Here is a 496,823-nt window from a genome sequence, read left to right as displayed (position 1 = left end):
AGCGCAGGGGTGGTGTCCTGGTTTCAGCTGGGACAGAGTTAATTTTCTTCCTAGTAGCTGGTATAGTGCTGTGGTTTGGATTTAGGATGAGAATAATGTTGATAACACACTGATGTTTTTAGTTGTTGCTAAGCAGTGTTTACACTAAGTCAAAGACTTTTCAGCTTCTCACCGCACCCCACCAGCAAGTAGGCTGGGGGGTGCAAGAAGCTGGGAGGAGACACAGCCAGGACAGCTGACCCAAACTGGCCAAAGGGATGTTCCATACCATATGACGTCATGGTCAGTATATAAAATAGGGGGAAAGCTGGCCGGTGGCCGCTGCTTGGGAACTGGCTGCGCATCGGTTGGCGAGTGGTGAGCAATTGCATTGCGCGTCACTTGTTTTATATATTCTAATTCTTTTATCATCATCATCATCATTATTATTATTATTTTCCCTTCCTTTTCTGTCCTATTAAACTGTCTTTATCTCAACCCACGAATTTTACTTTTTTTTCCCCAATTCTCTCCCGCATCCCACTGGCGAGGGGAGTGAGCAAGCGGCTGTGTGGTGTTTACCTGCCTGCTGGGTTAAACCATGACAGATGGGGAGATAACTGATCCTGCCCAAAGAGACTATTGCTAGAAGAGGATCACTGAGTTGGGCCCAGGGCACTTTCTTACTTGCAGCCTGATCTGGGATGCTAAGGAGCAGACTTGGGCACTGAGCTATCAAGAGGCATCCAGTGAAGTACAGGAACCGAGTCTGGTGATGGTAGCTCATTCTCCGTGGTCACCTCCACACCAGGAACCGGGTTTAGGTCCCTGCTTCTCAGAACTATGTCTTTTGCCCCACAGGCTGAAAATTAAACTCCAGGTTTTTTTACTCAATTTTCTTTGTCAATGCCAGTAAAAAGAAGCTAAGTCAGAGTGAGAGCATGTGGCTGGTTAGCTGTCTGCACTGCATGGCCTGGGCAGGATGAGGCTTGTATCTGGTGGAGAGTGACTGCATCTGCAAGTCATTGCTTCCCTCGGTCGCCTTGCTGGGATCTGTTTTCAGTTGCTGCTGAGACACACTCATCAGTCAAAATATTGACGCTTTTCAGGTCCAAGTCAGCAATGTTTCCCGTAAGCAGTGTTTTACATTGCATTTGCATGAGTTGCTTTTTTGTCCCGAAACCTCCATAAACAGAGTTCTGTCATTAATTTTACTCTTCTATTCAATGCTGGTAATTTGTACACTGTGCCTGTCCAGCGCAAACCAGGGAGTGACAATGTTGGTGCTGTGCTGCAGGACATTCAAAGTGCAAGCAAATCCATTGTTTCATGCTGAGACAAACCAAATGTTGAGCACTGATCCTTTGCTAAATTGGGATACACACTGGGTAATCTTCCTTCTTCAGTAATAAATACGACTTCTAGGGCGTTGTGAGTTGGGTCTGCTTGAGTGCTGGTATCGCTGTAGGAAAGTCATTCTTTAAAGGTGCTTTTTTACTCCTGCTCTGGCTGAGTTTGTGAAAGGTTGTTTCTGTGCAGCCTCCAGTGATACGGTACCCACCCCTGGTGAAACATTAAATCTTTGGTCTTCCCCCTCCTTCACCAGGAGGTAGAGCCTGGCAGCCCTCACCAAATCCCAGGGCTCTGCAGCGACATGTGTTGAATAAAAAGGTGTGACCAGAGATCTTACAGTTCTCTCTCCCTGGGCTTGGTTGGAAACCTGGGAGCCCTGACAACCACTCCGGATCCAAGCCAGCAAACACCTGTGTGTCCCCCTGCATTGATGTGCCTGTGTCAGCCTTCATGACTAGTCAAGACTCCGTTTCTGAACGGAGGTGTTACTAAATTAGAGGGACTGGCTGACATGGTCAATGATGGAGCCTCAGACTGGGGGCTCTGCATGAAACATGAGAGCTGGATCAACCGAAACCTCAAGGTTTTCAAGTTGAAAGTGGTGACAATTTGCCCCAAGCCTGGGGCAGAATGTCCACCTGCATCAATGCCAGCTGGGGACCAACTGGATGCGTAGCAACCCTAGCGTGAGGACCATGGGTGGTGGTGATGCTGTGTGAGCCAATGGTGCATGCTCATCAGGAATAAGGCAAACCATGTAACGGCTGATTTGAGGAGGAGTGTGGCCAGGATGTCCAGGGAAGTTGTTATTCCCCTTTGCTTGATGCTGGTGAGGCTGACTCGGTGTTGGGCCTCCCAGTTCAAGAGGGTTGTGGACAAACTGGATTGGACCAAGGGGAGGGCTACCAAGAAGGTCAGGGATCTAGAGTACATCATCTTTGAAAGAGGTGGAGGGGTTTGGGCGTGTTCAGCCTGGCAAAGAGGAGGCTGGGGTGATCTAACAGCCACCTGCAACTACTTGAAGGGCAGCCCCAGAGATGATGCAGCCAGGCTCTTCTTGGTAGTGGCAGCTGATACCATGAGGGACAACAGCCACAAGCTGCAGCTTGAGAAATTCAGATTGGACATTAGGAAAAACTTCTTTCCCAGATACTCAGGAAGGGGGGAAATCTCTTTTCTTAGAGATTGTCAAAGCTTGTCTAGAAAAAGCCACAGCTGAGCTGATGTGTTCAAGCAGGAGGGTGGATGAGATCTCTTGAGGTCCCTTCCTACCAAAAGTCCTGTGATTCTACAAAATCAGGGCATCGGGATCTCTGCTCTCTTCTTCTCTGTAAAATAGAGATAATGCTCAACCAGACTTCCAGGCTTCAACAAGTAAGAAAACAAACAAACCCCCAAGCAAACAAGCAAGCAGACAAACGAATAAAACCCTAAGTAAACAAGCAAGCAAACAAACAAAACCCCCAAAGGACAAATGAGTCTTGTTTATTTAATTCCCCAGTTTGCAGTCAGCCTCATGATTTGTGTGAATTTAATACTTTTCTTTTTTGAAATGTTTTTGGCATTGGCTGGTAATTTGTAGTCTGAGTGGAGTCATATGTGAACATTTGCTAGATCAGTCTCTCTATAAATTTTCAGCACCTGGTGAAGGAGGGAAAATGGTTCCCTAGAGCAGCTAGAGGTGTTGATGAGAGCAGCTCTAACTGCATGTAAGACCTATGCTTGTTCCAGGATCTGTATAAATCTACTGCAAAAAGCATGAGGACTTGGAAATAGCTGTACTGCTATAAGCTTCACTTGCAACCTCCAAAAATAAAATGAAAGTGCCTTTCATGAAGAATTAAAACAGTCATCTCTTCCGAGCCACCAGAGGCAATAAAAGTGAAAGAAGTGAAACAGTTAAAGAGTTGAAGAGTTTGTCACGTGCTCTTGTTTGGGGCAATGTCCACTTTCACCCTGCTGGGACTTTCAAGCTGGTCTTTGTTGTGATGGTACTTGAAGCAATGAGCCCACCTGGGACAAGACTGAAGAAGGAGATCTGTGGTTTGATGCATGGTTACCTTTGATCCTTCCTGGCAAGTAAGCAAAGGGGAGATAAAAAAACAAAGAAAGAAAAAATAAATCCCTGGCATGCTGACTCAGCACCTTTCACATTGTGAGCTTTGAACTGTACACACAGCTTCTGCACCTTACCTATGCTCCATGTTCCCAGCTAGAAAGCACTTTTGTGTCATTTTTCAGCCCATCAGCCTGCAGTAAGTTGTTCCATGAGCACTATGAATGCAAAAGCCAGTTCTGGAGGTGAGGAAGAAGCCTCAGGAATGAGGAGCGAGACCCTGGGGGAGAGCAGCCGCTCGGGAGAGGTCAAGAGTGGACAAGTGATCCTTGTTGCCTACCTGATTGCAACCCTAGAGCTGACCTTCCTCTGCATGCAGATGGGAGTCGTGCCCGTAAGTATGCATTGTCCTGCTTCATAGCATGTCTTGCTTTCAACACCAGGCTATGTAGTTTTTCAGCAAAGTCAGAAGAGAGTTTCTAGCAGGAGAGAGAAAAGTGTATTCCTACCTAGCAGGCAAGCTGTGACTGTGTTCAGGGTATGCCCAGGCAGTAAAAGCTGGTTTATTATTTGTACTGTAGTAGCACCTAGAGGCCTTTCCTGGCCTGATGGCCCTGGGTGAAGCTGATGTGGTTTGTGTCTTCTTGCTTGCAGTGGGAGAGTGACCCAACAAGCAGGCAGCAGAAATCAGAGGTTTCAGATCAGAGGTGGGTTTTTCTGAGAGCATAATAAACCAGCTGTGAGTGGGAATCATTGCTTCTCACTTACTGGACTTTTCTGTCTGGTTTCATAGAATCATTTAGGTTGGAAAAGACCCTTAAGATCATCAAGTTCAACTGCAAACCTAACACTGCCAAGTCCACCCCTAAACCATGTCCCTAAGCACCACATCTACACATCTTTTAAATACCTCCAGGGATGGTGACTCAACCACTTCCCTGGGCAGCCTGTTCCAGTGCTTGACAACCCTTTCAGTGAAGAAATCTTTCCTGATATCCAATCTAAACCTCCCCTGGTGCAACTTGAGGCCATTTCCTCTTGTCCTATCACTGGTTACTTGGGAGAAGAGCCCAACACCCACCTCGCTACAACCTCCTCTCAGGTAGCTGTAGGGAGCGATAAGGTCTCCCCTGAGCCTCCTTTTGTCCAGACTAAACAACCCCACTTCCCTCAGCCACTCCTCATAAGACTTGTTCTCTAGACCCTTCACCAGCTTTGTTGCTCTTCTTTGGACACGCTCCAGCACCTCAATGTCTTTCTTGTAGTGAGGGGCCCAAAACTGCACACAGTATTTGAGGTGTGGCCTCACCAGTGCCGAGTACAGGGGGACGATCGCTCCTGTAGTCCTGCTGGCCGCACTATTTCTGATACAAGCCAGGATGCTATTGGTCTTCTTGGCCACCTGGGCATACTGCTGGCTCATATTCAAGCAGCTGTCAACAAACACCCCCAGGTCCTTTTCCACTGGACAGCTTTCCAGCTCTTGTGAGCTCCTGGATCTATGATACGCCTGTCCATCTCTGGTGAGCCCATGCCTTCTGGGAGACTTCTCTGCTGGTTTTGTGCCTCCAGACACAAACTGCTCCCTCCTTCTGGGACTAAACCAGCCCATGATGCCCTGAGCCTGTAGGCTGAGAGTTTATTTATGGGAGATTGGTGTAGTCAATCACCAATCAGTTACAGGGGGTTTGGGGACCTGGGTGCAGAGCATGTACGAGGGAAGCAGGCAAGATTGGGGCACCTCCACACCGTCTGAGAGCTGAACTTGGCTGAGAGCTTTAAACAACTCTTAGCAGATGGCACAAAACAAAAACATGAATCAGAAATAGCTGTCCTTTAAGCATACAATTTTTAAATAAAAAACCTCAAAGGATTGTGGCTCTTCAAGGTGTGTATCTGTGGTTTTTTGCAAGCTCAGGTTGTGGGTGTACCATCCAGATTATAAGTAAAGGCAACATTTTGCCCATGTTGTGCTTGCATTGATTCCGGCTTGCTCGATTAAACAGCAGCTCCAAGACCTTAGCACAGTCATCTCCTGGGTGGTGCTTGGGCTGCCCCAGGTGCAGCGTCTGGAGGCAGGAAGGCTACTTAAAATCTACCTCATGCCCCTTAGCAGGAGCTGAATATGTTCATCTGTGTTGGACTGCAAAGGTAAAGGGTGATTCAGATTTGTCACCTGGTGCAAAATTGATGGTTTTGATGATCTTCATAAGTGGATGGTGTGGGACGGAGACTTTTGGTCTTTATTAAGCAGCCTGTGTCTGACCCAATGAAGATTTCATCTGTAGGTATGGGGAACTGAAGGAAGTGCTTGTTTGGAGCTGTAGTCCTCTCCACGCAGACATTAAGCTCTTTATTCAGAAATATAGCATACTTCATTTCCCCTGACCTGTTGGTTTTTTTTCTTTTTTAAGTACTTGGCAAAGAGCCTAGGTTTGGATTCAGTGGGGTTTGGCTACCTCCAGACAACCTTTGGCATCCTCCAGCTTGTGGGAGGTCCCATTTTCGGAAGGTAAGTGAGAACAATTCTCATGACCCTTTTCATAGCTGAAAAAGGCCAGACATTTTTATACTTTAATAAAAAAATCATTTAGTTCTGGTTCATGGTCCTGTTGAAATGTTTGAAGATTTCGTAAATGGGCAAGGGGAAAATAAATACTATAATTAGAAATACTGCAACATAGAAGCAGTCTTTATATTAACTTAGCTGTGTTTTAATGACACACGTTTAAGCATAACAATATACTGGGAAAAGGCTTAAACCATCAGAGTCCTCAGAGCCCAGGTCCTAACGGCTTAATCCTGCAAACATTTTATAGCCTCGTGTAACCTTAGAAATGTCTTGTGACTGGGAAACCTAAAAAAGAGGGTATTTATTGATGTTAAGTAGAGCTGTCAATGAAAATAATTGAGGGTCATGTTGTTTCTACAGCTGAATCTCACTGTATCTGCATCAGTGTTTAATACAAAGCTAGGCTTGCATGAATCTTTAAGAACTGATGCATCTATAAGCTCATCTATCAAAATAAGGAAAGCGTGGAAAAGACTCAGATTTTCTGCCTCTCTACCCCATGGGACACAGGCTCCTCTTCCTAATGAAATGTAAATGGCCTAAAAAAACTCAAGTGGTGGGGGAATGCATTCCCAAAAAGCAGAAAAAATTTGAAAGAGCAGTGTAACCTAGTGATAGGAAACTAAAATGAGGCTGAGAAAATCTAGCTTTTCTTCTCAGTCCTGCTACCGATCAACAAAGTAATAAATGGATGCAGAGCTGGTGTGTGCCTCAGTTTTCCTGCATGGGATTTACCATTCTGATTGATGTAGATTGTGAGCTCTACAGGATCCTCTGGTACATGGTGTGTAGCACTTCAAGGATCTGATCTCTGAAAGCCCTTGGACACTACCATAATACATATTTTAAAATTAACAAAAATAACATTAAATTCTCCAGTGCAGCTTGGAAGAAAATGCATTCCTAAGAACAGAGATGGTGCAGAGGGTCCAATTTGAATGCTTTTTCTATTAATATACAAAACTAGAGTAGTATTTCTGTTCTGGATCTGGTGCCATCTGAAATCTGGTTTTCCTCTGTGCATGTCATTCACTAATGTCCAGAAGAGATACTGAGGTGAAGGAAAATGGCAAACCAGAATCTATCTGGGTCTGGAGTCCCACTGGTGTAGATGGGACTGAAGGTGTATATTGCCACATTGGAGCCAAAATTTGCAATTTAGGTTTGAGATAAAAAGGATTTTCCTAGGTATGAGACTGCTTTGACCTTAGTGTAAAGGTAAATAAAGAGAAAATGGGAAGGAGGGGAGAAGAGAGAAAAATTTGTAACTTAGGTCAGTTTTCCTTATTATTCTTGCTTGATGCTCCTAAACAGCCATGAGAAGATGAAGCACTGAATTTACTTTTAAGTAACAAAACCAAAAAAGCCCTGGACTGTGTAGTGAATCATGGTCTTTAGGTTACAAACAGCTAATATAAACTTCCCTGGCTTTCATGTAAACAGCGAAGTTTTGACCTGTACCTCTTCCTCAAGACGAAGCCCTTTAATTACTTATGCTTAGCTTTGTTTGTAGACCAGACTTGGCATTTTTGGGGGGGTTGTTTCTTTTAGTGTAAGCACAACTAATTGCTATGCAAGGTAATGTTCATCTGCTAACTGTAATATGCAACTTCAATAAAATGAAGGAAGGAGGAATTGGAGTGAAAAACACTATCTAAGGCCTGTTTTATAGTCATCTTAGTGCCAGTTGCTCAGATCTCTTTCTGTGGTACTCTCAGACTTTGTCCAACTTGGCTTTTTAAAGTATCTTGCAGTTGAATAAAACCTGAACCAAAACCTGATCTGGCTGTTTTGGTTTTTTTCCTCAAATAGAAGAAAATTCATGTCACTATTGTGAAGTCTTTACTGACCCTAAACATAAAACTATCTATTTATTTTCTTTAAGTGATGCTGAATGAGAAATGTTGCTTTGAACATCCTCTGGAAAGAAATTGGAATAACTTCAATTGCCATTGAACTTGAACTAAAAAATTAGCTAGCCTGATTCCCTGGTCTGAACCAACTCTAAGAGTCACAAAGTAAAATTGGAGGGTGCTATGTGCTCTGAAGTGATAATGTTGAATCAGTTACTGAGCTGAGCTGCTGTAACTGCCTCTGCCTGTGGCTGGTCTTTGGCAGCTCTGAGATAAACCACATTTATTCATTGAAATGCCAGGGAAGGAGACTTAAGCAAGCACATATTATCTTGTGCTTACAAGGGGTCTGGAAATAAGCTGTGGCAGTTGCTGGTGTATTCCCCTGTTACACCAAAGTGTCTGTGCCTGCATTCCCAGGTAGGCAGCTGGTGCTTCAGCACTGGTCCTTGCATTCCTCCTCCAGGCAAGACTTCCAGTTTCAGGGGGGGCTTGTTTTGGGTTTTTTTTGCAAGGCAAAATTTTGTGTTGCTGGTGGTCAGCAATGAAGAGAGGTTGTCCAGTGCTCAGACCCAGTGAGCTGAGCTCCTCTGAATACCTAGTCCTCTTTTGGGAACTGAGCACTTCTGAGAATCTGATCAGTGCTTCCCATGGCAGATAAATGAGAGTGAGATGGCTGTGCAACTCCATCCATCTGGGTGCATCACGCTTGTAATGACCTGCATGGTCCCACTTCTGACAACCTTGTACCATTTCTGTACCAGGTTTGCAGATCAGTTTGGCACCCGAGCAGCCTTAATTCTCTCCTGTGCGTCTGGAAGTGCCTTCTTCCTGCTCATGTCCATATCCACCAACATCCCCCTCCTGTTCCTCTCCAGGCTGCCAGCAGTGTTCATGCATGGGCTACCAGGTAAGGTCGGTCAGGGCTGAGTGGCTTTCCAAATTGCTTTTATTGCCTGATTCCTCTCTTCTTGCTCATGTTGCTGGAAGTTGACAGGCTCAACAGCATGAAGGAAGGCAGGAGGAACATTTGATGGTCATCAGGGATGAAATGGTGCGAACATGAAGCAGCAGGTGTATTGGTTATGGAAAGCAGGGCTAGTAGCCCGTAGTCCTAGGTCCATCCTCCTGTATGATCTTGAGCAAATTGCTTGGACTTCACCATCCAGACACAGGTGACAATCACGTGCTGGCAGCAGTGCTATCCCAAACTTCTCAGCTGCCTTCTTGCAACCGGGATATTTTATAGGAGAGCTTTTCCCTTTCTCCTGGTAAAATGAGCACATTGGTCAAAATGAAATGTGATTACAAAAATACCTTCTATTACCCACCAAGCTGTTCTGCTTTAGTTGGCCTTTCCTAGACATTTCTAGTAAAAACCATAAACAACCTTTAGCTACTAGAAGTCTGTGTAACTCATGCAAGAGGACCCAAGTTGATGGGATGTTAAGCCTCTTCTTGCCACTTGTAAAGTGGTTTATTTGAGTGGTTTCAGTGTTTTTGTTTCCTACAACTGAAGGGCTGAACCAATTCCACTCAGTGGTGTGCACGAGCATTTGCCCTAGGGTTGCAAGGACCATTTTGTGGCAGGCACTGTTTCTGTGGCCTAAAAATTTGTATACCTGCTGCTCAGACCCTGTGGCAAGCTTCTTTTAAGGGATTTTTTTCCCTGCAGGTGCTCAGAAGGTTATTACAGACCTGACTACTCCTTCCCAACGTGCTGATGCTTTGGGGAAGCTGGGTCTTTGCTTTGGAATAGGCGTCATCGTCGGCTCTGCCCTGGGAGGTGTCCTGTCCACCAAATTCGGGTGAGTGGCCCACTTGTTCAGTGCTGGACTTGTTGCAACCATTGAGGGAGCCGCTAAGGGGTATTTTGCTTCCCTTCCAGCTTTTGATGATATCTTACTGCTGGTGGCAGTAGAGGATCGTACCAGAACTCAAAATTTTGCTTTCCATACTGCTACAAAGAACTACGCCCTCTGTTTTTAAGGAGACCTTGTTAAAAATCTCATCTTCTGTCTACTTAAATTGATTTAAAAACAAGTTGAAGTGAGAAATGGAGTCTGTCTCCCGGTTGTCTTCTCTTTGGAGCTGAGTGTGCTGAAAAGCAGCATGCACTGCATAGCCTGCTTTTAAGAAACAGTGTTGTACAACTGAGAAATGGAAATCAGGAACAGTGTGAAACTCATGGGGAAATTGGTGTGCTTGGGGGATGCTCAATATAGAGCAAGACCTTGGGAAAGGCGAAAGCAGGGTTGGGACAGTGGGGGAAAAGAGTGAGGAGGTCTAGCCCTGTCACAGCAAGATGAAGCACATGCCTGCCACTTCCCTGTTTGCTTTCCACAGCCTGGCGCATCATAGCGGGCTGCCACCTTCTCTTATGTGCTGCAATAAGAAAGAAACGCCTGATTTTACTGAATTTACCAGTCTCTGTTCATTATTAGTAAAGGAAGCTCAGAAGGTGTGGTGTGTCTGAAAACTTTGCAGGCAGGCAAGTGCACGTGGCTGTAATCTTCCTGGAAGATTCCCCAGCATTTCTCTGGCGGGGGAAAAAAAAAATCCCTTGTGAACTTTTGAATGTTTATTTTGCTCTACTTCTTTTATTATGGGCACTTGCTTCTGCAGATTCAGGTTAGCATGCAAAATAACTTTTTTTCAACCTTTGTGAGCATTAGAGCTGCTCTACGGCGTGGGACAGAGGTTAAAGATGGTTAGGGGAAGCTCTGGTTTTCAGGAATTGGGCTCGTCCTGGAGGGGATCAGTTGGCTGGCAAGGGTCGGTGTCCGCTAGGTGTCCCCGCCGGCCTGCCCGCCCGCCGGCGCTGCCGGCCGCCGCCTCCCACCGTCCCCGCCGCTCGGGGCCGCCTCGCCAGCCTCTGCCCCACCTCCCCTCATTTGTACAGCAACGCTGTCTCATTAAAAATCAATTTGCATGAACTTCAGGCAGCTAAGTCAAATGTCGTTGATTTTTTTTCATGATCCTTGTCCTAGCGCCATGAGCTAGGGTAGCAAGTGCCCCAACCACACTGCGGACTGTATATGCTGATACGTCGCCTGGGCATTTTGCATAGGGCACACTCGGTTACCGTGTTAGGCATCATGCGTTGCTCTCTGAACTCTGTTGTGGGTCCACATGCATTCAGGTGCTGCAGTGATGCTACTTTGCGTCTCAAATCTTTGCAAAGGCTAATTGAGTAGAAGACTTTAACCTGGCTGCCTTAGGGAGTAGCCCCTGAAAACTCTGTTTGCTGCTGTGCCTTGGCAGTGTTGGGCCAAATTAACTGCTGCAGACAATCTCAGGAGTTTTCTTTTTCGCTTGAAACCCAAAAAGATTTTCCTTAATTCTTTTGCAGTTGGTACCTGTTCTGTGTTGGCCAGTTGACACAAGGCTGGCTAGGAGGATTGATTTTGTAGTTGTTATACAGTTACATAAAATGAAAATTGAGGATGTACGTAATATTAACTAATTCAGGATTTTAAAGTTTTTATAGATGTTGATGGTTGAGTGGGGTTTTAATAAGTATTATTTTTAATCAAATACAGTGATTGTGTCCCTTCTGTGTGTTAACTATCTGAAAGTAAAGGTTACCTCAGTTCTCAGCTTAATCTTTGGTTATATGCTCATATTTAAACATCAACATTCAAGCAGCATTGTTATCTAGCAAAAATTTATGGGGTTTCACTTTCCAGCATGTGCATCAGTCGCTGGTTTATAGAAAAATCAGCAGCGGGAGAGAATCCCCTGTTTCAGTTAATTAACTAGAGACACTTGAATGCAGTCTGGCTTTTGGATGTCGGGGCTTGGTGCTGTCAGACAACAGGATGGTTGCAGACTCTCCAGGTTGCTGCTTATTTCGAAAGCTTCTGGCCCTTACATTTTGTGCCTGCAACATAACACTGAGAAAAGTGGATGTTGCCCACAATTATGGGAAAGGGACCTGCACCTGAAAAACTACGTAGCTTTTGAGTTTCCCATCGCAGGGGGTTGTTTCGCTTGCATCCAGTGGAGAGGAGCTTCGGCTTGCAGTTCATGCCTGGCTGCCAGAGCATCCAGTCGCAGTGGTTTTGGGCCTGCTTTTCTGTCCCATAGCAGGACTGGGGAAAGCAGCCTGTCCGCCGGCAGCATTTGATTTTCTCCGTGAGGATCTGTGCATCCCTCTGGAGGGATGGTAGGAATTCCCGTTAACAAGGGACAAACTCCAGCATGCTGGCAGGACCCTTCTGACCACCCTGACATGCAGAGGGTTGATTTGATTTTATAAACAGCAGCTCCAGGCTGAGAAGGCCACTCTGGGTGTTTGGCAGCAGCCTTTGCTGCAGCCAAATCCCACTTTCACTTTGACACCATGCTTAGCTCCTCTGCCAGATTTCTGTGCAAAGATTAGAGGAGCAATCTACTGATTTTTAGTGTTTTGGCTGATATTAGTGGTGAGTAGGAATTCAGCCCTGCAAGCAGATGAAGACAGCTCTGTGCCACGAAACAGCCCCCAGCGCATCGCCAGCACCTCTGGCTGTGTCTGCGGCACTGACCTGGAGGGAAAGGAGTGGATGTCGCGTTACGGACATACCTGAGGCTTCTTGACCCTGTTGCCATATCCCACAGATTGGCTGTTAATCATTCCTCCCCATTTCCCACATTTGTACAGGAAGGCTCCAGCTGTACTTGAAGCTGCGTAATCGCTTCCATTTTTTTTCATAGAAAAATGACCCCATCTCCTTCCTTTGAAAATAAGCATTTCTGCCATGTCATGGAAGAGCAAAGCTGGAGATTTCTGTCCACTCTGCATTCTTTGCTCTCCCTGACCACAAAGCTGGCCAGCGTTCCCCGTCTGTTGTTGACAGCATTATTCATATGTTAGTAGTGGTTTGTATACAAGAGAGGGGGTAGAAATCAGTCTCAGTTCCTCAGCTGATGTCATTTTGGTATTATTCCACTGTATTGCATTTACCATTGATGTACTTGACCTAAAGAGCTGGTCTGTTGTGTTTTTCATTGTTGGAATAATATTTGTCAATCCTTATTTATAAAGGGAGCCCCAGGGAAGCTGAATGGCTTGTTCTGATTTGTATAGGATTTTTTGGCTGTTGGATCCTGACCTCTGCTCCTAAGCTGTAGCCACCAGCTCCAGCCCTTCCTCTTCCTCTCTCTGAAGTACTATACTTTTCCCCCATGTTTTCCAAAAGTTTGAAGGAAGCTGTAGCAAAGGAATTGTGACTTTTAGTCAGACCTGGACATGTTTCATCTGTGAAATGTGGCTTTGCCTTTTGCGAATCAAGGAGCTGCTTGCCAGCTGGCTTCACCCTACCGAATTTAACTGCTGGAGACCTTGCTCTTAATATATAGCCCTGTTCACTCAGCTCTGCACAAACAGCGTGTACAGCGGTGAAGAACATGCTTTCTATGGGCAGGGTGATGGTCAGGCAAATTTACACCACCTGAGGATCAGGTATAAGCCAATATATTAACACAACCAGTTGTAATCTTAACCATTTGGAAAGCATTTTCATGTTTGTATGCTTTTTTTTTTTTTTAATTGGTGTTCTCTGGTCATTGATCAGTTGGATCAGGATTGTGCATATAAAATACCTAGCTCAAAAATAACTCCTGTAGTTCAGCTGCGGTCTCCAGGTTCTCAGTGAGTCTGCAAACTCCGTCACAGCTCATCCACAAAAGGTAACTAAGAAAAGGAGTTCTGTTTGCTCTCTGCACGTGTTCCCCCCTCCCTGTACACTTACTGGAAAGCTGTTAGGGGACCACAGGCTGCAGGTGAGTGTGTATCCCTGGAGAGAAGTGATATGGTATTTGTAGTAGGCTTTTGTGGCAGTGCTGTGGGTGAAGGGTGAAAGAAGAAGGCTGGATTAGTCTTCAAAAGTGGAAAGATGAGCCTAGGTAGCTAATTACAGAGATTTCATCCTTTCTTCTGGGACTATGATTAATTGCATTTGGCTTCTTTCTCCTTTCTCTCTAACAAGGACATAGAGAAGCTTTACTGCATGACCCAAGATTTGTTTGCTTTCTATGGACAAGGAGAGGTTTCTTCATTTTAGTGACTCAGCTTTAGGCTTAAATCTCTTGGAGCAATTATTCTTTTGAACTTGGGATTTTCCTGGCCAAACCCCTTTGGTCTCTTATTTAATATTATTACAGCAGACTTTGGGGATAGGTTTTTTTTCCCTGGCTGTGTTATTATCCTTCTTCCTCAAGGGGAAAAGAAGGAGCTTGTTCACCCGGAGTAGGGAATTGCATTTGTTTTCAATAACCCATTTGAACAATGTCCTCTGGCAGGGAATTTCTCATTGCTTCATGGCAGAGTGGAAAGACTGTGGGTGTTGAAAGGGCTGAAGACTGGGAGCTGGGAAGGCGGGTGGGAACATGGCAAAGGGTGAGAGGGTTGCGCTCTGTTTCAGGACAAAGCAGGGCGTTCTGCTGCCAGGAGTGGCTCCTGCTCCCTTCCAGTAGAAACCGTGGTATTTCTCAGTCTGGGATGATGTTGATCAGCCAAGCAGCATGGATCAATGACACTGGTACAGGTATTGCTTTTTCCTTTGTATCAAGGGACTTTGGCGAGAGGGAGGTGGTGTCTGCTTGCCACTAAGTCATCCACGAGCTGCAACGTGGTCTGTCACCGTCAGTCGAGCTCTGTGGTGCCATGGGAGAGATGGGGAGGGATAGCGAACAGGCTATTTGTCCAGGAGCTAATGGATTAGAGAAGGTGCAGAGGGCCTCAGTTGTGGCCTTCTGTGAAAAATAAAACAAAACAGGATCCAGAGATTCTTTTTCTCATTTACTCTGCATGACAACAACCTTAGTTTTGGAAGCCATTGTCCCAAAGATTATGACTTGTATGGTCTATGTTAACCGGGTCTGGATAGAGGATCATGCACCTCATCCTTCCACAACTTGTTGGTTCAGAGTTCAGGTCTAGGCCACTTTTCTCCTCTCCTCCACCCCCAGCACCAGAGCTTTCTAGTTCTGATGACTTGTTTAACCTATTCTTGAAACTGAGAAATGCCTCAGTGCACTTTGGGTGGAGTTCACCTAATCCTAGACATCTACAGTGGAGACAGCTACACCTAAATTTGCTGTTCAGACTCTGTGTGGTTGATGGAGAGGCACAGGCACTTCTATAGTGTTATTATTTACCCCCTCATGAAGCAGGCCTGAAACAGGTCAGGGAACAGTCTGCTTCGCAAGCTTTCTGCTTGCTCAACATCGAAGTCCCAAAGCACTAGCTCTGGCCATCAACACATTGTACTTGTGGTCACAGTCCTGGAGTTTGATGCTGGATCGTGAACATACCAGAAGTCACCAGGATGCAGGTCATGAGCAGTTTCTCTTGTCTGTGCTGCCTTCATGCAACAGACAGGTCTGCACCAAGCTCGTCCTCAGCCCTTCCTTCCCACAAACCTCTGCCTGATACCACCTACCACTCCTAGGCCACCAATTTTAGATTTGGGTCCACTGGCTTTCTCCTATTTATGCGTTGGAAGACCACACTGACAGTGCAAAGGTGCCCTCGTTCCCCCTTTGCACACCTTCAGTAAACCTGGCTCTTCCATCCTCTCCCTCCAACCCCTGGTCTGAACTTCAGTGGAGGGAGGCATGATAATGGGGCCGAGAGCTCCTCTTTGGTCCTTCACCCATAGGTGGGGCCCTTTCCCAAGGGAGGAAGAGTGGGGTTCAGGGCAGGAGCCAGCAGCTCGTGGGAGGGAGAGCCCATGCCTTCTGGTTGCCATCAAGGGTATGGCTGAGGAGGGCTGGGCTTGGGTTGGGCTAACGGGGTGCTGGTTGGCAACCCCTTCCTCAGCCTTGTCAGGAGCTCCCCATTTTCCTTCAAAACCCTCATTCCCACTTAGTCTTCTGCAGGGATTTGGTGGGAGGGCTGTGAGTGCAGCTGTGCTGGCTCACAGGGGATGTCCACTTGCCCCTTCTTCCCACAGCACCCTCCTTCCTCCCGGCATCTCTGCCCTTTTGGGTTAGCTGCTTCCTCTTCCCAGGGAAACCATGACGAAAAGGCATTTAAAAAAAAAAAAGGCAGAAAGTATCCAGCACTTGCTCATGTGGCTGGTTTGTGCTGCTTGGATGGAGAGCCGAGGTTTGGGGGCTGCGGGGGGTTGCCTTGCACCAGAGCCACGGGAAGAGGGATTCATGGCATGGTTTGCCTGGTGTCCCTCTGTGGATTGACAGTGGTTACCCCAGCAGACAGACAGGAAGTAAAGGGGGGGGGGGGGGGGATATCTGGGGGGGAGCTAAGGAAATCTCCCCACTGCCTTCTCCAGTTTTCATCGTGCCTGTGCGCCAGGGGAGGCTGCCCTGCCTCGCCGCCCCATGCCTGGAGACAGAAAGTGAGGGGGCGGCGGGTGAGTGAAACCCTGTTTTGCGTGCATGGTGGCTAGATCGAAATCAAAAGCATGTGTGTTTGTGAAGTTACCTCTGCTAAACAATTACGGATGTTTGAACACCGCTCCCCTCGGCCGATGCTTTGAAAGCACTGGGTTTCTGAGTGGTGCAGTGCCCTGCCTGGTTGGTTGTTAGCTGTGTTCCTGCAAGGTGGTGTTGAGGTGGTGGCTGATTTTTCTTGTCAAGCCTGGCTCAACAGTCCCAAGTAATAAGTGTAAAAAATGAAAAAAATGAAAGAAAAAAACCAAACCGCCAAAACTGGACTTTTATGGAAAGGCACAAGGTATTTTGGGTCTGGCCTCACTAGCAGAGGCAGTGTCAGAGGGCTGAACATGACCCTCGCCGTGCAGGTTGCACAATAAGGCAGTGTCTGCTCATGACTCACTGGAGCTTCATCTGCTCTTCCAACTCCTGGAATATTTCATGACTGGGCAGCAAATCCAGCAGTATCACTGGGGATTGAAATCCAGGGAAATAATGTTTTCTTTGTTAACAAAAAACACAGAATAGGCTGTGGTTAAGTCCCTGAATTGGGATTTGGGACTTGGCTTTGCCGCGATTTTTCTGTGATGTAAGTCATCCCATCCTTCTGCACTGGTGTTCCTCATGCATAATATGGGGCAATGAGATGGTTTTTCCTTCCCTCTCCCAATACATTTACAATATTGCTATTTAGATTATACAGCCTTTGGGATGCAGACTCTCTCTATCACAAGGTATGCCTATGCAAATATCTACTACCTTGGGGGAATGCATCCAGTTTTTCCTGGATGTATCCTCTTCTTCATCCCCTGGTGTCCTGGGCAGGCAGAATCTTTGTGAGCCCAGCTACCATCCCATTTTTTGGGCTTGTTTCTTTTTTTTTAATTGTTTATCAAAAGCAAGTGCCAGCCTTTTGATGTTTCAGAAAAGCAGCAGAAAAAAATGAGCTTAGCCAGCCATATATCTCAGTGGTGGCGGAGTCCCAGAGGCTGGGGGCTGAAGCGCAGGGCTGCAGAGCTGAGGCCAGTAAGAGCTAGCAGAGGGACCTGGAGGGCAACGTGGGGTGGCACAACCTTCCTCCGTTCATGCCTGCGCGTGTTCATATGGACAGCTCTCTCCTTTACATCTCCTAATCCTTTAGATTCAAAGGGTCATGCTTATGTTTCATTCTGATCTGCTTCAGTGAACAAATCCAGCCTTGTGGTGAGGTTGATGCAGGAAGGATGTGGTGCTTGTGTGGGAAGGACTATCAGACAAGGGAGGGAGGGAGGGAGGGAAGGTCGGGATGAACGGAAATGTGTGGATTTGGCATTTGAAGGGTGGACTGGGAGGAGTTAGGACTTGAGGAGCTGAGGAGTGAAGTTGTGCAGGAGAAACAGTTAGTGCTTTTAGATGTATTGGGCCATCTGGGGCAGTAAGATTGGGGCATCAAGGGGATTGGACTGCAAGGAAGTAGTATTTCCAAAATGGACCTTCATTTGCCACGGGGGAAGAAAGGGGACAGCACATCCACTGCTAGTGTTCTCCCTGTTTTCCTCCTGCCTGAAATATGGCTGCTGTAAAGGATGGGTGGAACAGCAGCCATTTTGGAGAAGTTTGGAGTTGGGTATTAATCCCTTCCTGGTGCTTCTCTTGCCCATTGCTGCCGGATTGATGGGACAAGCTGGAGGCTGCTGGGTGGATGGGGAGATGTCACGGGGTGCCGGTTCACCATGGCCCTGGGTGAAGGCCAGGCTGCTTGGATGGGGTGCTCAGAGGGAAATAAAAAGGGTGTGACCTTTGCATGAACTACAACGCCTTCTGTGTCCCCACCCAGGGTTTGCGTTTCCTTGCAGTCTCTTTGTGAAACCCTGCTCACAGCCACTCCACCAGCCTTCCAGAGCCAAAGGTATGTGAAGCATGCCGGCAGTGAAAGCAGCCAGAGGGCAAAGGAGTTTCTGAATGGCCATCTCCAGGCTAACCCTAGCGCTTGTTGGGGCTTGTCTCTTCAACCTGACAAATCATGGGTTGTCACAGCCAAGGGAGAAGGTGTTTCCAGCATCAGAAATGTTCTCTGTAGCATTCAGATTGCAAGCTCCTGACTGCTGGGACTGAGCCCTGTGCTGTGCCAAGTGGTGCAGCAAATGTCCTTAAGCACCGCTGGCAAGCAGAGATGCTGATCCAAGAGGGCAGCAATGCTAATGGTGTGATCTGAGAGGCTGGACACCATGGTGAGGGTCTATCAGTGCATAGGGCGTAGCACTGTGTGTTGAGCCAGCAGAGGGTCTGTGTCATAGCACATGCAGAAGCGCTCCCAGTTTGCCCAGCCAGCGTTTACAGGAGGCAGGGCAACACGCCCTGTAGGGTTGTATGCCATTTTGGGGGATACAGCACAGCAGCTTTGGAGGAGTAGCAGCATGTCTCATTGTAATTAACTATTGCTTGGGAGGTGGCTTGGATGGCCTGGGAGAGACACAGACCGTATATGTTCATTAGAATAATTTGCTTTGCTTTACAAATGCATAAGGGGCTCTGCTCTGCTCTCCAACTGCCCTCCAAAGCAGAAGCACAGCAATCAGGCTTTCCAGAAATGACTGTGATTTTCTTTCAGTCTCCCACTTGGGGATGTCTAATATGGATTTTCAGAGGATAGGAATTTAGCACTCTTGGAAATCTGGTCCATTTAAGGTAGTTCAGCATCTGAAAACTTTGAATATTTTTAAGCATCTGAGGTTTTCTTGTTTATTTGTTATTACAGCAATTGTTGCTTCGATTTTAATTTATTTTTCTTGGTGGAGAGGGGATTGTACATCTAATCCTTTGTGGTCTGTATGCAGTATTAACTTTCTCAGTCTCACTAAATGCTCCTTTATTCCGTGATATTCTAGGCTGAAACTTTTGGACTAATTACTTCTTTACAAAACTTCACTGTGAATCCTTTTGAAATCTGCACCATCTTTATTTTTATGGGATTTGGTTCGTTTCTCTCTTACCCCAGGGTATGTGATCTGAGACAAATTGAAGTAATTGGAAGTGTTTCCTTTGAGTTTGGTTTTAAATCAAGCTCTGGGTAAAGAAATTTGTAAAGGAAGAAGGAAACCTCCAGAAATCTAAAAGATTCCTGCAGGATATTTCTTTAAAAAACCCAAATAATTAGAAATCCCCTGGGAAAAGCCATCTGGGGAGCATCTGAGCAATGCTTACAGGACGCCAGAGTCTTAAATGCTGTTCTCAGACTTTAAAAAAAGGGGGGATGAAAGACAGTAATGGTTATTAAAGCTGAGGATGCTCATGCATCAGATGTTTAAGCTTACTTCCTACAGAAGCTTAGAAAGGCTCTTTCCTGATATAAAGCTGTATAACAGATTATCTGTATTGTGTGTGATGGGTTTCTTTCCCTCCCCTTTCCAACTGTCCAGACACAGTTGGATATGAGAAAGATGATGGGTCAGTTCTTCTGGCTGATGTTTTCCAGTGTAGTCCTCGATGTTTCCCAGTCTTCCAGGAATTACTTTTCATGGCAGAAAGAGACCTACTTCTAGATGGGCCTACTGATGTTTAGAAAAGAAATTTTGAAACCATTTGTTGAAAAACTCCTTTAGGGTAACTGGAAGAGCCTGTGGTTGGTGACACCAGGCTCACACCTCACACTACACCCGCACGTGTTCTCGTTGCATGTGATTACACTGTCTGGGATGTGTAATTGCCTGATTGTAATCTGTCCACCCCACCAAAAGTTGCATCGTTTTGATTTTGCCTGAGTGCTGTGTGGCTCCCAGACTCCACTTTTCAGATGGAGTCTCTTGGCCCTTGAAGGATTCATAAAGTTTTTCCTGTGCATTTGTTTAAAGTCTGATTTTTTTTTTTTAAATTGTTTTATTTCTTGGGGATGGAGGTTCAGCTGTGGCAGGGAAGAATTTGCAATAGCTAGAAAAGTACATCCAGGGCACAAAGCTGCTCTGAATAGCAGTGGAGCTAAATTGTTCAAAACGTTTCCAAAACACAAACACTGCCTTGACTATTACAGCATCCAGTGTAGGCAAATCCCATTTGCCCTTCTCCAGCTGTGCCAATTCATCCCATTCTGTGCTTGTGAGAGGCCGGGTGCCCACCGGGAAAGGCAAAGCAATCAAAAGCCACATCCATTAGTCACCTACCTCAGCCTAACAGGACCCAAGGTCAGATGATGCTAAAACGACTGCCAAATACCTACCAAGAATAATCCAACTAGGAGATAAGGCCTCACCTATCTGCAGGTCTGCTCTGAGAGGGGGACACGGCAGCGAGCTCGGCACTGGGCAGCAGCAGCACCCCGTGAGGGGGAAAGTGCAGGAATGCAAATGGCATGCTGTAACGGGGCAATGAAGCCATCTGATGGCACACCCGGGCACTCTTTTATTGTGGACAAGGATCTATTTCTGGACTTTGGAAATGAGCCATCCAAAAGTAAATGTTTAGTCAGCCTTGCAAGCTGTCTGAAATGCATGACGCGCCTGTGACAGGGCGGTTTTATGGGGATGGGGCTGACCTTTCTTTGCCAAATGTGATTCTGCTATAAAGAAAATCTACATTCAAAAGAGACGGTAAGGTGTGGGTGAAGTTTAGTTTTCTGTCCTAGAGAACTGAGCCGTAAGGGAGAAAAGGGAGTCTGCCACTTCTGCAAGGACTCATAAAGGGCACGGGGGGCTTTCCCCACCATGGAGGTTGTGCCCTTGAAAACAAGCCCTGACTCTGCGGCTTTGGCACAAAACTGAGGGTCACTGTCAATATTTGGCTTGCAGGCATGAGCGGAGCCACTTGGCTTTGTGTTGGGGCAGGCTTCTTGCTTTTGCCAGGAGCTGCAGCTGTAGCCTGTGAAGGCAGGGAGAAAGCAGTGCAGTGAAAAGTAGGGCTTGGTCAGAGTGCCGGGGATGCCATGGCTGCTGGAGCAAATGGTGAAGTGCCGTCAGACACCAAATGGGCATCTCCACCTTGAGTCAGTGATTCAGGGGCATGCTGCTGAGCAGCAACAGCGAGCTCTCGAGTGGGGCAGAGTGGGCCCATGGCGGGGCACTGGGTGGTGTGGGGAGAGAGGAACAGAGGGCACCAGCAGCCGAGCATAATGGCTCGGCCAAAACCCAGTTGAGAGTGAAAAGCCAGATCTCCAGGCTTTGGCTGTTGGAGACCTGCAGCTCAGACTGTGTGATGGTTGGGTCTGGGGCTGGGTTTTAGTTCATTTGGGAGAGGAGCGAGTTACAAAATGTGGATCTGGGTTCAGGTTACAATTCTGCTCCCCAGGGCTATTCCAGGTGTTCAAATACAAACTTTTGGCCCAGACCCATCTCTAATTAGGCATATTCTTTAAAAGTATTTTCCTTCCTCGGCTCCTGTGCTCTTGGCTTGTCTCCACTAGCCCTTTTTGCTGCGCTAGAGCACAGTTTGCTGGGTATATTAATTGAACTGTTTACACACCTGGTTTCCTGCAAGAATAGACACCTAGCTCCTTCTTTTGAAAAGTCTAGCCCAGAGGCTGTAAACAGGAATTGTGCTATGTCTGGAAAAGCTGAACTGCTGCTTATCTGCACTCCCGCGGGCTGTGGGAGCAGCAGCAGCTGCAGACATGGGTCAGTTGAGCATGGAAACCAGCTTGCACACTCTTCCCACCAGTCCTGTCCTCCTGCCCAGCTCAGGTCCTCCAGCAGCTAAGGAGCCACTTTCTTGGCAGGGTTATTCCCTTTTATTGTGACGGTGACAGGAGGGGCCCCACCTGGCATGTGGGTCAGCTCAGATGCATATTTTGCCTCATGTAAGAAAGCTGGGGGTGTCACCCTGGAGTTATGTCCTGTGCAGGACTGCTGATGGGACCTTTCCTCTCTTTTCATGGCTTTACCTTCCGAGGTTAGTTTCTGTCCAAGCTCCCCAAAAGCAGTGGTGAGTTCATCACCCCTTATACTCTTCTAGTCATGGCTGAGGGGCATCCTTCATAAGCCGTTGTGTGGCTCAAAGAATGACTGTGGAAAGAAAAGGTTGGTAAGGCTTGTGTGGTGCGGATCAGATAAAATGGTCCCTCATGGTCACTTTGGGCTTAAAATGTGTAAGCATAAACAAGTGCCATTGCACAGCTTTGATTTTGAGGTATAAGAGGAAGAAAAGGCAGCACAAAATCACTTGGCTGATGCTGTCAAGGATTTCTGCTTCTGAGTCGAGTAGTATTGGAAAACCCCACAGAGCTTCCTCAGATTCTTAAACAGACCTTCAGACTCTGCTGGGGAGTCCCCCTTCACACCAGTGTGCACTGTACTGCCTTAAAATACACTGATTTTGTGGACATGCCATCAGCTTCTGAATCCCACTTTTCAGCCATTGTTTTACTGGGTGACATTGAGTTTTACTTTGCTGTTTCATTTCTTTGCTGAACATTACTTGAACTTCATGTGGAAGATACCAGCTAACCTCTGTGTAAGGCCATGAGTTGGGAGGGTTGGTGTACTGTGCTGTTGGTGATCCACAGGCTATGGATTGTGATGCTGATGTGCTGGGCCTTGGCATCTTTAACTTTCTGTACTACTTGAGGTTTCCAAAGCTCTGTTGGTGAAGGCCCTGGAGGAGTCCCCCCCAAGGCAGGCCCTTGGGAAGGGGCATGCAGATGCCTGGGCTGGGAGTAAGGAACAGGAAATCAGATGCACCTTAGGGCAAAATTTGCTATCCAAATTCTAGTCCAGCAAATAATGGAAAGTGCTGCTGTTCCCAAAGCACTGGGCTGGACTGTGATTACTCCAACAAGCCCCCAAAGGGGACACAAAGTCATCCAGTGGGGAATGAAAGAAGGCGTGATATTAGCTTTCAGGTGCTCATGCTGTGGGGGAACTCCAGCAACTCTGTCTGGGACCAGCACAGCTCCTAATTGCCCAGCAAGCAGTGACTTCGTTGTTGAACTTTATGTTGGTGTTGATTCCTGCTTGGCTGCTGAGTGTTGATTATATGCCATAAGTGTTACGAGCTGTAAGGGCTGGGAAATCTCAGCCCTGGAAAGAGGCCCGGAAGCACAAAGGTGGCAGGTACTTTCGTCCAGGCTTGCATCAAAACCCTTTGCAGAGGAAGAGGAGAGGGCTTATGCTATCACCTTGCTTACCTTTTCCTCCTGCGTAATCGTGCCCCTCTGCCAAAAAAAGAAATCGGGGCTTTTGCTAGAAATTAGTGACTAGCTGGATCCAGCATGAAGCGGCATGACCGTTTGTGCTGTGCTCCGTGCTCCTGCTAATGGTATCAAATCAAGCAGGAAATTATTTTTGGAGCAGTGAAGCATGTTGAAACCCAGCAGAAGGCAGTTGTTTGCGTAACCGGAGTTGTGGGAGAGCTGCCTCCCTTGTTGCCAAGCGCTTGACTTCCTATGCTGGTGAGAAACAGTTTCCTCGCTCCCGGCAGCGTGAGCAAATCCCCTTAGGCTTGGGAGGCTGGGCTTGGTCCAGCATCCATCGTTCCTGTAGCGCCTGCTTCACTGCTCCGAAAGTCCCTGGACACTTTTCTGCGGGGGTCTGAACTGTCTGATTCTGACTCCTTAGATCACTGCTCAGCCCTCTCCTTAAAAGCAAATGACCTGCAAAATAAAGGGTTTTGTCCAGAGTTTCAAATGCATTTTGGTTAACTCTCAGCAGAGGTCCACATCTGGCAAACAGCCCATGCCTGAAGTGAAACATTAGTTCTGCCCCAGTCTGAGCATCTGCGCTGCGTTTTTACACCCTGGCTGGGTTTCCAGCACTGGTTCAGTGCCCCGGCGGTACCCGCAGTGCTTGGGCTGCCTTCGCAAGGATGCGTCCTGGCACGCAGCTCCTCTGGGCTGCACTTCAGCAGCTCCTTTTCAATTTGGCTCTTTCAGCAGCTCCCAAGTGTCTAACAGGGGCTTGATTTTTTTTTTTTTTTTTTTTGGAGGGGGGTGTCTTGGCATGCTGCTGCTTTTTCACTCTTTGGCAATACCATTTGTACCTTTTCTTTCTGCTCCGTTACTCCAAGCTGGTGTCCAGGCACTGGCCTTGCCTCTCAGAGGTGGCTCCAGCTGGACGTTAATTGATCTCCCATGCAAACAGGTTTGTCACCTTAGGCTCTGCTTGGCTCTTATACCCTCATACCAGAGCAGAAATAAATCCCTTCAGTCCTACAATGAAATGTTGTGCCCTGTAAAATAGCATCGTTAACGTGGGTCATAGGATTGCGTTAGCCAGAAGGAATGAGATAAAGCCATGGCTGCAGAGACAGCAATTGACCTAGTGCAGATGGGGCTTAAATTCCTGGCCCCAAAATGCGATGCTTCTACACAGAAGGGAAGGACCAAGACAGCGCGGAGAGGTTTCGAAAGCCGCTATGGGGGTATAAAGCCTTTTTTGTTTGCAGAGTTATGTCATCCCTCGGTCATGCAAATGTCACCCCAGAAGAAAGACTTTTTCACATTACTGCCTTGTTCTGGAAAAGTCCCTCCCTGATTATTCATGACCGCTGACTCCTTCAGCCATGTGGCCCTTTCCTAAGGGCTTGTAGGGTGGAAAGAAATTCCCTGATGCAGTGAAAGGCAGGAAAAAAATCCAGTGCACCCGAACTGAGTCAGTCTGAAGTATTTACGGCTTTCCAGTTGGGTAATTAAGTTCTCATGCAGCCCGGTTATGGTTAGAAAAGGTGTCTGTCCTGCGCTGGGTTGAAGTTTGTTACTGTTACACGAATGTACGTCGGCAGTGAGACCCCAGAGCTGGGGTGATGAGCAGGGTGATTTCCATACTCTATAAAAGTCTTGGTGAAGTAGCTTAAAAATTAATTTTAAAAATAAGCTGTTGTTTCACTTTATAGTAACCTTTCAACATAAGTGCTTGATGGTTTCTGGGTGGTGATGGAGCCTTTTATTTCTGTGCGTCCCATCCATGTCTAGGATTGCAGCTGTCAAATATTTCACTGTCTAGGGCTGTTTAGTGTCTCATGGTTTTAGTTGCAAATCCAATTATATTCCCCTTGCAATTTAATTGCTCCCTGTGGCATCGTTATGACCTGCGCCTTCGGTTTTGCTTCATTTGGTTTGGGAGGGAGACAGGATGGGGTGGGTGCGCCCTCGGAGACCTCCCAGGTCCATCCCCAGCATGCTTCCTGCCCTGCCTTTCAGCTCTATTTCTTTTCTTTGTCATGCTAAGCTGACCCTCCATTGGCCTACGTTTTTTGTGCCCAAATGAGGGGGTTAAAGAAAACTGGTGGAAACCCCCTGTTTGGTGGCTGCTTTAACTGGTCCCTCACTCTTTGCCTGCTCCAAAACCATCCTATGGTCTACAGTGCTTCAGCCCAAATTTCTTGGAACCTAAACTGAAGCATTTATTAAGTTGTACCCCAAAAGGGAATCACATTTCCTGACAATAAAATACTATCCATCCCATAAAATGAAGTTAGTATGAGCCTTAGAGGCTAATATTCCTGCAATGCAAAGGAAGGAAGCAGCTGCAGAGTTTGAGGAGCAGTATACTAAATTAAACTGTTTGAAATCACTAAGGTAAATCCTATTTCCTCAGATGAATGCCATAGCTATGTCTGAAGCAGTGCCTCTGTTTCTCTGCTGATATTTTACTGAAGGGTAGCTGTAGGGAAGGGTTTAATTTCTTTTGTCGCCTTATCTCTGGGAACCACTTCAGTTCCGTTTCAGTGACGTTCCTGCAAAGCATAAGACTAAAAAGGGGTTTATTGTCTCTTTGAACTGCCTTTTGCTCTGAGGAATGAGGATATAATTGTAACGTAGGAAGGACAAACTGAACATGTTCAGGCTTGTCCTGCCTGATCTTTCCCCATTTCTTAGTTCTTAGTTCTTTTTTCCTTTTTTCCTTTTTTCCTTTTTTCCTTTTTTCCTTTTTTTTTTTTTTTTTTTTCCTTTTTTCCTTTTTTCCTTTTTTCCTTTTTCCTTTTTCCTTTTTCCTTTTTCCTTTTTCTTTTTCCTTTTTTCTTTTCCTTTTTTCTTTTTCCTTTTTTCTTTTTTCTTTTCTCTTTTTTCTTTTCTCTTTTTTTCTTTTCTCTTTTTTCTTTTCTCTTTTTTCTTTTCTCTTTTTTTTTTCTTTTTTTCTTTTATCTTTTTCTCTTTTTCTCTTTTTCTCTTCTTTCCTTTTCTTTTCCCACTTGCAGCTAGCACTCATGATTGGGATTTTCCAACCAATAAAGTCTTGGCTAGCCTAGGGGCTAATATGCTTTTAGCTAAACAAGCTCTCTGGACGGCTGGATGTGCGGTTTCTTTTGATGCCAGCCAAGACGAGGGTTCGCCACTTTATTTGTGTTCGCCACCAGAGCATCAATCTCTCACTGTTTGTGTCTGCGGGATGAGCACAGAGTCTCATGCAGATGGCTTTCATATTCCCTCTGGGATAATTTTTTCCACATGTTTAGTGATCTTTCAGTACTCTCTTCTCTCAGTCATGTTTCGATTTTAGGAGAAATAGGTCTGTGGAAGAAATTAAAGACAAATATTAACCGGACTTAAAGCAACCCAAAAAGAACGTCCCTAAAGCCTTCAAATCCCATGGTGTTTTGCTTTTAGGATATCTCATTATTAGTGTAGTTGAAATACAGGGTTTGTTGGCTATATCTGTAAATACAATAAGTAGTGTCATTTAGTAAAAAAATTACCTTTGTCTGAGGCCAGTTTAACTACAAGCCTTGATCTGAAGCAGGGATTAAAGGTAAAGATATTGGTACTAAACTCACACCATCTTTTTTCCTCGGCTGCTGCTATCTGATAACTTACTAAAGAGCAATGAATTTCAAGTCCTTTCCTGCTGCTAATCTGTAAGTCTGCTCTATGGCTGGGCTCCTTGTACTGGGTGCTGCCATTTTGATGGGGATTGGCAGCCATCGTATCTACACTGCTGATGTTGGGCCTGATCCTGTAAACCATTTTCAGCTCTTACTGACTTTGCATCTTTTCCATGATGCCCCCGGTTGATCTTTTCCAACCCCTTTTCCATGATGCCCCCGGTGCAGCCAGGATTGCAGCTTTTCTTGCTAATTCCTCAGGATCTGCATGGCTTGCTTTGCTTTGACCCTGTGATTTTTACTCAGTCCTTCCTCAGACAAGTTTCCACTGACTCAAATCTGTGCTTTAATTGAGTCAGGGTTCCAGGATGCGTCCCTGGGGCGAAGCCTGTTTCTAGGGCATCTGGTTCCCGTGGAGCTGGGCCAGCCGACATCGGTGCACGATGGCAAGGCTCCTCAGGAAGAATTCTTGAAACAGTAATAGGGATGTCACACATTTCCAAAATCTACATATGTGTGCTTCTCCCATCAATGGTGCTGTAATACGCAGTGCTGGTGTAGCGTTGTCAGGGTGCTGCAAGACACAGTGAGTTGTGGGTTCCTGTTGCATCAGTGTTGTGGCTGGGGCAGCAGAAAAGGCTTTTGGGGGATCCAGCGAAAAGAAAGAGGAGAGAAAAAGTGTGGTCCACTGATCTGAGCACTAAACTTGCATGTGAGAGACCTGATTTTTAAGGCTTTTTTTCCACCATGATCTTTATGGGACCTTACCGGGGCACTTAGGTTTTCTGTGCTTCATTTCCCTGTGAGTACATATGGGGTGTTTGCACCACCGTCACCCACAGGGATGTTATGAAGATAAATTGTGAGTTTTTCAGCTGCTACTGCATTAGGTCTGTCTCTGTATGTAAGAAAGGAAAACTTTAAGGACTATTACAAGGACTGATGTGGACCCAGGTCTGGAGATCCTTGTACTTTGGACATCCCAGTATTTCCCTGCTGCTGTACAGATGTACATCCAAGAGGCTTGGCAGCACTTTGAAGTCCATGTTTTCATAGTTTTGCCCTGCTGAAAATAAAATTGAAGTGAAAAGAAAACACACAATTCTTTTTTGTTGTGCTCTGAAAAGAGAAAAAACAGCCCGCTAGTCACCTCAAAAGGTAAATAATTTCCTCATCAACCAGTTTGTCTGTTTATGTGGACCTCTTTGGTGCACTGAAAGCAGCCAGCTTCTGCAAGGCTCCAGGATATCACAAGCACCAGCCTAAAATCATCGTTGCTGGCAGCCACTAAAGAACATGGCCCGTTGCTGCCTTGAGTTACCTGGTTGTAGCATCTAAAATACATGTGTTCCCTAACATGTCCTGCCAAAGAAGTGTGTGGACTCCGGCTCTTGCAACACCAGATGGCTTGAAATGTAAATCTTCTAGGTACAGCAAACCCCAAATGTGCAGCAGGCCAGCGCTTCTTCACTCATTGGAGCTACAGAAATGTATAATTGGAGGTGTCCAAACTCCTCTGCAGACAGCTGGTGGCTCACACACTGCTCACCCCTCCTTGTTTCCAGCTGCTAATTTGCAATTAAACGCAACTAAAAATTAAACACTCTGCTCACAATTTTCCGTACGAGTCCATCAGGTAGCTTGCAGTTGCCATCATTTGGTGGTGAATGGAGCAGGCTTCTGCCGAAAGCGTGTGGCTGGGTGGAGAGGCTGCTCATGAGGCTGCCTAAGATGTGGTTCCCACCAAGCACTCCTGTAAATACCAGTTCAGCATAATGCAGCTGATACTAACTGGCATCCCTGTAGGTGGTCTCAGTAGTGGGGCCAAGATGAAACGTGGTGCGAAGAATGAACGAAGTGCTTTTTCTCCCTAAGGGGAGCACCTCCAACTGAGAGCAAAGGTGTGTTAGGCAGAGCTCGAAACGCAACCGCTGCACCAGGTCTGCAGGTAAAGGATATTCTTGCTCAGGGCTTTGGCAATGCTGGAATCCATTGAAATATGCCAGATGCGTAAAAGACCCTGCCATTGCATTTGACTGGTATGAAGTACATTAAACCTGTTTTCAATTCATTGCTCCAAAAAGTGCAAGTAACTTCAGTTAATACTGAATGAGCTTTTTAACCCAAATAAATTATTTTCTACTATGCTAAACAAAGTAGCTGAAAATACATCATTCAGTGCAAAGTTTCTTAGCTGTTCCTTGACTAGGGTTTGTCCTACAACCTGTGTAGGGGGAGAAAACTACTACAATTTGCAAATATGAAACACAGAACAACCTCCTTTCTGAATATATTTAACATGCAGAAACCATTGTCATTATGGGATGAGGGAAACAAAATACTTAATTGAGGGAGTTCAATAAATATAGTAACAGTGAGACCACTCCTGATTTGAGCGTACAAAGCCTGCCCAAGCAAGCAAACTGTGCGCTTTTAATTAATGGTTTCACCCATTATTGAAATGGAGTGACTCATTCTTCTCATGCAGATGCCTCCTTCTGGGGTCAAACTCTTCATGAAATCAAATCAGCTGCACCACAGCCCTCAGGCTCTGTCTTTGCTGGAGAAAGGGTTGTTTTCAAGGGGCCTGTTGTGCAACTTAAGAGGTTGGGGTGGGATGCTGGGAAGTCTTCCACCTGACATGTGAAATGTTTTATTTGTGACTTTTGAGTATTAGCGTTCCAACATTGCTTCCTCTACAAAATTAGCCCTACTGTGTCCTGTTTCATTAAAAGGTCTTACTAGACAAAAGGCGCTGGAGCCCTTGGTGCAGCACAGCAAGATTTTTAACACCTCAAGGCAGGAGGTGTTGACTGCCACTACTTGTTCCAAGGTAAGATCAGTCTGTGCTGTACCTCTAGTAGGATGCTGCATTTACAGTTAGTTACCTCAAGGTAAAGAAGTAACTTGTTTTGCCAGGATTACATAGCTTAAAAATGCCATTCACGTGAACGCGGTCCTGGTAAGAGACGAAATTTAAGTGTCAGACTTGGCTAGTCAATGACTTTGCTATTTACCTTGTTAGCCTTTGGGTGTGGGGTGTGGAGGGAGCACTTCCTTTTGCATGACACAAGGATTGCTCTCTTGGATCATTGCAGTAGCCTTGCCAGTGCCCTGCTTGCAAAAGCGACTGGCAGAGGAAGAAGCTCAAGTCCTTTGGTGGGCCAGTGCTGGGACACCTCCAAGCATTGGCAAAATAGGTAGTTGCCTGCAGCATCAGACTGTCTATCCACAGTCCTGTTGTCTACTTGCCTGTGCCAGAGTGGTGAGAAGGCATGCTCATTGAGGAAAGCCAGAGCATCTGGCATCTCTGTCTGGTTTTGGAAGGTGGGAGAGGTCCTCTTGAAAGCAGCAGTCACCACCTGTCTCCTTAGTGCCAGCAAAGGCAGTGGTCCTGGCTCACCAGAGCTCTCTTTGTGCTTCCTTTCCCAGCCAAATCCTACCCCTTCCCCTTGCAGGAACTACCCAGACCCCACCCCTCATCCTTGGGCAGCAAAATTCAGCTCTGCCCACGTGTTGCTTTGAGCCAGCTCTGAGTAAGCGAGTGCATCACGATCGGTGAGAGGTAACAACTCCAGCCGATGCCAAACTTGCGGATCCTCCAAAGCCACCGCCATGAATAGAGACCTGACGTGCCAGGAGTACAGCCCAGGTTACTATAGCAAATCTTCAACAGTTTCCTGCCCAGCTGAGTCTTTTGGAGTCTGAAGCGTTGTAACCTCATAAAAGCTAGAAAAAGCTTGAACTCATTCAAAGATTATTTCACACCACCTACAGTACTCTATGAAGTCAGACATGCTGTAACCTATGATTAACGATGTGTTCGGTGGTGAGTCACCGGGTAGTCTAGCAAGCACTGCTCACCACCTAACCAGTCTGTACGTGGGAGTCCTTACCCAGCAACACACCCAAACTAAGCGTTTTAATAATTTACCACATTCTGAGCTTGGAAGAGCAGTTTTTGTTGCTTGCTTAAAAAAAAAAAAAAAAAAAAAAGAATTACTTAAAGGCTTTGCCACCCATTAGGCAACAAACCTCCACCATGAAGAAGAAGGTGAGGGACAACCCCAAAAAGCTATTATTACTTTGTATGGTTGGAGTATCCAAGAAAAAGACTGGGAAAAATCCATGTTTAAGAGATGGGGGATTGGATCTTTGTGTTATATTAAACAGTCACTTGAGAAGATATATGAACATTTCTTGGACTGAAATGTAGCATTACCCTTTCCCAACTTAGTGTCCCAAGCGCAAAGTGAGAGTTGTGGTTATTCTTATTTATTATCTGGAATGTTTAAGGATTGTACGAAAAAAGCAGCATTTTCCAGAGAATGAGCAAAAATGAGCCTGTCTGGTTTGTGAGATGGTGATGGGAGACACGGTTTTGATTCCTGCTGCAGAGGAGGAAATGGCACTTGCATCTCAGCGTGATCTGGTATCCTTTCTCCAATAAAAATCATAGTAAGAAGCCTAGGGAAGAGAAAAAGTGGGACAAACTTGCATAATACTTCACCGATTACTTTTCCAGCCTCCAACTATTTTCAACTCGGGGATTTCCTGACATGAATGAATGTGGTTCGTGACTCTTAGTAACCTTTAATGGATCATTCTTCCAAGTGCTTGTCCAGTCTCTCCTTGTACCTGTCTAAACCTTTTGCTTCCACGACACCAGTAGCAACAAACTCCACTGACCTTCTACATGTTGCGGGAAGAATTAGGCCTTTCTCTTTGTTTTGAACCGGTCTCTGACAGCTTTGTTTGGTGCTTCCCAGTTCTTGTGATGGAAATGACCATGTCAGTCACTTCCTAACCCCCTGCTCCCAGTCCCTCACAAACTTGTGGACCTTTATTAGATGTCCCTTGGACATCTCCTTCCCAGAGTGAAGGCTCTCAGCCTCCTCAGGCATAAAATCAGTCACCATGAATTGTCCTTATTGCCATCCTCTGAGCCTGTCCCACTTCTTAGGTACCTTTTTGAGAGGAGGGGACCAGGATTACGTGCATTATTCAAAGTGCTGGTGAACCAGGAGTTTATACAGTGGTCTAATGAGGTTATCTTCTCTGTTCGCTTGCTGTTTCTTTCATGGTAATCCCTAATGTTTGATTAGCTGAGCACTGAGGCAATGGTTTTGTGGAATAGTCTATGATAGTCCAAAAGTCTCACTCTTGACTAATAATAAGCAGTTCAGCAACCATCATTTCATATGTGAATTTAAGACTTGTTTTCCCTGCATGCAGCACTTCAAATTTAATCTGCGCTGACTTTCAGCTGCCATGTTATTGCGCAATCCCTCAGCCCTGTAAGGGCCATATGCAATTCTCCACTGACTGCTCTTTTTCCCAATACTCTTTTAGTTGCGTATCCTCAGCAAACTTTCTTACCTCACTGCTGCTCCAGATTGTTCACAGATAGATCGAACAGCACATGTCCCGGCCTCACAGGTGGGATGCCTCTGGTGTGAGAACTGACCACTTACACCTACTTTCTGATACCTATCTTGACCTGCCCCAGCTCATCCAGCATTAGCGTTGTTGGGATCAAAGCCAGATGTTGCAAGCCCCCATTCAGGGAGTGCAGCTCATACCTCGTCCTTGTCTAGACTCCTCCATTTCTAGATGGACAGTCTAGATGATACTGCAGAGCATGAGGCAAGCAACGCCTTAGCCAGCCAGCTGGCTAAAATCTTTTGGGTAGTGCAGCTTATTCCCCCATTTGTTATAAATGCATGTAAATGTGCACATCTTGGTGCACCAAGATGCCAGTGGGACTGTCTATGCTGTGCAATAGGGAAAAGCAATAATCACACATACAAGTGCAAGCTTTGAATTAGCAAAGTGCAGTATTTTGAAATAGGGTGTTTTACCAGAAAAGAGCACACAAGAGTAAATGATACTCGAAATTAGTGCTGTATTACGGGCAAAGCATGCAGATCCACCCACGTCTTATTGAAGCGTAACTGATATGCCTCTTCCGGCAATTAGCCGAGTTCCTCGGAAGAGCGCTGTGTTGGATCAGGCAGCAGGACCGGCTGGCGCAGGCAGGCTGCTCCAGCTGCCTGGGAATTAGCATCCTGCCACAACCATCCCCCTCATGCCCCGGCAGCGGGATCTGCTGTGCTTGAGCTGGGGCTGCGGCAGGGGCCGGTTAGTTCGAGCTGCTTTTCATTGCTGGGATTTTCTCTGCAGCAGGCCTTTGCAGGGGACAGATAGCTTTGTTGCTGCAGAGCCCCTGATGGATGGCCAGCCTTATCCATTCACACAGAGCACCACTTACATAGGGAGCTCTGCCAGAGGAGGATTTTCCCTGTGGAAGAAGCCCAAGTGTTTTTATTTAGCGCCCTGCACTGACCTGAAGTGTTTTTTTCTGCAAGGTTGAATATCAAGTCCCACCAGCAACCCTCCTTGTGCTGGGTCAGTGACACACACAGGAGCAAATGTCCCTTAAGGGAAGTTAAGCCACAGGTAGCTCCAATGACTTTGGGGATGGCTGTGAACTCCTGGCCCTGTCCAGTGCCTGGTGTCGCCAGCACACAGCAGCTCTGACGTGCCTCTGCCGTTGCATTCCTGGCTCTTTGCCCTGCTAATGCACCAGTGCCAATCTTCAGCATCCCTCCCTCACCCAGTTCTGATGGAAACAGATGATGCAGGATGCCCATACCCCCCTTCATCTTTTTTCCTTTCCCACCACCCGAATTTTCCAGATGTGGCTGCCACTAGAAATAAGCAGTTGAATGAGCACTTGTCTGTGGGTGACTCATTCTCGCCCTGTGAGGGGCTCTACAGAGGGTGCGAATGCAAAGCCTCACCACCTACCTCCTTGGACAGCCTGCAATGATGTCAAGTTCACCGGAGTGAAAAAGAGCCTCCTGCTCTCCCCAAAGCAGCAGCAGCCAACTTCTGCTGCTCCTCATGTAAAACATATGCGGCAAAAAGGACACCCTGGTCATGTTTTCCAGTTGCATCAGGGCAGTGAACTCCCTCCTTTTCCTGCTGATGCCTGGGTGGGGGTGAGTATCCGCTCAGGTTTTACATTCTGTCTCTAGAGAAATCCCAGGCTCCCAGTGAAATAATGGGGAAATTGCAACCAAAGGAGTCCCACTGAGGGTCTACAGTGAAATATGAGTGATTTATCCCAGGTGATTTGTCCTACCTCTTGTGAAGTACCTTCTACCTGACCACGAGGAAGCAAGTGAGAAAGGGCATCTTTCTCCGGCACATGTTCCTTGGAGGCTGCATTTGTTCCCACTTGAGATTTAACACGCCTTCAGCTGGCATTAACCTGCGCTTCTCGCTTCACATACCATTTTCATACAGGCATTTGCTTGGACAGGAGAGCCGGGGTAAAGACTCGTGCCACACTTATTCATGCCTTTGTGTGATATTTTTTCCATGAGGACAGGGAGTAGGAACTGCGGAAAGGGAGGTATGGGGTTTTTTTTGTTTTCCTCTCAAAGGCATGGATAATGTGATGGGTGATACTGGCTGCCCTTCACCAGCAGGGCTGCCTTGAAGCCTGCTGAGCACTGGGCTGTCTGGGTTTATTTGTGTTATTGTGCCGTTTCTTGCCCTGGGCTGTGGAAGCCGGACTATCTCTGTACATTTGCGTGCATGTCCTAGGAAACGTATGAAATTTTTTGAGGCCCAATGAATCTATTTTTGATTGAGGCTTTTGTGGTTTTGTTTCTTTAAGAAGCTTTGGTGAAATTTTGTTCTTGCTTTTTTTGTCTTTAGGAGAAATCTCAACAACGTAGACCAGACCATGATGAGTCAAAGATGAAATACATTCAGCAAGCATTGTCAAGGCAGTAAAACAAAATTCCTTGAATGAAACCATCACTAATTTACAAAAAGTTATGTGCTAAGTTTATGTATCACTAAGTTATCAGGAACACAGTGGCCACTGCTCACTTTCTTGCTGACCCAAAGCTGTTTACTGGAGAGCATGGTTTGGTGTCATGGTTTCACCCGAACCTTTTTTTTTCACCTCAGTTTTTTGCTTTTCTTTCTTTTTAACTCACCAGCTGTTTTTCACCCATAGCTGCCCCTCTAAGGGTGTGAGTGGATGAGTGGATAGTGTGGCCAGACTGCAATCAAAGAAATATTTTGAGAGTCCTTCCAGAGCTCTTTAAGGAATCTGGGCCGGCTATGAATGCCGGCTTTATGCAGCGCTGTTTTGAAGTAGGAGTGAGTCACTAAAAAACAATTTGTGCTCTCTCCGTGTTCAACTTTGACTTTATTAAGAAAAAGAGAAAGAAAACAAACACAATCCCATTCACTGCTGAAATACACATTGATCCTTTAATCCTCAGGGAATTGTTGGGAACTGCTTCCTCCTAAAAAGAATCACTGTATTGACGCAACATTTAATTGTGCAATTACACACATGCGTTTTTCTCCTGGGCTTTGCAGAGCGGGGCTTTGTGGCTGGAATGCTAATCAGAAAGTGATTGATACCATCTCGAGGCACACACAGCCTGAATGCAGCCTTCTGGCTGGCAGAAACCCCTAGGTACCTTCATGGGTCTGTCCCAGCCTTTTCAGGCAGGAAACCAAAGATGGGAATCGCAGCCCAGCAAGGTCAGAGCAAGGACTCAAATTTGGGCTGGAGCCCAAAACTGTATCCCATATAGGTTTGTTGTAGCCTTCCTTGGTGGAAGTGGGAGGCTCCAGCGCCCATCCTCCTCAGCACTGCCTGGGGGCCGTGGCTGGCAGGTACCAGCAAGGACTCTGTTCAAAAGCCCTCATCTGTGAGCTGAGAATATTACCTGCCTGCAAATGCCTGGTCAGTGGCCTCTCTCCTGCTCCTGTGCCACTGCCTGATCTCTGCATGGTGCACACTCCTTTGTGGGATTCAATTTTTCATGGAAATTTTGCTGAAAGTGTTGCTTCAAAGCTACTGGGAAATGCTCTGCACATGTGTTTGTACATATGTATGTATGTATATACACCCACACATACTTGTTTGGCCAGGCCCAGCTTTCCAAGAGCTGCATTTGCTGTAAACGTCACCACATTTTTCTGATGCTTCACATGTGCCACCTCTGACTTCAGGGGCATGCGACACTTAGGGCAGAGCTGCAAAAAATCACTTCCAGGAGTTGGAGAGCCTCTGGGAGCTCTTGCTGTCACCTGTGTTACTGCGTCGCGTCTTGATTCAGAAACTGAACCCTGATTGCGCTCGTTTGCCTCATACTAACTAACCCTGATGGGAGCGGGTTGCAAAGTAACATAGAGCATGTCCTCGCCTCACCTCACCCGGGAAGCGTGGTGCACATTGGGATTTACAGTTACCTGCAAGTAAATACAGAGGCAGGCTAAGCGTTAGATGGGAAGAAATGCAACCCTCCTCCAGCTGGCTTTGAATGCTAATATTTTCTTTGGGTTTAATCTGTTTACCGTGACATTACTATTAACGGTTTGATCATCAATTCTGCTTTCCCACCACCATTAAGGATGGAGTTTCCAGATGGGCAATCCTAGCTGTCAGCCACTTGTCCGTTATGCATGGCCACAGGCTACCAAGTGAGCCTTGTACCTGGCCACACCATCGGTCCTGTGGCAAGTGTGCCTTGGTCTGGCCATCCCGCTTTTTGAAACCCTTTAAAACTCTTTTAATGGATGCTTTTAATGCATCCACCACACTTGCCTAATGGCCTCAGGAAAATGAAAAGGAGAGGCTTTCGTTATGTCGTTAAGCAGTGTTTGGTTGATGTTATGGGCCTCCAGCTCCCTCTGCTCATGTTTTCTTCTTATTTCTCTGAAAGCTTTAAGTCGGGGCAAGCTGCGGCTGCTCCTGTTGGCAAAAACTAGCAAAAACTAGTCCTCCTTTGAGTTCAAGTGTTTGCTCCCTGCAGCCGATTGTTTTGCACCCTCCTGGCAGGAGGAGCTTGGAGCACGTCAGTCCCATGCAGGACAAGGTGATGCGTTTTGTTCCTCCCTTTCACGGCAAGGCTGAAAACACATGAAGAAGAGCGGGCAGCTGTGGTCTTAGCTGACAACCTGAAAGGAGCTTTGCTAGCAGAAAACCCCAGGGGAGAGCAAGGAAGGCTGCCGGCAAAAAGTCAGCAAGGGACTCTCTCTCCAGAAGCAAGAGAAGCAAAGGAATTATAAGGAACATGCTGAAGTACGCAGATAAAGTGACCCGAGTTATTTTGACCATAAAGCCCAGGACGGTAAAGGCTCTTAACCTCTATTAATCAGTGAGAAGCTGGAAGAGGCCACACAATGATCTCAGCTGCCGAAGCTGCTGCGTCCTTTTGCTCCCTTTAATTTAATTGTATTAGTCCTGCCCGCATCCTTTGTTCTTCCACCCGCTCAGGAAATCTGCTGCTGGTTTTGGCAGGGCTCGCTCTGGCTCCACATGGCTGGTTTGCGGACAGCCAGGAGGGAGGAGAGGGAGGACAGGAAGGGGAAGAGGATGGGAAAAGGTCCCATGGGAGCAACGTGCTTCATGTGCCTCATTTGTCTTAATAGTGCCACCGCATCCCTTCCTGGTGAAAATTCTTCCAGATAAGCCAAACAGGCAAAATTGAATGCAGAAGGACTCCTGCTGATATCAGCAGAGATGAGATTTCATGCTTAAATCTTAAAAAAATAAAGATGAGTGCCCGCGAGCCAAGTCTCACGCAGCAGGAGCTGCCAACCCAGGGATCGTTCCTACCCCTAGCCTTCAGCTCTGCTGAGGGGTCGGGGTGTCTCACCTTTAGCTTAGCTATTCTGGTTTGTACCACTTGTTCCTCATATAGAAATAAGAGCAACAGCTTAGCCCCGGGTCCTCCACTTGCTTAGCGTGCAGAAAAGGGTCCAGCAAGCACAGCAAAGGGACTATCAGTGCTAACCCCCAGCTGTTTTCTCTGCTGGTGGCAACAGCATCACCATACCCCTTGCCAAAGCGCTGTTCCTTGGGCCTGTTGTGGGGTGCAAACCCTCCCCTGCCCTCCTGCTGCTTGCTGGACTCCTCCAAACCGCCACCACCTCCTTCCCACCCACCTCTGCAGGGCTGCAGCTCCCCTCCCAGTGGCATCCAAGGGTGTGGGTAGAGTTTTCCCCATTGGCGGTGACACAGAGCAGCTCTAGCTGAGGATCCCGTAGCATCATTGCAACTTCACCAGTTTCCCCAGCAAATGCGTTGGCCTCCGGTCTCCTGTCAGCATCATTACAAGAATACTGTCAGCTCAACCCACCGGCGTTTGTCTTCCCTGCTGCCAGAAATAATGAGTCAGCACATGCACACTGGTTTTAGCACTCGTGTCACTTTACATGACAGTGTAAATATTTATGTGTCTTCGTATAACAGGAAAAGACAATGTGTGCAGTCCCTCACCTACCCAAGCCCCAAAACAATCCTCACGGGGGGTTCAGAGGTGATGATGTGTCAGGAAAGCTGCCCTGTGCTGCTACTTTGTAAAACAGTTGCCTTTCACTGTAGGAGTCAGAGGATGCATCCCACTGATGCCGTACCGGAGGGGTGGCACAGGAGGTGTCGTCATGTGTAATCCATGGGTTATAATGGAAACATCAGAAAAAAAGAAATTAAGATACATCAGGAAAAAATTAATGACCTGCTGTGTCAATATAACATTTTTGTAACCCTTGGTTTCACTTCGTCTTTCTTAAACGAGCAAACAAACAAATGCAAGAGGTGGTTTCCTGGACACAGATGCATTATCTCCAATTCCAGAGTTCGTCCCTGCTAAAAGACAAGATAGTGGAGCAACTAGCTTGAGGGTGTACCTTCATCACCCTTCCATCAAGGAATGGTAATGCTTAATATGTGGAAAAAGATGAAGCACTTACAGAAATCTGTGGTTAAGAAAAGGGATTTTCAGATGATTTTGAACACTTCAGGCTTGTATGGGAGACACGATTTTGAGCTCCATATTTTACTGGATTTCTCGACTTCAGAGTCCAGCCATACAAAACGTCACAAACCATTACGGCAAGCCCAGGTTTTCCCAAATATGTAAAATGTCAAGGTTCTCCTCTCCCTTTCACAGCAATGAATTATCTGTCGTATGTTTGCAGTGAAGTAGTGCATCGTTTGCTTACTGCTTTTATAGGGGGACCCTTCCCTCATTGCTTGCCGTAATTCTTCTTGGATCTGAAGAGTAAAACATATTTACGTTGGCATGTGGGATTCTGGAAAACCTCAGGAAAAAAATAGGACTGGAAAGGAAGTTTTTCTGTCCGATGAAAATTTTTGTGATGCGTTTTTTCCATATCAGAATGAAAGCTTGAAATACAGAAACCCCAAAAAACATTAAGCCAGCTGTAGCTGATTATTTGATTATTTTATCCTTTCTATTTTGTTAGTAAATTTACTTTATGTTGCAATGCAAAGTAGAAATTCTGGATTTCTTGGATAAAAATTTGGGTCCACAAAGTTGATTTCAGTAGTTTGGGAACTGTTTGGCAGATAATTTTAAATCAGAAAGTGGCAATCTGCTGCACTAAAAATAAAAAATAACGATCCAGTAAATGACTAATTTTGTGGTCTGGGGTAATTAGCGGAACAGCTTGGCGGATGGAAGGCAGCAGGTCTAAATTACTGCACTAAGTCCATTTGCAGGAAGATATTATCTGACTTTGTTGTTATTAATAATAATTAATGAGAATTAAAATATTCAGCTGGGATTTTTGCCGTTGCTATTAGCGGGAATACGTGTGTGTGTATATATATATATGTATTTGCTCTTTGATGCTTTTCTCAGTTGTTTGCATCTCAATCCTTGACTGTCTTGCTCTGAGACTTTAATAATACTCCAGAAATTATTCAGACTGCACCTTTGTCTAGCACGGAGGAAACTTGAGGCTTTTACAATTAGTGCTGCTGGTTATTCCATGAAAAAGATACGCCATGGTCTGACAAGGAAAGCAGCGGTGAAAAGTCAGGCAATAAGCAGTCCTTTATCAGCAGGCTCAGAGGGAGCATTGGTTGGCGGCTCGCAGCTCACTTTTGCATCTTATTTTTGCAGCACAGGTTGCTGGGGATGCAGGGACAGTGCGGTTGCCTCCGAGTCTGCACGGACCCGCGCAGCTCCAAAGCCTTCTCTGGTGAAATCCAGGCATTTACTCTGGTGAAGTCCAAGGTGCTTGAATTTTGATGCCCCCAAGACACCATGATGATCACTTAGTCTTGTGCCCTCTGTGACACCACCAGCCTTTGGTGTTTCTGCTGGGCATTCCCATCCCAAACCTGCGTCCTGCGGTAGTTTTTAAGCACGTGTTTTATCAAACTCTTTGACTAACAGGGTTCCCATGATGGGGGAGCCTTTTAATGAGCTGGTTTAGTGGATAATTGCGCTGACTGTTAAAAACAAAACATGCTTCTCCCTTTGTTTTCAGCTCGACTCTCCTGAGTTTCAGTCTTCCAGCTCTGGACTTTGCTCTACCTATGTTTTGCAGAGTTAAAGCCCTTCAGAGTCTGAAGTCTTCCCACATGCCCTTAAAGACTAGGATGAGTCATTTCCTAATCTTCTCTTTTAAGAGGACAGTGATAATTGAGGACTTCTTATTGACGCTATTGACTTTTACATGGTCTGTGTTTGAGTTTTTTAGATAAGTTGTAATTGTTCCTTTTTATCATTGTACAACTACTGTTAATAATTGCTGTTCACTGTGTCTGCATCTAAGGATGTGGCCCCACTTCTGTTAAAGATCCAACGTTTGGGGCTCTGATGGACAGTTGAAGGGGTGTTGATTTGGTCTGGGGCACCTTTGGAGAAAAGTAGGTGCATCAATCAAAGTGCTGTTCACTCACCTCCTCAGAAGGTTTTGTAAATCGTGTTTGTTATTTGTAGCGGTTCCTTTTCAAGTGGTATTGTATCTCCGGTGGTTTCAGTTCTGGTTGTAGGCTGGGCTGTATTCTACCATCCTTAATCATTTTGAGTATTCTTCACTTTCCTTAACTTCATTTGATTTCACTGAGAAATTTCAAGGGGTGAGATAATACTTAGATGAATGAAATTGGGGATTAGATGGGGGATTAGATGGATCCTAACAAACAGATGCTGTGCTTTCCGTACGAAGATTTCTAAGCTTTGTTAAACCAAGAGGGGCTCTTTCCCCCTGACACTTACAGATTTAAAAGCATTGTGTTATACCCTATTATTAATACAAATGATAAACTATCTTGATGGCAATAGCCATCTTTTGGTGAAATTTCAAACCATGGTCATATCCAAAGCCTCCATGAAAGGATGTGAGCTCTTTTATAGCCTTATGTACTGTGACTTCAAGGGGATTGTTCCTCATCCAAGTGCCCAAGCCTTTGCAGGATGGAGGTATAAACATCTTGTTTATAATATTTATCCGCTTACCCATATTTTTTCTGTTTGCAGCATTTTTGTTCCTACATATGTCGGGCTGGTGGGAAATCTCATAAATATCATGATAGCAATGGTTTGGATCCCTTTGCAGGATAAACCAAAGTCAGACCATCATGTGACGGAGCACAGTAAGTATTTAGTGTTTCTGATAAATAGCACATGAACAGGGATGGGGTATTGACATGCTGTAAGGACTGCTAAAGGGCTTGGGGTGGCATTTAAGGGCAAAAAGGTGCCAACCTTGAAATGCTGACACTTTAATGCTTAAGCTGTTCTTGTGGAAGAGTATTATTCCCTACCTGTCAGCCACTCTGCCATGCAGCATTGCAGGCTTCCAGCCCCGTGCTTCCCATGCATCTCAGAAAAGGTGAATGTGGACCCCTCGCTGGGGGTTAGTTTGGCCTGGCATGGAAGGCAATCCCACTGTCTCACAGGGGTCCTCTGTGTGCAGACCTGGCACCAGCTCCCAACCTCCTGCCATCAGCAGAAAGCTGGTGCTGCAGAGACGCACCTTTTCGGAAAGGTGGTGGTGAACCTGAGCAGACAGTCTCAGAGTTTCTTGCTTCCTGCCTCTAACCTGTATAAATAGAGTATTAATCAATATGTCATCTTCTGTAGGCACATCACAGTCTGGCAGCATGTTTAGCATCAGAGAAATCCTACGCCTGATGAAGTTTCCAGGAGTAATGGAAGTTTTCATAGTCAAGGTCTTTTCTGGACTTCCCGTAGGTAAATCTCAACCCATTACCCATGACTGCTGATGTGTTTAAAATAAGACGACATACACTGTAGACCAGGCTTGTCTCAAGTTACTGAAAGCACATTGCATTTGATCACGGAGCAGTGAGGATTCAGCTCCTAACTCAATGCTGGATGCTTTCAAATGCTCTCAGCTACATAGGGTCAAAACCCTGGGACTTAATGTAAAACAGACTACTTGTCACAGGCTGCTTCTGCGACTTTTGGCAAATCACTTAATCTCTCTACTCCATCCCCCTGGCTGTAAATGTTTTTTCATCTTGTCTGTCATTTCTATTTAGGCTGTAACCTCTTCAGAGCAGAGGGAAATCATTTGTACTCTGCCAGAAACACTGAGGTCCTTCTTGATCTTACTTAATGATTTTAAGGTGTATGTGTACCCTAACCTTTTTCCCAACAACTAAAAGCTATTGCTGGACAAGAGGCTGCGGCTGCTCTAACTGTCAGCTGCATGCAGGGGAGCCACAGCATGTTTCTTCCCTTGCATGTTGATGGTGGTGCTTGTACTTCTCTTCTTTATATATTCTGCTCGTTTTTTAGTGTCATGATAGGAACCCACTGCTACCTCAAACCCATCCCAGACCTGCTTGTTTCCCTGCTCCCTTTGAGTCAGCTGCTGTCCTGGCACGGTCCATGTCTCCCGATTTGTCTGGTTATACATATCCTTGGCCACAATTTAATAATCTTTAATTTTGCCTACCCTCTAGCTTCTTTCCCCCCGGCTTGTCTAGAGACAAGCCAGCATGTCAGCCTGTTAGTGGTGGTGTAAGGACAGGGTGATGTTCTCCGCTCTTCCACACAGAGAGCCTTCACGGCTCTTTTCCCAGTCAAACCTAAAAGTGCAGTTTCTCTTGATTATGGTTTCAAAGATTGAATTTTGTGCACATCAAAACATGTGCACATCATGCATCTGAGCAAACTAAGGCACTTCCCTTCCAAACAAGGATCCTAAGAGAGGATTTAAGGCACCTTAGCTTTTATACTTTGCATCTTTTCCAATTCATCTGCGTCTGGAGAAGCCCTTGAAGTTTAAATAACATGAAACATAATTTACAAATTAAATTCTAATTTGTAAACTGTAAATTCAGTTTACACATGAAAGTAGATTTGGCTGTGGAGAGTGGCTGAATTGGAAGGGGATGGCATTTCTGGGCTTGGTCAGGTTCATCTGTTATTCCTTGCTAAGGCTCTGGGGGAACAAGTCTGACTGGAGCTGTAGAATAACATTCAGGGAAGTAAAGGATTTCTGATTTTTTTTCTTTTTGTGCGTAGTTGGCACTGGCTGAGATCAGTAATGCCAGTTGGTCCTAGCCCCACCACTGGAGACGGGATACAGTCTTGATGGACTGCTGGCTTGCCCTAATAGTGCACTTTTTTGGTTCTTATGAAACCAAACTTTTAAAACTGTATTTTTAAAAGTGTTTCTAAAATGACAGCATTTCACAGAATGAGACAGTCAAGTGATGTTTTAAGAGGGTTTTCTTTGCTGATTCTGGCTCATTTCTCAGCTTAAAGTAGCATTCATTTGTCTGTTTAAAAATGTCTGAGACCGCATCTATATGCAATCTGCACAGTAGTTTCCTGTGTGCTCTCCTTTTTCCAAAGACCAGGCAAGATGCACTTCATTTTAGTCATCCCGGCTGAAATGCAAATTCCTCCGTGTTGCAGAAGACGTTCTTCTTTTCCCATACACAGCAAAAACATGCACCCAACCAAAATAAACATCTCCTGCCCAAAACTGCAAGGGAACTTCTAGGCAAAGAGGATGGAGAGAGTGAAGCTGAGATTTAAGGCAGGCCATGGGCTAATAGTCTGTCACTGAAATGGCTGGGAGTATTTCCGTAAGAGTAGGAATGTGTTCACTTGAGGCACTCCTGCTACAAGTATAGTGCTTGCACTACAGCGAGGAGCAATTAAAATCCTAGCGACTTCTCTTTGCAGGTCTGTCTTCACTTCAGGTGACTGACCATACGATGGCAGCTGAAAGGGGATTTGGCCATCACCTACTTCTCCGCAGTTCACAGCTGGAGGCTGAGCTCCTCAGGAGCTCATTTACCTTTCATCTCCAGGCTGCAACTGTATAATTAATTAGATCACCCAAATTACAGACTGTTCTCTATTTACTTTGTAAACAAGTTTGTGATATACACAGAAGAAAATCTTCTGTTCCTTATGGATCTCATTGTTGTCTAAAATTAGCCTGTTTAAGACCGAAAAAGCCTCCCCGGGAGGGCTGCAGGGCTGGGAACCTCCTCCCTGTGTTGCATAAAAGCAGAGACACGGGCTCTGTGCCTCTTGCAGGAGGGTAGCTGCCAGGGAATAGATGGGCAGCAGACTGCTCCAGCACGGCCAAATTACATTCTCAATTGACCTGGGAAAAGAGAGCCTCATTGCATTGCGGTAGATAAGAGACAGAAAAGAAAACACGAAGATAAAAATGTCAAACATACTGACCAGAAATCACCAGGGCCTTGAAAAATACTGATAAATAGCTGCTTGTATGAATCTTTGGCTGCCTAATCCCTTTGGAAAACCTGGTTTTAACACGATTGCTTTAGCACCTGCATCCCATTTTTAAAAGGAATTTCTTTCACATGTGGAGCAGGATTTTCCAGCGAGCCCTAGGGCTCTGTATCCCATCACATTTGCAGTCCAGCGTAGGAGGGCTGAGACGGGCTCCCAGAGGCCATGCTTGCCTTCTTGCACCGGCTCTCGGTGAGGATTGCTAAGCTGGCCCTCCAAAGCCACGGGCTGCTTTTAGAAAGGTCATGTCTTTTTTTTGAAAATACGGTTTGCACCCCTGCGTCTCCTTGGTGCTTTTCCTCATCTTTATTGCATCTTGCAAACCATTTACCTGCCTTCTACTGCATAACCCTAGTTACTCGTCCCACTGGTGCTAGATTTTTCAAAGGAGTTCACCCCTTATTTAGACCCTCTCAAAAAATGGTGAGGTTTCTGAGGATTTTTTTTGTCATTTTCCATTTTTTTCCTGTTGAAAACCTGAGCCTCGCAGTGTGGATTGAGGCTTATCGGGGCAGCTCCTGCATGGGCTTTTAGTGTCCCCAGAAGAGCCTGGGGACTTGCCACCCCAGCGAGCCCACCCCAAGGTGGGTACATTACTCATGTGGCTGCACTCAGCTGACCTGCAGCCTATCCAGATGAGACCTGCTGAGATCTTTGTAAGAAATGCTTGTTCCAATGAGCATAAAAACTTTTGAGTTCAATCTGGGACTTACCTTGTGCGTTTCACCAAGAAATGTGTTGCCAGTGGGAGAGACCCCCTTAGTTGCGGAAAGAAGGGGGGGCAAGGGGGTCTCCCTTATCCAGGTAGCTTTAAGTGACCATGCAGGCACAGGGGGTGGTGCCCATCTAAAGAAGAGACCTTTGCATCTCCAGGGGAGCTGTGCAAATGTGTAACGCTAATTAGAGAACAGCCTAATCCCCTGCTCTGAAAGAAATCAGCTCGTTTGGAGGAGAAAGATCCAAATCTGCCTTAATTCGATGAGGGACTTCAAAGGGGAGAGGAGCTGTAGAAGCTGGCGCATGGTACCAGGAAGAAGTGTCAGGTATGTGGGAAGGTCAAACCCCTCCTAGGTGGTACCTGCAGCGGGGTAGCAGGATGAAGGGCGAGCGCCCGCTTCGATCTAATCTTCCTGCAAGTGAAACGAAGTGTGGGTTTTCTTTCATTTCTTCACGTGTGCCTTTTATAAACATGTGCAACTCTGTTGCCTGGTTTGGATGTTGTGAGTAAATACTGTTATTTGCATGTTACCTTAAGCTGGCTTGAGCTAAGAGTGATTTCAAAGTAACTGGATAATGATGGGGTGCTCTCTGCGGAGGGGTGTGGCAAAGCCATAAATCTTCATGAGCCCCAGCTCCCCGGCACCTTCTCCAAATATCTGGAGAGTAGCAGAGTAGGGCACCCTTGCTGCTCCCCATCCCTCTCCCCCAACACCATGGGGCCAGCTGGGGTGCAGCTATCCCCATTAAGGGGGGAAGATGTGTCTCCAGTGGGGTTCAGGAAGGCTTTGTGGCAGGTCCTGGGGTGGGAGGGTGGTGGTACCTCCAGGCAAAGGCTTGGCGTGCTTGGAGAGAGGTCCTTGTTGCTGCAGGTGCTCCACTGGTAGCAGCACCATTGGGCTGCTGGATGCAGTGGAGTTGTGCTGGTTTGTTAGGGTGCAAGTCCTCCACAGCATTTTAGTCAGCAATTTGGGATCGCTCTTCTCACGCTTCCGGGAAATGCCAGCAAATCCTTCCCATGCCACAGCGTTAGTGACTCACTTTGCCAGGCCACAAGCTCTCTTTTCAGTCCTCACACGTTGCCTCCTGGGCTCTGTTTTCTTCAGGAAGGAGAGGACAGCAGCTCCCTATTTACCCAGTCTTTGTACCTCGGAGGATCTTACAAGGAAGGACAGGACTCCTAAAGGTCATCTGCTCTCTCCCCAGCAGGATCCGTGCTCTCCAATGGGCACGTTGTGGGGTTATTCACACGCAGAGTGCCCCAATTTCCTACTGTCTTCATCCATCTGAGGTGCACAAGACACTAGGAGAGGCAGCAGCCTCCTACACCATACCACTCTTTGACAGCAATGTTTTGTCATAATATTTTTAATTTGATGGCTTTTTGTGTATGATGGGAGCGTGTGTACGCGTGTCTGTATTTGTGTATGTTTGGTGGTGGGGGAAACACACACTATTGCATTTTCATGTGAGACTGGGTGAGTGGGCATTTTCCGTTATGCTTTCCAGAAATTGCCTTAATTGAAAAGCAGACTCAGCCTGTGCTGTTTCTGTCTGTACTTTCCTGACTGCTTGTGTCGACACCGCTATCGGTCCATGCAAGAGAGATTTCACGTGTCACCAACGTCATTGCCGAGGTGTCCAGTGAAACCGCTGTATTTAGGCTGATGTCACTGGGTTGTTCCCCATGGTGAAAATCTAAAGTCAGGCAAAAGGGGCGAGGAATCCAATCAGATTATTTTTATGGTTACAGTCTTGTCTGAACAAATGTCTTCTCGCTGTCTTAATGGTTAGTCTGGCTTCAGTGATACAAATATTTACCAGTTTATAATAAACAGCTGAATCTACAGCCTACATAGTCACATTATTTAAAGATGAAAGTAAGGGGGATAAAAAAGTTAACTTTTAAAGATTAAATTACTACACTGACTTTGAATTGGATTCTGCTCATGTTTATATCCAGTCCAGGCAACCCCAGGGAGAGCTACTGACTCATACTCAGGGTGATGGGAGCAGGGTCTGGGCCACTATATGCAGTGCAAGTATATTGATATATGCTTTTCATTAACCCTCCCTCTAGGTTTGTTCCTGATTATGTTTTCCATCATCTCTATGGATTTCTTTGGCTTGGAAGCAGTGGAGTCTGGATACCTGATGTCATATCTTGGTGTCCTTCAGATGGTAAGTGAAGTGGAAGTCTCCCTCCTGCCACACCACTATCTAATTTGCTACCTTTTTGACACATGCTCTTCCAAATCCAGGTGTAATATTGACAGCAAATCCTAGCTCTGCCATATGGCACTTGGCTTCAAAAAATAGAAGTGACTCCAAATTTATTCTGTTCCTTGGAATGGGAAGAAATCAGAGCAAGGACTGTCCTGAAAGCTTTCTTCCCCTTGTCCCTCTTTGCAGATCTTTAAGCTGTGGAGCTAAAATTTCCTTGGACTGACATGTTGTCCTGGTTTTTGTAACAAAACTTACATTGAAGTGCCTTGACTAAGGTTTTCCCTGGCGCAGGTTAGCTAATTTACATTTACTTAGTAGCACCCTGTAAATTTATCTAAGTACGCAATCTTACTGGCGTTTTCACAGATCCCTTCAGTGTAGAGGAAGGACTTATTTCTGCTGTGTGGAAGCACGAACAGCGAGCTTGTACTTTCCAAAAAGAAAAAAAACCAAAAAGGTGGGCAATGGAGCATGGTTAGGAGACTACCAAAATGGGTAAAAGGGAAAAGTCAGCTGAATTAGGCAGTAGCAGGGCCAAAAAAATAAGGTGTTGTGTTGTAGCAGAATGTTCCTTTTGGAGGAAGAGGCTAATAATTTTGCAGAAAGAGCAACAGATGGTTATAAGCAAGCCTCAAGGTAGGAATGCAAGTTAAGCAATATCCTGAAGGAGGGTGGTCTTGTTATTAAATCCACCTTCATTTCCTGGGCATTGCCGCAGAGTTCCTGTGGGATCTGGAGGACCTTCTCATCTGGAAAATGGCAGCTTTAGTTCCTTCCCTTGTGATTTGGATTTGGCATGGTGTTGCCAGTCGCTTGGGCTCTGCCCTGGTCTCACCAAATCTGGGCACCTTGGTAGAGCCGCTGATGAGTGTGGCCATACATCAGCAAGTGGAGTCTGCAGAGTAAACTGGCTGGAGCTGAGGAGCTGGTGCCTTTGCCATGTCCCTTCTGGGAGGGTGGCTTTGAACTAGCTGTCTCTCGGTCCTGTGAGCTCAATATCTGCTATGAGCTGGATGCACTCTCCCATCCAGTCTCGTTGGAAAGAAAACCACTTTGCCGCTCCACAGCATGGAAACAGCGTGACAAGTGGGGTGATCAGCAGCTGCTTTCCAAAGCACGCTTCTGACCCCAGCTCCACTGCTAACAGAGGCTTTCCCTACGTTAGTCTTTGTATGCTGCCTCCTAGACCAGGATCTGCAGGAATCATTCAGGTTTTAGAGGGGCTGAGTCACCTTCTGATATCTTCTTCCCCCTTTGAATGTAGAGAGACTCCCCAACAACTGTGCTCTTAACTTAGACCTATCAGCTAAATTCCTGTTATATATGTCTACACTGCAATCAAATTTGGGGTTGCAGCATGGCTATGGTGTGCTTGTTTCGAGCCGGGTAACATGGGCAGCAATGTGCTTGTACAGCTGGGGCAGGAGTGGCTTCATGTTGCTAGATGGAGCTTGGACGCTGCTGTTAGGTCTGGGATATCTGTCTTCAGGACACTGCTGTTATGTCTGGTATATCTGTCTGTCTTCACTGCTATTGTTTCCCAGGCTAGTTTGGTTGAAACTACTGTAGATAAGGTTACCTGCACTGCCGTGCCGGTGCACCCTACATATAGATACAGCCCTGGAAGATATGGGAATTATAGCATTCACTCTGCTTCCTAATGAATAATCAGATGTCAGTGCTAACCAGGGACCTGACTCTTCCCATAGTCCCAGGGTTTCATCCCACAGAGGCCAATCATACCTGTTACCATGCTTTAACCCAGCAGCGGCCTACAGGCTCAGGTGCAGCATCTACTTTGTTGGGGAGTCTTTGCCTCAGGACATTTGACACAGAAACTAGCTTTTGTCAGCCAGGCAGTTTTCTTTCATCTATCTGTGCAGTTTCTGTCCGTGTTGCTACACATATTCAACAGTGCATGACTCTGGACATCAGAAATATAGGAGTGAAGTGGTCATAGGGTACAAACTTCTCTTCTTCATGATGGTGCATTGGGGTTTGCTGTCAGAACACCAAAAAGGAAAGGGGAAAAACATGCTTCATTTTTTTTAAAACCCCAGGGTACCTGATTCCTGGTGGCAGCTAAGCTGTCTCGCTCAAGAGCTTGCAAAGCGCTACTGTCTGGTTTGTCGCTTGTTCTTTCCACTTGATCATTGGCAGTTCCGAGCTCTGCTCTGGTTTATGCAGGACCAGATCCTCAACTGGTCCAAAAGATACTCTCACCATCTGGCTTTTAAATTATTGTAAAACATTAGAATTTGTGTTTTTACTTTCAGATCAGGTCTCTGGCTAGAACCACCCAAAGATATCTCTTGCAGATAGTGACTGGGTTAATGTTTATGGCTGCTTTCTGTTGAGGTTCCTCCAGTGGAAGATGTATGCAGGAAATGCAACATGTGCCGGCTCTGTTCTGCCGAGCCCAGAGCTGCTTGTGTGCCTTCATGTTGCCTAAGCTGGCATTTCAGATGCATTTGTTTCTGCTGTACAGTGAATTGATACTGCTGGAGATATAAATGCAGATTAAGGTGCAAGCAAATTCCACCAGTCTGGATGGGTGAACAGTGATTAATATCTGCTGACTGGCTTCCCCACTTCACTGAGTAAATTATAGCTTTATTCATAAGGAATATAATGTCCTTTTCGATGAATTTCATCAACCAGATCCTCAGCTTTGATTTCTCATTCCTTAGTTTGCCTTTCCATAAAACATTGTGAGGGTTTTCCCATTCTCCTGGACTTGCTCTGAGCCCTCCTGTTAGAGGAAACATGTCCCCCCCATTTGCATCTCTCCCTGGACCTGAAAATGGGTCACGTTTAAGGACTTCTATAGATGGCAGTGGACATCACAGAAATGAAGGGGAAAATAAGAATCGAACCATGTCCTGTTTACTTTAAACCTCCCTGTAGACATTGTATACAGTGCCTGGGCAGTTGCACAGCACGGCCAGCTGATACACCCAGCACCATGTCCCAGGATCTCGCCTGCTCCCAGCACACATTGCATGCACTAAGCGACTTCAGAGATGCACAGGGAACAGCACAGCGAGCAAGGCTTATCTGAGCCCTTTACTCAGCTCTTCCCCGAAAGTCATACGCTGACAAAAGCATTGCCTGGTCTGCCAATTCCTGGCAATTTTTAGTAATATTAGTTCTTTGTGTTATTGTAGTTTCTATTTTTTTTATGAAATCTTTTCGAAATGAACATCTTCCTCTTGCACAGATGGTGGTGTTGCAGCCCCTTTTCCCAGCCCGATCAGCAATCCCAGGATGACTCGAATAGCGATGGTCTCTTCCCACTTTCCTCTCCCACCCCCAGGATATTATGCTCCATTTGCTTAACCTAATTTTTCAGCTTCTCAGCCTCATTTAACCTATTGTGGTGAGAAGCGGCCAACGTACTGTAAACATCTCTGTTTCTCACCATTCCTCCTATTCAAGTCAGCTGCAGAGCACCTAGAGAGGAGATTTGGAATGGCTTTGGGTCAGTCCACCTAATTTTAAGTAGGCAACTCAAGTACTTTGTCATCGGTATCTCAAACAGCTCTTTGTGTGGGGAGATCAGCACAGAAACACCGACCCCACGGGAGGCGAGGCGTTTGCCATCTTTGAAGATGGAGGATGTTAGTTAGCCACCCCACTAATTCAGGCAGCCCTCCTGAGGGATCCCATCTGGAGCTCCTCAGCCTCACTTCATCATGCTTGGTCCTGTCTTGTCAATTTATGACCACACAGGACCCCAACATTTGGGGGCGCGCCCCATGCCCATCCTGAGAGGATCCCTGCGGGTTTGGAAGGCAGATTTGGCGCTGGTTTTTGGAGCCTGGGAGCCTCATGGGCTTTGGCTGGCCACTCCGCAGAGCACACCTCTTGGTTGCTCCCTGGCTGAGCATCAGCTCTGTCCACATGGGAACAGTTCATGGCACTTGCTAGCAGTGACGTGGCTCAGCTGACATTGGTGGTGGGTTTTGTCCTCACAACACCGTGCATGTAGCACCAATGACCACCAGTCATGGCATGGGGCATCCTCGGCACCCTCTTCCCTTTTCTGAGTTGGCTGCCCACAGCATGGTCACCCTTCACCCCAGCGCTGGTGGTAAATCTCCTTGCTGTCATTGGTACTCCTCCATGGAGGGACATAGGTTGCCTTGCTGCTGCTCCCAGCCTGTCTCATGAAGACCTGGGTGCCCCAAAGTAATACGTCTGCTGATGCATTGTTGTAAAGGTTCCTGTGGGAGTACCTGTCCGTGGGGAACGGGGGCTTCCTGGCTCTCCGGATGAAGCACTGGCCCAGGAACTGGCACCAATTTACTGTTTGTGGTTAGGCAAAGAGCATCATCTAACAGCAGAGGATATTGGAAAGTGTGGAGCAGGCTTAAGCACAGTGAGGGTGGGAAGGTGGGAAGGGGGCTCACTTCTGGGTCAGGACAGAGCCAAACGAGGTCAGAGAAGGGTGTGCAGAAAGGCGGTGTCATAGCATTGGGACAAAGAGCTGTCTGATGAGGAAACAAAGATGTTGCTTAGAAAATGGAATATGACCAAGGCTGGGGTGGGCTGATGGGGAAGTGAAAATAGTAAGTGGGGGTTAATTCAAGCAATCCAGGGCTCTGCAGTGATACTTGAAGCACTCTGATAGTGTGGGGCTGTCTGAGTTGGGACTGTGCCAGCATAAGTCGAGGAGGAGTTGGGTGGGAGATAACGAAGTGAGGAGAGGAAGGCAGACAGCAGGAGGGGTACCTCTGCACCTGGGGTCTTGTGTTGCAGAGATTCCCTTGCTCGTGATATGTTTGAAGTATCTTTATCTGATTGCTGGTGAGTCTCCAGGCAAGAGGTGTGAGAGCCCGTCAGGGACACAATCCGTCTGTCCTCCGGGGCTGGGCTTCCAGAGTCCTCTCAGCAGCCATGTGAACAAAATTTCCCTCACAGTGAATGCCTGGGAGTATGAGATGCCATTCAATCTCCCCTCCAGAGAATAATTAATTTCTTAATAATTTAAAATAATTTAACTTTGCATAATGGGCAGAAGCGGGCCTAGGCTCCAGCGTTTTTTGGAGTTGCGAGCGCAATAGCATGGAGACTTCCAGGCATAGTATCTGGCTTGGAAAATGCCGCCAGAGGATTAGGCAAGTGAAATACCTGGAGTCCCTGGTTGGTATCTAAAGTCACATCTGATGCTTAGATTTCAAACCGCGGGAGGGGGTGGGGGAAGCTTTCATTTAAGAACTTTTTCTCAAAAAAACCCAAAGCAAAATGCACCAAACAAAAACTCTGGGTGAGACAAAGGGGTAGATATTTATAACCCTGAGGATCAAGAAATCACAAGACATCTGTTCTATTTACTGCGTTTAAATTTGTATTGTTATACAAACTCCACCTCTAGCTGTGCAGCTTCTGGAGGGACAAGTTGGTACGGAGTGATCCTGAAAAGATGAGAGAGATTCCTGGAGGAGAGATTTACATTGCGTATCATCTTATCACCAGTCTGTCCCTCTTGCTTTTTTTTTTTCCCCTGCACAGCAAAAGAGATGATTAAAGAGCCAGGGATTTAATTACAGCCAGGTATGCCTAGGGGGAAAACCCACTCGGTGAAAGGACCTTGCAACAACAAACAGAAAGTTCTCCAGTTTCCTCACTTTGAAGGATTTAAATCTGTGGAGGGGAGCGTGTTGGAGTGGGAAAGAAAGCGATTAGGCTGGAGTTTGCAAAACACACGGTCCTCTTCCCCCTGTTTGGCAAAGTGCTGCCTTCAGCAGTTTGGTCCTCGCTGTCAGCTCTCCTTGCAGTCCCACCACCCTCCTGCTCCTCTGCAAGACCTGAACTACTTCTCAAGCACTTTCTGGCATTGCCATGTCAGGAAAACAACTCCCTTTTCCCCCGCCCAAGATTTTGCACCACCTTCAGCCTGTGCAGAAAAGCCTCGTGATTTTACTTGCCCCCTGCGGTCTGCCCCAGCCAGTGCCCACCAGTGTGTCCCACCCCAGCCGGCACTGCGCTCGCCCTGGGAACTGCCAGCCGGGCACAATTTCAAAGGCGAGAGATACGGGTCTGGTGCGTGGGAGGCTGCCTCTGATGTGAATCATGCTATCTGCGCTAGGGATGGGGCCCTGCATCTTCTCTGCTAGGCTGTACCAGCTTACCTGGCCTGCTGCGCCTGCCTCTCCGACCTTCTCATGTCTTTTCATTTTGGCTGTTGGGTGAAAGGGAATTTATTTTGTTGCTGGGCTCTGTCAAGCTTTCGATCGGTGCTGATGGAAGAATCTGTAGAAACAGTCCTGTGTCCACTGAGCGCTGAGGACCAGCCGAGCATCTGCGTAACTCCTCTAACCTCCACCAATGAGGTCAGCTGCTTGTGGGTGCCAGTCCTGCTCAGCAGTGGCTCCACGCAGCAAGGCTTCACTGTTCAAAAGTCTTCCAAAAACTAGCACCTTAAACCTTCAAACAGCAACAATCCTTTCCATCCTGCAAGGGATTCCTGGAATTTGTTAATGAGGTTAACAATAAGATGGGTAATTGGCTCTTCTGAGCAAGTGGGAGCTGCTGCCTTCCCAGAAATCAAATACAGTAATAGAGGTAGAGAGTATTTTTCTACGTGATCAGCTGAACTAGCGTAATGAATCTCCAGTTCGGCAAATCCAGCATAAAGACAAGGAGAGATTTAGCTGTTGTTACACATTTATTGGGAGACTTATTTGCCTTTAACGAAGGAGGGGGTGAGGAAAAAAAGATGAGTTGGTTTTTCCTGTGACATGTGTACACAGCCACGGGCAGTGCCTGTTATTTCACTTGCAAACGATTTCCTCTCTCTTTTGTTTATTGATGACAGAAGGCATTCCAGCCAGGTACACTGGCTCTTCCCCGACTTCAAAGGAGGTCGGGTTACAAAGGCAAGCACCATCCAGGCAAAATGAAATGCAGGAGGGGAAGGCCCATCGCAGTCAATCTCAAGGGGAGGTTATGCGCAAAGGGAAAGCCCAGAATGCGCCAGCAGGAATAAAAATAAGGATAAATTCCATTGCTGCATTGTCAGTGCCACCAGGGCTTGTCCATGGGAGTGGCGATGGCCAAGTCATCTGGGATGCCCCCGCTACCCCCTGGCAATGGCAGCACACGTCCAAAACCTTACATGGGAGAGCACGCATGAACCACCTTTCGCTTCCTCCTTCCCAAATGTGCCTGTGCAGGCAGCTGCTGCTCATGCAAACCTGGGGACTGTGCGCCCAGGGAAAATTGTAGGCTGGAAGTAATGCGTTTTCAGGTCTAAATTCAGACTGGAAGTGAGGTCAGAGCTCCTGGTGACTGGCAACATTATCCAGCACCTAAATCAAGGCACTGTGTCCAAAATCAAGATGATGGGCCTTGCCTGTCTGGGGCTCATGGCTGGATCGGCAACGACCGTGCTGGGGAGGGAGTCCGGCAGCCCATATAACCAGTGGGGAGGCTGCAGTCTGTATAACCCAAGGATAGCTGCTCAGCCCCGAAGGGAAAGCAGGTGACTTGGGCTGATGCTTGCTGTTGGAAAAAGTCCCATCGCTGTGTTGGTTGGTTCAGCAGTGGTGTTTTACCTCACACTCGTATTGCCGCAGTCTGAGTGATGGGGAAGCCCGTGCTGAATGCCAGCCTTGGCACAAGGACCATCCGTCTGCCCCGCTTACTCTGGGGACAGCCCGGTCTGCATATCTCCAGGACCTGCCTGCTCAGTGCCTGGCTTTGCTGCAGCAGTGCCTGTTGCCTGCGCTTAGGTGCTCGTGTGTAGTGACAGAGACATTTTTGGGTACGCCACTCCCACGGCCATCAGACCGGGCTGCTCTGGGACGTTGCTGATGATGTACCGCAGTGACTCAAGGAAGGGCAGGGACCAGGCTGTGCCTGCACAGTGTATCCCAATTAAATATGCCGTTCAAGTCCGGGCAAATTGAGAAACGTTTCCTTTCCTCCAGTGGCTCAGCAGAGCCGAACTGGGGTTCGGATGATGCCACTGCTGAGTCAAGCCATGCCCTGCGACGGGGCTCAGCCCCTCCCCCCCATCCCATGTGACTCAGCACAGCCCCGGCCAGGGCGAGCCGGCAGGAGGGACTGGGAAGTTGCAAAAAGTTAATGACGATTCTTCGTTTTAGGAGCACTCAGCTTAATGAAGAGTTACTCAGCGGCTTCTCCACCCACGCCCCGAGTAGGAGCCGCCGGGGCTGGTATCAGCCTCCTCCTGTGTCCGTGGCAGGGCTTTCAGCCAGGATGACTCAGGTCACCCCATGCATCGTCCGAGCATTGCACCGCAGCAGGTCCGCCAGTGTCCCCAAGGCTGCTCGGCGGGTGACACGACCTGGGAGAGACACGTGGGGCCTGTGCTACCGTCACACGGCGGTCAGGCACATGTGAGCTGAGCTCTCAAGCCCTGCTCGAGGGTGGGGACGGGGACAAAAAGGAGGCAGGAAAAGCATACTGGGAACCAAAGTGTCTGCTTGGCGCGATGTGCCCTTGTGTCAAAAATTGCTTGTGCTCTGAAGCAAAGTGAAGGGTCGAATTTTGACGTTTTCCATTAAGTTGTAGCTTGTGGGAAATATATTCAATTTGTAGCAATTGTTCTTTATGTCAACTTTATTTTCACTCTATTACTATTTACTTTTTTTTTTTATTTTAGTAATTAATTTGCTTTTTCTGGACTGCTTGTCATAGATTAACATTTCCTTTCTTTTTCATAACTTACTTTCTTATTTGTTTTGCACTCATTTCCTTTCAGCTGAGTTTGGGTTTCACCTTTAGGACTAACACAGCAAGGTTGAGCGTGGTGTAGCATCATTCCAGGTCCAAGCAGAGCACTGAGGTTTCCTCCAGGATGGACTGCCATTGAAACGAAGCTATCCCACCAACAAAGTGTTTTGAACTAGAGCTCTTCTTTCAAGTCAGAGGGGTTTTCACTTGGATCAAACAAACCCTTTCAAGGCAGGGAAAACTCAGTAGATTCCTATTTGTCCCTCCCCTGAAATGCAGTCGCTCAGGCTTCTTTTTCACAGTAATCTCTTCCAGCCTCTGTCCTCTCATGTCCACTTGGGCCAGCATCACCTGAAGTATGGGAGATGCTGAACAGAGAAATACAAGAGGGAATCTTTGCTCTGCAAAGTGCTGGAAAAGCCAAATAATTCCTGGGATTTAAATTTTTTTTCTCCTCCTTTCCTCCCCCTCTCCCCAAGTTTTTATTTAAAATCTGTAAAACCAGTTCCCCATCCCTCACGTCTGCATGTACTGCTGGGGCTGGGTATTAGCATCTCCGTCGTACTTGTTTCCTGCCTAAAAACGATAAACCACCCAATTTGTATATTTATAGTTTAAAGTAATGCCAAGAGAAGGTACAGGAAAGGAGGCATTTTCCTCCTCTGCATACAAATGTACAGTTTTTCTTTGGAAGGACTTGCCAAGAATGAAGACCTTAGTATTAACTGTATTTCACAAAAACATCATGAGTTAGTTAGAAAAATTCATTTGTATCTGCAAGCATCTTTAGAAAGTTTCAGTCACCACTGGTGAGTAGGCAGTGATGGTAAACTCAGGCATGCACCCTGAGTAAAGACTTTCAGCTGACAGGATGGATCTATCCCTAGGATGCAAAATGCTTGAAATAATGGATCATGTCTTCCAGCCATTTACCATGTCAGCGAGGTCCCTTTTTCTCCAAAAAAAGTGAGGGAGCAAACCATTTGCTGCCTTTCATTTGCTTAAAGCACTGTAGCAGTTCTCTTTTGAGCTTGTTTAAATTCTCATATATTGGGCTTAACGGTGCTCATGTGCTTCTTTCCTAGGTTGTCCAGGGTCTGGTCATTGGAAAACTCACTAAACACTGCACAGAGAGAACCCTGCTCAGGCTCAGCGTCTTCGTCTTTGCTGGCATGGGCCTAGGCATGGTAAGGCTCGGCATGAAATCATCCATGGTGCCTTTTAATAACAGCAGCACAAGGTCTGTGAGACCAGGCTGCAAGCTCTGCCCATTGAAATGCCACCTCTGGCTTTGCTGGGTGGTCCTCGGGAGGGCTCTGGGCCTCTGTGCAAACACAGCCACACTCAGTGTAAGCACTGCGCCAAATAACGATAGAGCCGCATGAGTAATAGTTACAGGGATTAAAAAAAACCTAATCTCGCACAGAAGCTCGTTAAGTCCCTCCTGAGTCACTGACTTTGCATAGAAATCCTGCCCTCAGTCTTGTCAGCGACTGCATTTCCTGAACTACCCAGAAAGTAAATGAAGATGATGGGGGGGAAAATCATTGCGGTTGTATGCTGCTGCGAGACAGCAGAGGTTATCTATCTGCTCTTCTTCTAGGGCTCTGTTTTTGCCTAATTCCCCTAAGCTGAGAGTATTTGGGGAAGGAGGTAGCAAGGCAATAATTTTGTTCCTCCGTTTTGGGATAAGTCATGTTACCCGTCGCTGGTTATGTCTGCATGGGTGACAGTTGATGCCAATCTCAAATGGTAATTGGAAAACCAAGTTGACGTAGGCAGCTCTGCCAGTAATCGTGTTTGCTCAGATAAGCCATGTTCAGGGAACCGATAGCTCTGCACAGGTCATGGGACAGAGGTAGGGTGCGCACCAGTCCCCATCAGTGAGATGGGCCCAAAGGACGGTCAAGCTGTGTCAGCCTTTCGACATTCCCTGTAGGGTTTGGCCTCGAGCCTTGCTGCCGGGGCGCCGGTGCTCCCTCCGGTGCGGGTAGGATGGGTGCCGTTCCCACAACCACGCCGCAGCCACAAGGAGGTCAGGGCCAAATCCTAGAGGGTATTGAGGCTTGTGGTTCCCAGCTATACGGATGAGATGAGGCACCTACACACCTTAGCTAATCTGAGGCTAAATCGCATGTCTGAGATGAGGCTGGGAAGGGAGAATGGATGCAGACCAAGGGTTGGCTCTGCAGATGGAGCGCAGTCCCCCCTCTGGGATTTTGGGGCTCGCGGAGACAGTGCTGGGTGGTAGGATGCTTGGGAAGGGTCCCTCCCGGCTGGTGTCATGTGGTTTTGGATGGCATCGATGTGCCCCCTTAGCATCGAACATCTGCACAGGGCTTGGTGCTCCTGAGCATGATCCAGGAAGGGCTTTGAAGGTCTCGCCATTGTTTTCTGGTCATGGGTGGGAGCAATTAGGTGGGACCAAGGTGGACCTGGTCCGTCTGGAGACCTGAGCACCCCTAACTGGGTGCAGGGCAGGGTGCTGCTGGGACCAGCTCCCCGTGCCAAAGCCCAGTCCCATGGGAATCAGGCAGAGGAGCAACATGGAGTAAATGGCTTTTATGCACTGAGGTCTCACTGAGAGGGAAGTCTGGAGGTGGCTGGAGGTAGGAGAGAAAGCCTCGATGGCCGTGGAGGGGCAAAAGGGGTGGCACGGCTTCCAGCGGCTAATGTCCCAGTGCAGGGAGGCTCACATCAGCTGCATGGGGAGGGGAGCCAGGAGGGGAAATTGTTTTAGAGTTGGCAATTACACCAAGCCCAGAGGGCTGTGGACATCCTGACAGCACAGGCCTGGGGACAAGGGTCAGCAATGACTTCCCTTAAGAACTATTCATAGGCATACGCAGCTGCGATCCTCTTTGCCGGGGATGCCTTATTAAAAAGCGCTCTGTTCAAGCGGCTGCTGAGAAAACATCTGTTTCTGGGGTGGCTTTCCGTCTCGGTGGGGATGAGTGCCGTCACAGCAGCAGGCCCCAAATGCATGATTAATGCGTGAAGATTTTAATCCTGCGCAGCCGCCAGTGGAGGAGCATCCTGCCCGCTGTGCCCTTGCTGCATCTGGCCTCCAAATGAAGCAGGTCCCCTCCCCAAAGGGTGGAAGCGAGGAGAAAGGCTAGCTGTTAATAAAAGACACTCCAAAACCCATCTTCATATCGCCAGGAGGTGGGCTGAAGCGTTTTTGGAAGGCTGGCACCAGCGGCAGCAGACAGCCAGCAGGGCACCTGGGAAGAGGCTGCAGGATGTTCCCAGCAATTGGCAGCTGGAGAAGGGAAGGGGTGGGCTGGGAGCTCGGCGGTAACACCTGGAAAAGGAGAGGAGGGGAGAGCCAGTGTCTGATCTGCAGATGCAAGCCGGGAGTACGTGGGCAGGGGTGTAGGAGGGCTTGGCGGTTGCAATGGGGAAGTTTTTCCTTTGTCTGAAGGCACGGCTGTGCCTCATCCTGCCTCACTGCCTGTGTTTCCCAGGCGTTTGCTTTTTGAGCCTGTCTGCTGAAACTCTTGGTTCTGCCTCCCTCACCTGAAAAATGCCTTCAGACCTGCTCAGGTCAAAAAGACTGCTACCTACCCAGTGGCTGAGGAGTAGCAGAGACCAGGCTCTGCCTGGCTTGGTCCTTTCCAAGTCCCCAGGGGACTGAGGAGCCATTTCCCCTGGTTTTACAGGAGGCACAGACGTGACTCTGCTCTTTTCTGCCCACTTGCTTCAGCCCATGATGGAATTCGTACAAAGCAGGATGGGGTTAAAACTGTTTTTTCCTATGAGCTCTGCAATGTTGTCCTGCAATGACATTTGCCCTAGCAAGGAATTATTCTCCCTCCGTCTGAGTGTTTATGTACCAAATACCTGTTCCTCTGTCTTTGTTCTCTGGCTCCTTAATCAGAAGTGCCTAGATCTTAACCAAAACGTAGGTAAAGAGCCCCTCCGAGGAGAGAAACCTGGCTGTGTGTGACTCTAGAGGGGAACTAGGAATAAACCTCAATATTTCCAAGTCATTAGTGAGCAAAGTCTCTGGGCTTCTCCATCTTCTGTAGCCGAGAGGCAGGGACCAGATCTTAGGAGAGAGAACTCCAGAGAATGAAACTTCTGGCTAAACCAGCGACAGAAATGTTTTCCAGCCGCAATAACACACCTTGAGACACGGGTGAAGGTAGGAGACTTGCAAGAAAGGGGGAATTTCCTTTCCATGCCCCAGAGAAATCCATTCATTTGACCAGCAGGGCTTGTGAATGAGCCGAGAGCTGCTCTAGCCCCACGGCTTAGGGAGCCTCACCGCTTTTGTTTCAGTATTAAACAGCTGGAGGGATGTCTCCGCTAAGAATATGTGCAATAACAAAATCATTACTCTCCCTAATTATGCTCGCTCATGTGCACTTATGGCCAGAAGACCTATTCCAGATTACTGAATTTGGTGAATTTATTAGCAAGGAAGCAGCAGAACAGGATTAGAAATCCCAAAGGTACGGCGTTACATAATACACCGCGCTCATTTATTTTGACAAGCTCAGTTTAGTTTTAATTATTTATGATAATGAGCTGAAATGCCTTCTCTAGGCTGTTTTGTATAAGTAATGGATGCTTCCTGAAGTACACCACATGCATCTGCTGTTCAACGTTTCCTCAGGAGTTGGACAAGAGACAGAAGACGGGGGGAAGGGTGCAGGGACGTCACTAATTCCCAGACGCTAAAAATACCCACAGCAGTGCCGGAGAAACGTGCTGCTAGATTGTAGGGTATCATTTGCTACTTGCTGCGCATGCTTGGAATAATTCGCTGCAGACAAATGGTGGGCTATGAAAGACCCCGCAATGGCCAAAGCCACACCATCATGTATCAGTTGTGGCTCCCACAAATTACCTAAGTCATGGGTTTGACTTGTGATGTTTTTCTAGGTTGTTTCTTGCTACAAAGTCACTGCTTGTGCTCTCTAATGATCTGTGATCCGTTGTGTCCTGTCCCTTAGGCCCTGATGAGGACCGTGTGGCACTACTGCATCATTGCGGTGCCGCTGGTGTTCGCCTTCAGCATGCTGGGCACCATCACCGACAGCATCCTCACCAAGGCTGTCCCCTCCTCTGACACTGGTAAGACTCATCAAAAAAGATCAGACTGGTCTTTTCTCGGTTTTGAGTCCATCAGGTGCTTCCCAGCTCACACCACTGCTATCGAGCACTAGGGCACGTTCATGGCAAATGCCCAGTTCCCCAGCAGATCTGGCTTGGCAGTTGCGTGCGATGAGTGTCAGCAGAGCAGATGAACGGGGACCAGTGGTGCTAGTACAGGATGAGCTTGAACAACATTGAGCAAGCTTCCTGCGACCCAGTGCTCCTGGTCCTGTGCCACCTGCTGACATCCATAGTGGCGGGCGCAGTAAGGGAAGGCTTTCCCCAACTCTCCTTTCCATGGGAAGCCAAGATATGTTTTTAAAAAAAAAAAAAGCTGCTTTTCCACCATGACGGTGACTGAAAGGGCTGCTCGTTCACACCTTTTAACTTAGGGCATCTCAGGAGGGTGTTCTGGATCGCCCTTTGGAAACATGCTTTGCCTGATGCAGTAATTGCCCCCCTTTCTATGTTTTGGCGGTGTTTCACTCAAAGAGTTACTATATTTCTCTGTACAAGATGGCTGAAATAACACAGTGGCAGACACACAAATCTTTATACCTGGGTTTTTAGTTCTGTCGATGAAGGAAATATGCCTACATTATTGTCATGGGAGCCTTGCTGAGTTTGTCCCAGGATGGAGCTGGGTTAACCCAGTTTGGTGTCTTTTGCTCAAGCTCTTTCAGGGTTTGCTCCCAGAGCTGCATTCACCAGGTACCCGAGAGTCTCTCTGCTTTAGCTGAGCCTTTCTGGGATGCCAGCCTGCACCCTTCATCTTCCCTAGCAGCTGTCTGAGCAGACACCTCTGCACAGATCCTACCGAGAATGGGAGTTACAGTTTGCACAGCCCACTAGTGAAGTTTATAAAGCACTTTTGAGATGCTTCTGAATGAAGAGCTTTTCTAAATGTCACTTTAGTAGTTTATTTGTAGAGCTGACCACCGCATCTCCTACGAATGCTGGGAGCCTGCGATTTCCGAGTGCAATACTTCTACCTGGGAGGACCACTTAGTTCCCAGGGAGGTGAGGCCTGGGGATGTCCCAGCCCCTCTGCTCAGCCAGGAAGAAAATCTGCTGTTTCATGAGTTGGAGCGACATGCATGTGAGGAGGGAGAGCTGGGGGGGAAGGGCACCAAGCGGCTTTGGGATGTACAGCCAAGCTGGAATTCATCCAGGCTCATCTCAAAGGGGCTTTGTGAGGAAAACCGGAGCATTGCTTGGCTTTTAAAGCCCGGAGGCAAGCTTCAGTCAGAGAGGAAAATGGGTTTCGTTGCCTCACCCTGCTCCCTGCTTGCGTATGTTGTTAGGTCAGCCTGCACCTCGGTGGGACGGATGCTCTCCGCATGGCAGGGCAGGACGGCAGCGCAGGATGGAGGCAGCCCGCAGGGCGGTGCAGATGGTCAGGAGGGGGTTGTGGGACATTCAGGGAGCCATGGGCTATCCGGGCTTTCTCCAGCCCATCCATGCTGGGTTGATGCCATGCCAAGTGCTACTACGAATGGCAGAGCTACAGCTGGCTCGAAACTGGGCATGCCAAAGAGGGATGTTGCTGGCACAGAGGATCGCGGTGCTGGGGGAAAACCTTGTCTCTGCAGCTCCTCCCTGGCCCTCACCTTTCAAACCGTGCTTTCTCCTTGCAACGTTTCCGAGGGAAGAGGCATCTGATGGTTTTGTGCTTGTTTTGGACGCACCCAGGCAGGGGCCGGGGCGAAGGCAGGAATGCCTGACGCAGCAGAGCCAGCAAGCTGCCTCTCCGCAGCAGCTGTGGCAGTGACGGCGTGGGTGTCTCGCAGAGAAATGCAGCTATTAAAATGCCTGCCATCCGTCTCTGGCCGTGGGTGGCACCCCGCAACGGCTGCTCCACCCGTACAGCAACTAAAAGGCTGCTCCTTCCTATGCAAGCCCGAGACCGACTCTGCAAAGCGAGCATTTTGGTGGCACGTTAGAAATCCCCACTTTTCTAAGAGTGTGAAAATCTGGCTTTATGAAAAAGCCTCGCTGACGCTCTGTCAAAAACCTGAGCACTAGCTTGCAACAACTTTTAGTTAATGCAAGGAAATCACACATTGAGGATTTGCCTTTGGAAACATCACTTTTGAGCCTTGCTGCTGTCTTTTCCTGATGTTTTTGCCAGCCTGGGGCCAGTAGAGCCCATGGAGGTTTTTCTTTGAGCCAGGGAGAGGCTTTCCGAGGAGCTGAAGTTTGGACTGAACTTGGGTGTCTGTCTCATCGTGGGGCTGGAACGGATGGGGCGTTGCAGGAGGATAACCTGTCCGCCCTTGCTAGACACTGAGTCACCCATCCTTGCCTTTTAAATAGGTGTCTCGGAAAGGGAACAGTGGGACATAGGATGGCACCAGCCCTTCCATCCATCATCCTGCTTTCAGGACTGATCCAAGGTCACTTCCTACCGAGGCTGATGAGTTTGCCACTTGTTCTTTGCTTATGGCTGGGGCTTTGCACTGAAGTGAAGATAGCGGAAATGATTTCATCCGTTTCCCTTTGATATTTTTTTTTTCCCCTCTCCTCATCTTCAAAGGCAGGAAGGGAAAATTCTGCCCCACGTGCACGTGCTGTTCAGCTGGGCGTGCGAGCTCGTAGGAGGGCAGCCCCAAGCCCAGGGGGACTTGCATCTGCACAAGCACTCCTTGTCAACCCCGGTCCCTCCCCAAGAATGGAGGTCTTGTTTCTGCACAGAGCCCCCTGCCCTTGGGCGAGGGAGGGAGGAAGCCCAGCAGAGCCTCCCTGCGTAACAGGCCCACTTTTTGTGATTTTATTTGCGCGTCAGACTCAAAACCTTAGGAGGAGATCTTGCAGCCAGGCGGGGCTCAGTGCAGTGAACCCCCTAGCTTTGCTCAGGCTTTGCTGGTTCGAAGGCTGGCAGCGATGACCTAATTGTTAAATCAGACCCTGCGATTGCCCTGCGGGCGTGTGGCTGATCTGGGCCAGCACCATCATCTAAGCACGGCAACAGGATGTGAGCTGGAAAGGAGGGCGAGCTGGGACGCCCAGCACAGCGGAGGGAGGGAGGAGGGACGGAGCCGCCTGGCTTGGGGAGCTGCCAGCACCCAACCCTGAAACCTGCGGGAGGAGAGGAGGGCTGTGGCAGGAGGGGAGGATGGGCTTCTGGCCAGGACAGGTCATGTCAGGTATGGGAAAAGGGGGAAAAAAGCTGGGGAGGGAGAAAAAAGGGCAGGGAAGGTGCAGAAAGTGGGATACCTGTGATGAAGAAGGTGAGTATGTGTGTTGGCAGAGCTGTGCGAAGTGACGCAGGAATTTTTCTGCTGACGTGGTGACTTGTGCCAGTTAAAGGTCTTGCCTTAAATAAGATCCATCACATGCGCAGCTTTGCAACAGAGCCAGGGCCACGCTGCAGTGCTGAGATTTACAATGTCCCAAAGCTTGAGGGCGTCTGACACGAGGAATCTAATTTAAGCCCATTAAAGAGAAATTATCTTTCTCAGCAACATGTTGGAGAAGTGCAGAGGGAGAGCCTGGCCTTTTAAGAGAATGGATTTCTGCTCCAGAAAAAAAAAAGGAAAGGAAAAAAAGTGCCTCCTCAATCATAAGAGCCAGTTTGGCAATTGTACGTAGTAATTAGTTTAATTCAAATACCTAGAGGGGAAAAAATAATTGCAAAACCTGCCCAGAAAGTTTGGTGGTTGTGGGATGGTTCCCATTGGCAAAAGGTCAAGGTGAGGTCCCACCCATCGCCTTTGTGTTCCTATGCGCGGGAGGAGCGCTCGGCAGCGCTTCCCGGGAGATTTCCCTCTCCACATGGCTACACCCTTGGCTTGGGCTCATTGCACAAGTATTTTAAGCATGCTGATAAAAGCCCAGCAGTCGCTGGCTGGCATTACACGAACACCTGGCTGCCTCTTCTCTCTCAGAGCCGGGGATCATTTCCCCGTGGCTACCCACGTTAAGTATCACACTAGGCTCCACATCTTCTTACATGCGGGACAGCATCCTCCTCATCCTTCCCAGACGCTGCTAGCCTTGTGCAGCAGCAATGCCTCAACGCATGTCTTGGTGGAAAATTGATGCCAACAGCCCAAATAATCGTGCTGATATTAAAAAAAAAAATTGCAAACATCATTTCAGAGTAGGACACAAGTTTCTTGCATATGCTGCCAGCTTGCCCTTCCTCCCAGTGTTGGGGGCTAATGATTTTCTGGCTGGCTGGGTATTTTCTGCTCCCCTGAGCATGATAGCTGTCCTGCACGAAGACCACAGGGCAAAGAGCGCACCAGCTGCGTGGGGGCCAGCTTTGCATCCCATGGGACATCCTGGCCGTCCATCTGCATGTGGAAAAAACCTGCCTTTGCCAAACTGGAGGTGCTTCCCCATCTACCAGGTTCCTGTTAACAATGCAAATGGGAGAGCTGCTGGAAGGGGAACTGGCCCAGCCAGGTGAAGGGCTTGCATTTCCATCCAAATTGAAATATCCGTTCTTTTTGCAAAGGGGGTGGGGGAGTATCTCAAGGAGGTTCAGTCTTTTTCTGTGGTTTTATTTATTCATTCTTAAAGACCTAGTTAGACCTAAACCTCTTGTTCTTGCTAAGCCCTCGAGAGCTGTTCCCCTGTCCCACACTAGAGAATAAACAGCAATAGTAGCTTGGGTGGAACAGGGCCCCCTCGGGTAATTACGATATTGGAAGAATCTGAGTGATTTGCTTGGAAGTCTCGAACACAACCCTAGAAATTACCTCTCCATCCCTAACCCCATGCAGTAGTTACCAGCCCTGCTGGGTGCAATGTTCAGGAGCATCTTCTGGGGCCAAAGGCATCCTTGGACCCTGGTGAAGGCAGCAGTGAGCACCGGCTTGCCTTTTGGGCAGCGTTACGATTATCTGGACTGCTCAGTAAAGAGCTGAGCTGGCTCATGGTGGAAACTAGTCCCCATGCCTCCAGGAGTCCCGAGCCTTAACAAACCCTGATTGGACCTCTATAAATTAATGCAAGAGATTATTTTAAGTGATTTGCTACTACTGCGGGGAACGCCATCAGGGACGAAGGGGATCCCCCGTACTCTTCTCTGCTTTTCCATCCCAAGACTTGCTCTCACCCTGATGTCTGTGTCTCTGCCATCTCTCCTAGGTACCATGCTTGGGATTTGCGCCTCAGTGCAGCCCTTGACCCGGACGGTGGGCCCAACCATTGGTGGAGTTTTATACAAACAATTTGGAGTCTCCTCCTTCGGCTATTTACAGCTAATTGTCAATATAGGTTTGTTTGTTTACCTCTTAAAGAGTAAAATCCCACTGAAAGAGATGAAAAGCCAGTAATTCAGTTGCAAGAAAGCAACCCCCTTATTTTTTCCATAGAAATAAAGATGTTCTTGAGTTTTATTTTTTATTCCGTAAACCCGGAATAAAACCGTTTGAGCAATACCTTGCATTTCATCAACATTTGCATCTAGAGTAATGGACAAATTGGTTTGCAAAGGCCTTGGAGCTGTGCTGGAGCAACTGGCAGTTGCAGGACCCTGAGAGCTATCGGGTTTCCCTCCACAGCGGTGGCTGTCATTGCAGGCAATAGCTCCAGATCCTCAGCTGTTGTCAGTCAGCATTCCTGCTTGGATTCACTGGAACTAAAAGGGGATCAGGAGCCAGTGCCTGTGCTCTGGTTTGGCCTTTTATTTCACCCCCCTGTAACAGTACCGAGGAAAATTGGGGTAAAACACATCTGAGTGTCATTTTGCTGCATTAAATGCACCTCTGGCATTCTTGTACTAGAGGGGGATCGAGGCCAAAGGCTTTCAAATGCTGTGGCCAAAGGTTTGCTACATCCACAGCTCAATCATGTTCAACCCTGCCTCTGCATGAGCCCAGCGGGCAGCAGCATAGCTGCCAGCAGCATGCAAGGAGGATGCAAAGCCTCAATGTAGCACGCTGCAGTGCCAGACTCTCCCTGCTACTTCCAGAAACGGGGGCCAACACTCTTTCCAGGTTTTTTTTTTTTCCCCTGTACTGAGTCTTTCTCTTTCTTACTACAGGCTGCTTGTAATTACATGCTTTGCAACTTCCTCTAGTACAAAGTCTCCTGCAAGAATTGCACTGATATTAGGAAGGGGAAATTACCTGATTGAAATTACCAAGTTTAGAGCACTAGTAGCGAGTACTTTGCCTGCGAAGCTCATAGTCCTGACTGCCAGAGCTGAGTTGTGTGCTGCAGCGTTGCTCTCGAGGAAGCCCAGGTTAGTGAGTGATAATTGAGCCTCACAAGATAAAACTTCAGTACTTTTTTTCCAAAAAATTAGCTGCTTTTTTCCCCAAGCTTCTTGGTGCAGGTGCTATAGGAAAAGACCATCTCTGTTCTTCCCAGTTATCCTGTAGAAATTTAACTTGATCTAGAGCCTGCAGAGGTGGAGGAAGAGGACAGAGCGAGGAGTTCAGCTTGCTTTGCTGCAAAGCTGAGGAATCCCATGGAGCATCGGCGCTGTATTATTCCAAAATCAAAAATCCAGTTTTCTGCCCTAGCACAGCACTAAGCTATGGGGGCCGGGGGAAGGACGGGGGGTGTTAGCAAACAAACAGCAGCATTTTATTGTTGCAGGGAGCTCTTGCGCCTTCTGTAGCCACCATTACTCGATTATATGAGAAAGCACTTCAAAAGGAGCACTTATCCAAGCTGTGGTAGGCTTTTCTATTTCCACCGCTGACCAGAATTGGACCTCAACACACTTTCCCTCCCTGGCTGGGAGACGAGGTCAAACGCAAATGGGTTATCTGGGCTTTCTCCACCTCCCACTGCCCAGTCCAGGGCACCAAAAAGCTGAGCTTACCCACTCTTTTTAAGCCACTACACCACTGCCCGCTCCACAAACAGGCATCAACAAAAGTTACTGCAGCCCAGACTATAGTAATAAAAAGTGAACATTTCAAGTAATTTATTTGGAATGGACGTATTAATGCAAAAGCAATATTAAGACCAGTAACTGCTGAAAGACATTCATCAAAATAAATACAAATATAGATACTACAAATAATTTAAATTGTGTTTAACACCACCAGTCAGTGTTGAATCTTCCTTGAGACTCATAAATAGAAGGTAATCGTTCGCAAAGCTGTGCCACTCAAAACACGTGGACGCTTCGCTAGAAGTCCTTTACGAAAGTCTTTGGTTTTTCTTTAAATGCATCTCAGGCAAAGCTCAGGGCTCTTTGCTCAGCAGCCTCAATGGGCTTGGAGAAAACCAAGCTGGTTCCAGCTCTCTTCTTCGCTTTCCTTCATTGGTACCCTGTCCCATTTCAGTCCAAGACACTTGATCTGGTTTATCATCCAGTGGTATGCTCTAAAGGCAGCGAGAGAAAGCAGGTTAGTTAAATGAACAGGACAGCGAGGCAGGAAAAAAAAAGAGGGGCTTTAAAGGGAGAGTAAGTGTTCAGCATTTATTTTCACAGATACCATATTTTTAGCAAATTCTATACGGAAAGCACTGCCAAGTGCCATTTCTTATTTCCCCCCCAATAGCCATACTTCTCAGCACCCAGCATAAGCCCAGCTCCCACCAGAAATTCCCAGCGATGCATCAGGAAAGGGGGAGCGAGCCCCAACACTCCTGTGCTGAAGCAGCCGGGCAGCATGCCCTGGTTTCAGGGTGCGGCCGGGCACCTTCACGGGCTGGCAGCGAGCCGGAGAGGTGGCAGCGGCGGTGGGGGCCGGGGGGTCCCTCCGGCAAAAAAAGGGGGTGAGCGGCGTGGTGGGAGCCCCCACCGCCCGTCTGATTTCCCAAAGCAGGCGGGGGGGGGGGGGGGGGGGGTGGAAGGAATAATAAAAAATTAAAAAAAAATTAAAAGCCCAGGCAGGAGCGCGTTAGGGGCCGTGGAGGGTCTCACCTGGGGCCGGGCCGGCCGGGGCGGGCGGCGGCGGCTCAGGGCGCCCGGGCCAGCCGCCGCTCCTGGGCGCCCGCCGCCTGCTCCATCTCCTGGCGGCTCTTGAAGTCCTGGATGGCCCGCTTGTTCTGGAAGTCGATGAGGGCCATGGTGATGGAGGCGTTCCAGCAGCTCTGGTCCGGGCACCGAAAGTCAATCTCCTTGCGGTCCTTGGTGACGATGGTGAAGTAGATGTACTTGCCCGTGCGCTCCACGCAGTCCACCTTGAGGATGGAGCCGAAGCCCAGCTCCTTGCCCTTGGCCCGCTTGTGCCCGTCGGGGAAGAGGCTGAGGCTGTCCTTGGTCAGCACCACCAGCTTCTTCTTCCACAGCTGGAAAAGGCTGTCGCTCCGCTTCTCCAGCTCGCCCTCGCGGATCACCTCGGCTTGCATCTTCATCCTCCCTCCCCGGCGGCTCCGCTGCGGCTCCGACTGCGGCCCCTGCTCCGGCTCGGGCGGCGATGACCGAGCCTCCCCGCGACGGCAACAATTTATTGCAATGAATCAGCGCCGGGCGCCTTCCGGTGCCTCCCCCGGGGAGCCCGGCCCGCCGCCCCCTCGCCGCCCCGCCTCCCGCCCGCCCCCCGGCCGCGCTCCCCGCCCGCCGCCGCCCGTCGGCGCTGGGCTGCGGGGAGAGGGGGGTCGGTGGGGGGGGTCCCCCGGGAGCGATGGGGAGGGAGGGTGCTGGATGCTGCCGCGCCTCGGTGGGCGGGCTGGGTGCGGGGACGTGGGTGCCTCCCCGAGGGCCCCCATCTCTGCTGCCGCCGTGGGCAAGGGGTCAGCACCCACCCCGTGAGGGGACCCCAGTTCTGCCCCCTCCCCCACCGTGTCTCCTCTGCCCAGCGGGGATATCCCCCCCGGGGAGGATGGGGCCACTGTGACCTGGTGCAACCCCATCTTTCCCCTCTGAGCACTCCCTGACACTTCTCAGGTCCACACTGGAGTACGTGATGCTCCCAGAACTGTGGTCCTGTGGTCCTGGGCCCAGGTGTCTCTGCCACGTTGGGTCTGCCCTGGCACCACATCCACCTGATGCAGAGGGGTCTGAGCCCTGCCTGTGGTGGACCACTGCCATCTCCCATGGGCATCTGGTTTGAGCCCCAGCCCCTGGTCACCCGAAGAGGCTCAGCCAGGGCGTGGCCAAGCCCACAAGCTTCATTTGAGGCCCTGCATGCAGCCGGCTCTGCACCATCAGCCCTTCCTGCGTCCTTTCCTCAGGGCACCCCACCTCTCCAGTTTTGCATTAACACTGCTCCCCCTTATCTTCTTTGTTGTCCCTTGCAATCACTGGATTTATCCCATTTTCTTCCTCCCAGCCCACTCCCTCCTCCCAGGGAAGGCACCGCAGTTCGTTATAGTCTGGCCAATGCTCAGCGCCACGGGGAAATTAGTAAAGGCTGTGGCAGTTGGAGGTGACATTTAAGAAGCACATGCAAGCCTGCAGTCCCTTCCTCTTGTACACCATTCTTTTTGTCACCCTTTTACAATAGCTGACACAAGGCTGATCCAGCTTCCTAGCCGTTGCCTCGATGCTGCAGCCGAGGGCAGGACTGCGCTTAACGAACTTATTCATGCTGTTTCTCAAGCAGTATTTGCTCAGTTACGTACTTTGTGCAGCATCACCCTTTGGACTTTGAGCCCTGTTCTCCTCCATCATTTTTCTTGAATGACTGACACCTCTATAGGTGTTTGCAAGCCAAACCCCAGAGGTGAGCTTACAAAGTGAGGCCTGGCCCCTTTGAAGAGTTTGGCGGCGTTCCCGGGCACTTCAGCAGGGTCAGAAGCCCATTCCCAGGAACAAATCAGAGCTACAGCCAAACCCATTTCCGCTGCAAATCATTCATCGGCTGGAGTATATGGCCGTGCCTTGATAATGCATGGCAGCATGCTCCTTTGTGGGGAGGGCCAGAGCAAAGGTGGGGTCTGTGCGATGCGCTCGGGTTTGATGAATGAGCCAGGAATGGTTTAGCTGAGCTTCTCAGGGTGGGATGGGATGAGGACTGCTCTGGGAAGACCACACTGGCCACTACTGCTCGTGGGGTTGGGGGGCGGCCACAGACCATGCATGTAGCTGTGTCCTGGCATGTGAAGATGTCATGGTTTAACCCCAGCCGGCAACTAAGCACCACGCAGCCGCTTGCTCTCTCCCCCCGCCCAGTGGGATGGGGGAGAGAATCAAAAAAAAGTAAAACTCGTGGGTTGAGATAAAGACAGTTTAATAGGACAGAAAGAAAGGAAAATAATGATAATAATAATAATAATAATAATACGACAATAATAATACTAAAAGAATTAGAATATACAAAACAAGTGATGCACAATGCAAATGCTCATCACTTGCCGACCGATGCCCAGTTAGTTCCCGAGCAGCGATCCGCCCCTCCCAACCAGCTCCCCCGCAGTTTATATACTGGGCATGATGTGATATGGCATGGAATATTCCTTTGGCCAGTTTGGGTCAGCTGTCCTGGCTGTGTCCCCTCCCAGCTTCTTGTGCCCCTCCAGCCTTCTTGCTGGCTGGGCATGAGAAGCTGAAAAATCCTTGACTTACTTAGGATAAACACTACTTAGCAACAACTAAAACCATCAGTGTGTTATCAACATTATTCTCATACTAAATGCAAAACATAACACTATACCAGCTACTAGGAAGAAAATTATCCCAGCCGAAACCAGGACAGAAGAACTGCAGGCTTTACCCTGAAAGCCAACACTATATCTCACTTTTTAGGGTGACAGTTTGTTTCAGTGAGGGGAACAACCCAGATGATTGACTGACAATTGGGCTGCATGTCTACATTTTCTGGACAAATGCTGGCCTACTCTGTAGAACAAGTTCCTGCCCAAAAGGCCCCATAAGAATAAGGGAGCTGGAGTCAGCCAGGAGCAAAACTGGATCTTAAGCAGAAATCATTATGATATTTTAAATTGGGCTCCAAAATACAACAGGGAACAGTCTTTGTGCACAGGAAATGGGACACCACTTCAAAAAGAGCAAAAAAACAAGGCAGCAAGTCAGGAGCATATAAGGAACATCTGGAGGAAGGCTCCCGGTGTGGAAAGGCTGCAGGACTTGGCATGTTTGTGCACACCTTGCTTCAAACGGTCCAGTAAAAAAAACCTGAATTTACTTTTAAATGAAACTCGCATCTGTGGACGCAGGGTTAGCAGCCCGCTTTGGTCTCTGTCCTTCCGCTTTTGCTTTCATCTGAGTGATTTTTCTTATGCATTTATCCATCATTTTGAAAAATTCAAAGCCTCCCCCAGCTGTCACCGCAGTCAGCTTGTCTTAGCACTGGCCAAATTAGAAAACTGCTAGAAAAATTAAAGTTTATTAGGAAAAAAACATGAAAAAATTGCTCACAGTGTAGAAAACGGTAGGTTCTTGTACAACTGGGACCCTAGTTTCCAATGTATGTCCATTTTAGGAAGGCTCCACTTTTTTACATAGCATGGGCTTGTTAAGTGGATAACCACATAAAAGGCAAGTCCAGTGCATTAAAATACCATAATTTTAGGTCTCTGGCGTTGTGACCATGCAAAAATTCTTTAAAAAGTAGGTTTTAAAGCCTATTTACCTTTATTGAGACAGAAAGCAAAGGTGACTCTAACTGAACCCAAAGTGGGCAGCAAAGTCAAATCATGGGCAATCTGCTACGGGAACACATCTTGGGGAAAAAATGGAGAGCTTCAAGGAGCTCAGAGCAATCTGACCTGGGAAACGTGGCAATTGCTTACAAGTAAGTAGCACATCCCTAATCCTAGTGCATGCCGTGATAGCTGGTCACTGCTGTTACAAGTATACAGCACTAACTTTGCTTGGAAAAAGAAAAAATATGTATATTGACTTATTTTTTTAAATAATAAGGGTTAATAACTTCGGTGAGGAGCTGACAGCAGAGTGCTAATTTCATCTCCAGTGTGCTTGGGGAGAAGGGTAAGAGATGCGATACAGCCCTGCACCATACCCTGGCACTGAAGCTTGGGACAAGCGTAGGACGAGTGTCACAGGGCGGTTTGAGTACGTGTAGGTAGTAGGTGGCTTTGATAATTAAGGGCCGTGACCCAGCTTTAGCTAATAGGAGCTCTGGGTGATTGCAGTTCAGGTGACTGCTGCTGTCTCTGTCCAAGCTGGGGCTGGTGGCTGGGAGAAACCTGTCACTGCCTTTGGTTCGGGTTTAGTTTGGTTTAGTTGTGTTACCAGCAAAAGCAAGAGAAGGGATTTTTTTCTTGCAACCCACCATGTCACCATGCCTGTGCCTTGGCAGTGCGTGAGCTCCCAAATACAACTACTGTGGCTGCCATTGAAAAAGGTTGTCAGGCACCAGCCCTTCATTACCCCTTGAATACAGGAAATCTGCAGGAATTTGAAAATTTAGAAATTTGTCTCTCTTCTTAGAAAGAGAGGGAAAATAATGCAGTGGGGAGTGTTAATCAAAGGGAGATGATGGGAAATGCACTGGCATTCGTTCACTGGAGCCTCATCCCACATGGCTGTCTCCCTCTTCCCACACTCACCAGGGATGGTAGTACCACCCTCCACTTCACCCCAAAGCAATTTCTATTCTAGTAAGGGCATTTTTAAAAGCCTGTGTGGCAATTTGGCATGAAAGTGTGGCTTCAGCCCTCTTCCAGGCGAAGGGAATAGCATTGGGTCGCTGTGGGGGGATGCTTGTACGTGCATGTGTGTGTGTGTTATGTATAGGGATTTTTTTATGGGTGTGGGATGGGGTGGCCACACTCAGCCTTGATGGATGGGCTGGCAGCGCCAGCTTTTCCAGGCTGGGTCGCTGGCTCTGCCACGGCACATGTCTCTTAAGCGAGCGCCTGCTCCAGAGAAGGGATTTGATCATCGTTTCAGAGTCTGAGGCATCATGTACCCTGCTGCTGGCAACATCAGGTTGCCTTAGCTACGTGAGTCATGGTAACACAGCATAGCAGCCACGCAGGCGCTGCCAGGAGGAGCCCACGGTCTGAGGTCAAGGCTGAGGATGGGTAGGGCTCACACCGAGGAAAAATGAAAAAAAATGGGGTTTTGGCAATTTACCTCCTCTGCAGCTCTCCCCATGCGCCCATCGGGGGGACCTGCTAGCTTTCCTGTGGGTTTTAGCGATACATTTAGCCTGCCGAGGTCTCCAGCTGGCCCCCACGTCGCATCTCCCTCCCAAGAGATGTGGGAGCTCACGCTGCAGCTATCAGCCATTGCAGGGTGCCAGCATTCCCGCTGCCATCATGTTTTTATTCCCATTGTCGCTCTGTAATTCCAGAGACGTGCATCTCCTCTCCGAAGAGTCTGTCCCTGGAGAAGGACCCCTCATTTCACTGGCATTACACGGGCATCTCAGCAGCAGAGGAAAGTGGTCATATAACTTCTTTTATTATAATGATTTAAACATGACATCTGTAGGGAAAAAAGCTGGTTTACAGGATTGACATTGTAATCCTGTCAGCTGAAGTCGATTAGTAACAGAGAAACATATGCTCTTGCATTGTAAATTGTTGCCCTCCAAGTTTATATTAGGGCATAGCTGTATCCACAGGCACGTATAGCTAGAGCTCAGTGTAATGACCACCAGGTCTCCCAGGAAACTTGCACTCAAAAAAACCCTAAATAGCCATAAGCAAAGGGTGTGGGTTGCTACTGCGGAAAGGTTATGAGGAGCAGGGTTTTTTCATGCTCTTCATGGGTTTTTTTCCATTTTTTCACATTTTCATTCTCCTTAAAATGTTGGTTTTTTTTTTTAATTAGACTATTCCAGAATATCTCTGGGAAGTTTTTAGTTATAGTTCCTTATTATTCTCCTCCTTCAGAAATGTCCTGGGACAAACTGGTGCCAATGGGTCCCCCTCAAACTCCACTAGTCAGGTGGTGGGTGCCGGTCCCTCTGCAGGCAGGACCTCCTGGAGGGACATGGGAGCCCATCAGTGGCAACTGCCCAAGATGGAGACACCCTGTGAGGGGGCTCAAGCTCACTTTGGGGGTGTTCAGGTCTTTCCATGAGCACAGAGGGAGCTCAGGTACTTCACTCCAAGATGGCCAAGTTCAGGTGAAGAAGCTCTTCTCTTAGGGGCAGTTCACTTAGAAAGGTCTCAGCCAGGGAGATGAAGGCCACCAAGGTTGTTTGTTTAATGATTACAGCAAATGAAACACAGCAAGGCTGGAGCTTTTGGGTTAATTTAAACAAGAGCAGCAGCGGAAGCATCTTTGCTCAATCTGTGAGAATTTTTTTCGTACCATACGCAAGCCATGCATTAATCAGCAATATCACGTAGCCCTGCTTGCTCAATTTACTAATATTTATCTGACTAAGACACTTTTTTCCTAAGCAGCTTAAAATGTCTCATCCTACTGACTCAGTGTGTTACCATTACATGTTGTAAACTGCTGCAGACAGTCCTAGAGCAGGCGTGAGGGGCTCGGGAAAAAAGATGTCATTTCCAGTAAGCTGGTCCTTAGTTGTGCTCTGAAGGAGATAGCCAAATAAGGGTAGGTACGTGCCAACTCAAACCTGCTTACGAGGACTTCAGACACTTAAGTTCAATACTGGGATTAAAATTTGGGGAGGGGTGCTGTTTTGCTCTGCCTCTCCCCAGCAGCCTGGGCATGACCGTGTGTGTAGTATGTTCCCCACTCTTGGATATTGTGTAGGTGTTTAGTTTGGTTACCAGAAAAAAAAAGGAAAAAAGAGGCTTGTGTTATCTGGTCTTTTGAGCTGTTGGTCATGCAGTTCTCTGCTCTGGTCTCCCACCTAATACACGTATCTTTGAGCCTCTTGGCCCAATTTCAAGCTCATATGGCAGAATTACAACAGGTGGAAAGTTGCTGTAAGGTCCGTGTGTAGCTGGGCATGGCTTGGCTCCCCGCTCAGAGGCACCCGGATGCATCCTCACGTCTCTGGGCAAGGAGGGTGTTGACCCAACAGGCTGGGTTTGGTCCAGGACTGCTGTCTAAACGCTGGCAGACCTGCATATAGCCTGTTCTCACGATCATCTTCACGAAGCGGCTTGCTGAGCATCTCAGGGGATCCACGAATACCTTGAGACTTACATCAGCGGGGAGGAGAGAGCCCCATCACATGGCTGCCGTGGGACCCATGGTAACTCAGTACTTCCCCTTCAATAAAGACTTTGGCCGAGAGCATGGGAAGACCAGCAGCTTGCCAAACACTGCCCTGAACTATGTGGTTATTTACTGACCCCTTTAAACGCCACCAACATTTTTTCATGTCTAATGAGCTCAGCAGATGGTTTAGGCTACAGCTCATGATTTTAAAATGACGGGACATTCCCCCTCCAAAGCATTCAATTTCCCAAACCAAGTCTGTTGGGATAAATATTTGGGATATCTTTATCTTGCAGCAGCAGTAATAAATGTCTGAGACCTCAGCCCTGACTGTCGCTGATGTCCTCTTTGCATATGAAGTCTCCGGTGATTACAGCTCATGCCTGCTACCAGCCAGCCTTTTATTACCCTGATGTGCTACAGCAATAACATTTACTGGAGATTATGAAGGGCCAGGCCTTGTAGTAACATGCTGACACCACACACCGAACTGAAGGTCACCGCTCGGGATAACCTGCCCTTTCAAAGTGTGCAGAGATCAGTAAAGTGGCTTTTAACTATCTTTTTCCCATTTTTATCTATGTGTGGAAACTCCAGCAGGTCCAGTGCTGACAAGCACATGAGCGGGATGTCCTGCGTCATGTCCAAGCACATCGCTGGGCTGCGGTGCCTGGCATCAGCATGGCACATGTCCCGGTGTCCCGTCCCAGCTGTCCCGCCGGCAGATGATGGAGGTCCCTTGGTGCATCCTCCTAACCCTGCTTTCTGCTTTTCACCTTTTTTTTTTTGAACTAACAGTGTGTAAACTTTAAGAGTAAACACTGAAAGGCATCACAGGACTGCCTAACCACAACATCAGCAAACTTGAGGGAGTTGGGGAGGAAGATGAGGTCATGGTACTGTCCAGATTTGGGATGTTTCCTGTCTCCAGGCAGACTGGAGAGCCATCACAAACAAAACCCTCTAGTGCATCATTCCCAGCAGTGGCCAGGGCCGGGCTGTGGGGAGGAGCTGGAGGGGGAAGAGCATCCTGGGCAGCCGGCGCGCGCAGCAGGACAGGTGGTCGTGCTGATGTCGTGTTTCACATCGTCCTTTGGCTGCCAAACTTTCTTTCTGAAGCCAGGACACTGCATTGTGACAGGTGTGAAGGGAAGTGGTTTTTGGCACTGGCTGTCCTCTCCCAAGGCTTCCTGCCTCCTTGCCAATGTTCCTGCTGCCATGACCTTTACCTGCTACCATTATCCTGCTGCTCCCCCCTAAAACCTCCACCCGCAGCCAGCTCTCCGCTGGTGCAGCCAGCAGGAGCTGAGGATGCCACGTTGCCTTGCTGGCAGTGCATGGGAAGGCTGTGTCTGATACGGTGGATTAAAAAAACAAAAATACTCTCCATGCATCAGCTTCAAGTGCTTCAATGAAATCCAAAAACCATGAGAGAGAAAAAAAAATCCTAAAACTATGGGATAAAAAGGAGAAGGGGAATCAGCAATGCGTATTTTTCCAGTTTTGATTGACTTTCCCAAATCTAACCTGTCGCTGGTTTATTTCCCCACTCCAATCACCAAATAAAAGGGTATGGGGTGAGTTAAACAGCCCTGAGCCATAGAATTTGGTGTGTATAAACTCCAGGTGCCACCCAATTTGTACCTGTCCTTTGCCTTTTGGGTCGTATGGCAGGGAACAGCAGCAGCCCGCTTGCTCTGCAGTGCCCAAGTTAATATTTGCTGATGGGGCTAACATGTAAAAGCCAAACTTTCTTTTTTCCTACCGGTTACTCAGCCTGTCTCATGTTTCAACACCCAGCCCCACCTCAGCAAATATTTGCAATAAGTAGCTCGGGGCATGTCCCAGCCTTGTGTCCTGGGGCCAAGTCCAGCTGTCCCACTGTAACTCGGGCTGGGCTGAGGGCTGGGGCTGGGGAAAGCAGCGAGCATCAATGATGCCGTTATTCTCCTCCTGACAGTCCCCATGCTGCTTGGCTGAACCAGAAGGTGGGAAAGGGAAATCCTAAGTCATAAAAAGCTGAGGATTTGATTGTTTTCCACTCTGTTTAAGAAACCATGGTTCAGTGGCAGGGAGAAATGGGTTTGCAGAAACCTCTGTGTGTTTTATGCAGAGAGCAAAAGCTGGCTCTTTTAGAGATGGGCACGAGTGTGGTGGCCCGGTGGCCCCGTGGTCCAGTGGCCCAGTGGCCTGGTGGCCCAAGGGCAGCCTATGCCAGTGCTGCTGGAGGCACCGGTGACTGCAGCCTTTACGAGTGGAAAAAAAGATGAAGCGAGAAAGTTTGTGATAAAGCAGGGAGGCAGTTAAGGGGAGGAAATGAGAGTGCTTGGCACGTAACCTTGGCCAGGCTCTGCTCTCCAGGGACAAGCCAAAAATAAATTTCCCTGGAGTGAGGGCAGCCAGCACCCAGGTTAAAGTCCCTGTGCGGTGAGCAGGGGGGAAGCAGCCACAGCATGCACGGGGGATCGGAGGAGGCAGAGATGTATCACCTGGCTGAGGGCATCCTGCTGCTTTAGCGGGGGCGGCTTTGTCCTCCCTTCCTGGGGGCTTCCTTGGCAGCCTGGCGCCCACACTTTCCCCTTCGCCTGCCCTCCGTCAGCTCAGTGGGGCTCAGCCCGGTGCCTAGTACAGCCATGGGGGGAAAAGTTATTTTCATTGAGCTGAAAACACAGGAACCCTCCTAATGCTGTGTAATAGCTTAAAACACCCAGACCCGCTTACTGTGGTGTAATCACTGAGTGCTTGCTGGGCCAAATGTCGTAAAAGCTTAGCTATTAACCCCAAATTACTGGTGTCCTTTAGAAGAGAGGTCCCTTCTGCAGGCAAAGATAGGTGGCACTGACTGGCATTTACCACCCCAGGATGGGTTTATCCAAGCTTTTCTGGAGGTGGTGTAACCAGAGAGGTTGCTACAGCAGGGATAAAATGCTTTAAATTCCTTGTTTCCTCAATCTATTTATTGACTATTGGATATTTAAAGTATTGAGTCCTGCTGGCCAGCCAGCCTTCAGAGTCAAGAAATAAACTCCAAACAGAGCAAAACGAGTTAAATACCTTGGCAGGCTGCCGAGATGACTAAGTCATTCTTCCAGCATTACTGGAGCAGGAGTTAAAGTCACGGAGCCGGACACATTTCCCATAATTGGAAACACTTGGCCAGAACTGCGGGGTCTGGGGCTGCATCAAAAGCTGTGGTGGGCTGCGAGAGGCCGGTGGGGCCACAGGCAGGGCAGCTCCAGAAGGGAGATGCACATCCATGAGTGTGCATGCTTTGCAAAAAAGAAATCAATGAACAGAAATAGTAAATCATGCATTTGGCCAAAATAGTGGCAAACAAGGCTGGAGTTTCCGACATGGACACTGCCTGCCTGGTTTCATTGTCAAGGTCTTTCTAAAAGCTTCTTTGGGCTTGCATAGGCACCTCTCTATCCTTAGCTTTTCTTATGAGACCCTGAAGTGCGAAGCTATGTGAGAATAGGAGGAGAAATGTTTGATTTCAGTGAGTCCATCTCCTTTCTTCCTTCTCCTCCTCTGGCCGTGGAGGAAGGATGCGGCAGCGCCCGTTGTTTGCCTGGCAATTGCCAGGATCACTCATTCCCTTCCCTTCCAGACGGGACTTATCTGCGTCCACTCCAGCAATGCGTGACAACAGCCAAGCACCCTGTAGGGAGCCATGCAGGTGCTTCACCACCCACGGCTTATTTAACCGCCCTATCGGCGCTGCTCAGCTCACAGCACCACCAAAAACCATCATCATCATCGGACGCTGCTGGGAAAATGGGCAATGGAAGAAGAAAACTGGGCGGTTGCCCCCGGCATCCCCTGGGCTGGTCCCCTGGGCAGAGGTCTCCCCAACGCTGGGATTTTTGGCTCTGGCTGCCCTCTGAGCACATTTTTGCAGCACGCCCAGCCCACAGCCCGGCCTCTCCCATGGCTGATGATAAGAGAAGGAGCTTGACCTTTATCTTTGGTGACTCACGGCTGCTCCTGCTTCAGTTGCACAGCAAGGGCCGGTTGCCTCCTCCATGGGAAAGCTCCTAAGTGTTGACCAGGGGCAGGAGGAGCACAACCACACCTGCACCCAGAAATCCCCTTTAGCCACAGTCATTCAATCGCTTATCACCCTGCGGTGCCTTGCTCACTGCTTCTGCTGCTCCTCTCACGGTGTAAAGCAAGGCTACAACGGCATTGCTGTGGGACAGTTTGCTTTACCCCTGCTCAGAACTGAATGGTGATTGCATTGGCACAATTATTAATTAAACATAAAAATCTTCTCATTTATGCCACAGGCCATCACCAGGAGACCAAGGTCGTGCATGGCTGAAGTCATCACATCTTTCCCGACCCCTGAAAGGCATCTCTGGCTGTCCCAGTGCCGTGGGGCAGCTCGTCCCCACGCTGCCCCCAGTTTGGGAATGGGGACACCCAGACACACCATCCAGCTGTGTGGCGCTATGGACTTTGGAGTTTTCCAGCAAAAGGAAGGGAGGTCCCCAGGTCGAGGTGGGATGCTCGGGAGGTGTGGGGGTGTTGTGTTGCCCAGAGGGAGGTGTGGGGTGTTGTGTTGCCACGGAGGAGAAACACCCTCCCAGGCGTGGCGTGTGCCTGATGAGTCACTGCCCTGTGCTGCCACCACGATGGGCAGCGTGGGGAGATTTTATATTTCGTCCCAGGTTTCTCGCAGCCATGTCTTCTCCCGAAGGCTATTTATTTCTGTGCATGTGCACCTTGCATATGTGCAGAGACCAGCACTGTGCACATGGGGTACCAAGGCAGGAGCCCCGGACCCCCTTGACTACCCTTGGCTACACCAGCATGCCAGCCACAGGTGATGGCCGTGCATGGATATGGATGAGGATGAGGATGAGGACAAGGATGAGGATGAGGAAGGGGCTGCCCCGAGGGAAGGGCGGCTGCTTCAGCGCCGCTGACACACAGCACCCTGATCCCCAGCCTGAAATGCAGGAGGGTGATTTTATTTTCATTCCCCACAAGCAGTTGTTGCAAGTCATCTTGAATCATAAATGATTTCTCATCCAACAGCAATGAGGGGAGAAGAGGGAAAAAGGCCTTAACCTCATGAGAAAGCTGGGAACTGGGATGGGGACGTAGCCATCCCCGCAGGAGCGGGACTGCATTTCTCTGGGAGATCAACAGGTTGTGGTCACTGCAAAAAAGTCCCCTCCACAAAGCCAGGCTGTGATTGATGATTGCTGTGGGCATCAAGGCCGATGAGCTTTTGTCAAGCATCTGGGACCCCAGGGCAAAAAGAGCGGGAAGGCAGGGAAGAGGTTTGTGTTCGTGGGGGGCTGGCGCAGAGCCTGGAGTGGGATCTCAGCCCTGACCTTCAAAGGGAGGAAGCTGCTGGCTCGGCACTGACTGATGGACCTGTCCCAGCTCTTGCATGTTGCTCCCATCTGGGTGTTTAAAAAAGCAGGTTTCACTTCTCTTTGGTTAAAGGCAACCTTGTTCTTCCATCTGGCACAGGGCTGGGGCGGCTGGTCGGCAGCACTGGGGTGACTCAGCCCGCCCACGCAGCAGCCTGCCATCCAGCCCCAGCTATATTTGCCGAGCAGGTGAATCAATCATTGTGCAGAGAGACCTTGGACCTTGCCTTCTTTCCCTTCTTTTTTTCTTTTTTTTTCCCCTTCCCCTCCCTGGAGCCGCACTCCCTTGAGCGGCACCAGCCAAGCGGCAGCCCTGGCTCCCTGCCTGCCCGAGGCCGGTGCTCTGCGGGGCAGCGATGCATTGGCCATCCAGCCGGGCCATGGGCAGCCCAGCCGGCAGCTCGGTGGTCCTGGAGCTGTCTGCCCCTGCAAGCCGAGGGCAAGCCCAGCAACGCCGGCCAGGGGTGGAGGAAACGCTGAGGGCACAGAGTAGCCACAAAGCCGACAGGTTTTTTCTTAATCATTTTTTTATCTCTGGCAGGAGGAAGTCGTAAAGCGATTACGTTTCATTGAAATACGAGGAGGAAGGACACCTCAGTGCATGGGACCAAGTCAAGGCCAAAGCTCTGGCCTCCTGGCTGCCAGAGAGAGCAATAAACCATGGAGGCATCGTGGGACTAAGCCGGCAGTTTGGCCCCCGCAATTATCACTGTTTCCCAAGGGAGATTTCTACCACGTGCCTCTGTTTTTCCCTCCCTGGTCATGCATTAGGACAGACGGACAAGGTGGTGCTTACAGGAAAAGTGCACAGATGGGCTGGGTGGGTTAGTCCCACCTTGGTGCTCGCTGTGCAGGGTCACGGGGAGGGTGTTTCTATTACAGGACAGCTGCCTACTGCTTGGCATTAATTAAAATAGAATAGAATAGAATAGAACATAATAAAATAAAATAAATAATTATTTTTGAGCTCCTAATTGTGGCTCTGCTTTAGCTTTCAGACACCCATCCTGCTCCAGCAGCTCCTCCTCCTGCCAACAACCAACCAGTACTTTATCCAGGAGGCGTTTCTGGCTGGTGCTGTGTGTGGGGAGGGCTTGGTTTGGCTTCAGAGGGCTTTTTGGGTTTGGGGTTTTTTTAAGCTGTTCACTGCCCCTTTGATGTGCTGGCTCCGACACCAAAAAAGCCGATTGCAGCTTGCCTAGGGGCGCCGGGGCAGGATCCGAAAGTGCCGGCAGCGTGGCTGGGAGGCAGCCGGCTTCAATCTGCTCCTGCCAGTCACCCTAGAGCCCCCACGAAGCCCTGCCAGCCCAGGGGGATGACGGGGGAGCCCGCCCAAGCCCTACTGCACACCATGCCCAGAGATCTCCTGTGGTGCCGCCGACACGCTCGAAGGGGGCCGGTCCCCCCCTCCCCTCCACCACCCCCCCCTTTAATTAAAAATTGAAATCATATAATTGCCTCTTCATTAAAGCCAATTAAAGCCCAGCTGACAAGGGAGGAGGCGGCACATTTTGCAACTTGCCGTGGAGATGAGAAAGCGCACACCACAATTACGGTGTCTGTTTGCTTTGCCTTCACCCAACATCTTCATCAGGGCTGGCTTTGAAATCGGACCCTGGGTGAAACGGCACTGGCGGGTTCCTCACACCCAGTAAACCCCGCGTACTGGTCGGGCCGGGTGCTGGGAGAGGCCGCTGCACACCGTGGTGGGAAAGGGAGGCCAGGCTGCCTCCTCTTCCTCCTCCTCTTCCTTCTCCTGCCCTGTGCCCACAGATGGGGCCAAGTGTGGAGGAGGGATGCTCAGGGGGATGAGGGATGGAGAACAAGACTGGGGGCAGCGCTCCCCATGCCCGGCCAAGGACCACCCCACCCCCCACCCCCCCCCCCCCCCCGGGGGGCTCGCTGGCCTGGAGCTGGGATGGCTACTGCAGCTCTGCCTTTTGGTCTCCATCTCTCAGGGATGCTTCAAAGCCGGCGGCAGCTCTTCACTGGGGCCCGGAGCACCCAAACGGGCAGTCCCCACAGCTGCTTGGTTTTGGGAACCGCGCCGACCTCACCCTGCGAGGTGGGGGTGCACGTTCAGAGTGTTCCTCGTTTGCTGTCCCTAACCACAACAGTAATGAGTTCACAGGCGGTTCAGTCTCAAATGAAACAGGGTGTTTGCAGCCTCTTCGGCCTCACTGGGGGAAAGAGACTGAAACCCCTGGTCCCCAGAAGGCACAAGATGAAACTGGGGGTGGCAGGAGGGAGGGCTCCATGCCCTCCTCTCCTTGGCCAGGAGATCCCGACACAAGCCAAGCCATCTCCGTGACCACAGGAGTTTCCAGCCAAAGAAGCTCTACCAAGTCTACAAGCACAGAGCCGAATACATGTGAAATGCTGCAGTGTTGCTGCTCGAGATGCCGGCTCAGTGATTTACCCTCTTGCTGCCCAGCTTTGAAACACCTGAGCAAGCAGCCCTTGTGAATGCTTTGTTGCGCACACCGCACTTGCCTACGTTTTGACCTGAACCGTGCTTATTAACCTCTTTTTTTTTTTTTTTGGTATAATAACAGTCCAGCATTCTTTGTAGGCGATCTGTCTTCAAAGATCTCCTTTTTGATCTTTTCATAGGCTAAGCAACAATTCATCCTATATAAATCTCAGACTGAAAGTACATAATTTGTTTTTCCCTGCTTTTTTGAAGCGGTAAGAGATGAAACGGCTTAGGGGAATGTCAGCAGCAGTTATATCTTAATTGGTTTTTCTCTGCATCAAAACGCCTTGAACTATTCACTCGCGTGCAGGAGCTCTACGTGACCTTTATGGCAAGTGATTTAACTCCCCTAACAAGTTATATCCCATCGCCGACTTCAGGAGTTTGCTTTGGTAGTGGCTCCAATACTAATTTTGTACCCAACCTCCTCGTGCTGTTTCTGTCCAGGCAAATCAAAGAGTTTTAAATGTGTTTTAAGTCAGCAGCGTAAAAAGGAAGAAGGAAGACTAGATAATTGGGTGAAATAAAAAATAATATAAAAAAAGGAAAAAAAAAACCCCAAACCTCCTAAGTGTGACCTTAGTATTGTTGGTCAAGTAGGTGTTAATGCTAAAACACCGAGGCAAGTTCCTCCTTTACCCCTAAAAGGTGGATGAATGCGGACTCAACAACTGCCAGAGTGAATTTGCTTTGCAAAAAGATCAGTTTAACACCTCACAAGGAATATTTGCACTGTGCAAAGATTTGCATCCATGATAGACCAATGGTCCTTCTTTTCCAGCATCATACTATGCTGTTTGGTTTCTGCCCCAAGCAGGGGCTAATCCCCCCCCCCTCCCCTTTGGGTCATGTTGCATAATGAGTAAATTCCTTTCCCTACCATTTCCCTTCTCTTCAGCCCTTTTCTTAAGCTGGGATGGGTCTGGTATGGGTTATGTTTAACTTGCATATGGTGGGGGCAAGCAGCGAGGCAGGGGCGAGTCAGTGAGAGGCCACTGCATCACTGATGACGGCTCCATTGGGAAAGGAACATTTGCTAGGAGGGGTTTTTTTTTGCAGCGCAGGACTGTTACCAGGAAGGCTTGTACAAGCCAGGAGGCTGCACGGAGCTGCGCTGGCAATTGGAGTACACACTCGCTGGGTTGTATTAACCTGGTTTGGCATCTCCACAAGGTGTCCGGATTCCCACGGTAAAAACCAGAGGGTAAGGCGGCTTGTGCAAGAGGTGAGCACGCTGCTGGGTGGAGCGTGCGTTTTTGCTTGTGTAATGGCCAGGTGAATGAGCAGAGAGGAAAGCCGGTCTGGAAACAAAAGCTGGCACTTAGTGAATAGCTCAGCGTTCATTCACATGATGCTTCATTAACAGCGCACAGGCTTGGATTTTTATTTTTTTAAATTTTTTCTTTTGGTTTTTTTGGATGCTTGTCAAACCAGAGTGACTTATGGCGTTCATTGTTTGGGCTTCCTGGCCCTGGCCCGCGAGAGGCTGGAGGTATTTAGGACAGCAATATGAGCATACGGAAAAAAATAGCTCTGCCTGCTATTAGTGTGATGACTAAAAACAGTTTGGGAAAGGGAGGATGAAGGTTCTTCCATGCACAGGTCACAGCTACAGTGACAGAGCTGTTTGCACACTGATTACAGTGAAAAACATAAGCAATAAAGGTAAAAAATGTGAGGACTTCAGCTTCAGGGGAGGAGTCCTGAACGAATACTATATTGACACAAAATCAATGCCTCCCAGACTTTATTTGGGAAATAATACAGATATTTATCCATGGGAAGAGACAGAGGATAAAGAAGCACGTATACAGCACCTTATTTTTTTTTGATACATTGCCATTTACAACAGGCTATGAAGAGGTGATTTGCAGGAGCCCAAAGTAAACTTCATGTTTTTCCAAAAGCCACGTGTTGGTGGACATAAAAAGCCACGGGACGAGGTGAAGTTTAGCAATGGCAAGGCTTGGGGGCACATAACACATGCTCCAGCAGCAGGAGAAGCAAGTCTCCCACCTAGCTGCATAATCCACTACTTGCTCTGATAGGCTCAACTAGAAAGGATGTTTCTTCCATTTTCTGGCTGAGCTATAATTTTTTCCAAAAGGGGTCAAGCTAAGATGCTTCAGAAGAAGGTGCAAATGTCAAGTGCAAGTTCATAAGGTTATGTGCTACCTCAGTGTAACGTCAGGCAGCCGGGGCATGTCTCATATCTTAAACTCACCTCCTGAATAGCCGAGCTCGCAAGGACCGAGCAATTTCCTTGTGCCTTAACTAGTCTGACCTCTTCTTACGCACTCCTCTCCAGCGTGGGCCTCCTCCGGACTGCACTGTGCTGAGCTGGCTTCCTCGGCGAGACCTCATTTGCTTGAGGAACTGCCGTCAAGGCAGCATTTAACTGAGGATGAATTTATTACAAGTCTCCTTTATTTCAAAACAGGAAAAGCCTGTTTAATAAGGAGAGTGGAAACACACAGACCATTTTAATTTTTCCAGCTACCACAAATCCTAACCAGAGAGCAAATCCCACATAACTGAACATACTGAAACTGGACCGAAAGCTCACAGTTATGCCAAATACCAAGCTCCCAAGAAGGTACCCTAACGCTGTGCAAAAGACTCCTGAGAAACCACAGCCCATCCCCGATTTTCAGCTGGAAGCAGAATATTTGCCGTTTGTTTCTGTATCAGATAGGGCAGCAGGGTGAAAACCTCCACGGCTTTCTTTCTAGACAACCGAGGTGCTGAGAAGCTATTAATCACGCTGCAGCCCGAGTAGGCGACACGCCAAATTAATCTCGCTTGGAGCGCTTCCAGCTGCTTCAACTTTCAGACCTAGAAATGGAGCTTTTTTTTTCCCCTCAAATGAGAAGCTACTGACATGAAGACTGCATCAGGAGAGTGTGTTCCCACAGACTAAACTTCACAGTTTCTTTTATCAGGTTGCTGTGATGGTAATCAGGCATGTATGCATGCAGACTTACTTTTTTGCTATCACCTCATCATCTTTAAAGCTTCCCACCTTAGTTTTGCATAGGGCCCCCAATTTATTCGTCTTAAGGCTCAGTCTTCAGAAAACACCGATATTAGTTTTTCATTTTCTTTTGAACAGTTAATCACTCTTACTTCCTTTTTGCACACCCACACTCCCTGTATTCACCATCCAGCCTGGATTTGTACGGCCATTACATTCTGACAACCAACCCATCAGTTCTTCATACTCTTTTCTGCTGAAGGAATGAGCTGAGCTGTTCAAGTACCTGTTACTTTTCCTGTAGACAAGTCTATAAATAACCATCTGAAAACAGAGAAGTCTATGAAATGCTCATCTTCACCATTATCAGCTAGATCTGTAATGGCAAGAGCACAGCTGGGTTTTGACAGGATCTGTTTTCTATTAGGTTGTGTCCACTGGCATTAACTCTGCTTTAACAAATCCCAGCTCAGCTTTCCCATCGCTATCCCGAGAATGAACATCTCCCTAGGCAGCTTCGCTACCCACCCATCTCATTTGCGCTCCCTGAATGCTGGCACATTTGCTCTACATGTTCTGGAATTTCCCGTTTTCTCAAAATTAAAGTTAGCCTTTCGGGATTCGTGCACATAAATTACTTTGGCGTGCTAATTTGCAGATGTTTATCTCCAGGTAGCAGCACTCCTGTTTAACCATGTAGTGGAAAGTACTTCATTAGGATGGGGCAACTATCATTCAATTTCTTTTGATACAAAAAGAAAAAAAGCTGGTCAAACATCTCTGATGTGCCTAGCATCACTAGCACCGTTATTAGCCAGTTTGCACATGTGCAAATGTCCATTCATTATTCCTCCCTTTATCAGACATGCCTTTACGCTGTTCTCTGTGCCTGCCATGGTACACTAGAATGACTGGTTACAAAAACTAATTTTTTTTTAATTTTCTTTTTTAAAATAGAAGTCCAGAACCTACCCCTGTTCCTGCCTTCTTCCCTCATTCCTGCCTTAACACTACCGTATGTCACCTGAGCATTAGTGCTGTGCATTTTCTGACAGCAAGGTGTTGATGTGGGGATATCTTAACATTTCATAAACCAGTTTACATCCCCCAGCACCTCATCTAGTCCATGACCAAATTGCATAGATCATGTGGAATCTATGCAATCTAATGACACTGCCTCCCAAAAAACCCAAATCCTACAAAACATTTCAGACTGTTTCCTTGCAAATTGAGCAAGTTTGTTCTGATTTACATCAGAGAACTCTGTAATGCAGTATTTACAAGGGCTCCTTTTCTTTGGCTTTTGACAACAAAGGAAACTAGCAGGATGTTCAGACAAGAGCTGTATGAGGCCAAACACCTGGCATGCCCCTTGTTAAACACTTCACCGTTCACTACTGAAAGTCAAAGGGATATTCATTTAACCTAGGAAGCATTATGGACCAGACAGGCACCAACAATCATGTTTCACAACTTTAATAGAATATTCTATCTATTCTGTACAAATTGAAAACACCGTATTAAGTTACAAATGTGTAAGGTAAGGCTGGAGCACTCTACATGCCTGGTCACAGTGTTGATACAGCTGCTATTCAACTGCTGCCAGAGGCTGGCAATGGATGCTGAAACTAGAAACGTGTACCTGAAGTGCCACACAACAACAAAAGGTAGTTTTGAAGACTGCAGAGCTTTAAATAAAACAAACTGTGGAATGGAATAATTTCAGTGTTGCAAGTAAGACACCAAAACTTCAGATTTATTGAACCGAATTTTGATAAGTTTCCGTGTTCATAGTGAAAGGTCCTTCCATGCTGGACACTAAGCAATACGACTACTGGAAATTTTCTGGTTCTTTGGCTGCAACCCACTTCCATCAACAGCAACAGTTTGGCCTTTGCATTTTGATCTTCATCCAGAAGAGCTGTCGTTTTGACGCAAGTTCATTTCTTCTGTCTAGACTACTACATTGAGACCAATTCAAATTATTTGTTTTACAAGTACCCATATTGTATGCAAAAGAGGAAGATTTTCAAGTATATTAAAAAACTATTAAAAAGCACTAATTCTGTCAAAGTACTTACATACATGAATAAATAAATAGTAAGATGAACAACTAAGTCTCAAATATGACACCCCCTTCAATGAAGTAAAATTACTTCAATTCAATTGGTTTTACTGAGATAATAAATATGACATTTAAAGCTGCTCAAGCACTAGTTCAATTTGTAGGTTGCAAGAAACATTAAAAAAGGGGGGAGGGAACTAGCAAAAAAGTCATATTGCTCTATCTGTTTCGGCTACCATACATGTAATCCATTTACTTTAGCTTCTCGGCACATTGCTATTCCACAATTTTCAATGTTTAACAAGATAATGGATAATCCTCACTTGGTAGTCTGGACTATTCCCCTATGCATAGGGCAAAAGGCTCTAAAGGCCTACTGACATACTTAACTACAGTGTACCAACGGCTGTAGAGTGTGCTTTATTTAAACCTCATATTTCCCAAATGCATTGAAGTTGCCACTGTACATGTTAAGCAATAAAGAAAAGTTAGTGAAAATCATGCATTTTAAAACAAATTAATTTTAAGCATTGTTAATAAGATTGTGCTGCAGCGATGGAATATCCTGAACTGCAGGCCAGGTATCCAAATATTTGTTACAAGTTGTTCAAATATCACTTCCAAGTGGTATTTCCTTATTACTGTTGTTTGCATTCAGCAGGTTGGCTGGAATCTCTCTGTATAAAGGGAAAAAGAAAAAAAAGTTAAAAATCAAAATGGCATACAAGAAAATACTTCAACAAATAAAAGAAATGGACTATGCAGTTTTGAATTAGCTCGAGATATCATTAGCACATACAAAAAAGCTACACGTAAACTCAAGCTAGATCATAAAGGTGTGAACAGCAGTCACCATATTTATTGGGTTTCCCCCTGCACTCAACTGCTTGGTACCCCATAATATTTTTAATCTACATTTGTGTCCTTTACACTCCATCCAGTAGAAAGCAAACCACCTTCTACTCCCCCCAACCAGAGCCTCAATTTGACTTTCAGTTCCTATTAAAGAGTTTAACAACAAACTGCCACTTCCTCACTAACTCTGAGGAGGGAGGAAGGCAGGGAAGGTAGGCTGCTTATTCTGCAGCACGTTCGAATTTTTCCTTAGAAGCCCTGCCCTTTCTGCTAAGGTGATAAAAATGTAATTAATGTGTTGATTTCTTCTAGGTTCTGCATCACCAGCAGGTAACTATTCAACAATTTAACACTGGGCAAGAAGTCCACATGTTAATCTGAATATGTAAAAGTAGAAACACCTTCATTAGGTAGTAAAACAACTTCCCCTTTGGCAAAAGGAAGTGTATTTGGGAAGGAGAACAAGTACTCAAACAGCTAAGAACTTCAGGTTTTACACTGCCCTTGCTTTTTTGTTGTAAAATAGGATTCTTAGAAAGCAGGAGAATTTATTCAGTGTATTTCCTGTTTGCTTCTCCCTTTACCATCCTTAATATAGTTTATTATGAACAAATAGCAGTCACAGAAACCTGCTGAATTCTAGTAAAGAAAAATACAGGTATAAAACATGACACCTTGAATGTCACTGACCACAAAATAAAATGTTTCTTAGTAACTATTCTAAAGAAAAGCTTTATGTGTTGTAGAAGAAGTAAACATGCAAGAGTTCATTGTACATCAAGTAACCAAGAGCTAAGACAACTTAAGCATTTTGCCTGTAGTGAGGAAGAACAGGTGCAACTAAGATTCCTTATCATAAGTTTTGCCCTTGATAACCTGCACTAAACCCAGACTATTTTTCTCTTCCTCACCTAAACTGCTTTAGGGTTATAACGGTCACTATCATTCCCACTGGAAGTCTGGATTAAAGCCAAATGCTGTCTCTTCTGCACAGATATGCCAAAGACTTTCAGACTTCTTCCTTGTGGTTTTCTTCCCCCAGCGCATCTGGCTAACTTCAACTTTGTACTCTCTCATCTGCCTGGGGTTCCAAAAAACACTGATGTGAATTCATTTTCACTGATCTGGGACTAAATGCAACATGAATTCCCTCTTGAAAAGAGGGCTATGTTTACACAAAGCACAAAATTAGCATTCTCTCTCAAAAAAAAGAAAATCTGACTGCCACTGGCAATACATTGCATACTACTCCTTTTCATTTAGAGGCAGGCAAAAAATGGCAACATTTTTATCAAAAAGCCCTCCAAAAGTATCTATTTTTCTTATAACTACTTTGTATTTGAACATGGCCACAGACTAGTGCACAGCATCACTTCCCCTCCCCCATGCATTCTGGATAAGAGCCATAATCAAGTAACAAACCTGTTATTTAGAAAGTACTCAAAAATCTTTCCATCTCCCTCCTTCCTTCCTATTCACCTGTTATATTTATATCAGACACACTTAGGTTGACCACTGCAACCACTTTAATGATCAACCAAAGACCTTGTTATATTTTCTAATAAACTTCATTATCTTTTCTTTATATTTGTCTTTATTTCTGTAAACATTTAAATCATATTATTCCATATAAATCTTTATCCTGTAAAAACCCAGTCACAGAGATTACAAAGTTCCTTCTTAAGGACCTTCCAGTGTTGATTATTGCTCTCAGACAAAAAAAAACAAAAAAAAAAACCACACACACAACAAAAAAACCCCAAACAAACCACAAAAACCCCACAGTTTAAGGGGTTCTGAGATATGAATCAATTGTTTGGAAAATTTTGAGAGAAATACTGCTAGTTTATGCTATTTTTAGCTTACAGTTGAGGGCATATCTATCTTGACCATATATATAAAATGTTTAAGCAGGCTGCAAGTAACAAGGCAGTATCTCAGATCCACATTCCAACATAATCAATTTTCTTCCACCATTTCAATAGCACAGCACTGCTCTGGCTGAGTAAGCCAGCAGGCGAGCTCCATGTTGCCTTCAGCTACCCGACAGCCTCATATAAGGCATCTCACAGTCTAATCCTGAGATGACAACAGCACAGATAGATGACTACAATTTTCTTCAAGTTACAGCTGCCCCACCAGGCACATGCATGTTGAAACTTATCTTTGGCCTCTAATGGCTCCTGTAAGATCAGGGACCAGACCCCAAGCCGCGAGTGTGATCAAGATACTACATTCATACTCCCTCAGGCAAGGCTGTTAAGCTTGAGCCTGTTCTTCCCCCAGTGCCCAGACTGTTGGCGACATCTGGTCAGCCAACCACTACCAATCCATCTACTGGCCTTAGACAGATCCTGCGCTATTTATCTCCTCACTCTAGCAAGATTTCCATTCATGCTGTATTTCCCTAAATTAACTTCCCAAGATATCTTAGAGAGGTGGTGAAGTGCATTGGCCAGGCAATAAAGACCAGAGAGACTTTAACTGGCAAAGATAAGAAGGAACTGCATCTTATTTTAAAATAAATTTAGCAGCAAACACATGTACTGAAGTTCACTACCAGTGCTAGAGACAAGTAAGAATTCTTGTTGTAAAGAGATTCTCTATAGTAGTCATGAGAAATGACTTAAGTTCATATGAAAAGTTGTAGGATTTTTAAATTTTTACATCTTTAAAGTATTTCATAATTTTACTTATTCTGTGCAAGGAGTTTAAACTACTCTGGGCCTTTGTTTCCAGTTTGAGACACTGTTCCAATGGAGATATACAAGCTAAATAAGCGAGGCCCCCACCTATTTTTTCCTCTTTTGCTAACAAGCATCAATATAAAGCTTTTTTGCCACTGCCTCTTATTTATTACATCACTTGCTCAGAATTAAAAAAAAATACTCTTGCTACAATGGACATGAACATTTTTCTTCTGGCATTTGATTACCCAGGAAAACAATAAAAGAAACTTGAGCTAATTAGCTCACGTACAGACCACTTGCTCAGACATCAGCAATTACATCAGCTAAACTGCATCAGCTGCTCATGGACATAGAGGACATGCATCAGATTTAAAGAGGGAATTTCACCTAAAATTTGCAGGATCATAGGGCTAAAACAAAGAAGAAAAGCAAGTCTGAAGTAATATTGCTTTCATGACTTTCACACACACAGCCCACTGCGTCTACCCACCCAATTAATCTGGTGTCCTAGAGGATGGGGACATAAGCCCAAAGTATCCATGCCATTTATCTTGGCAATTTAATCCTTTCAAACCAGATCTTTTTCAAATAAAGTTACTGCTGAAAGAGACACTGAATTTCTATTCATCTTCAGTGTTTAAACAGATTAGGCAGGATACATTCCTAGGTGATTCAAAGAGCAATCAAGCCTTTACCTCCTTACTTTTACAAATCACTTTTTGGGAAGCTTCCCATCCACTAAAGTAGCCGTGCAGGCACAGGCAGCCCATCAAGATCTCGTCTGACTCCCAAACAGACTTTGCTGCCAACAGTGGGATCAATGCAGGCAGCAGGCGCTAAAGCTGATGTCCTTTCCAGCAGAGAAGGAAGAAAGCCTTTCAATATTTCGAATGTCTTACCATGAAACAGTCCAGTTAGGGGTCCTAAAGCTAAACCTTATCTTTGTTCATTTTCTAATCTGTGTTATTGAATGAGAAAAAGCAAGGATATCAAATATATACACAGGAAGTAAACTCAGAGCTAACTGGAGCTAAGTAAGCAAGTGGTCTGAACTGCCTCCACAACTGGACAGAACGCTTCAAAGGTTCTGAAAACAAATTTGCAGCTAACAGGTCCTTCTGCCACTGTTACTTAAAAGATACACTAAGCACCCTGAAGCACGTGCAGTCTCTCCCTACAGCAGCTTTTTAGTTCATAATTCAAAACAGCATTCTATATTACCTTGTCAGCTACTTCTCAGTTCAAGCATAGCATCAGTAACGTGACATAAAGGCAGCTAAAGGAACAGGGCATGCAAGCACATAGAAAAATATACTAGACAAAACAAGCTACATTATCTGTTTTTGTAGCATCTTCTGAAGCTACTTCCAATCATCTGACTGCTCAGTCTTCCAAAGCCACTACTTACACACAGCATAAGTGCTCTGTGTGACAGATGATAATGATCTGGTTCTAACTGAACAACTCAAATGTACTTAAAAAACTGACAGGAGTGAGAGGAAGGAGGAAAAGTTAACAAAGCAGAAAGTGTTGACACTTTCTGTAGCAAATGTAGTATAACAATAAAGGAGGAGGTAACATGGAAATGACCGAAGAGGAGAAATCGGATTTGAAAGGAAAACAGACCAAAGAACAACTATTTTTTGTGTTCATGAAAAGGAACTAGATATAAGAAAAGCAGTGGGGGGAACTGAAAGGCAAAGAGGGGACAGGGAGAAACAGGACCAGAAAACGGGATGAACAGAAGAAGGAATGGAAAACAGGATTAGGGGTATGAGTCTTAAAAGACAAAATACAAAATTCCAAGTTGGCTTGAAAAACTGAAGTCAGTGGCTGACAATTTTTAACTGTAGGAAGAAAAGACAGCTGTGTAACAAATTGCAGCAGGACGACATATAAGCTGTTGTGACAAACGGATGTTCTACTACTGCAGGTGAATAAACTGTGCAAGTATGTTGAGGCAGGGTGGCTGGCTTCTCAAAACATAGCAGATCAGAAATAAATAAAAAAACCCCAACAACCCAAAAAACAAACACAAACCCACAGCTCAATTCTGAGTTTAACAAAGGCAAAGAAGGGCATTATCTATGCAGAAAGGGAATGAGTTGGAAAGATTACAGCTTCTCCTAAGTAACCAAAGGAAAAAAAAAAAAAGATACAAACCTAAAATACAGTGGAAAAAAGCATGGAGCCTGTTGCAGGCATTTTTCTCTATGAGGCATGGGATGAAACGTGAAAGATGACAGTATACAATAGAAGAAACTTTATTTTTTTCTTCTTTTAAATAAAGAGACAGATGAGCAGGAAAGCAATACCTGTTCAGAATCATGAGAGCTCAAGAAAAGGCCTCTAGGAGTGACTTGACTGCCTTTGTCAGGCAGCATAAATAATGTTGGAAAAGGCATACTAAGTAAGCTGATGACTTACAAGAGTTCTCAAGAAGAGCAGAGGAGATATTCAAGAAATAATTTGCAAGTACTAGAAACAGCAGAGAGATGCAACATCAAATCAAAAACAAGGAAAAAATTAAGTCTGACTAGTCTCAGTATCTTTTATCATACGTATATAAAATACAGTTTGACTGCTACAAAGGCAAAGCAGAAGTTGTGCCAGGAAGGCAGAGAGGCCTTTCTGAAAAGTCTAATTTAATTATATGATTTAAATGCATTCATCTCAATACAGATTTCTTTCTACTTTTTACTAATAAAACCTAAACTCTGAAGTCAGCATTCCCCCATTTCTTTTCCCCATACAAGGAAAAAAAAAGAAACAAAACAGAAAAGCCTAGAAAACGAACCACATTGCATGACTACAAATGGGACTCTTGGAAGTTAGGTATGAATGGAATTCCACCTTACCTAGAAATGTATGAATGATAAACAGACTTATATTACACCTAAATGGGAAAAAATTGAAAGGAACTGTCAGCATGAATGAAAAGTGAAATGTACAAAATAATACAGGAGGCAACAACCATAACCTTCCAAGATACCTTCAGCTTTTTTTCTACAGAATACCAAATCCTTTAAAAGGATATTCGATACTTAGCACTAATATACTTTGACTCAGAACTAACATTTTGTTTCTCAGTTGTCCAACTTTTTCCCATTACAGGTACACCACTGCATTTTGATACTACAGAGCAGAGTCAGAATACTCATTTCTGCCACTCTAATCCTGTTTGATCAATGTTTCCACAAGACAGAGTTTCTTTAGTATACAGTATTTCTCATTAAGAAAAACAAGCTCAATTCTTGATACAGTGACAAAAAGCATTTACTAGTGATATGATGATGTATATAAAACTCTATGTCAGAAGAATGACATGTTAAGCTGCTGTTAAGACTTTCATCCAAAGATCAAGCAGTTTTGCATCCCTTTCACTTCTTCATCTGTGCCTTTATAAAAAATTAAAAGCTGATGTTTTAAGAACTAAATGAACACAAGTCTGTCATCACTGTCCCAACTTCACTAAATGTAAGCACTAACTTTACCATGACTGAAGGATTGAAAAATACCTATCAGAACCCTTAAGGCTGAATTTTAAACTAGGTCTCAAAGTTTAAAATTCAAAGTTGGGGACTAACTTTTTTTGATTTCTAGCCGAGTACAGACATGCAGAGTCTAACCTGCAGCCATCAGGACAACCAAAAAGAACAATTCTAAGAAAAAGAAAATAAATAGACAAGCTAGTTGAGATTTGTTAGACTAATTGTAAGTTGAAGTCCAGCCACAGAATATTTGAATATGACCTTTCTAAAGGAAAAATATATACCATTATTATACAGAGATACCATTAAGAAGTAAAAGGCACACAGTTCAGAAGTTACCTTTTTCTTGGTGCAGGTTGGAAGACAAAACCTACATTTTCTCAAATTATGGAAACATTAACTTTTGTTTTAAGAGCAATTTGAGTGCTGAACAAGACAAAAACATTGCAGTCAGAAGCTAGGGTGGTTTGGGGGTTTTTAATAATTTATTAATCTTTTCACAAACTATTATAACCTCAGTTACATTGCTCATGATTATAGTCTGCATTACAACTAAGCACCCAAAAATCCTTACCTTAGGATCACTCTCTGCATCTTCCTCTTCTTCTCCCTCCTCTTCCCCCTCCAACTCCTATGACAAAATAGAGATAAACTAACAGAAATTAAAACAGGTTAAAAGTGCAGCTTTTTGTAATGGAGAAAAAAACAAAATAGCAAGTTATATTATCACTGTATTCCAGAGTGTTTCAGATGTCAACATTAAAACTACTTGGGCTGACTTAAAAGAATTCAGCATCTTCAAAATCTTAAAGCAAAATCTTTAAAAGAAGATTTAAAACATAGATTTAAAAGATTCAGTATGGCTTAAGGCAACCTTCCTACATAAGCTGCTGCAGTCTCCCAGCAATTTAACTTCTACTTGACATATTATTTGGAATTTTACAGTTCTGGTACTAAGTATATATGTCTAATTTTGTTCTTTGTTTTGACCTCCTTCCAAAGAGTCTCTGTTTATTTGGATTACTGTGGACAGGCTACATATTCCTGCACAGGATTTTGCAGTATTTTCGCACTCTGTTGTACATACACCTATATCCAAGTAGTAACATCTGGCACTGGAGACAGATTAAAGATACATGTACACTTCTATCAAGACCCATCTTAAAAAATAAAAATAAGAACATGTTTAGTCATTCAACAGCCTAAGTCCAGAAGTCTGTATTGCAACTTGCAAAGACAGAAAAGAGACTGCACGCTGAAGGCTGCCAGCTCACATCAGAACACCAGCTCGGTAACTTCTGATGTACTCTATGGTGAACTTGATGACAGTCAGGTATGTACCTTTAACCAATTAGCAAGAACACCACAGTAAAAGCAGTAAAATAAAAATATAATTATCTGTAAAGGATATTAGCTCATTGATATCATTTAGTGGTTTTGTGCAAAGCCTTTCACAGTATGTTTGTATTCATACAACACTACTGTAAACAGACCAGAGCTCTTGGTATACTAGAAATTCCAGCCTAAATAAAGCCTTTATCCTGAGCAGTTGCACATTCTCCCTTTTTTACTTTACATTTAGCAAGGCCCAGCCTTCAAGCTTATGATAACTAAAAGCTGACAGCTGAATTCCACTACTGCCTAAGTAACAGATACTTAAAAATAAGACTGAAGGTTCTCATCATGCAGCACTCAAGGAAAAAAAGCTCGTCTAACTTTTGACTCATGTCAGAAAGCAGCTTTCAAAATACTAGAAAAAAACTGGATAAATGTTCTTGCAGAAAGTACTTTGGTGAAGAGAAAAAACAGCCATAGATTTTGTAAGTCAGGAACGCTGAACTCTTTTGGAAAGAAGTATCATACACAAGCGCATTTATGAACAACTATTTTAGGACTATTTCTGGAACTGGAATGCAGTAGGTAATTAGTTATCTAAAAAAGATACAGTATGCATCTCACCTCCTCTTCACCTTCTTCACCTTCTTCAAACTGAAAAACAAACCCAAAGTTTTATTAGCTCTGCTAAAATTCGCATAAAATCTTCTGCAGTAATAGGTCTCGCATATTCAAACACAGTAACTGAAGCTAAGCTCCTTCCAGAAGCAAAGATTAACAACTCACAGCAAGCTGAATGATTCTTTCCTATCCCTAAATAACAGGAATCTCTTCAGGTTTTTTGTTATTCTCATGTAATTAATACTACATACTAGTCTAATCAGAAAAGAAGGAGAATGTTTCTATCTAAATGGTGACTAAAAAACAAAATGCTGATAGCATACATACGTTATCATCATCCTCTATAGCTTCCCCAGTGAAATAAAGCACAGCACGAGGGACTATCCTTTCGCGGAAGAAATGTCCGATTTCAAAATCCGCTGCTAAAGTAAACTCTGAATCTTCGTCCTGTAAAGCAAGTTAGTTTGATTTTTCTAATAAAAGTGTGATGTGCTACAGAGCAGCAAACAAAAGTATTTCAAAGTTACGGTTTGAGAAACATCACACTGTCATCAACATCAACCTTCAGGTCACATGTACTTTCAGTATACTTTCGACTTGCAATATTTCTTTTATTGTTACAAAGTAGATCTAGATTTGCAGAATTGAGATTTATTTTAAAAGTTTCCTACTTTCTACATACCGGCTACTGACCTGCTGAAACACCTTCTATTAAAAACGCTCTTATAGACTTTGCTGGTTCTGATATCTGCCGTTACAGTATTGTTCAGAATGCTTCAGATTGATTTTTTTAAAAAAAATCAGGTACCAGCCATGCAGTAGTGCTAGTGCTGAGTGGCTAGAGAAAATAATGACCTCTTCCCAACAGTGATCATTATAGATGTATTGGATCAGCAAGACATGTAACAGCAAAATGTCAACGGATTACTTGGAGAAGCCAACAGTATCTTTCATTTTATCAAGATGAAGTTCAGCTTTGGCAAAAGCAAAAATAACAATAAAAATACACGGCAGTTAGTGAAAGAACCCAAACAGTCACTATAGAGATGTTTAGCAAAAAAGATGTGGCAAAAAGCAATTGTGCAACTTCAGAAATGTAAACTTACCAATGACTCTCCATCACCAGATACTGCAAAAAGAAAAGACAGTAAATTTAAGGAAAGTTTGTATAGTCTAGCCCACCTCAATATTCAAGATGACAAAACACAGTATAAAGACCTTCTCATACCAGAAAACACTGGGGTTATAAAGGCTTCAGAAGCTAGCTATTAAACCTTTAAAGACAATTCAGATTCATCCTAAATTAAACCCACAGAAATTGTACTTGCAAGAATTTTAAGTCCTGCAATAACAGCATCAAAGCTGCCATTTTGATGTCAAAGATTTTTGCACAGGAAACACTCTTTCTACAAAGATGGGTTCAGAAGGCATGCAGATCACATTCCTCCCCTCAAAGAGCAACACATTTTGTTTCTATATTAATGCTGTAATTACAGCAACTTTATTTTGCTAGAGCACTACGAACCCTCTCCTCTCCCCAAAGACAGATGCTACCAAGTAGATTAACATTTTGTCATGAATTTGCAAAGCATTGTTGAGAAGAGGCCTGGTACTGTAACCAGTAAGGAACGGGGGGGGGGGGGGGGGGGTGGGTGTGTGTGGTGTTGTTTAAAACAAAACAAAAAACAACAACCACCACCACCAAAACAGATTTGCCTCCTCTACTCGGGTGCCATGGTACTGTGATCCTATTGTGAAAGTGCTAATTTGGCTCAGTCTGTTCTCAAGTTGAAAATGCAAGTATCAACTGCCAGCAGATGTCATAGTCTTATCTTTCTTATACAGCTACCTCCAGAATATGTCCTTTAAGAACTTTTAAAAACCAATATAAAACCATCGTGAGGCAAACAAATCTCCATCCCTTCCTGAAAGCAGCAATTACTTGTAACAAAAAAAAAAAAAAAAGTTGTTTAAGTTAAAGGACATTTCTGTTCCAAACAAACTCCAACTTTGGAAATACTTATCACTTGTTTCTTATCCCCATGTACACAGGGATTTGTAGTGGTATTTAGAAGGGACAGGTAGTTCACAGGACATTCAGCCCATGACTGAATCAAGAACTAATGTCCATTTTGTTCAGTACATCTCTGAAGTCCACAAAGTAAACGGCTGCTTCCATCCATGTTTGAAAAAAAGAGTACAAGAAGAAAGTGTTTTTGGAATCCATCTAAATTGTTTTAAATAGGTGAGTACATATCTAACATTAGATAACTAGGAAAACTAGGAAGGTATGTACAGAGCATTAAGGATCACTAATTAATCACAGAAGAAACCACAGGAAGTTCCGTCACTTAACACAAAGCTTTAAATGAAACAGATATGCTAACTTGACCAATACTGGAAGAGATTTCTATCGCATATTAAAAACCTCAAATTGATGCATGGTGCCATCCTGTGGTGAAACAAGTCAACTTCTTTAGGAGATTCTACATGAGACTCTTTCCATACTATGAATCCTGTTTACACAGTACACCTAACAGCCAAATTCTACAGAATAACATCAGAACAAAATGATCTGTTTGGATGAGCTGCAGTTTCCTATCTTCCTCTAGTAAGAAGAAAGTATACAATGCAGCAGCATAAATAGTTTGTAGGTTTAAGCTGTATAAATACAAATACATATAAAAAAACACAACATATTTTAAGAATCCTAAATTCTCAATTTCCAAGCTTACCCTTTATTGGGCTGAAGAAGTTAAAAAAAGAATCATTAGGTACTTGTTTAGTAATTGTCCGAACTGTGCCTCGACCCTTGTGTTTCTGTTTTTTCTTGATTGTTTTAACTGTAACATTTTTTCCTTTCTTCCAGTCAATAGTACACCTAAAGACAACATGTGGGAAACAGCATTTTAACACAAGACATCAGTGAAAATAAAGAACTGAGCATTAGAGCAACAAACATCAAGGCAAAGATGGCGTATCATTCTCTAGATAAAGCTAGTTTTACACACTCTGGCAACTGAATCTACTTGACAAGATGTCAAGTAGACGCATCGTAGTGCTACAGACTATATGTATGTTGGACATATCAAATATTTCCCTAAATTAAAAAGCTAAATAGTTTGTCTTCACAGAGTAATCACTGCCCCCACCCCATCCATGCTTTAATACCTCTTTGCCCCAACTACTGGAGTTTTGTAACCAAGGACATGATTAAGCTATTCCAGAAAAATCTCAACAGCTGAGAATTATTCTTCCAACAGTCAGACCAGTAGAAAACAATACGTTACATCCTCTCACTACAGGCCAAAGCAGTGTCCAGTTACCCTAAAAATAAATGCACAAAGAGTTGCCAGGGAGAGGCACATGTCAGCTCTCCAAAGAGCAGTGCTCAGACTGACTTGGCAGTCAAGTACAGCAAGCCAGAAAGAGCTTATTTTTCAGATCCTTTCTGCTACTGTGCAAACTGTCACTTATCTCAATTAAAAGTCTCTCTCCATCCACCTATAGTTTTACCCAAAACTGCATGTGGCAAAGAATGAGTGGTAAACACAGGTAGTTCTCTTCTAATGGAAATAATGGTGTCACAGTAACCCTTAAGTGATTGTTCTTCAAAATGGACTAGCCTTTTACTTAGGCACAACTGTCACTAAACATGCAAGTAGATGTTTTGCCTCACTGCAAGTGAATACTCAATTCAAAAGCCAACACATAGCACTAAAAGTCAAAAGGTTTCGAGGTTGTCAGGGTGCCTTCAAGAAAGCAAGTATTTGGCATTTCTTAAGTGTTAGTTTTAAAAAAAAAAAACCAAACACAAACAAAAAAACAAAACACAAGACACAAAAAAAACCCACCTCCCACCAAAACCCAAAAACACATCCTTGAAGGGGGGTGGGGGCAGGAAAAGGGGACACACACCAACAGAAAGAACACCAAGGAAGTTAAGAAAAATAAGGTACAAAAATATTTTTCAGTTGTGTCAGCTCTGCTCTGGTATGGCACTGAACATGAGTTATACAGCAGAGATCACAGATAGGAAGAGAAAGGGTTAGGTTAGAGAAAACAATCTTTTACCCAAAGAAAAAGTCTAGTGTGGTGTCCAACTCACTAGACTGCCAGAACAGAGATGAGAATTCACCATCCCGCAGTCAGTTTCTGACCACATTTTGCCAAAAAAGTTGCTGCATTAGCCACAACTGCCAGAACCAAACTGCGTGGCCAGTATGTTCCAGTCTCAAAACAGGTTGAAAGAACAGATCATACATATGACCAATTCCTGCCAGATTCAAAAGTACTGCTGGAATAAAAATTGCTGAGGAGATGAGCCAGAGTCCAAGAGAGTCTAAGGCTACTTATCAGCCTGAAAATGGGGGTCTATGAAATGTAATTACTAAAATGAACTTATCCAGTTATCTGGAAATAAAACGCTTGTTACCTCATTAGTAATCTATTAAATTTGAAAGGTGTAAGCTTTAAAATGCACGCCACGTTAAAACATCTCTATATCTATCTATCTGTTGCTTCTGCATGCTGAGGCTAAGATCATCATCATCCCTACAAACATTCCCAGTTTTTAAGCTAGCAAAAGCTTTATTTTATCTTCATTAACCATTATCACAGTAAGAGAAAACAGCATCTGGAAAATATGGACTATTACTTCAGAAGGTTTTTTTTAATTTCAAGTTTTCCTTACCCCTCACAATCAACTATTTCAGGTCCTTCAAATGAAAACGGATCTGTCTTGTCTGGCTCCGACTTCATCTTGTATGTTTTTGTCAGGACTGAATTAGAAAAGTAGTCATTGGGCCCAAAGTGGAACTCTAATGAGAAAGACTGGAAGAAAGTTCCATTATAATTTTATGTTACCACTAATTTTTATCTTTGAAATAGTGCATCAGCAGAATTACCATTAATCAAACTCTGAATACAGGAAAAAATAAGAATTGGATTGCAAACATATCTTTCAAACTACAGCAGAAGCAGGAAATGAAGAATGTCAACCAACTCTGAACATGCAGGAAGCCAGAACAACCTTGGCTAGTATTAACATTCAAATTATAATCAGGTAATTACTACATTTCACTCACCTTTACATATAGAACTGCTGTCTTAAAAGCAACCTTAGAAATAAGTACTTTGAGAAACGTCTTGGTTTCATTTTCTATGGAAGCCTAGTCATCATCCTTTGACTAGGGATGATGAAGTTGTTATTCTGAAGTCACTTTGACATCAGAATAACACCATCAGGTTCTGTTACTCCCTCCACTCTGATCATTCAATGTCATGATCTTAAGAGACTGAAACAGACTTTATTTCTAAATAAAAAAAATTCTAGATTGCAGGAGTCTGTATTTAAACAGTGCACTTCTCTATGAACCAGAGGAGTTTTTTTTCCATTTGATAATAGAAAATCCTGCAAAAGAACACTGACTTCATAAACCGAAGCCTAAGATTATACACGTCTTAACAGGTTACAGCCTGAAGCAGGTGTTTCTGCTTATGTTTGCGCCTCCTGTGGCACCTGAAAATTGTTTGCAGAAATTCAGTTTCTTACATGAGAATAAAAGGCTCCAGTTACAGAAAACTGCAGCATACACAATGCATCAATTTTGAAATCTGTAAAGCTTTCAAAACTGCTTGCACAATGCTATCTATGCCCACTTTGCACTCAGGATCAACTATGAACTATTTAAAAGTAAAATAAAACTCAAACTGCCTTGGAACAGGGGAAAAAATAAAGGTTTTCACCAGCATTATTTTAGTTACTTGAAGGTGGATAAAGACTGCAGGTCAGTTCAACAACACAGAAGGGCTGAAAGTCAAAACCCCCAACATCACCATAACTACTGCACAGCCACAGCATGCATAACAGTTACCTTAAATATTTTATTTATTCCTCCATAAGAACTAGACCCAGTGTGCATACAAAACAGATTAGATGATAACTGCCAAAAACACTAGCCTTGAATATACTTCCCCAGGCATTCTTCAGACTCAGGCCAGAAAATGGTCTATTACCACCCAAAAGTCTGCCTTGCCATCCTCTTTTTTTTGAAGGCTCACCATGTGCAGACAGGATAAGTAACTCTGGGGACAACAGCCTGTTCATCAAAGATATTTATCCCTCACTCATCTCCCAAAGGCCCCTTAGTCTTTCTAAGGCCCCATGAATCTCCTCACGTGACTGAACTCTGGAAAGATAGTGGTCAAGGACTGATGGAGACCGGTGGCAACAGCAGCCTTCCCAACTCACACGCTCACAGTTTAAGGAAAGGAAGCCACTGGGAACCAGATGCGCACTGGAATATCTGCGTTGGCTTCACATGGCCTATTTCAGCTTTACTTCCATTTTAAAGCAATTTGAGACAGCTAGTATGGTTTGGAGGGTGTCTTCAGCTAAGGCAAATCTCTCTCTGGCAAACATGCTCAGGGGAAGAGTTACAACTTCGCTTATCCACTACCAGTGACTAACATTCATACCCAAATAATCCCACAAACCATCACTGGGGTTATAAATGGTAACCAGTGGCACTACTTAGCATGCAGGATCCCAAGGACCAGCAAGACAAAAATATCTGCAGAGACTGCATTTCAGTATTTCATTCTATACCTGCTAATTAGGAGACAATAAGAAGCAGCTTCAAGTTTCACATACTATTTGAAGTGTTGTAATAACCTTTCCAGTAGTCATTTGGACATCTTGCTTTTGATATCAGCTTACCTTTGTAGCATGTATTTCTAGATTTTCACTGTAGTATGAGATGTTCTCATGAAGTTCAAAAGAAGAGAACTTCCTTACTTTAAGCTACTTAAGTTATACCCAGATGCATCATCCAGGTCTGAATATGCTAGCTAACGATCCTGATGTCCAAACAGATATATCAAGTAGAAATTACATTTATACAAACATATGTAAGTTTATTCATATGATCATAAATAAATAAATCAAAGCAAATAGTAAAGGAATCGCTTATGCTTCATTTATATATAAACGTTTATAAAAGTTTATATATACAGGCTACAGCAAACAGAACTTTGAAGCACCATTACTGTAGCCAGGTAAATGTACTTTTGGAGGACCGTACCTGCAGTTAATCACTTTGGGTCAACGGTAAATCAGAAAATTCCTAACTATCATGTATTTCTTTTAGTGGCAAAACCTAATCCCCAGTAGAATTAGTGTATTTATTACACACTGGTTATGGGAACTTTTTACAGTACAAAGCTACCACTGCTGCACCAATTTTCAATAGCCAGAGAACTTCAGACAAGGCAGTCTCACACAACTGGCTAACAGGTTTCACTCAAGTAGTTAGGAATGCATCCTTTTGTCTCCAAATACAGAAGGGACATGGAATTTGTCAGCCTTCCATTATTGGATTTCATGTAGCACTGGAATGGAACCTATTCACAGAAATATGCTGTCAAGAGGTTACGAACAGTGCGAGACAAGATAAATCCATTGATGTTTTAAGAGCAGTTCTTCAACTCAAGGTACTGTAAAACAAAGCTGAATGAGAACACAAAAATGCTGTAGGGAAAAACAACTATTTCCAAATCATCCAAATGCCACCAAATAAATATGCTTCAAGATAATAACCACGAACTTCTTAGAATACTTTACTTTGTGCTTAAACAACTCCTTTTCTTCATAAAACTCATATCCTCTCCTTCAGCCCTAGCAATATTTAGGAACTTAATTCCCAATTTTTCTCTGTCCTTACTACTTCCCTTGCCTATTATCAGCTCAAGTGTCTTGGTACTAATAGGAGAAAGACAACAAGGACTAAAGAAGAAAAAAACCAAAAAAACCCCCTTTGCTTCAGCTGTTATTAACCTTTAAAAGGTATTTCGAGAAAGTCCTTCCATCTTTCTTACATGAATCTTCAATGAAGCTTTTCTTGCATTTATTTTAGACTTTGTTAGAAGACTATAACTCCGTAAGACAAAACAAAAAATACCGAACATAAGGAAAAAGCCACAAGGGTGAAGTTTAAAGAAAGGATGTGTAGTCTCAAATCCCATCCTTCTCCCTGCCTCCCCCTCAAAAGGAGCTCAAGGAATAAGTATAGTCCGCATGAATTACATAAGCAACAGAATAACTTCTTTTCAACAAACACAGTATCTGTTTCTGTACACTGAACTTCAACAACAAAACAATTTCCAAAAAAAGGCAAAGTTGTACTTTAAAAATTACTCATTAGGTACACTATTAAAAGACCATCTAATATATTTTTCTATCCTTTTCAATAGGCACAGTATCCATCATCATTGTTTTTGATTAATATTACTAAGTCGCATCTCTTCTTTTGATGAAATATTCAGTATAGTAAGCAGCACCCAGAATTTTTTTTCCACAATTCATTTTCAAACCAAAAGCAGCCATGTAACTTTATTGGTAAGAGTAGCTAATTTGGAATTTGAGAGAGAAAAGAAAGTGAAAATTAGACAGAACTGAGCCAGAATTTTAATCTAGAAACTACAATGATGTCAGAGATGTCCAGGCTAAGGATGAAAGAGCAAAGGGTCAGGAAAGGTGAAGATAAATCTTTAAAAGGTAAAGCATGGAGATATTAGCCTAGAAAGAACCCCCCCACACACACACACACATTCCAACTGAAGAGAATGGAATGAAAATTTTGAAGTGCTGTTCACTTCATTACTACAATCTTCATGAGAAAAAACAAGAGAAAACTCACCATAGGCTGTCCGGGTTCAGAAAACTTAACTTTAATATCCTGCAGATGTTTCAAGATTGGTTCATCATATTCCTTAGAAGAAAAAAAAAAAAAAAAGAAAATGAAAAAGAAATTCCTATTCAGCAGGCAATATTTAGAAGAACAAAATTTTAACCTAGCTTGCTTGTTCAACCTGTTCTTAAGAACGAACCAAACCTTGTAATTATTCAACAGTTTCAGCCAAAGTTTAGATTTGGATCCAAATTTCTTAATCATAGTTGCAAATACCATGTGCCAAATTCTCAATCATTAGGCCTCGTCTTCAGTAAGTAAAGCTGCTATCATGCTAGGCTGCATGAACATTACTGAAAAGTAACTTCATTCAGGATATTTATTGCTGGTGAGATTCACAGAAAGATACACTTCAGGGAATTCTTCCTTAACAGCATTAAAAGCAATTAATATAACCAAGGGTAAAACTACATACACTATTTAACATGAATTCAACCAATCCATGGGTATGTTTATAATATCCTTGCAAAAAATAATCCTTTATGGACTAAATTAACAAAACTACAGGGGAACAGCTGTTGTAAGCAGCACAAACTTGCATTTTAGTATCTACAAATGTTGTTACAAGACCATTTCTTAACAATCCACATAGTGTTTAGCAGTGTGGGTCAGCTGTTCTGCTTGTCCATCATTAGCCTTTCAAGCATCTTCAGGAATAATATTAGGGATTGAAGACTCAAAGATTTTGTGTCTCACACACATTCCACAAGCAGTCACTATTAACTGGAAAAAGTAGCAATTCATTTAACGCATGACAGAAGTTATTCTTTTCAGAGGAGAAACTTACCTGTACTAATTCACTTAGCATATCTACGTTCCTAAAGATAGTAAACCAGAAGTCTGGAATTCCTTTGACATTTGTCTCTTCTGCTTCTGCTTTTTCTTCTATTACCACTACATTTTTCAGGTCTCCCTGTGAAACAAATACAGAAACATTTAAGAAATGAAATCATGACTTCTTAATATATTTAATAAACAGAGGCAGATGTACAAAACGTTTGCCATCTCTGAAGCTGTGTTTAAGGAATGTTTACAATTTACAGTGTTTCCTCTGTAAATGAAGTTAAGAGACACAAGGTTTATTTACACAACTACACATGTATACATTTAATTCAGATTTACTTTCAACTCATTTGGAATTCTTCTGTACAAAGACTAAATACATTGCGTGACAGCTTCACTGACTTAAACAGAAATTAAAACACATTACTATCTTTCCACAAACAGAAAAAAACACAAATAGATTTCTATTTTTCTATTCATCTTATTCCTGCAGGTTCATGTGCCATTTACAGTGTTTCATCTAAAAATTTAGAATTTAACTTTGCCCTCTGAAATGCTGTTTTAGCTTCCCAATTTCACAGAATACTTGGTAAAGTTGGTTTTCATGGTTATTTTTCATTATTACACTGTCTTCAATTATTAAGCTTTTGTGATACAGGATTCCCTACACATAACTGATGTCAAAAGTTATAAAAAAGAATAACTAAGTCACTTCTCCATCCCCAAAAAAACCAGGAAATTCGCAGCCTGAATTAAGTTGTATTGCACCCTTCCTTTTACACCACTAGATAGCAGCAAATATATAAGATCTTCTGAACACCAGCTACTTGGGTTATCAGTAGCCAAGAATATGAAGTGGCAGTTTACTTGCCATCTAGACATGTTTCTGATCTTATAATTGCAGGGAATATGGCCTGTCAATGCTGTATTTACACAAAGCCTAACAAACCTTTTTTGCTTATGCACATGGAGTTCTGTGTCATGCTAAATCTCATGAGATCAGTAAAAACAGAGAGAACAATTTGCTTTGTATACAGAACAGTGTCCAAAGGAAACTGAAGGAAAACGGGCCACGGGAAAAATGCAAAGCAAACCTGACAGAATGGCAAACAGCATTCTAGGTAGGTCACTTCTCTGAGAAAACGAAGCAAGCCATGAGTATACATCTCCAAAAATGATGATAGAGTAAAAGGCAGCCTACAGATTACATTATCCCTCCTAAATCTAGATAGCTCCTACTCAATAGACAAGTAGGAATCCACTAGCCAGCACACATTTTATTAGTTCAATTCCATCTTACGACTAGGTGATGTGTGTCTGATCTGTATTTATGGAAATAAAAGCTAATTATGTCCCCCAAAATAAAGGGGACAAGCAGACAAACAGCCAGCCTTCTATTATCTTGGGGTATCATGTAGCACTGGAATGGAACCCATTATCAGAAAGATACTGTTAACAGGTTACGAACAGTGCAAACAAAGGCAACTTCTCAATTCACTCAAGCTACAAACTCGAAAAAAGGCTAAACTAAAAGTCTAAAAGCTTTCACTGGACATAACAGTGTATTCATCACAAGAGCACATTACTGATAAAACCTTTATTTCCAAAAGATGAGTCTTTCAATGGAAAACACTGTACAGGAATTAATTCCGACAATCCAATATATCTGTAGTTCATTACCAAGCTTGTACTCACAGCTAGTTTTTCTTCTTCCTCATTTTCACTGTGCCATTCTGACTCTGCATCTGTGGGTTCAGCTTCCCCATTAATAAACTCTCTTCTCTATGTTAGAAAAATCAAGAATGTAATTGAAGATGTAAAATTACATGTATGCTAACAGAACTGACTCAGCTAGAAGGAGACAAAGATTATATATATATAGTCTTCCCACCTTATCAAAAAGGGGTTGATAGAGTGCTGCATATTTCCTCTCTAAATCATGTACTTCTTCATAGAATTTAGCTTCTATATGGGCACATTTCACTTGGAGCTGTTTCAAGGCATCAATTCTTCTTTTCACTGCTTTTGGTAAACTAAAAGCCAAACAATTCTTTAAGGTTAAAGGTTAGTTGCCTCAGGCTGCTTATAAGTAAATGCAATTTTTAAATAAAAGGCTTATGTCAAACATACATATTTCTTCAAAACCTATTTCAAAAAGTTGAAAGAATCCTCTCCTACCCAAGTTGTTCTCAAAGGTGTTATCTTCTGTTCCATTCCCTGGGGCCACCACCCTCCCCGTGTAGTTCAGAGATCTGAAATTAATACCTTTGTTTACACCTGAACTTTGAGACTAGAGTTGTGCTGATCCATCTACGAAAAATAAGAACTGTGCATTCTACAGGGGAAAGTTTTGATTCATGGGTCATACTCAGAAAAGTACACATTGCTCATCTGTACTTTAAATTATTAAGCATTTATATATAGTCAGGTAAAAAGAACTTTTTATAGCATTTTTTTTTTTTTTTTAAAAAAGAGGTCTACCAGCTATTCCCAGTCAAGAAATAAAAGCACAAATATCTACTAAAGGCAAAATTTTAAAGTTTAAGTCTACTCCACAGTTAATATAAAACTAAGCTTCAAACTAAGGATTTACAGGTCCTGAACTTTCCACTACATCCTGGACAGCAATCTTATAGAAATCATCAATCAATCAGTGCAGCACATGCCCTGACAGAATAAGGGCCACAGAAGAAAACAAAAAGGATGGGGGAGTTATTTCTAAGCAAAATAATAACAACCAAGGAAAATACTGAACTGGACAAAATTTAGTTTGCATTTTGTGTAAGTAAACTAAGACTTGACTTTTCCTTCCAGAAGTAGGCCACTATGAATCATGGTTTAAGTCAACCATTTTTCTTAGTGAATCATTTTTCTAATTTCCTACCTTAATTATACAGTATTAACATTCTACTATGCTTTCAGTCTTTCAAGAATTTTATTATGCCCTGTACTTACGTTTCAATGTAACTTGAAGGAGTAAGTGCTGTGTTGTCAAGACGTTCCTGTAGAGCTGCCAGGACCTGCGGATTTTGCATCACTTGGTCTGCTAGCTTTTCTATGAAGACAGAAAACCACTTTTAAAACAAAGTTGAATATATTTATAGTGCTTTTGTCATACTGTGTGTCTTACAGCAGTCACAGTAAAAATACTCACTATTTTCCAGATCTCAAATAGCACCACTACAGTTAACTAATAACTCAAGCAAAATTACTTCAGGATCAGATTTCAGAAAGATAAATTGGATAATGGTAGAAAATGCACCTTTCTCTTTGCAAATATATCAAATCTTTGCTTTTAGAAACAAGTAGTACATTGATGACATCAGCAAATTTCCTGGCTTCCCTTTTATGTAAGAAAGTGCAAAATAGGAGTTTCTCTATCCTCCCTCTGTATTAGCTGTAGCTTATAAGCCACATATAAACTTGCAAGAGAACCACTGAATTATACTTTCAAGACATTGATAAAAGTGTTTTCCAGTTAGTCTGACTCCTGAAAAAAACTTTGTGTACTGTACAACAAAGCAGCATAGCACTATGACCATTTCCTTGACAACTACTACTTTTTAACATCAAGATACTTTTCCAATCTGTAAGACTCCTCAAACAGTATCACAACAGTTCACAGAAGACTATTTTTACAGGTGGTCAGATCTAAAGTGCTTCTGGTTAGGAGTTAAAAATCCTTACTAATAACCGCACAGGTGGTCATACTGGGAAGACATTTGCTTTTCAAATCTTTCTGTTCTTCCTCGCCGCTCCTCTCCCAAGACATTAAAAAACAATAAATTGCATAGCGCACACTAACTTGATGAAGCTTTAAATAGGTGCGTTTCTGTGTTGTTCCTTTGGGGGGGTGTTTGTTGTTTTTTCTTAATCCAACTTGACTATAAAAATTATTCAATGGTGTCTACCAGTTTATATGTGATTTCCAATTGCTGGTCACAAAAGCCTTCTCATTCAGTGACCACATTTGTGAAACATATTTCACTATAACTTACAAATTTGAGCATTCAGGTTAATAACAATAGAACCGTAGTTTTTCCGCACACAGAAGTATTAATTTGAAAAATATTATTCAGCAGTTACCCGTAGACCTTCCAAATGAACAATAAAAACCTCAAGAGGACATATTATAAAGATGTATTTTCCTACAAACAAGATAGTAAAGAACTAGCATACATACAGGACTGCTCATTTTAATAATTATGCTGATAAAGATTACATGTTGCTAAAAGCTAGTCTATACAGGCCTTATTGCAAGTGTCTAGCAGGTTATTTCATGCAATAGTGAAGCATACTAATCACAATATATGCAAAAATACTTTCACTGTTACAAAAATATAGCCTTTATTTTGCTCTTGGCCGCAATAAAAATGGAAAACATCACAAAGTGAACAGTTAGCCTAGAAACCATTGCTTTGCTTTCAATAGTGAACACATCTGTAGTTTTGACTGTAAAGGTTTTGGAACTGTAGACAAAGAAGCTTCAATACACAAGGCAATAGGCTTATTCCACCTTTGTAATGTTACCTACTACTATGTATCTTACCTTTTTTGTCGCCTGCATTTTTAGTGGCTTCCACAGAATCTGAAGTAGTATCTTCTGTTTTACTAAAAGAATTTAAAATGTAACATATTAAAAATCACTTTATAAAAACTTTAACATTTAAGAATGAAAGTATTCTGAATTTTCAATGTTTACTACAGGACAAGTTTTATAAACAAGTATGCCACTAAAAGACATGTATTTATGTCTTCAAGCTTCTCAAAACTTGGGAGTAAAAGTTTGGATATGAAACTAGTTCTCCTACGATGAACAGGATGCACAGGAAAGGCAAAAAACTAAACAAAAAAACCCCCAAAACAAAACACAAAAACCCCAAACCAAAAAACACTGACAGATAAATTCATCTCATTAAGTGAATTGCTGACCTTTCATCTGTACTGGGTCACTCTGGACAGGAAAATGTTATTACTCACACGTGAAAATATAAGACACTCTTTTAGTGTAAGTGATGAAGAAAAACACAAGAAAGGATACAGGTAAGAAAGGAAGATCAAAGCTCTCTGTTTCGAATTTCTATATCAAGTTGTTTTGATTAATAGCAAAAACATTAGCCTCTACTCTAAAAAGAGTTGTCCCTGTTCTCCCCTTCTCCCTGCCACGATGTCTTCCATCATCACGCTTCCTGTGTTGGAGAGGGCCCAGAATGAGTCAACAGCCAGCAAGCATTCCCTCTGTTCCCTGCCAGTCTATAGGTTGCAAAATACAGATTGGGTATTGCTGAAATTAACCTTAACTCAGATACAAAAGGAGAAAAGATACTATATATGCAAATGGGTATTATTAGTTACCGGATAGACTAGCTTATCCAGCTTACCCTGGTGCACTGCAAGCCTCGAAAGACCAGCATCACACATGTATTTACACCAGTTTAACAACACTGTTATTTGTTCCAAAAATGCTATAAAAACTAGAAAAATAAAACAGTGTCTTTTGCATGCTTATATCATACAGATCAGAGAAACACTGAGGATCAGTGTTCTCTTCAAGTCTTTAGAGCATCTAAATATGAACACTGAAAAGTGAATCAAGACAACACAAATTATGTTAATCCAAGAACAGAGTAATTCTGTATCCAATACACTACAATCTCAGCTTCTCCTGTACCAAATGAGCATTTTGTCCTTGCTGTAAGGAAACACAGTCTAGTTAGAGAAAATATTACCATTTTCTTCTTATCCAAGTTTGGTAATCCATTCTTCATAGGTAAAAAAAAATACTCTCCCACAGAAGACCAGATACACAGTCAGCTCTAACTACCTTGATTTAATTTCAAGAAAACAGTTCAACATACCTGTTATCTGCCATCTGTGTGCCCGTATCCACCTGCAAGTTGAAATACAGTGTTTAAAAATACTTTAATGGTAATTTGTTTACCTCAACAGAAGATGAAAATAGAACAGGTCATTGTTTAAAACCTCAATATAAATTAACAGCTGCTGGTTTTGCTAAGAAATTCATCACGCATAATCTCTTACAGTAAAGTGAATAGCTACCATAATACCCAATCCAAACTGGAACTTGCTCATAGTTTTTGAACAGTCTGTTAGGTGCTTTCATTTAACCCTTTTAAACTTATTTTTTCTGTTAAGTATTCCAGATGCTAATCCATTTCTACCAGATCATAAGTCTCCAGTCTGAAGACAAGTGTCACAGTTTCCTACGCTAGCTCTGCATTCTATTTACAAAAAAAAAAAAAAAAAAAAATCAAGCCAGAGGAAGATATAAATATATTACATTCTAATTCCTTGACAGTATCACAGTAAATAATGAATTTTTAATCTCTGCATATACTATATTACTATGCCTGATCTGAAAACAATGAAAGTTCAAATGAATTACAATAACTTCAGAATTACTTTTTTCTTATGTCACCTGAGCAGAAAAATATGCCCCACTTGCCTGTCTAATCAGGGCTATTTTTGTGAATAGCTGCTTCTGCTGCACTATACTGAATGACAACCTAAAACTGCTGCTAGATAAAGAGAAGCAAAACACTGAAGGAAAGAAAATTATTTCCAAGAGAAGGGTTTTTGACAGCAGCTACGAAGGCAGAATCCCCTATATAAACATTTGCCTTGAATTTATTTATCAGGAGTGAGAAAACAAAGAGGAAACATAGAAGTTGAAGTCTTGGTATTAGCAATGACTGGAACCAAGTTTAGTGCAGCTACCCCAGCCCCCAAGAACTAAATTAGCTCCCTGAGAAACCAGAAGGAGCCAGATTGCCTAACTTATTTTACTGTTATTTCTTTACTGAGGTGAAATATCCAAACCTGTACATCTATTTTAGTAATACAGGTTGGGTTTTTCCCCCCCATTCTAAGTAGTTCATCACAAATCCAAGTAATTACTACATACCATACAGAAGCATAGGAGATATTTTCCACTATCAAGCTTTCAACACAGATGTTAGTCTGCAAGTCAAATTTAGAATAAAAAGTACCTTCCATCATTCATAAGAGTCAACAGGTCTGATTTCTTAGACTCTATAAAGGCCAAGCAGGCTGATCTTTAGCCCAGCTTCCAATACAGGGCTACCAAAGAACCACCAAAGTGCTAATGACATGAGTGGCAGCCAGAGCAGGGGGCCCAGAGATTGCATGCACTCCCCCATCTGGAAAATGCTGATTCCTGCTCTAAGCTAGAAAAGCAAAACTTTCACAACCACTTTAAATAAGTTGAAAAGCTTTGTTCATTTACAAAAATATTAAGAGTATACTTTGGATTATTTCACAGGAAGTTGCTTAACATCTACCAAAAAAGCATATAAGCCCACCCTATAAATTAAGTCCAGGAACAAACAAAAGGGGCTTCTTGTAGACTAGGTGTGTTTCAGCAACCCAGGCACATTTATTTGCAAACACTTTTTCTTGCCTTAAACATAACAAGAGAAAGTAGTACTGCCAGCAACCATCTGCGACAGCAAAACAGAAGAATTTTACTATCCCACAGCTGAAGAAATAAAGGAGCATACACGAGTCTTTCCTTCCATAGCAGACAGAAGGCAGGGGAAAAAAAAAGGTACAATTAAAAAGGTAAGACATAGCAAATTGACCTAATATCAGAGTTCAGCCAACAAGTTATATGATCCTAGTCACTATTAGAGGAAGCAATAGTAAGCAACTAAAAATGCAGACTCGCATTACTTAGAAATTAGCCTTGAAGACTTGTCTCTTCCAACCTAGGCCCAGTGACAGAGCTAATGGAAAAAATCCACTCCACATACAAATTCTTCTGCTCAGTTGTTTGTGCTGTATTTCCTGCAGGGAACTACTTCTCAACCCTGCTGAGGGAAGACAAGACTCTCATTCCATCCTCATTTGTGTTTGGAAAACACGGAATAAAGTTCCCATAACTTGAATAATTTTTAAACAGCAGTTGAATTAATCTCCACTGGAACAGACATGAATCGGGCACGTTCTGACAAAAGCCATTCATCTAAGTAACAAGAAACAACAACAACAACAAAAGAAAAAAGAGATACCATTCCCTGGTGCAAATACATACTTTAAGTCTTGTTTCACTCCTCAAAGTTGTTCCTTCGGCAACTAAAAAGTAAAAAGATGTATATAAATAAATAATTAGAAGCAGCTTTCTTACAAAACAGCTTGTGACACCCATTTGCGTTACAGCTGTCTTCCAATGACTTAACTGCCGCAGAGTTACTAACAAAACTCTTTGGTAAAAGCCGGTGAGGGCAGGGGAAGGGAGAGCAAGGTGATTTTAGAAAGACAAAGTTAAATGCACACCTAGTTGAAAAAGTACAGTAGCAAAGCACTGAGACTTCGTATTTATTGCCTTAGTTATTTTCCAAGCAAGTGAGCTCAGTTTACAGACAACCAAGACACGAAAAAGCTATCAGAACTAGGAGAAAATAATAGTGTAAGGTATTGTTAGTATTGCTACCACCACCAGTAAGAGACCAAATTCATATCTTATTTCTTCTGGACAGTTCACCATTTTCAAATGACTAATGAAGACATGAAGCTTTGGGGAAAGAGGAGCCTACATCAACCACTTGTCCCACAAAGCAGGCTGCTGCAATTTGTCTAGCACAAATGTCACACACCATTAGTCACTTAAAACAGCAGGAAACTGTAAATTCGATGTACACTAAGATACCAAAAGTTCATTATAAGGACAAGTAATATCCTGAAGGATGTAACTTTAAAGGAATAGTCTGTACACCTAATTACAAGACATATTCATAAATAGAAGTGTACACAATAAATTTTCTCTACTAAAAAAAGCCTATGTCTTGTTGTACAAACCTTCTAAACACAACTAGAATATGAAGCAGGAAACTAATGGACTCCTGAACTCACAGGAAGACTTCCACCCACAACTGTTACTGTTTTTTGTAACTACAACAAATCGGAAGAGAAAGTTATGACTTCCGTTTTAGAGCTGCTGAGATGCAACCCTGTGGGAAGCCACAAACGTAATAGTCTGATAGTTTTTGTAAGGAAAATTAGAATGAAAAAATAGTTGAGAGGAAGAAACTCATTAGCCTGTTCCACAAGCCCTGAGCATTAGCAATATGCTCTCACCTTGGAAGTGTTCTTGAGGGAACACTATTTTGGTTAGAGATAACTTCAGAAAAATTTGCCTAGTGGTTCTGGTTTCACCTATAACTTACATACTTCCTTCTCTACCTTTTTATTTTGAAGCCTCGTGAGCAGATATTACAGGAACAGTCTCAGACAAATCCTACAAACGCTGCTATTATATGCAGTAAACAATCGTAGCAGCAGCGAAAATTTTCAACAGGCCCTCACTTGGGAGACGGGGACCTCGAAATGAAAAACTGAGCCCCCAGAATCCCACACCACGCTGAGGGAACACAAGATCGTGGATGAAGTCAAACGAAAGAATCGCGCCTGACCTAAGCGCCTAAGAGTTTGACTGAACCCGAGCACCGCGGGGTGAGAAAGACGGAGAAACTCTTCACCACAAACAGCAGCCCTCCCACCCTCTTCCTCCCCCACTTCCCCCGGGAGGGCGGGGGAAGGAAGGGCTCGCTGCCAGGCTCCCCAGGGCGGGCGAGAGCGGCCATACATGTGGCCGGAACCGCTACGTCCCCCCTCTGCCAGACTCATAGCAACGCAGACTCCCTCTTCTCTCAGTCCAAACTTCTCAAGCCAGTCTTAAAATGGTGCCTGACCGGGCCAGGCCCGCCCCTCTCCGTCAAGCGGCTCCAGGCGGCCCCCGCCACCACCGAGCTCCACCCCGCAGCAGGCCGTAACGGCCGCCACACGCGCGCCCCATCCCCGCGCTACGGTCGCGGCGGCCAGCTCAGGCCCTCCGCTAGCCCCACCGGCCAGCCGCCGCCCAAAGGCCGGGAGCTCAGCGCCGCGGCCCCGCCGCACCCTCACCTGCCCGCGCCCCGCGTCCCCTCACGCCCGCAGAGGCAGCAGCGCCAGCTGCCAGGCTCCTCGCAGGCTCACTCGGGCTGCGCCGCCGCCAAGAAAGCCCCCCCGCATTGGCCGAAAGACGGGCACCTCCCTCAGCAAACACACCGCTGATTGGCCCTGGCAGCGCCACGGCCACCGCGCCGCACGCGGGCCATGTTGACTATCCGACGGCGCGGCGCTCAGCCAATCAGAGAGCGAGCGCGAATCCGGGGAGGGAGGGGGGTGCTGGGGTTTGTGCGCGGGGGGCTGGCGGTGCGCGGGGAGAGCGCGTGATGCGGGGCGGAGGGGGGAGGCGGCTCGTGCCTGCGTCCTTAAAGCGACAGAGGCCGCGTGAGAGGGGTGGGCGACAATATGGCGGCGGGTGCCTGGTGGTCCTTGCGCGTCGTAGGCCGCGTTCTCGAAACGCGCCGGGAACGGCCTCCGTGGGGCAGCCCACGGCCCTGGGGGGCCCGAGCGGAGGAGGTGCCCTCCCGCTGTTCGTGTCGCCCCGCTGCAGCGCCCGGGTGTCCTTTAATCACCCCGGCGGCGCCGTGGCTCCTGCGGCGTGAGCGATTTGCTCGAGGCCGGTCCTCGGCGGGGAGCGGGCTCCGGCTGTCCTGGCGGCCGCGGCAGGGAAGGGCTGAGGGCCGGGGGTGTGTGCCCGGGAGCTGCCGGCTCGCTGTGCGTTGCAGTTTGGAGGAGGAGGCGGGCTGAACGTGCGTTTGGGATGCCGAGGACCCATGACTACAGCATCTCTCACCCGCAGGCAGTCTGCTTCTGCCTTGCCTTCGGTTTGTCGTTAAGATAATCCGTGCTGAGGGCTGGGAAATGCAGTTTCTGAGGCGTCCTGTGGCTGGCTTTTAAAATGTGCTGCTGCTTTCCAGTTTCTTCAGTAGCAAAGATAGACTTAGCAATGCCTATCTCCTGCTCAGTCACCTGCCTGCACAGTAAAGTTTACTGTCCTAGCAGATACACATATGTGTGTTTGAAGAGTTGCATTTTAGCTGGATTAATAATGTGATCATGGTTTTAAGAACCTCTCTCTATATCGTCTGCATGGATAAGACTAAAATTTCAAAGTTGGAAGGTAAATCAAAGAGCTGAGTGCTTACTATTTAAAGAAAAAAAAAGCCCTTTTTGGTGTTTCAGATCGAGCACCTTTTTGAAAATGCAGCTGTTAGCCTTTCCAGCATTGTTTCCTAGTCTAGATATGGACATAACTTCCTCTTCTGTAAAAAAAGAAAACCAACAAAAAAACCCTAACAGGCTAGCTTCTGTTTGTATGGCAGTTTGTAAGCAGCAGATGCTGTGTAGCATGCTGTTAGGAACAGTGCAACTTCAGCATCTGAAGCCACTTAAGAGTTTTATTAATCTTTCACTCAATAGGAAAAACCTCTAGCCCTTTATTGTGTCAGTGGATTCCCTTGTTTGAAAAAAGTTTTTTTCCAGGTCTCCAACTTAGTCTTGGATTTCAGTAATTAACAACTAGGGTTTATCATCACAATCCGTTCACAGGCAAAATTAAAATTTGGAAATGATGAGACCAATATTTTATGAACAACTAATCAATACATTAATGTTGGGTTAATTCAGTTATTGTAGGAATTTAAGTGACAAGAATAACTAAGGAATCGTTAGTTAAATAGGTACCATTACTGTAATTAATGAGATAATTTGAAGTACATTCAAACAGCTAAAGAACTGCAGGAATGTTGTAGAGTCAGTTGCAGAAACAAGCAGATTTGGTGGGCCAGACAACATGCTCGGTGGAAGGTTCTTCCACTTCTTTTCTTTGCTTCCAGCTCCCTTTCTCTGTTTCTCCAAACCAATCCTTTTTCTAACATCAGCAGGGTAATGGCCTCCTCATATTTCCACGGATTCTTATTTTGGGACAACTTTATTCGTGGTAGTGTTGGAGATATGCGAGAAACAAAAACAAAGGATGCTATTTAGTTAACGAGGCATGACCTTGAGAAGAGAAACAAGATGACACCATAAGTCAGTGGGTAAAGACATACCAAGATAAGCACAGGGGCAATCAAAGAGCTACTTGAACTGTGAGTGAACTATCCTAATTAACATACTAGGAAACCCACCCTTGAGTAGGGAGAGCCCCCTACCAACAGAAGCCCCTTCCTCACAGAATATGCGCAGTAAAAAAGGAGGACGCTGCGACTTTAAGTGGAGATGAGACTTGCGAGAACCAATAGGAACGAGAGTAACTAAGCAAAACTGTAAAAATACTGATAACTGTTGCTTGAAAGGTATAAAATGCTTTACCGTGTGTTAACCAGCTGTGCTAGCTTTGTGGAGTTACCACCTAGCACCCATCTCTGCGCAGACATGAAATAAACAAATATCTCGGCTCTGTGTGTTAATCGGCTTTTTTGCACACCGGGTGAAAGAATCCTGATTTTTGGGACAACAGTAGTGGCTACACTTAATTCTCAGTCTTCCAAAGAAGAGCATAATGAACTCTGAAGGGAGGATTTCTCTGAAGGTATTCCTACTCCATGTTTTTGTTCTTGCTCCTGGTTCATAGCTGTCAAGTATTCTTTTAAGCTTTTTCTGTCAATCTCCATTTTGTTAAAAGCTATTTCTCCTTTCCACCCAGAAGACATTTGGAGTACAAAGTCCAAACTTTGTCTCCTACAAAGATGTAGGAGCTTTTGCTTGAGTATGTGATCTGGCTGTACCTTTCTGCTGTTGCAGGAATACACTGCAGCCCTGTTCAGACTATTCGTTGCACTACTGCATCTTCTATGGCATGTGTAGAGTTTGTCCCTCTGCACTAGTTGCTGTCAGTTAATGCAGTTCTCATAAATGCTGCAAACCCTGAATTAAATTAAAATTAGGATGGTCTTGTAAAAGTAGATTCTGGACCAGTTATTAAAGCCTTGAAACAGGCCAGAGTGCTGGAAGTACTTGGTGCTCTTCCTCCACTGATGTGTATCGAAGTAAACACACATTTAAATTACCTTACATCCTTGGATTTTTAGTGTCCCTCTCCAAAGGCATTAATCTCCCACGATCAATGAGGGATTTTTGCTGACTGTTGTCTAAGCTCTTGTAGCACAGTGGTAGACTTTAGGACTGTGGATGAGGCACAATCTGTGGAGTCATCTTGCTGTCAGGTGCTCCTACCCTGCAGAGAGCTGCAAAAAGATATTTGCTGAATCATCCTGGCTTGATTTAAACACCCAGCCTAGCATACAAGAGCTTGGAGAACCAAAACTGAGAGAAGGGATTATGGCAGAGCTGCCAAACAGATGCACTTGACACTGGAGAGAAAGCTTAGGCTGAGATCTGTAACTGGCATTAAAAAGTCTGTGTCTTCTGCTCTTCGGTGGGTATTAATGGAAACTGCTCTCACTTGGTGAGATGCCATTCATTCAGAGCCTAATTTGAGAGAGAAGACTTAGTTCGTCAATGACTTTTTCTGGAGGGGGAGGAAGAACTTTGATCATTGCTAAGTGGAGTCTTGGTACTAAATGGGTAATGTGCTGCTTAATTAATTTGTTCTGTCTCAGCAGACATGTTAAGTACTATGCATGTGGTACAGTGTCCTGTATAGAAATTGCCCTGTGAAATCTCAGAGAGGAGTAAAAATTCCTTTCCATATTTGTGTGGTAGAAATTGTGTAATTAAAGAGGGAGCTAAAGTTGGCCCAACAACTACCACCACCTGAAAATGTTTAAACTTAGCTTTAAATGTAGAAAAAGAAGCTGAAGGTATGTACTGTATGTGGCAGAGGTTTGCTTATTTGCACGCTTAAAATGCATTAGTGGTTTCCTGGGACAGCAGACAGCAAATACAAATGTTAGGATAAAGAGGTCAAAGAGAGTATCATAAATGTAATTAGGCACTCATTAGTTTAAAGTCTTTGAAAAGATTGGTGGCAACAAGACCAGATTGAACAATTCACAGATTTTTCTACCAGTATCTGAACAAACTGAGTGATGGAGGAACTTGTTCTCTTTAGTGGAGCAGTATTCACATTTGATGTTAATGTGAATATTCACATTAGAAAGGCTGAAAGGCACACTCTGAGCAAAAGACAGAAAAAAAATTTGCTGCTGCCAAGTGTGGCCTTCAGCCAAGGGTGCAATTAAAAACAGAAACACCACACTTTTACCTTGCCTTGCCATCTCTGAATAAATTCTTTGATAGGTGGGAAATAAAAAGCTCCATGTTGTACAGACCAACATGAGGTCTGTGTTCCAGAAAATTAAAGTATTAAAAAAATCCAAGATTTTGCTATGGGAATTTTCATTTTCATAATGCTTAGAAAATCACATTCCAGACTGGCTTCCCTGAGCGTGTATATGCATACATGCACATTTAAAATAAAATCAAATACTGTGGAGTCTGTCCTCTCCCTTTTCCTTGCTGAGAGAGAGGGGTGACTAAGACACTGAATGGAGATCATTGCTGTTGCATTCCCTTCTGGTTGCCAGCTCACTCTCACTAAGCAAGTGCAGTGGAATTCACTTAAGTGCCACCTTGATGGATTGCCAGGGAAGAGGTAATGTGCTGTACCTTTCAGTGATCACACAGATCAAGTGGCACACCTTCACTGAAAAAGTCATCTTAAACAGTGTGCATCCAAGCCTGGCTGCAGCATTCTTCGTTTGCTAGCAAGTTTTCCTTCACCGGGACTTTATGCATGCTGTTCTTTTTTTTGCTAAATTGTGGCTGCAGAGAGGACAGAAGTAACTGATCTGTAGTAGCTCTGGAGCTTGTTTTTTGTTATAAATTCTAGGAGATTAAGTATTTTTCTGACTCTTTGCCAAGGTGATTGTTTTTATTATCCTGCTGCTTTAGGAAAAAAAGGAACTCAAAATATGGGCAAAACTGATTTTATTTGGAGAGAATGAATTAACTTCCTGTTTGTGTAACAAGGTAAAAATATTTTAGCAGCTTCTTTACAGGAGGAGTTGTCAATTTGTGTGCTTTTTTTTTTTTTTAAATAGAAAATACTTAGGCCTGTCAGCTAACTCGCAGATGCTTCATGAAGCAGACATTTTCCTTGCTGACAATGCTGACTTCCAAGGACAGCTGAAACAAAAGATAGGAGGACAAAATTGCAACTGGAAGACCAGTTCAAGTATGGGAAGGTTTTGAGGGCTTTATTGCTGGAGGAGTCAAGTGACAAGCTTGCTTGAAGAAGGTGCTTTGAAAATGCATGAACTAGATAGGAAAGCTATCTAGTTGATAAAAAGTAGAGTAAGTAGCTGTGTGGCAGAACAGTGATCACCCAAGACACAAGGTGAGCCCGCAGAGGAGAGGATTTCAAAGGCTCTGATCCTTCTGATGTCTACAAAAAGAATCCCATTGATTTTAGGAGAGTTGGAATTCTCTTTGAACACAATCAAAGACAGGAATGCTGTTATGCTGTAGCAGAAGAGAAAGATGACTTTAGCAGCACTGATGTTTCGGATAAGGATTCTTTCAAATCATCTTAGTTTAAAACAATCAAATTGACAATCAGACAAAACACAGAAATGGGAAGCATGAGCTAAATAACTTTGGAGGTAGAATAAGACCTTAATGGGGCAGTAAATACAGCAGAGACCCTTATCTGACATGACTAACTATGAATTTAAAAAAAATGCTGAGGGAGGAAGCAGTGTGTGCATATGGGAAGCATACAGAAAGACCAGAAGATAACCTTTGGAGAATGCGAGTCTGAAATGCTCCTAAGATCTATGCAAGGAGAGTTGTCCCAGAAACAAAATGAAGCATTTGGGAAGGGAAAAGAGCATTTTTCTTTTTTTAATTCTTCTACATTGATGTAGTAGGTAAATCATGGAATTGAATGAGGTTCTACTAAAAACATAGGAGGAGAAAAACCAGTGTGTGGGGCTGAAAGCCAGGACGTTGTCATGGAGATGTCATAAACTGCAATCCAGGACAGCAGTGGATTAACGGCATCTTCTCCATAGTTATATACTAACTAGCTTTAAGCAAGTGCTAACTCGGATCACCAAAAAAGAATTTCTGTAAGCAAATGACTGTCGCTATTTGACATTAAGTAGCAACTTCAGAAGCAGCCTAGGCACATCCCATCCCTTCATGGATCTCCTGAGTGCACATATGTCTTGGAGGAGCATGCTGGGAAGAAAACGATGTGCTGATAATGTTGAAGGGGGTTAGAATCTAGAATGGTGTAAAAATGCAACTGATCGTCTTCTGTTCACAGACCAAAGGATGGAGAAGTTGCCCTCATGGCTGCGGCTGGCCGTTTGAAGTACCACCAAACATGCAGTTTCAACATGCATTTATATAATTAATTAGAAATTAGCAGAATAATAAAATACTGAATGCAAAATGAATTAAATCAGTAATAGCAAGCTAAAGGAAAAGCTCTGTAAACCACATTTCAAAAAGATAGTTGTGGAGTAAAGATAAGCTCTATATTCTTCCCACTATACAAAGGTCACATACAACTTGTACTTTACTATAGATTTTATTTTCTGCAAACAAGATGCATGTGCTTTACTGACCTTAACATTACATATGTTTTCAAAGGCAAATACAGACAAACTAGAAAAAAACCCTACTAGACCTTTCTGTTACTCCAAATACGTTCATTCCTCAGAAAGAGGAATATAAATATAAAAATATAAAGATGTTTTAACTCTTAATTAAGGAAAGGAACATAGCCTAATGGTTATAGCGTGAACCAAGAGTTGAGAGAACAGAGGTGTCACAGTATGACCTTCTGCAAGTCACCTTGAGGCTTAAGAATACTTGATGAATGTAGTCCTGCATATCAGACACTTAGCTGTTATATGCAGTTGTGAAGTAGGTGAGATTTTTTTTAGGACTTCATGAACTTTAGTTCATTTAGTAGCTACTGCCCGTGAAATTCATTATTAGGCAACAGAGAACTGTCCTTGCAGACATAATGTGACCATACTACATCAGAAAGATATTAACTCAGGGTTAAATAAAACATCAGTCTTGAATAATGAGCAATGTATAACTGTATTTCCTAATTGCAAACCAATCCACAAACTGTATCTCAGTTACAAACCCTCTGTTAATTCCCCATGGCTCTGAACAGGTAATTAGGTACTTTGGCAGCACTCCGGTTTCCTTGGAGGGATAGCTCCAAGAAGGCACCACCCTCTGCCATTAGCCCTTCATGTCTTTCCCACCTGTTTGTTCAATGCAGGTGCATTTGCCTTGTACTTACCCACTTGATTGCAACTGCAGGTTGAGCAAAGACGATGATCTGTTCCCTTTTGCGACAAAGGGACTGTTACCTTCTACTATGCAAAGTGTTCTGGGTATACTTATGAGAGTTTTTAATAACAGCAGCTAGAATAAGTATCATAGTGGAACTATCCACTTTTCCTGCTTATGTAAAGATACTAAAGTCATCTGGAAAATACTGTTCTTGCTGTGGGACAAATTACTCAGCTCCCATTTAGTAGTAAATTTTGCTGACGGTGACATATTCCAGAATGCAAGCTGCAATGGGTCTTAGATAGAGATCAGTATGCAGGAGAAATTAACCAAAGCCTGGACAGCTATAATAAACAAGAATCTTTATGTGGATTTGCTGACTGAGCAGCACCTTCCCAAACAGAACTGGCAACCATTCAACCTGCTACTGTTGTTGCGAAGAAACTTCTTACATGTTGGCTTTTTTTTAAGAATAGATTTTTATTGACTTTCCAGATGACATTATTAATCCACGTAAACAGGATTTTTACTTTGCACATAATAGAAAGTGTAAACAGAAATTTGAGCATCAGTATATGCTCACTTCTTCAATGGTGATCCAGCACTTGCCTTCTAAAAAAAAAAAAAGTCCTGTTGTTTTCAATTTGCACTTCCATTCTGAACCATTTGTAGATACTCCTTGTATAGCTTTTCTTGGGTTTCATAAAGTTTCTTTAGCTTCTTAATTTGTCCTTTGCTGAGTTCTTTGCCTTCTGTATCATGGGTGGGAAATCCCTGAAATATTTTAAAAAAAAAAAAAAAAAGAGAGAATATTTAAGATAAATTCTTGGACTGCTTTTGCTCCTTATGCAATCATGTTTTAATAAGATAGGGGGATAATGATATAATGACAAGCTGTCAGGATGGGGTACATCTTGGCTAATTTTAGTCACCTAGAAGTTTGACAACTAACTTTGGCTATTTGTGTATGTTCCCTTCCTAGGTAATGAAGGGGCAAAGAGTGTATTTATTTTCTGTCCTGTACTAAGTAAGGGAAGCTTAGGCAACTAACTTCTAGATGGTTATAGTTAAGAGAATAATGACTAATCCCTGAACAGATGGTTAAGAGACCACTTTTAATCATACAAGCATATTGAATCCAAGGCTTAAAGCAAAAGCAGTAAGAGATCTGCATTCTTGATGGAGAAAGTATGATCAGAGTTTTTATGGACATTCTCCTTGGCTTGCAGGGGTATTTTCCAGTATTTACACTCTCCATTCTTACTTGCCCCCAGGGCCTGAATTTGCGTGGGTGAAGAGAACAGGCAGAAGCAGGATCAATGTCCCGGATCAAGCGCTGAAGAAACAGTGTTTTATGTTTTCCAAGTAACACCTTTTATCCTCAAGGGGAGCAATCAAGAGCAAAGTTATCCATACAGCCCCTTCAGAGATCCTTTGGAGGAGAGAGCAAAACAGTGGGCAGAACCAAAAAGGAAGCACAGGACCTCTCTGAAAAACATCAGTTCTAGCAGAGTTGCAGAGTTCGTACTTGCAAGTGAATTCCTTGCCTTGCAACAGGGTAATAAATCTGTGAACAAACATCATACATGTTCCTACCCACAATATCTACAGAGAATTTTGCTCTGCAATGAGAGGGGCCAAAGGAGACCAACGTACAATGAAAATACCCTTGAAATGACGGCTAACAGTTAGAGAACCTTCCTCCCCAATGCAAGCTATGTGCAATAAAATCAGTATATCGCCTCTTGTTTCTCTCCTTCCCTCCTCTCGCTACATTAATAGCACTGCCCTGGAGGTTTTGGAACAAGATCAGCTACATACATATACAATTGAGTATGTACAATTGGGGAAGGAAAACCACTCCCTATCTAAAGAAAAAGTCTCTTACGTTTTCATCAAACATGGAATATTTGTCATGTTCTGACTTAAACATTTCATGTGGTGGAATCTTCATTTTTGCGAGTTTTGCTGCCTGTAATATAAAATGTGCATTAACATCACAGTTAATTACTGACAACCTATCCCATATGCAAAAGGAAAAGTAGACTATAATTTGCAAATCAAAGAGCATTTAGTTCACAATTGTTTATCATGTGAAAAGAAACTTTCAGTGAGGAACAACTCAATAAGTCTTAGCTGTGCTTGTCCAGGGGAAAAAAAAAGTGTTTTAAATCTGTAGAGAACCACTTAATAAAATATATTGCAGGAACTCAAAATAACTGGCTTATATACTCCAAAAACTACATCTGATTTTTGCTAATTTGGTTCCTTAGCGTTTTAGGTGCAAATACAAAGTGAATAGTTGCTATGAGTAAAGAATATTCAGCAATTAACTCACTGCAAAGGGAACCACCTTTATCAACAGTTTCCTGCTGACAAGCACAGGTTTCTATGCAGATCACAGCAGGGTCAGGATGCAAGTAATTGCACTGAAAATAAACTGAACTTTCACTTATCTGTAAACAAGCACATCTCAGAATCCTTTCCAAGTAATTTATGCCCAATACAAGGGAATCACATTTTTGAAAGAATGCAAAAAGCTACTTGGAATTTGTGGATGATAAATGCTATTTATCTGGTTTTCTCTCTGCACATGGTGCTCTCTAAAAGTTTCCTTCCTCTTTTAACCCAGGAACGCATTTCCGGTACTGTTAGAGTCATCAGCATGGCAAACAATCTTTTCTTCTTATGAGTTTATCTCCTCTGGCTGTCTATTCCTTATCCAAAGCCTAAAACCTTTGAGCTACCTCAATTCCAACTGTAGAGATAAAACACGTTTTTACAAAACGTTACATTTCAGAGTTCAATCACAGGGAACAGGTGGATTCTTAAAGAGAAAAACGTGTTCACACATACCTACAATACTGGAAAGGGAAGAAAATAATAAATGACACAAGCAAAATCTTCTCTAACAGGCATGTAAGATACTACTTTGGCAATTAAGGAAGTAATTCTGCCTATAGACTGAAATAAGTGCTACAAGTTCTTCCAAGAAGCTTCTGCAGCCTTTAGTTGTGTTTTCAAAGATGGCTTCTCTATAATAGGAGCTGAAAATTCAAATCTGAACTGCAAGCCAGAGTCATTCTGAGCAGGAAATTGTAGACAAAAAAAAAAATGAATGGAGGCCCAGTTAAGGCCGGGCAGAGAGCCTGCGTTCTAATGTAATCTCTCCTGCATGTGACTATTGCTGCTAACACTTTTCTTCAAAACCAGATTAAAAGGATCTGAACACTTACTTCCTGCTGTTGTTTTTTCCTGGCTGCTTCTTCTTTCTTCCTTTTTTTCTCTTCTTCAATCTATGAAAGGCAATGTTAATGAGTAAAAGGTAACTAACTATTTCATTTGGTTGTTTTCTAGAAATCTGAGCCAGCTAGCTCCCCTGGATATCTAATTACAGACAGAACTGGCAGCATGACCTGCAGCAAAAACACCATGCCTTATAATTAGGATTGTCTGATACTTCCCACTGTATGACTTTGATTTCATTTGCTTTTATTCACAGCTAAACCAGTTTTAACTGTTCAGAATGCATTTTGCATGCAAAGTGTATACATATAAAGGAATACCTACAAAGCTTGCAAAAGAAATGGTCCTGCCATTTCACGGGGAAAAATGTTTTGCAAATGACTTTTAAAAAAAGACCATATCGCTGATATTTTAAGCTCTTGCCTCAAACCGTGAGGACGTTACCGTTTCTCAAGAAGCAGTTGTATCCCTTGATGTTCCTAGGGAAACAGCTATCCAAATTTAGCCAACTTATAAAACTTCAAAAAAAAAAAAAAAATCTCATCTAGCACTTGCTTAGGAGGGACCTATCAGTTCTCCAAGGGTTCTGCCAGTACTGAACATAATACTGTTTCCAGGGAAAATGTACTCTAGCTGCAGGTTCCACGCAGCAGCTATATACAAACTGCCTTCAAATATCTTCTTGATGAAAACATCTGGAATTGGCTGAAACTACATTTTACTTCTCCCTTTTCTAAAAAACATCTACATGGAAGGAGAAATGTTGAAAAGTCTTCCAAACATTGCCAGTCATGATGGAATTTTATTATTTGTTGAAACTGAAGACAGACATATGAAGTGTTATTTTTAAATGTGACAAAGTCAAATATTAATGCTAGGGAGTGCCAAAAGGAGGGTTTCTGTACAGACCTTGTGCATGTGAATTAGAATTCACAATCTTCATATAGTAACATGTAAATTCTTGCCCCGACACCCTGAGTATCTCACTTATCCATACTACATTAATTAAGATTTAGCCAGTGCATTTTGTTCTCACGTATCAGACAAATACAGTCTAGTTCTATGGAAAATGTCAACTTCATTTGTACAGACAAAAGAAGTCCAAATTAGCTTCTCATTGGCATCGTTCTTCCAGAGAGATAAGACAGTATGCATGCAATACTCAACATTCCTTAATTATATGAAGATCTTGAAAAACAAACAAAAAACCTTAGCGGTATTCATTAGGTCCCATACAAAATTTTCAAGAAGCTACTGTTTCAAAAATTCTTTTCCTGAACACACTCAAATTTTAGTATCAATTCTCTCATGTTATTTTCTTCGTTGCTAGTCTGTTAAGATTCTTCTTACAAGTTATCAAAGAAATGTAAAAGTATCCGTAGCTTACACATTACTTTAAATTTAAAAAATATAGAATGCTTAAAATAATAACCTTTTTCTTTTCTTCTCTTTCTTTCAATAACGTGTCCTTATCCACTAATTTAACCACAGTTGGAAGTCCTAAAGAAGCAAAAACAGATGAATGAGTTTCCAATGCCTGAATAGTCAAAGATAAATGTATTTACCTTATGATAATTGTTTTCTCTTTGGAAGCTGAATGCAAATACAACTGAGTAACTACTCAAAAGTGACTAAGAAATTAGGTGCTATACAAAAAGATCAAAAAGATTGCAATGTACATTTTAATATTATATAAATATATTCCAATATACAGTTCTATAATATATATTCATACATCAGAAATATTATATACTATAGCTTTGTAGTCCTTGAGTTTGTTGGATTATTCCAGACTGGTCTTGACAGGTTGTCTTCCCACTTCTTATGAAAATAGTAAGATTATAAAAACAGCTACCTACAAAGTTGCAAGACATAATTCGGTACCTTCATGATCTTCAAATCGAACACCAAGTTCAGGGAGGATGTCATCTCGAAGAGCATCACTCAACTGCAGCACTTCAGTTACTACAAAGCATGACAAATACTTTTAGGGAAGTAGGATTTGGTGAAAGTATACTTCTGTCCTGCTACATGGTTATTTAAATGCAATTAAGAAATTGCCACTCTCTCACACAGGCCAGAGAAAGGTCTTTTGTTTTAAAGTGATAAACCTTTTAAGTAAGTTTTGCCTTCTTTCAGCTACACAGAGAAGCTGCATGTTTCTTTGCAGGGACTTGAAATTCATAAATTTCTTCCAAGATACCCTCATTGTTCCTGAAGGGGAACAGAAGGAAAATCCAAGGCAATTCAGAAATGATGCAACAATTCTGCCAGGGTATAGTGGAAGGGTATATGACTCAGGAAGATCCTAATGGTTGCTGTAGGATTTCCAATAAGAAGGGTTAAGAATCCTATTTTAGAAAAATCACAAATTAACATATCCTGTGCTACATCTAACAGTACCTTTGAAGGACTATGATTTTGTTGGTTTGATAACTACACACACATTTGTCAGAGCAACTGTAATCCAAACATCCTCTGTTTCCACAGATAGTTATCTTTACCACCTAGTCTGACCAAGCTGTTTTTTTCAAGCAAGCTAGTTGCAGCAGAACAGAGAATTTTGATTTGGCTTTCTGGATGGTGATCAGGACATCATGAATAACATTGGGGTTTTTTTCTTGCAAACTTATCAAAGAGCCTTTGATGACAGCAAATGGTTAAGAACCCAGGATTTAGCTGAAATAGATGCTATCAGGTCTTAAGAGGAAAATAAATCTTCATGCAAGATATTTACTTCAATGAGAAATTGTATCAGCCGAGAAGCAGCAGAACAGTTAAAAGGAACTAAATGCATCAAGAAGACCCAGTATGTTGCTGTTGTGAACTTAATTCAGTGGCATTTTTTATAGACAGTCTTGTATTTAGGAGGAAACGCTTACCAAGTGTGACAAGATAGATACTTGGGTTAGATGATACCATGTCCTTGTAATAAACAAGTGTTCTCCCTTTCAGCAACTCTCAGCTGGTTAAACCTAAGTAGTAATAGGGGTCTCAAAGGTAATAATTCTGGCAGTAGAAGCTACCATCCAGACACTGTACTAAACACTGCCCATACCAGTAGATACAAGTACCATCCCTGAGCCTTCATCTCTTCCATAATTCTCAGAGCCTCAGAGAGCTGAACAGTGAACAGAGCACTCAGTATCCTAATACCATAAAAAGGAACAGCCACTCTATTTCATTGCATGGTAGCGTTCTGCAACTCTCCCTTTGTATAGGCAAGCATTGCAGTTTATAGAAGCTCTTTTGTCTGCCATGAACTAAGTCGTTATTTTTCTTGATCCAGAGCAGTTATACACAGTGAACCACATTCATGTTTGATGCAACTCTAAATAAGCCGTTAAGATAAACAAAGGATAAAATTACCTCATTGGCTGTTAACATTAAAAGGTGTTGACTCTAACCTAGGCAAAGGAATTATACATATCGTATCAAGAATGTATCAGATACACCTACTGCTTATTCAATAAAACAGTGTCTGCTCAGTTATAAATATTTACATATCTGAAATAATGAATAATTGAAAGTTTAAGAAGAAGAAATCCATCAAGGTAGAGAATAAGGAGAAATGCATAACGAAACATGTATTATTTATGAAAGGACACATCCTGTGAGCAATCTTCTGTCATCCAGAGGAGTTTGCACCGTGCTTCTTAGGGCTGAAATGTGCCTCTTCTTTGCATGTGGTACCTCCAGAGCAAAGATGTTTAGGGATTGGGTAGGGGGTTGTGTATGGGCTGCCCCAAGACATAAGCTATTATCCTCACTGAGGACAATGACCAGGAAACCAGTGGGATAGTGCCTTACCACCAGCGCCCATGAACACCCTGGCAGCTAGGCACTCCTTGAGCCTGTGACTATTTCCCAGACCTCTTTTCACATTTTCTGTGAATTTCAAGCCAAAGAGTCTTGGATGTGAAACAGATGTTGTGCTGTTGTGAATGGGAACACTGTGATGGGGAGGAAAAGGAGGAGCTTAAAAAGCATCTTGAGAATGCTGGATGTTAAGACTGGCAGCAAAAGACAAGAGCAGGCAACTCATGATATATTAGGAAGAGGGCAGAGGGTTTCCCACTGTGTCCTAGAAGCAGCTTAGAGCAAGATACCACATGGCACCAGCACCCATGGCAGGAAATGAAGATGCAGGCAGAGTTCAGTCACGGACACTTTTACCACAGGGTAGTCAATTTAAGCAGATGTCCTGAGGTAAGTAACCAACAACTGAAGAGACTTGCTCCTGTTTGAACATCTGAATAACAATTTGTTGCTAATGAGAATTCTTCCCAAGCATCGGGGGCTGCACTAGAGCACAGATCTGCTCCACTGTGCATCCTTGCAGAGACAGCTATACGAGGTCTTTGCAGCTGGTCAAGTACTCAAGTAAAACATCAGGATGCGCAAAATATAGAGATGCTCTGACCAACCAATCATTAATGTCTTTTGCAGAGGTTTTCTGCATTTCTTTCCCTTGTACAGCTAGCACAGTGTTTTCCTTTTTCTATTTACCATCATTGCTAAATATGTTCACAAATTAAGTCAAGACTCAACTGCAAATGATCAGTGCAGGTCTCCAGTGTGAATACTAATAAGCTTATAAAATAGAGAATTTATTTTACTAATATGTTTGAATGTTAGCCATTCTGGACGATGGTAAAATTTTTGTAGAGTATATACATTTTGATTCTTACCAAAAACCATAGTTTTACAAATGGCTATTCTGTGAAATGTTTTGTAAATATAGATACATTTTTTAAAGTTTTATGTATATGGATGGGGACATTTGTATTACTCTGCAGGTTTTACAGAAGCAGCATACTTTTAATTTAACCTCTAAGAATACTTAAAGCAATACAAATCATGTTAGTTAATATTTAACACCATCCTGCCAGCATCAGGCTATGATGGGGAAACTCCCTTTCACTTATAACCATGTAGCGGCAATATCCCCAGCCATTAATCAGAACAACTTTTACAGTAATTTAACACTTCCTGCAAGCAAGAATTTAATGGGTACAGGGAAACAAATCAGTAGCATGTCAGCGCAGGTCCTGCCAACCACTCAGCTTCCATATATCGAATAGTTTAATGAAAGGTGCCTCCCTAGTCAAACAGCAGTGCTCTGTACCCCAACCAAACAGCAACTAGATCCAGCTTTATTCTTACTGCCAAATTTATTTCAGGCAAAAAATCAATACCTTCCAAGTAAGAAACTCAAGTACTGGTAAGCAGTCTAGCGCTAAGTACATTCTAAAAATCATCTACAAGAAGCCCCATGATATTTAAACCTTACCACTGTTAAGAGTGAGGATCAGTTTAGCTCAACCATCAGAAAGCAAGGGAAAAAAAGCCTCATATAAAATGAGTATTTACTTTAAATACTGAAAGACCAAAGGTCACATTTTTGGCTGAGGATATACACACAAACTTCTTGAATTAATTCAAATTACAGAAAACATTTCATGTTGGAACTAATAAGCCTATTTCTCAGCATCAATTAGGCCTATAGGAGTTTCACAGTAATAGCTGAGTAGTCACATTAACAAATACAGTTTTGTGCTTTTAAGGTAAACTTATTAGCCTTAGAAGAACTCAAAACAGTAGCAGAACTAGGGTTCAGATTCTTTGCCAGCTGAATAGGTTATACACTACAAGTAATTTTTTATTTCTGTATGATATACGGGTTATTTATATATGTTTTATATATAAAAAATGCCCTATTTTGCCTTCAAGTACAAATCTCAGTGTACTAAAGTTTTAAGAAAACAACAATCAAATACATATTGAAGACATGTAAAATTCCACAGGGAACAGCAGAAAATAGTAAGAGCTCCATTAGGAACTAATCAACCAGTAAAATCAAAGAGGACTTAATGGAGCAACCTCTTTAACACTGTATAGTTCTGCTGCCAACACACACAGCATGATCAAAGCTTTTCACAGGGGGAAAAAAAAGCACCCAAAACAACTTCTATCAAACTCCCAGATGAATTCTCCAAAGAGAGCACTCAATTACCATCAGGGGAGCTACAATTCCAACTATGCTAACAAATAAGAACGAACATCTCAGGCTATTTAAACACAGACAGTATCATTGTGTAGCAATCTACACTTTTTAAGAGAACGCAAGCTCCCTGGGGGAAGAGATCATGGGTACTTTCATACCTAGAAAGCAGGGAGTGCCCTAATCTAGAGAAACAACAGCTAGTCCTGTCATTCCAGAACTTTTAGATTCTTTAGGAAATTAAAAGAAAATGAGTTTAGCAGCCTGTAAAAGATTCCCAAATTAAAAAGACAGGTAGCAAAGATGCAGATATTCAAACCAGCTCTGATTTAAAGATGCCTTACTTTTATTCTCTAAGCAAAGAGAGACTGTATCAGCTGGCTCATCCCCCCAGTTTGATTCCTATGACCTCTGAGTCTCATGTGCAACAATACAGGAAAAAGTGAACTCTTACCTTTCTTCTCTCTGGCAATTTGTCGCACTCCTTCTCTGAACTCAGAAAGAACTTGTAGGTATGGCATCACTGTAGATTCAATCTGCAAGGTAATTACTTCTACAGTTAGCTAATCATCATTTAGATATAAAACATGTCCTTACCCCCTTCATATTTATGTACTGTTGGATGGAACTTGACCCTCAGGGCAGATCTGTATCAGTAAAAATTGTCATTGCTCTATTGATGTCAAAGGATAGATGATAATTTGCATTAGCTGTCAATTTTCCTTTTGTGCAGATAAAATCAACTTGTGAAGTTCTGCCTCTCCCCATTCCTTTTTCATCTCCTTTCAGTTACAGGTACATCAGTCCCACAGGGTTATGCTACAGTCCAGCTAACTATAATGCAGTACAGGGATAAAAACAGCACCCAGACAAATTTGCCCCTTCATGTTCTGTGTTGTCTTTCTTAGGTCCAACTGCTTGTCAGACATAATACCAGGTGAAACTGATGTTAGGACTTATTTTCATTGGAGCATAGATCTGTTCCTCAGATGTTAGCTTACGCTAATTGTATTTATTTCCAATACAGTGCAGTTGTCTGTACTCCTCACACGACTCCCTCCCCCACAAAAAGTGGGGAGAGATTACTGTTGAATTATTTCAGGTGTAAGTAAACGCTGGTCGTGAAAGCTCAAAGAAAAAGTCCTGAGAATCCTGCTCTCAATGGTAATGAATAGCAACAGCAAGCAGTTAGTGAACAGCAGTGAACAATTACAAAAACAACTACAGATCAGTGCTGTCTGCCAACACTTCTTAGGAATCCCAAGAGGAGAAGCCAGGCACGCAGGGGACTGCTTCAATTAAAAGTTTCATTACTTTGGAGGGTGGGGGAGAGAGAGAAAAAAATGCACACTTTTGTTTCCCCTACAGTTTCCACTTGTCTTTCCCATCTGTTAAATCTCCATGACAAATTTCTATACAATTAACAGACAAGATAGTCTGTTATGCTCTAAAAGTGCCCATATGAAATGAGCTGAGAGGCTCCATTAAAACTTTTCATAAATGTGAATACTATGCAATCAGCTTCACAACTGGAACTATTGCTGACAAGTTTGGCAGAAGGACCAGACTCTGGAAAGTGAGCAACAGTCACATCTCCACTACTCCCTCTACACTGAAACTAGCTCAACATGCAAATGAAGTGATGTCAGGAAAGCATGCGCTGTCACTACTTTATCAGTCATTTAAAGATTAAAGATTTTTATTTCCAGAATAACTAACTTGACAGCAACGCTTAATTCATTTAGAAAATGAGACTATGGAACCTGAGGTTTTCTGACTTCAAATCTCTTCTATCTCCTTTCGAGTAAATTACTGAACCACAGTAATTAAGCTAGTTGTTCTTTCAGAGCTTTTGAAGAGGATTATGCCTTTTTTGGAGATAATGACTCTATTGGTTCCTTCATCTCCAATTTAGACAAAGAAACAACAGGCCTGATCCACAGCCTTCTGTAATTAATGGGAAGTTTTCCAACCTTGAATGTTCATCTAGTAATTTTTGCTAAGAAAAATAAGTATCTGCATGGAAGATTGAAAGAGGGTATAATATTTAATGAAACAGCCAAAACATTTGTGATATTATGCATCTTTATATTATAATGCTTAAAACCAGTAATGTCCTAGGTGATAAAAACAGAAGTTTCTTGTAGCAGATGTTAGCACAAGATTCTTCTGACAACTGTGCTAACAGGTGTTAGCACAGGATTCTTTCTGCACAAGATTCTTCTGACTCTACTACCGTTGGCAACGTTACTTTAAAGGAGTGAAAGGGCTTAGCTTCTTGTTCCAAGCTATTTCCAATCCTTCCATAAAGCATATCTGTTGTAAACACTGCCTGAATGAAGTGCTAAAAAAGAATTTAATTTTCATTTTCACTAAAAAGGTAAGTGTTAAGGTGCTGCCTTTTTTCTGAAATTCAAAATAATTCTGAGCTAAATTAAAATTCACTATTGATGGGTTTTGGTATGTAATACTGAGCATCTTCCTTATTATCCTTGTTGTATCATTACTGGAGATTTCCACAGCACAGTAATGTAAGTATTTGTAGGGACAATTATCAGATGAGTGTTCATTCCCATTCTTCAACCACAAGTAAGCTTTCCTCTTCCTTTGATGAATAAGAAGTTTAGCTTTTTTGTTACACCACAAATGTTTTAATTATTCCTTCTAAGGAGGAACAAAAAACCATATGGTCACACCTTTGAATGCAGAAAAATACTTGAAAAACAGCACTGATTTGTCCATGTCAAATTTTTTGCATGAACAAAGAGAGCAAAGTTGATGGCTTTCACATGGAGTTATTTCTCCTGCCTGCACCATGAAACATTACTGTTATTACAGGGTCCATTAGCACTGTCATCAGGTATCTCCCAAGTATTTCCAGAAAAATTCTGCATCACAGTGCAACTGCTGGGTGACCAGAGCAAAACAGCCTTCAAAAGCCAGATAAAAACTGTGGCTACAAATGAGATCAGAAAAAGAGATTGAAATGCGGATAAAACTCCAGCTGCCTCCAGGCTGGTTTTTGGTGTACCACAAGGAAGTTTAATCAGTATAATTATATTTTTGAAACTACTTAAAATACAAATACTTGTAATGACTCTTTAGACTGTAACATGTGCTGTCTGCAGTTAACATGTGGTTTCTTAAACAGACTCATCATTCAGAAGACAAGATAATTCTTTTTCTGGTTGCTATACAATTTGTCTGTCATTAAGTCAAACAAACATATAAAAAACCCCAACACTCATAAAAGAAAAATCCTGCTTCCTAAGCCAATTAACTACTTCAGATTCAAATGTTAAAAGCGGAAATAATGTAATTCAGCTACATATCAGTAATGTAATCACTTTATCTAACCTAAGCTTTCAAAGGACATAGAGTAATTTTGTATAGTGTACTTTGTCCTTCACTTACATTTATGTTTTGACTGTTCCCTCCAACAGGAAAACCAATTGCGTCATCACTTTCTATGGCACCAAAAATCTGGTCAAGGGAAAAAAAAAAAGAAAAAAAGGAAAGATTGTATACATGAAGTCACAGGTATGTGAAAACTAAGCAAAATCACATGTACTAGGGTTTTGAAGCCACCTAGATCTCATTTAACCCACAATTCACTGCTCTAATAGAAGATGTTTTGGTTTTTAATTGGTACAGCATACTAAGCATTGGCTTTCAGATTTAGCTTTAAAGCTGTCAGATTTGACATTCTGACTTCATATTTTTTCTACTATCTAATTTTCCTTGCACGTATTAGGGGCTCTCCACTATTCAACAAAACATTAGCTGAAATTATAATGTAACATAAAGGACTCCAAATTGTTCCTGCTGCAGCACACATTGCAATTTGGGGTTGTTTTGGTTGGGGTGTGTGTGGAAGATCTCTAGTTTCCTACAAGATTTAAACAAAGGCTGTACAGATCCCTACATACCTGAAAAATACAAGTTATAATTGCACAGTGCAATAGCAACGTTACTACTTGCTATTACATACCTTTAGCATTTGAGTGAGATAGGAACTGATGTTTTCTAAAAGAAGTCTGTTTGGCATTTGTCTGGAAGATTTCTTTGCAGCAATATAGGAGTTACTCTGACTGACTAACGAACGCATTTCTTCTAAGACAGAGCGAGTGTCAATATTGTCACACAGTGCTTCATGAATTGCTGCCTTCTTGTCGTAAAAACTAAGAAGAAAAAAATTTTTTTTACTATTGATGTCAAAAGTATCTGCAACCTACTCTGAAGAATCTCTGTTAGAAGAGTAAGGGGACCTAAAAGTGAGATAATCTTTTGTTGGTCATAGTTTATATTTGAAGGAAAAACAGATGAGTGAGGAAAAGGCATTACCACGATGCTGCTGTTTTGCTGCTATGGACAAAGGTAGGCAGGATAATCTAATTGGCAATAACTATCCAAACAAATTACATCAAACCATTTTTCAGCAACTGACCTTTTCATACTAGTTTTTTAAAGCAGTATAAATTGCTTATTTAGTACCTTCTTGTACCCTTTTTTTTTTTTTTTTTTTTTTACAGTATTGCTCTCCTATCCCTATGTACCAGCCAAGTACTCTGTTTAGTATCTTTCCAGCGAGGAGCACCAATTTGGAAGTTAACTTACCACAAAGTGAAGTGTTACAAAGCTGTTACAAGAAGATACAAGGAATAAATTTATGCAAACCTTTGTAATGTTCATGAATAGGTGTAAGTAATACAGTATATTAAGTACCATTTCATCACACAAGGGGTACTACTGTTTCAAACAACATACTTTTTCCAGAGAAAAGAGAATGAGAAGTGGTAGAGAAAGGAGACAAAAAACAAATATCCATGAAGCATATCTTCCGTTCCTCCCACTTCTTTGTCCCTTCCTTTTGACCTATTACTTCCTATCTTCCCCCTTTTTTAAAAAAAAAGGAGTTATCTCTACCAACCTCAAGTTGAAGATGAAATTTTCAGAGGACATCACTAAACAGAAGCATCTGCACTTGGTCCTTCAATAGTCAACATCTCTGTCCACAACAATGAACTGAACTAGGAAAAATTTTAGTACTGCAACATAAGATGCTTCTATTTTAAATTTCACACATAATATAATTGGAAGCTGTTCGTATTACAAACAATAATGATAGTTTTGTTATAAAAGTGAAAGACTGCAATATTGATATCACTGTCTCTCTCAATAACACATTTTCAAATATTGGCACTGATCTTTTGTGCTTTTAGTCAGATCATTTAACTTCTGTTTGTCTCAGTTTGCTCACTGCACTTTGAAATGTGTAAAATACTATTTTTCCAGTTGTAACCACTGTGAATTATTGGTCACTTCTCAGATAGAAGGACAGCATTTCAAGTAGTGAAGAAAATGACAGCTATCTAACAAAAATGTTCTCTTTCCCTTCACAAACAAGGCGATGAGGCATGCCAGTGTACTTAACATAAACGAAAGGGAAACTAACAATTTCATCTATACTTCATAAAGCTGTTGCAAGATTAAATTCACTAGCTGGTATAGAGTTGGGGTACTCAGTGAAAATGCTACAGACTTATAAATATCACTATATACATAGTAAGTCATTTTGCAAGGAAAAAAAAATTAAACATGTAGCTACACAATGGCTATTCAGAGAAGTAGGAATGCTCCACTCACTTTTTGTTCAGCTCTGCTTCCTGATTTTCCCATTTCTGAAACTGGCCTGTCACATCAGTGGGAGCTCGAAGAATATCCTTCACATTTAAAAAGAACTCCTATAAAAGACGAATATAGCTAAAAATCAGTTTAAATTAGAGACAACCAATATTTACTACAAAAAGGCATTATTTCTTAATTAGCCTCCTAAAGTTTATGGTTTCAACACTGTTTCATCCAGGATCTACTGAATGTCTGTCAAAACAAGGAATCCCACACATTTTGCATAACTCTGTAAATCACAGTTGGACTGTAATTCAGTTCTATCTCTTGGCTCTGCCACTGCATGATACACTACGATACTCTAACACCAAGTTGTTCAAATACAATACCATTTTAAAAAAGTTTAGGCAAGAGTTCTTATGGTATATTTTTAAGTGTGTTGCTAGCAATGGAAGCTGAAGAATAAAAGTGGCTTTCTAGCGATGGCCTATTTTATGTGGGCATCCAGCTTGGTGAAAAGTAATTTTCACTTTTCTGTGGCCCAAATCAAACATTTTACATAAAAAGCAGAACAGCTTCAGCTGGAGAGACCATGATCAACAATCTCAAAATGCTGTACAGCCTCCTTGTGGGAAATGTGGGTTTAAATCACAGCTCCAAACTAAGCAGGGAAAGGAGCTGTGCCTGCCCCCCACATATGCCCGCAAGGCATAGAGGCAACTGCTCGATGTATGTGGTCAGGAGACAAGGTATGAATGATACTCCATCTTCCCCTTTGGCTATATTTGTGTAAAGTCTGATCTGGTAGACATGTTATGAGAGTGTCTGTTGGACTGAGTCCTATAAGCAAGCTGAACTGAGAAACTAATCTTGTGCGTTTAAGTGCCAAGCTGCTCAGAGATGTCAAAACTTGGAGAAAGTACCCAGCTGCAGAGAAAACATAGCTATCTGTGGAATTTACATGACTTGAATGTTCAATGGTAGTTAAATAAATACTGTGACATCCCACCCGATGAATTCAGAAGGCAAATTCAGTCTGTGGATATGGCCTATATATCCTTGGGTTCTATTCCTTGAAACACTTATGACAACACAAAGCTTAGAGAGCTGGAGGAGGGACAGAAAGCTTACTTACATTCATAAACTTCTCATACTGAATAGCTGACTCCATGGTATTATTTGAATAATCCAGTGTATCCTTCCAAGAGTGCATGAGGAAAGCCAACCGTAACTGTCGTGCTATTAGGAGTTTCAAAATAAACAAGGAAAATAATCATAATCTAAAGCATTTCTTTGGCCTCCAATACTGCAGTGGCTAAGAACATAATTTTTAATATTCTTGCTGTCAATACATCTACCAAAAAAGCAAGAACACTATTATCCACACAGATAATACTGACAAGGAACAGAAGAACAAGGAAGCTGTTGTAAAGTTAGTGAAGACAGACGCCTGAAGTTAGCCATTTTTGGAAACTCCATTATGTGCCTGAATAACAAAATTACCACAGTCACCACTCAAAGTACATCAAAAGCATTCAAATTCCAAAGTAATTTTTACCTGTATGTTTCTTCAGTGCATCTTTTATGGTAATGAAATTCTTCAAAGATTTGGACATTTTACAGCCAGCAATTGTTAAGTGGCCAGTATGCAGAAAATACCGAACCCAGTGATCATTTTCAAAGTATGCCTGCAGCAAAAACAAAAAACCCCAAAGACTCAACACTGTTTACATACATACCATGAAGTAGGACAATTTAAGAATAAAATCCTGAGAACAAAAAGTTATGCTTAAACAAAACACACATAACGTTTTAAAAATTAATTGATGGATTTGTGTAAGTTGCAGTCAAAGCAAAGCATGTTGCTTTTTCACTGCAGAAACTGAAGGCCAGTTCATTCACCTCAGACTGTGCCAGTTCATTGTCATGGTGGGGAAATCGGAGATCAAACCCTCCTCCATGAATATCCATCGACTCTCCTAGAAGGCATCCAGCCATCGCAGAACATTCAATGTGCCAACCTGGACGACCCTGTTAAGAAAAAGACTACTAAAAGACTTGGCTACTAGTTAATTGTCTTCCTCTCCTGCCTATATATCATTCCCTCATTGGTCTGCCCCTACGCAGTTACACACCTGAGGAAATGAGATACAGTGTTACCAAGAAAGATTCTCAGTCTCAGCTTCATAAAAGTATACTGTTAGATTTAAGGATCACACATGGCACATACATCTGTGATGCTTTGATTATCCTGCTTATTATTCTTTTTAAAATTACATTAATATTTTTGATTACAAGGAAAAAAAAGGATATAGAAATTACTGCAGATAAAGCCTGTAGATAAATAGAGGACAAACGACCAGTAACAGCCATTGTGAGCCTGCACACAGACTTCTGTTTAAAAAGTATCACACAGATTGATACACATTCTAAATTACTAAATGAACATACCCACAGAATCTACGATTGAATACAAGATTCCCATAATCTATACATTATTAATATGAGGTGAGGCAAAGTATTTGTGTAACATGCTATTTAATAAGGTGTAGAAGATCTAAATTCTGATTATAATGTCCTTACCTTTCCCCATGGAGAGTCCCATGAGGGCTCTCCTGGCTTGGAGGATTTCCACAAAGCAAAATCATTTGGAGAATGCTTCTCACTTAAGCGATCAGCTGAGATGCTCAGGTCACCTTTCAGATGAGAAAATGTAAATATATACATTTGATTTAAACACCAGCAGTATTGATTTTTGGCCTTGCTGTACCTCACATCAAGTCAATTTAAAAAATAAATAAATAAAAAAGAAAAAAACACTCAGCCCTCAAAATTCCTCATAATCAACCTTGATAATCCTTTGGGGTTTTGATTAATGTTTGGTTGACAGGAAATCTGACAACAAGTATCAGCTGCACTGCTTTCTAAGTTTTGACAGGAGATTCATCTACATTCTCTCTGCAGGCACAATTCCAATATTGCAGTTACAGAAAAAGAGATGTAGAAACAAAAACCCCTATACTCATAGACAAGTAAGACTGCAGAATCAATTCATTCCAAAATTAGAAGGATCCAAATTAAGACTAGGATTGTCTTGATCTGCACACACAACATGATCATAGCATATTTCTTCCACCCCTAATCTCAGTTGCTGCACAGAACGGCTGGTAGTTGTTCAATAGCTATGTTTACTGTTTTGTTACCGTCACAGATGTGTTATGCATTATTTGCTGTTAGCTCCTTATGATCATTTAGGTGATACTGTCATTATAACATCTTTAAAACACAGGGAATTTACCATTTCTGCAGTACTGTCCAAGACTAAAAGTGGTTAACAATACCACCGCATAAGAATCCAAGACAGATTAAAGACAAAATTGTCAAGTTTAAACTTGTCAATTAATTTTGATGTACAGATTGAGATACCTGCAATCTCAATTGTTTAGAATATCTAACATTATGCAATTTAAATATAAAAGTATTATGCTTTTATTTACATTAATTGCACCTTTCAAAGCTTAGCATTTCTGCTGCCTGTAATAGTCAAAATGACATTATCTGTCAGGGTAAGGACAATCATCACAAATGAGTCAAAGCAGCTAAGCTTACAAGCAATAACTTGACATATGCATACTCTTGGTTAGTTACATTAATCACTCAGGATCGGTTCCTATTTGCAAAAGGACACAACAATTCAACAAAAGTGACTGGTTACATGGTTGAAATGATACATTCATGTTACCACAAAGATGGTGGTTTAAGCTAGCACCTTTTATTTCACATAGAAGATTTCAGCTATAAAGGTTTGAATTAAGAAGAAAAAAAAAAATCATATCCATTTTAAGCTGCACCTCTCAGATATTGCTAGTTTCACCTAATATGAGTGCCCTAATTTCACCTAGTATGAGTGTTGTATGAAAACCTTTTAATATCCTTCTGATAGACGTTGTGGATGATTTGCTACTAAAACTGTACAACCTTAGGAGCAGATAACTAACGAGTCTGGTTTATTGAGCATTTTAAGCTACTCCTCTGCTATGGCTTGAGTCAAAAATATCTGTATTTGGATTTAGTTCAACACAATAAGGTTTACAAAGTAAAAAGAGTTCTCAGTATGAAAGAGCAACCCAAATATTTGTCATGAAATAACCACATCCTGATGTGGAGAGCTTTCACCTGGCGTGTGGAAGACCCAGCTTCAAGTCTTTGCTCCTCCTACTTTGAACCAGATGAACAGCCAAATAACTGGGCTATAGTCAAATGACTGAGCTATTCACAATTCTGACCAAAAAAATCCCCAAACACAAAAACCCAACCCAAAAACATCCTAGAATGAATAACGTTTCTTGGTATTTTCCAATTAAAAACTTTCAGGAAAGTGCTGGATCAAGCTACAAAACTTTGGAAGAGAAATCTATTGGTAAAGGAAGTGCAGCAGGTAAACCATTCAACTGACAATAACTTTGATCCAGATGTCAGTGAAATCAGTTGAAGAGATCAACACATCATCAGTTTCTTCCGCAACTTAAGCAAATGTTATTTCCCCTTTTTACCTTCACCCTCTTGAAGAGCTTTTTGATCACCTACAGCTTCAGGAACCAACTTAGCATAGGAGTGTTTTTCACTGGAATCAAACTTCATAGTATCAAAGTATACAGATCCATTGGACACATACCTGAAAAGTTAAAGACCATTATTTAGCTAACTTTCTACCAAGACTTAACTGAATTTTATCCCAAAAATCACTGTCTTAAGTTTAAGTTCTCTAGTGAAACCACATACAGTATGGTACTGCTCAGTATTGTAAAGATGACTTAGGTGAGCCTAAGTTTTAAGGCCTTACCATAAAGACTTCAGACAAATCATTGAAAGTCATAATAAAATTGATGAAAGGGAAAACAACTAACATATTTTGTTAAACTCTTAAGAGGTGAGATGTCAGATAACAGTCCCAAGAGAAGAAATATCTACGATACTTCCAGTCCCTTCTAATATTTTGCAAGAATATAATATGAATCATGTTTGTTTCACAGTCCATTTTGTCCTCCTTCACTTTGCTAATTTTGTCCCACTACAGCCATAATAAAAACTCTGACACAAAGATAAGTTTCAGGACCACCAGGAATGCTGATAATTCAGTGCAAACAATTTTGAACTGTCCTCCCTTTTATTTTTTTTAAGAAAATTTTAAAATGTAGGTTTAAAGGAAGAACATGCAAGAGAAATTATGGCAGTCTGAACCACAGGTTTGCTTTTTTCCCAATAAAAATACATTCATGTCGAAAATTTGGCTATTAACAGAAAGAGAACTCAAAAATTTCAGACAGGAATCTATCATGATACTTAGGAACTTCTAGAGTATTAGCTTGATTTTCACAAATATTAGACAATGGCAGAAAAACAGTTCATGATTACTTTTTTTTTTTAACTTATGTTATTTACAACTGATTTCTAGCCATCTACTCAGACATCCATTTTGAAACCCCTTGCTGAAGGCTAGGAGTCAAACATTGTTCAAGTGAATGGGACTTTGACTATTTATTTTAATGAACAAGGACTTCACCCTATAAATTTAATAATCTAACTTCTCTGTTTGTAAGACATCATAAGAAGTATAGAATAGCACATTTTCCTCAGGTGAGAAATAACAGGTCTTTTGCAAAGGAACCTGAAGTTTCTTTATTTGATTAAACACTACTTCTAGAAAAGACTACTATTGCATACGAAAACAGAGAAAACAGTTCACAGTTAAGTGTGGAAAGCAATCATTCTAGCTCTGATAAAGTATAAGCACACAACAAAAGCATCCAGTAGCAAACTTACCCATAACCATTATCCACAATCTTTTTCACAAAATCCACAATTTCTGGCACATATTCACTAACCCGTGTTAAAACATCTGGAGGTAAAACCTATAGATAAAAAGTAGAATTTTATATTTTTTATATATATATGTGTAAATATTTATACATATGCAAATATGCACTAAATATATATATATTATACATTGGATAAAAATTGGCTCAAAAGCAAGTGACAATAGAATCTAAGACTCCTATTTCAAGCTTTCTGCTCTGAAACAATGTGCTGTGGCCATTTTTTCCTCAGCCTTTAAGGTGACGTTAACAACAAACCACCGCAGGAGATGTCAGCTCTTCCACTTACTGCACTTCTGACAGAACAGGCAATAAGTCCCTCTGATTTGCAGGTAAATAAATAAACCTTCACTGATCTGAACCATTGCATATGACACAGCATTTCATCTGTAACAGACAAATCTGTCCCTGATTGTTATCATCACATAATTTCTTAGTGGCTGAAGACTGATAAGTAGTCAGTCTAAATGCTGAGGTTGGCAGGGCTCTATTGTGCAGCTAACAGACTCTTATCTCAAACTTCTGGATCAGTTTATGATTATAAGCCCATGTTACACCAAGCGGAAGGGATGCAGTGCACATGTCAAACTTGATCACCAGTTAACTGGCTCTGGTAACATGCTCTGGATTTAAGATTGTTGGGATGGAAACAGAACAGGTGCTAATTTAACAGCTACCTATTCACATTAAAGGAAACACTTTATCAATAAGGTTGAAATATGAGGTTTTTGAAAGCTATTAAGGAGCTAAATTGTATTCTGGGTATTATATGGCAAGGCACATACACTTCTAGAACAGAAAACAGTTTGTTTACTTACATTGAGCGCTTCCATATCTTTATGAAATTCCCCTTCCCAGAATTTGGGAAGCTTTGAGAATATGGAATTGTCAGTCACCTGACTGCCAAATTTTGTGTCCAACCAGTCAGACAGCAAATCTTTGGCTTCTTCCAACAGTATCTATAAAACAATAATTGTAAGTGCAACTGATCAAAGACTTGCCCTGTTCAAACTCTAAACTTTAAACTTAAAAGAAAGATTTTATTCTGAACAGAGAGGTTTGCTTAAGAAAAAAGACACTTGGCTATGAATACAGAGTAATCCATGCTTCTACCAGATTTTTATCATATTGCCCTTCATAAATATGGATGAAACAAACATAGGAAGGAAGATAATTGATAAGTGATATCTATTTTGATATCAATCACTTAAATAGGCATGTGGAATTTATGCTGTAAACACCGGATGGGACCTGCAGTTCTATCACAGCATCTGTTCCCCACATTACTACTGGATAATCCTAACAGAAGCCTTACTGTGCACATGGCTAAAAAGTGTTTGAAAGAGTAATTTGAACATCAGCAAGGATACACTTCAGTCTTATATTAAAAGATGACTTTTTTTTACAATAGGATATAGCCCAGAAGGTATGATTGCTTAGATTTTAGTTGTTTTTAAAATTCTGTTAGGTCCGTATACACTTTTATAAAGGTACCTGATAATAGAATACCTGGACTTTTTTTTAAAAGGTAATTTAGAGAGAGAGTCTTCTAAAGAAGGAAGCACATACCCTACGCTTCCTACAGTAATTATCACAAATAATCTGAAAGCAAGAAAAGATGAAAGTGGAAACCAATTACTAAAAGACAGTAGTTATACTGACTGACTCGGTTACTGGACAGTACCAAAGCCCAATAAAGTCAACAGGATTATTGTCACTAAATGTAATGGTCTTTGGATAAAAATTATCCTGAGCATAATTTTTTGGGATGTATTTTCTTCTCTGATCAGAGATGGAAACACTTGTGTAGAAAACTGCCACCAGTATTGGAACGTCATAAATGCATGTTCAGTAATCTATACTGGAACTAATTCATCAAGACAAAAAAGTCAAAGAGAAAGTCTAAATATATGCAAGAGAAAGATCCTCACTGGAAAGGTAAAAATAACTTAGTAATTATCACAGTGGGAGGAAAAAAAAAAGTCTTTGATAAAAACAGCATCCAAAAACTATATAGTTGAATTCAAGGATCAAATTTCCTGTATTCAATGCAAAGTACTAAAAAGTCCTCAGGCCCACCTTTCCTCTTTTTATAAATACAAATTTCCATAATGTTTCAGGGAATTACTAGAAGCTAAATATTATTTTTAAAACTCCTAACAATTATAAGCCAAATATAATTTAAAAAAGAGCTCTAACTGACCTCATGACATCTGTTGATCTCTTCTGCAGGGAGTTTTGCTTGCACAGCTTCTTGTAGAGGGTCAAAAGCAGACTTCACTGCATTTTGAATTCTTTCCAACATTTGCTTTTTATCTGGGTCTGTTGTCTCATTTAATTTAACTGAAAAGAGCTACAATTAAAAAAAAATTTTAGAAAGCAACTTGCACTACAGTAGCACCATGTTCCATACACAATATATTATCTTAGCCACATAGTACCTTGCTAGTGATGAATAATACATTATGCCACATAAAAAGCTTTGATATCAAACTACTGAAACATACGCCTCATCAGAAATAAAGGTGAAGTCAAAAGAATTTAGTTCACATCCGAATTCAGTTTTTCAGAAAGACTATAAATTACTACATCATCATTACTGTTGTTTAGTAATTTTCATTTTCTATGCAGTTGATCACCTTAATTACACAGCTGATTATCACAAATCTGAAAAGGAGAAGCTTTAATGCGAAATACAGAGAGATTAAATGCTATGCTTAGAGAGTATGTAAGGCAATGATAGTTGGGCAAAATTACCAGGCCTCCTATTCACAGGCCTCTATTCAATTCATTAGACTGATAATCTCTTTGTGATCTGTAGTTCTAAAAATGACCAGAGAATCACCTTCCCCCACCTTCAGTCCAGCATACACAATTTATTAAATCCCTAAAGCTTTGGAGACTTTTTGCTCTTTCCAAGGCCATCAATGGTACAAAAGGGAAATCTCCCAAGCTTTAAAAGATTATGGACATACCACTGTTTAAAAACTATTTTAAAGGGTTATTTTTAAAGTTTGAATTCTAACACACAAACATCCAAATGCTTTTTGAGCTTTTTTCCCCAATACCCCAACAACAATATACATGCACTCATAAACAACTTCTATGGACATAAAAATCAGGCATGTCTTTTACACAGATAGTTCTTGTCAATTCTAAAACAATGGAAAATCAAAGTGATGTGCAGTTCCAATAGCATTTCTAGTTTGTGTGGTACCAGTTCAATAGAATAACTGAAACAAGCAGAAAGTTTAAGGAGGTAGCAAAGTCAGAGGCATTTTTTAGATGCTTTGTTACATTATTGAGTAAGAACCTAAGACACTAGCAAAGATTAAACACTACGCCCACCTCTGAGGCAGTTTTAACATCTTCAAGTAGCTGATCTGGTGCTGATTTGTTCTCTCTATACCGTTCAAAAAGGTAATTTTGTCTTGCTCTCTTGATGATCTACAAAGCAGAAACATGAAAGTATTTTTCTGAAGTGAAACATAGTTATACAAAGTGCAAATAAAATCTATTACATACCAAAGGCATTTCAGAATCCCTATAAATTTAACAAGCTACAAAAATTACATGCAATAATACAAATTAAATACACCATACATAGTTAATCAGCTGCCTCAACAGAGTTAATTAGTATCCCAACAACAGGCAAATAAAATAAGTTATCTTTGTAAAATGCTTAGTCTTCATTATATATGACAACATTCATTTATATACAAGAATACAGGCTTTGCTACCATAGGAATGCTACAAAACTGAGAAAAATCAATGACTTCGTGTACACAAAGTGTGTCTAAGTTAATAAGTGTAAGATTTAGCTTGGCTTATCAAATGGCAATTACATATGACTCTGTGACTTCCATGCTGAAAGTACAGTATTTTAGATTGCAATTTAAAAAGACCTTACCTTATCATCAATATCTGTAATATTCATACAATAGAAAATGTCATATTTAAAATAATCCCTCAAGATTCTTCTCAGGATATCAAATGAGATATATGACCTAAAAACATAAAAGATACAGGGGTGTTTTTAGTGAACACCTCAAGTCTATTTCTATTCTATGCACAAACTACTTCAATCTCAGAGTCAATCATTTTACAGCAGTTTTAATTTTCCCTCATCTACTATTAAGTTTTTAATCACACAATGACATAATATTATAACATGCTTTTAATCTTAAATCTCAAGCGTTGAATCTAAAAAGACTATTTTCTAGTAACACACTCATCTAAATAAAGCACCTTTTTCTATTCATCTTTTGCTTCCAATAGGTACTGTTATTACCTATATCAAAATAAGGAACTCCAGTACCTGGCATGTCCCATGTGAGAAGCATCATAAACTGTTGGACCACAGCAATACCACAAGACTTTTTTTCCATTCTGAGGCTGAAATATTTCCTTAATTGAAAGGGAAGGTACAGTGATCAGAAGAAATTGAAGACATGATCTCAGGCCAGTAATACCACATTTGGATATTAGAATGTGAAAACATGGATTATAATTACAAAAAAAGGAATAGTTATTCCACTTTCAGTTTTACCATAAGCAAAGATCACCACTAGCTTTATCATGTAAGAGAGATAAAAGGGTGTGGCTGCTTACATTATCTGCACTCTTATCAATCAAGATAACAGATTACAAAGATTTGGACTAGGCAGGGCATTATTTAAGCTGCATTTGTAAAAGGGAGATCAAGCTTTCTTTTGCATTGAAGAAGGTTACAGAGTATAATCATTTCACACATATTCGGATACTACATCCCATATAACATTAGTATTCTTAATATTTCCTCTCTTTCCCAAAGGACCTTCAAACAAGACCACAAGAAGTTTTACCAGTTCATATTACAATATAATTGGTGAGACTTTTTTTTTTTTTTTAACACAGACAACATCTAAAGAAACTGTGATTTTATTCTGTTCATATTGCCTATACTTATGTGTATTACAATTGAACCCCTGGCTATTTTGCATGACGATAACTTGCAATTGGGAACCATATATTATGCAATATAAACACACATACACACCCTTGTAGTATATGTATATTTATTGTGTATATTATAACACTTGCCCAGCAAACACACGTGACTGACAGCACCTCTGGCACGTGCTTGTTAACATTCTGCAAAATACAACCCAGAAACCTATTTACTGATAGGGTAAACACTTAAGAAACAAACATTTGATGACTTCTCTATTTGTGTTTCTATGGAAATCTCCACTTTTCTTTCATTTAGTCACCTTATTGCGAGTCAGGCTGTTGTAGAGGCAGAGCCTAGAATGTTTTGTCCCTTCAGGGGGAGACCAGGGGGGCTGCACACGCTTGCCTTTACCTAGGGGAAAAAATACTTTAGAGAGAACTGAAAAGACACTTCCACAAATAGATTTGCAATAGAACATTTTCTCCTTATCACACCATTAAGTTATTTCAAAAGAAAAAAACCACATATAATTAGACAAAGCAGCTCCAGTCCTAGTAATCCAACTACTTTTGTTAGCACTTCCTACAAAGCCACTAAAACCAAAGTAAATTATTTCAATCTAGCTTATTTTCTACTCTCTGACTTGCCATTCCTATTAACTTTTGATCCAAGTAACAGGAAGGAAGAGGGTATAAAAGTAAGAGCATGCAATTCAGTTAAAGCATTAACAAGAGCTTTGAAATTTAATGAATCATTAATAAAGTGTTATGGCAGTCCTGGGCTTTCTGCAACGCCACTGATTTTACTGTGACAGCATATCACAGATCTCATACAGAATTTGCAAAAAATCTCCAGAGACCAGAGTTAGTCTTCTAGAGCCAATATTGACAGAGTATGTGTACTCACGGTGAGAGGGAGGGGAGACGGAAAGGTTTAGTAAGAACTTCAGCTTTTTATCATACATTGTTGCTATGTACACAAGGCATTTTTGACCACACTTATTTACCACAAATATGCTCCAATTCAGCAAGAGGCTAAATTTTGCCATTAATGAGAGTAGATAAAACCCAGGGTAATATTAGTGACAATATTCTTGCATTTGTTTTCTCTTAAATTTTTAAGAAGCAACATAGTTGTTAAACTCATGGGTTTTCAAACAAAAGTATGAGTATGTCATCTGTTGAAGAGTTGCAGTTTGCTATGCACAGGGCTGCTTACAGCTGTAATGATGTTTAACTGTTGCATTAACTAGGAATGAAAGCAAACCAGGAAATGCAAAAATACAGCAAGGTTGCCAGCTTAATACAGACAGCACTGTCTTTAGGAATTCTCATGGTATGCATTTTAACTGCAATTAAAATATTACACAAACTATTTGTTTTGACAACAAAATTGCCTTTCCGATCCTGTGTCTCACGGTGCTCTTCATTAACTCTGTTTCCCCTAATATCTTCGTATGAATATTTTGGCTGAAAACCTTCAAGTAATGTAAAAATTCATGGTATAAAAAATGTAATGTCTTCCTCATCTTCCTTCTTTGAATAACTGCCTAAATAAGAAAAAAGATATTAACTGCAGTACTCTGTCTCACAAATGGACTCCATTTAATCTCCGTGTTATGGATCCACGGAAATATGTGTTTATTCTAAATATTTCATTGTATGAGGTACTCCTGAACAGAATACCTCAAGTTCAAGAGCAGTCTATCCATAACACAGACCATATATCAAGGTATGGATTTGTTTACTCTTTGATTTACAAAGATTACGCTGGCATGCTTAATTGCGGCTAACGTTTCCCTCGGGGAAAGAAGCCTATGTGGGTTAGTCTAATAAAAGATAAATCTGTAAAGCTTTCTTTACTTACAACCACACTAAACATAAGAAAAAACCCAGATACTGCACCCTAAAGTTCTCAGCTTGCGACTTAGGTGTCACGTTATATCCAGTACATGGACACCAAGGGCAAAGTGAAAGGCATACTGTTTAGTCTGTTCCAATATGTCTCTGCCAGCTATAGTCTTGCCCCTGGTTGAACTGAAGTTCGTTTGCTCTAATCCACCCCTGGAGCTCTCCGGTACACCCAAAAAACCACCGATAAAATATCCAAGGTCTAAGAAGTGGGGCAGATTCACATGTCATTTTCACAGAGAACCCTGCAGAACACCATTTCAGGACTTCTGATACATATGCACAGATCATGAAGATAACAAGACATAACCCTTCAGAAAGAGAGACTTAACATTAAAGATTTCATGGACAGGAAATCAGAAACCTTATTGCTCCACCCTGATCCATGAAAGTCTGCAGACAAATTGTAGTTAGTGGCATTAAATCTGCTATCAGAGCCAGCGATACAGCTGAGATCCCTTCACTGCTGAAAGGAAATCGATAATCAGCACAAATGCATGCAGGCACACACACATACACAGAATCTACTCGCAGCAGTCTGATTTTAACTGCTGGTCTGCTAGTAATTGAGAACACATATGATGAGAGGTTGTGAGAAGATGGCATTGGAGTAATATTAGTCAACAACCATCAGCAAAAATGAGACATTATGCATTCATTTGTAGGTATTGCAACCACTATACAACAGCTCTGTGTTATTATTATTAATTATTTCATGACTCCCTGAGCAAGGATCTCACTATAAAGCAATTAAATTAGATTAGCTCATTGGAAAACAACTCAGGAGAGTGATGCAGCTCCCAAACATGCCAGCACCCATGCTTACACAATGACCTAGATGAACCGGTTAGTATTTCCTCAAATCATCAGCAATGCCTAAATTACCAGGGTTAAAAAAGAACCCCAAACATTCTTTTTGAAATTCAGTGTTAATAGCAATCATAAGAGGCAGTATTCAGTTTACTTTATTATGAATTTGTATATTATACAACAACTATTTAGTTACCCTTGCAGGGGAAAAAAAGCGGACTGAGCAAATCCTGATATTTTAGGGAACAAGCCAAAACCCGCATATTCTTTTACAATCCAGTGGCTAGCTTTTTAAAGAAAATACATATAATCGAATTCTATACACTGAGGAATTTTAAAATCAAAGAAATGTGGAAACAGAGCTTTAACATTCAAATAGGTCAGGATCTATCAATTATGCAGTAACTGTATGCAAGAAGAATTTCATGACCTTGAACACAAGTTGATATGGTAAGTTTTAAAGCGTGCAAGAGAGTATGAAAGGGAACTTCTAGGAATTCTCAGCAATAAAAACCAATACAATGTCAGCTAGACTATAACCTGCCCACCAGTTTCGTATTACTCACTTGTTTGAAGTTTACAAGGCTCATTTTTTTCACTGCTGCCATCATAGATTGCTTCTATGTGTCTGTACCACCGGACAACATGGATATACTGGTCCACAGGTGGCCCCGAAAACTTTCTGAATACCTCCACATCTGCATGTGAAAATGTGAACCCCTGGATATAACTACGAGTGCTCAGGTACTCATTCAAAGCCTTCACCCTGGCTTCCTCTTCACTAATGCTCAGAATAAAACTGTAGCTGGAAGCTGTAAAGAGAGGCACAGGACATTTGGTCAGCATTAAAAGAAGAAGGAGATCCCATGACCAAAATATTTCCTTATACTATACATCTCCCCCTCTAAATTAGCTCTGGCAACTGACAAGAAGTTTGAGAAAAATATATTTAATACAAGCTACTGAATAACTATGTATTTCTTATTAACTATGTATTTCTTATTAATAGGATTATGTTCATGCTGTAATAAGTTTTTTGGAGACATCTTTACAAAGAGTAATAAGGACAAAAGCACAGGTCCTTTTCATGAAGAAATGTTATCTACTTGAAATTGGAGAAAATTCTTCACACACAGCAAACCTAATGAGCCACTCTTTTCCACGCTGCTAAAACACTCATCCTGCAAATATTTTAATAGGATAAATTTTATACACTGTGGATAGGCTGTGAATATGTCTACTGAAGTTGAGCATATCCTTAAATCTCTGCAGGACTGGTGCTCGCATGCAAGCTCCCAGCATGATGCTCAGTTACTCCTACTTGCTCTAACAACTCAGAACTTAAGCTGCTGCTGTATATTCCCGTACTTCTCGTATACCACTTTCTCGCCTCAGACATATGAATAATATTTAAAATGAGTAAGATTTACACAAATTAACAGAAAGGATATTAGATCATGCTCCTCTCTCACAATTTTTTAATTCCATGATTTATTTGGTATACAGGCAAAGCAGGTTCAATTATGTCTCATCTTTACAAATACAGAGACACAGAGGAAGCAGCGGAAGGGTTCTGTGACTTGGTGGGGATGCTCACAGTAACGGCAAGTCCTGTGCAAGTCAGTGGGTACAAAGCACTGTGGAGGTTATGGCATCTGGGCTAGCGCTGACATTAGGTAAACCTAACATTCATATTTTCCTACAATGATTCAACATTTGTAACTCCATTCGTGTTCAAAGTACTGTATAAACATTAAGCTGATATCCCGCTTAGGTAGTCAGCCAAGAAGGTAATATAAGATGTAGTCAAGGTCATAGCGCAATAAAGCGAGAGAGGCAGTATGAGAACACCTGTCCCTGCTCCCAAACCCCGACAGAGACCACTGCCACAAGCGTTGCTTCTTACACTAGCACGAACACCTTCTGCATGAGTAGTTCCCAAAGCATTGGAGGTGCTGACAGATGAACACTCTTGGAAAGGGAAGGATGAAAGGAGATGGGGAACTGATGGCTAGGAGAGGATGTGAGGAACTGCAGAACTGAAAAGTTTTTCCAAATATCATCAGTTAAGACTCTATGAGCAGCTCATTTCCTATATGGAAATCAATTATTAAAATATTCTACAGGAACTCAGGATGACAGGGAAATGGCAGCTAGATACCAAGTATGTTCGTGTTTGGCTCTTCTGAGTATAAATGAGATATAGTGGCACACCAGCAGAACTAATAAAAAAGATCAGTGACTAAAAAAACAAATAATAAAAAAAAAAAATCAAAGGTCACAAAAGATATTTAAAATTCATACACAAAAGCAAAGTCAGATTCATGTAAAGTCTCAATCCTTCTCAAGGGCTATCCATGTAATTGTTTGGTACAAATAAGGAATAACAAGTAAATAATGGTTCATAACTAGACCTTATGGGCTTGCCTTACCTAGCTGAATGGGATTCAGCTTCGGCTCACATAGTTAATTTTACTATAAACTTTTCAGGCTCCTAAATATTTACTGATGTTTATCATCATAGAACTTCACATGTTTATACACATGAAATAGTCTGAAATAGTTACGTTCATTAACTATGGAAACCTAAGACATAAGTCTTCCTTGAATGTGAATTTTGTATCCATGAATCATATGAGGGAGAAGGCAAAAAAAAAAAAAGTATTACAAGAATGATCTGTGTAGAAATGAAACTATATCTCAAAGAAAAGATCTTTAAAGATCTATTGCAAGGAAAGCAACACTCAATTTGCAAAGTATTATTAGGGTTATTATGACCATTATTCACACACCAGGCTGCTAATGGGAAGCAAGTCAGTGTATCTGAAATAATATAAGTGCTTTCCAACCACATCTGTAAACCAATCTGAAAGGGAAGTTGCACAAACTTATACAGAAATACAACAAAGATGACAGAACTCATACAAGCTAATTTTGGTAAGGAGAGACGGCAAATACCGCCTGTGAATGTCGGTACCAGCTCAGACCTGATAAGCAGAGCAACCAAAATTACTTTGAACAATCTTGGCACACGCATTAATACTTGAAATTATAAAGTTTGACGTTATGTCTAGTTGCAAGAGCAACAGCAGACTTGAAAGTGTAATACATCAAAGAAACCAGTTAGCCCAGGGGACCTAACAGGAGGATGTCTTTATGTTGAGACTGATCACTGACTCAAATTCAGCGCAAACTCACGTCCATGACTGCACACCACAGCAACTGCAGTACAGCATGAATACACCTGAGCAGCTGTTGACAGGGTTTCTCAGGGCACAGCAGCAGCTGAGCCACAGCAGTCTCAAGCTCCCAGCAGGCTCACTGTACCAATACGAGTTTCCCACATTGGTTTCACAGGCTGTGCTGAGCTCCAAACTTCCTTTTCTAGACTGACAGCTACTTTTCAAACCATGACAGCTAGCTTAATGCTAGCACAGACGTGTTCTACTCTCTGCTGCAGTCAGATGCAGAGATACAAGCAAATTTGCTGTGTTTGAGAGAGTGCTGAGTGATGAGTGCAATTCTGCAATAGCTCTGAGCATCCTATTTCAGTACATATAGGACAAAATCATTCTCACTTCTGGCATTCTTGTGAGTAGCTCCAAACTGGACTGAACTAGCAAAACAAAAGCTCTTCTCCTGAAGCACAGGGTGCTCTCCTGGGAAGAAAGAATGAGTATAACAACACTGTCTTTTGGAAGGCAGTAGACCAGAGAACCATTTCTTTTCAAGCAAAGAAATCAGTCAAAACTATCCATACATAAAAGTCTGTTCCAATTTCATTTATATCACTAGTAAAAACAAGAGCAGTAAATCCACAGAATCTTGTTTTTCTGTGATTTATATTCTCCACCCTCAGTTCCCCCCCTCAGTGTCTCGCAATGCCTTTAATTCATCACACACTCCCACTGAAATATTTCCTGGTACCTCCTAAGTGCTTCATCCCCTCTCCCCATACACTTCAGTATCCCCATCCTCTTGTACAGCTCCAACCCATCTTTGCTCAGTCTGCCAACTGTGTGCAAGAGGCAGCCCAATGTCAAATGTAATTAATCCCAAACAATGGATTCAAAAACTGTTGAGGGAGAAGGGCCAATGGACATCTATAGGTCTGACCTGTTTTACCCCTGTTGCTTTAGGAAACCAGGCTAAGACATAGTCCTTCTCTCTGACTGCAATTTCTTTCCCCTCCCAAAAGAGAAAAATTACAGTTGCTACTACTCAATTGCATTACGAAGTGTCTTCTTGTCAACAGAAACACAGGAGTATTACAGAGCTGTTGCATAACACTGAATGTTAACTCATGTGAATGGAATGATCCATAGACATCAAATCATACCACTCAAGAGCAACTTCGTTCAGAAAACAAGCACTGAGCACGAGTATTGGAGAGGTAGCAAAATAACCTTGAAAAATCATAAGAATTAATGTTAATAATGTAACACTCCCCCCCATTACAAAGTCATTTCAAATAAATTCCACTGTAGACATTAATTAATACAGTTCTAGCAATAGAATAATTGCTGGTGTATGATCTCTTTGGGCGATATAATTGTCACACATTCTTTCCATGCATGTAGGGCTTCGGAGACTACTAAAGGACACTGGGCATTTGTCCGCAAGACTGCAGCAACACACAGACTCAAAGGCATATGATCACTTCTACATTTTATTTTGCACATAAAATACCTTTTGAAGTTTAATCAAGATGCGTAACCCACACAATATCAAATTTGATGGAAATTTTTCACTTTTATTAACTTGAAAGCGAAAACCTCTGTTCCTTGAAGGTGTTGACAGCAAAGTAAATACAGAAAAGCCATAAAGTAGGCAGTAAACTAGCTGACACAAAACCAGGGAGTTACTTTGCTTCAGGGACAAATTAGGTTTCCTGGGCTTCCCTGAACCTGCTAACCTTGTCAGTCATAATTAGATGACAACTGAAATGTTCTGGGATTTCCGCAGAGGCATTCTCTGAGAAGGCATCTTAGACATTTCTGAATATTTTAAAATGTCGTTTCTCTTCCAACTTGGCTTTCACAAATTTAAAACAACTCATAAAAGATAAGTGTAATGTCTCATTATTAATATGGCTCCAAACTGGCCATTTATCATTCCGGCTGGCCACTCTGGGAGGTTTGGAAGGAAGTCCAACTATCTGCTCAGTCAAGACGAATTATCCTTTTCCATAAAAATTTCAGAAGAACTGAAGCAATGCAGCTATCCCATCTATGCAAGACACAGCATACACAGAGACAGAGAGAGAGACAAAGGACTTTTCAAGACTCACACACACGGATCAAGAGGCTTTTAGCAGAGCAGGGATTTTTAAGACGAGAGTATCCCACCAAGGGAGAGCTTGTCAGTCCTAGTCACTTTAGCCCTGTAAGTTCCACTTCCACTTTTCCTGAACTGTAACTAAATGTAACAATTACAATTTCAGTAAAAAGCAAATACTATTTGCCCAATAATAAACAATTTAAAAGTTTCTTAAAGCGCACCTGAACTGAGCCTTTGGTGGGGTTCTCCCCTGCTCCACCTTAACTAAGATAGTGAAAACACATCTGAAAAAGCCAGTCCCTTGACAACAATAAATGTTTCTGGACTCCCTCACATAGGAACGTTACTTGTGATGAACAAAGAGCAAAGTAACTTTCAGTAACAAAGAAAAAGGGGCAAAAGCTTTGAATCTACAGATCCTTAACTGGAATGACAGAAATTTCCCACCCCTTACATACCATAATGGTATTTCATACCTGTATGACTGGTATTCCAAGTTTCCATTTGCTACAGTAGTGCCAAAAATTATAGGACTACCCTGGCCCTCCTTCCATACGGAAGAGCATAGTATAACCCATCATTAAAACACAACCACAAGAAAAAGTCCAGAAAAGTCAAAAAGTTCAAGACATGAGTTCAAGCAAGAACACAGATGACTAGGAAAGACAGTAAGGGAGACAGAGGCAGGTGAAAGAAAGCAGATGATGCGGTGACAAGCACACAACTGACTAAGTGGTCTGGCAGCCACCTAACATCTCTTCCAACCCATCAAGCTGGAGAACAGCTGTTTCCAAACTTCAGTACTGAGAAGCCCCGAGTTTCTTCCACAAATCACCATGTGTCATCATTAATCTTTACATTAGTGGTGAGGCACAATGTGGATCACCTCCCATGGTCTCGCAAGGCACCAGAGATCCTCTGATCTATAGGCACCAGTGTAAGAGGTGCAACCGGCACCTATAGATCCACGTTTCCCACTACCCCATGCACGCACAGACCCAGTCACACGCTGCACTTCGAACTCCTTGCTCCCGATACCCTGAAGCGGCATCAGGAGCTGCTTACGTGTCACCCACCACCGAGGGACACAGGCGACCTCCCCAGGGGCACCCACCCAACAATGGGCGCAGGGGACTGATTTCACATGTCACCTCTGCCCCAAGCATGTCGTGATGGCTGATGGCTGCCTGCCTCACACCTCCGGGGCCTGCGGCGGCGGGGTCCCCCCCAACGCACCCCAGGGGTGCGTTGGGGGGGACCCCGCCGCCCAGGCCCCGAGGGACGCGTTGAGGAGGCCGCCAGGGAGACGCCCCAACGCCCCCAGCCGCCATTTCCCGCCCCGACGCCTCAGCCGCCGTGACAGGGCGGTGGGTCGGCGGGTCCCCCCGCGTGCCGCCGCCTGACGTCACGGCGCCCACCTGACACCGTGACAGCGGCGGAGCCGTGACACTAACCCCCACCAAGCCGTGACAACCCCGGAGGACCCCTCGCCTCGCCTCGCCGGGCCTCCGCGGCGCCGGTCGCCGACCTACCCTGCTCGGCGCCGGCCGCTGCCATCCTGCTGCCTCCTCCCTTCGCTCGCGAGCTGATGCAACAGCGTGCCCGGAAGCGTCGCCCCGCCCCGCCCCGCCCGCCTCTACGCTACTTCCGACGGGCGCCCCGCGTCACCACGGCAACGGGGGAACACCGCCCCCCCCCCCCCCGCCACCTTCCCGCCCACACCGCCTTCCCGCCAAGCCCGCGGCTGTTGGGCGGTCGTCGTGCGGCCGGGCTCTCCTCAGGAGCGGCCGTTGTGTCGCAGGGGTTTACCACAGCCGGGCGGCCCCAAAACCGACCGGGAACGGGCTCCCCTCACAACACCTCCTACCCTCAGACAAGAAGGTCCAAGAGTCAACCCCAGCTTCTGGCTCAACTGGGCTTTTATTGCTGTGCTTCAAACATAACAGTTCTGAGCATACCAATACAAAACAAAACACAATCGTTTCAGAAACCAAAGCATCGCAATCCTCTCAAAAACAGTAGCAGCCTCTTTGTTCCCACCACCCGGGCTCGAACAGCACGGTCCTGCCCCACATGAAGGGAAGCACGAGCTGGAGCTCCTCGCTCTCAAGCTGGCATCCGGCGCCTGAGTTTAATGTCATACAACTCAAAAGACCTTAGTGTACATCACAACCGGAGTTCGTGTTAACACCGACGGTGCTAAAGCACTTCCAGCTCCCCGTGTGAAGGTGAGGAGGATATCAAGTCCATGCCACCACTTTTACTAGCAGTTTGTTGACGTCCTCATTTACAGGAAGTTTGTAGACATATATATGTACACAGGAACATTTTTGAAGTTCGTCGTAAACATTAGTCTGTAGCTTCTAATTTACTTATAATGTTATTACTTTTTAAAGTGTTCAATACATTATCATAAGCCTTAGTATCTAGATACCTTAACTCATCCAGTAACTTAATAATAGATTGTTTCTCCCCCAGGGTGTTTTTCCAGGTGAGAAGCATCTGATAAGATTGCTCTTCTATATCATTAGGAAAGTCATAAATAATTTTAACAATGTCATTTTCCTGCAGATGAGTTCTCATAAGCTGCTTCCATTTTTTCGGTGGTACTTCATTTATAAAGGCCCAAAAGCTATCTCTCAGTTCTGAAAGAAAAAAACCACACAACACACATCAGCTTAGGTTTTAAAATACAGATTTTTTTTCATAGCTAGCGTACATGCTTTCCCATTAATTTTCAGCCAATACATGCACAGACCAAACAGCATCAAGGCCAGGTTTGGCACCCAAGCAGCAGCAGGGCAAGTAGGTTTCCTGCTGAGTGATCTTGAAAGAAGCTAAAGGTACCAGTCTACCTGTCTCAAAAGCAGTCTCTTGACACCATTCAGCAAAGGTGGTTTTGAGGAAGGTTTCATTGGCCTTCACATCTTCACTTAAGCTTAATAGGGCTACTCAACAGTAGGCTTTAACCACTTCACTGTGCTACTGGTATAGGTTTGCCACGCCAAGACCAGCGTGAGCAAAACCCGTTGCTTGGACATCCAGCACATCAACTTGCTGGGTACAGGTAGATGTATGGGGATTCAATGCGGTCTTCCATGTGAGCAGACATTTGACAGATCTGCTCTGACCTACACCTCACTCATTAAGGCAGAGTACACTGCTGCAATGCAGACTTATTTAAAACATACAAAAAAAAATTCTGTACCATTCTTATTCTTAAAAGCGTGACTGCACTATACTCCTGTACAGAAAAGCCATGCTTTAAAGTAGAACAATTCACCACAGGGATTACAACTTCTCTCAAATGTAGTAATAATCCTGTTTCAGCATATTTTACAATAAACTGAAAGCCTTATAGCTCTGAACAATATTCATTAGCCTCTCTACACTATTCCTTAAGTAGACTAAGGTCAACAGGAAAAAAACAAATTCCAAGTACTGACAATTTATGGAATACTTACCTTTTTGAGAGAGATCTTTAACAATTATTCGACACTTTGGTTCTTGTACCTGTAATACAAAGTTGGATCTTTACTCCAACATATCAGAGCGCTTCACTCACGATTATTCCTGAGCTACTTGATAGCTTGCTTCCACAGCACGCACACCAATAAGGGGGAGGGGGACAGATTTCACAGCACAGCTGAAAGTATTTGAGTAAAGAAAATTGCATGCTGAAACAGCCATGCTACTAGCTCCAAAGTGAACCAACAAGGCAACACATTTCCTGCTATTGCAAAAGAATAGCTTCTGTGTAAATATTGAACAGGGAGATGAGAGAGGCAGAGCAGATTAAGTGAGGGACTGAAGTTTGCCTTCCCAAGATGTCACTTCCCATACTTTCTATTACATCTTTAAGGCAAAGCCTCCTCTTCCCTATCATTCTGCCTCAAAACAGCATCTATCACTCAAGGAATAGTTAAGAACTCAACTGAAATTACACATGTATCAGAGAAAATACAATGATAATTTCACACACACGCTTACCATACGATTTGCTGGCATCCTACCACTCCGTACATTAGACGGGGCATTCTGATGACAAGCAAGATTCTGCCCGGTTTTTGCTGGTAGTGAAGACTCAGCAATCCTCCTCCAGCACCTTTCCATGTGGCGCCTCCAGCCCCCGCGTAGGATGGTGCCCCGCTCAGAAAGCGCAACACTGTTTTTCTCTGGTGATGTGTTTTTTACTTCCAAGTTAACGTTGGTTTGCGCTTGGCCCTCTGGGCTCTCACCGGAGTTCTCACCCTCTGGGTTGGCTGTGTTATTTGCAGGTGTCTCCACTTCTGGTAAAATGAGGCTTTCAGTACTGCCCTCAGACTCCTGTAAAGAATGAGAACATATTTTAAGAGATGTTTCATAGGTAGGCCTTCAAGGACAGTCTGGAGGAAGAAAACAGAATACTTGAAGTCACCAGATGTCAGAGAAATAATAGCAGAGCTGCTAATTTGGCAAAGTTACAAACATGCAAAAGTTACAGCCTTTATAGACTTGGACTTCAAATGGTTTCAGAGCCTAAACTCCCCGCTTCGCTGGCTGTTCTGCTCCCACTGGACTGCGGGGTAAGGCTCACAGGCTACCTCCGCAACAAACGCAGGAAACTTTTCCTAATGTTTTCACTGGCATGTATTGCAGCTTGCTCCTCCCTAGGTATGGAAGGTATACAGCCCTCCTGAGGCAGGAGGAAATTACATTGCCTTGCTGCACCTGAGCTGATTTAACAGCAACAGGGGCCTCAAGCCTATCGTTGTATCAAGGCTGATGCTCTCAGAGCTTTTGTCAAACTGATAATAGCCTATCAGCTCCATGTAAATGCATTAGCTTGGGCTTTTTTTTGTCTGGATTAGTTTTTCTGGCAGATTCATAAACTAGAATCAGTTGAAAGAAGCCAGTGAGCACCAGTGCACATTGCATAGCTTTTGTGAGGGGACAAAGAGAGAAGCAAGTGAGGAGGGCTGCATCAGTTTTTAGCATTGTCAATATATTAAACAAGCATACGCCAGGGAGTATAGCTCCAACTCATCAAGAACAGTACAAGTACAAAGCAGACCAGCATCTATCGAGCATATCAGCTAGTGCTAAAACTGGAAAGCTTTAGGAATTTTATTTTTTTAAAGGTGGAAAATGAGAGTGAGGAGTGATGGTTTTGCCAGCAAGACATGTGTTTGTTAAGGTACAGTTCCGCCATGTGTGTAAGCCAGCATGATTTGTTTGCACAAGGTCAGTGACCCACGTGTGACACCACCATGTGACCAACATGCGTAAGCAGGGATGCGAGGGGAACCACCCCACACATCACACGTGTAGTTGTACATTATCCTCATTGAATCTACTTTCTGTTTAAGGGTACAAACAGGTTAGACAAGTTGATCCTATTTATACAGGATAGTTCTTAAATAGGTAACAGAGCAACTGAAGATACAAAGCATGGCTGACTGACAGCTGCTGCTCTATTTTGGAATGAAATAAAGCATCAGCAGTTTTTTGGGGGGGTTGGGGGGGTTTTGGGGTTTTTTTTTATTTTTGTTTTTTTTTACAGTAGTATAAATTCACTGGTACTTTGGAAAGGACAGTGTGTTGGTGCCAAAATGCCTTGTCTCAGGACTACATCAATGTAACTCTCCTTAGCAAATAAGCTTTTTGTTACAGTAGCATGAACACTCCAAGTGAGCAGCTGTTGCAGCTCAAGTCTGTGACAACTCTTATGTCAGAGCTAAGCGTCACCATGCACTGATTTGCAATTGCATTATTCTATTACCATTTTATTTAAAGAGTGTTATATTTGCCTATTCCTATGCTACAGCATTTTGACTAGGTTTTCTGTCATGTTTCTTCATCAGCTTCTACGAATACACGAAGCGCTGCGAATCTGGCCAGGATGTGGGGGGAGACACAACCCAACAAAAACCCATGGGTGATTCACATATTTGAGCCACTTATGGACCTTAAAAAAAGAGAAGAGTTTAAGGTGATGTTTTTAACAGAACTTTCAATTCTGTTTCTTCAGTCTTCAAGTATTTGTGACATAATTAAGATGCATTTAATTACTTGAAATGTCCAACTAGTAAGATTAGACAAGAGCTTACACACTGGGTAAGTAGTGTGTGCATTGGGCGGGGGACAAGAAAGGCAGCAGGGTAGCATGAAAGAAGAAAGGTAGCACATACACGTGCTACAAGAGGAATCTGGATGCTTTTCTTAGATCCTCAAGACAAACATTTGTTTTACAGCTTGGTGTTATGCATCATTAATTATACTCGTGAAGACTGAGCTCATTTTTGCCTCGCTGTGTTGTTAGGAGTGTAGCTTCTAAATGGAGAAGCTAAAGCTAGACTAGCTAAATACAAGCTAGTCTTGTATGTATCTTGCAAAATGGTAGACTAGCAATAATCTTTTTAGACTGAAACAGTAAGGTTCTGAAATAGCGTTTGACTACAGGAGGCCAGGGTGAACCTAGCTTTAAAGTGGAACATATGCAAGCAGCCAGCCTTAACTTGCTAAACCCTTTTCAGGGATGTACTTCTGAACTGGTATGCTCTGAGCCCTGAACCCCTTGTCTTACAGGACTGTCTAGGACCAAGAAGTTAGACTGCCAGGTCCTGGTCTGTAGCTTTTGACATGAGCCCAAAGGCAGGAAGACTCAGTCACTTTGCTAGATCAAGAGAAGTAAGACTTACGAACAAATAATGTTGTAGTCAAAAATGCAAGGAAAGCTAGAACACCACCATGCAGGGAAGCAATAGCTGACATTGCCTGGGGAATACATGCAGGAAGCTGCAAAGAACTAATTGGATCAAGGCATCACTTGGAGACAGTTTGAAGTGAAAGCTTGTACTTAGCCAAAATTTTTTCCACTTTCAAAACATCCTGGCCACAGGCTCTGCAATGTTTCCAAGGGAAGTACCGGAAAGGCCAACTGCAGCGGACACATGCAGCTAATGAATGCATCAGGCCCTTGCTAACATCTGGCCCTGTGTGAATCACAACTTGTTGCGTCACAGGAATGCAACCTACCAGAGGTCTACAGCGAGACAAAAATTGAGAGCTCTGTATCAGGTATAATTAAGCTGCACACTGACATGAAACACTTGATGCATCTATACTTACCAGACCTTTCTCTGCATCTTTATCAGTTGAGGCAGCTGGAAAACAAGATAAATGTCTAAGAAACTTTTAGGAATTGCAGCAACTTAGACATAGCTGAATTCACACAAGATTTATATGCAGTAGACACATTTGTAACACAAACCAAAGGTCTAATACAAGACATTTAGTTTCCTTGACCTGTCATACATTTCATGAGAGTACTACCCTTAGTTTCCACCAACAGCACAAACACTGTGCCTTCATACAGGGGATGAAGAGTCCCACTTCGTAAAAATACAGACCACAAGATGCAGTTTGGCTTTTAAGCCACTCTTTCAACCTCCCCCCCTCCAGCTTATGCTTCTTAGCATTTTTGTGGGCTATTGCAATACAAAAGAGAAGGCAGAAATTGTCTTTACTGCAATACAATCAGTAAGACATGATTTGAACAAAGTTAACATTCAAAATTCAGAATAATTTTCAGCATTATTTTAACTAAACTATTTGCAAAAAACACTTTAATATGCAGAAGTGGAAAGAAAAGTTTCTCAGGAAAACATCTCCATTTGCACTAAAAAAATAAAATGGATTCACACAGGACTTACCAACCTAACATTCATGTTAAGAGGCTCAAATGATGAAAGGGCAACAATTTGTAGAAAAAAATCTCCACAGCCAAACACGGTGAATGAAAGTAGTTAATGATCTAATTAGTTGCTACTTCTTGCCCCACATCTCTGAGCTCACGCACAGATTTTTCTTACTCTTTGCCAATACAATGCAAGTAGATAGCAAAAGTCCTTTTAAGAACCTTTGCTAATCTTGCTTTGAAGCAAAGACATCTGTCAGCAAAGTAAGAAAGCTCATAGTTAAAGTTTATGCATTTTATTTACAGAACAAAACTGGTCTCCGTTATACAGGAGTTACTTAATTGAATCACATGCTAAATGAGCTAGAGCTTAAACAGTTCCCCTATAAGGTAACACAAAAACCAAGGATAGCCTTAGTGCATGCTTTGCCTAGTTCTGGAAAGTTTATGGCTAGTAATCAAGCAGTTACCTTTATCACTCTTCAGCTTTCTAATTACAAAGAACAGCAACAAGCCAACAACAACAACCAAAATAATCACAATTATCCAAACAAGAGCTGTGCTTCCTGCAAAGGAAAAAAGGAATAAAATTAGTACTGAAGCAGTCCCCAAACAAGATATTCTGAAGTGCAAGTCTTCCCTGCTGTCCTAGAGAACAACCTAAGCTCAGCACTAGTACAATGACCCAACTAGCTTGTCCTGGAAAAGGCGCTGTCAGCTGACTTGATCCTGCATGCGCAAGTACTCGTTTGCACTGCACAACATTATCCCAAAGGCAGCAGGGGATTCTGTACACAGCTGCAATACAACTTCTACAAGGCTTTCTAAAGAGACATTTAAGAAAAGGGAGAAACAAGTATGCAAAAGACGACAGCAAGCTTCAGGTGCTGTAGCATTTGTAGTGTCAGTTCCTTCCTTCTCTAGTCTGGCAGAAGCATCTACCAGCAGAAGAGAAAGTAACTCCATAGGCAGCTTCTCTGACATAGAAAACATGAAAGAAATCTTTGCACTACCCAGAACTTTCAACAGTGTTACTGTTGCAACTTTGAAAACCCTGGCAATACACGTAGCTTTTCACCGAGTGAAATTTAAGACAGTTTGTCACTCCAACCCCTTTGAGAACTTGTCTTTAGCAAGTAATTCCCAGAACAAAATACAGAAGCTCTTAAACATGTTACAGTAGTTCAAACCACTGTTTTACAAACTGCTCTGGTGTTATTAGCCTGAAGCCACAGACCCAACAAACCAAGCTGAGTGGTATTTGTGTACCAGACCTTGATCGGGTAAGCCACATCCTAGGTCCATAGTAGCATTGCAATTCTGCACAATTTCTTTCCCTTCCGGACACCTGAAGTGGATGGCAACACAGTGTTGTATCAACATTTCCAGAGCAACATGCAGCTCTGCCCAGGCCCGATTTTTTCGGGCAGAGCTTAGAGACAGGAACAGAACATGCATAAACAGGTAACTTTTAGAAGTGCACCTTCAAACAATGCAAGATAATACTACAAGATTAAATAGAAGCAAAGCAGATAGAGGCTAACATACATGAGCTTTACGTGGCAGGAAAAGACCCCACAGAGAAGATGCATTATTCATGCACAGTTAGTTTCTTTCAACAGGTAGTTCTACCTCCCGAAATTTTGGACTGGCTGCTACAAAGCTCATTCAAGCACGTATGTGTCGAAGTACTAATCTGAAGACATGAAAAGTGTAAGCTTACAGCCATAAGCAACAAGCACAACAATACCCAAATCCTTATCTTTCTAGGTCTCAACCTCATGTATTTTGACACTTAACATTTAAATGCATGAATAATGCCATTTGGCTTAGGGCAATTATTTAGAGCCTAATAACACGTGTTAGGTATTGGCACAGATTGGGCCACAGCTCTAACATTCCTTAGAAGGAAAACAGCCGCTTATATTTATTATCAAACTTACATTGTACTGCATCTCTGACATATTTCACAGCCCTCGGCAGGGCAGAAATACCCTTGTTTGCATTGGCATTCAGTATCATGTGTCAGAGTACAGGGTCTCAAAGTTATCTGATCTAAAAATAAAATATAAGTTACAAAGTAAATATAAAAGTTGTGACTCTCTACCACTGTGCAAAAATTATACTCGGGCCATAAAGGCAATTTACTTGTAAGTTCGGTATTCTCAATGACTGGGAGTGCAAAAAAACCAGAGGACCAGGCTTTGCACACTAAAAAAGGGGAAAAGGGTTAAGGTTTCATCAAAATTGTGCTTAGTACCATCTTTGCACTGTCTACACGACAAGCATTCTTCCAAGCCGTTCTCATGGGCCGTATAACCCTCTCCTTCAGTGCAAGGGACACATCTTCCTCTCAAATGCGGAGCACTGCAGTGCTCAGCAACATAAGTACCTGTGGAAGAGGAGAATCGGCAGCAGTCTCAGGGAGCGTTTAACAGGCAGAGGACTATAACAGGATGTTACAACACAAAGCCGTTTTTGGTGGAAGTGCAACCCCTTCTCGCAAGCGACCGGTGCGCCACACGAACCGAGCGGCGCGCCAGGGTCGGGAGGCACGCTCGCAGCTTGCCGCTCAGACAGGGAGTGGCGGTAAACGGGGCATCCAGCCAGGCCTCTGCCGGGACGCACCGGGGCCGAAGATGACTCACTCCGGCAGCTCGGAGTCACCCATGTGGCCAGCGCCATCTCCTCTGAAGGGGCACGGCGGGCACAGGGAGAATTGCTTGTAACAACCTCTCTTCTCCTTTGTCTGAATTCTCTCTAAATACACCCGATAGCCCTCCGATACTATCTAGGGGCAGGGTGCTTCTTGGCACAAAGCTTGTTAACTCTGCACATATTGAGCAAGGAGGGGAGAGCAAAGGCAAACCGAAGTTTTACTTACAGATACAGAAATACCAGAATTCCCCTAGGCCCGTTCTTTGGGCTAACTAAAGTGGGTTTTTTTGTAAAGCCAACAACAACAAACAAACAACAAAAAACAAACCACCACCCGACTTTGAACACTTCATCCTCAACAGCGGGCAGAGGTTTCCTGGCTTGCTGCCAAGGCACCTCTCCCAGTCATCACCTATTGCGCAAGGAGCTCTTGCTTCAAAATGGAGCCCAGCCTTAACAGCACCAAGAAGCCACCACAGCTCCAGCGGGGCTTACACTTTCACCGGATGCAATGTAAAAAACAATAGTGACGCAGTCACCTCCATGAGGGAAAAAAACCATGGCCGTTATCAGCTATAACTGCCTGGAGTCTTACCTGCTGGACAAGATAGGCAGCAGCGACCTTCATGTAAGTACTCTCCCTGCCCGCAGTTCTCTGCTTCGGATCCAGGCATTATCAGCAGTGTAACCTACAGCAGAGACAAACAGGTGTTTGAGTGATTCATCCTCCCAGGACACGATAACCATCTCGGGGAGATGTTCCTGTAAAGACTTGAAAACACATTCAGAAGTTCATGGGAAGCCACAAAGGAAACCCAAACTAATTTCTGCTAAGTGTGCCGCTCACAGCGGTAATTACAATCACAAAGCTGGGGTTAGAGCAGCAGAGCAGTAATTACAATCACAAAGCTGGGGTTAGAGCAGCACAGTGCAGCGGCTGACAGGTTTTAGGCAACTACTGCCCCAGATCCCCGCCTCCATTTTAAACTTCTATTTTCTTTTTACTAATTCACTGCAATTGAACTTCAGAGGCCGAGGTTTCTGCCTTGTGCAAGGGATTCGTTTCTCCCTCCTCCCGTCTTTTTAATTCAGGAGGGTCAGTGTTAGCCTTCCTCCAGCAAAACGGAGGAAACGCCCCAGAGACCTCATCCAACATTTCTCGCTGGCTCTGTAATCTTAAGCAGAAGGCAAGTAGTTGAGTCATTAACAAAAATAACTTACTGTAGCCACAGGAACATTAGGATTTTTTTTTTTTTTTTTTTAAAGAAACCTGCGGGATGCACGCCTCCAGCGGAGCGGGGCGGCTGGCGGTGAGGATCAGCTGCCCAGCCTCCCAGCACCGGGACGCCAGGTGCTTCGCGAGGAGACGAGCAGGGAGCTCAGACACCGCGGGTTTCGGGCCACCGAGGTACATCCCTCACTTAAAACACGCACGCGAGAGAAAGTGGTAAAAGAGAGGCAGGGGGAGGGGAAGGGACGGCCGCGGAGCTCCCCGTCGCTAATTGCCATCAGCGGTCAATTTCTAAGCTGAAACCAAGAGTTCCCACTCCCCAGCTCCCGCAGCTCCGCTCTTTCAACTCTCTCCCCGGTGGACTGAAAGTCTTCCCCGTAATCGCGTAGTTGAGAAAATCGCCAATTTCACAATTAGATAACGTGAGGACCATTAAAGAGCTCACTCCTGACTTGTAATTTTCTTTGTCCCGAGAAGAGAAGGGAGGGCGGCAGCGATTGCGCTAGGGAGAGACTCGGGAGAGGCGCCACCTGCCCCCACCCCGCTCAGGGGACTCCCCGCAACCCGGGACTGGGTTTACCCCCACGACAGCTGCGCTTCCTTAGCCTTTTTAGGTTTAGGAGAGCTGTATTAACTCAGGATTCCCGAAGCTTCAAGCAACACGAAAAAGTCTCTTGAGGAAGAGGAAGGTAGAAAACCCCGCAAGGCTACTCCACGCTGGACTTGGAGGAAGATTTTTTTCCCCTCAAAAGGAGGGACTTGGGGGCTGGCTGCGGCCAGGTGCCAGCCTCCACTCGCGGCGAGCAGGCGGAGGACGAGCCCCTGCCCGCAAACAGCGGCACCGACCAGAGATCCCCCCCAGGGCCGGGCGCGGCCCCGGCACTCACCAGCAGCAGCCCCGCTACCCATCCGGCTCCCATAGCAGCGCCCGGCGCGGCCCTGCTGCGCGCTCCGCTCCTCTCGGCACGTCCTCGGGGCGGTGCCGCCGCCGCTTTATCCGCCCCCGGGGCGGGCCGCGGCCGCCCTCCGCCCCCGCCGCCTCGGGGCTTCAGAGTCCTCGGGGAAGAGCAGCGGGACAGACGGAGAGCGTGTGCCCCAATACCACGCTGCCCACCCACTGGATTCAAGAAAAACCACGTCGTGCGTTACGACATGCCCTGGTACCATGCTTTGCACCTATTAAGAGCGGGAGGAAACCATGTTAGGAAAATGGCCCGATTCGTGTCTCTCCACCCAAAGCTCACGTGTTGTTGCGGAAGGGCTACTCGCTGATCACGAAAAGGAGGGGCAAAGGATGGAAGGAGAATTTTTCCAAAAACGCACAAACTGGGTGCATAACTGGGTTTTCTAAAGCCCTAAAAGGGTTCTCAACTTTTTCAAGAGCAGTTATTCCTCCTAGAGAAATAACATTTCTGGCCGTGATTTTCCTCAAGAATACCCTTCATCCTCCATGTGCACGTAACTGGCATGTAGGAACATTCACCTCCCGATGTTGAAATTGGATTAAAATTAATGGCACAAGGATTTATAGATTGCTCCTTTTTGGATTATTTTTTAATCCCCTGCGGCAGCAGCAGTAAATGTTGGAAACTCCTCCTCTGCTGATGCATAATTAGTTTATGTAGGTTAATAGTTTCTTTCATTGAACTGCTCCTCTCGTGGTAACAGCGTTTGTTTTATTTAACTGCAGTAACAAGTCCCAGTGAAATCCCTGGGGGTGTGTATTTTGGTAAAATGGAAACGATCCAAAGAATTTCAAGCATTTTCTTTACACCTACTGAAGGCTTCCTGTTCAGCACTGCTTCTCCTTGGTTCAGGTGGGTTTGGGGATATATATATATTTTTTAGTAACTATTTCTCAAACCCAGAATACATTTGTACCCAAGAGATGTAAATATGCCTACAGAAGAGGGGAGGCTCCTATCAGTAACTCGAATACGTGGTCCCAAAGGGGGAGGTGTGTGATGAGGAAGGCTGTGCTGACAGGCCAGAGATGTGCTGACTTGCTGAAGCATTCAAAGGAAGATTTAGGCAGGAAATTAGTAGACATGTTTGCACAGCATTAGGAGCAAATGGTTTCAAGGTGCATACGGGACTTTGCATAGCCAGGCAGGCATTATTAGCGGCTGGACATTCTTTCACAGGCAGAGGCCAGGGGGACTCCCTCTCACCAAGTTTTACACCGCATGTGGCACGGGTCACTTCCTCAGAAAGGAGTGACTAGGATGACGTCCTTCGAAAAGGCACCCAATCTGGATTGATAATGTTGACATTCTTCAAGGATGATTTCTCAAGGATGAAGAATCCTTTGGTTTTCTGGAGACTTGCTAATAACAAAGTCACTCTCACCCTTTATGATTTGTGATCTATTTCTCGAATATCGGCTTCCGGATGCCAGCTCTTATCCTGTCTGTTCATGTCAGAGAGCTGTGGTTCTCTCCACGGAACTATCTATTTTCTGTCATCAAGTTACCTCCTTAATATAAAGGTTCTCTAAGTTCAAGACAAGTCTGTACATTTACCTGTAAAACAGTGAAAATCAAGGCAACCACTTTTCTTTCTGAGGAAGTTGCTACAATTAGAAGACACGGACAATTTGAGCCAGAGGGGCATCAAAATGCTATTGCTGTCCTAACTTATGGCCTATGTCTGAGATTCTTGAAGGCCTTTTCCTGTACCTTTTCCTCTAAAAAGCATGACCTAAGAGTTGTTTACTTGTAAAATGCTATAAAACAGAAAACCGAGTTCAAACACACAAATAATTTGTCAGATAGACTGCCACTGAAAGTTGTGTGTAGTTTTATTTCAACATACCAAGCACAAACAGGTTTCCCCTAACTGGGGAATATGACGAGGAATGTACTTAAAAATTTGGAAACATTTACATTGAAAGATAGCCCAGACTGGCACCACCACTAAGTATTTTAAGGCTGTATATATAGCAGTACTTACCACTTGGAACTACTTCAGGCCAGAAAAGAAAGGCTTAGTATTGTCCGCAGTCTACAGAAAATATTGCAAATCTTTAAAAAATGGTGTAAAATAGGAAGACTATTAACAGAGTTGAACAATGCAGTGGCAAAACCCTTCCTCCTTCCTGACCTTTGACAATAAATGTGCCTACGACCAAACACACGTACACCTATATCACTCCCGTCCTTCTCACCTATCCTGGGGCAGCGGATTCCTCTCTACAATGCTAGTGTGTGAAATTACAAAACAGCCATACCGCAAATAATAACAACAAGTGACCAGGTTTTACGAACAGGCGTGTCTGACATTACACTTGATGGGCCTGATCCAGGACACCAGTCAGCTCCGTAAACCAAACAAGGAGCTTTCACTGAATACTTCCCACTTCCTGAAGAGGAATGGCTCTAGGAAATTGTGCATATTTACAGTTCCCGTGGAATGGAAAATAAAACACATCCTGAGGTCCCATTCTGTGTGTGCTGACAAAACAGATCATGACTTAACATCCCGGGGGTGGATTTTTTGGACCAAGTGTGCTCCCTCCCATAATTAAAGGCAGCCGGACAGGCACCGTGGACATCAGTTCTTTACAGCTCCCCAACTGCACTCCCTACTCGTAGAGCTATGACCCAGGCCGGCATGACCTTTCCGAAATGCTGGGGTGTTTACCATTTTGGGGGTACCAATACTGCTGGGTAATTATTAATTGCATCAGAAAATGACAAGACATAGAAAACGAATTGCACAATTAAAGCTACATTTGGCTTCAGCATTAAGGCCCGTACAGGTTAAGAGGTCCTTGAAGATGTACATGTAAAAGGCAAAAATTACATAATCTGCAGGAACAAAGTTTTGCAAGTTCCTAGGTCCCTTTTTAACCTCGTTTTTCAACTTCTTCCACCTCTGCCGCGTTGGTTCTAAAGTGCTTTGGTGCCTCGCTGGGCTCCTTGCGCGAGTGGCCCCCCTCCTGCAGCCAGTAATCGTTATTGCTGCCAAACGTAGTGATTTTATTTGAAGACATAATTAATGAATAGTTGACACGTAAGAAAGATGCAGAGCAGAAACCAACAGCGAGAGTCCAGGAGGAAGCTTTCAGAAGAGACCTTCCTGTGGAAGGACTTTTTGTTCAGAGCACTGAGGTTTCTGGAAAAGAAAGCAGTATGTTTATTTGTGTGTCGGAGGGAGGTGTGCATTCACACGTGTGTGCATACCCAGAGCTTTCACACCGGGAGGGATCCCTGTACTTCAGAGAGACCCTCACGGGTACAGCACTGGGCCCCGCAGACTTTACCTCCCCTAACAGAAAGAGAGGTACTTCTGGCTGCTGCTGGATCAGGCAGAGCATGCTGGTTGGCCTGAGAAGGTGTAAGGGCACAAACCCCAAGAAATCTCTTCATCCAGCACCCACGCACAAACCTATGCCCTAATCTTCCCAAATACAAGAACTTGCCCTGGACACCCCCAAGAGCAGCAGAGAAAAGCTACAGCCATATCACTGACGGCTCCGGCATCCAGAAATGGTGGGCCTCATGTGTGATCCCACCCCACTGAAGCCTCGGGAGGGCTGGATAATACTCCTCATGCAGAGGGGAGTCAGCAGGGCTCCTTGGAACAGATGTAGTAGTTAATACCTCCCCTGGCCTCCCCACAGGAGTCTGCAGGGCAAAGCCCTTTGCCAGCAGTAGGTTAAGCAGGTGTGCTCACTGCTTTCCTCAGACAGCAACTAGCCATTTATACAAAAAGCAGGAATTTAGTGCTTTTCACCCATGCAGCCCAGTTTTCAGACCACACGTCTGCATCTCTGCAGCAAACTGAGCAAATTCATAACATACTTGATGAGAAAGGAGACCCCACGCCTTCTTGCCTAGCAGAGATTTATTTATAGCCAGGACCTGGCCCAGCCCCTCCCAACTTTTGCAGCTATTTTGCAGTTGGGAGTGCCAAAAGATGCTTAACATGCTGAGGTGATGCTTTTTGCCCCATAAAGAGAGTCTTAAGAGGAAGAAATGTAGTGTTACCTGGAAAGGCAAACCAGTGTGTTAATAGGTTACCTATTTAAACAGTTGTTAACTGCACCCCTGCAGCTGATAAGGACGCCCCAAAGGCAGCAGTGGAGGAGTTAAATGCCACAGGTTATTTTTAGCCCATTAAGATCATTGATTTGATGAGAAAAAATGGTTACCTGTGTATGTCCTGTTGGGCTCTCTGTAGGGATAAGACGGCTGAATGAATTTCCTTCAGGTGATTCATTTCTTTCCCACACTGAGCGCACAGGCTTTCAAACCCTGCGGCAAAGTATTGAAGGACATTATGTTTTGCATCACCATCTCTGGTGGTGGTGATGAAACACAAACCAGGTTCAGCCAGCAAGTGGCTGGCTGTGATCAAATTGTCACAGCCAGGGGGGACAGTTTCAGGAGGAAACATGGGGAGAAGGAGACAGGGGACAGAATCTTCCACCCTGAAGACTCAGGTCAATGGAATGGGTCCCGTGACACTGGCCTGGGGCCCCTTCTCAGGTCTCAGGAAACAATTTTTGCAGCATGCTCCCCAGCTGAGGGGAGGGGAATGGAGTGCTCACACCTGCCCCCATCTCTGAAACATTCAAGGTCACCTCCAACAAAGGCTGAGAAAAGGGAATGAGAAACGAAGCCTGTTTCCTATCTGTTGACTGGAATGTCAGTGTATTTTTCCAACATGTTTGTGCCAGGAGTTGAGAAGCTGTTGTTGGCATGGATAGTGTAAGGCAGAAAGAGAAGTAGTATGTACAGAGAACAGAAAAGCAGAACATTCTCTGTGTTTGCCTGTGGGCTACGGGCCCACAGTATTAACTGGGCTGGGAAATGTCCCAGGGCTGGCTCAAGGAATAAGGTATCGAGGGAACATTAAAGCCTGACCCAGTGATACCCAAATACTTGCCATCATCGTCTGAGAGCTCCTGCACTGACTCTGGCGTTGAACAGCTGCTCTCTGTATTCTGGCTGTGGTTGGACGGCTGATCACTGGTTTTGCGGCGCCTGCAGTCTTTGGCAGACCTCTGGATAAAACAGGGATTAAAAGAGACTCGGTCACTGTCAAATTGAAGACTCTTGTGTTTGGCTTTAAACAAAATAATTTGGGGTGCTGGGGAATATCTGTGAGATTGTGAAGTTTGATTGCTTTCTCAGCAACTCCTAGTGGTTGGACTCCTGGCAGCTATTTAAGAGTATTACACACATGCCCCTTACAGAAGTATTTTCTCAAATGATAACATCCTTAAGACACCCATCCAAATTATTCTTGTTGTAGCTTGGACTGACACATACTAGTGATGAACTTTATAGTTCTTTTGCTGAGTTGCGTACCCACCAACCAGATACATAAGAGAAAGGATGAAAAGAAGAAAAATTTAGAATCAAATTTCCCGAGGAAGATTTTTCAGAAGGTGCCTGAAGGATTTAAAAATCACAGAACTTTTATGCCTAATTTCTTGATGTACTTTGGAAAGTTTCTCCCTACCTCTCAGATGGGTAAAGCAAACACATTGACTCAAACTTGTCACTGGAGGGTCTGAAAAGCAGTTATGAACCTGAACTTTCCCATTGTTTCAGAGACATTCAGATTTGGGGTTTTATAAAAGAAAAGTCAATGTACATAATAAGATAAGAGTTCTTCAGTGTAATATAGGTTATATCTAGCTGGTTCAGCAGTTCTACATTTACAAAGCATTTTATGAATGACATATTACTCCAAAGATGAAAATGAAATAAGACAGTATCATCTCTGTTTAAAGGAAAGGATGGAGAGAGGTTTCTTGTCTTGTCTAAGAGGAAGTAAGTGGTAAAGGCAGATGGCAAAGACCGAAATTGAAGTTGCAGGATCTCAGTTGTGTACTCCAAAACCTTGCTCACACCCTCACTATGGGACGTTTTCTGCATTGGAAACACTGAACAGTGAAGTTCAGCTCAGTCGTGCAAAACCCAGTATGAGAGTCACTGTCACTAACAGGGAGTGGAAGAAAAATGCCAAAATGGATAGGATATGTCAACCAAGAATTATAATTATTTGGAGTTAATGATGGTATAATATTGCAGGTCTAGAGTCGTAAGCTATATTTACCCGAAACAAACCTTTCAGCCTATGCTGTGCTTACATGAAAATGCTGCAGAAAAGGGCCGTGTATCTAAACAATCGTAAAGAATATTATATTCCCCAAACCAGGCTTTTTACCTTGTGCCGTGTAATTTGATTGTTTATGCATGTTGTTTTGTGGTTTGACATCCTTGTGGATAACTGTCTTTCCATGGTCTGAAGTATTCCATTCTTCTCAAATTGGGCAATGTCGTTTAAAGGATCCCAAGGTCTTAAACTTTTGAGACCAAAGGAAAAAACATCAGAAAAGCAGGAATCCCATACCAGGTCTGTTAAGAGCAAGACACTAATTCCGCATGCATCAGGGCAGGCATTCATCCCTGACAGTAACCAGAGTTTCCACAGATGCATGTGAGGAGTAACAGATACTTCCCTCTACATTCACAGTTCCTAGCAATAAATGAGGGGGGTTCAGCCTCCAGAGGCTTCAGCCTTCTTGCCAGGGGAAGAGAGCACAGTTGTCAACTCTGCTGGCACAGTGCAGAAAATCTCTGCTAAATGATTCCACACTTGATTGCAGCAATAGGGATTTGTACCAACGGCACAGCAGATTTTCCATTGCCAAGCCCTCATTTCCAGCTATTCCCAATTAGTATCAGGAATATGTATTCTAATAATGACATGGAGCTCAGAAAGACCAAGCCCAGGGCATAGACTGGGGAACGGCAGGACCCGAATTACAGGTCTGTAACCTTGCTTGCATCCCTGGGGACTCAAGCAGCGAGGTCTGTTCATAACCCCCAGGCCCCACCACTCACTCCTCGTATTTGTAGCGCCATTCATTAGTCGTGGCATCGTGCAGGAAGAGCAGCGGTTTCCATTCTGTGCCGTTGTCTCTCCGCTCCCGGGCGGCATTCCTCTGCTCCTCTTCCAGCACAAATTTTTCCTGCGTTGCCTTGTGTTGATCACCTTTGTTTATTGCACTGGTAACGTGCTGCCAAAGCCTAGAAATACACAGGGAAGCAAGTTAAACCACCTTAAAACCAACAATGCATTTTGCCAGCTGGAACCTTAGAGCAGACACTTTTCTGGTCTATTTGATACTCCAGAGGAACTGTAACAGGATTGCTCAGCCTCAGTTTTGGCTTGTAAATTAAAGGAACATTATGAGAATGGCAACACTGAATGCTGTATACAATGACCTACTGAAGAACAGGGGAACTTTCCCTTAGATAACATCACCTACAATATTCATTAAAATCTTCAGTGCTGTCTGTGTGAGTTATAAGATAGTTATGCTCAATTCATTGAGGTCAGTGGCCTCTTTAGAAGTGATTGATGTATAATGGAGAATCTGTTATCTTCCTCACCCTTTCAATCATTTATGTTTAGGAGCCTTTGTGTTAATGTCTATCCCTGAAACAAAGGCTTTATATTTAAAGTTTAGAAGCATTGGAAAACGAATTCATGTGCATGGCTTGCAGCTGCACATGCAATGTTGTACTTCTATATAGGATTAGCAACCAGATCTGTAGGAAGCTGATTCAGTCTGCAAGAAATGGACATGTAATTGTGCTCACAAACTGCAAGCACGAACACAGGCTTTCACTCACACTTGTTTTCAGCTGCCAAAAGATACGTGATCTGTCATATGATGTCTCACTGAGCCTCTGCCCGGAGGAGAGGATCTGCCTTTTACGAGAGAAAAATCATTACCATTTTTTTTACTACAGCCAAGCTGTGATAGGCCTCTCCACAGTTCCTCTAATCAGAGCACTCTAATCTTCACGTCAGACTGGAAATACTTCTGAGATTAGCAGCTCGCCCCTCCAAAACACTACCGAGTGGTTTAGCGGTTAGAATAGACACTGGAGATCCAGGCTGTTCCAGTATTCCCAGCTCCACAAAACACCAGTCCTCCATTTAGAAGATGAATATATTACTGCATTTAATTTGGAGCTTGCTGTGAAGCTCTTAATTTAAGAGGGATACTGATGCTTTCATTATATTTCTATCACCATACATTAACACAACACTTCCGAAAAAGCAGCCTCTTAGATAATTAAATGAAGGCAGAGGAACACTTTCCTGTCCTTTTTGACACGTCACTCCCATTTTCCTGTGTATTAATCTTTTCGCTCAGAAACAAAGGAAGGAAACTCAATTCAAACTCAAAGTGATGGGGGTGGGGGAGGGAGGAGTGAAAATAACGGCCTGAGAAAATACTGCAGTGGCGTAAAGAGTCAGTCCTAAGGAATGCAGTGGTGTAAAGAGCAAGTCCTCTAATTCTAAGAACCTCAGAGGGACACGCACAAAACTGTTTGACAAGGGCAAATTACTCCATCAAGAGCTGCACGTGTCAGACAATGAGACCCTCCATGGTGAGCTGCATAATGGTATGAGCTTCGGAGACTCTCCAGCATTTGTGAAAATAGGTGATTTTCAGCACTGCAGGAAAGACTAAGCAATTCAGGCAGAACATAACCTGGATTAGATGGTACTTTACTCATGCAACTGTCAGCATAATAAGGAGCTCGGTGGAATGTCTGTTAGGGATGCATGTATCATTATTAATCTCTGATGTAGCAAAGGGAGTCAGCTCTGGCAGTACCCTGGTAAACAGAGAAATGGAGATTCTTTGTCCGCAAGACCAAGATTTCTCGTCTCCTTTAAAAGAATCTTCTTCAGAAGATTAATAGAGAAATGTGCTGCGGTCTGCTCTGCTCTGTGACAATGGCAATTCCACGACTGTAAGTTACAAATACAGACTTTATTGCCCATAACATCCACTGCTGTCCAGAACAAACTAAATGTTCATGTGTTTTATTTTCGTGCAATCCCTTTCTTTACCCATAAAAAGGGGAATCTTCTTAGTGTGATGTGATGCAACACCAAAATTAGACGCCCACAGGGAAGTGGCCAATGTAATGCAGAGCCAGGCAGCAAACTGCATGTTCTGGCTTGGGATGTTAGCTGGTACTGGCTAACCGTATTGGTGAGATGGCAGGACTAGACGGTTTGAAGTCAGTGCCACACATGATGTTGCTCTAGCTGTTCTTGCTCAAGAACTGGCTTGGGGATGCTCATTGCATCAGGTAGTCATTGCTTCCATTTCCTAAGTCATGTGCCAGGGCTATATTTTTAGGTAGTCCAGATTGCCCTAAAAAAACTGGTGCAGACTTCACTGGAGATCTCAGCTGAGATTATGAGGCAGGGTTAAACATCTGTTTAATTACATTCTCTCATAAAATCCTGTTATGTCGTTCAAACTACTGCTCTGCTCATGCCAGGACTTCTCACATGATTCCCGCACCTAGTTTAAGAGCCTGTGGTTGAAACAACCCTTCTTAACAAGACATCCAACCTCAGATTGGCATCTCACCCATCCATAAACTGTTCCAGTAGTTACAGAGACTCTGTTCATGATCTCTGGAGTTCAGGGAGAGTTGTTATTTTAGCAGATAAAATGTAGCCTCCACTATTTCTCAGCCCAGCTCCCTGGTTATTTCAGAGCTATACTTCAGGGAAATACTCCAGAGTTAATAAACTGGAAAAAAACAGGTAAATGGCTGGGTAATATGTGCAGGCAAAGCGGGTCACTGCCTTTCCAGGACTGTGCTGAGAAATTGGAGCCTTCTGATCAGAGCCTCACTTCCAGCAGGGAAGTGGCAGCGACACGTTCCCAGAGCTCCTTACCTCTCCGACTCAAGGTCCGTCTGCTCCTCAAACAGCACAATATGGCGCTTCAGTCTCTGCCTTCGTACTTCACTGGTTGGGTTCCAGAACATTTCCGCATTCCCGTTTTTCAACTCATTTATATGCACTTCCCCATCCTGAGAAGGAAAATTAAGTGAAAAGGTTAATGACAATCAGAAACACAAGGCAGAAAATAATCCTGACAAATGGAAGCTGCTTCCGGATGATGATCAGGGATAGGGCTTGGTTAGAAAGCTTCTGTCCTCCTCTATCCCATTAAATCTCACTGAACACTTCCTGAAAGTTTCTAAAATGGCTGAGGTGAGGCATTCCCGGAAACACTGGCTGAATTAATCAGAGAAGAAGTAGAAAGGGACCTAGTACCTTTTGTTAGTCTTGTCCCCAGACAAGGGTACCCACAGAAGCCCTGAGATGCTCTTCTTTCCCCACTGTTCCTCCCAGGTACCACACAGCACATATAAACAAGATCCCTAGCTCCTTTTCCAGTCTTTCTTCTATTCCTTAATGCTGAAATTTCACACAGAGCCTACTGAAATACCATCCTCTCTAGAAAGGAGAGCTAAAGCTGACATACTCTTGCACTTTTTTTTTTTCCCCCAGTTTTAGCCAGGTTTTTCTATTATTGCTCCTGAATTTCATTTAGCACTTCAAAATGCTAGGGGTCTTTCATCCTTATTCCTTGCCAATTTTCTTGGCAACCAACTATTAAGCAACTTCTATGATCTGAGGCTGGCTAGACGATATTGCTGTGGCCCTGCTTAACTAAGCTGCTTCCCAGCCTTGCTCATAGATGCAGCAATGCCACGGAGCCAGACAGGGTAGTTTACACAGCATATAGTGAACAGCACGACACTGACTGCAAGTGGAATGAATCAGACGATTACAGCTGCCGAACAGCATGTGCATTGGTGCCATTCAGCTGCCTGGACGTGGTATGAGTATCATGCAAACCTTATTTAGGTCATGGCTATTGGCTTTGCCTGTCACTGCCTAATTTCTTTCCGCCCTAGCTGCTGCATTTCTTCCCCTGCCATGGTCCCTGATGCATGTCTCAAAGTCCACTTCCCACACCTTCAGCTGTGAAACTCCTTCAACCCTGAGGGACTCTCATCCCTCCTCAAAGTCTCCCTCAGGACTTCCTCTGCCATTTCCTGAGGTGCCAGTTCCAGGACAGATCTCAGGTCCCCAAGAGCCCCGCAGCTGTGGATAGGAGGAGGCAGGCAGGCATTACCAAACATCACTATGTGCATCTCTAAGGGGCATATATATGAGCCCTCAGCTGCTGCTTTGATCCTGGGGCTGAGAAGCATTGGGATTTGCTTTCCTTCTTTATTCCGGTGGGTTTTCAGGTCCTGAGGCAGAGAATTAGCCTTTCAGCTGCAAAGGTTTCTGTCAGGAAACCGGACGGTGCCAGAGAAAAGACTGCAGAGCTCAGGAGAGCAGGCCAATACTCTCAGCGGGGAAGGAGGAGAACAAACAACGTCCCTACTGTTGCACAGCAGCTACTCTATTCACAGCATGCAACTGCAAACAGCGGCTTATGGAGCCACCCTTTCAAAGCCATTTAACTTCTTTTAGACATCATTCTAATTTTGTGCACCACAAACAACCAGCACAAAGAACAAGGGAGGAATAAATTATTTTCAGGCTGATAAAACCCAAACACAGAAGGCTGGAAGCTGAGTAGCATGCAACCATGTGGCTCGGCACCCCAGGGGAGCCACTCGATTACATGCTCTCGCAGACGGTGTTCACAGGACCCACCGCAGACAAAGTACTCCACAGCCCAGCACAACTCAAAATTGCCAAGGCTCATCCGGCAGGAAAGGGAGCTCAGAACGGAAAAGCTGCCCAGGCACAGGGAGCAAATCACCTTGTATACACCTAGAAAGGGCGAATCTCCCAATTTCAAAATGGTCATTAGCTTTTTATGTAAAAAAACAGATTGCCGGAGGGGAGGAGTCCAGTACCACTGTGGTTAGGACTTCACCATAGAAAGGGCTTTATCCAGGCACATTTCACCGGACCTACTTTAAATATCTCCTTTAGGATGAGACAAATCTTGTTGCAGAAGTGGCAATTTCTATGGACTGGAAAGGGAGCACAGGTCCACTATAATGAAGATGTAGATGTCTAAATGTAGCTGAGATAAATACCTAAGTGTCCAGCCCAAAGCCAGGGCACACTGCTTTTGCCTCGGTTACCACAAGTTCCCAACCAAAACTCTAGACTATGTCCTTCACCATGCAACTTTATTCTTGCTGGATTTTGGCTTAAGGATGCCTTTGAGTGATTCACTTGTGGATACTAGGTGTGCAAAGGTGCTAGCTGCTCTGCTGACTGTTCTGAGCTGCCCATACAGATAGACTCTTGCCGAATCTATGTCTCTGCCCTTCACCTGGTGAACAGAGGAATAACCATCTTCTATCATAGAGATTTGCTGTGAAAATAATGAATTTAAAACCCCGTGAAGTTCTTCCCTGATACTGCTGTAGCTGGGGAAGTATTGAACACAACAAGACAAAAGGAAGCCTCATGATTTTCACAATCACACATAAGACACCCTACGTCTCCTGCTATCAGTGCTTGTCCTAAGCCTGGGACCCTAAATACAGAGACACTGGCTTTGACGGAAACCTTCCTCACTGTTCCCAGCTTTGGCTCAGGCTCTGGAAGTGCAAGTGTTACTCACACTGCAGGTGGATGGGACTACGGAAGCGTAAATGACCTTGAGAGGTGTGGCCCAGAAAGCTCTGCTCGCCTGCACGCCCTGGGGATGGTGGGAAGAGGCAGGACATGGGCCCTCCGCAGCCCCTGCTCCAACACAGGGAGCCTGCCAAGGGCTGCCACTCCTCCCACGCACCCTGCTGCCACGCGCACTTAAACTGTCAGCAACTTCGATTATCGTATGTTACCCAGTGTCCATTGAGACTTGCTAACACTTCTTCTCCTGATTTAATCTTCCCAGAGATTTGATTAATGCTTGCGCTGCCACCGAAGAAGGGCTGTCAGGGGAGAATAGAAATAGAAAATATGATCAGTCTAGTGAGAACTGGAAGGGAGCCAAACACAGTGATGCAGCAGGAGCGAAGGAAAGTGCAACCTGCTTGATTTCCACTATTTCTGGGGAAAGGTAGAATGAATTCTAACATGGATTTTGACTGTCTAGCATTGTGCCCTCCTCCTTTTGTTTGCAATACCAAAATCACTGTAGGAGCTGCAGGAATGGAGATAAGCCTTCAGGTGCATTAACATTCAGCAGTGCAAGGCCTCGCCTTCATTGCAAATACATTTATTATCAGCTAGACATCGGGATAAATGTATGTGAGCAAGTCCTCCTCATTGTCCAGAATCACATTACAGTTTGCACCCCTATACTTGCAGCCTTGTCCAAAGAAAAGGAGCAGCACTAATGCAGTTGGTGACTTTTCCTGCTTATGCGACAGCAACAGCAGTGTGGTACTGCTGATGGCTGCATCTGCGTGAAGTCTCCAGTGTGAAGAAGCTCTCGTCAGCAGCAAACAAAAAAAGAAAAAGGGTATTTCCAGAGTCAAGGAAAAGATTCTCAGAACAATGGAAAATTCCCCTCACCTCCTGCCTGCCAAACACAGGAAACAGCAGTGATAGAGTGACCAGCTCTTCCATTCATACCACACAACATTTCTTCAGACATTTTAGCAGCTACTTTCCAATAACATTTGTGCAGAGGAACTTTTTTTTTTAATAACAATATAAACCCAAATTTCCCGCAACACCCACGGAAAAAGAATTCACAACTATCTCAAGAATCAATGTATGCAATCCAGCAGAGAATTGGTACATATGCAAATTAATAACAAAGTTATGGGGTTTACATTTAACTTCTCACAATTCTAAAAAAGGTGGCTAAGAAATATTCAAAGCAGAGCATGTAATTAAGCCACAGGGACCTTTCTGAGTCATGTTTGGACTAAGCGTATTGTTTTCAAGCCAGAAAAGAAGGGTCTGCATTTTAAGCTCTGAAGTGTTTGTAGGTTTGAGATGACACTGACCGAAGTCAGGGAAATACTCCATTGGCCTCAACACGGTACATCAGGCCTATGGGAAGAACAGGCTTTAAAGGCAAGTATATGCAAATGTCATGGAAGTACATGGCGCAACAGTTCACTTTGTAAGGGCAAATAAAGACAGAAAATTACTATTGCCCCAGAGAAATGCAGTCTGCAAAGACTCCCCTAACTCCAGTCATCTCTCCCATTTATGTTGGCTAAGGCTGCAATTCTAAGGTCCTGCAGGCTCTCAATCTTTCATTTTATGCCCAGGCAAGAAATTGTTTGTTGGAACACAAGAGAAATGGATGCGCCTTAAAAAGCAAGTTAACTGTCCAACAAAAGTTACAGGTCATCACTTTCCCTCCCAAATTTTAATACATATAACTACAGGAATGCTCTAAGATGTCTCCATTTTATCTGCATACCATAAATTTTCATCGCCAGGCTTTCTAGAGGAGGGAATAGCTACATGAACAAGTCAGTACAAGGCAATGAGGCAATGACAGTGTGGCTCATCAGTGTGACAGCCATTCAAAATTATCTGCCTGAAAATGGGCTCTTACCCTACCGTCAAGGCAAGGTCCTGTAGCCTGGAGAAACTCAAGGTACAGTTCATTGTAATACCTGCAAGGTAAGAGTACGTATGTGATGGCTACTGGAGAGCTACACTGAAGATCCACATCCTAACTTGCCTCAAAGTAGTTTGTCCACCTCACTGTATTTTGCAAGCAAAAATAATCGTGCCTTCCTAAACAGAAGCCACACTGTCATTGCCAAACATTCAGAACAGAGTTTGGCCAGTAGCCAGCTGGCTGGCAGTGAACAAGTCATGTGTAAAACTCAGGCTTCCTGGGTTCAAATCGAGTTGCACTAGGCAAAACTGACTGCAGGATGATGCCTCCTCTCCGGGAAGGCCACCCCGTGGTGCCTGCATACATTGCTGGTACATAAATGATCTCTTGTGTATGGTGAAACCTTGCCTGGAGTGCAGGGGCAAGCCTGAGACCCATTCAAAATGGGGGCCACAATGTCTCTTACCTTTAGCTTGAATTCCAGTTCTGCCCTGTGGTTAGTTTTCTCACAGTCGATGGTAACTTTCCCTCCAAGCTCCATTGTCATGGTACCGTATAAAAGTCCTGAAAGGGAAAAAAGAGACTTAAGAGAGGTCCCAATGGAAGTGATCTGCTTTCTCAACTCAAACTGGCTCTCGCTGACATGCTGTGAAATTTGCTACTTGGCTTAAAGTTTTGAAAAGACAGAAATCAAAGTTTCTAGGAAATGGCTTTTTACTATCAGCATGAAGAATGCTCCCCTGAGTCCATATTCCCCATTTATTACGCCAGCTAGGAAACAGCTTGACTCACAGGTGCTGATAGTGCATCTGTGGCAAGCTGAAAGTGGGAAAGGAAAAATAAGGAAAGTTGTGCCCAGCAACTTCATTTATACTGGTGCTTAAACAGACCCAGTCGCTTCTCACAGGGTGGATGGGGCAGAGAGGAGCTGTAACAGGATTCAGCAGAATCCAAGAGACTAGCACTCATGCAGGGGACTCCTTTTTACACATGCTTACCATTTTCTGAAAAGGTCATTTGCAGAAAAAGAAAAATTGACATGAAAAAGATTTATGCACAGGAATAGTTCACAGAGGGTGTGATTTACAGAAGTTACTGTTTTCAGGTAGCTAGACCCTCCATAAATATTAACTTAGAGGTCAACATGCCAAAATAAAAAATATTCAAAAAACAAAATTAGATCAAACTGCTGCAGGAGTGATTTTATCACTGTGGTTGAAATGCCACCGACACTTAGCTTCCTAAGTAGAAATGCAAAGTTACAGCCATCCCCTGGCCTCAGTGCACATTCAGCTCAACAGAGCAAAGCCACACGGTAACAGGTATCAGCCTCACTGAGGCAGCTCATACACTGAGGAATATCATGATTAGAATAACAAAGAAATCAGAAGAGAAGTCAGGAATTTCATTTATTCTCAAAAAGCCAGAAAATACATTAAACAATTTCAGTGTTAACATTAGAAAAACTTTTTATCTTCAGAAGCTCAGAAATGTACTCTTAATTCTTTCCATCTTCACTTTATCTGCAGTGCATACACACAGTATTTTTTTGTTTCTACATAGTGTTAAAACTAACTTAGATGGGCCTAATTCTGCCCTCAGCTCTGCACAGACAAATCAAAAAGACTTCAATGAGGATTACCAGTCTTCTGCTGAGCACTATGACTCATGTATGGAGCAACTGCTCCCTGGAATTACCAGTCCCTGTGGTGCCAGGTGTTCGAGAGGGAAGAAAAGAACCAGTGCAAAGTTAGTCAGTAAGATATCATTATATTATTCCTTCCGTTTGCGTCCTATTTGAACAGTCATAACTTACCTTTACAGTGGGCGTACGGCATAGTAATTATATAATCTTCCCCTCTGTTTAGAAACATAAGCTTTGCTTTCCCATCCAACAGTGCAGAAAGTGAGTTACCTAGAATTTAAATGAACAAATATATATACTAAAAAATGCATGTTATACTTGGTCACTCATCCTACTTTAGAAAAACATTTCCATTTAAATGTAGAAGAGATATTAAATGCTAATAATTCAGGACCCTGCAAATCATTTACTGTTGGAGGCAGGCAGTTCTAATAAATTCTCTGCTGTACAGCTCCTGTTTGCTCTGGCATTTAGCCTTTGTTGCAGAAAGGGCAGTAGATTAAGTAAGTCATTAGTGGGATGCAGAAAGCAGTTCCAATGCTTAGAAGTTCTTCAGGTTCTTCTGTTCTCACAACTCTTCTGATTGTGTATGATCCCAAATAACAAATAAAATTGCCAGAAGGACAGCAATGACTGTTTACAAGTGTTTCAGCAAATACATTTATCAGAGGGTAGTACTTAAGAGGCGTTTGTCTAAAAAAAATACTATTTCAAATAGCAACACTGTTTCAGAGCCTGCAGTTGTGCTGTCTCTATTGAGATTAAAAGATTCAAGGACATTTTGAAGCTCTAGGGTTCAACTCTCAAAAATCTGGGAGCTAGAGAAATGGTTACATTTATACAGAGACTTTTGCAAAAGTCAGTTGGATGATCTATAAATGCTATAAAATGACTCATCCGTGAGCATATGCAAAGTAGTCTGACAACCAATTGCCCGTACATTCTCATGAACCTTTGCTTTCTGAAAACCAGTTTTTTAAAGCTCTCAATTTTTCTGTCTGATTTTTTTTTTTTTACATCAGTGTCATCTCCCACTGTAATGGTGGAAATGGGGAAAATCCAGGAGAGCCAAGACAAGGAATTAGGGTGTCCTGGTGGTAGATCTCTTAAGCATTTCTTTGTTCTTAACTCTCAACACACTCAGGAGTGATTGAAAAACACACCAAAAGCAATGCCACAATGTTACCCGGAAGATGCCTAGGCTTAATGCCTTACCATAAAACTTGGACCTAGCTAGAATGCTGCCAGTAATGCAGAATCCGTCCTTCCTATTGCTGACATGAAAAGCTGACACTGGCGGATGATGGGAGACCTAGAAGAAAAATAGGCACAGGTCATTTACAGCAGTCTTTACATGCAAAGCAGAGTGGAGGGTGCATACACAGCCTCACGCGGTGTTACACATGCTCTAGGAAAAGTGCAAGACGGAGGCCACAGAACTGAGCAGAGTCCTCTAAGCCCCATCTGTACCACTAACCTCAATGTGAAAGGAAGGAACGTTATATGTGAGACCATTATATTTGAGAACATTATATATGTAAACTTTCTCCCCCACCCGTATTTTCTTGTCCTTCTGCATTTGAGATCACTTTAGGCCAACAGGTACATTGTCAGATTTTCAACACAATAAATGATAGTGCAGAACTTTTTGGCAGCATCTGAATAACCTCCATAAAATGGATGCAGTGGCTGAAATAAAGTAAAACAAAATAAAAATTCTTTGATTAAATAGGAAAAAAATGTATGTGAAACAGGGAGTCGCTGTATTAAAGTCCACAGGGTCCTCAGATCCTTTTATTAACACTGTAAATCTCAAACTAAATTTTGTCAGGCCAGTTTACTTGTGAGCTCTACCCTTCATTTATCCCCAAAGACATAGAGATAAGCCCTCAATTTACTCCTATTAAAATCATTACAGAAAGTTTAGAACTAAAGGAAGGCAGGATTTGGCTATGTGTTTTATGCCCCTTTTGACAGAGGCAACACAAACCACAATCATGTTTTATTAACAATAAGAAAACAGTAGGGAGAGCCCCATGGAAAAGGTCTTTATTGAAGAGGCTAATGTTATATACGGGAGGCCTGCTTTTATAGTCTTGAGTGCCTGCCAAAGCTCACCGTAATCTTTGTAAATCTAAAGAGAAAAAAGATCAGCAGCTAGTTTACCCCATGTCCCACTCTGGATATTTAAACAAAACTCCAACTTCCTCTCCCAGGGTGAGATGCGGAGTGTGTTCCTATGCACGGAGGGGCAAGCAGGCTGCTGCTTGCAACACCTCAGCATCCAAATAAAGCAACTTACCTGTTCTGCTATATAAAATGTGTGACTGTTCGTCTGAGGGTGAAACCAACAGCAGCGAAAAGTCTCTCCCAGGATAGGGTTATATGGCTTTTTTATTCCCTGAAAAGCAAAGCAATCAAAACCTGCTACAAATGAAGACTTGCAATCCAACTTTACAGAGATGGCCACAAAACAACATAATAATTTTCTCCCTGATGTTTTAAACTAAGTCAATCACAAGTATCAAAACCGAAGAACTGGTTACATATATCCTCCTAATTTAATCTTTTCATCTGAGCCATGGATTCATCTGCTATTCTTGCCGACTTAATCTTCTGCTTGATCAAAGCTTTACAAGATGATCAAACTTTATTATTTCTGCTACTATATGCAACAGGTGCATACTGATGTGGAAACATGGTACTAACAGGCCTGAAAAGAGAAAGGAGACCTGCTTTCAGCCAAGGGAAAAATCTGGCATCTGAGGACATGTTACTTGTTGATGACTAGTTTTGCCTTCTAACTATCCAGTGCAAAAGCTCTGAGATGGTCAACACTATTTTGCATTCAATATCTACTCTGAAACCAAATGCAAATTCAGTTTTAAAAGTAATGGTCAAAGTCTCTGCACAATAGAAGACGTAAAGTGTCAAAGGAAAGGCAATAAAGAAATACATAACCACAGCAGAAGATTTCAATGCCCATTACAACCCCAACTTCATGCCTTCTTTTACCTTTGGCTTCTTATAGAAGCCGGACAGATACCACCTCAAAACTTGCTTCATTCGACTGTATGGATCATCTTCAAGGACAGCCCTGCAGGACAGAATATAAAATGCTCTTTATACTGTTCATACCAGCATAATAACATTAATTTCAATAGTATTTCCCCAGTACTAAAGGGAAGTAACTTCTGTGCTGCTGCCAGTAAAAGAGGTGTCTGCCAGCAGAAATAATTTTTTTTTAGTAATGTACATCATACAACACACACATAAACTCTTAAAAAGTGGCACCCCTTGCCCTGCACTCCTGCAAAAAGCCTAATAAAATTTCTGGAGTGTATCAGGTTTGATTGGACATTCAAGTATGTTAATGTGGGACTGCCACTCACACTAGCATTTAGTTACAGCTAATAGTACAGCGTGAGTCATAAAAACAACAATACTTATGCCACCAAAATCAAAGACAATTCTATTTTTCTCTCTTTTTCTTTGTTTCCCTCTTCCTTAAAAGATCTTTAAAGCTCATGCGCTACATGGCCTCTTTCAGTACTTTGAGATTTCATACAATAATTTAGGTTGGAAGGGACTTCTCAAGGTCATATCGTCCAACCCCTCCCTGCTCAAAGATGAAGTGGGAAGTAAACATAAACAACAGAGTTCCTAGTATTTCCAACCATTTAGTCAGATTTGAAAATCAACCTGGATAAGTTCTTGCAAAATCCATTTAGAAGGATTATCCGTACCACAAAGAGGTTTATTTAACAAAACCTGCAAACCTCTTGAAGTTTTCTTAGATCTCAGCACTGAGGAGAACCATTTCCTTAACTTCAGATGTTACAAATACCACAAACAAGGCTTGAAAATACCACGATTCTAAAATTACCCAGAGGCAGTGGAATAAACATGAGTAACTAGTGCTGCTATTTGAATATTGCACACACTGGTTTTAAAATACACCAGGCAGATCTCATTGAGAAGGCTGGTCCTATCTGCAAGCATAACATTTTCTATTTTCTACTCTGCTGCTCCCAGCAGGTCTTTCTCATCAATGGTGTTAAAAGATGTTTCCTATTTGTTTATCAACCAACATAATTAGATTGCTTTTGGGGGCAGAAGTGCTTGACAATTCTGTTTGCTCTCTGTCCTGTTCCCCTCTGTATATGAGTACACCAGAAGATGGCACAGCTCTGTTGCGAGATGCTCAAAGGCATGAGCTGAATCGCCATCAGTTCCAGTCAATGCTGGCAAACATGTGCATGTGCAAAGGTAGTTTTGTCTGGAGCTTAACTGTTTTCCTTGCTTCCTTGCCCCTCACTGGCAGCAGTCCATCTTTAAAAGGTCACTGCAGCTGGTGCCTGGCTTGATTTACATTGAACCCAGTGACCTGGGTATTATTTGGGAGCCTTTCAAGCATACAAACGCACCCCAGCCAGCACCAAGCTAACACTGTAACACATTTTCACAAATATAAGAAAAGTGCCCACATCGGGCACGCTCTGTGTGCTGCTTACTGGGAAAGCAGGTCAGCATGGTAGTAGTAATCTGAGAGTTTGTTAAGGAACGAGCGTGGCTCCAGGATGAAGGTGGGCAGCACCACTCGTGACAGGTCCATGCCGGGCCGCAGCTGCTTCAGCAGGATCCACATCAGGCTCTTGTTCTCCTCAGAGACAGTTTCTGTTTGAGACGATTCACCTGTCTATGATGGGAAAAGGGAAGTTCAGGGCAGAAACAGGAAAACCATTTATTGCGGGTGCATTTACCTGGAGGGTCCAAGCTCACTCTGACATACCTGGCCCTGGCACAAGGGTGAATGCTCAGCTACACTGCAAGGAGACATCAGCTCTGTCTCAGGAGAAGCGACTCCCCAAAGCACTAAAGTGAGTGGTACAGAAAGCCCTGGGCCTCTGCGAGACCTGGCACGAGGGAGGGAGCACACCTCTGCTGTGCTCCTTCCTGAGCCACTGCCTCCACACACCTCAGGACTGCGATGGGCCAACCTGGACCAACATTAACCAAGGGGACTCTGCACTGCAGTCCCTCAGGAGGCGTGGACATGCCCAAGGCTGTTACAGCATCACTGTGGCCTGGTGGGATGCACACAAGAAGCTCGTCTCAGTCCCATTCTCAGCAAATGAGAGACTGTAAGATTTACTATTATATGTGTAGAAAAATTTAGGAGATAAACGAGTAATCAACAAAGAATGGAAGCAGTCCTCCAAGTTCAAAATAAGACAAACTGCTAGTGTAAGTACAGTAAAGGCCCCACTGCCAGGCGACGTGCACAAAAACTACAGCACCTCCCAATGCTGCTCAGTGCCCTTTGCAGCAGAAGTGCAGGTAACGGTAAAAAAGCCGGGGATCATGTCGGGGTTTCAGCTATAACTGTGTAGTTCCTCTGCATTCAGTGGGGCTACATCAGGTTTAACATGGGGGAATGGGCCTTTCAAGCCACTGGAGAGAGAAAATGAAACTAAATTTTCAAATATGGATGTTACTTTAACACTTCGTAGGCATCATAATTTAACAATGAAAGAGAATACTTAGGCTTTCTACTATTTTTACGCAAGAGATTTCTATGAGAAAAAGGGCACAGATCCACTTCTGGAATGGACTTTGGTTTGGGAGAGGACACATGGCACATCCCAACAGGATCTGCACATGGTGTAAATCACTAGACACTCATTTTCACCACCTGAGCATTCCCAGCACCACTTTTTTGGCTCCCAATCAGCCCTTTTACTAGTTGTGCAGAAACACACTAAGTCCAGCTTGCAGGCTGAGGAGAATTTCAGATTGAGGAACAACAAAGCTCTTTTCATTTTATTGCTTTTCCATTATCATACCATTCTTCTTGTGACAGTCTGATGCAATACACAGCTTGAACCTCCACGAAGAAATGGAAACCATTAAAGAATGTAATACCACAGCATCAGCTAGGGCTTACAATACATATGGGTCTATCAGAACTTTCACTATTTATCCAGGTTCTCAAGAGTGCATGTATTGGTAATATAAATTAATGCCATGTTAAAATTGCTGTACAAAGTGTTACTCAGAATGAATCACTGCAGAAGGGATGGATGAAAAGGGAAGGAGAAGGTGTAGGAGGATGAGAACAACTTCAAGTCATTTCTGGTTTGCTTTCCCCTAAAGTACGTCACCCTCAATAACCCTTTTTATAACTTGTTAAAACTAAAAGCTTGGAAAAAAAAGTTTTTTTTGTTATCAATCTACCTACTGAGAAGGTGTCTTTTTTATATTCTAGACCAACTTTTGCAATCTCAAAGTCCTTCTGACACCTGTCTCTGCCTTCACATTTCTACTGCAAACAAGGCAAAGCTAGAACGTCAGATGCACAAGCACGCACCTTTCAAACGCATACAGATGCACATACATATGTGCACACCTTTCAAATGAGCTTTCAAAGCCAAGCTGAAGATTTAACAGTGATGGTTGGCATCTGTGACCTTTGTCCTGCCAAATCTGAACTGTACACACAGACTGAAAGGCAGCAGTTGCAGTTTAAGATGACAGTTAATGTTATTAATTGGCAGGTGTTTACCTTGATACATCTCAGCTCATTGCTGATGGCAAACTATGTTATTGCATACAACCTATTTTTCCTTATGTTACTGTCATCAGTGGGATAAGACTCAACCAGTCCTATCTGTGTGTCTCAGGTGACGACAGCCCCATCTCTTGGCCAACAACAGAAATCTAATAAAACACGTAATGGCCAAGGCTGCATGGCAACTCTTTTTGAAAGCCCACTGGATGTTACCTCTGCCAGAGCAGCCACACTATGGGTAGCCTTATTTTACGCTACACAAAGTGTCACTCTCTGCAGCAGAAATTTAGTCCTTTCCATTTGGTTTGTAATGCAGTTTTTAATTTTAATATAAAACTGCAGAGATCTCTCTCACTCTCACACACCCACATACATCAGTGCTGCCTGTAAGGCTCATTCAAGCACCAAAGTATCAGCCTGCACTACCAATACTTCTAGGACAAGTTTGTCGAGTGGCAAAAGGTCATTTCAGAATAAGCAGCTGACAGAAATTAAGTTTGCCTTAATTTTGCTGTTGCTTAGTTCCTCAGCTATATTAAAAATCCCCTGTTTGGACCCAGTTACCATTTGCTGTGTGTCTGGGGTGGGATTTGAGGGGAGAGATGCACAAAAGGGGAGTTGGGGTTTTTTTGTGTCTGTAGGCAACAGTTCTGTTTGCAAGCGCAATTTCTACAGCAGGGCCTTTCACCTCACCCCTGACATCTGAAATGGCAGCAAACACACACAAGAAAGAAACAGCTTTCTAGCAAAGTGGTTTTGTTTGAAGCACCAACAAGACTTCAGCTTCCTTGTTCAAAGCAATAGGCAAGAGAAGTGCTCAGAGCCCTCCTGGTGCTGGAGCAGAGCTCCTCTGCTGCCTGCCCAGCCTGATTCTCACCCAACACAGTCAGCTCCCCCAGCTCTCTAGCACTGCCTTCCTCAGAGGTGTCACAGTGACATCCAGCTAACAAAGGCTTTTATACGGAACAGACATGCATCCTCCTGCTGTTAAATGACATGAGAAATGGCTTTCCTACAAGAAACTGTCATTTAGGAATCAAGTGGCTCAAATGCTCCATTAGGACACACAAAAAGGATGTTCCATACATAATGAAAAAAGGAAAGTATCATATTTTGTATCACACAAGGACTGAGCATCCTAATTGGCCAGGACACATGCCCGGAATAATAATTCCCCCTCCCGCTGGCTCCACAAAGCACTGTGCCAACGCTATGCGGTTCTTTAATGCAATAACTGGTTAAAGCAATCGCTGATGCTGGAAACATGCCAAAGCACAGTCGCGGAGCTGCTGTTCATAATGCATAATTATTAGAGCACGTGATAATTCAACATAATTTAGCAGAAAGCTGTGCATTGCTTTATCTGTAAAACACTGGAACTCGCAAAGCTGGTTCTTAACTGCCATGCATCTAAAAGGGTGAATGACAAATACTATGAACAGAGACATTTCAACAGAAACAGGTAGTGATTAAAATAATTTTTTTTCTTTTACCTCCCCAAATTCCTCATAGATCTGTTCAATGTAAGTCGTCCCTTTCCTTCCCAGAGAGACCTCTCCATGGATTTCTGACTGATCGCTCTCACTTTCATTTGTCTTCCGGCTGTTCTCATGAGTTTCATTCTCTGACTCTTCTATATTGTCTCTCTCCGACTTGTCCGAAAAAGCATCATTTTCCAAATGGTGGTGGTTCTCCAGGGCTGATTCATTCAAACTGCAACACACAGTGCATTACTTGCTTCAATTTGATTTACAAAGCCAGATTACTTAAGGCCTTTTAGATAAAGTAAAAACACCCCCCAGGACTCAAAATAGGGTGTGCAGCCCAGGAGAGTATAAGACATTGATCTCCTGAATAGCATGGTTTTTATCACCGAAACAGTGAGATATTTTCCATCAAAATTCTGTCCTCCAAACTGCACTTTACAAAATCTGCCACAGAGCTCCACTTACCCGTCCTTACGCAGAATTGCCGCTGGCTCCGGATGGGAGCCCACATACCAGAGGGATACAGAGCACACACTAACAACTGTACATTGCTAATTAGAGAACCGAAGTGTCAATCAGGAGAGATTTTTCCCTTTACAGAAACAAATCAGTGGATTGTAGCATACGGGAAAAATACAACATTATGGGATACATTTTCTTTTCAGTATTACTGCTACTTTATTTTTACAGATGGTGGTCCTAAGTCAGCCCTAGACTAGAAAAGGCAAATTTAAACATCAATAGAAGCAAGTATTTTCAAACACCACCACCACCCCCCCCCCCCCCCCAAACTAACCTGGGGAGTGTGCTTCCCCCAGATAATGCTGTGTGGAAAAACTCAGCTGAAAGCATGGACTGGACAACTACATGTAAGAAGAATACCCAGATTATAACAGCATCCAAGGGAAAGCATGCAAGGTGTAGCAAGCTTCACGATCAGTGATCCAGGCTTTAGAGAATGAGGAGAAAGCCAAAAATGCTCTCTCAAGTAGCCTATAGCGTCTCCATTTGAAAAAGCAGATGCAGTTCATACGACAGACGGCAAACATGATTAGATGGGCCAGAGGTCAGATGCAGAAAAGTATTCACTAAATGCCCATTTTTTCAAGTGATATTTAGTATGGGCTTCCGTTTTCCCTATTCATACATGTCTTTGCACACTCATCACCTCTTTCGGGGCCTAGCCTAGCTCTCAGGTGCTAACCTTCTCAGCTTGACCTTCCTCTGAAAATTTCTTACCCAAGTCCTCATGCAAAATTGCTCTTGGATAGAGCAATAAGAAAAGATTTCCAGCTATACAAGGAGTTTCAGAGGATCTAAACAGGCCCTGGATCTTGAAGAGTTTTGTTACTTCCTGTAGTCCACCTCCTTCTCAAAGCAAGGTTTCTCTCCTCCGTACATGTGAATGTTCTGTCAAGCTTGAAGTTTCTCCATGATGGGCCTTTTCGCAGGCCATTCTGGGCATGTTCCAATTTTGATTACAGATTAATGCTGAAAGTTCCCATCTCTTGTTCTCCCTCTTTTGTTTTTGTTTTTTTTAAAGATAATTAGGCATTGCTAGTTAGAGCCAGATTAAAAAAAACAACAGAAGAGTCAGAACACAGAACTGGCATCAGCTTTTCAGAAGATCTCAACTTCCAACTATGCACTGAAATAAGCTAATGATTTTTAACACGCCAAGCAAGCCACATTGTGACAGTCACAGCTCAGTTTCTGGAGAAGCTCAGTTTCTAGAGTTCTTTTGAAAGTGTTGTCTACAGCTTTCTGTGCCTTTAGAAAATCTTTCTTTTAACGCCATTTGTGTATATATGTATGTATGCATATGTCTATGTGTGTATATATATAACTACAAGGTTTTTTAATTTACAGTTTTACTCTAAAATAAAACTAAGATCATAAATCAGAGAGTCAATGACCACTATACTCCAGCACTAATAATCTGCTATTAGACATTACGTGTCTTCATCGTTCTAGTGCCAGGATGTTACTTCTTTTTTTTAGCTAGCAACCAGCAAGTGTAATGACTGATAACCAAATACACTGGAAACATAGAGTATAGCACATGCATGAGTTTAAGATAATAAAGGACGAAAAAGGTGAGGAGATTGCTGTCTAGAGAGATTATCTCATGATTCCTCAGCACAAACACTTCCTGGATGGCAGGTCCAGGAAGTTATTCGTTATTAGTTGCTGATCATTTAAATACCTAATTTATTTCTTAATTTTTCAATGATCAGCTAAATATGTGAGTATTTGTCTCTGGTTGCTATGCTCCCTTACTTAGTGAAAGTTTTCTCCATGGGGTAAGAATGCTTGAAAAAACAGTTCATTATAAGGCTTATGGTTCATGGCTGAGAAGTAGCACTTGTTTCTATTTCACATTTGTAGGAAGAGCAAATGTTTTTCAGTGTCACCTGCCTCACATTTGGGAAATATTTGAAGTTTCAGTGGAGCCAATGACTCTTTTCTTAGTTTCCTCTGCTCTCCCTCATTATTTTTTAAGGATTTCAGATTTAGTCCAAGAGGGAATTAAATTCATATGAAATCCCACTCAACTGTGCACTGATTACCCACCAGCCACAAACAAGGCAAGACTTAACACATCCAGAGCCAAGGAGCTGCTCTGGGGAACCAAAGGGAAAACAGATGCTCCTCATTCTTAGGAACAAATTTGAGATGCTGAAGTGGAGCCAGGCTCTTCTATTCCTCCAAACAGAATCATCACTGAATACGTATGATATGCTAAAAACAAAAGCCATGCCATGAGCTTGAACTAAAATCAATGTAAAGACTTCCCAGGGGCTTCCAGTGGGATTTGGACCAGGCTTTAAAAGCTGGGCGGGAACGACTATGCTAAAAGTCAACACTGGATTTCCATCATGAACATGAAGAACTTGGCATTTTTCACGGCTAATTTACTGTTTCAGCATATTGGAGCTGTCTTACACCAGTGCTTTATTCTCTAGGGGCATTCCTGGAAACTTCAGTCAGTGACCAGGACTTCTTTGGGTTTGATACCGCTCTTCTACACAAAGCAAAAAAAACCTTTGGCTCTTGTCAAACAAGTAAACCAGCCAGATTCCTGGGATTGCTGGAGATAAGACATGGAAGCCACAAGAAATACAACTTCACATTAAAAAGAAGAGTGCCTGGTGCCCTAAAGGCTTCTTGTCTAAAATCACAGATTTACAGAGTACTTTAGCCTTTGATACACTTGCACAGTTCTCTCCCTCTCATTTTTATATGCTACTAAAGACATGGATTTTGAAATCACTGTATAATCATGACTGCTTTCCCAGCAGGAAAGGAGCAAAGCAGCCAGCAGACAAATACAACTTTGGCTCAACCGAAGATTCACCTTTGCCAACTCCCTTGGGTTTTGTTCTCCCTATAATATCCATCATCTCCCTTTTCTTTTTCTTTTCTTGACAGAGTAGTTTGGCTAATTTGAAGATAGAGTTAAATGTAATTAACTGGCCCCCTAACAACAGCGTGCCAATTTAATTGGTAAGATTCCCTGTAGGGAAGGCATTTAATTAGAATGATTGAATCCCTATGAGGAAGCCACTGTCAGTGGCAAACCAAAACCCCTTTGCTCAGCACTTGCACAGTTTTGGCTTTGCATTCTCTCTTGTTTAAATGTTCTTTATTCCTCCAGGGATGATAGCAAGTCGTCCCCCTGTCCTGCAACCATCAAACTCCCCTGGGCTTTAAGCACTGGGGATAGTCTAGGTACCCATTAAAACCACTGCTAGGACTCAGAAAGGAGAGTGTATTGTCCAGATGATCAGACACTGAACACCCAGCTTGAACCAGACTCAGCTAAAATCTGAGCCTGCCAGAAAAATCTGGTTCCAATTGTGGGTACTCTGTCCTGCTGAAAACTCTGCCACATGTGCGACTGCTGAGCCCCATAATTCAAGAGGGCTTTTAATGCTGAACAACTAGGAGGTGAAACAGAGGCATCATTTAAGTGTCATTTACGCATCGTATTTTGAAGAAATACTTTAATACAGTTTTAACTCTATCTTCTGCACTTCCTTACAGTAGCCATGGGTCTGCCTGAATGTTCTCAGTGCCACAGGCTCCATTTTAATATCAGAATTCTGTACACACATCCATTAGCTGAAAAACAAGTTCACTGCATTCCTGGATTCATTATCACAGTGAGCACAGTCCTAAGAGACTCTCTCCTAGGCAGAAAGAAATTAGAAAGTATTATGGAAGAAGCCCAAGAACAATAGAAGTATTTGCACAAGTACTAGGGTACATGCCCTGGTAACACATCAGATTTCCTTCTCTTCTCCCATTGCTCTTCAGTAAAGCTCTTCTTCAACCTCTAGCTAAAAAAAAAAACCCAGCAGGACTGGAGAACACATGCTGGGAATACCAGAGCTTTTCAGAGCAAAGGGCAGACCAAAATGCTGCCATCCCTTTGGTCCCATGGGACCAGAGACACCTTGAGACTCTGAAGAGGACTCAGATCCCTGCTGTTGTTACAACAGAGCCTAAGAAAACCACTTAAAGGTGAGGTCCCACTGTGCAAGGCATCATCTTTGCAGACTGCAAGAATTGCTACCCTAAAAACTGTGTAACCAATAGTACATTGCTGTGAGTCCTAAGAGTCAAATTCGTATCAGCAGAACTAGAAATAGACACTATATCTCCCAGTTCCCATTCCAAGGGCCAAGTATCTATACCAGAGGGGTTTTTGAAGTTGCCTATTTAGCTATAAGCAACAGATAAGGCCTGGGGTTTTTTAATGCTTACAGAGCTTTGATGTGAGTTGTTCCAAAATGCTGCAGTAATATTAGGAATATGAACAGAAAGAAAGCTGTTGGGACTTTTTTCCCTTATGTAAAAATTTATCTGATGCATCAAGGAAGAAATTGGAAACCACTCAAAACCCCTGTAGAGAGAGAAAGTAATTATAAAACTAAGGATGCAGTGTGTGCACTCTGCTGACTATGACACAGTATTATTAGAAAAGAGAACACATTATTAAAAAATATATCAGACTCAGAGCCGTACGTGCTAGCCAACAGACAGACATTGTTAGTGATTGTGTCTGTGTAACTACAGATCTACTCTAGTAGCTAGATTCTGCAATCTTTACTCAGGCAAGCCATTTTTCACACCAGCATCTCCAGACAGCATTTTGGCCCAAGCAGGGGACAGAGGAAAATTGTTTATGTACACATGAACACAGCTGAGATTCCCCCCAGTCTGTGTGATCAAGCATTAGGTGACAACAAACCTCATATGCACCAAACCCATATATTAGTGATGGATGCAGCAGAAGAACATACAGGCTGGTTTTTAAACAGGTTTCCTTAGTGAACTCTGGCTGGATTATACTAAAGTTAAAAGAATGACCAAGTGTGAGCCATGCAACGCCTCTCTGTGCATTAAGAAGTGATAGCCCCATCTTACTGGAAGAACTCCTGGTCTGAGATAGTGCTTGTGTGCAAGAGGTGGTTGAGCCCCGCATGTGCAGAATCGCTCGAGCAGTTCATTTCTCCATCCTTTCCCTGCTTGGAGGCACTGAGCCGGAAGAGGCTGGAGCAACGCAGGGCAAGTTCCAAAGCATCTAGCCAGCATCGGCCTGTGAAAACAAAAGGGATTACTTAAGCACAGGAGAGTAAATAAGACAATTCACGCATTGCTTCTCAAAAGCTTCTTGCTTGGGAGTAAAGTTCATTATAATTCAGGAAGTCACTGTGTACAATAATCTATTTTTCATACACATAATCCCTAGGTTATCTTGCCAAAAATGGTGTGTTTTAGTGGCTGCACGAGTGATACATCTGCAGGGGTAATACAGTGGGAACCTCACCCCAAGTCCCCCTTCCCTAATAGCATCTCTTCCTCTGATCTCCCACAACCTGTTCACATCCCCTTTTGCCCCTTTCTGATTTTGTCCAAGATGCAGGGAATGTGTACAGGTATGGTGCTTTCAAACCACCTAGCAGCTCATGTCTGCAAGTAATACACCCTGAAAACACGTTCAGCATTTGGCATCCCCAACACACACACTACCCAATGGCAGGGAGATACTGAGGCACTGCGCTGCAGAGGAGAGGTCTCTGCTTAGTATGGGATCACTGAACTACAAGCCGGCTCGGGGGTCCCACGCAGGGTGTAGTGCTGCAGTAACAATCACTCTGAACCAGGATGTGATCAGGTTCTGAACCACTCTAAACCACTCTGTGATCAGGTTCTGAATCACTCTGAACCAGGACCATCAGAGCCAGGATGATCAATACTTGCCAGAGTGATTAAGACTAGAGGGATTTGCTTGTCAGGCTGTTTATTTTTCCTCCGTCTCTGTATTTTTTTCCCTTTTCTCCATTTCTTCTCCCTGCCTAGTCCATCAGATAACCTGGGTGGAGCATCAGTTTTTCTTATCTTGTCACAAAAAATCTTTACCTGAAGGGTTTACTTTGCAAATACCAGAAACTGTAAGTATGGCACAGAGACGAGACAAACTGCAGTTCCTATGCACAGCCTCACCGGATTTTCTTAAGGCCTGTGTCGGTCCCACAGGCAGGCAGCAAATAAAAAGCACGGGAATCCAAACTGACCCTTGGCTCCTTTTGCAATGATCCATACAAGACTACAAAGCTGTGTGTTAGTGTTAAAGTTTAACCACCACAATGCTGGAGTCACTGTATTCTTGGAAGCACCTGAAAATAGCCTGCTTCTGTAGTGCAGTCATTAATGAGGCCAGGACACCTGCAAATTGGCTGAACATTCAAGAATTGAAGTATCAAGAGAGTTATTCTCTAATTTCAAGCATGTAAAACAGAGCTCTTCATTACACTCCTCAGAATATATTTTGCAATAATTAGAAGTGTGCTTGAGAGGCAGTGAAGAAAACAAAAGGATTTTGCTCTAGCAATGGCAAGTGCTACAAACAGGTTTTCCCGGGACCACATTCATTCCTAGGTCCCATTTGGGAAATGTTTCCATTACATTCAATTGTATCATACACTTAGCATCAAGCGTATGCATAAATCTCACTGGGGTCCTGCTGTTCTCTTCAGCAGAATTCCTATCAACTTCAATATGACCAAAATTCGGCTCTATAAGAAGATCAACAAGAGTTTAAAAAAAAAATCCAGATCATATGTATATGAAGAAACGTTTATAAACTTGAGTAGCTTTCAGTGCTTGCTTTGATACAAAGCTGCAACCAATAAAAGAGAGAAAAAAAACCCAAAATTTTGAAGAATTGCACTTGAACACTGAGCCACAAACACCGCAGAGCCTAGTCATTTATTCTAATTTCATCCCATAAATTCCTTCAGCATCAGCTTATGATTTAATAATAGAATCACACATAATGGTTAATAAAAGATTAGGAAGGTTGAAGACTGTTGGAATTGCTTTCACACTATTTTGTATTTAACAAATATTCTTGCATTAAGGCTTTACATGCAGAGGTTTATTCCCTTCTCGCCATGTGGAGGATTTGCATGGATAACCCATTAGAGCTAATGGCTGCGCTGAGCACAAATCCACTTCCTCCTACATATTCCCTCTTCCACAAACCCACCAAGATGAAAATCTGTGTCAGGCTATTCCATCCATACAAGGGAGCACACCCCTGCTTAGGTTCACCTCCTTTGACTTTCCTCTCTCTTTACCTTTGCTTTTCTTTTCCAGTTCTGCAGAGTGAGGACTGCAGGATTTGACATTTGGAAATGCTGCATATGTCAAGATATTTTTATATTCAATGGGCTTGTAAAATCAGGTGCTTTGACAGGTAGCTTGATTTGTAGCAGCATGAGCACTTTGGAGCAGTAATGGAGGTCAGTTCCTCAGCACCCTGCAGCACTCAAGTACAGACATTATCTTATGACAGCTACAGCAATGCACTGGCTATGTTCACGCTTTCTAACAAGGGCGGCAAGGGTGACCCCAAAGTCTCCCTTAGCCATCTTCCTTACTGTGCCCCTGCAGCCCAGCCCTCCCTGGGGCCGTAGGCAGAGCAGGCCATGCTGGCTGCAACCCCACAGGCAGCTCTCTTACCCCCGCACCACCACTGCCACAGGTATTCACTGGTACTAACATGAGTTTACAGGCTTGGTCAAACCTTTGGGGTCCACCACGTTACCAGAGGAAACTTCTACGTCAGGTCAGCTGCCCCGGCTGTGCTCCCTCCCAGCTCCTTGCACACCTGCTTGCTGGCAGAGCACAGGAAGCTGAAAAGTCCTTGGCTTAAGATAAGCGCTACTTAGCAACAACTAAAACATCAGAGTGTTATCAACATCATTCTCACACTAAATCCAAAACACAGCACTGTACCAGCTACTAAAAAGAAAGTTAACTCTGTCCCAGCCGAAACCAGGACAGTAACATATCTAGGTTTTTTATCTCTTTAGATAACTCCCTGGAAGGGGTTATGAGTAACTTGAATCTTTTTTGAAACCTTATTCAAGGAGCCTAAATTTAAAAAAAAAAAAAAAAAAAAAAAAAATTAATATTCCAAGGTAGAGACACAAAGCTTTAGAGGAACTCACTGTGCATTAGCAGTCAGCATTACTTGTGCCTCGCAGAACGTAGAAATGACATCAGTGTATGCCCTTGTTTTCATTCCTAACAGAAATTGAATTCAAGGGATGTACAGCATCCCCAAGCTAAGAAATGGGCCTTCAGCCATCAGGTGGTGCTGTGAATCCAAACAAATATATGCCACAAAACCAGACGTAAAATATGGGATTTCCTCTGCAAATGAAAAGGTTACATTCTCTGCAAGTCAACGGTGTGTTAATTGCAGCATAACACTGTAAAATTATACCCTCTCAATTTCAGAGATTGCACACAAGATAAACCTGTTTCCTTGCCAAAGGCCTACATGAAATGTTTTTACATGAGTGATCTTGCTATTGAGTAATATTCTTCTTTATTGTGAAAATGATACAAAAATGCTAGCATTTGGATTACTTAATTGCTTACCTGACAAGTCTACTCACTCCCTCAGGGATTGCAGAAGGGGAAAAAAGTATGTGGTCACATAATTAAAGGCTGTCATCTATAGCCACGGTAGTCTGCATGAAGGCTTCATGGTTACCTTATGTGCTGGTTTTGGCTGGGACAGAGTTAATTTTCTTCATGGTAGCTACTATGGGGCTATGTTTTGGATTTGTGCTGCAAAGTGTTGATAAAACAGGGATGTTTTAGTTACTGCTGAGCAGTGCTTACGCAGAGTCAAGGCCTTTTCTGCTTCTCACACCACCCCACCAGCGAGGAGGCTGGGGGTGCACAAGAAGCTGGGAGGGGACACAGCTGGGACAGCTGACCCCAACTGACCAAAGGGATATCCCATACCATATGACATCATGCTCAGCATATAAAGCTGGGGGAAGAAGAAGGAGGCAGGAAGACATTTGGAGTGATGGTGTTTGTCTTCCCAAGTAACCATTACGCATGATGGAGCCCTGCTTTCCTGGAGATGGCTGAACACCTGCCTGCTGAGGGGAAGCAGTGAATGAATTCCTTGTTTTGCTTTGCTTGTGCGCACGGCTTTTGCTTTACCTATTAAACTGTCTGTATCTCACCCCACGAGTTTTCTCACTTTTACTCTTCTGATTCTCTCCCCTATCCTGCTGTGGGGGGAGTGAGCAAGCGGCTGTGTGGTGCTTAGTTGCTGGCTGGGGTTAAACCATGACACCTTAATTCTCACATTTTCTAATTTTGAGTGGTTGACTCAAGTTGGGTTTTTTTGTATGCAAGGTAATTAGATCAGAGAAGGACGTAAAATGTGGGTTCCTTCAGAGAGGAATGGCAGCCCAATATGATGCATATAAAGGAAGCAAAAAAGAGCTGCGAAGGAGTTACAATGGTATTCTTTTAGAAGGTTTGAGGTTTTTAAAGCTGCAATGTAAAACACTGCAATGAATTATCAGTTATAATTTTCCACAAAGTGTGACTTAAGACAAGCATATGTTTAAATTCTGAAGGAAAACCCAAGAGCATATTGTCAGCCTACGGCAGAATCTCCCCATAGACTTTTAAGCTCTTTTTATATCAAATGATATATTACTCTATCCACCGCAATGATTACTTTTGGACAATTTCTGCAGAGATCATGTTGTCTCAAAAACACCTGCATTACCTCCTTCTGCTTGGGAGCTGTGAACTAAGTATTCCCTTTCAAATGTTATTTCTGAGCTTGACCCTTTCTTCATTGTATTTAGTATTTTGTCACTGACTTCCAAGGGGCAGCCCACAGAGTAAGCTCTGGCTCTTACCTGGGCTGTGGAGGGGGAAGGATGAAAGAGGGAGAGAGTAAAATAGTCCATCTACGCATAACGCTCCCATATATCTCACAAGCCACATAGAAGGGTTTACAAAATTCAGCAACAGAAATCTTTCATCCAAGCTAACAGAGTTCTCAGTGAGGATAATAACAGGGAGAAATGACACCTCACCCAGAGAAGATCCCCAACTCTGATGTGCAAAGTCAAATCCAGCTAGATCATTCATACTGACAGCCAGCACAAGGAGGACATTTCACATCATGCATCTTTCGGCACCTGAACTGGTCAGGTGGGTGGGTTGCTCAGCCACCTTTGGCTCCCTCCAGGAACAAGGGGGAAAGAGTGAGACTCTTTGACAAGGCTGTTCCTAAAGCGCCAGAAGTGGATGTCCCACCAGAGTGCTAGTGCCAGCTTGGGTTCCTGCTCTCTTTTGTAGCAGCCTCTCTCCTTGCACTGATCATTGGTTTCAATATCCATTCCCTACATCACTTTAGCAAATGATGATCACACCATTTGGCATGTGACAGATGTCCCGGGAAAGTGGGATGTCAGAGGGACACATCTGCACATCACTCAGCTGTGCTCACTGCAAAAAAAAAACAAAACAGAGGTGTCTCCCCTGAGTAGGCCTGTAACGCTTTTTCTTTGTTATATGTGTTTACAGTAAAATGACGACAGTCATCAGCGACAATTTGAAAAAGGAAACTCCTTGAAAAATCAGTTAAACACAGCTAGGTTCCAAAGTTCCTTCCCTCTTGAAAGGTTTGGGGAAAAAAAAGCTAATAAAGGATGTGTGTTGCCTTGACTTAGCAAAAACAAAGCTGAACATGCTTCCCACATATGTTTTGAAACCTTCCATATGCTTTCTTCAGGCCTTTTGGCTCAGCACGCTGGAAAAGCACCTTGTGGTCCTTTGAGATGACTCCTGCAGTACAGCTGTGCAAATGGGAATCACTACAGGTTCTTGCAGGATGCTTCCCAGGTCTGCAGGGCACTGCTGGCACCATGTGGAAACCTGGAGGCTGCAAGGCTGAACAGGAGCAGGCATGCACTCGCACCAACTCTTTTTTTCACAGACAGAAAGAACTACTAAAACCAAGTGACAAAAAACATTTCTTCTCCCTCTTGGAAAAAAAAAAAAACAAAACAACCGAAGGTTGCTTATGCTGCTAACCAAGGCTCAGTTCAAGGAATAGCTTGAGTCTGTCCTAGTCTTCGAACAGATCTCAAATTACAACAATATCCTACAGAAAAAAACCCAGGCAGTATTGAAAACACTACGCTATTCACCTTTGAAATTCTTTACAGTCATCATCATTCACCTAGAACAACTCATAATTTGACGTGCCAAGTCTATCTGCCACATTTTGCAACAGCTGATCACAGAGGAGCTAGCCAATGTTCTCTCAGCACTCACCAATAACAAAAATCTGCTCGAGATGGAATCATTGTTGCACACCAAAATCTCAGTCTGGGACTATACTTTTTTTCCATTGCATTCCTGTAGCTACAGAATGGCTGGGATGAATCTCTTGCCAATTAAGACTTCAAAAGCCTCACACCTAGTAACCATCCATTCCTCTAGAGAGGCATCACTAAGGGAATATAACTCTTCTTGAATTATTAAAGTCATCCAGCTTTTGGCCTCGTGCCTCACACTTACAAGATAGATGCTTTTAAAAATCAACCTGAAGTAGACTGTCACCTGGAAACGATGAATTCTTGCTTAAGTGCACACAAATCACAAATGATGAGGAAGAGGTTGATTTGGTTCAGTCAGTGAACATTAAGGTCATCGTATTCAGCTGACTGCTTATTTTGCTGCGCCACTCGGGTGCCTGTGTGCATGATTTCTACACTTTGGCTGTCAAGATGCAAGGACGTGATCTCTCAATTAGCTGCAGGTGCAATTCATGCACTGAGCTAAATGAAGTCTGGTTGCAAATGCCTGGATTTTAAACTGCTGTGAAAGGTCTAAGGAATATGAAGGGCAGACAGAAACCCAAGAAGGTAACTTCTATTTTTTCCAGTACTGCCATGATCCAGTGATATATTTCATTGTGAGCTTGGTTTCAAATTGCAATCTTCCTCCTGGTTCATTGCTTCTGTGCGTGACCCTTATTTCAATAATCTAATTTCCTCCCCAATTAAAGCATCAATTTTCAGGGAAGGGCCAGATGCCTAGCAAAGAAACAACACTGTAAGCCAGACCATCAGGATTTCCACACAACTCCATCCACATCAGGCAATGGAGACTACCCAAAGCATGCCTGAAGGAGAAGACAGACATAAGGAACACAATGTAAGTGTGGTTTACAATTCCATTGTTAAGCCTTTAATCCTCGTAATCTGCCACTTTGAATCCCCCTAGTAACCCCTTTGGTGGCAGTGCCCGTGGCAAGGTGGAGATCCGCACTATGAGATTTAAGCAGGTGACTCAAAATGCCTAGGAGGACTGGGGCACCGGTTTGGAGATCTCAGGGGCACCGCCAGAATGGTCTCGGCAGGAAGCTCATGACAGGTTTAAACTACTAATTCTAAGCCACTCATCAGCATAAATCTGAAATGGATACACAGTCACTAGTTTGGAAAAAGCAATTTTCTTTTCTGAAACTGGTAAGAAAGAAAGACTCTGTGTTTGTACAGGTTGAGTCCTGTAGGCTAACATGACCTTCCAGATGTCTTTAAAACACATCACAAAGCAGACTGCTGCTGTGGTCTGTGAATGTGAAATCTACTGTAGCTTGGCGGTGGTTCTGCAGGCTGTCCAGAAGTCAGGACCTTAAATCCTACCAACAGTCTGTCACAGATGGTACGGCAGAGGGGAAAAAAGGGATTCTGAAATGCTGAGAGAAAAAGTAGGCCATGTAGCTGCTGCTCATGATATAGTTGCTTGGATAGCAGAACTGTACATCTAACATATGTTGCAACTCAATATTCCCCAGCAAGTCAGAGGCCTCCATGAATTACTGTTAAATTTGCCAAATGCTCTGTGGTTCATTTTCCACTACTAACATGGGAGACTGTGTTAAGAAGAATGTGGTCAGGACACCTCCTCAGAGATACTGTAGATTCACACAACATTGCATCTATGGAGGAGATGCGAACATACTACAAATATATGCTAACATTACACAAGGGAACAGACTCCACCTGCCCCATTTGTGTCAGCTAGCTTAGCTCATTTTATCTTAATCTCCCATCTCTCTTGACCATAACTGCATCCTCTATGTTTGTCCAATGCATTAAAGAAATGAAACAAACTAACTCAGGTACACCTTCTTGGAGATGCCTCTTTACAACAGGTAAAGCTATATAACAGTCTACAACCATTTCAGTAGTGTCTTCTGGGCTTAAAATGAAATTGTATTAATTGCGAAGTACAAGCCTTAATTTGCTGCAGTTTATACAGATTTCTTTAAATGTAACAGCTTCTATTCCTTGTGTCCTTGGCTGCATATGTTTTACACCACTTACTGACATTAATACTGTTTCCAAGTCACTCATCTCCAAGTGTGACACCCATGTGTTTGGCCATTTGTGAGCATGTCTCCACTGCTCAATGGAGCGGATACCCCCAAACTGCCCCCACGAAGGCTAACTAACAAACAATAGAAGCATAGCACAGTCGCCATGCCAGGACAGCTCTTGTGTTTGGGAGGGAGGCTAGCCTGAGCATACGAGCTGTTCTTCCCTCTTGTCTGCAGATTCACATCCTTCCGTTCCTGCACAAGGTACAGCCGCTTCTCACAGCTCACTGACCTCAGCTGTGAAGTCAAATACTTTGATTCAGCTGAAAATTACACCATTTTTCATGCTAGTATTTCTGGTGCAATACTATATAAAATTTTTTTGTGAAGTCCGCTGCTAAATGGACAGTTCCCAAAGCTTCACTTCACGCTGGCTGTCACGGTTACCTCCTCAGACTCTCAGGATCTACCAGGCATAATGTGGGTGCTCCAAACCTGTGCTGGTGGCTCTAGGGCATTGCTAGTGCTGTTCAAGAGCATATATTATTTCGTCCTTAATCAAAGGCCCTAGTTATTGTCTCCGTACACGTTTACAATATTTGATTGAGAAGTACCTCAGTTTCTCCTCCTTCCCTTGATCACACTAGCTTTCCATCTAACCTTAAGACTCTACTGTAGAGAAGCAGCAAAGTAAAGGAAAATCATACTAAATCCTAAAGTAATTCTGCTTTGATCTGCCTGGCCTCTGCATGGTTCCCAAGAATCTTGGCCATTATCTTGGCTTTAAAAATACGTTCCAGTAACTCACTATTTTAAGCTCTTATGATACCAGAGACATGTAATAATTCACTGGGCAGAAAGCTTCCCACAGGCATTTAAATATTGAAAATTCTCATGTGCCAGAAATGGTCCCTTTTGTGCTTTTTCAGCATGTGGTGTATGACCCAGACAGAGAGATCACAGCTAGAAAAGTCTTACCTCTGATGATCTCTTGGGAGCTACTGCCAGCTTGGGAGCCTTTATGGGTAAGGTTAGTTAGAACAAATCTAAAGCTATTCTACTCCACATAACTGGCCTATGGCAGTCGTCATAAAAAGACAGAGTAAGAAGTTCAGCCACAGGTCTCTTTGCCAGGCTGGCTTTAAGGTTTAATCATTAGGTTTCCACCAGAATGAAAGTTTTCATTTAGAAGATAGCTGAAATGTCAGAAAAGAAGTACTTAATGAGACAGCAATTTGTCTTGAACACATACAATGACCACATTGGTCCCTTTGCGCATTTTCTAATTAAGTTAATGGAAAGACAAGTTACGTGGAGCTCTAAGGAAATAATAGTTTAGAAAATCTGGATTGACAGACAGTTGTTGAAGCTATTTGGTTGCCTAAGAACTCTGTGGGACTGTTCTGTATATCTATTCTGCGGGCTGTCTGTATAACCAGGGTTTGAAACGCCTGTAATTTAGCAGCTCTACTCCAACAGTACTTTTTTTTCCCAAGAGACTATTGTATCAATCTATGCCTTTCTAGACAGGTGATATTTGGAGCTGAGTTGGAATCCTGTATTCCTTTACACAAAAGAGCCGTACTGTTCTCTAAGCTACAAAAGTATAATATTCAAAGAAATAGATGTGCTTCTATGGCTCTATACAAGTGCCACTTATTTTCATATCATTTCACTACATTGGCATCTGCAAGCAGCTTTCAGTGTTGAGATGGCATCCCTCACTATGAAGAGCCCTCTTTGCACAGTAGTAGGAAGAACAGCATGCCAAGTCTGTAATGAAAGAAGGTTTCCTCCTATTCTATGTGCCATGTCAAAGGTGCATTTGGCATTGTCCCATTTCCAGCCTTTAGGAATATGTAAAATTTAATCACTGGACCAGAAGGACACTGCTTTCAAAGCCCACTGTGCTCCATAAAACATCCTTGTGTCCTCAAAGTTACTCTAGATGAGACCCAAAGGAGTACATGGGCTACATGAGCACCCTTGGTGGGGTAGGTGAAAAATATCCATCAAATGAACAGCCTGGGTTAATTTGCTATGGCAAAAAAATTTTACAGTAGTCTGAAGGTCAAATGGAATGAAAACATGTTTTTAATCTTCTTATCTACTTATAAATCACTGATATTTTAGGTTCGCTAAAGTCATTTATAGAGATTTTCACATAGCAAGCCGGCATGCCTGTTATATATTGACCTAAATTTACCTTCCATAATTTTGTGAATTCCCAGAATGGTATTTTACATGTGGAGTCACCAGCATCTGGGCCTGCTATACTGTAAACCAAGGTACAGCAAATGTACAGGAAAATTCTGGTGGTTGAGAGACATCTATCAACAGTTCTTCAATCTTACTATGTCATTTTCCTCCAACAGATCCCTACCTAGTGTAAGACGTAGGCAGATAACCCACTAAAGTCCCTGCTGAACTGAGGAAACAGTTAAGCCCCTCTCATCCAATTTTGGGATCAACTCCCTTCATCCTTTAGTATATACTTAGTGTTTTTGCCCAGCTACAAACCTAGGTCCTTCTTCCATACACATGGCCAGAAAGGTGGCTGTTCAGTCAGGAATATGAAATGTGCCTGTAGTCTGCTTGACCTATTCTGATCATTGCTAACGAACGGCATCTCAAGCTGGGTGAACTGCCATTTTTTCCTTTACATACCAATTTTTTTTGCATCAACCTATTTTCTTAACTAGCACAGAGTATGCAATCTGGAGAAAGCAAATGAAGACCAAAACTTACCATCTGATTCGGAGGCTGCTCTGAAAATCAAGTAGCTGCTAGGAAGGGGCTGAGTGATCGAACCAACATTTTCTCCCTTTGGGCCCTGGAAACGCACACAGACAAAAAGACTTAAGGCACAGAAGATGCAATGGACCGTTCAACGTCTTTCTACCCTTCCTGGGCAGAGTGTGTACGTTTGTGATAGGAAAGAAGGAAGGAGCAGATGGAGTAATTTAGAGAGACTCATTAGTAACCACAATATTGCTGCTGCAGCTCCAAAGCAGTAACAAGCTCTGACGTAAATGGGGCTTGGTCTAACCTATGCTCAGCCCAAAACCTACTCTGTTTATTCATATCCTCAGGAATGGAAGAATCTCATTGCTGTCACTTGAGACAAAACCAGTCAAATATTTGCTATTAGCCATCTTCGTGCAATACCTGAATGGACTGTTCCACGTGGTGCACGTCGAGTCTGTCTGCAGCCTGACACACTAGCAATGAAACACTCTTTATATGTCACCATAAAAGTGGCAGAGCCCACACCGTGTGCTGTGAGTGCCTCTAGCAGAGAGGCAATGGCAGCTTTTCTGGAAGGTAACAAAGGGGAAACTCCATCCTGCAAACCTGTCTGTGGGAAAGGAGGAGACAGGGAAAACCACAGGCTGAGGACTAAAGGTCTCCCAGCATACGCACGTGCTGCTGGGTTGCAGCCCTTCACCTCTACATCCAGACCCTTTGAGAACCTTTATCCGTGGTGCCTGGGGTGACGGCCACTTCAGGCTTTAACAAAAACAGGCTTTGCTTGTCTATGTTGCCTTTAGTTTAGGAGCTGTGGCAAAAAAGATTACAGTGTCTTGTAAACATCCTGCCACAATCCCTTCAGCATGACCCTGCAGAAATGATTCCCAGGGAGGCAGAGTCCATCTTGGATTAGGCACTTCTTTGACCAGAACCACAGGCTCCCACCTTGATCTCCTTCCTGTTTTCTCCTCTCTTGAGTTCCAGAGGCTGCTAAGAAAAAGCAGTTCCTGTACCTAGTAAGCACAGCTTCATACTCTCCATAGTATGGACTTTATGCCACTACCTGGCTGAAATAAATAGGAGTCCCTCCTCCTCCCTTGCATTTCCAAAGTGACGCAGCCTCCTCCAGTTCCTTCTCTTCCTCACTTTGTAACAAACAACATGAAAACAGATCCTTTTTCGAATATCCAGACATCATGTCAGAAATAAATGCAGAGCAGAAAACATCACCAATATTCGCATGACCACTATGCCAACTGCAGGGTGGAACAAGCAGTTTTCTCCAGGATGCTCAAATACAGATTTCCCTGAGTTTCTAGAGAATACCACACAATGCTGAAAATCTGTAGGCAAATTTTTGCAGTTTGAGTATGACTCTCCTCCCTTACATGTGCCTTTATAGTATCCCATCCTTCAAAGAAGGACTTCTCCCTAGCATTAGTTTGTAAGCAGGGAAACTGTGACTGCTACTGAAAACTGCTCCTGTATACAAGTGTCTGGCAGTTAAATGGTGGTTTTATCTGGATTTTTGTTTTTGAGTTCCACTCAGGAAACCTAAATTTGGAAAGAATGAAGAGTGAAGCATAGGACAAGCATTGAATTGTATCTGAGTGTACGCCACGAAGATGCAGTGCTGAGAAGACAACAGTCTCCAGTCTAGCTTCCTGTCTTCACATCTGTGGGGTTCTTCTGCTGCCAGGAGAAATTGGGATCCTTGCTACTCACTTCTTTTTCCCCTCCCCTCTCCCACAAGAGGTTCATAAAATGAAGACTGTTTAAACACTTAATAGTCAGGACTGGCAAAGTTGAGATTTGAGTAGTAAACCAGAGCAGAGCAGCTTAAGACATTACTAGTGACATTAATGCAATCAAGCATCACTCCCGATGGCATTTTTCCTTTCAGTAGCTTGCAGTCGAGCAGGGTGTTCAAGAACTGTTGATAACACCATTAACATGTGTTTTCAGTGCAGAGGTTGATACTTGCTCTGTTGGAGGAAAAACCCCACAACCAAACTGTACAGATCCAGAGAACCGTTATCAAAAAAAAGCAGGGAGAAGGGAAGGAGGGGATAACACAAGGTTTTAACAGACATTTAGGCATGTGGATAAACACAAGGAGCAGCCAGGTCACTCTGTCAAGGAAACGTATTCAATAGTAAGGCATGCTTATACATGGAGGGGGCTGTTTCCCACAGAAAAAAGAGGAGAAGAAGAAAAGAGAGAAGCCCATAAAAATAAAGTCAACATCTCCATAGAGTAAATGAGGTTCTGTATCTGCACGGCAGAGATAATGATGCTTTCTGTCACCCAGCCTTGGAGCATCATGCCTGTTCAGAGTCCAAGACCTCCAAGACAATGACTATCTCTCACTAAAAGTGAATGTTACCCCTGCTACACTAGGACCCGGAGCTCAGCTGCAGCCTCTAGACAGTACAACTAAGAAAGCATCATCTTCAGATCATTCCTGTCTTTACATTTGATTTGAGACTCAAAAGGCATTATCAAACAGGGGTTGATTAGGCTTTGAAAAATGGAGTGGACTCACACTGTTTTAGATAGTATGACAAGACATCTAGTCTTGGAGAGTCATAAAACAAAGCTTAAAGAAGGGGAAAAAATCACTTTCATTAATAGTATTGTGGATAACTGTAAGGATGAAGATGAAGCTAACTCTATTGTATTATGGAGTAGAACAAGCTGTAAAAGCAGCAGCACAAGCCCATTACTAGTACTTTTTTCTTTAAAGGAATGACTCAAAGTTCTTAAAATCAACAAAATTCAAATTATATATATTCCTAGATTAAGTGGGTCTGACCTCAACTCATTTAGCGCTCTAAATAAATGTCAGCTGCAGTCAATAAAAGCCTTCCCACACCACGCTGTTCAGCTAGCTTCTGAGCAAGCTCAAAGGGAAATATGAACTATTCCAGGACAATTTTTGGGACAGCTGGGCAAACACTGCCAGCTGATAGCCTTACACTCCCTGTGCAAAGCAAGAGGACAGGCAGCCACACCCTCACACTAATTACTAGGTTGGCATTCCCCAGTCTCCTGCAGTCATCTTGGCAAAAAGTCTCTTCCCTGAAGCTGCGTGGGATCATGCTGCCTTCACATGATGGACAAAGCGCCTCTGCAGCAGTATTCGGAGCGTGTGGGGGAAGCTTTTCTTACTGCTGCTTGTGCTGTTGACTGATTTTGAGACCTTGGTGGTTTTGGCCTTGGGTTTACAAGGCCTGGGCAGAGCAAATAGGTAAAAAGCCTAATCCATTTGCACTGTGAAGGAGTTTCAGGCTAAAACTCTTGAAAAGCCAGGGAAGCAGTGTAGAATAAAGGACTCTCTCCCCTCAGTGATATGCTTCTAAGATAGCTCTAGACACCAGATAGCTTTATAGGAAAAACAGTTCCCTGGTGCATATATTTAGCTTTTAAGTAATGGTCTTACATCTTACCTACCTACCATGAAAGGCGCCCCAAAATTTCATCCTACTCTAAACAGAAGTTAAATGCCTGCGCATCAAATTTAATTGGCTAGCACAACTATAAATGCCTAGGGCAGTGCTTGAACCAGACATTTGTTCCAGGGCTGAACCCCGCAGTTAGAGCCAAACATCTGCTGAGCAGCCAGGCCAACACGTACAAAGGTGCTCATTAATTACCCTGAGTTAGCTGCAAGTCCACTGATGTGAGTCAAAGCTAGACCATCAACTCTAGTCTGGAAAATCCTTGAAAATTTCACAAGCCATTTTAGCCAAAAGTGAAAGTTGTTTAGCCAGATCTTATTGTGATGGACAGTAACTTGGGCTTTTTGCTTAAGCTCGGGCTAATCTATATTTCATGAGAAATAGGCTTTCTTTGCACAGTTATACATAACCAATTTAGATCAGTCAATTCTGCTCCAGTTGCTTTAAAAGAAGGCCATGAAATGACATAAAACGAAACAGTATTTTTAGCAGTTTCAGCCTCAAACTGTTGTCAGAGTGCAGACAGCTTCTTTGACATCAAGCAGTTCACTGGTGGATTTCTTCTTGATGTGTATTTCGGTGTTCACCTTGTGGCTGAAAGCATCTATCACACATAACAATCCAGGCTGAACTCAGGTTTCAGGAAATAGCCTACTATGCAGCTCAACTGTAGCTTTCTAAATATCTGTCTCAAGTGATTTAGAATATTACTTTGACTTTAAAATTCAAATCTCTTGGGACTTCCTCTAGTACACAAACATTTTCAGAGATATATTCCCTTCATATTTAACATACTAATTCCTATTTCTGTCATATATTTTCTCAAGAGACACAAGAATTAGATATACATACACACGTACAAATACATATACGTATTGATAAAAACTCCTCTTTCGTTTGGATGATTCATATCAAGGGATGGGCGTTCTAGCACAACACTTCAGATCTGTCAGTGACACTGCTTTTCAGTACCTGACTGCACTTTTGATTCTACTTTTTCACTACGTCTCCTGACTGTGCTTTTCAGAACAATTCAGTTGACTTGTCAAGTCACAAGGAATTTTTTTGTTGATGGACAGCAAATGATCGATAACCTTGGGTGCATGCTCTGAATTAAAAAAGCATCAAAACTCTCAAAACTGAGTAAGAAGCAAGGTAGCAATGAAACCTTTGGGACTCAAAGCAAAAGCAATGCATCTAGGCACAGATCAGAGCTGAGCTACTGTCAGAAAACAGCAGCTCTTACCTCTGGTTGTCGAGGTTAATTTTAATTCTCTCTTCCTTCCTTATTAAAAATTGCAAGACTTTTTATAGTGATTGTATAGTTGTGTTTAAAACTGTTCAATTGACTGCAGGGATGAGCAGGAGTGAGCCTGCTTGATCTGCTCCCACAGGGCTTCCTCTCCATTTTCTTAGATCTTCTGATGCCAATGACAAATGCCTTCATTGCTCTCGCATGAGTCTTTCCAATTAGATTTACTCTGCTGCCCACCTTGCAGTAAGGCACCATCTTGTAATGCCTTGCTTACACTGGTGATGTCTCCTAGAGAATTTATGTCTGCAATAACTCTGCTGAGTCACTGTTTTTAATGGGAAAACAAGAGTTCAAGAACATTTAAGTTTTATCTTCAGGGTATCCAACAGATGTTGCTCTCAGTGCCTCTCAGGAGGTACTGGGGTCTTCCTCTTTGCTCATAGGCATTAGATAATTTTTTTCTTTTTGCCTATTCTTAAAGGAAAGAAGAAAAAGAAATGCAGCGCTCTAAAATTTGCAGGGAGTTATTTTAAGAAGTGTGAGAAACTATTAATCATTTGCATCACAGGGAGATCCAAAGGTCACTGCAGGAGCTACTGTGTGTAGAGGAAGAGACTGTCTCAGCCTGTGAGTAACAACAGACTGAAGTGGAGAAAACCTTGCTATTTCCATTTCAAAGAAGAGAAAATTAAGGTAACCTATCCAAAGTCACACTTTTGTGGAACAGTCAAGGCTTGAGCAGACCACTGAGTTCCAAGTCCATCACAAACAAACCCAAACCTCAGAGGCATTAGAAAAAAAAGTCAAATTACTAATCTGTGTTTTGTCACTTTGCCAGCCCTCTTCCAGTGTTGTGCAAAGCATTTGGTGCTTTGTGTGTCCTTGTTTTGGGGAAGTCAGTTAACTGGGTCTATTCCTCATCTCTTTTTAAAGATGTAGGCCATGGCTACATTGATCTTTTTTCCTGCAGTATCGTGTTTCCCCTTTCCTCAGTCTATGCATGCATCTCTACACCAAGAATGACACATTTGTATAACTAATCACAATGCACCACGTTCCTTTGATGTCATATCATGACCAAGCTTCAGTGTCTTTAATCTTTTTATGCAGTCAATTCACCATCACTAACAGCAACTGAATAACTGCAAATCTAGATAATATCAATGCCAGATAATACTAGTGCTCAGACACTTTGGTGACCAAGAAGAGGTTGTTCGACTCATCAGGATTGTTACCTTTACAGCCCAGATTGACTGATCCAGAGGATGAAAAAGTTTAAAACAGAAGCCATCCTTTTTGGAGGGTCTCTCGATCAGCTCACAAGAATGGAGCAAGATTGTCCCAACCCACTGTCCAATCTTTGGCGTCTTATAAATCAGCAGCACTCCTGGTTTCAGAACACACCATAGCTTGGTCCAACTCTTCAGAGTCCCACGAATCTGGAGGGAAGCAGGGAGAGAACAAACACTTGCATTTATGTTGCTCCTTAAAAGAAAAACAGCATTTATTCAGTATTTATGCAGTATTTCCAGTATGTGTTTCTCCCAAGGCCACACTACGATACACTGTCTTAGGAAAATACACTGCATTATCTGGACAGTCTTAGGGATCTCATAGCAAAATCCCAGACCTTGTAAATCTGGCTATCAGAATCCAGTCTTCATATTTTTATTACTGGCTTAGTGTTAGCAGCTTGCTTAATTTTTTAGGCAACGAGCAGTGCTGGCCCATGTGAGAGTGATTTGTTAATAATCATGGAGGACACGTCAATTAGAACATTGCATAGAAAAATGTTATAGCCAGTCTAACTCGACCTATAAGTCATTTTAATAGTGTTCTGCAGAACAGAGCTATTAATGGGTTTTGTCAAATACCCTATTTTTAAAAGCACCTTCTCCAGCTGGTTTACTTCTCTGTCAAGCTCAATGCACGCTCTCTCTTGTATAGAAGACATTAAATCTGATAGCGTATATTAAAGATAACAGCTTTAAGAATGGGGAAGTTTCTCAGTAAGGTTAGATTTTGCCTAAGGTCTTCTTGTCTTCAATGTACGTAGGCCAAACCTCAAGTCTTATGTCAATGTTCTGTTTTTGTGACCCAGCATTATTTGTTGCTGAACCAGAAACTTCCAGCCACAGCAAACGTGTAACAGGTTATTTTGTATTTTAAAAAATCTCAATATTTGCCTATCATCAACAGTAAACACTATGGAAACATTTTGTTGCCAATCTGATTTCTCAAATAAACCATACGCATCTCTACTTTTCTGGCCTCTAATACTGATCATAGAACAATGTTGGAAGTTTTTCACACTGGTCAAATGTGATTGTATTGTTTCATGAAATCCCTAAGTTACTTTTTTTTTTTCCCCAAGAGCTATGTGTTTGGCAATGTTTGGAAATTAAGTTTTGCCATTATAAAAGGGGCAACCAATTCACTATTAGTCAAGAAGACTAAATGGCCCCAAACGAGGAGAAAAACAGTGCTCAAAGGTAACATCTCTCAATGTCAATCCAAATTTATTTTGCCACATACAAAGTTTCAGGACTTCAATGAGAAGCTGTCACTAGTTGAGTCTTTGCACAAGGAGAAATTACAGTTGTCATCAAGTCCAATATGTTTCGTTCTGTGCTGTGACAACATAAAATCGAACTGTCAATAGAACAAGCTGTATCTGCCCATTTCCAGGCTGTTACTCTGTCTATTCCCTCTTCAGTACAAAAACACATTTATGGGAAGAGGCCAGCAGACTCTTTCAGAGAGGAAGAAAGAAAGAAACATCATCACTTCCTTTTGTACTATGCACTTTTAGAGACCTTGTTGCTACTTAAGGACATGGAATAGACGGATTGAGTTAGGTTAAGATGGAAAGTAAATATTCCCCATAACTTCACTTTTATAGCAGTTTTACAGCAACTTCAACTCAAAATTATTCAGTTTTCCTTCACTCAAAAAAGTGCTAGTGCATAAGTCCAGACACATCAACTACTTCTCACTTATTTTTTCCTACAGCTTCAGAAGCAACGGTCTGTATTAAATACCTTCAGCCAGTCTGCTGTGATCACTACACTGGGATCCTTCAGAGCACTGAAGAGTTGTTTGGTAGCCCTTTTCTTCTCCTGTCTGTAATTTTTTTTTTGTACCTGGTTGAGAACAGAGAAAATACAGCAGCTGTAATCATGGCCTCTTTTGGGGAGGAAAGAACGTAATGCATTAAGGACAGCTATGTATAGCACAGCTAGAACTTGACCCAGCACAGGCTCCCCAGAAATGAGCACAAGGAAGAACAAAAACATAACGAGATAGCAGGCATTTTCTTTGCTCCTGAAGTTCCACTAAACAATCTAATTTGGCTTTTCTTTGGGGGGAATGTAAAGAGGCTGAATACTCAGTCCTCCCCACCCCTCAAATTAAAGCGATCAAATCTAATTTAATCCAAACCAAATTATTTATACTTTTGGTTTGGTAGACAAGCAAATGTTCAAGCAATAATTTGCTCAGATTGCCTAGGCATACCCCTCCTAACAAGACCAATGAAGGATTACAATCCTCTTGAGGTGCCTAATGGCTCTGGAACATATGAACAGAGTGAAATAATTACACTGATTTGTTCTGTTTGCAGTATATAATCTAATCCTGTGTATAAAGCCTGTAAATGCCCTTGGCCTATAATGACTCCTAGAAGAGTCGGAAGCTTCTCTGGGTCTTGGGAAATGACTCAGAGTAGTTCGCAATGGTTTGTTTAGAAGGTACTACTTGTTTTGTAAAAGAAAGTCAGCTGATGCTGACTTGGCTGCTTTGCACATACCTTCAGTGTTTCCTTCTTCGTGAACTTGGCTGTGGGAGACACACACTCTTTGTCAGACCCGTTGCAAAGCTTATATTCAATCTAAAAAAAGAGGGAGAGAGGAAATAGGAATGTGTTAACATGAAGATGTTCAAGTTATGCTCTAATGAAGAGTCGTTTACATCTTCCAGGAATCCATGAGAGAGCTGACTGCAGACTTCAGCAGCAGAACGCTAGGCAGGCGCAGAAAATGCATATTTGCAGTGCAGTCCAAACTTTATTTCTATACTCATAGTTAGTTGGAAAATTCCCCACCAAATTTTCTTCATATTTCTCCCATGCAGACATTAATCTCGGTGAAATAAAAAAAAAAAACCCAAACAAAAACCCCTATTCTTATTTCTAACTTTGAAAACTGCCCATTTCTTTTCAGACCCGAAAGCATTTCAATTACTGGAATAAAAATTATGGGGAAGCCGGTATAGATCTTTCAGAACTAGACTTGACATTGGCAATGACTGTCACCCTAGCTGAAATGTCCAGAAACATGAGTGGGCAAGAAATGACCTAATCACATTACAGATAATACAGGAAATCATCATCATCTTGGCCTTGCGAAACAAGGCACAAAATATACAGTCACTTCAAATCATGTTTGATAGTGTCAGTGCTGTTTAAATTCACTTTCAGAGGCTACAGACTGATCTCATGATTGTGCTGATGGGCCAAAAAAATGCTTTACTTTTGTTAGACATAGTCACAATCTTACTGTTCCCAAAATAATGTACGCTTAGAGAGTATAGCTCGCTGGAGCCCAGCTCACGACAAGGACCCCTATTTGGATAGGTACTGTCAGCAAACTGTCCAAAACCTGGGAACGGTTAGTGGCGTGAGAATTATGGTACAGTCTGGACTCTGCTACTTTTTATGTGACCTTGGGCAAGTTAGTTTCTTTCTCTGTACCTCTTTTCCTTCCAACCTTTCATGTGTCTGATGCATTCAGGCTGTGATCTTTTGGGGTCAGGCACTGTCTCTCCTACTTATGCATGACAGTTTAATAAAAAAGCTCAGTCCTTGGCCACCTTGATTTAATGAGTAAGACACAAAAACGAGCTGTGTTAAGGAAAAAATCTATCAAATATAGTTCCCATTTATAAATTCACTGCTATGATGTGAAACAAACCCACTGGGCTCTCAGCCTCTCTCTCCTTTATGTCATGAGTTGATGTAATCGTTTTACAGCGCCTTCCGTTTTGAGAGACCCACTTCCTTTTTCCCTCCCAGTGACACAGAAACCTCTCCAGCTACTATAGCCACAAACCATGCTGAACATTAGTGTGAGCAGGAAAATATTTAATGACAGCCGGATCAGTCCTTTTCACATGACTTAGATAAAAACACGCAAATGCATGACCAGATCACAGCAAAAAGGCCATCAACTATGCTTTGGAGACTGCGGCAGGAGCAAAAATGGGAGATAAGGGTGCATGTTCAACTGAGCAACACTCTTTGTGGATGATGCAGGATGAGAAATTAGGGGCAGAAGGTGCAATTTGCAATAGAGCCAGGGTCACTGTAGAACTTATTACTTGTTCTCACATACCCTTAGTAGTCTTTCACTAAAACCAAAACTACATGCGATACTTAAGAATAAATAGAGAAATGAAAACTCTATGATGGCGCATAAAGACCAGTGAAGTCCCTGATCTGACTGTCCAGTTTACAAGTCAACTTGGCATTGGATCCACTCAAAGAAAATGCCAGCTCTTGGACTCCTGCAAACTATTCAGTATTTGTCATTTTTGTTTTAATAGAAAGCTAAGCCTGCCTCCTCTACCTGCAATGTAGTCTCTGATGCATATTTTGTATTTCTGCACATGGGACTTCACTGTAAAAACACAAGATTATGGTGGGGATTGCTGCACAGATACAATGTCTGAGCAGAGAATTGTGCCCACAGGGTCTTTGTCACATTTCAAAGGGCAGTAGTAGACATTTGGGAGATATGCTATAAGCTTCTTTATGAGGAAACATTTCTAAGTGCTTAAATGTCTCTGAGCAAGAATCCTTCAGAATTATTAGGAGATTATGCTTTCATGATTTGAGATGTGTGTCCTCTGAAACTGGTCAGAAGAATTCTCCCCCTTTCTCCCAGTTAGCAGGGAGACTGTCCTGTCCTTGAGATACAGCTATGAGCCAACTGTTTATTGGTAATTTCACTCCTTCCAGCCCAAGAGACCAGACGCAGAGAGAAACACTGCGTACTATTCCTCATTAGCCAGCGTGAGAAGCAGAAAACACACAGATGTCCCCGAGATTCTAGCAAATCCTGCTCAGGTGTCTGCAAAGCATCAGGATATAATGAATGCTTTATGCTTAACTAATTAAAGCAAGCTACAGTCACTTGTTGTCTAGACAATTACATCTTAGCACTTACATAAAGAATAAAATTTTGGCCCCTAAGCTCACTTGGCTTGAGGAAATTTACTTGATGAACTCAGAAAAGCTTCCAACAACCACTGCAAACCATGCAAACTTGAGGCCTAAACCTGCTGCTTGTAGGGAACTGGCATCAACACAGACAGAGGCACTTTCACTGCGCTACCAGCCACACCTGCCTCCTCCTTGGAGTCTCTCTGGGTCATGCTAAAAATAGAATTAAACAACCACAAGACTTCAAACTTGGGACATTTACACAAAGATACATTGATTCTGCCTCTTCAGGAGAGCTGACTCACAGCTCCATGACCAAGGACACCACATGCCCGATGCCAGCTGATACTGCTATGCATGTTATAAAGCCACAGCACATAACAGCAGATGAAGGGATAATCTCCCCTTACACCAACATAGCCTTTAGGAGCTCAATAAATAAAGTGAAACTTGTCCGAAATCATTACAAACCGGTCTTACACTTGGTAAAGGCAGCTGGTTTAACAGCCTTGGAGGCTGCTGCAGTGGGCTACATCCAGACGTGCTGAATTTGCTAACCTTGTCTGTAAAGGGAAACACAGCCACAGGGATGGTGCACGCTAAGACAGGCTTAAGAACGGATGAGTAAGAAGCAGTAGTGTAAGTTCCTCACTGCCTGCATAAGAATTTCTAGGCATGGAAAAATAAATATCTGTGCTGCCATGTCCCAAAAACTGTGATGTACCAGCTTTGTGACGGATAGCGCAGCTCCCTGAGATGGTTGTAAATTGACCACGCTTTATGAAGAGAGAAAATTTTACTAAAACTAAGCCATGGTTTTAACTACGAGCCATGGACAAGCTTTCAGATGTGCCTGACCTGGGACTTCTGTTTTCAGAAACTTGACACTGTTCCCCAGTTACTTTTTTAACGAGGCAAACTGATTGCTTCTCCCTGCCGATTTTGCTTCTTGTTATGCTTATGAGGATGCATCATCACAGATCCTAAATAGCAGTTTGCTTGCAGGTGATCTCCAGGTCTACAGAGTGAAAAGCATTGCATTTCTGGGTTTAAAGTTCCTGCCTTTTCACAGGAAAGGTGGGATCTAAGGCCCCAGGACTGCATACCATAGGCCCCAATGCTGCTGATAGCAACGTACAGTTCCTCCAGGTTTAACCGGCTAAGTGACTTGAAGTAATAGGATTTCATGTTTTTACATGAATCTGTCTTAATAGTTTTGATTGCACCTCGTGGCATATATAAGATTCAGTAAATTCAGGCCATCAGTTCTAACGATCCCTAAGACACAGCAGGGCCTTACATCGCTAAGACACATCATGAGCATTTAACGATGTCCTTCTATTGCCCTGCCTTTCTCAGCCTGGCAGAAAACTAAGAGAAGCCATTTGTCATCACAGCAAATCTTTCAAGGGCACTGGGATAATGCTTGTGCAGGATATCAGAATCTGGCCCCCTCTCTCTGCAGCAACATGTGAACAATATTAACCTGAGACGAGATTTTGTACCATGGGAGGGTAGGGAATTGGTGTCCTTTTTAAAAATAAAAAAAACCACTGGAATATTCTAGTAAGAAAGCAATAGGTATGTTTTCCATATACTGGTTCTCATAATTGTAAGGAGGGAAGACTATTAATCTGCCAAAAACTTTTACCAGGGCATGCAGCAGCACTTGCAGGGGTAGGAAACTGTTTGTCCCTCTTTAGTTCTCTAACCAGATCTGTCCTTTCCAGGACTGAGTGATGACCTTGCCGGCTGATGACGGGCTGTACTGTACTCAGAGACATACTTTTTGTCCCAGTGAAGTTTCTGTTCCCTTTCATCTCAGTCATGTAGCTCTGGAGATCCACTGCTGATTGTTAGCAGTTGTCACAATACCCTTACACTTCTGCTAGGCTTTGTAAGAGAGCATACAGAGTCCTTACAATAGTGCTATGCTGATCCAGTGTCTTTTTGGTGACTTAATTTCCAAGAGGAACCGAATCATTTCACAGAAAAACAGTCTGTGATCGACTCTGGTGTGGGGGATGCCAGCCCATCAGCATGCTGTACCTTGGATAACAGCAAGAGGAATATCCTGTTGTTTAGCGCAAGCAATCCTTGCTGCACGGGATGAACACAAGAAATGTGTAACGAGAGACAGGCAGACAGAATTATTCCAAATCAGAAACATTTAAACAAAGTCATTCTCAAGCTGTGGTCTGCATGTTAACAGCAGTGACACCTTACAAGTCACTCTTTTTTCTTCTTTGCATCCAAGTGAGAGAAAGACGAAATCAGATGGGAATTCGAATGCAGAACAAAAGTAGCTGGGGTCATAAGTTATGTTTCACAAAAGCAAAAATAGTCATCATATGGGAGACACATCGTTGCTCACATGTAATTTCTCCAGTATCTTTTCCACATATAATTGCTACAGATCTGTATCACTGCAGAAATAAAAGAAATGAAACAAAAGTTCCTGAAGTAGTATAAACACTACGGAAAAGCTGGGTTTAACATTAGAAGCGAAGAGCTTCTTGTTACTGATGTGAATATTCACAGATATCTCAACTGCATTTAAACAATTTTGTTTTCAATTTACTATAAGCAGTTCTTTTTAAAAACTTTTTTATTTTGTGGTGAATTAACAGCTCATCCAAAGCACAGCAGAGTCAGTGAAACGATTCTTACTGACAAACAAGCTTTGCATTAGGAAAGATTACCCTTCAGTTAATATGCTGCTTTACAGCAAGTTGAATAATATTCACCTAAAACTTTCTAGCTTGCAAAAAAAACCCAAACCCCAAACCCCCCTCTTATTTCAACAATGTTACAAAGACACAGGAACTGTGTTTACAACACTGAAATAGCACAATGATTAGCACAAATTGAAAAGCCTGTACAAATAAATAGCTGACATGACAGCAATATCTGGGGAAAATCATTGGTGAAATTCAGCTATCCAAGCAACTCCAAATATCAAGTTATACTACTGTTTAGTGGAATGCTTTGCTCCATTGAGTCCAATTATAGTAATTAAAGAAAAAGTCATAGACCTCATGTGATTTCTATTTGATCATTTAAGCATGCCTTTCATGAGAAGAACGTTCTGAAAGTTTAGAATATTTAAAGAACATTTTAGGCGAGATGGGAAGTTGCACACCGAGAAAGACACTGTTTCACATAACTGATACAGTTGTAGTGCTAAGCAGAAATCTGAAGCAAAGCTTTGCTTTCCCCTCTAACTATAGGCACAGCTTTTGTTCCTAGGCTGAGTTTAAACAAATGAAGAAAGTGAGCAATGAAAAACAATTGGACTTTCAGCTTAAAATATGCTTTGCTAAATTGTTTAATAAATAATTTCAATTTTAGGACCTCCATTTACCCTCATCTACCCCATCAGAAACACCAGAGTAAGGAATTATGATCACCAGTGACCCAAGGTGACATGATAGGACTGCTGTGGCTTACCCAAAGTTATCAACTTTGAGACTTCATTTCTGTAAGTGAACAGTTACTACTGTCTACATTCCCCTCTCTGAGGCACCCAGGAGTTTCAGGGCTTGTATGCACCTACACAAGTTAGGGATGCTCCATGTTTCCTACCTCTCAGTGCAAAATCCCGCCCCTCTTCTATGTGATTTTCCCAGGATACTCCAGGCTACATCTCTGCTCACTTGAAATCAGCTGCAAAGCCCTCTGTGGACAACAGTGATTACCCCAAAATGCTGCACATGGAACTGAAGAAGCAAGGTGTACCTGAGCCAGGGCACAGGAACTGAATATAAGTCTTGATAGAGACAACTAGCTCCGAAATAATTCCATCCACAACATCGACAGCATAAAGTATGGTAATGAAAAGCCAGCAAGGGTCCAGTTAAGCATAACACCACCTGGAAGGGCCAGGTTCTTCTATAAAGCTGTGCTTAGCACACACAGGGGACGTTTCGCTCCTGAGCCTCTCCGAGGTGATTCCTGCAACATCTGGATCTCTTTGACAACCGATTCCTCGGTTTGCTAGCTAAGGGAGAACAGAAGGAAAGGTACCCTTGTAGGTTGCCGGAGTTGTGAATGATCTTTTATGATAGTCCCAAATGTAACCATGGCTGGAATTAACTCAGAGGTTAAGAGCATGATTCATGGATCCAGAAGGATGAGCTTGAGACAGCATGGGAGTTGCAGCTTAAATCTCAAGTGATCAGTATGAGCTGTTTCAAACTACTTTGCAGCTAAAATAAATTTCCAGCAGCCACTTAGATTCATATTTCAGATTACAAATCACACAATAAAGACTTAACAATTCAGGCATGTGGAAAAACTCATTCACGATGAACAAAGCAATCTAAGCTTTTCTCTCTCATACATCATATAACTGTGCACGCAACAGCCACACTCCTACAATGTGATAATTTTAGACTTCATTGTGGCAATAGTGGGGGACTGAAAAGAGTGAAGTACCACTGAGCACCAGCTTCAAGATTTTTCTAACTATCCCTTAAAATACACTTCAATTCTTTGTGGGCTCTGCATGCATATCAAGAGACCTCAGCTGCTCTCCAGCCAGTAGAATAAATAGGTAAGCATAGGAAGGGAAGAAAGAGAAAATGCAAGACTGCATACTGCAATAAAAGGTGCCTTAAAGAACGCTAACAGTGCCGAATGAGGCACAAAATGAGAGAAAGGCATCTCCTTTCACTACCAGGCGTGTGTTAACTGTACTACCTGGCTGCAGAGATGAGCTTGAGGCTTAGAGACAGTTCTGTGATACTTTCATACCCCACTATGACCACTGGTCCCAGAAAACAAGGCTAAAGGGCTCCAAAAAAGAGAGAAACTAATATGAGAAACAACCTGAAATAAATAAGCTAATACCTTTTTTCCCTCCCCGAAAAAAGGAGATGAAAGAGACTCCACTTAAAAAATGAAATAGGAGAAAATATGCTGCAGGGAAGTTAGCAATGTGATGTGTAGCTGAACCATGCCTTAAATTTGTTTTAATAAAATTTGGAGTGAGAAGTCACAACTGAAATCAGAAATATATATTGCTAAGAACTGCACAAACACACTAAAAGCAAATGTTCTGGCATCAAATATTTTACTGTCTGTACAGATAGGACAATCGGGATGTGCTCACACCTCAGACATATACTAGCAGTCCACCTACGAGCACAGGGTAGTGTGGTTGCAGTTAAATGGCTTCACAGCTCACAAGTTCACAGACGTTTATAGGGTTTTAATGAGATTTTCTGCTTGGTGTCTGCTAACCTGGGAAACCTGCAGCCTGCTCCATCATGCAGTGTGGATATATGGCCTGAGTGAACAAAATGTAGAACTGTTTCCACCTCACTGATGAAGATGTGAAACAGAAACACAGTTAATCTGCCTGGCAAAATACAGGGACTCCAAGTCAAAGTTGGGAATTCAAGGTCCCCTAAGCCCCAGGCCAGGGATCGAAGTACTCGACTGGCTTTCCTTTCCTTCTCATTACTGGGTGAAAAGAGTCAATGTGATGCGGTACATCAAAATCGCACTGCTGAAGGAACACTTATTTCCAACAAGGTTTGTTATATTCACTGTGCCAAAAGAAGGATAAGTATTCATGGCATGGATCTGTTACCTAGAACATTTACTTTTGAATCCATTAATTAAACCTGCACACCCTACAGTTTGGTTTCTAAAAATTATTTGCCCCCTGCTATCAGGAATCTAAACATGACCCACTTAGCACACACTCTTTCCTTTGGTTCAAGTAGGTGGAATTGCTATTTATTTTTAAACTGAAATACCGTGACAGATCCCTACTTACAGTTCTGGACACCTGACAGTACAGTTTCATTTTATAGCCTTAGAGCTGAGTGGACGTGAAAAATGAAATATTAAGCAAACTGACTATCAGTTTGCCTAAATTTTTAAGGTACAAGACATTTCACAGTAGAGACTCCCTACTGTCACTGACACTGCAAAGCAAGACAGAAGAAAAGTTACGTGGCTGGAGAAGAACGAAGTACTGTACAACACAGCAAGGCGAAGCAGAGTGAAGTGAGAATGACAGGCACTACAGCACAGGTCCAGTGAGGCAGAAAGTCTCTGAACCAAACACCATGTGTCTAAGCAGAACATTCAGGCAGGAAAGAAAAACCTAGCTCTGGCTCATTCAGTAGCCAAAGCAATTGCCTGCAACCCTGCAAACAAGTAGGCAAGTTGAAGTTTGGTGTTTTGGGGTCCTCATATCTGTTTTTAGTCCATTGGTGTTTCAGAGCAATTTTGACTATTGTAAAACCAAAGTCTTGGGTTGGTGAAAGCAAAGCTCGCATCCAGGTTCACACCCTCATTTGTTTTGAATCACAAATCTGATGCAGTTGTTTTGCACTGTGCATTTTCTCTTATCTCTCCTTAACAACTGCTCTTGACGCTGTCAAGGAGAGACCCACCAACACCTCCCAGGTGCACACAAAGCATGGCAGAAATCTAGGTGGGCGCCCAAATCTTCCAAGGATGCTTCTCCTTTCAAAAGCACACCTGTAGGAGACTAAATAGCAAGCCAGGCCCTGAAGCTAGGAAAACACAGCTGAGCCATGCTCTCACGCAGATACCTCTCGTAAATACATTCCTACTCTAGCGTTCATCCTGCATCTCAGAAATCAAACTCCCTTTTGGACAGCATTTCAGTGCTGTGAGTTGTTCTGTCCAGAAAAAGTCCTTCTCCTTTACATTCCTAAGTCACTGGGAATTTAACACCACTCCTTGTAAGGCATGCAAAACATCTGGGTTTAAAACAAAGCCCTGGATGCAGTTATCTGGTCCTTGGGCTTCTCCACTGCCAGGATAAGTGGGAGGCTGGGTTTCCACGAGAAACCCGCCTGAAAAAGCAAAACTAATGTCAGTTTGCAGCTTGCCAGGTTCCAGCAATAGCAGAGGACATGTACACGAGCCCTTGTTGCACAGTGCCAAAGCTCCTCTCATCACCATCTCCCTGTGCTGACCTCTGCCAGGGCATCCCAGCAGAACAACCTGCAAGCTCGAGGCAAGCACAGCCAAATGTATTTGAAGATGCAGAGCCTATTTTCATGTATTATAAGAAATCACTTGTCTGCAGCTGCTTCCTTCATGTTATATTTTCATTTCAGCTGGTGTCACTTGCATTTTATAGCTTCATAGTTGAATAAATTTAGTTAAAAATTTATTAACAGGCCTTGCTTCTATTTCTAGTTACCCTCCAGAAATATGTTAGGGAGCTGCAGCCAAAAAAGCCTGTACATGAATCTCAAAGCCAGATCTAATTTATAAGGTTGATTCCATCTCTACAGGAAATCAAACGCAGGCACTCAGTAACTCTAGATGTAGAGCCAGGTTTTGAACACCCAGATCCAGAGTCTTTAGATCCAGTTTTGCTTCTCCATTACAGGCTGGATGGAAATGTTGTGTTCAGGAAATGGGTAAGGCCATGCTGGACCAGGGTCACTCCTGAAGGGACTGTGGCTGTGGGTAAGGCCACACTGGAGCAGGTATATCTCTGAAGGCATTGTGGCCCATGGAGAAGACCATGCTGGAACAGATGCACCTCAAAGTGACTGTGGCTGTGGATAAGTCTATGCTGCAGCAGATACCCCTGAAGAGACTGTGGCCCATAGATAAGGCTCCACTTGGAGCAGGTACACCCTTAAGGGACTGCAGTCTGTGGGTAAGTCCAAGCCAGCGAAGGGGGAAGGGGAGGAGTTCATTGCAATGTTAAACCCGATGGTCTGGTCCAAAGGGACCAGGGGTGGAGATTGTAATGGAAATACCTCTAAATTGTTCTAACCCATGATTTGAGTTGCATGTTATGGGAATTACTACAGCAGGAGACACCCAAACCAGTGGAGGACAAGTCTTACGAGAAGCAGTGCAAGTGCAGCAGCAACCCGACCTGAGCTGGCTTTGGTGCCGAATAAGTCCACGCAACACACCACTTCTCCTGTCCTGAGTGACCACCATAACAGATGGAGCCCAAAGTCATGGACTAAATGAACTCAATGGACATTTTGTGGACATTTATGGACATTTTACGGGGGTGGTCCATAGACTAAGGGAATGATATCTGTGTATTATATCAAAGGACAGGAAGGGTGGTGGGGGTTAATGAGGATGTATTGGATAGCGTGGGACCTGAGCGTGACGTAAATGGTATGGAATAAAGGGTACCTAATGTGCTGGTTTTGGCTGGGACAGAGTTAATTTTCTTCATGGTAGCTACTATGGGGCTATGTTTGGATTTGTGCTGGAAACAGTGTTGATAACACAGGGCTGTTTTAGTTACTGCTGAGCAGTGCTTACGCAGAGTCAAGGCCTTTTCTGCTTCTCACACCACCCCACCAGCGAGGAGGGTGGGGGTGCACAAGAAGCTGGGAGGGGACACAGCTGGGACAGCTGACCCCAACTGACCAAAGGGATATCCCATACCATATGACATCATGCTCAGCATATAAAGCTGGGGGAAGAAGAAGGAGGCAGGAAGACATTTGGAGTGATGGTGTTTGTCTTCCCAAGTAACCATTACGCATGATGGAGCCCTGCTTTCCCAGAGATGGCTGAACACCTGCCTGCCGAGGGAAAGTAGTGAATGAATTCCTTGTTTTGCTTTGCTTGTGCGTGGGGGTTTACTTTGCCCATTAAACTGTCTGTATCTCACCCCATGAGTTTTCTCACTTTTACCCTTCCAATTCTCTTCCCCCATCCCACGGGGGGGGGGGGGGGGGGGGGGGGGGGGGGGGGGGGGGTGAGCGAGCGGCTGTGTGGTGCTTAGTTGCTGGCTGGGGTTAAACCACAACAGTTGGTTAGTTTGCGTTCCTCTCATGTTACACCAATTCCCAGAGCTCTCTCCCAGGATCTCAACTCACAGTTTCGGATGCTATGCACTACACTAAATATTACAGCTTTCTGTTCCAAAACAATTAAGGTTTATGATTGCCTTGCTGATCAGGAACAGCAGGAGACACCTCTGCTGACAAAATCAACCTTTCAACTGTAATTATTCGTATCTAATTACACTGCCAAATGAGGCCCAAATTAACAGGGTTCTTCCACGGTAGGTGCTATCAAGTCAGAAGAAAGTGTGGGCTTCTCTGTCATCCCAACCATGCAAACACACTCATTTTCTTTCTCTCAAAACATGCACACACAGTTCCTGCAGGAACAGAGGGAGAGGCTTTCTCAATGACTTTAAAAAAAAGGAGTAAGAATGATTAATAACAGCCTGAGAAGAAATGAAAGCAAGACTAGGGATGGATCCCTATCCCACAGTACCTTACTAATGGAGTTTGGAGTCTGTGGCGTCTCATCCTTCAGCGCCGACGGGCTGTTTCCTTCCACATCTTTTCCTGCAACAAATAAATGTGATTCACAAACAGAGAAATTCTGTGCAAAACCATGGCAACTCATGGCCTTAGAAGGGCTACTGCTAACAGCAAACAAGAGAAGCTGTCATGAGCAGGAGCAGGCACACCAGGATCACAGAGAGGGATCTTGCAGAACTTGAAATAGCCTCGATCCACATGCTTGGGCTATGCAACAAGTACTGCTTAAAAGTTAGGTCTCAACACCGTGGTAAACCAACATGATGGTTGCAAAGTCCAGCATATGAAGGCTGGAAAAAAACAGACATAAGATTGCTTATGCATCCTTAATCAGCTCCCTTCTGTGTCTGCATTATGATGCAGTCTTTAATTACATTACCACACAGTCTGTTCTTTTCTTACGTACCCCATGCCTCATTCAATGCAAATAATAAATGGAATTCAGTTAATAAGCAGCTATTCAATACATTATCCTCCTTGGTCAGTATCTGGCAACTATACACAGATGCACTTGATAGCACGCTTTGTTTGACAAATAATAACCATGATCATAAAACATTACAGAAGACAGAACAGCATCTAGACCTAATTAGTAAAACAAAATTAAAAAAAAACTGCAGATCAATGTCTTCTGACCAAGTTATTTGTTAAAATAAGAAACATTTTCTATTAACAAGTAGTATTTATGAACACTATGACATTTTCCAAGCATTGTAGAGATATATTTCCAGTACCCAAATATACTAAACTTGCAGTACCTTATACACATTATATACTAGCATGAGTGTGTGTAGTCCTAGTCCAAGCAATAAAATGTAATAATAAATTCTGTTCTTTTTGCCAACTGTAATCATGTCCTTACAGTAAAAGAAAGCATAGAACTTCCATTAAAAAAAAAGCCAAAAAATAGCATCTGATGAGACTAGTTTTTTAGTGCCAAGACAGTCATTGTTATCCAATTGCAATGTAGCTTTCTTCTCAAAATTGTTAGCAATCAGAGCTTCAGAATACTGGGCGCAGTAAAGAAACACCGAGACAGTGAAATATAATCCATTTGTAGCACACTGCAAACATGGGAACTGTTAAAAATGTTTTTAAACGTTGTGTGGGCCAGTCTTGGAAACACCACCAAATCCAAAACCAGCAAGGGAAAATCCTGATTCTCCTGAAGTCAGCAGAAGTTGTCACAGATGCGTCAGAAACCATAATGTCTCCTGGAGTTTTCAGAGCAGCCATTTAAGAAGCCAACCGCCATTAGAAAAGCCAGCCACAGAAGCTTACTAAAACCCAAATATCCTCATGGCCATTTTCTGCAGTTCCATCATGGGACAAGTGAGAGAACAATGTCCCATTATAACCAGAATTGCAACTGTGCTACAGCGTTTCACTGGTAAAGAGACAGGACAAAAAACCATGCCCTTTTTACAGGCATTAACAGGCAGTTTGGTGTATCAACTCTTAAATTTAAGAAAAGGCTTTGTGGGACAACTGTCCCTAGAAAGTGTTCAACTTTCCACATGGTGACTAAGGGTGGTGAGGGTTTCAGATGTGTTTCTCACCCCGTGACATAGTGCTGCGCTGTGCCACGTGCATGCAGCCGTGCTGACGCAGAAAGCAAACACTTCCAAGCCTGGGAGAAGAGGGACAGCACATGTGCTGCTCACATGGGGAACTGAAGCAGAGGAAGGACCTACGCAGTCACACAGGAAGGCGGTGCAACAACAGGGAACCTATATCTTAACCCAGTTTCTTAACTGTCACTCCTCCCCTTGAAACACTGAGCCCTAAATAACGCACTTGGAAATGTAATGTCCACAGACAGGAGAAAATCCCAAGTGGCTGGATATCTGACAGTCCCCTTGTGCTACCATGACAAGTGGGATGGCCATGACAAGTGCTGTGCATGGATTAGGACCTGTATCTCCATACTTTTTCTTTCTCTGATGGTGCTTTCCTCTCTATAGCCCCCACTCTCCCCGACAGAGGCAGAGGAGGTTGGAATAAACTCACAAAGCCATGTAGCTGCTGCACTTGTTTCCCATGAAGATTTTTTTCTGCGCATGTATGGGAAAGTAACATATGGTCTAAAAGTTCAAGTCAAGTTAATGGGAATCAGCTGCTGCCTGCTCCGAGGGAATGGTGTCTATTAGCATAACAGAATTCACATCCATTCTTTATTATGTCCTATTTCTTAAAGAAAGCTTAACTCCAAGCTGGTATCCATACAAAAAGCCTGGATGTGAGAGATTTCTGCCTTCTCTCAGTAATACAGTTAAAAGGGTTTGCACCTGAACAATGAGATTTTCGCTGTTCCTGAGGTTCTGAACCATCCTGCTCACAGAGTATTATGAAAAATAGGAACATGCAACTGTTCACTTTTACTATATCATTTACAAGGATTTCCAAGATATGTTTATGGAGCAGCATATACTGATTTCTTATGCCAAACTCTGTAAGCCTATTGGCACTTGTGAGGGAAAGGCTGTTTTTCGGAGGAGAGCTATCTTTGCTGTCTGTCTCAGGCAGACTTGCTGCAGCCATGTGGAAGGAGAGAGCCAGCCCTTGTTTGGAAAGCAAACTTCATTGAAATTATGGGCAAGTTTCTCAACCCCCCCCCCCCCCCCCTTAGTTAAGTGCACAGAAAGCCCAAAAGCGAGAGTCCCACCCAGAGCACAGCAGACATAGCCGCCTTGAGAAAATAAATAGGAAACCACATAAAAACATAAAAGCAGCTAAATATTAACTGGCTATAGAAGCTGAAGTTCTTATCTCCCTGATCAAGAAAACATAATGCCCACAACAGAAATAGAGCTGAATCTCTCCTGACTTAAAGTGCTGGCTACCAGCAGGGCATGCAAAGAAGCGTCCTCCACGAAGTAGTCCAAAGGTTTTGCACCAAATAACGAAAAACATTTTGGGAAGGGAATCAGTGGTGCTTATGGAAACAGCCTTCACCACATCGTGAAGAAAACAGCCAACACTCCAGTCTTGTGGTTACAGAGTAGAATTACTGATACCTTCTTTTATCCCATTACTGTCATGCACAGGAAATATAAATATTTAGTTCCTTTCCAGAACAGTAACTATTCCTTTTCTTTGGTGTTCTGCTGGGCATTAATCCTACAGGTGCATTTGCCTTTCCCCTTTATAAAGAATGATACAGCAAGCATGATTGATCAACGGTAACAGGTAGCAAAATCACTGGGTTATTGAGGAATTCATTATTAGCTCCACGCAGCATGAACTATTATTTTATAGGCTTTCTGATAAAGTATTTGGATAACTACAAGAGGAAATACAGGCTCTGATGTGTGGCAAAACTATCACAAATAAAACCTGTTACTACTGTAAATATCAGCCACATGGCCCAATGTGTACACCAGACTGAAATTCAGTTCCGTGTATCTATCACAGTAAAATTCCCATATTCATGAAAGTGCATCTCTTAGGATGCAGATAAGCTAATCTAAATTTTTATTTAAAGACACTGTGTGATCTCACAGCCTAGTCAAAAAGAGAGATTCTCTAAAAGTTCTTTTAGCTACTCCCCCAATAAATTTCCTACCCTCTGAAAGAGAAAACAGAGAAAGATTCTCTCTCCTTACTGCTAAGTGAAATACAGACATGGGCAAGGAACATGAATTCATGTCTCTCTAGTTTGTGAACTTCCTATAAAAAGAAAACGTCTTCCTCAAATTTCTTTTAGTTACCGGAATCATTAGCATTTTTGTATGCAAGCAAGAGGCAAAAGGTCCGAAGTGTTATTTCAGATAGTGCCCTCTGCATTTGCCATATGTTTCCTTTAAAAAAAAATCCTCTCACTGAACTGAATCTTCATAGTGTAGCTTGCTTGAGGTGTAAAGTCTGTCATTCCCTTCTCACTGAATTATTTACTTGCTCACCTTCATTGTTGGAGGGCTAATCCTAGGTGTTGGTGCTGTGAGACCTGCAGCTCCAGCCACCTCACAACCCACCAAATTCCTGGCAGGAAATCACTGGGCTTTGCTGCCCACAGCACCCACCCAACACGATCAGCCCAGTGCCCTTGTGAAGAAAATCTGCTGGGGTCAGGCAGCAAAACACAGACCACTGGAAAAGCCTCAACAACTGAAAGTTCATGTAAAACAACAGAGAAAAATGGGGGACAGAGAAATATTGGATGCAGCTTATGGACGCAGACTTGTGGCTTATCTATGGTGATAGCAGCATCCTTCAGAGGGAGGGGAGAAGGTGGGGGGAAGCACACAAGGCTCAGAGGAAAATGAGGCAGAAGCAGCAGCAAAGGAGTGAAAGGAGAGCCCGCCACAGAAAATGGCAACTGAACATGAAGAATGACAGTTACTTCTTACGGGAAATGTGAGGAAACAAAGAGACAAGGCAGCTCTGTGGGAACCAGGAAAGAAATGAAAGGAGTAAAAAAAAATGTAAGGATAGACAAAACCCCAGACTTTCTGCAAAAAATCCCCTGGCTGAAGCAGTAACTTTTGTTTGTTTAAAAGGGATATTCTCTCCTTTACAAACTCTTTGGCCTATGCTCTTCCTTTGCAATACAGAGGGCTACCACCCTCGCTGACGCCAGTGCTGGAGGTTACTCAGGAGAACCGCGCAGCAGAACAAAAGCTCCAGCGTGGCTCAGGGCACTTGTTCTGCTAAGCCCAGCAAAGGTTGTTTGGTCTGGCTGCCAGCAGGGATCAAGGAGAAACAAGGTGATGGGGGAAGTTGAGAGAGAGAGACAAACTCTTCCAGCTACCTCCCCCATGCTGAAACCCTCAACTTTCCCTGGTTTCTGAAAGATTACAGCACCGAAATACCTCTGTGAGGAAGTCAGTAACTTTTTTAGCACTGAAAATGCTGGTAAGAACTGAAGAATGGGCAAACTCTAAGCTATGGCTCTCCATCTCCCCCAAGCAAGGGGAAGTGACTACAGCCTGAAAAATCAGCCCTTCAGCTCCCAAGGATAGCAGAAGTGAAACAGCTATTTACTTACCACACATTTGTACGGACTGTACTTATGGGCAGCTAGCTGTTCAGAAGTCCCTACAGGTTTGAAATGTATGAGATTTTAGGTGTCCCATTTTAAGTTGTTTTCAATTTGATTACCAAAAGGTTGTTGAAGCTTCCAGTGACCTCAGTGACAGCCACGATTAGTCAACATTGCTGAAAATAGGCTCTCCATTGCCTTGAAGCAGACACCCACAAATAGAATTACCTGTGAAATCAGAGGCCCTTGAAACCTTTGCACTTAAAGACAATTAGCTCAGGAAACCCAGACCTGGTTTTGCTCTACATCTGCAAAGCCCAGAGAGTCTGTCGGGTGTTACATCTATATGAACACTGAAACCTTTTGACAGATGCTATGTTCTTTCTCTAGATATCAGTGTTTTGAGAGCTCACGAAGGTGCTGTGAGGTTTGATTATTTAGCACTGACATGGCAGCTGCAAATGACAGCTCTGCAAACTTGTGACTGTTCCCTGAAGCACTTGTTTACAGACTGGAACGGAAGCATTGTTTGCAGACTGCAATCAAGGAAAGACTTGAACTTTTATTGTGAGCAACAAATTCTGAAACAATAAAATGAGCTCTATTTCCTTCAAAAAGGGTGCTAGGAAATCCAAAGCAAAAAAGATGTAAAGAGAACGCTTAAAGCCAGTCTGCCATTCACTGCAACCTGTCAAGATTCCTGGTACTTGTAGTGCTTGTAGATATTTACAGAACATTAACCACAGAAAGTCTGCTCTTGTAATATTTATCCTGGGCTCTAAATCTGAACAGGGAAACCTGCCATTAAACTTCTGCAAACGGGGCCAGTAAATCTTAAACAAGTCCAATGCTTAGGGTGAAACACATCAAAAGTGCCTCAAAGTGGAAGCGCCCGAAAACATTAGTCACTTCTGAAATGTGAGGCCATGCAGTGTTCAAACGGTTACGAACCCCAACTCTGATGCCCTCTGCTCCCACTTAATGCCATGGCAATGAAAGACAATAGTATCATGAAAGCAGCGCTGTCTGGGATCCAGTAATACCTGTGTTGCAACAGCTTCTCTCTCTCTTTCACATTGTTTCTCTTTGTTTCCTGACAGCGTGCGAAAATATCTACTTGCAGTCATGCACCTGAGACACACTACTTTCTGCACTGACACACCAGAAACCAACCTGGGCTGAGTGGGTAGATGTCATTGTCGGCCCCAAAGAACAGATTGCGTGTCAGCTTGCGAGGATCGACTTTCTGAGGGGTGGACGAGGCCGGACAGAGGGAGAACCTGCGACGAAGAAAGTTCTCCTCCTTCATGGCATGAGCTGTGGGGGTTTTCTGAAAAGGAAAGATAGAAATAACAGTTCATTTCAAGACACAGGAAATCAAAGTTTCACACCCAGATGACTCCGCTGCTTCAAAGCCGCCTAATCCTATGTAGCGTGCCAGATCTTTTTATAGAGTGCCAGAAGGCTATGCAGGAAAAAAAAAAAGAAAGTTATATTAGTTTGAAGCTACAATTACTGATTTGCTGACTCTCAGTATTTGCAGACTGCAGGGAAGCAGGACACTGCTCTTTGGTGAATCCAGGCAGTATAACACCCTCCTACCTACAAGGATCTATCTAGGATAATAGCTACTTACCGGGTCTATCCAGTGCACAGCGGCTAAAATTCACTTTTTTTTTTTAAGTTTTGGAGCCTCTTTCATAAATGTAACTCCATTGGTGTCAGCAGTTACACCATCTCCGCAAAAATCAACATTTAATCTGAGCTGCGTGGAGGAAGACCAGCTGCATTGGCTGCAGAGAGCAGCAAGCGGAGATAACGCCAGCGTCACTCCTGCCCTTATTTCCAATTACAGCACATATACATAATTTCGGTTTTCTTTAAAATGGCATTTAGATCAGCCTTGCAGTTTGATCAATAAGATAAACCTTGCTGCTCTGTGAGGGTAAAGAACAGCATTTGTCTCCCCCAAAGCCTCCCTGCATCCCTGTACAAGAGTCTGGTGGTACTGTGCTCTTTACCACCACTTGGCTAACACATTAGACTATCCTGGCTGGAATTAAAGGTTTCTTTTATACCCATCCAACAAGCAGTTCTTTCTTACCCATTACAAACAGATATTATGACTGTCTCCTTCCTGAGTTACAAGCTTTCTTCTCTCCCCACGTGTAGCCAGAGGCAGGGGGCTCTTGCTAGCAGTAAGAAGCGTTAACCCAGCCTTTGGGTGGGCATTACAGACCACAAGGTCTGCTGCTTCTCCAGGGGACAGTTATTGCAGTAAGAAAAACCCTTTAGGATGGCACACATTTCCTGAAAAGAGCCTCCAAGTTTTCCCATCTCTTTTAGGCTACTGGGAAAGCATAGGGGAAAAAGTTGCCCAGAGTCGCAGTGCAGTTCGGAAGGGCAGCACCAGCATGCACGTAAGGTGACCAGTGTGGCACTAGGTGGAAAATGGGCTGATTACAGGCTAGAACATCCTGCCCTGCCCCTCCTACTCCCAGTACCACACCAGTGCTTGTGCTGGCCCAAACGCCCCAATTTAATGGGGAACCCTCAATGGCCTCTTGGAGCTCAGCCTTCACAGCTGAGACACCGCACGGGGGATGCCATGAACATGTCCCAGTGTGAGAAACTCCCCTCCTGTGTTTTATCTGAGCTCTGTCCCTCCACCTGCCCTGCTAATCCCTGTACAAGGCAGTCCCAATGTTTCAGGTTTTACAATTTTTTAAAAATTTATTTACACAGCAGGCTGCATCAACTTTATAAAATAGCTGTGATTTACAAGGCAAGAGAGAATCTGCTCCTTCTTTTCTGCAAGAGATGGCCTCAGTGCCCAAGAGCTTAACTTGATCTAAACCAGTCTGGACTCCAACAATGAACATGGGTTACCAAAACCACTTTGAACAGCAGGTCTTTCTGTACCCAGCTCACCATGCTGGGATGGGTGAGCCATCAGATGTGAGGGTCTGTAACATCCGAAAAGGGGCTAATGACTAGCAGCTGGGGCTAGCCTGAAAATGGGACTCCCCCAGGCCACACAGCTGCAATTTGAAGGGGATGCATGTCCCCTGCTGGGCCCGCGTCATCTGCAGAGGATGAATCAAGGTCTGTGCAGTGCTCTGAGGACACAACGTTCCCTAAAAGACCTACATGTTATCATGTGCCCCCCTGTGAAGTGGCTGTAAGACACTACAGATTCAGCACCAGCATTTCACCATAACCACTTCACACAACTCTCAGTGAAAGGCTTTGTATTTGAGTGCCAGGATACCGCACACTGGATGGGGCTGCCACGGATCAACCCTTTGCATAGTGCCTCATATGCGAGGCTGTGTTTCAGGCTGATGATGTGTGATAATAGCTGGGTGAAGTGAGGTGGCTGCAGCGCTTTCCACTCACTGCTGCCCTGCCTCCTGTCAATTCAACTGCCCAGCAAAACTGCCCTGCAAACATATGTCATTGCGGCTCAAAAACATACGTCATTGCGGCCAACGGCATCTCCAAAGCAGCAGGTAACTTAGCTACCTAACATTCAGCAATGTAAATAACCCTTTTTTTTACAGCTAGGTGGGGAGAAGATGCAAAATTAAAGCTAACTTTAAAAAAAGAAAAGAGAGAAGGAAAATGCAGTTAGTTATGTGTCTGAAAGCAAAATATTTAAAAATAATCCGTGTCTAAATAGCTGGGTCTGGAATGCTAACACTGAGCTATTTTCTGCCCTTGTTCCCAGAAAGGCTGTCTCAACTCTCTGCCTCTGGAACTGCTCGTAAGTGGCTCGGAACAAAAGCAGATCCATGGGATACTCTCCCCAAAAAGCAGTGACCCGGCGAGGCCGAGCTGATCATGCAGGAAGGCGTTCAGAAATCCCAGGTCCATCCAGTGGAAAGCAGGCTGGGGAACAAGTTACAAACATAAAACATCTGTCCATCCAGCTCTTACACCCTGCTCTCGTGGTGGAGACTCTTCTTGACAGGGTAACAAAAAGGCTGCATTCAGCATCATTTTGTCTCAGCAATACTGCAAGCCATGTCAGTGAAGAACTGCCAGCCAGCTCACACTGATGTCGGTGGCAAAACCCCTCCAGACACCGGAGCAAGAGCAGGCTGTATACTGGGTCGGACATACCGGAACACAATTTCTTTCAGCTGCTGCTATACTTACTATGCAGAGAGACCGATGCTCTAATGTTTTCCTCACCTATTATTTCACACTATTCAACCACAGGATAATTGACAGAATTATTGTGCTGATGCCTCTCATTCCCACCCTTATTTAAGCCATGGGCTTGACGGCAAGAAATCCGGATGCCTTGTTCAACTGGAAACAGCCACTGGGCAATAACAAAGGAAAAAGACTTTTCTCAAGTCCGTAATTTGCTCTGGCTCTTCTCTTACATATCATAATACGAACTTGTGGCAGCAGCTCATCTCTTTTTGACCACAGAGATCAATCTGAGTAAGTTCCTCTTAACCAGGTCCTTTTTGGCAGAAGACCTCCAGTGACCGAAGCTCCCTGAGAAGCAGCAGCGGCGATGTGTCTGTCTGTCATCCACACACACGCAACCACGCAACCATACCGTGTCAACAACATCCTGGCCTGTTTTTCAAAGATCATCTAGCATTGCATTGCTCCAGCTCACAGGCACAGATCCTTCCTACAGTTGACCCTCATCCAGACAGGCTCTTACGCCATCCACATTTTCATGGGCTTCACTCCAACTAGGAGCTGACAGCAGCAGAGCCTCTCGTTCAGTGCACTATATGGTGTGCGCACAGTTCAACTTACTTTTCCTTTATTTTGGGTAAAAGAGAAGAATTGTTGGCCTGCAGTTCATTCCCTGAGATTGCACCACCTTAGATTACCATGACATGTTTTCAGAGAAAGGCTGCGATGGAAAGACTCAGCCTTCAAGATTTTACCTTGTTATGCAGTGCAAAGTGCAGCACAAAATCATAGAAAAGGACTTTTTTTGTATTTTGGGTTTTTTCTATATATCAGACACTTTTTTCCTTGGTGGGAGAAAATGTAGTACACACTATTAAGATTCTGTAATACACCTGAAATATTTGGCTTGGTTTCCAAAAGATATCTCTATGTGTCTGCATCTGTATCTGTCCTGTTTTATCTTCCCTCCCTCCCAATGCCTTTTGTGCCATTGGCAAAAGTCAAGGAAATCCAACAGGCGTTAGAAAACTTGAAAATATTAGCTTCTTAAAAGTTATGTGGAAATCAATGGCTAAAGAAAGGAGGGAAACTGTATCCTTGTCCTCTGAAAGAAGGGCAGTACTATGAACCCAGCTATTACCAAACATCAGTGAATCCAACATAAGCCACAAATTCATAAGAAAATGAGGCTTCATTAGCTCACTTACTCAGAGAGCTAATTGTTCTATTTGTCCATAAGGGTCTGCCTGCCCAAGCTGGCTTCAAATTACATAAAGCTCGTGAGAGTTGTAGGGGATGCTGAACAGCAGATGCCAGGGGCAATTTTCCAAAGGGATGTAACAGGAAGGTGGGAGGTGTGTTCAGTGTTTTTCACAACAGGGCTCTTTAGACACCTAAATAATCCAGCCTCTGCCCAGAATCACCTGTGCAAGATAGGAGGGTGTGAAGGGTTCCAAGAACACAGCCTTGTACTAAATCTACTTTTATACCATTAATGGGTGATTATCTAGAAAACATACAAAAATTCACTGGTGATGAAGTATCTGATAAGAAATAAGCAACCATAGAAGATACTTCTAGACATGAGTGCTTTTGAGCCTCAAATCTTTCATGGTTGATTTGAAGACAACATTATTGTTCTGAAACCCAAATCTACTTCTAAATCAGTATTTTGGAGGTTGCCATACCATCAGGATATGGCAGATGCTTCACGGAAAGCAGTTCTGCGGGGGCTCAGGGAACAGAGAGAAGGTAAAAATCAAAATTGGGCCAGAATTGCAGAAGGCCAAAAATTGCCATTATGCTACCAAACCACTTACGTAACACAAGGCAACAAACTTCACCCACTGCTCCTGTGTTCCCTCCAACTCCAGCACATGAGATGGACAATTGTCCTAGAAAGACATCATGTCTTGATTTGAAGATGCCAACTGATGCAGAATCCATAAGCTCTCTTAGGAAGCTAACCTCATCACGAAAAATCTTCACTCTAGCTCTTGCATGTATTTATCTGGTTGTTAGTCTTGGTAGCTTAAAGCACCCTGAATTTTGCAGCTCAGGTCATTTCTGGCCTTCTATTCTGTGCTCTTGATCATAAAAATGAAGGAAAAGTAATACAGAGAGTATTGACAGAGCCACTAAACACAGTATTTTTCAGGATTGTCCCTTTTGTGTTGACAGCTCTCTAAGCAGTAATGGGCTATTAAACGTGGGCTGTTCGCTGGAGCTTAAATAGGAATAAATAATTCAGCAGCAAGAAATAAACTTCTTGCTAACCCTGTCTTTAAGACCACTTTATCTTTTAAAAATGAAAAATATAGCAGATGCAAAGTCTGCATGAAACCCCCATGATACACAGGACAATGAAAGTGGTGAACTTAACAGGGTGCAATCGCCTAAAGGGACTTTCACTCCCAGGTGGCTTCAGGAACAGCCAATGAAAGAGCAATGGGGCAAGAATAAAAGTTATTTTATCAGCAAGCCTCGTGGCTGCCATTAAAGCAAATGGGAACTGCCAGCGCTCTCCTTTTCTGGCACCAGATCCATTTTGGGTGAAGGCAGCGACTAATACATTTACAGACAATCAGCGTTGGTGCAGAGATGCCTTTCACACGGCTGCTCTGCATTTTGGGCCTTTTGTGCTTGCTGGGAAGATAGTGGCAGCTTTCAGCATCGGGCTCAAGGCTTTTGGGGATGGAACTTTCATGGCTCCATCTTTAAATTTTCTAAGTTCCTGATACATAATTACCACACAGCTAAACCCTGTGCAGACATTATGCTGTCCCTACCCTCTGCAAACTGGTGGGTAGGTTGGTTTGCTTACTCTCATTTCCAGCATTTTAAAATAGACTGGAAATATGCACATCCCTATAAATAGTTAATTAGGGGTTTCCTATAGTCAAGAAGGCTGTGCTAGTTAGGGGGAGCTCTTAATTTATTCAAAGCTTGTTTCAAACAACCATCTCTTTTTCTGGTCACTAAATATTTCCCAGAAATCAAATCAAACCATATTTTGTATTCACAGCAGTCATTCACTCCAGAATCCGCATCAATAAGGAAAAGTAAATCTAAAGATACTGACATTTCCTCATTCATTTAACCCTGAGGAGGTAAAAATTTAATGAATGAAAAGAGAAGGCAAATGGTTAGCAGATACATTTCTAGCGATTACAGTCCTAAGTATTCACAAGGAAAAACAGCAGCACAGATCCTCAACAAGGGTAAATTATTAGTTCAGTGGTACACTAGTGATTTACAACAACTGAAGAAAGTCTCTGAAATCTGTTTCTGGAAGCTTTTCCTAAAATACTTATTCATCAGATAGGTAATTGGACAACCAACTCCCTACTCACAGTTAAATAAAACCTGATACAGTGAAAAGTGCCTGCGCAGGCAATTTTTTTCTCTACCTAACCCATGTTTTTTGGTGAAGGATATGGCAAAACACACCTATTACAGCTGAAACTGAATGTTTTGGGCTGTCATGCTATTAGCTGGAACCTGAAGCAATGAAGCTTCACAGTAAGTGTCAGCTATTCCCCAGAATTATTGGGGTCAGCTGTTTCTTTGTGGTGCTGGCAAGGGGACCTTTCCTCACCAGTGGTGGTCCCCGGTATGTTCCTCCTAGACCATGTCCTGCTCTGCTGGATCCCAAATCAGCCCCAGCAGCTCAATGGAGCCCCACTCTTTCAATCCTTCATGCGCTCCACATGAATACACTGAAATAGTGGTACTGCAGGAGTGCTCCAATTTTAAGGATTGCCATAGCCTCTGTTGCATGCCATATTACTCAGCTTGATGATCGGTCCAGGCTGGAAAATCAAATAACATGCATTGCTGAAGACACCCATCTGCAACAAAGGAACCAAGTTACGGAAAGCTAAAGCTACAGATGGCTTTATTAAGATTATATGCAACAGGAAGGATTTCTCTCAGCTGCTTCGGCAAGCTCAGGAGCGTGGCTAGTTCATCCCTACAACCTAACTCAAAGCTCATATGCCCTGCAGAGTCCTTAAAGCTGCCTCTCTTGCGCTGTTTTTGTGGAAGTTGCCTACCACAGCCACCCCCAGCAATCTGCTCTTGCACTCTCTGAGAACAGAAGAACCACCCCTTTCTATCACCTTCTGCTTCTCTGCCTGCCTTTTCCTGCACTGGGCACTGAAAATTATGTAGTAATCAGGAGACAAAATTATTTCCTCCCTTAATTCTCTGTAAGATGTCTTGATTAATGTTGCCTTTGTATACACCAGAACATTTGCAGCACTTACATGCATAATCTTCTCACAACTAATCTCTCTCTATGGTGAGCATTATGTACAAAGACCACAAACAGAACAACTACAGGTAAAACCAGGCACTGAATGCCTACACTGAGAAAAAAAACATCCCAGATCATTTGTTTTGGGGATCCCTATTTAAGTCGGGACTAAGAAATTTGAAGGTAGGGTCACAAAGAGCAAAACATTTTTATTTGACATGTAGCAAAACCTCATCTTCAGAATCATCTCTGGTTTGGATAAACATCTCCTGTGAGCAAACACCAGCCCATCACTAAAGCCATGTTGTGTTTGGGAAAGTGATCACTGCAACCTTATGGCTTAGAAATGGGCATTGCAGTAAGTATTAAATACACAATCCTCATGAGGTTTTTTGTCTTAAAACACTTGCAATTTACTCTGTAAACATTATGCTAGCAATTTCTTCCGACTAAAAATATCGAGTGGGTCATCGAAATGAATGCTTAATGATTTTTACATCCACCTCCTCTGCCCTTTAAACTGTAAATTGATTGTTATGCAGAAGGCTATTAATTTAACAAAGCATATTAGATTTCTCAGTAGCACCGAGGGACTTCTCCTGACTTAGCAATTTCACTGATCTTTCCCCTTGCTAACTGCATAGATTATACCTCGCTTGCTGTAATTACAAGTAGTACATCAACATTAATTATTTCCCTGGTAACGGCAGGTGTGTGCAGAATTGAAGGTTTTACCCATACTACCAGAAGGATGAGAAAGTCCCCAGCACTCAGGGAAAGACAGGAGCAAGCACCTTTCCTGCAGACCTTTGTCTTAGTCCCTCACTTTATTTTCAGTAAATCATACTTTGCATAACCTCCTTTAGGCCCGATTTCTGAAGGCATCTCTACTGACTAAAGCTCATGCAAAGGTATTTTCTTGAAGACCAATCTATGCAGGAAAGTAAGGTGCTTTCTTTGAATTCTCTTCAGCCCTTTAATCCCATATTCTAACATATTCAACTGAAGATGACCAAAAGGTAAATCACACCTGTTAAGCATACATCAAGCACCTGAATGCTTATCCATCTTACTGAATTTTTATTTAAAGTTTATCATTATTTGTTACTGATATCTCTAGTCGGCATTCTTTTAAGCAGGAAAACAAAATCAAAATGCAGATTAGCAAAGACTCCCCACCAAAACATAATGTACAAGCAAGCACATGTGCAATGTATAGGAAGAAACGTGCCATCACATATCTCAATTGATCTCCTGATGCAGTTTTCATAACACACTAGCCAAGAAATTCCAGTAAGGATCCACTTTGAAACAAACTCAGGAACCAGATCTCTGCCTCTAAGTTTCTGTTTATCTAGAAATATTTATATACTTCTTTAAATCAAAGTTTCGTATAGATGACACAAGGATTCATGTGGCTATCACAGCTGCTTCTCGGCAGTGAACTCAAGAAGCTGTTGGAGATATATTTACATCAAAATTAAGGTATAAGCGCAACTCGGGCACACATACGTAAGTTACCTTTGAGGTAGCGAGCTGGAGTAGGGCTAATGACATGGGCTACAGTAGTAAGGCATGCCAGGCAGGCTAGAAATTATATCTGAGAAATCAGGCAAGCACCACGTGGCCAGATCATTCTGCAGTCTGTGCTGATGTCTGCTACTGAGCAAGCTTGTTCAAGTGTTCAGGTAAGCAGATATAAGCCACCATCACACCTCACTTGCAATACAGATGACCCTTGAATCCCTGCTGCTTGTGCTGAAAGTGTGGGCACAGCTCCTGGCCAGCCCGCAGCAGTTTGGCAGTGCATGCCCAAGCCAAAAGGCAACACTCTCTTTGAGTGAGACGCGAGGCTCAGGCACAGAGACACGGTATGAGGTTGGGCACTAAAAAACAGTGTTAAAAGCTTTGTGCTAGTTAAAGAAATAAGCACTCGGTTATGAATTTCAATATAAATAATATTAGGCCCAAAGGTGAAAACATTGGACATATGACTCAAAAAATCTCCACCTGAAAAGCAAATTTGAAGTGCTCTGCTTCCTTTTTATTGTGGTTATTAATACTGATAGCTCATCCACCAGTGACATTTTTTGTTTGAGGCACACTTTGAACACAATGTCTCCAAGTCTGAGCATTTCAGGGAGCAAGTCTCTGAGTCCCATAAGCAGTATTAATGAGTTGCATAATGGTAAACCACGTCCACCTTTGACACATTGAGCTTTCCAGTAATTATCCATAACTCAGTACACTGCTTGGGGAATGGATATCCCACAGCCTCTCATGCCCTGAAGCTTTTATGCACACTAATTGTCAGTAGTACCCTCCAATGACCTCCCATACAATCCTTTTAAACTGTAGCCGACTACCTAAGAGAACAGCTTTTTAATAACCCAGTTTTTCTAGTGGTACCTTAGGGGCTAGAGACTTCAGGCTGCAGTAAGGGTCGCCCTGATGGAGTCACCGTTACAGGCCTTGGGAAGAGGGAGCCTGGCCCTGCATGGCACCTGCCATCCCCACTGCCTGCAGGAGGGCTCCAGTGAGCATGGCCCTTTGCAGGGGGTGACAGGATTTGGGATAAGCCCACAGCAGTGAGGGAAGTATGGTACACGGAAACATAAATGAGAAATTCACTTAGTTGCTTTAGCTAAAGCTATCGGAGATTTAAAGCCATGACAAGAAAACATTGCTTTGGACAGGCATGCAGTTACGTCATTTGCAAGTAGGCCACATCTTCAAGGTCAATTCTTGCCTTGATATTTTTCTTTAAAAAGAACATATTAAAGAGCATCATTATAGCCTCATACCACTATCTAAATCACATGAGATCATACTCTGTTTTATGGAAGGATCCTACTTCAAGCTTTAATGACATTTAAAAAACCCCCAGACAACTGCAAGCCTCACTGATGGCTTTCTATGATACCCACCTCTGCCTTTATATAATTAAATCTAGAAAAGACTGTGCCTTGGGGCTACACTCCCACCACACAATTACTAGGAAATACGAAGCTAATTTTAAGACTTGCTTTCATGCTTGATAGTGTCCTCCTGACATTATTCCCTTGTTTGTGAAATATTGCCCCCTTGTAAGAAAGCAAAACAAAATCAGACTTCTATCTCAAGTCCTGTTTAGCCATTTTCAGACTCAGGCTCAAAAGAGAACTTCAACATGGCAGTAAGGCAAAGGTAATAGCAGGAAAGGATGTTTACAAACCATCTTACAAGAGAGAAAATAAGTGCTGTTCAATTTCAGAAAGATTTTCCAGAATCAGTTCCAGATTATTTATGTCATGAGCATGCACTGTCCCAAACACACAAAGAACAATCCTAAATGCCAAGAATTTCAGATTAGAAGTATATTTCTACCTTGACATCCTGTACAAGCACAAACTATATTTCCACCCAATGGCTCTGACCCCAAGCCCGCTAAATTATAGCCAACCTGGCTCATCTGCTTCTGAAGAACAGCTAAGCAATGGAGAAAGGACCACATGCCATGGTGCTCCAATCATGCTGAATTTTCTGCTCCTCTACTTCCTTGTTTCTCCTGTCAGATTCAAACAGGCTCTGTAAACCTTAGGGGCCTTCACAAGGAGGGCTGAATAAACAAGACCAAATAAATTTTAAGGAAGTGCATCTATTTTTGAAAAGATCCTTATATGCCCCTGTTTAGCTTTTCAGACTTCTGGGTGCTGTAGTATACCAAGATCTGCTGTACAGTGGTTTAAATTTAGCATCCACCTATACTTCCTCTGATACAGCCACTCTCCCTGAAATTCTACAGGAAATTAATATACTGTGTATTTTTGCATAAACTTCACTGTTTCTCAGAGATGAGAGCATCAAGCTCTTCCTTCAACAATAGTTAAAAGATGGCACTGCAGTTATTTTGGGCCTAGATTTTTAATTAAAAATCTCTGTGGGAGGAAGGAAACTAGACAACCCACAAAGAGCATTTAGGGTGGAATTTATGCTGTGTTAAATGAGCCCAAAGGACTCAAACCGCGCACAGGCTGATGCAGCATGCACAACAAAACCCGCTCTCAGCCTCAGTTCTCAAGCCGAAGACCTTTCCGCGCCTACCTCAGTCCTTCCTTCTCTCTCAGTTTATCCGTGACTTATCTGGTGAAAACAAGGAGACAGAATAAACTCTTTGCACTGGCACTTTCCTTTGATTCAGCCGGAGGGAGCTTTAGGCACGCAGGTGGATGAACACACCCCCGTCATACAATTTTAACCGTGCATTTGTCTTTGCTGATCTCCTCCTACCTGTTCAAATAATACTATCCCAATCCTTTTGCCAGTGACTACCCTGCTACTCGTACAACTGTCCCACTAACAGATGCAGCTGTGTGCGTGCTGGGCATAAGCGAGACAGAAACTCTTTGTCTGAGTTATTAGCCATAAGCTAAAGCCCTGGAGAATCCCAGTGAGAAAGCAGTTATGACGGAATGTGCATTTTGCCTCTGAATTCATTTCAATGAAAAAGGAAGGTCCCCAAGTGACTTAAATGTGCTTTGCAGTGATTGCAAGATTCCTTTTTAAGAGCATCTAATACATTTCAATGGTAATTAATTGGAAATACCTGATACCGAAGACCTGAGTCACCTTTCCCTCATACTGCTTTTATACTGAAATAGTACCAATGGTGGCAGTGAAATTCCTCCTTGCTGATGCCAGTGTAAGCCAACACAGGATCTTGCTCCCGATCTCATGGGCAGCAAACCTGACAATACAGCTCTTGACAAAAGACAACAAATCTGAAAGCCATGGAATTCAGCAAGAGGACTCTTCTCATCACTTTAAAGCTAACCTATACTGACACTGGCTTTTTTTGTCACTGAATGAAAAGATCCAAGCAAAAAAAACCCAAACTGAAACAAAACAGTACTGCTCGGCTACAAACCCTCCTCGCTACAAGCACTGACAACTGGAAATACAAGGGGCATCAAAAGCACCCCTGCCTGGAGAGCTCGGAGTTCCCAGCTGGGGAGGGTAAGGAAAGCACTAACCACACAGCACAACACCAACGCAAGGATGTCTACGCCAGCTCCAGCATAGCCACAAGGGAGGGAAGAGAGCGCAAAGGAGGATATGGGGAACAAGGGCATCTGCAGACCCCCGTCTATAGATTTATGGATCACACTGAACTTCAACAGCTCCATGTCAAAAGTGTAAAGCTGGCTTTAAACAAACAAACAAAAATCCCTGCCTCCCACCCAAACGTGAGCTGAGGCCTGGCACAGAAGGAAGATGAGGTCCTCAGCGTCCAAACTGGCCCTGGCTGAAAGGAAGCCAAACACAATGCAGCCGATTCACAGCATTTTCTTTATCACAGTGCTAAGAGCAGCCATACAATGCTTTCCAATAAAGACGGCAGCAATTTATCACAGGGAGACAAGAATTAGCAGGAAACACTCCCATTATCTTTGCTACAAAAAGGAAGTGGCAAGGAGAATGGCTAAAAGGTGACAGACAGTTTTTATGAGGCCAGACTTCAGCCCCACTCAGGGCTGACCAGCTCATCTTTTCCACGCCAGGAAAAAAGTAATAGGCTTCAGCTGTGTGGGTCTTACAAAACAAGAGTTAGAGTTGCCACACTATGACTTTTCAAGAGAAACAAACCAAGACAAATGAAAATATTTCAATAGCAACTGTGCTGCACCAGATCCCCAGGCTGTGTAATCAGGGAAGTTTTGTGGCCTCCTTAGCAGGGTGATGCTGACCTACAGCAGTGAGCGCAGGGCTGTGCATCCCACAGGTAGAAAGGAAGCAATCTCAGAGAGAACTGCAATGCCATTAAGGAGGCGGTGGAGGAGAACAAGAGCCTATGGTGCTTTCTGGCAACTATTTGGTCTGTATTACAAAAGTAGGCTTCAAAGTGGTTGCTGCCTACAAGCTCCAAATGCAGAAGAGTTTATAAACACAAGAGCCCAGATGGAAAAGATTTGAAAAGTTTGGGAGGGTAACAAGGGAAGGAATAAACAAATATGTCTGAAATGAAGTAAGGAAGCACTTAAAATGGCAGAAGGCTAGATGGTCTGTACAGACTTCATGGTGCCTCTAAAAGGTACAAAATCTTTAACATCCCATGGCTGTGCGCACATACTGAATTCCCCTACAGGACATAAACACAGGCTGCTATTACCAGCTGCCAGTTATAAATACTATTGCTCAACCATTAGCAATCAGTTGGCACAGCAACCAAAAGTGCTAGGAGCTGTACAAACATGTAATAAGTAACTGCCCCTGCCTCAAAATGCACATTGGGTTTCTAACCGTCTCAGGCAGCACTTGGACCCAAACATATTTGGTAAAGAGCAACAGACCACACCAGCTAACATCTGAGTGAAGCAGAGAAAACTAAAGGGAGTAACATTTTAATGTCTTCCCCTTGATCAGGTCAGCTCATTCAGTGTCTTTCCCAGCAAAACTAATCTTCCACTGCAGTCATCTCTTCATCTTTAGGGAAATGTATAAACACAGATATTAATGACTTCTCTCCTGCGCGGCTCACAATGCATCACCGCAGACACCAGTGGTGTGATTGCTGTAAGGATGATTGGGTGTTTCATAATGAACAATTTCATATCTGGTTAAAAGTGGAGGCGATGAGACAATAAAAAGGAGCTTTTCAAAACTGCTCACCAACGGATTCTGTGGACTCCCGTGGGAGCAGGACTGAGCTGATGCTGCTTCTGTCCGTCAATCTCATGTAAACTGTCCCGACTGCAAGCCTCACTGCCAAGAACGGCAGGCAAGGACCTGTCTGATGCCTCTGCCTCTCCTTCCAGGGCTGCCAATGTTGCTGGACTCTTTAAGGAGAAAGATCAGCTGTTGACAGCCTGCGGCTCCCACCCGATGCAAACAGAGCAGGCAAAACCCGTGAGTCAGCTCATGGAAAGAAGTAATATAAACCAGCAAAAGGACCATCACAGATCACTTTCCTCCTAGAAAGAAGTAGCAAAGACCAGGGTGAGCTGGAGACTAGGCTGCATTACAGCCCAACTGCAGATTTGTCCAAGGTCAGCTGCTTGCTCTTGATGACCACACACCAGTTTTACTGACTGCTGCCTGCCTGTGCCACCGTAACAGCCCTGGCACCACCCAGCCGCAGCCCCAACCTGCAGGCAAGAGCCCCAGCCCGCTCATGGGAGCCACCTCTACCACCATCGTCAGAGTCATGGGGAGTCAATGAGCTCGGAGAAAAAATGGCAAAGAAGTTTTCCTCCCTGCTCTGTGAAACAAGCCACTTGCAGTTTGGAAAGCTGTTTCCGAAGCAGTGCTCAGTCTGAAGGTAATGAAGTCAAGAAACGCAGCGTTGAAATGGCACTCACAATAAGCAAAGGTGGGAATTAAATGAGACAGAGGTGACACTAACTCATAGGAGGAAACTATTAGGTTCTGTGAAAATTTATTTCCCTCAACAGCCTGGCAAGGTAACTGTGCCAACAAGCAGTATAATAAAGTACGTTCCTCCCAGCAAAGCTTTGCAGTCCCATAACGGCACCAGCTTCTCCTCCCCACAGACTGCTTCACCTCACCATCACTTGCCTTAAAATAACCTCTTATCTTGCAGAAGAAAAGGGTCATATCCGTTTATTTACTCTGTGGTAGAAGAAAACCTAGAAATTTTAGTTAGGTCCCATGTTTCCAGGCACCTGTCAGTCATATGCAATTAAGACAGTTCCTCTCCAGAAGACCCTAGTCTGTTGGTGGCACTGCCTTCCCCCAATTACTCTGAATACGAAGTGTTTCCCATACCAAATGTATTTTTCCTTTGCCTGCAAACACCAAGAGTCTTTCCTATGTGGTTCTTGCTGCAAGGCACACACCAATCATCTAGATTAGCAGCAATACTGGGAAAAACCCATCAATAAACCATGATATTTGGTATTATAGTATCTGATTGGAATTTTTTAGTTTCTCTCTGTACCCGTTGCCTGTTGATCTCCAGATTGCCCTGCCCTGCCAATGACTGAGGTAGATGACCACAGATACAAACACAGAGTATTTCACAGCCACCAGGCACTCACTTCTCACTGGCGCAAGTGGCTTTTCAGGACCCAGATTTTCAACACGGCTAGAACACCTCTGTATTTCCCTGCCAACTCAAAGGCACTTCCAAGTCATCATTACTGGAATCTGCATCTCTGCCATGGCCCTCTTACGTTGCCAATATGCTGCAAATAAAAACAAAGGTCAGCAACCAGTCTGAAAGTGAATAAAGTCTTACGTACTTTATTTAAAAATAAACTACAGCCATGACTCACATGACTCACAGTCATGACTTTATAGCCAACACACTGACCAGTTCTTAGTTTCTTAATTGTGAATACATAACGACAGTAACACCAAGTCTTTCCACTGTACCTCCAGTCACAAAGACAAGATTATAAATATAGGGCACATTCAACACTCGCTTGTCAAGGAGTTATTGAGGCAGTCTGCAGACCAAGACTTGTTCTATACATGACTTTGTACCAGTTCACCCATGTTAAATTACAAGTATTATTTGCTGGTATATTTCTGCCAATACAACAAAAATGTGGATGTAGTGAGAGCCAAATAAAAGTGCTCTATACTGGAATAGCTTGTTCTCCTTTCCCACAGGGGAGCAAGCTACGCCGGTATAAGCATGTTCATACTGGCATACCTGAATTCGCACTAGGGGAGGGTTATATCAATGTTACAGAATGGTAGTTAAAAGTAGTGCAACTTGTTTACATAGGCAAGACCTAATTTTGTAGAGGATTTGCTCCTGATCTTGAAATCACTACTAAAACTCCTAATTCTACACGCAATCTAGACACAGAGCAGAACTGGGCTGATCAGGGTTTTAGCTGAATAAAATATACCACAAATCAATACAGACCACTGAATAATAACAACAACAACAACATAAGGAGGAGGCACACTTTCATGTGGGCTCTCAATAATAAAGCCAGTTATATCTAGGGGACTCCATCCCTTTAGGTAGGTGAGAAGTTACCCAAGTTGTTTAGCAGCAGAGGGCAGTAAAATGGCCAACCTCATTATATCAGACCAAATTCCTGAAGATGTCAACTGATGAAGCAAATCACAGGATGCCACTGCCACAGCTGCTTCTAGCAGAATTCAAGCCTCAAGGGAGCCGAGTGCCGGCGTTTTTGAGCAGACAGGCAGAAATGCAAATAGGGTGTTCAGGTATTTCTAAATCCATTATAGACAATTCCTGCCAGTCAACAGTTCCCAAAGCATAAGGCTACAAATGTTCAAAGAACCCACTGCATTTGCATGAGACTGCATCCAGCCTCAGAGGCACGGGGACAGAAACAAAGAAAGAAGGGGAGACTGAAAGGAGAGGAATGAGAGATGAGGGGAGAAGAGGAGAGCAGGTAAAAACAGAGAGACTGAAAGGCATAGAGAAAGAACGTACATGAAGGGAGGATTTTAAAGAGCTATAGGAAAGTAGGAAGGCTGAGATCAGCCTCGGGGAAGGAGGAGGAAAGGACACTCACCGCAGCACTCGCTGTCTCAGATGGCACTCACTCTCCTCTCCCATGAGACACCTCCATTCAGAGCCACCGTCCCTACCCCAGATCCTCACTGCCTGCTACGTGCACAGAGGCTTTCTGGTCCCCTCCTGGATGCTACCACTCCTCCAAGCTGCAGATCAGCACAGGACCCAGAGAAGACACCCGCACGCAAAGCCTCTGCTCCAGGGGCACATGGCAATGAAACACACCTCCCACACACTGCCAGCACGCTGTCTACGATCCCAGCTCTCACTCGGAAAACCAGAGCGACTCTCTAACCATGGTGACTGTGGAAGAAAATCCTGAAAATAAGCGCAGAGTGATTCAGCCCAGCGATATGTCCAAAGAAAGCCTGAAACAATAGCCCTGACGGGTGTGATCTGCCACTGTTTGTCAGGGGAAGTTTAAACTGCAATGCCCATCGACAATAATTTGTCAGCACTGTTAACGGTTTCATTGCCGATCAAAGCAGCAGCACCGAGAAAATTAGAGCCAGTTGCAGCCACTTATCAAAGCGCACCAGCAATAAATAATCTGCAACTCTGTGACAGACTCTATTCCTGTCACACATAATCTCTCGCACTCTTTCTGTTTCTTTTAGTGGCTTCTTGGCACACAGAATCACTGTGCAATCAGAAGAAGAAAAAAAACCCGGTTCACTCTTTTCTGTAATTAATCTGTAAGGAATAAAGTAAATCCTTGCAACAGTGGGCTGGTGGTGGTGGAAATCACTCAGTGCATTCTGCACAGAGCTCAGATGATACACCCGAGTTTGACAAAGATTTCTCAGCTGATGCAGCTGAGCACACTAAAAGCATCATTTCCTAAGCTCCACAGAACCTAAACCTGCCATGCAGAGGCAGGTTTGCCAAGCACAGGGGCATACATCAGGCACACTAGAACAGTATTACTGCTTTAGCTTTAAAAACAGTCCAATACATGTTGCTAGTTACAGTATCCCGTAGTGATTGTATACATATTTCAGTAGGCAAGCATGCTTAATTACAGCCCTGCTTCTTCCTGCATCATTCCGCATCTGGAAAATATCCAAATGTTTTTCCTTCGTGGGCTTTCCCAACATTGCTAAATTAAGTGATAAGCACAAAACACACACCTCGGCCAAAGCTTGCTCCCAAGGTTATTTGTGTTGCTGCTGTTCTCCGCAGCATGTGCTCTTTCCTGGCCCTTGTGCTCTACAGTGAAGGAAGAGTTTTGCAAATAACATCTATATCTGCTGGTGTCACCAGCTGCAGTGTATCAGCCTGTGTCTTTTTGTATACTGTTTTACAGTGACTTGTCTGGGTTTGTGTCAGATCAGATTACTCCAAGACATCGGGCATGATGTGACTGAAAACAATACGAACTAAAAAGCTTTGGAAGAATTCCCACTTGTTGCACTGATTTCTCATGAATAACTGATATTCAAAATGATGGAAAATTAAGATGACAGTGATAATAGCAACAATAGGAAGCCAGCATTTCCAAGGTATTTTACACTTTCAAAGTACTATGCAAACAAGGATTAAAATGCATGCATAAACACCACGTTCTACACTTGACAGTCCATAGTTTACTGAAGCCACCGCATCTGCTGAGACATGAAGATCTTTTATTAGATCAGAAATTTCAGTTATCATCAGAGACACTGTCACTGCGGGAAACTGTTGAAATCCTCATGGGAGGCAATGCTCATGTGTCAGGCAGCACGAACACCGCCAGGATCCTAATGCCGCCGCCGCCGCCTTGGAGGAAGTGATACATCCCGCAAGCTCCGTGCAAGGCGTGATGCCGAGGCCAGGGGTCTGCAGCCCCTCTCTCACGAGGAGCTGGGAGAACCAGGGCACCCAGAGACACTGCCTACGTGTCTTGGGGTAACCAAGCAGGGGCGGAAACAAGTGGGGTGCACACTGTGTGCAGAAAGAAGTCCAGCCTCATTTCAGAGGGCAGAGCAATCCTGCAGTAAGTTCTGGCAGTAAATGACACAAAGAGTTGAAAGTAACTTTTTTTTGCTACACTTACCAGAGGTGGTCTGGGCAGGGGGCACAGTAAATCCACCCTGCGCATTTGGGGTCTGGGAGCCAGTGTTCAGACAAGAGTGTTTCTCTCGCTTTCAGACAGTTATTAAAGGAGCCCTCTGTGGTTGGCTATTACGAGCTGAAAGAAAAAATTGGGATGAATTTGAAGAGAAAGGCTTGCAAGCAACTGGCACTGCAAGGGGTCTGAGGTCTCCATTGAGCTTAGGGGACACAGGCAGGCTCCTTGCTGAGAAGGACACCTTGAGGCCATGCTAGTTGTGAAGGCACAGGGGATTTTCAACAGTTTCATCCAGGAAAAAGATTTTATGGTCTCTGCAGGTCCTTCCAGCCGTATGTTTCCTTTGGTTCATAATTTCCCCATTTTCATTGCCCAGCACTGCAAAGATAAGTCAGTCTTTCAGCACTTGCTCAGGCTGTTTGGCATTTGCAGCAACGCCAGCAAATCCAACAGTGCTGCGGCCGGTTGCCTCTGAGAGAGGGTGAGGAATTTTAGAATGGGTAGATGTGGAGGCAGCTCTAAGCAACCCCTTCTCTGTACTGAACCACTAAATGTCACAGCAACCTGGAGACTCCCCACAAATAGTTTTGGACTGTGGTCTGCCCTTGGCAGCCATGAGAGTCACTGGCTCCATGCGGGGCGCGACAATCTGGAGAGGGGAACTGCTGCTGCATTACTTGTGAGCAATGGCACATCTACCTCTGCCATCTCAGCCACACCAAGAGGAAATTCTCAAATTTCTTCCCAGAAGGAAGCCATTATATCTCCTTTGTAAGGTGTCCTGCCTCTTCCTTACACAGCCTAGTTCAGGATTAATGCCGTAACAAAACTCATTTCTGCAAACCGATATGTGGTTGCTCTCTTGCTAGCTTGTACCACTCGGCTGGACTTGGGTCAGTGGTAACTTGCTTGGGGTCAGTGCAGATAAGATCAGTCTTAACGCTTCTTGATCTTAAAGAGACTTGCCTGAAAGTCATTTTCCATGTGCCTGGTAATCACATTCCCACTGTTTCTTTCTTTGTTTATGCTCCATTTCTGCCAAGCAACAGCTTCCTTCCTGTACTTCGAAAAGCACGTCTGGGTCCCCAAGCTTATACCAGGTGATTTTCTTTATAAGTTTGGCTGGACTGTTTGCCTTCCTAAAAAGCAGGCAAAACATCTTGATCTTCAAAAAAAAGACAACAGTCAAAATGACCACTATTAAATGCTGTTAGAAAAAGGGCAAGCAGCACATGCAGCTTTGTGTTGCTAAATTAACAATGTAAAACCAGATCTTAGAGCAGACTCCCACACTTAAAATCCCTCTAAATTCTGATGCTTGCAACAAATCAATGACCTGATCAATTTACAACTAGAAAACAACTGAGCTGGCGCCCAGATTATGCAAGTAGGTTCAGCTCCCATGTAGCAGCTCATGGTTCAGTAGCAGAAGCTGCTTTCAAAGACACTACAAATTGGGAAGAACTTGTTAACCTGTCTAGTAATATCTCAGCACACTCCCGCCTCAAAGTCTACACTGGCCCTTTTCCTCAGGGGAATGACTTACTTGGCCAAAGACAGTGCCCAAGTAACGCAAAACACAGCTTCTTCCTATGAGCGAAGCAGCAAAGGCTCAAAGGCATCTCCCTTTGTGTCTTCTTATTTCCTGGAAAAAAAGGCATACCTTTCTCCTTCAAATCCCTCTGAATCACAGAGCAGACAGGCAGCCCTTAACCCTCTTTTGGCCAGGCAGCAGGACACAGGCATTGCTGGGGAAGACTCCCTACATCACTGCTCAGCCCTCCAGCCCCAGGAGCCTTTGGCCATCCCAACGCCATCCCAATGTGGAGATGCCACGTGGTCTTCTCCAGCAGCTCTGGCAAGGATAGCTTAGCACAACTGAGCCTACCAGGCCTTCCCCTGATTGTACAGTCTCCACGGTGTATTTCTAGCTCTAAAAAACCAAACCAAAGCAAAAAACCAAACCAGAAACAACTTATTTTTCTTTCTCATTTTAGACCTGGAATTCTCTTGAAATACCATTGAGGTGAAAGAGATTTGGGCTTTGCATTTTTCTGTGGTCGCAGAGTACAAACACACGCATATTGACACAAAAGAAACATGCCAGGCTCTACAGTGCTGCTTTTCCATTAAGCAAAATGAGGAGGAGATGGAGGAAGAATTGCTTTCTGGTGTATGCCTGGCCATGCTTTCTCACGGCTTCCAGGCTCCCCATTAACTGCACATTTTCACAACTGCACATTTTGGAATGGCACAGGCAAGGTCTTGGTTTCTAGTAAGCAGCAGATTAAACCATTTTATATCCAGAATTTTGATAAAGAACAAACTTTTGGTTCTAAATTGCTGTTCTCAAACATTCTTACAATATCTTTCATGCTGCACCTTCTCATGCTATTTTCAAACTAAAGCTATTTTTTTAAACAAATATAATTAATTCATCTGTTTTCTTAAACTGCTTCCAAGATGCTCCGTAAACAGGGCCAAGTCTTAACCAGCTCCCTGTCATGCCATACAAAAGAAAAAAAGTGTAGAAACTAACATTTCGATTTTCCAGAAATACATGCTTTTACTGCTATGGTTTAAGACAATTCTTAATAGGTTGCACCAGTGGCTTTACCAATACAGCAGCCAAACCATTCTCCTGCTATTTCCCTAATTCCATACACTCATCTCAAGCCTCTCCTATATTTAAAGTGGCTGCTGCAGTTTTTATTTGACATTCAGATATATCAAGCCAACCATAGGTATAAAACAGAGGCCATAGAAACCAAATAAAGTTCTGACAACTTCAGCAGTAACGGCATTTCACACAAGAAGTACAATTTATCCCAATTCTTTCATTTAGTCCTATCTCCCTCAGTTGTGTGTGATAACAGCTTGCTTCTGTGGCTTCACAGAAGTCACTCCTGATTTACACTGCTGACAAGGAAATCAGCATGCAGACGTGGCAGCATGGCACCACGCTGCCAGGTGCTCCCGGCTGCTCCAAGCCCCAGTTGGGAGAAGGAGCTTCTCTGGGAAGGATCTGCGCTCTTGCACTGAAACCCTCACAGCTTCACTTTTGAGGAAGCCCTGGGTCAGAAGGAGCGGGCTGGAGAAACGCCAACCCTCCTTTATTATGCTAACAGTCCTACATGCTAAAGAGCATCTTTTGCCTAAATATCACCCTTTTCTGTCTGCAAATTAATAGGGCCACAGGAAGTGGGTTATTGACAGTACTGAGGCATGCTTGCTGCTTTACGCAAAGTATAGCTTTGATGGGATGGTGCTTTTCACCAGCAATGCTGCCGCTGTCAGCAATTTAGCTCATGTAAAGAAAGTAATCTTTCTAAATCACAGCACTCTCATTCCTGAAGCGTAACAGAATTAGCAACAGCACCGATCCCACAACCAGGTCTGAAAAGGTGACTGCAGGCTTTTCTGTGAATGCAGTCCCCTGAAAGAACACAAATTCAGAACTTGGCTGATTTGTAGTGTTAACGTCTATTATACAACACAGGAACTTCCCTGCCACCACCACTATCAATGCATGTAATGCTTTGCTATTTCACCACAGGGCTCACTTCCAGAAGAGCCATATCTTCCTGCCTTCACAGGGGCTCCACTCTACCTAAGCAGTAAAATACTGTAGTAACAGGGTAGAAAAGTGAGAAAATGCAAGGCATTATGCACTAGTAGCAATGAAAGGATCGGATTAGAGAGGTACCATTTTGGAGATTCACAGACAGACACTTGAAAACACCTTTTTTTAAAAAAAGAGAGAGTGAAAGGATTACAGCCAGTATTTCTTGCAGTTCAAAGAATCCAGGATCTCTGGAGTCAGAGAGACGTGCAAGGACAGCTAGCCAGAAAAGCATCTGACAATAAAAGCTATCAGAAAATAGCCTCAAATGGCAGCAATGGGGGAGAACTAAAAGCAGCAAGAATATGTTCACCACCCATCCCTCTAGGCAAATCACTCTTTTCAGGATGTTTCTGGCTAACAGGCTAATCTTGGAAATACCTTTTTTACATTTCCTGTTTCTGGGAACACAGCTATGAGAAATAAGCCTGCTAGAAAGTACAGGTAGGTCTGGGCCTTTGGGCCCTAGTTTTGGAGAAAATGTAATCCTTTTTCCAAATATGTGATTAGGTCCCGCAAGCCAGGAAGAAGCAAGAAGACAGCTAATGTGCGTTTATAAATCTTGCCACATCTGATTGCTGCTTCCAAACTCTCCATTAACAACCTGGTGAGTGTCCAGTAACAGGAGGTTTTCCAGGGCTAGGACACTGAGGAAACACCGCTGTGTGAAATGTGCACTATTATACTGATATTCCCAAATGACATGACGTAGTTGAGACAGGATTTGTGCTTGCCGCCCAGTTAGCCTGAATCACTGCCATGCTGCCAATAAATGTCAGTGTTTTGGTTTTGGGGGGTTGTTCTTTTTCCTCAGTTTATTTTAATAAACAAAAACTGCAAGGAGAAGTCTTTTTCTTGAAGGCAGACTGCAAATCTGCAGAGGAGAAGAAAAGAATAGGAGAGGGTTTGTCTTCGAAAAGTAAAAGCTACCACAGAACTGTGAACCAAGATGCAGCTTCATGCCCACGGAAACCAGCAAAGCTCTTTAGCCAAGCTGGAAGGTACCGTGAGTCCAGTGACGCACCCCGTGAGGACTCACTCTGCAGCAGCCAGCCCAGAACTGAGGAACTACAGCAGCATGGTTCGTTTGCAGCAAGAGCAGGACCACGCTGCCAGCGCCAGTGCTGCCCTACAAAGATCAGCCTCATATCGGGGGCAAACAGAGGAAAAGTAGATGGGCGAGTCCAACTACCCAACTGCTGCCAGCAGAAAAGAGACGACGAGGACTGGCAGCCCTAAGAGCTGCCAAGTTGAGAATTGGAGGAAAATGGCCATGGCTGGGCGAGTTCAGCAAGCCATGGGCAAACAGGTCACTAAACCAGGCAAACCGGGTGCTCAGCCTGTTGAAAATCAGGGCAGAGCCCACTGCTCCCCAGCATAGAGTGAAGGCAGGACAAGAGTGCTGCTCGCCCACCCAAGCGCCTTCCTCTGCTCGCGGCAGCTATAGAGCACAACAGGAGGTTTAGACTGAAAAACTCCATGTGGTAAAACATGCGCAGGCTGCTACAGGGCAAAGTAAACTTTCTATACACACTGAGCTATCATTATTATGTACAGTCCTGAATTGTTTGTTGTAACTTTAGTTACTGAAACAGGTAGGAAAAAAATCACCCCTTAGTTTTATACATACTGTGAGAAAAAGTCAGCAAAAGGGACGAAGAGGAAATTGTTTTTCCTCGTTGCCTAACATGCAAGAGCTGAACTCCGACTCACTTCTGCAATTAAGAAGGGAGAACGAAAAAGTGTTGTTTATTAAGTCGTGACCTTGCCTTCTCACCAATGTCAGCCTGCTTCCACGGAACAGCAGGTCTCCCCACCTTTGGAAGGGTTTTGTTCCAAATCCAATCACTCATTTGCAAAAATTGTAACTGCATCCACAGCTTTGGTCCATTTTCAGATTCACACTCAGTGCTTGGTGCCAACACATTTTGTCCTAAGTACTTCTTTATAGTAGCATACCACAGAGGACTTCTGATAAGAAACAGGGCCACTGAGGATGAAATGGCACAAACAAGGCTTTTCTTGGTAAGATTTATTCAGATTTAACAAATTCCAGCAAAAGACAAATTTATCCAAACCTTCAGAAACTCAGCTTTCAAATGTTCAAAAGCTTGTGGTTTTGTATCAGAGAACTTGGTAGACTGAAGTAATTTTGATGCCTCCTAACATGACTTTGATACTACTTTACACAATAAAAAACACATACTTCAGACTACGCCAATAACTTGTTCAGTGGTCAGTTTTTTCAGCACAGCCAGTGCTGACTAGTTGAATGTATCGGGCACTTACAGTTAATGCAAATTAAGCCTAATTAGCAGTTTAATGTAACAGCTTAAGGATGAGTTTATTGGCTGGAGCTACATGAGGATACAGTGTTTCATTAAACTAGGAAGGAAGGAACACCCATAAAAAGTAAACCATCTTATTTCTTCCAACACTCTTGTTTTCACTATGGCCTTTTACACAGACAAACAGCGTGTATTGTAGCTTAAAATGAAGCCAGAACCATGGGACTGCATACAAGATGACCAATGTGTCAGCTTCTTTTGAATGCAGCTATAAGCAACCAGAGTCAGAAACAGCCTGTTCTGCTCCTTATTCATGAACCCTTTTGCTTTAATGCTGTCAGATCTACAAGGCTTTCCTTTTACAACAGCTCCCAAAAAGAAAAAGATGTTATAGGAATGGTAAGAAAGCCAATAATGGAGCCAGATGCAGTAAGAAACAACAGAGAGAGTCAAAAACCTCAGTAAAGGTCACTTTAAATACCATTATCTCTGTTGGTAAAGAACATACCAGACATGTGGAGCCAGATCCACAGCTGGTGAACTGACTTTGATGCAAGTGAGGCTATTTACATGATGTCTTTTTATGTTTAGCAGAGAGCAGGAACTGTTTGAGAGGGCAACCATGAGGCTCCAGGCTGTCTTTGAAGAGCTAACGTATCGTTTCATGCTACAGATAGCTGGGTATCATGTGTTTCATTGGCTTCTGGTTTTAAACTGTGCTTCTGTGGTAAAGCAGAGCGGCTGCACAGCAAGGAGGGAATGACTCGCAACCGAAGAGAACCGCCAGTGCCTGCACTCCAGCCAGGAGAGCGCCCTACGTGCCAGAGGCTCAGGAGTATGACATGTGGCACCTAACTGTGACAGAGTGAAGACAGTCAGGCTTGAACCCTGTGATTTAGAAAATAGCCTTTCCCTTGAAAGGGTGGACACCCAAAGGAAGGACCTCCAGCCCCAAGTCCACTCTCCGCATCAAAGGGCATGTTTCTAAATCTAAAGCAAGAGTGCTCAGAAGTGTTTCTGACAGAACATGCCATTTTTAAAATGGCAATGTAACATGTTTGCCAAAGGATTTTTTCTCTGAAACCATGCCTGTTATAGTCTCTTCTGCCAAGAAAATCCTTTTCTGCAGCTCTGCCATCAGTGACTCAGAGATTCCCTGGTGTTGAGTCCCCAGACTTGTCCCATCGGTGGCCCAGTGGCAGCATGGGCAAGAAGGGGAGATCAGCTCAAGAGGGCAGGGAACTGGGACTGACAAATCTGAGCCAGGTTGGCTTCTGGAGTATTTTTTCTTGTATTAAACAGAGTGAATACATCAATGAATGCAAAACCAGATTGTGAGCTGTGATCCCATAGCTGGAACATGGCGGTGGAGGAAGGGCAACACAAACGCTCTTTCTCTGCAGCTCCCTGCATTGATCAGCAGGTGACCACAAGTGGAAGACAAGACCTGTGTAGTCCTCATGCCTGCTGCTCCTCGTCTGGCATTTTACAGCTTTTCCAAGTGGGCTGAGTTCACAGACTGCCATTATTCACTTTAGGGTCTGACAACAGGAGATATGGTGCAAGCTACGTGCTTCCCTGTGGGGATAGGCAAGAAGGTGGCTAACCTGGCACTTGATGGTGGAAATCAATCAAGAAATAAAACAAGCCAAGTGTACATTTAATCCATTGAAATCTGGCTTCAAATCTTGAGTTCACAGCTAGTGAACCCCAAGTCAGGATTTCCAGGGATGTTAAATGGGCCTGGAATAGCTTAACGTGGCCTGGGAGTGCCACAGCCACATTACAAGCTCAGGACCAGAGCATGACCATTGCTGCTTTGCAGGACCATGGCATTGAGGCGGTGCTTGGGGAAAGCCAAACCTGCAAAATGCACCAGTGAACAGGGCTAAAATGCGTTAAGTGCCATCTGCGCTCAGCCTGCCCAGATCTGCAGGCAGGACCAGCTGGGCTCATACCATCACACTCCTCATGGTCGAGGCCTTTGTCTCCCTCCTGAGTGCTCTGGGCAACAGCTGACACCAACAGCACAATGGAGGTGTTACAATGTGGATGAAGCTGGACAGAAAGTAGGCAGAGGCTGATTTTTGCTTAGATCTCTGACTATGTGATAACATCCACCATACCCCAATGGTTCAGTGACAGAAGGATCCAACACAAACTCTCCACAATTGCACACACAATACATACCTGCACACACAATACATACCTGTATATATACACACACACCAATACATACATATGCATACACACACATATGGATTCAACACAATACTCGTATCCTCACAGAAAGGCAGCAAGATCTACCCACAATATTACGCTGTAGTGATGATATCTTAACTGATTGCTATTTCAAGACACTGTCACTGGAAAAGATTTATATCTCTATCACTGTGCCTGCCCATGCAATTAGTCTATCTTTGTGCCAAATGATATTAATGGGCAATGAATGGAAAATTTATATTAAAAAAATCATTCACAGGAAAAAAAAAATGATCTATGTAGTTACATTACCTATAACAAAAGAGAAAGCTCAAGATTGAGAACATTTAGTGCTATAGTTCCAGACATAAAAAGCATCAGAAAATTCCAATTACTGCCTCTCAACTCTTGCATATCAAAATTTTCTGCTTATAAACAAAAAAAATCACTGCAATTTAATCAGCAAGGTAATAGTACAGATTAGCTTATGGTGTGTGGAGAGGCCTAGTAAAGCTTATGAACATGCATTAAAAGTAATTTTGAAGTGATAGAATCGAACCAGAAAAATCAATCATGACTGCAAAAATTTATCCTTCACAAGAGCTTAATGTCAATTGGTAGGTTCCTCCAGGAAACTAAAATAGGCAATTCCCCTACCATGAGCTTCTCTAGATGGACAAGCACTACTGAGACACGAAGGAAATATAGGCACCTTCTGGTGGCCCGTAAGAGGCTCTGCATCCAGGCTGGACCCAGTCATGAACACTGCAAAGGAAGCAAAGCAAAAGTGAACGTGCAGTCTCCTGCGCCTTTCCAGAGGAGCACTCCAATGAAGCTACTCAGCATGACTGCAGATTTGACCCCAAACTCCGACTGCTCCGCATTGCGCTGCACAGGCTATAAATATTTTTGCGTTCATTTCATAGGAATTATGTTACAAAAATTAAATATATCAGAACTGTGAAAAGCACTAGGTGTTCATTCTACCTAAAGAGGACAATAGCTAAATTTCTGCTGGCTCAGACAGCACATTGCTGTTAATACTGCGGTCTCTGTCTGGGAGCCCTTCCAGCCACTCAGCTGGCAAAAGCTCCTCTTTGATCCTGAGCCACACGTGAGCTACGGCAAGGCATTGAAGAGCAGTATCTGGTCTTAAATGACATCACTGCTAGGATTTTCATGATGAGAAAAGGGCTTTCCTCTTCTTCCCTCAACTCACCTCACAGTCCTTACATGACATTCACACAAAACAGATCTCTGGCTTCAGAAAAACACATCTTCTTGGCATCTCACCAACTCTGTGCACTGAGTCTACTTTTACCAAAAGAGAAAAAAATTTCCTTGATCAGACCACTCAGCTCAGTCGAACACCGCAGGAACTAACAAATCCAGGCATCTTCATCAAAGCAAATAAAACAATAATTATAAATGGAGCTTCTTCCAAAGAGCGATGCATCAGATATCAGAGCACCAGATTGGCAGGTGCCATTTATTTAATCCTTCATCAAATTGAAGGTAGGTACAGCGATTCAGTAAAAGCAGAAAAAAGCGTTAGGATGAATATACCAATATTTTCACAAAGCATCAGGGTTCAGATCCCACCCTGGTGAAAGCTGGAATCACAGTACACCATAAAATCCACCCAGGTTTCTTTTCCAGGACAGCCTGAGTCCATGCACCTAAGGTAAGAGCAGAGTGGTGGTTCCTAAGCTGCCACAACTGGACGCTGCTCCACTGAAATCGTGATTCATTTACAGCAGGGAGTCCTTTTTACAAATGTTCCCTGAATAAATGAGGTGATCCCACTGGTAACATTCTAGTGCAGGAGAAATCTTTTTTAATAGGGACCAATCTCTGATAATCTCCCACCTAGTGAATAATGCTGTACTCCACAAATAGCCTGACTGATCTGAATCGGTGGTTATGGTGAGTAAGGTACTACTCACAGTGAGCAAAGGTGATAAAAAATCTGTTTCTTTCTGGTTATCACAAAGAGGTGGTCTTCTACTATGGCATACATGAGCCTAATGGCGTGTAGGGAACTGACTCATGTTTTAGGTGTGTCTTATCTTTAGAAAGACCAAAAGAAAGACCTTTTTTGTTACACCAAAAAAAGGAAAAAGTGGATTTTTACCTTGTATACAGCATGGATTCAGTGTCTTTAGGTAAGCAGGGAATGCAATTCCTGTGTCCACTGCTTTACACAATTTAAATGACAGATACACACACACAGGTAGGTTGAACGCATGAAAGCCTGCGACAAGTGTCTGCTGATGAACACACCGAGTCAGTAAGTTTCAAATATTTAAAACGGGCATTGGGCATGGTAATAACCTATCCTGGAGCTGATACTTCCTGCTGTCCTCACACCAAACAACAGCCCAGGTCCTGTGCTAAGCAGTCACTTACCCGTTCCCCTACATTGTGCCCTAAAGTGGTCTTAGAGCAGAACAAGTGTCCTGTATAAATGCCGACAACAGCTTTTACAGGACATTGAAGTGATTAACACCATCACTTTGCAAAAAAGTAACGTTTTTGCACATATTGTCCTAAATGTATCTATTACTAACCTATTACTATGCAGTACAAAAATAAGGATTTGAATGAAATGAACTCCTTCAATTCTCTCCCAATTTCTTACCAGCATGATAGTACTGATGTTTCCAGAAATAACATGAAGTCAAAAACGAAACCAAACACTTTGCTTTAACTTTCTAATACAAGGAAACATCTCTCCAACATCTGCTTCTCTCACAGCTTCATTCTGAGCACTTCAGCTTTGTTTGCTCCAGAACATTTTAAGTGTAAGCACACTTGGGAAGGGTCAGCTGGTGTACGCAGCACTGATACTGAATATCCAGATGACCATACACATGCAGCACCTTGTCATACAGATCTGATGGCCTTGTGGATGTAAAACAGGATTGGAAGTTAAAAATAAAAACCCAACCCCCACACCTTCTGCATTTTTGTTTTCTAGTCCATGTTTAACTGTACAAACATGTAGGGCAGGGACTTTCACTCTTCCTGTTGGGCAATGCATGAACACATTGGGTTTCTGATCTCACGAGAAGTCTTGATGTACTGTCAGACTTGTTCACAAGGGGTGTTATTCCAAAAATGACAACACTGTGCAGATGCCTTTAAGAGGAACATCATTTCTGAAGATGTGTTCACCACCTAAATGACCAGCCAGGTAGTGATTCCTTGCAATCATTTTCCAAATGTGGTGGGCTTTCCAAGCAAAGACAAGCTAAGGTGTACCAGCAGCTCAGCTCTTTATTTCCCAGCTTTCTTCCTCCTACCTGAAACTGTCACACGCCACACAACATAAGGCATTACCAACAGCCTTTTCTTTACACTCACCCTACTCCTTGGTGGCAAACCACATCCCCAGCTCTCAGGCTGCTCCGTTCACAAATAAAAGTATAAATCTCAGACTGAAAAGAGAAAAATCCTTAAACTGGAAAAAGAGTCGAAACGATTTGCAGGTGGAATAGAGTGGACTCAGGATGCACCTTATGCCTGGAGGAACAGCATTAACAAGACAACTGATGGAAAACAAGCAGCAGCCCAAGTCCTGCCCCACTTTTCTTCTCTGGCTCTCTGCTATGCAAATCCCTGACACGCAACTCCAGCAGCAGGGGAACTAAGGAGCAAAAAGACTATTGCTCCAGCCTGCAGAGAGACCACAATATCAACAAAAACGATACCCAGGCTTTCCAAGCAGACATCTGCTAGAAGCAGACCAGGACCTGGGAAGACAAGCAGTACTAGCACACATACACTGAGAATAAATGCAGTTATACACCAGAACACAGGAGCCTAATTTTGATAATAGCTAATGGCAAATTCAACCCCAGAGTAGTTACGGCAGCTTTCTGGTTGCCGTAAATCATGCCCCACCTGCAGCAGACTCCAGAGAACTGTACATCCAGTAGGTAAGTATTCTAGCAGTGCTCTCCTCTTTCAGAAGGATCCTTGTTGCTGGTATTTACATTGCCCAACTTCAGTAACCAATTATGGCTCCTAAACTAGGAAATTAGTCTCTCTGTTTTTAGTGGAAGGAGAGAGGCTCCTGCCAAGAGTGACTCAAAGCAGCAGCCTCTCTTAGCAAGACACTAGTATCCCTACACTCTTAGGGCAGACATTTAAGTCAGACACCTAAAGGCAGCAAGTGAAAACACGCACTGAAGCTCCTTTCCATTCCCCTCACATATATCCTTTTTGGGGAAGGGAGCACTACTTTTGGATACACAATTTTGGCTCCTAAACAGCTATTTAATGTACTCTTGCACCCTTCTACCACTGAAGTACCCATGTAGGGATGCGCCTGGGTCAAGGCTTTGTTACTCTCTCCCCCAAGACTGGCTGCAGCTGCATGTGGAAGCCTCACGCACAAATGGAAATATTGGGGGAAAAAGGGAGAATTCCAAGTTCGGAGGTTTTCAAGATTTGCAACTCGTGACCTGGAGCAGAATTTGGAGGAGCAGGCAAGACTGTAACGTTTGAGAAATGCCACTGCAGTGACTCTTGATACCTGCGATGCAGCATAAATGCAAGATGCAATCCAAGAGCGTTACTGCTATGTCTCTCTGTGGCTGTATAGCACTTGGCTGTGCTTGCTGCCTTTACTCTCAGATGTACAACCAAAACCAGCCTGAACACCAGCAGACCATCATGCAGATGCAACTGCCCCAGAAGACTTCCATTTGGTAGGTACACGGCAACAAACACCAGCTGATATGCTTTCCACCCAAACACTTCCTTCAGACAGGGTGATCTCTGCTCTGTTCCACAACAGCTGCCAATACCCACACAAAGCTACAAGGACACTCAGCAGAGCACAGCCCATTTGTTGGGCTTTCTGAAGCTGTATCATTCACTGTTGTCCTTAATCTACTGCACCCGGCAGGGAGGGCCAATCAACTCTAGTTATGGTGCCTTTTTGCTAACAGGCTGCAAGAGAAAGCAAATTACCATTTAAGGCAACATTCATTATGTAGAAGTGAGAGACATGTAAGAAAATTACGTGAAGTGGTTATTGACTCATGAATTTCTTATCCTTCCATCCCAGGCTGAAAGAGATCTCAAAAAGTCCTGTAATGCATTTCTTACCCATGCCTCTGCCCAAAGCAAGACTGAGTGTACTCAGGTCATGCCTGACAGGTATTTCTCCAGGATGCTTTTAAAGACCTCCAGTGAGGAAAACTGCACAGCTTTTCCTCCACAGCCTCTTCCACTGATTCATCATCTCTACAGTTACATAGTTTTTCCTAATGCTTCATCTGACTCATTTATTTACACTGAGAATGAGAGTGCCATGGGCAGTGGTAGAAAAACTTATTAACATCACTATAATGGCTTATAATTAAAGTCACCCAAGACTTCCCAGCAGAGGACTTCTACTTAACTGAATTTCAACTATTTGTGTTGAAATTCAGCATCTCAGTCACCTGCCTTAGGGCTGGTTTAAAGGATATTTCAACCAGAGATAATCAGTGATTTCTATGAATGAGTAGAGATACAGTGTGTTTTGCACGCTAGCCAGAGACCTTCCCTTTGAAAACTTTAGTACTGAAACCCTCCCTCTGCCCCCCCCCCCCCCATTTGGAAGCAGGAACTTACAAATATAGCCTAGCACTGCTCCTATGGAAAAGTACCAAAATTTGGCCAAGCTGTGCATTTTCATTCCAGGCTTCTGTCCCACCACTGAAAGGGCTCAGGAGTTAACTGCTGGTGCAGCCACTTCACAAGTGAAGGAAGGTAAAATCAATGGCAGCTGAACCTAGCTCACATGGCAGCAGATCCAAAACAAGCCACAAACAGCTCAGAAACACACACAGGTTGGACAAGGGACTTATCTTCCACAGTGAGCCTTTCCAGCTGTCAACCAGGAGCCTGGCCTTGGCACACTGAAGGCTGGAGGTGTACTGAGAACCAACAATGGAGTAAGATACAGGGGAAGATGCAACCAGAACTAAGTCTCCAAGAACACAGTCTAAGACCTGATGCTATTCACTCTGAACTCAGCATCAAACCCCCTAATAATCTCAGTGGAGCAGAAGCTGGTTCCTAGTACTTTACTCACAGTCTGCCGTTCCACCTCTCCTGTGATCCTTCCAGTTCAAAGATGAGGTACACTGGCAAGGCAAGGCAGCGAAAAAGCTTATGTCCCTGCTTTGAGTATGGTAATCTATCTGCAAATAAAGGGAGTACTGCAGTCCTGAGTGCTGTCATGTGTCTCTCTTCATGGGTATAAAGTTTATAAAATTAATAGATCAATCAAGCTGAAGGCATAATACACTCCAATCTGCAGCTGTAAACTCAATCTCACAGATGCCTGATATACCACTTTAAATCCCACTTTAATTACCTTTTCCCATTGCTTTCCATCACAATGTATAGAATGGACTCTCACAGGCACGCTGCCTGGAGGGTCATTCCACGCAAGCAGCGAGCTTTTCACAGGTGGAGCATGGGAAGGTGCATGAATCACATCAGCATTTTTCAAAGGGACCACTTAGGAAGAAGTTCTCAATTTGCAGTCACTCAGTGAAAGGGAAACAAATAAAACCTTAAATGGGCTAGCAGAAGCTTTGGGGACAGATAACAAGATTTGGAAAAAAGCTCCTTTAATCTCTTATGGTGTAATTAACCATAACATAACAACATAAAAGTAAAGAGAGGAAGATAAGCAAGGGCAGAACCTCTACAGAAACCCAGTACCTGGAGATATCATCATCTATCTTGCCTATATGAAATGCTGTGTGACAGTTTGCACCTTAGGGGAGTTCTAGCAAAGATACAGCATTTCAAGAGGGCATACAGCAATGGTTTTATTAAACCTTGACTAATCTCCAAATCTTTCCTTCATTCTTGGTTTTACACTGATGAGTAACTTCATTTCTATGATCATTCCTCTTAGTTCCATCTACATCTATACCTGTATCTGAATCTAACACATTATTTATGTATACAGGTCTCTGCATATATTAAGTTCTCTTTTTTCACTTTGCTCCTGCAGGAATATTAAATGACAGAAAAGAATCCTATTCAGACTGTGTCCAAGGCAAAGGAGGGAGTCCCCTCAGTCTGTCTTTCAAACTAAAACTCCCCCAAGTTAAAAAAGATGAAAAGCCTCAAGTGCTTTCCTGCCTAACAGACCTATTCACACCAGTGAAATTACTCAAGTGTGCAAACATTTGCAAAAGAGGGGCCTGTCACTGTAAGCTTCCCACACACATCTGGTTACAAAGCATAAGCCAATGAGTGTGTCTATTTGACAGCTCTCACATACACATAACAGCACATCCAGGGGCATTTGAATGTGTGAGGGCTGAAATAAGCACAGCTGTGTTTGGACTCTGCTATGTGCATGTTCCCATTCAGACCATGCAGGATTCAAACCTCTGCCATCTGGAACAGCATTGCCAATGTGTAAAGAGTAAGAACATTGCTGCACTATGGGGGATGTAGCTCTCATTTAAAACACATCTCTAGAACAACTTTCTACAGACAGTTCCAGGTGCCTGTCCTTGCTGAAGGCCACGTAAACTTTTACAGGCAAGTTTTTTGTATTACTCAAATTTCTAAACACAAAAATGGGGAAAAGCATCATTTGGTCGCTTTAAAAATGTCAAAATGATCAAACACTTATTTTATCATGTTTTCTCCAATTCAAAAATTATTTGTGTGAGCAAGCATGTGAAAAGCTGGAAGAGGAGCTTTTTGGTTCTAATCACTGCAGTGTCACTTTAATGCTGGAGAAAAACCTTTATTGGAATCTGTCATATCTTTGTAAGGAAATGGACTTAATCATGTAAAAGGCCTTCTTAAATTTTTCAACTCTTTTAGCATATGCTCCCAATTATAGCACTGGCATTTTGATAACAGCCAGATATTCAAGCTCTCAGTTTCATAAACAAGCATCTTGTCAGCTTGGAACTACACAGAGAGGAAGCTGCAAAACCAAAACCACACTCTGCACTACGCTATTTTTAAGACAAGCAAATCAGAACCCACCACTTCTTCATGAGGGAAACTTCTTCAGTTTCAGAAGACACCATGACTGACCAGAGGGAAACACCTCTTACAGTGAAGCACGGGGCTATTTTCTGCGATTTTAACAGACTTCGGCAAACATGAATGGTACCTTTAACATACATTATGAAAGCTGGCCTTTAAAATGAATAAGTGAGATAAAAAATATGCAAAAATTATGCAAAGTAGCAATTTTTCATAAACAGCTGTTAGGTAGGTATTTATTCAGAAATACCCCAAACTAGCAGGCATTCCCCAAATGCACCAACAGCTCTGAACGTATAGCAAAATGAGAGTCTCAGCTGAAAAGGCTGCCATTTCAGAAAATAAGCTAAGCCCCCAGCCTTGCCTCGCATAGAATGACTAAGCTAAACAAACAGTATCTGCGTGCTGTCAACGTGAAAAATCACCGCAAAAGGTACTGCTGGTTTATACACAACGGCTCACCCACAACGGTAACAAGGAAAAGTTTAGGCTTTTGTTTTCAATATACTGCCTGAGACAGAGGTTCTTGGCAATGATGGAAGGTATTGAGAGGAAAAAGGCAGCTGAAATGAAAGTTAATCTACTTCTTCATAATGTGCTTGGGGTTTTTTTTCCCCTGGCAAGAGGTTATGATTGCTGTAAAGCAGAAAGAGCTCTAAAAATTAAATGGCAATGTATATCTGAGGGCTGTGACTAACACAGAGCAATGCCAGTTTGGGCAGCATCAGCCAAGAAAAGGTTCCTTGGACTTCTCTGGCTTTCAAACCACTTTTCTAGGGCAGCAGCACACAGCGACACCTAACCAAGAAGCTCAGTCCAGAACACAAGTTGGCTGACCATGCGGACTGATTTTATGAGTAGGTACTGCGAATGTACTCTGTAAGATAAATGAGATCCCAGGTCTTGTACCCTTTGGTACCTTGAGTCAGGCCTAAGCAGATTTACCAACAGAGGAAAACATTAGATTGCCTTTGTGTTTCAAATGACCAAGAAAACCTCTGCTGGGACCACTGCAAGCAATGTTACTTGCTCACAAAAACCCAGTATCAACTGACCTGGTGACTAACAGTGGTTTTGCTGCCACACAGCTGGGAAAGTTAGTCTGTGAACTGTCAAAGACAAGAGGGCAACCTGCAACTCCAGAAGTCAGCAGCAGTATGTGGTATATGTTACGTTCTAAAATAGTTGTAGTATGTTCAAACCTCACAATATACTTCAAATATAAGTTTCAGTCCAGGATTTCTACATTTCCATCACAACCACCATTATAAGGATAGTCTCTGGCTATGGAGCTCTCCAGGTGACTAACTGATTTTACGAAGCAGTTATCTTCAGCAGTCTGACATAGCTCTTCAGATGTATTTGGCTGCAAGATGTGATTGTTCCCTCCCTACTGTGACCCCCCCAAGTCTCCTGATTATATTTTCTGCTTTCTGTCCTGTTAACTTTCTGCTGCCTATGTTATATCGGGTCCAGTCTATGACATGAAACTCCCTGTGGCAACAGCTCTGACTGCACCTCTCAGGTACAGACTGTAATTTCTCTGCAGGACAGCGACCAGTAAAAGTTATGACACCAATTACTGTGCAGTCATACTCACACAAGCATCAAAATACCTTGGCTTGTGGAAGTCTTAAAAATGCCTGCTACTGCAGATTATTTGCTTTCTGTATTTTCCCATTAGCAACACATGAAAACGATTAAATAGACCCCTTTTGGTGCCCTGCTTGCTTCATGACTGCAGGCATTTTCTTTCCAGTTGATGATGTGGCTTTTTGATTTGGTTTGGATGAAGTGCAAAAGGGAGGAGTCATTCACTCAGAACAGCAGAATATTTGTTTCACATGGCTCATGCTGAACTGAAGGCAACTTCATTTTGGTCCTGCATCAGGACAACTCTCCGCTTGCTAACAGCAATGAACTGGCAGTATTCTGGGATTGTTGTTTTCTACATGTTCATTCAGCATCTGCAAAAAAAAGTCTAATGCTGTAAATCCATCAGCTTTGCTGCAACAGAAAGGCAAACTAATAAGAGAACACACCAGCAATCTCACGGAGTCCATTCCCAAGGCACATAAAGAGAGGACAGTCAAACCAGTGATCTTCCCAGAGGTATTAAAATTATATTTGACAATTTTCACTAGCCTGAAATTGTTTGCATCTAATAACGAACTGCGCATTCTCCTAGCTCCAAGGCAGTGCTCCCAACTCTAACCTTTCCTCCTGCGCCCTGTGACACACAACTCTTTCAAAGACATGCAAATATGAAATAAGTTAACTGAAGTATATTGCTTCTCTTCCCTTTTCTCATATATAAAAATATGAATATATACACGTATGTATATGTATATACACACACATATATAGAAGAGGACATAAAGAGAGATTCTAGCACATATTCATGTTCAAAAAGATATTTTGTCCCACAGCATCTGTTTGTTTTCAAGGTAGCTATGAGTATGCATCCTCAGAACCTGTGACCATCAGCTTTAATGAGCCAGACCTTCAGCTCACATCATTCTGAGTGGCTCAAAGTGCCTGGCTCCTACAGAACTGCCCTCCATCGACACCAGTTGAGCAGTTTAAGCACATTATAGAAACCTACAGAGAGACATGTCAAATAATTTTCAACTGCAGTTTGGTCTGTCTCTTACATCTCCCACTGAATTTCTCATTCCAAAGGAATTAGGCTGAATTCAGTCATCCAAGGACCTGATCTATCTACACACATTCCAAGAGATGGATTACATTCCAGATGAGCAGAACTGACAATGAAAAACCTGATTTGCTGACTACTTGCACTTATTTTATGACAGGTTTTGTCCATTAAATCCAGAAACAGTAGGCAAAGTAAACGCATTTGAGTAGATGCTTTTGCAATGGCCACGTTAATTAACAGAACTTTATACAGTACCACATCTGTAGCACTGTATAGCATCTCTTAATTTGTAAATGATTTATGCTCTCATTCTGCAAAGACTGATGGATAGTCTCAATGCAGGACACCCGCATGAAGAGTGCCCTCAAAAGGAGCAGAAACACATGCATGCACTGCTCAACAAATGCAGAGATGCTCAAGTAGCAGGACTCTAAAATCGGCAAAAAATTTAAAGCACGTCATCTTCGCCCATTCGGCAGAAGCCAAAGCAATGCTGCAACCACCAAGAGACAGCTGCCTATTAGGCTGTGACCAGAAATATCTTCTGCTAAAGCTTGAAATGCACTGTTTATATTTATCTTTGGCTGAAATTCATCTTCTCTCCCATAGCTCACACTGTATTTCAATGTGCACAGAAAGATGTTTGTCTCAGCTAAGATCACATCAGCATAAATTTTGAGACAAGCTATTTACACAAAAATCAGACCTTTTAGTATTCTCCTGGTTACAACTATTTAGAAAGAACAAAAAGGCTTTGGTGGTCAAATTTAAGTTAATATTTCCTAGAAGTGGCTCAATCTCAGAGAGCTGCACATCTTTGGAGGTCTCCTCTTTGTGAAAGTGATTAAAGATTTAATATATCTGCTTCTGCCAGTTGTAGCTCATCTCATGCAGATCACTGGGACTGGTTTAAAGAGATTTGGTTTTGTTCTTTTTATTAATGTGTTATTTATAAAACTGTACTTAGGACTGGATCAGCATTTCCATGCTAAGGACTCATTTTCTGGAATTTGGAACATGTTTTTATGTGGTGCAAATAACATTCTTCCCTGGCTGAAACTTAGCATGGAGATTTCCAGTACCAAAAGACACTTTTTATCCTGCTTGCTTTCGTGCGAAAGAGAAGAGAAACTGATTTTTTGCTTCTGATTTGCTCGGTTCATTTTCACATCTTCATTTTTGTTACTACAATAAGGACATGTTTTGATGGGATAACTTTCTCATCTGTTTTCCTCATAAACCACAGTAGGGATCATATTCAACAAGCTATTTACATTCCTTACGTTACCATTGATTTCATTAGAATGAGTCTATATTTTATTGGCTTACCCATTTATTTCACTAAGAATTAAGAATTTAAATAGTCTGTTGTATCTGGCCCGAAGTATCTGCTCCATTATCCTTTCTCAAATCACAGCCAGAAAAATCTTCTCCCAGCTCTTAATTCTCCTCTCCTATTCCTGGTTACTGAATTTAATTCAGAAATAAAACCTAAGCCCACAACTCAACATGGGTGTCTGTGAAGAGAGGGAGAGAGAGATCTACATTAACAGCGTTCTACAAACTCAACAAACACATTGGAGATTCTTCTCCTGGGATCTGCCAGTGTAAGACGAAGAGTTAATTTGCAACAAATTATCTCATTATTCATGACAGAGGAGTAGGGGTTACTGGCAAGATCCCAAGTCATTACCTGTTCTGTGTCTGGATTGAGAGACAGACAGACATCTGTTACAAAAGCAAAGTTGGTCTTTGCATGGCTTTTTAAAAAAAATACGTATTCTGAGAGCGAAACTCCTTGCTGGCACGTGAAAGGGGCTTCCAGCAAGAAAAATAATACAACAGGGGATGTATAAAGAAAAGATGTGACTGGAGGATTATCAGCAGAATAGAAGGAGAGCACAGGTGTCGGACAAAAGCCATGTCTGTGACATGAAAAATGCTGCTGATAGAAGCAATAAGGGAATAATTTGGCTACAATTACTGTCCTCTAGGTGATGATTTGTGCTGCTATCATAGTCTGCAGAGGCCACAGAGTGTCCAGCTCCTCTGCCAACGTCGTCCTTAAAAGACAGCAGTGAGACAATTTTTCCTGGGCTCTCTGATTTCTGAGGTGAGATGATGCCTGGTTCATCATACGGCAACAAATTCTTAATATGGAGCCCTGAAACCACTCTCCACTCCCAGAATCAATAAGCAGCACAGATTATAGGTGTGTTGCTACTGACTTCCTCTTCAAAGGGATAGGCTCTGGGTAAGACCTACAGGAGAGAGAATGTTTGCCAAGACCAAGCTGAGAAATGGAGCCCCACACCCTGGGGTGCAGGGCATGTGGGAAGTCTGCAGAACTGCTCTGTGTCAGGAAACTCCATACCACTTCACAGCAAGCCCAGGTTCGACAGCTCTTCATTGAGATCCTTGGCCATGACTCTGCTTTGTGAAGCAACAAGAGCTTGCAGGACAGAGCCTCTATTTAAAAAGTCAAAAACCCATAAGCGTCCTATTCCAGATGACCAAGATTGTTTGGAGCTTCTGTGCTAAAACGCAGCTCCTGTTTCCTGTAGAAGTTCTTCCTAGAGAGAAGTTTCTCCTACCTTGAAGCATGACCAACATGCTGAGGACAAAGCATACATGTGTAAATTGTGCTTTTGAAGTAGATGCCATCATCTTCTGTAAGCAGACCAGGTAGCAACATGAGAAAAGAAACAACATCCTATTACACAGTACCACAGCACTAAGCAAGAGCAATCTGCCCAGAATACGTGGCTGGCTGGCTAACATTATTTCCTGCGTTCCTGCTGGAGATGTCACAAGACAAGAGGGGGAGCATCACAGAAGCTTAGAAACTGTGCAGTTCCAGACACTAAAGCATTTTCCTTGTACAGAAAGACTAGAATAGTTATCAGGCTGTATTTGCCCTTCAGCATGACTCCCCGTGATTGTCAGAAGACTCCTGCATGGTCACAGAACTGCCAAGACACAGCACTATATACATGAGTCAAACCATAAAACTCACAAGGCTAACTAAACAAACAAAGAAACAAACAAAACCATGAGAATTTAAAATATAATAATTTTTTTGTTCTTTGATTTCCTTCCTGTTTTTCAAATAGGAGATGCAAGATATTCAAGATGTTTCAGCACTGGTTGCATTTCTGGGCAATCCCCTAGTTCCCAGAATTGGGGCCTAAAGAAAAGTGTCAGCTACCCCAGGTCTAACATGACAGGAAAAGGAAGGCAACAGCTTAGCAAGACACTGATCCGAGACAAGAGCATGAGATTGGTTCTTTGTCTGTTTAAATCAGCTGGAGTTGTACTGTGGATCGCAAGAGAAGCCTCCATGCCCTGTGCCCCGAAACACCCAAGGGAGGGAAAGCCCCAGCAGGTACCACTTTGGCTTTTCTCCAGTCCTCGTCAAAACAAAAAAAGAAGCCAGCTTAAGAAAAATCGATCAAGCTTTACAATGGTATACCTAAGAATGTAACATTAACACAGGAGCTGTACCCTGTCTTAAACAGGGGCACTAACTGTGCCCTGGCTTTGAAGAATTTCCTTGGGGCAGCTTGAGAAGTGTTTTTAGGCTGAGATGCTGGATTTTTACTGCAGCTACTAATGCATGTTTCCTTCTGCTGTTTCTGTTATGGGTCCAGTACCCCGAGGAAAGAAACAGGAGCAGGGAGTAGTACCTTTTACAACTGCAGTAGCAAGATTGTTCAGAGCTCATCCATCACCGTCCAGAAGATATAGCTCAGTAATATGCTCTGGAAGATGACTGGACTGTGTAAGAGAAGACACCGATCACTATTTTAACCAGCCCAGAGGAGTTCAAAGGGTCAGAAGTGATTCATTCTTGCCCATAGCTTCACTTAATAGCATTTTCAAGGGCTCATTTCAGAACCATCTAAACTGCAATTCCAAACTATATGCACAATGATTTGCAGCGATTACTGAACTTTTGTGAAAGAGAGGCTGGGCTGGATGTTTGCCTCTAAATATCATATGTCAAAACAGCTAGGATGATCTGGAAGGCTGGTGAGTAAATGCCTGTGGCGGAAGGTTTCAGACAGTGAGATTTAGGAGCACGCTTATGAAAGCTGGTGTTAGTCTGGGAATATACTCACCTTAGTCCCTTCTTTATGAATCAGCAATCATCTCCTGCACATGATAGCTCAGAAAAGCCTGCCAGTCCCTGGTCTGAACTGCCCCATAGCAGTAATCCCTCCCTCCTACCCAATTGACTGCAGAGATAGTAAGAGTGAGCCTGGTGCACCCTCCCTGGCTTTCGGCCATCCACTGGAGCCCCCCATCCAAAGCATCCCAAGGTGGGACTGTGAACCCAGGACACAGGCTTTGCCCCTGGGATGCAGGCTTCATCACACAATAGCACAGCTTCAACAGTGAGCTGCTCCCAAGAGGGGTAACGTCTGCTCCTCAGTGGGAGGGAAGGTAGCTCTGAGCTCTTGCATCTTCGTTGAGAGGCACAGTGAGCTGATTCAGGGAGTTTAACCATCTGAAAATAAACAGATGGTTTTGTAGGACCTGTTTTTATGTGCATGGGTGCCAGTTCAGAAAAAGAGACAAGAGCAAATGGTGATGCAAAGGGAGGTCAATGGAGGGACAGCTGGCCCTCACATCAGCTGAGTGTGATATGAACCTATACCCCAAGTATTGGTGCTATTTGGCATCTCTCCACAACAGATGAGACGGATGTATAATAGATAGTTTTATTTCTTTGCCTATGAGTAATGACTCTGTCTGCCACTCATCCATCAGCGCAATACACCAATGTCTCCTCCTTTAGATATGGAGAAGACAGATCCCACAGGCACCTCAGCTTACAGACGTATACAGGCGGTTAGGGCTTTCAATAATTAGTTCTAAATAAACTGCAAATTTGAAAGAGAAAGAGACCTCACACTTCTCTGAATACAGCTAACAGTCTTCCCTAGTTATTTAAGAGTATCAGTCATATTCCTCAGTTTGAGGAAAAAAGAATGGGCCATTTTTGTTATATCAGTGGTGAAAAGCACCTAGGGAAATGGGGAAATAAATCTTGAGACCAATAGTTCAAAACAAAATGTCTTCAGTTGGAAATAAATAGATGTCATTGTCTGAGATGTCTAAGGATAGATTAAAGTTTTATTTCACTTAACAGAATAATACAGTCTCCAAAAATATCTGTGAATTAAAAACTAAAAGAATTAACACAGTATAAGAATAATGGGACAGAATGTCTAACTTTGAGAAACAAAACACCGAAAATCCTACCACATAAGTGCTAGCATAAAAGGATCCAGAGAAGCATCTTTCTCTGAAGTATTCATTGCAGTGTTTTAGAAATTACATAAACTCAATTTATACCACCTTTCTAGGGCAGCAGTTCAGCAAAATATTCAAGTGCATGCTTAAATATTCCAGTTCAGCAAAGCACAAGTATCTAAGCACACAAAGCGTCAGCAGGGTATAGGCTAATGCAAGCCTATATAGACTAAACTGTACATGAGGGGTTTGCAGAGCAGGACTGCTTGCTTGAATCAGGATGTAAAACTGTCATCAACAATAGCCTTCAGCATGTAAAGGCCTATAAGTTACTTGAGTTCTGGGATATTATTATTAGGCACCTCTTCCGGCCTTGAAACTTTCTCACCTTCAATAAATGTTTCTGCAACATCCCAAATGCTGAATATTTTCAGTCTTCCCATCTAGTCTGGAAAGATGGGCTTCAACTGAATCTCAAGTGTAGTTTGGGGCTCTCGTATTCAGTGTATTCTGTGTTATGAGGTATAACACCGCATTGAACAGGAAACTTTGTGACTTTAAATTAGATTTTATTTTCTTTCAGTTAATATGCCCAAGTCAGAACGCCTACCTTTCTTCCTGGTACCTCCTACCAAATTTTACAAACAGAAGTATATAACCAAAAAGAACTCTAGTAACCTCTGCTGCACTAATAAACACCAAAGCTAATAACCTCTCAGCTAATACCACACTGATCTTGGTGTTGGCCTGATTACAATAATGGAATTATCTCTAAAAGCAAAGGGGACTTCAGGAAGGTTATCAGGAACTGCCTTTTCATATAACTTTCCCCCGGTGATAAAAGAGAATCATGAAAGGACCTGGCCTAAAACTTTCCAAAGTCAGTGAGAGTCTTCCTGTTTACCTTACTGGATCTTAGATTAAAGGATGTAAGAGTATACAGCCCAATCACACAATACTGGGCGGGGGGGAGTTTTGTCAGTGGCTTCAGCAGACGTGAGACCAAGCTACAGGTAAACACAAACAAGGTAGAGAGGCAGACTGGGAGTAAAGATGATACTGCAGATCTAATTCCAGAATGTGATGCCCAGATGTCTGCATCTAACTCCACATCTGCTCACCTAAACAAAACCAGCCTGGTTTTCAAAGGTCTGAGCAGCCACACATTTTACCAACTCCAGCACCTATTGCAAGAGTCAGCACTTTTGAAAGCCAACAGCTTTTATACAAGTGCATAAAGGACATCTCAGCTCCAAGGCACCCAACTCTGAACATCCTGAATTTCTTTTTACTGATTGAAAAGTTCAGAGACTGGGGTTATATTATAATAATAAATACATTCATAAAATAATAAGGTGTTGCTATTGTACTACTTACTTTGTTGTGAAAAATTGCTATTTCATTTTCAATTTAAAAAGATTCAGTATACTTCCTCAAGTCTCATGTGTTCTTGGGGACATGTGAACGCAAATCATATCAGCTTTTATTTAAGAAAATATAGGCTTCTAGCTCTCATGATAACAAAAACATGAAAAGTGAAGACTTTTATAAAAAAGCCCAACAACAAACTAAGAGAGCTGATTGTTAAAACAGCTCAGGTGCTGAGGAAGCCGAGAGCACACTTTTTCACTAGCGTTGGCAATTCAGTATTTATTATTCTGCTTCAACTTGCAAAAAAATGCAACCGAAATGTTGCAATTTGAAATCAGAATAGAGGCAAAAAAATTGCCCTGCGTGCTGAAGCGTCATTTACCTGCCCGCTAATTGCCTGCTTTGGTGTGTTGGGTTTGTGTGGCAGGGGAGGGGTTACAGGGCTGGCTCCTGTGAGAAGCTGCTGGAAGCTTCCCGGCTCCAAGTGGGACCTGCCTCTGGCAAAGGCCGAGCCAATCAGCGATGGCGGTGGCGCTTCTGGGATAGCGTATTTAAGAAGGGGAAAGACTGCTGAAAAAGGTGGCGGCAGTGGAGAGAGGAGTGAGATGTGAGAGAAACAACCATGCGGACGCTGAGGGCAGTGAAGAATGAGAGGGAGGAGGTGTGCCGGAGCAGAGATTCCCCTGCAGCCTGTGGAGGACCCCATGCTGGAGCAGGTAGCTGGGCTCGGAGAAGGCCATGACTATGGGAAAGGCCACACTGGAACAGTTTGTGGAAGATCGCGGTGTATGGAAAGGACTTGCATTGGAGAAGCTCATGGAGGGCTGACCCCTGTGAGAGGGACCCCATGCTGGAGCAGCGGAAGAGGGTGAGGAGTCCTCCCCCGAGGAGGAAGGAGCAGCAGAAACAACGTGTGATGAACTGACTGCAACCCCCATTCCCGTCCCCCTGTGGTGCTGCTGGGGGAGGAGGTAGAGGAATCGGAAGCAAAGCTAAGCCTGGGAAGAAGGGAGGGGTGGGGGGAAGGTATGTTTTTAAGATATGGTTCTATTTCTCATTATCTTACTCTGATTTGATTGGTAACAAATTGCTTTCTTCTTTTCCCCCTCCCAAGTCCAGTCTGGTTTTTTTGCCTGTGACCATCATTGGTGAGTGATCCCTCCCTCTCCTGGTCTTGACTCACAAGCCTTTTCATTGTATTTTCTCCTCCCCATTCTGCCGGGGGGGGGGAGTGAGCGAGCAGCTGTGTGGTGCTTTGTTGCCTACTGGGCCTAAACTATGACATTTGAGCACCATTTTGAAGACTCCATGTTACAACAGATGAGATAGATAGAAAGAAATTTAGTTCCATACAAAACTCATTGGCTTCAGCTATTTCTAGAAATGGAGAAAGCTAGGTTAGCATTTGCATTTCTGCATACCTCCAGGGGATGAAAACAAGCTGATAAGATTATAATGGCACAGAGAAATCAATGTGAAAAGCCATAAACTGTCCTCACAGTGCCAATGTGAGCTGTGAGCCTGCCTGCACAAAGTTCAATCCCATCATAATCAAAAGATAGATGGTCTTATCAGATGGAACTGGGTAGACACAGGAGAGAAATGAGTCATACCTAGATGAGCTGACTTGAATGTGGAACAGCAGCACTTAATTTTTCTTTAAATGTGACCACTTAGATTTAGAGCAATGAAGTGACTTTTATGAACATTTTAAGTACTGCATATCTGTATTAAAGTATTATTTGTTTTGCCAGAAGAAAACTATGGGGTATAATTCTTGTGTACAGCAGCAACTGCTTTCCACTGAACTGTCAGTGTAAAGAGACATAAATGTAATTTTCCAAATTTGAAGATCCCTTTGCCTTGCCAGAGCAACAAAAAACATACCAAGTGTGTGATGTTTGTCTGGGGCTTTTTTCTCCTTTTAAAAGAGAATTGAAATGATGTTAAAATAAAATGTGACAAATAGGGGAAAGAAACATAGCTAGTCTCTTGATATTCTTTATAGCAGGAATTAATCTAAAAGCTGTTTCAAGTAACTGACAAAACCCATACCCATTAAAAACTACATAGATATAATTGCAAGAGAAACACAAACAGAAATTGGGGAGGTTCTCACAGTGGAGCCTTTTCAGGATCTATCTGAAATTTCAAGGATCACAGGAGGACTTTGGTACAAGTAGGAAAAAGGAGCAGTAACAAATCAGGAGTAGATGGCGTTCACTCGAGAATTTTAAGAACACTCACAGTTGAGATAGCTAGATTACTGGAAAATGAAAAACGTGAGGCCTTTAGAAAAGATCTGGGGAGGATGTGGGGAACTAAGGCCTATATGACTAATGTTTGTATCTGGCAACTTTGTGAAGCCTATAATAAAGGACAACAGATACCCACATAAATACAAGCTCATTGCAGAATCAACACAGCTGCTGTAAGGGGGAGCCCTGCCTTTCCAGCCTCTTGCAGTTCCTGCAATATGTCAGGAACCATGTGGATAAAAGTGATTTATCTCACATAATCTGGATTTCAAGAAGAGTTGTGACAAAAACCTTCATCTAAAGCTTTTGAAAGCTAAAAGCTGCAGGATAAGAGGGGAAGTCCTTGCATAGAAAAACAATTGTTTAAAAGTTAGGAAACATAGAATAGGAGTAAGCGTTCAGTTCCTAGTGAAAGGAGGTCATCAGTGCAGTTTCATTAGGAGCCCACACGGGAGCAGGGAAGATGACATTATAAATCCATGGCTAATTCACACGTTGAATACTACATGAAGTTCTGGTCCTCTCACCTCAAACAAGATAAATTAGAGCTGGAATATGTTCATGGAAAGACAGCAAGTATGATCAAAGGTACTGCTCTGTATAAGGAATGACAGAGTAATCTGGGACTCGTTAGTCTGGAAAACACCTGACTTAGCGGGACAAAACAGAGGTCTGTAAAAGGATGACTGGCATCAGTCATCAGTGTGGATAACTGATTGCTTGCTGTCTTTTCCAAGGCAGGACCTTGACTCTACTAAGTGAAGCTAACAGCATTACTACTTGTGTTCTTCACACAAATAGGATCGCCCTGTGAAAGGACACTGTGGGTGCAAGAAATTTACATAGGCTTAGGAGGAGACTGAATCAGGAAACTGAGTTTTGTTAAACAGAACACTGGATCTGGAAACTGCTCCCTGGGTTTCCCTACTCAATCAGGGCTTTAAATTTGACCGTCTTTCAGCTGGGCAGGTGAAGCTGTTCAGAGGCTACTGCAACATATAGACCATGCTAATAATGTCTCCTGTCACAAAGTAAAAGGAGCCCTACATTGAAGCTTCTACATAACACTGCATTCATTTTTACCTTCAATTTAGACCTCTTCCTCACATCTATGAATACAGAGTCAGGATGTACGCAGACATCCAAGCTGAAATCTTTCCATATGTTGCATTAGAGAACCAGCTGGTGTTCATTCTGCAGTCACTACCTGTAAGATGAACAAACAGCACAACAGGAACAGCAGCTGTTGCAGAATTATTGCTCATCTCCTGGTTTATCCCCTTTCCACTACGAGGAAATCACAGCTTTGTCCAGTGTAATTTGAAAGCTGCAGTAGGCACTTGCCATAAATGCTGGTCACATTTCCCCAGCTTCATTGCAGGCTCCTTGCTGGTCTGGAAGCAGAAAGCTCATTAAACATGACTTGTAGGTCTAATAGTTAATTTACAGGACAATGGGAAAAGTCTGCATTAGCTCAGTCCAGAAGGTGGCTGCACTTAATTGCTTCTTTCAAAGACCTGTTCCTTTGTGAAGAGTGGTAGAGAACTGCTGATCATTATTACCAATTTGCTGAGACACTTAAAACATCAATCTCCTTACACAGAAAGCATTTGCTGAAATTATCACCATTTACGCTGTCTGATGAGCTTTTGCTCCTCTTTGCAATTTGGAAGTACACCACCCCATTAATAGATTCCTAGACACATTTAAGCAGGAAGGCATTTAGTGTGTCCCTGCTAGTAATAACAGTATCGTGGCATAAGTACCAGCAAGCCCACTGAAAGGCAATCACAGAAGTGTCTATAAGCTTCCTGTACACCAGGGCTTGTGCAAAATTAAATTCCAGCCACAGAAATTAAAATCAGGACTGGTTTGTTAGCTTAATGAATGGCTGAGGTCTTACAGAATAGTTCTAATTTTAATGAACCGAGGATAGAAACGCTAAAGTAGGTATTTGACCCTAAAACAGAAAAACGATGGTTCTCTGGTCCCTGCTGAATTAGGCTGGGGATGGAGCTAATGGCATAAAGATGACACATTTTGGTCCACATTTACGCAATCAGGTACCTCTGCAAAGAATTACCCTCAAGAGATGCTTGGAGACCAGCAACAGCCCCATACCCTTCACACCTCACTGAAGTTTAGGGGGAGGACTCTGGCCCTCTGTTCCTTTACCTGACCTACCCCAAATCCCCCCTCAAGCACAGCAGTTGCTGATAAAGACAAACCAGCCACACTCCCAGCTCCTTTTCACAACCGGATCCTCAACAGCAATCGTTTCAGCACAGGAAGAAGCAGCACAGAGCGACTGGTATCAAACAGAAGGGTGAGATTCTTGAAAGGGCAGTTCAGGAGTCATTTCTGCCATTTATCACCACACTGAAATGCCTCAGAGTCCTAAAAGCATCCTTAGCTCCTTCCCATGTCCCACTCACTGATGTTAAGACCATAAGCAGGAACATCATGATACAAAAACAAGAAACGAAGGCACAGGAGGTAATAGTCCGGGTGGCTATTCTCCCAAATCCTGACTAAGCATTCTTCAGCACCCTGAAATCATTACTACATTGTTCCCGTGGCAGTAGCTCATTTTATAGCAGTTTAATTCCACCCAAGACTTACATGCAATGTTGGAAATCATTCAAATAGCTACTACCGTCTTCCTCCCACAGATCCGTAGCATGTGAGGCAAGATTCAAAGCTTATTTCATTATTTTCTGGCTAAACTTGTGCATTCAAGAAGCCACATGAAGAACTGTCACAAGACCTGGACCAGGTTCAAATGTAGACATTTCCAGAGCCAGAGGAGTATTTTGGAAGGAGAGGAAAGTGGGTGCAGCACACAGTTGGCAGCTGTGGCACAGGGTGCTACTCACCCGGCACAGCCGTTATGCAACCCAGCAGGCTGTCAGGCTCAAATCCCTTTAATGAAAAAGTGAAGGAGGCTTGAGTATTAAATAAAGCAAGCGATGCTAATGCAATACCTTTGCTCAGCTTTTGCTTACTCAAATGTTAGCTACTTAAAAATCTAAGAAGAAAGAAACACAGTAACTAGACACACCTACAAGTAGACTCCTGGAGTTATACATTTACCATTGCTGTATTACCAAAGAACATAGGCAAAGTTAAGTAACTGCAAGCTTGCAAGCTTTTAAAATGTGGTTCTAGTCAACCGTGGAGAGCTGTGAATTCCCTTACACTTTACATGTTAAACCTGAAGACATAAAGGACTTCAAGTAATAAGTACTTAACTGCCAGCCAATTTTAAAATAAAATAAATAACACACATACAAGACAACATTTGTCTTGCAATTAGTTATGTACCACATTAAGTTTCTCACCAGCCTGTTCATTTTCAGCCCCTTCCCTCTAGCTTCTCAGCTCTATCCAAACAAGCCAGAAATAGCTCTCCGATTCCTAAAATGCCCCAGCTCCTATCTCCAATCATTCTGCAATTCAAAGCAGTCTAAGAGCTACATAATACAGCCCTCCTGGCTACAGTCCTTACAAAGGTATACACTAATCCAGTTTGCATTAGGGAAATTATCTCTGCTCCACCCTTTTATGCCATCTTCTGCGCAGGAAACATCTTTCTCTGCCAGGCTGGAATAAAACTCACTGCACCAGCATTTCACTAGGAATATGAAGAACAGAGGAGACGCATCAGGAGACCAGTACGTAAGTTAAGCAAGGAAACAGGCCTGGGTGGGAAGAGTTGACCCAGAGCCTTGAGAAGTAAAAGTAACTCTAGTCCCACATCAAGCCTGGCTGGAGGCATCTGCTCTCAACTTCTCCCTGGGCCCGCTGTCACTTAGGGCCATCACCATGGCAAGTAATGAAGGCATAAAAGAAGAAAAGTCAAATGCTTAGCATGGCTGGGTCCAGGGATGCTGTGCAGTCTCATGCGCAGCCAATAAGCCTCTGTTATTAGCTCTTCTGAATAGCTACCCTAAAAAATGCCTTCTGTAGACCTTCTGTTCTGTTTAAAGGCAGAGGGACCTAAATTTGGATCTGTCTGCTAAGCCTGGCACATCTCTGAAATTAAGCTCAGCAGCAGCAGCAACAACAGAAAGCCAAGTGTGGGAGCCAGCAGAAAAACAGAAGTGCAGGCTGCACAGTTCCAAGGTGGAAGAGATGTTTGCCTCCTTGCTGGCAGGAGAAATACACTGTTTTTCCAGAAAAAGGAAAAAAATAAATCCCCAAACAAGAGAACAAACAAAACAAACCTGACCCCACAAGCTTTAGGCACCCTCCTATTGAGGCTGATTATGCAAAAGCTGATTTTTTCCAAGGACACCACCAGACTTAGGTGGACAAATCTCACTGGTACAGGCAGGCTTGCTGAGAAGGCATTTAAGATGAGGAAGGTAACACTTAAAGCCTCCATTCCCACAGGAGGGGAAATTCCCAGACTTCGTGCGTGCTAGGACACATTCAGCTTTCACTTTGTGGTACTCTGAAAATGTCTCAAACTCACTGCTACTGCTTTTCTCGCACACTGAATGTGGCCAGCAGGTTTGGGCCCCCTCAGCTTCTCCACAACCCCCTTGAAGTGGGAGGGCACCAAAGGGTAGAAGAAAATGTTAATCTCCTTCAATCTGCTGGGCAATGCTCTTCATAGTGCAGCCCAGCATGTAGTTTGCCTTGTTCACAATGTCGGCTCATCTTTAACATTGTGTCCGCAGTGCCTCTATGATCCTTCTTGGTAGGGCTGCACACCAACCAGCCAGTTCCCTGCGCAGCTAATGCTACCATCCAGTTCAGTGTATGACAAATACTCAGACTTATCCAAAAACTATATCCATTTAATCCCTTTAAGGTCAGCGATGGCTGCCTCTTGTAACACAATTGTAGCAGACTTATGCCAAGTAGGAGTAACATAAGCTGTGCCAACTGCTTTGCAGAAGTGGTCAGAAGACGCAGAAGTTTGCAGGATCTAGACAAAGGCAAGGACTTACTAGAAGCTCAGACCAGGTTTTAATTCAAAGAAGTATACATTTCACTAGAGTTTGTCATGCAAACTTCTTACCTGGGATTTCCTAATTTCTGTCTAAAGAAACCTCCTGCACCCACTGATCGGTGAAGTTGCCTGTAGTCCTGCAAACAGTAGCAAAAACCATTCTGCACTGAAAAAGCACTGCAAATATTTCACAGAAGCAACAAAAATGAAAACACTTTGATAACTGCTGTTTTGCTGGGGAAAACAACATTTTCTAGCCATTATAATTTTTTTTGCAGGCACAAACCTTTGCCATTTCAAAACAAGACAGCTGGTGTGCATTGACCGTGCTTATTATATTGCATGTGAATGCTTTCCTTTTACCTTGTTCTGTCTCTTCTTGATATCATAAGGTAAGCCCATACATTCCTAGGACAGTGAATACTTGTCTTTAACAAACTAGGTCTGTGTAATATCTAGCGCAATGGAGCTTTGATCCCAGATCAGAAGCTCTAGGTATTACCATACAAGTAAATAATAATATTCAACCAGGATAGTAACAGAAGCCTGAATAAGCAAGTCTTAGCAAATAGTTGCAGTGGGCAATTGCTTGGCAGGAAAACAAGCACACAGAAATGAAAAATAAAACCAAAAGGATTAGACTGAAATTGCAAACTTCCTCTTGAATATTTATTAGAACTGACAAAACACTCAAAACTCTCTGAACAGAGTCTCTTTGTAAATCATATTTCCTAATATCATCTTCTAATAGCTGATTAAGCCCTCCAGCCCAGCAAGCCATGGCAGACTGCTATCTGATCTCTGCTCACACAGATATTCAGACTGTTCTCTTGGGTACGTAGGCTGCCTTGCTGGATAAACCAGAGCATAAATCACAGAAAGTAACTGAGCAACACATTCCCTGTCACTTGGCTTTTCAGTTATATTTGTATAAAACCACACAGGACAGCAAAATATTTTCATAGGTAGGAGGCATTTAACCATCACAGAACAAGTGAAGTCGAAGGCCAGAAAACCACCACCCAGCCAACCTTGCTGCAGAGCAGCATTGCTAAGTCAGCAGGCCAGACTTCCCCCAAACAGCAACAAGGAAAATGCTGATTTTCGACAATGTTTCTGAATTACAGCACTTTCTCCCACATTTATGCGCAAATCCAGTCATTCCTTGTCCTGCTTTCGGCTGGGATAGAGTTAATTTTCTTCTTAGTAGCTGGTACAGTGCCGTGTTTTGGATTTAGTGTGAGAATGATGTTGATAACTGATAACTCTGATGTTTCAGTTGTTGCTAAGTAGCACTTATCCTAAGTTAAGGACTTTTCAGTTTCCCATGCTCTGCCAGCAAGCAGGTGTGCAAGAAGCTGGGAGGGAGCATAGCCAGGACAGCTGAACCAAACTAGCCAAAGGGATATTCCATACCATGGAACGTCATGCCCAGTATATAAACAGGGGGGAGTTGGCCAGGAGGAGCAGATTGCTGCTCAGGCATTGGTCAGCGGGTGGTGAGCAATTGTATTGTGCATCACTTGTCTTTTCTTGGGGTTTATTTCTTTTTTTTGTTGTTATATTCCTTTTCATTACAATTACTATATTATTTTTCTTAGTTAGTAGTGTATTTTACTTTAGTTATTAAACTGTTCTTATCTCAACCCATGAGTTTTACTTTTTTTTTTTTTCCCCTCCTCCCCACGCCACTGGGAGGGGGCAGGGGGAAGCAGCTATGTGGTGCTTAGTTGCTGGCTGGGGTTAAATCACAACATTCCTGCATCATCTCCAAGTAATACAGGCAAGTTATAAAATGCATTAATAATTTTCAGATATTTCCCTAAAATTGGGTGATACCCAAGTGCCCCTGACTTCAGCAGGGCTTTTGCTTTCAATTCAGTGAGAAGACCTGAGTGGTTTAGTAAGGCTTTGGAGCTATGGACTCCTCTGGCCAACATAAACAAGGCAGATGGGATGAGCTGCCACTCCAGACATATCTCTAGCTGAATCATTTTGTAGACTTAATTGTGCTTGTTGGGACAAAACCATCTGACCTTGTCTCCTTCGTCTGTAGTAGGAGTTCTGCTACAGATTTTCAGGGGAGGAATCTCAGCATCTCATGTCACGTACCCAGAAGTTCACATTAAATAGCTAAATCTGCAGGAGATTACCTGAAGCCAGCTACCTCAGCAAAACCCTCTGGTAATGACCCTGAAGTCCATGAGCAGAAAGGGTACTTTCTATGTTCATTAAGGGCAACACTGATAAAAGTATCAAGCTAAAGTTATTCCTTTACTAAGATGCTTCACCCAAGAAGAGGCTGGTCTTAAGCCAGGCGACCTCACTTACCTGCTGTTTCACTTCTGCTGAGGAGTTACCAGATGCTTTTTTTAAGTACCATACATGAAGTGCTTTCTTATTTGGAAACACTATTTCTTGGAAACCAGTCCCGCCTGGGTCTCAGGCTCTCAGGGTGCAAACATTCATATTCCCACAGTCTAATGAGGAACACTTTCCGATTCCTCCTATCACCCCTCCAAAGCCTTCACTTTCTCTCACTTGAACATCACTTTCTCACTTCAACATCAAGGGTACACCACAGTGTGGCACTAATCTGCATGCACTGCAATGTCTATCAGTAGGGCCTTTTCTAGCAGCTGCTACCAAAGGAAAATCAAACAGGATTTTTCCTTCCAATTAATTCTTCTGCTGAATTGGCTAGAGGAGTTGATACTGAGCAGCGCAACGCTTCCCCACCACTACAGAACAGATCAACACAAATGCCAGGGCTTGACTATGCAATTTACTCACATCAGCAAACGCTTGTTGACATAAGAGGGCCCCTGATTTCAGGGAAATCACTCTGCAAATACATGCAGTTCAGTATGAGTGAATGGTGCAAAAGGAAGACTGAAAAAGCAAGAGACAAGGGTATAAGCAAATTAAACCACTAAGTCTATACATGTGGTACCTCATGTTTCTCCGCACAGAGCCTTTCTTCTCCCATCTCCTAATGTACTGTTTACCCCCAAAGAGCTGCCAAAGTCAGCTCTGAGGAAGACACAGTGACCTGACCACTACTCTCACAAATGGAAAGAAACTCAGCTTTAATTCTGCCAGCTGCTGCTCCGATGAGGAAAGGAAATATCAAACCTGATCTGATTTCTTAGAGCAGCACAATAAGACACAGTAGTCTGTGAGCTAGCAGGCTAAGTGTTCAACAAAATGAAGAGCAGCAAGAGAGACGTATTTTGATCTGGATCCATATGGACGGCTTGGAATTAATATGCTGGCTGGAACCTATCAACTATGATCAAAGGTGTATCTTAAAACTCACCATAGCAACACCATGAGCCAACCACTCGCTGCCTATTTCTGAGAAGAACAGAGGAGGAAAAGAATAAAGAAACTAAGTCACTACTAAATACGTTTAAACATCTCTGCTCCTCAAAGCACATCTCATTTAACAGAGCTGGTGCAGATATGACAGAGGGATGCAGGGAAGAACACTGTTCACTCAGAAATTTGCCAGCTTGAATCTATATTTTGGATCCATCTTGAGATTGGACTGAGCTGCAAAGGAGGGGGCAGATGACACAGGAGAGGCTAAGGCAGCAATGCTATCTCACACTTCCTACTAGCTTGCAATTGTAGGGAAGTCAGACCTTTCAGTTCGTATAGCCAACGGGCTCAGCAGTGCAGCTTTCAGATTTCCGAGGTCCCCATTAATCATTTCCCCCAGAGCTCCATGGTAGACAGCTTCATATTTCGTGACCTTAGGGGAGAGGGAATTCAATTTTTATGATGTATCTTCATGTGGTACCTTTCCCCATTGACACAACAGTATACACCTGGGCAGCTAACCAATAAACCCTACCACCGCAACAGATTCATCTCAGCCTTGAGAAGCAGATTGGGTCAGCTGAGAGACGTACCTCTGGACTGCCAGGCTCCTAGAAGTAGTCTCCAGACTCAGTATTGACATCAAGTCACCAGTGTGTCTGGGGAAAGAGCTGACAGCTTCTCTTTGTTTGAACTCGTACATCTGCTAAAACAGCACTTTGTTTCCCAAGCTCTTCCATCCCCAAAGCTTAGGAGAGGCTGTCTTTATTGCCAGTGCCTGGATGGGAGCCCCGACACCAGGTTAGGGTTGCATTGTGGTCTCTCTGCTCAGCATCACTCATATCACCCTGAGGGGGCTTAAAACCTGGTGCTGTCAACAACACAAAAGGGGAGAGGAGCCTTTGTTCCACAGTAGTTACAGTTTGGAGATTGTGTGTGTGGAGGGGTCCAGAGAAAACAGAAATGCAGACACATAACAAAAGAGCTTCCTTTTATAATGCAGATTGAGAAAAAGTAGATTTACTTTCCAGCAAGTCCCAGAGATACAGAACAAAGGAGGGTGAATTCACAAACCTAAAGGAGCCCCATCCCACACCTACCTTGGAGTTGTTTGTAGGTAGATATGCCGGCAAAATTCAGACTCTGATTTTCTACATTTTAATTCTCAAGAGTAAGCCAAGATCTCCAAGAATCCTGCTGCCAATTCAGGCACCTGAATAATATGTGGAAGTATTTATTACCAAGCAAGTCTGCCTGGGGGACAGGCCATGTTCATATTCCAAAGCTGGCACCGAAGATGGGAAAAATCAACACCACTTTCAACCTTTAGCTACAAAGGTATTGCTTTCTAGCACCTATTTGTACTTGACATGAAATCAGCTTTAGGATTCATGTTTAAAATGGTTTCTAACAGTGTCTGAGTAGCAACAGCCAGACTGTAGAAAATATCTTTGTTTCTTAATTCATTTTGTGCCTCACAGAGGATGGGGCATTTAGCCAGATGGAGCAAAGCCTGCAGTACATTTTCCTGGGAGTTGTGCAAGGATAAGTCAACAAGCAACAACTTAGACTACTGGAACCAGCCTGTTCCAGCCCAGCAGGAACAACTTTCTACTTGCTAACTGCCAAAATTAAAAAAAAAATTAAAACTATTTAAAAGAAAAAAAAAAAAAGAGCACATTAAAGAAAAAAGGATCAGAGTGTTTCCTCACAGCAACCTATTACTTGCAATATTGTTTGCATAATACATAGAATGCTGAAGAGGAGCTCCATCATTACCCCTCAGGAGTTCGGTGACAAGCCTTGCCACTTCATTAATTGTAGATCTGCTCATGCACATTCAGCTATAGGATGCTCTAAGGTTATCAGTCAGTGTTCCTGGTTGTCCCAGTGAAATTTAAAACAGGTTCATCCAGCATTATGAAAATAAGGAAACTCAAGCCGCTGGTAAAACATAACCTTTTCAGATGACAGCTGCGAGCTGCTTCTGGTCCATATGGCATTTTACGCCAATAAGGGCTTTATCAGCAGAGCTGCAGCACAAAAAGATGATTTTGGGATTGAGGTCAGCTGGACCTGTTCCACTAACACCTATGCACCTCACTGCAACCAAAAGGACCTTATTGCAGAGGTCCTGTGAGATATGGGACACTAACATCCTTCCCCATGTCTTGGAGGTCTGACTGTGCAGCTTCTGTGTAACCAGAAAGGGCAACAGCCTAAGAGTGGATGGAGAGAAGCACTTGCAGAGGGTGTCCCTGCAAAAGAAAGCTCTGGGATGGGATGATGAGCCGCTGAGCTCTTGCCCTCTTTCAGAGTCCTTTAAAAGTTTTAGGAGTGTTGTTCGGAGCCGACTCAAACACTGGCATGGTTAGGTCTGTAAAACTTCCTGGCTTTAGAAAGGTATGAGCAAATGGTTCACATGGCAAACAATTCCCTGTCCGAGGCCAAGCAGAAAACATGATATAAATGCTAAGGCATTAGCACTGACAGTGAAGCAGTGATTGCACACTTGCTGCTGGTCCTTTTCCCCCAAAACAGAAGTCTAACACTCTGGTTACTATTTTCTCTTTTGGGCTGGTAGGAGATTTTTGCTCACAACTTAGAACATCTTGTCCCTCTCCTACAGACCAATACATGGGAGCAGACTTTCCAGCCCTACAGCTGAATTATGCAGGGCTTTGCAAAGGCACCAGTGATGTGACAGTGTTGGGGCAGGGGGGGAATATCAGGACTAGGCCCCCAAATGTGAATTCTTAGGGGTATAGCTCTGGGTTTTCATATGTCCCAGAAAATGAGGGCCTAATTTCACTGGCACAGCCTCTGACACTGTTAGGATGCATAAGAAAATAGTGTGGTATGAATAACTTGGTCAAATTCAACTCTGGTCAAGCTAATGAGACTCTTAGCAGACTTTTCAAGTTCTACACATGACACAGCCAATCAACTACAACCTATATTAACATGGGGGGGGAGGAGAAAAATCCTCTTTTCTTCCCCTAAAGTTATGCTTGGGTGTGAGGCTTTTACTTATTTAATATCTTCCCAGAAATACACTCTTTCCTTCACATGTCTCATCCTGGAAGCAAGAGCTGCTGGGTTTCCTTCAACTTACTGGAAAGAGATGCTGGCATATGAAAAGGGGACTCACATGACATTTCTGAGAAGGGCATTGCAAACTTGCTCAGAAAAAGCTACTCTTGTGTGCCTTTCAGTGCTGGATAGCCTGCCATTAACAGTTACACATCACTTCCCTCTGCCACTCACTCAGAGACTTACACAGTGCTCATGCCCTGCCTCCCGGTAAAGGGGAAAGAAGCATTTATGTTCATACCTTGGGGAAAAAAAAAAAAAAAAAAGAAAAGAAAAAAGAGCGGAGGGTGGAGGTAGTTGGGTTTTTAAGCCTCCTTCCATGGAAGGAACTTGTGCACATGAAGCTAACCCAGGAGAGTAGACGAATGGTGAGATAAGAACAAAACCAAAAAACTAAACCCTCATCAGCCCACCCTTTCTTACCTGAAATTAATTGATATAGGAAAGATTCCAAATCTAAAAGGAAAAAAGCATATTCAGAGATTAAATTTACAAATGAAAGTCTGCTCTTCGTGTACCTTGCTGCCAAGATAATTTTCAGTATCCTGTGCTTCCTCTGTGATACTTGTTAGTAATAATTACACTGAAACAGCACAAGAGTACTGTCTCCTATGAGTTTAGGTGTTAGCTACAAGAAAAAGCAAAAATATTGAACTCCAGTTTTGAGAGGGTTAAAAGCCCTCCAGTTTGCCCTGGAGCACAGAAGACCCATGAGAATGAAACTGAGCTCTGACATTTGTTGGTCAGAACTCAACAACATCAGTGACCACGTTAAAAATATATCCCACTCTGCTGGGGCCAAACTTAGGAGCAATGTGATAACCCACAATACTTCAACCCTATTAATCCTCCACCACACTTGTGAAAGGCCCTCAGACAACCTGTCTCCTCCAGGCTCCCACACAGCACATGGGCAAGTGACTTTAACACCAGGCTGATTTCTCCAAGACTGCTGATGGGCTGATGTCTTTCGCAAACATGAAGATCCAAACTCATAAACTGCAATTACTGAGGCTGCAGATGAATCCAGATTAGGGAATCAAGTTACAGGACAGGTTTTACTCCGGACTCTCTCTTCTGGTTATCATAAGCACAACTTAGTTTCATCTGAAGGTAATCCAGTTTGCATAGTCCAGGACTGCTCCACATGAAATAGAGCACAGGAAGTGGAGATTACTTCACAAGTGGACAAGTGGAGACTGTATCTGCAAAGCACATCCTTATCTGGACAAAAATGCTACTGAAAACACCCTGAATCCCCTCCCACTGCACCATGCACAGCACAACCCCCAACCTCAAAACCAGATGAGACTAAGTATGTACTACACTTCAGTACATGCTATAATTCTGGTGGTACAAGCATGTGTTAAAAATAGAGACTTGGTTTTTCTTGCCTTTCTGAGACTTGTAACTCACACATGGACCACACCTCATCTAATCAAGACTCAGAAAATCACCACAGCTGAGATCTTGAGGGGGATCACAGCTCCCTCTTGCTAACACCACATGCCATGTTTTTGGACAGATCCGTACATGTCTGATTTGTGCAGGTAAGCTGGAGGGAGAGAGCCCACTCTCACAATCCAGTCATTGAAAATGTAAATGTGACAGTCTGGGCCACAACTGAAGCCACTAAAAAGGGAAATTTAGGTTTTGGGCTTCAGACGTAACTGCTCAGTAGTGGCTCTCCTAGACCCTACAGCATTGCAGTGGGCAGAGAGGGGAGAGCATCATAACACTCCACCGGGAGTCACAAGAGCTGCCTCTTGGTTGCCTGCTTCGACCACAACTCAACTGTGCCTGCGTGTCTTTGGTCAGCGAGCAACTAGGAAGGAGCCTTTCTTCCTAGTTGAGCTTCTCAGTGTGAACTGCCCAGACTCTCTTCCAATTACACTGTATGATACAAAGCAAAAAAGAAAAAATTCCATGTATCATGCATGGAAAAAGACAACAAAAGCCTATTTTGAGTGACAAAGGCCTGACATTTCAAAGTGATGGATCTGTGGTCTTTGTAAGGAGTCAGCCTTGCAATTTGCAGCCCACATTACAGCGCTCCGAAGCTATTCATGCTGATTTCCCAATGCCGGTATTGTGTTTGCATGCTTGGCACTTCTGGACTATTCCAGGATTTCCCCAGCGCTGACTGGACACATTCTTCACCATGCTAAGAAGGGGGTGACCCATCGCCTCAGGCTGGGGGAAAATGTGGATAATTGCTTTTGAGAACCACAACCACCATATTTCTGGCTCGTGGGGGAACAGCTTGACCCTGCTCTCCCACCCAGCACACCACAGCAGCTACGCTAGCTCAATGCAGCTGTGCACTGCCTGGTATTTACAAGGAATTTGACATTTATGTTCTGATTTAGTAAAGTATAGAGCTCAATCTGTTCAAGAACCTGCTTTATCTGATTTGCATTGCCCTTCTGCCCAGTTGGCTTTGGTGCATGCCAGCCAGCACTGGTGCTTGTTGTGGTGTCAGTGCCTGTGTTCAGCAGCAGCAAAAGGAGCCCCGAGCCTCATCCCCAAAACTGCCCAGGCTCATCCCCTCTCAGGGATGCTCACGCTTCTCAGAGCAATGGCAGCTTTTCTGTTCACAAACAGTTAAAAAAACCCGCAAACCTCAAAACCCTAACAACGATCCTACCTTCCAAAATATAACTTTAATAGACTTTGTCCCCCTTAGATTCATTCTGCATTTATTCAATTACAAGGTGTGTCTGTACTTGTAGCTCTCCAGCACTGGCAGATCCCTGTGCAAGTGAGATGCTCTGGAAAAGCCTGGTTTCAATTATATGTGAGCAGTGGGGTATTTCCACTTGAAAAATCCTACTGTTTGACAACAGTATTTTACCCTTGACCAAATACAGCCCTTCAGGTTTTCCAGTGCATTTGGTACATATTAAGCTTACAGTGCCTCAGTGACAGAATGGGGTATCATCCCAAACATGCAAGGAAAAAAAAAGTCCAAGACTGAGAGACAAATGAAAATTACTTACGAATAGGTTAGAAAAGAGTCAAGGGGTAGTGACTTTCCCTGGATGGATCAGCAATAAGTAAAGCAGCTGCTGGGAGCCATTTCCCACAACAAATTCACTTAGAAGGACTAATTTATCAGGCTGCGCTGGAGAGCACAGGGAAGAGCAAAGGAGAGAAGAGGCCGGCAGCCAGAGCACCCACGCTGCAAAGGGCGGGTGACCCTGGGGCTGGTGGAGGCACCCACCAGTGGGGTTGCCTGGAACATGGCAATCCTGTTTTGCAAAGGAATTCAGGGCCTCAATGTTTGCTTTCACAGTGCACTAGAAGTACTGATGGTGCTGAGCTCCAGCAACACTTCATATTTGAAGGACCAATCATCCAATTTGTTCTTTGCAACGAACAAGCTCTTAATGCTCAGAGGTAACTATCTTTAAGACCACCAATTCCCTTCTATACACACACTTTCCAGGAGAGGCAAGTGTAAACTATATGATGGCATTTTATATACCGAGGTCTCATTCCTTCAAGCACACCAATGTAAGTGGATAATGAAGTCAAGATCCACATCCAGGATCTTACATGCTCATCTGTACAGGCAAGTGAACACATAGCAATCTCTGCATGAAAACAATACCATTTATACAAAATGACTATATTAAAGAAAAAAGCCATATACAGAAAGTACTGTATTTATACTCTGCTATGGATATTAAAATACACAGTACTAATACGTACTAAAATAGGTGTGATTACATATCAGCAAGTCCAACATAATGAGATAAAGGGGCATCTGCTTGGTTAGCATCACAGACCATGTGTCCTACAAACTGCAGTCTATCATGGAATTTATAGCATTATTTTTCAGAGACTAAAATGAAATGTCAGTTTCTGGATAGCCTATATATCTGCCAATAATGGGGTTGGGGGGCAGGGGGACATGGACAGATGCATATAACCCAAATATGAAGTGAACTGAAAATTATTTTACAGATATTGAACTGTCTACGAGATGGCATCTGGTTAGATAGACAGAAGGCAGAGACAGAGAGGAAAATTACCTTGTTCTGCATAATAGAGTGATTCATATGGATGAACCAGATACCCTAAATTACCAGCTACTAGGAGAACTGTATTGCAAATGTAGCTCAACCTCCAACATATCAAGTGCTGACTCAATCCTATTTGCAAAATGAGAAAACATGGACAAAATAAAGTCAGTAACCTTTCTGAACTTGACCATTTTCCACCTGGTAAAAACGTAGCAGCATACTGAGCAGGAGCTCCAGGTGGTATAAATCAGTACAGCTCTGTTGTCATCACAGATCGCAAAGGATAACGTATTTTTGCAGTAGTTGCTCTCCCACAAAATCAAGTGCACACATTGCTTGATCTCCTCTGGCAGCCTGTGGGCGTTCGCACGCACGTGGGCATACTCACACTAAGACAAGTTTCACAAACCCACTGTGTTACACCCTTGCGCTGCTGAACACTTCATACAAGAGGGTCTTAGCTCTACTCTGCCATGGTCCTTTTCTGAGCATCAAGGGGAGAAGATTATATGGATGACAGAGTTGGAAAAGCTCTGCTTCAATATATGCAATAAAGATGTTTTCTTCTAAGGAGCTTTAATCTGCAAGACTGTAACTTTCACTCTCCAAAGAGAGCTCAAATTCCTGACCTTGGCACAGCATCACAGAGGACTTGTTTTCACTCACATGGATTAACTGTCACTGAACAACTCATCCAAGATAATTGGCACAACCACTCCTCTTCTTCAAAGCTAGCATTTCCTCACCTATTTTCCCTTCTTCCTCCAGTGAGTACATAACGTACAATAGTGAGTACATAACATATAACAGTGACTTCAATTACCACCACGTCAATTGGCAAGAGTATTATCCTGAATAAAGTCTGCCAATTATATTAAGTGAACGAAAGCACAGCACTGTATAAAAGACACCTGCAAGTGCGCTGCTCCAAGTACCATATGCAGTTATGCACATTGCTACGTACTCTGCCTGCTTCCTGAGAAAGGAGATGCAGCAGACCAGGAGGACCGCGTGGCACACATGGCTACCTCGCTTCCAGACTACAAGTAAGTATGCCGGGACTGACCACTTCCTATGGACAAACCTATATCCAGGCTGTTATCTGCATGTATCCACACAGTTTACATGCCAACAGAGAGGCCTATGACCCATCCATAGTATTATCTTAGAGTTAAATCCAATATATTTTGTTCTCCTACTGAGCAAATGGCTTCCTCTGGCACTAAAGCTACTATTCATAAAATTGAAAGGTTTCAGGAGTGTAAAGAGGATACTAAAGAGATGTTGGCTCTATTTTGTGTTTTAACTAGGGCTGCTATGATTTGCCATTTTGTAATCAATTTCACAGTATTTTTTTTCCTTTTAAACCTCAGGGGATTGCTTTGAAAAAAATGTTTGTTTGTTAAACCTGAAAAAAACCCTTTTCTGGTTGCAGAGAAAAGCTTGGAAGTGTGCGTGGAACATAAGCTAGAATTTTAAAAATTTAACAGTAAAGAGAGCTCCTTAACCCCCTTCCTTCCCCTTTCCTTCAAGTTTCTATTTTTAAACTGAGCTTCACAATTTCTAACAACTTCGGGATCTCCGAGACTGACAATATTTTCCTGAATATTTAATATTACCCCTAACAAATGGATGAGCAAAGTACTTTTTGAGAAGCACTATCCCAGCTATTTTGACTATACCTGCATACTAGAGCTTTAATTTTGAACTTCTAATCATATGCAATCTGTCTCTCCAGCCTTGAATTGGTCTCTGTCTCATTTAAATTTGGAAAAAAGCTGAAAGAAGCTCTGAAATAGGGCAGTTTTGCCCACCCTCCCCCCAGCAATTTTCAAAGGCCTGCAGTTCAATGCCTCACCTAACTGCGCAAACACAGGCTTTCCCCTCTCCCTCCAGCTGCACACTCCCTCCTCTTGCCTTACATCCCGCAATTATGTGGCCTCCAGGGAGGAGGCCCGTTGTTTATGCGACAGAAAGGAGGTGGGCTAGCTTTCCCTTGGATCAATCAGCTCAAGTAGTCATTGGATTTTATGTGGGACGCAGTGGGCTTGCACAACTGGGTGTGCAGAGGAGCCCAATTACCCGGGCTTAGAGGGAACATCAAGTCACCTCCAGGAGAGTTAGGAACCCAGTGTCCACACCCTTTCAAGGGATTTACACAGCTCAGGAAGCCTCCCTTGGTAAATCCCAGCCCAGATCAATTAAAAAGAAAGCAGATGACAGAAAGAAGTTAAATGCTGCTATCGTATAGCACCTTCTTAATTTTGAGCACAACTCTGAAGCAAGTAGCAACAATTAAAACACCAGACTTTGTAATTACAGCATAGGAGCCTGTCTCCGCCCTCACAGCTCGCTGTAACTGCTCTCACTTTTGGAGAGCTCTTCAGCAGCCACATTCATCCACATTGATGCTCCAGCTCTCCATCCAGCTTATTACTGTCCTCCACCACCGGCTCTCTGGGACCTGTTTGAGCAGCATCTTGCCCAGATCAAGGATAAGGACTTCAGGACAGTACTGCAATATCAAATCTCAACAGTAGCCTAACATGCCAAGCATCTTGTTTCAGATGAACAGAGGCAGCTGTAAGAGGAAGGGAAGGAGCTGGAGGAAATTTTAGTCATCATACAATGAAATCTTCCCTGACTTCATCCACCGAAGACAAAACAGTAACATGGCCTGATCAGGGCCCACAATCATTTAGGTGCCAACCTGATTTATCTACAGTGATTTCTGTTCCTATACCAGCTGTTCAAGTCTCTGCTGGGCAAATTGATTGGGAATTTTATACAGTGAATGGGCCATTTCAACCACAGTATATTACTAGCTTCTCACAAATATTCCTCTCTGCTTGGGGGAGGAACGCTTATCCATCAAACACTTTGGTGCCTTCTCTGCTTGCCACGTGCTGCAATTATTTGCTTTGGCACAGCAGATCTCTGGTCAGTGAGCAGGCACGCTGTTATTTTCCCCAGCGACAGCATTGAAAAAGGAAAACATAAATTATAGCAGTCTTGGGGCTGCCTTCATTTATCCCGCAAGGAATGGTATTTTTTTGTGTGTCTAGTGCTATTTCTTTTTGAAAAAAGACGTTGTATCACTGCTCCCAGCTTTCCTTGCCCTGAGAAGGGACAGTACTGAATACGTACCCAGCTGGGGCTCCCTAGTGTGCAAATAAAACTTCATGGAAGTAAATCTTTTCAGCACAAGGCACCTGAGCTCTGCACACCCTGGGGGAGACAGGGGAAGGTTCTCTGCCACGATTTTACACACGTTTTGTGTTGTTTCTAGAGCAGCTGCTGTCTTGCATACTGGAAAATTCATAAACACGTAGTAAAGGGCATGTCCTGCTTGTACCTACAAACATGGCAGGTCCCCGACATTCTACAGGTCCATTGCATCACACTGTCAGTCCATGAGATGTGCATGGCCCGGAGAAAACAAGATCACAATGAAAGCCCAAACGTGTACGAAGATAATGCCTTTACATATTCAAACCATGAGTACAACCCATTGGCTTGATTTACTTCTTGTTCCCATCGTTTGTTTTGTGTCCTCCCTCCCCCCAGTGATTTCAGTGGTATTTAGATCAGGGCCTAAATGGATATATAGAATAAAAAATCCATTTCAAGCTAAGGAGAGATTGGAAACAATTTATCACTTTCTTTGAAAGTATTTAGACCACCTCTCCTGGGAAGGACTGCACCAAACAAAGGAAAGTAACATATGTGTCTACCTGAGTGGGGCGTCTGAAACAGCAGGAAGATAGCTGTGGAAATAAAGCAAAGGTTCTGGACTGCTGCAGGTCTAATTAAACCTTGATTTAACTGGGGCTCCAATTTTTAATCTGGATTTTATTACTGCTAATAAGGAGAGCTGCTGGAGCATTCCTTACGTTTCCTTAACATCATTTTATCCAGCAGTCCCTGGAATGTATTCAATGTCAACTGGTATCTTTTCCCTGGGACAGACATCTACACTGGCAGCTTCTAGCACTGACACAGCACATCAACTCACATACAGGAAAAATCACCATTAGCTAAAAATATCTGAATGAAAACAAAAAAGTGTTTCAAATGCCATGGTATTACCCTGCCTTCCTTTCCTTGGCTCTGTCTTTCTTTTCTGTGACCACTGAGATAGCCTCTGATATTTGCATAACTGCCTCATTTATTATTAGTTTTTAAATAGAAGTGGGAGACAGTTCCTTGATTTACGTTTATGAAAAAAACACAACCTGATAAATGTTTTTTTGTTAACAATCCATCCAAAGTCTATGAAGAACTAGTGAAAATATCAAGAAAAGGCCCAGTAAATCAGCTGTGAATGAAAACAGAGGCGGGCCATGACGTACTTTTTTCCCCACTTTCCAGAAGCTGCTCATTAAGTCCAATTTTAAGCTGGGGTGGAGACAAGCGGAGAAATTCCCAGGATGAGATAACACTGGTATCTGATTAACGAGAAATGTAACATCAATCAGACAGACTTGTAAGAAAGATATCACTGTCTTGCGTACACAGGCGCCGGCATTACACAATGTGTTTGCCCCAGAGCATCCCGCCCACCTGCTCCCTTCCTGTTCAGCTCAGACCTTCCTGAAATTAGGACCATTTCTCCAGTCTCATTCAAAGTTTCCACCTTTATCTCTCAGCCTGCGTAAGGACAGTGCTGGCTAAACAAAGAATTTAGGAGTGGAAATGACTGTATTTTGTGAGAGACATACTCCAGAGAGCAGGAGGACCAGCACACAAACCCAAACAGAGCAACACCAGATGCTTTCACAAGGGAAACTTTCTGCATCCTTTCTTACAGTAGAAATGATCTTAGAGAGGAAAGAATGACCTCCAAATGTAAGTCATCCTAAGAAAAAGATACTTTAAAGGTAAAGCTCAAGATTTTTGTACTTTGTGTGCTAAATGTAAACCCTTAGGGGTTTTCCAATAAGTCTGTTTAGGTGCTCTGCACACATTTGCTGGGTGAAGAAGAGCAACGTGTTTGTTTGGTAGAAAGCAAGTATAGAAACGCACTTATTCTGCACAAGCACAATAAGCTTTTAAAACATTTAAATATAAAAGGCTAGAAAATCAGGCATGAATGTGACTCCCCATATCCCTTGGGACGGCAGGAAGCTGGGAATGCTCCTTCAGCCCTGGCACAGCCACTGGCTTGCTCCAGCACATTTCAGCATTTTATAATGCAGCAGCCACTGCCAGGACCAATACGTGCAGAGTCCCAACACATACAATGCTCTGTAAAAAAGTAAAACCCACTGAGTTGCCCAAGAGTGCTTTGGCTGAAGTAATTCAAATGGCAAAACAGCATTTTTTGAAATAAATCTATTTCAAGTGGATCTGGCTTGTTTCTGACACCAATTAATAGCAATATTGAATTCTTGAGGAGCTAAATATGCAGCTTCTGCCCACTGGACTTTCATGTAATGACACTGTAAAATGCTAAAAAAACCTGACTCACTTAGCCAGAGACTACACATGCTGTTTCCCCCAATACAGACCGTTCAACACTCCCTTTTTTGAAAGTATTTACATTCAAATTCATTTTGAGGGTGGTTTGGCAGTAAGAACTGCAGCTCACAATTCCTCTGTACACCATAGCCATATAATTGTTATAATTCAGCTTTTTAGGTATGCATTCTTAGATATCTACAGACATGCTTTAAGTAGGGGTAGCTGCAAATGCCCTATTACAAGAGAAACAAGCCAGCGCTCCCCTGCAAGACACTTTTGTTCCTTTCCTTTAACAAAAATACACCAGCTGTGCTGCTGCTTTGTGCAAAATAACAAACTACCCTAATTCACAGCACTAATACTCATCAACCTGTCAAAAGTGCCTGCTGTCCCCACAAACAGTAACCCTGCGAGGAGCCAGCACCTTTCCCTTCAAGCTCCCACGCACCCACCCAATCTCCTGATCGTGGCCAGCGTCATAGCATCTCCAACTTGACTGCCGATGCTCATTCACTGCCCAACTACTACTGTTATATTTAAGCCACAGCCTTGCCTCCAACAGTATGATTTCTGTATCAGTAAGGGCCGTTCGGGCTTACAAGAAAAACAGCACTGAGGTTTCAAACTGAGGCACCTCAGAGACAAAAATCAATAGGGAAGTTTGGAGGCAAAGAAAAAAAAAGGATGCAGTGTTGTATTTCACTGAATTACTGTACTTTGGACATAACAGAAGATTCTAATAGGTAACATGGAAAACCATTGCTAAAAATTAGGAATATGTAAGATCTTGTGAACCTGGGAGCATAGAGATGATTCTAGCAGCCTTTTAAATCAACTTAATGTCTCATTTTCCAAGTATCAACTTCTGATCATTTCTTTTCGCTACTGTATTCAGTGTTCAAGACACACTTTTTCCTTGCATCTTCCCTATACCCTGCTTCAGGAAAGGACGAATCACTGGAACAGAGGCCAGTGGCATACCAAGGATGCTTGGGAAAGCTGCTCTAACTTTTATTTTTATACATTTGTACCAGCTGGTAATTCATCTTTCACAAAGCTGCGGATGGCTGAAATTTCATTGCAAGGAAACCATGCTCTGTTTAATAACAAGAACAATCAAATGCCATGATTTGTAGGAAGTAACTTTTTTCCTTGACCTTTTTATTACTGGGAAAATGTCAGCAGATTATTAAAGTGCAGAGAGCACAATCTATGATAAATAACCTTGTGTGGCCACATACCAGACCAAAACGCCCCCTCCTCTCTGTCCAGACATGTACCTTAGTTTTCCAAAATGTCTCTGATTTATAAAGAATTATAGATAACAAACAGAGTCTGAACGCCAAGTGCAATACCGTGGGTGAACAGGGCTTGCTCAATTCCTGGAAGCATAAACAAGGCGGGGAAGGAACAAAAAAAAAGCAAGAGCCAGAATGCAGCCTTACTTCTGTATGTGGCAGCTGCAAGATCACTGCTGGCATAACACACGCAATCTTTATCTTTACCTGAAATACAGCATCATGAAAAATTGGAAAGGACCCAGCAAAAAACCACAAGGCTGTCTCCAGGTCTTAAATCAACTGCAATGAGAGATTTAAGGTGTTCAACCTACTTAACTACTCAAAGACACTTAAAGCATCACCTGATCATAGACTACAATTACTTAGAGGGAAAAGATGTCAGAAAGCTGGAAAGATGAAGCTAGAAAAAAGCCAGATGAGAGAGAAAGTACACATCTTTTATTGTAAAGATAATTACCCTTTGCACACATTGCTGAAGAGCACAAAAGAATCACCAACAAAAATTAAAATGCACTGCATGCCTAAGATACATACTGTAATTCAACCAGAAGTTACTAGATGTGAGGTAAGAATCCCAGGCTAAAATCCTGTGGCTTGCAGATGCAAAGTCAAATGAGATCAATAGGACTGATACTTCCAGCTGTAAAATCCAGGGTGCAACGAAAAGCTGAATTGTCCAAAAAGCAAACTCCAGCCTTCCCACCTGAGCCCACTTGCTCACCAGATAAGCACCCGACAAGATCACCATACCAACTGCTGCAGAGTCTTTCTCCATGCTGCCCAAGTGCTGTACCTTGCTGCACTGTAAGCAAGCAGCAGGGCAGCCTGCGACAGGCAGCTTGTGTTGCTTGTTAAACATTTCTAGCCCCTAAATACTGCATTTATTCTCCATTTAATTCTTCTAAGGTCCATTTCCAAATCAGCCGAAGAAAAAACTGCTTTACTGACTTCAGTAAAATAAACTTTATTATTTCATATGCTGTTTCATTTTCTGGTATTCAAAACTAAATGGTACAGGTATTTACAGTACCAGGAGTCTCATCTGTAGCTCATCTAAGATAGATTCACTGAGCCAACGGCTTAGAGCGCAGTAGGATTGCCCATTAAAAATACAAGGCTTCCTGCAGGCACCATCTATGTGTGCAGCTCAGCTCATTTTCAAAACATTATTAAGAGCTACACTACTTAACTCGTCATTTAATTTTGACGTTAAATGAAAGCAAAGAGCATGACGAAAAAGTGGCAGTGGAAAAAAAAAAAAAAAGATGGGCCTGAAGATTTCCCACTAGCTTTATCTAGAGAGTAAACAGGCATACTCTGGCTGGGACAGGGCAGGCAGATAAGGCCAAATAACCCGGAGAAGAAATCAGACCCTCTCTCTACCCTCAAAACAGAGTCTTGTAGGCCAGCAGCACAGGAAAATAAATAAAAATGTAATCCCAAAACTTACTTTCTGTTCATTATTTTTCCAGTGCAGACAGAGGCACAGGGGTGCAAGCAATCTCCCCACAGCTACACAAGGCCTGTGATGGAAGCAGGAACTAACACTGATCTCCTGAGTCCAAAGCCAAATGCCTTAACCACAAAAATTATCCTACTTTCATTGCCTCAACCTGTCTGAATCCAGAAGTACCAAATTACTGGTGGAGGGAAGAAGGGAGGGAAGGGAAGAAAACAGAACATTTATCGGGAATATTTCCGACCCACCTAGAAGCAGACACTGCTTACATTGGTATAAGTCTCCCATATTGCAGTCCAAGGAATTTGGAACAAGGGTGTGAACCTTTAGTGCTCAAAATACTCAGCTTTCTGAAGTTCAAGTGAGGCTGACACAGATCCTCTATTAAATCAAGCAAAAAGCCCCATATTGCTTAATGCTTTAGACAGGGGACTGGAATGCTCAAGGGATTAAATAATTCACGCACTGCCTTTCCCCGGGGGTTCACATCCAGCCCAGATCACAAGCGTCAAGTACAATCACGCGCACTCTTGATAGACTTTGAGAGGTAAGAGAATGGCCCGAGTACAATTCCCAGAAGACAAATGCTCGTATGGGACAAGTCCCTGTGGATCAGCTTGGCAGCAGTCCTAGCAGGACAGCAAGAGAAGCCAGTGGAGGGAATACTGCAGAGAAGTGGTGTCCTGAAGCCCAGGGTACAGAGGTGAATAAACGAGGGAACGTGCTTTAGTTTCCCCTTGACAGTTTCAGCTTCTGAAGACCCGGTGAAATCCTGGCCCAAATAAATTGGTTTTATCCACATGGAGAGGCAGGGTGTGCTTACTGCAGCTCCACGTTAAAAGCATAAAGATGCCGTTCTCATTTGCACCAAACATGCCAAAACAAAGAGCCGGTGAGTTTTTACACAGGATACACACCTCTGCACACCTTGTGATTTGCTCAGGCACTCAATCAAGGGAGCCAGAGGGAAGCAACTGTCCGCACAAGCTACCTGCAGCTCCAGCCAGGGAAGAGCAGCAGAGGCAGGTGCTGGCAGATGGCACAGCAAGCTGATGTGCACCCACTCAACCAGCCTGGGGACCTGAGCTGTTGCAACTTGCTACAAGCAGAAAACAGCAGCAAACTACACCTTGCTCTGCAGCGTGGGCGAAGCGTGGAGGGAGCAGAGCCTCCGGGGAGCCATGCTACAATCCAGTGCCTTCAGAGCTGACTCCTGCAATAGCATTTTCCGTGCAGTGCCCCCGCTTATGTAGCTCCAGGCTTGGCTTGAAGGCGCAATCTGCTTCTTCACTCTATTTCCACAGCCATTTTCTCTTGGAGTGCCTGCTGTTTCCTTTCAAAAACTGCTGCGTCCCTGAGGTACAAAGGGCAGAAAGCTCTTCTAGCAAAACCTGGGAGTCAGCAATAGAGAGGGGAAAATAAATTATTAAGGACCACATTGACGCAGATTTTCTTTCTGTCTGGAGCAAAACTTAAATCTCTTCATTCTTCCCCCATTGTGGCTATGGTAATAATGCACAACTATTCATTATCCTCATCTTAACTAGAAAAGCTCCTTTCAATTTAGCACTTAATATAATTATGGCAAATTAAATAGTGTCTAGAAAAAAGTCTTACTTTTTCAGAGCTATTATCTTACCTCTATGAAACTCTATCAGCTAAAAGTGAATCTAGCTATTAAACAATAAGGGTTTGTATCTATTCAGTGAGCAGAAAAGCGAGATGTTCAGCTGAAAATTGTTCAAATTCTATTTCCAAATTCAATACCACATCTCCAAGGGAAAACAGGAGAATCTCATTAATGATAGCACAATGTCCCTTTTGCATTGTGGAGACAGTACTTGAGCACCAATTCTCTGTTCACTTTCATTCACCTCAATGAAGTTTCCTTTTTTATACAAGGATAAAATTTGCATTTTACAAAATAACAAGGCAAATTATTGCCTTTGTGTGCTTTCAGCAAAAGTTCTCTCCAGCTAGCCATGTATTGTTAATGTGATTTCTCTGAGACACACACACACAGGATAAAAAGCACTTGGCTGCCGTGAAGTCAACGGGAAAACACACAGACTTCAAGAGGGTCAGAATGTCAAACACAACACAGGAGATCAAACTACAGAGGCCGGGAGAAAATCAGGTAAGAAGCCATGTGCATTTACATGCCATCTAATAAATGTATGGTGATAAGTGGTAAAGCTTGGAAGATCCAGTTCTGCAAACATTGACTCACACAAACAAATCCCGATTTAGAGCAATCCCATTGCAGTCAAAGTAATTTCGTTTGTGAGGACAAAGTGCAGACATGGATTTCATACCTATTCACATCTGTACCACAGAAGGATGTGAAAATCCCAAACACAGATCTTTCCTAGAAGGTCAGTCTGTTTAAAGCAATTGATTCCTACACTGCTACTCAGCAAAAGAAGGCAAAGCATCCACAAGAGGTATCCAAGAGAGGCTCTTGGTAAATGGTCATTCTATGTTCTCATAAATAAATCAAACACTGGCTTGGTAATACTTGAACTGATATTAGAAACATTATTTTTAAACACAATGTAAGCATACCAGCCATCGGGAATAAAATACTAAGCAGGAAATATCTTTATTATATTGTTGTTCAACAACTGGGAGAACATTAGCAATAATTAGCAGCCAGCACTAGAACTGCTCTCTGCTAACTGTGCATCTTGTGGATAACAGCAAGGCTTATATTAACACAGTGATGTCAGTTGACGACAGCTTTATAGCAGAGACCAGCATATTGTGCATTTCTGGGAAAAGGAATCTTTAGCACTGTGGGGATTATTGTGGTTAAATTGCTTCTGAGTCACAGTCGGTTGTTGCTCAATGTTTCTCACTTGGTCCCTACCTACCTTTTATTTCCTCATGAGGATGCACCTGTTTGGAGAAGAGAATAAAACTGGCACTGTTGCACCCGCTCTCGTAGCTAATTTAGAGGAGTTATTCAGTATCTTGCTTACACAATGGGATTATTTTTATTTATATTACAGAACAGCCCAGCAGAAGCCAAGGCCATATTGCATTAGACATTGTGTGAACTCACGATAAAAGATAGACCTTGACACCAAAGAACATGTAATCCAAGCAGACATAAAAGAAGATGAAAAAGGCATGGGAAGCTGATGTTAACACACCCTGGCCACTTACGTTCTTAGGGCACTCAGGAATAGGAGACCCTACACCACACTTCTCAGATACGCTCATGGCTAGGGGATCCTCCCAGCTTCTTGGCACACCTCACCCCCTTGGAAAAGAAAGCTTTCAGCACCTACGCTGAGGGTTTCCGCAAGCCAGAACTTGAATACCAGCTTGTAAAAAATTAGGTTAGATGCCTGACAGTCTGGGCTTGGTTTACACAGCCTACAGCCCTGACCACAACTAGAGCTCCCCGAGTCCACTGCAATGCATAGATGTATGAATAAATGAGTGCAGGTATGCCAATGTGCCTGCCATGACCTGGAGTCCAGAGAGAAATTCAGGTGGTAACAGCAGAGTGATTATAGACAACAAAGCCTGGGTGGATCATCAGTCAAAAAAATATGGGGCCTGGTTTGCATCCGCCGAACCTGAATTAAAAACAAACAAAAAAATCCATTTATATCCATTCTTATTAAATTACATCTCCTCTTCAGTGAGGGATGTTACAAAGGCAGAGCAAGACAAGGAGGTTGGGCCAAATTAATAGATGTTAAAATGGAAGAAGAAAATCTATTTTAAACCAAACTCAAAAATACAACAATTGTGTATTTCATGCCTAACACACCTGTGTCCTGCTCTAGATTGACGATAACAGAGAGCTCCATGGAAGGGAGCTTAAATTACTGCCTTGCCCACTAACGCTCCAATTTGTATGGTGCATACAGTGTTCACAGAAAGCCTTCATAATTCAAGTAACAATTTACAACTTTATGGAAAAAAAAGTGATATTGCTCAGACCTGAACTGTCTGACCCACATATGAAAGAAAAGGTCATGAAACAATCTTCAAATCGAGATTTCTTTCCTTAGTAAGGTAAGGGGGAAAAAAATTATTCATTGTATCAGCAACTGTCAGGCTTGCAGCATTGCACGAGGTTCTTTTCAAAGCAACACAGCAAGAAAAGGCAGAAAGATTCATCTTATAAAACGTAAATCTCATCTATTTGCATCCATGCCAGGAGCTTACCAGAATAACCCCCCCCCAGCCCAGCATTAATTCCAGTGGCAATTTCACATTCATCTTCCAGGGATTTTACAGATGAGCCAGCAGCAGCTCCCCAAGTGAACTGTGCAGTGTTTGATAAAGTGTCAAAAAGCCTCAGTCACCTCCCACTACTACATAAAAGTGAGTCTCTCCTGATGCTGAAAGTCATACCAAAAAAAAAAAAAAAAAAAGAAAGAAAAAAGAAAAATTAAATTGTTCTTTTCATTCTGTCAAGGTTATCCATGGTGAGTAATAGTTACTCGCACCATGTAGAGTTCCCTTCCTCTCGTCACTGGGACGTGGCAATTGTTTGCTGTGAGGAGAGAATTCCCTGTCATTATAATCTGAGAAAAGAGCAAAACAATTGAATAGTGCAATGCTACCATAGGCTTTGCACTCTTAACTGGCATCAAACAACACAGGTAATAAAAGCCAAACTGTCTCTGCAGCACTGGAGGTGGAAAGGAGCAACAACACACAAACAGTTGTCTGGAACAAACTGCATTAGCATGGAAATTAAAGTGCCTTTTAGAGCAATCTCATGTTTTTGCAGTGAGGAAACTGAAGGAGAGCTAGCAGGACACTGCTTTTGTGCTCGAAGTGCTGAGATGCAGAAGGATCAAGTTCATATTCAAGCTTTCCACTCAACACAGAACTAGACATTTCATCACTCAATGTCTCTCTTCCGCATCTTATAAAGATAAGCGGCAAGTCTGCTTTTACCTTAGCCTCAGCTGATCAATTTAGACAGCATACCCTTCAGGACTCTACTACAGTAGCATCCCATTTGGGGAATACACACAAAATAGCTATTACATTATTCTGTGGGGGTACAATTTCACATTGATTGATTCACTGACAGATCAGGCAGGATGAAGCAGGCAGACTCAGTGTTGGGGTTTTTACCCCCCAAAGGATAGCTGCCCATGTCCCAGTTTACTAAGGATGTGTGTATTTCTCTTTTGCCTTTACTTGGTTAATTTTACACTGACACTATAATCATGCAAATGGTAACCAGGTTGTCAAAACACCCAAATTCACACAGCCCTACAGCCGATTCCCAAGAAGTCAAAGCTTGGCTTAGAGTTTAACAAAACACATACAAAAACTATTATCAAGAAGGCTACCAGCACAATAAGGTTATTGATATTGGCCCATACCACAGAACTCAGTGACACATTTCAAAAAGGAAGCCTAGGTATACACCTAGCTGTTTATTAAACAAGGAGGAGAAAAGAGCCTTTTCAATCGAGAGTTTGATTTACACATCTATAAATCCTTCAATCCAAAAGGAGTGTAAAGGAAATAATGGCACAGCTTCAACTGTAGCTCTACAAACACAACACAAAACTATCCGAGACTAGAGAACAAGTGATATGCCCATGTTTTTTACGAGGTTGGAAAAAAAAAAACCAAACAACAACACAAAACAAAAAAACCCAAACAAAAAAACCACCACAAACCACCAAACCACATAAGCGGCTGGACTATTCTAACCTAAAAAAAAAATTCCACTTTTCACATCACTCTCCTTTTGTGATGGGCAGAAACCATTTAAGGGTAACTCTTACTAGCCTGCTGTCAGCTGCTTCCATTTTTATAGAATATTCCCCTCCAATCCCTTGATCTTTTTGTATTACACAGATGCATATACAGTACCTAGAGACTGATGCAAGCATGACACCCCTACACCCTGAAACAGTATTCCAATAATTCAGAAATGTGGAAATTCTTGAAGCAGTCTTGGCTTTTGAGTCCCTCAGTGATAAAATACTCCTGGTCAGCAGGCATTATTTTTGGAAGTTTTTGCTATTTCCTGGCTCACCTGATCTCACGTTCCAAGCTTGGGAGAGAGCATCCGTGAATTAATTTTGCTCCCACCACCCCTAGAGTAGCAATGGATAGAAGCATTTCAACAAGGAGTCTCAGAGCTGCTACTAATTGAAGGCTGGCTTAAAATATACAGGATGCTCAAATGTGCTGTGTCCAATTAGTATCACAGCAGAAGCATGTGGGTAGTTAATTTTGCAGGTAGGAAAACTGCTCCTGAAGAGTAACCCATCACCATGGGGGGGAGACATGAAGAAGGCAGGCAGGTACAATGGGAAGGTGAGATTGCAAAACCAGGGCAGTGTGTAGCCAGGTGTGAAGAAAACTGCTTGGGATCTGGGTCCTCAGCAGCTCATCCTCTGGAGCAATAAAGCAGCAGGCAGGAAGGTCTGGGCAGGATGTACACTGCTCCTTAGCCCTCCACAGAGGCTCAGCAGCTGTTTATCAAAAGGGTGTTTTTCAGGATGGTTGTCTCCTTCCTCCTTTATTGCATGGCCAGAAAAAGCCACAGTGGTGGGAGGGGCTGGGATGAGGGCAGATCTTGTGATTTAGACACAGCCCTGTACAATTAAATGCACCACAATCACACTGCTCCATAAGGAGGGCTGTGAGCTCCACACGCAGCAGCACCTGGGAGGAGTTTGCTCAGTCTCAGAAGCTTGGTGCTCTGGAAAGCACAGCACAAATGCCAGCAATGACAGTCAGAAGCATGCATGAGGAGTAAGCAAGCCCAGCCGCACACTGAGACAGGCTGGCATAGCAGGTCACTGTCATTCTTGCCCAAACCCATGTGTATTTGACATCTGGATTGTTTGTTCCCATCCTGAGCTGCTTCTTGTGTTTCCTTTACCTTCATAACCACAGCAGGCATGCACAAACACCTACAATGCAGTGCCAGAGACATCTTATATTGAGGAGTGGAGGCATGAGGAGCAGCATTTCTGGCTGAGAAAACACTGTGCTACAAATGCTCCAAAGGCAGGTCAGGAGAAGAAACACTAAATGCAGCTTTTCCCCCCCAAATAAAACAGGAGATCAAATAGCACAAATCTGTGCAGTTGCAGAGGGAGGTCTGTGCTCCATGATTCAGAAGCAGCAGGATGCTGCTGACACACTTCAGGGCACTCTCATTTTCACCTCTTAAGCCCCTGGTCCAGTCCTAAAAGACTTTCGCCACTGGCAACACTGACAATCTCACAATTGCCTCTAGCAGAAAACAGGTCCCTTGGACATGAAGTGAGTCTAACCCAATTCAGATCAGCTTCGCTAAAATTTTTACGATCTACGAACATAATATAAGTTAGTCGAGCCTGAGTTTTGATGTGAACACAGCACACTGACTTCAAACACTGCCCATTACAGATTACAGGAATGTCCTTTCCCTAGAGGTATCCCGGATTCCAAACCGCAGCACCGTATCGGACACAGAGACATTTTTCCCCTGCTGTAGCCAAGAAAGCACCTTGCTAAATACCTAAGCCAGCAATGGAAACTGAACCACCTGTACTGTACAAGCCTTCCTCCCACTCACCTGATGAATCAGTGTTGCAATAAAGCACATGGAAATTAAATTAAGTACCATGAAAAGATTACAGCAGTAAATCCGCCTTTCAGTTACATTCATGTAGCACCAGGATTAAATCATTCCTTAGGTTCACATTGTCCGCTTCAGACCAAAACAGGCTATGGGCAGGACTAAGGCCTGCATTTTTTCCCTTGAATCAGAGAATTGCCATCCCTACCTTGATCAACAGTGGCACAAAGTAAATCCTGGCGCTGAACCAGACTCCCTTGCTGCCCCTACACCTTTTTGGCCCAGCTCAGCCATCACCCTCCTCTCCAGGCTGGGGTGAGCATACTCTCAGAGTCACCTACCATCCCACCATGAGCTGCTCTGCAGAGAACACCCATTCTCCACTTTCAGCAAGAAAATTTACCACACGCAGAGGGGAAGCCGCCACAAAGTATGACTTGAGGTTTATCTCCCTCCCTCCCCCTCACACCTCTTTGGAAACTTGCTGCCAAGGAGGAAAGGTGGCAGCTGGGGACACATCCAATGCAGCGGCTGCTCTCTGCTGTACAGACGTTGCTGAATACTATTATCTTGTGCATGAGTGCAAAGAGAGGGAAGCAATTATTTTGACAACAAAGATACTGCTGCAGCTAGATGAAGTGAGAAGGTGACTACACAGCTTAAAGAAGTTTCCTCCTGTCTTATGTTAAACAATTATTTCACACTACAGCACTTTAGGTTTGCATAGCACTCAAAAAACATGGTTTCTGATCCAGCAGACAGTTGTATGTGCTTATATATTTATTTCACTGGGAATGCTGCCTCGTTTCACTTGCTGCAAGCTAAAAGCATTTCCAAGCTCAGGTCTACCTGGTTTTTAGATAGCAATGCAAATGGTCTCCAGTATGGTATCTGTACGAGTGCCTATAGGAAAGGTAATTACTATCCTCACTTACACGTAGCCAATTAGTATCAGTGCAGACAGTCTCCTGACTATTTCCTCACCATCCTGGAATAAGTACATTAAAAATGGGTTCCACCAACCAGATATGCCCACACGTCTAAAGAAACGATGTCACCTTGGCAGCCTGCAATCCCCCACGCCACACCAGCCACACACCGGCTGTCCAGCCCTGCCATGCAGAAATGCTGGTGGGTGGGTGGGGGGCACCCCACAGCTCCCACTGTCAAACCCCAAACCACAACAGGCACACACAGAAACGGAGGAACACCCTTGCTACACACAGCCTGGGCACAAGGCATGGGCAGAGGCAGCAGGGTTACCTTCCCAGAGCTGCCAAGGCTCAGCCTCTAACTGAAATCACTCCGCTCATAACACGACTCTGGGGTACCACGTTATGCTTAAAAACAGCCTAGCTGCGCAGGGGACAGGGAGAAGGGCTGGCTTGGGGGGGGGGGGCGGAATGGATTTATTGGGGTAATGGTGGGGGGGAGATATTTGCTTTTAGAGGGTATTTTGGGAAGGATGGCTTTTGGGGGGGAAGGTGGCTTTTTGGGGGTAAAGGGCTCGGAGACAGCCGACCCACAGGCTGGACAAGGGGGGAGCCCGGCGCGTCTTACCTGGTCGGGGTGGCCGAGCCCCCCGCGCGGCGCCGCCTTTAGCACGCCGCACCCCGCCGCCGCCGCGCCACCCGCATCGCCGCCGCCAGGACACGCGTGGGATGGGGTGGAGGGGACACGCGTGGGCCTCACAGAGCCCCTCTCCCCCCGCGGCACGGAAAGCGCGGAGCGGCGGGCCGCGGCCGGACAGCTGCTCGGGGGAGGCGGCGGCGGCAGGAAATACCAAAAGACTGATCCAACCACGCTAGGGAGGGAGGGAAGAGAGGGGGGAATAGAGGAAAAAATAGAAGGGGAGGAAAAAAAAAAAAGGGAGGAAAAAAGAAAGGAAACGTGCAAAATCCGGGCGGGATCGGCGCGGAGCGGGCGCGGTGCTCGGCTCCCCGCGCCGCGGCCCGCGGGAGCGCCCCCGGGACCGCCCCGGCCTCTCCCCGCCGGCCCGGCTGGGGCTCCGCTCGGTTTGTTATTTCCCCCCTGGAGTTTGTTTCTTTCTTCTCCTCGACACAGGGAGAGGCTGAAGCCAAGGCAGAGTAAATAAAGCAAAAAAAAAAAAAAAAAAACCAAACCCCAAACCCCTAAACAAAAAACATGCAGACCCCCACCAAGCAAGCAACGAGCCATCCTTGGGGTTCACTGACGCCATGTCCAAGGTAACGGAGAAAAGTCAACCTGGGGAAATCGCCACGCTGAAGCCCTCCAGCTGCAGGAGCACTTTGTCTCAGCATCCAGCCATATGCCTCCTCCAACGCTGTGACTAAAAGGCGCCCGTGCAATATGCAGCCCTGACACGCAGCCGGGCACGCTCCCAGCTTCGCCTGTGCATCCAGAACAAAAAAAAATCAATCCTGTGGCAAGCACGGACCCCTAAGCTCCTCCAGACGAGGAGGACAGTCCAATCATCGCATCCCTGGCCACAGTCTGCCTGCCCCTCGGGGGAGGCATGACTTTACAGGCAGTGCAATATCTGGTAAAACATCACAAGCAGAAAACAACCCAGCCACACACACTTAACTGCTGCTTCCTCTCCCCTCCACCCTGCTGGTCCCACGGTTCAATACTGGACCAAGAACAGGAAGCCAAGTGGGACTTCATGCCTCCTCCATCGCCATGGGAAAAGGTAATGCCAAAAGTCCACGTAGACTCGGAGTAGCACAGTTAAAAGGCACCCAAACTTTCTGAAACCAAAATCACATGAGGGGATAATGTGACCAACATGCAAGTCTGAATCACCCATGTACAGCTGAGCCCTTGGTGCAAAATACGGCATGGAGCTCAGGCTCATGCTTCTGAAACCAGAAGCGTTAAACCAGATGCCTGAAGTGCTCTGCTACCCCACCCTTCACAGAAAAAGCTAGATTGTTTTTCTCTTCAGTGTGTGCAGCCTCTAAACCAAGACAATGACCCACCAGCTCTGATGTTCCTCATGCTACCCAGGAAGCCAGCTTCCAACTCTAAAGAGCAACAACATTAATTGAAAAGGTCTCCCAGATCTAAGAGAAAAATCCTGAATTCATTCAAAGCTGCAAGCTCAACCTTGGACCAGGACACAATTTCTCTCACTTACTGCCTCCAGCCAACTACAGCCCATCCACGGACTACAAGGCTTCACCCTGCATCACTTATATCCACATACCTAACGTTAGCCAGTAGAGGTAGCTGATTTTCTCCTAGTGAGCTTGGTGGGACATAAAGCAACATGCACTATACCTAGCTAGGAGTACAGCATGGTACTAGAAAGAAAATTCGCCATCTATTTTTGCTCTTTCCTAGAAGTGCTAGTACAAAGCAGGACTATGAACAGATCACACAACCTAAGCTGTCCCTGCTATTCAAGAGTCACTACAGCCCTTCTCTGCCCATTAAATAAGCCCCTGAATCACTTGCATAGGCAGGTAATTATTCAATTCACCTGTATTTGTAGTGATTTTTGCCATCATCTGCAAGGCGTTGAGAATTGTCATGATTCCAGCTGCCTTCAAGTCGGTTGGGATTTTGACTTAATCCTCACCAAAATTTTACCCTGAGGGCAAGCCTGTATTGTGCAATGGGGCAGGGCACTGCATGGAGATGCCAGAATGAGCTCGTCACCTTGGCTCAGGGCACTGCCAGGCAGAGCTGCCGTGTTGGAGGCAGAAGCAGCTTACCCTGGCTCATACTGCCTCTCCGTCTCCCCGCTGCCTCCTACCCTGTCTGCTCCAGGCCACACCAGGCTCCTCTCTGTGCCCTCCGCTCCCTTCACCCTTCTGCCTTTAGGGTTGGCTCACTCAAATGCAGCCAGGTAGTTTGCCAGCACCTTGCCTGGTCCAAATGGCTTTTCCACTAAACCATGGGCTTGACATTGATCCTGCTGTCTGCATCCAGATCGGCTTTGTCCAGCCGTGGCAACAGAAGTGGCTCCTCATCTACTTTGGTACAGAGATCTAGCATTTTTAGCATCCCTACATGAATCACAGTGGGACTCAGAGTCCACTTCCCAAGGACTTCTGTTTTAAAAGTTTTTAAAACCCTTGGCTAAAGTTTTCCACTAAACTATTTTCTTCTCATGCAATCATTCCATGATTATTAATATTTCATCTGTTCACTGCCACATCACTGCATAGAGCTCATTTGATTAAAAACTGAGCATCCAAAAACATTCCTGTCAAAACAGTTAGAGACCCTGACAAAGAATACTACTTGATGTTTTCCTATGTGCTCTAGGACAGTGCATGTGACATTAGTGATGTGGATACACAGAGCAAAAGGCTTGCCTGTCAATATTTTATAAGTAAAACTGGACCATCAGAGAAATTTACGTCAGACTGATGCTTTGCATCATGTAGCCATGGCATTTCTGACATGGTCCAGGGAGCTCTGAAACTGGATTTGCTATGTCTTCAGACCTTGCGCCAGATGGGTTCTCTGACTCTGGGTTAGACAAGAAGAGCAATATCCATCACTTCCCTGCCTGTCTGTCAAAGACAGGACCTGAACCCATTCTCCCCCTTATAAATCCCCTACAGAAAAGTGGGGAAACTGAACCGTGCAAACACTAATATTTTTAAAGACTATTTTCCAGAGCCCTCTAGTGTCTGTTCTGTTAACAGCCATTCAGAAGACAACACATCTGCTTAGGCTTTGCTGGTTATGATTACCTTGCCTGCTCCATCTGCAATTCCTGCAGATATACCTGAGCTGCCCGTAAAACCCTAACAGGGTAGCTGTGGAGTACAGAGCTCACGACCCAACCCTGCATTTGGGCTGAGGTTTGCTGTGTGCCCCAGCTTCTGCCCTAACACCACCTGAGCTCCCTAGCTTAAAGCTAATTCATCAGTGTTCCCCAGATATGACATATCCCTTTGACAAAAGTTCTCTGTACAGATATACCTGGCAGTTAGGGCTGAGGTCCCTTCAGGCTTCAATTCTCCTTTCCAAGAAACCAGCCTTCCTTTTAGGGGGTCTGCAGCTGTGATATTTTCTTTGGGCATTTGCCAGTGTTTGCAACACTTATCCTTCTCACCACAGCAATGTAACTCTGTACTAAGAGGGCTTGTAAATTGGTGTGAACTCTATCATAAGCAAGGGTAACAAAAACAGCAAAGCACAATATGCTGTAATTGTAGTGCTGGGAGAGTGAAGTCAGAGTGATTCAGTTGTGTTACTCCAGGCCTTTACAATCCAATAATGCAACCCAGAAAGCTTAATAGTCAGGGCACTTAAAAACAATATCTAATGTCTCTTTATGACAAACCTAGGAGATGTGCAACAACACAGTATCAGTGCTGTTTAAAAATTGTGATAAACACAGACAGGGAGGTGAGCTGCAGCAACAGACAGATCACTCCGTTCTTTCAGGTCAGCAGCCTGCCATTTACTCTAGGAAATGATTGCAACACTTTCCCGTGCATCTTCCTTTTTGAATCCTTCACCTTTTGCTAACTGCTGAGCTCCTTTTCCCGTCAACAGAGATCAGACCCCATCTATATGAAATGCAAATACATACTCATTTTGCAGTGTCCACAAGACTTGCATTTTATGATTTCCTATATCTCACAACATATCTACAATAGTTCTACAAGCTCCTGTTTATGACTAGAAAGGTTATTAAATACCATAAAAGCCATCCAATATATTTATTGGCCTCTATTAAACTGGAAATTGAGAGGAACAATCATATTCCTATCGTTATAATTAGTACAATGTCTCTACAGCCATAACCACACTAATCAGACATCATATGAATGGTTGTTAGCATTGCAAGATACTTGCCCTTAAGCTCATGACACATAGCAAGACAAGAAGCAGGAAGCTTTAAAACAAATGAGTTAAAAAAGAAGTTATTAAACATGAGTCTTTATCATTAGCCATAAGGTTCAACACAGCTGTATAAAATCAATGATAAGAAAAAGATCAATTTTACTTGCATGCGTTTTCCAGTGCAAAGTTCCTTAGCAAAAATATTTAATACCATAGCTGGATAGAGCAGGAGTTTCTTGTTAAAAAATAGTACTCTGTCTGTTTAGAGCTCCAAAAAAGTAAGTCCACAGCTAAACATGTTTGCTCATTTTACATTTTGAAAAACAGAGCTGCTGCTAAACCAGGTTCCTAATTGCAAGTTTGCTAGAATGGGTCTCTGGGGAAGTTAGTTAGAAAACCCACAAACACCTCCCTGGGAGCCACTGGAGATTGGACTTCTCTTGTGGCAAAAGGTAGAGGAAAATTTTCAGCAACTGATGACTGTTGAAAGTTGGGGCTCTACACAGGAGGCTGCACAGTAGCAGATACAGGGAGTATCAGCTTTGCAAAGAGTTTCACGTCACATTGCAGAGCATAAAAGCAGCAGCGTGAAGACTTCGCAGCTGGCAGTGGGCAAGCATCAAAAGGCGCAGAATGCCACTGTGTTTTGATACTGCAGACTGCTTCTGTTTACTTTAGCAGCTCCTGTCTGTTATTGTGTGTTCCCTGCTGAGATGATGTTTCTGGCTGTTTTGGTTTTTTTTTTTCCCGTTAGCAGAGGTAATTTTTCCAGAGTGTTTCGCTAGCGAGAACTTTTCTCCTGGCTAATGTATTCACTGTACAGTAACACAGGCCAGCTCCCATCTTCTCAGTCTGCTGCTGAGATGGCTACATAACACAACTCTAAGATCTTGTTTAGAACCTGCTGCTCCGTATTTCATCTCCTTTTCTGCTGTGTTGTTTTCTACCTGCAATAGTCCCTATGGACTGCCTTGAGTTCAGCTTAGGAGACATTTCATGTCAATGATGGATGTTGGCCATGTTAGTGCCATGCTCCCTGCCTGGAGCAGTAGTAGAGAAGATGGAGTAAGTAAACAGTCTGAGGGTCTTTCTTTACCCACACGCTGTGGTCAGAAGATTTTCAAATGTGCACATTTGGGCTTTGGGTTACAGCAAAGAGGTTATCTGGCTAGGAATTTCACCCAGTCGGCTAAGCCTCCAAAGGGCACATGGGCCACTCACAGTTCTGATGGTCCTGTAAAAGAGGGTTTGAGCTTTCAGGAAAGAGTCTCCAGCAATAGGTTGCAGCAGAGGCTCCGGAGGCATTTTTAAAGACCTGCCAGTAACAAGATAAAAGATCACAGATGTTCTTACCTGCTTTGTTTTCTCTATAGGATCTGTCATATGCTTGGACGGTGCCCTGCTTTCTACAACCTTAACCCCAAGGGTGTTTTTCAGGAGTCTAAACACGGTGTCATTTCAACTACTACCCAGACCTCATCCCAGAGAGGTCTTTTGTGATCTCGGGTATCTTACATTAAACAAGACTTCTCAGGCAGATCTCGCCTTCCCTACCCTGCACCCTCGCTAACGTAAACTTCTGTCTCAAAGGGGCTCACCCTCAGGCGTCCTAAATTGAGGTCTGTGCTGGGAGGTAGGACTGTTCTTCCACACACCTTGGTCTTGCTACGGCTGGAGTCGAATGAGGTTTAGTTGTGACTACCCGAGGTCCTCATTTCTTATTGCTCATCTGAAGGCTGTTCACATCAAGCACTATGAACCTGTTTTATTTTCCTCTAAGTGGCTAAGATAGCAAAGTACGGTGAATGCTGCCATTATGGCTTTGGTGTAAAAAATAGATCAAAGAGTTTGGTTGCCATTGATTTGCTCCTGCAGGCCTGGATAGTAACTAGCTGCAAGTCTCCTCTCAGAGGGCAGCCCGACACACTGAGCTGATCTGGTGAGCAAGTTTCCTTCTGCAGCTAGCAGTGGGCTGGAAAGAAGCTGAGATATCCAGGATCTGACAAATTGTCCAGTGAAATCTGGTCTAGATTTCAAAACCCTTGATAAGACATGACATGAAACCAATTTGCTATTCAAAAACATTCCAATAGCCCCTGTTCTTGGTCATATTTCAAGCTAATCACAAAGCAAGCTAGCTGTTACAAAGCCTTGAAGGATAAAACAAAAACATACATGTATATGTAAATATATGCATACAAATATATATGTAAATGAACTTTTTGCATAGCTGGATAAGATTGGAACATCCACATCAGTCTGGACAGCTGATATGTTTCTGAATGATCACAGATTTCCTCAACAGCTAATGGGAAATGTCCATATGAAGTCAAACTTTATAAACAGCCAGGGTTTTTTAGTTTATTTTTCTTCCTGCCCCAGATAAATTTTGGAACAGATGCCAACAAGTTTAATCTGTCTGGACTGAGTGCTGTTGTCATGCAGGAAACATTACAGTGAGAAGAAACATAAACACATGTGTCTCTAAAGGATTTGATTATCAGACTCATAGATGTAGACACATAGATCTTCATATAGGCCAGTACCAATCTCTCTACACATATCTATTTATTTATTGACTGATTGATAGTCTGTCCATAGATAGATCTGGATCTAGGCAGACAAAGTCACAGCTTAGTTCTGCTTTGTTCATTACTTCATTCTCTCCCGAGAGGGGCATTTTGACTTACAGGTGACTGAATCTAGTTCCTGACACCCAATGTATGCTATTGATCTGGAAGTCAGGCCAAAGAGTCACAAATCTGATCTATTAGTAGCTTTGTAATAACACTGTATCATATTCCCAAGCTTGCAGCTGCTTCCCAACATTACAGGATGTGTTTGTTCTCATACTTGACCCCTTTTATTTTGCCTGACTCTTGACTCAGTCTTGCAGCCAGCTCATCTCTGATAAATTATGGAACCTCTCACAGCTTCTTTCTTGCTCTGCTCTCTGAAATCCATCTTCTGTCTGCATCCGTGATCAAGCAAAAAAGTCTCCTTGACTTTTGCAATTCATTTTAAGGATTCTTTGTTATTGCTGATGCCTCCCATGAACAGGACACCTGCACTTGGCACAGGGGCTTGAAGGAGATCAGGAAGAGAAAGTACAATAATGTTTTCTGCTACTGCGGAAGGGCAGCTGGCTTATTAGTTTGTCTGCATAGAGGGATGCCAGTATTTTTGTCCTCCTTTTGCTTCAAACAGGGAGACCTGTCCAGTGTTCATGTCACAAATTACAATTGTAGAAGTAAAACACAAAAGAGTGAAGCCTGCAAGAAAAAAAAATCTGTTTCCCCAGAACAGATCTAACACTATCAAAGACCATGCTCTGACTTACAGCCCAAAAGGGCAACACACAAAGGTTTGTTGCAGAGCAAAACGTCCATCTCTTTTATGCCATAGAGGACCTGATTTGATCCCAGTCACTGATTAGATCTGTGCTATTGAAGTCCAAACACAAAGGCAATCTCACAGAGGATGACTGGATTTAGCTACTATTTGAGTCTTGAAATAGTGGAATAACAGCTTGGGAAGTATGATGGTGACCACAGAGAACTGTAGATATTTGCTCCATCATTTTGCAAATAAAATTATTAATGTCCCAGCTGTTTTCAGCTCTCATGAACTTTATTGTTCCACTGCCATTTATTACGTCTCCTGATCGCCGCGTACAGTGAAATCAGGCTTGCTGTGGTATGTGGCTTTCTTATGCTGTTGCTACACTAGCAAGCAAGAGCAGATCTGGAGGGTGAAGAAATTGGTAGTGAAGATGCAACATCCACACTATTTGCATTTCAGAGAGCTGGCTTTGGACTAGCTTTAGTCTGCTCCAATAAGTCAGCATCCATCAGCAGCTACAGTGAATTAGGTATGCTCCTAGAGTACATCTTCCCATGCTGTTTCACTGAAAGGGAATCTAGGTGCACGTACTCCAAGACCGCTCTGGCTATGAATCAAAGAGCAGTAAATAAAGACTATCTGGAGATTTACCTCAAACCACATCATTACTGATCTGTCAGGGGGCGGGGGGGGGGGAAGAGTGACACATCTGAGATATGAGCAGGCTGCTGACTGAAGAAACTGGTGGAAAAAAAAAACCACTGCTGAATGCAAAGAGACAGATTTTAGGATAACATGTCACCTTATCTACTGACTGTTAATAGCTCCTTAGGTTTGTACAAGCCCTGGAGCACATTGCTTAGCCCTTCTATCATACGCTCCCTTTATTACTACCTGGCAGTGAGGGTCAGGCTACTCATCCCCACTTCAGGGGGGGACAGCTGTGCGGTAAGTGGGGCAGCTAGCCCGCATGAGGCACTGCTGGAAGCAGAACCCACAGCTGGAGCACCGCAGCCCCATATTCCACCCAGGCCTCCACTGGGTGCCAGCCTTGCAATGGGGCCAAAGGCTGATTCAATCAGCCACTGTCATATGGTGGTTTTATGCTACTGTTTTGAAGATGAACCATGTTAAATGTAGCAGCCATCCACTTTGAATTCTCATGGTGAAGACACAGGGATTAAAAGTAAGACCAACTTCTAAGATCAGATGTCTTTCTAAAAAGGCAGTCAGTGAAAAACATAGCATTTGTTGTTCAAAACTATGGTATCTGTGGTTACATAGACCTAGAAATTGTAATAAATATACAAATATATGAAATGTGTTAGTTTAAAGTCTTATTACTTGTATTTATATTTGTATGACTACGGGACTAGGATTCATGTTTATTAGGCATATTTGAATGAAACCAGAGTTCAAGACCATCAATGATCTCTTGTTACCCAGATCAAGAGATCCTCTGGGACTCTATGACAAGCAATTAATCCTTGTCCTGCTTCCCATTAGATCCTTGGGTACAAAGGAGAGAGTAGAATAAAGAGGAGAATAAAATATTTTCTTTAGCTGATCTCGGGGAGAGACAAATAATTGCATTTGAGTATGGAGAGCTAACTTTGCAGTACTTTGCAAAAGTACCCTAAGTAATCCTTGGCAAAAGAGGTTTTTTTAAGCAGAGCAGAATCCAAATGAAGCTTCCTGGGTGTGGGGTCTGTCCTGGTTTCAGCTAGGACAGAGTTAATTTTCTTCCTAGTAGCTGGTATAGTGCTGTGTTTTGGATTTAGTAGGAAAATAACGTTGATAACACACTGATGTTTTTAGTTGTTGCTAAGTAGTGTTTATACTAAGCCAAAGATTTTTCAGCTTCTCATGCCCAGCCAGCAAGAAGGGTGGAGGGGCACAAGAAGTTGGGAGGGGACACAGCCAGGACAGCTGACCCAAACTGGCCAAAGAGCTATTCCATACCATATGACATCATGCCCAGTATATAAACTGGGGGAGCTGCCTGGGAGGGGTGGATCGCAGCTCGGGAACTAACTGGGCATCGGTCAATGAGTGGTGAGCAATTGCATTGTGCACCACTTGCTTTGTATAGTTTAATTCTTTTAGTATTACTATTGTCATATTATTATTATTATCATTGTTTTTCATTCCTTTCTGTCCTATTAAACTGTCTTTATCTCAACTCACGAGTTTTTTTTCCTGATTCTCTCCCCCATCCCGGGGGGGGGTGGGGGTGGGGGTGGGGGGGGTGAGCGAGCGGCTGCGTGGTGCTTAGCTGCCGGCTGGGGTTAAACCATGACAGGTCATATTAAAACCTTAAAATTCAGCCTATTTTCATCAGAGCTGTGCCAAGCATCTCAGCCAACTTGTGGTTCTGCAGCAAAACTCTGTGCCTCTCAACTTTGTCAAACTTTCCAGTGAAACCAGATGTAACTCAGCAGTTCTGGACTCAGTCAGAAAGCTCATAGGAGGCCCGTATCAGCAGCTGCATGGACACAAGGCTCTGCTGGTTAAAGCCAGAGTGAGGTCCAGCATATAGATTGGTTTTGAAAAATTCCACTTGCCAGTGGTGAGAAATTCTTTTTATCAGGCAGCAAAAACATAATGGACTAGATCTGTAATGGAGCAATGCCATTTGACATCAGCTGTGGGTTTGGAGATCATTATGTATTCTTTTTCTTTACCTGAGAAGATTGCTGTGAAGTTGGGTCACTGGATTATGTTGAATGGGCTGGTAAATTTTAGGGATATTTGAGCAAAACTGTTTTCTTCTCTCAAATACGTGTCTTAGAGACCTGCTTACACATGTACATACAGTTTCTCCCTGAACAGATGTTACTTTTCACAAAATTCATCTGTGATGAATACTAAATAGTTTCAAAAAGCCTACTCTGCAAGCTGGTACAAAGCATAGAGCCCAAAGGAAAGAAAGGAGGGTCTGGTGAGGAAAATAACATCCTCATCAGACCAGGTCCCAGTTCTGGCCTCTGCTACTGAATGTCTCTGTGCAAACCTTTTACCAGCTCACAGTTCTTCATCTGCAGGGTGGGCCCTTTCCCACAGACTTTGTTTACTTACATTTTAAACTCTTGATGTAAGTGGATGTCTTACCTACCATGTCTAGAACTGCAATTACTCCTATTCTGATATAAATAACAATTTTTTTTTTCAGTTCAGTATTGCACTTTATCCCTTGTAGAGAGAAACACAGTCACTGACTTGTTCTTCTCTATTGCTTTGCTGTGGGTTCATTAGATTTTCCCTTAAAAAACCCAAGGAGTTTCGAAAAGTACCAATGAGTTTTTAGAATGGAAAATATTATTTTCCAAAACTAAAAGGACCTGCAAAGAAAAAAGTTAGCTTTAGAGAAGAGAAATCAGTCAGAGACAGTGTCTCTATTTCTGTGTTTAGGCTGTTGCCTGCCTAGGAAAAAACCTAATAAAGGTCTTTCTATGCCTTTTTTATAAGAGAGCCAGTAAGATATACCCTAAATAACATAACCCTAAAAGCATAATGCCACGAACTGGCAATAATTTCTCTTCCCCTCTCCTCTCTTTTTTTTTTTTTTTTTTAACAGAAAGAAAAGCTTGCCTGGTATGGGAGCAGTATGCTTGGTAGAGGGAGACTGGGGGTGCAAAGGTAGGAGAGCGCTGTCTGGGGAGGGAGCAGACTCTCAGTTCTTACTCAAAGCACAGGTAAATGGCTTTCTCTCCAGAAAACACAAAGGATTTGATGTCTGGCAGTTGCTTGGCAGACTCTCAGCTCACTTGTAAAAGGAAATTCTGTTCTGTTAAAATGAGAAGGGACCTTTCTAAACACAAAGTGAATATAAATAGATACCTGTGAGCTTGTCTATGCAGATTTTTTTTCCTGGTTATACTGGTTTAATTAAATGGCTCATGTTAGACCAGGGTGGACATTCAGATTTTAGCTGAAGACTGGATTTTGTCAGCATAGCTTAAAGAATTAATGCAGCAATATAAAGTAAAAAGGGCAGGCCTTGATTTTAGACACCAAGTGTCCTCCTGGGAACTACTGCTGGTTTAATTACAGAGGTTGAAAGTCTCTTCCTTTCCCTTTCTATTATAACTATCCCATGTCGATAAGCCAAGTTTGAAGAGAGACTGGATTGATTGCTCTGCCGCATGATATTCGCCTTCACTTGAACGGATGCCAACTCAGCTGACAAATATTGTAACTGTAATGCCAGTAAACATTAACTATTTCACTTCTCCACAAAGCACACAAGGAAGTCAAAGGACCAAAGGACATGGGCCTGCAGAAACACTTCCCAGAATACAGAGCTTGAAGAATACAGAGCTTGGCTGCTAGTGTGCATAAGATGAATATATTTAAGTCTACCTACAGTGAAACTGCAAGGAAGTTGGGAAGAGGGCATCAAATGAAGTAATTTTTCTGGAAGAGGTTAGAAGTGGCCTCAGCTTTCAAATGTTAGAGAAATAATACTCTTGTTAACATGGTTCTCTCTTGTTCCCAGAGAGCCACCCCTCTTAGGCACTTCCAGTGCCCCCCCAGAGGTGTTGCATTGACCTGATGCATGGGCAAGGGTTGTTGGGGTGTTTTTAATGAGCTGCAATGGCTTTCTTCAGGGACTTCTAGATGCTGAGAATAGTTTATCTCAAAGTATGACAAGGGGGAGGAGTGATAAAAGAAACAGGGACAGGTAGTCTGCTGAATTCATTGCACTGCACAGAAATTACACCTTGACAAACTCAGTTAACTGTCTGTTGATGAAAAAAAGAGGTTTTAAAAATGACAGAAGTAGGTAGTATTGACTGCTCTGGATAAATTGTATTCTGTGGTTTTGGAGGAACTCTGTGAGAAGCCTTCTCTGAGGGTTTCAGAGAATAATTACTGATTGTTTTCTGAGCATCTTGTGATGTAAGAAGCAAAGCTGGAAATCACCTCTACAAAAGGGCATACATACAAAACACATACCACCAGCTAGGTCTGAATATAGCTGTCTTCCACCTCCAGCTTTCCAGAGCCACCACAACACCCAACAGGTTTTCCAGTGCAGAGAGGGTACCTGGTACATATAAATCCTTACAAAATGGAACAAATTCAGCCCATTGTGTTGTAAAAATTCCCTGTGCAACTGTCAGAGAAGTACACACGGTCAGTCATGAGCCCAACAAAGCACCCAAAATGGGGGTCTTAACTCTGCAAAAATTTGCTTACAGGAGTAAATCTTATGGCCCTTAACAAACCTCACTGAAGAAACAGGACGACTCTCTGCAGTGGCTGTTTGACTGACATCACATAAACACTGATTTACTGACTACATTCCTTCCAACAGTGCTGCTTTTTGAGACTCATATTTCTAGCTAGGAAGACAAATCTTTACCAGGCAAAAGGAGGAAGTGCAGTGGAAGGGCTAACTAGAGATAGATAAAGTTCACTAAAAAAGACTTAAATGTACAATAGCAAATGAATTTGGAAAGAAAATTAAGCAGTCTCATGGTATCTCATGCCTATTGCTCCCATACAGGCAGGGCTGGTGATTGTTCTTAAAATGACTTAAAAATTGACTCCAGCTACCATGAGGCATGCCAGACCAGTAAAAATAAAATAAAATAAAATAAAAAAATATCAAATCAACCCAGTTCCTCACCAAATCTTGCCAAGATCTGTGAAAATCTAGAAACTCTGGATGGAAAAGGCCTATTAAGTCAGCCCATTGTGTCTTAGTCCAAGAGTGTTCCTAGTCCTTGCTATATTTTCTTCACCTCCCCCAGGAGAGCCTGGCCACAGCTACCCATTTGGAGCACAAGGCTGCAACTGCTCAGGGCTGGAGATAGCAACTGGGGCACAGAAAGCCTGGAAAGAGCAGCTTTACTGATGAAAAAATTTACAAATTGAACTGAACAGATGCACTGTTTTGGGGTTTGTTGTTTTTAACATTTCTTTTAAAACAGACAGGACAAGGTTTTATTGTGTCTTTAAAACAAACTGAAAGAAGGAGAATTTCTGTCAGATAATATGATTTGCTTTTCATGCAAGCTGCACTGGCAACCCCAGCTATAGCGCAGCGAAGCTCTCCCTCTGGTCAGATCCTGAAAGACATTTTCTCTGAGAGTGTTCAGAATCAAATGTGCATTTAACTCTTCTTTTCATTTCACACTCCATTTCTAGTGATTAATGCTTGCGTTCTAGATGGATGAAAGCTGAAACAGATGTTATCCACTCACAATGCCATTTTGATAATCCTGAGCTAAAGGCTGAAATCCTTAGCAGATTAGTGGCTGAAATAAAAAAACGGATAAATAAAGTGGGGAATATGGGTGAACAAACTCTTATAGGTTTTATTTCTGTGGATAACAATGCACAGAGGCTATGTAATCTCTGTGCTAATCTGCCAGAGGAAAGATTAAATGGCAAAATTCCAGCACTGAGACCTGCAACCCTCCGGTGCTGGACTGCCTCAGTGTGACCACATATCTTTTTAGCAGAAAGTCACTGTGTAGACTCTATTATGTTGCTAAAAATGGGTTTTTCCAGCTTATTTTCTTTTTATTGAAACAACAATAACAGTTTTTCTTATACATTCCTATGAGTTTATGCTATTTCTGCCATTAAATGTACTTGCAGCCACTGTATGATTCAACCAGTGCTGAGGAGATTAGGAAAAGTATTTCAATTTTCTCTTAAATGAAATTTTGAGTGGCTTTTATCAAATAAGAAGACACACTTTTTAGAGAATTTGGGACTATTTTTTATATTCCTTCCTTCAGACCTTGGAAGTGCTTTGGAGCAATGAACCTAGCATAGCTCTGTCAGTCAGGGAAAAACTTAAAGAGTCTCCCTCCTTCGTTCTATACCTCAGAGAGCTAATAACATGTCAAAAAGCTGTGGTGTATTAAATTATAGACAAGATAAACCGACTTGGCTGAGGGCATGCTATTGGAAATTGAGAGAAAAGGGTGAGATCCGTAGCATTAGTACCCTGAAGACCAGAGAACTAGCTAGGTATGTACCAGCTATACAAGCTTGACATATCAACTATACCTTTTTTTTTTTTTTTTTTAAGACCCTCCAATTACTCTTTTTTAAGCACAGGAATGGCAACATGGAGACCATAATCTAGTCCATTATCCTGCCTCAGACAGTAGCAGATGTTTCAGGATAAGGAATATAACAAACAGCAGTAGGCTGGCATAGGATAATCTTACCCCCACATCAGATCACAGCCTGGTCTTCAGTAGTTGAGAGACTGGCTTAAAGCAGGGTATTTAATATCCTTTTGAGAGCGTTTTCTACTCTGGCGACATTAATGATGAATTTCTTTCCAACACCCATCATGGAGGCAGGTACCCTAAATGTCTCTGCTTCATGTATCAAATCAAGTCTCATAAGACACTTAAAATTGGAGAAAAGACTATTAAAACAGTAACTCAAACTACCTTTTCCAAATGGAGAGGACGCCCAGCTTGCCGTGTGTAAATTGTTGTTCTTGGTTGAATTCACATTGCAAGCTCCTTCAGGCCACTTACATCATTGCCAAATCTGTGCTAGTTCTGTGTCTATCGATAATGCATAATAAATGACAGCAAAGCCATCAGACAGAAAGTCCCAGCTCTTCCCCCCCTCCTTAAGAATAGGCCTAAAGACCTAGACTTTGCAAAAAAGACTTTGCAAAAAACCACGATGGTTGTGCTTTATAATGTAATGTTGACACAACAGGTATGAAGTGAAGAGCAAGAAGGTAAATGTATTCCTTTAAAGGTATGTTATAAAAAAGCAGTTCCAAACTCATGAACCTCTTCCCACCACCTCCCAAGAATCATTTAGTTTTGTCACAGACCATAAGATGACTTAGCTGAGGAATAATACAGCATTGGAAATTTCAGGGTATTCATCCTCTGATGCAAAATTCCCCAGATCCTAGTCCCCAGGTAACTGCAGGGATCTCTGGCTCCAAATTGCTTTTAACCTTCTCCAGGTTCCACTTCATGAGGCTGCAGTTAAGACCCCAGTTAAGACTATTACTAAAACTGCACTTTTCCTGGCTCTTCAGTGACACCTTCTGGGACAAAAATAGACCAAGCCAATCTTAGGTTTTCTGCAGCTGTTTTTACCTACGTGTAGGAGTCAAGTGAGATATTTGGAAGCTAGTTCCCAAGAAATGGTGAGCACACAAGAAATGCTACCCAAGTACACTGCAGCTGCCTGTACGCAGCACCCTGAAAAGTGCGATCTTTCTGGAGACTGGGCAGGAGATGAGTCCCAGATGGCCACGAATCTGTAAGCTTTCACTTCTCCCAACATGTATTTTAATTTCCTGAAATTGCTAACTGGGGGGAAAAGAGTCTCACTTAAAGAGCTAGATCCTCCCTGTAAGAGCAGTAAAGATGAAGGTGGAAGTTTACATTAAAATATTTTATTCTTAGTGAGAGTGATTTCATCTTTGCTTGAGGGCAAGGCTTAGGTGCAGCTGTGGTGTGACCCCAGGGCACAACACTTGCATTTCACTGTGGCAGAATTCCCACTCCCATGCAACCCCAGTCACAGAGCACAGGGGCACACAGGGAGGTTCCCCCAACTGCAGGGGGAAAGACACCTCTTTATTCACTCTCAGGGGAACATGCTGGGACGATGACAAGCAGGCTGTGCTAGGCAGGGTATTAACTCATTGAATAGGCTGGAGCTTAACTGAGAAAGAGAGCACACTTAGCAGAGGCCTGTTCTTGAGCACTCATGCATGTACAACCCCAGACTTCAGTGATACTGTGCAAATTTACTGCCACTCAGACAAGTAGAAACATCTGATTTTCCTATGTGCATACTCCATCTCAAATAAATTTACTTTTGATCCCACTGTGCTCCACCAATGATCTATCTGGTACTTTTTGGCATTTTCAGTCTGCCTGTCCCTGGCCTGTTTATTAATTTATAACTTTTTAATGTCAAAACAGGCACCTTGGGCAACATTTCTTCATGTCTTGTGCAGCTACTGTTTTCCTAAGAGAACACACAGTGGGTGAAAAAAATTATTTGAAATCTGTGATGCCCTTCAAGTTTGACACACAGCATGCTTTTTTCTGACCTGAACAAAAGGTGAGCCAGAAGGACATCCTCTCCACCCAGGGCAGTCGGCAGTACTGCAACGCTGACATAGATACTGCACTCCATGCCCAAAGGCAGAGGGTCAGCACCAGCAATTACATTAGTGTGACCTGATCCAGTGTGTCAACAAGTTAAGCTACTCTGCATAACACTTTCTGTATGCTGGCCCAATGCTGACTGCTTTCATCAGTGCACATTTTCCTGAAGCGGTAGGGTTTCCTTGTAAAGGAGGTGTATCTAGCATGACACATTGGAGTGTGGAGAATTTAGTTGTTGTAAATGGGGAGTGCTGCACAGACGAGAGCCACAGATGAGGTTGGCAGTATGCAACATAAACAATGTGATTTGTAATCAAAGCAGAATGCTGTCACTCACATCTCCTCTGGACTGGTGCATTAATGATCCATGTCCTTCTGTTGGAGGGATGCTAATGTAACCCATGAATCATGCACAGCTTAAAAAGAAAAGAGGACCAAAGCATAGCTGCCCTATTTGTTCCCTTGATTTCTTCTCTGCAGTGACCAAAGGCTGAGCTCTTTGCCTAGCTCTTAAGAGCTGCTAAGTACACTGCCACAAAGTTGAAAATAAAGGAGAGAATTCCCTGCGTGTCTGTGCTTGTCCTGTGGCTCTGGAGCAGAGGAGTACAGATCTCCATGTGCTTCTTTCCTGGCCACCTGAAGATCCGAGTGTCTAGTCCCAAAGGGTAGGGCTTTATGTATGTGTTCACCACTGCATAAGTAAATTGTTTCAATTGGCATCAATTAGTGCTCAGGTCCTAACCTAAGTAGATGAGTTCTTGCTAAATAGACGGGGCCAGGTCTGGGAGTTGTCCTCTTGCTGTGGCTCTTGGTTTGGACACTGGAGAAGACATTGCTCCTCAAAACTTCCCTGCTTCCCTTTCAAACTAGAGTATTATCTCCCTCCTATAAATCTCCAAATACATATTCTGGGCACAAGCCTGATTTTTTTTCTTAGGCAAGATTATATATTGGAAGCCACAGAGAGCTTTTCCTGAGTATTGGGTTCTTTCAGTATATCAGAGCTTATCTGCACATCTGAACACAGTTTGCTGTCACCCATTTTTTCAGGGTTGAAAGACAAATACCACATAAATTGTAAACCTCTGTGACAACAAGAATGCTCAGCAAGAATATTTTCTGGCTTTTCTACTTTAAAGAGACAGGATCTTCTGATTATTCTTCACTCGTGATATTGAGGCAGCCTGACCCAAACTGAGGCCCCAACATGCTGGGTTGTTTCTATACAGATGCAGAATGAAAGCAGCTCATGAGAGTAGAAGGTTTCCAAGGCAAAACATTAAGATTCACATTTGACCTCTTTAAAAATTGCTCTCAGCTGTCCTCAAGGACTCTGCACATTTTCTTTTTAGAGCTCTTTTACTAGCAACCTTTGCCATAGGCCGCATCCTGCTTCACCTCCCTGGAAACACTGGTTCACCAGGAGCTGAACAGCTATGGGTTAGTGCTCCAGAGAAAGGGCTGGGGAGCACCTTCCCAGCCCACTGCGCTCCAGCCTCAGTGCCTCTTGTCATGCACTTCAGTATCTCCACCCTTAAAACCAGGTTATAGCTTCTTTTTGCAAATGACTTAGAAGGGATCCCCTTTCTGCTGTCCAGTATACCTGTGCAGGAAGTAAGCACGCTTCCGTCCCCAGGTGTAAATGGACTAAAGGTGTTGCAGCCTCTCTCCTGTGCACATTGCACAGGCTGCCAGGGTGCGATGTGCCTCTCTGCCCCAGATGCAGGGATGCGTCGGCCTCGTGAAGACAAAAAGTGTGACCAGACAAAGCCGACTGACCTGCCTACACTCACTCAGGGCCCAGTGAAGTGTGTGCTACTGGTGCACGTTATTTGGCTATCAACACATATTCCTGGTGTGCTCATATTTTAGGCACTTTTCGCACAGATATTAACGAGCAGCTCAAGTGCATGGCAGCAAAGTACCAAGGCTTGGGGTAGAATTACAACCACACTCAGCATGATGTATCAAGCAGTGTGCCAGAGGGCCTGTTATGGATTTATACCTTTTCAGTTAGTATTTGCCACTGACTATCACTGCTCAACAGGAAAGGCAGTGTGTTTTTAATAAACTTCAAGATAAGGGGTGGATGAATTGTCCGGATTGCAGCAGCCCAGTGACTTCTGGGCAAAGGTTATCTTTGTTTTCTCCACAACTGTAGATTGTGAGGGACTGTAAGCTGACCTGGCATAGGGAAAGACTTCCCATATCTTACAATAAGGCATTATTTACTAGCCTGGAATAGCCACAAAGTCAGATAAATCCTCAGCAAAGCACCATGCCTGGAAATGAACAGAAAAATTGTTCCCTGGGGTTTGTTCAGGTGCTGTACTGCAACTGCCAGCAAGGGGGCCTCTTCCCCCTAACCGCAACAGCGACTGCAGAACAGCAATCCTAGAAACAGTGTTAGGCAGGAACAGGCTGGAAGTACCACTAATTTTACACCAGTTAGCCACGGCTAAGCAGATCTCCCAGTCTGCCCACACTGGGTCAGGCCCTGTGCTTTGGAAAACATCGGAGCAGTGGAAAACAGGTAAAGTGCTCCAATACTAGAGTGTGCTGTGAAAACCCAAAGGCTTTGGCCTCCTCTCGTTAGTCCACATCTTTGGAGCAGAGCAGGTGGCTGCACATGCAAAGGGGTGAGCAGAGAGTTTGCAGAGCTCAGGCAGGCTTGGTATATCCTGCAGAGGCTCTGGAACAGCAGTAAGTGCCCCATCATCACTAATTATGAGGCTGAAGAAACCCAAAGATTTAAAGTTTAACAGTCTCTGCAGACATCAATCTTTCCAAAAGATAGAAAAAAAAAAAAAAGAAAAGCTAAATAGAAGTTTTAGCAGCAAAACTGCTTTAACAGTTACTGTAGGTCTAGTGAGACTGGTAAGGAAAGATGGAAAGCATATGGATTAGATTTATTGGCATAAATCTGGGGACATCAGCATAGCTGCAGAAAATGCCATCACCAAGTCTTTGGAAATCCAAAAAAAGGATAGTCTTTTAGTACAGAGAAGTGGGAAAAAGAGGAGGAGATAGGATATGGTATCTCAAAAGAAATAGATACCTGTATTATTTCATATGTATTTTTGGGCTCAATTTTCCCCTTGCCTAAATCAGTGGAAAAGTAATCTTCAGCAGCATATTTAAGTACATAATTAGCTCTAAGTACAGGCTTCATCCTGATTGAAATCAATGTGTGTTTTAATCACATTGCTGCATTTGTGCCTAAATCAAAAGTCTACTAAGGCTCTTAAAACTACACTGGTATAAAAGAGGTGTAAGAGGTCAAAATCAGATACTCCAGGGTGGAAGGTAAACTGCTACTGCCGATGAGCTGTTAGAACAAATGGTGCTATCTTTCACCAAGAAATTACGCTGTGCTATATTACGACAAAGAGAATTTGTCTTTTCAGTCATTTCCTACTCTGGTTCCCATCAGCTGACAATGACTCTGCAGAAGTCAGAGGTCAAACTACAGCCCAAATTCTTGGGACAAAAGCTAAAATGCAGCAAACTTTGTGCATAACATTAAAAGATACTTAATGAATGAAATGAACTGATTCCACAGATAAATGTAGCAGCTGGTAATTGCAAAGAGTTATTCAGGCTGACCAGATATTCTTAGACTCTTATTACTGTAAAACGTCAGAGCGGATGTTGCATGTCTAAATCATAAATACTGCAATTCAGCAAAATAGCTCAACATGTGTTTCACTCTCATTGAAGTGGAGCTGAGATTAGACAAAATCCCATTATGAGGTGGGTTATGCCTTAATATTGTTCATTTCAGTGAAGAATAATACACCAGCTTCTGGAACTTACAAGAACTGTAGCAAAATCTAAGAAATCCACATTAAAAAAAAGAAAAAGACAATTTCACTACTTTTATATACTACAAAAAATAGCACACTAATTCATACCAACATCATGGATAGCAGAATAGATAATCATTCGATGTTTAAATTGCCCTGTAAGTCAAGAACATAAAAAGATCTGCAACTTGTTTCAGAGCTAGTTTCTTATGGGATGCTTACAAAATCAGCATGCCAGAAAGTTTCTTGGCAACCCAGTGTTACATATCTTCACCTCATTTTCCCTTGGTCATTCTTCAGTCAAGACAGTCAACTTCTGATTTTCCAAACCAGAAAATCCTCTTTGAATTTTTCACAGGGGAAAAAAAAAAAACCCACAGACCAAAACCCTTCCCATATTCAGGATCTGCCCCTTTTTTAAAAGCCAAATAAAAGTCTCCTTTCCCTTGACGCTGTTCAGGGAGGAAGGAAGGCTAATATGAGCACCTCAGGCCTAAATTATTTTAAAAGTGATGCCAGCTTCACACGTCTGGCTGATGCCACACTGGCTGAAGACCCATGTTGACCTCCTCAAATCCCCTTGCATGCACTTCCACATCTCCCTGTTTGTCAAACCCATGCTCTGGGAAGATCCTCCTTTTTGTTCTCTGTTTGTACTAGACTAAACACCATGGAGCTGCTTGGTGTTAATTAGCCCAGCACAAATGCACAGGCAAGACCTCCCAGGGCAGCAAGCCACTATTCCCCACTGCTGCGTGCACCCGCGGCAGGCATACACAGGAGGGCCTAGGACCAAAGTGCAGGAGCATGGCAGGAAAACAGCCATGTGAGATGAAGAGAAGTGAGAGGGTGATGTGGGTGGGGGAAGCCATCCTTGGGTCGGTGAGGAGGATGCACACACCTTAGTGAGTCTGGGTGGCGTGCGCAAGTGGGTAATAGTGGAAAACATAATTGTTAACAATTAACAGAAACAAGATAGTGATTAGCCCATGGCATTTGTCATTAAGCCTTGATGAAACTCAGCATGTGCAGCTATCTTGGTTAATGGGAGCCACCGCTAATGTATTTATGCACTAAACCACTCCAAAACACCACTGACATGGGAAAATATCCCTTAGTTTTGTCACACCCTTCATTCTAGGGAAGAAAAATCATGATAGGTATGACATTGCACTGAGACTTTAAGAGCGCAGATAGAAAGCCTGCCTCTTCCCAGGAGCTGTAACCTTTCACACAGTAAAATCTTTGAAATAATCACTCAGTACTTACCTGCTCAGGGTCTTGGACAGGCTTGTACTGCCCTGCAGCAAAAAGTCTGCTTCAGCACTACTTGATCTCCAGCTAGCTACAACAAATCTATCTCAGGAGCATCAGTGCTTTGCACTCATTTATTGTGCCTCACTTTCTTGCATGGGACAAGGGCCTATGGCTCAAGCTAATATGTTACAGTGTGAGTTGCTATAAATTGGGCACATGTGCAAACACTCAGGCACCTCATTTATCCACCTGTAAAAAATTAGTTTGGCACTTCTGGTTCAGCACAGGCACATGTGGAGCTATTGAAGCTGAAAGGTTTCAATAAATGTTAAGAAAAACTGCCTGCAGGCTGCTGGCCTATCTCCCCGTCCCAAGAGGGGAAAAAAATGCTGTGCTTAACCTTTTCTGGATCCTGTATAGTCTAGTACAAAGCTCTGCAGAGAAACAGAATAAATAAAACAGGAGACAAGCCATCAGAAACACTCCAGAAATGCCTAGCACGAAGTCTGGACAAAGCTTTGCTTTCTGAAGCCTGCAATGTACTGGAGGACATCTTTACTAGGAGGGCACTCGGGGGGCTATCACTCACCCTGAGCTCAGTGCTCACTTAACAAAGTGGAAGAAAAAGCCCATCCCTTAGCTACCAGCTGAGGGCTGGGCCCAATATGCGGCCAGCATGGGGGCTGCTCAGGTGCTGGAAATAAAAGAGAACAATGCTTTCTGTTTAAGATGCTGCCTTCTACCTGTAAATTGTGTGCCTTTTTTATCTTTACTAGACATTTCTCTTGGGCATGAGGCTTGCCATGGCCACCATCACAGCTCACTTTAAGCCAGCTTCTTTACAGTGATTTTGGCTGTCTCATATTCAGAGATATCACACCTCACTTCCAGAAAATTTTGGGGGTGAGACTAAAAAACCCAAGCAAACAAATGGGGAAGGTGCTACTATTGCACATTAATGCTTCTGACTTTTCTTCTAGGCACATCTTCTAGAAATGCCCTATGCAGTGAAACAGAGCCCTGAACAGGGAGCCCACACCTGGAAGCGTTCAGAGTCAGGGCCCTGTTGGGAAGGCTTACAGGGAGGGTTTAGGTGATTTGTAAGCTTTGTGCTAGCCTTAGGACTGAGATAAATGTCTGTCCAGAATACAGAGCTCTCTCATTTTCCCTATAGCCCTTTTCTCCCTGAAAGAGCTTTTTAGAGAGGGAATAGTATTCTAGCCCCAAAGAGACAGACTAGTAGAAATAGAAGCCAATGTAACTAAACCTTGGAATTACTAAAAAAAGACAAATGAGACCCCAGTGCTACCAATGATACAATTAGATGGTTGTCACATGGGACTGTTAACAACAGACACTTTTCAAGAATAAATCCTTACGCTTTCAAGAGATATGTCTTTTCAATCACCAGCTCTTTTAAGAGGCTTCAAGATAAATGAGTGCAAAGCGAATTAATGGAGAACATAATGTAGTCACTTAACATTCCTGATATTGATTCTATTTCATTAGCTGGCAAGCACTTTATACTCCCGCAGAGAGATTTTCCTCCTTCCTCAGGTATCTGATTATAAGAATAAAAATAAACTTAAAGACTCTTCCCCTTGGAGCCTATGAACTATACCTTCATGTAGGGGTTTTTTTCAGTCAGGATTATGTAGAAATTTTAGTACTGAGAAGGGGATGTGACTAGTTTTTCTGCAGGCTTGAAGCATTTGATTTGCCTGTTAGAAACACTGTCCATTAAACCTGCGCTGCAGGCCTCTCGTCCTTCAGAAAGAGAGGCAGAGAAAGCCAATAGATGTGTCAGGACGATATTTACTGTGCCCAAATTAGCAATGGGTGTGTGCACATCAGTGCGTGTCTTTAAGGGTTGGCTTCCTGTTTGTGGAAGTCATTCCAGGACAAAGCTTGAGCCTTTCTGAGTCATGTTGGCCATTTCACAAGGGCTACAGGAGTACTGAGGCAGGGAGTTGCGTTTTAGCCAGAAGACGGTAAACTTGTCTTGCACTACAACATAGACCAGCAACACAGCTTTTCTGCCAACCCAGATGAAAAACAGGATACACTGGCATCATTCACCACGGCTATATGACTTCTCCAGCACTCAGGGTACCCTGTGCAGAACAAGCTTGCTATCTTTACACAGCCCAATGCTATATCATGCAGATATAGCCTTAGTTTTCAACAAAGTCATAACGGGTCTCCCATGCAGAGCAGATGAAGAAAAAAGAAAGAAGACTGAAAAACAACATATCCCTGACCAGAGAAAATTACTCAGGTCTACAGGTAACTTAAAGTTAATAAGGCCTGATAAGAAAGGATATACTGTTCAAGAAGATTTGGGGTATATTGAGATAAAACTTTTTTTTTCTCTTCCCTGAATTATTTGCAAAATCAACACAAATTTGCAAAGCGTTTTGCTGATTTTCAATTTGCATTTTTTGCTGAACAAGATTCACCCACTTCTAGCCCTGACTAGAATGGAAATGACAGAATAACTACAGGAAATTGCTTCTTTCTGCTGCTCTCCACAGCAAGTGGTTTACATGCACATAAATTAATACATCGTTCAGAAATGGAAATCATCCAAGAAATGAAGGAAGTACAATATGCCTTAAAAGACTAAATCTGCTCCAATATTTTCAAAATGGCATGCAAGACTTGAGGTGCATGACTCCCACTAGCACCAGGGAGAGTCACAACACTGCAGTACAGGTCTTTGAGACAAACATGTCCAAGATGTGATTTCATTAAGCTTTAAACCAGCACTGCCTTGCAAGAGCTTACCGCTTTCTGGGAGTACAGATGAGAAAGTAAACAAACAAAAACAGAGGAGAAAAATATCTGAGTAGCGAAGGCAATGTGTAAGGTAAAGGTAAACAGAAATAACAGTATTATTTGCATTCATTGCCTAGAAAATTGGCCACGATCAAGGTGATAGCTTTTAAAGAATGGGTAACCTCAGTTCTTTTAAATTAAATTCACCGCTAGTATGAACTGCAGCTATATATACACACATTTTGACAGAGACAGACTGATTAAGTCGAACCTTTTTTATAAGCACCTAAGCATATATGGTAAAGAATAAACATTTGGAGTGAACCACAGGCAACTACAGCCATCTAGTCAATGGTGTAATTGCCCCAGTGAGTGCACAGTGACCCAGATCTTCACAGTGTAGTTAATCCTATTTTAAAAAGGGCATCGCTGGTGGGTACAATGATTTGCCCTCTGGAAATGCTCACTCTCCACTGACTATTGGGAGATTCCTACTAACCAGGAGTCTAACTAAAGTCAGATAAAGTCTCTCAGCTAGTCTAACAAGGTAAAAAATCTTCTGTAGAGTTAAAATTTGCCTGGAAAGCTTTTCTGACATGGCATTCTAGACTTGTTTTCATTGAAATGAAGATCATTTTATGACCGACTTCAATGGGAGAATATTCACGTTAATGCCAAAAATTTTGAGAATGTTATGTTTGTTATATTCAAGTGTAAAATCAATGATGTTTAAGGGAGTGCTATCAGAAAGAGAGCTGGGCTTCCTCCAGTGCTTTAATTTGGTCTGCAACAAACCACACTAAAAGATACCGTTATATCCTGGATGTTAAGGCTTTTATGCAGAGGTTCATCAGACTTCACGTCTCCACAAGAAAACCTTGGTTAACTGAAGGGGTTTAAAGCAGCTCCTCAAAAGGGGAGCACTCAGAAACTAGTTTGATTGCCTTTTTTTACTAGCAAGACACTAGACAACACTGCCTGGCACCTTGCTGCACAGACTGACAGCCAGCTGAGAAGGAGCCAGGTATATGACCTGACTTTGTATTGCATTGGAAAATTGTCCTTCTTATGCCAAAGGCTTCTTCACCATCCTAAAAACAATCACAGAAAGGAGATAAAGCTGCCTTTTCCTGTAACACACTGAAAAAAAGATAAAGAAATTAATTCTTACCCCAGTGTTGACCCACAGATACAGCAAAATTCAGTCTTTAAAACAGTAATCTGAGAAGAGATGAGGACTGCCCAGGTATTCCTGAAGGAGGTCATGGTAGAGTTTTTCCATCTTCCCCATCCTACCTGCTCTAGGACCTTTCCCCACAGCCAGCTCTTCAATCCTGACCAAGGGAAGGCATCGAGAACAATCAATCAGTGATAAAACCTCCTTGGCAGGGTCCTATCTTTTGTGAGTAGCCAGTATCTCGGTTGCAATCTCAAGATTGCTGTGAATTGGGACCAGCTATCCTTGCATTCCCTTCATAGACTCTGCACAGGGCCATGGAGCACACACTGTCACGCTAGGGTTGACACTAGTCCACCAAAATGAAGTTTGTAAACTATGACACTGCCAAATATCATCTAATAAAAATATTTCTAGTGTGAGGCCAGAGAAGAGGGTTGCAAGTTTAAAAGTCAAGGCTAAGGGTACATTGTTCTTCAAAGTAGAAGAAATATGAGGTGAAAAGAAGCTAAAAATCAAGCTGCAAAAATATTAGTGCCTCTGGACATGTCCAGAAACAACTAAAGAGTGGATTGTCTTTTGTTTGATAGAAGAGAAGGGCTCTGTTGCCCAAATTAAAAACAACTGAACTCCATTTCTCTGAATTTACTTCACTATGTTGCTGGCTTTATCTTTGTCTGGCATAAATCCTGAAGTCATTGGAAATCATTTCAGTGGAATAATTCATGTTTATAGCACTTGACAATTCAGTTCAGTGAGTTTATAAGAGTTTTTGCAAAAAGCTTACAGTAGACCTGAATTTGCATATTTGGACTTTTACTGGGACCAGTATTAGAGCACAACAGAGTGGTGTGTTCCCTCTGTGGACGCACCAGGAAACCACAAGGCAAAAAATTAGTGTGTGAGAGCTGATGTTTGACATTCTCAGGCCAGGAGCCAACCTGGCAAGCATAGCACCTGCAATGCCCAGGCAGAAAAGGTTTAAACTATACCTTAGTGGCTGCAAAGGCTTTTGTAATCCTATCCTCCGGAAATCGGTAACCTATTTCTGCTCAGCTTCTGGCAGAGCACACACTCCTCTTGTTAATAAAGCGAAGCATCTCCAAGGAATTCACAACCACTGGAAAAAAGTCTAATGTAAAGTAGTAATTTAATTTGCAGAGCTTCTGATAAAGGTATTTTACTTTGGGATACAACTGGCCACTCTTCCATGAGAGAGTCACTAACAAGGCAACGCACTTAACCATGAACAAAGTTTTTATAAACTTCCTTGACTACAAATACAGCAGAGCCAAGGCCGTGCAGAAGTGTGCTCCCGACTTGCAGCACCTTGCCCGGTCCCAAAGTTCGATGCCTTTGGCCTTCCTGCTCCTTTTGCAGGGTGTGCTGGCACTGTGGGCAGCCTCGCTTCCAGTGTCAGTCCCCTCCAAAGTGGAGCCCGGTCCCGATCCCACATTTGCTGAGGCATTTGGGAAAGCAGCACCTGGGCACACCAGAGGGCCAGAAACCCCAGATCCAACTCTACTCTGAGCCGCCCTGGCAAGCTACGTCCTTGAAATCACTGGTAACCTACACATAGATACATCCTAGCAAAATACAGCCTATCATCTTTAAAAGATAACTGTTTCCACTGATTGCCACAGCTGAGAGCAATGAGCAGGTATATGGAAAAGAAGCAAGAGACCTAATGGGCCTGAAACATGGTGAAACCTTTTCCAGGGAAGCTCCTCCAGTCTGTTCAGTGGATTTTGGCTCCATATTCAAAGTCCCCTAACTTACATAAATCCTGATCTTACTGAAATTCATGCTTGGTCATGCTCAACTCTGCTAATATTAAGGAGACGATTTTTTTCATATTGGGTCCTCAGTTCTTCAGCAGTTCTTGACTCTGAGACTTCAGTTCAGCTTTCCATGCTTAATTCTACAAGGAGATTATTAAATACTTGGAAAAATGTTAGTTGTTTTATGCCAGAATAAATGAAGGTCACATTAACTAGCTATGAAGAACTAACTTGTTATTAAATGTACTTGTGTGTCAGAAGAAGGATCCAGACATAAGAGTAGACAAGTTTCAAGAGAAAATTAATAATATACTTCTAATATTCATTATAGCTCTATAAATTATGTATTGAGTCATTTTTATAAGGCCAGAAAAGATCGCTGTGATCATAGTCTGGCTTCTTGTTTGGAATAAGGCAGATGATGTCACTGAACTCACTCATACATATGTATTTTATATTTTAAAAAACATATATCATCTTGATTTAGCAATTGTAAGTGGTGAAGAGTCCACAAGAAGCACTGGTAAGTTGTTCCAGTGATTGATTACACTCTTTCATGTAAAGATTATGTTTCTCTGGTTATCCTCCACTCCCAGTGCTGACTGCCAGGCAGCAGAGCCTCTGATGTGCTGCTGTCTCCGATAACAGGTCCCCGCAGCAGGATGCAGTGCTGGGCAGAGACAGCCAGGGTAAGTCAAGTGCAGCCAGCAGCATGGCCTCCAGATACTGCTCCTCACCTAACTGAATTAGTCTCATTGCAAGGCAGGCTAACTTAGCCCAGATTTTGGGCTGAGCTAAGGCAGTTATGCTGCTTCTGGTATCCAGAAAAAGCCACGGGGAAGCAGTTCAGGTGTCCCTACATGGCATCCTCTCATGCTGCCGATATCCACGGGCTGCAGTCAGGTGGCATGGGAAAGGCGCTCCTCCTGGCACATCAGCAGAAGGCAAGACGGACGGCTTGAAAGCCACCCGCCGCTGTCCTTCCCAAACTGCAGTCTTCAGTGAGAAGACTCCAAAAACCAGCTGCACCTGACTTCCCTCCCTCCACCCAACCCAGACAGCCCTAGCCCAGCAACCATCTTCTGTTTCGTGCCGCCTCTGACCCACATGTCATCTGCTGCCAGTGTCGGCAGCGCTTTTGCTGCTTCCTTCCAGGTCACTGCCCTGGCTCTAAAAGCATGTTCCCTCCATCTCCAAAACCTTGACACAGTCTGATTTAAAACAGCCACTGTTAGCATTTGCTGCTGGCAGCCTGACCCTCAGCTGACAGCAAAGCACGCAGATCCTTTCCCCTCCCAATTCCTGCCACATGCACGTATTTGTGCTAACAATAAAAGCTCAGGTACCTTCCCCATCACCATTCAAGAACGTTATAGCAGCCAGTGGAAAAAGCCTTTTCCTCCCCGTTTCTGCTGGTCACGGAATGTCTGCTCCCTGCCCATCCTCACTGCTGCCCAAATAGACTCCTATAACAAAAGCAAATCAACTTCAGGTAGTTACTGGAGGAGTAAAAGAAGAGACAGATTTGGTTAGGTCTGTTGTTAGGTCACAGTCTGGTTGCTGCCCTGAATCTGCTTAGACCCATCAAAACTCCTAATGAAGTCTAGTTCACATCCATTTAGTAGATTATAATAGCAGATGTGTTTCCAGCCAAGCATTTTGAGAGGAATATTTCTCTGCAGAGCCCTTCAAGGGAAGAACCCCCTGACATCTCATTGCTCATGATGGTCTGAACAGTCACTGCACAACTCTTTTGTGTTGCACCTGGCTGATCCTTGTGCATGCAAAACCAGTCAGCCTCCCTCCAGAGGGGTGCCATTTCCCTCTCCACCCCAGAGATTTTGGGGGTGTGGTCCAGCTGACACAGGCTGGGCCACAGTCAGTATATGGGACTCTCCCTGAAGATGCAAAAACCTGTCTCCAGTCATTTCAGCTCTGGCAACGCTCAGATAAATCTTATTCTGCATCTAGCCATGACCAGGCCAGAAATGCCTTTTCCAGAGTGTTGTGGTTTAACCCCAGCCAGCAACTAAGCACCACGCAGCCACTTCCCCCTGCCCCCTCCCAGTGGGGTGGGGAGGAGGAAAAAAAGTAAAACTCGTGGGTTGAGATAAGAACAGTTTAATAACTAAAGTAAAATAAGATACACTACTAACTAAGAATAATAATAATAATATCATAATAATAATTGTAATGAAAAGGAATATAACAAAAAAAAAGAAATAACACCCAAGAAAAGACAAGTGATGCACAATGCAATTGCTCACCACCCACTGACCGATGCCCGAGCAGCGATCCACCCATCCCGGCCAACTCCCCCCCTGTTTAAATACTGGGCATGACGTTCCATGGTATGGAATATCCCTTTGGCTAGTTCGGGTCAGCTGCCCCGGCTATGCTCCCTCCCAGCTTCTTGTACACCTGCTTGCTGGCAGAGCATGGGAAACTGAAAAGTCCTTAACTTAGGAAAAGCGCTACTTAGCAACAACTAAAACATCAGCATGTTATCAACAGTATTCTCACACTAAATCCAAAACACAGCGCTATACCAGCTACTAAAAAGAAAATTAACTCTATCCCAGCTGAAACCAGGACACAGAGGAAGTTGATGAACTTGGCAAATGACATCCTGCTGCACCATGAGGGGCAGAGAGAAGAGCAAATCCCTGGCTGGCACAGCAAGGAGAATCAAAGCAGAAAGCTGCAACGTACCCTGCCAGTGACTTTTTGATGGGGGACCCAGGGCCAAGTTGAACAGGCTTGCCTCTGCCTTCCACTGCAGGCTGGGCAGCCTATCACACCTCCAGATTGGTAATATATTCTCAGCAATTGGCCCTTGATCAGACTTTCCCCCTCATTTTCTTGGGCCAGTGCTCTAACATCTGACCAGCAATGCTTCCTTTCCCAAATGGAAATGGCTGCTAAGATATACAGAGTTACTCTTGAAAATTTGCTATTTATAGTCAGGGAAATGACAAAAAAAATACAGGGTTTTTATATATATTGCCAGATTAAAAAATGTCTTTTGTTTCTTATGGGGAGGCAAGGGACAATCCATATTTAATGCTACATCATTTCCATTATGACGCCGTATTTTATTCTCCTGTAATTTTGTGCAAGAAAATTGGTTGAAATTCCAAATTGCCTGATTCTCTGCTGCAGGAAAACGGTAACTAATTTCTCTGCAAGCACCATGTATTTACTTACAGTTGAATGAAGCTTGAATTGCACTTATCTTTGTAAGTGATCAACAAATGTCATTGATATCTGCCCACGGAGCTGGGTACCCACTGGGTGGCAAACTCAGCTGGCTTCGGCAGCACCCCACCAAATGGTGCCAGGCAAAATTCTGCCCCAAAGTCTGAGGTTGCTTTTTTCGAAGGTTTAGCTATTGGTCTTATTTTGAGGGTGTCCTCCAGGAAGGATAGCTTGCCTCAGAGGTAACAGGTCAGACTGATTTTAAGGATGCCCTTAAGAGTTTCTTTTCTTTTAAGTGAAGTGGCCCTGCAAATGACTTATTAAATTGGCATCACTTTAGCAGACTTTTTTGCAGTAGAAATTTGGGATTTCAGTTTCCCGTGTGGGGTTTTGCGTTTCTGTTTTGTGCTCAAGGAGGAGGAGACACAGGTTAAAAAAAAAAAGCAGTGAATTGAAGGTTCACAAGCAGGATAAAGTAGCATCCTGCTATTGAAGCAATGGAACCAAGCAATTTTTAATGGGATTTGACTTCATCTCATATAATCTCAATAATCTACTATACAGTGAGATTTTCTCAAAAAAATGCAAGACATTTCATTTTAAAAAACCTTTTCTTATTTTTTCCTGAATATTTTTTACTCTTTCTGGTAGCTAAATAAATTCATTTCACTAAAACAGTAATATTTCGAGTTTCAGTTATTAAGAAATTCCAGTTTGGGGGACAAAATAATTCCACTTTTTTGAGAAGTTTCCATTTGTTAAAAAGACAAATCTGTCCTAAGAAAGATGCCAACCTATCTTATATTTGAATAGAGGGTTTACTATATTACAAACAGACTATGTTTGTTTTGCTGGCCACACTGATGATGTCTCTGCAAATTTGCTTTGTTGAAGAAAATGTAATATACACAAAGGGACCATGCTCTTTTCCTGGTTAGCTACCACAGCCCCATCCGTATCTCCTTCTTTCTAAATACTGCAGACAAGTTGTCCTGCCAGCAGAAGTAATCAAGTCTAAAAACATCCTGTGCCTTGATGCACCACCTCCTTATCTCCCCACAGACCCCTAATAGGTTTTGTATTTCCATGTATCTCTCCTCCAGTGTATCCCCTTAACTCCTTTCTCTGTCCACCAACCACCAGTGGCTCTGGGGGATCGTGAACACTTGGTGAGTCCAAGCATACTCATGCCAATCAAGACATCCAACTGCCCCATCCATGCTACAGCCTTCCCCTCAGTGCAGACACTTGTCATAACTTGTTTGCCTTTGAGAGCTGTACCCTTCTGCTGAATTTTGCTGACAAGTTAATACTACACGGACAACAGTATCACAGAATGGTTGAGGTTGGAAGGGACCTCTTGAGGTCATCCAGAGTCCCGGTCTGTACTCTGCCATAGTCCTACAAGCAGTTGGAAGGTCCTTGCAACTGTGGACAAAGGAAGCTCCACACCATCCACCTTCTCTGTACCTTGTCATGATCCTACAAGCAGCTGGAGGGTCCCTGCAGGCATGGACAAAGGGAGCTCCACATCACCCACCTTCTTCTGTGTGAAACTTAAAATAAATTTTCCAAGTCGTGAACCCATTGGCTGGTTTGTACTGTCTTTTTTGGGAAACCTTTTGGGGCTTTTCCTTTTGCATAAGGATTGCATAAGCCTTAGCATCTTAGGAAACTGGGCTAAAAAAAAATTCAAAGCATATTAAGTGTCATATCTAAGATTAGAGTCTGCAGGCAGGGATATGTAAACCAAATGTGTGCTGTAAAGGAAACAGCAGGCCCTTCAGCAGTGTAACTGAACCCAACTGGCTCCTTGCGAGCTTGTGAGAATCTCTTTCACCTTTAGACTTCAAACTTCTGATGGGCTCTCTAGGATGCAGGAATGAACAAATCTTAGGTTTAGCATCAGAAGAGACAGACCCTGAGCACAGCAGAAAAGCTGAAGGACTCGCTTTGATTTATAGGCACCAACTGTCACACTCTATAATAATTAATTTCATTAACAGGGCTGAGATCAGTGTCTCCTTACCAAAAAAGTAGCATGAAAACCTTCAAGTGAAACAGCAGAAAATGCTCTCATTACACGTCTGCAACACCTAGACTGAAAAAAATTTTGCTACCATACTGGCAGGACTGCTAATGTCACAAGAGCAGCTGAACCACTTGCTACGCTAGCAAAATGAGCTTTCTTACAAGACAAGCAAATGCAATGTACTGTGAAGTTGCGTGTGAGGACCTGTGCTTTTAAGGATAAGGAACATACTGCACGGCAGCCAGCTGACCTACATTTACAGCTGAAGATGTAAAGCCGACCCACAGGGAGTTCTGTCTAACCTACAAACACAGAAGGAGTGCTAGTCAAACGGACTATGTCTTTTAAAATGATAAACTGAGCAGGAGCAGCAGCATGGGGACAGGCTTTTCCTGCTGCCATATGTAAGAAACAAACCAGTTCAATATAGCACGATGAGCCACTGCTGGCAGGGAAGCACATCTCAGAGTAACTCCTACCTCCTCAATATGCCGTGCTGCAGGGAGGAAAGCATGCTCTCGGTATGTAGAGGCAAACCAAGTGAGCAGTAAGTGAGATGGCAGCATGGGCTGAGCTGGACAAAGCAGGTCCTGGGGCCCCATTGCAGGCAGTAAGGCTGAGGCAAAGCCAGTGCTGCTGTGCTTTCACTGCCACCAAGCCCGTGGTGTCAAAGCTCACACAAGTAGCAACAGCCAGCCACAAACACAGCTCACCATGTGAGCATGGATAACCTTCAAATAAACAAAGGGATAAACAGTGCATTGCAGGGTTGCTGGGCCATAAAGAGAGGAGAGGAGGAGACAGAGGCAAATCCTTCCCCAGGCACAGTGGTGATAATTGCATCAGCATAAGGAGAGAATCACACACACTTGGGACCAGATTTTTAACCCCCACCAAACAACGCAGCTCCATTGAGATCAGCGCAGTGCTGCTTCACATTGTATGAGGATCTCCCTGTTGGCATAAATGAGCCTTTAGAAAAACAGGCTCCCAGTTAATTTGCTGAGTCCTGCCCCAAATACATTGACTTTTCTTGAACAGAGCCTTCCCTGTCCCTCTGTGGAGCTACCTGGTCATATGACAGCTAAAGAGCACATGAGATCTTTTTCCACTGCTACAGTGGAAAAGGAAAGATGTAAAAGAAAAATTGAAAGTTACAAAACAAAATGGCATACCCTAAACCCGCCTACTAAAGACAAACTGTTAGTGTTAATTAAACCACCTTGCCTATAGTTAAATTACATCACACCAACATTTCATCCCTGACAAACATGAGTGACAGCTCTATACTTTGGAATTTTATGAGACAAAACCAGAGCAATAAAAATAGCTCTGCTGGACTCAGTAAACGTACGCAAATAACCACAGTAGGAAACGATCATTAATAAAGCCTGGATAGAAAGACATCTCGCAGATTACTCAGTGTTACTTCCCTTTTAATTTTATTTTTCAGAAATCTAACCATCTTTTATCAAAACTTCACACAGACAAGACTTTTCCTGGGACCAGCTGGTGCATTTCTGCGGCATTCAGGGAAAGCCTGAAACGCAGCCGTTGCACCAATGCAAATGCCTGGTGCAGATGCAATAACCTCCTAGAAGCCAGTGCAGCTTAACTGCAGCATGAAGTAGGGACTAACTGCCGAGACATAGCCACGTGGCTTACCTGCGACTCAGAGCTCGTGTTGGTGCAAGTTGCTGCAGTGGGTGTCTATATATATCACAGACTTGGCTGGGTCAAGTTTGCTGCCTTCACTCTCATGCAGAAATCACCATCCATATAGGGTCTTCATGGCATTTCTGTGATACTCTGATGAAAAGCGTGAGCTGACATATGACATAAACTTGAAAACAAATCAGTCATGTTTTCATGTATCATATCTTTGTCCTTCCACCGAGACAGAGCCTTGTATCACAAAAGGGGGGTAAGAAGTTGACTAAATGTTTCCTTTTTTATATTAAACTTTGATGTCCACCATATTAAATAAGGGCAAGAGGAATGAGGTTTGGTTTGAAGCCCAGGCAGGAACATTTAATATAAAAACCTAATCTGCTGTGATAGAACTGCTTGAGGAAATTCCTGTTTCTGGCATAGATTCTGGAAGAAGGCAAAATAATTCAAGTGCTCACTGTTCCTTTCCTGAGACAAGTGCATTTTTTCCCCCACGCTTATTTTCAAATGTAATCATTTATATTACAAAGGTTGAGGCATTTACCCATTACTGTCCCTGACAATCTTACCAGTTCAGCAAGTCACTTCCGAATTTTACTCCTCACAGATAACATTTCAGCAAGTTCATGATCAGCAATGCTTTGTGGCCAAAGTTAGGCACTTTTTACTTCTGGTAAATAAAGAACTTTCTATTCATTCAAGGAAGGTGGCCTAGAAAAAGATTTCAAAGGTGATTACAGGATTCAACAGCATAAGCTCCTACCTAAACCACTTTTAAAAGTTAAAAAGTCAGTGGCTTTAAAGCTACTTTTGACAACTGTAAACATTTTACCCCAATCTTGAGCTACAGCAATTTACAAGAACCTGAGGAGGCGACAGATCATTCCACACAGTCTGAAACAGCCTGTCAGACATGATTGCTGTTAGCTGCCATCTCCTCTAAGAACAGAGGTAGTGACCAGCATATATTCCACATGGCAAATTATGTATTCCCTAAAACCTGTGCTGTCATCTGGATTTATGAAACATTGCAGAACTCTCTAAAGGGAAACCAAAGTAACAAGTATATTATCCCTCTGTAGCCTAGCCTGAAAATTATAGGCATGTAACATCAGACAGAACATTTTCCTCAAAAATCCTTCCTAAAAAGTCAGCTGAAAGGAGAAATCACGTATGTTGGGGAAGCATATATTAGCACTAGAGTATTGGCTGAAAGTTCACAACACTCCTTGTTTTCACAGTGTTTTAAGTGCCTTATATTTGAGTTCCATGAACCAGTAACTTAATTGATTACACAATCTTTTAAAGGTTTTTTCCCCCCACTTTAGTTACATATGTGGAGAATGATTTTTGCAACTTTGTGCCTTGTACTAATGCTCCATGTGAGAGCTTACTTTAGCCTAGATTCCCACAAATTGCCACATTTTAATGATTTCTTCATGAAAGGAGCAATGCCCACATGGACACACTTAGCCAGCCACATTTTGTCACATACAAAATGATACGTGGTACAGAAATGCACCATCTGCCTTGCGTTTTAAGCTATCATGTTGTACCCATCATTTGCAAAAGGTTAAGGGGACACAAATCTTTGCTTATATGGAGCAATGGGTGAGTCTATGCAGTCTGGTCATTTGCTACTGTCAGACCAGAAGTTCAAACCACTCTGGGAGGGCTGACAGTATTGCAGCAGGTTATAAGTGGTCATAGGTTGCTATCTTACTGATGAAGCTTTCCCAAAGCAAGACCAATAGGCTTTTGCCCCTCTCCTTCTCCCTGCTTCCTTCCTGCATCTCCTTGCCCCTGGAAGGATCACATGAAAACTGTGAGGGAGAAAACATCTTGTGTTCAGGAAACAGAAGTGTACATACACGCATGCTTTGTAAACACATAAGATTACATTAAATATATGAGTCGTGTATTATCAGTACCATTTTCTGGTAGAAACGCCCCAGGAACGTCCCAAACACTAGCTGCCCACTCAGATCAAAGTGGCTACGAGAGCTACACTGTAAGGGAGGACACGAGCTGCTCTGGAGAGATCCTATCACCCCTCCATCTGTTGTGACAGTGGGTGTAGAAAACAGGGAGATTAGTTGTCGCCTAGCTCCTGTTTTCTCCCTGACAGCAATGCTCTGAAGATAATAATGAGCAAACTTCAGCAAGCTTTGCTTTCCAAGATGGTATTTCCATGGAGATATTCCTGAATGCCTCCAGCTGGTGTCCTGGCTATGGATTTCAGTTTTGTTTCTAAAAGGTATGATAAATACTGTGATTAAAAGCAAATAGGTTGTCTTTATTCTGAGGTCGGGGGGGGGAGGCAGGGGGGAAGGAGGGGAGGGTTGGGTTGTGATGCATATTTCTCACACACAAAGAAATTCTAATTCTAATTCTAATTTTGCTTTGCTTTGCTTTCTAAATAAAGCCCCCTTCTCTGGTTAGTTTTTGTCTGTCCCTGCATGCCAGGCATCCTGGAATCCGGATTGTGCACCATGGAAAAACCATCCTCACACATTCTATGAAAGAATGAAATTTGCTGGTGGGGAAAAACCTTCCTGGTTTTACCCAGTTTGATTTGGAACTTGAGGAAGTTGCTGGCCCTGCTGCTGAGGTGCATGCAACATGCACCAAGCCTTCAGACTGGAAAACTCTGAGCTACCTAAGGTACCTTCTCCTGGTAGTGTCCATTTTCTTACTCAAGACAATCTTCTGCTCAGAAAGCCCAGATTAAATGTTATGTTCTGTATTCCCTGAAAATAAGTGCCTTACTGTTGCAGAAGCTGCAGAGCATGTGATCAAAGGATGCCATATGGGCCATTTATTAACAATGAAAAATGAATGCACCATTTGTTGGGCTGTAATTAAAACTGAAGAACAATATTTCAGTTTTCATTCCGATTGTTGATGTGGCTATTTGTATCACAGAGCATAAACAGTTTCTTGCCTTATTACTCCTAGCATGAATTCACAGGACATCAGGTTTACGAATGGATATTGGTAGTAAATATTTCATATTATGGCTCAATAATATGCTGATATATATGTAAGCACATTGCCTACCAGCTTCCTACTTACATACATGTTAATAGGATTATGTTTATACACATATACAGAAATGCAAATTCACATTCAAACTAACACAAAACCAACCAAGACAAAAATAAAATCACTGCAGTCAGTTTATGTGTCATTCTGAATTTCAAGTGCTTTCAAATACTACTGTAATTTGCAAGTCCACATTCTGAACTAACATATTGTAAAAGCATTGCACAAAAGCTATTTTAAACTGTCAAAACACAAATCAATCTATTTCCACTTTCTTCACTCACATCTTAATTTAAAAACAAAACATTTCCAAAGAAATGCTTTTTTAAAAGTCTGAGAATCATAGTTTTCTCTCAGATCCATTTCTACAGAATTGCCAAATATACATTAACAAAGATCACAAGCTTTATGATATTTTTAGTTGCCTCCTCTTCTGAGATTTTTCCACTTTTCTCCATTTTCCCCCATCAAAGGAAAAGGGCTAGAAATGCCCTTATCTTTTATCTACTCCAAGAAAAATGAGAGATCAGGATCCTGGCACATTTACAAGGCTGAGGGAGGCAATTGGGGTGCAGAGCACCACACCGGATGACTGATGGCAGAACAGCAAAAATCTGCCACACTGTTTTGAGGCTGGCTGCAGTCGTGGCCTTCGCATTCCTACGAGCTGTGGGGCAGGCCAGGAAAGGGCGACGCATCTGATGTGACCTGTCCTCCTCCCCTACCCTGCCACAGGGCCCCGAGCTACTCTCGCTTCCCAGGGACTGCTCACAGAGGCCACCGGCACGGCGCAGGCACAAGGAACACTCCTTGGGTATCCATTCCACGGGTGCCTGAAGTGAGGCCACCTCTACCTTTGGCTTGACAGTGACAGAAGTCACCAGCATTTTCACTGTTGTGGCACCTAGGGTGATTGCAAATGCTCAAAAAATAAATGAGCAGCCTGTATCTAGCTTTTGCACGATTGCTGTCTTGCAGAAACACCAGCGGCATACCAGTAACAGGGTATCGAAGAGCCCTTTGGAGAATCAAGAGGACCATGCATTCCCCCCCAAGTAAGTTTCATCCTGCTTAGTGGTAAAGCTCCATTTCTACCACGTGTTGCTTTCAAATGCTTCTCATTTAAACCTAAAACTAGCAGAATTCACATCTTCATACACAGTTATCTCCCCTTTCCCTTCCTTTTTAGTATTACAACTACAACAGCCACAGATTGCAACTTCACAGATGCATGTCTGACATTAAAACAAAAAACTTTTCCAGGAGGGTGAACAGGTACCGAGCTGGTATGTCAATACTGTGTTTTCCACGTGTATTAAACTTAAATCTTAACCTGAAAGAAGCCCTAACTGAAATTCCACAATAAAATCCCAGGAAATCACAGACATATCTATAAAACTAGATAATTCTGTTCTGCAGATACTGCCTCACCTTCCATATAATGGCAGTGCCTGTGATTTCTAGGAGGGATGTTTGAAATCCAATGAGTATGAATGTCAGCTTCCCGTGGCTCCCTTAGAAGCTTCAGCCTGCAAGAACAGGAGCAGGAGTAGTGCAGAAACACAGGAGCAAGCAAAAAAGTAGTTTAGACTATTTACAGGGCCAACAAAATGAATATTTAGAAGACACAGCACCAAAGTTGGTCAATGCTACCTGGCACAATTGCACCAAAGTCATACTAAAACACATTTGCCGCGTCATTTCTCATTAAGATAAGGTCCTATTTCACTGTCATGACTGCAGCTGATAACAGACATACACGACTTGGTATACTGCCATTCCACTTGTCATGGGAGCCAGTTCAACAAGGTTATTTCCTCCTGTAGCTGAAATACAGCTAGGAATTGCACCAAGTGAGGCCTCCCCTCCTCCCCACTTGGACATAATGGGGAAACTCTTCCTTACAACTACAGCTGCAAATCAAGGCACATGTCTGTCCTCCACCTGCAAAACTTGGCCCTCTTACTTTGACCTGTTCCCATAGTTCTCAAAACATAACAACACCACAGCTTGGAAAGGCAGCTGTGGTGCAGGTGACTTTAAGAGGCTATAGCCAGCACCATGCTGTCTGTTTCTGGCTCCTCAAGGAACCCATTGCATCCCAGGCCAGTATGGTACTGCAAAGCTATTCCAGCCAAGGCAAATCATGAAGCTGCTCAGGTTCCCCCTTGGCCCTCAGGCAGAACAACAAAGAAAAGCATCATTGCCATCAACACAGTTGTGTTAAGCACAGCCCGAGAATATGGAAAGTTCTAGCTCAGGAAGTGTTTGGGGACTGTATATAGCTTTACTCTAATTTAACACTTTGTCTTAGCCCTGAGGATGCTATATTGACCCTGCACTATACTCCACGGGGATCTGTTTGCAGAAAACACTGCCACCCCACTTCCTCCCCACCTCTCCTAACAAAGAATGATGAAACATTAGAGAGAGGTATTTTGAACAAGTACAGTGAAAAAAGGTTGTTTCCCAAAGCTGTCAAAAAGTCAGTTTCCAACTCCTCTCTGGCTACTAGGGGCACTGCAGGTTGTTAGAGCGAAACTTAAAATACTTCTGAAGCAGCAGGTATGCTGTGCTTTCAGGACTAGCTGCATCTTTAAATATTATGGAGCTGCTGCAGTCTAAAAAGCTGCATTCCTTCCATCTGTTCTAGTGCTGTGGGTCAACCATCAATTCCTTAGGTAGCAATAGTTTTGGAGGCTCTTCCAGAAATGTTCATCTGGAGAGCTGTTTGCAACTGATGTAGGTGCAATGCAGTATCCTGCCACTTTAAGCACCACACACTTTGGGGTCTACATTAAAAACATTCTCTCCCTTAGCTCTGCCCTATTTTTGCTCTGTTGCAAAGCACAACTTGCAAAACAATCCATAGCATCAAACTTCACAGAAGTTACCTTTCAAAAAGAAAGGGCAAGATTAATCAGCAATTTTTAGAAGACTTGAGCAAATATTAGCAAGCAGCTCTGGTATTTTGAGTTTCCACTAGCAAAAGAATAAAGCTGAAGAAAACATTTTAATATCAACATCTTGCAGCTGTATTTTGTTCTTTCATGGCAAAAAGCTTAAATCAATGTCTTGCAGCACAGGAAATAATCAGAGGAGGAAACAAATGCAGTGGTTCAACTTAGATCATTGCAACAGTTAATTGAGCATTTTGTGACAGCAAGCAATTTACCAAGTACATTTTCACATAATTAAGCAGCAAACGAGACACAGTCCACAGGAGCTGCACATTTAATTGTGTCAGCAATTATATTACAAAGCACTTTACGCATATATATGTGTGTATACGGACCTATCTTTATATACTTACCGTGCAGCAAGGCATGGATGTTACGTTGGTCTCGAAACAATTGCTTTACAGCCCCAGGCAGAGCAACCTTCCTCTCACTCTCATCTCGGGCAAGTCAGTGTTTCTGGAAGGTGGCCAGGCAAGATCAGATTCATCAGCCAATAAAATTGTCTAAAGCTGCCGTTCCACAGGAGACCGTTCCTCCGGCTGCAGACTCAGGAGCAGCCAATAAAGAAGAAAATCAGCATCAGAGTGCGGGCGAGCATTTTGCCCCATACTAAGGGTCTGCTCTCCAAAAATCCAGCTTCCCCCTGCCTGCGCTGCTGTACACAATCATCCTGCATGAAAAACAACTTGCACTTGACTTGCCTGGCTAAAATAGATGCACAGCTATTCTGAACACTGACAGGGGTAAAGAAATCAGTCAAGCAGGTGCCTCATGTGCTGGGAAGCAACATAGCGACATCCGGAGCCGTGAATTCACGCTGCTAGCGGGGGTACCACATCAGACCTAGCTTTGTAGGGGGTGGTGGGAATTGCTGCTCGAACAACCTAGCACTCACTTGAGGACAGAGATGTTGTTCATGGTGGGCAGTGTGGAGACCACTGAAATCTTACCTCTATTTTATCTTCCAGAGCTGGACCTGCTGCAGTGGCTGCGTGAAGCCATCCTGTCCTCAGACCCACGTGTTTGTCCCGGACTTCACTGCCGTTCAGAAGAGCCCTTGATTTCACCCTGCCAGTCCTACGGCAGCAGCAAAAAATCCCAGCGTGCAACAAGACTTCGCAGAGGTGGCAGTCGGAGCTGGCTGACATCGGGGGACACGCAGGAAACCTTAGGTCTTGCCTTTACTAGGAAAAACAAAAAAAGTCAGTCTGAGTATGTGTTAGCTAACCTACAGTAAATCCTAAAGATGACAAGGCATTTGTTGCAGTTATGCATCTTAGCGGGTCAGGAAAGGCCTTAGGAGGTCTTTACTTTTAAATTAACACTACGAGGAAGACCAGGCCTTTATGTCACCAGTCTGAAAATGTGTATTTTGACAGCAGATGACCCATTTTGCTCTGAAATCCTAATAGAGAAAAAGCACGGGTGGTGTCTGCACACTGTTTTGCTCCCTTGCTGGCATTTACCTCTCCTAACTTCTTTGAGGTAAAAACTAGTTGGATTTGTTTCCATGGAAGTTTTGCACCAAGGTGCTTCATCTGCAAAGCTGACTCACCACCCGATCTGAGGGCAGTCCAGGCCAAGGCCCATGTTTCCAGCAACATTTATTTCAGTCTCCTGATACAAGTGAAAAGCAAATACCATCCAATTTTCACCAGTAACATTACTTACCCTCACCTACATGTATCAGAGGACAAAGTTGTCTCTAGTGCAGACAACCCCTTGGAAAGTTAAGACTTTGCAAAAAGCTACACTGCACCTTGAAATGGGAGGGGTTTCTTAATGAAAAAGCAAATGGTAAGGAAAAGAGAGTTGCATTAGAATTGGGTCAGCAAGACTGTCATTAACAATAACTGCTTTTCCCTTTCATGTGCCGTTGCCTTTAATCTCCTGTTTTGATATAGATGTATTTTCACTTATTTGTGCAAGACAGTGCTACCTCTGCTCTCTTTACATGCTGATACTACAGCCCTTTGGAGGACCACAAGCCAAAGATGTTACCCCCAGAGCTCTGAAGCTGTGTTACACTGGAGGAGCTGGAAAAACGGCTCCTAAAGAGCCACAGTATGCTAAAATCAAGCAGCACAGAGGCACAGCCTAACTGAATTCAACAGCCTGGACTTTGTACTCTGATCTTGGAAAGCTACATGTGCAAGCATTTATGATCTCGATTTTCCTTTGATGTAAATTGGCATAGACCCACGCCAATTCACACAGGCTTTTCTTCCAGCTGGGGATCTTCTGCTATCTTTGGAAAATGTGGGGTTTCATTTGAAGCCACTGTACACTGCCATATTGCCCATTCAATGGCAGTGCTGGGCAGGGAGCACACGCCACCCTGAAGGCAATTACATGCTGGGTGCTTCCTCAAAGGGGGTCTTGGTGCTGTGGAAAGAGGCTCGTCAAGTAGTAGCTTAGGAAAACAGTGTCTTGGCTGCGAAGAGGTGCAGGACATATACTTACTGGAAGCAGCCGTCTTAAGGAAACTAAGGAAAACATGACAAGCAAGTGAGGAGCCCCGATACCTTTGGGAGTAGGAGAGCACAAAGCCAGCAGCAGGCCAGGGCCCATACCAGTGGCATATGAAAGAGGGGGACACCAAGCAGGTTACCACAGCAGCCTGCCTCCAGGAACTTCTGAATTTTCATATAGCTGATAAAAGAAAAATCAGTCAGCCAGGCAGCTGTGCTGGTATCCCATCCCACTGGTAAGCATTGGGTTGATTTATTCTGCAAGTCGTGCACGTTGCGCTAGAAACCCGGTAAATACCTACGTTTTCTCCTCCTGTGTATTTGGCGTGTGGTCAAACTGCACAGAGAGCTGCTGATGCAGGATTTGGTTTATCATTCATCATGAACTTTAGTTTCAGTGTTTCAATGCAGTAATGGAGAGCATTTTCTAAGCTTTCTAGACATATTTGAGGTGGTTTTGGCTCTAATTAATTTGGAACAGGGCAGGGAGTTCAGAAATTTTCCTTTTCTCTCTCTCATCCCTGTGTCCCACTTTACTTTTAAAGTGGTAAGGCCCATCTAGATTAAGGCACTAGGAAGTGAAGGGAGAGAAAGAAAAAAATCTAGCTGAATTAGAGACAGCTGACAGGGCATTTCATCATGACAATCGTGTGCTCAAAGCTTTTCAGAAACCATAACATGAGAGACCATGCAAATCAGTGAGTCATTGCAACAGCTGAAGGGGAAAAACCCTACAAAAAATAAAGAAAAGAAAAAAGATGAACTCTGCTCACCTGCTGAACCTGCTCACTGAGGAGTTTCCATAGCACGCTTGTGCTCTGCCTGGCCATAGCACATTTTTATTCTCTTTAGTGCATTTATCCTTAGGATGGCTTTGTGAAGTTGGGCGTTACTTCTGGGAAAGTTACATTACTTTCTTACTACTGGGAGAACCCAGCAGTGTGCAGGAAGCCTATGACACCAAGGAACTGAAGCATATCTTTGTAGTTACAGCTAAGGCTGCATTGGGCTTCTCTGTAACACGAGATAAAAAGCTGCTTCCCTCTTCCCCATCCCTTCCAGCACCTGAATATGCAGCTGCATCTGTGTGTCCTCAGTGAGGGGGTTGTGCAGTCTTAGCCTTTTAACAGCAGTCTCCTGGTTTTGCGTATTTTATGGGCTCAGTATTTGCATGGGTTTTTAAGATTTATATTTTTATATATATAGATGACTTCAATGTTTAAAGAGAACATACTGATTTTGGGGGGACAGCTGTTTTATACTCAACCTTTCACATCTACTTTGCGCACAAGTGACAGCGGGACAGTGTCACTTTCCATAGTTTTACCCGTTCTAGCAAGGAATGATGAAAGACCATGTATAGGAAAAAATAGTAAAACAATCAGAACTCAGACTATTTTTTCCCCTACCTCAAGTCTAAGCAGTCCCTGCTTGAGGCTACTGTTCTGTCAACTCCAGAAACATGGAGAAATCCAAGTGCAATCCTAGGCAAAGAACTGCAATACACACCAGAAAGCATGCATCAGTCCTAGAGTAGAAAAATGCAGCCTGCAGAGAGTAACAGAAAATTATCTCCCTGTGTATTGTTTACACCTGTGAGAAGTAAGATACCCTCTCTTGGAGCAGGCAGGTCAGCAGGCATGATATTCAGTGGCCCTTGCTTTAAGGGGGAAGGCTGCTTTGGAGCAGGCAGAGCTTGGAAGGGGAGGCAAGATCAAAGGACCGGTGTTTCAGTAAGCCCTCGTGTGAACGGTGCAGGAGTGGTAGGAAAGGCTCTGTGCTCAGCTCCTCGTGGCTTCACACAATCCTACTCCACATGCAGCCCGTGATGAGCAAAAGTGATGAAGCCAGCTCTGTCAAAGCCAGGTTTTTTGTGTGTCAAAGTAGCTGTACCAGCTATCTGTAATAAACACCTTCTTGTGTATGGTGTCCTGTGATCTATCATGACAAATACCTAGCTTGTTCATTAACACAGGAAAAGAGACCTTAAGTGAGTCACAGTGGAAAAAAAAGAAGTCATGTTGCTCAGAACTCACTTTGATTCAGATGAAGCAACTTTGCAAGTCTAATAATGCAGCTTTTGGCCTTTAGTGTTATTTACAGGAAAACTGAATTCGAACAGACCTTCCAGGTTTGTTTAAAAAAAGGAAGGGACTGGGTTTTTATTCACACACCCACCCACACTTAAATCAGTTTGACACTGCAGTATAGAGTTGATGCCCTCTGGTTGGCAGCCTCATTACCATCTGTAATGAATGTAACATCTTAAAATATAAATAATTTATGTTGTAACAGCAAATACAGTTTGGAAGGAAGAAGACATTTGGGGAAACTGGGATCAGAAAAGGCTAGAGTGAGTCAACACGGGCCTCTGTTTCCATGGAATTACAAGCATTACCCTACTTGCCTTAACTGCAATCAAACTGCAGCCCAAACGACCGGGCTGACTCTCAGCACAGGAAATACTGCATCAGATTATCAAACAGGAAAGTCTAGTACTAAGCAAGGAGGGAGATCTCCCAGGCAGGGAGCGTGCTGGACTGGGACCCAGCAGGAACCAAATTTATTTTCCAGCTCAGTTGCCGATTTCTGTCCCACTCTAGGCAGAATCCTTAACTGTGAGGGGGAGGAAATCTGTATAAATAAATGAAAAATTTTAGCAAACAGCTGTTCTGGCATAAATACCTTGTCACATCCCATTTTATGCTTGTTGAAACAAACTTTACCCGTGCTTCCTCTGCTGCGCTTGGACTAGTTTATCATGCATTATGTATGTTGCTCCGTCTCAGTGTTTAATTATTCATGAATCCCTCCACCCTCGCCCTCTTTCCCCTTCCACTTGCACGAGGATCAATCAGCACGATCCATGAACTCAAGCCCTTCATCGCCACCAGCTCTCAAGGGTGTGAGTCTGCAGCCTGGCGCAGCTCTGGGCATTGCTAACTTCTGCCAGAGAAACCAAAATCCTGCATGTTTACTGACCAGTTTGGTTCAGACCTTGAAAAGGTGTAGAAGCACCGTCTTAGACCAGGAGGCTGATGCATGGAAATGTCAGCCTCCATGTGGGCTCCCTAACAACCCTCCTGCCCCTCGAGCAGGTGCTGTGGGCTGGGGAGAGCCCGGTATACCCCCAAAAATGTGATGCAGCCACCAACGCATGCCCCAGAAACCCCGATGCGAGGTCCGAAACAACCTCCCCTCAGCCCCCAAGGTGGCAGGGGACCCCAAGGAGCCGCCTCAGCATCCCCTTCTGCCCGCCCCAGGGCAACGCCAGCCCCAAAGGGCCCTGAGGGCACTCTCGCTTGGGACGGGACTCCCTGTTTCTCTCAGCAACATTTTCACTTCATTTCTATTTGGAGGGAAACATCTGAAGAAGGGAGACCTACCCACCAGGTGACACAAGGGCCAGGCGCCACCTCAGGGCCGGGTAACAGCGGCAGGGCCATACCTGTCCTGTCCCGAGCAATGGAGGGAGCAGGGTAGATTGGATGTGGTGGCCAGGTCAGACGAGGAGCCTGGGCCCAATGGCAGCATGGTGGTGAGGAGAAGGTCCATGCTGGGTGTTGGTGCCCAGGTGCTGGCAGCAGGGAGGCTGTGGGGCAGCTGCTGTGAGGAGAGGTGGCTGGGGGCTGCCCTGTGCTGGACGCAGCTGGTTCCAGCCGGTTCCTCAACTGCTCCACCACAGGCCACTGCCCAGCCTGTCAGCGAAGCTGGTGGCCCCTCTGGGAAAACATTCTCCAGAAAGGGCACAACACTGCACAGGCAGCAAGGAGTGAGGGAAAAAGTGTGAGGAACAGCCCTGCTGGCAGCCAGAGGGGCAGGGGGAGCTCAGGCCGCCAGAGCAGAGATCCTCTGTCCCACCGGTGTGAGGAGGGCGTAGAGGGACCGTTATGGCTGGCCACAGCCCCATTCACCATCACCCTGCGCCTCCCTAGGCAGAGGAGTTGGGAATGAAGGAGCGAAGTTGAGCCTGAGAAAAAGGGGTGGGTGGGTGTGTTTTAGTTCATCTTTGTTTCTCGCTATCCAAACCTATTTTAATTGGCAATACATTCATTTTCCCCAAGCAGAGTCCATTTTCCCCATGATGGTAATTGGTAGGCAGTCTGCCTGTCTTTATTTTGGCCCATGAGCTTTTTTTATCTTATTTTCTCCCCCGTCCTGTTGGGGAGGAGGGGTGAGAGAGCAGTTGGGTGGGAGGTCTCCAGCCAGCCAAGGTCAACCCACTGTATATTATTATTTATCAAACTACAAGCCTTGTACTTGTTCTTTTCTCTCCTGTTAGCTTTACGATTGACTTTCTACTATTTATTCTTCTTTAGATTTGCTCTACGTGTTTTTGTGGGCAACATGGACAATTTCCCTGTGTGTTTCGCTCTCTCCAGTGCACTCAGGTTTCTCCACGTCTCTGTGTCTCAAGGTATGTACCCTCAGGGTGGCAGGTACATCTTTGCTTCCACAGGAGTACCACCTCTGTGTTTAGTCCACTGTTTTCAGGGCGCTCATGTATAAACCCATGGAATAAGGGTATTACGTACAGCACAGTAGCTTTTTCTGTGAGCCAGTACCTTAAAAGCTGTTCTCAACTGCCAGTGCCACAGGAATCTTGCTTTAACTTATGTATGTGCTCAACAGGATCATGCATGGGAGCAATGAAGCCTTCCTTAGAAGAAAACCTTTGATGCCAGCCTGGTCCTTCTGAGTCAGCTCTCCAGCATGCAAGTCCATAGGCACAGCCAAACTGAGGAAAAGTAAGAAATTATTACTGGCTTCTGTAGTTTAAGTACCAGATACCATTGCTTGCATTTTATTCCAGCCCCCATTTCCAAACAGCCACAAATAGATTTGTGTTAAAAAAAACCCTTTCTCCTCCTTTCAGTAACAGTGATGTGCTCTAGCGTAGAAGAGGTATAAATCTGTTGTCACCACTGTTCTGCTGGCCCAGCGCCCTCACCTGTGCTGTATTGCAACTTCAGTTAGCACAGAATGCCTCAGTCAGCATCACCAGCGAATGCATCAAGTATAATATGCTTTTTTTAACTTTTAAGGCTTCCCCTCCAGCTTGCATAACATTACTCAGCTGATCTCTTAATTTCCTACATGCAAAAATCGAGCTCTTTGTTCTGAAACCACACAGCTTTCATCTGCTGCCAAAGGGGAATCCATCTGGGTGCCATGACTTCCGCCCTTTGAAATGAGTCCTCCCCACACCCATTAGCAGGCCTGCAGCTGCATTCAGGATGCCTGCCTGGTTTTGGTTTACCAGTGGAGCGGGGAGGATTGGAGACAGCAGGTGTACTCAGGCTGCTCGCAAACCCCTCCTTGCAACTAAAACAGTCAGCTTCCAGGGCAGAGGGATTTGTCCAGGTGTAGCAAGACCCTAATCACCACTGTGTTTTCTGTTTACTTTCTGCATTTGCTGTGAAGTTACTTAGGAGTAGTTGGCATTTCATTTAACTGTATGAGTTATTTTGGGGTTTCCCATCCATTGCAGCCCTATTGTATCTCCTGTTTTCCTGTGCTGTGGCTCTTCTTGGCGTGAGGGCCTTGGGCTGCTCCTGGGGACCAGCCCATCACAGGGAGACAGAGCCCTGGCAGCTCCTTTGCAAGGCTGGCAAGGCACCACAGTGAAACGCTGCTCTGTCTACTGCAACTTTTCGGGCTGGCCCCTCAGCTGCTTTTGCATAGCAAGAACCAGATCAAAAAGCCAGGCACGTCCTCAGACAACTGATTTACCCCAAACGTCTCTTCCCCCACCCACTGCCTTTAGCACCGGCAAGTCCCCCTAGCCTGGCTACTGTCACACCTGCTGCTTGTGACTGCGCAGCTCCGACTCCCACCTTATATTTCAGTTTCATCGTCGAGGTTATTTATTGCTGTAATTAGTCAATTGATTGCCCCATATGCGAATGCTGAGCCATCCTGAGACTGTCACTTCAAAAGACTTTTGTCAGATTTGTCACCAATAATTAAACCGTCTCCACCCAAGCAGACTGTGCTTTTGATCGAGAATATGCAGTTTGCTCCTGACTGTGGGCCAAGGGAAGCCATGATTTGATCACAGTGCTGGCAGATGTCCTGGTGAGCAGGGGAAGCTCACTTTGTTATGCTTAGCAGCTCCTGCCTTTCAATCATGGGAAATAATAATTTGACTATTAGCATGTAAGAATTTTCCTTACATGCCAGCAAAGTTAAAAGGCCACTGTCAGCTTGGAGCATGATGCCTTCCCTGTGGAGGCTGATGAGAGACTCCACACTAACCTCACCCTGCTGTTTGCCTGCTGGTTTCTGGTACAGTCCCAGGTTATTAAGATGTTATAGTCGTTGCAATAGAATTATTTAACTATGTGGAAATGCTTTATTTTTTCCCTTCTCTGTTGTGTGAAACAAGAAGAGGCACCACAGCCTCACTTCTGCAAACATTTGCAGTACACACCTGCAGGGAAACACGCAGGTTTTCCCCACCACAGCCCCTTGGCTCCGGCACAGCAAGAGTGCATCCTGCTTCCCCCAGCCCATGGGAAAGTGATTCAGCCCCACAACGCAGCTGCCAGCAAAGATGTCAGTTCATTTTGCCAATCTTTTTTGTGGTATTTCATAGGTGATTGTGTGTCTTTGTTAATGATACCAACATTCATTGTCCAGGCTTTGAATTGCCCACAAACTCCTCTGATTTTATTCCCACTCCACCCATTTTGCTGAAAGGAACTGCTTCTGAACATTTTGCAAAACTGCCTTCAAATGTCTCCTAAAATTTTTGTATCTAAGAAGTCCAGAAAATGGTAGACAATTGCAAACGCTGCTTATTAGGGTGATCATGGTCATCACACTGCTGTCTTGCGCCTCACTCAGCTGCTGGTTATATTTATCTCCTGCCTCTAGTCATATCATTGATTGCAAACTCTCATCAGGAGATGGTCCTTCCCTCCTCAGCAGCTCTGTCACCAGCCCAGAAAGCAGCCAGCTTGACTCCTCCAGAGCCATCCTGCCTTTTCCAAAATAAACTAAATAGCAAAGTCCTTGAAAGTTGAAATGTTTGCTGAGTGAAAGCCCAATCCCGGGAAAAATTGCAGTGTTGTGTTTTCTCTGAGTGCAGAGAGAGCAGCCTCTGCAGACTGTGGTGCTGGTGGTTGTGTTTTCACATAGATTCTGGCTGTACCTAGTACAAGCACTTACAATATACTGAACACTTTATGTAATAAATTGCGACCACAATCATGTTTCATGTGGCACCAATTGACCATATTCTATAGAATAATACTACCACGTACTTCTAATATCATTTAAAGCCAGTGACTTTGAGAGAGCCTTAAGGCTCTGGTTTGGTAATAACATTTCGCCTTCCTCAGACTGACTTGTAAAATTTCAGCCTACCAGCCACGCACACTTACATTGCATTGGAATAACTTGGCTAGACGCAAAAAAATTTAAAAAAAGATATCTAACTTCTATCTGTGAAATGGAAAGTTGAGTACCTAAAGACACATGATGGATGGCTCAGTGCAACGCTCTTCAGGAAAAAGCATATACATTCCACAGCTGCTTAGAATAAGGCCCTAACTCAAGTCTATAAATCAGATAAGAGAATACTGTGGAAAAAATACGTCTTACACGTGTTGACCTATTTCAGTACCAAAACCTACATATAGGAGAGCTATCAGTGTTAGGGTAATTTATCTTCAGTTCTAGATAGCTCAGGTTACCATTTGCAGAAAGTTTAAAGGGATATTACTGATTGACATCCATAGATATTCAGATTCCCTATTCTCTGTCCCACCATTTTCTAATTGGGTGCTTAATTTTGCTCCAAAAAAACGTAAGCTTAGTTTGCCAAGGCCCTGTGCAAGCTGTTTGCTCTGGGTATGCCTCCGTTCCCCCTCTCATCTGACTTGCAAGGGTACAGGAGCAGAGATAAGGTCATGTTCCACATGTGACTGAAACTGGTACTTTCTTTGGATTTCTCAGTATTTCAGTCCCCTTGACTACAAAACACATTTTAGAGAAACAAAATTGGAATACACTCTTAAATCCTGATTGAAACAGTCAACATTCATCTTTCTTTACTTTAAATTGCTTTAAAAAAAAGTCCAAAGGGTGAAAAAAAATGAAATGGAAAGAAATTCCCAGGAAAGATTTTTTTTCAGGTACTGTGGAACTGTTCAAATCTTTGTTTGGTGGCATTTTTTAAAGGCAATGCTTTCTAAAACCCTAAAAAGCTCATTTTCACAATACCAAGTGGCAACATCAAGTGTCTTAACAGAAATAACACGACTGGTAATAACATGCTAGCAGTGAGCGTGACAATGAAAATATTGATGGTCTCACTGCAGCTAACACTATGAAATCTATTTTGCTGGCATCTCAGTCACATTTTAGGAGACCATCATGTGGAAGAAAACCAATTCAATAGCTTTAGACATGGCTTATTATTAAATTACAATGGTTTTAAAGGTTTGATTGATCCTTATTGTTCAGAAATTTTTCTCAGTATTTTGGTAACTGGCCTCCAGAGCTCAGCTTTCCTCCAGCACGTGCCAACCTGGCCTGTCACCATCAGCGCTGGGAGCATTGCTCAGGCCAGGGCGCTGCAGCCGAGAGCTGTTCAGCCCGGCCAAACCCTGCTCCGAGCAGTTCGTCCACGGGACTGTTGCTGATATACTAGCATGGGAAGTTTGGATGTGAAGTGTTTTTTCTAGTTTTGATTTATTCCTCATTCAAAGGCAGAAGGGTTTTTAAGCAGCTGGGTAGTTGTAGATACATCTTCCAGTAGATTTAGAGCATTTGCAGAAGCTCCCTCACACACCCATCTCCATTATAGCTGTGCTTGTAAACGTATCTATCACTAGAGCTTTGCCTTGAAATCTCGCTCTATTTCAGGCTCAAGATGGAAGAAGCCAAAGTAACTCAGCAGATGTTGCCGGATGCTTTAAAAGCTGCATTTAAAACCTCCCTAAGGACCTGTGTCAAAAAAGGCACAGAAGAATCACGGTTACTGTTACACACACACACATAAACAGATCCATTAACTGAAATAGCCTTTTAACTGTTATTCATATTGAGCAGTATGAGCAAGCACATCGTTGTTTGCTGTCTTTATTGATGTATCTGTGCTGTGTTCAGCAATCCTATAAATCTGTTATTGCTGGGAACAGCTGCGGAGCAGACTGATAAGCTGGGAAATGAGCACACAGCTGATAATGCTGAAAAACCAGCTGCTGGCTGGTCCAAGCCAGAGCCCTTACACCTTGGACTACATGCACCATCAGAAAATGTCTAGGTGTCGGCAAGACTCAAGTGTAAGAGCACTTCCCAAGGAAGCAAAAGATTATCTAGCATTGTCAGGCTATTGCTGAACTTAAGAGTTTCTGAAAAAAGTCATCTGATCAGGTGTACAACACTCTACAGATGAGCATGCGGTACCTAGCCGCTGTGGAGCACGCAGACAGCCTTACACAGGCATGGTGGCCTGGGCTTAACCACTGACATGGGTCAGGGCTGGAGGGGACATTAGGCAGGGCTGGAGGAGACAGGCTTTGCACCTACAGAGTGGGGAGAAGGAAGGGGAAACAGCACATGGGGTGGCGAGAGGTTATCAGAATCCGGGAAGGAAATGAAAAAGCAAGCAGCCTGGCATGGTTTTCCCTGGAAAGAACAGTGGTATCATGTGCCATCTGGAGGCTTAAAGCAGAAATGAAGAGGCTGTATTTCCTTCCTGGAAAGACAGCAACCATGCTTTAGGTAGATATACCTTAATCAGAGCTGACATTAGATCAACCTTTATCACAGAGCCTGTTTTCCTTTTGATAGTATATTCCCAACACTGGAAGCACTACATCTGAAAACTGCCAGATAAAAAAAACCACGACTCCAGAAATCTCTTACAGAGGATACATGTCTTCTTGCCCATCCTGCCCTGCACTGAAACAAGGGCAGAGACATGGCATGGTGTGTGGAGAGCACTCTGTCCCTAGCACACTGAGCACACAGCTCTTGTGGCCCTAGCAATCTTCTTGTAAGCACTATTAATATACTAGGGATGTCCATGAAACACTAGCATTACATCCAGAAGATTGTTCCAAAGAATCTGGCTTTTCCCTGGTCACTTGGAAAGCTGGAGGTAAAACGTGAGTTAAAGTAACTCACTTTGGATCAAACTAGACTACCTTTTCTCAGTGAGAGGGGCTAATTTGCTAGCTTTGCTTCTGGCGGTCAGGAAATATCTATTAATGTAAAATGAAATAAACCCAGGAAAAGCAATTTGAATGAACAAATAGGGTTCTGCTAAGTAACAGGCACAAAGAAGTACAGGCCTGGATCCTGAATCTTTTTCTTCAGATCTAACAAATAGTCTGAGAGGGGCTCCCAGCTTCTCCCCCTTGTGAAATGTACAGACAGCTCCTTCCCTTCTGCCAGCAAAGCAGGCAGGAAGCAGCTCCTCCTGGTGCTTCCAAGTCAGGTTTTCTGCTTCGTTTGCCTCCTCCTCCCTTGCAGGCAGGCGGCTGGCATGGGGAAAGAGCTTGCCCAACCCGAGAGGAGGGAAAACGGAACGAAACACAACACTGGAGAGAGACACTGTCTGGTACCAACTCCGTAAACACTTCTACAAAGTGCTGAAAATGGAACCATTTAAAGCCAGAGGTTTCAACAACATGAGGTCTTACGTGAAGAGCTGAAAGGGACTCCCTGAAGCAGTATCACAGTAACTGGAAAAAGGAAGTACAGTAACTTCTCTGGTAGGTATGAGAAGTGGAAGAACACTGTACCTACCTACCTCAGAAGCAAGTAAACTGTTGATCTTTGCTTGCCCTTCATTCTGCCCCTGAACAGAAGTGATTGCATCTGCATTTTTTAATTAGTTTTTACTCAGATCACCCAGGAGCTGTTAAGACCTAGCATCTTTCCCATCGCTAAGAGACTTTTTCTTTTTGCTTGAGAAAAGCAGAGTGTGCAAAGTTTTCAGGTGTTTTTCCCTTCCAAGCTCCCATTTCTGACCCTCTTCCACAGGAACATCCACATCTGTTCATCTCCAAACTCCACTTGCTGCCTGATAACACCCAGCCAGGAAGGGCATGCAAGGGCAGCAGTGTTTCTGACTACATCCCATTTATCAAGCAAAGAACAGGACAGAAACGTTACATCCTCTCCTCTCTGACCTCCACCGTTTTAATCTCAAAGGCAGTAAAACTAATACATGACAAGATCAGGTACAGAATGTCATTTCCAGATACACGGGTTCAGCTCTACCCACCCGAACAGACTAACACTCCAAATGACAGCCAGAACAGTTGGCTTTACTAAAGTTCTAATATTTCAAACCTATGTGATTTAAGGGGGGGGGAAGGAAGTGAGGAATTTTGCTCCCTGAAAGTCTCCCTGAGGCTGATTGCCCCGGCAGTGGTCGTCACCTGCTGCAGGTCTTACACTGGGAGGTTCATTGTCACAGCTTCTCTTCTGCAGCGTGAGTCTCACCAAGAGCACTCAGACAACCATCGTGTGGCTGGCACATGCTCCCACTGGAAGATGATGAGACAATCATGCTTTGCTCTTCCCATCTCACAATGCAGTCATTTCAGAAAACACAGCAGAGTTACAATGGAGGATCACAAGATTTTACAGTGTCAGCACCCCGTGATGAATTGGAGAGCTGCTGAGTGCCAGTAACACCCTCCAGGCATGTGATCCTCCTTGGAGTGATTCAGATGACAACCAGGAATGGAAACTAAAAATTTTAGAAGAAAGGGACTTAACTGAGGTAATTTTATATGCAACGACAGTCAGGTAATCTGTAATCAAGAAGCCAGCTGTAACATTACAAAGATATTTCTGCACCCCCTTCTATCATCGCCCCCTGACAACAGAACATCTCCTTCAAGGGATGAAAAAGTCCTCACTCTTGTTTTTCTGGAAGTAAATGAGTCCTAGAAACACTGGTCCTCCTCCAAGGCTATTTCAGCAAGTGGAAATCTTTTGATTGACCTTGGATGAAGGTATTATTCCTTTAACTGGTACCAAGCTCTTCATTTAGAGAAAACACCAACTGCCAGGACACATTAGCATCGGGCTCTGGTCCTGCCAGGCAAGCCTCAGTGACAGGTTAACACCCTCGCAGGGAGCCCCAGTGACCGTAAGACATGTCTGACTCAAGTGCCACATGGAGGATGGAAGCCCACTTTCCTTATCCATTATAAAGCCCTTCTAAATGAAATGGATATTTTCGCAAATTAATTTTATTCAAAAGGAACTGAAAAGAAAACCCCAAGAAAGGAAAAACAAGACAGAAAGTGCTCTAGGATGATGCTTTTTAATTGTTATTTTTATATCTTTAAAAACAAGTCAAACCATTAAAAACATTATAGACATGTGCTGAAATTTCCTGTACAACAAATATGAAAACAATAAAATTTGTACATCATTTCAAGATATTCAACAGTCATTTATTTGAAACACATCAACTTTTCCCTTCTTAAGCAGGCCCCAAATGGGAAAAAGAGTAGAACAGAAATGCAGGAGATGTAATTGCCACACAGTGGAGCTTTCAGCCTGAAAAGTGGATGGCTTTAGGTAAGCAACAGCAAGAGAAAACACTGAACCAAAGAGACAGATCTCGGCAATTATAACACAGAGAACATCAGAAGGCAGAGAAAAAAAAAATATTTGCAGGAATTCAAATCATCTTGATCAAGACAGATCCACAAGGTAGCAGAGCATTACCTGTAATCCTCCTCTTCCTGCAGAGATAGCCTATGAGGCATGTCCTACTTATTCACACTGACACCATAGCTAACTTTGTTTACTACATTTTAAGCCTTACCAACTTTTTCCACCTATACCTGGGATCAGCAGGTCATTTACTTCAAACTTCAGTCTCTTCTCACAATGAGTGAGTTTTGGGAAAACACACGTATATAGCTGTATTAAAAATGGATACTTATTAGATAAGTAAGAATCTGGTGCCTGCTTCCAACATCAAAACAATAGGACAGATACGTTTGTTTTCTGTAAGAGTATCTGGGTGGTGGTTAGGCAGAAACACATACCATTCTAGCTAGTTTTCTGATGTTCTGCTGCAATATAATGCAAACACATGATCTAGCGTAGAAGATTCATCTCCCTCTCTTCTGTGCTATACAAAACAAGGGCCTTGTGAAGCAAGACAGCATTCACCACCCTAAGGCAGCAAGTTCTTGGGAGACCTGGAATGAATACTGGCTCTCTGCTCTGCACAGATGTGCAGTGATTAAAAGATTAAGAGAGGAAAAAAAAAAAAAAATGACTGTAAGGGGCAGACTTTCCTCCCTCCCAGTTCTTTTGGAATGGTTCTGTTTGGTCCAAGTGGTTTATCTTTGTTTGTCATCTGACAGCAGCTTAGGAAGAATGCCGGGTTAGAGATCCACTATGTGGACTGCCAGTTTCGATGGACTTGGGCAGGATCATTAACCTCGTGGGGTTTTTTTAATTTATTTTTTTTAAGTATTTCAGAGAAAGAGAGAGAAAAAAAATATTCAAGAACCCACAAGTGGCTGCTACAAAAAAAAAAAAAAAACCCACAAACCACCAACCCCAAAAAACCCAAAAGCTGAAGCGCACTGTGGTTTGTCCTCCAGTTTTGCTCACACACAGCACACCACAATTTCACACCAGGTTGTAAAAAATTCCTCTGGATATCTGTAAAGTTACAGTTGTGCACCAGGAATTCCTACATTTTCCTTCAGCTGACAGTGGATTCTGCAAGGTCGCCAGGTTCCACTGTAATGCCACACGTACTCCTAGTATCTGTAGCTTTTTCTGACAACTCTGCTAAAACAAACAAAAAACCCAACCCCCCCAAAAAAGCAGCAGAATTCCAGGGACTCTGGTTATTAAACCTTCATAAGATTTTCACCACTTTATAGCTATTCTATAGCATTATTCATAAACTTCATATTCCTCTGCAATGCAACCAGTGCAATGATCCGAAGACCAAAAAATGACACACACCCCACCCCCCCCAAGCTACTGAAGAAGTCCTTCATTGGTAATGCCTAACAGTTATGTACCAGCAAAATAAATCCAATCTAATCCTTGACTTGTAAAATCAGCAACTAGGGTTTTTCTGCTTGTTTGTTCTGTTTTTAAAAGGACCAGTTAAAACAGCAGCAGCAGTATATTGCAAATAATTATAAAACAATTACATTAGATCAATGAGATGCAGGCAGGTAAGATGTGTCTCAGTTTTGAATGGCTAAAACAACCGAGAAATTGGTCTTTACAGCAGAATTTTGTGCAATTTTTTTGGTAAAAACAGTAAAGCCAGTCAATCTGTTTGGGAGTGCTTGGACACTAGGAACCTTAGTTTTGACATTTTCACAGATTTATATATTTGAGGAAAAACAACAACAATGATAAAAAGACACCAACCTGAGTAAAACTCTATTAGAATAGAGTGATCATTATTCAGTAAATCATATATTGCACCTTTAAATAAATCATTATAAATTGTATAAAAACAGGAATACCAGCCAGGAACAGGGAGGAGCTATTCTGTCCTTCATACACACCCACACGCCCCCCCGCACACACATTCACATATTCACTTGCTCAGTTTTTTTACTATAGTTAAAGCTCGGAGTGACAGACCACACTCCTTTTCCTCTAGCAGAGGCACCGAAACATTAAGGCAGGGGATATTTGTGGTGAAATGCAAAAACAAAGCTCACCTCCAAACTTCTGGAGAGTCCTGCCAACAGTGCAACTACAGTTAAGTCTGACATAAGCCTTATTTAAAAATCTGTGTTCTCATTAAGAGTTTCAGTACAAAAATAGAATCTCTGCTGGTTTTTTTCTAGCGTAGCAACTAGAAAAGGCACAATTTCCAAGTATAAATGTCCATTTGAAGGAGCTGTTTGTACTCCTTTTTTAAATAAAAAGGAACACAGAAAAAAAATCACAGAGGCACATATCTATTAGCTAAGTAACCAGATACAGTAGATAAAATATGTTCCTGAAACTTATAATTAAATATATTAAAACAGCCCACAAGCCTGGTGTCTGTAAATGAAATCATATAAAATTGTAATAAAAAGCTTGTGTTATTATTTTAATATTTAAATTCTAGTTCACCGTTCATACTGCAAATGCTATTTCACCTATCAGTACTGTTAAATTCCCAAGAAAAAGCAAGATTCCTCTGTTAAAGTTTTGCTTGGTTTTGTTCATTTTTTTTTTAATATCAATCTGCGGCTCCTGCCAGCATTGTGTTTTTCCTCCTGTAGATCACATCTTCGAATGCGGCCAGAACTGGAGAAGGCAGACATGAGACACTGCACACAAGCCCGGAAACCATGAGTAGAACACCTCCCTTTCCTATGCGCAGGTAACACCTCCAGGAGGCACTGCATTCCTTCCAGGCTACGCGTGGTAGCCATTGGCCTTCCCGAAGCCTGGCCCAGGCGTGAAATTTTCATAGATTGCCATTGCTGTCATGTTTTGGTAAATAAGATCAGTTTTCTTGTCTTTCTGGGATCTAATAATATCCATAACACACTGGTTTAGGAAGACGTACTGGTCCTGATGGGAGAAAAAGAGAGGGTAATACATTTCTAGAAAATACCTGATTTTGGAAGTAATTCTGCTCCTGAATATAGGTTTTGGGTTTTGGATACACTGCACTGAATGTTATCACAGAGTATTTTTTAGAAGTTGTATGTATAGTTCATAGAAAATAGGGCTGGAAAGGACCTCATGATGTCATCTGATCAACCCCCTGTAAAAAACTAGGATCAAATTTACTGTCATGCCTAACACCCTCTTAAAAGACTTTCATGATGGAGATTTTACAGCCTTTTTCAAATCAGCTTGAGTTAATCCACACACCTTTTTGGATCAAAGCGATAATGTCAGCAGGAACACGTGTTCCTGCAGAACACAAAAGAAAAGATGCATACGGAGACCACTTGATTCAAGATAATTCTGGTCACAGCTATGAGGATAAAACTCACATGGGTAAAACAAGCTGCAAAAACCAAAACAAAACAAAAAACCACCAAACTTTTTCAGGATTTGATTCTTTCCAGCTGCAAATGCCAGTCCTACAAAGTACTCTGTAAAGAGATTGCTTGGATGTACTACAGCCCCTGGCTGCAACTACTTTTGCGGGAAGAGATGAGGCAGGAAGGAGGGAAGTTAAATAAAGAGCGATTTCAGATTGCTCCTTAATGTGTTATCTTCCTGTAATTCTGAGCTACATCTTGAGTCCACCCTTCCTGGATTATTACGCACATTTGGAAAACATGCTGCTGGATGAAAGACAGCCTTACCTCAGTTTGCACCATTAAAGGTCGGTGCATGCGAAGATCATATACCACTCCATACACATCCACAGTATTCTCCATTTCAATCTGCTGAATCAGGCGGTCAATAGCAATGAACGTCCCTGTCCTCCCGACACCAGCACTGCAATGACACGGGGAAGCTATTTACTGCTTTCTCTCAACCACCCGCCCACCAGTGGCCTGATGAAAAGCCAGCAGAGCTAGTAAGACGCTTTCTATTATTTCAGTGGCACAGGTATTAAAAGTCTCTACAGTCCAGAGAGGTGGTTCTTATCATCATCAAGGGAGGGAGGACATGCTTCTAGGCTTCCCACCCTTGCACTTCCACAAGATTACATATAAAAGCACTTGAAAAGGCAACTTTCTCAGCTAAGTTTTCCAGGCTAGGAGAGCCGGTCTATTCTAATGCAATTTTGTATCACGTATTCTGCTACATTTGCGAAGCACAGGGCAAAGGTTTTAACTCGGCAGGGTGAACAGCCCATGTCCTTCAGCAGAGAGACTTGTTTTTCTTTTTTTTTTATTTTTTAGAAGAATCACATTGAAAAAGAATTGTTCTTAAAAAAGCCACAAAATAAAAGTGTGTCTAACAAACATGTTCTTCCTACCTGCAGTGCACCAGAGTGGGAGAGTCGATTGGATTTTGACTGCTGTACTCATGAACAAGGTGTCTAAAGTTGATGAGAAGGTCTGTTGTCTCCGGCACTCCATGATCTGGCCAGGAGGTGAAGTGGAACTGGCGCACTGTGTGGCTCTCCGGTGTGTTGGACTAGAGGAATACATATTAAAAATAAAAGAAAACCTGCTTCAGAGGAGCAACAGTAGGGCTTCCTGCCGTATGTACTGGACAAAGCTCAGCTTCATTAAAGATGTCCGTTAAAACTGTGCAGTAATTTGATCAATGATATTTCAGTTTCCCTCTTCCTTCCACTCTAGTAGAGAATACTTTGAAATAATTTCCTTTTACTTTTCACTCCACTCCAAGATCATCTCTGCTGCATTAGATTTGGTGACACAGATGGGGCTAATTGTTCAGTCGAGCAGATATTACAAGCATCTGCATAAGCACAAGTTTTGGTGCAAATGTCGGGGAAACACGAGCTGCAGGATCACTGATGGGGCAATCAGTATTTCCCATTAGCAGGGTGGATTTCCTGGCAGATCCCTTTCTGCCACAGGGATGGTCTTACTGACAACTCATTCCCACCTCTGGATACATTACTAAAACACTGTTGTGAGAAGCCAGGGCATATGAACAAATGCATATACATAAATATCACAGGAATCTCAGTTTTCAGCAAGTAGCGTGAAAGATTTTAAATCAGACTTTTGGCAGAAAGACGACCAACACATTCAAAGCCTCAAATTAAAATAAACCACTCTTATCCTTTTCCCTCAGATAACTTTGAATTTGATTAAGTTTTAGTGAAATTATTATATTCTGTCACTCCAGTGTTGCTGGACATGTGAAGTCCCAGCGATACGATAAACCACTTCTACAGATATTTATACACTAACAACCGAGGGGGTACTCACCTTTTCCACAGTGAAGTCCCTTATTGTCCACTCTGGAAGGACAATCTCTGAGACCATTGTCACAATAATGTCACCATAGCTCTTGGATTGTTTGTCTGGCCAGTATTGCTCACATTTTGTCTAATAAGAGAGTTACAAGGTTAGACACATTACATACAGCAACGAAGCAACTGACTGTTGTTTTAAATAACACACCACCTGAAGCAGGGCTAGAAAGCACGTCACCCTTCCCAATGGCCTATCCCAGGGCAGGAGAAGCTCTACCAAAATCATTCTTTAGGGAGAAGAACCCACCCTTAAAGACAGCGATTCCACAACCCTTCCGAGACAATCTATTCTGGTAGTCAGCAGATATAAAAATGGGAAAAAGCTAAAAAAAATTTGGCTTATTTAATTTAGAAAACAGTCTTCCAGTAAGTGGATGGTTGTTAAAAGAAAGCGGTCAGTCTCCAACCTACTAGTGTAACAACAAAATTAGAAGAGATCCAATCGTCTTCAAGAGACAGTTCAGTTTTAATAAAAGCATACCCGGGCTTGTTCAACACATTTTGTCAACATAACAATAGAGTAGATATTCTTTTCCCAGATCATGCGCCAGAAGTCTTCTATAGTATTGGGTAAAGGACCCTGTGCAGCAATAAATGCCTTCTTTGAGTTATAGCCCTAAGAAGAAAAAAACAAAATAAATATGTATACACACACACGTGCATCAATGAGACATAAAAAGCTGATTTTAAACATCATTATGAGCTGTTAAGCTGACATCATAGAAATACACATTATATTTCATTTCAACTAATGAAGCAACTTACAGGCATGTAGTTTGCATTAATATAATCATCAGCTGCAGAGCTTTGATCTGAAAGTTTAACACGAGAAATATCATCTGCAGAAAGAAAAAAGGCAAAGAAAATTATGAATTTTAGAACTAGAAGCTTTCGGCAAAATACTGCTTATCTAATGCACAGTTTCTAAATAAAAGGTGTTTTAGAACAATGTACGCTTTAAGAATATAACTTTAGGAATCATAAATAGCAGTAGTTTAGAATTTTTACAATGAAAGCCTTCAGAAAAATGAGTGGCCAGGATAAAGATTCAGAATACTCAACACAGATTTATTTATTTATTTTTGAACATGATTTGGTTTTGCATATTTATATATTTTTAATCCAACATGAAATTTACTGTAGTTTTAACTACTGGAGAAAAATAGGTAATTTGTCTCCTGCTGCCATTGCAGCTGAGGTTTTTCCTCCAAAGCATCCCTAAGTACCTATCACTGCAATTCCTTCTTACACTCTGCTACGCTGGGGTGCCTGCAGACAGCTTGGCAGGGCTTAGGCTCTTAGTTCATCTGCAAAGCTGGCCAGCAGGGTCTTAATATTTCTCACAGCTCTGCACATCTATCTGTCTGTAGTCAACCGTTAACCTCTTGGTTTTTTTCAATCTGGACTGCAAGTTTCTCACAAATGGAAAATTACAATTATTTAATTAAGGGAAAGTTCTTTAAGGAGCTTTCTTGAGGGAAAGTTTGGGAACTTTAGGGAACATTCTTGAGGGAAAGCTCTTTAGGTTTGCTTATACCGTGATTTCGGGAAAGCAGCAGCCCAAATTTATTCATTTGGAAGTTGACAACATTAATCCCTCTTTGAAACCTCTGGGTACTATTAAAGCCAGATTAGCCAAACCCAAGGTTTTTCACCTAAAAACTGAACCAGCAGAAGATGCAAAACCAAAGAGAGTAACTCACATGGTAAGACGTTGTTGTATCTATTTTTTCCCCTGTTCTCAGCAAGTTCAGCAGCAAATTTGGGCTGATGAACACCAGCAGACTTGAGTTCCTACAATAAAAGAAGGATTCGTGAGCACCTGGTCCTGGTTTAGGAATCATACAGAAACACATGACAGACAAATACTCCCAACACTCTTGGCTTTTGCTGTACAAGTAGGCATGTTAAACTGGGATAAATGATGATAAAAATCATCTTTTTACACAGTGGCAAACCTGACAGAGAAGGGATTAATACAGAATGTAGGAACAGTAGCATGTTTAAAACTCAGGGATGGGCTTCAAACGCCGAGAAACAGTTTTGCAGAAACACACAACACTGACATCAACGGCACACTCATTGTGACCCCAAGGCAGTGAACTACTTAGCACAAGCTTTGCAGACATTACAGGGAGAAAGGGAGCAAGTACATCATGAAAGGACTGAAGGAAGCAAAATCTGAGAGGAAGGCAAGGTGGAGCACCAGCCTGCAAAGTACAATCAAAGGGACAGAATTTGATCTGGAAAGAAGAAGAAAGTCAATTAATAGCTTCAAGGAGACGAAAAAAAATGAGATTCTTTAACAGCAGACATGACAACACAGAATCCTTACTGACACTTGATTCCTGTCTTTTGTACCTTATAACAATTGAGCTTTAGCACATTTCATAGAAAAACATGTATGGCCACTAAGCAAATCATAATTGCTGTTTCTCTGACTGCTCCTTCGAGCTATTCACAGGTCTGGTTTGCAAATCACACCTACACACTAAAGAAGTCAGTGATATTAGCAAGAGACCTGTCTTGCTTTGTAGAAAAACAAGACAAAGCAAAGTGCAGAGAAGTTAAATAGCTTTCCCTACGCTAACTCTAGTGCGACTGGGTCAAGGACTCAGGAGATTCTCTCTCTGGTGAGAGCTCTGACCAGCAGGCCATGCTATAAGCTCACAGGTAGAGATAATAGTTGAGGATGTGAAGCATTTATCATGCACTTCAACTAAATTTGGAGCTGAATCAGGGAAGGGAAAGCTATACATGCGGCTTATATAATATCTATAATAAAGGTCCCTTCTCTTCCCCTTCAGTAAGCCTCATGTACACTCCATAGGAAAGCTAATTTGCCTTTGCAAATGTATTTGCCATGAAGCTCTCTCCACTGAGGGCACATACCTCATACTCTTCAGCAAAACCACAGTTGGAGTCAGCTTGCTGCTTCTTGAAGTAGGACTCAAAGTTCTCCACTTTAATCATTTTTGATCTAAAATGAGAAAAGCCATGTATTGGTAACCGGTATTAGGCAAATAAACCATGAATTCAGTTAATGTGTTACAAAGTGTGCTTTACTTACTTCTTGACTCTTCAGGGTAGGGTGGGGGGAAGAAAAAAAAAGGTTGATTAGACACATGCAGCTGTATTTTTCACTATGTGAATCTAAGAACGAAAGCATGACTATTAGTAGCAGCCACAAAACTGTGCATTTACAGGGGACAGGATATCAAGCATAGCATTTAACTGATCTGTTAAACCAAGGAGAGAATAGCGCATCCTTCAGGAGAAGGATATCACAGAAGGTGTCAGTCAGCCGCCTCTGTACTCCTGTCAGATTGCCCCATTCCCTGGTGTATTTTATGTGAACTATCAAAGTCTACACAGGTGGGACTTCATGGGACGCTCCGGCCATGCCTTTCCATCAGCACAAAAATTGGTGCAAGAACCAATAATGTGATTCAATTGCACTGCCTGTGACTTCCAGTATGTTGTGGTTACCCTCCCCTGGCCAGCTTTTACAATCTCAACATTATCCGAATTAATGGCTCAGCACAAAGTAGCCATAAAGCAAAGGAAAACTCAGGTCACAGTGCAGAATTTTGCCTATGTGCACTTCATCAACAATTGGGATTGTTTCCTCAATGCGCACAGAAGCCTACGTTTCACTCAAACATCCCGTGTTTCAAAACTACGTGGAGCATTTGTGTGTCCAATAGCGATTCATGAAGCGAGCACTCAAGTCCCTGTGGCAGCTCTAGAAGTCTTGAGCAATATGATCATTTTTAGTCTGCAGGCTGGAGTCTTTAAATTTCATGAGGAATTAATACTGCAAAATCCTATGTAAAACTGCACCAAAAACAAGTATCAGGGTTCAGAGTAAGTTTTGCAACTATCGCTTGAGCTCAGAAAACAATGTGTGAAAGGATATAGACTTACTTAATTGGAGAAAAGGACACTTCAGTATTTCTTTTATCTTTCCTATAAGGCAAAAGAAAACAACACAATAGGTTCACAGTAGAATTTAATGGAATGCATATGAGATTTATGACGGCAGCTGTTTCCTGTGCCTGTTCAGAAAAATTTCTTTTAAAGCATCTCATTCTGTGCAAAAAACCCCTCCTGATGCAAACCTTACACCTGGAGTAAGAATGAAATACTTCATCCTTCATTCAGTGATGTTTTGCAATGGGACTGTTTCTTTCTGTTGGAACCAGAGTATGATGCCTGAACACAAAGCACATAGTTTGGTGGAAGCAGTACATCTGAGGGATCTGCATCTCAGGAGAATCGCTACAGTAAGTGTTCAACAGTGATGTGTCAGTAGTACTGAAAGTGGTAGTTGAATGAAAATAAGTGTTCCTAGTTTTAAAGGAAGCTGCTCTTATTATTGTCCACAGCTATTGGACACGCTTGTAAAAATAACAGCAGTTAATCAAAGAAACTAAGAAAACTGGACTAAGGGCCCCACAGCTAACTCTTTAGAAAGGATGTACCACATGATTGGAAGCAGGAAAAAGCCTTTGTGGGCTCTTAAGTCCCAGATTATTTGGAAAAGATTGGAAACTGAGAGACCAGCTCAAATCCTAGGCAACTCATCAGCTTCTGGAAACTCCAGAATGGATGTTTCATGTGACAGGCCATCAAGCAACTAAAAAGTATGATTAATGGATAATTTAAAATAAAACCATCCAAGATACAATTACATATGTCTTTTAGCACAGTAATTTGCGATGTTTGCTCACTTCTGAATGAATTACTTCATCAGCATGCATGAACTCAGAAGAGCTAAACAAAACAAATCTTAACTCATTAGTTTGTAACTATGGGGTTGAACAAAGTCATTTAACTAGTTTGACACATCAACTCTAATCTGTAACATCCAAACAAGATTTTTAATAGAATGTATTTTAAAGCATCATGACAGAAGTGTGTAAAACAGAGAGAGAGAGGCCTTTTTAGGAGAAAGACACAGAAGAGAAATACTGGTGTTCCTCATCACAACAAATACAATAATAAACACACATTACCTTCTCCTTCTCCAGAATATGAACCCCCCTACAGCAGCTACAGCCAATACAGCTAAAAGGCATCCAATAATGGCTCCAGCAATAACACCTGATAAAAGAGAACAAGTATTACTCATTACCGATCTACCTCTTTGGCAATGATCTAACTCAATCAACATGCTACAAGAGAACCTTGCAAGTGACAGAGCACACTCTGCTCTGCTGAATGTCTTTTCTTTACTGCGTCCTTTAGCAGTACCAGTATTGAAAGCTCATTAATAATAATAAACCAAGGATGATAAATTAATAAAAAATTGGGATCAAAGGACCAGTATTTGCATTCCAATACACCCGATTCTAATTTACCAGAACTGTTAGAACATCAGTTGCTTTTTGCTACTTGTTTCTGTACCAAAGTCTCACTGTGCCATCTAATCGCTTTTAGCATGCCATGAGTAGCACAGCTTTTTGCTATTTCCACAGTGGAAGTCATACATGGAAAAAAGAGGTCACCTGCAGAACCAGCAAGGTATGAATTTACAGAGCAGTGTCACTGCAAAGCTAGAAAGAAACAGTCCGTCAGAGAAATCAACGGGTGTTTTGCTATTATGAAACTTGCCATAATTAAGGAGTCTCCACACACTGTGTATGGGCCAAGATGCCACTCCTATATTTGACATTAACTATACCTGGATCCTGGGGTAGCAAAACCGCCTCAGAACAGGGTGAAAACGATACATAACTCTCTTCCCCCACAATGATGTTGGCCATAGTAAAGGTTATGTTAGTGAAACCTGCAACACTTGCCCTGTTGGTAAGGGAGAATAAAAAAAAAAAACAAACAGGTACATTACATGGTTTTAACAGCCTTAAGCAAGATCTGTAATCTTTTCATCAGATGATCTTTTAGATTTCAACTGCAGCAAAATTAACCAAACAGTGGTTTGAAATAAATACCTGTATGAACGAAGTGGAATCAATGGTCCGTTTTCGTAGCCATACATTGTGTTTCCCTTGCCTACATTAATGATGTTGGTACCATTCTGAGAACGGAAAGAAGGTGATTTTGCCTGCTCTGTATCTATGACATACGTTACATAGGTGACTGTTGTCGTCTTCTTGAAATCTTTGTATGTGTTGTTCAATTTAGACTTCAAAGACCCACAACCTTCAGGAAAAAAACAAGGATATATGTGGTATACATCATCCACTGATTTTGTATCAATTGGCACAGTGGCTGAGATGGTCACATTAAACACAGTTGTCATTACTCTGTAAATACTGCCTGAAATGAAAGGCTGAGTGCAACAGAATCTCAGAAATTTCTTCTACTGCAGTGCAATCTATTGAACTACCTCCCTACTCCCCAGTGTTATTTGTTTTAATCTCTTTTTGGTTTTACTTCTACCACATATAGTGGAGCTTCTCTGTAAAGGTACATTAGTGGTGAATTCTGGTGTCCTCATGGACAACCTTCGCTAGATATGTCAGTCATATCCATACGCACTCTATCAACTATCACATGTAGAGAGTACAATGCAAACAATGTAGAAGTCGTCAATTGGTATTTGGTAACATTGTGCTACCCAAACAGCATCAAGCCTCATTCAGGGTGACACTGAACTTGTCCTGACCTATACTTCCTTGCTGTGTCTTACAAGAAGTCTCACACCTAAGCCGTAAGAGACGAAAGAGTTATTTTCTGCCTTTTCTTGACATAGACAAGCACTGGACAAAACAGTGATCAGAACAGTTTCTCTTCCAGAAGACTAAGAAGAATGGGTTACTGCAGTCAAACAGTGACCAACAGGACACCATCTGCAGCATCACTTTACAGTGTCTGTTGTTAGAAGATGAACCCTAGAAACTTGAGTCAGTTGACGCACTTGTGACCCAAGAGGTAATAAACAAGCTCAAATTACCAGTTGTCCAACAACTCAAGAGCAAGCAAACTGACATAAATACTCAAAGTGTTGCGGGAGGAAGAAGAATCTTGCTCATTTGACTGAAGTTTGCATACATTGCTCTCTACTGACTGCCTTTACAAAGCTAAAAGCTCCTCCTAAAAGCAGATATAGTACTGAATTCACCTTTAAAAAGGAGAAGCCTTGCAGGAGCTCTGAAAGGTGGAAAAGGTCTAGTAAGTTTTATACAGTTGTGTAGGCAAGGTTTGATCTGCCACCTGTGAGCTGGTGGCTCACTGCCACAAGTAGCAAAGCTCTCGCCAGCTCTAACTGTGTAGGAACAGGGTGCAAGACAGCTCTTCTAAAGCACTAGTTCGGTTACATTAAAAGCAGCTGAGGTTGCAATTAACTCAGTTGCCTAGAAATGGGTGTTCAATACTATCTGAGATACATTGTATGTCCTGTCTGGTCCCTAGTTTCCATTCCAAAAGGATGTACATCCCAGGTTATACCTGCACCTCCTTGTGGATGTGTTGGATATCACCCTAGCACATCTCAAACAGCCTTCGACACCATTGCTTACACAACTGAATAAAGTCCCCTCTGTCTATCCTAAAGGTAACGATGTCTGTTTTAAGACAGAGAAACACATTAATGCTACTTCAACACTAGAAAGCTGAAGCGATGTTTGCTTGTAAGGTTGGTTTTCTGCTCCTATCAAAGCACTCAGACTCTATATTATAAATACAGGCTGTCTTCCTTATTTCTCTCAACCACATCTTGAAAGTCCTCTTTCTTGAACACCTTGCAATCAAAACCACACAGAAGAACGTACTGAATCTCATCAAGACTAAACAGGACTGGCTGAAGGTACAAGCAGAGCTGTTGCTGCGTGCAAGAGATTGACATTCAACTCAGCAACTCTGGGGCAGCTGAGTAGGCATGTGAAAAAAGGAATTTTCTGCACCAATGTACTACATACGTATATACACACACGGGCATTTCTTGGACATATGTTGTATGGAAAACCACAGAAGAAAGACCTACAGTCAAACTGCTGCAAGATGAAGTTCCAGTGTTAAGACAAAGGGTAAGCATGAATGTCAAATCCCACTTGTGGGAAACAATCTCCATCAGCTGCTTTATTCTTCCAGTGCACTGGCAGAAATGAAAAGAAGTTCAACTGGAACCTACACTGCAAAGGTAAGTTCTTTAATTTTATGACTTATCACTAGACATTCACCAATTAAAGACACTTCTCTGTTTTGATGCTTTAAAGAGGTGAGTTTGATAAACTACCCTCTAGCTTTCCATGGCGTTCAACCTCCCATAGCATGTAATGCTGACAATGCTATTCAATCCTTCCACCTGCACCTCATCTCTCTCAGTTAATAAAGTGTTTTAAGTCAAATCAGAAGGAAAGCTCTCTTCCTTTTTTTTTTTTTTTTTAAAGATCTTATTGCAGACATCTTCCAGCTGAAGAAGGGAGAGAGAAAAACATCCCACATTCCAAAGCTGCTTATATTAGTAGCTCTGAAAATTATTCTGTGGGGGAAAAAAGGATACTACACAATCTTGTGGCAGGAATCACTGGCAAACCAAGATGGCAACAGCACAGTGGCAATACATATGAGACTTATATACAAGGATAAGTCACACTGGAAAAGGCTGAGTGAAAACAGTGACTTTCTGAAAACAAGGAGTGATCTGACTTCAAGCAAGCAAGGTATCTGCCTCATGATTTCTGAAAGGTGATTGAAAATACTGAGTCAGCTTTTTCTCTATCCATTTAACACCTACTTAGAGTTTAAAACATAATGCTGTCTGATAAATTGTTTCACATATCTACAAGATAACTTCATAACATCGTCCTGGTTTCAGCTGGGATAGAGTTAACTTTCTTCTCAGTAGCTGGTACAGTGCTGTGTTTTGGATTTAGTGTGAGAATAATGTTGATAACACTCTGATGTTTTAGTTGTTGCTAAGTAGCGCTTATCCTAAGTTAAGGCCAGCAAGCAGGTGTACAAGAAGCTGGGAGGAAGCACAGCCAGGACAGCTGACCCAAACTAGCCAAAGGGATATTCCATACCATAGAACATCATGCTCGGGATATAAACGGGGGGGGAGGGGGGGGTAGCCAGGAGGGGCGGATCGCTCCTTGGGCATCTGTCAGTGGGCGGTGAGCAACTGCATTGTGCATCACTTTTTTATTTTCCTTTTTTTTTTTCCCCTCTTCTTTTTTTTGTTATATTCTTTTTCATTACCATTATTATTATTATATTTCATTATTACTATTATTGTTAGTATTATATTTTACTTTATTTATTAAACCATTCTTATCTCAACCCATGAGTTTTACCTTCTGTCCTGATTCTCCTCCCCATCCCAGTGGGAGCTGGGGGAGGGGGGGTGAGGGAGCAGCTGCGTGGTGCTTAGCTGCTGGCTGGGGTTAAACCATGACAACATCTTACCTTGTTCTTCTGTTGTGATCATTACTGCATAGGCTTTTAATGGTCCATTCACTGAGTCAAAATCAGAGAATTCAACAGACAATGAGCTGTGACTGACTGCCTTGACTAAAGGAGCTTTGCTTGGAGCAGGTGGGTCTATAAACAGAAATATTTTTTAGTACCTGAATGACTGATAAAGAAAAGTTTTCCAAACAAGAAAATGCTGTAATACTGATGCTGTTCAAATAATGCGTATTTATTGTGTGTCACATTAGACTTTGCACGAATGTAGTGTTTTATTCATAATCTGTAGACTGATGAAGTACTGCATATCAAGTTTGGTATTCTGCAATCATGAAGTTAATATTTTGGTCCTATGAATATCTTTCATTCTCAAATCTTAATGCTTACCAGTAATGCTCGTATTACACATTTTCTGCACTGGAGGGCTTTCAGAACTATTTGAAAGAGTTGCAATAGTAACAGTATAGGTGCTGAAATAATCTAAAGACGCTGTTCTGAAGGTTTCCTCTGAGCCTTCTCTCATGCAGGATGGAGTTCGTTCTTCTTTTTCCCATGTATTGTTAAATATTTTAATTTTGAAGCCAGAATTGTTACCAGAAGGACATTCCCACTTCAGCATTAGGGAAGACTGCTTGGCCACTGATTCACACTGAAATGAATTCACTAACGCAGGAACTGAAAGGGGGAGAAAAAAAAAAAAAGGAGTAAGAAACCAAGCATTGTAGTAAATAGAAAAAGCTGTCTATTTGTAAGTTCTGTGTATAAACATTTGTAAAACTTCAGTATTCCTTTCCACTTTTAAAAAGATGAAGCTACTGCCTACAAGGACTTGCTACCCTATGAGGAAGAGAAGTATTTAGCACCCTAAGTATGCAGACCTCTTCTGTGCTCTCTAACTCCTCTGCAGACAGGTTTACTGAGAAAATTTAGGTTGAGTATCTGTCAAGATCAGCAAAGTCTTCAAAATACCATTCAACCATTGAACATACTACTCTAAGAACATTTTTAGAGTAGTATTTAGATTGACACTAACTCCCTGTATAATTATGTAAAACTCTTAGTGGCCAACAAATAAGAAAATGAATATAAGCTCCGTGCATTAAGAGCACAGCAGTAGCCATCCTTAAGAGCAGCAAGTACAACATGTCAGTTTGTGTGAGAGTCCTATAGGACACAATATAAAAATTGCAACCTTATGACCAGATACAAAAAGATATTTAAAAAGTTAATGTAGCAGTAACACTGAGAAGAAAGGTCCCTCTAAACTATGTATCTTATAAAACTTGGCCTTCAAGACCAAAACTCTTATAACTTCTACAATTGTAACACACTTTCCTCTCTTGATAAAGAAGTATTTGGTACTTCCAAATACAGGGGTAAGAGAGTCATGGATTAAATTATTTTGTTATTAAAAAGGGGTATTATTTTAAGAAACTAAGGAGAAGCAGAATTGTGTACCAGAAGGAACAGATTTAGTCAAAAGATAGATGTGAGTAACTGGGACTTATTTCTACTGCATTTTATAAATATTTCTTCTCCTTCAATAACAGTATCAGCTACTCCTACAAATACAGTGAAATTATAGAAGGTTCCAGGGTTTATGTCTGTAATAACAGCTCTGCTGACACTGGATGTCTGGCTTCTAGAGGAGGAACCATGACTTTGGATCTCTATCCTATAGGTGTAGTTAGAAATATCATCTGTGCTTCATGGGAAAAAATCAGAGACCAGCATACTCTGCCCGGATATGGAAAAGGGAGCTGGGCTCTGTGAAAGTCAAGACAAGACGCTATCAACGCTCATGAATATTTGCTGACAAACACAGACAGAAAAAGCAGAGGCACAATCACACTTCCACGTTTTGGACAGACTGACCATTACGAGTAGCCAAGCAGTACCTTCACAGTACCAGAGACTCTCTTAACGGGTTCATGCTGGGGCACCTCTGGAAACCCCACTGTGGAGCTCTGGGACAGATTCACTTCACCTCAGTCCAAGTGGGACAAAACGAAGAAAGGACACAGCAGCACATCTCCACAACAAGGGGGAAAAATGGTCACAATGCCTAGCATGAGGAACACAGGAGTACCTCAAACTTCTCCTCTCTGCTGACGAGCTGAGCAGAGCAGCGTGGCTGAGAGCCACACAGGACAGTGTTGCCCACAGCCCAGCTGCAGCCACGGGCCCCTACAAAGGGGGAAGTTCCCCAGGCACAATGCACTCTCTGTGGGAGTCCTTCAAAATAAGGACCTGAGGGCCTCATCCACAGGGAGGAGAAGGCAACAAAACCCCCCACAGAACCCCCTTCCACACATTAACTTCGCTGACTTCAGGTAGGCCGTGTGCAGCACTTTTGCCTGAAAAAATATGGTATTTCAAACCTCGGGCAGGTAAGCAGAACCCTGTGCTACATAGCAAAATATAGTCCACCAGAAAAAGGGCTGCAAGAAACTGTGACTTACTTGTATACAGGCTTACGGATACTCCTTCTCCTTCCGTCCAACCATCAGCCGCTACTGCAAATACCGTGAAATTGTACATCGTCCCAGGGATTAACTCGGTAATTTCTGCTTGGGTAAAACTGGACATCAGGTTCCTAACACTGGTACCATTTACAACCTCTATCCTGTACGTGTAGGAGTTGGAAGCAGCATCATTCACCACCCATGTTAAGTTGACAGAAGTCACACCAACATATTCCGCCTTGAGATCAAGAACTGGGCTGGGCTCTGTAAAAGGCAAGACAACGATCTGTCAACCTGCAACAACATCTGCTCACATACACGGACAGAAGAAACACAGGCACACCGCTACTTCACTCTCTTCACATCACTCATTGTTCAGGGTGCAGGAGCACCCCAACAACATCACCAGACGCTCCTGGAGGCTTCTGCATCAAAGGGCAGCTAAGAGATAACTGAAGAAAAGTCATCTTGAGTGAGATTCATCTCCCTTCGATGCTCCAAAGCAGAAACACAGGTCACCACAGTGCCAGCACTCCTAGGATTTTGCTTGGGAATTCAGAGATGTGGTCAGGAAAGACACAAGGTTGCAGGGGAAGGCAGGGAAAGCAGATGGTGGTATATCTGCGCACAGCAAAAGGCAAGGATCATCAAATATCACTGCAAGAGGAACAGAGGTGATGACCCAGGCACCCTGCTCCTTCGCCACCCTTCATGCCCTGAAGTCACTCCTGAGCTAGCGCTGCCTAAAGCTCACTCTCCTGCTGCAGCCCAACGGCAGGTGCAGGCCCCCAAATCACACAAGTTCCCTGGGCATAACACATTCTCTCTATGTGGGGGCCCTTTAAAATAAGGGTCTGAGGCCCCCATCCTCCAAGAACTGAAGGCAGCAAAAACACCCACACAAATCCCAGGCCAGGGACGCAGGCTCTTGGGAAGACTTCCTTCATTGTGTCGCAGGCCTCGGCGACAACCTTCAACAATCGCTAGTTTTGAGGGGTTTGTTTTACTTTGTTTTTAAAAAGAAGGCTATGTCTCTTCCACACAAACATCTCTGCAGGCAGGCAGGCAGGCAAAGCACAGCACCTCTGCCTGAAACAGTACTAAATTTCAACCCTCAGGCAGGTAGGCAGAGCCCTGTGCTGCACAGCAAAATACAGACCACCAGAAACAGGCGTGCAAGCAACTGTGACTTACTTGTATACAGCTTTACGGACAGTCCTCCTCCTTCCTTCTGACCATCATTCGCTACCGCAAATACCGTGAAATTGTACAAAGTCCCAGGGATTAACTCGGTAATTTCAACTTTGGTGACACTGGATGTCAGGTTCCTAACACTGGTACCATTTACAACCTCTATCCTGTACGTGTAGGAGTTGGAAGCAGCGTCATTCACCGCCCATGTTAAGTTGACAGAAGTCACACCAACATATTCCGCCTTGAGATCATGGACTGGGCTGGGCTCTGTAAAAGGCAAGACAACGATCTGTCAACCTGCAAGAACATCTGCTCACATACACGGACAGAAGAAACACAGGCACACCGCTACTTCACTCCCTTCACATCACTCATTGTTCAGAATGCAGGAGCACCCCAACAACATCACCAGACGCTCCTGGAAGCTGTTGCATCAATGGCTGGGTAACGGAAAAATGAGAAAGAGGCATCTCAAGTACGATTCATCTTCCTTTCACATTCAAGAGCAGGAGCACAGGTCACCACGGTGCCAGCACTCCCAGGCTTTCCCCTGGCAATCCAGAGAGGTGGGCAGGAAGGGGAGAAGAGTGGAGGGGAAACGCAAGGGTGGTACATCGCTGCACAGCAAAAAGTATTTAAGACCAAATATCACTGGAAGAGGAACAGAGGTAATGACCCAGGCACCCTGCTCCTTCTCCAACCCTCATGCTCTGCGCTCACTCCGATGGCAGAGAGTGCATCTCCAAAAACCCTCTCTCCAGCATCCTATTGTCTGTGCATCTTCAAAACAGGGCAACTAGCTATTACAGTCAGGCAGCACAGGAGAGACTTTTGGGAATCAACCTGAAAGGTAGGAGCACACATGCAGGTACATTTCAGGACAACACAAATGACAAGAACAGGCACCAGTTTTCTTTCAAATACACCCTATGGAATGACCAGGCTGGGCTACAGCCTTGCAGGCCTGGTCCAAAATGGTCCCTCCAACACCATGTGTCAAGACTGTTGATACTCAACATGGCAAGGTGCTTGATGGCCAAAGCAGCCCTCCTGAACTAGCGCTGCCTAAATCTCACTCTCCTGCTGCGGCCTGATGGCAGCTACAGGCCCCCAAATCACAAAAGTTCCCCTGGCACAATATGCTCTGTGTGAGAGCCCCTTAAAAGAAGAATCTGAGGCCCCCATCTTCTAGGAAATGAATGCAATTCCCTTTCCCAAATTTAGAAGAGAGAGGTCCTTGGGGAAAAATCTCTTCTCTGCATTGCCAGCCTTGGGGACAAACTTCACCAACAGCTTTCTATCAGGACAATGCTGCTTCTGCACTTTAACAACCCATGCTTGACAGATTGCCCATCTCCAGCTCCAGGATCAAAACATCACCTCTACCTGCAACAGTATTGAATTGCAACCCTCAGGCAGGCAGGCACAGCCCTATGCTGCACAGGAAAATACAGTCCACCAGAAAGAGGGCTGCAAGAAACTGTGACTTACTTGTATACAGGCTTATGGACACTCCTTCTCCTTCTGTCTGACCATCAGCCGCTACTGCAAATACCGTGAAATTGTACATCGTCCCAGGGATTAACTCGGTAATTTCTGCTTGGGTAACACTGGACATCAGGTTCCTAACACTGGTACCATTTACAACCTCTATCCTGTACGTGTAGGAGTTGGAAGCAGCATCATTCACCACCCATGTTAAGTTGACAGAAGTCACACCAACATATTCCGCCTTGAGATCAAGAACTGGGCTGGGCTCTGTGAAAGGCAAGACAACAATCTGTCAAGACAGAGAACTAAAGAAAGAAGAGCCACAGCCACATTTCCCTGTTCCACATAGAACGAGCATTATTTGTAGCCAAGCAGCACTTCTACAGTATCCATGTCCCGTTGCAGACATTCATGCTGGGGCATCTTTGGAAAGGCCACAGGAGTTCCGGGGGATATTCTCTTTATTTCATTTCACATGCTAGAATTATTTGTTTCCACAGTGGGTTTCCAGACAGAGAAACAGATAGAAATCAGGGAAGGAAGCACAATGCAGTGTGATCTTGTTCTGTTAACTCAAAATTGTACCCGCGAGTCTTAATATGAGCCCTTCAGCCCAGCCTCTCCTCAACATCAGCAGAAGGCAATGGCCTCTTTGAGCAGGTCCAACAGCTGACCCACCCTGGGGGGCTGTGTCTGCAAGCGTGATTCAGCATCAACACTAGGCAGACAAGAGTCACCTCAGGCAGCTTAGACAAGATCATCTACTCAGTAGCAGCTCCAGGACACACTGCTTCTAATTGCTTGGTAGGGATGTTGCCTGTTCCCTTTCCACGCCTGAGCTAGACACAAAAGAAAGATTTTCTCCTCCCATCTGTCCCTCTGATCTGGACAAAAGGTGCCATGGCGCAAAACCAACAAAAATGGCACCACAGTCGATAATGTGGCCCTAGGCGCCGTCACAGCCCACAGGAGCCCCAGGCCAGGGACTTTCAAAGAGCTCAAAACAATCTTCAAGTACAAAAAGCCTCTGTGATCCTGGTCACCACATCCCTGCACACCACACCCTTTCGTATGAGCTGTGATAATGTGCTCCCAGAAGCGTTGTAGGGGGCCTCTTCAGCCCTCAAGTCTAGAGAAAGTCACGTTGTTGTAGCAGCTGGATCTCTACATAGTCTTGACCAGCCAAGCTGATGAAATAACTGCTTTAGAGGCCTCGCACGCACACACAAAGACACATACAATCTCAGTCTTTTTCCCTTTTACCAAAGACCACTTGGCATTCATGCTCACAGGCACCTGGAGCAAAGCAACATCCCAATGAGAAACAGTACAAAGTTGGAAACTCAAGGTAAAAAAGCAGGGCGATTTGGTACAAACTACATGTTTACTTGCAATTGAGAGGCACCATTTCCTTACTTGTATACAGGCTTACGGATACTCCTTCTCCTTCCGTCCAACCATCAGCCGCTACTGCAAATACCGTGAAATTGTACATCGTCCCAGGGATTAACTCGGTAATTTCTGCTTGGGTAAAACTGGACATCAGGTTCCTAACACTGGTACCATTTACAACCTCTATCCTGTACGTGTAGGAGTTGGAAGCAGCATCATTCACCACCCATGTTAAGTTGACAGAAGTCACACCAACATATTCCGCCTTGAGATCAAGAACTGGGCTGGGCTCTGTAAAAGGCAAGACAACGATCTGTCAACCTGCAACAACATCTGCTCACATACACGGACAGAAGAAACACAGGCACACCGCTACTTCACTCTCTTCACATCACTCATTGTTCAGGGTGCAGGAGCACCCCAACAACATCACCAGACGCTCCTGGAGGCTTCTGCATCAAAGGGCAGCTAAGAGATAACTGAAGAAAAGTCATCTTGAGTGAGATTCATCTCCCTTCGATGCTCCAAAGCAGAAACACAGGTCACCACAGTGCCAGCACTCCTAGGATTTTGCTTGGGAATTCAGAGATGTGGTCAGGAAAGACACAAGGTTGCAGGGGAAGGCAGGGAAAGCAGATGGTGGTATATCTGCGCACAGCAAAAGGCAAGGATCATCAAATATCACTGCAAGAGGAACAGAGGTGATGACCCAGGCACCCTGCTCCTTCGCCACCCTTCATGCCCTGAAGTCACTCCTGAGCTAGCGCTGCCTAAAGCTCACTCTCCTGCTGCAGCCCAACGGCAGGTGCAGGCCCCCAAATCACACAAGTTCCCTGGGCATAACACATTCTCTCTATGTGGGGGCCCTTTAAAATAAGGGTCTGAGGCCCCCATCCTCCAAGAACTGAAGGCAGCAAAAACACCCACACAAATCCCAGGCCAGGGACGCAGGCTCTTGGGAAGACTTCCTTCATTGTGTCGCAGGCCTCGGCGACAACCTTCAACAATCGCTAGTTTTGAGGGGTTTGTTTTACTTTGTTTTTAAAAAGAAGGCTATGTCTCTTCCACACAAACATCTCTGCAGGCAGGCAGGCAGGCAAAGCACAGCACCTCTGCCTGAAACAGTACTAAATTTCAACCCTCAGGCAGGTAGGCAGAGCCCTGTGCTGCACAGCAAAATACAGACCACCAGAAACAGGCGTGCAAGCAACTGTGACTTACTTGTATACAGCTTTACGGACAGTCCTCCTCCTTCCTTCTGACCATCATTCGCTACCGCAAATACCGTGAAATTGTACAAAGTCCCAGGGATTAACTCGGTAATTTCAACTTTGGTGACACTGGATGTCAGGTTCCTAACACTGGTACCATTTACAACCTCTATCCTGTACGTGTAGGAGTTGGAAGCAGCGTCATTCACCACCCATGTTAAGTTGACAGAAGTCACACCAACATATTCCGCCTTGAGATCATGGACTGGGCTGGGCTCTGTAAAAGGCAAGACAACGATCTGTCAACCTGCAAGAACATCTGCTCACATACACGGACAGAAGAAACACAGGCACACCGCTACTTCACTCCCTTCACATCACTCATTGTTCAGAATGCAGGAGCACCCCAACAACATCACCAGACGCTCCTGGAAGCTGTTGCATCAATGGCTGGGTAACGGAAAAATGAGAAAGAGGCATCTCAAGTACGATTCATCTTCCTTTCACATTCAAGAGCAGGAGCACAGGTCACCACGGTGCCAGCACTCCCAGGCTTTCCCCTGGCAATCTAGAGAGGCGGGCAGGACCACCAACTGCCTGACCACTTTCAGGGTTTACGAAAAGTTAAAGCATATAATTGAGAGCGCTGTCCAAATCGACCACCTCTTTAGGAAGCCTGTTCCAGTGTTTGACCACCCTCTCTGTAAAGAAATGCTTCCTAATGTCCAGTCTAAACCTCCTCTGACACAGTTTTGAACCATTCCCATGAGTCCTATCACTGGATACCAGGGAGAAGAGATCAGCACCTCCCTCTCCACTTCCCCTCTTCAGAAAGCTGTAGACAGCAATGAGGTCGCCCCTCAGCCTCCTTTTCTCCAATCTAGACAAGCCCAAAGTCCTTAGCCGCTCCTTACAGGACATTCCTTCCAACCCTTTCACCAGCTTTGTTGCCCTCATCTGGACACATTCAAGGACCTTCACATCCTTCTTAAATTGTGGGGCCCAGAACTGCACACAGTACTCAAAGTGAGGCCACACCAATGCTGAATACAGCGGGATAATCACCTCTTTTGACCGGCTGGTTATGCTGTGTTTGAAGTACCCCAGGATGCGGTTTGCCCTCCTGGCTGCCAGGGCACACTGCTGACTCACATTGAGCCTGCTGTTGACCAGCACCCCCAGATCCCTTTCTGCAGGGCCGCTCTCCAGCCACTCCTCTCCCAATTTATACTTGTGCCTGGCATTACACTGTCCTAGGTGCAGAATCCGGCATTTGGACTTGTTAAATTTCATCCCATTAATCATAGCCCAATGCTCCAATCTACCTAGATCCCTCTGCAAGGCCTCTTGTCCCTCAACAGAGTCAGCAGCACCTCTCAGTTTGGTATCATCAGCAAACTTGCTAATGGTGCATTTGATTCCTGCATCTAGATCGTTGATAAATATATTGAACAGGACTGGCCCTAGAATTGAGCCCTGAGGAACACCACTGGTGGCTGGTCGCCAGCCAGATGTAGCCCCATTCACTACAACCCCTTGAGCCCTGCCCTTCAGCCAGTTCTTCACCCAGCGCACTGTGAACCCACTCATCCCACAGCTGGACAACTTGTCCAGAAGGATGCTGTGAGGGACTGTATCAAAAGCCTTACTAAAATCCAGAAAAACTACATCCACCGCCTTCCCTTCATCCACTAGGCAGGTGACCTTATCAGAGAAGGATATCAAATTAGTTAAACAGGACTCTCCCTTTGTGAACCCATGTTGACTGTGCCTGGTGATTGCATTAGTCTTTAAATGCCTTTCAATAGTACCCAGTATGATCACCTCCATAATTTTTCCATGAACTGAGGTTAGTCTAACAGGTCTGTAGCTCCTTGGGTCTTCCCTCACGCCCTTTTTGTAGATTGGAATAACGTTGGCTAGCTTCCAGTCAGCAGGGACCTCCCCAGACTCCCAAGACCTTTGGTAGCTGATCGAGAGGGGTCCTGCCGTAACATCCGCTAGTTCCTTTGGTACTCTGGGATGAATCCCATCAGGCCCCATGGACTTACGAACATTCGGCTGATACAGCTGGTCCCTTACAATTTCAGTGTCCACAAATGGAAAGTCGCTGTTCCCACACTTGTGGTCCTCCAACTCAGGGGACCGAGCAGCCCAAGGTCTATCAGTATTATTAAAGACCGAGGCAAAAAACACATTGAATGCCTCTGCTTTTTCTTCATCCCGATTAGTCAGACAACAGTCTTCAACAAGTATCGGTCCAATGTTCTCTTTAGACCTCCTCTTGCTATTAACATACTTTAAAAAAAGCCCTTCTTGTTGTCTGACACAACACTGGCCAGTTTCAACTCTAATTGAGCTTTGGCCTTTCGTGTCTCCTCCCTGCATATATGAACCATGGCTCTGTAATCTTTCTGCAAAGCCTGACCTCGCTTCCATAGATCATACAATTTCTTTTTCCTCTTGAGCTCCACGAGGAGTTCACTGTTCAGCCAAGCTGGTCTTCTGCCCCACTTGCTTGACTTTCAACACAGCAGAATTGCCTGCTCCTGTGCTTCTAAAAGGTGGTTCTTAAAAAACTGACCAGCACTCATGGACTCCTAAGCCCTCAAAAGCAGGTTCCCAGGGTAGTCTGCTAAGTAGCTCCCTGAATAGCTTAAAGTTTGCTCTCTTGAAGTCCAGGGTAGCAACTCTGCTGTCTTTTTTTCTCTCTCATTACACTGAAAATTTTAAACTCAACCATTTCACAATCACTGTGGCCAAGACAGCCACCTACCATCACATCTCCCACGAGTCCTTCTCTATTCACAAATAGCAAGTCTATGAGGGCATCCTTCCTAGTTGGCTCACTGAGTACTTGTGACAAGAAGTTACCTCCCATATAAGGAGATATGAGGAGATGAGGATGGAGGGGAAGGAAAGTGGGTTTTCTTTGGCTGGTTTTGCTGCATTTTTTTTTTTTTAAAGCAGGCATATGTTTCTTCCACACATTAAGACCCCATGCTTAGTAGACAGCCCGGATTAGGCTCCAAGATTAAAACATCACATCTATATACAACAGTTTTATATTTCAGTCCTCAGGCAGGTAGGCAGAGCTCTGAGCTGCACAGCAGAAACAGGGCTGCAAGAAACTGTGACTTACTTGTATACAGGCTTATGGACACTCCTTCTCCTTCCGTCCGACCATCAGCCGCTACTGCAAATACCGTGAAATTGTACATCGTCCCAGGGATTAACTCGGTAATTTCTGCTTGGGTAAAACTGGACATCAGGTTCCTAACACTGGTACCATTTACAACCTCTATCCTGTATGTGTAGGAGTTGGAAGCAGCGTCACTCACTGCCCATGTTAAGTTGACAGAAGTCACACCAACATATTCCGCCTTGAGATCATGGACTGGGCTGGGCTCTGTAAAAGGCAAGACAACGATCTGTCAACCTGCAACAACATCTGCTCAATACACAGACAGAAGAAACACAGGCACACCGCTACTTCACTCTCTTCACATCACTCATTGTTCAGGGTGCAGGAGCACCCCAACAACATCACCAGACGCTCCTGGAGGCTTTTGCATCAATGGGCAGCTAAGAGAGAACTGAATAAAAGTCATTCTGAGTGGGATTCATCTCCATTTAACGCTCCAACAAGAAGCACAGGTCACCACGGTGCCAGTGCTCCCAGGGCTTCCCTTGGGAATCTAGAGAGGTGGGCAGGAAAGAGACAAGGATGTAGAGGAAGGAAGACAATTAAAAACAAAACAGAAACATCAGGGTTATGTTCCTGCTGCACACTAACATCCCATCCTTTGCATATAGCCCAGATCAGGCTCCAGGACTAAAATATCACGTCTATACACAATAGTATCGAATTACAATCCTCACATAGGTAGGTAGAGCCCTGAGCTGCACAGAAAAATACAGTCCACCTGAAACAGGGCTGCAAGCAACAGGGACTTACTTGTGTACAGGCTTATGGACACCCCTTCTTCTGTCTCATCATCATTCACTACCGCAAATACCGTGAAATTGTACAGCGTGCCAGGGATTAACTCAGTAATTTTGGCTTTGATGACATTGGACGTCAGGTTCCTAACAGAGGTACCATTTACAACCTCTATCCTGTACGTGTAGGAGTCGGAAGCAGTGTCATTCACTGCCCACATTAAGTCGACATAAGTCACACCAACATATTCTGCCTCGAGACCAAGAACCAGGATGGGCTCTGTGAAAGGCAAGGGGGGGGGAGGAAAAAAATCTTTTAACCTGCAAGAATATTTGCTGACAAACACATAAAGCCCTCTTCTCCCCGCCCTACCCAAATAACAGGTCTCTGTAAAACAGTAATCAGCCTGGGAAAATAATCAAGCCATCCTTATATGTTGCAAGGCACACTTGCTAGCTCTGCAATCTACTCTAACTCCTCAAATTTCACTTCATCTCAAGGAGTAAAACTGTCCAGGTGCAGCAGTGATTACTGTCCTGCCTCAGTTGTCATCTTCATGCAGGGTGCTGAGAAAGACTGGAACACACAACCTGCTGTTATTTTTTCCTAAGCTGGCTATCCCAAAAAGAAGAGCCTTTCTAGCTGCAAGATTCACACACCTCTCCTCTAGATACATGATACAGCACCCTCTATACTAAGTAGAGTACTTCAGCTGTACTCTGTTATGTATGTATTTCAAATCTGTATGTCACAGTATGTTTGAACTGTTGCAGCTGTAACCTAAAAAGCCACAATAAGCAGGGAAGGGAGCCCAAGTCTAACAGTGATAAAACTATTTCAAGGCCACGTGCCAATCACAGCGTTACATTGCACTCCCAGTCAGCTGTGCAGATACATTTCTTTGGCTCATTCTCTGCTCCAGTAAAGCAGTTGGATCCATGCCCCTGCAATGCTCTTTGCACTCTGGACTAGAGTTCGGGCTTAAAATGCTAATGCAGTATAAAAGCACAAAACACCCTGAAGATTCACATCCCAGTCACATTCCAAACCACTTACGTGTTACATTGTTCTGCTCACTCATTGCCCTGTCGGATAGTGACACATCCCTGGTTGATCTTCCACCTCCATAGGTTTTGTTCCCACTTGTAGAGTTTACTGATAAATTATCATTACTACTCATTCCTGTTTCTGCAGTTACATTTTTTGAGCTGCAGTCCTCAGTGCCTGAAAGAAAGAATACAAAGCAGTAAGTATCTTTACAAAACTTCCAGGTTTCCCGTTTGCAAAAGTATAGTCATTTATAGATATCATGCAGAGACCTGCAGTCACTTCTGTTTTCCCAGTTTGTTCTCCTACAGAGATTTCACTGCACATTTCCTGGTTTTACCACTTTTAACTTCTGTGAGACGATTTGAATTAGATTAAGAGATTGCCACATTATTTCAGTCATTCACTGACTCTACTCACGGTTTGGATGAAAGCTACCGTGATCTGCTCTCTTTTTCAGTGCAGTTTTGTTTGAAAAGAATTGAACAAACTTGCAGCCACATTCGACGTGTGTATTTTCCTCAAGTATTATCAGAAGCTAGCTGCTTTACTTAACCTGGCATAACAATTTTGTCTCTTCCCCTCAGTGTATGAGCAAAAAAGTTCTCATATTCCCACAGTGTGTTCCCATAAGTAAGGAAGAGACATGGTATACCTAGAGAAAACAACTTTAGGTTGATGTAGCGCAGCCCAAAGTGTGGAGAGAGTTGATTCAGGCCCTAAAATTTAAAGCCTAACTCATGCAAGTCTGATGTTCAGTATTGAGGTAGAACTCATCTGCAAGTACCTTTGGAAATTTCTGCCACATGAAAACTTGTCATCTTGGCAAGTACAGCAGGTGCAATACTCACTTCAGAAAATCCTTAAAGCATCACTTTGCATGTCTTTTTTTGTTTTGGGGCTTGTTTGTTTTGTATTGCCTTTAAGTATATTTTCCAATCTTTCTAAGCACATTATATCTGTACTTGATTTTACCAGAACTCTTTACAAACTGAAAAGCAAAGGGATTAAAGTACACATTTATATCTTTAAATATCTTTAAATGTCTTGCAGGAATTACAGTCACTAAAATAAGCAAGTTTACATTTTTTAATGCTATTTCTAAAAATTCTTTTCAGGAATTTTTTTTTTAAAATACTTAGCTGATGCTGTTTGATCTTTCTTAAAAGAAATTAAGATAATGAGAGTTATATAAAAAAAATACAATTGAGCAACAAAATGATACTTACAGGCAATTGTACATCTGACCTGGAAAACAAAAATAAATAATGGAAATTAAAACTTTAAAACTACCGGAAGCTCAAATAAAATAAGGACTGTTTTAATTAACACATGGAGGGGTGGGGGAAGGAGAAATCAGTTTGAAAAAATCCAGACTTCAACCTGCAGAAGAGATACCCAAAAATCTATTGACATAACAATAACACCAAAAGTATACCAAACTGTTAGAGAAAAAAAACAAACATGCTGGTAAAATGTTAGCTTCCACTTTTTTTTTTTAAAAAACAGTTTATTTTGTCACAAAAACAGCTTGCATAACATATGCTGATGATTTTGCACATATAAATTTAAAAACAAAACCTACAACATCTTAGTCAAAAGACACTTTAGTTAGTACCTTTGACACCATCCCACAAAAAGTGCCAGATGCAAATTAGGTCTTTTTTATTCACAAGCTTTCTCCTTTCATCCTATTACTGTATAAACTTTCTTATTACTTCTCACAAAAGAATATTTTACATTTTCTGAAACAAACTCAGTGTATTCAAGGTTCAAAACACTTAGTAAATATTCTGCAATCTAGTTCATATATGTGTACATATCCATAAAGTACCAGCAGTTGTCATTTAACTGCAGCCTGAAACTACTCTGCTAGTAATACTGACAAGCACACCAGAATTTTGCTTTGAAAATGTTTTTTAGTCTTTCAACTTCATGCTCTTACTTCCAAATAAGCCATTTCCCTTCCTGTTAGCGTGCAAACTGGCCTGTAAACTGTTTTCTTCATCTCCCTCCAGGTAGCAGCACAAAATGCTCCTAAAGGAGTTAAATAAAAGCCCCAGACCGAGGTCTACAGGCACTTGAGAGGAAAACCGTGATTTCCTGGGACTTTGTAGCCAGCTGACACCAACAGACTGCAGCAGCCACTTTTGTCATGTAACAAACAGATTACTTCAGCAATTGTATCAAGGATTAAATACAACTATTCACCTTGCAAAGCTACACATGACAAGGCAAAAACAAGCATGCAGAGATACGTGTCCCAAGGACAGGTAGGTCCCCAGCGTGGTGCTGGACATCCACAGGTCACAGTGCCTTGTTCCAGGGAGGCCTGTGGGCATGGGAAGTTTCTGCCCATGCACCTCTGGGTCTGTTTCTGGCATCACGGTGGGTGCAGGTGGAGGCAGTCTCCAGCCCCGGCAGCTCTAACATCACCTGCAGAAGGGCTAGTCTTTTGATTGGACCTTATACTGTGTTGCTTCTAGAAAATCCAGCTCAGCTTTATGTCGGATGGTGCGTTACCCACACAAAGCACCAAGCCTGCTGACTGCAGAGGCTGATACATTAGTATCTAAAGCACTTGAAATTGTCTCATTTTCTCTTTCCACCCTGTTTTCTTAAGACAGTTTCTTAGCTAACTCAAAATAAGCAGCTATATCACAACAACCCAATGCAAAGTTTGAATCCCAAATCACTCGCCCCCTCAGCTCTCATGTTGCCGGTGCCACAAGTAGCTCCATCAGCAGTAGCTCTCTGCATCACAGTCATGGGCCCAAGCAGACACACTCTCAAAAAGTAGTCAGAAGATACCATTAAATCTTGTTCTCTATATGAAAGACTACAAAAAGCACTCTCCACAAAGATGAGGCAGGCCAGCTGACTAGAAGCAATCCCTCCAGCTTTACAGTAAGGAGAAATGCAGCAGAAGCAAGCTTCAAGTGGAGGGACACCCTTCCAGCCTGTGATGGTCTTGGTGCCACAGTAAGAAGAGTTTGGGCACACTTCCTAGGCAAAAGAGCGCTTGTAAGCATCAAAGAACTAATGCCTGGTCTTCTCTAGCAGAGCCCTACTGACAACTCAGCACAAAGGACATTACTTGGGACACAGATGTCCTATGTACAAGTGTGAGGCTCCTCCTCAACCTTTCTGAATATTTGAGAGCCCAGCCAAACTGCAAGGCTATTAGGAAGTGAGGAAATGGTTGTCTGCACTCAGGTCAAGAGCCCTTCTGTATTCTTTCACAAAGAAGTGGCCAAAGAAGAAGAGACTACAAAGGAAAAAGCCACTCTTAAGGCAGGAAAACACTACCGTGCAGCGTTTGAGTAGAAGCGTTAAGCTATGTGGAAACAGCTGCTGAATGACGAGCAAAAGGTGAGATTCCCTGAAAAGCAGGGCAATCTAAAAGCAGAACCAAAAAGATGCTATGTTTAATAAGAAAGGAAAATCGCAAAAAGAAGAACAAAACCAACACGAAACACTACAGGACTAAGTCACAGTGATTTCTGCAGCCCTACAGACAGAACAGCAAAAGCCTGACATCATTCACAACCTGTCCTTCAGTTACTTCATCATCTTCAGGCAGCTTTACAGAAGAGAAAGTTTCTCGTCTCCTTCTCCTCAAATTTTGAGTTCAGGGGCACAGCAGCCTTCCTGAGCAACAGGAACAACAGACATCATATGACTGAGTAACAGGTATGCCACTACCAAGTCCCCCGCACCCCTGGTTCTCACCTCTCCATTTCTTCCCTGCCAGCTCAAACAAGAAGCATGTTGATTCCTGTTTTATCCCCAGCTACAGCCATCTGATCCAACAGGAAATTATTACCAAGCTGCTAGAAACTTGGTTGTACTGTCACGCGTGGGTTTTGTTAATGATGCTCAAACAAGAAAAGGAAAGTTATGCTAAAACTCCTGTCACATGATGAACGAAGAGCTTCCCATCATTTTACTTGCTTTTGTTTATCACACACTTTGGCAATACCCCCTCACAATACCCCTCTGACCTTCCAGAGCCCTATGTGCAAACCAAATTCAAAAAAAAAGCACCATCCTGTTGGCAGCAGGCAGGCCTCCTTCTGAAACTCCAAACCGCGCAAAACAAATGATCCCATTCCCAAGCGTCAGCCTGCCTGACTCAGTCATTCCATGCTGTATTTTTCAACGTAAGCCATGAACTGAACTGTTCCCCGGCCTTATGTTACTACTTAATGAGATGCTATTAAACAAAACATGTGTTTATTATTTCAGAGAATATTTGTGCTGAACACCTGATTCTCCTTGTGTTTGCATCTATCAGGAGCCCTGCCATCTCTGCTTTGCTTTTCAATGACACAAATCTGTATTATTAATGTATAGAGTTAGGTATTTTTTTAACTAAAAAACTGGAACTTGGGGTAGGGGGTGGAACATCCCTCCCTAAGAAAATAAAAGATAGCAAAATGCTAAACACTAAACATTTCAACTGAACAACAGGAGAGACGTGTATACACAACCTCATCACTGTCATCAGCTATGGCAAATGAATCTTTTCATCTGTCACACAGCCACCCTTAGAGCCTGATCAAAGGCTGCATGTTCCAGAGGAGCTGAATAATTCATCTGCACTCACTCAAGGTCCGTCCTGCGCTCCTTATGTGTGCAGTTTATTATTGACCAGGAGTTGGTGGTAATAGATTCAGGATTCAGCTCCATTCTCCTCAGGTATACAGTGGGTCGCCTAATCGAGCAATTATTATTATTAGTCTCACAGGTAATCTTATTGAGGAAGAAATAAGATGTGCTGCAGGAAAACATCTTCAAAAATACTGACTGAGAAGCCCAAGTTCCACTGATATTTGATAAGACTTAGACTAAGACATTTTCAGGAGCAGGATTTAAAACGTGTCTGCTGTACACATGCATTGGGGGAGCCACGGGAGCTGGTCAGCAGAGGGGAAGACAGTAGTGCCTCCCCTTCTGCTGGCCACAAGACTTTAGATCAGCTTGGCTCTGCTGCCAAACTGTACCCTCTAATGCAGTTAGGGTTCCTGCATGGGCGGGAAAACCCTTGTCGACAGCAGCCCACCTGCCTGGGGTGCCCCAGTTTCCAAAACAAACAATGTGGTTTGGTTCATGTAAAAACAAGGTTAAGAAGCTGGCTAAACAGTCAAAGTGAGCAAACCAAAAAATCCTAACCAAAACACCCCCTTAGCCACAAATCCTTTCTGAGAACACTACTTGAGGCTGCTGCTTACTATTTCTTGTGTGCTCACCAATGTGTGCCTTGTGACTCGGATGCAAAAAGCCAGGAAATTAATCACATCCCTCTCAAAGCTAACAATCTTTCACATGTGTACCTTCGGATCTTCTCTTCTCCACCCACCCATCCACTCAGGTTTGGAGGAGCTCTACAAAAATACCACAAACTATGACAGTGGTCTCCAAATTCTCTCTCAACACCCTTTCACAAAAGCAACAGCATAATTAAGATCACTGCCCCAGTAACCCTGGTCTTGCTTCCTGTTTTTTCCTGCTATGCCCACCTACCATTAGCTGTCCCACATCCGTAACTATGGGCTTTAGGGCAAGCCACCACACTGCAACCATCACGATGGTTTTAAGACTCCAGGCTTCACTTTGCTGATGTTATCAGTCATCACTTCTCAGCCGACAAACATTAACCAGCAAAGACGCAGTAACTCGGCCACTTGCAGACTGTTCCGTCACCTCTGATATTTCATACTTGGCATAGGTTTATTCAGAAAGCATTCCCACAGAAAGGTTTTATTCAAGGTCACATGAAGTAAGTGAAAATTAAAGCCTGGCATGCACTGGGAAGCCCCACAATAACAGAAGCGGGATTGCCCAGGTATTGCATCCACAGACTGATATAGCTTTCCAATACTTGCTGATTTTCTAGGATTTGTAAGGCATTGACTGCTATTCCAGCTGGGGACATCTTCCCACTTCACTGGGAGTGTAAAGTCTAAATCAGCAGGGAGTGACACCTTCCTGCAGGAGACAACAGTCTCAGAGACAGGATGGGGTTTGGAAAGATCTAATGTTTCTGTCTCTTGCAACCCATCTCAGGGCCGTTTCACCTCATTCATTTCCACATTATGTTCAAATTAATGAAGTTTGTAGGCTTACAGCACTGGGCAAGAAAAAAGAGATCACCTGAACTGGGGCATAAAACTATGTGCCTAAACCTGTATGAACCTAGTTCAAGTAACATGCCTTACTTTGACAATTTCTGGGTTTTGGGGTGAAAAAATATCATACTGGAAAATGAGCTAAAATACACATGTGTAATATTTTGCCCTATTTTCTAATTTCTTCCTAAAATGTCATAAGTCTTCAATTGCAAAGCATTTCTCTGCATTTAAGCAGGCAACTTCTAAGCACAAATTGTTATACTGTTGTAAAATGCATAGAAATTCATACACAATTAAACATATGCCAAGCCAAGAAAAGCAAGTGTCTTCCCCTGTGCTTATTGTACAAAAAGAAAAAAGACAATGTAGATTAAGCCTGTGCGCTATAGATTTGCTCCAAGCTACACTAGCAGTTCAGTTATCAATTTCAATGGCATTTGTGAATACGCGATCCTCCTGTATCAGGTCCTTACTACTTGAAGGCTAAGTCAGAAGCTAACATTTAATTATGTTATATAGTTTCATTTAAGATTGACTACTTTCTTGATTTGGTGCTGGGGTCTGGGGTTTGGTTTTTTTTTTTTCCCTTTTCCAGTGTATATTTACTCTGCTAAATTCATTTTAACTGTAACCCACAACAGGTTTTTTGATTCAAATTAACTCTAGATGATCTCAATAATATGACACATTCACTTCCGATGAAAAACTGAAAATATGCAGCGGCAAGTGTCAGCTCCACATGTTTTCCCTCTGGTATCTTAGGCAGGCACTCATGGCCCATCCACAAAACATCATTTCACAGAATGTTTGGTTTAAGTGGGTTTATCCTGGGTGAAAGAAGCTCTAATTTTAGAAGCAGTGCACTAAGTTTTTGCAAGATCTTTGGAGTGTTCTCTTCTTTTAACCCTAAATGAGCAGCTCTGCTAATGAGACTGCATGGGACCAGATGGACATCCAGAACCCAGAAGAAAGAAACACGAGCTGATGTTTGTTATTAATTGGGTAGGGCTGGACCCTCTTAGGACAGCACGTTGTATTAGGAAGCTATGCAAAACCCTAAAGCAGTCGACAGCCATACACAACTGTGCACAGGCTATTTTGAGCTATTATGCATTTATGTGAAAGAGGAAAGACTGTTTCTACTTTGCATGTATTTATATTTTACCCCTGACATTTCTAAATTCTGTCTTCCCTGAAGCAAGCTTTTCTCCAAAGAGGGACCAAATATAATTTTTTCCACTGGCTTTTATGAAAACAGATGAGGAGATTCTGGTTTGTACAGCACCTCCAGTGAACTAAAAATGTTGTGGAAGACAAAGCCTTGTAGGAAAGCCAAGATGAAACACTGAATGAAAATTTTTGGTGAAACATACTGAAGAAAGTTCTTTCTTCCTTTCTTGATTTTTCTCCAAATTTTACCTGTATCTGCTTCTCAGATAGCTAGCCTAGGAGCGAGGATTTTTATGGGCAACATATGCAAAATAAAGAGAAAAATATAGAATGGATTTCATCTGAATTGTACCTGTTAGATCTGTTTCCCCTTCCTCAGTCCTACCTTCCAGAAAAGACTTCTCGGGTAAGTTTTCCTGTGGTTTGGTACAAGGAAGTGATTAACCTACCTGTGCACATACAAAACAAACAAGCAACACAAATACCTAAGACCAAGCAGCACAGATTTTGGTAGGAAATGGGCTGACAATAGGCCCAGACACCAAACACTACTGCATCACAACTGATAGCTCTCTCACCACTGACCCTAGGAAGCACCACTAGACTTCTTTCCAATTACTTCCAGATCAAACGTCTCCTTAAAAATTTTCCATGCAATCCAGTAGTTGTTCTCTGCTTCCCCCAACCCTGCAGGTCCTGATGAACTACAGGCAGTAGGTGCTACAAACCACCTCACAGTTCAGCAGCATCCCTCCAAGCATCCTGCAATCTTCCAGCTGAGAAAACAACAAAACTTCATTCCGGAGAAAGGCTGAGAAGCTTCAACAAGTTTAAATTATTTGCATAACCCAGTCAGTCCTACATGTAATGTCTCTTCAGAAATGATCCTGCCGAAGGAGTTTACAAAGAGAACAGTGTGCTTATTTCACAATGGCAATGAGTAATATTTAAAACAGCTACTTACTAAAACCCAAATTGTTATCCTACTCGAGCTGCACATCATATTGACATCGGTGGAACTGCAGCTGGGTGTGTAATCAGCAATGCCTGAATTGAAAAACCTCCTCTTTTAATAAGAATTTTCACTTAACACTGCCAAGTCATTTTCTTTCAAAACTAAGAAAGCATCAACCTTTATTTTATGTGAACAAAGCGCATTCCTGCATGTAGCCTAACAGCACTATTTTTTCACTGAGTCATTACTCAGGCACACCCTGGAAGAAGAAGGATACAATGAAGGAAAAAAAAAAGAAAAAGAAAAAAAAAAAGACTCCTGTGGCAATGACACAATGCTAACTGTCCCCAAATCATCAGGGCTGGCCACTCAGGCAACATGGAAAACACACACCAGAGCCAGCAGCTGCCTGGCCTTTGCAGCACAGTCATGAAAATGAGGGGCATTTCAGATATGCTTAGCTGAGAGCAATTGAGACTCTCAAGTTTCTCTCTTACCACAAGTAGATTTCACTTTCCTGAGCCGGACGCTTTAGACTCTACACAGTCTTTGCTCAGGAAAGTGTTAAAAGATACTTTACAAGGAGAACAACACTGAGCTGGATTTGGTTTGAGAGTTTTTCCAAGTAAAACTAGCTGTAAAGGGATTTTAAAACTTATACAAAAGCTCAAATACAACATCAAGAAAGATGATTTATATTGAAAATAAAGACCAAATTTTTGATCTATGACACCCTGTCTGGGGGTAGGAGAACCATGGCCTGTGAAAGCCTTCAGCTTGCTCACACAGAGCTCAAAACTCTCTTGCTAGACAGAAAACCCTTTTTTTGTGGCAGTCTTGATGCTGGTACATGAAGGGTTTGCTGTTTCCTGCCTTACTTCTATACTTTACCATTTTGCCCTTACCAGGGTCCTGAAAACTTCCTAATTTAAAAAGCAATGAGGTGTGCAGCTGGGAGACACCAGCCTGTGACCGCTGCGCAACACGGAGACCTCTCAGGCTAACCTTCATCGCCTCCTTCACGCTCTGTTACTGTTTATTAGCATTTATTTATGCTCATTCAGCACGTTCAGTTCTAACTCCATGTAAAATGCTCCACTAGAAACCAAATAAATTATCTGTACGGCACTGCCCTTGTCCCATAGCTGGGTAAATCTACCCAAAGGGAGGGCGGAAAGCAATCCTTCCTCACCATCCCCAAAGAGCAGCTCTCGTTTGGTAATGCAGTCCTGAGACCACTAGAGGCCCCAATAAAACCATCAAACTTCAGCCCGAGTGACTAACAGCAGTGAAATATGGCTAAATTCCCATAAAAGTTGACATATTCTGGAAAGTACAAGGCTATGGGTGACCACATTAGAGCCTAAAGTGTGGATGTAGATGTAAATGCCGGCTCAGATGCAGATCGTGGGAGCTAAGGACACCATGCTGAGTTGGCTAAGGCAGGCTCAGTGCATCTTCAAGCATCACAAACCTGTCACAAGGGAAGTAATTTTATACAATAAATGACTGGCTGGACATTAGAATTTCTTCACGGTGCTCATTTACTACATCTCACGTCTTTCAGCTGCACTGTTTTGTATCAAATCTAGATTTTTTTGATGGTCCCTAAAAGCAGAGTAGTATTTGATCAACTTCTTCAAAAAATGCAAATTGCCTCAGAGCAAAAAATGTGCTGCTAAACCTTTTCCAACTCTAAAATAAGTCAGAGATCTGGCTGATCTACAAGGATCAGATTATCACAAACACAAACAATTCGATTAAACAAACAATGTTTTCCCACATGCTGTTTTCACATGCAGCAACATGGGGCTGGGGGGACACCCCTGAGGTTTGCCTGTAACTGTCAGCCCATTTAATCCTTTAATGAATTTGAACTGTAGCAAAAGACAAATAGACTGCAAGCGTTCAAAACACGCAGTAGTATTCCTGGGAGGGAACAAAAGATCTCATTGTACAGCTCCAGTAAGTTCATCTAGGGCTCTGGTAGAGTCTCTCTTTTCCTCCTCTTTGAACAGAAGCTGAATAGAAACAGGAATGAGAATTGGCTCCACCATCACCCCATCGCCGGACTCGCCTCTTATGAATACACTGAGGCTGCATGAGAAGTTATTCACTGACAACAACATGAGGTCTCTCTCACCTACCAGTCAATAGACATGTCTATCAAAGGTCAACTTCATGGCCATCTGGGAAGACCAGCTATAGTGGAAAAAGGCTGGATGATGCAGGGTCAGAACCAGAGATCAAACTGACACTGCAGCCTGACCAGCTGCAAACTTTTTATTCTAGAAAAATAATATCCATAGCTTCTTTCTCCTTCCAAGATACATGAAGGAGTTCCTGCTGATCTGTATGTTTGGCTTAGCTCTGATACAGATCAAATAGCTAGTAGCTCATTTCAAACTATTATATTTAAGAGGAAGATAAGTTTATGTTATTTGAGTCTCAAAACATGTTCATTTGAAACAAATTGCATACTGTATCGCTGTGCAGTGTTTGCTTAGCCTTGTACATCACTTGAAAAAAGAAACAGAGGAAGCTTTTAAAACTAAGAGCCAATTTTTACAACACTTTGGTCATCGTTTGCTTAGAGCAATATGGCTTCCCATAGCCTTCGTTATTTCCATACAATTACGGATTTTCTGCTACCTGTATCACCAGAATACAAAAGCATGACTCTTTCCACTGCATGGTCTTCACAGACAAATACAAAGTTTTCATAAAAGATTACTGAAAATAACCTTTAAAAAAATGCAATTAAGTGAAAGACAAACTTTCCTTAAATTTACCCAATTTCATCCAAACTGGTTGTATCACCACTAAATGAATATCCACTACCAGCAGGTTTAATGATGAAGCACAATTATTTCAATCCGAAATTCACCTTCCACTTGATGATGGTTCTTGCAAATTTTAAAAACACAAGATTTTAAGATGAAAATGTCTATAAAAGTTCTGTTTCTGAAGGCACATATATATATTTTATACAAGCAGCCTTCTGTTTAACAGATTGCCTTGGCAAAATATTTTAAAAGCACGTTGAAGATTTACTAGAAATAGTGGTGCACTATTAAGAATAATTTTGTCACACAGGTCTCCACAACATTTGACAGTGTTACCCCTAATGGAAAACCAGAAAGGGGCAGCAACAAGTGCAGTACCATCCTCCAAGCACTTTGGCAGGATCTCACTTTGGCAGAGTCTGTAGTAGCAGCTATTGCCTCAACTGTGGCCAAAAAAAAGTGAGATATTAAAAACTAGTCAGGCAGCAACACTGCAGAAGAGATTAGGGGTAGGGGAGGGCTTCATCAGTAGCTCTCTTTTTCCTATCTATCTTATTAACCCATTTAGTCAAATTATTTTTTTAAAAGCATATTTGGGACAGTTAGAAATTCAAGTCCAGGGATGTCCCCCAGTTATCCTCAATGTATTTTAGACAAGCCTCTCTTAAAACTTATATACAAAATGGTAGGATGAAAGAAGAGTAGCAGGTACTAGAATCAATTGCAACTCCTCATCCTCCTGTTTCATTTTTGTTTCATCTTCAACAACACCTAAACAGTTCCTTCAATTAATTATTCTTTGACTCAAACTGAAAGTCACAAGAGTAGATTTGAATTTATTTCACCCAGATTATACGTTCAATGTCTTTGAAAGATTAGATGTATTCTCTTTTGCTCCTATGTCCTCAACAAACCACAAACACGGAAACTGAAAAATATCACTACTTCTCTAGAAGCTTTCTAACCTTGAGTTAAACTGTAGAAACAGTTTCCCTGCACGACCACAAAATGCCTTGGAAGCCTAGAAGGACAAGAACTTTATGATTTGTATACATACTGGTTTATACGGATTTCACATGTTAAAGAGGAAACAATGCCCTACAATAAACAGTAGCAAAGCATTTCCAACCAAGAGAATAAGCAATTGGTAGTAAGACATTTCCATATCAGAGACATTTCTTTCTGGCCTGACATTTAGTGTTTAATTTTTTATACTTTGCAGTAGCTGAAGTATAACATCTCTATCAATTTCAGGGAGGAAACAAGGACATACCCAAAACCAGCTAGAGCACAATCACTACTATTATTTATTTGCTTAATAAAAAAAGTAGTAAAATACAGGTAAGGCTATGACAAATAATGCTCAAGTATTGCACTGAAACATACCTAGGCCACAAATGGGACTTTGATTGATCTGTTAAAAATATACTTCTAAAGTTTCTCATCTGCATGTTTAAGGCTGACAAGCACTAAAGCTTTGAATAGAAAACCCACGTAAATGTGTCTGTACGTTTGGAGCAGGAGCTATGGAGAAGGCTAGAGGAGAAACCCTCCAGTTCACTGTGATGCATTTCACCATGCACACATGGGGCAAAGCATCATCTTCCCACTCAAATACTAAAGCCACATTAAACTAGCATTAAGGCAAAGAGGAAACTAAGTCCTCCATGCCTGCATCATATTTTTATGTGCACATCACAGAGTGCCAAGTCATTTACTGTATTAGCTCATGTAATAGCCAGATTTCCCCCAGATTAGGGGGATAACATACATATTTGTAACTATCTATAAACTGCTGCTTGCCAACAGTAAAGCCTGTAAAGCAGCAATATAAAACAGGAGTTATGCAAACCTTAAGCGCTCTGCACCACACTGCTGGGTGGGATCTTCTTAGATCTTTAAAGTTTAGCACATTAAAAAAAAAAATACGACAGAATTCAGGGTGCCGAGTCAGAAGTCAAAGCCTTGTATCAGATGACATAAATAATTGACCTTTGCTACCTGCCATGTGGCTGTTCACCTGCATGAAACGTGCAGGTTGGGGAGAGAGATAAGAGTGAAGAGGAAGTTAATTGCATTCCAGCTGCTAAAACCTCGTTATCTCATACCTTTTAATTGATGTGGTTGTGCAGACTTCCACACCGCCTTCCCTGAACTGCTCCCTTAGTGGCCTCCTGCTCTTTCCCCACCTTCCAGTAAGGGTTAAACCAAGAGTGATTCACAAGCTGGATTCCTTTGCACCTCTCCCATCTCTAACAGAGATACTCAAAATGTCACAGAGTTATATAATGCTGACAGAAACGTGACTACCTGAAAAACAAGTTTGAATAAAGAATGTAAAACTTTTATAAGTATGATTACATACCAGAACAAAGTAGTGCATCCTTCACAGGCTACGGCAGCCTCTCATCATCTCTAGGAGATACTGCTTTATCACTGCTTATAGCAACTACATTATAGCAGTTCAACTGCGGAAAAAAAACTAACAAGAAAAAGTACTTCGGACCAATTTGCCTTATCGGCAAGAGGTGCCAGCAGGGTTGGATCTGCACCCAGCAGGGTTTTATCCCTTGCCTGCATGGCGGAACCCCCACCCTGTGTTTCAGCATCAGTGAGGAAGCATCTTACAGACACTAAGTGGGAAGAGTTTTATCAAGATGAAAGAGTCAGCTAAGACGACACATACAAATGAGACCGAAGGCATACCAAGCCAAGTGGAACTAAAGACCACTGTTCACTGCACCCAGACTGCCCGGTGCAAAGCTAAAAGACTTTTCAAACGACTGAGAAACACATTAGCTTGAATACACTAGTGCAGACAAGGCCCTAGTTTAGAAAGATGCCCAATCCATCACCTGACCCAAGATATGAAAATGGAAATGTACCCACAGACATTTTCTCTCAAGGGAATATAAGGTATTGGGACACGAGTCTCCAGATGCCAAAAGGCACGAAGGTAGATGTCTAGACAACCCCTAAGGGCTGAACATCTTTATAAAGACATTTCGTCCTTTTCTAGTGATATATCCTGTCTGCATGACTCATAACCTTTTAAAATCCACTGTTACAACACTTTCTCCCCTGCACCATACAGCAGGTTTTATGTCTATGCTTCTTCTAACAGCAACTGCATGCTGTGAAGGCTGTGTTCAGAGCCCACTTTGAATCCAGACTTTAAGATTTAGAGCCCAGGCCCTGCTCTGTCTCTCAAAGACGCTTACCAAAGCACATTCCTTACAAGTAAGCCAAACAAACAGAAAAGTGTTTGGATAACTAAGGGGTTTCCTTCTTGTTTTAAAACGGAGGAGAGACCAGCAAGTGTGTGCCCCTGCACTGTTACCCGGGGGTTTCAGACGCAGGCTGCCAAAAAGATGAGCTCTGATCATATGACATTGTTGCACATAAGAGGGAAGACATAGCATCACCCATTTCTCAAGGTCATGGTTTTAAAAAAAACAAAAACACCCAAAACCCACAAAAAACCCAACCATCAACTAGAATATCTTATCAGGGGATAGCTCTAAAATCAGGAGGGATATGTTTATAGAAACCATTTCAAGACTAAAGCATCCTATAAGAAGCAAGTAGGTAGGGTTTTGTAGATGCCAAAAAAAAAAAAAGTTTTTACACTGCATGTACTTCAAACAACCATGTTTCATTATGGACTGCGAGAACATGAAGTTACCTACTTTCATTCAAACACTACTACTCCAGAGACAGGAATCCAACACCAGCAGAGACAACCCAAGAACAGAAGAAACCAAACACAAAAGAATTACCTTTTTACTGACAGAAGTAGATGGCATGGTCAGTCATTAAGCCCAGAGTCACACTGAGAGTCACAAGTACTACAAAAGGCAGTAATTAAATGGGAAAGTCTCTGATAACATCTTCCACGTTTTTTGATCCAACATCAACCACTGAATATTTCCTAGTCAATTTCTCAGAAACTGAAGTTAGATGATATGACTTACCAGAATTTAACCCTCATATTTAAATGAAAGAAAATGAATTGCACTTGTGGTGGTGGTAATTCTCACTCAAACCATTTATATTGCAGGTTTACCAAAACTGTCTCATCTGAATAACGTCCTTTGTACCCTACATTTAAACTACCCACACTGGAGACTGTAGAGTGAAACAACTGAAGAAGGGGATAGCATTTTATTCTGTCTACTCTTTATCCTGATTTAACTAGAATTTCATCCTGAAAGATATTGCCAGTTTTCCTAATATCCCTCTTATCCCGTTCCAACATATGCTGTATGAAGATCCTCCCATCCCCAAATATTAGGATAGTAACATTTTAAGCTCTTACATTGTTCTTTCACATACCTCTCCCATGTCATAGGAACACATCATGTATCTATCAAGTCTTAGCACCTATAATATGCAGTCCATGACGTTTCTTTCATTAATTTCATTAGTATAAATTTCATTGCAATTCCATCAACAGAACACATCAGAGTGTATTTATAGCGACTATCAGAAAAGCTGGGTGTAAATGGTGGCTCAGTCACCCCAGAAACATGGTGCCTGCACAGCTATGCAACCCAAAATAGACCGAAACATCATCTTCCAACTGAGCTGATCTTCTGCAGAAACAACCTTTCCAATAAAGCACCAGAGCTTCCTCCTTTATTTCAAACACTGAACAGACACCCGAGAGCCAGAACAGCTTTGAATAAGGATGAGTTTAAAATGACTAATCGTTTCCTCTATTATTATAGCGAGTTTATGTTGCCTCTTAGATATCTTGTTTGTGTTACCATGTGAGCTAGTTCCTTCTACTGCAGTATCACAGCTTTTGGTGCAAAGCTCTCTTTTTAAAGCTATAGGCTCATAAAAAAACCAAACCAAAAGCCCTCACTTGTCTGAGGGAGTCAAGTTTGCTTATCGGCTGAACTGGATCCACACTGCTCACGACAAGCCCAAAGACTATAAAATAATAAAGAAACAGGCCTAGCAGATTTTATTATTGCTGTTTCTGGGTAGAATTCCCCCCCCCTTGCTGAATCATTTATTCATTAAAAAACTCAGTTTCAGGGAAGACTAAACTATTCGTGAATTTGGGCTGAACTTACAGAAGGGTTCACTCGAGGACAACCCCCTCCAACTTGCATTGAAACCAACACAGGAGATTGAAATTAACCATTTCCATCACGACAAAAACATTCAGATGCTGGGCATAAGGAATAAAAGCCAAGGCAACAAAGGGCTACATTCAGCCATAATACGGTGAAACTAGTTCCCAATAGCCAAACGGTTACAGAACTCAGCTGGCACGTAGTAGATTCAGGTTGAAATCTCCTCGCTGCCTGGCCAATAGACTAATCCTTCTTTATGCAGGTTCACATTTCAGATGGGCATGCTGAGCTGGCTGCAGAGTCACCTGCTTGCTGGCCCACAGAGGCGATGGGAAAGTGCAGAGTGGGGCCACAGCTCCCTCTCCAAGAGCCATCCGTGTGGCTTAGACCTGTCCTCTACCGCGTGCCCAGTTGCCCTTAATTACCGCCAAGCTCAAAACACATTCCTGCTGCAAGGGAGACCTGAGGTCAAGCCCCAAAAAAGAAAAAGGGCTTCAACAAAAGACACACAGGGATGCACCGCTGGGGAAAAACATGGGCTGTCCTCCTCTCCCACTGCCTTCCCCCCAACTCAGCCCCCTGTGGCTCTTGGTTTTAAAAAACAAAAACCACACAGGCAAGAAGCCCAAGCTAAACCACTCAAACATGAGGTCACGCCAAACAGTCAAATTAACTTGAAACTAGCCAAATTGGGGTTTTCTGTGTTTCTGTAAGACTTCCCCCGTCCCCATCTCTCCCCCTCAAATACTTTGTTGAATTGCCACAATTTTTTCCCCTTGAAAATTTTTTTTTGGGGGGGTGGGGGGTAAGTTGTTTTCCCACATCTATGCCACCAAATGCAAAAATAAAGATGTAGATTTTTGTTTTTCTTTTTATGTTATACCAAAAAAAATCTGGCCACTGCAGAACTGCGCGCACTTAGGAGAGGGCGAGTCTGGGACACATTCACATTTTATTAGCATCTAGAGGCCAACAGCCCTGGGAGCAGAAAATACTGTAAAAACAATAAATAAATGTTAAAAAGAAGCACTGGGGAAAGGCATCTGTTTGCACGCCAGGGTGGGGAGGCAGCAGAGTACAAATGACAGGCATAAATTGTTCTTTTTCCTTTCTGTTTAGCTTTCTGCGTAATCCCACTAAATAGCAGTAATTCTGGGAACAGCGTTAAGTTTCTCTGTCAGAGGCCACTCAATACATTCCCCTCATTCAAAAGCAGCTGGAGCACAAAGGTAAGAACTTTATTCATTATTTCCTATTACGTAGGGTAGGACTAAATGCTACTCAACAAGCCTGTATATCAGATAGAGATAACTATGATACATTCACTGAAATTAATATCCTGGGGAGGGAGGGGTCTGAACCATTTAATGCCGGTTTTGTTTATAGGCAAAACCAGTAAGAAATCAGACCCAAAAGCCATCTAATTAATCAAGGTTATGGGCAGGACAATGCTATGAAGTGACAGCAATGAGGTCATGATGCAATGCTCTGATTAACAACAGTAAAGGCAAGTCGATGTATGCACAGCAAAGCAAGATTCTCCAGCCTGGAGTATTTTGGGAATCTGTGTTCTAATACATGCTCTAATTGCAGCATTCCCAGCCTCAGAACTAGGCCCAAACAGCTCCTTTTATTATGTTATCTTCACTGGAGAGAAAAATACTGTGTTGCAGGTGTAATTTCTTACCTAGAAAGTGGCCATTCATACACAAAACTACTCTTTCAGTACCCACACAGCTTTCACGAGACATTATACCCAATTATGTACCAGCAGGGATGCTGTCAGTAATTACTTAAGAGACTGGATGTTTTCAGCTCTATGGCTTCGGACACAAACTTGCAATCAGCTGAAAACGCTGCCCCATTTACCCAAGCTTGCCCATCTCTTGCATCTTTATGATCGATCTGCAAATTTACACCCCTTGATGACAATGAAAAGTAAATAGATAAATATAAAAAAGGGGCCAGCCACTAAGGTTGAACTGAGTTTTGCATTTCTCCCATATGACAGCTTCTGTGAACTGCTTTTCCCACCCGCCACTCTGACACCTGGCCAAGCTGGCAGGACCCCCAGCCCCATTTCCCAGTCTGGAGCGGGTGCACCAGCAGCTGCTTTGCACAAGAGACCAGACAGAAGCAGAGGAAAGCCTCCACCCTGCGGCACAGCTTTTTCAATCACCAGTCAGCGTCAAGACTTCTAAAAACAAGATCGAGACAATGAAAGATCTCAGTGATATGATGGGAGCCAAAATTGCCTGATTTTTTTTTTTTTGTGTGTGCACGCAAATGAATCAAAAGTTCCTGTCTGATAATGTCTTCCAGCGCACAACTCCCAGCCAGTGGCACATGCCAGGCTGGGGTGGAGAGCTGCAGACATTCATGGCTCTAACTGGAAGGACATTCAGTGCTTGTCAGGATCAGAGTCTTAGTTCCCAATTTCCACTCTACTAACAGCTACTGCAGAAAGAGGTGGGGAAAAAAAATTATAATATACATATGTGTGTGTGTTTATTATTTATGTATAAGAACAGTTTGTATGGTTTAATAAAAAATAATCAGTATTTGAAATATCTTTTCTGCTATTGATTCTGGATTAACGTTCTGCCCAAGCAGCAAACCTCTGGTTTTCGCATGCACTGGGATCTCTCCTTCTTCCATGCACAAAAAAGAGCTGCTTTAAAATAACAGAGGAAGAAAAAATGACGACTTTTAGCATTTTTTCCCACAGTTCCCCCTCCACTAGCAAGAGCAAGGCTCTAGATATATAAATAGCCTGGCAAGTGTGTACTATAAACCACACCCCATCTCAGGGCCACTGTCTTAAAGGAAACTATTAATATTAAAAAACCCAGGGATGTGGAGAATGCAATAAGGCTTGCACTTGACATATTTCTGTATCTACTTTTGAAGGACACCAAGTACCTCTCACAAAAATGTTGTACCAGGTGCTTTCCCCCTGCCCCCATTTTATTTTTCATGGACAGAGACTTTTCAGCAGCTCTCCCAGCCCCACTGTTATTTGGCTCCTCCTGAAGCCATGACAGCTTTTAATCAAGAACAGTGGCTAACAGGACATACACCCTGGGGTTTGGGGGAGGGAGGGTTCCGCTCAAAAAAACCCATACACAGAGTTTCAGGATGTTAAGGCAGAAAGATGCACAGAGCATATCACCGAGGCCCTGTCCCACTGCAGAGGGGTTCACTCCAACCCAAGAGGGACATGGCTGCCTCCAGCTTGCTTGAGGTTTCCAGAGCAACTGTGCCAGCAGGAGCCGCAGTCTCCCCTTGTGCAAGTGGACACCTGACACCCAGAAGGTATCACATTTCCAAATAAAAAAGAAAGCAAATTTCCTGGCAATGCACGCTACTTCTGTGGAGCTCTGATATTATAGTTACAAGAAGCTGCCAAGAAGTAAGATCTCAGGAAGCTGAGAAGAGGAACCAGAGCTTTGTGGGACTAACAAGAATCAGAAGAGTTGTAATAAGATTGCTAAAAAAGGAAAAAAAAAAAAAACCAAACCAACACCCTTAACTGCAGGATTAAACCTTGCACTTCAGTTACAAAGACAATCCCTATGTTCAGGGGAGATGGGGAACTAATATGGAATTTCTCTCCATAGCTGAGTTTTAAGTTCCTTTGTTCTACCAGAGCTGGATATATCTACCTTTCACTGGCACCTTCCCCTCTTGCTGCACAGTTTAAGTGATGGGTGAATGCCAGCCTCCATGCCCCCTATAAAAGCAGTTAGCATTTTGCTCTGCATTGAGTGAATAACAGGAAAATAGAACAGGACTCCCCAAGAAGCCAAGACTTTGCTAGCTCTGCCAAAGCTGGAAACTACAACCTCAGCCTGTGCTGTGTCTGCTGAAAGCCTTTGAAGTAAATTCTTTGAAGTTGGCCAGAAGCGCTCTGAACTGGAGAGAGCGACGAGCAGGGTGGCTGGGGGGCCAGCTGGGGGGCTTTGATTCCCACAGAGTCAAGTCCAAGTCAAGCTTGGATTCAGCAGATAACAGTGAATTTTAAAAAGTGCACATTTCCTTTTACAGGTAAAAGGAGACTTAAATCCTAACTTACTTTCACAAGATGACCAGTGGGCTGAACTGCAAGTTTCAACAAGTGTAACAAGATATGCAAGTGTACGCTCAGTTCAGTCTCTTCCACTACTGCAAATATCATCACTTGAAAAACCACATCTATGATAGGACTGGACTAGGCACCAAAACCATTCACTGTACATATTTCTGCAGAAATGATTGAAAAATTCCCCCAAAACGCCCTGCAGCATTTCTGCTACAGGGACTAAAGGAGCACTGAACGCAGACTTGATTTTCTCAGGGACAAGTAAGAGTGGGAACAATTTAAAACTGGCCTTTTCTGGAATCTGTCTGCAAAGGACATCTCTGATCCTCATTTTCAGTATGTAATGTAGTGTCACACAGCCTGTAGTTTTAAGGGTTACAACTTTGGAGAGCACAAGTAAGAAGTTAGGCTTAAAGTAACAGCCTGCCTGAAAACAACCTTGATCCACTGGGCCCTGAGTATACATTATCCCTCTGAGCAAAGGGCAAAGGAACATGATAATAAAAAAACCAGCTGAAAGTATTACACATTAGAAACATTTCATCCTCCTTATGATGGCTGAGAACCAAGGGAATGGAGGCAGTAACTGCAATGCTGAACACAGCCAGGCATACAGTTTTTTAGCAAACTGATGGGAATTAGTGAAGTTTCTGTTGCACTGAGTGCAACAATCAGGCACAGCAGGCAGCCAGGCTTTGGCCAACAGAATTATGAAAGTGTTAGACATGTTTTGATTCTTTAAAAAAAGTTAAAATGAAACCAGTTGCATGCAGAAGACTGCACCAGGAACAAAGTGCCTGAAATTTTGGGACACTGGATTTAGTCATACTCAGGCATTGCTTCTGTTTTTCCTTTCCCAAAAGCTGTATATTCTTTAATACAACTCATTTCCCTTATAATTTAGGGCTTATCGTAGAAGTGTTTTCCATTCTGTCCCTGACCAGCTGCACATAACAACCAAGAGGACAGATCAAGATTTTCTTTCACTGTTAAGGTTCTTTTGCTGCGTTTTACAACCATTACTCACAGGCCTTTTTACATGCCAGTATTTTTAATAATTATGGTAAGGAAAAGGACTTGTCAACACTATTTCCTCTTTATTTGCTCTGTTAATTTTGTGGCTTTCCGCAACAGTCTAAATCAAATAATTTTCAATTTTGAAATCTAAAAAAGTTTTGTGGGTTTTTTTTCCCCTTTAAAGTCTGCCATTTAACACATTAAGCTTTAGAGTACACGTACTATTCAAAACACAACATCAGAACGCACAAAGCAGCAAAGTCTTATACTGAAAGGAAAACATTTCCCTGTGATAAAAATGATGGTATATTTATTGTACAGCCCCGAGTGTAAAGTTCTTGTAAGGCTACTACAAACGGTGCAATGGGTTTCTACCTTATTGTGTCTTGGCAATTTGTACATTAAATTTGCAGAGTTTGCAAGACAAGTTACCAGTGTTACTCTATTCAACCTCACTGGTTTGTTTGGTTTTTTTTTCCTTTTGTTTTTTAATTAATTACTTCAGATCTGCCATGTGAAATCACTTAACAGTTCCACTGAGCTGCTTTTAGGAACCCTTCTTCTCATCTACTTGCCTACAGAAGCATGACTTGTGAGAAATTACATGAAGAAATATTACAGTATATTGCAGGAAGAAGAGATCAATCAAAATAAGCACAGCAGTGTATGAGTTAAGTAAAAATACATTTAACTGGCCTGCTGACCACAGCGATCTTTATGCAAAGTAACTCCAGTTAACATCACATTAAAACCACCTAGTACTATTTTAACAGCTTTCAGTTTCAACAGTGTTTAACCAGATAAAGCATGGACCTTAGCACTAAGGTCTCTAAGAGAGCCTCCAGACAAAAGAATTCATTTTCCTTAAGGACGCCATAACACATGAATGAAAAGACTTTGAACTAGACCCTGAGCTAAGCCCTCTCAAGTCGCTTGCTCTGTGCTTGTGTATTCAGCATGTCATCAACACAATGAGCCAATAAATTGCTACCCCTTCCTTCCATGCTTTGTTTTTAAAGGCTTCATTGTATTGTATTTCAGTTTATTTAAGCAAGATTTCTATCACTGCTGGTACAGAAACGGGCAAATCTTGTTATCTTTGCAAACAGTAAAAAAGGCCTCTGAAAATACATCTTTGCATATTAATTGCTTTGACCTTACAATTTAACAACTTAAAACTTGTTTGTTCATTCTAATCAGCAACCACAAATCATTAAGCCTTTAAACCTTGACAAGTTATGGAAATTAATGACATCAGGAGCAGCGCTTTTTACATTTTCAGTTTTTCCTGACAATCTCCGAGATCAGTGATAAAGCCAGGCAAAACATCAGTTGTAAAACTATTACTGAGCTTGCAGCGCTTTCCTGAACATGCAACCTTTGGGAAAACCTTCACACTGAAGAAAAAAAACTTCACATTAATGAAAAAGTTGAAGGCTAATCACTGCACGTTGTGGGGACTTCTGCAACCCCGCAGACACTGTATTTGAAGAATGGATCTGACAGTAGGTCCCAAACATTTTTTCGGATCAGCTGCTCAGCTTCTGATGCATACATGAGGGTAAACGAGAACTGTTTTGACAGACTTTCTCCTATTTCATATGCTTTCTGAATCACCTCAGACATTCAAAATAAAGACATGTGACTTATTTTCCCAGCCAACTGCTTACAAGGATTTTGCTTTCACGGGTCATTAGACATGTTCCTGCCCTTTTTCATTGTTTCTGCTGCAGCGTGGGGATGGTAGTTCAGCACTTCTGAAATAATTTTGAATTTAAGAGCAGCAATGACAGAGGAGAGGGGGAAAAAAAAAGGGGGGGGGGGGAGGAACACCAGTAGTTTTAGCACAGGAATTCCCAAAATACACCGAGGAATGCCAAGCCATCTCTTTCTTCCCAAAGTGCCATAAGGCAACAGCGAACAAGAGGAGTTGAGTTTGACAAGGAAAGAGCTGCAGCAGAGCTAGGAACTGTGTTTGCTGTTTGCTTCCCTGGTTTTGGGTAAACATCCAAATGTTTGTATGACTAACTGTCCTCATCATTAGATTTGTGTGTAAACTTCCCTATATCAAAACATTTCGTCTGCATATATTTAGAAGAGAGGTTTTTGCTGCTTTTTTAAAAACTTTCTTTCATAAGCACAAAAGAAATGGGGCACAGACTACTTTTATTCTCCGATGACTTTTTCTCAGGTGGAAACTCATAATTAAAATATGGTCAACAATACCTCAAATAGATGAAAATAGGTAACCTACACCCAATTACATACAAAAAGGCTTGCTTATATTATGAACAACTGTATACAGTACTTCTCTGTATCAACTCAGTACTAATGCTTTGGCTAATACTCAGTACTAATGCACTCAGAGTGGGAAGAGACGGCAAGTGGCAATGTGAGAAAAGAACTTCTGCTTAGCTTTGTTCTTCCCACTCCAACCTGTGATTATTATTTTGGTCCTTTTTAATGGACAAAGTCTGCATTTTGAGGTCTGCTCTGTGTGAACGGGCCAAGCACCTCTCTCTGTAGGAGACTACGGACAAGCGGCAAGCTTGCCTCCCATTCCTGATTACATGTAACACTCCAACCGCTGTCATCACAGACAGCCTGGTCCTCCATCAGCCAGGTCCAAATTCCTGCCTACCCACATGATGCCCCTTGCAAACCTCTGCTCTGCTCCCTTGCCACTCTGTTTCAGGTGCAGAAAATGGGCAAGCTGAGAAGTGGCGAGTGTCACTGTGGCAGTTTGAAATGTTACCAAGCCCAGCTACCAAACCATGCCCTGCCAGGCAAGGCAGGTAATATCTTAAATTACTAGGGCAAATTTTGTCAAAGGACCTTTCACATCCTTAGGAGAATCCCTTCTGCCTGGCCTCTCTGACCAATATAGCCCAACCACCAGTCCCAGCTCAGAAGCCACCTGCAACAACAGCCTGGGACAGGAAACTACACCACAAAAAGAGTCCCAGGTTCAACTCATCTAATATCCCTCCTTAACCATCTCCCACCAAACCAAGACCCAAAAGCCAAGATGGGTTTTTCCTACTACTTTTGTTCAAAAAGTTACTCATGTCATGTTGCAAATGGATGCTGTTCCCACAAAGAAAAATTCAAGGGTACAAAAATCACATTGAATCAAGTTTACAATATTTCTATCCATTTTCACAGAGCCCTTGTTCACAGGTACAGATAAAGAAAGGTGGAGTGGACCCATATGGACATAACATTTACAAGTGAAAACATCTGGCAACAGTAGCTTAAGACTGTCAGAGCAGCAGAGAGGACTTCAGCCTGCTTCATAGCTTTTACTAACTGGTAAAAGCTACAATAGGCTTTAAACTCGGTCTCCTAACTAGAAATAATTCCTTGCCAGCAGGACTACAGGAAAAGTCTAAAAATCACCTTTTTTTGCTAAAATGTGTAATAAATGTCTCAGACAACATGAATATTAAGCCTCAAAAGAAACAAAATGTGTTTGGGGAAACAGATAAGAGCCTTTGGGTAAAATAAACAACAAAGAAACAAAAATTAATTCCCTAATGTAAACTGGAGGAGGACGAACAAAGATTTTGCCAGTAGATTCCCATGTTCTGACCTCTACGTGAACTCTAAGTAACTAGTCTGCAATTTCTAACAGCAACAAGAACAGAAAGTGCATACAAGATACTGAAGGATGCCAGTCCTTCCAACCTTCCTCAGCAGTCAAGGCACAAGTCAACTGAAGAAAAACGTACACTGCACAAAGTTGCAACACTTTGTTGCAAATCACCAAAATACTTCACTGCAAGTATTATAGGTGGAGCAATGCAAGTCACAGACCTTTACATGCCTTAGAGCCCATGCCCCGATTTCTTCTGCAAAGGTTTCTGCACAAAATCTATGCCTTGGGGTTTCGCTAAATAATCAGTTCAAGGAAAAAACAGTTTGATTTAAAAGTGCCAAGTACTGGAGAATCTATCACATCCCCATGTTAATAATTCCACAGCTTAATTAGTTTTAGCGTAATCACCTGTATCTACCCCAAAAGAAAATGTGTTGAGATACAAATATTCAAACTATTTCAGTGTACTTGAATGTGTGGATTTTTTCCAGCTCATGCTGAAATAAATAACAAAGCCCATCTGCACCCACTGAATGTATCAGAAAAATTTCACAAGACCTTTAGCAAAGTTGGTGTTTTGCCCTCACATAGTGTTAACAAACAATAACTCTACTCAAGTTAGTGGGGACAAGCTGGTGTTAAAAGTGGCATAAATATTGGAATAAGGTGAAAGTTAAGACTGCAATGTCTAGATTACACTACATATTTTTATTAAAAGACGGTTATTTCTAAACAATTAAGAAATTAACCTTTGCCACTAATCTCAGGTTCAACAAGGCACAAACATACACTAATACTTGCTTTCTCAATATCACATGGCTAGTAGCAGACAACTCTCCAGAAAAAGCTGGTAAGTTCATTTTGTTTTGGCTGATAGGAAATACTTCCTTCTGCTACAGGGGTGTGCAACATTGCCACCATGTTATTTCTATTTTTCTCCAAAAACCAGATGCAGAAATGATTTTAAAAAGGAAAACTGATTTTTGTGCTTGAAAGAGCTTCTAGTCTTTGCAGCTGTAAAGAAAAATTTGAAGTCTGAAACAAACTCATTGATCATCAGTATATTGTCATTATCATCATGCTGGGCTTTGATTTGCTCTGTTAAAACGGTTCAGCCATTTAGCTCTGAAATTGGCATTTTATTCTAGGTTTACGGAGATGGATGATATGACACTGCATAAGCAACTAAAATATTATGAATATAACTTTTACTACTACTATTACAGAACGTAGCTGACCCTACCCAACTTTGGTTGTTGCTGAAAGGGGCAAGTCATGCCTCCTCTCCTCAGGCTGCCCTTACTGAGGCATGGTCACTCACCTGACTGCACAGTGAATTTGTTTAAGGAGCTAATTTGGCAGAGAACTTCTCTGCCAGAATAATGGGAATAGCTTTCTGCTAGTTTAGCTATCTCACCCAGCCCAACATGGGGTCAGACACAGGCCAGCAGAGTGAAAGGGAGCAGCTCACGTCACCGGATCACAGCAGGGAAGTAGATGGCCTTTAGATTGGCTCAGCTGTTTCGTAAAGCCTCACCCTCTTGCAAACATAAAGGAAAAGATCTAGAGCGTATCTGTCTCAGTGGCAACTGAGGCAGGAAAATGTTCACCTTCCACCAGCAACAGACATTTCACAGAGGTGACAAATATTTCAATGAGGTAAAGGAAGTAAACAGAATAATTTGCCTGTCTTTCTGTCTGGTGAAAGCTCTACTGGTTGCCCACAAACTGAAGGCATGTTCTTTACTGACTAGGAATCTCAAAAATATCACTTCTGCAATCCACTCATTCCCTACCTGCCTGCCTTACTCTTCTTTCTTTTGCCTATGTGACCCAGTTGAAGGCTGCGAGAGGGGCAAGTGACTTCTTTAAAAGTCACACAGATCAAGGTCCTTTTGCCGTAACAGTGTACATTTCTGGACATGAGCACATGCTTTTAGAAAGACTGTTTTCAAAAGCACTCACTATTCCAGGTACGCTAATTTATTGTTATCATTACTGAGATGCACAAGGCACTTGCGGAGGGATTAATCTCACAGAGCAGTAACAAATCATCTTTCAGCCAGCACCAACAGTGAAATGAATGAACCACCTGGGAACCACATGATGCAAAATATTTCATTAGATAACCTGCACTACTCCTTCATAAAGCTTAGTACAGTTTTTATTCACAACAGAAAAGGTACCATGTGTTCTTCAAGTAATTGCTATAAATACCGCACAAATTAACTGCTCTGAAATACTTGTTTTTAAATAAACTGTCCTCCTTCCTCTGCACAATAATATTAGCAGAGCAGACAAATACAGCAGCTCAAAATAGCAGAACTTGAAGAAAGCAGGAGGAAATTTAGCACCCTTTGTTTTGCCTCTTCATGCAAATTGCATATATCTGCACTTCAGTAACACCTAGAAACAGCAATCAGGGCACCGTTCTGCTGAGAACCATGCTCACATCTGGCAAAAATGGCTCCTGCCCATTGTCCTTCCAACCTAAATACATGAAGATAGTAGGGTCTTTCAGGTAGCTGGCATTTGCAAAGGACTTCCCCCTTTCCCCCCAGAAGAAAACATTAATTCTATTTCCCACAACACATTTTTGAAAGATGAATCCACAGCATTCACCAGACATAAATACTTCATGGTCCAGCACAGGCCCAGCAAGGAATTCGTGTTTTGTGGCGCACATGGAGGATCCAAAATGCAGGAATGACAAAGTGAGATAATTTACCCTTCCCTGTTTTAGGAGTCATTTCCAAACTGCTGCTTCTTTGGTAAGGAGACTCAAGAAAGTTGCTAAGATTCAACAGACCAAGCTTAAGAATTGAAGAAAACCCAGCTTTGCAAAAGGAGAAAATTAAGTCATATGCAGAAATACAAAGCTAGCAGCACCAAAAAAAAAATCTCATTTCCTTTGGCATAGAAAGAGAACAGGCAAGTGAGATGTCAGAAGAGCTAAGTGGTCACATGCTGCAATTCCACTTCCCATCAGCAACAACCAAAAGACATAAGGGTTCACTTCACTAGACAACCAGACCTTCAGTCTTCCATTAGAACAGGAGGAAATTTCACCCAGGGCAGGCAGTGATGCTGAAAACAAAATACAAATTCTAAGAGGAAGGACACAGTAAATGACTAAAGCCCTTCTGAAACAAATGAGGGAGTCAGAAAAAGAGGGCGTGAGAAATAATGACCCTGGAGCTCCTCACAGCTTTGAGAGCCATTTTATGAAATGGTAATTGAACTGTACACAGCCAGTCAAAAACGTGTAACATGCTTTCTTAAGTGAGATAGTGAGAATATTTTCCCTATCGTTTTAATAAAGTGAATGTAAAAATACAAAGACGTCATAAGAAAAAGAGAAGTTGCATAAAAGTCACGATGTTCAAAACAAATGCAATGGCAGAACCAGTATTAAGTGGGCTTCTTGCATATAATAGAGCCTTATTATGTATAATCACAGAATATATTCAAGCAACGCAAAATGTCACATATGCATTTAAAGATTAGACAGAAAGCTCAGTGCAAAACAATACACTACCTTGTACACTGAGCCTTTCTGATGAGCGGTAGAAGAAAAGCAGGATTTCTGTTGCTGTACATGCCAAACAAATCATACTACTGTAATCTTTTTCCCAGCATATTCTTAAGTTCTCTCTATTGACAGAGGGAAAATACAAGTTAACCCTCCATTCACTGAACTCAGCATAAACAGAATTTTAGCTTAAAAATTTGCACTACTAATTAGATTTTTTTTTCTCATTTTAATCAGTTAAGAATATTTTCAGGTACTGTGTTTATTCCTGATAATCTATGAAGACTTTTGGATTTACAGACGTATCTTACTGTTTCCTACAGTACTTTCTCCTTCCCTGTTCTGTGCCTGACACCTGCAACATCACTGAATACACAGAGCAAACGTGACACTGACTTGGCCAAGGTGCTGCCAAAAGCTCTAGGAGAAGGATGTACATGTTTTGGGGTTGTTTTTGTTTTTTGAAGAACTTCCAGTAATCATCATGTTAGGGGGCACAACAGTAGAAAGGTATCATAAAAAAAAAAAATCAGAAGAGCTGCTGCTTTATGACTTCATAATGTCTGCTGGATTAAGTGCTAGAGGAATTTAGGCTGAGTTACTGCTCAAACCTTCCCCAAAAGAACTCCCAACAGACTACACCGAGTGGCAATGTTTAACCCCCAGAAGCTGTAACTGTTCTGACATGGATCCAAAACTTCTGTGAAAACATGAAGACAAGAGTTACAACAGTCACCAATTCCTTCATTTCTTTTTCTATATACACACTTGTATTAAACTAACCTCTCAAGACTGGGGTGGAAAACTGAAATGCAAAAGTGAAACAGAGAAGAACATGTGAGTGTATATTCATATATCCAAAAGGAAGGAAAGTTTACTAAACATTCATAAGCAACACTGAAATACTGAAAGCTAGAGCACATACCCCAAGCTGAATGACACAGTAAGAACGGAGTATGCCTTACTCTGCAGTTTAGGTTTTATTTCATAAAGATTTGTAAGGAAAACATGTATTTTAATATTTAAGATTTCCTCGATATTTAAGGAAAACTACGGAGCAGATATAGCCAGCTCGACAACTGCAGAGCTCAGTGCACACATGCAGCTCTGGTGAAATGAAGGAGAAGGAGAGGTAAGAGCCACTAGCCCCACCATTAGCACTGGTGAGGGGATGGAAAAGGACACAGCAGTGCCTAAGTTCACATCACAGAACTGTGATTTCAGCCAAGTGGCTTCTTGCTGTTATTTACATCAGGGTTGTCTGCCATGAGGTCAGGTGGGCTGTCCTTGGAAAAAAGCGTTAGGTGACACACGGAGAGGTTGCAGAATTAGGAGAACAATGAAGCACACAAAACAAAGCCTCCAAATTCAGAATAATCTTATTTCTCTAGGTTTGGTATATTGAAAGCTTCTCTGTGGCTCACGTGGTGTGTACTCATTGCAATCCCCGGGTTTTAATTCATATTAGAGAGTACTGCATGACAGGCGCTACTTTCAAGGACTAAGGGGGGTAGTTGGTTATTTGTGGTCAAAATGCTGGGGGCTGTTGAGAACTTTTGTTTAATGAGTAATAGTCCCTCCCCATCCCCTCACAACTGAAAAGTCAAGGAAGAAAAGCAAACACTGAGTAAGGTTACTGTTTTCCAGTTCGCCTGTGCGTCTTCCAGTTACTCATTAACTTTCACACATACTAACCAAACAATAAAAGAGAGACAGAAACTGGGTTGTTTCCCTCCCCCCACCAAGAAGCAAATGAAGCGAACAGTAGGTTTAGAAGAACCAAAATTGCTCGGGAGAGATGCATCCTTCCATGGACAACAGCAGTACAGCCCAACCCTAGCTGAAAACTCAATGATGGTTCCTTACTGTCGCCATGGGGCCACACAGACAGCAAACACAGTCCCTGAGCCACAGTTTTATCTGAAAATCCCCATTCTGTAAGGTAGCCAGATACAACACATCAAGTGATGCCCAGAAAAAAACAAAACATAAAAAAAACAGGTATTGCTGACCATCCATTCTAACAACTTCACAGCCAAAGTTCCTGCCGTATCTGCTTGAGAAGCTGGATTACAGAAAAACCCCAACCCAAACAAAAAAACCTCAACACACACCACAAAACACCAGTCAGCTGTAATTTCAAGCACCTGACCTATGAAAGTATTCTTGTCTGTTTGTAATGCAACCCACTATATCCAAAGCAAGACCTTGAAAGCAGGTTTAAGGGAGACTATGCCAATGCATAGACTTTGACATTAGATTGTGACTTTAGCAGCTCTCAGGATTTAGATTTTGCCCTAGGCAGTATGCGAGGCTCTAGTGACAGCTCAGGGGAGACTCCGTGAGCAGTCCCACAGGTAAGAATCCAGCTAACGGAGGAGAAGAGCAGTACTGTGATGAGCTCCTGACATCAGGGAGCAAAGGAGTATGTGCTCCTCCTCCACAAGGACACCAAGCTAGTACAGGGTCAGCACCCACCTGAGAAAGATGCCAGCATCACCACCGCCCAACAACACCGGTGTCCCTACAACCGCAATTAAGCAAAATCACAGCAGGTGCTAGAGGATTTCTCCCCATAAAAGGGCTCGCTTTCTATTAGCAATGAAAGATGAACAAAACCAAGACCATGAAGCACAAACCCCCCTGTTGTGACCCCTAAAATGATACACAGTCTACAAAAGACAAACTAAAATGGACAGAGCAATGGACCTTTCACTCCCCTTAATTCAATTCTCTCCTTTAAGTCAGTGCACTGTTATTACCCTAGCAATGAGACTGTAACACTGAAGTTTTTCAGCTTGATGGTAAAATCATGTAGTGTCCATCCATCTCCAATAATAGCAATATTGAGACAATGAACTCTATTGAGGCATCTAATAAGGCAGATAGTCATTTGCATAGTACATTTTCTGTGACTCTCTGTAATACAACATCTCAAAGACTCAATTCAGACTATTCTCCTTTCCCACAGACATTTAAAAAAAAGGATTCTTTTACTAGAAACAGAAACAATGACCCCTCCCATAATAGGAGAAAGCAAAAGATAGGATTTTCCTGCCTATGATGGGTGCACACTTTTGTCTGTGTATTTTTATTTCATTGGGCTTGCTTTTTTTTTTTTTTTAAACTCTATGTGCTTTTCATCTCCGTTGTGGATTGAATGCTCAGAAGTATATTTCTGATTTTGTTCTAACAGGCTTCTGAGCAGGAAGCACTTTGGGATCCCCACTCACCAGCACAGGCAAATTTAATCTTTAATTCCTGTGCCGCAGTCTTTTCCTTCATCTCTCTACACACTCCTCTCCTACATGACTCACTGAATTATTATTTGCTGGACATACTGGGACATACCACGGTAGATACGCTAGCCTGCTTATGAGTCCTGAGTTTTAGGATGAGCTTTGCAACGTAGTACGTGGGTAAACTTGACAAATCACTTCCTCTCCAACAGACAGTCTTGAAGACAATGTACGCGCATACAGTGTATGCCATGCCTCAAAGTTCAGCTCAAATAACATCTTCAAGTACTGCTGTATAGAAGCAGTAATGATTATGTCTTTCCCCTTCATAATCCTTCTGCTTTCTCCCCTTCCAGTACATAATCCTGGACTTTGTCAGTGTTTTATTTAGCACAAGGAAGCACATATAATATTCCTGGAGATAACTAAGCTACCTCTACCTATACAGGAAGGACACACACTCAAAATACTGCTTCAGTATACTAAAACAGCTCCTGTCTGCTCTGCTCTCTGCCCCTCAGTATAGTCATAGGCAAGCTCCGGAAGATTTTGCTAAATCCTCCATCCCATTTCCTCTGCCAGAGCCCACAAGACGAAGAGCGGGAGGGCACACATATCCATAACTCATCACCTCAACTCCCAGCCTGTGATAAGAACATTAATCCACCTTCGGCTGTGAACATAAGCTCTCTGCAGCCAGCCCTGGCCAGGGTGCACAGGCGACAGCCACTGAGCTAGCTACCAGGAAGCCCTCAGATGCTCCCCTGCCACGTCCCACAAAACCAGCAGTGACACACACTCTTCAGATGGGTCAGGCACGATAGTCTCCCTGCAGCAGACCAAGCTGTAGCACTGCTCTTAGGTTAACCTTGGGCAACTCAGTGTTGGGCTCCTGTGAAAATGAAACTAGATGGCATTTTTGGCAAGTCAGAGAAGGTCAGCGGAAAGGGAGAAAAAGCTGCCGCACAACAGCCCTAGTGAGAACAGTGTTGCGCTCTTTGTCCAAGTTTCTGATTTTATCAGATTATGCCACAGTGTTAACATTGTTTATAGCCCTATCTTCTGTCTGTGAATCACCCACTCCCAGAGACTCTTCCTCCACTCCAGTTTATAAATAGCACCACATACAGAATAGAGTTTGTGAAGCAAAGGAGACTTGCCGAAACAAAATAATGTATATTGAGCCGACAAAAATCTTTCAAAAGCCTTTCTCATTTATTTATAGTGCTGGCTAGACAGGCAGATTCCCACATTTTGTAAACCCTGTAGGTCACTATCTCCATTGCTCATTCACAAACAATTCTGCTAATAAAAAAAAAAAATCCCTCCAGTTACAACTGAACTTGTTCCCCAGCACACTGCTTCTTGGCACATGCCTTTTGAAAAGAAATATTTTTAAATAAGCAATATTATGTATTTTTCCTATTTGAAGGCAACATATGCCTAGACCATGATAAGATAATACGACATTATTTATGTATCTGGAGACATTCAGACTTTGCAACCAACCTCTTGGAGCTCTATCAGTACAAGATAAGTCATTTTCTACCATGTCTTAGTGGACTGTGACTTACATTTCCATAGATTTTATTTTCATAGGAAAATACATTCTTGATAGCAGGCATAAAACCCATCAAGGGTTTTTTAATTCCCTCTTTTCTCCAGGAACCATTTGTTTGCAGTGGGAAGTTCACAGTGCTATCATCCAGATAACAAAGCAGACAAAGAGATATGTGACCAAAAGCTGCACAGAACAGTTTCCTGGAGCCCGAATGAACATGACACCTTGTTGACCCAACACATAACCAGCTGCAGCCCCTGGGACCCAAACAAGCAGAGCCTGGGTATTAGAGAAACCCAAATTCCCCATCAGATGGGTTTGGATGGAAAACGAGCTACCAGGCTCCACTTTGGCAAGGAAAACCTTCAGTGCTGGTGCTGAACCCCAGGGAACTCATCCCATCCTTCCATCCCCACACTCAGACATATTTGCAGTGCATCAACTTGACACCAGAGAAGGATCCGGACCGGATACACACCAGCTCAGCAAGGGACTGCTGAGCTCATAAACGCCCACGTCAAACCCACACTTGCAAATATACACCACAACAATGTCCCCACCAGTTCCCCAGTCCTGTTTACCAGGCAGCCACATCAACACCAGTGATGCTGGGGCTGGAAGAAGCCCTTCATTTTTCCACCAATCACAGAGATGTGGGTACACAAAATGCCTGTGAGAAGACATCCTGCCCAGATCGATTTAACAGAAACAGAAGAGCCACTGAAATAACACTGGCATGTTCTATTGATAAAATTCTTTGTAAGTGCCTAAGGTGAAAGCATTCAAGTACTTCTCTATTCGATTCACCAATTTTTTTCCCTGCAACTAATTACATGGTTATTTGTCAAGCTAATGGTTCCTTAATCAGTCGTAGAAGTTAAAACCTGCTATAACAAGGCTCCTCTTTAAACACAAAGGACGAGTAACAATGCACTCAAATGCGTATTTCGGGAACAGTTAAATGTATTAATATTGTGGTTCTTTTTTGTTATTTTGTAGACTCAACAAAAATCAACTGTTTATAATCTTAATAAAAAAGGAAAATACCAGTGCCTGGAAAATATCACTAAGTCTGGACATCATTTAAGCCAAGTACATGTCTTTTTTTTTTTAATTCTCCTACTGCTTATCTCAACACACAGTTCCTTTTCCTTTAGCCTCTTTCAAACAATACTTGATACTAAACAAATAAAACTAAATACCAAAATAAATTATTTCTAACTAAAGGCTCATCTCTTCTCTCCTGTTCCATGTTCACAAATATATACACATATGTGTATACACAGTCACATAGATATATATACACACACATATACACTTGCACTTGCTAATGCTACTAAAAGTATCCTGCTCCCTTGTAGTTATACAAAAGCTGACTAGTATTAAACATGACTTTCTGGCAGAAAGAGAAAACAAGAGTAGGGTCCTCTTGCAATTAGATAGCAGCACTGAAATTCAGAAAGTCCGAGCTGTGTCATCAGTTCACTGCGTTACTTCAGACCCTCATGCCTTGTTCTCCACATTTATGGACAGAAGCTTTCACGAGGTCCTCAATACACTGATCTTCATTATCACTCTAAAATACTGACCAAAGGACTTACAGAAGTAATATTTAACCTATCACAATCTCTTTCCATATAAAGAACGTGTTTGTAATCACAATCTCTGGTAACATCTGATCAACACAGAGTGAACTATGAGATCATAAAACAGGACCATGACATGATAACAACGATGGGGATCTCCCACGTAAGTTCTCACTTACACACACAAAGGGGAAACAACTCGAAATCAGGGAGGAAAAAGAAATTAATTAGAGCTGACTGAAAAGTGAGGCATATGGTTCGCAGGAATTTTTGCTTTCAGTTAAAACACCCTCCTCCTCCTAGGCAAACTAAATAAATACAAATTAAAACAAACTATTCTGTGACATGTATATGCAAAAATGAAGACAAGCATGACAGAAAATTTGGGCGGAAGCTGCGCCATATACCATGTGCAATTACAATCCAAGTTCTGCAACAAACACTATTTTGTCACTATACTATACAGGCATTTATTCCTCCCCATCATCACTGTATGTAACTGTCCGTTTCCCCCACGTTACTAAAACCCATTCCACCCACATACCTAAAATTTGACTTGAGGTGTGGGCAGAAAAGGAAAGGGGGAGAGAAAGGTGTAAAGAACAGGATTGAATTTTAGAAATAGACTTTTTAAAAGAGAAGTCATACTCTGAAGTTTCATATTGATAGAAATGCTAAAATATGGAAACAGCCATGTTTCTAAAATAATATATAACAGGGAACAGTATAAAAGATGGGGCCATTAGGGAAGGATTTGCAATCAAAATGACTGACAAATTGCAATTATGAACATACAGAGAAGATTTAAGAAAACTGGATACATTTGATTTAGAAACGAGTAGATCGCTATGAGAAAGACCATCCACACTTGCATTAAGAAAAAGATTTTACAGAATGGGTGGAGCTTTCACCTATTTTAAGTTATAACAGGATTATTTGGCCCAGAGAAGGGAGAATTTAGGGAGGAAAGGTTGTGACACTGGGCTGTGGCACAGTTCTGCCAGGGCAGCCCCTTTCAGGTGTGCTCGGAGATTTCACCAAAGCATCGCCACAGTGACTGCTATAACTGAGGATGCCCACGCACACTGTGCATCCAAAACCACAGAGCTCGGCTGGAGACTGATGCCTGCAGCGAGATGAGAAGGAGAAGTAGGAAGAGCGGTTTTTTATGAAAGGGAGGAAGGCACCGATGCTCTGAAAATCAAGGCTAACTAGTTAAATGAGAAGTCTGAATGGTAATAGCACAGGGTGTAATGTGACATTGCCCAGGGTTTCCTAACAGAAGACCCCTTTTCATTTGCTCATAACTTACCCCAAGTGCTTCAATTCGGAGGGAAATTTTTAAGACTACGTGTCAGCATCCGGCTAAATATGCTTAATTAATTACTTAATTATAAAAAGTTGCAGCCAAAATGCTTCAAAACATTGAGAAAATGAGAACGAGGGAAAACACGTTGCTGTACCATTACTAAACACCCCAGTGACTTTTTTTCCTTCTTATGGTCTGGCAAGAAATGGACTTCCCCCGACCCCTTCAGTCCTTCCTTCACTAAGGTAGCCTTTGCTATCGCTGGGAAAAACTTACATCAGAAATGCTTGGGATATCAAAATAAAAAGTCCCAATTGACTTGTGCCTACTGGAGCCTTTGCACAACTGGAATAGAGAGGAATAAACGCAGCATAAAGCTACTTAGAGAACAACTAAGCTAAATCAAGCACTGAAAGATGCTCTGTAAGCAACCCTAAACATCTTATACATGGAAGGAAAGGGAGACTGGGGAAGAGGAAGGATAGGGAAATATTAGGTGAAATAACCAGAAGACACATGGAAGGAAGGTGCATGGGAAGGCAGGAAAAGGGGAGCAGGGAGCTGAGCAGGACAGCACAGCAGGAGGTGGAGGCTCTACCAGCCAGGGATGCATTACCATGGTACCTGAGTATGGCAGGCCCTGCAATGAATGGTACCCAGGCTCAGCCCAGGGTTAGGATCACCAGCCATGTCCATAGTAATGGGGTAGGTCCAAGGTCAAGCCAGGAAGTTGATCCTATGGGACAGGATCCAGGTCAGCAGGGCACCCAGTGGGTCACCTTACCAGGCACCCGGCTCAGCTGCAATGCCCCCACAACCCAGTTGGGCAGGCTCTCACCTCAGCTTGAAAGCTGCTCCAAAAATCAAAGCAGGGGAACACACTTCTTGGCAAGGCTATATAGGGGAAGCTGCACAGGGACATCCTCCATCTTCATCACAAATGTATCCAGGCAAGCTGAAGCTTCTCCAACAGCTCCCTCTGATGAGGGGGCTGGCACTGAGCAAAGACAGCTGAACATGGTGAGGGGGAGAAGAGTGCACGCTCTGGGCCCTGCCTCCATCCTTCAGAAAGGGGCAGATTAAAGTCAAATGGGCAGCTTTAATTCCAACACTTCCTAGCTTTTCAGAGACTGATTTTGCAGCCACAGAAATGTTCCCTAAATACAGATTGTGTGTTTGCACATGTGCAGTCTCAAAATAACACACATTGAGGCATTTCAGAACAGAGACTGCCTTCCTATGCATTTTCACAACAAGCAGCAAGGTAACCCCACTCTTAGCTAGGGAGCTTTGAGCAATAGTCTGAAGCATATATATAAGCAAACAGTAATACCTATCACATCCTTCCCTCAATAGCGGTAACCGTGGAGACTGGAGACTTTGCCACTGTGTAGCGCAGCAGGTGAATCAGACAGGCTCACTCCTCTTTAACCTCTCAGATGATTCTGGTTTTGACCATCAGCAGACACCAATTATCATCACCTCATTGTAAGCACCATACAGCTGGTAACCTCACGTAGCAAGAGCCTGCAAGTTCAACACTAGCTGTCTAGAAATGTCTTCTATCTCTTTTTTAGCAGTATCCAAATTACAGGGGATAGTGTCATATTATCACAGCTGTCAAGTGTGCAAAGGTCTGTGGGTGGGGGGGTGAATTTTACCTTTCTCTCATTTCAGGAAGGGATGTCTCATCCCAACAGGATCTAATTAAAAAGAAGGAGGCAGACTGGCCAGTTTTATTTCAGAGATGAATACAGTTCAGCTCTATGTAATGAAACAGCACATACTTGGGCACTGCTTCAACAGCTGATACATGCTGTTAACTTACATAGGCTGCAGCAGTCTTGCTCCTCATGTACACTCTGTGTTTACTCCCCCAACAACCTGCTTCCTTTTCTTTAGAAACTTGTCTTTGCTTTTGGTTTCATAGAGATGGACATGATGAAAGAGTGCTTACGCCCCAAACTCAATTAGCCTCTTGTATGCTTGCTTTTCCATGTCCTCCTCAGCTGTACCCACACATGGTTCTCATTTAGCTCCCTTCATTGCATTAAAGCAGGGATAGGAACATCTCAAATTAAGAGTCCTCCAAACACCACCCAATACATACAAACCACAGACTGCCCAGAAGACCAGTCACTGCACTATGGGACATCCAGAAACAAACCGCGGGTTTTCTTCCTCAGCAAAAAGAAGCATTTGCTGCGCAATCAAAGGCAACAACTGGGTTTATTTCAGTTATGTACAATATGCACAGTTTGGAGCTTGAACAGCCTGATGGTAGCCATCTACAAAGCAGACATTTTACTAGCATACTGATTTTTGCACCATTTCAATATAACGAGTATTATCTTTAGCCCTGATTTCTCAACAGGATCTGCACAGCCATGTACCATCCCTTCATAGAGTCGAAGGTACAGTTTGCTCCCTAGCATCCCGATACCTCTCACTGCCCCCACCTGCTCCGAGTAGCTGTTTCACAATTCAGACTTGCTCCATGACACGCCAAGCATCCAGGATGAATTTCACTGTCCCACTAAATGCCTGCCAAGGTTTTGTACTGCCTCAATCACACTCCTATCCCCTTTTCCCAAGCACTCGAGTGGTTTACCACAGGCTACCCTGTGTCTAGAGGTGAATGTGTATCTCACAGCACAAGAAACCCTTCCCCATCTGTGCCTGATGTAAGGAATGCCTTTCCTATCTACAAACCCGCCAAGAATTAACCAATTCACTTTGAGAAGAAAGGGACGAGACCCCACAACCCAGCTTTTGTCTGATTTATAACCCATTCATGACCAAAAAGGAATACTGTATTCACAAAATACAGGAAGTTGTGCAAGGGAAGCTTTTTTCCCCTCCAGCTCTCATTTTTGACACAGTTTATGAGCAGAAGTGAATCCTGGTGGAGACAGATGTGGTGGGGCACTATGTTGACCTCCTACATGCACTTGGCAACTGAGAAAGATTTCTTTTTTGAAATCATTGCCAGAGGTCCTAACCCCATCAAGATTCCTTGGTACTACCCATGTACATATGCACAACGTCCCATGGCATTTACAATCTCCAGGTCACAACACACAACCACTGCAACAAGGGGGAGAAAAGCGTGAAGAGAAGATATGAGGGGCAGCAGGCGAGCAGCTCCTGTGTCCTCCGACAAATCTTGACAGCACAACCTACTGCAAGTGCTAAAACTTCTCAGTCATTAACTTAATCTTCAAAACTCCAGCAGGATTTCAGAAGTCCTACAGACTCCCTGGAAGATGGAGCAGCAATCATCCGACTTCAGGCAAGCAAAAAGTAAGAGACCTTTGCTTAAAAGGGAAACTGAAGTTTGGCAGTACCTTATCTCCTATCTTTTCCATACATTTCTACAGGAGGAGACAAAATGTTCAGCTGACCAGTTTTCATTGCAAATCTCAGATTAACATAGCTGGAACAAACTTTGATGCAATCTGAAGACAGTAGTGACAAATACCACATGTAGCAATGACTCTGAATAAACATCTGCACATGAGATATCTGTTTTCTTTTTCACCTCCCCTTCCCCCCCCCCCCCCCAAAAAAAAAAAAAATCATTCAGAAGAGAGCAGAAGCAACTAGGGTAGCCAATTTGCAGGAACAGGAGTGCAGGGGACTCGCATCATCTGCAGCAACTGGTCTTTCGCAGAGTTGGGCATTACAACTTATTATTCTTCTTACCTTGAAGAGGAGCTGGAAAATAAATAAAAAGTAGCAACTGTGTCAGTTGTTGTGAATAGCCTTAAACTTAGGCATAGGAAGAATGACTGCAGACACTGCTTGCAAGCCAAACCATAAATGCACTGCACAGAATTTTGCATGTAAGCATAACCTAGGGCACAGTGAAGGTCATCAGAAATGACCTTCTGTCTGGTCTTGCACAGCAAGCAGGCAATGGGTTTGCTAGGATGGAGCAGGGGCTGCTCTGTGAATCACCCAGAACTGCTGCTGGAGAAACAGCAGTCCCTTCCTGCAAGTCAAAAAACAAAACAGTGCAAATGAATGAAAAGGAGAATGGTTTTTTTGTGTAGGCTGCTCAAACTTTCAGAAATTTAAAAGAGAACTATTTTATTTGCTCCTTTTAGATGAAGTCCTTACCAATTTCACCATAAAGAGAACTAGGCTCCATTACCAGGAGATCGCTGGGGTGGAGAAGAGGGAAAAGTACGCTCTGCAGTAAATAATTAGCAGCTCTGGCCTTCTGCTCACTCCTCCTGCAGCGTTACGCTTCGCACACTGAACCAGGAAACAGTTGAACAGATAAATTTAAAAGTATGAAGACTGAGTCAGAAGACAATAGTTAAATACCAGTTAAACCACATACCGTAGGTCTGTCTTATAGTACTGGGAAATGAGTACTGCTTAAGGCTGTTCCAGATATTGCATCCACCTGCAAATATCTGCTGCTGGCTAGAGCTCACCACATATACTCTCACTAGCAGTGTTAATACTTTGCAAAATACCGCAGACAAGAAAGAAAAAGAAAGTTAGCTTAATACAGAGTACAATAAACTCATTATATGCTTTAATCATCACAAGCATATAATGCCTGGTTGGGGGGATTTTTTAGGTTGTTTTTTTTTTTAAAAAGCAGGTTATATGATTATAAAGTTAGTTAAGGATATAGCTGCTTTTTTCAAGCATTAAGCTTTCAATTTCATGAATATAGAAAGCTAATTATTAGCTTCTTTAACGTGGATCTTTTACTACAAGTATATAGCAGAGATCAGAAATTACAATGTCAGAGGAATCGGGCACACACAATAAAAGCACAGAAGCAATTACACTTTCATTACATAGTCTCAAATCCACATAAAAAAAATATGTTAAGACATTTATATTTTAGATCAACTACCTTTCAGCAATAATGAAAAATCATTACAGCTGGAGAAAGAAACAACAAGAAGATAAAAATGCACTGACATGGTGCTGGAGGACATTGGCCATTAAAGTTTCGTCTTACGAAGAAACAGCTAAACACTTTATAACAATATTTCATCTGTAACTGTTAAGCTGGAAAACATGCCTGTTTCCAAATGGATTCAACACCTAATATTTTTTTTTTTATTTGCTTCTGTTAGCTGGCTAGCTTTTTTATTTGTAACTATCTCCCAAAAATTTTAACATCTCCAAATGCAAGTCCTTGATAAGTTACAGACAAAGGAAAGTTTTCTTTCCTTTAATAGGGACAAAGGAGAGTATTGTTGAGATTTATTATATACATACAATTACCTGCATTGTTATGGAGATTAAAGGACAGAGGGCCAGATCTAATTCCAGATCTTACAGGCTTGTCCTTCCCCATAATTATGTCTTAAAATTGGATTTCAGTTAACACATTCACAATAACAATAGCTACTAATGCTTTGCATGTACTTAGAGATAGTTTCCATTATTTTAACGTGGATGCGGCAATACATTTAATTTATCATTGATCATTCAAGTGAACATGTTCAATTTAATAGTACCAATAAAGTGCGTTTTTTCAGTTGGTTGTAAGAAGTCTTAAAACTAGTACATGGCTCATTAGAAAGAACTGGCTAGTCTATTAGTCACTTTAAAAAAAATGCAAAACAAACTTTCACAAAAATCTTCCCATTTTTTTCCTTCCATCTCAGAAATATTTCCAGAAATAGGATTTTGAACTGCAGAGAGATACTGATAAAAGAAAAAGAAAGTATTTTCATTCTGCAGATGTTAATGCTGCCCCTTTATCTCATGTGAGAGTACGTCAGTCTCCTTTCTTCAGCTGGCAGATACAACATCTATTGGAAACTCTGAGTTTAAAATACCAGGCTTGTGTCTGTGGCATCCACAGTATGCCAGCTAAAAAGGCCAGATCCTGACCTCAAAGCTGGGCTGCTTGTTTCTCCCTGGTGCCCAGCTGCACGGAACTAGACCCTAGAGGTGAATTCCCCTTAAAGAATTATGCAAACTGAACCAAAGATAATGAACTTCCCCAAAGAAAGAGCTTTTTTTTTTTTCTCTCCCTTTTTTTTTTCCCCCAGTTTTGTTGAAGATACACATTTACAAAGACTGTGGGAAGGAAACTGTGGCTACACTTCTTGTATTTCTCCTTTATAAAAAAAGGTATAAATCCACAGAAGGTGAAACCGTCAAAGACCTCAGTTAAGCAGGCACAGCCTACTTTGCAAAAAAATTGCATCGGAATTGACCAGAACAAGTACATTTTTATTGGTATTGAACTCCAAGCCTAGTGTTAGAAGAAGTGGTTGATCCTGCAAGGAGACTGAAAGAACACCAGAATTTAGAAAGCATAATTCATGTAGCAGGAAAGCCATGAGCTGTCAATTCCCCAAATCCAAATTTGGTTATAAATGGGTGATTATAATATGCGCAGTGTCAAGAAGACATTACAATTCCCATATCTGCTTTCACTGGAGAAAAATAATTAAAGAAAACAAAATTTGATAACCTAAAAGGACCCTACCAAGTTATCACTGTTCATTTTATTTCCCCTCTCGGTTTGAGGCATTTATAAGTATATAAAGTTCCTGCAGAATCAGAGAAAACAACTGAGCATGATCACAAAAGGAGGAAAACCCTAAACTCCCTTATTAACACAATACAATTTTGCATATGTAAATTTGATGCCAACCACAGGCACCCATTTTTTCCCTTCACACTGGTTTTCATAACAAGGCACATTTTAATGTTTAAAAAGTGCACTGAAACCATGGCATGCCTAATATTATAATAAAACCACTGGCAAGGCTGAGTCAATCTCTTTTGATGGTTCCGCACTGCTACTTTCTGCTACGGGCATTTCTTTCACCTGCATCCCAGAGGGTAACAGTTGAAGCTCTTTTCTTTCTCAGCCAAAGCTACTTTTTGGTCTCAGAGAGCGGTCATTTGCCCCAAATCCCTGCCAGCACAGAAAACTGGTCCCCTTTCCAATCAGGGCTATTCTTCCTGTTTCAGATGTCGCTAGTGGTGGAGGCCTCTTCTATTTTCAGCTGGACACTATTTACCACTCTAGCATCCTCCCTGCCCTTTCCACTTCAAAACGCATAGGCCACCTTGCACAAAGACAAGCAGCAGAGCAAGTTTAGACTAATAAAGACAACGATGTCATCCCTCCTACTATGAATTCAGACAGTAACTAACAAGTCATCTGTCCTTGAGCTGATACAGGCTGCAGCCAGATGAAGCTAACTAAATGAACTCTCACAATTTTCCCCTTTGCCCCTCTGTATCATGACATCTTCGGCAAAATTAAGTTCAAAGTTCCAAAGGAATGCTCTGGGAATCAGTTGGCTGTGCAGCTTTGGGCATGAGGAGACCCTGGGGAGGACAGGCAGCAAAAAGAAGCAACCTCCATTTATCTGCAGGGACTATTGACATTGCAGGCACAACAAGCACTAGAGGGAGGCAGCAGGAAGCTTTCACAGTCTGTAATACCACAGATGGCCTCATGCTTTGCTGCATATATAGGCTGGCCTGCCCCAAAACGAAGCTGCACCTTTCTCTGGCCATGGCCTGCTGCCCCATCCTTTGCAGCATCCTCCTGTCTTGTGATGCAATATAGCACTCCCAAGCCAAACCTCTGGCTGGGCACCCACTTGCCCTTTGCATGGCGCTCTCCTTTTTTCCAGGGACACAGTTGGTAGAAATTGTAATTTGAAAATGAGGACTCAAAAGCAGATCTGTAGAAATAGACTTGCCAGCAGTGACCTGTTCATGTGTGTATATAAGAAAATAAACAAGAAAGCTTATTAAAAATGCTCTAACTTAACAGAATCCAAGTGCACAACAGGAAATAACGAGAGGAAGCTCAGTCTAAGCTCCACCATGGTGGGGAATGCAGAAACAAAAGTCACCAGCATTCCTGTGAGCAAACACCCTCCAGAGCCATCTCCCACTGCAGAGACGAACCATCAGCAAACACAGCAAGACGCATAACATCATAACCTTGGCTAGCAGTCTTCATAGAGGTGTGTAGAGTCTGCTATCTTACCACCCATCTACCAAGATGTCCTAAACCCATGAATGATTCATCTTGATACACTCTATTAAAAAAAAAAAAACAAAAAACCCCACTGAACTAGTAAAAGCAGAGGCTTTAAAATATGCATTTAAACCCGTCAGAACATGCCAAGCTACGATCCCCCAATGACCAGGGACAGGCTGGGGTTCTACAAAGCTGATTTGCACAGATAACCCCTCTTTAGGTAGCACTCCCATTCAGGCTAGGTTCAAGCCAGCTCCTTGCAAGCTGGCAGACAAAAAAGCCTTGTCAAAATATTGCCAAAAGGAAGTAAGGAATTAATCTGAGAATGCACCTAATCACAGAGCCACCTGTGTTTTAGATACAAACTATAAAAAGTAAAAGCTCGCAGGCACTTAGTTCCCTCCTCTCACCTGGGCTGTGAAGGGAGAGAGGGCTCCAGCACCTTCGGGCTTGGAAGAGACCCACTCACAGAGCCAGGACCAGATGTCACTCTCACTCTTTCTCAAACACCCACAGCCTCCAACACGGATATGCTAAAAGACTGCATCTGTTTACCAGGCTACAACAGACAGACTGTAATTTATAATAAAGCTCCGGACCTGATGTCCAAGTCTTTACTCAATGCTTTTGTAGTCTCAGAAGCAGAAATTTCTTTCCTTCAGTGGGGGAAACAGAGGTGAAGTTCACACAAATTATTCCTTATACTCAATCCCTAGTGCATATGGTGCACAGTAAACATAAAACAGTACTATGGTATGTAGATGGCATTCTCCTGCACACCACAAAGCCAAACCAATGAACCAAAAAACCATGAAGTCTTTCCAATAAACAAAACACCCAAACCAACATTTAAAAAACCCCCACATTCTAAAGCCTGAAGTAGAACCCCAGATGCAGTACACAACAAAAACTTTGCATGCATTAGGAACTTCCCAATGACATACTAGATATTTCTTTTGCTCGTTTAGTTTGGCTAAAACTGTACAAAACAATGAGAAAAGTCAGAAGCGTACCAAACAAATGGGAGGTACAAGAAGAATAGGAAAAGGAAACCAAGAACAAGCAGATGTGCAGCACTGGAGAGAAAGGGATTTCTAGGCATTGGCTAGGAGAGCTTAAAGGTAATCCTTCCAGTGGTCCCTTCTCCTCCCCAAAGTAGGACTTGCATCTAACACAGGCCTTAGCCCTCTTCCCCCCACATACCAACTAGGTTTGAAGCACCACGTAAAGCCAAGATCAGTTACAGACCCCACAGGTCTGGTACCACAGCCGATGCCAACATCATTCCTTCAGTTTGTAGCTGTAGGCGCAATTTACTCTATTCTGAGATGCAGATAAAAGCACAGTTTCCTTTTCTCCCATTACATTTCTACAGGTGGAGAAAGAGGCTTTCATATGTGGCCCTAGGTGTCTCAGATAAATCAGAGAGAAAAGAGTGATAGTTGGACTGTGTGGTTTCTAATACCAAGGGATTCTTTCAATTTCCTGGTGATGGCAGGAAAATAACCTTAACTACATTCAGTGACGTGCCAAATATCAACAACATTTACAGAAAGATATGGACATTACCCTGTGTTGCTCTGCCTTCTCCACCGAATGCCCACGAATGGCATAGAAGATGACTAGTTGAAGCCACAAGTTTATTGATCCAGCTCTGGTTGGACCACATGTACATGTCCATTCTTTGCTGGATTACAGAAATACCTTTCCACTTAATCTTGGATTTTCTCCTGGAATTTTGGATTAATAGCCCCAGGAGGCCTGTTTATGTGCAGATACATTTGGGAACAGCTGGAAAGCACTTAGAGAAAAGCCGTGGTGCAGCCTTCCAGAGCACTGCATCTGTTTTGTTCTTCTCTTCCTGCACATGCCTGATCACTCTTTCCCCTCCACATGTTGCTTTCTAACGTCTCCTATTAGCACATGCTCACCTACACTTAGTTGTCTTTTTTCCCCCACAATTAAAGTCCTCCTCTGCACAGTCATCTCCTGCTGAAAGTTAATTTCCTACTGATGACTCCATTTAAGGCAAGGTTCTCTTTCATTCTCCCCTTCCTATATAGCAGTAGGCCCTCTCTGCTAGAGAAAATTCAACTAACTCCTCCTACACTTCCAGCAACCTTTCATGATGTTCAAGGTACTATTTACATTCAAATTTTGAAGTCTAACTAAAAGCAGTCACATCAGGCTAATAACCAGACGTGCAGCCACTGACTGTTTTAATAGCTGTTCTCTCCTTTGCTCATATTGGGAATCTTCTTTCAAGCAAGCAAGCAAAAACCCAAATAAACGACATGAGACAGGCTTCATACCTACAAACATCAAATTCCCAGTCCCCAATCACTCTCTGACATTGTTGAAATGCTCGTTCTATGATACACTGTAATTCTAGTAGGAAGAAAGGAAATGCATAAATTAAAATTATATGGATTATGCCCTACACAATAAACAACCAAAGACTTTAAAACAGTATCAATTTCTCGCTCTCATATTTAGAGACTCCAACCAAAAAAATTTACATGTCATGAAAATCCTCAACAAAGACTTGCATGTAGCTCACATAATTGAGGAAGTACTAATAATAGCATGGCTGTTTGCACAGACAACATTTCCACTGTGGGCCTGAATTCTGATCTCAAACATGCAGCAGAAGATATTTTGTTGTGTGTTGATGTCTGGAGACTAAAATCAAATTACTGGAAACCGTCCGAGTGTGCTGCAATGTGCAGTCAGCCTATGCAGCTAAGGAAGCGCTACGCACATCCATGCCACATCGAAAACAAAGCATCTATTGAGTACTGTAGAAGGTGTTCGTGTTGTGTGTTCTTGTAATGAACATAAAGAAGCACGCGAAATTAATCTGTGTTGCAGTTTTAAACAAAAATGAAAGCCTCTGCATTTCAGCATCAAGTGTCAGTCATCACAGAAAAATAGCTTGTCCTGACAGATGAGAAGTATATTTCTAAGCTCCTCCGACACAAGCAAACTCAGTTCACAGCCACAGCTTCTCTTTCTGGTCTACGCTGCCTAAGTCCAGGCCTGCTGAGGTCTCCAGGTCAGCGATGCCCATACCTGTGTTTCTAATGGTGGTCATTAAAGGTTTTACCCTAGAAGTGTATTAACAGCAGCAGCAAGGGAGCCTCACATTTCTCAAGCTTTATTCTTTTTAAAACCTCTAAACGAGCTATATGTAGACCTATGTCACAAAGTATTTGCAAAATATTTTTGTTAAATGGTACTTACTTTTAACTTTTTTTCTTTCATGTGCTGAAGATTACCCAGAATAATTTCACAAACTAAAATTTAGAGTACCATACAAAAGAAGCATCAACAAGGATGATTAACAATGACCAACACATAGTAGAAATTAACTGACATGCAACATACACACATGGCAAGCCCACATTTTAGATATGATGGTGCTTCATTTAAACTCCTTGGCTGGAAATTCAGATCAGTAATTAAGTCATAATCCTATATAATCAACTCACACAGTATCAGCAGGAGTTCTGTGCATGGAATAAGCTGTTAGAACAAGTTATTAGGTCCACATAAAAGGCATTTATAACTCTAAGCACCAAAACAAGCATACAAACACTGGAGCTTAAAAGTCTATTGCTCTTGAGTACTAGATGTTACATTGTCATATCACTAATATGATCATACTGAAGTCACTAGCTCCCATAAAAAACACACGGCAAGGTTCGTTTTTTAACAACTCCAACCTTGCCCACTATGTTGCAATTCATTAAAAATAAGGAAGACGTTTAACCTTGAATAAAAGATGCCACAGAAAGATCACATGCCTGTCACACCACCCAGGAGCTGCCATGACACAGCCGTTCCACAGCTCAGGATGCTTCCCAGCCCTTGTGTGTGTTTGGGCCGACAATGCTGTCTGTGTTAGGAGCACTGTCCCCTTACCGAACTCACAGTCATCTGAAAGGCAACACGGAGGCCAGATCCAGCAGAGAGCCACTTCCACCCGACTCGCTGCCTTTCCTCTTGTGGGCTGGCAGGGAGACTGTAGACAAGGGGCAATAGTTCTTACTGGCAATGCACAAAGTCCAGCTCATGCCATGTGCCTGACAGTCTTGCCAGCTGCTGTCATCTTCTTACACCAGCTAAATACCTCACCATGTAGTCCCAGGCCACGTCCCCGTACCATACCACGCCACATACGACACTGGCCAACTCTAACATCTGCCTTAACCTGTGCAAAGAACCCACTGCAAAGCGCAAAACTGTTCCCTATTAGAGACCATCTGATTTTTAGAGGGCAAGACGATGTGAACACTACTTGGAACAGGCAACAAGACTATTGTGCTTAGAGCAAGCATTCCCTCCAAGCAAGGCTTTATTCTGCAACCTTACTGCTGGCATTAATGGCCTATATAAACATAACAAACTTTTCTCACGAGTTATCCTCCCTACCTGCCATAAGTGGCCACACTGAAATTTAGCGATTTCAAATGAGTGGACGATTTGCAGAATCACATCATCAGCAAGGACTTGGTTTATGTCCTATTCCTCTAGGGAAAAAACTTCTAAGGGGCCTTTCCCCCCACCTCTCTGTAGATCAAGCAAGTGCTCCTAATGTTCAAAACTCCACAAGGTGCTGACCAGCAGCAGTTAGGAGGTCTGGTGAACGGAGACTTCCTTGCACCAGCATTCACATTCACAGGTACACCTAAAGTCACAACTGAGACTGTCAAAAACTATAGTCTTCCAAATTTCCAGACCATGACACCACAGCTGGGGAGCTCTCACCTAAAATTATGAGCCACACCAAAATCTGCAGATCTGACTTGTGTCCTGTAGCATGTTGACGGGGGAGCTCTGATACTATCAGGGGATGACAGGACCTACTCGAGGCTCCCACAGGGAGTCAGTGGGGTGCGCAAGCTGGGCCCCAAGATGATGAATGCATAAATGTAACTACATGTAATTGAGGAGAGGGTCCAATTTTTTTTTATTATTATTTATCATACTAGACACCAATTAAGAGCCAGACTTAGAGGACAAGTAGATCATTATGTCACAAGATTTCATACCTTGCTTGAGAAGAAAAACTACAAACAATAGAGGTCATGGCTGGCAGATCCTCACAGAAAGGCTCCTCTGCTTCAAGGAAGAGGAGTCAATACAAGCCACACACCCACACAAGGCTCCTGTTGCCTGGCTGAGCCTGCAAGGCTATACCCAAGGACAATCCAGGCCTACCCTGAACTTTTCCAAAATGCTGGAGTACTTTGATTCCCGAGTCAGTCTTAGCTCTTATTCAGAAGAGATTTTTAAACCTAGGCTTGATACAACAGCAAACAGAGATTGAACGACAAAACACAGCAAGGTACCCCAAACTGAATGAGATACAAAAGAAGGAGGATGCAAAGGCTTACAATAGCCATTGGCTGCAATCACAAGCTGGTGCCAATGTAAGATAAGGAAAAAATAGTTAAAAATCTAAAGCAGTGGTATAGTTCTGCTCTGCCACTCTCAGGATGGGACTGAAACATAGGCCAGGTAGAACTGTCACCACAGATTACTGAGCACCTTGGTCCATACCAACACACGTTCATGCTTCTGTAGCAGAAACTGTTGAGGCAGAGAGGCCAAGCAGGTACATCTGGAAGCAAAAGTTCAGCAAGCCCCAAAACATTAGAGTTCACAGCAGTCACGAAGCATTCCTATGGGAACACTAGGAAGCTATCAGCTGAGAGAAGTACGGGGTGAAAGTCTATGCCAGCATGTGATGAGTGTGTCACCTGGTAAATGATTCTGATTTACATCACTGAAAGGTGTTCTTGGAAGAACACCCTCCAGTGCGCTTGGGCACAGAGGGAGACCTGAAACACAAGTGTGCTGGCAGAGGCCTCCTGTTGACCCACGGCCCTACACTGCCAGGTCTGCTCTCTCTGCACCACAGCAGGATTTTCCCGTGAAAACTCCACACCGCTCCTGAAGGCTGTAACCCAGCGGGTGATGTGCACCACCAGCACGGACGACATACAAATAATATATTACTAACTAACCAGCAGCGACACGACGAGGGCAGGCTACAGTACTCGGTGGGGAGACAGGAGCCGTCCCTGCTCTACCTAAAGCAGCTTTTAGCGAGGTAAACAACCGGGGCAGCCTCATGCCCCGAAAGGAGCCACGCGGCTATACCACAGGGTCGTACCCCCACCACATCCCCGCCGGTGCCGGCCAGCGGTCGCCCCCCACGCTGCAGCCGGGCGGGGCTCAGACCCCCGAAGGGCAGGCGGAGAGCGCCGGGGGAGGCTGAGGCCCCGGGGATCCCGCCGGCGGCCCGCCCCAGGTGAGCGCCACCTCCGCCGGGCCACGCCGCGGCCCCCCGTCCCCCCAACCTCCCCTTCCCTCCCCCGGCGGCACCGGCGGAGCCGCTGCGGGACAAAGCCCGAGCCCCGGCCGCACACCTGCCCGCGGAGCGGCGGGCGCTGCCACCGGGGCAGCTCCCGGCGCGGGCAGGTGCGGCGGCCAGCGGCCGCGGCGTGGCAGACCCCCCGCCTCCCGCGCCCTCCTCTGTTCCCCGCGCCGCGGTCTCACCTCGGCCGGCAGCAGCAGCAGCAGCAGCGGCGGCGGCAGCAGCAGCGGCGGCAGCAGCAGGCAGGGCAGGGGCAGCAACAGCCGCCTCATGGTGGCGGAGAGCGCTCCCCGCTGCGCGCACGGCCGCTCAGCCCGACACCGCCTCCCCCGGAGACATGGCCGGGCTGCGCGCCCCGCACCGCCCGGCGTCCCACCCCTTCGCCGCCCTCACAGGCGGCGGCGCCGCCGCCTCACCCTCCCGCCGCTCCCTCTAGCGCTCCCTGACTGGAAAGGCGGGTGGCTGGAGCCGCCGCCGCCGCCGCGGGGGAAGCCCTGCGCGGGGCGGAGTGAGGGGGCGAGCGGGACAGCCGGCCGCGGGAGGGGCGGGTAGGTCACCTCCCTCCGTCCACGGCTCATCGCCTCCTCCCCGCCGTCGCTCCCGCCGGCCCCTCGCCCAGGGCTTAAATGGCCGTCTTGCACCGGGCGGGGGGGCTGCGGCTGGCGCTTCCCCGCCTTCACCCCTCCCTCCCGGCATCTAACATCTCCCCCCGCCAGGCCGGGCGAGGAAGTGGCTCCCTCCGAAAGTTTGCCGGCCTCCGTGCGCACCCTCGGAGGAAGCGGCGCCGCGGGGTGTGCCCCGCCGCCCGCCCCGGCCTTGGGACGGTGCTCGGGGGCGGGCGATGCGCAGAAGGGTTGGTGGTAAAACGAAGTTAACTCTGTCCTCGGGGGCCTCTACCGCCCTCCCTTCCGCTGGCGGGAAGGGAGCGCTGCGGCGGCCGCGGCCCCACACGGCCCCTCGAGGCCCCGGGCGGGTGTAAGGGGCTGCCGAGCCCGGTGGAGGGGATCGTGGTTTTGCCGCAGGGAGGGGCTCCGCTTGTTGTACCATTCATCACCCTCAGGGAGTCCCCCTCAAAAAGTCCTGTCCTTCTCCAGGCACTGGTTTGGACATGTTTTATCCATGTCATCAAAAAGGACATGACATCATCAAACGCAATCACTTTTATAACCTTAACTTACTTCCCAGGCTTAATGCACCGTTTCACATTTCATTCATCTTGGATAAGGGAAAAGGAGAGACAGGGTCAGTTTACACAACATATCTTTAATTCTGGAAACACTGGCAGTCTTCATTTTCTCAAAAGTTTTGATCTCACATGTTTGTAATTTCCCTCTCTTTCCTGAGCCCTCAAAACATATGCATAGCATTATGGAAGCAACTATTTCCACAGGAGTTCATGGGAAGACTCACAAGAATAAGGGCATTGGGGTTGTTCAGCCTGGAGAAGAGAAGGCTCTGGGGAGACCTTATTGCCGCCTTTCAATACTTAAAGGGGGCTTATAAGAAAGATGGGGACAGACTTTTTAGTAGGGCCTGTAGCGACAGGACAGGGCGTAATGGTTTTAAACTGAAAGAGGGTAGATTCAGACTAGATATAAGGAAGAAATGTTTTACGATGAGGGTGGTGAAACGCTGGAACAGCTTGCCTGGAGAGGTGGTAGATGCCCCATCCCTGGAAACATTCAAGGTCAGGTTGGACAGGGCTCTGAGCAGCCTGCTCTAGTGGAAGATGTCCCTGCTCACTGCAGGGGGGTTGGACTAGATGACCTTTAAAGGTCCCTTCCAACCCAAACTATTCTATGATTCTATAAGGGCATGCGCATACCTTACTGTTTGGGAGGCTGAGACTTACAGTTGGAGTTAGATAAACAGTGTGGGGGCATCTCTTCGTATCAATCAGATTTGTAGGAAATAGATAATTACTTCAGAAAAGTAGTTTAAAAATGTTAGGGAACATTCAAATAAATAAACACTATACAAAAACCATTAATAAAACCACCTTTTCTACACTTCTACTGTTTTCCAGCTGAAGATTCCTCCTGGTAACCTACACACCTGCCAGAAGTCTCACCAGCTGCAGTGAAGTTGTTATGCTGAGATAACTTCTGCAGATCAAACCCTACCATTTGGAAATTACAGCTCTGACTCTTAAAAGAAATTCCTTGTTGCAGCTCCCCATGCCTGGGCAGAGCCCCAGTGGGTCTAAGTTGCCAAACTGCAGCTTCTGGCCAGGCCGAGTTTCACTTGCATCTAAAATGCAACCAACTACCTTCATGGTGGCAGATCAGGGTTACGCTGCACAGCTGCACTTGAGCAATCATACTTGGTCATCCTTGGCTCCAACACAGTGAGAACAACATGGTTTTTTTAATTGCATGCCTTTCCAGTACAACAACCTAGTAACTAATCCAGTTGCCCCTGAAATTCAGTGGGAATCTCTCCGCTGATTTAAGCAATAATGGCAGCCAGCCCTGAGGGAGGAAATTAAAAAAAAAAAAAAAAAAGGCACTGAGACAGCAAGAAATGGGATTCTGACCTGTTCAAATTTATAAGTATCTTCAAGCTGATGTTGCCATCCCCAGACTCTACGTGTCCCTGGAGTCTCAAGTTCACTCATTCTTCTTTCCTTAATAGGCCACATACCCCAACTTAGAAGCAAGGGGCATTGTATTTCTTAGGCTATGTTAATTCCTTGCTCCAGAGAGCAACTGGGCAGCTACATCACTATTACAGGAAGCTAAACTTCTTTCACCACACCATGTCTGTCTGGATCCAGTATAGCTGGTGGGGCTTTTCACATACAAGCTACATGGAATCTGTGATTAATTACTTCTCATATAACACTTGTGGCTGAGTCCTCACAACTACTCATATGTCAAGTACCTGAACCAGGAGGCCTCGGAAGTTCTGGGAGACAGTCTCATTTCTGGAGCATTCAAAATAGTAGAGGACTGCATTAAATTTACTTGTAGAGATACCTAAGCAGAGTATTTCTAGGACTGTAATATAAAATTACCTTAATGCATATCTTTAATTATAACCATAACTAGTGCCAGTCATCAGTAGGATTTATACATAGTAGGTTAAACTGTCACAAAGAGAGCACAGGAGGTTTGTTACTGTTTTAGGGTACATCTCTGACTGACTGTTACCAGACCTCAAGGAAAGGACTAACTCCTTTCCACAGACATTTCTTGGGTGCAGGAAGTACTCAATCAGGGACATAGCTCTGTCTGCACTGAAGGAGTGAGCTACCAAGATTCACAGACATTTGAATAGGCTCAGATATGCTGAAGAAGATGGCCACAAAAAGAAAAAAAAAGTGCCAAGAAACACAGGGCACTAAAAAGTGTAATTATTTTGTAATGTAAAACAGAAGTGCTATTTCCATTTGATTCATTGAAAAAAAAAAACCAAAACTGGTAGCAATCAAACTTTTTTTGTATGTACAGATTCTGATGAAATGTTTGTCTCCTCCAGGTTGTTTAAAATTCTGGGAGGAATGTTTCAAAAAATCTCTTCTGATTAGATTTTGAGAGCTCTGTGGAGAAAGAATCACACGTGTACCTGATTGCTTCCTTGGATGAATGCCTCTGCTCTTTATAGCATGCTCTGGTTGACTGCTAGCCATGCAGACCTCAGGGAAGAGCTGGATGGCAAAGAGCTGTGATTCATGCCAGAATCAGAGACTTCACATGCTGAAAATGGAAAAGAGAAATTAAAAGCCAAATTTTTTAAAGTCTTCCAGGTGTTAATTGTTCAGCAGCAATAACCATCACAACACAAATGATGTCCTAGGAAGTAGAGGCTCAAGATTGCATTTCAGGCCACAGGCTCTTCACAGCTTGTTACTAATCTGCTGGAAATTCCCTGAATTACAACTGCTGTTGCCTCATTGTTTCTATAGGTAAGTTTTGTTTATTCTACAGGCTTTTATTAAAGCTATATGTGTGACAGGATTATAAAACTGGGTAGGTGTTGCTCCTGGGCTAAAGCTTCTACTATACTTTCATCTGGAAGTTAATTTGTGCATCTGAGTCATAAAACCTCTTCAAAAGGAAGCATCAGAAAGAAGTGTTTCCACATCCTTATAATCAAGTTTTTGAACAAGAGACCTAAGTTTAAAAGTCGCCTTGGGCTCTTGCACACAAATCCAGGAAGAATGTGCAGGCATATTACTTATGGGTGCTCTAATTTATACAGTAAGGTACTACTAATGCTCTGGGCAGAGAGAAAGGGGGGACTGCAAAAATATAGTGACCCAAAGCTGTCCGATTTGGAGCAGTTGCCCTGGCTGATAATATTTGTCTTTCACCGAGACCAGCAACTAAATATAGTTTCTAAAAAAAATAAATAAAATCAGTATGGCTATATTTAACTGCATACCACAGCCAGCCTTGATCACAATAGTATATTCTCATTAGTTATTCACAGTTTCATTCATCAGCTCAATGTGCAGCATCAGCCAAAAGAGGCATCAAATTGTTGAGCATCATCAGGAAGGGTGTTGAGAACAATGCAGAGAGCATCATTTTGCCAATGCATAAACCCCATGTGCACCCACATCCTGACTAATGTGTGCCACTCTGCTCTCAGCATTGCAAGAAGGACATAATGGACTGAGGGAAGGTACTGAGAAGGGCAGTTAAAATGATGTGGATGATGGTGCAGTTGTCTTACCAAGGGAGACTTAAAAAGCTGAGACTTCAATTAAGAGAGGAGAAGGCTACCTGGAAATAAGATGAATTAAAAACTTGTTCACTAAATCCCATCTAGAACTAGGGATCACTAACACTAGTAAGAGATTTGTTTTACAGATACAGTAAAGTGCTTTCTTACATAGCAGGCAATGAACTTGTGGAATTTGTAGTCACAGCAGGTTTTAAAGACAAACAGTGTGAGCAGTTCCAGAAAGAGGGTAGACAAATTCACGGACAACATGTCCGTAAACAGGGAAAAGGCAGAGATGAGTCTATAACATCCCTAATCAATGACTGTGGATGCTGGGAATGGACCTCAGATAGGAGTCAAGTTTGTTTGCTCTTCCTAAACAGAATCTCCTAATGCCACCGCTGGAGACAGGATACTGGATTGGATGGATTCATCACTGGTCTGACCAAGTAGGGCATTTCTTAGCTGCTTACAGTAGCAATGTCCAAAACAGAGCCTCACTGTACAAAGTACTATATAAGCATATAGCAAGAAACAAGTCTGCTAGCATCAGCTTGCTATTTCAGTAAGCAAGACAGGTAAAATGGCAAGGAAAATATATGTGACTATTGTCATTCGTAAGAGAGGAAGCACTCTGTGTTATGATTTCAGACTGAGGTCCAAAAAGTGCTGTGTGTTTTTGCTTGCCATTGCAAGTCCTCAGATTGAGACAAGATGGGACCTATGTGACTCACACAGAATGACAAATGGACTTCTGTCCTATCCATCATTGCTCAGTGCCCTGAAGCTATGTAAGCCCAAAGTGATCTTTCTGGTTGACATTGCTCTGGCTCTTATTTACACCACTTCTTCTGACCCCGAAAGGGTCCTTCAGGCTTCCATGTACCACTGAACTCAGAGACGAGTCTCTTGGGAACAACTCACAAAGCAGGACTACAAGTCCCTTTTACATTGCAACAGAAGAATAAGGGAAGAATAAACTAAATTGTACATGACCACAATGTACAGTGTTGTCCCAGGAACAAATGCAGTTCTACTACTTTTAAAAGAACCTTGAAATTAAAAAGATTGACTAAAGGTCTTGATATTAGAAGGGATTTTGGTTTTTTTTTTTACATATACACAAAAGTAGTAACAAAAGAGAACATAAATTGGTACAAATATATTTTGGTTCATATGTTCTTAGTTCAAATGGAAGATCACAGCATGAAATTCACTCTCTTTGCCTGAGCTCATCAGGGACATGATAAATATTGGACATTAAATTAGAAATCCTCCTTGAGAGCAGAGCAGTCCACAGGAAAGATGTTACACTCATGGAAAGGTTATTGAGATGAACGTCTTCATGAGTGCTGAGGACCTTCCTAGGGTGTCAAGATTGAAGAATTTACAGCAAACACTACACTAGCCTCAGCAGCAGCTTTGGTGAAAAAGCAGAAAGTGGCTAAATACTGCATCTGGGGATGGTCCTACCATTAGAAGTGATGCAGAAACATCTCAGATGTTGGATGTGACTCTAACCTGGTTTCTGCTGGTACGAGCTTTCCACAGCCTGTAGCTGCAGGAGGTACTGGCTGGGGACTGCTGTGTAGTATTTTAACCCCTAACCAGTATTTTTTTTTTATTTTTCTCATGTTCCTGACAAGGAATTAAAGGTGTATTGAGCTGCTGGCAGAGCCATCTTTCAGATGGAGGGTAAAACATGAGCAGACAGGATATTAAAAGACAATGTGTCACTTTTTACAACACGAGGAGAGTTAACTTGAGGTCTGGTTAGGCCAGCTTTGGGATGGTTTTATTTTTGACTGAGGGGGAGAAGGAGGACAGTTTTTGTTGTTGTGGTGGGGGCTAGCAAAGAGAACAAATTGAAAACAAGCTTTTGTGGGTTTTTTACCCAACTTTCAACAAGACTTCAAAGTGCAGTAACTGAAACTACTTTTGGAGGTGGGTAACACCTTCAATCTATTACGCTCATTCAGTGGCCAGTTTCCTCTGTGTGGGAAGGCAGGTGGGCCTGAGGATATCTTTTACATAATAATTGAAGGGAAAATATGCATTAAAACCCCACAGACTAGCACACTGCAAAGCATCTGCAGCACCTGAGCTACTTCCAACACAACAGAACATTTTTGTAAGAAGTGACTCAAGTTCAAACAGACACCAGCCTTTTAAACAGGTCATCTTCTACACAGCAACAAATGGACTCTCTTTCAGTGGGAGTAGGGAAGAGGTCATGGTCGTATAGCTTGTCTCACAAATGCAAGGTCCCGTGTAATCACTAGGCTTCAGCCAGGAGTAATGTCATGGGTTGCAAAGGGCTCTAGCACAATAAATATACATCAGAGTTTTACTCAGAAAGGGTAGGAGGAAAGCGATGTTCATGATAGGTAGTCCCTGCAGGGATTACCAAAGGGCACAGCCATAGCTCAGCTGCCCCACACAGGAGAGAGAGGTCTGAGGTGGTATATAGAGCAATAGGAAGCAGTGACTGGCAGGATTCTGGGAAATACCAGAAGCAGCTGGCAGCCTATGTAGCTGGCAGAAAGATTTCCCCTTCTCCACCTGCCAGTTTTTTTGTTCTTGCCTCCCTGCTCACTAAAGAAATGCATAGATGTTTTTCAGCATATAAAACCTCAGTTGAATCACTTTCAATTACTATTTAAGTCCCCAAAATGACACCATATAATCCAAATGGAATAACACCAAGCTAATTTCTAAACTTGTACTACAAAACATTACAATAGCTGAGTCTGCTCTAGTGAATGCATGAAGTCACCTGTCTAGTGTAACCTAGCAGGTGTGTATATGACTGGGGACCTCTGGGCAGTAGAAAAGGGAGTGGCTAGACATCTTATGCTGTCTAGAAGTCCCATCTGCCATGATCTCCTACAACACATCCTGCTACGTCCAAGAACTGAAACCTTAAGAAACTTGTCAGCAAAACCATGGTTCTGTGACACCACTTGCAAAACCACTGATACGTTAACAGCACCAAGATTTCTGCATCAGAGGATTGTCATCTCTAGAGCCACAGATGACAGCTCAAATCCCAAAGTGACAGATACCTATTAAAGAAGGAACAAATTAAAAGGTTAAAATTTAAATGTGTTGAAATCTTTGACAAAATGACTGAGCCTCCTTTTCCCTTTCTTCTGACATTACAAATTGGGGGGTGGGCACAGTTTGAATGCTGGGCTTTTATAATGTCTTTTGCTTATCCCTCCAAGAAATATAAATAATAATGTGGAGAAATGATGCAAAATTGCAGGTGTCTTCCAAGCATGATGCATATCAACTATATCAGGAAAGTACCATTTATAGACATCCTAGGAGAGTAATTAGAGTCTTCAGGGTCATTTAATTCTTGCTCCATTGCAGAGATTGCCCCCAGAAGTGATGTAGACACATCTTCTTGTACTCATTTCACACATGGTACTGAAGCATGGACTATTTTCATAGCAATCTACATTTGGCAATACTGTAATAAAGTGGGAGAAGCAGTTATTTGAGCAATAAAACTGCTGGCTGGAGCACAACTGGCCTGTTTTACATATAACCAGTATTCTCCTGCACAAATACCTGCTTTAAGCTAAACATCTCTTGCTTTTTACAAAGGTATGCAAAAAATGTCAGGAAGCAAAAAGGCGAAAAGCAAGGAAGAGGTGAGACTGAATCCCTGGAGTGTTGGTATCCAGCACTGAGAAACAGAAACAGAGATATCGTAAGACTCCTCTTGGTGGATATCAGGTCCTGTTTACTGTGCTTAAACCACTGTGGTTGAATTGGGATGGTTTCAAGCATCTTGGCAGTAACACCTAGCAATTGAGCTTGAAAAGCAAGATGGCAAGAAGGCTAGGAAGACATCTGCCTGGGAAGAAGACAAAAGCTGACATCAAAAAATTATCAGTTCACATCCCAGCTAGCATGGCTGAACTCCCTGGCTCTGAATTTGCATCCCTGCACTTGCAATTCTAATGCCTGGTGATGCTCTGATCTTTGTTCATTTACTTGTCCTGTCTGACTGGAAATGATGTTTTGGCAACAACCTGCTATTTACTGTGGCACCACAGCCCTAAACATCCTTTAAGACATACTGAGGCTTAGCTGGTCAAGTTCTTATGCTGGCCTTTCAAGTCTCAATGACAGCTGAGTACCTAGCTTGCTTACATCCTTTTCAAAAATCCCAGGTTCTGTTTTTCGATAACATTTTTTTAAATATCTATTTTTAAAAAAATCCCTGCTATCTACCACTTGAACAGTCAGTGCTATACAGCTTCCTGATGCTACTGGGAAAAGCTCTTACGCTCACTAAACTCTAGTAAGTGAAATAATAAGCTACAAATCAAATAATGAAGTATCGCTATTGCTGTTCCCCCATGTTCTAATACTATGCACTTGCATAAGAACAAAAATGCTACACCAGCAGATTGCTCTTTGGATTAATAGTTTCTGTGTGCAATGCTTCCACCTGCAATTCCTCAGTTAAACAACAGGCTGTTCTGAAGAGTACTTCTGCTCCCCAAGAAAACAAGGGTCCAAAAGGAAAGGAAGCCGCATCAACAACTAACAATAAACCCTGTGGGAGGTATAGGTCCTTTTAAAAACTGATGGATTAGATTCAACCTGCTTCAATAGGTACTCACCCGCAATAGTCTGAGTTAATGTTACAGCTGACAGCTTAAAAAGGTTGGGTGAATAATCTGTTCTCTTAAAATGGAAAACTTCCATTTTCCTAAAGATCCTGAACTTCTCAAAGTACATCTACACAGACATATGCTGTTGCAGCAGCTTTGTAGGATATGAAAACAAGCAATCATTTGTTATTTTCTATACTTGTCCTCCTTGCTAATTGCTGCAGAGCAAGGTAACTCTAAAAGGGCAGTACAGAAGGGCAATGGCTCTACAGACTATATTCTCTGCCAGAGGTGGTGTGAGTTTGTTCTCTCTTTTAGCCCCCATGAGTGACTGGCTAAGGAGCTGTACCTGTCACCTCTGTTGCTAGTTGAGAGATTAAGCACATAACTCCTTTCATGTATATACTATATATGGTTCTACAGCAGTACAGTTACTCTAATTAACTGTGTCACTGTAAAAACACTCCTTTTTGGCAAGAAATAACAGTGGCCAGGGAGACAGGAAACAGGAAGAGAATAGGGTGAGGGGAAAACAGATATCATGGGCATGGCAGAAAATTACTGCCTTATTTCTCCACAAAACTCATACCTCCTGGTGATACCAAAGCAAGGAAATAGAGAAAGATTTGAAGCAGCTGATCAGGAACAAATCAAACTGTCCAGAACCTCAACATGAAAGCAGCAAGTCAAAAGCAGGGAAACACTGAAACTAGTTTTTTTCTTGTTGAAGGAGCATTGCTGCTGCTGCTGCACCATCAGCCTAAGTAGAGGTAGGACTCAATCTGCGGCTGCAAGCACTACAGAAGTGGCTATAAACACATTGCATGGGTTTTCTGTCAGACTATGCTGTCATCTTCCACAAACCAGACAGTGCTGAGGCTTTCTGCTAGGACTAAGCTCTTCACTCTCAGTAGCTGGCTTCTTTGCTCTAATGCACTCTAAGAGGGACACTTAACAACTGATACAGGGGAAATATCATTGTTATGAGAATACTCGCCATGCCCATCTACCACAATGATTTGACCAGCCTTGCCTGGGTCCCAGGCAAGTGAGTGTCTTGTGGTTTCAACATGGTGTATCATTGTGAGAGATTTCTAATCCCTGCAGCTCAGGAAAGCAGGAGATAATGGAGGATGTGCTTGTGCTTCTTAGTGATTATCAGAGGGAATCATAATGGAGCATTTGCACAATTAATTCATTTCCTATATCCAGCATACTTAATTAATCTAGGGAATAAAACTGATTATGTTTCTCTTCTAGAAAGCATATTCTTTCTGCACCAGAACTCAATCTTGCCCTTACTATTAATATACGGTTTGGTGAGATAAATATGATCCAATTTTTTTTTTAAATTGTTTGTCCCAGCATTAATCTTACCTAGTCTGTTAGCCAGTTCTGATTCTACAGGAAGTACGTATCTCCAGGATGCAGCAATTCTTTGTCTACAGGTAGAAGATTCAAAATTAAAGTTAAAACCATAAATATGTTGATCTCAGTAATCAAGAGATTCTGATTAACTATCAAAACTTCTATTTGCTGCTCTTCTTCTGAAGAGGTCTTCAGGCTTTGGCTTGTCCAGGCCTTGAGAGACACGAGGATTAATCTTGATTGCTGTCTACATGCTCGTTAAAAGTTTTGATTTCCTAAACAAGCCTTATAGTTAAGAGAGACCATTTAGATTTTTCTTTACAGGATTCCAGATAGGAGGGTAAATATTCTACATAGTTTGGTGCAGTGATTCCTCCCTTTCTTGTAGGAACTGACCTTTCTGGTGTGTCTGACTGGAGTTTGGGACATTGTATACGAGCATGGGCTGAGGTAGAGGTTAAGGCATGCATAGGCAAAAGAAAAGCAATAGCTATAGGAGAAAAACAGGAGAGGTGGGAAATTTATTTAGCAGTCAGTGGTGGTGCTATTCTTTTCTAGAGCGTAGTTGCCAAGTAGATTCCCTAATTTTTCTCCCCTTGTTCCTCAGTCCTCCTTTTCTGGACACAGAAGACTGCTGTACATGGCCTATTACTTCTATAACTCATTTATCCACAAATGTGGGTCATATTCCTTCCTGGTATCCCACTAGCTACAGAACATGCTTTAGCCATGTGAGTTTTACTGCCTCATCTAGGCTCTGGCAGAATAAGCTGGAAGACAGCTGTTAGCCAACAGATAACCTTTCTCTCAGGATGCTCTGCCAGTCCCCATTCCCTCTCCAGACAATATCAGGTAGACACAGTGTATTTTCTAAGAGACACCTATTGACTAGTAAAGCTGGTAAGGAAGTAGAAGCTGCCTAAACGCAATGCAAAGTCTGATCTTGCTTCCATCCAACTATAAATAATTGCAGTCATCTCAATTTCTCTGATTTAATTTCACTTTAACTACAGCACCACCACCTTTAACAGTTTGACTGCCAACCTCATGACAGTGGGTTTTTTCCTTGCAGAAGGACCTGCATTTGCATCACAAGCAGGAAAGACTCCCAGCTTTTCTTTAAAATGAAATATGATTGGATCCCTCTTGATTGCAGGAGTAAGCCTGGAAACATAATCCAAGAGCACCCTAAAGGATCATAACCCCACAGGTAGTGTTGGAGGGGCAGGGGTGGAGGGCAAGGACACATTATTTTTAAGTTCATCTCATGATCTCTAAACACCTGGCAGAGCCAGAATGAAAGTCTAACTTTTGAGGAGCTTTTGACACTTTAGAGGTCACAGGCTTTCATTCAGTCCTTTGTCATCTTTACCTTGGATTGCAAATGGACATTCAAGATGCATAAGGTAAAGAAGGAGCACCTTGAATTCCTACATTCCTGCCACTGCTAAAGCCATTCAGTGTCTGAATCTCTGACCCTAAAGGCCTGGCCTGGTGAGACAGTGCTGTTTGGACAAGGAAAGTCTGCCCAGGTGCTTTTAATTATTAGGAAAGTAGTTTTCCAGAAAAGCTTGCTGGCTGTTTGCCAGATCTATTTCTTCCGACAGGAAAAGCAAAATGTAAACGTCCAGCACTTCATAACAGACCACAGAAGTCTCCCTCCAACTGGAGCAGGACTGTGGAAAGACTGTGCTATCTTCTCGTCTCTTTTACAAAACCCTGGGTTAGCTCATAAGCAGAATTATCCCACATACCTTAGCAGATTGCAATAGGGAGATTCTGAGAGCTACTTCACACTGCAGGAGACATTGCAGTGCTGAAGAATCTCCTGAGTCTTGACATAGAGATGTTCCTGTGGGCTTGTGAGAGTAGAGCAAACAGAGAGCTGCTGCCATGCAAACACTTATAAAGCCCTTAGTACTGCCAAAAGAGACCAGTCCCATCCGGTTGCCTATGAGTGGCAAAATTGGGCCCACCTGAAACTGACTGAGAAGGAAGGTTGGTGGATATATGTATGTCTACTCTCTTTTATTCCTTTCTTTCAGCATTTGTTTCTTCTCAAAACCTAGTAGCCATCTGACATGGCTACTGTCAGATTTGCCTGAACTTCAGAAGGACTACTTTTTAGTTACATGGCAGTGTGCTTACTGATGACACAGGTATAGAGGTACCTCATGGTATCTCATGTGTTGTAACCTCTCCCAGGCTCCAAAGACGACTCTTTAGGGAGTATTTCAGCTTCCCCTTCCTTGATCTGTACCTGGGGATGTCTTATAGGAGGCAGAACCTCAGGTGCAAATCCAATAGGAAAAAAAGTATCCCCTAATAACTCTAAGCATGACACACATGGGGAGGCAAGAAAGTGTGTTTTCTGTGTTCTGCCACCTATGCGCAATACTCTGGCAGGAAGAAAATGAGACAGAGAATGTTACAGTGAACAAATAGAATTTCAGTCTTTGCAGTAACTGCCAGGCAGCTCATGGCTCCAATTCCCACTTTGCAGCCTTGTTCCCCACTGGCATGGCATCTGTGCTCAGTCTTTCAGCACTGAAAGTTCCCTATTTCTGGAACCTGTAGCCAAACTACGTGACAGGAGATACATTCTTATTAGTGCTTTAGTTTCTAGTTTGGCAATTTTTGGAAGACATCCAGAGGACATGTTAAAGGACTGTAGGTTGAAATAAGGAAATGGCATGGTTTGATTGTTCAGATATTATTACTTTACTTTTAATTCCAGCGATGCCTAGGGATTACCAGGAGCAAAGTTCCTTTGCTGGTAAGTGCTATACAAATATGTAGGATAACATTTGCAATAAAGAGGTGATGGATAAAATAGGAGACACAGAGAAGGGAAGTTTTTTACAGATGGCACAGTAAGCGATTAAGTAGCTTGCCCAAGGTTGCAGAAAGAGATTGTGTGAGAGCCAGAAACTGAGACTATGTCTGCTGAGTCATAAAACATGAGTTTACTCATCTGAATTTTTCCCCATTGCATAAATGCCAAGGAGCTCAGCTGTGATACAACACAAATAAGTTGCTTAAATTTAACTGAACTCAGTAAACAGAGAGTGGTTTCATTAGCTTAAAGAAAATAAGGCCTTTATCTTACAGAGGGTGGAAAATAAACTACTTATTTGTAAGAAAGGCAGCGGCCTAGTCTTCTGGGTCACTGCTGGGCAGTGTCACCATTGTGCTTAGTTCCAACAGGGAGATGACTCACTGATGTTGACACTGTGGCACTGCTGCTGGTCTCTCTTGCACATCTGACTTCTTGCTTTGGGCAATTTTTACAACTGTACCCATTCTCCACAGTTCTTCAGCTCATTCAAAGTTTCCATAGCCAAACTTAGAAGTTTGGAGGGAGCTATGTGAAAATATTGCCTATCTGCTACAGGTACAGGTAGATGCCAAGGGAGGCTTGCAGCTAAATGGTGAAGTCCTTGCAATTTACAGCAAAGAGAGGAGGGAAGAAGGCATCAGGAGGGAATTACATTGCAGAGCACTGCAGATTGAATCGGGAATTTCTCCTCTGGAGACCAGTTGTGAAAAAATAAAGGATCATCTTGCTTCCTCTTCACAGGAGGTCAGGCAAGGCAGAGAGCTAGTGTCAGCTCCAGCCAGCTGAAATTAGCAAGAATTAGCAAGAAATCCAGTGTCCAAAAGTAACCTTTATAAAAATTAAGACCCTTATATGGCACCAAAATAATGCAAAGGAGAGCTTCTCAGGAGGACTGTGGAAGCATCAGCACTGTCCCATTACACAGTCCTTCACAGCAAACAAATAGCTAATTCAGTCACTAAAGAGATTTGATGCTTTCTGTAGGGGCTCTGGGAATTGAAGAGGTGGTATGACACAGGATGGTAAAGAAGGAAACAAAGCTGGGGCAGAGGGTCCCACTGTGTAGGAAAAAGCCTCCAGTGGGCAGGTGTTTGACTGTTTGCCCTGACGGTCAGCCTCTGATTTGGCAGAGTACTCACAGCTATTTAACTTGCAGCGTTCAAGCACTTAGTTGAAGGCAATGTGGCTGCATCTGGGCTTGGAGTGTAATACAGAAATTAAATGCTCTACTACACTGCTGTCTTGAAGTACTTCCCAAAAATGCAAGAATGAGCCTCTCTGGCATTGCCTAGGCTAGATTTTTGCTAAACATTTCCCACCAGTCCACATCAGCTCTGACGGGGAGATAGCAGCAATGTGGACTCTTGAGCAAAACAGATTTTGAACTTGAATGTTAAAGGTCTGAGTCCATGCGGAAGAATTTTTAGAAGGCCTAAATGCATTAGGAGCTCAGATAGCATTGATTTTGCACATTCTAGAAAGAAAATCTGTACCTCAGAATCCATATATACATTTCTAGAAAAGTAATTTGACTTTCAAATTAGCACTTGTTCTCATCTGCAATGAGATTTGCACATGTCCAGAACTTATGAAAAAGCAATATATTCCTCTGTAGGAGGCTAAACCTAAACATTTATTAACATAACTTTAGACATTCACATTTGTAAAATGTTGACCTTCCTCTAAAATATTGTTTTACTAACTGATTTTTCTCATTATCTCAAAGTTGTACATGTAGTGCTTTCTAACTACACCAATAGGTTGGGTGTGAAAATGAAGACTATGCTAAAACAAACCTAGAAAAAAAATTCTTGAAAATTTGGGTCTGTTTGGGTGGTTCCTGCAATTTGTCTTTTCATAAAATGGCCTCTTCTGCCTGGGGAAAAATTTAAATGCTCTTAGTTTTTGAATGTTGTCCAATGAAAATTTCTGAAGGTTATTTTTTTCCATTTGAGAACAGAAACATGTCCGGTCCATGCTCCCCTGCCCACAGCTGTAAAAAGATATGTAAAAGTACAGAAAAAAGCCCAACCCAAAACATTAGTTATTAAACTTCCCCCTTCCTCTTATTTTGCAATAACAGTTCAGAAGCATGCACAGTTAACTTTTCATCATGAAAACTATTCTCATCTAAGTTGCTAATACACCCATAGAACTGATAAGCTAAGAATATTTCCTGAATCTTTTTTTTTTTAATTTCCACTTAGTATATATTTCCATGCCAAGCAGAAGCGTGTTCTCTACCCACTCTGAAATTCATACCCAAAGACACATTGCCTGCAGAAAGGCAGACTTTAGGAGGCTTTTTTTCTTGTCTGTTTTTTCCTATCTAATGCATTTGCTGGTTATGGAAAGTTGTTCAAGACTCTGATCACTCAGAGTGCTCTGAAAGAACTTTTATTAGTAACAACCAAGGCTAATAGGCTAAGGCAGCACATAAACAAGAGGTTTCTTCTTTTAACGTCAGGATCCCTAAACAAAGGGATCTATTGATCTTCTAAACTGTAATGCAGAGCACTCAGCTTTCTATATTTTGCCTACAAAAGCTGCTCTAACTTCCTACCAGGAAAATGACGCCAGGCTGACTTCATAAAGCACCCTGAAAAAGGTTTGAGCTCTTATGAAAACTGGAAATTCCATGGCTATTCTTAATACTCTTATAAATATTATTAATATTCTCTGATTAATATTCTGTTAAGAATATTCTGTATTATCTTCCTCTATGAGTTTTTACTGAAGTAGCATTATACAGATCCTTACTATATATGCACACTTTGGTAGTGGCAGGAAGAGAATTTTGAGCACCTGAGCACAGACACCCACACCACTTGTCACAGGACCCCAAGAGGACCTCAGTGGGTGGGAGCTCTGTTTCTGCCCAAGGGACAACTCTGCTGCTCTTCAGCCTCATGAGCATTGCTAGTGTTGGCCTTGCTTGAGTCAACTGTCCACCAGTTGACTCTCTGCATTTAAGCATCAAGCCAGCTAGCCTTGCTAGCCCAGGCACCATGTTGTGCCACCTCAGTGCTGTGTTGCTTGGGATTTGAGAAGTTCGGTAGGACTGGCCACACTGGAACTCAACCAGGCGAGCAGTGACAGCTCTGCTACCATGGCAGGTGCTCATGCTATGCAGGAAGTGAGACCTGACAGATGATATCAAATCTCCCGTTAGCCCACTATCCTGTAAATGACAGTGTGCAATAGCAGAAGCCTAGGGAATAAAAGGAGAAGAGAGTAACAGCATGCTAAACATGTAGTAATGCTTTCCCAGGGTCTCTCCGGCAGGTTTTCTCCAGCATCCAACAATCTGCAGCTCAGGGCTCTGGCATGTAAAGATATAGGAATCTGTAGCGCATCTACGTGGTTAGACCCTGACATTGATGCTTTTTGTGGGAAAGAACATAATTCATCAAGACTCAAAATACAGATGTTTCTCTCTTCAAAAGTTAATTCAGACTTATAAATACCAGAATCATTTGATGAAAGCCTGGAGAATTTTATGAAAAAATAAATTAAAAAGCAAGAAAGAGGGAACTTCCCAGCCTGCCCTGGTCTTATATTCCCTTGTTTGCACCCCACCCATTTGACCCTCTTGAGCTAAATTGGTATCAGTGAGATGGTAAACTGCAAACTAGGTGAGGTTATGCCAGTGGTACAGTCAGTCATCCTGTCTTAGCTAAACCATTTTCAGAGGAGCAAGAGGAAGGACTAGGAAGACCTTTGGAAAGTGCACAAGTGTATCAGTGCTTTTATGGCCTGCTGACTGGAAGCCGTACACATATTTCAGTTAATAAGGCAATCACAAGGCTTTCATTCTCATCTGCATAAGAATATTTAATCTTTGCAGCATTAAGTCCCATGTGCTAAATTAAATTTCCTGCCAGCTCAGCAAACAGTTTTGATACTTTGAACTGCATTGTACATGCTTTCCTTTCATCACAGGATGCATTCTGTCTCAGCATCAACAGCCAAGAGGAGATACACCACTTAGGCCAGGGAGCTATGTCTGCTTCAGCACAAGTATCAATATACTGCAGTCAGTGAGCTGTGGTATTCAGAACCACCATCAAACAGCAGGCAGCTGGGGTGGGATTCAGATGACCAAGCTGCAGTGGAGGCAGCTATGTCTGAACTAGTCACTGCAGGCTCCTTTAACTGTCCACGGAGATAAAAGGCTACTCAGTTGGCACAGTGCAGCTCATCTGATGCAAGCAGCTGGGCAGACAGCATCCTCAAAGTGCCTCTTTCTCTGCATTGATTTTTAAGGCTGTGCAGAGAATTAGCTCAGGTGTAGACAGCCACATTGCAAATCTCTGTGGTCAGGAAGGAAGAATCTGACTTTCAGTTCCCTTCCAGTTCTAGGCTAATAAAAGTCTTTGCCACAGTAGGTTTGGGGAGGCTTCTCTATTCCCCCTGCTGCAACTCACTCATCTATGAGTGTGTTTCAAACTGCTTCATACTTACAGGCTAAATTTTGCATCTTCATTCAAGAGTCACCTAAAAACCTAAGGCAGAGAAAGCTGGTCATATTTTTCTTTCAAGGGAAGAGAAGGAAGAGGGGGAGCAACTGATGGCATTACTGAAAAAGCAGAGGTTTTTCACATCATAAATTCTCAACAAGTTTGAAACATTGCATCTTGGTAAAGTTCGCCAAATACTTGTGCTGATTTTGTAAACAAAGTTTTAACTGTTTTAAACCTTTGTTAAACTTTCCTTATTTACATTTTTACTAAATAAGAGTGGGTGACAGTTGTGATTAAGAAGATTTTAAACAAACAAAAGTTCTATGGATGCTACAGTATAAAGCAAAAGGTAGATTGGGGGAACAATACACAATGAAAAAAAAATTGTCAGGGGACAGAAATTCAGTTGTCTCTTGGTCAGCTCTATTCACAACTCAGTCCCCACCTTTTCTTGCATCATCTGGCATTCATAGCATTTTAGAGATTTGCTGGTACAGGTTCGGAAGTATAGGGAGTTTAGCTATTAAAATCAACTCAAAAATACACTTTTCTTTGTTATAACAGTGAAATGTCACAGGAAGACAAGTTTGACCTACAAACCTCAATTTCTCAGTATCCCAAACTCTAGCCTTACTTGATCAGAGTAACTGAACATGCCTGAAGAAGAAAAGCTTAATTTGCTATAAGAAGGAATTAAATGTGTATAAACAGCAACTAGGTTTTGGCAGGCTATCCTCTTTCCTAATCCCTCAGTATTTCCCCAATTACTACACAGCCCAATCATTCTACATAAGTTGTTTTTATTAACACTACAAGAGGCCATCTGTCTACAAATACACAGTCAAATAATAGAAACCAACACAAGAATAATCAAATTCAGCTACTGACAGATCTAAAAGATTTGTGTGCAGAATAAATATTTACTTTTTAGGCACCTCAATAACATTCTGGGAGTTTTCCAAGCATTTATCATTTCAGGGTGGCAGGGAACTGTAACAATTCTTTCTCCACCCATTTCAAGAATTTTTACTTTCAGTCACCAAAGATGATGTAACATGAGGCCTTTCCAATCTGCATCAGCCTGTTATCACACCCCCAAAATACTGTGCATGCTGTGAATGTTACAAGCTTATAGAAACACAACAGCACATTCTGATCCCCAAAATTCTGCCTCTCTTAGAGGTGTCTCATCTGAAAGATCAGAGTTCCTCTACAAAACTAAGGCTGTAGCAATGGGCGGACCCTCTGGATGGGTCCCCTGAATCAGTTTAGATGGATTGGGTTTAGTAATCTAAACTAAAATACTTGGATTAGTTGAACATTTTCTGTTGAGAACTGTTTTAGATTTGTCTTTAAACACACCAATTTGCATAGAAGCTTCCTTTAAAAGCTTCAGTTTGAAATCAGCATTGTTTGTCATACTCAATATTCCTGTTGAAAAGGAGGGAGAAGAGGAAGAAAAATGGGGAGGCTGCATAGAACTAACCTCCTGGCCAGCGCTAGCAAATATAGCCGCTTGTATCATATTGTGCCGTTATTTTCTGCTATCCAAAGTTTCCATGGGGACAGAAGAGATTGAAAAGATTAACTATAAGTTGCAATACATCTCTGAGCAATGAACATAACAAAATGCGTGCAAGTGTGGAAGAGGGTGGTTTCCCTTCCTGTTCAACAGTCTAAGAAGTGATAATGATCTGGTAGTTTGTAGCTATTTTTCAGCTGCTCCTCAGCTTCCATGTTTCACCACTGCTCATCCAGATGCCTGAGAGAGAGGAATACCCACTTACCCTATGAAAGAAATACCCTGGTAGTCACAGTGCCTCCCAGGGCAGGCTGTTGCTGCACTGTACACAGAGCGCTGTACAGCTGTGCACTTCCCGCTTTGCCACATGTAGGCTAGAGCCCCCCAGCCTGTTAGTAGAGCAGTTACTTGTGTCTGGCCCTGATGCTGGGAGGTAAAAATTCAGAAATGTTGCAGGCACATATGATTGCTCCGTTACATTGATTTTCACCGACTTGCCTCAGAACTGAATTTGCCTCAGTGGCCATAAGGATTCTAACCTGTAATTGTAGGTTTTAAATTAAGTGTCAAAATATATTAAAAGCAGCTGATCACAATGAAAACAAATTTAAATATGATGAAGAAAGATCAAAAGAGTTTTATGGAAATGGACCAGATTGCCTCTTGAATGATCATCTCTGCTTGAATACACAGATACTTGAAATAAAAGCCTGTCTGTCTGAGAAAATCTTGCCTGCAAAATATATCCTGGGATTTCTGGTTCTTAAAAGAATGAAATATACAGGAGGGATATCTTTTCGTAACTACCTTCTGCTGTAGAGTTATGATATACTGAGAACAATGACCACAGTAACTAAAAAGGTACACATACAGCAGGTTTGTATAAAAAAATTACATAAATGTTTGCAATATGGTCTGAAGTATTATTATTACTGCATGGGGAACTAAAACATTTCACCAGAGATAACTACAGCAGCCAAAAATCAACTATTATGTAATAGCTGAAGAAAAAAGAGGGAAAGAGGGAGAGGAAGAAAACTACCACTCTGCATCTCCTCATGGTCCCTGGGGTATCTATCCAGACCAGATGTTAGGAGGGAAGGATGTGCTTGTACAGCCTGCTGCACAACAAATGACACAAGGACTATGCTTCTTGCAGTAGAGTAAGTAAAGAGGTGTCAGAAATGCTGAGGAACTCATGCTCATGGAAGGCAATGGGGAGGAAGAAACTCCTGTGCTTAGTTGTAGGTCTCACCTTCAACAGATGAGGGGCCAGTTCCTGGCTGTGTTGTTTGGTAAATCAACTCATCTCTTTTTGTGCCTCAGCCACCTGTATGATGGCTTAAGCCAAATAGCAATTTTGTATCATTTAGAGCCATGTTAAAAAAAGGAATCATTAATTTTAAAATCAAATAGTCATACTAATAGATATTAGTTATTATATGTTGCTATACAATAATATAGTTGTTATCAACTATATTTGTATCTGCTTTGCAGATGAAACAGTGCACTTGGAAAACAGTTCTTCAACTATGAAAACTACACTAATAAAACGTATTCCCCTTCCTGCATAAGCTATACTGTTATAAGGCACTTACCACCCACACAACTGTGGCCACATTCAATAGGAGTTGTTTCTTTTTTTACTAGCTCAGTAGAGTGAACGCAGTATGACTTCAGAGTGCAGAGAGGGACCAGCAATAAAAAATGCTCTTCGGCTGTTAAACCCACACACCATTTTGCTAGGCCTGAGAAAAGGATGGACAAGTAGCAGGAGAGTTAATGTCAGGAAATAATAATAACACTAATACTTCACTAATTACTCTTTTCCTCTGCACTCGATCAAAAGTGAGATTAGGACTGCAGCTAACCAAAAAATAAACCCCAAAAATTTATGTTAAGAATAAGAGGATACATCTGTTTCCTGCCTTAGCCAGATCTGCTCACCCTTGTCATCAGAATAGCTGCACTGAGACATGAAGTTCTGAAGATTAAAGCTGAGGGTCACTATTTTTACCCAGAAGAGCTCAAGAATATGCGTAAGAGTAGTTCATTATGTCATCTCTGCCTGTGACAATGCAGAAATATTGCCAAACGGGGAAACTCCTAATTGTAAAAAGCTCATCCGAGTGAATGCAAGTGAGAGATTAAGGAAATATCTGGCCCAAAAGAGTTTTTTACTCCATTTCTGGAAGTCAAAAAGACAAGCTTACCATGGATTTAACTAAGCACAGCACTGACATTTGGCTTTAGCAGGAATTTGCCAGTATGTCCAACGTGTCTCAGTTCCTGTAGTGGAAAGTCCTTTCTGTATTTTAGAGCTGGGGAAGAGATATTTTGAAAATGGACTCCTTTATTTAATTTTTCTTTTACATACCTCCAGTTTTGGCCTGTTGGCAGGTTTTTTTAAAAGATGAAATTTGCTACAAAAACTATCAGAGTGGGAATATCTAGTCACACTGACAACTTACTACCATCTGTTCACTGGTTACTCATGAGTGGTTGGAGTCCTCTTTGTGCTAAGCACTGCATGTATGCTTAGCAAATGAGAAAGTGCCTGCCCCAAATAGCTCAGAATAGACAGAGCTAAGATTTGCCCAAGACTGCAAGATGTACATGGCAGAGCTGGGAAATGAGCCCAGGTTCTCTCATTTCAGATCCAATTCCAATTCACCTTTCTTTCTGAAATGGATTGGAAACTGTCCTATGTCTGTAGGGAGAAAAGGTCCATATCACTGACTAACACACACAGGGTTTTAGTAGTCTGTGGCTAAACACAGGAGGATGCACAGATGCTGTGAACGGACAGGCTAAATTATTATTTAAGCTGAATGAAGGTGGAGGCTCTGCTACAGCCTGCACTGTTCAGAGTGACAGCAGCAGAAGTAATCACTTTGTTTCACACAGACTTCTCTCCCTGTGAAGCCTCCTGTCCTAGAGGAAATAACGGTTTGGGTTTTGCCATCCTTCTTCTCCCTGCCCTAATATAAACCCCAACTTACTGTCATTCTAGCAGTCTATCTTCATTCTATCTTCAAAATGCCTGAACCAGGTTTCTACAAATCTGAGATTTACAAAAGAAAAATACCTTTGGAACCCTTTTTAGTTGTCTTGTTTGTCTTTTTTTTGTCCATTATCTCAGGACCTGGTTGGGCAGTGGGGAGATCTGAGCAGGGAGGGAGAAAGGGAGAAAAGATCCCTGCTCAAATAAACAGCCTGTTCGTGCTCTTCACTGGTCCCTTGCCCAAAAGATCTGCTAATATCACAGAATCTATGTTGTAGAAGATTTTCATGACATCTTGAAACATTAACCTACAGAGCCTGGTGTTACTGCACTCCTAACTCAGGCTTTCAGTTAGATGAACAAATCCCAGTCCAAGTATATACCTGGATTACTAGTATATTGGAGCCTCAGAGCCAGGGAGGTGCAGAAGGTTCAGAGAAGCAATGTGCAGGAATTGCACGTATTGGTGCAGCGATTCCTTCTGTAGTGGGCAAACAGCAAGAGCTGTCATGTGCCCAAGGAGACAGGTCTGTGTTTGTCCTACTGATCTGCAATCAGGTCTGTTTCTCAAAGTCCCTCTATACAGGAACATAGAGGAGGTCAAAGCTACTACTGCAGGCCAGGAGCTGTGGTGATGACCATGCAGCTGCTCTATGCTATGTCTGCAATAACATGGTATCACCACCAATTCCTGAGCCGAGGAGGTCCTCACACAGAGCTCTTTTACCCTAGCTTTGCAAGGAATTAGTTTTTGGACCAAAAGGCACTTAATTATAATGTAAATGAAGAACTATGGAAGGTGGTGCCTAGGTTTCTGACGGCATAATTCACAGTGGTTACTTTTGTCCTTTCAATGAAAGCGATGTAATTAAGGAAAGCACAGTCAGATCGAGTTTGCCTTGCAGAAGGAGACAGAACTAGAGTGACTGAAGCACATAACAGAGCAATGGAAAATCATCACTCCTCCACAGTTCTTGCAACAAAGCACTCAGTGTCAGCTTTGAACTATTCTGCAGTGTATTTTGAATAACACATTACTTATATGCCTGGAATAAAACATAGGAATCTTAACACAACATTGATTTGATCTTGTAAGTGGTTAACTTATAAATCCTCTTAATCAAACAAATGCATACAGGCTGAAGATTAAGGTTGTTTTTAGGATTTTTTTTTTTTTAAGTCACCACTGCCAAATTTCAACTGTAAGGGAAGGTGTTGTATGTGCAGTTTCTAAAGTTACTGCTCAGCCTGCAATGAGATTATAGTATTGTTAAATTGAAGGAATTCCTGTTCTGTGGTGTTGTTTTTGGCTGATCCAGTATTGTGGGTTAACTTTATGTGATGTATTTTCTTTAGAACAAATTTCCTTCAATTCATCAGTAGAGGTTCAAGCTGCTCTGCTAAGAGTTTGTGACATTTTTTTGGAAGTGGTTATGAACACGCCAATGAAAAGTTAACAGATTGTCAGGAACACTTCCTTGGGAATAATGTTTCTAATTTTTCTTTATTCTTTATCTTTTGTTTATCCTCTTTTCCCTTTCAGGACTATATCTTTCCAGCTGTTGTGTGGAGTTGTCTACTTATGACACAATCCTAGAGAGCTGCAGAAGAACCCAGACCAGGGAAGAACAATCTAATTATCCGCTAGAATGGAGGCCTTGAGCAACAGAGCTTCAAGAGCAAACCTGCAGTTAGTGGTTACTGTAGACTCTGTTCCTGGCTCTCTCACAGACTCATTGGATAACCATTGCCGATTCATTACAATCGGGCATTTCAGACCCAGCCATAAAGATAAACATCAACAAATTATCAGTGGTGCAATTGGTGCAGAACAACCAGCAGGTCACCTGTGGAATTGTCTCTAAAAAAGAATAGGTGTGTTCCTATGCTTCACAAAGGACAGAAGCAGCCAACACACACAGTAAAACTGGAATGAGCTCTCTGACAGAGTCATCTGGATCATGACAAGAGTATGCCATTAAGTATTTAGTCAGTGGGAAGAGGCATGTGATTGTAGGTAACATAGCTAAGTCATCAGTCTTGGTAATTACAGATAAGAAAACAGTATACTCAGCCAGGCAGTGGAGAAAGATGGATTAAAATAATATGGTGTCAGTAGGAACAGGTAGGGACAAATTCTTTTGCTTTCAAGCAAAAGAATGCTTGCTATTTCTTTTCCTCTGAAGTTCTTTATATTCTATAGAAATGGACCATTTTGAAAAATTCTAATTGTCTCACTTAATACAAATGCCTGTCCAAGCCTCTTCAAATCCATTGACAGAGGCAGAGAGGACTATTAAGAAGAAAAAAACAATGGAAACGGTCAGTGAATGACCCTTGTCATATAGCCCTGTTCAAGCATACACTTTCCTTAACAAGTGCAGTAAACTGCAGCTTTGAACTGGACACAGAAAGAAATATCCCCCAGAAACGTTAGATTTAGCTCAGCCGTGAAAGCTGCTCTCTTTAATGTGGCAACAACAGGAATACAAGAGCTTCACATTCTCCTTTTATATGTTTAACCTTTGACAAAAAGGTTAAACACTTTCCTCACAACTGACTCACATCAGGAAACGCAAGAACTATACTCTCCAGATGAAGCCTGGCTAGCTGCAAAATGCAATGTCAGCATCTGAAATGTAGTAAAACAAGGATTCCTTGTACAGTTCCTAGTACTGCTACAGGGGCAGGAAGTGGGTCAGCAAGAGGGTCTTTTCCAGATGGGAGAGACCTGAAATGGTGACGGGAACAATAAGGAAGTTCAGGGCAGGGGGAGAATTGGCTCCCATTTCAAACATCTCACTGAGATCTATTTTAAATGCATTGATGTATTAAAATCCCCCTAGCAACATAGCAGGAAAGTTTACAAAACATTACATGGAATATCTATGAAAGCTTTCCATGTTTTCCATTCTTTGCCTTCCAGATATTTTAGGGCCAGATTCTCATCTGGTGTCAATACGGCTAACTCCCTTCACTTGGGTGATGAATATAAGCTCAGGTTTGGCTGGATGAGTTGGTTTATTCATCGGAAGACTGGTAACCAAACTCCTGAACTGTAGCAGCTCCAAAGTCAATCAAATCTGCAAGTACTTAGTACCTCTGAAATTCAGGTCTGAGGACCAGATAGTGCCACTGATTCTTACTTAGTGCCCTAACTGGCTAGACATGTACTCCAGGTTAAACACAGGCCCCGTGAGGTGGGACAGAGTTGCTTGTGGAGTGTGGAGGACCGAAGGCTGCAGGAAATGAGGAAGTGCTGAGCACTGACCTCTACCCAGGATAAAGCATAAAGAAATGATTGGAGGTGAGTCCCAGGATGACTCCCCTCATCAGCTTAGTATTTGGAGGGGGCCACCTATGCAGGTAAGAGTGCGCCTGCAGGACCCAGCATAGGAAGACCCAGGAGTGCAGTTCCTCCACCTGGAGTATGTTGGGGAATGGGAAGAGAAGAGAAATCACTATCAACATGGCAATCAGCATCTGGAAGTAAAGTCTGCCTGCATCTGTGGACAGACCATGGCTGGTATGACAGCTGGGCAACAGAGATCCTGAAAAGGTCTTGGTGGGGGTAGATGGTGGTACTCCCCTTCCCCATGGCATACGCTGGGAGGGAAAGGGCAATATAGGATGTGAAGAACCAAGCACTGTTTTCAGGAGCAGATCCTCTATGAGGTGACCCCTGAGCATGGAACTTGCCATCCACCCCAACTTAATCCCTCTGCTCCAGCCCCCACTGCTCTGATCAGCCTTCTTCCTTCTACATTTTGATTTGACTCCTTCTTCTCTGGCAGTAGAAGGGGCTCTAGGACTTCTTGCTCTTCCAGGCTTCCTAGCTGCCCCACTTTTCCATGCTGCTAGCAACCAACACATCCCATTGCCCTGCTCATCCCTCTCGTGACATCATATGGCCTCATGCTACCCATGCTTTTGGTGGTGGCAGCAAGAAGCAAGACACAGGGGAACGCTTCTCTTGCCTGAAGCATGCATTTTAGGGTAGAAGGGTGAGCTGGCACCTCCGCTTGGCCCAGGACACAAAAGCTCTTGAAAACCACAGCATAGTGTAAGGAGCTTAGGAAATGGTTGTGGCCAAGTTCCCAGTTCCCTTCTGCACAGTAAGGCAATTGTGAAACTCTCTGTAGCACAACACAGCATGGGATGGTGTCCGGGTGTTGTCCAAAAGTATTCCCTTCAAGACAATGTGCAGAGAGGATGTGAAGAAGAGGCCGTTCCAGGACTCTCTTGACTCAGAGGGAACAGAGCTGCTTGTCACAGCAGCACAGACCCCTTCAGCCAAGTTGGTACAGATGCAGGCTTCACAGCATATTAGGGCATGGAAATGGAGTCTTCTCTGTGTTGACCCTACGAGGAGGTGATCCTAAACCATGAAATAAAATTATACAATAAAATCAGATCTGTAGGTGTGATCTGTCCAGCATATCTAGAGAGTGACAACGCTCTACTACCTGTTGTCCTGAAGGTCTATCTCCTGCTTCCTTCATTATAAGTGCAGTATAGCAAAGGGTAAATCCTAGCTCTGGAACCTTGTGGGACTTCTCCCATGATCAAGAGCAAATTCACTTTAAGGGAAGCAGAAACTGGCTCTTAATTAGTGATTCAATTTCCCTCCAACACCAAAGCAAAATAAACAAAAAGGAACTCTTCTGCATTTGAAGAATATTCAAAAATCAGGAGTTTTCTTGGACACTGGGATGAAGAGAGTGAAGAGTTATCGCCAATGCACTGATCTGCAGCACATGTTGTACTGCACAGTGCTAACAGGGGATGCAGCCATGACCTCAGTGTCCCCCAGGAGACCCACCACTGCAGTAACCTATGGTGTTATACGGGGTTTACAAATGGCAGCGAGGACTGTAGCAACCAGCACATTCCAAAATCATCAGACACCCAGGCTCCAGCATTTTGGTATCAACCGTGCCCATCCTGCCCCTCTCACAAGAAACCTTTCAAGCCCAATATTTTACATCAAACCCATTGCATTTGCTACAGAAATTGTCATAGAAACATTGCATTTTCTGCAGCTTGGTATATGATGCTAGCAGGCACCAGGTGGCGATGTAATTACAAGATTAGCAGTGATACCACAAAATCATGTTGTAGTTAAGTGTTAAAAGTATTATCTAGACACTTTCATATATCATTATTGATCAAAAATGAAAATCTTATCACTCTCTAGCAACTACTTGATCTGACATGCACTGACTTTCTGATCCTCTGTAACAGGATAGATTTGACCTTTACAAGATTACCTCAGTGTGGGATAATTGACAGCTTTCAGCAGGAGTTTTTGAGACAGATTCTGAGTGGGTTTGCTCATGTTTTTGTGTGCGCATGTACATTTCAAAGAGTAGGAGTAACTTGTGAATGGGCAGAATGAACTCCTGCCCTGCTCATGGAAATGGCAGGCACTATGCATCACTGTATTTTGCAATGATTCTCCACTGGGGGAGAAGGGGAAAAAAGGAGTGGGTAGAACAGGCATGTAAGGGCTGACTCTGAACAAATGTTGGCTTAGTGGAACAAACAGAAGAAAGTAATAAGACAGTAACAAACATCCCAGCTTGCTGACTGGAATAGCTGGCACCAAGTGCTTGGACGTGTAGCACTAATGGGCTCTCCAATTCAGGATCAGCAGCAAACAGACCTCAGGCCTGTTTCTCCTCTCATCAGGAGTAGGACATTAAAGTCAGCAGAGCTATTCTGACATACATTCCCATATCTGGATGCCAGATGGGAAATAAGTAACACATTTTTAAGAGTGAGAGTGACTAACCATTGGAACAGACTAGCAGGGGAAGCAGCAGATTCTCCATTTTCTGAGCCCAAACTGGATGCCTGCTTTGTGCAAGCTGTGTTTTAGTGAGACACACGAAGCTCACTGCAAGGACAGCAGTCTATGATCTGTGATTAGAGAACATACTATTCAATCTGGCTCTTAATTTTATTAATCTGTAACAGTCAGAGCAAATTAAGAGAGAATTGGGCCCTGCATTATTGTTTCTCAAGTGGGTGCATGAACCAAGCTTCTGGTGTAAATACTTCCAATGCAGGATTCAAAGTTCATTTTTTTAATAACTTTGCTGCTGCTATAATCACATCATTTGAAATTCACATTAGCGCATCTAAACTGGCTATAATACAAGTGAATTAATTTCCTTTTTGGAATGAGTACCTTTGCTCTGCATTGTGATTTCAGATAACCAAGATTAAGCCTAATTTATAGGCAAAATCTGTGACCCCAGCACTTTGGTTTTACTATTGCATTTCTGCTGGTTAATCCCACTTCAGATTCCAGCCAACTTACAAGAGATGGACACAAATCACTCAGGTAGAATCTGCCTCTTCTCTGCAATAAAGAACAACCTTGGAAGTTCAAAATAAATAATCATATCAAAGATTCATTTGCACATAATCTCTTCCAGTCAGCAAAGCCTGCGAGCTAGTTTAAGATGATTTCTCATCAAAAAGACATTATTTCTCTCCAAACAACTCATATAGTTTGTACCTATTTGTCTATGTGTCCTCAGACACATACATTTACCTCTAATGAACTGTGGTACAAGACTATCCAATGAAGATGGATCCATGCTACTGTAACTGGTGACTGGCAACACTGATGCAGAAAACTTCATCAGCTGAGTTTTGTAACAAGTTCTAGATGAACCAGCTTTTGATAAATGGGCTAGATTGTGACTACGCTTTCATTCCTTTTAAGCAACACTGAACATGCCACCAGACCTAAAGTTTTGTACTGGTTCAATTAATTCTGACAGTCTAGTACATGGAAGAGCTAAGATATAATATCTCTAAATGGTGACATTTTATTCTTGGTGTTTCATTATTATTCATTCAGTATTCATTGCAATGCATCTCATCTTGATTAATGGAGTGGATATTCATGTGGATCTCCCTTTACTACAAATAAAACTTATAATTCACAACTGGCGTAACTAATTGAAATAATGCTTCCTTTTTCAGTCACATAATCTACACATTACAAAAGTATATAACAGTCTTTTTATCTGCTCATTAGTAAGTTGCATAAAAAGAATAGACCAGAACTCTGTTTCTTGAGATAAAGGAGATGAAAAGCTTATTTTCTTCTGCCTTTTAAATATGTAAATAGCTATGAATAATTTGTGAATTTCCTGTACACATATGTGCCCATCTCCAAGCACCACTGCACATGAAAAAGCAAATATCGTGTTCAGAAAGCAGTGGTCCAGAATTGTCCCAAGACACCTCACTGGACTGTACGCAAGCGAACACAGCGAACTAGCTCTTTGTGGCTGTCCATGAACAAGCTCCATTTTCAGTCGCTGTGCCATTCTGCCCTCTGTGTAAAACCACTGAAACTATTTGGGATCTCTGCTGCCTTCCACCTTCAGAGTTCAGCATAAAAGATGACTTCTTTGCTGCTCCCAGGCAGAAAAGCCTGAATCCCAAAAGGACTGACTGCAGTGGAGCAGGCTAAAAAGCTGCCTGCCCCTGCCACCACAGGGCCCAGCCTGTCAGTACTGGTGTTCAGGTAAAGCTGACTCATTCTAAAACCTCAGCTTTGGGTCCCAAAGTATCAGTGCTTTTTCAAATTTTGAGATCAGACATAAATCTACATAATAGACGTCTTCCAGGGATTAAGTCATGTGTCATGGTCAATACGGTGAATGAGCCTATTTTTTTGGTCCCTATTTTACATAGGGCTGCAGAAAATGGACTCTTCTGTTCTTATAATTTCTAATCCTGTCTGCACATTTGCAGTCTCTTGGGTCATCGCCCCTTTTCTTGAACAGTGTGTTTTGCTCTGCATCAAACAATAAACCAAACTAAGCACTTCCTCACAGTACTCTTCTAGTTTTTCATGTCCTTTTCATTGAACAGGATTTTAAAACATTGTTCAAACCAATTTTTGACACACCCTTGCACTGCACCAAAGTTAAATGGTACGTTCCCTGGGTTAGGCAGATACTTGTTCTCTCCTCAGTTAGTGGTGCACTTTGTAATGCACAAACAACAGCCAGCTATTTCAGTAGAGCCGAGCTTAAGCTGTGTTTTCCTGGAAAAATACATTACCAAGCCGTAACAAACACAGCTGTCTGGTTTTTGTTTTGGGTCAGGTGGTAGGAGATCTGAAATCAATTCAATCGCCAAGATTCAAATCCTGAATGAACATAGATAATATGAAAATCTACCACTCCTGGAATTATAGTATATCTATATTTTTCACTGCCTCTCTTCTAGGGACAAATTCTACTTCCTATTACACCAATGTAAATTCATAGCAATAGCACTGACATTGGTGGTCTTGCACTGAAATATACCCTTGTATATCAATTAGGGTATGGCCCTCCAACCAAAGGTGAAAGGCATGGTATGAAAAATACCGATTACTTATTAACAGTGGAGTGCCTGCAGCATCATTACCAGCAGAGCTAATATGTATTTTCAAATTTTTGATGATCATTTACTAACAAAGCTTTTAAATATATTTTAAGATGTGAGTTCCAAAAATGGAAATCCTGAAGAAAGCATGCATTGTTTTTTTAGTATTTCTCCTCACTACTCTGAGAAATTTGCTCAAAATCCAAGAGAAAACCACTGCCCTGCTCTGTATCCCCCCAGATGCACTACTATGGGCTAGCCAACTGTGTGATCTCATGGACAAACCACTGGCCTGAGGATCCCAGCAGCCAGACCCTACTGCCCCCCCTGCCATGACCTGTCCCTCTCCTAACCTCAGTCTCTGATCTCTCCATACTGCTCCCTGTGCCTTACTTAAACTTCAAGCTGGAAAAGTACCACTGTTTGGGGCAGTCTCAAAAATAAGTCTCGAGTAGGGATCGAACGAAGCCTGTGTCGAAACACTTTCCTGGGACTGATGAGTGTAAGCTTTCTGAGCACAGTCTCTTTGGCCAGGGCTTGCCTCCAGGAGTCATGGCCAAGCTCTGGCTGTGCTGGCAAAGCCCCTTGCAGATACTTGTCATACAATGACTAAAGGAGTTTCTCTGAAAGCATTGCTACATCAGGGTGTCTTCCTCCCCTCCTCCCCATGCCTCCAGCCAGCAACTAGTCTAGCCAAACACTGTAGTACAAACCTGACCTCAATCTATCTGCTTTGTCCCATGAACACAACAGCAATCAGTTACAGCTTTTCCCCATTGATGTAACAGAGATCAATTGTGCTCAGAGCCCTAAGCAGGGGTCTTGATTACAGGAGGCAAGAGACCCCCAATACCACCAAGTAGAGGTATGTGTGGTGGGACAGCGGCACAGCCAATGCACAGCCACCCTCTCCAGTGCAGCTGCAGCGGCTCTACCTGGGACTCAAACCTGAAATCTCTGGGGTGTTGCTGTAGAACATCCAAATTGAGTTGTTAAAGAGGCTGTGTTATGCTCCAAAAACCTCACCTCAACATGCAAACCCATCTCCTTGTTCTCTGTTCCCCTCCCACCTTGCCCTGTCTTCACACCTTTGGCTCCTTATGTGAAGTTAGCACCTAAGTCATCCTCTGCAAGGATGTAAGGGGGTCATTTTCCTTCTGTACTGTTTTTGGTTTTTTTTTTTTTCCTTTTTGGAACTGCCCTTGCCACTTTGCAGACAAGTTCCCAGCTCCAAGAGAACAGTGCATGCCTGCTGTGGGTGTTATGTGAACGGAAATTATGTGGTTTGGATTTTTACGTGAGAATTCCAGGAGAAGGCAAAGTGTTGCAAATAACCTCCATAAATCATTTTAAACAAAGCTCAGGAAATGCCATAATGATTTAGCTGGCAATATCTAAAAAGAAGTTCACACTGTTCTCTGACTCCTGGTAAGTAAGTACGTTTGCTTAAGATGTAATTGAAAAAGTACTGTGTTACCGTTTACATTTTCAATTTTGTATCTCCTGTCCAGGCACAGCTCGCTGCTGGCAGCTCTTAATTTGTGCTATGCAGTCTTTCATCATCCAAACAACAGTCCCTCTGGGGCTACAATATAAATGGCTGGAGGGAGATAGGTACCAACCAGAAAACGGCTGGGGAAGGCTGGAGTGAAAGGCTGGTGACATCTATAGAGCTGCGGAGTTACTGCAGTTTCCTTTGCCCTTCACTTTCCTCAGTCATTCAGGCTGAGAAACGACAACCCTTTACTCAGCGTGGGATTCCACACTTAAAACACCAGCCTGGTTATTTGTTGTCCTATATTGCCTCACACATTTATTTATCTCACTGCAAAATCCTGCCTAACCAGATTACTGTTTTTTAAGAAATGCTCTTTGCAGGTGGATAGCCAGACAGTGAAGAACCAGGCTTGTTTAGTCCAAATCAGTGATGAGTATTGGTTGGGAAGGAGATACATGCTCTACTGTAAAATACCAGTTTTAGTGAACAGGTTTAAGGAAACAAAGTTAAATTACCAACCAGAGACGTAGTTTCAGGACAGCAGCAGATGTCTTGTTACCATCAACCTTTGACATCCAAAGGCATGCTGGAATGAGCTATGGAAAGAAAAAGAACAAAATTTGGAGCACAATAGTAAAATCTGGGAGTTTGTGATCATTCGCCTTACCGATCTTCCACTAGGCTTAAAGATAGGATAGTGGATGAGCTGTTTTGAGAGCATATGCAGTTATAAAATTCTCTCTTGCCTCACTAGTTTTATATAAAGAAAACATAATACGAAGACTGTTGTCTACAGTCAAATTTATTTACTTGCTTGTCTCTCAGGTAAGTTTTATACCATTCAGTAAAAGCTCACCTGTCTTCATAAACAGATAAATCTTACCTATTTAGTATATAAAATCAATACCAGGACATCCCACATTAATTCCAAGGTGTTAGAGATAACTTATTTACCTACTTACTACTATTTTTACTTCTATTTTTATTGCTTAGCTGTGTCAGGAGGGCTGGGGTTCAAATACATCTATTTAGCGAGAAATGGCCTCAGTCTGATGCTCTTATACAAGACAAAGTTACAGAGAAGAAATATTATCATCCTTTTTTTTTTAACCAGTAGGAACTGAGGCACATGGTAATCTGCTCATACGCTCCAAAAGTCTGTGTCAGAGCTGGAATTTTAATTTAGATCTCTTGAGTCTCTGCAGTGCCATTTCTAATGTCTCAGTGAAAGCAGACTTGAATTTCTGTCACATTTCTGAAGGTAGCGGGCCTCAGACAGGCCTCCTTCAGCTTCCATACGTGACTGCAATGCCTCAGAGAGTTGCTCTGAGTGACAAGAGGCACTTTCTTTCCCTGCTGGCAAGATAAGTGTGTTTATTATTTTCTCAGCCTGCATTTTGGAAGGTTACTTATGCAGGTTTAGAAGTTGACGTGTGACTCTTCTGTGCCAGTCCTCGGAGTCATGATCCCTGCTGCTGAGTATTGGCAATGCTCTTTTGATCCACAGCTTTGAAGACAGATCTATCAGAGAAGAGGGGGAACTGCCACAGCTGCCTTTTCTCTAAGTATTTGTTTATGCTTATAAAACCAGATGGGAAAGGTGCCCATCCTGTGCCCTTCGCACTCTTGATGATTATTTAAAAGCACAGCATAACAGAAAGACAAAACCAGTAGACACACACACAGCAGCAACCTTTGCTTAGAGCCTACATCAAAAGTGAGAGAGTAATATGAAAAAGGAAGAATATCCAGATCTCCAGGGTGAAAAAAAAAAACCAACACACCACACACTAAGAAACAGCCATGTTTTCAAAAGCCCTAGAATTTGCCAAATCCTAATTTGGGACTGAATCACAACAGATTGGGGAATTCTGCAGAGACAGGGTAGAAGTACCCAGGTCAAGCAGTATGACCATCACAGAGCAGGTCCCTGGAACATCCAGAATGTGGTTTTTCTATGCAAATAAAAAAAATTAACAGTAATTTTTCTTGACCACTGAAGAGCTTCTCAAATTCTGACCTGGAAAGCTCAAGCAATTTGCACATGATTGGTCACGAGTATCAACAACTCTGTACAAAAAACCCTCTCTGGCTCCTCTCTCTTGCTCATGCTCCTAAAAGGTACCAGGGATAAAATACAGCAACTTCACAGTCTCTGTTCTGATCCAGTACAACAGCATTCAAACACAGGATGCAACCATTTACTTTAATGTCACTCTGGAAAAAAAAAAAAAAACAACACAAAAAAACCATTGACAAATGTCTTTCTCCCCTCCCTCTCCTTCTGAGGCTTTTCTAATCATTCAGTGCCATTCACTGGAGGCTGTTGTTTTCTCCCAGGAGGTGACAGCTGCCTTGAGAGAGTATTCCTGAAGTACCTCAAGTGGCTTTCAGAGGAAGCTGTGACATTTAGATGCAGGCAGAACAAACCAGGAGGTTTAAAACACCCCATTGGCAGGGTAGCTGAGAGCTGGCATGCACAGAGTGCCTCAGGACACAGAATTACAGACCTCCTCAGATAGGAGGCAGGAATTGAGAATCTATTTTCAAATACAACCCAGTGAAATCCCAGCCACTCTAGCTGCAATTGTTTTCCTTCCTGCAGCTGAGTTGTCAGCCAAAGACTAAACCTTGTACTGCAAGAAAATATGCTATTATTTTCTTCAAGAATCATGTCCTAGTTCATATTCTCCTTAGATATTCGTTTTCTAGGAGGTCCAGATTGGTTTCTGTAGGTTCTGTGTATTCTAAGCAAGCTTTTTCAAATGTCTCTGCATTTGACACGTTGGAAAATATTGAGACAGCATAAAGGTTCACTGAATTTACTCTTATTAGACCTATATAAATATCTCTCAACTGATGACCGACTCCAACTGATGACAGTTTGCCTAAGTCACTGATTTAGGTTTTGAAAGGCATTCTCCTGGTAAGAATATAGACTAGCTTCAACCATCATGAACCACTTACGCCATGGGTCTGTACCAGAGCCTGTGACAGAATTGCAAGCTTCTGGAATTTTATGTTAACCATTCCTTCCCTCACAAGGCACAACCATTTCACCCCATCCAGGTTTCCAAATTCATATTAGCACTGTTCTTTCACATTTTGCATTCTTACATCTGTTCTGCCACGTGTTTTGTTGGATTCCACCCTGACATCACTAGTGTTTACATGAACATGGTAGATGGAGGGATGGCTTCAGACTTCTGACGCCACGAGCCCTGGCCTTTGCTCCTTCTCACCAATAAACTTCAGGTTGTTGAGCCAAACTGGAATGGTTCCAAGTCACATCAATGTTAATTTGGACATGTGTCCACTGCTGTGGTGCCTCATGTGAGCTGCAGTACAGCTGCCTTGTGCTTCTTTTGCCTTTGGTCCCAGCTATCTGAGATGTCCTGTTGATACCGAATGGACACAAGGTAGGGCAACTAACACAGTATGCCCTGGGACTCACTTGACCCTAGGCAATTTAGAGAAACCCACTGGGTTGGCATGACAATGCCAAATTATTTAGGTGACACAGAGACAAGTCAAACTGAATGTTCCTTTTCTGTTCAGGAAACATAATACAACAAATTCACTTTGGGACTGCAGAAATATCCGAGGCCTCCGTTTCCTAACCAGCATTTATTGGAACTTTTCAACCCACAAAAGGAAAACATATCAATATTATCACATTTGGCCCAATTCCTGATAAACACAAATTTTCAAATACTAGAATTTCACGTGGGACAAAATGCTTACATTTATTTGCTCTTTTACTGCAGAGTGTGGGAAAGAATCCTAAGCATAAATATATCAACCTCCAGATTATTTCTGCTTTCAGATGGAAAGATGGAGGCATAAAGAGACTGAACTCTGACTGATTGTTGTGGTTTAACCCCAGCCAGCAACTGAGCACCATGCAGCTGCTCCCCCCTCCCCCCTCCCAGTGGGATGGGGAGGAGGATCGGGGGGAAAAAAAGTAAAACTCTTGGGTTGAGATAAGAACAGTTTAATAACTAAAGTAAAATAAAATACACTACTAACTAATAATAATAAAAATATAATAATAATAATAGTAATGAAAAGGAATACAACAAAAAAAAGAGAAATAAAACCCAAGAAAAGACAAGTGACGCACAATGCAATTGCTCACCACTCGCTGACCGATGCCTGAGCTCTGATCGGCCCCTCCTGGCCAACTGCCCCAAGTTTATATACTGAGCATGACATTCTATGGTATGGAATATCCCTTTGGCTAGTTCAGGTCAACTGTCCTGGTTATGCTCCTTCCCAGCTTCTTGCACACCTGCTTGCTGGCAGAGCATGGGAAACCGAAAAGTCCTTAACTTAGGATAAGTACTACTTAGCAACAACTAAAATATCAGTGTGTTATCAACATTATTCTCACACTAAGTCCAAAACACACTGTATGAGCTACTAAGAAGAAAATTAACTCTATCCCAGCTGAAACCAGGGCACTGATCCAAGGACAAAAAAACCCAAAACCAAAAACAAACAGTAAATCACCCAAATGACTCTCAGGAGCCAGGAATTCTGACTCTTTGTCCACTGCTGCAATGATTAAATGGTGACGCCAGTCATGATAAAAAACATGTAACAGGAGAAGGTGGGCGTTAGAACACCTGTAATTGGCGACAACTAGGCTAATCACATAGTCTGTGTAATCTGAATACTTAAAAAAATACTTTCTCCAACCCACACAGGGAAACTGTATCACTCCATACTCCTACGATGCATTGTACTATATTTCTTCTTGTTAAAACTGTATCAACAGTTTGTGTAACACTCTTACTAACACATTCTTAAGTTAGAAATAGGAAGTGAGTAATAACGCAAGCAAGAGCATCTCTTGTGTGACTTTTGTGTGTGCATGCAATATATTTGTGATATGTCACTACTCTGAATCAACAAGAGAGATATTAGATGATTCCTGGGTGGCATTAAATTGAAACTGAAGGTCACCCTTTTGTTGCTCTCCTGCTCTCAGGGATATTGCATCAATAAATACAAACAGGAATTCCATGTTGTAAAAGAGTTAATGTCCAGAGAATTGACATTTAAATGAATGGATTAAAATGCTGTAAACTTAACAAGAAAAATGGATCTCAGATAGAATTTACTTTGAAATACGGATCCAGTCATGCCTCAGTACTGCTTTAGGCGAGTCTCTCACCATCACATTGCAATGAAAACTGGGAAGGGAGTTTTCAGTTGATACTTAAGAATAAGTTTTTGTTTATTTGCTAAACTCTTTTGTTTCCCAGTTGTTGAACTGTTCCAATAGCTACTTGAATTCAAACAGCTCTAGCCAGTCACACAAAGAACACAGAAAGAGAAAAATCAAGCTTTAAGCCTTTTAAGACTTAGTCCGCTCTGCATATAAGCAGACAGAACTTGCATCAGCTTCAGAAAGAATTGCCCTGGCTTATGCCATGGACGAGTGTGACCTTAAAGCATATTTGTTTTGTCAAATATATGCAGGTATGAGCTCCGAATAGCACCTTTGAAGTTAGAGCCTGGGGGCAAGAGGTTAAGGAGGCTGTAAGGCAGGCTTTGTCCACAGCCATACCATCTTAATAAATTACAAAAGTTCAAAGTGAAGTAAGCTCTGAAGAATTCAAGAAAGAAACTCCAGTACTTAATAGTTTTGACCCATTTAGGTTTAGAAGGGATTTTCCTATTATTACTTCAGCTAGGATTGCTGGTAATTTGAATCTTCAGTGACACTAATACACAAAACAGTACTGCAGTCTCATCACACAATGCCTTATCTTAACCCTCCAGACCAGGAATGAGACAGAGTCTCCAGGCTGTGAGGACTTTGTCTTCCCTCACATACCATCCACTCCACAGAGAACTGATCTTGCTGGTAGCTGAAATCTCCTCACCCAGGACTTCAGCACAATGACGGCATTGGTGCTCCTGCTTCCTTAGATGTTGTGCTTCACCACAACCCTCCACCCTTCCTTCATTTGTGACACCCTGGTATCCACAGGTAGCCACTGCCCCAATAGGTATGGAAGCTCTGGAACTTCACTGAGAAGATGGAGGTGCATTCCTAGAAAAAGCCATTTTCAGTTCCTTCACCACCTTGTTGCTAGAGCTGAGAGGCCAACTGGCTCTCTTGTATGGTCCAGAGCATGATCTAAGCTCTGGAGAGAAGGAACTGTGAGGAAATACAAGCAAGAGAATCTGTGAAGGTTCAGTCAGAGTAGGATCAATCTGGGTCACGCAGAACACAATACAAGGATACTGCAATACTTAAGTGCTGTCACCTTGTCCTTTTGGTACTGTTTTAAATCACATACATTTAGATTCAGGATACTGAATTCCCACCATTTACTGTTGACTACCTCATATACCTCTTCTTGCTTCTGCTATTACACCTTACCCAGGCCAGAGGATCCATGAGTAAATGCTGCTGCTTGTTACAGCTGTGGAACCCTACTGAAGTTAGCAGGATTGAAAGCATTCAATTAAAAGAAGAGTTAGCCCAACTTATGCTAATACGATGAGAGTTGCATCTGATGTTATATTTTTCTGTCTTCCTTCAGTTTTGGTCTCATATTTCACTGCAGCCAAGCAATCCAAAACCATGATAATGGCAAAAAAAAGCCCACTAAACATTTAAAATCATTAACTGTGGTTCTTTTTGTTCTCCTTCTGGGTTTTGGTCCCTGAAGATTCAGACCAGGAGAAAAAATTATTTTTACTTTAAAAGTTAAGATTCTTATAATGTAGCTATGGTTTAGCCATAACAGTATCAAATGCTGACAGACCTGCAGTAAAATGTTGCAGTTCCTTGACGCTGCCTTTGAACCCTGTCATATCACAAGTATTGACTCATGGAAATGCCTCTCTCCCAGTCAGTTCCTGTAGGGCAACAATCTCCACACAAAGATTCCTCTCACATCAACAACTAATCAATGCAACACTTTTCTGAGGTAAAAGCTTCATCAGTATTCCACAGATAAAAGTGATATGCTGAGAGATTAAGATTCAAGATCATTCCCCCTCTCTACACTCCAGATGCAAACTTTGGCAATAACCCAGCTCCAGGCTGAGTTGTTATCTGGGCATGTGCTATTTTCTCACTATCTTTACCTGACAATCTGATTTATGTGGAGTAAAAAAAATAGGTAGTCAAGCTTGAAGAATGACAGAGGGGTTTCCAGTCAGGTCCCCTGTCTGGGGCCCTCTCTGGTAAAGCCTGAGAGCACACTGAGTCATTAAGCACCCTTTGCTATTTGTCTAAGTTTTCACAGAGATTTGGTGGCACTACGTGGAAGTCAAGCTACATCTCCAGAGACAGAGTCTGCTAGATGTGCAGCTTGTCCCTTTGACAACTCCAGTCAGAGGGAGACTTTCCTCAACAAGTAATAGCTAAGAAGTACAGTGCTGAAATGAATCCCTCCCTTTTCTCCTGTAGTACCCAGCTATCAGGTGGGCATTAATAAGCCAGGTAAAACCAAAACAGTTTTCAACAGCCCACTTTCAATTAACCAGGCTCCATTTCCCTGACAAAGTAGCACTTTGCAATAGGCCCTAATGACCACTACCCACAGTTCTCAAGCTTGTTTATTGCTTTGTTCTGATGATTGTATTTCATATAGGAAATAGATGGAAAGATGAAATGTAACTATTGCCATTCAGGAACAGAGCAATAGTCCAGTTTGCTCTGAATCCTGCCTCTGTACCTGGCTTACACAGAATGCTTAAAAAGAGGACATGAAAGAAAGGAGGGGAAAAAAAAAAAAAAATCAAAAAATCCACCTTCTTACCCTCTTCAGTGCCATGGCCTTAGCCACTTTTCTTAGAAAACTCTTTACCTGACCCACCCAGTCATGAGCCAGTATCATGAAATGTGAAAACCAGTGTCGTGGTTTAGCCCCAGCCAGCAACTAAGCACCACACAGCCGCTCGCTCACTCCCCCCACAGCGGGATAGGGGAGAGAATCAGAAGGGTAAAAGTGAGGAAACTCGTGAGTTGAGATAAAGACAGTTTAATAGGTAAAGCAAAAGCCGTGTGCACAAGCAAAGCAAAACAAGGAATTCATTCACCACTTCCCATCAGCAGGCAGGTGTTCAGCCATCTCCAGGAAAGCAGGGCTCCATTACGCATAATGGTTACTTGGGAAGACAAACACCATCACTCCGAACGTCCCCCTTTCTCCTTCTTCCTCCAGCTTTATATGCTGAGCATGACATCATATGGTATGGAATATCCCTTTGGTCAGTTGGGGTCAGCTGTCCCGGCTGCGTCCCCTCCCAACTTCTTGTGCACCCCCAGCCTGCTCGCTGGTGGGGTGGTGTGAGAAGCAGAAAAGGCCTTGGCCTTGTGTGTAAGCACTGCTCAGCATTAATGAAAACATCCCTGTATTATCAACACTGTTTCCAGCACAAATCCAAAACATAGCCCCATACTAGCTACTGTGAAGAAAATTAACTCTATCCCAGCCAAAATCAGCACAACCAGTAACTGTCAGAGCTGTATAGCTTGGAGTAAGTGCACTTGCTTTCTTTAATAATACCTGTTTACTTCTTAGCTCCTCCTCGGAAGACCTGTGACAGTCCACCCCCTGCTTCATTTTAAGAAGATACAGCAACAGAGTAGGGATATAGATGCAGGATAGGGATATAGATGTTATAACACTATATATAGTGATATAAGTTGGCCACAGGTAAACAATTTTTTTTCTTAAGATGAAGCTCACCCTCCAGTTTAAGTCTGGATGACCTTTCAGTTTCTCTTGCTGAATTCTATGCTCGAGTGCCATATGGATTCTATGTCAGCTACTCCTACTGTGAGTATCATACACATCAACTAGTGTGCATTATCCAAGCACTAAATAATGGAAATTGCTTATTACTTTCTCAAATGGTTATTACAGAAAATCAAAATTCTATGTTTCTTGCAGTATATAAACTTTAACAGCATTCATATTTTGCATGTAGAGAGGTACTAAATTACATGGCAGACAGTACTGTTAAGCAACAGCAATAAGGCTTTTCAAAGACAGTTACTCCCAACTGATTAGTTTTAGTAAAGGAGGCTCAAATCAAGTATTCTTGAAATTATATATTTATATTGTATATATATTTTTTTTTCCAAATGAAAGTAAGTCAGACTATGTTATGGTTATTTGTGCAGAAACAGTTTGTGTAACAAGAAAAACAGGCTAAGAATTAAAGATACATGTATGCATTAAGAAGACTGATGACATTAACAATGGGTTCCTGCACATATTCTGTAAACAGCATTCTAGGAAAACGATTGATTTCATCTACTGCAAAAGGAGTATCTACACAAGAAAAATGCCAAAGTTGCACTAGAAAACTTTCACCTGACGTAGGCTATTGCTATTCAGTTTTTTTAATTGTCATTCTTCATTGTTAATATTTTTCCAATGGGGAAAACTTTATTCATAAGCTCCCATATGTCAGAATTTGGAGTAACTTTTGAGCACTGCCTGATGAACTAGGCTTTGTCACAACAGGCAGAAAGAAAGGGTGCTGCTGTTGCTGGCAGTTCAGTAATGCTAAGTGACAACGAGACTGGGAACGAATACCAACTAGAAGAATTCAAAGAAAAAGCTTGAAAACAGCTTCAGGTGCCAGACAAAGCAGTCTTGCAGAGCATATGCCAACTTCTGATGACTACATACAATATGCAGGTCCTTCATTTCTTAATCAAGTTATTTTCAGCAAAGGCATATATATCTTGTCTTCATGTTACCTGCCGTGACATATAAGTTAAAATTCTTAGCTGATTATATGCCCTGAAATCTAATTAAACCAGAGACAAATCTCGTCTTTTTCCAATATACTGAAGGCATTTTTTAAGACATCAAGATACTACTAAAACCAAAAAAGTTATTTTCTATGGTGGCGATCTCTTAGAAATACAATACTGAACTTAACTCTGCTGAAGGTATTGATCATAAGGCCCTAACCAGTTTGACTCCCCTGGTTTAGTATTTGGCTTGCCATATGGTGAACCCTTGGGGCCACCATTATTCATATACATCATATACATACTCATATACATGTCTCTGTACAGCCATAATTGCTGGTATATACTGGCAATGAATGAACTTCAGTAGCAAAGGATATTTATTTATCCCAGACACATGGAAAGCTCAGGAAGTATCACTGAAATGATTCTTTTCTGAATGAGTTATCTGAAATCCCATGTTTTCAAGTCTTTCTGACCTTGGTAGGACTATTCCAAGTCAGAAGATACTTTCTATGAAATACTTTTCTATGGGACTCTTGGGCCAAATGTACACGTGTTCTCTTGCTACCGGAGCTTGTATTTCTGTTCCCAAGGATTATATTTGACATTAATTTTCTTCAGTCTGGAGCAAGAGCACTATTAAATCAGAGAGACAAACAGGTAAAAATCTTTAGCCATACCCAGCTATATAGGCTTCAGTTATCTCAAGTGTCTATCAATTCTGCTTAGCAGCAACACTTGCTGTGAAATGCTTGTTTACTAATATTTGCAAGACTACAACAGATGTACAAAATCAGCTAGGCTACAGTGAACATTAAGAAAGGGCAGCTGATTGTTTAATCTAGAGAGAGAGAATTTGTTAGAAACACTGCTAGCTGTTTGCTGGCATGGAAATTTTTATAGTCAAGAGGCAATATTCTCTACAGTGACAGCCTTTCCTTTCAGATTTGTGCTTTTGCCCCACTTCGTTCCCCCTGAAATCATAGCAGCTGAAGCTAGACTATGGATTTTTACAGACAGGGAGATCTGGCTGGTGATTGCTGTTGTTTTTGCCAAAACTTTTGTGATTTGACTATTTGTACATAAAATATGCAACAGCAAGAATGCAAAAAGCATGCAGAGCCAATGTTTTGAATGCTAGATGTGGACAGAAGGGATCCTGCAGAGGTCAAATGAATCTAGGGATACCTGGGGTACTTTTAATGCTTTGGGAAGCTTGTCATGTACTAAAGGGCAACATTTTAGGGTCAACCGTATACATCTCAGTGATTTCTTTATGGTTAGGTTTCCACAGCAGCCATTAGTCCTTTTTCTTGTTGGTTAATACAACAAATTTTCATGGGCTGTGAGTATATATATGTGACATACTGTACTTCTCAACAGATTGCATTTCTGTTTGAAAAAAAAAAAAAAGATGTCTTTTAGCACCTAAAATCCAGCCCGTGTAGTTTCATGCTTTTCTAAGAGTCTCGCCTGCTTTGTTATGATTGAGCCCTGTTGAGTTAGGTAGAAAACTACAATCCTGGCTCAGGAACTTACTATCCAATTTAGAAAAAGATACTTTAATCAGTGATAACAAATATCAGGGGAAAATGGAGGAAGAACAATACAGGTGATAAGATCAAGCAATTACAGAAGCTAACAAAATTATTTTGATTTTAGAATTTCCCCATCAAATCGTAATACCTAATATTTAGTTAATAATTTTTTCTACCATTTCAAAATCAGCCCTGCACCAACTGAGCAATCTTGAACTCACAAGAGTTCCAAAAGTGAATTTGGAATTTTACATGCACTGTGTTTGTGCATTCTGTCTTGAACTATCTCCCAGGACCTGATACTGACAACATGCAGAATGCCCACCAATTTCCTTAAGCAGTCTTAAGCTGAGCAGCTACTAATACCCATGAACACCAGCTGCTTTTGAAAATATATGCATTGTCTATTTTATTTTTGTTCCTTCTCATATTCATACATAAAATGGCCTAAAGCTCTTCCACTTCTCATTGTCAGACCATTTTCAAAATTGTACATTCTCACAGTATCAGAGCATGTATTCTCTCCTTCAGCAAAGATATCTTTCATGCTGTAGCCGTAGAGGTCTACAGGCATGATCCCCTGAAAGCACACTGCCATCAGCGTACTTTTTGTCCTCAAACAGGGAATAGCAAGCTGCCGTTCTGATTTCCTCTGAGCCATATGCTTCAGCATCTTGAAAGCATCCAAGCCAAGACTTTTTTGCTTTTCTTGAACCTCTAAAGTGAGATAACCTCACAGTCCTAATCTTAAACTTCTGGATTTTTTTATTTCTGACTTTTGTGCAAATTGAGGTTTTTACCTCAAGCAGAAATTATGCTTCCAAAGTTTTGAATATGACCACGTTAGCCTTCTGCAGTGTGTGTTTATCAAAATAGTTGCTGGTGACACAAACAGAGAGAGGGGAAACCCCAGGACATGCACCATATGGTGACAGGGACGGCAGCAGAAACAGCAATTACTAATTAAAACAGTTCTTCATGGTTTCAAAATGGCTTTTCCATGAAGTATTAACAACTGCTGGTTAATTCTTCCTTATGACTACTTAGTTCTGAATAAACACATCTCTTTCTCAACTTTGGGAAAAGTTTTTTTTTTCTCCTTCTGCCTTTTTTAACATTTGAAATATAAGGAGTATTATAGTAACCATGGTATCCTGATGACATAATGGTTACCATGAGAACAAAGCTGAAATAGTGTCATCAGAGCCCCTTCTCTCTGCTGTGTGTTGAGTTTTATATTTAATAGAGATGGCCAAACCGCTGCCACCCAGCCTGGCCAATTCTATCCTGCTTCACCTGGGTTTCAAAGCTTGTAAAACAAAGCTGCCCTGTGCTGCTGCCTTCCACCTTAGCACAGTTAGTTTTGCTTCAGGGCAGCAGTGCCACCAGCTTATAAGATAAGTCTGCTTAGCAGCCAGGTAAGAGGTTAACTGTGTTGTAGCAGATTCCCCTAAGACAGTGGCATTTGTCATGTCCCTAGGACATACTCCAGTATAGCCTTTGGCCACATGTAAAATGGCAGTTCTTGGTCTTCTCTTGCCAGACAAACCAGATTTTAAATCATGTTTACTCAACTGTGCTAGATTTCTTTGCTAACCTATGCAGGGTCTCTCAATGCATTATTGTCTGTGGTCCAGTCCTGCAATATCCTCTGCCCAGAGAGTGCTTTGTACCCACAAAGGGATCCATTGGCTTCAGGGGGTACTAGCTAAGTGCAGAGACGCATCACACCCAGCCTGTTATAGGACAAGAGTGCTGAAGCAGGCACCAACACTCAAGACAACACTGTGACTCAAGCTGCACACGATTTGTCTTTATGAGTGCTCCTGAGTGCTGGCAATTCAGAAATTAGTTCAGATTCTCTGTTACCATCAGTCTGACTGCTGTGAACACCAAGTGCTACCCTCCCATTGGGCCAGAACACCCCATTGCTACAGGGCAAAGAGGCACTGCCAAAACACTGTAGTCAGAGGGTAGCTCCAGCTTCAGATAAGCAAAAGCTATTCCCAGTTAGTTCCCTCAGAGAAGCTCCTCTTTCTTTTATTGCAACAACCACTGGACATGACTCACTGCATACTGTTTGTTCATTTTGCTATATATATTTCCCAAATGCTATTTTAAGTCGCATTTCTCCCTTATGCTCCTACCAAGTCTACTGCACGAAAACAACCCTCTAATTTTAACTTCATATTTAACCAAAACAAATGTGGCGTGGCTCTGTTGACTTCAATAAAGCTATCTTCATTTATAACATGCATACAGATATAAGAAAAGTGGTCAGAGGGGAAGACATGGAGGGTACTACAAAACAAAGGGGCCAACTAAGCAGGCAGCATTTCATACAAAGCTCCCTGCATTCTGCCTGTTTAACAAAATGTTTCCACACCAACCCAAGTCAGTTCCTGCAGATGATTCACATACATTTCCTTCCTCCTCTAACCAGAATCCACTGCATAGGCTCTTCCTAAAGCTTCTGGCCATAAAGTTTCTATTGTAGCCCCTTTTTAGTACCTACTACCTGACTTTTTTACCCCAGTGTTTCACACAGTTCTTCCTGTTTCCTTGCCTTTCTTGCACTCCCTTCT

The 496,823-nt window shown here is 43.0% G+C and overlaps 7 protein-coding genes, 2 long non-coding RNA genes and 2 other non-coding genes across 15 annotated transcripts; 2 read left to right on the top strand and 9 right to left on the bottom strand.

The window, feature by feature from the left end:
* The first annotated feature begins 3,126 nt into the window (after positions 1 to 3,126).
* Positions 3,127 to 66,557, top strand: SLC22A18 (solute carrier family 22 member 18). Its single transcript, XM_050897400.1, has 10 exons — positions 3,127 to 3,782; positions 5,803 to 5,900; positions 8,578 to 8,723; positions 9,489 to 9,621; positions 41,254 to 41,369; positions 41,860 to 41,970; positions 47,321 to 47,421; positions 57,255 to 57,356; positions 61,131 to 61,251; positions 66,370 to 66,557. The coding sequence occupies exons 1-10, from the start codon at positions 3,600 to 3,602 to the stop codon at positions 66,555 to 66,557; spliced, it is 1,299 nt and encodes a 432-aa protein (XP_050753357.1). The 5' UTR covers positions 3,127 to 3,599.
* Positions 66,558 to 69,142: 2,585 nt separating this feature from the next.
* Positions 69,143 to 69,571, bottom strand: PHLDA2 (pleckstrin homology like domain family A member 2). The gene has a single exon (XM_050897406.1). The coding sequence runs from the start codon at positions 69,541 to 69,543 to the stop codon at positions 69,145 to 69,147; it is 399 nt and encodes a 132-aa protein (XP_050753363.1). The 5' UTR covers positions 69,544 to 69,571; the 3' UTR covers positions 69,143 to 69,144.
* An 18,933-nt stretch (positions 69,572 to 88,504) lies between these two features.
* Positions 88,505 to 117,661, bottom strand: NAP1L4 (nucleosome assembly protein 1 like 4). 3 transcript variants are annotated; one of them, XM_050897404.1, is made up of 16 exons: positions 117,577 to 117,661; positions 115,709 to 115,749; positions 113,493 to 113,524; positions 112,184 to 112,245; positions 110,590 to 110,689; positions 109,526 to 109,667; positions 109,330 to 109,416; positions 107,639 to 107,764; positions 106,801 to 106,872; positions 102,795 to 102,934; positions 100,837 to 100,982; positions 99,208 to 99,230; positions 98,429 to 98,548; positions 98,105 to 98,134; positions 96,720 to 96,776; positions 88,505 to 89,786 (listed from the first exon to the last, which is right to left on the bottom strand). In XM_050897404.1, exons 3-16 carry the CDS (start codon positions 113,504 to 113,506, stop codon positions 89,748 to 89,750), a joined length of 1,158 nt encoding a protein of 385 aa, XP_050753361.1. In that variant the 5' UTR covers positions 113,507 to 113,524; positions 115,709 to 115,749; positions 117,577 to 117,661; the 3' UTR covers positions 88,505 to 89,747. The 3 variants fall into 3 exon arrangements, with proteins under 3 accessions (XP_050753361.1, XP_050753358.1, XP_050753360.1); XM_050897401.1 differs by lacking the exon at positions 117,577 to 117,661 and adding an exon at positions 95,513 to 95,550 and having other exon boundaries at positions 89,724 to 89,786; positions 115,709 to 115,745; XM_050897403.1 differs by lacking the exons at positions 88,505 to 89,786; positions 117,577 to 117,661 and having other exon boundaries at positions 96,720 to 96,797; positions 115,709 to 115,745.
* LOC127017460 (small nucleolar RNA SNORA54) lies at positions 105,428 to 105,548 on the bottom strand. The gene has a single exon (XR_007766594.1). It is a non-coding gene; the product is annotated as a small nucleolar RNA SNORA54 (small nucleolar RNA).
* Positions 108,982 to 109,109, bottom strand: LOC127017459 (small nucleolar RNA SNORA54). The gene has a single exon (XR_007766593.1). It is a non-coding gene; the product is annotated as a small nucleolar RNA SNORA54 (small nucleolar RNA).
* A 2,291-nt stretch (positions 117,662 to 119,952) lies between the features above and the next one.
* On the top strand, positions 119,953 to 128,023 carry LOC127016726 (uncharacterized). The gene is made up of 2 exons (XR_007766515.1): positions 119,953 to 120,094; positions 126,063 to 128,023. It is a non-coding gene; the product is annotated as an uncharacterized LOC127016726 (long non-coding RNA).
* CARS1 (cysteinyl-tRNA synthetase 1) lies at positions 123,925 to 160,032 on the bottom strand. Its single transcript, XM_050897399.1, has 23 exons — positions 160,008 to 160,032; positions 153,762 to 154,007; positions 150,795 to 150,886; positions 149,861 to 149,949; positions 149,453 to 149,549; positions 148,891 to 148,989; positions 147,746 to 147,895; positions 146,361 to 146,501; positions 145,490 to 145,578; positions 144,220 to 144,341; positions 142,250 to 142,362; positions 141,569 to 141,697; positions 141,225 to 141,354; positions 140,802 to 140,905; positions 139,685 to 139,782; positions 138,030 to 138,219; positions 137,453 to 137,521; positions 134,493 to 134,574; positions 129,919 to 129,999; positions 129,467 to 129,534; positions 128,025 to 128,084; positions 126,677 to 126,760; positions 123,925 to 125,562 (listed from the first exon to the last, which is right to left on the bottom strand). The coding sequence occupies exons 1-23, from the start codon at positions 160,030 to 160,032 to the stop codon at positions 125,428 to 125,430; spliced, it is 2,493 nt and encodes an 830-aa protein (XP_050753356.1). The 3' UTR covers positions 123,925 to 125,427.
* A 350-nt stretch (positions 160,033 to 160,382) lies between these two features.
* Positions 160,383 to 170,988, bottom strand: LOC127017341 (tumor necrosis factor receptor superfamily member 16-like). Its single transcript, XM_050898349.1, has 10 exons — positions 170,930 to 170,988; positions 169,407 to 169,500; positions 168,414 to 168,545; positions 168,097 to 168,208; positions 167,428 to 167,501; positions 166,624 to 166,719; positions 165,586 to 165,620; positions 162,466 to 162,801; positions 161,940 to 161,988; positions 160,383 to 161,120 (listed from the first exon to the last, which is right to left on the bottom strand). Exons 1-10 carry the CDS (start codon positions 170,960 to 170,962, stop codon positions 160,825 to 160,827), a joined length of 1,257 nt encoding a protein of 418 aa, XP_050754306.1. The 5' UTR covers positions 170,963 to 170,988; the 3' UTR covers positions 160,383 to 160,824.
* Positions 170,989 to 172,824: 1,836 nt separating this feature from the next.
* Positions 172,825 to 319,005, bottom strand: OSBPL5 (oxysterol binding protein like 5). Of its 3 annotated transcripts, XM_050897134.1 has the most exons (23): positions 318,870 to 319,005; positions 317,839 to 318,051; positions 237,997 to 238,153; positions 231,793 to 231,866; positions 220,120 to 220,200; positions 219,353 to 219,454; positions 217,547 to 217,750; positions 211,593 to 211,677; positions 200,543 to 200,714; positions 195,116 to 195,335; positions 191,566 to 191,750; positions 190,067 to 190,148; positions 189,354 to 189,452; positions 188,267 to 188,363; positions 187,223 to 187,321; positions 185,873 to 185,970; positions 183,719 to 183,808; positions 180,783 to 180,919; positions 177,905 to 178,090; positions 177,225 to 177,363; positions 175,935 to 176,052; positions 175,198 to 175,300; positions 172,825 to 174,158 (listed from the first exon to the last, which is right to left on the bottom strand). In XM_050897134.1, the coding sequence occupies exons 2-23, from the start codon at positions 317,959 to 317,961 to the stop codon at positions 174,023 to 174,025; spliced, it is 2,787 nt and encodes a 928-aa protein (XP_050753091.1). In that variant the 5' UTR covers positions 317,962 to 318,051; positions 318,870 to 319,005; the 3' UTR covers positions 172,825 to 174,022. The 3 variants fall into 3 exon arrangements, with proteins under 3 accessions (XP_050753091.1, XP_050753092.1, XP_050753093.1); XM_050897135.1 differs by lacking the exon at positions 183,719 to 183,808; XM_050897136.1 differs by lacking the exons at positions 317,839 to 318,051; positions 318,870 to 319,005 and adding an exon at positions 317,240 to 317,288.
* A 55,119-nt stretch (positions 319,006 to 374,124) lies between these two features.
* On the bottom strand, positions 374,125 to 400,291 carry PTPRJ (protein tyrosine phosphatase receptor type J). The gene is made up of 22 exons (XM_050898317.1): positions 400,133 to 400,291; positions 399,092 to 399,355; positions 395,144 to 395,410; positions 393,947 to 394,213; positions 392,531 to 392,797; positions 391,040 to 391,306; positions 389,843 to 390,109; positions 387,768 to 388,055; positions 387,378 to 387,512; positions 383,960 to 384,170; positions 383,692 to 383,810; positions 383,024 to 383,111; positions 381,933 to 381,974; positions 381,076 to 381,084; positions 380,898 to 380,985; positions 379,709 to 379,799; positions 378,771 to 378,844; positions 378,487 to 378,621; positions 377,959 to 378,078; positions 377,031 to 377,191; positions 376,408 to 376,543; positions 374,125 to 375,658 (listed from the first exon to the last, which is right to left on the bottom strand). Exons 1-22 carry the CDS (start codon positions 400,254 to 400,256, stop codon positions 375,500 to 375,502), a joined length of 3,579 nt encoding a protein of 1,192 aa, XP_050754274.1. The 5' UTR covers positions 400,257 to 400,291; the 3' UTR covers positions 374,125 to 375,499.
* A 53,841-nt stretch (positions 400,292 to 454,132) lies between these two features.
* LOC127017454 (uncharacterized) lies at positions 454,133 to 463,038 on the bottom strand. Its single transcript, XR_007766588.1, has 3 exons — positions 462,987 to 463,038; positions 461,242 to 461,306; positions 454,133 to 454,257 (listed from the first exon to the last, which is right to left on the bottom strand). It is a non-coding gene; the product is annotated as an uncharacterized LOC127017454 (long non-coding RNA).
* Positions 463,039 to 496,823: the final 33,785 nt, after the last annotated feature.

Source organism: Gymnogyps californianus, chromosome 5 (assembly GCF_018139145.2).
Source record: "Gymnogyps californianus isolate 813 chromosome 5, ASM1813914v2, whole genome shotgun sequence".
Lineage (NCBI taxonomy): Eukaryota > Metazoa > Chordata > Aves > Accipitriformes > Cathartidae > Gymnogyps > Gymnogyps californianus.
The sequence above is the reverse complement of the archived record's forward strand: the minus strand, read 5'-3'. Positions and strand labels throughout refer to the sequence as shown.

Coding starts and splice junctions, on each gene's coding strand:
- SLC22A18 (XM_050897400.1), top strand. CDS start 3,600: ATGAGCACTATGAATGCAAAAGCCAGTTCTGGAGGTGAGGAAGAAGCC. Junction 47,422..57,254: donor ATCTTGGTGTCCTTCAGATG/GTAAGTGAAGTG, acceptor CTTCTTTCCTAG/GTTGTCCAGGGTCTGGTCAT. Junction 57,357..61,130: donor CTGGCATGGGCCTAGGCATG/GTAAGGCTCGGC, acceptor CCTGTCCCTTAG/GCCCTGATGAGGACCGTGTG.
- OSBPL5 (XM_050897134.1), bottom strand. CDS start 317,961: ATGCTGAGACAAAGTGCTCCTGCAGCTGGAGGGCTTCAGCGTGGCGAT. Junction 185,971..187,222: donor GCCGTACGCCCACTGTAAAG/GTAAGTTATGAC, acceptor TTTCCCTTTCAG/GACTTTTATACGGTACCATG. Junction 177,364..177,904: donor TGGCGCTACAAATACGAGGA/GTGAGTGGTGGG, acceptor TGGTCTCAAAAG/TTTAAGACCTTGGGATCCTT.
- LOC127017341 (XM_050898349.1), bottom strand. CDS start 170,962: ATGGGAGCCGGATGGGTAGCGGGGCTGCTGCTG. Junction 168,546..169,406: donor CTGCCTATCTTGTCCAGCAG/GTAAGACTCCAG, acceptor CCTCTTCCACAG/GTACTTATGTTGCTGAGCAC. Junction 167,502..168,096: donor TGTCAGAGATGCAGTACAAT/GTAAGTTTGATA, acceptor CATCCACTTCAG/GTGTCCGGAAGGGAAAGAAA.
- PHLDA2 (XM_050897406.1), bottom strand. CDS start 69,543: ATGAAGATGCAAGCCGAGGTGATCCGCGAGGGCGAGCTGGAGAAGCGG.
- NAP1L4 (XM_050897404.1), bottom strand. Junction 100,983..102,794: donor GAAATAGTTGATTGTGAGGG/GTAAGGAAAACT, acceptor TGTTGTCTTTAG/GTGTACTATTGACTGGAAGA. Junction 89,787..96,719: donor ATGCAGAGAGTGATCCTAAG/GTAAGGATTTTT, acceptor CCCTTTATACAG/AGAGATTCCAGCCAACCTGC.
- CARS1 (XM_050897399.1), bottom strand. CDS start 160,032: ATGGCAGCGGCCGGCGCCGAGCAGG. Junction 146,502..147,745: donor AGATCAACAGATGTCATGAG/GTCAGTTAGAGC, acceptor ATTGTTTTATAG/ATACTGTTGGAAGAAGCCAA. Junction 126,761..128,024: donor GGAAAAAACAACAGCAGGAA/GTAAGTGTTCAG, acceptor TTTATATTACAG/GCAGCAAAACTCGCAAAAAT.
- PTPRJ (XM_050898317.1), bottom strand. CDS start 400,256: ATGAGTAGTAATGATAATTTATCAGTAAACTCTACAAGTGGGAACAAA. Junction 388,056..389,842: donor ATCCGTAAGCCTGTATACAA/GTAAGTCACAGT, acceptor TCCCCCTTTCAG/TTCCTGCGTTAGTGAATTCA. Junction 378,845..379,708: donor ATACAACAACGTCTTACCAT/GTGAGTTACTCT, acceptor TTCTTTCTGCAG/ATGATATTTCTCGTGTTAAA.